This window comes from Denticeps clupeoides, chromosome 20, assembly GCF_900700375.1.
Source record: "Denticeps clupeoides chromosome 20, fDenClu1.1, whole genome shotgun sequence".
Classification (NCBI taxonomy): Eukaryota; Metazoa; Chordata; class Actinopteri; order Clupeiformes; family Denticipitidae; genus Denticeps; species Denticeps clupeoides.
The window spans coordinates 16,458,111-17,034,826 of record NC_041726.1 but is presented as its reverse complement, the minus strand read 5'-3'; the positions used below and the strand labels follow the sequence as shown (position 1 = coordinate 17,034,826).

Below are 576,716 nucleotides of genomic sequence, written 5' to 3'. Positions count from 1 at the left end.
CCAAAATAAACAATATGTCATCTCTGTTGTTTCTGTGCTTTTCACAGTTTTAGGGTGGTAGCCTTGAATGTAACATGTCCTTTTTTTGCCTTTTTCTGGGATTTCCAAACCCCCGTTGCTGGCAACAACTCGTCCCATATGTCAGGCTCCTGGGTCGCAAGCTTCGACAGTTACTCTCAGGGATCCAAAAAGGAATTCCCAGAACAAGAGTAAATGGTCTGTCATACTGACAGGCCCAAATAAAGTTAAGAGACGACAACACCGTCATTGAGTTCATTCATTTCTTATTTGCATTTATCAGACGTCCCTTATACAGAGAACTTTACAATCAGTAGCTACAGGGACAGTCCCCCGGGAGACACTCAGGATTAAGTGTCTTGCTCAGGGACACGATGGTAGTAAGTGGGGTTTGAACCTGTGAATTTGTGGCCTTCTTGTTCACAGGCAAGTGTCTTACCCACCTGGCTATCAATTCAGGATGGTGGTGCATACTGACGAGCAGCTGGTATTCTGGTGCAGTCAGCACACCCTGGAGCTGAACATGTTCAAGACTGCGGAGATGACAGTGGACTTTAGAAGACGTCCCTCAGCACTGCTCCCTCTCACCATATCAGACAGACCAGTGTCTTCTGTGATGATTATCAAGTTCCTGTTTACCACCAATTGCCAGGACCTGAAGTATAAGACCACTTCAGGTCCTCTATCCTCTATCCTCAAAAAGACCAAGTAGAGGATGTACTTCCTGAGGCAGCTTTTAGTCTATGGAAACAATTTCATTTTATCTTTCCATTATTCAGGGACAATCCTGCTGAGCTTTAGGGCTGCATTTCTGTGTTTGTCTCCATATACATTTTCCTGTCTCAACTGAAAATAGGGATTTTTGAAGTGTAGCCCCTCCTCACCCAGACTTCTGAAAGACCAGACTTGTGACATAGTGCACCATGTTTAAACCACATGCATGTATACAGTAGGAAAGTAACGATGACCATCAGTTCACGTCTCCATGTATCATCGCAAGGGCCATGCTGTCCATAGTGGAGTAAAGTGTAGATTCTGTTGCTGTCCAGAAAGAGGCCAAAGTCTTGTTGTTCTGTTTCATTGAATTCAAATGGATTTCTAATTTTAGAAAAGGCACTGAGTAATGTCACAAAGTAATGCCCCCCCTGTAATCACAGCACTCAGACAGACCTATTTCTGAGTGTGTTGTCTGCCAGGAAGGACACAGACAATGAGAGACAGATTGATTGATTGAGCTGGGCTGAGGTAAAGGCCTATTCCCCAGACCACATACACACACACACACACACACACACACACTAATCCAGGACTACTGTTACCACCCTGAGTGTGAGAGACCAATGGCGTATGTAAGAACTTTGCAGAGATATTTCCCCCACTAGCGCTGAGGGGCAGAAAGGAGAACTGTTTAAACAGGCTTGTGACAACCAAAACCAGATGCAAGCAAAATAAAAATCACCCAGGCTAAAAAAACTGGGGTATGTTATAGACACTATAGAACACATGCCATTTATTTTTATATGAGATCTCAAAACAACAAACATCTCAAAATTGGTATTGTGTTTCCGTGACTTGTGCTGCATATTGCACCACAGCAGGGGACAATAATGATGTCAATATCACACAATTTTATGTTGAAAAAATTGGCATAAAGGACACAGACCATCAAAACGGGTGAGCATAATTAAGGTCAAAACATCTTATCATAACCTAAGAATTGGGACCTAAGAATTGTGAAATTGTCTTGGAAAGCATAGCCGAAAAATGGTTTCTAAAGGATCCGCAAGAAAGAGAAAACCCCCCAGAATATCAGAAATTGACATCATTCCCCTGGTCATATACAACACATACCTACTGAGAGTGTAACCTGCTGCATCTACATTTATTGGCCAGTTTAAAAAGCCTTGTGCACACATTCCATATGTAATTACTAAGAAAAACACAATCTTATAAAGGCACACATCCCGTTGTATTAACCAGAGAACCTGGGTATGAAGCAGATCTCGAGGACTAACAAGAGCAGAGCAGACTTATCCAAGTGAATGATGTACTTAGTTTGCCTTTGCCAAATTGGGTGTCAGGCCGTGTGCCAGGGAGTGGTGATGTACCACAGTGAGAGATGCTGGCACATGATGTCTGACAATCCCTAATGTAGCTACAGTAATCCATACATGGCTTTGGCTACGTCCAATTCAATTAATTCTAAATCCAGGCCAATTATATTTCCTTGCACTCATGTCTCAGTCTTTAACTGGGAAATGGGAGCTTTTGAAGGTTTTCCAGATATTTACATTTAATTAGGGACTGGTAAAGTTGGGAACGTTACTGGCTGATAAAGTTTAAAAATCTGTACAGCACTGAAAGACATGCAAAGTAATAAAATATATGCAGGAATTCTGAATTTGGATGATTGTTTGGATGATTGATAGCAACTCGTGTTTGTTTATCTTTGAATTTTTGCGTAATAAATTAATGTCCCACGGTCTTTCCTTCTGCACCTGATTTTGAATTTGCAGGGAGTCTGTAATTTTGTCTTTAAACTAGGAGCCAAATGGTGCCATGTGTTTGATCAAACATGCCCTGCTGTCAGGTCCAGCAGGGGTTCGCTCTGACCACCCTGCTCTGATGGAAGACAAGCGATTACAGCAGGGAGACCAGTCTAATGAGACAAGGCACAGGCTTGGCCCCCAGCCTCCAACCACTCCACACCAGCGCACAAAAAAGACTGCAAGATGCACTGGCTCCTGGGATTCTAAATGGTATGAGTGTGCGTGTGTGTGTAGGTTTTGCAGATTACATTGGACTGTCAAATTCTGCTCTTGAATAAAAGGAACTTTTATATTACAGCCATTGATAAATGACAGAACTAGTCAGAAAGATGTCCAAAGAGAAACATTTTTAAGGACTTTGAGCAATGCTCTCAGATTTCTCCATAAAAGTGTTGCTTGTATAATTTCTCAAATATTTTCATATACTTTCAGACAGAAAACTGCAACGACTTCCAAATTTAAAAATGCTAGATTGAGACTAAACTAGAAACTGTAACTGTATATGTGTCAGGATTGCCTGCAGCTGGGCTCCACACCTGACTCCAATCCTGACGCCCCATAAATGCCGGATGTTTCCGACCCTTCTAGATCTCTGGCATTTTCGTGAACTTGACATTGTAACCGTGTGTTAGTATTTTCAGTTCTGGCAATCGCCACACGCCTACGGGTTTGTTTCAGATCTTTATTTACGTTAAACTGTTTTCGGCCACCGCGCCATTGTTTCTTTGAGTTTATTGTTTGTTTATTAATAAAACCCCTTCCCAACATGTCAAACCTCTGCGCTTCCTTCCCCTGTAAGTCCGTAGTCATGACAGAATGCCGGAGACCCACCCAAAAGTGCAGAGGTAAAAAGCAGAGGAGAAAATGCACCGCGAAGGACGCAGCCCGGCGCGGCGGACGCCAGGGGAGAGACGCACTGCCAGTTCTGGTTCTCCCCGAGAAGCCGTGGTACGTGGCGCCGCGTGATGACGTCACCCCCCAAGGCTCCCCGTGGACTGGGACGACATGGACGACGACGAGAGCACGGGAGACGAGAGTTGGGCTCCGCCCATCGTGGCAGTTTGCGATCGTCGCAAGGTCCGTGGGGACCCACGTCACTTCCAGGGGGGTGAGAAGCGACAACGGCGGCGTCCCTCCAGTGAGGACGTGGGCAGGCTCCAGACCGAATGGCCAGAGTACTGCCCATGGGAGTTGATCGCACCCTGGGTCCAGGATGTCCGCAGGGTGGACGACCCTCGGAGTCACCGGTGGGAGGACACGGATGATGAGAGCGACAATGACGGGGATTTTCATTGGGCAGTCGGGGCCGGGATGGCTCCACCCAGCGCGCGCGTCCGGGATTGTCGCGACATCCATGAAGATCCACGTGACTTCCGAGGGTACGAGGTCGACACGGACTACGACGAGGATGACGGCAATTGGGCAGTCGGTGCCGGGATGGCTCCGCCCATCGTGCCCGTCCATGATCGTTGCGAGGTCCGTGGAGACCCACGTCAGTCCCAGAGGTGCGTCAACAGCGAGGAGGAGGACAGCGATGTGGGGGTAAGCTGGTGGAACAGGGCGACAGGAGGTCGCCAGCCAGCAACTGCACTGCCGGGACTGCCTCGCAGGGAAGACGCCCTCCCAGCTCCAGTCGCCAACCTGCCTTCCCTCTGCCCGGACGTTCCCCAGCTGAACGGCAGCGCATCACCAGCGCCCCCGCATGCTGGAGAAGACGTCCACCACCCCCCACGCCACACGCCCACCACCATCTCCAGCGAAGTGCCCAGCCCCGTGTGGGACAGCCCAATGGTCCCAGGACCCTTCAGTGGGCCACCATCCTCACGTGTCTGACTGGATCAGCATGGGGCTGGAGCACAGCCCTCTGGCAGCAGGGAGAGACCGACAGGAGTTTTCGGGACTTCCAGCAGAGACTGAGGGCGGAGTTTGATCGGCCAGAGCCTGAGCCAGGGATCGAACTCTGCCCCTCCACCCCCTCCAGCGCCAGTCAGGATCCGGGGCAAGAAGACCAAGCACTGGCGGGCGATGAGAAGGTCGCGCCTCCCGAGATCCTGGCTGTGCCCCCTGAGGAGGTCCCGGAGTGCTCAGAGAGGGAACAAGACGACCCTCTCTTCTGTCTGTCTCTGTCTGTGTGTGTGTGCGTGGTATATGTGTCCGTATGTCGCCCCCACTTCCCCTCTTTGTGTCCACCAGATGGCGACCCAGCCGCGGAGCCGAACCCCAGGGAGGAGGTTCCTGACCCGAATGTGCTGGTCCAAGGCGAGGTGGACAAGCCCCAAGGTACCCCTAAATCCAGATTAAGTCCAAATTATTTGGGGTGCTCCCCCAAATAATTTGTTGGGGGGGTGCGGTTCGGGTTGGGGACTCCTCCTGAGGGGAGGGTAGGTGGGGAAGCGACAGAGCTGGATCCTCCGGTAGCCGGTACGGAGGGCGGGCCAGGCATGAGCCTGGGTCCGCCTCCAGAGGGGTGGAGCGCCATAGAGCCCCCGGGTAGGCATGAGGACCCAGCTGGGACAGGCAGGAAGAGGGCCTGCTTGTCCCAACGGACACAGAAGGGGCTAGCCGGATGGTCTGGCAATTACCCCCCCTTGGCACCAGGGCCGTGCAGCGAGAGTGGCTGCATAGTCCCAGAAGGCACCAGCCTGGGGTGCCTGGAACAGTCGCTGAAGGCTCCAGGACAGTCTCCCTGCACGGTGCAGGGGGTGACACATGACGTGTCAGAGGGGACGTGTGGAGACAGGGCCCACACGTACCCAGATGGATCGGCCCTGATTATTGTGTGCAGGTACGAGAGTCCGGGGCCGCCATGCGGGACCACGCCGGGGAGCCAGGCCGAGAGTCCGGGGCCGCCATGCGGGACCACGGCGGGGAGCCAGGCCGAGGGTCCGGGGCGCCATGCGGGACCAGGCCGGGGAGCCAGGCCGAGGGTCCGGGGCCGCCATGCGGGACCACGCCGGGGAGCTAGGCCGAGGGTCCAGGGCCGCCATGCGGGACCACGCCGGGGAGCCAGGCCGAGGGTCCGGGGCCACCATGCGGGACCACGCCGGGGAGCCAGGCCGAGGGTCCGGGGCCGCTATGCGGGACCACGCCGGGGAGCCAGGCCGAGGGTCCGGGGCCGCCACGCCTGACCACGCCGGGGAGCCAGGCCGAGGGACCGGGGCCGCCACGCCTGACCACGCCGGGGAGCCAGCCCGAGGGACCGGGGCCGCCACGCCTGACCACGCCGGGGAGTCAGCCCGAGGGACCGGGGCCGCCACGCCTGACCATGCCGGGGAGCCAGCCCGAGGGACCGGGTCCTCCAAGGGGAGGATACAGCAGGGCAGGAGCCCTGAGGTTGCCGCCGTCCGCCCCGCCGCCTGCACTGATGGTACTGCTGGGGCTCCGAGGATGTAGCCCTTGGAGGGGGGGCTCTGTCAGGATTGCCTGCAGCTGGGCTCCACACCTGACTCCAATCCTGATGCCCCATAAATGCCGGATGTTTCCGCCCCTTCTAGATCTCCGGCATTTTCGTGAACTTGACATTGTAACCGTGTGTTAGTATTTTCAGTTCTGGCAATCGCCACACGCCTACGGGTTTGTTTCAGTTCTTTATTTACGTTAAACTGTTTTCGGCCACCGCGCCATTGTTTCTTTGAGTTTATTGTTTGTTTATTAATAAAACCCCTTCCCAACATGTCAAACCTCTGCGCTTCCTTCCCCCGTAAGTCCGTAGTCGTGACAATATGTAATCTGTACTACAATAAACACCAATTCATTAAATTGGATGAAATATTGAGAATAAACATTTTTAGATTCATGAAATTCAAGTACAATTCAAGTCCAGCTTGAGGCATACCAAGCCTCCAAAGTTGGTCCTACCAATTCCTGCAGGTCTGCTATTATGCAACCATATAGTACAGTAGGGTTGGAATATACCATGATAGCATAATCTTATGAGAATTATTTGACCATTTTGACCAGCATTTTGGGCCAGTGGTGGCCTAGTGATTAAGGAAGTGGTTTCGTAATCAGACAGTTGTAGGTTCGAATCCAGAGCCGCCAAGGTGCCACTGAGGTGCCACTGAGCAAAGCACCATCCCCACACAATGCCCCGGGGCACCTGTCATGGCTGCCCACTGCTCACTAAGGGTGATGGGTTAAAAGCAGAGAACATATTTCGTTGTGTGCACCGTGTGCTGTGCTGCAATGTATCATAATGACAATGACTTTCACTTCATTTATCAGACACTCTTAACCAGAGCGACTTGAAATCAGTAGTTACAGGGACAGTTACAGGGACACTTGCTCAGGTGTACTGCAGAAAGTAGGGTGGCAGGAAAAGACCAGTTAACAAAGGAAGAGTGTCAAGACACTTAACTGCTACAGAGAAATGACATTGGGTAAATAAAAGTATAGTCACAGTCACAGGACCACAGTTTCAAGCACAGCTTAATAGTGGTCATAAGCAAGTCTCACTTTCGACTGTGAAGAGCCTTTGAGATGCAGGTTTGAGAGTCCCGATTTGCTGCAATAAATACTAAACTGTCAAAATAACAAAAAGAGGCTTTTCTGGACCATGAAACATCATCTATAGATTACTGAAGACTAGACTGATGCATCAATTTTTTTAATCACACAGGGTTTTTCGACAGCATTGAATATGCAAAAGAATGGTTCCTCAGTGTGTGACATCAACGACATCAAACATGGAGGTGGGAAAGTAATGGTGTGTATTGCAGGATCCAGGATCAGTGACTTGAGAAGAATGCTGAACAAAAACAGCTACCACAGCAATAATCAGCATCATGTAGCACTCTAAAATGTGCCTGTCTGGTCAGAAGTTCATCCAACAGCAAGATAATGAGCCAAAATATTACCATAGCTAATAGGGTGGTAGTAACCTAGAGGGTAACAAAATCGCCTATGAACCAGAAGACCCAGGTTCAAATCCCACTTACTACCATTGTGTCCCTGAACAAGACACTTAACCCTAAGTTGCTCCAGAGAGACTCTCCCTGTAACTATTGATTGTAAGTTGCTCTGGATAAGGGGCGTCTCATAAATGCCATAAATGTAAATGTAAATAGCTACGTCATCTGAGGTAGTGGCTTTAAAATTTTCAGCTATACTTATCAAGATCAATCAATTTAAATAATAAATATTTCACTTTACATGTAATGACAATGGTAACCTTCCAAATGAATTTGAGGAAAGAAAGTTCCTTAATTGTAATATAAAGTTAAATGCATAACAATTGCCTGAGGGCAATCATATCTCTTAATTACTTTTTTTAATAATTAAAAAATTTAAATTAAAAATTAAAAACAATCCAGACAAAATAAAGTTCAAATAACACCTTGGTAAACTGATTCTCAATGTCAGCGCAGATAGTGTATAATATGTATAATAGAAGTATTATATTCATCATGGCTGGTAAAAAAGTATGTATTAAGCATTTAATAAAATGGGGAAGTGGTGACCAAGTGGGTAAGGAAACAGATTCTTAATCAAAGGGTTGCAGGCTCAAACCCTGAACCGCCAGGGTGTTACTGAGGTCCCCTTAATCAAAGTGCTCCCCGGGCACCTTTTATGGCTGCCCACTGCTCACCAAGGGCATGGGTAAAATGCAGAGTGCACAATTCCATGTGAACTGAAACAAACGTAAATCAAAGCTTTTTAAAGCTTTTTTTTCTCATTACAATAGTTAAAAATATTTAAAATATTAATTAGCTCTTTTAAACTAAGCTGTCTAATTTATGCTTATGAGTAAATACTATAAATATCTTTAAATATCTTACTGGAAATATCTTTACTATAACACTACGGACACAGGTTTGTGTGGTTTATTCACATTACGACCATGCTAAAGCATTGGGTGTGCCAATGTTTTTATGTCAGTTGTGTGACTGTGTGTTGTGTTGAAGTGGATCACAATGACATTCACTTCACTTTCACTTTCAATAAAAAAGTTACAAGTAAAAACTGAAGCCACAAACAAAGTAACCTCTAAATCACAAGATAAACCCTTAAAATGCTGAGGAGTAGAAAGATAATTTGGTTAAACAGCATTAAAAGACAACTGATGTTCTGGCATGAGGATCTGTACCAGTCTGAGACCATTTGTGGTTAGTGACCTGGTAAGGTGCAGGTGCAGGCGATCAGAGGGTTGGAGAATGGGAGTGGGGCAGTGGGTTCGGAGGGATGAAAATACTGCTGTATTCATGTTCTTCATCTTGTGTTCTTAGAGCTCTTCATGAAATGCAGATGTGGATGAAGAGACTTTATCTGATCAGCTGGAGATGAGGGGAAGGAGCAGCAGTGAATGCTGGTGTGTCAGGTGTCGGGAAGACAAGGAGTGACGGATTGAGCACAACAGTGATAGGCAATAACTGGCAGCACATGAAAGCCAGATTGCAAACAGTCAATGAAGTTTTTGACAGGCACCATTGCATTTTATACTCTCCCATTTGTTATTTCCATCATCTGAAGAACAGGGGGATAAAAGTGGGAGAGGAAAAGAGACACAGGCTTTTTTCTATACAGGGAGTGCATAGCAAATAACAAAATACCAACAATGATTATCCAGCTCCGTCACATCAAACAGCATCATTTCATTTGTCTATGGTGGGAAAAAAAATCACTTGTTGACAGAAATAGATAGAATTTCAATCTTTTCTCATACAAAAGGCTCTCTAAGTAGACGTCTTATACAATTATTCAGTCTTTCACAGCCAGATTTAATAAGGTACAGATATGAAGAGACACATCAGAATGCATTTATTTTTATTATTTGCTTGTCACAAAATATGACATGCAATGAATGCCAGTTCCAAGTGGTTTCTGTAAAAGCTACCATCTGATTTTGTAACATTGGAGTTTTTTAATCTGAAACACACTTATGCTGAATGCATTACTGTGCTGTAATCTACAGCGACTGAGAGACAGCATGTTTTTACCACCATCAAAGGAAAAACATATCTGACTTACTGAAGTTGAAATAATTCATTACAACATTCATCAACATAAACACTCATACATACATCTCTGTGTGACTGATGGAACATAAGTGAATAGGGATTTTCCCAGCTGTACTGACCCCAAAAAGACAGAGCAGGACTTCTCCATTTGTCTTAATACACAGCCACAATTAGTGATGACAAGACTGTTCCTCTATACATTAAGTATTTAATGGTCTCAAAAGCAAGTCAAGAAAAAATACTAACATTTATGTGATTGTTTTTGCAGACTTCATACTGGCAGAAAGAATGAATGTTGATTAATTGATTAAAGGATGAATTGGTAAAGTCCCAATTAGCTTGTTTTATTATGAGACTATATATTCTTTAAAAAAATAACATTGACTTTCAGTTGTCCATGTTTTATTGTGGTTAAATGTATTGATTACTTTATTAATACAACATCATTGTTTTCCTTTTCTGTCAAATCCATTTTCAACCCTTAATATGTTGAAAAAATTAAATGCTATCTCAGAAAAGATCTGTAAGATGCAAAACTAACATTAAAAAGGATTTTTGGTATTTTCTAATCTGGAAAAAATATATTTTACCTGATTCCATCTTTACCCAGTGGCTCCATCAAGAAACCATTTGTAATTGGGCCAGAGGTGCTATTTTGTTATATTTGTTAAATATTAGAGTTTATTCTAAGGCCCACTTTTTTGTTCAGCACATGGATGTGCTACACAGAATCTTCAATACAATTGCTTCATTTCAATATGATTCCAAATTAACTGTGGAAAGCTGTACATAAATAGAGAAAGCTGCATTCAATAGAGACAAATTATGAACTTGTTAGCCAGTACATAAGTTAGAAAAAAAAGGTCACTGAACTAAACATTCCTTTAGTTCCTTTCACCTTTCTCGTGCTAAAAGTAACCGAATGACTGGCTCTGTACACAGTTGTAACTAGAAAATGCAATTGCCTAGAAAATATTGGTGGTTTTCAGAAGCATTGTCCCTCATCATCTCATTTGTCTTTGATTGATGCAAGGCACTTTCCAATGTTATATATTCCTGAAAGTCCAGACGTTTTTTCCTGCCAGATCCCTAACCTGCCACATCTTATTATTTTCCCCTTAATCAGACAGGGACTTCTACACATATTAGGAAGTAATTAACCTTTAAAGCAAAATGCAGGCCCCACCATTAACTATTTACAGCATGGTGCTACGCATCTGTCCTCATTGTCTCTCCCATTTCCTCATGTCACCCTTTCTTTTTATATGTAGTTAAAATTTTTCTGTCTGCTTTCTGGTAGACAAACAAAGACAAAACATTAGACATGGCGATGGTGAGAAATTTTGAGAACAAACAAAAAAGCTTTAATGGCTGGAAAATGTTTTTGGCATCTGATGCAAATGCATGATTGAACTTTACATGGAGAGGACACTTATTGACTCTATGAACAGTCAGAAAATCATGCACTGCTAACCTCCCAGAACATCACAGATATCAACTGAACAACAAGTCTGCAGGTTTTCCCATGACAACACGGCTTCACTGCTCATAAGGTCACCTTTCATGTTCCTTTGCCTTTGCGTCAGCAATCATTTGAGAATTTAGACTGTCAAAACCTTGGGCACTTTTTCTGGGATCTGATGCGTAAAGTGGAATAACATTTATGGCCATGTCTATGTCAATTTAACTAGTTTAATACAAGCATAAAATGGAAAGACATCACCCTATTTGGAATCCATCTGGAAACCTACTTTTTAAATGATGTTCTGGAAAATTAAATAATTTTACAGTGTGCTATGCACTCTGACTACAGCATCCATCTCTGCCATTCTCACAATGACATGCCTTTACCATTAGCCACCTTACAGGCAACTGAATGCAATCTCATCCATGGGGCTCTCCATTCGCATGCCCACACACACACACACACATGAGCACACACACACGCATGCACACACAAACACACACACAAACTTTATTAGAATTTAACACTAAGACATAGAGCCAAAAGCATCATTATAATTTTTATTATGTTTTTAACGGTGGCATGTATCATGTGCACACACACACACACACACTGACACATGCATTAGACTCATGTAAAGCCACACTCAAACTGAAGGTTGGCACTGGTCTTCAGTTATGCCCTTCAATGCATTAGTAATCACAACATACTCAGTTATGGAGCATCATCGAAGAACACACACTCTGTCTCATCTTTATGGGTTTCCTCAGAAGAACACACACCATCATGCAACGAACTGGCTTTCAGCACCTCATACCTGAAAATGGTATATCATATTTCTTTCATGTGTCCAAGACAGGTTCACATAAAATTCAGTATCAGGAGAAAGGTGAGAGAGACGATCTACCGATGGACTGGCAAACTGCCGGACAAGACACATCCCTCATCATCGTTCAACCTAAAGTTTGACCTTCAACACACAATTGATAAATTACATGGACACTTTAAAGTCCCAGAGAAGTCCATTCCATGCTGGATGTTACTCCTTTATTAGGATAATAATGCAATTAATAATAGCACGACTCAGGTCTTGACCCCTCATTGTGACATGGCCACTTAACAAGGTGGGGGTTGGGTGGCAGAAATTGCGGTTAGTGGGGGTGCAGGAGCCATAAAATGCCTGGGAGCGGTAATGTGTATCTCACCTGCCCCACGGCCTCATTTTCACACCCCCCTGTTGCTGAATGACAGAGTGCCCTTGCTGGGTAATTATATTAGATTTGGGGATGGGAGGCCGTAAAACTTAAACTAGTCTAATACCTGGAAATTGGCTTTCAGCTGAGCTGTGTGTCTTGCTGTCATGTCTGACGGTACACTCTGCCTGGCCCATCTCCACAAGGAGGGGTGTTGAGATAGGGTGGGGTCGTAAATATACTCATCATGCAAAATAAATAGAAGGTGAAAAGAAATAGTGTTAAATCATGCAGCTCTGGCCGGGTGCATTATTTACTGGTTTACACTGGTTGGTATGGCCATTTTGATAATGCAGGCTTTATCACAGGCATAAAACTCACACACACCAGAGCATGGTCACTGACACTGTAACACAAACGTGAGGCCTTGAGATACCTCTGGACAGAATTTTCTCCACAGTTTGTGGACAGAATCAATAACCTTTCAAGTTATCCTTCAGCTTTAATAAGACAATCACCTGCACACAGCCCTTCCCAAGTAGCTGCTATTCCTCCCCATCATCCAGAGTCAATGGCCCGTTCCCACTCCATGTCCCAAGCCATTGTTTGACTTGTGAATATCTGGATAAATGCATTTCTTTATTTAAAGCAAGTAATCACACGCCACATGGAGTTGATATTAACAAGATTCTGGGAGAAGGGGTCACATTATTAAACTTCCTGTAAACTTTCCCATTAAAACTGTAAAGCCAGCACATATTAAATGCTATTAAAATGTTATCTCTTGACTCTGTTATCCCCCTAGGCCATGAACCATCACTTCATTCAATATTTCCTTTGGACAACCTTTTTCTATAGCTACAAATAGAGAAGAACAGGGACCACATTATTGAACCCATCGCAATGTTCTATTTAAAAAAGCAGAATTTTGTCAGAAATTGACAAGGAATTGACAATGACAATAAGTAGATTATTGTCATTGTAGATTTATTTGTTTGTTTTCATCATTCTTTAGCAATATATTTTATATTGTATCTTGATTAGTTAATCAAAGTAGATTTGATAAAGACTCATGCCAGTTAAGGTTACTTATGAAGTCAAGTAGGAAAACTTCACACATTCGCACATTCTAATGGGAGTCACAGGAATGGTTGACTGAAGACAATCCCACAATCCTTTGAGAACTGTCTAGAATTCTCAACCCTGTCTACCAAAGATGAGTTTTTTTTAGACATTTTTAGGCATTCACAGATCTCAATATGGGTTTATGAATCATGAACTGAAACCATTACTAAGGATTAGTAAGTTATAGAAATACTGTCAGGGATTTGTTCTGTTTCAAGTCAAGTGGTTTGTCACTCTTGTGTAATTTTAGTCTGATTTCTCTTCCGATATTCTATCCAGCGGATGGGCAAATCAAATTAACTCAATCGATACAACAACCCAGAGAGAGGTGCATCTGATATGGTTATGGTGTCTGGATGAAATGCAAATGGGATCTGATGTCTGTGTGTGTGTTGGTGGCCACAACTCACGTACATCCCTCTTTTAAAAGTCTCCCCTCAGACAGACATTTATTAACGGGTAACAAGCTTGATGGCTTTCCCCTGACTTCCTCCACTGTGCTCCTTGCTGTAATTGCCCCAAAGAGCCTGAGGCAAGGGTGTAGAGAGAACAGAGAGTGGTTCCTCTCCTGCTGCTGATTCGATTGGGCCAGTCATCAGTTCACAGAAGGAAAGAGTTGACAACACTTGGTCGATATGGCTGTAAAAATACACAATGTAGCCTCACAGACACATGTACAAAGCACATCATTGACTGTGTTCACTTGCATCTCAGACAGTCTGATCAAATTAAAAGACATCAGATTGCATGCTCCATCTGTTTTTTTTTTTTTGTTGTTTATAATGTGGAAGTATTGGTTTAGACCTTCCGTGCTTAAGTTCATGTAGCAGTTCATGATTCATGCAGGGACTCTCAGCCCAGTACTGAGTGTGGTATGGGGCAAATGGAAATGTTTAGGGCCCATGTATGTGCTGCAGAACATTTGAACAGCTCAATATGGAATGGGATGCACCAAGCAGAACAGAGTTTGTGTGATCTCACCATAGATACAACTGAGTATTTTAATAAAAACTACAGGAAGTTCGGGTTGAGATCCACTGAAAAATCAAGCAAAAAAAAGCAAAGTCCCCATCTTACAATGGATACAATATGCATTAAACACGTCACCATTTTTTTTAGTAAATATTGTTTATGAAGGTACTTATGACCTGAATTTGTGCCTGCGGTGCTCTCAGCAGACTGTTTTCACAAGCCGCTTTTACTACTTTTGAAATAAACAATTTTGAACTGGGTTTTTCTCCTGTGCTGGTTGGTGCAGTGGTTTACCAGCTGCCAAGGTACTTCTTAAATGAATTTCCTGATTTCTTGGTTGAATTTATGCCAAGATACGACCAAGTGAAATTTTTATATTCTCGTGTGTTGTCAAGACAAGGCCCTGGTGAAGGACATTTTAGATTTAGTGGACTCATTTAATTTAATCCAGTATATAAATGGTCCCTCTCAGGAACATGGGCACACATTAGATCTTGTTTTATCTTGTGCTATATGAGTTTGAAATTTGTAAATCAATGATGCAGTGTTTTCAGACCATATGCCTGTTTTATTTGATTTTATTCCTGTTTTTCAGTCTGTTAAACCTTGTCCTCCTGCTCAACTCTGCTGTGTTTTTAAACCTTGCGTTGCTGCTCAGTTCTCTGCTACTTTTAACTGTGAGCGGACCTAAAAACCCTCTGTGTCTGTCAACACCCAGGAGCTGATACTTCATTTAATTCTGCTTGCCAAATTGCTCTGTATTTGTTAATCCACCAAAATTTGGCATCCAAAGGACAGATCAGAGCCATGGTTAAATCAACAACATTTGTTTATATAGCCCAAAATCACATACAGTATGTCTCAATGGGCTTTGACAAGCCCTACAGTTGACACCCCCCACACTTGACCCTTCTGCACACAAGGAAAAACTCCACAGAAAAAAACTCTAGGAGAGAGAAAAAAAAGAAAGGAAGAAACCTTGGGAAGGAATGATACAGAAAGGGACTGGTCCACTTGAAGATCCCTGAAGCTGTAGTTGTAACGGTGGTGGTGGCTGTGGTGACCCTCTTGTTCGTTTCATTCTATGTCCTCGTTTAGCAGTTGTCAGGAACCAGGATTTATCTGCTTGTCTCTTCACTGGAGTCTGCCAGTAGTCTGGGTGCTTGATTCTGTGTCTCGGAGAAAACAAACAGAAGCAGCGGCAGACGGTGGCACTGTATGACCGATACTGAAATATGTGGTGATAGTAGTATATTGGTGCTACAGTGGCCTGGTACCCTAACTAGGACAGCCTAACTAGGGTGAATTTAACTTTGTCTGTGTCTGTGTCTAACAGGGGGACTCTGTGATAAACTGGACTTTATAATTGACATCAAAGTGAAGTGAAATGAGTGTCTAGGACTTTAACAAAAAGCCAGAGAAAACAGATAGGTTTTGAGATTGGATTTAAACACTGAGACTGTGTCTGAGTCCTGGACACTGACAGGCAAGCCGTTCCACAACTGCGGAGCTCTATAGCAGAAGGATCTGCTCCCAGCTTCTGTACTTTTGGTACCAATACCCTGCACCCATTGATTGAAGGGGCGAGGCAGGTCGTAAAGAACTAAAAGTTCACTTATGTACTGCGGGGCAAGACTATTTAGAGCTTTATAGGTCAAAAGTATGATTTTGTAGTCAAACCTAAATTTGATGGGTAGCCAGTGCAGTGATTGTAAGACTGGGGTGATGTGGTCAAATTTCCTAGTTCTAGTTAGAACTCTAGCTGCAGCATTCTGTACTAGCTGGAGTTTACTCATGCACCTACTAGAGCATCCAGACAGTAATGCATTGAAGTAATCTAACCTTGATGTAATAAATGATTGGACCAACTTTTCTGTTCTACATTTGAAAAATCTCACTGTCCCTTTTCTATGTCGTTTGTGCACTTTCTAGTAAATGTGTGCAATTTACAATCAAATGTTATGCCACATTTTAAGTGTGAAGCTGTCATGCCAAGGGGAGGTAATGAAGGTGAAGTACCCAGGCACAGACATCCAAGACATTTAATAATTATAATCATAAAACAAAAAAACACTCATATACAAACCATACAACTGATCAGTTGTCACCCACTAGTCGGTGCATGAGAAATTTAAAGGGTGGTGATCAGGAGGGGCACAAATGTGGTGCATGAAGTGAGTGCTCAGTCCTTGAGTGCAGGTGTGTGTGTGTGTGTTTAATTTAACATAACAATAAATGCATTAGATTTCATAGTCTAAAAGAAGAAAAATTGTAAAAAAATAATTGCTGTCATATATTTTTTTTGCGGGTGGCAGGGAGAGATGCTGGAAGCTTAGGCAGGTCGCCGAAGGGGCCGGAGCCACTTGGGGTCCAACCAGATGCCTGGGGTCCAACCAGAGGGTCCGGATCCTCCAAGGCCAAAGAGGACCAGCCCTGCCAACAATGCCGAGCCATGTAGTTTTCTTTACCTTTTTTTTTGGCTCTTGTGACAGGTTTTGGTTTCTTTTGTGTCTGTAATAAATCCTTGTGAGTGCCCAAATGTCTGGTCTCTGCGCCTTTATTTGCTGTATTTATTAAGCATGATACTCTGGAATATGAGTTCTCAATATGCAAATTATTGAAGAACAATGGTTAGCAAGAACATTCTCAACTCTATCCTAAAGAAGAAATACCATATCAATTACACAGATTTTGTGTTTCTCTTCTCTATTCTTTTTGAAACTCCGGCAACGTACGCTAACATCAGGAGAGCATGTCTGCTCACACAACATCCAATCCAAGATTCAAACTCACAGGTGTGAGGCTACATCATGAGTTCTTTATCTGTATTTTATAAATCAATGGATTTCTGGACAACAGTTGAAAAAAGATCACATGCTCTTATTTAGAAGCTCTGAGATCTGCAATAACTCCTGTTGTCTTTTTTGCCAGTTAAAGAATCATTTCTAAAAGCAAATAAATACATAAAAAGCAACTTAGATCAGTGGATATTATTTTGTCTTATAGGGTTCAAAAGGTTCAAACAGAGACATCTACCAAGACTACACTGAAGAATACACAGCTTTGGTTTTAAAAGGGGGTTGCAGTGATGAATGCAATTAGGCCCAACTGACTTGATGTGTCTTTGACGACACATTTATATTAACTGCAGAACTAAAACATGGGAGTGACACACTTGCATTGTATTTGTTTCCGGGCGCAGAGGCAGCGTGATAAACTCGCAGCCAATGAGCAGACGGATGTATTTGAACTTTTTTCTAACCTGCAAGAACACACAGTCTCACACGAAGCACAAGAAGCAACCAATCACAGAGATTTACACACTTAATTATGTGACTGTCAAATAAGCTCTCACTTATTTCTATAAAAGATTGACATACAAACAGCAAGATTTTTTTTCTTTTTTCGACCAGTTAAACCACAATCAGTTCACAGCAGAGAACTAACACTACACACAACACACACAAACTACATACTATACACTGTTATTCTACCTTCATAATGAACAATACAGTGATCCATATCAGCCCTACCTTCATATTGCATCTTATTAAGTCATATTTAGTCATATCGGATTTTCTCAAAATCATGAAATAGACTCTGTTAAATACAGTGCTAAAATGGCCTCAAAAATTATGAATAGATATATTCTGCTTTACTCACTAATTTTATTCATCATATTCAAATTTACTTGGTAAATGAGCTGTAAAAAAGTCAGGACCTCAGCAAAACTGTCCTTTACTGCGTGTTATTGGTCTGTTGCATAGATGTTTTCTTGTTGAGTTGTGGCTGCACAATAGAGTTTCCTAATAGCTCTTCAGAAGTGGAGAAGCACAGCCGTGTGAAATTGCATTTTGTTTACTACAGCATGTGCCAGGGTGAAAAGTTACATTTTAAGTGTCTTAAATGATCTCCTTAATTTAAAAAAGGAGTAGAGAAATGGATTTCTTACAGGCACAGATTATGAACAGAACATCATTCCATATAGCCTTTACATTACAAGATGAGTCAAGTCAAATTTTTTTTCTGATGTGGTGGTAGTACTTTTGAGAGTATTTACAGTGCATCTGGAAAGTATTCAGAGCACACCACTTTTGTTATGACAAAGGTTACAGAAAAAATCTGCTGCTTTGAAGGTCCCATTGAGCGTGGTGGTCTCAATAATCCATAAATGGAAGAACTAGAAGGTCAACCATCTCTGCAGAAATCCACCATGTATGGTCTGTATGACAGAGTGGCCAGACAGAAGACACTCCTTAGATAAAGGCACATGGCAGCCAATCTGGAATTTGTCAACAGGCACCTGAAGGACTCTTAAACCATGAGAAACAAAATTCACTGGCCTTATCTGACTCTTTGTTGTGAATGCTATGCATTACGTTGGAATACCAAGGCATACCACATATCACCAGGCCAATACTATCCCTACAGTAAAGCATGGTGATGGCAGCATCATGCTGTGGGGATATTTTTCAACTGCAGGAACTGTGATTAAGGTAAATGTTATGTTTTTAGTTATAATCTGATAAGGAATGCTTTATTTTTATTGTTTTCCCTCTCTGGGACTGCCACCTTGTCCTGGTCAGGGGGTTTGTGTGCCTCAGTGAACCTAAACTCAGCCTTCAGGTTGGACACCCAAGTTGGACATGTCTTAGAGTAGAGGTCTGACAAAGTGCAATCCAATTGCATGACAAAAAACAGCTATCCAGTTACCCCAGTTACCCCCTCACCCATTTCCTGCCTCCATCTGCCCCCTTCACATTTCTGTCTGCCCCATCATATATGCTGTCTAGAACCAGCCCTGGAGGGAAGCCACACTATGACACAATATGTGCACAAATAAACCTAGGTGCTGATTGAAAATGCAGTATGTAACACTGAACATATATTTAATACAGGTCAAATGTTCATTGTTAGTAGTGGTAGTAGCCTAGTGGGTAATACACTCGCCTATGAACCAGAAGACCCAGGTTTAAATTCCATTTACTACCATTGTGTCCCTGAGCAAGACACTTAACCCTATGTTGCTCCAGGGGGACTGTCCCTGTAACTACTGATTGTAAGTCGCTCTGGATAAGGGCGTCTGATAAATGCCGTAAATGTAATTAGAGTAAACAATTCAGTCAAAACCAGACTAATGCAAAGCAGATAACATTTATGGCCTTGTCTACTTTACTATTTTGATTGTAGAAAAATCCTATTTTCTGAAAAAAGTTGAAAATGGTGAACAAAGCACGTGAGCTCTGTAGTTGTTTACTCTGCCTTCACCTTGACAATCCAACACCTGCACCCAGTAGGTTGACACAATGGCAATTGTGTCAACCTGTAACCTGTAGACAAAGGAAAAGAAACAACGGGATGAAGCTAAATTAGTGTTAGGTTGACATGCAGCATTCTTCCAGTTAACATAGACAAAACAGATAATTGCAGTGTGAATGCTTCAAGAATCTCTCCCACACAACATAGTGGTAAATGTGGAGCTTTACTTCATTCCATCCATCCTCCTATGCAATGAGACTGATATCTTTAGTCCAATACATATACAGTACCATGCAAAGTATCAGATGGGTGAGAAAAATACAGCAAACTTAAAATGCTTCGCAAAAATGATTATTTAAAAAATACAGTGAATGAACAGAAGACAAATTTGAATCGGATTTGCTTTCAAAACAGCATTAAGTGTTCAAGGTATGCTGACCAATAGCCTAATGCAAAATACTGATATTAACAGTATTGGGCACATTACTTTAAAAACATTATAAGTTATAGTTACTAATTCTTTAGTTACTAGTTCTTAGTTAGTAACTGAGGTCCCGTCAGTGTTCTGTGGTCTCCACCACAACCTTTGTGGACTCCGGAGCGACCGGAAACTTCATAGACCATACCTTTGCAAGACTGCATTAAATCCCCACTGAATCTGGGATCACCTCCGTGGACGGTCGGCCCATTTCCTCGAGACCCTTAACTCACCGCAGGTTGGCTCTGTGGCTCCATGTTGATTCCCATGTCGAGGACATCATTTTTTTGATCACCACTATCATCACCTCACCTCTCCTCCTCGGCTTCCCCTGGCTGGTGCTAAACGAACCACATCTGTCTTGGTCATTGGCCGTGGTGTTGGAGTGGGGAGTGTATTGTCATCGCCACTGTCTTCTGCCATGGCCCTCCCCACCCTCCATGTCAACATCAGATCCACCACGTCCCTGCCTGTTATCATGACCCAGCCGCCATCTTCAGCCCGTCCAAAGCTGCCCAGCTGCCACCTCATCGGCCAGGCATTATGGCCATTGACCTGCTACCAGGAACCACACCACCTAGAGGACATCTCTACTCCTTCTCTAAAGCAGAGAAATTGGCAATGGATCAGTTTGTGGCAGAGGCGCTGTGGAACAGCACAATCCGCCCATCCATCTCACCGACCGCAGCAGGGTTGTTCTTTGTCTCAAAGAAGGATGGTGGGCTGAGGCCCTGTGTAGACTATTGCGGCCTCAAGAAAATCACAGTTAAAAATCTAACACCCTTACTTCGCGAAGCTGGATCTGCGCTCTGAGTACAATTTGATCCGCATATGCGAGTGCGACGAGTGGAAAACTGCATTCATCACACCCACCGGCCACATGGAATCATTAGTCATCCCCTTTAGACTGTGTAATGCATCTGCCGTTTTTCAGCAGTTCATCAACAATGCTCTCCACAACATGCTGGGACGTAGGTGTATGCCTACCTGGATGATGTCCTCATTTACTCACCTACCCTGGAAACCCACATCTGACATGTGGTTACATTACCCCACTCACTGCTCTCACCAAACCCTCAACATGCCCTTTTCACATGACACCAGATGCCATCCACGCCTTCAAATCCCTGTGCCGTTGTTTCACCACCAGGAGTGTGAAACCCCCTTCTGGTCTGGCCATCCAGGTTGCCAAATGACCATCTCATTCATTTGACGAGTGTTCTGGTGGCCATTGTTACAGCAGGATGTATAGGCCTACAAGGACCCCTGTGATGTCTGTGCTCGGACCAAGACTCCCAACACTCCCACTGTTGGTCCTCTGTGTTCTCTTCCAATTCCTCATCATCCCTGGACCCACCTCACCTTAGACTTCATAACCGGTCTCCCCGAAGCCAACAGAATGACCACCATCCTGACCATAGTTTCTCCAAGGCGGCCCACTTGGTCGCCCTGCCTACCTTCCTCTGCCGCAACTGCTGACCTCGTGCTCCAGCACGTTGTCCGCCATTCCCCCAGGACATTGTCTTTGATCGGTGATTTGTCTCAATTTGTCTCAGACAAAATGTCAGCGTGGACGGCATTCTGCTGCCTCATCGGTTCCACCTGCAGTCTCTCCTCTGGCTACCACCCTCAGACCAATGGCCAGGTGGAGAGAAGCAACCAACAGCTGGGATGATACCTGTGGTCCTTTGTTTTGGACCATCAGTTTCCTGTGGTCTGAAGGATTATTAATATTTTCATTGGTGTCACCTGTTATACCAGGGGCTAGTTGTGTCATTACCCAATCCATACCACTTGCTTAATCGGTTCGGCACATGTGTGTGCATGTATACTATGAAAGCCACCATATTATGGCATAACCCTAACCGTTAAGCATGTGCGGAACTTATTGGTGGAATCAATTTCATCACTGACACGTGGCACCCCACATTTAAAAATGATCACAGCTGGCCTCAGTTTCAACTGTCAGTAGTTTATGACATGTTTGATGTCTATCAAAATCACCAATAAAATCACAAATTAATTCTGACAATTATTAAGAAATTCTGACATACAATGAAGAACTGTGGACTGTGACTATTTTTACTTTCCTTTAGGTTAGTAGGTGATTAGATTAGGGTTACCAAGTTTAATGTATTTTGTTCAGGGATTTTGCTCAAGATTCCACTGTCACGACCACAGGCTGACTGAGGACAGCCCCAAGGTGTTGCCCCAAGGTGTTACATCCACATTTGCAAAAACTCAATACTATAATGCACATTTACTCTCCAAATCTGACAAGTTAGCATGATATAATTAATTGGTTTGTATTGTAAAAAGACTGTATTCAACCACTCCAACTTGATGTTACCTGGTAGAAAGAGGCATGGCACAATAGAGGTTAAAAATGAACAGTTTCTAATTTATTAACACCGGTAAATAATTATTGTAGTTACATGTGAATATTGAATGTAAAAAGGTACCAATGTTACAGACAAAACAAAAATAAAAAGAACGAGTAAAGAGAGAGAGAGAGAGAGAGGGAGAGAAAAAGCCATGAGAAAAAATGGGAGAAGAGAAAAAGCCTTCCGGCTTCCGATGGAAAAACCCCTGAGCAAGAAAGCTCATTCCCCTTTTCCACATGTGAGCAGACCTTTATACCCCTGGCCTACAGGAAGTTGTCACTGGCCTACAGGAAGTTGTCATTGGCCTACAGGAAATTGTCACAGACCAATCAGAACCTGCTGTTTCTGATGTCACGCCCCCGGTGCCTCCCATCTGGGGAAGACAAAGAGAGTGGGCGTTCTCACAAAAGGCATGAAAAACAGAGGTGTTGAATCTTCATGCACAACAATTGGCACAGTAATGTCACATTTCTACTTGTAGACGGCCGCTATGCAAAACAAAAGCATGGCCTGCGATGGCCGCTATGCAAGACAAAAGCATGGTCCTGCGACGGCCAATGCGACGGTCCACCCCTTCCTCAGGATACACTATGATGACGCCCAGCAAGTAGGTTTTGGTTGTCATTACAATTAATCACATGTAATTTCACCGACCATCACGTGCTGGTTTTTGTGTACATTCATGAATTTAGTGTAATGTAATGTAACTCACCAATGCATGCTCTGGAATATGTGTGTGCGTTGGGCATAAATGTAGCAGAGTGTGTGCACCCATCTGTCTACATAAATGCGAATCCGTGACACAATGGTCAGAACAATACAATACACAACAGAATCTACAAACACTGCACATACATAAGTGTTTAAAACCCGACACTCGGTTTTTAGGTCATGATGAAGATGCGGCGCCACACTATGTTTTTTTTATTTTCAATAACTTGCCAAAACCTCATGCAAACATTTTCATGTTGTCATTATGAATTCTGAGGGAAAAATGAATTTAATACATTTTGGAATAAGCCTGTGGAAAAACGGGAATGCACAGCGAATACTTGAATGTACTGTATTTTGGTGTTCCCATTTAAAAAAGACAGCGGCCACATTAGTGCTCTTGTAACAAGTGCTTTGACTTACACTGCATAAAGGTAACCAGAAAGGGTGGTCCTAATTTATTCCAAAGGCAGGGTACAGCTCTGATTGTACACCATCTTATCCTGGAAGACTTTCCTTCATTGCTTTCAATTTACTGTTGATTTCACACAGTCCGCATATAAAGAGGTGTTTTAATGGGCTTTTGCAGACTTAAAGATAACAAATGACTTTGTCTGGCTTCACTTAAACACTATGTTTTCCTAGTTTTATGCATTCGAAAGTCTGCACTGTCTTAATAAGTTATATTTGTTTGTTTAAATGATAAAGGAAAGAGAAGTTAAAAGAAAAATGCACTTTGACTGGGATCACTGTGAAAACCAGGTAATACGACTCCCATAAATTGGCAAGATGGCCACTGCCAGTCGCTCAGTCATTGATTAACTTTTCTTGAAACCGACTCAGCTGAACACAAGTCTGCAAAAGTAAGACTGTTCTTATTTGTCTCCTCATCTGTTGACTCATCCTTTTGTCCTCTCCCCTTCCCGATCCTGTCCTTCACACGAACGTCAACATTCGTGAGGTGTTGCAGGTTATGCAGATTAATAATTTACCTGTCTCCTTTGCTTTCAGTTGCACCGGGGTTCTTGTTCCCACCAAGACACCCTGTCTTTCTGTTCCGTGTCAGAACCATGACACACTTGAGGAAATTTTAATTTGAGTCTTTTATGAAATTCCACCAGAAATTTAGTATCTTCCACTGAACTGAACATTTTAAGTTTGTCTTTAAGAAAGTGAAAATCCTTTTAAAAAACTGAGCTATTAATGGTGCAACATGGTGCTTTTTTGAAGTGTAAGATGTGCAGAAAAATACAACATACAGTGTTGCGTAGATTTATTGAGTATTGGGAATATGAAATAATTTATGTCTGAATCAGAATCAGAATCGTATTTATTGGCCAAGTAAGTGCAAGCACATACAAGGAATTTGATTCCGGTAGATGGTGTCTCTCAAATACAATGTAGGAAAACAACAACAACAACAACAAGGATGTGGTGTTATTGTACAAGTTGTGGATTTGTTTGTGATTTATAAATAACTATATCTATTTTTTATGAATAAATAGGCAAAAAAAACAAACAAACTAAATCTTATATACAAGTCAACATAAAGTGCAGTGTGCAATGATGGAGGTGATTTACAGTATCAGCTGTTTAGGAGGGAGATGGCGAGGGGGAAGGAATTGTTCTTGAGTCGGCTGGTCCTGGTCTGCAGGCTTCTATAACGTCTGCCAGAGGGCAGCAGGTGAAAGAGCCTGTGACCAGGGTGTGAGGGGTCTGAGATGATTTTCCCTGCCCTTTTCCTGGATCTGGAGAGGTACAGGTCCTGGATGGAGGGCAGGGGGGCACCGGTGATCCTTTCTGCTGACAGTACAGTCCTCTGCAGTCTGATCCTGTCCTGTTTAGTGGCTGCTCCATACCAGGCGGTGATGGAGGAGCACAGGACAGACTCAATGACTGCAGTGTAGAACTGGATCAGCAGCTCCTGTGGAAGACTGTACTTCCCCAGTTGCTTCAGGAAGTACATCCTCTGCTGGGTCTTTTTGGGGATGGAGGAGATGTTGGTCTCCCACTTCAGGTCCTGGGAAATGGTGGTGCCCAGGAACTTGAAGGTCTCCACAATAGACACCGGACTGTCTGATATGGTGAGGGGGAGCAATGTTGAGGGATGTCTTCTGAAGTCCACCGTCATCTCCACAGTCTTGAGCGTGTTCAGGTCCATGTTGTGTTGACTGCACCAAATTACCAGCCGCTCAACTTCCTGTCGGTATGCAGACTCATCACCATCCTGGATGAGCCCAATGACAGTGGTGTCGTCTGCAAACTTCAGTAGTTTTACAGTTGAGTTCCTGAAGGTGCAGTCGTTGGTGTACAGGGAGAAGAGCAGTGGGGAGAGGACACATCCTTGGGGGGCACCAGTTCTGAGGGACCGTGTTCCAGAAGTGATCTCCCCCAGCCTCACTTGCTGCTTCCTGTCTGTCAGGAAGCTGGTGATCCACTGGCAGGTACCAGGTGAAACGCTGAGCTGGTAGAGTTTGGAGGTGAGGAGTTCAGGCACATGTCTTGATGAAAATAATCAAGAAAGGTGTAATAGTGGTTCATTTGAAGAAGAAAAAAATGCTGCTTCAGAGGGAGATGTGGAATACACCAAAATAAAAACAAATTTACACCCAGATATGATGACATAAGAAATTCTCCCTTTCATTATCTGTCTAAAATATTCTGTCCAAAAATAATAATAATTCAACAAATAAAATAAGTTGCATCTATAAGATTATAAAAACCAATGTAAAAATAAGAATAAAGCATGTTTTTAAATAATTTTAACAAATGACACATTTAGAATTTAAAGGTACACTTATTAACAACTATGTTTAATAGGAATGGATTAATATTATAAATCACAACCATTTAGTCAGACCCATACAGGGCCGTCAGGCCATATACACACCAGTTCATGGTTCATATAGAAAACCAGAGACAGATCATGGAGACATACATCAGATGTCCAAGTTCAGTAGAGAGTTGAGGAAAACAGGCAAGAGTTCATACTAGAAGGCAGACACGGTCGGGGGGAAACTGAGGGCAGAATCAAAAAGGAAAAGAGGGGGTCAGAGCCAGGCCAAGTCTAATACCAGACATCCGTACACAACATATCTGTCGAAATTTAAGGCAGACACAATGAAAGATCAATACCATACTAGAACATGAACGAGCATCTTAGCTTTCTTGCTGTGTTTTTTATAACTGCCACTCATAGTTTTCACACATTTTTGTGTGCTTCCACTGTGACAGGTGCATATCGTGACCAATTCTCCAGTTGCTGGTTCTTTTAAATTTTTAAGAAGAAAACTATTTTCTCTTATGCACAGTACATTCCCAGAATGGAATTATAGTCATACAATCCAGGGCTTCTCACACACAGCTCCTCCATTTAATGTCAAAAACAGTCAAACTGGACATTTAAACAAGTTATAAGTGACATAATTTCATATATATATATATCATTTCATATAATGATATATATATTACATTTTAATTTATTGCAATTATCAGACCCCCTTATCCAGAGCGCCTTACAATCAGTAGTGACAGAGACTTGGGGTGTCAGATTGACTGCAGCTGGGCTCAACACCGGTGGCCAATCCTGACAGCACTTAAATGCCAGAGACTTCCGCCCCTTCGAAATCTCCGGCATTTTTGTGAACTTGCTCATGAACTTGACCTCCGTTCGTGAAGGTGTTTATGTTTTTGAGTTCTGGCAATCGCCACACGCCTGCGGGTTTGTTTCTGTTCTTTATATAAGTTAAACTGTTTTCGGCCACCGAGCCGCGTTTATGTTTATTTATTGTTTATTATTAAAAACCCCATTCCCAACATGTCAGACCTCTGCGCTTCCTTCCCCCGTAAGTCCGTAGTCGTGACATGGGGTTAAGTGGTTTGCTCACACAGATCCTTAAAATGTCTTAAATTAGATTTAATATCATTGTATTCCAAAAATCCTGAGTTATAGGTCTTAAAATACTGCAGACCCCAAAAATGTATTTGCTGTTAACCTCTAATCATTTCTAATATGTGTTTTGTATTATTGTGTGTGAAATGGAAATTAGCGCAACCGCTTATGGAGCTAGATGGCTAAACTCTGCACTCAATGGCAGACATGTATGTAAGTATTATTTTATAAATCAAATGAGACAAGCCTTTCATCTGTCACTAATACACCGATCACAGTGCACAGTGCACTTCCGGGTTCACAAATGTAGCACCACCCAAATGAATACCTATCCTTTCTGTATGAGATGCTGCTTGTAAATTGGTTTCGGCAATTGTTTTTTGCTGAAGTATTAATATGATTTGCAAATCTCAGCCACCATCGTCAGGTGATGGTGACCGAATATACAACATAGTTTTATATGGCACTAACTCCTGTTCTTCCGTGGCAGGTGGTGAGCCAAATAAATACAGAGTATTTATTATTGCAGGGAGCTAATTACTTTCACAGGGTTTTATCTGTAAGCCAAATAACAGTTAATATTCCATTTTCATTCGCCATTCAAAGCCAAACCCACTCCATACAACAGTGCAGCTTTCTTAAAGCACATTGCACAAGTTACAAGTCATATGCTTGAGGTCACAACGATAGGTGGGTGAACTTGTAGTTAAAAATTCAACAACAAGAGGCAAAATAACAAATTTATATCAGCACCTAATACAATTACTTTATATCCAGCAGTTCCTATATACTACTATATGTAGTACATATTTTAAAAAAATGCACCAGTTTTTGATTGATGGTGCCCTTAGTATTTGCTTGAAAAACGTTTAATTATTTTCCTAAAATCCATTTTTTTCCATTTTAATTCTTCTTAATTCAATGTTTCTGCTACAGATGTCTTTATTCACCTTAAAAGTGTGTGATTATGGAGTGGATGAAAAAAAATTCAATATGACAAATCACATTTAATCACTGTTAAACCAAGTGCTTGGGCATTTACTGTTTGCTTTTGTAAACCATTTACATGTAAATAATATGTGGATTTCACAATATTACACATTTTTCCAAATGTAAAATAAAAGTGCTTCACATTTGAAATTAACATAAAAATTTGTCAAATAAATAAACATTGGGGAGACCTGGAATACAGAAAAAGTAATGCCCACTTGCATAATGAACTGGAACAATTTCCGTGCTGCGCTTTTGCTGTTCTCTTATGCCGCACAAGCCATAGAAAATAATGGATTTCAAAGCAAAGCACAGTGCATGCTGCATTCTTTCTAAAACCAGTTTTAGTCTACCTTTGTAAAAAGAAATGGGGAGAGTGGAGTAAAAAACTCGTTCTCTCTACACACAAAAGCACTGTATTCAAACCATGTCAAAAGGTACCAATGTTACAGAGAAAAACAAAATGAGAGACAGGAAGAAAAGATAGAAAAAGACAGTATAGCTGGAAGCTTCAGAGACATCACTTGATCCAGGATAAAAATGGGATGAGAGAAAAGGCTCGAAAACCAAAAAGTTGATGGAAAAGCAGCTGAGAAAGAAAGTGAAGATCTACCACATGTGAACAATCCTTTATATACCTGGCCTACAGGAAGCTGTCACAGACCAATCAGAACCTGTGGTTTCTGACATCACGCCCCCGGTGCCTCCCGTCTGGGGAAGACAAAGAGGGCAGGCGGTCCCGACAACCGCCGAATGTTGCAATACCGTTCGACAAAGACATGCAAAAACGGAGGTGTTGAATCTCCATGCACAACAAAAGCACAGAAATCTCATGGCTCCGCGACGTCCCATCTTACACCTTAAATTGCACATATTTGTACATTTTATAATCTTGGGATGCTGCAATAAATTGGAGGTGTTGGATCCTTTGACTGCAAATTTTTTTGCAAGTTCTGTTAAAGGATCTTTTATCCATGGTCCTGGATTTCTATTTAAGCATCTTTTGGGTATCCAAAATATTCTGACACAGAAGACTTCAAGCACTGGATAAACATTTTTTTCTGCAAGCTCTGTTAAAGAATCTTTAATCCATGGTCCTGGATTTCTCTTTAAGCATCTTTTGGGTATCCAAAATATTCCGACACAGAAGACTTCAAGCACTGGATAAAGAGTAAAAGGAGTAAAAAGTCCCATTGTTTGTGGTCTCATTGGCCTTCTGTCATGATCCACTTGAGGTGTTTTGTCTGTATGGGTTGCACTATTGTATGTTGGATTTATTTTTTTTTTTGTCACATTGCAGAAGTCTTGATGGTGAATTAACTAGTGTTTCACTCACAGTTAATCGTTAAACCAATTAATCCCTGCAACCCTAATTCTTAAATCTGTGCAGTAATCAAATTTTTTATTTTTATAATAGTGTGAAATTAGACTAATAGACTAATTAGATCGCACTGAGATATTTTCTGTTTATTTTTAACAGCTGATGGGTGACAAGTATGATATAAGCCAAAACCAAGAATTCTAATATTTGAAATAACGGTAAAAATATGTCTGGAGGACGTGACACATCAACTGCAGGATTGTTTTGAGAGCACAGACTAGAGTGTGTTTGAACATACATTAACTTCTCCTACATTAACTTCTCGTTTGACAGTGTCACGTTAAACAAACTTATCCATGTGTACTCAAACCGGAAAACCCTGGATGACTAAAGATGTCCACAACGTGATGCCACTTTCAGATCTGGTGATGGAGCACAGTTCAGCACAGCCAGAGCCAATCTGAAAAGAGTAATAAAACAGTATGGTCCAGCTGTGGCAGGGAATCCAACATCTAACCCGCTGCAAGCAAAAGAACACCATGGTAGCTGAGGACAACGCCGCACACGCCGAAGAACTTCACCACTTCTCTGCATGCCTCGAGGTGGCTGTTTCAGATACTGCCCTCTGTCAGGAGATTTAGGGCGCTGAGGTCAAGAACAAATAGAATGAATGACAGTTTTTACAACCAGGCAAGAGCACTCATTAACTCAAAGGCATAAACTGCAAACATACACTCTGCATCTGCTCTGCTGCTAGTACATTATATTTACTACAATTCATACCAGTACACTACCCTGCTCATTTGACTTGTTTTACACACTCCTGTACATTTTGCGTTATGTGTATCTTCTTCGATGTAACTAACTTTTAAATTTTTTTTCTTTTATGGCATTTTTCACTGGGGGTGCTGGACAGGACCTACATTTTGTTGTACTGCTGTACTAAGTATGAAACAAGTTTCATTGTACTTGATACAATGACAATAAAGATATTCTATTCTTCTGATTCTGATGATGATAATGTCTTTAAACATAAACATTATCTGTTGCAGCAATGCTTCCAAGTTATTTCCATCTGAATCCAGATAGTGATCTACAAAGAGACACTGAATTGAAGAAAAATGATTTAAGACCTTAAAATATAGCTTAGGTCTACTTATTATTAGAAAGAAATAAAGTAGCTTTTAGACTGAATATGATTGCTGGGATAGGATGGGTCCTAACTGATACAACATTTGATGCAATTTTCTTATCAGCTAATGATCAGGACAGTAGGTTATGTTGGATTGGTGTGTCATCTTGTTTTCTGTCTGTAATCACACAGACACACACTGTACTGATCACCAGGTCAGGCTTACGTAGTGATCTCTGATCAGCTCCACGGTGCTTCGGTGACATTATTTCTTATGAGAAATCACAGAGCACTGCGGTTGCAGAGCTGAGAGACTTTAGCCTGTTATCTGCTGGCCTGCACACAATCCTGGGCTCAAACAGCATTTGTTATATTCCAGATCCTTGGTTTCACTTGGTTGTGTTTGTTTAATGCGGTGGAACCAGGGGAACTTGTGGAACCGGAAGAACGCTCTCTGAAGACCCCACTGCAGCCATCTGCCCTCAAAACAAACTCAAACTCCTGATGTGGAATAGCATGTAGACTATTTAAATCAAAATCGTTTTCTGTCAGAGTCTCTAAACTCCAAGGTCAACATTGACAACAAATAAAAATTTTAAAAGAAAAGAATTTTAAATGTTGTTGATGGCAAATATTGGCAAAAAGCAACAATGTCGCTTCTGAACTACAACGGCATGGTGACTGGGAGACACAGCTCTATTCAGATGACTCTGTGCAGACAATGATAATTTTAATATTTTATCAGAACAGATGGTTGTGAATGCATTGATTTGTTTGCAATGGGCTCTTCATTTAAGATAACAGGTAAATTATTCAACAATAATGTAGTCTCTTGTTCTCATTTTTTTGTTTTGATGTCTAGTGAAATAGTGTCTATGCGTGATGTTGTTGGAAATATGAAGATAGAGAGATAGTGCTGCAGTCATTTAGCCTCAGGTTAAAAGCCATTTGCACCAGTTCTGCTTATTAGCACAGACCCATAATCATCATCATTATTGTGTCTGCCGCAGGTCACATACGTCCGATTCATCTCCGATCACAGCACCCACAAAAGCATCTGGCTTGAAAGCACCAGAGATTCTGCTGCTGCCTGTGTGGCGTGCCAGTCGCAGTGACTGACTGATGAAATTGAGCACTTGGATTTACACTGCTACAATCCATTTTAAACAGGGAGGAAAAGGCAGTTGTGATGTGAGGATCCAACTGGGGCTTATAAAGGAGTGGGGGCAGGAAACCGACACTGAGGGGTCTGGAAGCTGCTCTTTGTCTGTTTTACTGTCATCAGCTCTGCAAAAAAATATTGATTAAATGTGTGTGTGCATCTGAAAAATGGAAGTGCATGATGGGATTTTAAACACACTCACGCACCGTCCAAACCCAGTTTTTCCTAAAGAAAAATGACTCCTCAGCTTCAGTATTAAAGAAACGCTGACAGAATATCATTATTTCTGACCTCAAAGTCAAGCCTTTAATTTTGATATGTATCGTATCACAACAACAACAACAACAGAAAGCATCCTGATATTTCTGTCTCAACATTAAGAGATTTTGCCTTGTAAGGCCCATCAATCTGAGTCGTGTTCAGTTGTTTCTTTTCAGCACGCTGGCAAATAAGTTGTTTGGCTGGCAACACATATAGTACTTTACAGCAACACAGATTTAAACATTAATGCCTTCTTAAAGTTTTATAAAGGGAATTGTAACCTTGCAGTGTAAGATTTGCGAGCCGTAATAATCCATATAATTAGCCAATTTAGACTGCCTGGCTCTCATAAAAATATGAGAATTCACCTGCCCCTTCCCCACAACTACTGTAAACACTTAAACTTGCTGTATTTCTGTAAAACCTGAAGACAGTGGGAACAGAAAGCTGTCGGGCAGCCTGATGAATTTCTTATTAATCCCCTGGTCCACCTGCTTGGGGCTGCAAATTAAAACGGGCGCTCTTGATAAAAGCCTGCGTCTTAAGTCGCTCCTTGCCACCTCTCATATATTGTGTTAAACGTGCACTCCTGGTGGAGGCAATGTTCACAAGGCAACGGGGAAAGAGGGGGAATGGCAGCATTGTCAGAAGAGGAGAGTTCTTGTGCATGTGTTCTGTTTCTCTACTGTGTGGAGAACGCCCAGCAGAGCTTGAGCACATTTCCTGTCTCATGTGGTGCCCTCTCTGTATTAACCTTTTGAGAGATATTTGCATTTTATTTAAAAGGGGATTAAAAACCAAGTAGGGTGGGAGCTATCTCTTGCAGACCAAGAGTCAGTGCATCTTATTTTGTACAGGAATGTGACTGAGAAAGGACCTACAGCATTCATAAATCTATGAATAAATTCACATGAACAAGAGTCAAAATAGCTATGCCTTAAATGTTAAGCACTGATCAGCAGGAAATAAATATGTTGATGGCTTTCTGGTTTTATGTCATTAACTGAATACAAGGGTGTTTAAAGATTGAAAGATTTTTAGTGAAACAGTACTTTGTTGTATGACATTTAAATCAAATGTGCAAAACTGGTTGTGCATAAATGTGATGATTTGATGAATGAATTGTCCAATACTGATTACTAACCAAGTTGTATTTAAGCCTCAAACTTCATAGTCATGTGTGTTCAATCATGAGAAATGGTATTTAAAGTGGCCAGTGACAACTTGTGCTTCTCTTATACTCTCATTTGACGTCATGGTGAAATGACATCGCCTTCAAAAGACCTGCAACTCTCAAAAGATCTGAAAACAAAGATTGTTCAGTATCACGGTTTATGGGAATACTACTAGAAAGTGAAGTGATTGTCATTGACAAGAAGAAGCCGTTTCTTGTTTCTTTAACTTTTGTTTAACTAAAAACAAACAAAAAAATGTCTTCTTTTATTTAAGTATTTTAGATACCTCTCTGACTCAGGGACTGCACCTAATTTTGTTGTACTTGTTACAATGACATTCTTCTGCTTCTGAACATGAATTTATAGAATAGGGCATAAAATAGCTGCAGTAAAAATACAAATAGGCACTAAAAATGGATTACAAAATGAACAAGTAATGTAAAAACCAAAGATCAAACTCAACATGAAGTTGAGAGCTCATAGCGCTTCCTTTTCTGCCCATGTCCTTGTTTGGGGAAGAGCTGCCAGGGCAGAGGATGGGGCTTGCATACTCCAAACCAGACATGCAGAGGCTGGTGTGCAGGGAATGTGCTGCGCTGTTGAATAAGGAGTCACTAAAGCTTTCCCCACCTCTGCTAGGAAAAAGTCTCCTCTTGAAACTCTCCCCTTGGTTCCAGGTTGGGTCGGTGGCTGTCCACACCATATATGTGTTGAAAGCAGACACATCAAGAATGTTGTGGAACAGTGCCAAAGGCTTGCAGGTGTCATTTGCTTGCAGGTGTATGTACCAGTAAGCTGCAATAAAAGGAACAATAAATAAGAGATTTGGAACAATATTGAGTCTGTCGTACACAAAATGCTATGATTCACTTAAATAAGAATAAAATAAAATGTATGATGGATAAAACTTTACTTCACCTTATCAAGGCAGTCAGTGCCTTGTTTGTTCTTGTTGTAGTCCTGGATCATAATTGGCCTGTCCTCTGTGGTTCTGACAGTGGCATCTTTGTGTTACGTACTCATCAGGATGTTCTATTGGGGAACATATGACACAAGAGTGTGTGTGTCAGTGAATTTTGTTGATGCCAGTGCAGGGGGAAGTTCAGGCTTGTTCTTCCTCACTGTCCCTACCATGGTAGGCTTTCTTTTCAGCAGCTCCTTACCAAGAGCAAATGATGTGAAGAAGAATATCACATGTGATATTATGCCCTTGGAGACTGGTTGTCATGTCCAGCACAACATGCATGCCTTGTTTTTTTTGTTTTTTTTTTTCCATTCCAGTACTGGGTTTCCCCATGTACACCTGCATATTCCAGGCATAGCTGCTCCTGGCATTGAATGCTAACCCGATCTTTATTCCATATTTCCCTGGTTTGTTTGGAATGTACACCTTGAAGGAACAGCAATGTCTGAAAGGAACCAGGCACTTATCAACTGTCACCTCAGGGCCTGGATTGTACATAAGTGGCAGGTGCTCTACTATCTCTGTTATCAATCAAATAATTCTTGAAAGGACATGAAACTGTTGTAAGGACATACCTGCCCTGGAATATAGGTCTGCCAGACTCTGCATCCCACAGACTTTTTGTAGCCTCATAGTTTGAGCTATATTCTCCTGCTAAAATCAGCAGACCTATGTAGGCTTGGAGACCTACCAGGTCGATTTTTCTCCAGGTGTCTCCAAACACACTCTTCCGTCCACATTTGTCATCTCCAGTATATTTCCCTCTGGTAAAAGATGCACTTGATGTCATCCACACAAGATATCACATACACTGTTGGCCCTGGCATCATCTTTATGATGTTTTCCACTCTCGTTCTACTTCCTTGGTCTTGGGAGATGTAGACCAGAGAACGTCTCCACTCTTGAACTAGAATGTCTCCTTAAGTGCCTCTTCTTAAGGTGCCTCTCCCTCTTCATCTGTTGGCTGGTCAGTCTCCTCAAAGTCTGGAGCCAAATCTGTGTTGTTTTCCATTTCCAAGACATTCTCCTCTATCTCTGGTTCAATTTCAGTGCCCTCTTCATCATGTCCAAAAACCTGGACCAGAACCTCTTTGACATTTAACCACTTGGTCTGTTGCCTAATCATTGTGTGCGTGTGTGAGTGAGTTGGGGTGGTGTGTTTGGGGATGTTTTCTGTCTGATGTATGTATATAGTCTGACTTTTACCTGGGAAAACCACAAGTTCCTTAAAACACTCAAAATGCAATGACGCAAAAGTGAAGTGATTGTCATTGTGAAACACTGCAGCACAGCACATGGTGCTATGAAATGTAAGTAAGTGAAGTGGTTGTCACATGTGATACAAAGCAGCAGAGCACATGGTGCACACTGTGAAATTTGTCCTCTGCATTTAACCCATCACCCTGAGTGAGCAGTGGGCAGCCATGACAGGCACCCGGGGAGCAGTGTGTGGGTACAGTGCTTTGCTCAGTGGCATAATGCGTACAAGACATTTGTGAACAAATGGTGTGAGTATTCAGGGCTCAAGATAGCAGCCTCTCCCAAATTCAATTTACAATGCTCACAATGTCACAACCATGCGGGCATGACGAGGCAGGTGAACGGAGAGGAGGACAGAGAGGTGACGAGGAAGGAAGGACGCAATCGCTGAAATCACGAAACCGGGGTTTAATAGGTGAAGCACAAGACAGGGGAGGCATCCGAGACACTGGTGAACATGGAACATAACTTCAAAGACCTGACGTCGAAAAGAAACGAACAGGGCATCTTAATACATTTTACACAGGTGAAAACGATTAGGGAACATTACACAGGACAACAGTGAAACTCCGGTCCGGATCCCTTTCGGATCCGGATGGCAAAAAACACAACACATGTACAAGTATAAATCTCTTGCACATTTTTTGCCACTTCTACTTGGACATGGATACCACCTGCCACGTAAATAAACGTGGACAAACCTGTGGCTGCCCTACGGGCACAGCAGACCCCAATTGTAGCACCAATGTTGTCTCCCATCCACAGGTGGGTGGGATTTGAACCCGCAACCTTTCATTTATAAGTCCGCTTCCTTACCCTCTAGGCCACCACTGCCCCATTTTATTAGGCTAAGAAAAGTAGTACCAGTTCTGCGCACAACCGTGCTCCTGAACGATGGCTGTTTGGGTAATCCTCCACTCCCGGCGGACTGTAAAATTCAAAGATCGCCACTCGCTCCTAAAGCTTTGACCCTTCAGAGGATGATGCGCTCGTGCTGCACAAAATGCTTCCAACTCGTGCAGTAGCAATTCTACAAAAAAAAAAAAAACCCGGTCGTTCCGGTATGCGTATGGCAGCAACTCTGCGAGAGAAAAAAATTGTCCTGTAAAGAAACAGTTCACAGAGAGACTATAACTCCACAGAACGATTATTCCTTCCTGTTTGCTAGGCTTCACGTAGGGTCAGGGCATTTGATCACCCACGGCCTCCCACTCTCCAACGCGGCTTTGGAATGGGCAACAAAATGTCCTTCATCGAGGCTGTGCGACTCCTATGTAAGATAGATCACTAAGACAGGACGGCGAATCTTTCAGCTTCATTTAGGTTCTATTCTAAGAGTATTTTTTCCAAAACTATGTGGTCTCTTTCACCACACACACAAAAAAAATCCTCTGCCTACAGTACTATTCTTCTTCCGGGAAGGTGAGCTAAAACTTGCTGTCACTAAGTGTCTGTGACAACGTCCCTACAGCGTACACCTAAAATAAATCATAATAAAAGTGACTGTACTAAAAGGCCAAATCCTGATTTTTTTTCCACTTTTTAATTTTTTTGCCCTCCACATATGAAACATTATAAAATGTGGACTGGAGTTAGAATAGCCTGGTCTTCTATGACATTTGAGAAGCAAATTAAAATGTACAAATGGCAGTAGAATAGAGACAGAGGTCACCAAGGTTACCACTGCTCACCAAGGTGATAAATTAAAAGCTTAGGACACATTTCGTTGTGTGCACCGTGTGCTGTGTCATTGTGATACACTGCAACAATCACTTCACTTCTACTTTAGTTTCCAGATAACCCAGATTTCCAGAAAATCATTGAAGAAAAACAGAACACAACAACAACAACAACAACATTTATTTCTTATATAGCCCAAAAATCACATACAGTATGTCTCAATGGGCTTTGACAGGCCCTACAGTTGACACCCCCCACACTTGACCCTTCTGCACATAAGGAAAAACTCCACAAAAAAAACTCTAGAAAAAAAAAAGAGAGGAAGAAACTTTGGGAAGGAGTGATACAGAGAGGGACCCCCTTCCATGGTAGAGTGAGCCTGCAACCTCAGTGCAGGGTTGGGGATGATATAATAATAAGTCCTACAGTTGTAGGGTTGGGGGAGTCCAGGATGTAGTCAGTGTCATGGTCTAGATTATGTGTCCACAATGATGTTACTGGTCCATTTGAAGATCCCTGAAGCTGTAGTTGTAACGGTGGTGGTGGCTATGGTGACCCTCTGGTTTGTTTCACACATCTGCTGTGGAACCAAAGAAATGGACTGCATGGCAATCCATCTGCAATGAGTTAAATTCAAATGAAAAACATTTACAAGGACGAACCTCAGGTAAAAATTGATAACTTAATGTAACATTGTTAGCAGACTTCTATTATTGAACAATACAATAGGGTTCTAATTATGTATTTTTATTACATACAGGTTTTGTGGAATAATATAAAAAATAAATGTTGCAGAAGCCAGAAGAGAATGGTTTAAGACCTGATGGAGGACCTGCAAATAAGAACACAGAGCAAATGGATGAATTCCTAACTGGAATACTGGAGAACCAACAACCTTTGGAGAACATACCAGATGATCACCATCTAGACAGTTCAGATGAGGGATCCTGCACACATGTTAGGCCATTGATTCTCTTCTTTCAGACTATTGTTTGTGTCATCTGACTACTATTTCTCATGTAATGTGCTCATTTGATTATAGAAACCATCCTAGTTTTGTAGGTGAAAGTCAGTTTACCTGCCACAGTCACAGTCAATATGCAAGTCCTACTTTGTGGTTTATTGTAATTGAAAATACATCTGGATTATCATCTTCCAGTATTGGAGGGTTTTGCCAGCCTTGCTGTTTCAGGTATTTATGAAGAACAGCTTTTGCAATAATGACAGCATCTTCTTGAATTGGACTGATACAAAAAATAAATGTTGGTCTTTCCCAACTCTTTAAACTAATGACCGATCACCTAGCAAAAAAAAAAAAAAAAGCTGACTATAGCACAATATGGATTTGGAGAAAGACAAAATAAAAAAAATTATGAGATTCCACAATAAACAATTTACGTAAATCAACATTTGATTAGTTTTTGACCTAATGATTTGTCATGTTAACAAAATTGTTTGTGAATTCTTTGTTGATTGTAGAAATCAATCCAGATAAGTAGAACATAATCCCATCTATTGAAGCTGGGGTGCTAAAATTCAACAGAGTTTAAAAAAAAAAGTTAGACAGATATGTCAATGCTACCTTGAGCATATTCATGATGAAAATAACATGTAGAACAATTACAGAAGAAAGAGTTTTCCTCCTCTCTACATGCTATTGACCCAGTGCTCTTCTTTCTGTCACATTGTAGCTAAGCTCTCGCTCTGTTTTTGAGGAAATTGAGCTTTGCACAGCCTTACAGAGCAAGGCACTAGTGGCTTGTACTGCTTAATGATATTCACACCACCGGCTTAATAAAAGATGTGCCAGTATCCCTGTTAAAAAAAAAAAAAAAAAAAAAAGTCACAGCTCTTGTTCCTCTTGTAACTTTTCAGCTCCTGACAAACCTCTGATCCCTGCCTCTTAAGCGATTGTTCTTAATTGGCAGGAGAAGAAGAGAATATCTTCAGACAACCTTGCAGCTTTTCCTGTGGCATTTAAAGAAACACAACAGCCTACAACCGTACCCTGGAAAGAAGAAGCATTTATCTACACAGCAAAAAAACATAGATTTTAGTCTTTCTATGCTTTTTACTATGAGTACAGTACTCACACATTAGGATCTTGCTATTTACCTGGACAACTCTTAGCTTTCTCCTTCTACAACAGCCCACTACCTTGGAGTAACAATAGACATCCAACTGTCCTTCTCTACTCACATCAGCAATCTTTCCCGCTTATGTAGATTCCATCTTTACAATATCAGACGAATCCGTCCTTATCTATCAACACAGGCCACCAAGCTACTGGTTCAGTCCTTAGTAATCTCACGACTGGACTACTGTAACTCCCTTCTAGCTGAACTACCATCCAACCTCTACAATTCATACAAAATGCAGCAGCACGACTGATCTTCAACCTTCCCAAATTCTCCCACACCACCCCACTGCTACGAGTGAATGATGAGAAAGTGTTGCATGTTAATGACCTACTTCCGCTTTACCTGGGTTACGTGCAGTCACATAACTAATAAGAACTAATTATACAGTGAGTTGTGCAGATGCACTATGACAATTGTTTTCTTTTTTCACTTTCTATATATAGCCACAATGTACATAGTTGAAGGTTTTTAATAGAGGGCTTTATATGAGCCAAATGTCCTTTCTCTTGTGGATTTAATGATTTTTCTCATGTGCTGCACACAGTCCTCTAAAAAGCCCATTCCTATTCATTCCCAACAGTTTTTTGGCTAAAGACTACAGTGGTGAAGGAGCTTAAAGTTGAAAGACTGGAATCAGACTTGGATTTGGAAGTTCTATACTGACTCACGATTCCCCTGTCTCCCTGAACCTCCTCAGGCTTGCAGTTTAGGGATTTTACTGACACTGTCACAACACTCACAAAGTGCCATTTCCATTTAGAGACCAGCCATGTGTGAAGTTAGCTGCCTTTTAAAGTTGGCTCTGGGGGAGAGCAGGCCAGGCTGTCTACCTACAATCGTCTGCACAGCCCAAATTACAAATCACATGAGTGACTCGCCCATTTTCTATTGCAAACAGCTTCAGTGTGTGAAAATTCATGAATGAGCTGGCCTAAAAATAAGCTGAATAATAGTTTTGAAGATAGAATTGAATAGAATATGAATGCTGCTCCCATTGATACATTAGTAAGGTAGACATCAAAAGGAGGATATAGTATAGAGAATTAATGAATAAATAAGAAATTATGCTGGATAGCACCTGTACATTTTCCCCTACCTGTAAATTACTTTCCACTTTTCCCAGATTCCCCCTTTTGCCTAAAATCTTAAGTCCTCTAGTTTTGAATTGTTACTAGTCCTGGTTCCTTTGTTCCTGATTTTGAATAAATCCTTTTTGTCCCCTCCTCTAGGCCTGGATTCCCCTTTTAGTTTGTGTGTCATGAAACTCGTTCAAGACAGACATACAGGGAGTGCAGAATTATTAGGCAAATGAGTATTTTGTCCACATCATCCTCTTCATGCATGTTGTCTTACTCCAAGCTGTATAGGCTCGAAAGCCTACTAACAATTAAGCATATTAGGTGATGTGCATCTCTGAAATGAGAAGGGGTGTGGTCTAATGACATCAACACCCTATATCAGGTGTGCATAATTATTAGGCAACTTCCTTTCCTTTGGCAAAATGGGTCAAAAGAAGGACTTGACAGGCTCAGAAAAGTAAAAAATAGTGAGATATCTTGCAGAGGGATGCAGCACTCTTAAAATTGCAAAGCTTCTGAAGCATGATCATCGAACAATCAAGCGTTTCATTCAAAATAGTCAACAGGGTCGCAAGAAGCGTGTGGAAAAACCAAGGTGCAAAATAACGGCCCATGAACTGAGAAAAGTCAAGCGTGCAACTGCCAAGATGCCACTTGCCACCAGTTTGGCCATATTTCACAGCTGCAACATCACTGGAGTGCCCAAAAGCACAAGGTGTGCAATACTCAGAGACATGGCCAAGGTAAGAAAGGCTGAAAGACGACCACCACTGAACAAGGCACACAAGCTGAAACGTCAAGACTGGGCCAAGAAATATCTCAAGACTGATTTTTCTAAGGTTTTATGGACTGATGAAATGAGAGTGAGTCTTGATGGGCCAGATGGATGGCCCCTGGCTGGATTGGTAAAGGGCAGAGAGCTCCAGTCCGACTCAGACGCCAGCAAGGTGGAGGTGGAGTACTGGTTTGGGCTGGTATCATCAAAGATGAGCTTGTGGGGCCTTTTCGGGTTGAGGATGGAGTCAAGCTCAACTCCCAGTCCTACTGCCAGTTTCTGGAAGACACCTTCTTCAAGCAGTGGTACAGGAAGAAGTCTGCATTCTTCAAGAAAAACATTATTTTCATGCAGGACAATGCTCCATCACACACGTCCAAGTACTCCACAGCGTGGCTGGCAAGGAAGGGTATAAAAGAAGAAAAGCTAATGACATGGCCTCCTTGTTCACCTGATCTGAACCCCATTGAGAACCTGTGGTCCATCATCAAATGTGAGATTTACAAGGAGGGAAAACAGTACACCTTTCTGAACAGTGTCTGGGAGGCTGTGGTTGCTGCTGCACGCAATGTTGATGGTGAACAGATCAAAACACTGACAGAATCCATGGATGGCAGGCTTTTGAGTGTCCTTGCAAAGAAAGGTGGCTATATAGGTCACTGATTTTGTTTTGTTTTTGAATATCAGAAATATATAGTATATTTGTGAATGTGGAGATGTTATATTGGTTTCACTGGTAATTGAATAATAATTGAAATGGGTATATATTTGTTTTTTGTTAAGTTGCCTAATAATTATGCACAGTAATAGTCACCTGCACACGCAGATATCCCCCTAAAATAGCTAAAAATAAGAACAAACTAAAAACTACTTCCAAAAACATTCAGCTTTGATATTAATGAGTTTTTTTGGGTTCATTGAGAACATGGTTGTTGTTCAATAATAAAATTATTCCTCAAAAATACAAATTGCCTAATAATTCTGCACTCCCTGTATGTTTGCACCTTTACTATTACATTGCCAGAATAATCCATTTAAAAGTACAGGGGAGAACAAGGCATAAAGTAAAACAACTTCTATAATAGTAAGTAGATTTCAATTTCATCACACCAGTCTCAAAATGCGTAGATGTCAACGTCGCTGCGAAAGGCAAAAATGTCACACTACTGTTACAGATGAGGTGGGGGCTATAAATGAGGACTGCACATCAGCAGATGTGCTGACACTGAGAAATTTGTACAGGTCCTGCGTGATGTAAACACTGAGGTATCGGAAGCTGTCCACTTTCTCCACTGGGCTCCTGTTGATGACAGTTGTCTGGTAGTGCTTAGTTTTCTCCACACATACCGCTTATAATTAATACCATAAAGATCCATCTTGGTCTCATCAGATCAGAGAATCTTATCGCTCACCTTCAGCCATCTTGGAGTCCTACAGGTGTTTTTTTTAGCAAACTCCATGCGAGGAGAGGCCTCTCTGCCATAAAGCCCCAACTGGTGGAGCGCTGGAGCAATGGTTGACTTTTCCACAACTATCTCCCGACTGCAATATAACAAACAGTGAAAATTGTAAGTGGTCTGAAGCCTTGCCATACCCTCTCTATATCAGAATAACCACTGTATCAAAACAGCACCTTCTCAATTTGTGACCATTTACATGACCATTTACATTGGTAGATTCTTACGAAGGCATCAAAACTATGAATAAACATATGTGGAGTTATGTACTTAACAAAAAAAGGTGAAAACTGAAAACGTGTTTAATATTCTAGTTATATTCTAGTTTCTTCAAAATAGCCACCCTTTGCTCTGATTACTGCTTTGCACACTCTTGCCATTCTCTCCATGAGCTTCAAGAGGTCGTCACCTGAAATTATTTTTCCAAAAGACTTGAAGGAGTTCCCAGAGGTGTTAGCCCCCTTTGCCTTCACTCTGCAGTCCAGCTCACCCCAAACCATCTCGATTGGGTTCAGGTCCAGTGACTGTGGAGGCCAGGTCTCCACTTTTTGTTAAGTACATAACTCCACATGTGTTCATTCATAGTTTTTATGCCTTCAGTGAGAATCTACCAATGTAAATGGTCATGAAAATAAAGAAAAAACATTGAATGAGAAGGCGTGTCCAAACTTTTGGCCTGTACTATATATACACACACCTACCAAAAGGATGTTGCAGTGCAGAACTGTCAATTTGGCATAGAATAATAAGGGATGTAATTTACTTTCACTACCACAATTAGGCTCTGTGAAGCTGCATGCATTAAAAACACATGCACACTGATGAAAAAACCTGCTACTTTTAAGTTCTCCTCTTTTGTTTTCTTTCTCCTCGTCATTTTGGGAGGGGGGAGTAATCAGAGTATGAAATTCCTTCATTTGCTCTAAAGGTTCCTGCTAAATGGTTTTGTCACACAGGAAAGGCTTTGGCTGGATTCGCATAACTAGCTGTCAAAGTAAAACATTATTATAATGGTTGAGCTGTTCCGGACTGGTTATCAGCCTTTTTACATAATAGGCAAGACCTTACAGCCATACTAAAAACTCAAAAGACAAACCCTGCCTTCAAATCCTTTCTATATCTCTGGCAGCTATTCATTCTTCACCCTCTTCAGCATGAGCAGCTTATTACAATATCAGATCAATCAAATCTCACAACTAAACATGGAAAGGTTTGAGAACTACTGCTGTGGACACAACCTTTCTATTTCATCTGGTTAAAATATTATTATATTACTTAGTTTTATTAGCAGAACAAATCTTTGATGACAATTATTATTCCACTTATGCCCACTTATTCTCAATGGAGAAATGAGTGAAAATAATTGAAAAAGAGTGAAAAATGTTCTTCCCAGCTGCAGTTTTGTATTGTCCCTCATGAAAAAACCCTGTTTTTCCAACTCTGTGGAATTTTCACATTAATCAACTCCCCCTTAAGACAAATGGCAGTGGACAGCCATGGTTACGGTCCTCTGTGCTGCTGATAATTGTCCTGTAATCCTGGGCCTTGTCTAAATTGTGCTGGCTCAATGGGACTCATCCGTCAGGTGCTGGCCAGGTCTCCTCCAAAGACTATTAATGATATGAATCAGGCCCAGCCTTGATAAAGTGGAAAAAAAATTGATTTGGATTCTCATGGGTGAGAGGGAGTTTTGAGAGACAGAGAAAAGAAAGCAATGTGCAGGAGAAGAGACATAAAGAGAGAACCAGAAACAGAGAAGAGAAATTCTGAAAAGGCAAAAAACATTTATTTCATCAGGGTAGATTAATTAAGCAAATTAGTCTTAGAGCTGTGAAAGGGTGTCTTGCTGGTACACTGTGATTAAGCAACCATCAACATATCTCAGTTCCTGTTCCCCTCTGTCCACATTCTTCTCCAGAATCATCTCCCTCTAAATGTGTCTCATTATGCAAAGGCCAGAAGCAGAATTAGAGTTTTAATAGATGCAATCAGGCTGCAAGCAGAACCCAGGTCCACTTCTGAATAGAAATCAGCATCAAGCACTATATACATTTATGTGTGTGTGTGTCTTTCATTTACATTTACATTTAAGGCATTTGGCAGACGCCCTTATTCAGAGCAACTTACAATGGGCTTCCATCTTACAACACAATCTTTTTATTTCACTCTGTTGTAGTTTCTATACATAAATCACACAATAAGAAGGTTACAAGTTCTAAATATTTATCTGAAGAGGAAGGTCTTCAGCTGCTTTTTGAAAGTGCTCAGTGACTGTGCTGTTCTGACCTCAAGGGGAAGTTCATTCCACCACCAAGGGGCCAAGACGGAGAAGAGTCTAGATGAGTGTTTTTTTTTTACCTTCAGAGATGGGAAACTTGGCCTGGATACAAATTACAAGTAACAATGCAAAGGGCAGAGCAAAGTGAGAGGATAAGTTCAGTGCATGTGGACCTATTACCCATATGAAGCAGAGAAGGGTTCTATAGCTATTTTGACTCCTGTTAGATTGTATTAAAAGCTACATTTGATGAATCTTTGTATTGTTTCGTTGACATAACTGAAAGGAACTTACTGTCACACTTGTTATGTTTCCGTTTTGACTGATCATGCGCTAAGACCTAACACCTCTGGATACGTGATCTGGAACAATGTAAGTTTCAGACAGGTCGTTCACCTGATCAAACTTACATGCCTGAGCACTCATCACTGTGCAAGAAGAAAACAAGGGGTTAGACTGGGCCTCATCCCCAGTGAACAACGAATGCTTCAAAGGTTCCACAACTACCTCAGAAAAAGGAAAAACCTGACCCCCGGCCAATTTCTGTCCTTTGCCATTTTCTCGCAACATCTTAATTGGTACGCGATCATGCTCTGATCCTCTCACGGACACAAGCCAGCCATACGCAAATAAATGGAATTCTAAATGGAACTGTGTTTATCTGGTTAGTGTTAGCAGATTTTCACCAAACCCATGCCTTTCTTATATGAAAGTTTTTGTATATTGTATTTTTTTGTTTTAGAATCAGCGATCAAATGACTGAATTTATATTCTAGACCAAACTTTGTACAGTCAACCTAAAAGAGACAAAGCACACACAAACCAACTGACCTGCCCCACACAACCACAGCACAGTGGTTGACAAGGGTGGTAGTGGCCTAGTGGGTAAGACACTTGCCTGTGAACCAGAAGACCCAGGTTCAAATCCCACTTACTAACATTGTGTGCCTGAGCAAGACACTTAACCTTAAGTTGCTCCAGGGAGACTGTCCCTGTAAATACTGATTGTAAGTCGCTCTGGATAAGGGCATCTGATAAATAATGTAAATGTAGCACAGTAAATGGCCCTCCAAACATAGGGACGTAACACAGAAAATTCACACAAAATTCAAAACATTCACCTTATTTCTGGCAAAACTACACTACAAACAAACGTCCAAACTTTTATTGTGTGATGAACATAGATATATCTATGCATGATTACTCTCTGTACCTTCCTGAATATCAGTACCAGATCAGTACCACTTGCCCAATAGTGCTGTGGGATTCATGACTCACCCAGATCTGGTTAGTGTTCCTAACCCTAGTCAGTGCATCCGGTGGTTGACTTCCTCTACAGCCAAAAACATGCAGCCGAATCCGAATCACTCAAATGAGCAGGTTTAATTTGAAAGTGAAACACTTCAGTTGACTCACAGATGTCCAGAAGTGGGACAAAGACATTGCTTTTCAAGTCACAAGTAAGTCTCAAGTCTTTGCCCTCAAGTCCCAAGTCAAGTGCCAAGTCAAGACAGGCAAGTGTCGAGTCAAGTCCAAAGTCAAGACTGATAAGTCTCAGGTCAAGTCCTAAGTCCTGCAGTTTGAGTTTCGAGTACTTTCAAGTCTTTTCAACCGCAGAATAATAATATATTTTCACCGATTGTGTATGCTTTTAAAATGTATTCTTTTATTAAAACAAGTGCAATTGAAACTGCAGAAATAAATAGTGCTGACATTGCACTATTACCTTCATTTTTAACATTTAACTCATATTTTTTAAGAATATTCTTCATTTTAAACCACTGCTTTACAGAATAAACACATCTGAAAAAACAAGTGCAGCTGTAATTATTTGAACAAAAAGTGCTAACATTGTATTTCCATGACATATTGCATTTCAATTAGTTCCACAGCAGTTTGTCCTATCCTGTAACAAATACATGAACATAACAGACTTAACCGCGGGAAGTGGAAAATAAGATGTACTTGTGTTTACCAACTGTTTATTCAGTTAAATAGCTGCATCCATGTTACCACGTCACGTTTGATGTGGTAATTTCACAGTTCGAAGACTTGTTCTCACCCCCTACAGTGCAATTCGACGAAAAAAATATCAAGGTGAAGGCACGTTTTTATCGCCTGATAAGAGTCTCACACAGCACGTTAACACCGATAACGGCCCACCACTAATATGTATGTATTGTATGTCTTTGTAGGTGGCTAAAATACACGTTGCTGCTGACCGCCGTCTACTGTGTGCGATACTGTACATTGACTAATGTTATGTATAAGTACCTCATCCTACCAGGTTTAAAAAAATCACTTTAATAAGTGTACGAATTAAGGGAGTGAACTCGCAGTGGACAGATTACCAGTTTGCTACGTTAACAGTGAGTTTTCAGCCTCACTGATTTAACTACACAGCAAAGAAAAGTTAGCAAATAAGCGTTACCATTCACTCAGAACTTACCGTTCTTTGTGCAACTTCAAATGTCGAACGAAGTTGGAAGTTGTTGCATCTCCGTCTGTAATCTTCGACCCGCATGTTTTGCATACTGCTATTCGTTTTTTGTTGACCACCTCGTAGTTTTTATATCCGAACGAAACTATCTTTATCATTTTGTCTAAATGGCGCGTTATTTGAGAGTTCCACTGCATTGGTTGTCCTGTAATTTGATTGGATGGATGCTGTTGGCTCAAAACAACGTGGATCTAATTCGATTGGATGTCTTGCCGACAGCAAATACGCGCACAGACGCACATATACAGACATTGAAAGATATGGTAATAACATAAGTTTTAATCTTTGGGTTTTCTGGGAAACAGCAAGTCTTGTCAAGTCAAAAGGCTCAAGTGAAGTCACGAGTCAATGATGTTAAAGTCCAAGTCGAGTTGCAAGTCTCTTTACATTTTGTCAAGTCGAGTCTAAAGTTATCAAATTAATGACTCGAGTCTGACTCGAGTCCAAGTCATGTAATTCGAGTCCACACCTCTGCAGATGTCTATTTAGCAATACTGACTGAAGTGACTCACACACTTGGATCAGTTTCCTAAGTGACTCAGAGGGAGCCGGATCCTAAAAATCGTCCGCTCTATTACAGCTCTAATGCCTGATCGCAAGTGGTACAGATTGGGCTCTGACACTGAACTTGTCCACACAAATTGAATCCAGCCTTCAGTCACATGATCTGCAGTCAACATTTCTTAAGGTGGCAACACAGAACCAAGGATTTAAGGTAGTCTTATTTAGAAGGCACTTAACCTGGCTACATTATATACTGTACATGAACCCAAATAAAATGCCAAATTGATGACGACAACCAGCATTTCCATATGACTATCTAAGGCTAAAAATGTAATTGCACTCACCATCACACTGTGTGTATTTTTATGTTAAAGTTTTACATGTTTATTAGTGTTTTAATATTGTTTTATATGTTATTTATTAGTTCATTCTATGTAGTTTGAGCCTGGAGCAGGGACTGGAGAAATAATCTTGACTGCAATTTGCCCTGTGAATGTGACCGTGTCACCATTCTCCACACACACCAGAACCGAACAAAAAACAATGCAGAGAGTAAAGCCCCCAACCTGTTACACAACCTGTGACATGACTACAAGGTGTTTGACTCAGCGATCCGTTTTCGTGACCATGAGGTGAGGGGCCATGAGTCCAGCAACGAGCTGCAGCATGCAGACCTGCTTGATTGCACTTGTTTGATTGGTGGTTTCTTGATTTCTGAAGTGGTTTTTATGCAGTTACACTGCATTTCGTGTTTGCTGTGTGGCAAAAAAAAATGTATTTGATCAGCTGGTCTCTCAATAACGAACTATAAAGCACCAACATCCGGTACGACGAACGCGGATGTATCTCTGGCTAAAGACGTTCTATGCTCGCTTCGAGGCTGCATTTTTGGCCACCACGCTGTTGTTTATTTGTATTTATTGTTTATTTATAATAAAACCCCATTCCCAGCATGTCCCGGCTCTGCGCTTCCTTCTCCCGTCAACTCGCCAGCGTGACAGAATGTCTAAGAACTCCCCACTGGCTCTACAGTGGAGAGCGGGACAGCTTACGTTACCGCGGTGTCTACATCACGCAGGACCCGTCATTGTCCTGTCACATCAACACCATGGTGAAAAAGGCCCGGCAGTGTCTCTACCACCTCAGACGCCTGAGAGACTTCAGACTGCCCTCCAATGTGCTCAGGAACCTATACTCATGCACCATAGAGAGCAACCTGACGGGAAACATCTCAACCTGGCTCGGGAACAGCACCATGCAGGACAGGCGAGCCCTACAGAGGGTGGTACGATCAGTCGAACGCATCATCTGTGTCAAGCTCCCTGACCTTCAATCCATCAACAGCAAACGGTGCAGTACTAGGGCCAGGAAGATAGTGAAGCCACCCCAACAATGGACTCTTCTCTCTGCTGCGATCAGTGAAGCGCTTTCGCTCCCTGAAGTCCAACACAGAGAGAATGAGGAGTAGCTTCTTCCCGCAAGCTATTTGAGCTCTCAACCACAACACTACATAGAACTCCAATACACTCCAGCACTTTCACTTTCAATCACTCTGGACTCTTTGCACAAGATCACTTTGCACAAAATCTTTGCAAAATCTCAGCTCTTTTTACTTTTTAAAAAAAAAATTATATTATACATTGTCGTTCACTCATTTGAACACCTTGTAATATTTGGTTATGTTTATAGGTGTAATATTTGGTTATGTTTGCAATATTTGCATATTGGTCTTCATTGTATACTTGCAAAATTTGCAATACTGTGGTCTGTAGCAGTCGCAAAAAGCTTTTCACTGCATGTCATACCGTGTATGATTATGTATGTGACAAATAAAATTTTAATTTGAATTACTGAGACTTGAGGGACACCAGTGGAGAGTCTACGTGGATCCTTTCCAAGTCACTTGGTTTGATCGCTCATCAGGGTAGGTAGCAAACCAGCCCTGAATTCCCAGCCTCTTCAGGATAGACAAGAGAGTCTTGTGGTTAACTGTGTCAAATGCCGCGGAGAGGAAAAGGAAAATAAATACAGATGACAGGTTAGGATCCAGGAGGTTGTTCTGTGACAGATGAAGCTGAATGTAGACACAGCGCTCACGGATTTTAGAAAGAAATGAGAGGAGAGAAACTGGTCGGTAATTATTAATATATGTAGGATCAGTGGTGGGTTTCTTTAGGATTGGAAGAACCCTGGCTGTTTTAAAGGCAGATGGTACATGGCCGGGTGTGACTGAGCTGTTTATGATATAAGACATGAAAGGGATGAGGTCAGGAGAGATGGTTTGAGCATTGCGGAAGGGATTGGATCTAATGGACAGGTGGTTGGATTGCCTGTAGAAATAATAGGATTTTATCTGATGTGATAGAGGGTAGAGTAGGATTTGTGGTGGAGAATGTTTTACAGATTTGTTCAGTCTTCCCTGTGAAGAAGTTGGCAAAATCATCAGCAGTTAGGGAAGATGGTTCAGGGGGTGGAGAGGGTTGAGAAGAGATAAGAATATGTTGTGGAGTTTTTCTTCCAAATTTGCCTTGTAAATAGCAGTTTTAGCAGTAGTAAGGTTAGTGAAAAATTTGCGTAGAAGATTCTGGTGATACATTAGGTCTGGGTCAAGCTGTGATATCTTGTATTTTCTCTCTGCTGTTCAAAGTACTCTGCGATTTCTGTGCAATGTATCGGAGAGCCTGGGTGCAGGGTTGTTCAATTTATTTCTTCCAATGCTTTGGTACTATTATAACTGATCTAGCTACAGGGAGTGCAGAATTATTAGGCAAGTTGCATTTTTGAGGAATAATTTTATTATTGAACCACAACCATGTTCTCAATGAACCCAAAAAAACTCATTAATATCAAAGTTGAATGTTTTTGGAAGTAGTTTTCAGTGGCACCTTGGCGGATCAATATAGCCACCTTTCTTTGCAAGGACACTCAAAAGCCTGCCATCCATGGATTCTGTCAGTGTTTTGATCTGTTCACCATCCACATTGCGTGCAGCAGCACCCACAGCCTCCCAGACATTGTTCAGAGAGGTGTACAGTTTTCCCTCCTTGTAAATCTCACATTTGATGATGGACCACAGGTTCTCAATGGGGTTCAGATCAGGTGAACAAGGAGGCCATGACATTAGTTTTTCTTCTTTTATACCCTTTCTTGCCAGCCACGCTGTGGAGTACTTGGACGCGTGTGATGGAGCTTTGTCCTGCATGAAAATCATGTTTTTCTTGAAGGATGCAGACTTCTTCCTGTACCACTGCTTGAAGAAGGTGTCTTCCAGAAACTGGCAGTAGGGCTGGGAGTTGAGCTTGACTCCATCCTCAACCCGAAAAGGCCCCACAAGCTCATCTTTGATGATACCAGCCCAAACCAGTAGTCCACCTCCACCTTGCTGGCGTCTGAGTCGGACTGGAGCTCTCTGCCCTTTACCAATCCAGCCATGGGCCCATCCATCTGGCCCATCAAGACTCACTCTCATTTCATCAGTCCATAAAACCTTAGAAAAATCAGTCTTGATATATTTCTTGGCCCAGTCTTGACGTTTCAGCTTGTGTGTCTTGTTCAGTGGTGGTCGTCTTTCAGCCTTTCTTACCTTGGCCATGTCTCTGAATATTACACACCTTGTGCTTTTGGGCACTCCAGTGATGTTGCAGCTCTGAAATATGGCCAAACTGGTGGCAAGTGGCATCTTGGCAGCTGCACGCTTGACTTTTCTCAGTTCATGGGCAGTTATTTTGCGCCTTGGTTTTTCCACACGCTTCTTGCGACCCTGTTGACTATTTTGAATGAAACGCTTGAATGTTCGATGATCACGCTTCAGAAGCTTTGCAATTTTAAGAGTGCTGCAACCCTCTGCAAGATATCTCACTATTTTTTACTTTTCTGAGCCTGTCAAGTCCTTCTTTTGACCCAGATGCACATCACCAAAAAAAATTAATTGGTAGTAGGCTTTCGAGCCTATACAGCTTGGAGTAAGACAACATGCATGAAGAGGATGATGTGGACAAAATACTCATTTGCCTAATAATTCTGCACTCCCTGTTAACAGATTGAGGATAATATAACAGCCAACCTGTCCGCCATGCACACAGGCACACTCTATTTAATCATTAGCACTCATCAGGCAATATCTATGTCTATGCACTCAGACCAAAGGGGACTGAATAATTACACACACACCTCTTTTCAGTTATTTATTTGTAAAAAATGTTTGGAATGATGTATGATTTTTCATTCCACTTTTAAGTGTACACCACTTTGTATTAGTCTTTCACATGGAATTCCAATAAAATTAGATTCATGTTTGTGTCTGTAATGTGACCAAATGTGAAAAAGTTCAAGGGGGCCGAATACTTTTGCAACCCACTGTAGGTTATGAAGAGAACTGGTGACAAAGGACAGCCCTGGTGGAGTCCAAGCCTCAACAGGAACAGGTCCGACTTACCAAACTCACGGTCCTCTGGTACAGGGACTGAACAGCCCTTAACAAAAGGCCATCTATCCCATACTGCTGGAGCGCCCCCCCATAGGGTGCCCCTGGGGACATGGTCATAAGCCTTCTCCAAATCCGCAAAACACATGTGGATTGGTTGGGCAAACTCCCATGCCCCCTCTATCATCCCAGCAAGGGTAAAGAGCTTTCCCACAGTTCCACGGCCAGGACGAAAACCACATTGCTCCTCCTCAATCTGAGATTCAACTATTGACCGGACCCTCCTCTCCAGTACCTTGGTGTAGACCTCTCCAGGGAGGCGGAGGAGTGTGATCCCCCTATAGTTGGAACACACCCTCTGGTCCCCATTCTTAAAAACGGGGACCACCTGCCCAGTCTGCCACTCCACTGGAACTGCCCCCAATGTCCATGCAATGTTTCAGAGACGTCAACCACCCTACAACATCAATAGCCATGAGATACCCAGGACGGATCTCATCCACCCCCGGGTCTCCACTGCTGGCTCCTGTGTAGCTGCTTGACTACTTCAGCAACTTCTGCCCCTGAGATTGGACAGACTATTCCCAGGTATCTCAGCCCTGGTTCCACTTCGTAATGCACATCGGTGGGATTGAGGAGCTCCTCAAAATATTCCTTCCACAGCCTGACTATAGCCCCAGTTGATGTCAGCCGCTCCCCATCCCCACTGAAAACAGTGTGAGCGAGTTGCTACATTCCTCTCCTGAGGTGTCGGATGGTTTGCCAGAAACTCTTTGGAGCTGATTGGTAGTCTTTCTCCATGGCCTCACTGAACTCCTCCCATGCCATCCGGTACCTGTCTGCTGCTTCTGGAGACCCACAGACCAGCCATGCCCTGAAGGTGTCCTTCTTTAGCCTGACGGCTCCCCTAACCTCTGGTGTCCACCAGCGGGTACGGGGGTTACCGCCTCGACTGGCATCAGCCACCTTGCGACCACAGCTAGCAACAGCCACCTCAACAATCGCAGAGCGGAACAAGGTCCATTCAGACTCAATGTCCCCCACTGCTCTCTGGACTTGGTCAAAGCTCTGCCGAAGGTGGGCACTGAAGACCATCTTTATAAGTTCTTCTCCCAGGCATTCCCAGCAGACCCTCACTAAAGGTTTGGGTCTGCCAGGTCTACGTGGCATCTTCCCCTGTCACCTGATCCAACTCACCACCAGGTGGTGATCAGTTGACACAATATGTGTTTGTGTTCAGGATAATTTTTTTTTTCAGGGAGAAATGCCGAAAGGTGATCCCTGAAGAACATAACTCAATTATTTAGGGGCAGTGGTGGCCTAGCGGTTAAGGAAGCAGCCCCGTAATCAGAAGGTTGCCGGTTCAAATCCCGATCCACCAAAGTGCCACTGAGGTGCCACTGAGCACATTTTTAAGCAGATATGTTCCCACACATTGCTCCCCGGGCGCCTGTCATGGCTGCTGTGTATCACATGTGACAATCACTTCACTTTACACATCATTTCACTTTACACTTTACAATGCAAGTTTTTTTATGACTGAAAACAATACAAACATCAGTAAGTGACCAGGCAATTATTGTCACAATGGAAATCCGGTGACACACTTGCCGACATACTGTGGCCGGGGGGACAAGCCGTTGCACCGGGAGAGAACACTGGACGAGCTGGGGAGGAAGACCGGAGGCGTTTGGTCTGTGAGGGAGAGACTGGCAGGGAGTGAGGACGCGGAGGAAGCAGTGGACGTGCTGCAGCACAGCGGGGAGTGAGTTTGGGATCTGTGGGAAGTACTGGGGCAGAGGAGAACCGGATGACGGCGGGTTTCAGGATGGTCCGCGAGCATGGACTGGACGGGATTACGTCTTGGGCAGCAGGACGGTAGGGGAGCATGGAATCACGTCTTAACCGAAGGACCAGGCAGGCTCAAGGTCAAGGACAGGCAGAGGTCGTGGCCAGGAAGTTCCAGTTGGAGTTCCAAGTTCGTGGTTTCAAGGGGGTCAGGCAATTCTCGAAGTCGGGGGCAGGTGAAGGTTGTATTTCATGGATCAAAATATCTAGAGCTAGCGTCTCTGGTGAGTAATCTCATTCAAAGAGCGGACGTGTCTCCTCGGGGTTACCTCACTTTTATACTCCCCGCCGCCCACCTCCATTTCCTGTTCCGGGTCGTTGTCTCCCAGGCTGGTCCGGCGCCCTCTGGTGGGCTGGAGACGCCATTGGCCATGACAGCTATTTATTGTCACATAATTAATTAATTGAACCGTATACGATCTTTTCAATGGCAGAAATTTTACATTTTGATACTGTAAAAGTCTTTAAATGTTTGATATTGCTGAAGAGCTGTGAGAGTGCCTGATGTGGAGAGCAAGATTCATTCATTGATTTCTCATCAATTGCGCACATATCTGCTTAAAAACTGATGGCAGGTAGTGAGAATACTATAAAATCTGACCTTCATGCATTGTCAAATGTACTTTTTTTGTATACATCAAAGCAAACCTAAATGAGCAGTATTTATGTGTCCATATCCCACAGGGGGTTAAGGGTTAAATAACTAATTTGAATTTTTTTATTGTCCATTGGTCAAATATACAGATCCACACAGACAGGCGTGTAATACATAGCAATTGCCACTTTGGTCTCTCAGGGTGTGGACTACAGGACAGCGGACAATAGGTGTGTGACACCGATGTTGGACTCTGTTTCCCAGAATTCCTCTGGGCCAAATGAGTCAATACTTTCATACTGCTGTGCAGAAGCTGCTGTGGTGGTGTTTACAATCACTCAGTCTAACCTCAAGCTCTATCTGCTATCCCACGAGCCTCTACTCTATTCAGTTCAACAAGTTATTAAATGTCAGGGTGAGAGTGATGTGGTCTGAGTGTGGCACAAGGACAACAGGAAAGGAAACATCTTTTTTCTGGTTTCAGCTTTTCTGCTCCTGACTCCTGCAATGCCAGATCATAAAAAATATCATAAATCACTTTATATGGTTTGTTGCATCTGTTTATGGTGGGTTTCATAAACAGATTTTGTTGGACAACTCAAATAAACACAAAGTGGATGAGTGTGGACAGGGTTGAGCATTAATGAGCATCAAGATGTGACATTTGAATGGAGATTATAAGGAACTCCTCATTGGCCAAATGATGGAAACAATTCAGCGTTTCTGGCTGTAAAATAACTCTAAAATGTTCAAATCTATGCCAATGTTCTGGTTTGCTAAGTTCTGTGTTATCTGAGGTAACTCAGAGGCTGAAGCCATGAAACCCTTGTGGGTTTATCTGTAAACCTGCAAATGATCAGCTCAGGGATCATCGCTCTTCAAGTAAGTCAACCCAGGGAGTTCTGTTGGTTGTATAGTTGTATATCTTCATTCAGGGACTTCTCAACTTGTTCACTTACAGAAACTAGAGATTACAGTGCTGCAGTTTTCTAAATACAGTATGTGCAGTGGCTCTGTATAGACAAAACATGAACAAATATAACTCTTACATTGCAAAGTATAAGTGCCAATGGTAAAAAATAACACACATTATAAGAAAGAAAAGTGTTGGGATAGATTTGAATACAGTATCTTTGCTGATGAAAGCAACACACATGCATGTGTGGGTGATATAAGAACATGCGATCTCCGATGATAAAAGTCTATACACATGTTCCAGCACACTGGTTTGAAGGCTCTAACAAAACTCTGCTGCCGTACTGTTGATAATGTTGTAAATGATACTGTCACAGGGGGAATTCGATGACGTACTTGCAGACATACTTTGGGCGTGGGGATAAGCCATCGTACCGGTAGAGGACCCTGGGTGAGCGGGGCAGGAGGACTGGGGGCACCTGGCCGGCGAGGAATGAGGAAGCAATGGACGCACTGCAACGCAGCGGGGAGTCAGTTCGGGATCTTTGGGAAGGACCGGGGCAGAGGAGAACCGGAAGACGGCGGGTTTCAGGATGGTCCGGGATCTTGGACTGGACGGGAGTAGGTCTTGGGCAGCAGGAAGGTAGGGAAGCATGGAATCCTGTCTTAACCGATGGGCCAGGTAGGTTCAAGGTCAGGGGCAGGTAGAGGTTGTAGCCAGGAAGTTCCGGTCGGGTTTCTTTCGTGGTTTCCAGGGGATCAGGCAATTCTGGGCAGGCGAAGGTCGTATTTCAGGAATTACAATTATCTTGGGTCGTGGGTGAGAGAGCTAGCGTCTCTGGCGAGTAAACTCATACAAAGAGCGGGAGTGTCTCCTTGGGGTTACCTCACTTTTATACTTGCCACCGCCCGCCTCTATTTCCTCTTCCGGGTCGTCGTCTCCCAGGCTGGTGAGGTGCCCTCTAGCGGGCTGGAGGCACGTTGGCCATGACAGGGTGATCAGGGTGTGGGACGGAGAGCCGTCGAGTCGCTGCGGAGACGGTGGCGGAGACTGGGGGGTTGCAGAGGGGATGGGTGAGCCTGGCGGAGGTGGGAGACATGGAGGACTGGGCCGATGTGGCGAGTCACTCGGAAGGGTCCACGTTTTCGTGGACATGGCTTGGGTTGAGGGGTGTGGCCGAGTCGTCCCATAGCGACATTCTGGGGACAAAAATGATTCGCTGCAGTGGCATGTCGAGGGTTGTGGCGGACGCAATGGCGTCCCCACTGTTTAATGGTGCCTGTGGCCCAGTCAATGTGGGGTTCGTGGGCGGTCAGCCAGGGGTAACCCAGCACGATGGGGTCATGGGGAGTCGTGGTCAGATAAAAGGTCATGGTTTCGACATGGTTGGGCTCGAGGCAGATTAATAAGGGGTTTGGTTTGGAACAGGACCCGATCCGAGCCCAACGGGCTTCCATCCAGCCCCCTGACTGCACGTGGTGGGTTACACCGGGTGACCGGGAGCTGGAGTCGGGTGGCCAGGTCGACATCGATTAGATTCATGGCTGCCCCAGAATCCACCAGAGCTTGTCCCTCATAACGGCCAGGTTTGGGTCTCCTCCAGCAGATGGTGATGGGAAACAAGCAGTGGGTGGTGGAGCAGGGGGGGGCTTTGGTGCTCACCAGGGGGCTCTGAACGGGTGAGCAGGGGAGTCAAGCTCGGCCAAGCTGCATGGGTTCATCGATGTCTAGGGGGGGCGGAGTCGTCGGAGCGTCCGGCCAGCGTGCTGTGGGAGTACTAGGGAAAGGGGCGTGGTTATGCCGTTCTCGGCCGCGCTCGGCGAGACGTCGATCGATGGACGTGGCCAGCGTGATTATGCTGTCAAGCGTGGTTCCCCAATCGCGATTCACCATCTCGTCTTTCACCGTCTCGCGGAGGCCTTGGTAAAACGCGACGGGGAGAGCGGCGTCCGTCCACTTACTGTCGCTCGCCAGGGTTCGGAATTCAATCGCCTAATCACTTACGCTTCGATTTCCCTGGCGCAGCGCCATGAGCCGCAGCAACGCAGCGCGCCGCCCGGTTTCGCCCTGAAACACAGTCTGGAGGCGGTCCAGGAAGGCGGGGACAGAGAGGCAGACCGGGTCACGTCGTTCTACCAGCGGCGTTACCCGTTCCAGCGCGCATCCCGTCAACCGGGTAATAATATACGCGACCGCCGTCTCGTCATCGGGAAGGTGTGCGGCTTGGAGCCGAAGGATCAGACGAAACTGGGTTATAAAACCGCGACATTTCTTGGGGTTACCGTCGTAAAGTGGTGGCGGTGCGAGGCCCGCCAGTGCAGACGTAAGTGGGAGTGGCGGGGGAGCCGCGGCCGCGGATACTGAATGACCGGGTCCACCAGGTTGAGACTGCAGCGCGTGGATCTGCGCCGACAGATCAGCGAGCGTGGAGCTAACCTGAATGAGCGTGCACTGCTGCTGCAGCTGCATGTCGCGTTGGTCCTGGATCGTGGCTTGCTGCAGCTGCAGGGACGTGATCAGCTGGTCCAGTGTCTCCTGCATGGACCCTATGTCCGCTACGTCAGGAAATGGCCCGCTCTTACTGTCACAGGAGGAATTCGATGACGTACTTGCAGACATACTTTGGGCGTAGGGATAAGCCGTAGTACCGGTAGAGGACACTGGGCGAGCGGGGCAGGAGGACCGGGGGCACCTGGCCGGCGAGGAATGAGGAAGCAATGGACGCACTGCAACGCAGCGGGGAGTCAGTTCAGGATCTGGAAGATGGCGGGTTTCAGGATGGTCCGGGATCTTGGACTGGACAGGAGTAGGTCTTGGGCGGCAGGAAGGTAGGGGAGCATGGAATCCCGTCTTAACCGATGGGCCAGGTAGGTTCAAGGTCAGGGGCAGGTAGAGGTTGTAGCCAGGAAGTTCCGGTCGGGGGTTCTTTCGTGGTTTCCAGGGTATCAGGCAATTCTCGAAGTCGTGGGCAGGCGAAGGTTGTATTTCAGGAATTACAATTATCTTGGGTCATGGGTGAGAGAGCTAGCGTCTCTGGCGAGTAAACTCATACAAAGAGTGGGCGTGTGTCCTTGGGGTTACCTCACTTTTATACTTGCCACGCCCGCCTCCATTTCCTCTTCGGGGTCGTCGTCTCCCAGGCTGGTGAGGTGCCCTCTAGCGGGTTGGAGGCGCGTTGGCCATGACAGATACGTAATGCTATATAAATGCATTACAAAGGCTTTTGGACCTATATTTTTCCATGGGGAGAGAGGATGTCCTACACAATTGTCAATAATCCAGTATAAATAAATAGGTTCTACAATAGGAAATGAATTTGCAAAAGAAAGTTCTTTCTATGTTATGAACTTTGCAATCAGAGTAAAAATGTGCTACTTTTTAATTTACTCCAGGATGAATTAATTGAGATGATGCATGGTGTGTAGAGCGCCTGCAGTTTAACTTCCTATTTTGGCCCTTAACTTTGTTAACTGCATTCTATCCATACAGCAGAATTATAACCAAAGCTGGCATCTTGCTCAATTATTTTTCCCCCAATTATGTATCTTGTATTTTAAAAATACAACCTCAATTTTAGATGAGCAGGATACCACGCTGGATGGTGGTGTGTCTCCACAACCCCTACCAGAAGCCTGCAGAGACTGAAGGCAGGAGGACTGTTGTAAGACTAGGGCGTGAGGGTCTCCCCTGCAAGGTTAATCCATGGATAATTGCCACACTATCACTCCCAAACAATTCCTACTCGAATTACACAAGGGCATTAGTGTAAAAATGCTGGCCCCTGCCAGTTAACTAATCCTCCTGCAGGGTGGCAGCAAGGAATCACATCTTTGTTTCCCATGTCCATTAAGTTTTTTTAGTGTTTGTGTAGGAACAGTGCTAAAAAGCCACTGGCTCATTAACACTCCTGTTTTCACACAACAGGACAAAGGATAGGACAAATGAGGATCAAGGAGCTCCCAGCAGAAATAGAGAGGAAAAAAAGAAAAATAGAATGTTGCAGGAAAGAAAGGTATTGAAGAAGGGATGGGACCATGTGTAAGAGCCTGAGTGGCACTGTATTGTGATAACGAATTGCAGGTCAGGGCACGTTGAGTAAAATTCTGCAGTTGCAGACCTTCAGGTCCTTCTCTCGATTCCTGCTTTCTATCTCACTCTGATTTGCATAATGTGTCAGCCTACCCCATTAAAGTGATAAACTGGTGGTCGTTCCACACCCCTTAATAAGCTCCATATCAGTTATTCTTTCCTTTTTCTGTGTTTGTCTGGTCTCGCCCATAGTCCCTTATCACTCGGTGGTGCTCTGGTTTCTGTTTCTCTCCCTCTGGCAGATACAACCTGCACCCTCTGTACCTATATGTGATCTATCTGCAACCTTTACTGTTGTGTCTCCCTGTCTAAAGTCTAATTAAAACAAACAACCTCAGGCTTTTGGGCCTCCATCCCAAATGGGCTGTGACTTGGCTCTGCTCCACTCTCCCAGAATCCCAGGGCCACCGTGAGGGACACGCACTGCGGAAGATGCCCTGTGCAGCATGCTGGCAGACTCAGGGCCATTGTATTCTTATAATGTCATTGCTGATGGTTCTGGTGACGTTTTCTGAAAGGTTACTGTCTCAGCTTTTGTTCTATTGTCATAATTTTGGTCTGTATTTTGTCAGTACTGTGATCAATATTGGGACAATAAAGTGTAATACAATTTGTGATAGATAAAGTATTCTAATTAAAAATGTATGTGTCAATTAAATTTGTATAAACTTATGCTATGTACATGTCTCTATATATTTACATATGAGTTTCACTTTAGTTCAGTTACTACTAGCAAATATCATAATTTGGAACCATATTTGATGACCAGGCCTGCCATGCCTGTCAATCAGCTTGGCTCCAGACTGAACTCTGATCAGCATTCCTTTTCTAGACTAATGTCAAATGGGGACGGATGCACAGTTTTGCAGTGACTGCATTTTGTCACTAGAGGGCTGCTGCATGAGGAGGAAGTGGATAACAGTCATTCGGATGATTGTGATAAAGCTTTCACTTACATAACCCTGGTGCATCCTCAAAGGAGGGAGATAATCTTATCTGAGATAAGCAGAGTGGCCCTTACTGCAAACTTCAGAGCTTGCCATGCACTGGCTGATGGAAGAAGTTGATTTTATGTGCATGTGACCCGGATGATACTGTACATGCAATAGTAGTATCAGAAATGTTAAGATTAAGCCTACTGGTTAAATTTGTGTTTGAGGCAGACAGTGTGATTTGTTTTGGATGAATATGTTTTTGCCTCTGTGCTTGTGGACATTGTTTCTTCCTGATGAACCCCATCATGTTAGTGGTCAGAATTGAGTCCACACCCCAAAAAACAATCACACAACAGTCTGTAAAAGTGACACAATTCAGTATAATATTACAATGACTCAATTACTACAATACATTTTTTTCTCCTTAGAATTCTACACCCCATACAGCATAACATGCAAACAAGTATTTACAGCCTTTGTTCAATACTTTGTAGATGCATCTTTGGCAGCAGTTCTAGCCTCAAATATTTTTGAAAATGACGTTGGATTCAAGTCTAGGCTTTTGCATGCCTAGAGTCCTGAAGCCACTTCTTTGATATCTTGGCTGTGTGTTTAATGTCGTTGTCTTGCGAGAAGATGAACCTTCGCCTCAGTGGCTCTGGAGCAGGTTTTCATCCAGGAATTCTCTGACATTGCTTCAGTCATATTTCCATCTGTCCTGACTAGTCTACCAGTTTCTGCAATGGAAAAACATGCCCACCACCATTTCCTTCCTTCAGGTAGCATTTGGCAAACTCCAAGCAAGCTGGATTTCTTTCTGCAGAGATGGTTCTTCTCTGTACACAGAGGAAGTCTGCTCGTTTTAGGTGGCTGGCCAGCTCTAGGAAGAGTCCTGGTAGTACTTATTCCACTGATGGATGATTTACTCATTGCACAAATGTTTCTGAGACATTGTCCAGATTTGTGCCTCAAGACAATCCTGTTTCGGGGGAATACAGACAACTCCTTTGACTTCATTGCTTGGTTTGTGCTATGACATGAACTGTCAACTGTGGGACCATATATAGACAGGTGAGGCCTTTCTAAATAATGTCCAATCCAATTAAGATGCAGAAACATTTCAAGGATGATCAGGTTGCAACTGAGCTCAATTTTGAGTTCTATGATAAAGGCTGTGACTACTTATGTACATGTGTATTAATGTGCAATTACAGTATTATACAACAAACACTGTGATATCACTGTATGTTTGAAACACAGCCCTTATTCCCTGTTGTTGAGCACTTTGTTTGTCTTGAAGCAGTGTACTGCAGGATGGCATGGGCCTGAGGCCAGGGTTTGCAGGGTGGAGGTGATTTATTGAGACCCACTATGAATGTGGCAGGTACGAGGTGTGACAGTCTGCTCTATTGGCAGGCAGTAAGATAAGGGGCATGGAAATGTTCTCACGGGACAATAAACTGTCCTGGTATTTCCACCAAGACCTAAACCCTCGAGGCACTAGGCGCCCACTATAGATGTGGTCAGAAAAAAAAAAAAAGAACTGGTTCTAGTGCTGAGAGCAAACCTTAAAGTGACTGCTTTTTCCAGAAGTAAAATCTTTTATTAGGAACACAACTAATAAAAACCCTGGGTGGGTTTGATAATCAATATCATGAAAGGTCCTACTTAACAATGCAAATTTGGTTCAAATCACAAGTCGTGTTATCTGGTGAGAACATGTAGAAGACGTGTAGAATACCCTGTCATAACATACAACACAAAGCGATGTCCATGAAAGAAATAAGCAAACCCAAAAACCCTGAGCTGTTAAATTGGGTGCAGGTTTTTTTTTTTTTGAGATTTGGAAATTCAATGACATTGCATCTGCTACAAAAACATTTTCAGGTCAGCTCAATGGTTGAAAAAACATTCTACACTGCTCTAAATAAAGAAGCAAACACAATTTAGCTCTAACACTGACAATCAATTTTTCATGCTGTTGTGCAAATTGAATAGACAACAGGTGGAACTTAGAGACAATTAGCAAGACATCTTCAATAAAGGAGTGGTTTTGCAGGTGGTGACCACATTCCTATGCTTTCTGGCTGATGTTTGAGTAGCATGGGATGGGGTCTACAACCCACACAAGTGGCTCAAGTAGTGCAGCTCACCCACGGTGGGTAAGAAGGTTTGTTGTGTCAGTCACCGTAGTGCCCAGAGAATGTAGGCCCTACCAGGAGACAGGCCAGTACACCAGGAAATGTGGATGAGGTGGAGCACTGCCAGAGCCCAGCAAAATGACCTCCAGCATGCATGTGTCTGCTCAAAATGGTCAAACATACTCAGTTAGGGTGGTATGAAGGTTCAGTGTGCACAGGTGGGGGTTGTGATTGCAGCCCAACACTGTGCAGCACGTTTGGCTTTTGCAAGAGAACACAAAGATTGGCAAATTAGTGTGCTTTTTACAGATGAAAGCGGGTTCACACTGACAACTTGTGACCGAGTCTGAAAACGCCATGGAGAATATTCTGCTGCCTGCAACCTCCACAGCATGATTGGTTTGGCAGTGGCTCAGTAATGGAGGCAGTGGCTTATTTCTTTGGGAGGCCACCCAGCCCACCATGTGCTCACCAGAGGTACCCTGACTGCCATAAGGTACCAAGATTAGATCCTTGTGAGCCCATTTGCTGGTGCTGTTGGCCCTGGGTTCCTTCTAATGCAAGACAATGCTAGACCTCATGTGGCTGAGTGTGTCAGCAGTTCCTGAAAGACAAAGGCATTGATGCTATGGACTGGCCCATCCATTCCCCAGACCTGAGTCCAACTGAGCACATCTGTGACATCATGTCTCGTTCAATCAACTGATCCCATGTTGCACCACTGGAAAGTGCTGACCTAGCAGACAAAAGAAACAGAAGTTTGACTGTTTGAATCCCGAACCGCCAAGGTGCCACTGAGTAAAGCACAGTCCCCACACACTGCTCCCCAGGAACCTTTCATTGAACCTCACATTTCACTGTGAGCTCTGTGTGCTTTGCTGTGTCACATGTGACAACTAAATCACTTTCACCACAGACTGTCAGGAGTTGGCATATGCTTTAGTCCAGGTCTGGGCAGAGATCCCTCAGAAGACCATCCTCCACCTCATCAGGAGCATGCCCAAGCATTGTGGGGAGGTCATATAGGCACATGGAGGCCACACACTCTACTGAACCAGTAGAGTTTTTCCACTTTCATTTTGAATGGGTTTGATAAATTTGATTTCCATCTAATTTTTGTGTGATTTTGTTGTGCACACATTCAACTATGTAAAATAATAAATAATATTTTATTCATTCAGATCTTCTTTTTGTGTTCCCTTTATTTTTCTGAGCAGTATACTTCAACGCCAGTAAAAGCATCACTGAACATCACAACTTGTTTTGTCAACTGCTCGACAACAAGAAAATTACAATTTGATCTAAATATTCTTTAAGGAGGAAGGTCTTGAGCTGTCTTCTGACGGTGCTCAGTGACTGAGCTGTTCTGTCCTCGAGGGGAAGTTCATTCCACCACTGAGGGGCCAAGACGGAGAAGAGTCTAGATTAATGTTTTCCTTTTACCTTCAAAGATGGAGAGACCAGGCGAGCAGTACTGGAGGCTCAGAGTATACGAGGTGCAGTGCGAGGTGTAATAAGGGCTGTGAGGTAGGATGGTGCTACTCTATGTTTGGCTTTGTAGGCCAGCATCAGTATTTTGAACCTGATGCATGCAGCTACTGGGAGCCAGTGGAGGGAGCGTAGCAGAGGGGTGGTGTGGGAGAATTTGGGAAGGTTGAAGATTAGTCATGCTGCTGCATTTTGTATTAGTTGTAGAGGTCGGATGGTACATAGTGGTAGACCAGCTAGAAGGGAGTTACAGTAGTCTAGTCCTGAGATTACTAAGGACTGAACCAGTAGGTGCCCTGGGTTGTCTGATATTGTAGAGAAGGAATCTACATGAGCGGGAAAGATTGCTGATGTGAGTTGAGAAGGAGAGTTGGTTGTCTATTGTTATGCCAAGGTTGCGGGCTGTTGCAGAAGGAGAGAGCTGCGAGTTGTCTAGGTAAATAGCAAGATCCTGATGTGGTGAAGAATCTGCTGGAATGAATATTAGTTCAGTTTTGGTGGGATTGAGTTGGAGGTGATGGGCTGCCATCCAAGACGAGATGTCGGTAAGACATGCAGAGATTTTGGAAGCAGCATGTACATCAGAGGGAGGAAAGGAGAAGAGGAGTTGTGTGTCGTCAGCATAGCAGCGGTAGGATAATCCATGTGAGGAAATGACCTCACCAAGTGATCTCGTGTAGAGGGAGAAAAGGAGAGGACCTAGCACCGAGCCTTGAGGGACACCAGTGGAGAGTCTACGTGAGGTAGAGGTGGATACATTCCAAGTCACTTGGTAAGATCGCTCATCAAGGTAGGAAGCAAACCACTGCCATGCTGAGCCCCGAATTCCAAACCTCTTCAGGATTGACAAGAGGTCGAGGAGGTAGTAGCGGTCTCTAAGGTAAGGAGAGGAATGAGTCAGAGGTTGGGAGATGTGAAAGAATGCAGGAAGATACAGATGAAGGTGAGACAGTGTGAAGGTTGTGTCCAATGAAGGATTTAAAAAAAAAAAAAAGTGAAGTGATTGTCACATGTGATACACAGCACACAGTGCACACAGTGAAATTTGTCCTCTGCATTTAACCCATCACCCTGAGTGAGCAGTGGGCAGCCATGACCGGCGCCCGGGGAGCAGTGTGTGGGGACGGAGCTTTGCTCAGTGGCACCTCAGTGGTACCTTGGCGGATCGGGATTCGAACCGGCAACCTTCTGATTACGGGGCCGCTTCCTTAACCGCTAGGCCACCACTGCCCCAGTAGGATGGGTAGGGGGACAGTTGAGTACACTGAGTAGGATGGATGGGGGACAGTTGTGGATCCTGTAGGTACAGTGTGTAAAGGTCAGGAAGTGGTGGTCAGAGATGTGAAGGGGAGTGGAAGAAAGGTCAGAAGTTGGAGAAGGGTGCTTTGCTCAGAAAATAGCAGTACTGTATCTGGGCAGAACGCAACACAACCACCAATGGAAAGGTATCCGGGAATTCTTTATTCTGCTACTTGTGATTAAATCTTCCAAAAAGGTTGTTGACCCAAACAATAATGCTCCATGCATAACTTCAAGCAAAGAGTGATCTTTAGTTTTGATGTTATAACAAATTCACAAATTGTTTGACACAAATGACACTAATCTGCTGAAACATCTCAAGGGGAATCAGGATGCAACTGAGCTGATTTCTGAGTTTCATGGCAAAAGCTGTGAATAGTTACGTACCGGTGCTTTCTAAGTATTTTATTTTTTAATAAATTTGCCAAAACCTCAGTTAAACCTTTTTCATTGTGTCACTGTGGGGTTGTGTGTGTAGATAACAATGAGGAAAAAAAATTGTAATAGGGTTGCAATATAACAAAATATGCTGTGAATTCTTTCTGCTTTTTGCACTTTATTTAATTTCTTATATTAGCAGTGTGCTCATTTGTCAGTAAAAACAGCCAATATACAACTGTTTGCTATAGAAAGAACAAAAAGCTCAGTTTGCTTATCAGGGATTATTTATTTGACACTTTGATTTTGGTTTATTTTCTCTTTTTATTGTAATGTTTGAGTTGGACCATACAATTCAGAATTTGATAGTTTTGTGGCCATCTGTGCTTAAAAATGTTTTATGGGGTGGTTTGAACATAGTTTGCACATTATACCGCCTAAATGTTAAATAAAAATGACTAGTGCTGTTGAAAGTAACTAAAGTCACTTTTACTCAAAGTAAATTTTAGATGGGTACTTTTAGTTTTACTTGAGTAGAATTTAAGCAATTAAACACTTTTACTTAATTACATTTTTCAGTACTCTTTCCACCTCTGACCATGAGGCCATGAGCAGGATCTACTATAGAGGAGCGCGAGGTGCTATTGTGTGTTACGATCTGACTGACAGCAGCAGCTTCCAGCGTGCCAAGTTTTGGGTTCATTCAGATTTTAACACAATCCACCTCTGCAGGTCAATAAGAATAAAGCTTAAAAATAAATATTGACTATTGACTAAATATTCAAAATAATATAGACTCTTTAATCACATTTAAAACATAAAACATTTTTTACTTCCTTAATATCTTTAAGAAAAGAGATTGGCATTATTCACACTAAAATATTAATTTCATTGTGATAAAGCAGTCTGCCTTATGAATGGGTGAGTTGTAAAATGTGTGTGTGTGTGTGTGTGTGTGTGTGTGTGTGTGTGTGGATATATTATTAATCTACTGTCAGTGGTGGAAAAAGTACACAAACTATTCACTTGAGTAAAAAGTAAAGTTACCCCAGTTAAATTAAATGTCCTCTATTTAAATTTCTACCTGTGTAAAAAATACAAAAGTATTTGCCTTTGTAAAAAAGACACAAGCAAGCACTGTATTAAAACATCTGATGTTCCCTGGCACGAAGAGGTATGGCACAATAAAGGTTACAAGAATGCACAGTTTCTAATTTAACTCCAGTAGATTACTCTTGCAGTTACATGTCAATATTGTATGTAAAAAATGTACCAATGTCACAGAAAGAACCAGGCTTCAGAGAGACAGCCTGGTTCAGTAGAGACAGGTAGAGAAAGAAAGGCCCAGAAACTGGGGGGAAGGGGAGGAAGAGCGAAGAGACACAGCCCACAAGAAAAAAAACATTTACATTTGATTCCCAAAAAAGCTGCCACAGACCAATGAGGATTTGTCCTTTGATGATCATGTCCTTGTCTTTCTGGTCATGACACTTCTTGCTTGGGGGAGGTCGCAGCTTGACAAAGATATAAGAGGTTTCACAAAAGACAAAAGCACAAATTTCCATGGACCTGGGATTTCCCATCTTACACCTTCAAATGTACTTATATATCAAAAAGTACTGTGATTTATTGTGGCTTGTAATGTGTCATTTTAACTTGCTGGTTAAATCAATTCAATTCATTTTTGACATAAATGTTTAGTAGAATTAATTTTTCTGCTTCTGATAAATATATAATTATAAATATATTTATCAGATGCCCTTATCCAGAACAACTTACAATCAGTAGTGACATGGACAGTAATAACTTAACACTCAGTGTTAAGTGTCATGCTCAGGAACTGTGTCTTAAGACATACTTTATATTTTCAGCACTTTGGAGTCTTTGGAATATGTGAAAATTGTGTAATTGATTGGTAGTATGGAGTGTGATTTACTGAGTGCTTGCTGATACTGAGAACTGATGCAGAGTTTTTAACTTTTTATATTATATATCTGCTTGAATAGTTTAATATAAGCAAATGCATTAGAATATATATGTTGTCTATTAATTTTAAAAGACTGTAAATACTATCACATGTAAAATACATTCCTCGCTAACGTTTTGCATAGCAAAATGAAAAATATGCCATGATATCTGCATGTTTGGTTTGGCGGAGCTGGGTACAAGCACAACTCCAGTCCAATTACATCATACTGTTCATGATAATGGATTTGATTTTCCAGTAAGAAATCAAAATCAACATGAATCAGTTTTGTCACTTTTTATCACTTTTATTGTTAGCACATCATGTTTATTGCTGAAAAACATACTGTTGCCAAATGTATAAAAATTATCGTATTTGTACGATAATTTTACTCTGTAAAATCAATAAATCCAAAAATCCCATAATGTACAATAGATTTTACTTGTTCAGTTATTTCATTAGCACATTGTACAGATCTCGGTTTTCATCTCCGCAGACATATTTAGCTTGTGTATGCGCCATCGTGTCACGAGCCTTTATAGCCAGTCAATGCACGATGTAACACATAAATGTCAAACTCATGACCTGCAAGCCAGATCCGGCCTGGTGTACAATTATATCTGGCCTGTGAGATCATTTAATACAGATATATTATTATCGGAAATTTCCATCACAATTAAATTGTACCTCTACCTGTTTCCTTAGATTAGATGGTGAATTCTTGTAAGACAAAATCATATGGGACTGAAGCAGGCACAAAAGGCATTTGAAAAAGAGAGTCCTTAATTTCTACAACTTCTCAAATAAGGCCATGAATGTTCTGGCAAACTGGATTATTGCAGGTCAATAGCCACATAAAAAATCCATGGTATCCTTCTGAGGCTCCACGGGAGATGTGGAACGTGAAGTTTTGATCTAACATGTCAAATGTTTGGTTTTAAAACGTAAAAACATTGAAATACCAGTGTCAGGATCTGGTTCAGAGAGGGATACTCTGGATCCTGGGTTCAGACTGGAGTTTCATGTTGGTCCTCTGTTTTGTTTCCTGATTGTTATCGCCTGTGTCTGCCTGTATAAAGCTGCCCTGTTTGTTTTTGTTCACCATCGGGTCATTTTTTGGTGATGTTTCTCCTGTCGTGTGCAACAAGTGTCATTGTTAAGTTGTGTGTACGAGTCCTCCTTCCTCACTATGTCCAGCAGTTATGACAACCGGAATAAAGTCTGTAAATACTTTAGCAAAGTACAGATACACACACACACACAAAAAAAACTTTATTACATTTACTTTGTTACTATCCACCACTGTATACTGTACCTAACCCCTTTAGGAATAATGGAGTTCATTACAATGTGGTGATATCTTCTTTTAATGTTTTCTGCACAATACCCCAATGTCTTGTGGAAGTAAAGGCTGAACTAAAGGATGTCCACCATGAGCAGTCTAGAAAGTTGTGGAGTTCTAGCAAAGCTAAACAGACGGCTAGTTTTATGTTTATCATTGTCATGGCCAACGCGCCTCCAGCCCGCTAGAGGGCACCTCACCAGCCTGGGAGATGGCAACCCGGAAGAGGAAATGGAAGCGGGCGGTGGCAAGTATAAAAGGGCGGTAACACCAAGGAGACACGCCCGCTCTTTGTATGAGTTAAATGAGTTGTATGAGTTTACTCGCCAGAGACGCTAGCTCTCTCACCCACGACCTACGATAATCGAGATTCCCGTAATACGACCTTCGCCTGTCCACGACTTCGAGAATTGCCTGATCCCCTGGAAACCACGAAAGGAACCCCGACCGGAACTTCCTGACTACAACCTCTTCCTGCCCCTGACCTTGAACCTACCTGACCCCTCGGTTAAGACGGGATTCCATGCTCCCCTACCTTTCTGCCGCCCAAGACCTACTCCCGTCCTCCCAAAGATACCGAACCATCCTGAAACCCGCCGTCTTCCGGTTCTCCTCTGCCCCGGTCCTTCCCAAAGATCCCGAACTGACTCCCCGCTGCGTTGCAGCGCGTCCATTACTTCCTCATTCCTCGCCGGCCAGGCGCCCCCGGTCCTCCTGCCCCGCTCGCCCAGCGTCCTCTACCGGTACGACGGCTTATCCCCACGCCGAAAGTATGTCTGCAAGTGCGTCATCGAATTCCCCCTGTGACAATCATGTATGAGTATTCTTAAACATACGAAGAACCTTTAAATGCTAAAAAAATAAAGCTCCTCTCACCGAACTGAGACCCGTTTCTTTGCACTTTTCTCTTTCAAATGAGCAGAGCTTGGCATAATTATCCTTGTCACTCTAATATTAACATCACTGTTTTCATGCTGATTGTTATTATAGAAAAAGTTCAGAGAACTTATCCAGAGAACCTCCTCTGCTAAACTCCCTTTCGAACACTTATCTGAACCTGCATACATTTGAAAAGTTTGTGTACTTTGAATATGTAAGAATGGACATCACAGGAGCCTGCTTTTGTCTTGCATAACAGATGTCTGCAGGGGGATGTGTGACATACCTGTGTCGATGGTTGTGGGTGAAGATTCGGCACCTCTGTTTTACATGCCTTTTGTCTGACGGCAACGTGTGAAGTATCAGCCGTCAGGACTGCCCACCCTCTTTGTCTTCCCCAAATGGGAGGCACCGGGGGCGTGACATCAGAAACAACAGGTTCTGATTGGTCAGTGACAACTTCCTGTAGGCCAGTGACAACTTCCTGTAGGCCAGGGGTATAAAGGTCTGCTCACATTTGGGAAAAGGGAGCTCTGAGCTTTCTTGCTCAGGGGGTTTTCCATCGGAAGCCGGAAGGCTCCTGAGCCTTTCTCTCCCCCTCTCTTTTTATTCTCCCTCTTTACCCTTTCTTTTCATTTTTATTTTCTCTGCAACCTTGGTACCTTTTTACATTCAATATTCACATGTAACTACAATAATTATTTACCGGTGTTAATAAATTAGAAACTGTTCATTTTTAACCTCTACTGTGCCATGCCTCTTTCTGCCAGGTAACATCAAATTGGAGTGGTTGAATACAGTGCTTTGTGAGGAGGGAGAAAGAGTTTTTTCTACACACTCTATTCTCCTCTCCCACACCACATGGTCTTTTTTACAAATAATATATCCCATTGTCCTGACCTTTTGCTTGTAAGTCACTTTAGATAAATGAAGTGCCAAAGGAACAAAATGGAATGTATTTCTGTTGTAATTAATACACTTTCTTATCTGACCATATAGTGAATTTAGATTTTGCAGTGAAACAGGGTGCATGACTCTCGTTCTATGGGTCTAAACCAATTTCAATTATCAATAAAGTGACAGTAAATAACGAGTCAATGCATTTTATTATTAGTCAGGCATCAATACCTGTACAAGCATTATAAACCACAAGCAGGTTAACTAGATCAAAGGGTCAGACATGAGAATGCTTCAAATTGGATGAAATGTGCTATTCATGTGTTAAATGTTATTAACATGACAACTTTGCCAGATGAACAATCTCATGTGTCCTTGCAGTCATTGAGATAATCATGATTGTGATTAATCACACATGACTTGACAGATAATGTGTCTAATTATTACAGAGAATTTTTTTTTGTTTGTTTACATGCCAATTTTTATTACTTACAAACCAAATCCAGACCTGACCAAACACAAATACTCAATAGGCCAGGATCACAGGATCGCGATTGAAAGCATTGGTTTTCGTGAAAAGTGGTTTTCCTTTCACTGCTCTTAACACAGAGACTACAGAGATTATGTGAAAGATAAATAGTGATAGCATGGCTTTTTATATCAGTCTTCAAAACGTGTTACATAAGTTTTATTATAAAAGACTGGACCCAGCTGTACCCCCTTCATCCAAAATCTGTTTTGCATGTTTTACCATCTGAAGAAGGTGAACAGGTGTAATCTTGAGTACATTTAGCAATACAAAGCGATCTTGTCAGTCTCAATCAATCATCCAAAATGTTCCTGCTGTGCATAATGATGACTTTGAACATACTTCCTGTTAACTCCATGCTGTTTCTTTTTCTGGTCTTTTGGACCTTGGGTCATAATGAATCATTATGCTCACACACAATTATATTATTTGCAAAAATATGTATTATATGACTGATTAGACATAGTCTGACCTTAAAATGTACACATTAATCAGAAAATTATGTGTCAATAGCAATTCTTTTTCAAGCTTTGACAAACTCTTACATTTGTATGAGAGGACACACTGTCTGAAAGTCAGCAATAGTGGCTGAGCCCAGTGGATTCTGGGTCATTAGGAATAGAAGGGAATGATGACCCTTTCTCATCCACTCCACCTCCTGCTCAATGAGCTTTTGATCCCCAGAGAGCAGAACTGCAGGGATGGGGGTGCTTTCTGTGGTCCGGGTGGTGTGCTCAGTCACACAGTTCTGTAGTTCACCAGTTATCCATTTATTCTGCTCCACCAGCACAGAGAACCATCCACAATAGCAAGAACATTTTTACTGGAAATGAGTATGACCTCAGGACACTTTTCTGCACTAAATACTTTTCTGCACTTCAGAGTTGCCTCCATTAATACATCAGTACAGAGTCAGCAGATATAAAGGTGATAAAATAAAGGCTTGCATGAAACATTACATTACATCCTCCTCACACTCCCAAAGCCCTGGCATGTGTTCAAAACTGTGTATAAACACAAACTGTGCTTAAAAAAAACCATTAAACAGCAAGTCACAGGCTCAAACTCCACATACTACCATTATGTCCCTGAGCAAGACAGGGAGACTACTGATTGTATTAAGTGTGAGATAATGGAATCTGACAAATCCCAATCATGTAATGGCATGATTGATGTATTGGGGTGCCCTTGCAGTTTTCAAAGTAAGAAGTGATTACAATTTTAAATTATTTTTTTGTAAATAGTTTTATGTTAACAACATCAGAACACATTTTGTATGGTGTGCGTGGGTGGCAAATTCGGTAATAGTACCTAAAAAGCACAATAATGAATAGGCAGTTTCAAAAACCGGTGTCAGTTAACCAACATCAAAACAGCTTAATGGAAGGGATGGGATAACAGCAGGGATAACTAAAACATGTACAAGTTACCAAAAACGGCACATGACAGGCTAACAGCTAACAGGCTAACAACAAAGGGTCTATCACACAACGAAACAAGAAACACGAATGAGATCCCCAACGGAGCTCTATGCAGATCTCCGTGGACCCTGGGGACCTCCCAAAAGCATAAGGGCCTAGCAGACCCTGGGGACCTCCTGAAGACCATCTGAAGTCTCTTTAAATAGGTGGAGGTGACCAATGGCAGATGGAGCTGGTAGGCCTCAACTCCTCCCACAAAGTAAACCTAAAAGGGACAGGACGCAAAAACACAGCCAAACACACAGCATGTGGGAGCATACGTCCAGGGACGTAACACCCCCACCACCAAATATCAACCCTTCGGTTGATCCAAGAGTGCACAAGATAAAGCATTGGCCCTTCAAATACAATATCTGCACTATTCAACAAATCTCACAATTTTTTCGAAGGTCCAAAAACAAGCAGTGGACAACAAATTTGTATACTCAAAATCAAAAATGGTGGTGGTTGTAAAATAGGGCAAAACTTAAGCAAACTATGATCCAATGAAATATTTCCCCCACTTCCACAGAAATACAAAAATGTCAGTGATTGGGAAAAATAATAGGGCAAACTGGGCACTCCACACTGCTCTTGGGGACTAATAACCTAAGAGACAGTAGGCCCACAAACAGACGCACCGCCATACAACAGTCGTCCTAGACTTAACCCGAATGGGAGCTTTACACAAAAGCACCCTCAGTGCTTACTCTGGTACTTAGTCACGTTCCATTCCAACCTGCTGCTCCAACTTTCTGAGCTCAAGCTCATGCTGACACTCCAGTTGGCAAAAGCTGAAGCTCCTGCACCATCTTGCAAACCTGTAGTTACGGTATTCGCATTCTGGACAAACTCTCGCTGAATCAAGCCACTCACGCTTCTCCAATGAGCACTCATGGATTTTTACATCCGCATCAGAGTCACTCGCCGGATCGGCAGAAATGCTTGACGAGAGCACATCAGCAGGCAGGGCTGGGAAAAACGTTCCTATTGACCAACACGCTCCACAACTGAAACAGTGTATCCTTCCGCCGAAGAACCTCACTACTGAGAGTGAGCGAACACCACACGGCAATTCAAACAGTGTCTCTTTTAAACACTGTGCCGAACGAATGCAGAAGGAGCACTAACGAATGTCCACAAATGATACAACCACAGCCACCACACACAAAATGCATCTTGTGCTAACTTTAGACCCACACCTGTGTACACAAACAGATCAACTGCCCCACACAAACTTGTACGCCAAAAACAAAAAGCTGAATACTAACAACCACCCAAGCCTACACAAACTCCTCTCCACCCGAACGTATACCTGAGGCCACAAACACAACAGCAAAATTGTAAATCCGGTCCTAAACAATCTACCTTAACCTATCTGCTCTTCGGAGGGTACCGATTGGAGGCAACTTTGAACGCCGAACGTCACCCCGGTCAGACTCAAGCTGAGGCTGTCCGTGTGACGGCGTACCCCCACCCGGAGTAGCTCCAAAAGAAAGAAAGGAAAAATAACAAAGCAAAATAACAAAAGTGGTGCTCTGCAGGGAGGGCATTGCCACAGCAAAGACCCCAAGAGACACCCTAACTTACCGGATATATGATTCTGCTCACAAACACCAAACCAAGGAAAAAAACATCCTGGACGAGCCCCCATTTGTCATGTCACTATTCCTAAGGGGTCTCAGTAACGCAACAAGGGTGTGGAGAGGAGGAGGTCCCTGTTACACATGCAACCAAACAAACGATACAAACAGTGCTTTTATTTACAGTGTGCTAACAGGTTCAATAAGACAGAGGACTCAGGACAGCTAACCAACATCAAAACAGCTTAATGGAAGGGATGGGATAACAGCAGGGATAACTAAAACACGTACAAGTTACCAAAAACGGCACATGACAGGCTAACAGTTAACAGGCTTACAACAAAGGGTCTATCACACAACGAAACAAGAAACACGAATGAGATCCCCAACGGAGCTCTATGCAGATCTCCGTGGACCCTGGGGACCTCCCAAAAGCATAAGGGCCTAGCAGACCCTGGGGACCTCCCGAAGACCATCTGAAGTCTCTTTAAATAGGTGGAGGTGACCAATGGCAGATGGAGCTGGTAGGCCTCAACTCCTCCCATGAAGTAAACCTAAAAGGGACAGGACGCAAAAACACAGCCAAACACACAGCACGTGGGAGCATACGTCCAGGGACGTAACAAACCACATAAAACAAAGTAGTATAGAAACATATATAGCAAGGTTTCATTCATCCCCACATTCACACCTAAGTTGATAAGATAATGATAAATGATAAGATGTTAGCTTTCATTTAACGAGCAGAATGGTGTTGCAGATAACTTTGCACAATGTACGCAGACCCCGAGATGCAATGAGTGGCTACCCCACTATTAGTAACGTGCCAGTGACTTGGTGTGTGTGTGTTCCTACTCTCAGGGAGGATGTGATGTCAGTTGGCAGCACTCTTGCGTTGCGTAGATGCGGGTCGCGGATGCCAACGCGGTTTGTGCTTCTTGCTCGGGCCTTTCGCCCTTGGTTGCTGGATTCTGTGCCTGGGTGAAGTGAAATGATTGTCACTTGTGATACACAGCAGCACACAGTGAAATTTGCCCTCTGCATTTAACCCATCACCCTGAGTGAGCAGTGTGCAGCCATGACAGGTGCCCGGGGAGCAGTGTGTGGGGACGGTGCTTTACTCAGTGGCACCTCAGTGGCACCTTGGCGGACCAGGATTTGAACCGGCAACCTTCTGATTACGGGGCCGCTTCCTCAACCGCTAGGCCATGATGGGCTATGAAATCGTACGGTGCATGAGTCGAGCCAATGTTGAGTTGCGGACATTGACTGTGACGTCCGAGCGGAGTCAGGTCAGGTTGGAAGATGGAATGACCAGCGAACGACAGGCAGGCGAAAGATCAGTGAAGGGTCAGCGCAATTATACTCACTATTGATCCCTGCCTTGGCATTGGCGTGGACCAATAGGTAAAGTTTTAGTGACAGGATTTGAATCATGGGGCAGACCCCCACCCCTGTTGTGCGGTATGGGTCTGTGACCTTTTTGTGAACATATTGAACTTTCTTTATGCACAAAGTTGTCTGCACCAGCCACACTGTTAAAAATCCATTTATTTTCATTCAGACATATTCATCAACGTTTTTATCAAAAATTCTAAAGAGAAAGATACCAATCATACCTACTTAGTGCTTACACTAATACATTTCAACAGAACATGGTGGTATATTAATTAAGTCTCAGGTATTAATGCTGATGTAGGTGGAATTATTTTGTGTCATTTTAGAGTCCTTTGGAATCTTGGTCCATAAGTGACACATTTTAAGCACATTTTAACAAAAGAGGGAGAAGAGAAGAGGAACCCCCCCAGCATGGCACTGCAGTGTCTGGTCTGTTGTTTCATCATAGTTATCATAGGGGCGTGTGGATGGTTAACTCCTGTGATCTTTGAATAATGGCAAGTGGTGGTCTTTCACTCCTCTTCCAGAAGAGGGGGAGATGTGACGCCGGAGAGTTGTTAATAAATTGGGGAGGTACGTTTGAACATCTGGATTTTGACCTCTGGTTTTAGGGTGCAGGAGATCTGTCATATCCAGTGTCATAAACCAATAGTGTGAAACAGGATGATCTGGCTTCAGATAATAGTGAATCTTAATGCTTAATCAAGCTACACATATAATGGTGGCATCAAACATGTGTATGTTCCCTAGTGCTATAATGGACATTGTAAAAGTTCAGATATCTGCAATTTGCCTGTTTAAATCAAATTCAAATTGTATTTGTCACATATATAGTCATACATGGTGTGATATGCAGTTAAATGCTTTTTTGCGACTGCTACAGCCACAGTATTGCAAATGTTGCAAGTATACAATGAAGACCAATATGCAAATATTGCACACATAACCAAATATTACACTTTTACATCTTTAACATAAAATATGTGTAACAGGTAGGATGAAGGTGTGCAAACGAGTGAAAGACAATGTATAAAAAAGAAAAAAGAGCAGTAAAGTGAAAAGTTTAAGACAACTCTGCTGTGGTTGCCATTTATTCTCAAAACTTCAGCAACCAAAAAGGTTTAAGGACAATTTTATTAGAGCAGTTGACACTTTAACAGAAAATTGCAAGAACTAAAATTTATCTCCTACAACAAAACAGCTTCTTGTCACTCAAAAACCAGCTATGAGAATAGAGTCACAATGCAAGGCATTTGCTCGATTGAGAGCATCAGTGCATGTGTGCAGGCTTGTATTAAAGAAGGGTAATTTGTAGAAATTGCAGAAATGCATTTATAAATGTGTCTTCACATAATTTGTGAATCGTTTTACACAACACTGCCAGGGGCAGTGGTGGCCTAGCGGTTAAGGAACCGGCCCCGTAATCAGAAGGTTGCCGGTTCGAATCCCGATCCGCCAAGGTGCCACTGAGGTGCCACTGAGCAAAGCACCGTCCCCACACACTGCTCCCCGGGCGCCGGTCATGGCTGCCCACTGTTCACTCAGGGTGATGGGTTAAATGCAGAGGACAAATTTCACTGTGTGCACTGTGTGCTGTGCTGCTGTGTATCACATGTGACAATCACTTCACTTTTGTTTTAGGCTGCTGTGATTGGAACAGGTTCACTGACCGCTGTGATAATCAAAGGCCAGGACAATGTAGTAATTTTTCCCAATGTTTATATCATGAAAGGATAAAAAGCTTTATTTTTCTTTAAATGAGATTACATTGTAGTACTCAATGTCAGGGGGGACTAGGTTTGAGTCATGGGGAGAAGTGCTCACCCAGCATGAATGGGTTGTGTGATTTGTTTTTGTTTGTGCATTAATTTCTGTCAGGATTTGCCACAGCTGATGTTGCCAGGTGTGGCCAATCAAGACATCTTTTTAACTTTGTTATTTCCACCACTCTGGAACTCCGACATTTTCGTGATCTCTGTGGTGAACTTGGCCTGGCAACTTTGTGTGTATTTTGAGTTTTGGCAACCGCCACACGCCTGCGGGCTAGTTTGTGTTTTCCCCGTTTTGTCGCACTATCTAAGGCCATCGCGCCTTGTTTATTTGTGTTTAATAATAAATCCTTGTCCTCAGTATGTCCCGCCTCTGCGCTTCTCTCACCCGTCAGCTCGCGGTCGTGACAGTTTCTTTAATTTCTGTTCTATCTACTTGAGCTTGGCTGGCAGGGAGGTGGTCTTGAGTGCTCACCCAATCATCAGATAGAGCAAAGGTTGCATGACGGATAGATCTACGCATACACATATACACACACACACACACAGATGGAAAGGATTCAGACTGTATTTAATGGCTATATTAAATCAATCATTTTAAAGGAAAAATATGATTATTCAAAATTTCATGGTGTCAACTAATCCCCAAAAAGTTGGGACAAGTAGCAATAAGAGGCTGGAAACAGTACATTTGAGCATAACGAAGAGCTGGAAGACCAATTAACACTAATTAGGTCAATTGGCAACATGATTGGGTATAAAAAGAGCTTCTCAGAGTGGCAGTGTCTCTCAGAAGCCAAGTTGGGTAGAGGATCACCAATTCCCACAATGCACAGAAAGATAGTGGAGCAATATCAGAAAGGTGTTACCCAGTGAAAAATTGCAAAGACTTTGCATTTATCATCATCAACTGTGCATAACATCATCCGAAGATTCAGAGAATCTGTAACAATCTCAAGGCCGTAAAACCATACTGGATGCCCATGATCTCCGGACCCTTAAACGACACTGCACCACAACCAGGAATGCTAATGTAAAGGAAATCACAGAATGGGCTTAGGAATACTTCCAAAAACTATTGTCAGTGAAAAAAAAAAAAGAGTTAAAAGCCTGCATCTTTGATTGTATGGAGTTGCATGAGTGGGTGTGGCATGGGCAGCTTGCATGTCTGGAAAGGCACCATCAATGCAGAAAAATATATTCAGGTTCTAGAACAACATATGCTCCCATCCATATGTCATCTCTTTCAGGGAAGACCCTGGATTTTTCAACAAGATAATGCCAGACCACATTCTGCATCAATCACAACATCATGGCTGCGTAGGGGAAGGATCTGGGTACTGAAATGGCCAGTCTGCAGTCCAGATCTTTCACCTATAGAGAACATTTGGCGCATCATAAAAAGGAAGGTGCGACAAAGAAGGCTCAAGACAATTGAACAGTTAGAGGCCTGTATTAGACAAGAATGGGAGAGCATTCCTATTTCTAAACTTGAAACTGGTTGAGAAGGGGAGATGCCACACAGTGGTGTGTCCCATCTTTTTTGGGATTTGTTGACACCATGAAATTCTGTTTTGTTTTTTGTTTTTCCCTTAAAATGATAAACTGCCTGAGTTTAAACTTTTGTTCCATGATTTATGTTCTATTCTGAATAAAATATTAGAAGTTGCCACCTCCACTTCATTGCATTCAGTTTTTAGCCAAGTTAGTGTCCCAACTTTTTTGGAATCCGGTTTGTAATTATTTTTATATTAGTTTTTGTTTATTAATAAATGTGCCAAAATTTTAACAATTTTGTGTTTTTCTGTCAATATGGGGTGCTGTGTGTACATTAATGAAGAAACAAATGAACTAAATAAACTAACTAATTAGCAATATAGCAAAGAATACTCTGAATACTTTGTTCCAACCCTATGTCTGTGTGTGTGTGTGTGTGTGTGTGTGTGTGTGTGTGTGTGTGTGTGTGTGTGTGTGTGTGTGTATATATATATATATATATATATATATATATATATATATAAATAGAATGTGTGTGGAACCTGAGGAGAAATGACATGTGGACTTGATCAGAAGGAGTTTGAGAACTTTCAACTATGATGTTGTCTTTATAGTGAGATGTTATTTTGTTATTTTTACTTAAAATCCCTACATCTATTTGTTTTATTGTTTTTCCAATGACTCTCCAGCACAGAATACATATTATGTCTTCCCAAACATAAAATGCTTTATTCTTGGGTTTTGAGTCTGTGAGGGCAAAAACCTTAGGACATACAGTAATCAAAAGAGGCTGCTGTGCAGAAATGCTACTGACTTATACTTCTCCCAAGGCAGTTAAATGCAGTGTCAGGCAGTAGACTAGTCTTTATTTTGGTCTCCACCAAAATCCACAGAAAGGATTTAATTCCACGGTTCATTATCAAGCAGAGTCACGTGTGTTGGGAGTTGATAAAATAGCTGTGATTTCTCTCCTCATTTGACATTGATGCATTTGTACACTGTCCATTAAAAACCCTTTAACTGTTTTTAGAGCAATGACTTACATCATTTATTTTTTTTTAATGAAGTACTTTTAGTCCATTAATCCAAAAGAATAATAAAAAAAATCTACTTTGCAATAAATCAAGGACATTTCAATGTGTATTTAGTTCACATAATGAATAATTTTGAGAATAAAAGCCAATTAATCTGTGACCACATTACAAAATTACCACTGGTAAAAAAATGGAATACTGCTCACAAGTGAAGTGAAGGTAAAGTGATTATCATTTCGATACACTGCAGCACAGCATACGGTGCACACACCGAAATGTGTCCTCTGCATTTGACCATTGTTGAGCAGTGGGAAGCCATGACAGGTGCCGGGGAGCAGTGTGTGGGGATATTTTTATCTGAATATTTTATATTCTATGCTAATATTTTTTATAAATATTGTTTATTCTGGGTTTTCGGTAGAGGTGTTTGGCCTGTGGTGCCATATATTTCCAAGGCTGTATGAAAACAACTTGGAAGTAGGCCATTTTCCTCAGAGCATCAGTGGAGTGTTTTCAGTCAAAATTGTGATATTTATTAGCTGATAAAACGACATCCTGTGTGTTCATTTTTGCAGCAGAGCAGTGTGCCTAGTATTATGCAGATCCATCTGTTTTTACACTCTGACTACAGCAAAGTAAAATGTATTTATTTACACATTGCACAGGTTGACTAAAGCTGAGTGGAATAAATACACAGTTGCCCAGAATCAAATGTTTGAATTTTACTCCTTCAGCATGTTGCTACACATGGCTAGATCAGCGAAGACCAAACTGTCACGAGCCCTTGAGAGAAGCAAAGCGTGCACACGGGCAGAAAATTAACAGCCACTTCCAGGACAAGGGTGACACGCAGTCACAAACTACAGGACTAAAACCTCTGCCTGTGATAGTGACCCCTCCCTACCAGATGCGCTGAATGACTTCTACATACAAATCGAGAAACAGAACAACATGACCGCAAGGAAATTCAACCCTTAACTCATAAAAGGCTGCTGGACCAGAAAACATCCCTGTAAGAGTGTGTAGACCAGCTGGCAGATGTTCTCACAGACACCATTGTTCCAACATGTTTCAATGACACCACCCTCGTCTTCAGTGTCGTGTCTCAATGACTAGTCCTGTTGCAATTACATCTATTGTGATGAAGTGATTTGAGAGGCTGGTCATGAAACATATAAAGACCCTGCTGCCCTCCACACTTGACCCACTGCAATTCGCCTATCCATGTGGCCATGTGGGGCAGTGGCTGTGGTGGCCTGGCGGTTAAGGAAGTGTCCCCTTAATCAGAAGGTTGCCGGTTTGAATCCAGATCCGCCAAGGTGCCACTGAGCAAAGCACCATCCCCACACACTGCTCCCCGGGCGCCTGTCATGGCTGCCCACTGCTCACTCAGGGTGATGGGTGAAATGCAGAGGACACATTTCACTGTGTGCTCCATGTGCTGTGTGCACCATGTGACAATCACTTCACTTTATCATCCCAATGCCATTGTCACCACCCTGCATCTGACCCTCATCTGACCTGGACAATAAGGACCCATATGCACAAATGCTGTTCATAGACTTCAGTTCATCATTCAACACAATCAGTCCTCCCCCTCATGGTGGCCCCAGACCCTCCAACCTGCACACTTGGTCCAGAAGCTGAGCCTGCTGGGCCCAAACACCTCTTTCTGCAACTGGCTTTTGGACGTCCTGACTGAGAGACCTCAGTCTGTCAGGAATAGCATCTCCAGCACAACCACACTGAACACTGGAGCTCCTCAGGGTTGTTCATCTTGAGGAGAACCTCTCCTGGACTATCAACACCAGCTCAACAGCCAAGAAAGCCCAGCAGTGTCTCTACTTCCAGTGGAGGCTGACCTTCCTCACCCACCTATATAAGGGGACTATTGAGAGCATTCTGATTAGCTGCATCACTGTCTGGTTTGGGAACTGCACCATATCGGACCACAAGACTCTACAGTGAGGACAGCTGAGATCAGAATCTCTCTTCCCTTCATAATGGACATTTAACACACACGCTGCATCAGGAAAGCCACCAGCATTGTGAAGTCATCCACAGCTTCTTGTTCGGTGTTGTGGTGATGGACTTGGAGACTGTAACGTCACCAGTGCATTTGCTGATTTAACTGTTCACTGATGTTGTGTACTCCAAGTTGATGGTGTTGTCGCCATTGGCTGCAGCCTCCCTAAACATTTGCCAGTCATTTGCACTGAAAGCAGTCTTGAAGAGCAGAACTGGCTCCTGCTGTCCAAAATCTGACATGCTTCAAAACCGGTTTTGAGCGTCTGACGAGCGGCCTGTGCTATTTAAGTTCTGAACCTCTGCTGCAAATGACCATTTTGTTTTCCTCTCCCACCGCAGTAGAGAAACATTATACTGTATTATGCAGTATATACTGCTTACTGTGTCATATCCTGTATGACAGTGTACAGAAATTACTACACTTTATTTGTGTTATTTATAAATCAAATTGTTCTTCTGCCACTTCTTGTTCCATCTAGGAGTGGGGGCGTCTCACCTGTTGTGCTAGATCTGGGTCTGAATCTCCTAGCATCAGAAACACTTTAGTTTGCCACCGTGCTTACATATGCTGAAGCCCTCCACTCCACCTCTTTTGCATAATCACCGTAACATGAGGAAAACAGCAAGACAGGCGCATTATGCAGTTAATTCGAGAAGTTTTGTGACTCAAAGTACTGGGTGGAGCAGGCCTAGATCTCATTTCCCTACACAGGCTTCCATGGATACAGTGATGTGTCACTGAGCAAAGTCTCGTCCCCACACACTGCTCCCAGGGAACTTTCATGGCTGCCTACTGCTCACAAATGTGATCGGTTAAATGCAGTGGACACATTTTGTTCTGTCACCATGTGCTTTGCTACAGTGTTTCAACAAAGACAATTACTTATTCTTTTCACTTTCACCATCATAAACAGACACACTATATTATTTGGTTGGCCACACATAGCTACCATTACAACTTGATGGAGGCCAATTACATGACCCTTCTGAAACGCAGTGACATGGGTAGTCCTCCAACATGACTGTGTTGACATAAATAATAACAAGGGTCAATGTGTAATGTGCTGACCTCAGTTGCAATCAAATTTAAATAACCATTCTGAATTCATCCATTGGGCAGCAACACAATCTATGTAATCATACACTGTAACAAATTTCTGTAGTTTTCACAGCATTATTACTGTATAATGAACAAATCCTTACTGTAGAACCTGTATACAGCATGTTGCTGTAGATTTGCAAAGCATCACGGTTAAAATTCCTAGGCGGCTGTTGTTTTACAGTAAAACCATATTGCTGTATATCATAATACAGTAATTTTGAGCGGGAATTTTCATATTTCTCATCTTTGAGTTATTCAGAACACAGAAATCATATTTCTAGGATATATTTCATGAAGCCAGAGGATGACCCAGCGTTTTTAATTTTACATCCTCAATATTAAGAAATGAAGTGCTGATGGCCAGCTTTGCATTATTTTCATGAAAGAAGATTCAACACTTTCCTCGTCCTTTGACTTCAGAAAGGTAAATCAACTCATTATTTTTTGCAACAGTGCGTGTATTAGCTTAACCTAGCACTAATTTAGCTTAATGTAAATTTTTTCAAGCATTGCTTGTCGGTCTGTTAGCTAGCTACAGCTAATTAGCTTGACATTAGTCTTCTCCTTTGCTAGCGACCGTTGGTATTGTCAATGGTAACCGACCTAGGCAACACAGGTGTCACGATCCGGTCCGAAATGGGGGTCTTTAAAGTTATGTTCCATGTTCACCAGTGTCTACGTCTCGGATGTCTCCCCTGTCCTGTGAGTCACCATTAAACCCCTGTTCCGTGCTGTCAGGTGAAAGCGTCCTTCATTCCTCGTCATTCCTCGTCACTCTTCGTCCTCCTCTCCGTTCACCCGCCGCGTCATGCCCGCATGGACGTGACAACAGGACACTGCAACAGGTAAGACGCTGCATATCTTCTGAGCTCCAAAATAATTATACATTATTATGTGCTATCTGGTCTCGTAAGTCTGGTTCAGGGGAAGCCTCACATGATAGATGTTTATTTGCAATTGTGTGCGCTTATGCCTGTAGTGTTGCTTCTTGGTCTGTTAGCTAGCTACAGCTAATTAGCTTGACATTCGTCTTCTCCTTTGCTAGCGACCTTTGGTATTGTCAACGGTAACCGACCTAGGCAACAAAGGAAAGTATTCACAAAATTACAAGTGTGAGAGGTTAATGTACCAAACTTCAATAATTGAATTCCCTCACATGGATCATCAAATATCACTATATTGGACCAAATCTTTGTAAGTTTTTCTCTCCTGGGGTAATATATGGCATCTTATGAGTTTACAGATTTATTGTCAGTATAAATCCTGACCAAAGCAAGTGTTCTTCCAAGGTCCAGCTGAGCAGAAGGACTGGCAGGATGGTGCAACTAAAAAATTAATCCCTCAGTCCACACGTGGCATCGTTTATCAAAGGCTTTATCGAGTATGACTGGCAGAACAACTGATATCAGGTGAGACTGTTCATTTATATTTATTTAAACTTTGCAGAAATAAAATACTCTACAGCAGGGATAGCCAACCTTCATCCTCCAGGGCCACTATCCTGCTAGTTTTACAACTATTCTACCCACTGATTGACTGAACACACCTGATCCAGGCATTCAGAAGCTGTAAGTGCAGTGATGGTTGGAAAATGAGCAGGAGGACAGTGGCCCTCAAGGACCAGGGTTGGCTACACTTATTCACTGTACAGGGCAGTGTCTTACAGATGGCCTCTTGTTTGTGTGTTAGGAACCATATATATCATTGGGACCAGTAAAGTCAGTCTTGAACAGTATATTGGTTGAATATTGAAATGTTTTCATACAAATGCATTTTTCTACAATTCTTCTTTCAACTGAACAATTTTTGTATTTGTAAAAAACAACCAAACAAAAAACAAAACCTGAAATATGTGATAGTTGTCTATATGGTGATGCTTTTGTGTGTTTTATTGTTAATTTCATGTAGTTTTTCATGTAGTTTTCACAGGATACAGTGACTGCACATACAAACCAATGTCTGAAAAGGGAAATGTAAACAGTACAAAACAGTATTTTTTTTAATTATCTGTATAAGCATTGAAGTGTTACAAAATAATTCTAGGCCTTGGTGTTTAAATTGGTTTACTTGAAGAGAAAGGGTTGTTTGGGAAAAAAGTGTTTTTTACAAAGTAAAACCTTTTGTAAACTGCTTTAAAAAAATAAATGAAATGTTTTGCGACAAAAAACGCATCTTCAGGGTGTTGTATGCTATAATTTTTATTTTATAACAAATTAAAAATTACTTATTATAACAAATAATGCAGTCATGCATATTGCAGTAGCCTAATATGTGCTGTAATGAAATATACAGCACTTTATTACTGTGATTGCAAATACAGTCTGTACTTACTACTGTAACAATGATTACAGTATTCAGATTATTGCTGTAATAACAATTACAGTATTTTGTAGGTACTGTGATTAAATTTACAGTAAGCATACTGTAGAATGTTCTACAACAACTTACTTGCTAAAAGCTGCCAGCTAGTTACTGTAGATGTCACATTATCCTTGTTACAGTGTAGTAACCAGCTGAAGGAGTAGCAATTAAATGTTTGTCTCATGTTAGAACAATTTTAAGCTTACTTTTTTGGTGAAAAGAAACATTTGACATGAAGCATTACATTTTGGAACATGCTACTTCTTGATTAGGCATTTTTCTGAAATAGCATTTCTTTTTTTCATGGTATGAAAGGTACATTTTCTAAAGATTTTTACAAATCTTCACAAACGATATGAATAAATTGTTGAGAGCACACTATACACCCTCAATTTGGCTAATCAGACAACAACTATGGTTTGTCCTAATTGCTGTCTTTCTTACTTGCATTCTGTGGGCTTCTGCAATGCCCAATCATCTGAAGGTACAGCAGAATGATGGACCTGTGAATTCTCTGTGAACTTCTCAGCAATTTGCCTTCCACTGCATTCAACACAACCGGATTGTGTTCAGGCCAATACAGTAAAGTGGCATATCCATGAGCAATAGTCAAAACTTACTCTGTCTATTTGAACAATAAAGAAGAAGAAAAAATATCTACAAAATGTTACCATAGAAAAGAGAGCAGTAGCTTTCTGCCATTGAATGCAAGACCCTTTTCCGCAGCTCAGCACAAAAACACTGATTTTCCCTTGGCTTTAGCGTATGAAGGACTCGCCCCAGAGAGCAACTCAAAGCAGAAGCTCAGCGCGACCTTGTCATGTGCAGGCACTACATTGATAAATGTTTTTCTTTACAGCACACCACTGTTGGAGTTCAGTGTGTGAATAGCTGGCTGGAGTGCTGTGAAGAACTCTCTAACCCTGTTCCAAAGAGACAATAATGGAGCACGTCCACTGAAATCTGAAGAGTGGGATAGAACAGAAATTGTATCATTATTCTGCCCTGGCCATTACAATATATATATTGTATATATTTTAATAAATATATTTAGTATTGTGTGAAGGTTTTGGGAAATTTATTAAGAATGCTTTCAAAAGAACTGTGATCAGTTGTTCAAGACATCTTGGAGAACCGACTACAGATAGTATGTGCCTGCATGCTTCTTTAGATCAGACTGTCTATTTATGTAATCTTAGACAGACTTGACAATGTTGAGATCAGGGGCGATCCTTTATTGTTGAGAATCTTCAGGACTTGTTCTTTACTGAAGGAAAGGTCCTTCACTGGCTGTATGGTTGGAGCCATTGTTGGAGCCATTGTTCAGCTGCAGAACAAATTTTGAGCCATTAATCATGATTGAAATGCCACCATAAACTTGCAAGGGACCTCCACTATTCTTCACTGTTTCCTGCAGATACTCTGCATATAGTTCTTCTGCTGCCAAATATTTAAAATATAACTGCAACTTTTCTGTGAAGACCACTTGTGGTTGAAAATTTCTTCAATGTTTTGGCAAATGAACATCACATTATGATTGTAAATTTAGCAAGCTTAAACAAATTAGTTATTACGAATATGGGGAACATCTTTTCCTGCATTTTTCATTTTCAGAAGTCAGTCAGTAGCATAGAGTAGCGGAAGGGGCAGATTCAGAACCAGGGAGGGAGCTGGAGACAGCAGAACAAAGAGATGATATTGCCAGCACTAGCACTGGGATCACAGATTTTTTGTTCAGATGTCAGTGCCTACACAAAACCATACCAACCACCTCATTGACGTTTCAAGAGAAATGGGATCAAGACATTCCATGGCTCCATGCAGCAAAGGTGTTTCAAACCAGACCTCTCAAGCCCACCAAACTTATGTGATGGTTACTGCACGTCAAACCAAGTGCCCAGTTATCTAATGCATGGCATAAACAGGAGGTGGAAAGACATTGCTTGAGCAAAATTGTTAGCTCTGTGGGGCATGTGGCAAGGTGAGGACAATATTTAAAAAAAAAAAAGAAAGTGGGAATCTGCATCGGCTCATAAAACTCAGCGCAGACGAGGATGATACAGTTTTATTGAAATGGTTAACAGATTGTGCCACTGCATATGTAAACCCTAAATTGCAGAATTAAATCCTGAACATTATGGGCAATACAATAATCCAAGGGACTGCGAGTGAGATTAGGTGTCCAGCGCTTGTTCAGTTTTCTACAGTGGTTGATTGCACCCATGATATTTCTGTTACGGAGCAAGGTATTGCCAAAATGTATTGTGTTGTTGAGGCTTAATCTGCCAATGTCTGTTTTACATGGGCATAGTTACGATGGTGCCTGAAAGGACATGCCAGGAAAAAACAGTGTGCATTATGGGGCACAATGTGCATTATGGGGCACATTCTATCATTTAATCACACAGACTGCTTTTCTCGAGCTGTGCTATGGCAATATGAGCGGGTTCTTGTAAATCTAGAAGATGGCAAAAAGTGTTTTTGAGCACTTCAGTAAAGTGCACTTGCTTCTGTTGTTGTTTGAGAATTTGAGTACAGTTCACTGCAGAAGAAGACCCAGACAGTCTCTGGTATGCAGGATACAGTAGATTGTGTACAATCCTACATTCAGGGAAAGAGAAATGACAAGAGCTACTTTGAATTGTACGAGAAAGCTAAATAACTGTATACTCAAATTAGTTGACCCTATTGAGACAGCAAATGCAAAGTGTTTTGCTGGCAAAAGCAGTGGGACATTAAAGGTATACGTTCTTCAACGTATTTGATTGTCTGGAGGTTCAGTTTGGTAAGCATTTCAACCAAGAGCTCCGAGTGAAAGTGAAGAGATTGTCATTGTGAAACACTGCACCACAGCACACGGTGCACACAGCAAAATGTGTCCACTGTTTTTAACCCCTCACCTTCAGTAAACAGCCATGAAAGGCTCCCGGGGAGCAGTGTGTGGGGACGGTGCCACATCTGTTAAATCTCTGGATTTTGGATTGCAGTATAACCCTTCTGACCTGTAAATTTCCATCTTTATGATTAAACTTCTTACTATTCTATTGTTTCTGTTTTTAAAGCTTCAAAAGATAAAGCTTCATTTGCAATATTTTCTTGAACCAAAAAATGTAATAAGTTAAGCAGTGTAAGATACTGCTTTAATCTGTTAAACATTTAAATCAAATGGGGAAGTTATCTATTGCCAGCTCTGATCCATATCTTGAACCATTTTTTATCCTCTCAGAAGACTGTACCCATGTCAAAGTTATTATCAGTTTAATCAGAGAAAGCTGTGTGTGTGTGTTTAAAACAAAATTAGAACTCATGATGTGAACGGTTTTGCTACCTCAATTTTTATGAGAAGCTTAGTTTTAGAGTGGGAACAAACTGTACAGCCAAAAGCAGCACTGCTAATTGAAGTTAGTATGAGAAACTAAACTATTAATGTAAGTTTTCAATAATTAATGTATTGCTATACCAAACACCATTCATGTGTACACTCACATCTATGGCCTGCTTAGAGTCTGTCTAGTGTGTATGCCTTTGGTTGCCTGGAGGAAACCCACACCAACACAAAAAAGAGCATGCAAACTCAGAAAACAGAAAGCCTGTTATAAGTCCGTTTCCTTAGATTCCACAATGCTAACTGCCACATCAAGTGGCCTGGTGGGTAACTCACTTGCCTATTAACCATAAGGCCATAATGTCACAGGTTCAAACCCCACTTACTATCATTGTGTCTTAACTCACAAGGATGTCTCCTAAATATTGTAAATGTAAATGCTGCGGGAAGTTTACTCAAATTTATTTTATATTTTTTTATATAACATATATATGACACTTATAATACAATTGTAAGTTTGGGATGTAATTGAACATATAACAGTGATACATATTTACTAGGGCTGTGAATTAATAAATTAATGTCACATTCATTTAAATTATTAATTTAAAGTAGAAAATGCAAATAAATTAGAATAAATCACAGATTTAGAAATGCACTTTCAAACATCACAAAGTTACATAATTATTTATATTTAGACCAATCAATTTTCTAATTATTATTGCAACATTAATACAGACCCTTTGCAGAGCAGTGTTGTCAACACACATACAATATTTGTCCTGTTTGTGAAAGTCATTGCAAACATGAGCCTGAAGGTCCAAATATAGATCACTACAATTTCTGCTTGAGGCACTTTCTCTCGCTCTCTTTCCCTCTATGCCCTTCCCTGAAACAGCAAGGATACTTCTCATCAGCTCCATCCCATTATGAACAACTGACACACAATGGCCATCACAGCCCATATGGTCAATGGCTGCTGTATACTCTAAGGACTGTGGTATGTGACTCAGGCTACCTGCAGTTTGTTGAAGATAAACGTCAGTTTGACGGTATCTCATAAAGGTCCTTGCTGAAGGATGTTGCTGTTACAGTCCTGAAACCTCAATCCCTGCCATATATTTTATTGCTTGTTATTAAATGTGTTGTGTTATGTCTCCTGGATCAGAGTTTAACTTGAAAAGAAAACCACACTTAAAATATATGTATTTGTGTCATTTCTGGTATAGGTTCTGAGACACCGATCACCTTGTTTTTGCTGAAGGTGATGAAGCAGAAGAGGGCAAGTAAGGGGATCCTGAGTACAGCAAGAGACTGGGTTAGTGAGACAAAGTGTATGAAAAGGACAATGTGCCTAAAGTACTGTGAAAAGATTGTCATTGTGAATCACTGCAACACAGCACACGATAATCACAACTAAATGTTTCTTCCGCTTTTGTGTGGGGATGGTGCTTTACTCAGAGGCACCTTGGCGGTTTGGGATTCAAACTGGCAACCTTCTGAAATAGTATATTTTTTAACCGCATTGTATGTTTGTGGGCTTTTGCAGCATGAACAAAGCACAACCCTTCACACAGTTTCAGTCTAAGCTTCATATGCCTTTTCAATCAGATCATGTGCTCACATGCACACCTGCAGAAAACTCCCTAGAGGTCGAAGGCCAACCAAGGTTTGGGAGGTACGGGAAGAAACGAGGTAGGACTAGCGAAGCCCAGCCAAGGTCATGCTCCTCTTTATCTCACCAAATAGTAGTCCAAATATAATGGTATATTTGGAATAGTAATGTATTCCAAATAGTATATCACTAAGGTCAATATCAATGACCTCTAAGATAAACACACACGCACATCCACACACAGTCATCACAAGCCTGTCCGGTCTAACAACCAAAAAGGCTCTTTTACTAAATGTTATTTGATCCACACTAAAATATCCATCCATCCATTTTTCATGCTCGCTTATCCAGGAAATAAATGTAATCATGCTGAAGTGTAGCAAACACAGAGTAGTTTTTTGCTCAGAATTTGAAGTTCAGAATAAGGTGAAGTCCAATATCTACTAGACTTTTCTGCTCAGTACCAGCAGCAGAGGATTTTTTTCCCTGTATTCTATTTTAATGTTGATGGAAAAATATACGCCCCAAACTATTGCTTTTTAAAAACCATTAAAGGCAATTATTATGGGAATACACATAAAAGGCTCAAACCCCACTTACTACCATTGTGTCCCTGAGCAAGACGCTTAACCCTGACCCTGACTGTCTCCAACTGTCCATGTAACTACTGACTAAGTCGATAAGGCTGTCTGATAAATGCCAAAAATATAAATTTAGTGCTCCAGAGGGACTGTCCTTGTAACTACTGATTGTAAGTCGCTCTGGGATCAGATAAATGCCATGAATGTAAATAATGGAGGATCCCTTCATTATCCACACCACCTAATTGGAAGACCTTGATTTGCATATCCACCAGTGGAGCAGGTCTGGATGAAAGTGGAGAATGCAACAGTGGTAATGTTCAGCCTAAGATGAAGTCCTTCTACTTACTAGTCTGTGGCCATGAATAGCATGAACCCCCCGTACCCAATCACCCCATTATTTATAACAAAGCTCATATTTACACCATCTCAACTGGCAGGTTTGATGATTTGTAAGTGTATTGCTGTAATATTATTAATAATATTAATAAAAAAAACATATATTAATATTAATAATATTACATGCACACTAATATTTCCACAGGTCAAATACTTGCAAAAGCATCATATAAGAGAAAGAGGAGAACAGGCTGTAGGCATGCTTGTAGTTTTTTACAAAGGTCATCCATTTTCAATTAGTTGTCCTTGGCAAGACACCCAATCAACTTGTCAATACATGGACAGTGTCAAATTGTGATGGAAAAAAACAGCTGCTTTAGAAGCTTCAAGAACACTAAACTGTTCAGATGCAAAATAATACCATATAGCACAATGTTTCTGTCCGTGCCTGTTCAGTGGTGAATGTATTCAGCTGTGCTTTTCCTAAGAGATGTCTATGCAGTGTGTAACTCTACCACTAAACTTGCTTCTTATTATAACAAGAATTCAGAGGACCCACCACCAGAGTCACCTATGTATCACACAAGGGAGGAGTTTAAGTAGAAGTTACAAAGCACATTTAATTTGTCTCGCACACAGTGTCAAAGAGGCTCAGGCTAGCCTGTTGGAATGGCTATAGCTGATGAAGTTCACCTTTCTTGCACTAATTTATAATTCAATTCCATCCCCATGTAACATTATAGCTTAGGTCAGTGCCCATATACTATATTTCAGAAGGGAAATTCACAGCACCATTCACTTAAAATAACAACACATGAAATCACACATGAAATAGAACTGTATCTAACCAACTGAACATTTATTTTCATCCTTTAACATTATACTGGGGGAAAAAACCTCACATCTCATTAACATTCAAACAATAAAATGAAAAAAACTAAATAAAATGTTCTCACAGTCTAGGTACTTCTTTATTATCATTGGCACTCTCGGTGTAGTTCAAACTGGTGGACAATATGCGTGTTTAGTTTACTCACAACTTCCTCCAGTACTGTACCCATGATTCGCTGCCCAAATAAACCCGTCGTCGGTGCAGATCTTAATGTACCCTTAACGCAGCAGAAGTCCTCGCTCCTCGCGTGGTGCAAGGCCTCAGCAGCACTGTGCGTTCTGCCGCCACACTGGTTTTCCCGGCCTCCGCCGCATGCAGCGTTTCAACATAAATCCACGCCCTTCTGTCCTGTGTAGTAGCTGCTACTTTGGCAAAAAAGCATGAAAAGATTTTAACCTCCGGAATTAGTAAAACGCATCCACTTGTTCTTTTAACTCAAAGCGCTTAACTGAACTCCAGCTTCGCTACTTAAATAGCGGGTAAACCAAATTACATTTACATTTACATTTAAGGCATTTGGCAGACGCTCTTATCCAGAGCGACTTACAACGTGCTTTCAAGTTACCATCCATGAAGTGATCAGTTCTAGTTCATTAGAACCCTCAACTATGAATACAATATTTTTATTCACTCTTGTTGTAGATTCTGTTCATAAGTTAGACAAAAAGAACGTTAAAAGTTAATCTAAATATTCTCTAAAGAGGAAGGTCTTGAGCTGCCGTTTGAAAATACTCAGTGACTGAGTCGTTCTGACCTCAAGTTGTTCATTCCGGCACCGAGGGGCCAAGACTGAGAAGAGTCTAGATGAATGGAGTGAATATGGAGTGATTTTACCTCTCATGTTTCCACAACACTTTGACCAGGTGATGTGGACAGATAGGGACTGCAGTATTGGCACAAACATATTTGACTTATCAGTTGGAAAACGGGTTCTTCGTGTCTTCATCCATTAATCCACTGACAGGGTTGTAAACAGACCTTGGGGCAGCAAGCAACAGGCACAGATTAGATCGTCTGTCATCCCAACAGTCCAGATATGTTTGTAATTCCAGCGCATAATCTGTAGCTAGAGATCTGTCGTGAACTAACAACCAGTGCTTGGGTGCCTGTTCTCCAGGTTATAGGTGCTTCAACACGACCTGGAATGTTGTGAGCGATCTTTATGTGTTGGTCACCCACTTCAGTGCTTCTCTGGTGAACCTGGAAATGACTGAGTCCTGAGAAATTGGAATCAACTTCTGCTCGCTGGTCCAGTTGATCCAAACCACGATGGTGTTGTAGAATAGCTGCTCTAAATACAGAAACCAGACATGAGCGGTAATGTATCTATGGGAAGGGGAACTGTTACGGATAAGTGGAGGACCCATGTGCAAATACAGATTACCCATTTAATAAGGACGTTCAAACATGGACAAGAAATATCAAAACACACCTCCAGCAGAGATTTTTCACTATAATTTGGCACTGGTCTGAGTTCTTTTGTGCTGGTTAAGCTAGTGAGGTCCAGGTGTCTGTGATCAGAAGGCTTCAACCTTCCCAAATTCTCCCACACCACCCCTCTGCTACGTTCCCTCCACTGGCTCCCAGTAGCTGCATGCATCAGGTTCAAAATACTGATGCTGGCCTACAAAGCCAAACATGGAGTAGCACCATCCTACCTCACAGCCCTTATCACACCTCGCACTGCACCTCGTTTACTCCGAGCCTCCAGTACGGCTCGCCTGGTCCCTCCATCTCTGAATGTAAAAGGAAAACATTCATCTAGACTCTTCTCCGTCTTGGCCCCTCTGTGGTGGAATGAACTTCCCCTCGAGGTCAGAACAGCTCAGTCACTGAGCACCTTCAAACGACAGCTCAAGACCTTCCTCTTTAAAGAATATTTAGATTAAATTGTAATTTTCTTGTTGTCGAACTATGTGTACAGAATCTACAACAGAGTGAATAAAATAGATGTATTCATAGTTGGGGTACTAGTGAACCGGAATTGGTCTCTTCATCGATGGTAACTTGAAAGCACGTTGTAAGTCGCTCTGGATAAGGGCGTCTGCCAAATGCCGTAAATGTAAATGTAAATGTAAATGGTGAATGAGAACAATCAGGCCGGAGGTGTGACACTCGTCCTCTACACACTGAATCAACGATGCCTTTGAAGTCCCTCAGAATATTCACAATAAGTACTCTGCTGTGAAAAGTTCAACCAATTGCTTCCCAGTTTCCTTTGTACCTCAGATGAACCTTGCCATAGTGCTATCATATTCAATAACTGATTTGGAACTTCTGACCTGACATAAATTATAGTCATATTTAAGCAGTGCAAATTGGAAAAACTGTCATAGATTTTTCCTAGTGGTAGGATATGTGTCTAATTACATGAAACAAAATCTTAAATGACATCAACAATATTTTCAAGCATTCTTTAAACAAGTACTATTGGAAGACAGGTTATTGCGGGTATGGTGCCCAAGCCAAGCTCTTTTAACAGGAGACAAAGCTAACAGTGCTGGGTCATACTGAGGTCATTAATATTGCTATCACCAGCAGCACAGCTGGAATTATCTCCGGCATCATCGCTGTAATCGCCACAGACTTTAACACACTCATCATCAGACCCCCCTCTTCAAATGTAACAAAATGAGCCCAGTTGGATCCTCTCAGCAGATTCCAATTATATCTGTGACCGAGCCTGACAGACTGAACTGACCTTAAACCCAATCAGCCAACATTAAAACACATCCCTGATGTTGCTGACTACCAATTGCACTTACTGACTGAAATTATAGTCATGCTTGCTTCTTTTCTAATAAGCTGGAGGTGGTGGGAACTCTTGTTATTGCAAAAGACTTTACCCACATTACATTAGTGGGTTGCACAACGCAGAAAAAAACAATGGATGTTCGAAGAGTGAGGATGATCCATGTCGACCAATTGAACCATGTCAATACACCAATGCTGAGATTTGGAGATCTATTTTGATTCAGATGCTAGGTGCAGCACAAAGCGCAAATGCGTTTCAGAACATGTTAACCTATTTTAAATTATGGAATGTGGCACGTGCTTTACATATTCCCATTTTCATATTCAGGATATGGGCGGGAAGAAAGAGATTCATGTAAATTAGTTCATAAAGGAGAAATAATTTTGAAAACCCTGTATATTCTCTCTGCACTGAATTCAAAATCCATCCATCCCAAATGTTAACCACAAAATGCTGTGAAAACCTGTGACAATTCTGCACCTTTGTTGGCAGGTTGTGGGTCATCTCTGCTATCTTCTGGGTCTGGACCTCAATAAAATAATCCCACGGAATTTTCCCTTTCTTATGACAAAAAATTAACAGTTGCATTGTTATTCACTGGACATTTCATCATCTCCAGGATTCTCCAGGATGCCCCAGTCATTGTAAATTCAAGGGTCAATTCAAATCCTTCAATTACTCTGCAATCCTGTGAAATCTACTCAGTTTATTGTTTTTCTTTCAGCAGTGACAATAGACAAAGTGGCAGTTTCTGGATATTCAGAGATACCCTTTGTGCCATAGACAGCATGCTGGATTTGAATTTATAACATTGTTAGAACATCAATCAACACAGTATCGTATGATATCGTAAAAGATATATGTGATGTGATAGATTACTCTCTGATTAGAAGATACTGAAAAGATAATTAAATGGGCTGATACTATGGTTGGCCGGTAAATTCCATATACATTGTAGGAATGCAATATATATTTACCACATGACTAAAAGCATCATTATAGATTTTTGGTCTAAAACTTGAAAGCAACCTAACATTAACTATACAGAAAACTTTATAAATCCCAGCAGCAGTTGAAAGCTTGTGAACATGTTAACGGGTAACTTTTGGTGACATAATTACCAATGTCATGCTGAGAAGGCATATTTGTACCATTTTTGTTGCTGGACCATAAAATTGCATTAAGCAGGGTCTGGGTGTCTGGTGGAAAATTGGGTGTTTTTGCATTTTTGCACAAATGCCATCAAAAATGTCTTTGAAGGTACGGAAAGTAGTTGGCTAAAGAAGTTGGTTTGTATAAACATATCTCAAAAAGTGTAGTTGAATAGTTGAAATTGTCTCACGACTTTCTCCCTAATGAGACATGATAGAGAGCAGTCTTTGCACAAAATGCCGTAATAAAGTTCAAAATAATGTAAATAAGAATGCGATGAAGGCTCTTTTATTTTGACAAAAATCAATAACTCTGTATTAATGCAAATATTGATTATTGCCGTTATGAAAGATTTCATGAATGTCATACAAACATTTCTTCTGTGCTTCAAATAAATTGTTCCCATATGCAAATAAAAAATAAATTATATATGAGCATTAAACAACCTGTGCAGGAAGTCCTGTTTTTCAAAATATGAAAAAATGAAAACTGAGGAAATCATGTGAATTGTGTGGGTCTCATTATGAAGTCTTGGTGGGCAGAGTTTGGGACGCACGGTGAAAACTGGGTGTCTAATGAACACATGGGGCCAAAACCTCTATTGAGCTCCACAGGATTAACGTCTCAGAGTCACAAGATAGAGGGAGAGACACACAAAGCCATGTGGAACTCTGAAATGCTATACTTGGTGCCTTGCTTCTTGGGTTCTGTTCTAAATTAAGAGCAGCAGTGATGATTCACACTCATTCTTCCCCCTTAAAGATATCTTTAACATGTCATCTCACCCTCCTCATACACCCAGTCTCTCTACCTTTCCTGTATTTCTTATTTTCAGGATATCATGGTCTGGGATCTGCTGCACTAGATTTTAATTCAAAGCTGGAAACCAAGAGAAGAAATTTCAACAGGACATGTAATTCATGGTTTTGAATAAACTTTGCTTTGGTGTTCAGAGTTCAGAGGTTCTGGAGATTACTGTAAAACACTATTTTACAGGGGGTAGGGGTGGAAAGTGAAGACCTCGAATTAGTTCTCCAATTAAGGAACCCCCAAATGTACAAGCAGTACGGATAGCACTATGTCGCATTGGTTAGTTAAGTGGCTGAGAGCTTTTTTAAAGCAGGCTTAGCACTGCTGAACAGCTGGAGGACGCTATGTTGGATCAAGGCAGTGATATGATACAGTTGCTCAATATCTGGTTTAGGCAACATTTACAGTTTGGTGGTGGCACCTGAATATATTCAATGGTCATGAGCGTATTTTTTCCCCTCTCCTAATGGCTTGGACATATTTCATCATTGCAATGCCAACATGTTTCAAGATGATAGTGCCTGGGCAATTTTTCAAGTCAGCTGAACCAATGAATATCATAATATTCAATCATAATATTAACATTGTTTTGGTATTATTTCAGTTAGCGTCAGAAATATAAAGACTAAGGTGTTATAAGCAACCATGAAATATAATTTCTTTGATACTTAAAAGAAGCACCCTGCTTCTCACTCTCCCCTGCATAGAGGACAGCTGAGTGAGACGTGTTCATCAGGACCTGTCAGGGTGACACTGCTGTGCCAGGTGGCACCAGGGCAGGGGGGTGGGTGGTCCAGGGTGGCACAGATGGCATCACAGGTGTGGCATTGCCGTCACATCGAGCACATGTATACCTCTCATCTAAAGATGCGCCACCTCACCTCTCATTGCTGTCTCCACAGATCTCACGCCAACATATCAGAGTTCCACCACTCTTTTTCCCACGCTGCCTTTCAGCGCAACTCAGCAAAATAACCGCAAATGTGTTGGATTCTGGTGACCTATAATTCATTAGAAAATAAGGAAGCACAATCATATTCAATTTCGTGCTGCCACAGTAGCTCTGATATCTCCACTATATCTTAGCAGGGAGATAGAACAGTGGCATGGGGCGTAACAAGCAGAATGCTGGAACATGTGTGTGCAAATGCAGGACATAGGAAACTGTTGAAGCTACATTTCATACACATACAATGACATACAATGTCAACGTATGGCCAGTTAATACCCAGATATTAAAAACATATGTTTACATTTACAGCATTTATCAGAAGCCCTTATCCAGGGCACCTTACCATCAGTAGTTACAGGGGAAGTCCCCTTGGAGAAAGAAAGGGTTAAGTGTCTTGCTCAAAGACACAATGGTAGTAAGTGGGGTACAAACCTGTGATTTTGTGGTCTTCTGGTTCATAGGTGACTGTGTTACCCAACAGGCCACTCCTTGTCTAGTGGAGGGGAGTATTATGCTTTTGAAACATTTGATTAATTAACATGCTGAATGATCATCATGCTTTGTTCCTCTTATAGTTTGGGTGCATCTCCTGTTTTGCACCTGTGTACCACCCACATTGGCAGTACTAGCTGGGGATGCGTGGAGTCACAGGAATTTAAAACTCTAAAGTGGGCCAGCTACTAGCTACAGCTGCCAAATGCATTTTGCTTGCTCTTAAACACTTCCAGGGATGTCTCTTCAGTCTTTTTTGCCACCTTTTATCAGAGTTATGGAAGATGTTCAGACCAGCAGATTAATGATTCATTTGTTAAACATCCAGTAAGGTTCTAGATTGATTATGTTAATGCTGACATAAGTACTTTATATCTTGATGAAATCAGCCGGTAAACCCCCAGCTCTGAAGAGTTATTTTTTTAAAACTGGCTTGGGTTTGTTCGCTGGTGTCAAAGATATCCTAAAGATTTACATAAATAAGCAGATAATGCTAGAAAGAAACACAGTTTTCAATTACATTTGTGACATATTGACATTTAACATCCAGGATTAGAGCAAAGAGCATGCATGAGAGTTGTCAATCATCAGACTTCTTTCGATTTAAAATTGTTCATAAAAAAAGATTATTTAGACTATAGCATGTCATAGTGAATGAATATTGAAGTGAAGTGATTGTCACACAGGCAGCCATGACAGGCGCTCGGGGAGCAGTATGTGGGGACGGTGCTTTTCTCAGTGGCACCTCAGCGGATCGGGATTCGAACAGGCAACCTTCTGATTACGAGGCTGCTTCCTTAACCGCTAGGTCACCTCTGCCCCAATATGTAGCACCAGGCCTTATATCATGTTATCAAAAAAGGACATAAAAAAGTCCAAATGAATTACAGCCATTTCCTTTTCTACCTTTAGATTACAGCGGTGACTGATAAAGACGATCTTATCTGTATGATTTTCTTGTCTTTTTCATGAATGTCAGTTTGGCCTCACATATCTGATGGTTGGAATTTTGAAAACTCAAGACCAGAAGTTAATAAACCTGCAACTGCCATTCACAAGATGACATTATGAACCTCTGAAAGATGATCATAGAGTGAGTAAAGCACTTTAAAGTGTTTTAAAGATGACAAGTCAAGGCGTCCCTTCACCCAGATGCTAATCTGGCCTCCAACGGAAAAAGCAGACAGGCTTGCAAGATGCCACCAGTCCATTTCAGGTCAGGCAAACCTTTCATTCAGCTCTTTTGAGAAGAAAACAAGGCTTCTTTGAGCCACAGAGAGAATTAGTCCATTATTGACAGGCATCAAGTCAACATACAGACTACTTTTTGTAGTAGTATTGTAGGAATAATATGAAAAAACGATTTCATCATTACAGATTAAACAGTTACCACTTATTGAAGCGTACACCGGGGAGGCACTTGGAGAATCCTTGGTTTCTCACTGTCTCATGATGCATTTTGCCTACCGCCACCCCCATCCCCCTTCACTCATTAGTTTTCCTGTCGCCCGGTGCAGTATTTATTCCATTGATCGGAGCAGCTGATGGCAGGGTGTTGTTTACTGAGAGATAATTGTTCCATCATTGAGTCTGTGATGAGAACTGGACGCTCCCCCTTCTATTTATTGAATAAAGCTGACCACCCTCCAATGCAGGCCTGGACTGCTAAGCCAAAGTGAGAAGAAGCGATTGCACCAGAAACCCCCACACTATTTAATGTTGGATTATGGGCTATAGTTCAATAGCTCACCCATAATGTAATTTCCTTTATTAACATTGACAGAATTATATTTTGGTTAAATAATATTTTTTAAGAAGACATGTAGCCTTTTGAGGGCTTGCTATACCTTCTTTTTTATCCTTCATTCATGCCCATTAGCAAAACAACAAATCCCTCATCTCCCCTTCAGAGCGACAGGGAGGTGACTTCATTTGTTTTTGCTGTACCAAGACATTGTGGCACATGAGAGAGGAAGCAAATAAATAAGGGATGAGGCTCATCAAAGTGGTGCCGCTCTCCTCCATCTGGCGTGACACAGCCGTCAGCTTCTTCTTCCTCATCTTCCCCCCCATGCAGTCAAGGCTCTGACCTGCTCGTTAAACTCTAATTGGAAATCTGTGTGTTTCTGCCTGTGATCTTCATCCAACTCAATGATAAAAGTGCAGCGGTGGAGGTGTCAGCACATTGCCGGGCATCTTATTTTTAACCACAGGTGGATTTTGAAGAAATAACACAACAGAAAAATCCATTGTCCTTACTTCAGACAGAGAGATTAACCCGATTCATAAAACTGGGATTTCTAGACATTTATGTTTGTTTTAAATCTGACAAAAACCTATGCCAGTATTTTTAGGTCTTCTTACCTTTTATTCCCAGTTAAAATGTAGACAGTTACAGTGGTAAAAGTCTGTTTCCCGCTTCTCCACATTTCGGACCTACACGCCATTGGTAACATGAATAAATGGTCCTCATATAGTCCTTTGGTGCAAATTAAGATGGGTCTGATATGAACCATGGAGTCACTGTGCTGTAGCTCTGCACAGCATTAAATCTAACACTGATTTGGGTGTAAAATTCTAAGACTTATGGACCTGACACTAGGCCAGACACTAACCTATGAATGGCACAAGGTATATTCCTAATTTCATTGTTGCATTAAAGGACATGACGTTAAGTGGTGGAGGTTCATATTAAACTGTGTTTATTCTGTAGATGAATCTATGAATCTATATTTACAAATGTTTACCCCAACCTGTGCTTCACAATGACACAAAAATAAAGGGTTACTTATTACAGTGAGGATAGTCATATCACTCATGTTTACTCAGCTATGTAAATAATTGCTCTAATACATTACATGTCCATCCATGGCCATTGCTCTGTGGAGCATTATTGAATATGTTTAGTAATTAGTCAGCATGTAGTTAACTATAAACTGAAATATAAATATATTGGATGTTGCATTATCTTAAGCAATTAGCCTTCTTCATGCATTTCTGAAAAAATAAGAATGTTTAAACAATTAAAACAATGAATGATATTATTTTGTGGTTTGTTTTCTGCTGTGAAATACCAGACACCAATTTGTGCATATTAGAACTCTGTTAATCAATAATCAATCATGCTACCATGATTTTGCTCTCAAAATCAGGAGTCAGACTCTTAATCCTGATTTAGACAGTGCTGGAAACAGACCCCCCTCACCTGAGAGGTTGCGGATTCCAATCCTGAAGGTGCCACTGAAATACCTACGGTCGCCACACACTGCTCCCCAGTTGTTTTGCCTACTGCTCTGAAGCACAGCTAGCTAGCAATGACATTGCCAATCTGATGTGTCTTCAGGATTACACTTGCCTTGGTCTGCCAGCAGTGGTAGTTCCTTGTCTGGTGAAACTAACTGCCTGTCGAGCCAAACGCTCAGACTTACAAAATCCTAGTTAACTGGTCCATCTATACCACATGAGCAATTGAATGAAAGATCATTTCATTTTTGCAATTTGTTTATAACAGAAAGTCATTTTATTCATGCACTGCTGACTTTCTGTCAATGGTATGAGCAATTGAATGTACAATTTCTGTCCTTGCAAAAATGATTGCGAGAATGAAATGACCTTGTGTCGCTGGCAACATGCATTCTGTACACAAAATGAATTTCTGTTGTTGACTAAATGCATTTGGTGCTCAAAATGACTTTTTGTCAATTGCAACTGATAGTCCAGTCAGAGCCCTTTCCTCCATGCCTTATGTTGTAAGCAGCTTTTTCCATATTGTTACTTTACAGATATTTATATTTTTATTGAATTTCTAGGCATATGTTTTGTAGTTTCATTGTTTTATATGTCAAAAAAGATGTGGGACAATTCTCAACTTCCATTCTATTGGTGGAAGTGGTTCCGTGGTCAACCCTCATAAACTGATGAAGGGACAGAAGAGTAATTTTCTGTAATTAATGAAGCACCCAGGACGTGTGTACTAAGACGTTTGCTTAAGAGTCGTTCCACCAAAAATACCAATGTTTTCTATGTTATGATTATTGTATTTTAAATCCAGTTTTGTTTTAACATGGTTACAGAAGTAGAGAAGCAAACGTGCCCCCCCTTACAGTCTACAAAGATAATGCATAATGAACAAGTTCATAATGCAGCTGAGAACATTCATTATGGATTATTGTCTCAGTGTCAATGATTTAGTAAAATGCTGCTAATGAATTCAATTAAACCTTAACAACCCGAATAAATATTGCTGCCGGGTGCCACAGGGAATTCTGTTCAAGTGATGATGGAGAACAGTACATTCGAGATTATTAAATAATTAACCAAAAAGACCTATTCCAAAATATTTTCCAGGTTATTATGTTTTTTAAACCTCTGACCAAACCCTCATCAACAACCCCAAAATGTATATACTCAGTCACTGTCAAACATTCTACTTACATGTGTTACGTGTTTGGGAAATTGGTTTAAGAACATAAAAGCAAAAGGTCCAGCCTTGTCAAAATTTTCAGATTGAAAATAACTTTATTTCTTCAAGAATATAAACTTTTCCTTCAGAATGGATCTCTATAAAGAATAAGTATAAGTAATAGAGTCCAGTATTAATGTCAGTGTCTTTCTACTGTCTACTTTCTACGAATAAGTACCCTTAAGATTTAAGGCCTCTCTGTTTTTTTAAGTTTTGCTTTACATTTTTTTCTTCCATTAAATGTCCCCTATTATGGGCATTCGTGGAAATGATATCATCAACACTTCCTGTTTGGCATTTTTCCAGAAAAAGTCTCATGTGACGAAACTAAAACTAAAAAAATTTTATACTAATTTTTACATCCAATCAGTGAGCAACTGCAATGCTTCACACATTTTCAAGCCATGACAGTCAGTGGAGATAATGTTTTAGGGGTGGGGTGGGAAATTCTCTGGGCCGTAAAAACAATATAAATGGGAGGTAACCTTTCCCTTTATTACGACATAAAGGGAAACATTCCAGATCTGCCATCTGAGCTGTCGCTCTCTGAAAGGCGAAGCAGAATGACCAAAGCACTCTTTACACTTATCGCCATTTCTAGCCACTGCAGGACCATAGACAGGCTAGGGGGACTCGTATTTATGTTAAATAATCTCACAAAGTGAACTTTTCATAATAGGGGACCTTTAAGTGTCTTTCTTTGCTAAATGTTGCAATGAGTAATTCATCTAATTTAATTTTGTCAGTGTATTATGGTTACTCCAGGTCTACACTGATTGACTGAGTGAATACAAGAGATATGAAGCAGAGGCAGGGTGGTGCTATCTCATTTTATTTTGTCCTTCATCACTGTGACAGAAGGAGGTCACTTCTAAGCAGGTGCAATTTCTGGCACACAAAAACAATAACAAAGTGCCTAAGCAAGGTGATAATGCAGAATGCTTTCACCTTTATTTCACTGTGTCTCTCTCACTCCAGCACCTTTCTTCTCTGTAGAGAGTGAGAAGCTGAGTTCTCCAAACTGCTGACAGCCTCAATAAAATAGTGCCTGTTGAACAAACATTTTCTCAAAGCTTCTGTACAAGAAAGGGAACCCCCCATAAAAAGTAGTCAACTGTACATGTTAAAAAGTAGAGTCAAACTTGGACAATACATTTTTTTTCTACACTGAAATTCATTTTGGCCATATCAAAATGATTTTAAAACACTAATACAGTTTAAAAAATACAAACGAAAAAAAAAAAAATCTAATGAAGCCAAAATATATATTTATAATAAAATTGTTCATATTTATCGATGATATATTTATGCTAAAGACCATAGGAAATTTGAAGACATCTCTTGAGGATTTTATTCACTGTTGTATGCAGTAAAGAATTTCCCCATCTGTAATGTGACGAATAAACTGCACAACACAAATGAAAACAAATACCTGCATACCCTTAAACTGTTACTTCTTGAAGCACCTTTTTAATTGCAGCCAAAAATATGCCAGAAATTCATGCAGCTCCTTTAGTGTTGTTGTAGGTCTCTAAGGAGCCTCCCTGAGCAGTAATCATCTTGCCTATTTATCAATTTGTGGCTCCTGGCATGCCTCTCTAATAAGCACCAGGACAGACCATAGACAAGTGGGGATGAGTCCATGCCAATCAATCGTCCTTTAGCTCTCAGCCAATTCCCTTTGGAACCACTGTCATGACCTCAGTCCTCCTCTATCTTACCTACTCCCATCCTCATCTGGAAACCCCCAAAGGATGAGTCGCTTCTCCTCACCTCGCACACTGCCAGCAAGGTGAACGTTCATGTGGGATTGGGACTCTGCTGAACATGAAGTCATACTTTGACTGGGGGAGAGCCGAACTGGTGAGCTAAGGAGCCATGAAGATAATTGTCCACATGCTTACAAGTTGACTGTGTCCTTGGAATGGTTGGGTCCTACTGTCACAGCAGCATGGTGGACAGACACATTTGCATGACTTGTCACAAACAGGGTTTTTATACATGGAACACAAACAGGAATACAGGAAATAGATGTTAAGCTTGATCCCATAAGGACATGGTACAAAAGGCAATTATTTATACATACAATTATGTTCAGTATAGTTCGGAATACATGATCAGGATAATTCAGAACACACAAAATACTCCAAACAAAAGAAAGTAGTGCAACAACAAGTATAGTATGTGGGGTCATTTCTTGATCACCCTCACACAAGCAAAGACTTCCTTCTCAACGGTAGCATAATTCTGTTAGGTGACGGATAATGTTTGTGATGCAAATTTCACAGTTCTTTCCACTCAGTCCAAATACACTTGAGACAATACAGAACTGAAGCCGTAGTCACTGAAGCCGTAGAACACTGGAACCAGAGCAGTGAAAAATGGGTACCAGAGGCCAGGAACCAAATGAATGGACATATTTCTTTGGCCACTTAAGGATCCTCATGGGACATCCTAGACAAATGTATTAAACCTTCCTCATAAACCATCATCCACTTACAAAAGTGACCAGATTGCCCCCTCAACTCCTTAGTCCTGAGTGTTTTTTTTTTTTTTTGCATGCCTTGCATTAGAAAGGATTCTATGTGAGAAAGAACTAGATAACCAGATAACACCAACCATTCCTACCCTCAATTAGCTCCAGAGACCAATCAGAGTGGTGTTCATGGGATGGATGGATTTTCCAAAAAAACTAAGATGTTTCCTAAGCATTCTTTTCACCAGCTTCTTTACAAGATCTGAACCAGCTTTCCTGATCATCTTATTCAGTTCATTGGCATCAGACTGAAGTACTTTGCTTAGTGGCACCGAAGGGGCAACCCTCCGATTACAAATCTGCTTCCTTAAACATTAGGCCACCACTGCCGTCTGACTTCACAGTCACTTCACTTTTACTTTCTGCTGCCTTCCTGCCCTAGCACACCTGCAAAAGACCACACTTGCCACCACAGAGTGATAGAACACATGCAGCAAGGTATGAGGTGATTGACTTTTCTGACAATGTTTGTGTTCCTGGACCAGTCCTCCACTACCTTAACATCTAATGGTGACTGGGGAGCGAGGAGTCACCTCCTCAAGAGTCCACCACCCCTTAAAAACCCTCTTCCTGCCCATCAATGATACATCCCACAATAGCAGAGTCATAATATCATTTCTAAAGATAGCACGACTCGAATCTGTACCTCAATCTGAGCAGCAGCTTTTCAGTTAAACAAACTGTGGCTGCCCTGACAGGTAATCCAAGCAGTGTGGACAGAGTCTACCTGCATGTCCATGTTATCCAGTGCTGATGGCCTTCTGGTGATAAAAGCATTGGAGAAGTAAAAAAAAAACTGATCCTCATGATGCTCCCCCTCCTGTCCATGTGAGAATATGCCTTGTGTAGCAGGTATATAATGGCATATTTACATTTACATTTACATCATTTATCAGACTCCCTTATCCAGAGCGACTTACAATCAGTAGTTACAGGGACAGTCCCCCTGGAGCAACTTACGGTTAAGTGTCTTGCTCAGGGACACAATGGTAGTAAGTGGTATTTGAACCTGGGTCTTCTGGTTCACAGACGAGTGTGCTACCCCACTACTACCACCTCATTATTAGTACAATCGTGGGGTTTGAGTGACAGAAGAATTTCATATTCATAGATTTTCAGTAGAATTTTTGGGATGATAATGAAAAATGAAATAAAAATGTAAAATACAATAGCTACACTTCAACAAATCACAGTCATTTTACACAACCCTAACCGCTTAGTCCTATTTAGGGATTCAGCTGTTGGAGCCTATCCCAGGACACTGGGTGCAAGGCCAGGACTCACCCAGGTCAGGTCCCCAGGCAACCGCAGGGCACGTGCACACACACACACACACACACACACACACCACTGGATGGCAAGAGGAAACTGATGAAAACAGAGGAAACCTTCCCCAACACAGGGAGAGCATGCAAACTCCACACACACACACACACACACACACACACACACACACACACACACACACAATGTCACTGCTCTACCACCATGCAGTGCAAGTCACATTCTTTGACCCTCCAGTACTGCTCATGTGGTGTTCCACCTTAAAACCTTTCCCTTTAGAGAATACTTGTAACTTTCTTATGATCTGACTTATGTAAGAAAAACTACAATAGGGTGAATAAAATGACTCTATAGGTAGTTGGGGTCCTAATGAACCAGAACTGATTTTCTTTACTGATGTAATATCAGCACATTGTAAGCCATTCTGGATAAGGGTATCTACCAAATGCCACAAATGGAAATGAAATGTTCATTTTTTGTCTAAATCTATTTAGGCTGTGAATGGTAATTCTTCTCTTTTTTACATTCTCATGATAGCAGTAGTGTAAATTTCAGTGATTAATAGATTTTGTCAAATATTTAATAGCTAACATTCTAACTTATTAATCAAGCACTGATTCTGAGTCAACCACACCTTTGGGTTAGCCTAAATAATATTTACACATCACACATTTTAATATTTACAAGTCCCATGCTTTTCAAGGCTTTGAGATTTAAGATGGATTTATGAATGTGGATTTATGAATTGTGGATTCACTTGTTCATTACATTCTTTATGATATATTTTAAGGTTTGACATTTATGCTGCTGTGAGACATTTATTGCATTTAATTTTGTCTCGCATGCATTTACTCCTATTCACCACAGAAAATGTGCTACGGACCTGGTACACTTTGGATGTATTTCTGATTTAGTCTAACAATCATCAACCCTGCATCCCTCCACATGTCCATGTAAAACTGTAGAGAATGGTTATAAAAACTCTCTCTATACACAAATGCACTGTATTAAAACCACTACAACCTGATGTAACCTGTCTGAAAGAGGAATGGCACAATAGAGGTTAAAAAGATGAACAGTTTCTAATTTATTGACACGGGTAAATTATTATTGCAGTTACATGTGAATATTATATATAAAAAGGTACAAGTGTTTCAGAGATAACCAAAATGAAAAGAAGGAGAAAAGGTAGATAAAGAGAGAGAAAAGCCATGAGAAAAATAGGTAGAGAGAAAAGAATCAGAGACTGATGGGAAAATTCCCCTCAATTCCCGATGGAAAAAGAAAATGGAAGTTCCAGACCACAAGAGAAATTCCTTTTATACATTTGACAGCCAGGAAGTTGTCACAGACCAATTAGAATTTGTTGTTTCTGTCATCACGCCCCCGGTGTCTCCTGTATGGAGCAGACAAAGATAGCAGGAGATCCCGAAGCAAATAACTGATGCTTCGCACCTTTTGATCGGTGGAAGGCTACTAAATGCTGTAATGCCGTTTGACAAAGACTTGGAGAACAAAGAGGTGTTGGCCTCTCCACATGACAAAAGCTACAGAAGTATCGTGGTCCCGCAGAATGTCTCATCTTACATCCACACAGCAAATGAATTTTTCTGACAACCAATTTTGCAACAATACATAAAGCAGGCTTTTGAAGTGCAATGGTTTGGGCTGCACATCCCATTAGAAACATCTTTTGTCTTAAGAACCTGCTGATATATCTGGAAATTGTTTCTTCTGGGGCTGTGGTTTTTTTCCTACATCATTGAAGATTATGTGTTGGAAATTGAGAACAAGCAAGCAGATCTTTCTATTTATTTATTGTAATGCAAAACACTTGATGAGACATTAACAATAATGCCCCATGCTTTAAATTTTGTTTAGCATTGGCAGAATATGCCAATTAATCATGTGTTGAGGTCACATGTTTTTTGCAGAATTACAGACAAATGTAAAATGGCTAACGTTCCTGGAATTGACAACCCTTGAGTAAACAGGTAAAGTGGTTTTGAAGGCCAGTGGACTATTTGACATTTAGAATCCAAGTGATTGCACCTTGATCCTCAACCACAAGGAAATAACCACTGCAGTCAGGAGGCTCTAAAGATGCTGCCTGACTTATGGAAACGCACTGCAGACTATTACTTTTAAAACAACTGTACACATGAGCGATTGTTTAATATATTAATATACAGTATCAGTCAAAAACCAAAGACAAAGGACAATGAAATGACACACCTGAGGTTATGTAATAAACAAAAAAAAAATATCTAACAAGGCAAAAAGTTGAAGATTTTTGTTTTGTTGTGATGGCAGCATTTCACATTCTTGGCTTCACTCCACCACCTTAAATGAAACAATGGGGTGGATTCCAACAGTCCTGAAGGTTTATGCTGAACACTTTCCTATCATTAATGAGCATCTCATAAAGCAGCAGTTGATGATGACAATAGTTAAAAAAGCAGCCATGAAGGTGTAAAGAGACGACTCTGAAAAAAATCAGACATACTTCACTTTCTCCAGCTACAAAAATACGAAATATATTTATTGCATTGAATTCTTCAAAATTGCTCCTTCTTAGTCTCCATAACCACCTCACAGCACACAGTAGGTGTGGTCCCAACCTTTAGTGTATATTTAATTAGATTAAAAAAGTTTACAGCTCCATGCCATTTTGAGCCCTATTCCATGTGCAGTCTGAGCAATAATGTGTGATCCAGATGTTGATATTGCTAAACAGCATCTGCATTTGGTAGCAGCTTGTCACACTATTTTGAAAAATGTATGCAAGGTGATTAATCAGAATTATAATTTTTCCACATTACCAATAAGAAACAGATTTTCAGATCATGAGCTGAATTAATAATTAATTAACAAAGCAACCAAAATCCTTAACTTAAGACTTTAAGTAAAAAAGAATAAAGAACCAAACTCAAAAATGTATATACAGTACAGGCCAAAAGTTGTGTCCAAACTTTTGGTCTGTACTGTATATGATCATTTTCACCATTCTTATTATTGTTATTTTTCTTCTTCTCATTCTTATTATTGTTATTATTATTATTATTATTTTGTCTTTTTGATGCTCCTGGACGTTTCTTAAGGGGATCTCAAAGCCGATCATGAACGAAAGACACACACACACACAGTACCTGGATTTCCTAACAGTCCCATTTGGAAACAGCTTCTGAGATGAAACAGCTTTAACACCACCATTCTAGAGGCCTCATGGCATATTGGTCCCTTGAAGCCAAGTCGTGAAGCACAGAGCTAAATTAAATGGACAGGTTTGGTGTATCACAAAGCGGAGAGTGACTGTACACAGTGGGCCAACATTCTTACCAGGAAAGAAAGTGATACAGTAGCTTAAAAAACAATCATGTTTGGTCTTCAGCTGGTTCAGCCAAACCTTTCTAAAAAAGCAGAATAGAGAATTTTCGGAGATAAAATTTGGCTCTTTACTGTTCAGTGGATTTTGCAAAACTCTGAGTACAAAGTGTACTGATGATGAGTTTGTTATCAGCTTGTAATGATGCACCTGTTCTGTGGATAATGCATCACTGGGGAAAAAAATAATAAGAGCAGCGGCTCAACAAAGACAAATTCAGACACGCACAGATGAGCCACAACAATCAAAAAAATCAGTTGCCTAACATATTGTTTTAACATGATTGTCACTGGCCGAGTTCGGGGACGCATTCGCAAGCATGCTTGGAGCGGGTGGAGTAGTCGTCGTACTGGGAGAGGAGGACCGGAGGCGCTTGGCCGGTGATAAGGCGGCCGGAGGTGAGCTGGGACGGGAGTGTGGCCGTGGAAGCGCCGCAGCGCGGTGGGGAGGGAACTCTGGCTCCGTGGGGGGTAACGGGGAAGATCGTATTAGCAAAAGGGGGCAGGCAAACTCAAGGTCAATGGCGGGCGAAGGTCGTGGTCACACTGGAGAATCCGATTAGAGATCGTCGTCACAAGAGGGGCAGGCAAAGTTCTAGGTCGGGGACAGGCAAAGGTCGTGGTCATGGATATCAATCAGTCGGGCGTGGGAAAATAAGGCTGGCGTCTATGGAAGTAAATTCAACTCAAAGAGCGGGCAGCGTCTCCTCGGGGTTACCTGACTTTTATACTCTACGCTGCCTGCTCTCGTTTCCGCTTCCGGGTCGCCGTCTCTCTGTCTGGCCTGGTGCTCTCTGGTGGGCTGGAGGGATATTGGCTGTGACAATGATTGATAGACAGGGTTTACATTTAGATTTACATTTACAGCATTTATCAGACGCCCTTATCCAGAGCGACGTACAATCAGTAGTTACAGGGACAGTCTCCCTGGAGCAATTTAGGGTTAAGTGTCTTGCTCAGGGACACAATGGTAGTAAGTGGGATTCGAACCCGGGTCTTCTGGTTCATAGGCAAGTGTGTTACCCACACGGCTACTACCACCCTACTTAAAACTCATTCTCATTTAAAATCACAAGTTATATGTAATTATTTTTACCACACAGAGCAGAAACAAAAAAGGCTGCTAGTATAGTCATAGTTAGATAAAGTTGATTACAAAACCCATTTTCTTGCTTTAAATACTTAAATAATTTTTTACATTTTGAAGATACTTTTGACCTTACAAAACTGTGTGAATATGGCGTCCGTAGTGTGTCTGTTTTTTTGGCTTTAAAATGACTGTTTGGTTTAGTTTTATTCTGTGCATGTCTCCCAAACCTGTCCTGCCTGCAAACTCTTTAATATCAAAAGATTCATTTGTCCAGCAATGTATCAACACTAGGATGTCAGTGGGAGACAGTGATGGCTGCAAATGATTTCTGAGGTCACACCAACACTGTCAGCCTGCCTGTGAAATATTTTATCCAGGCCTTCTATGCTGCTGCCTAAAACCATGTTGTCGGAGGCATTGAAGTTTGTCAAATTTGCAGAGTGGTTGTGGCCCATTTCTCGGAGGGTCATCACTGGCTGGTTGACCCCTAGGTAATTAGCTTTGAGCTGAGGGTCATTAGACAACAGCGCCTGTTGGATGATTGACATTGAAGTTCTAATGTGCCATTGAGAGGCCAACCCAACAATCCCAAGAGTCCTTGAGGCACAGTGCAGAACATAATCTCTCCCCCACTATTAAGTAATGAGACCTTCCAGCAAAGGCCACCTCAAGTGTTCACTTACAGACACCAAAAATATTTATTTTTTCTCCTTGACTGCAGAATGTTATGCTCTCATTAATCTTACATCATTTCAACAATTATATATTAACATGTTTTTACTTAAATTAATCTTCCAATTACGAGTCCACTTCCTTAACCACTAGTTCACCACTGCAGTGTAAGGAAGCGGACTCGAATTTGGAAAGGTAGCCGGTTTCAATCCCGGATCACCAAGGTGGTAGTAGCCTAGTGGGTAATACACTCGCCTATGAACCAGAAGACCCAGGTTCAAATCCCGCTTACTAACATTGTGTCCCTGAGCAAGACACTTAACCCAAAGTTGCTCCAGGGGTACTGTCCCCTGTTACTACTGATTGTAAGTTGCTCTGTATAAGGGCGTCTTATAAATGCCATAAATGTAAATGTAAATGTAAGGTGCCACTGAGCAAAGCAGTGCCTTTCATGGCTGCCCACTGCTCGCTAAGGTGATGGGTTAAATGCAGCAGACAATGCTGTGTGCATCATTTGCTGTGCTTCACAATCACTTCACTTTTCACTAAAATTATAATCCACATCCAAAGAGATGGACCCATGCCACATCCATTCAATGGGGAAGAACAATGCTTTAAAAAAATACAACTATACCATTCAACTGAACTATGGGGGACGTACAAGTTTAGTTCTGAATATTCAAAAAGACTAAAAATAAATCAGAAAATGCACCTTTGGAATTTTGATTCTATTCACAAACGATATGTACAGTATTAATACAGTATTAAATTCAAATTCAAATTTTATTTGTCACACACACAGTCATACACGGTATGATGTGCAGTGAAATGTTTTTTGCGACTGCTACAGACCACAGTATTGCAAATGTTGCAAGTAAATAATGAACCAATATGCAAATATTGCAAACATAACCAAATATTACACTTTTACGTCTTTAACATAAACTATGTGTAACTGGTAGGGTGAAGGTGTGCAAATGAGTTACAGTTTTTTTTTTACAATGTTTAAAGAAAAGAGAAAAAGAGCCATAAAAAAAATAAAAAAAAGAGCAGTAAGGTAAAAAGCGCAGAGTCATTTTGTGCAAAGTGGTTTTGTGCAAAGTGATTTTGTGCAAAAGAGTCCAGAGTGATTGGAGGTGAAAGTGCATGAGTTCTATGTACTGTTGTTGAGAGCTTGAACAGCCTGCGGGAAGAAGCTCCTCCTCATTCTCTCTGTGTTGGACTTCAGGGAGTGAAAGCGCTTCCTTGATCGCAACAGAGAGAAGAGTCCATTGTTGGGGTGGCTGAGGTCCTTCACTATCTTCCTGGCCCTGGTGCAGCACCGTTTGCTGTAGATAGATTGAATGTCAGGGAGCTTGGTACGGATGATTCGTTCGGCTGATCGAACCACCCTCTGTAGGGCTCGCCTGTCCTTCATAGTGCTGTTCCCGAACCAGGTTGAGATATTTCCCGTCAGGATGCTCTCTATGGTGCAGGAGTAGAAGTTCCTGAGCACCTTGGAGGGCAGTCTGAAGTCTCTCAGGCGTCTGAGGTGGTAAAGACGCTGCCGGGCCTTTTTCACCACGGTGTTGATGTGACAGGACCATGACAGGTCCTGCGTGATGTTAACACCGAGGTAACGGAAGCTGTCCACTCTCTCCACTGGGCTCCTGTTGATGACAGGGGTCTGGTAGGTCCTCTCCTGCTTTGTACTGAAGTCCACTATTAACTCCTTTGTCTTGCTGACGTTCAGGTGGAGATTGTTCCTCTGGCATCAGTTCACCAGATTTCCAACCTCCTCCAGGTAGGCCGTCTCGTCGTTGTCAGAGATCAGGCCCACCACGACAGTGTCGTCAGCAAACTTGATGATGGTGGTGGAGTTAGTAGTGGCTATACAGTCGTATGTGTACAGGGAGTACAGCAGGGGGCTCAAAACGCAGCCCTGGGGGGCTCCAGTGCTGAGGGTGATGGAGGTTGAGACATGTCCACCCATCCTTACTGCCTGTGGTCTCCCGGTTAGGAAGTTGGAGATCCACTGACAGAGAGATGAGCTCAGTCCCAGGTGCTCCAGCTTGGTGGTGAGTGTGGAGGGGATTATTGTGTTAAATGCTGAACTGTAGTCAATGAAAAGCATTTTAACATAATTTCCCTTCCGAGTGTCCAGGTGGTTGAGTGCAGTATGGAGGAGATGTGATATGGCATCATCTGTGGACCGGTTGGGACGATACGCAAACTGTAGTGGGTCGAGTGTATCTGGTAATGAAGAAATGATGAAGTCTCTGACCAGCCGTTCAAAGATCTTCATCACTACTGAGGTGAGGGCGGTAGTCGTTGAGGGAGGCAGGATGGGTTTTCTTGGGGACCGGAACAATGATGGACTCCTTGAAGCATGTGGGGATCACCGACTGAGATAGAGAGAGGTTGAATATCTCTGTAAACACAGGTGCTAGCTGGTCCGCGCAGGCTCTGAGGATTCTCCCCGAGATGCCGTCTGGTCCTGCTGCCTTCCTGGTGTTCACTCTCTTGAAGGCTCTCCTCACATCATGCTCGGTGAACTTGTTTATTATACAGTATTATTGCTGCTTTTTATCAAAATGACAATCGCTTCACTTTAATTAGTCTTTAGTTTAGTCTTGGAGTTTGAATTTTGAAAACATTGTCTGCCTTTGAACTGTTCATTATTTTCTAACCTGAAACGTTCTATTGAGAGATGCCCTCCCATAATTTGGAGAGTTCAGATTCTACAGTTTGTCTGTTGATTTTTCATATTCACTTAAATGTGCAGATGATTTTCCCATGCGATGTGTATCTTTCTTTGTGGTTCACTGTCTCTATGTTGTTATTATTATTATTATTATTATTATTATTATTATTATTATCTCCAGTGTGTATGTTGGGTATAAAATCACCTAGTTTTATAATTTAATAAGGTCACAGGGCATTTGAAATGAAAATTTCTGCATGGCTCAGAAATCATCCCATTTGTGAAGATAGATATTGAGTGTTTTCAGGATAAAATAATAACACAAGAGAAGGTGTATGCTCAGTGTGAGAGTAATAAATATGAATATGGGCTTGTGGCTTTGATGTCTTAATTACATTAACGGCTCGCACATGGTAACCCATGACAAAGATGGATGTGGAGAACGGTCTCTGATGATTAAATATGCTGCTATGCTGGCATTTGTACATCAGTAGAGTGCAGTCTCAGCTGCTGTTCTGTATGATGCCTTTTTAAGAGGTTTTATTGGATGAAAGTGCTTCTTATACATCAATGTATTATTAGTTAAAATCAAGGTGGCAATGAGAAGCAACACCTAACATGCATAAACACAAACCACATCTCCTATATACACGTGGCATAATGAGGTGAAAGGTTGTAATGATTCTAGGGGTGTACAGCTGTACCTGGAGCACATCTGAAATAGGCTATTAACAGGATGCTGGGCACAGAGCGATATTCTTCCAGTGGGGGTGGCACTAGTTATGCTACCAGACACACAGCAATAAAGTGCCATATGTGTATACACTGAAGAGTACGTTGACTGGCCAATGATTTGGGTACATCTTGTTAGTACTTGGCTGATCTCCCTTTTGGCACATCCTGCATTACATTGAAGACATTTATTAGATGCTCTTATTCAGATTGACTCAGGGTTAAGTGTCTGACCAAATACCACAAAAATATCTACTTTAGATCAAATGCAAAAATAAAAGACATAATATATATTGATTAGATATTAGTAACAAGAGGTTACTGGATAACATGGTCTTATGTTAAGGATTTGGGTATGTCTGTGAACATGTGTGTTTATGAATGAGCACTTAACTCTTTGCAGGGACTTGTTTGTGCAGCCCTATCACACACATGCACAGGCACAAAGAGGCCATCACAAACGCACACACACTCAGATACTGCTGTATATATGTGCTGCAATGCACTCACAAACTGACACTGACTCACACTTTCATACGTGCACATGTAGACTGGCCCACAACCCCCCAAGGGGGCAATCTACACTGCTAACGGTTCACGACAGATGCGCCATCACGCCAGCCACTGTGCTCAGATGCACCATGGGCACTTCAAGCACACACACTGAGGGATTATCATGTCTCCCGTGTTTTCCACTGGATACTAATTCACACTGACAGACAGCAGTTCACTCGCCTCTCACTCACTCTCTCACTCCTACCATGCACTTCCCTCAGCTGGAGCCGCCGGCAGCGCACTTTAAAAGGTCCTGCATATCATTACATGGTGTGTATCACAGACAAGGTGTACGTCTGATGACAGATCCCAGCTCCACCTTGCAGAGAGGTATCTAATCTGTCATTAAGTCTGTGTGTGTGTTATATACTTGTATTTATTGTAATACCTGGTTTGTGTACAGGGAGTGCAGAATTATTATGCAAGTTGTATTTTTGAGGAATAATTTTATTATCAAACAACAACCATGTTCTCAATGAACCCAAAAAACTCATTAATATCAAAGCTGAATGTTTTTGGAAGTAGTTTTTGGTTTGTTTTTATTTTTAGCTATTTTAGAGGGATATCTGTGTGTGCAGGTGACTATTACTGTGCATAATTATTAGGCAACTTAACAAAAAACAAATATATACCCATTTCAATTATTTATTTTTACCAGTGAAACCAATATAACATCTCCACATTCACAAATATACATTTCTGACATTCAAAAACAAAACAAAAACAAATCAGCGACCAATATAGCCACCTTTCTTTGCAAGGACACTCAAAAGCCTGCCATCCATGGATTCTGTCAGTGTTTTGATCTGTTCACCATCAACATTGAGTGCAGCAGCAACCACAGCCTCCCAGACACTGTTCAGAGAGGTGTACTGTTTTCCCTCCTTGTAAATCTCACATTTGATGATGGACCACAGGTTCTCAATGGGGTTTAGATCAGGTGAGGAGGCCATGTCATTAGTTTTTCCTTCTTTTATACCCTTTCTTGCCAGCCACGCTGTGGAGTACTTGGACGCGTGTGATGGAGCATTGTCCAGCATGAAAATCATGTTTTTCTTGAAGGATGCAGACTTCTTCCTGTACAACTGCTTGAAGAAGGTGTCTTCCAGAAACTGGCAGTAGGACTGGGAGTTGAGCTTGACTCCATCCTCAACCCAAAAAGGCCCCACAAGCTCATCTTTGATGATACCAGCCCTTGCTGGCGTCTGAGTCGGACTGGAGCTCTCTGCCCTTTACCAATCCAGCTGGCCCATCAAGACTCACTCTCATTTCATCAGTCCATAAAACCTCAGCTTGTGTGTCTTGTTCAGTGGTGGTCGTCTTTCAGCCTTTCTTACCTTGGCCATGTCTCTGAGTATTGCACACCTTGTGCTTTTGGGCACTCCAGTGATGTTGCAGCTCTGAAATATGGCCAAACTGGTGGCAAGTGGCATCTTGGCAGCTGCACGCTTGACTTTTCTCATTTCATGGGCAGTTATTTTGCGCCTTGGTTTTTCCACACGCTTCTTGCGACCCTGTTGACTATTTTGAATGAAACACTTGATTGTTCGATGAGCACGCTTCAGATGCTTGGCAATTTTAAGAGTGCTGCATCCCTCTGCAAGATATCTCACTATTTTTGACTTTTCTGAGCCTGTCAAGTCCTTCTTTTGACCCATTTTGCCAAAGGAAAGTAAGTTGCCTAATAATTATGCACACCTGATATAGGGTGTTGATGTCATTAGACCACACCCCTTCTCATTACAGAGATGCACATCACCTAATATGCTTAATTGGTAGTAGGTTTTCGAGCCTATACAGCTTGGAGGATGCATGAAAAGGATGATGTGGACAAAACACTCATTTGCCTAATAATTCTGCACTCCCTGTATTTCCAAAGATTTTCAGTGGATGAAGTTGAGTGGATGAAGTGTTGAAGCAAAACAACAGTAGAAAAACATGCTATCATACCCATGTGCATGATATTGAGTCATATTCTAGAAACCATTGTTAACAAGGGTTGGGTCACAGACAAAAGTGAAATTAAACTATATTTTCAAACTATACTTTGCTAAATCCTGTACAGGTATAATGAGACAATGCAGCTTCAGAATTTACAGCACACAATGACAGAACAAATAATAGGTATATAAATAAAATATGCAATTTAATATAAGATAATTTTGTTTGTCAGATAGTGATGTGTAAAGTGCAGTCCACCTGTGTTTGGGGGCAAAGAGTTCAACAGTCTCATGGATTGTCGGAAATAGCTGTTGTGTGGTGGATGTCACGATCCGGTCCGAAATGGGGTTACTCTGGTCCAGAGTTTCATTGTTGTCATGTGAAATGTTCCCTAATCGTTTTCACCTGTGTTAATTGTATAAAGCTGCCCTGTTCGTTTCTGTTCGCTGTCAGGTCTTTAACGTTATGTTCCATGTTCACCAGTGTCAACGTCTCAGATGTCTTCCCCTGTCCTGTGATTCACCATAAAACCCCTGTTTCGTGATGTCAGGTGATAGCGTCCTTCATTCCACGTCACTCTTCGCCCTCCTCTCCGTGCACCCGCCTCGTCATTCCCACATGGACGTGACAGTGGATCAAGCCTGGGTGATGTGACAGCCTCTGCTAGATGGGAGGATGTCATAATAAATACTAATAAGTTCATGATAAGTGTATGATAATAAACTATGATAACCGATAAGTTAAACAAATGATTTAAGGTTAAATAATTATTAATAAACCAGATTAATTTTAAATTCTCTACAACAGGTGAAAACAGGATGGGTTATAGGAAATGCCTCTGTAAAATGGCAAATTTGAGGTCCATGACGTCATGTCTCTGGACATCAGCAAATGTCCTGAGGTGTCAAGTCAGGAGACTCTTGGATGACCACTGCATGAGGGGTTCTGTTTGGACAAGGCAGAAACATCAAAGAACAAAGGACCTTTTAAGGAGCCACATCCATTACAAAGGTGATGCTCAGACCTCCTTCAGGGGGTTCTTACCACCCCCAGCTGCAGAGAGTTCTTCTCCCCTAACTTCTGGTCTCCCCCTGCACCTATAAGGTCCAGGCTCCCTCTATCAAGTTTGTCTACTTGCTCTTTCCTTCCCTCTATCTCTCTCCTTTTCTCTAATTTGTGTTTTCTGTAATCAATATTTTCATGTAACTGCAACGGTAATCTATCTTTGTTAATAAATGTAGACACTGTTCATTTCTGTAATGTCCTGTGCCATGCCTCTGTACTGTCCAGGTAACATTAGATGAGTTTAAATACATTGCTAATAATTAATGGAGTCAGATTAACAAGATCAATGCAATGTCTGCGGTCTACCCTTCACCACAGAGCTGGATTCTGTTTTTGGGCTGACAGGTGGGCTTGTTACACCATTAAACAATAGAGGAAAGGAGGACTTAACCTGTTACTATGTTAGTGGAAGGCCACTAGAATAAATATTTGTTTAATACAGAACATTCTGGTAATGAAAACTTTTAGAGCATTGCGTGTGTGTGTATAGTTTTCCCTTCACCACTAAAATCTCTGGTCTTTGCATCAAAACACTGACAACATCTTCATCAATTACCTCCCTATCTGTCTAAATTTTGTTGACTTTTGATGTACTTTCTGATGTTAGGGTTGACTGGACCTGGGGACTCACCTGTGCCCATTCAGGGCGCAGTTATAAGGCGCTGTGGTTCTGCCCATCAGCGGCTCTGACATTTTCGTGAACTCTTTTGTGGTCCCTAAAACGTATGAGTATAGTGTTTTGAGTTCTGGCAATTGCCACAAGCCTGTGGGACAGTTTTGGTTCTTCCTCTTATTTCCCCTTTTTTCAGCCATCATGCCTGGTTTCGTTTATTATTAATAAATCCTTGTTTTCATTATGTCCCATCTCTGCGCTTCCCGTCAGCTCGCCGACGTGACATCTGAAGTCAGAGCAAAACAATTGTTTCACATTTTCTAAAAAAATTGTGCTTTTATTGATTAAAACAATGCATTTAGTAAAAATTTTGGCTCCATTCAGACTCTTGAATATTAATGATAACTGATTGTTGAAGACCTGTTTAAATGTTACATATGGGACAATCTTGGGACAAAATCAATCCACAAAAATTATTCTCTATCTAATTTTACTGTTTATATTCTAATGTCAATCAACCTGACAACAGTGCTCTGATCATGGACAGCTGACATGGATTAGGCGTCCATGATTAGGGCCCAGTTACAAAGGACGAAAGGACAGTTAGAAAGACGCTTCTGCATTAATGTGGACACCTGGAGCCTTACCTTTGTGTTTCCTTTGTTCCTGTCATAGAAGACAGACGCCTGCGGGTTTGTTTACGTTCCTTTTTTTATTTCCTTTTCAGCCCTCGTGCCTGTTTGTTTCCCTTCGTATAATGAATCTCTTTTTGTGCCACAATGTCCTGCTTTTCTGCTGCTTTTCCCTTCTGAACCCGAGACGTGACATTTATAATTTACAGAGACCACTACATGGTGCTGAACAGCTGCACATTGTGTTTATTTCTGTATTACTTGTATTTATTCAGTGCAGTTACTGCATTAACAGAAAAAAGGTCTATGGAGATCAACGAATTTGACCCTTAACATGTAAACACATGCACACACACACACACACACACACACACACACAGAAGCCTGGATTCTTTCACAGCTCAGTTGACCAGATGAATAGGATGCACACTTGCACATGTATTTGCACAACCTCAGGCAGTGGAGTTTAATTGCAGGTCATTTGTGTTGGGGTGACAGTACATTCAGATCAGCAGGTACATTAAGGAGGCCTGCTGCTAATCAATCATCAGTAATACCTTCCCTTCAGGAAAATACAAAATAATCAACCAACAGCGGCAACTTTGGTCAACACTGATGAGAAAATGAGAGTGGGGGACATTAAGAAAAAAAGGAAGAAACAATTTCCCTTGGAAGAGAATATCAAATCACAATCCTGTTAAATATTTCACTCTCAAGATAAAATATGTATTGTGATCCACAGAGTGGGAAAATAGTGTGATTTAAGGATACAATAGCACAATTATTCCTGCTAATCTATTTGATTGTGTCTGTATTTGAAGATTTGCATTATTTTAATACAGTTTGGCCATGGCAATTTTTATGTGTGTCAGAGACCTAGATCTGGATTCTCAGATCTTCTGAACAGAGGTGAAGATCGAGAGAAAATCAGAGGTTTGGTTTGTGATTATTATAATGCATGTTTATCCTTTCAGAAGATTAAAAGGCTGAGAATGAAATAAAGAGTTCATGACTGTTCATTTAGTATTTGTGGCCTCCACTGGATGCTCAGGTTTCTGCATGTGTGGAAGCTGTAAGACTAACTGAAGTTACTAAGTGTTCCCGCAGACTTCTTAAGTGGCGCCCTGCTCAAAGTTTAATCCGCAGAGCCTCCGGAGATGGTAGAGAGATGACAGAACTTTCCATCACCCCAAACACAGCGACACTCACTCACACACTCGCTTCTGTGTGTGTATATGTGTGTGGTTGTCTGGTGATTGGCAGGTGATGTAGCATTTAAAGCACTGCTCTCTGCCTTTCTCTCTGTGTGTGTGTGTGTGTGTACATGCCTTTGGACATAAGTGAACAACCATAGAATCCAGTTGGATCAATTCTGGGTCATGCCAGACTGGATTTTTTTTTTTTTGTTCTAACAATGTTTTCCTTACTGTTATGCAACTCTCCCTGACTTCCAAAACAGCACACATATTTTTTTATGGTCAGTTTCTGGATTTTCATTGGGCGGTCGGTGCCGGGATGGCTCCGCCCAGCGCGCACGTCCGAGATCATCGCGTCATCCATGAAGATCCACGTGACTTCCGAGGGTACGAGGTTGACACGACTACGACGAGGATGACGCTGGTTGGGCGGTCGTGCCAGGATGGCTCCACCCATCGTACCAATCCATGATCGTCGCGGGGTCCGTGGAGACCCACGTCACTCCCAGAGGTGCGACAACAGCAAGGAGGAAGACAGCGATGCGGGGGTAAGCTGGTGGAAGAGGGTAATGGGTAGTCGCCAGCCAGCAACTGCACTGCCGGAACTGCCTCGCGGGGAAGATGCCTTCCCAGCTCAAGTCGCCGACTCGGATGGATCGGCCCTGATTATTGTGTGCAGGTCTGAGGGTCCGGGGCAGCCATGCGGGACCACGCCAGGGAGCCAGCCCGAGGGTCCGGGGCCTCCACGCCTGACCAAGCTGGGGAGCAAGCCTGAGGGTCCGGGGCCGCCACGCGGGACCAAACCGGGGAGCCAGATTGAGGGTCCGGGGCCGCCAACGGACAGACCTGGCCAAAATATGACTCATCAGACATAGAGAGCTTCTTTCATTCCACTGTGGTCCAGTTTTTTAACGTGCATTTTGAGGTGGACATGACAAATAGTTCACTTGCCATCTAATATATCCCACACATCTATTTTCAAGTGACAGTGGGGTCTGTGACATGTGACAATCACTTCACTTTACTTTTATGTTGGATTTTCATCCAGTTGCTAAGCACAGTGTATGTATTGCAAGAGCATCTATCCACTGGTCTGAGAAATTAGTTCATAAATCCAGACAGTGTGATGCTCCAAAGAGTGATAGACAGCCAACATTCTTCAAGCAGAATAAACAAGAAAAGTACTGCAGTTTGATGACCTTTGGAGCAATGAGAAGGTTATGGTAACATTGTTTCAGTCTTTCTTGAAAGTCTGCCGCTTTCAAGAAATCAGAGATGGGTGGTAGTAGCCTAGTGGGTAACACACTTGCCTATGAACCAGAAGACTCGGGTTCGAATCCCACTTACTACCATTGTGTCCCTGAGCAAGACACTTAACCCTAAATTGCTCCAGGGAGACTGTCCCTGTAACTACTGATTGTAAGTTGCTCTGGATAAGGGCGTCTGATAAATGCTGTAAATGTAAATGTAAGAGATGGATCTACATAAGTAAAACAAAACAAATTCTGAGTCATTCAATTTATCGAATTTATGACATGTTTGTAATTTTACAACCTACATTTTAAAGTGTTTTTTTGTAATGTAATTGTAATGTAATCTGGAAATTAAATTATATAATGGAAATGTGTAGTGACATCACTTAAAATAGCTACAATAAAAGGTTGAATTAGCATTCATCATTGGAGTTTTCAGCTAAATTGACTGTTCTCTGATCTCTCACTTGTGCCTGAGAATGAGAAGGAGAGGTGATGTGTGGTGGGGGCTGGAGATTAACTTAAATATAAAGAGCATTGTAAATAAACAGCAAATAACCAGTGTGTTATCAGTGTTTAGTCAGTGAGGTCTTCTTTATAATGGTCATGGAGGAAGTCTTGTTTCTCAAAAGGATTCTTGGGTTCATATTAAAATGGTGCTGATATAGATGCCTGGTTAGTGAATCAGACACTCGCCTATGAACCAGAAGACCTCAAGGTCACAAATTCAAACCCCTCTTTCTACCATTGTACCATTATAGTGTCAGTAACTGTACTGACATTTTTTCAGCCAAATGGTTTATCTCTGGATAACGACACTAGAGTCCTCCAGTCCAGTTCTAACACATATTTCTTTCCTGTGTACTTGTTTCTTATGATAGATGTAAAATACTGGCTCCTATTTGATCTTCAGGTGTCACGTTGTACCTTTAACAATGTGACAACGTAACATCAGAAGTGTCTTTACCTGTATTGCATTAAGGTTTCAAACGATTTGTACCTTGGGCTACTATACCTTAAAAATCACTTTTTGTTAATAATTAATGAATTCTCACCTGCCTCTCTTTCAGTCACTGACTGGTATAGCCAGTCAGTCCAGCATCCACACAGCTCCTTCTCTTCTGTGCTCTTCATCAGCACAAAGCGACCAGAAGAGTCGCTTTAACACCCTACAGCTGCACTATTGATGTGTCGCTGTGGGAAACAAACCCGTTTGGGAAGAGACCATGCAGTGCACCTTAACAGAATGCAGCAATACTTTGGCGAAGGTCCAGCTCACACGGTGAGACCTTAAGTGGCCGAACAGAGGCACCATGGGAGGAGAGTGGCTGCAGATAAGGGACTTTAAGCTGTAATCATTCCTACACACATGCACACACACACCCCAAGCTCTTTCAGAAACACGCTCTATCTTCAGCATCCAGATTTAGCTGCCTACTTGGCTTCATGAACACACACACACACACACACACACACACACACATACACACCTGTGCATGCATGCACACAGAAAAGGAAACACTAACACAGTTCAAGTTATGATTAATGGGCTGAAATTATGAATACAAATGGATTTGTTAAAATTAAGGAGAAACTATAAAGAAGAAAGGGAGCGAAGCAGTCCCTGGTTTCATAAGTCACAGCAAGTGTTTGGCACTTCCCTGGCATCCACAGGGTTTCCCCGAGGAAGCTCCCTGCTCTGCAGTGTAATTCTGCAATGTGCTGACTCTGCCTCCTACATTGCAAGATGAGCGTTCCAAAACTGAATCTGGCCATCATGGCAGCAGTACAAGCAGTCAGGCCATTGAGGGGTGTAGATTGACAAAATGACAGAGACTGGGAAACAGAGGCTGTATATATGTGTAAGGATACAAAAAAAGATAAGTATGACAGCAGACCAAAAAGCTGTCAGCTACTAGAAACATAGAACATCCATCTGGAGATCAGGAGAAATTCTATTCTGTCCTGGCCTTGAGCTCACATACTTTTTGCTCAAAAACATTTGTCCATGTGAAAGAAGAATAATTTGATATAAATAAGTGTATTTATTAGAACTTTGACATAAAATATTTCAGATTGAAAAGTTTTGTCTTTGCAGCATTTATACAGCATATACCACTTTTCTACGTTTGCACTATGATAACATTTCACTATTATTTCAGCCATTCAGTGACAGTTTGACCATTTAGGATAACTGCAATTTAAGGATTTTAATCATGTTTTGGTTATTTTTATTTTTTTCTTCAGTGTAGTTTCAAAAAGTACTACAACGTTCCATTTGTATATATGTTAACAGTATATGTTAACAAACACTGGTTTAATCCTGATTTTTCCAGGTTTCCAGGTATTTACATTGTTGATACAGGTTGCACTCTGATTTGTCTGACTGACTTATTGTACTATGGAATTAAAAAAATTGGAATGCCTTTTTTCAAAACCTTTTATGATTAACCACACACCTGATCACAATCACCCAAGGACTAATGATACAATTATCTGCTGACACACCCATTTCATTTACAAAACCTGAGCAGCGCTCTTTAAAGAGTCAGTTAACTTGCTAGCTGGGAGGGGGAACAAACTTTGCTGTGTCATGTCGCCTCTTCGAATTCAAATTCAATATTATACATGACTGTCAGACATTCATTCCCCATGCCATTCCCCATACACTAACACTGACATTATACCCACAATATGAACATGCAGAGAATATCATTCATATATTTTATTCTGTGTTTAAACATGGTTTCATATTCCATAATTTATGTCCCATATGATATTAAAACCTTCTAAGATGTGGATGAGTGGCTCCCCTTAAGTATCCTGAAAACATCCTGAATTTGTGACAAAAGCAATTTCATGGAATTAAAACATAATTTGTGCAATATTATGCACAGTAAAAAACACTTGTTCCAAAGTGGAGTTAAATATCCACTCAGATGAATTTAATTCCACTCAAAGATACTAAGCCAATGTGGGTGCATCCAAAAATCATATGATGAGCAAAAGCAAATGTGATTAACCCACCATTATAAAGAAATATTTTATTTGGATAGTGAACAGTAGATTTTTGGTTGGATTTGGAGGCTAAATAAGACTTAATAAGAACCAGCCAAATTACTTGCTGAGTGTGTGGAAACAAGGTGAGGTTGATTCTCTTTTCAAATGATTGAAATTTGTTGAACCACAACCTTCTGAACAAAACTGATTAATTAAATATTCCAATGGGGGTACTTTTCAATTGAATAGATTATAAAAGTCTAAATCCTTACCCATCTCATAACACTCAACCTTTATTGCTCCCAAATGTATATTTCAGGAAAAATTATTTCAAATAAATTTGGTCAAATTAGATGTCAAATTAAGACATAATTTTGAATTTACAGAAAGAGAGGTCACACAAGGCTAACAAAGCTTCTAGTTTAAACATAATCAATCAGAGAGCATTTTAACCAGTGCCAGATGAGTCATGTGACTGATGAGTGTTATACTACTAGCATTATGTGCAATGGAAATTTTGCAAATTTCCTTTTTTTCTTGGGCCACTTTTGGCCTAGCAGGTAAGGAAACGGACCCGTTATTGGAAGGTAATGCCTGTCATGGCTGCCCACTCCTAACTAAGGGTGATGGTTAAAAGCAGAGGACACACTTTGTTGTGTGCACTATGTGCTTTGCTGCAGTGATTCACAATGGCAATAACTTGACTTTCACTTCATTACATTTATATTTCAGAATATCTTAAAAGCAGCAAAGATTTGAAACATACTGAGGAAAACATTTCAAAATCTCTGTCTGGCCAAACATTAACTGACTTCACATATCTGTTTATTTGCTTTTGATTCCCCTCTTTATTATTTGATTTAGCAAAGTTCACAGAAAGAAAAAAGCTATCTCCGACAATAAAAATTCATTGTTTGCTAGAATAGCTTAGTAAACAGTTCTTACTGCTGCAACACAGTGGTGCTGACCAGGCCGCATGGTTAAATTTTAATGTTTCTGGCTGCAAGTGATGAGGGAGGTGTTGAATGCTATCAGAACAGGTAGCTAGGGAATTTGATGTCTGAGCATGGGCAGTCAAGTTCCAGAGGACATCTGAAACACACAAACAAAGGAGATCAGTTGACGAACTTTTGCCGAAAGCGCTTGCGTCAGCTGCTTCTTACCACGAATAAATATTTCATAGAGCTCACTGGTCTTCCTTACACACACCCCTGTCTCATTACCTTATTCTTAAACTCACTGACTCAATAACTTTCTGTCCTTGTGTTTCCTATTATGTCACGGTGTCGTGATCTTTGCTCTGTGAAATTTGAAAGCTACAGAATAAAAATAGAATAGAATGAAAACTTAAATGGTGGTATCAGTGACTTAAGAAAACCCTAAAAGACAGCTCACTAGATGGAACTGGGAGTTAACATGGCCATGATGAACATGCATGGTCAATCAAGTGCATCATACTGTAATAATTTATTGTAAAAAAAGAATATTTATTCTGGAGTAAAGAGAGGATTCCACAGTCTAATAAATCATAAGATTAAGGAATAAAAAAAATAGAATTACTTTCTCCTGAAATGGACAGCAGGTTTTTGTTATTTCTGGAAGTACACCTGTGCCAGTTTAATGTTGTGAGTAATTTGTTTTTCATTACAGTTACAAACCGCAGTCATTTCCACAATAGGGTGAAGTGCATGGATAGAAGCAACTCCAAAGTAGACCACACAGGAAAGCATAGCATTTTCTGCAGCTGCAGACTGTGGAATCTGTGGAATGTGCAAGGCAACGAGCCATAGGAGGGGATAAAATGTCTGCCCGTCCTGTGGCTCAGGGATTTTTAGTGTTCTCAGCAGTAGAAAGAAGGAAGGCCAGTCTTTTTAATGACTAGTCCGTTATATTCTGACTTTTGAATTCTCAGGGCCAGGCCTTCCGTCCATGGTGCTTAGAAAAATACTACTAATAAGAACATTATATGTAAATTCATGCAGACATATAATGTATATGATGTTCTTAACATTTTATATCACTCAAGAAATAATAATACAAATATATAATTATTTTAAAACTTGTTGACTTCTTGTTGACAGAATAAATTCTGGGCAAAATCTGACATATTTAAGATAATTGCTTTTGTAATGAACCAGCAGACACCTGCCCTAGTTTGCAGAGTGCTGAGACAAGAAAATGGAAAAAACAGACATCTCTTCCAATTGATGACTCAGCCTGTACCAGGAGAATTAGGTGTACTTTTTGGCATTCACATATTATTTGTTATTTCCTACTGTACTTGCTGAGTTGTGCTGTAAGTCAACTGTTCGGTTTGCTTTCTGTTTCTTTCAGATCAGTTTCTTGGGATCACAGCTGTCAGATTGTTCAGTCCATTTGTCTTTTAGAGGTGGGCAGAGGAGGAACTATATTGTCCAAACCCATTGTACAATTTGAACCCATTGTGATCAAATTGAACCCATTTGGCTTCAATTTGATAATTGATTATATTTCCTCACTTTAGGTATTTTTGTGGAAGAACTACAGCACATGAATATGAATGTGATAACTAGCAGCGCAATGTTATTGAGGATGTAAATAATTATATATTCTTGGACTTTTCTTTCAGGTTGTGATGGTTTTTGGAAAGAAACTGTCTCTTGTGGTTTTGTGGTATGGGTGGGAATGCTCCATTTCCATGCACCATAGTGTTTACCAGAAAGAGTATGCTCACCGGCAACCTCCATGATTATGGACTGAACCATCCTCCAACAGTGGGTTGTTTCTTATACAGGAAAAAACCCATACTTGTAGTCTGTGTTGTATTCTGTTACAGTATGATGCATGCAGAACATATGAAAAGAACATGATGTAACATTATTTCTTTTGGGTGGTGAGCTTCTCAATAACTTCAGCATCAAAATTAATTTGGTTTGTATTTGTTATCCGCATTTAAGTGTGCAAAGCAAAAATGGCTTAATTCACACACATTTTTTTAATTAAATCAGTGGAATCGAAAGGGTTTGTTTTTATCACTGTGAAACACTGCAGCACAGGACATGGTGACACACAGCACAATGAGCACCTTGAGCAGTGGTACCTCAGTGGCCCCTTGGCAGTTTTGCTAAGCCACCACTGCTTTATAAATCTCTGAAAATATAAGAAAAAAGCATGTGCATTATGTTGACATGTTGGCATGAACCAGAAGACCCGGGTTCAAATCCCGCTTACTACCATTGTGTCCCTGAGCAAGACACTTAACCCTAAATTGCTCCGGGGGGGGACTGTCCCTGTAACTACTGATTGTAAGTCGCTCTGGATAAGGGCGTCTGATAAATGCTGTAAATGTAAATGTAAAAGGGATAAAAATATTGACATGAGTATTGTTAATTATTGATTGTGTTCCACATTCACATTTTATGGTGCAAAGCAGATTCTGTTGTTATATCACAGTAAGTGCATTCTAAAACTATTCTCTTGTAAAATGCCAAAAAATGTACATAGGAATGTTATGTATGTAATCCATTGAATTTAAACTCTAGAAACAAAATGAATGGTTACTGTGCATTTGTTCCATTGGAGCATGCATTAATGGACACACCCATGAAACTTTTTCTGGGCATACAATACATTTTGCATCCTTACAGTGCAACAAAAATTCCATTCCATTCACCGGCAGAGAACAAAGGTCAGGGGCAAAAGACAGCCCTGACAGGAAGAATGTGATCGATAGGCAAACCTGGAAAGTGCCTCTGGCCTTCTGAGCAACAAAAATATAAATGTTCATTGTCATTACAATGTAACGTTAATTTCCAACCCTCATCTATCTATCTATCTATCTATCTATCTATCTATCTATCTATCTATCTATCTATCTATCTATCTATCTATCTATCTATCTATCTATCTGTCTATCTGTCTGTCTGTCTGTCTGTCTGTCTGTCTGTCTGTCTGTCTATCAATCAAAATAGTAAAAAAATTACATTGAACTTTGCTATATGTAACTGTGTCCAGAGGGAAGGGTTGAATGAGAGGGGGAAGCTGTAAAAGTTATCAAGAGACAGAATGAGAGAGAGGGTGAAAGTTATGTTTACCAGTAAACGAATGTCAGGATGTCTGTAACAGCATATATGATGGCTATACATTTCTCCCTCTTTCGCCAATCATCTGCTTCACAGTTTCCACACAAGGGATCCAATGTAATAATTACAGTAATTGTAATGCACAGTAATTAATTTATTTACACACAATGGGAAATAAATGAATAAGCATTTTTTCTTTGTTTTTCCATTCATTTGACTAACATGTCCACGCTGACATCTTGAAAAGAGAGTCTTGACTCTCTTCCCAGTCATTCATTCATTCAGATTAAAGCTGAAATACATAGAAAAAAATAGTTCTAGTTTTGAATAGTGTCTCTACCTGAAGGAAATATGTGAGCTTCACACCTAATGCATGGCCATTTAAATTGTGGCTGCAACACATGGTCGTTTGCATGTTAATAGCATTCAAACTGTCTGCATGAGCAATGCAGCAGCCACAAGTTATCTACAGTCTCAGTGTTATTGTTCCCATTAAAAATAGGTAAACAGAATATTTTGATCCTGTAGTTTTCCAACAGGTGTAGTGGTAGAAAAGTCCAAAGTGCAGTATGGAGAGTAGGTTTTTGTCCAGTGTCATGGTCTATATTGCATGTCCATTGAAATGCAGTAAAATGTATTATGTGGGGTTTGAACCTGTCTTCTGTTCTTATCCACTAGGATACAAACAATATACCAATATATCAATTTTATCAGGATGCTGAAGATGAAAAGAGGGTGGACATTTCAGCAAGACAACAATCCCAAGCACACAGCTAAAGAAACTCTCAATTGCATTCAGAGAAAGAGAATAAAGCTGTTAGACTGGCACATCTGATCATCTGACTTGAATTTTAAAGAAAACCAATGGAAAGATCTAAAAGTTCAAAGGGGAAGCCCACGAAACCTTCAGGATTTAAAGATTGTTTGTGTGGAGGAATGGGAGAGAATCACAGTAGAGCAATGACTTTTTCAGCATTTCAATCAAACCCTTCGATACAAAAAACCTGAGTCACCTGCAATGTGGTTAGATCTCATCCTTTGTTAAACATCTTTTGAGAAAAGTGATGGTTGTGACCAAGGCCTTCTCATTGAAACTTTTTTTTTTCCTGATAAGGCACACTTCTGTATCCTCATTCCTCTCTAGCCTTTCTAGCCAATTCAATTTGTTAGAGATACTAAAAAATAGGGAGTCTGCTTTGGTCACAATGAATTAATAGCCTCTATGGTGAAATCATGGGCAGAAAAAAACTCAACAGGTTTTAGCTTCTCAGAATTAAGGATGACTTAAGCACATGGCAAGTTTGATAACTAAACAATATACCTATGTCCTTGCTGAAATTTGTAGGACTGACTCTGAGAAACACTTGCCTCACTAATGGCACAAAATCTGTTTAGAAAAAGAGCAGTGAGCATGTGCTGTAGCCCAAATGTGTGTATGAAGTTAGGCCACTGTTCTAGACCTTGTTATAGAGTTGGACTTAGCAGCTGCTGACTCCACTTATGAATATTTAAGGGAACTCTTGCTAGTCTGTGGCCTGTTTTGCTTCTTTGCACATAGGACAATCACATGCTGCACCTGAAACATGGTGGCATCTTTGTGAGAGGGGACAGATGAAGAACAATTAGCATAAACAAACGAAGGAGAGTGCACTGAAAGTTTTTTTGGGGGGAAACAAAGCTGCTCATTCATATGGAGAAATGTCTATGGTATAAAAAAACAGATGTACTCAAAACCTTCAGTGCTTTCAGTGTCATAGCGCCAACAAATGCAGTTATTTGATGCTGAAGATGCAAACAAGTTATCAGGTGATCAATATGACTTAATATACAAGGCCTAATAATAAAGCATAAATATAAGGCATCTACTGAAAATATGTCTTTTATGAATAAAACTTATACAGTATCTAGTAAATATTTGTGCTTTTAAATACCTACTATGTATGTGTTAATCAATAACTCTTGTTAATGGTAATATATAATTCATTGATATATTTTACTGGACAGATTTCCAAAAATGTGTTTATGTAAATAAACCCATATTAAAGAGCATCTCATGAATCGGCTTTTGATGATGACAATAGTGAACAAAGCTGTAATGAAGGTAAAAAGAGGAGACTCTGAAAAAACCGATTCAACAAACACATTTCACTTTCTCCAGCTACAAAATACTAAACATGTTTAAATTTCTCCATCAATTAGCTAAAATAAAGTAAATCTTAGTCTCCACAACAGAGTAGATGCATCCGAAAAAAAATTTTTTGACTGGTAGTGTATATTCATATTTGTGTGTTTGTGCAATACAAGCAGCCATAAAAATGTATCATGTTCTTTAGAGGCCAGGTCACGATTGTTACACATAAAGTACAAAATTAAACCTTCAGGTACAAAACTGTTACTTTCAGTTGATTTACCCCAAAGGTTACAGGAAAGATCTTGAGACCAAGTTGTACCTGTACCTCATGGAAATGAATTCAGTTAACTCAACATACCATCAAAAATAGTGCTATTTAGACTTTTTAAATTAAATGACTGCTCTTCACACTGTGTTTTATGCATTTCAACTCTGCATCTTGAGAACTGCTGCTGTTACTATTCTAAATCAGGTGAAACCATTTCATTAAAAAATATATATATATATCTGTATATATTTATCATTTGTATTGTATTGTATGGTGTGCTATTGGGGGGGGGGGGGGGGGGGGGGGGGGGGGGGTACATGCAGATGCCCTGAAATTTCTATTGAGTCTGAGCTGAACTGAGGCGAGAATGGATTGAGATAACCTCTAGATGGTGGTATCTGCAACATATTCAATTTAAGAGGCCTCGTGGAGCCTAATGTGCAGACTCATCATCATCATCTTCATCACAATCATAAAACATACTGCTAAAACGAACGCTATTATTACAAATAATAAATATTATTATAATTATCATCATTATTATCATTGTACTGTAATGCAATAATGTAAGAATGGCCAGAATGTAAGAATAATCCTTCTAAAAACAGGAACAAAGTCAGTTTCATGAAAGTGAAGACATGTACACATGACGGATATATGAAGATGAGTTTCTGTTACAGTGGTAAGTGTTGGGGTCAGGTCTAGGCATAAAATACCTTTATCATTGGTATTTTTTCAACTGAAAGGTGCACTGTAAGCAGATTATGTTTTTTTTTATTCATCAAGTACATTGTGAAACTAATGACCTGTATTATAAAAAATGGAAATGACATTATACATTCCTGGCATCGGTTCTATTCTATGAGGCACCCATTTTGCAGAGAGCTGGGGAGAAGCAGATATACTGTACAACATGAAAAACTCAACCAGGAAGCGTGACTATCGTACAGGGCTGTCACTTGGTACAACTGTTTAACCTACAGTCAAGTGCACTTTATATATTTTCTTTAGGTGAAGATTAAGGTGGAGTGCATCAGTGTCTTCAACTGACTCCCGAGTAAAGGACCATCTAAGAACTACTTTACAGTGCAGGAAATTGACTAAACCATTTTATATTAGCGCATCAAAGACCACAAAGCTTGTTGAGAGAAATATTTTTTTTGTTTGTTTCAAATGCAGGTTATATCAAATTAATAGAAACTACTATTATTAGTAGTAGTATAATATTACCATAATTATTATTGTCAGAATAGGACCTCAGAAAGTGACGGATTTCCAATCACCAATGGGAGTGGGGGAGAGGGAGAGAGAGGGCAGGAGACAGAAGGCGTGAGAGTGGGCGAGCTAGGAGAGAGGGAGGGAGTGAGGGAAGGAAGGAGGGAGGGAGGCAGCAGCGCGCTCTGCAGTCAGGCTCTCCGCCTCGGACGGAGGAGGAACGGTGTCTGCTCGCGGAATAAACCGACTCGCCGCGCCGCACGCTGCCGACGGTCCGAGGGCTGATAAACTTTGAACAGGGGGGCGTGGCTTTCTTCTCCTTGGATTACCGGCAGTGCTGATACTCCCGTTACTCGGAGGTTACCGGTGTTGCGGAGTGCGCGAGGTGGCTTTGCGCGGCTCTCGCCTCGACTGTCGGACGGAGGATTTCAGCTCGCACCTCGCCGTAGCTAGAGAAACTTCTGCTTTTTTCTCTCCAGTTAAAAAAAATATATATATATATACACATATTTATATATAAATATATATATACATCCATTCGGCTGCGAACCCCGCGAACCCCGCGGTGCGCGTGCGATGGTTCAGTCCAGCCGCAGGCGCGTCTCCATGCACTGGGATTTCTCTCCTCCTGCCTTTAACATCATCTGATAACGCGCCATCCCACCCCCCTCCGAAAATAAAAAAAAAAACATCCCCGCCACGCCATGCACGCGGCTCGGACCTCCGTGGGGACCGGCGGGCCCCGGGGAGCCGCTCACGCGCTGCTGCAGCGCTGGAACCGGGCTCTGCTGTTCTACACGGGGCTGCTGGCCGCGGCGGCCAACGGTGAGTTTCTCTCCTCGTTACCCAGCCGATCACGATCCTGGGATTCCGGGATTAAACTTAATAAACGGCACTGGATGGGTGGATCGGTGAATGAATGAAAATATATTCCCCGTCCACGAACCGGAGTTAATAACCAAGCATGCGGCCAAACGCCCGATTCAGTCTTATTAAGGGACTCGGAGGAAACTTGGAGGAGTGTGCGTGTCTGTGGATGCCTTTGAACAGGTTTGATATCAGTGGATGAAACGCACCAGTGTCTGTGTGTGTGTGTGTGTGTGTGGAGGAGATCTGGAAACAGCGCAGGTACCACCATGTTCATCACTAAACGTAACCGATTACATAAACTGAAATGTGTTCGCGCAGCTGACATGGCGGACGATTTTTCACGACAGCAAGTGTTTCCCCTGGAACTTCTGTTCCTTGTTCTGTAGGTTGCCCCATGATCCCCCATGCTGGGACGTGCTGGGATCCGTCCTTGAAGGTCCATGTGCTTGAAGGTCCATGCGCTTTTGGTTTTCTTGCGCTCGGTTTTGTGGGATCTGAAGGAATGTCGGGATGGTGGGATGACTTGTTTCTGTTTATTCTGCGGTTTCGGCTTCTCTTCTTGAAGACGTTCACGGGCAGTTGCCCCGTTCTCCCGTTAAGCGGCACCAGAGCCTCACAGTAGTTCATCTGAACAGACACCACTGCGGGTTCCACCGGTTTTTTTTAGCCTCTGGATTTCTGTGCTCATCTCCCTCATAAGGGCTCTAGCGGAGCAGCTACGCAGGAGATTTCACTTCGTCAGCCAGGCTTCTATATTGCCGTGAGAGTACAGATTCATGATCAATATCTCGTCTGGGGGGGAAAAGTATCACCTATCCTTGGTGGGGTCAACTGCGTGGGGTCAGCTCCGTTCCCCAACCCTCCACACCGAACCGCGAGTAAAGTTACTGCAGCACAGTGAGTTAGTAGGATGTTGGAAGAAGCCCACGTGAATGTTTCTGTTTCCTCTTCATATCATCATTCTGCTGGCGAAGAATTTGCTGTTCTTCTCAGTCATGCCAGGTCCCCTTGTTATTATGCAATTTCAGTTGGTGCTGCCCCCCCCCACCTCAGCAGCCGATCACCGTAAGAAAAACTGAATGATCTGTCTCTGAGGCAGCAGGAAACTGGAGAAGAAGTAGGCCATGTTTGGCTCTCCTTAGACAGTCGGCCCCATTTTCAGTCTATTTTCTTTTTCTATATAATTTAATACAAGAATATTACGCCAATCGCGAGCGCCGACGTTGCCGGAGAAATGAATGAGGTGAGATAAACGTCACTAATAAAAAATTAATAATACATAAATACACGTGCACCTCCACCACATCGCAACATCATAGACCCGTATGAAAAAATAAGTTGAAATGAAATCAGTAGTTTATTAATTGCCAGTGAGCAAAACCTTGCACAATCCCCCACGCAGTACGTACATTGCCGAGCGCGCGCGCCTGAATTATTAGTGCGCGCGCACGGACCGTTCCAGTGATGTAACTCGGTGAAACGAGACATCGAAAGAGCGGAATAGGGGCCTGTTACCGAGGTCAGGTGCACATACATGAAAAGGCAGCGCCGTAGTTGTGTCTTGGACAGAGATAGAGTGGTAGTAGCCTAGTGGGTAACACACTCGCCTATGAACCAGAAGACCCGGGTTCGAATCCCACTTACTACCATTGTGTCCCTGAGCAAGAGACTGTCCCTGTAATACTGATTGTAAGTCGCTCTGGATAAGGGCGTCTGATAAATGCTGTAAATGTAAATGATGATGTAGATAGTGGGCAGGCAGTTTCAGCACCGTGGAAAGCGCCATCTCCATAAATCGAGCGCGATGTTAGATTGATAGAGAGCGTGTAGATCGCCGACCAGCAAGGCACACACATGCCAAGAGAAGTACGTGAAAAGGCAGCGCCGTAGTTGTCTTTAGGAGAGCGAGAGAGTGGGCAGGCAGTTTCAGCACCGTGGACAGCGCCATCTCCACAAAGCGAACGTGATGTGGAAGCGCAGCCCAGGCCGGAACTCGATGTGAAACGATGAGCCCTACTGCTTGGAGTGTTACTTTGATAAGATCATTCATCTTTTCGAGCAGACAGGTTTAAAGACGTTTTCCTAATTATTTACTTTTACAGCATTTTACATTTACAGCATTTATCAGACATTTATGGGACTTACAATCAGTAGTTACAGAGACAGTCCCCCTGGAGACACTCAGGGTTAAGTGTCTTGCTCAGGGACACAATGGTGGTAAGTGGTGTTTGAACCTGGGTCTTCAGGGTAAAAGACGAGAGTGTTTCCCACTAGGCTACTACCACCCCTTATTTCTCCTTCCTTGCTAAAACAACAGAAAAAAGGCATCACTGTGATGCACACAGTTCATGGTGACACGTGTGTGTGTCTGTGTGTGGTACCTTGCTGAAGGGGACCTCACTGGCACCTGGACTTTTTGTGAGTCTGATGCTCTACCGACTGAGATATCCAAGCTCTAAAGCTAACCAGTTTGATGGTGCCGCATTATTCACAAGGAAATATCTGAAACTCATCATACATAAGTAAATATATGGAGGTGTAAAAGATGCACATGGTTGTCACTTTGAGATGCACCGGAACCAAAGGAACAGATTTGTCTTCCCCAAGGCGCAAATTATAAGGATATATGCATGCAGGAACTATTTAAAGCCAAAAGACGCAAACATCAGTCCTTCCAATATTTCATAGACTTATTTGTGAATCGTTCCAGCCTAAAATGCTGTTTTTTTTGGTACTTTAAAGAAAATCTCAGTGAGTTCTTCCATTCAAAAATGGGTTTGGCCTCTGCTAATGGGAAATAATATCTCATTTCCTTCCAGCAGAAGTGGAAGTCACATGTTTGGCAGAACAGAGGGAGAGGGAGCCACTGTCTGCCATGAAAGTCACAAGAGCTTTTGCTGGACACATTGGCTAAAAATGGATCAGTTGCTTTAAATTCACATTAGTTCAATTTACATTATTTTATGTGATAGCAACATTGTGGCTGGATATATATGAATATACTAATAAGTTTAGTTAAAAAAATAAAGTCATGTATATCACACATACTGTGGATTTCCAAATTTGTATCTAATGACGTCATCATTCTTGGCAAACCTCTTGTTAAATACTGTCAAATTGTCACGTGACCCCTTCATTCTGAATGCTTTGCTTTAAACAATTCCTTAATGTATCATTTGGCACAAGGATGTATTGAAGTTGACCTTTGACCCCGTTTCTAAGACCTTTTTCTGGCAAATTACTAATCATGCCTGCTGACTGCAACCTATATGATGCAGCATGTTCTAAACACACGAGTCACTCCTGTATGTCTAGTACTGATGAGTATTATCCATTCCTTTCCATTAGTGCCACAAATGTACATCATCATATTTGTAGTATGAGAAATCCAACGTTACTCCTTTACACTTCGCTCCTCAGTTGAGACATTTTGTTTATGACGTTATTGAGGCATTAACTTGTGCACTGGGGAATGGGGATCTGCTTCAGTCCAGCTATTTTTTCTCCTGTATGAGATTGGGATATATAGTCTTGCCAAGCAGATGCACCTCGAGATTTGCTCTGCTGTATCATCCTCATTAATCTCTGGTCTTCTTTAAAGACACATTTAAAGTTGACTCCAGGGTAGCTGAGGGTATGTCAGCAATTTAGCATAGCGTTAATAACCCTCACACATACATTCCATCTTCCCAAGAGGAATGTACCTACATACACAACCAAGAGCTGCTATTTTACCTAACTTGCATGTTTGTGGGCAGTGACAGACATTTTAATGACATTAATTACTGATAATCATCAACAATAAGATGTTTCAACTGTTGATGCCTTCCTCTCATAGCAACAGTCAGAAGTCATATTTATACACAGTAGAAGGTCTAGACAACAATTGAGCCTCAACCATAATAAGGGGGAAAATCTGTGATTATTGAAAGACATGCATTAATGACAGCTGTTTGCAACATTGTACCATTAAGCAAGGTGCAACAAAAAATACACAGCTGTACACAGTGTAACCATGGTTACCACATACCATTCACCTTATCCCGCACTTGTTCATATGTTGTGAGCATGCGGAATTTTGTTGCATGGTAATTGCCACCAATTCATTTATCATTAAATCAGGGCTATTTTGCTGTGCTTTTTATGGAATAATTTCAAGTGATAAGAAATGTGACAAGAATCAATTACACGTTACTTATCAGAAAAGACAAAGAGATATTGCATGTTGTATATTTTATTGTATTGTAATGGTCTGTAAATGTAAAATTCCAAGAATGGTGTAACTGTACAGCCAGTTATCTGCTGTAATCCTCTTTGGGTTTTGGGAGTATGACCTTTACCACCCTACTGCCTTGTGGGTCTTTGTGTTGCATAAGAGGTGTGGGAAGAATGCCATTTGGTGTTGATAAAAACCATAGGGGAGTTTGCAGTCAATGCTGTTTTCTCAATACATTGATTCCTTTGAAGTTGTGTGTGTGTGTGTGTGTGTGTGTGTGTGTGTGTGTGTGTGTGTTTGTGAGCTGCAGAAGAAAGCTCTGGATGAAAGTGATGCACTCTGTGCCACTTTATTAGTCACCTCATCGGCTATCTGGCCCTGCATCACTTGTCCTTTTCTGACCAGGCTGCCGACTGGATTTTTAAATCATTTTTACAAATGCAAATAATTATGGTTTGTTCAAATACCATTTCTTTGCTCAGGCTGGAGTCTTTATTGTACAGAGAATGTAGTAAAAAGAGCACAGACAAAATGTAGCGCAATGCCATCAGTTGAGCTGTATAGAGAAGCAGGGGGAATATACAATATATCAATAATTGGCTACCTTCACAGTTCCCTTCATGCATTTCTTTCTTGTTGTCATGGGGACCATGCAGACACACACCACAGCTCCTCACACCATTTCATACGCCTTTTCTCTTTGGCCTCATTCACTGTCCTCCCACCCCGTCAACAGGTGGAGGATGTTTGCAGATCTGAATGATCTCAGCTAAGCGAGTGGGTGACTGAGTCGGATGGGAGTGAGAAGTGGCATTTTTATGTTATTTTTGGAATTTCTTTGATGGTTCCTAATTGGAACCAGAAAGAAGGTGGTGTGGGGACAGCTGACTGTTAAAAATGCTCTAAAACGATGGTTGGAATGGAGCATGAGAGTGAAGGAAAGAGAGCGAGTGTGAGCTGGTGGCACACTGCAGCCGGATACAGCCGGTTCCTCAGCCTCTCTCTGCACACAGGACATCTTTGTGCCTCCTCTAAAAGAGCCCTTCTCCTCACCAGCAAACTCAGAATCAGCTTCAGCTTGTTGGAAATGGTGGATGGGAGTGGATGTTGCAATATTTCTATGTGTATTCTACCCATCCAAGCATGGCTGACACATTGGGCGGGGCCAGCGGCAACTGACAACTGAGTTACATCTACATCCCCAAAGACAGATCGACGCAGGAAGGGATTTGGGCTGATAACTGCTTGATGAAGAGTGAGACATGAGATTGGTTTGGGGGTGCTTTTTCAAAATATGCGTGTGTGTATGTCTATACATGTATTTCTGTCAAAAATTGTGTGATTATATGTTCATTGTCTCTCATCCTAAATGTGTTGTTATTTTTTTATTTTTTTGTATACGCTGGCCTTCCCACCATTATTCTCCTGTGAAGGTGACTTTATTGTGTGTTTTTCCTCATTACGTTTGCATTGCTCAGTTTTATGAATACATTTCAGCCACAAAACAAATACAAACCCAGACAAATATTATGGACTCTCAAATAAAGCTTGGTTTACCAAACCTAAAACCAAAGCTAATGAGAAATATTTGGTTCTCAGTTTATACTAATGGACCAATTTTTTTGTTGTACAAAGCAACTTACAATCAGTAGTTACAGGGACAGTCCCCCTGGAGCAATTTTAGGGTTAAGAGTCCTACTCAGGGACACAATGGTAGTAAGTGGGATTTGAACCTGGGTCTTCTGGTTAATAGGCGAGTGTGTTACCCACTAGGCTACTACCACCCCATTAAACATTTAACCTAACCATAAGCAATAATGTGTTGTGTCTTAATTTCTTCAACCTTACATCATCAATTCATTTGAATTAAAAGATAGAAATTTAGTACTGAAAAGGAAGGTTTAATATAACACTGTTGGTCCCCACCAAGCAAATGAGTGTGTGGAAGACCATCATTCAGGTATCCATGGTTTGCATACAGTCATGGTGCAATTGGAGGCTTGGATGACGTCATTGCAGCCATTACTAAATGAAAAATATTGAGATGGGGAAGGCGTATGCCAACATTCTCTCTCTCTCTCTTTGTGGAGAGGGATGTTGTTGGGTGATGCAGGCCTCCATCAGACTTTCCGCTGCATTTGTCTGGTCGTTAATGGGCATCACAATGGCTTTGTATGGACATTAGGCTAAGTTATGGAATGGGGCAATGGAGCTGACCTCGGCGATTTCCTGTCTAATGGTTGTCTTGCTCAGGTTAATACAGATGTGATGTGGAGGGGATTTGTGGTGTTGCTGTTGGCACTTTATGTCTCTGTTCTAATCCTGTGTGGGTCTTGTACTGACAGGTGAGCTATCTTTTTATTTTGTGCTTTTAGATTTTTAAATGATACATTTCTACCCCTGTCACCTGGCAACACCGCCCGTATGTCTGAGTGCTATCTGAGAAAAAAAACGTTTCATTAAACAACACACATTAATGTCAGATAAGAACAGATGAGTTTCTAGTGCCCAGTCTGGAAAATGGCACAGGGGCACCAAACACAGATTTTCCCAGTTTACCCTTTGAACTATTCACAGTAGAACCGCTTGTGCTCTCATGTGCATTACCTTAATGCATATTTATTATGGCTATCTAAGTTAGCAGGTTAATACCATGTAAATGCATTTGTAGCACTGAAATTATACAGACCCTATAAATTATATTAAAAAGCCATAAAAATTTAGCATGCATGAATACAGATTCGCTAGAGTTGAAAAGGTCAAATTATGAAATTTGTTAATAATAGGGGTGGTGAAGTGCATAGGGTTAATGTGTCATTATTCTGTTAACTCCTCTGAACCTTGAGCACAATTCACACCAACAATTATAGGCAAGTGTTGAGGGGTTTGCATTCACTGTTATGAATGCTATATTGCAGTATTATATGAATGCTATATTAGCCAAATGCTACATCAGCAGCATACTGAAAATTAAGAGGTATCCATTTGAAAATGCATTTCTTACTGCATTACAAATGCACTCAATACACAAAGTACATATCTTTTGGCCAATGGTCAAGTTTGTTTTGATCAGGTTTACCGTAGAGTGACATGCTATATGCTTCTCTCTTTTCATACTGTCAGAATGGGCTTCTTCTAATGTGACAATAGGCCAGTGGTTGGCCTAGTGGTTAAGGAATTGGCCCCGTAATCAGAAGGTTGCTGGTTTGAATCCTAATCCAATGAGGTGCCATTGAGCAAAGCACCGTCCCCACACACTGCTCCCCGGGTGCCTGTCATGGCTGCCCACTGCTCAACATAGGTGATGGGATAAAAGTAGAGGACACATTTTGTTGTGTCACCATGTGCTGTTCATGTGTATCACAATGACAATCACTTCACTTTCACTTTTTTTAATCTGTTCCCCTTTATGTGAAAGTAGACTGTGCTTTACAAATGCACAGAGCTGTGGATGTTTGACACTTTTATTTGCTAATTTGATCACTTTTATTTGCTAATTAAAAGCACAATTTAACAAAATAACTTTAGTAACAAGGAGGTTCTGGTTTTGTAAATTCATTGAAGAATTAGGAATTGAAGTTTGTAGATTATGATCTAAGTGAGCAATCATGAAGGAAGTGATTTAATTTTTTTGTTGTATGTGGTAATCACAGAAACCCAGACCATGTCTGAAGCGGAACGTAATAAATAAAACAAAGCAAATGTGTCTGAGAAATCATGTAGGACATCACGTGTGAGTCTAAGCAATCACACTGGAATAGAAATCTATTTTCCCATCATAAATTCCAAAAAGAGATTGAACTCCCAGAGCTGCACACAGGAGCGCCCAGCCCATGTGTAACTCAGGTTCTGAAATGGATTATACTGATACGTTTACAGACAGAGGGATTTAGGGATGCATCAGCCATGCCTGTCAACATATTGGTGTGCTCTGCAAACAGCATGGAGTGGCATTATCTCAGGATGAATGCAGTAGAAGATTTAGGGACTGCGGAACGGGAAGCTGTGCTGGATCTCAGCCACGAGTCTTATTTCTCCTCAGCGCCAGCCCATGTCGCTCTTTTGTTCTTTTTTTTTTCTCATGGTCTGTCTCTCTACGACATGCGTGCTTAAGACCTGCTGCATCGATCCGTTCATCAAAGTGTCACGGTGAGATGCTGTAGCACCGCAGCAGTGGAGGCTAAACAAATGCAGCTTGTCTCCAGAGGTGGTTTTCAATGTGACCCAAGGTCCCACACCCTTCCACTTTTCCTGCCTCATGCAGCATTACAGATAAAAAATAACAATAATGATAGCAAGGCTCTGAAACTGCTTTCCTGTAATTTTTCTGCTTTAACCAGCAAGGTTTCCTCCTGACGAGCACAGATGTTTTTATGCATGGGGGTGGGGTGAGGAGGTTTAAGTGCAAGCAGTAGGAGTAAAAATAAAAAAAAAACACTGGTGTGTTTATGGATGTCTTTGGCGCAAGCTGTCCAAACGTGGCTGGTGACCAGATTTACGCCTTGCTCCATTATTATGGGTCAGTGGAATTTAGCAGCTAATTTCATAATGCATGGGAGGAGTTGGCGGGAGGGGGATCAGTGTGTGATGGGTGGGCTGGATGTGATGTGGGTGGATGGGTTCTGAAGGCTCTGGTACTGCTGGCAATGTCATAGATCTGCAGGCGTACCTGCAGGGGTGTGGTATTGTGAGTATTCTCAAACAATTCCCACTATGAGTAACTATGTGTGTTAGAGAAAGTGTTGGTAATGAAATGCTTAAGTAATGGAAAATACATAGAAAAACACGTCTGCTCTTATAGGCACCATAAACCACCAGTTCCTGGGTCTGGGTCCAGCTCACCTAAAATGACCTCTTTCTTTAGTCCAGAGGATTCAGGTTTAAGGGCAAAAAATGTCACAACACCAAACAGACTCTTAAATTATATAGAACAGACTGGCACCATACCAGTGCAACACCAGCCAGACAATCAAAGTGGAGTATTCCACAAGTGCTATTAGGTAGGGGTGTGTATTGGCAAGGTATATGTATCATGACACATGGGTCCCGGTATGATTATATCACAATATATTGTGATACTGTACACTGCAATTTTCTACAGTTCATTGAACATGTAAAAACAGGTAAAAAAAGGTGCTCTGATCGGTCTGTCATGTTTTGCAATTTCACTCTTTCTGAAATGCCAAGCAAAAATTCCAAGCTGTATAGCATCATCTACAGGTGTGGAGGTTGTATTCGCACACTGATTCTCATTTCTGCTGACCTCACTAAAGAAAAAAACACTCGACAGCACCACCCAGTGGACTACATTTGTATACTAAAATATTTAGAATTAATGTACCTAAATCAATACAATATTATTTTCTATGTTTTCAAACACCCTTACTATCAGTTCTTATATACGTAGGACTGTAAGATGCTAATGGTCTCCTGACTCAGGACATTAGGGGAATGTCATTGTCATTGGGAAGTGTTTTGTTGCTCTAACCAATTACGTTCTCGACAGCATGATTTGGTCTCTCTTTAACACCAGACTGATTGAGCGGGCAGACCTGCGAGCTAGATGAAGGTGACTGGCCTTCAGGCCTTCTTAATGACCCTCTTGCTTGTTGAATAAAAAAACGTTCTCTTTAAAGAGGTCTCAATGAAACATGGATGTGGAAAATACATAAAACTTAAAACCAACACATATTATTAAGACGTCTTCTTGTTCATTTCTAAGTCCTGGACTGTACTGCATCCACATGGGGTCTTCTAGATCTGCCAACCTCAATCATTAGATCTACATTGATTTCTCTGAAGCTCATAAAGGGTGTGTGTGCTTCGACAGCCTTTTCCCGTCCTGGAAAGTGCTTTATCTGTCGTGACCTCCATGAAGGTAGCTCGGTGTCAGTGTGGTAGGTGAGGCATTGATTGGCCGTGTCTGAAGTTGGTGCAGTGTAATGAAGGCGCTGTGGAGGGCGATTGATCCTGGGGCTGCACTGTAAATTACACCAGCATATGTGTGCAAAGTATATTCACACCCACATTCTCACAGCAAGGAACTGGGATGAGATTCCTGCTAGTCAATAAAAAAAAGCTGCCACAAAGCAATTATTCCAATATCTGTTAGATATGATCAGTGATGCAACTAAAGTGCAATTGGTATTAATTGTTTCTTCATTTCCAGAGGTTAAGACTCGGTCACCCTGAATTAGATGCTTCACCATGAATGATGGCTTCTTGCTTGAACCTAGATCCATTAACCCAAAGCATATCCTGTGCACACAGCATGTTCTTTTTTCACTTGCATAGAGAAATATCTCTGAATGCCATTCTATAATTCACAAATATAGTAGCTCCATGACCATTCTGCCACTGGGTGTTATATATTTGTGTGTGTGTGCATTTGCTAGGGTGACAGGAGCAGAGGTAGTGACAAAATTATTTAAATGAAAAATACCCGCAGCTTTTTTTTTCTCTACTGGTCTCTTCGCTTGATTACCGAATTTTATACTGGGGAAAAAGATTTCTACACCCCAGTTCTCAGATCTTCTCTCTGCATATGGAAAGTTATGTGTGTGTTTGTAAGGGAGAGAGATAATAGAAGTTTTGGACAAGGCAGACTCCTGTAGTTCACAAGAAAAAAGCTCAGTACAAACTATGGGCATTACAGGAAACAGATGTCCTCAAATTATGCATTTTTAATTATATTTTAATTACCCTTAAATGTGGGTCTACCACAACAGTAAACAAAAGAGGTTTCCTGCTGGGCTTCCATTGTTTCATTGTTATGTGGACAATCCTGAAAAGGTGCAATCCTCATTCAAGGTTCCATCCCCACACATTGCTCCCCAGTCTCCTTTCATGGTTGCCCAAAGGCTCACTAAGAGTGATGGGTTAAATGCAGCGAACACATTTTGTCATGCTGTGCTTGCTGTCCATCATAATGCAATAACTTCACTTTCGTAAAACATTAGACAGTGACCATTGAAGAGTTGGTGAGCTGCCTTGGTTTTTGCCCGGTATTAATTGCTCTAGTAGTTTGTTTCTTGCAATTTAGCCCAATTTTATTGGTGTTCAATCAACACCGTGATGATTCAACTTGAGATGATGCAGAATTTGTTGTTAAGTACAGTAAATGACTGCAAGTAACTATCCTATGCATACTGTGGATAAGATCAAATCACGTAATGCAAATGAAATGATGACAGTCATGGTGTCAAACCTTAATATAATAAATTTCAAATAGTTAAATATCTTCTATGAATGTAGTTCTTAATTATTGTCATGAACCATTGCACATTGTCTAATGCTGTCTGCAAATGTGCAGCCTTTCTCGGATTTATATCAGCAAGTCTGTAAAATATGTTGAAAATGTTGCATTAAGGCAGTCCCCATTCACTCATAATTCCTCCCATAAATGAACTTTATGAACATTAACCTTGTTGTGTAACTGGCTATGGGTCCCAAAGAGATGACGAGACAGTAGATAACAAGATGAGTGATGGATTAGCGGAGGCTAACAGCCCTGCGGCCTGGGTTCCCCACCAGGAACCTTCTGGCTCACTCAGCGTAGCCTTTACAATTAGATCATGCAAATAACGCCATGTGCTATCATAACACACAGGCTAATGGAGCCGCTCAAAGCCATTTCCCCCCGCCAATGAATGTCACCTCAGCCAGAGCCTGTACTGTATGCCATGAGTTGATAGAGGTTAATGAGAAAGCGGGAAATGGAAAGAAAGTCGCTAGTTGCCCACTGCTCTAGCCACCGGCCACCCACTGACTTTTAAAAGGGCGTGTAATCATCTGAGCTCACGGCAGCAGGTTCAATGCCTGGAATTTTAAAATGAATGTTAAAAGGCAGGTTGAATTCTGAAGAGGAGATAACACAGCCGTGCACAACGTCCTCCTCACAGTCCAAAGACAGGGAAGATGACATAAATCTTTTTAGAAAGAAGGGCTGTGAAGACACAGGTATTTATTGTGGAGTTATTAAGGTGAAAAATGGACAATTAATTAAAAGTCTGGGGTGCAGATCTGTCCAGGACAATTAATTTACAGCAGGCTTGGGCCTGATGGATGGGCCTCACATAGTTATTAAAATTTCAGATTGAGCACAATATTTTACCAGTGGCCGGTGACAAGTATGCAAAAGAGAAATGCAATTAGTGGTGAGGAGAGCAGCCAGTGCCACTGGCAATGGTGGAGTTATTAAAAACCAGCAACGTTAATAATAAATGACGGCATCGCAAACCACCCCCACGCCGCACATCTTTAGCGGACTCTCCCCCTTTACATCTGCGTTACTGTGGGGGACGATTACTGACCACTGATTGGACATCAGGGACAGAGCTGTCACTGTCGCTTTTTAGCACCTCCGCCCTAATTTAGTGTTTCTGGATATGCTGCAATCACTTCCAGGGGGTCTCTGCAGTTGGGGGGTGTGAGTAGTGCTTCAGTGATTGGGTTGAAATGTATATTGTCATTGTTGAGAGTGGCGTGCATAGGAAGGATTGGAAGAGTTGTGTCACTATAGCCTTGTCCCTGATTAAGAGGCTGCAGATGAAATAAAATGCAACGAAAAAAATTATACGCCTGAATAGAGAATAGTTTGCTGCTTTGTTTTTATTCAGAAATGTGAGCATGTCCATGTTTTTGTAACTTTTTTCTCTTCTTCCTCTGATCTTTTCTCTAATTTGATGACTTTTCTCCTGTCTCCCACAGCGCAAAACTGCAGTTACACACTACAGAGTCCCAACGGGACGATAGAGAGCCCAGGATTCCCCTATGGATACCCCAACTATGCCAACTGTACATGGGTGATCATGGCACTGGAGCACAACCGGATACAGCTGGTGTTCCAGGCGTTCGCACTGGAGGAGGACTTTGACATTCTATCCGTTTACGATGGACAGCCCAGTCCAGGCAACCTCCGGACACGGTGACTTATTTAATTATTGTTTCCAAGGATGCTGTTGCAATTGCAATTGTTATCTTCATGCAAAGCTTTTAAAAGATTTCATATGGGCAGTTTGACATTCTATCATCTCGTTAATGATTAATTTACTATATATAAAAAATTATAAATTGAGACCCTTCAATTGCTCAGAGACTTGTGAAAGCCCATGGTTTGTTCGTTAGATGTAAGTCTTGTTTTTGTGCTGCCATGATTTGCTTTAATGGATTTTTCTGACTTCATTAGTGTTCTCCACAGTAAATTAAAGTTACTTAGGCTGCCAAGGTCCCCCTGTTCTGGGAATTTAGAGAGAAAAATGGGTTCATATGGCTTCACAGTCTTTGAAAGTGTGACTTTACTGGTCAACAGGGCATTATTTGTTGATTAGCTAGCCAAGAGTCACTTGAGTGTAACATTATTTCTGTCATTTTTGATACAAATGTTGTTCATGTGCTCCATAAAAGGTCAACTTAAAGTACATACATCTCCCATGGCACAACCAGAGTGCTGGAACAAATATTCCAGGACTTTCTTGTATCACAATCATAGTGGTTAGGTGTCTGAATGGTTACTCTTTATTCCTTTCCTCTTAGGATGACAAAGCTATAAACTTAATTTTTAATCTTTAGGTCAAAATCTGCTTAAATAACCAGTCTCATACCTGTTTTCTGTACATTTTAGTCTAAATGAAAATGTTAATAGTTTATTTGCAGCATTTAACAAAATGCAGTGACTGACCAGAAGAGAAATATAAATCAAATAAATTAAAAACAGTATGAATTCTTCTAGGCATACTTGCGCTCACTTTTTGAAGGAACCGGTTGGTTGTTCCAAACATCTTGGGGAAGAGCCAGTATTCTTCTGTGCATGCAGGCTTCCTCAAATCCCTCTGTCTCTTCATGTAATCACAGACAGACTCGATGATGTTGAGATTAGGGTTGTTCTTCACTCTGAAGAATGTCTGCCTGATGTTGTTGTATGATGGATAAGTATCTTTATGTCTCTGCATTGAGGACACCATTAATCCTGACCATATGCCAAAATGAAGCCTCAGATTTGCAAGGGACCATCAAGTTGCCTGCAGACAGTTGTTACTGAACTGCTCACCAGGCCTTCAGTGAACAAACTGCATCCTGCTGCAGCCAAATATTTCAAATATTTTGAGTCATCAGTCCAGAGGGGCTGTGGTGGCCTAGCGGGTAAAGTTGCAGGTTCAAATCCGGAACTGTCAAGGTACCACTAAGGTTCCCCTTGATCAAGGTACCACATTGTTCCCCAGGTACCTTTCAAGGCTGCCTGCAGCATACTGATAGGTTCAATGCAGAGGGTGATAGTTTCAATGCAGAGGACACATTTTGTTGTATGCACATTGTGCTCTGCTTGCTGTGTATCACAATGACAATCGTTCAGAGCACCTCCTGCTATTTTTCTGCACACAGTTCCTATGTTTCCATGCATACTTGGTCTTTTTAAAGGCAGTGGTGGCCTAGCGGTTAAGGAAGCACCCCCGTAATCAGAAGGTTGCCGGTTCGAATCCCGATCAGCCAAGGTGCCACTGAGGTGCCACTGAGCAAAGCACCGTCCCCACACACTGCTCCCCGGGCGCCTGTCATGGCTGCCCACTGCTCACTCAGGGTGATCTGTTAAATGCAGCAGACAAATTTCACTGTGTGCACCGTGTGCTGTGCTGCTGTGTATCATATGTGACAATCACTACACTTTATTTATTTTTTTATTATTGTTTCCATGTGGAATGTGGAAAAAAATACTTACCCTTTGTGTTGGCCAAGACACATGCCTTTGGGTCTGTTGATGTTCCTCCTTTGTTTCCTTTGGTTTGGCCCACGTGCCTAGATTTGTTATTATAATAAAATGTCTGGATTCTCATTACGACCCCGAGACCTGACAATAACTACCTTACTTCTTGTTGCCTAATTGTATGACATGTGCCAAGAAACAGTCTGCCATGAAACTGTTTTGTATAACTGGTCTTGAAAATAATCATATAATATCCATGCCTGTATGAAAGGAATGATGCTGGCTTGAGATATGATTGTCCTTTTGTTTGCTTACTTTGCATAATTATCATTTAAAAAGCATTCTTTGTTAAATATTTTTCACACTGCCCGATACTTTTGCACATTTGTTTTTTTCTTTTTTGTCATTGTGAAACGCAACACACCACAATAAAGCACAACGAAAACGTGTCCTCTGCATTTACCTATCACCCTTGGTGAGTAGTGGGCAGCTGTGAAAAGCACCCAGGAAGCAAAGTGTGGGGACGGTGCTTTTGCCTTGGCGGTTTGGGACTCGAACTTTATATGTCAAATATGAATACACTGTAATAGCAATCAAAGCATTGGATGAATACTTTAGTTATAGCTAATAGTTTTCTACTCTAAATACTGCCATGACACTGTTTAGAATGTCTCTATTTTAGAATAAGCAAATGTTCCAGGGGGAGCCCAGTTGTTTCTCAAATAATGAGCCTACTTCATTGCCAGACTAATACTTTACTAAGCAGTGGCAAGCTACATAAGCAACATCAATAAAGACTAAATAATACAGGCAGTGCAGCTATATCACACATAGCACAAAATGCCATTGCGCCACACTAACTTTGCAGATGCTGGCTATTTAAAGTTTTGGAGTAATCACATGTATTGATTACCCTGTAACATTTTGCTTTGGTGGTTCACATGCCCATAGAAGTGGGATTGTTAATGTTTGTTTGGGCCCACAGGCATCAACTTAATCACCCAGCAGCCCGACACCATCACATAAGCAGCAACCGCCACAGCCAGCCACTCAGGCAGTGCCTCGATTCTTGAATGCCTTCATTACACCAATGTAATTAAAGACCTTCCACACCACCGATAATTGTGTAGTTAGGTAAGGTAAAAGAAGATGGCTTTGATTTAATTTTTGGTCATTGGAAAATGACCAAAACCTATGAGTACAAGAGACAGGACTATGGGTATTCAGGATTTGGAACATGTTACTGTTGGGAATATGTAGTAGTTGTGGAATATGATGATGCTGTCATGGATCGGCATATGGCAGGGAAAAAAGGACTCATTCGCACAACTCAAAAAAGAGGGGATTTGCTGCACAACAAGAAGCACAGTAGATACACAATCTGGAATTTAGGGAGATGCACACTCAACATGAAATTCTGGTCTGGAATGTGAAACTGGAGCACCCCAAAATTCAGGATTGTGACAGAAGTATTCTAATATTAAATGATTGTCACCACCGGGTGGAGAGGTGTTGAATGAAGAAGATTCAGTGATTTTGTTTAACTTCTATAATGGCGAAAGATCCAGTGCTAGACTACACTGACTACTGATGATTGTCATTTGTAATCAGACCCTACAGGCTCCCTGCACTGTATAACAATTGTATTTTAAGCATGATAATTTAGTACATATGTTAGCTTTCCTGTGGAATGGAATTGGTATAAGGCTTTTAAAATGTATGCTGTAATAAATAATATCTTCACGGAATCCGAGGCTATTTAAAATAGTTTCAAAAACTGACTTTTTAAGCCATTTAATATGACTTAGAGAAGACAGCCTGTATAACTTGGCAGTACATAGAGTTTAACTTAGTGAGTCATACTGAGCTTGACATACTGACTCTGGTCTTCCAAATGAAAGGTTATGACAGTGTTTGACTCTCCCGCAGGCCACCTTGGCTTCCTACCACAGTGGTGACACCAGTCCCCAGATCCAGACAGTTTAAGCGAAGAGTGAGGGGAGGACGCGAGTCCAGATCAGATGATGTTAGGCTCGTCTGACCAAGGCAGGGCTTGGGGGTTCGGACTGTCATACAACAGGAATTTGGATTATGCAGAGCAGGAACTAGACTCATGGAGATGCTGTTAGCTAGTGTGATGCATTCTGCCTACATGACCCACTGTATACTGGATGTCCACTTGTGGATATTCCATGCAAAAACCATATAAAAATCTAAATGTCTTCAGTTTCCCATCAGCTTGTCTATGACACATGTCCAAATCAAGCCTGTATGGACCGTTAACCTAACCCATGTATGATTATTTGATTTATATGATCAGGAATCTTTACTTCATAGTACCACAGATTAAGTGGAAAATGGAAGTGCATAATAAATATATTTTAATGAAAAGACAACACAGTACTGCAGATGTCTAATAAGTGAATGTTATTGTGTGTTTAAAGATACTGATACTGATAAATGGTCGACTCAACCATTTGTTTTATCTGTGCATGTAATGCACTCTGATCAGTGATGAAAGTCTCTAAAACCCCCTTTTCACTACGCTGGTGCCATTCTAGTGCCAATGGAGCAAATCAGCTATAATCTAGCTTTCCTTGTCCATTACTGTTTTTTTCTTTTCTATCTCCCTTTTCTTGTTTCCCTGAATCATTTCTCTTGCTCCCCTTCACTCATCCCACCTTCTTTGTGTGCAGCAAGGGTATCTGGGATATGTAGTTTAAGCCAATGTGTGTTCTTAACCCCTGAGTGAGAAGCATGGCTCAGCACAGATATTCAGCTTTTCCTTCTGCATCACTTCATGCCTCTGACTCACCATCCAATCCCATAAAATCTGTGCTCATCATTCTGATCCAGCATGGGTCGGCACTGCTGAGGTTTTTACTGGAACTTGTTTCTTTTTGGCCCCATCACTGTCAACGCTTATATACGAATCTGTGTGTGAAGATCACACAGAAAACAGAGTTTAAGTGATATATAGCTAGTTTACACAGCTATTTACTGCTAATGCTGTAATATTTTTGCTCACTTTAAATCATATTCATAGAGCATTTAAAATGGCATCATCATAGAAAATGTGTCCATTTCTCAGTTTACAGATGTCAACAGCCGCTCGTTTAAATCTGCCTGGAGTCAAGCGAACATTTAAAAAGAAAAAGCCTTTTAAAAATGCCAGAAAAAGAATGTGTGTGTGTGTGTGTGTGGTAGGGGAGCCTTGCTTATGATGCTTATTTCATGTGGTGTTCAGAACTGCTGCTGTGTGGATGTCTCTCTAGGTCGTCGGCCAGGAGCAAGAAAGGGTGCCTGTGGGTGAGAACTGAGGGAAGAGGTCTCCTTGGGAATCTGACTAATGCCCATTTTTCGGTAAAGTCGATTTAGAAAAGGGGCCATGTAAGATATTGAGCCTGGGTGGGTGTGGGGCTGGTTGACAGAGATAAAGGTAGTGTGTGTGTGTTTGGGGGGTGGGGCAAATTGACCTAATTTGTTACTGGTGAATGGAGTCATGGTGCAATACACAAAATGAGCATCTCACCCATGAATCACTCTTGGTACTTAAGATAATTACTGATCCCTCTCTGCATTTGTACATGGATAGTATTGTGTACATGTGTGCTCTTGGAGTGTATGTGTGTGTGTGTGTTTGTGTTGGGACAGAATTAAAAAGGTTGCTCAGTAGATTCCATCTTTCTTCCTCTCCTTTCCTCCTGTGATATATCCTTCTCCTGAAGCAGGTGCCTGATGGAGATCTCGGCACTTACCGGTTGTGAGGTGTATCGGCAGAGTCATAAAGCTGGGAGAGGAATGGAGGGATGATTATGTGATTGCATTTTTTTCTGTCTTCCTATCTTCAAAGCAGGAGTGATACTATGTGACCCTCATTGTAATAAAAGATCAACACCATAGATTACGATAAATGCTCATGACTAGAAAATTAGATAATCAGAGACGCTAATTACACTAATATCCATATAGAGTTCGTAACTGATAGAGAATCAGAAAGGATAGGCCTGCACTGTCATAATGGGGTAGATCTAGATTATGGTAATGGTTTCTTGATGTTTTTTATTAAAAGGGTCAGTGGTTGCCTAGCAAGTGACCCCGTAATCAGAAGGTTGCAGCTCGAATCCCAATCTGCCAAGGTGCCACTGAGCCAAGCACTGTCCCCACACTCTGCTCCCCAGGTGACGGTCATGGCTGCCCACTGCTCACTCAGGGTGATTGGTTAAAAGCAGAGGACACATTTCGCTGTGTGCGAGTGTGCTGCAGTGTATCACAATGACAATTACTTCACTTTCACAAAAGATCACCTCACTTTTAGAGGTTGTGATTAGGGCAAATTTGGATGGTGTTAAGTTGGATAATGATGCAGGAATTACATCAAGTTTTGGCTAGTCAGGATTATAAAGAATTGCGCAGAGGAATTTATGATGCCTTAAGATATTGTAATAGGCAACCACTGTCATATCAAGAGTGGTAAACACAAAACAAACGTGAAACCTGGCACTATGGCCAAACATGCACACAAAGGTAATTGTACAGGGAGCAGGATTAAGGAGTGTATGTATCAACAAATAATACTCATTTGTTACATTACTGTCGGAAAAGTTGTAATTAAATTACAGTTGCTTATTGAAATATTTATGTTTACAATTTTCGTTACATTTTAATATTGAGTAAAAAACCTTGCCAATATGTTCAGATATTGCAGTTGGACTGTCTGCGTGGTGTAGTCTGCCACCAAAAGCCACAGCTGGGAAGAGGATTGTTTTGTTTCCTCAAATTCGAAAGTCAAAGTGTCTTTGTCAAGGTGGTCAGACATGAAGATGAAGTAGGATGCATTCACGTGAGTCACGAGACAGGGGTTTTATTTTGTTGAACTTTGACCACGAATAAAAACAAAGCATTGAAGTGGCTCTGAAAGCAAGGTTTATTATCAGTTGATATGGAAGAATTAAATCTCTATAATCATTTTACCATGACACCATGAGGAAGGTGATATCCAGGGGATGCTACAGGCAGGCCTGAATGTTACAAACTTGCCATTTGTGTTTTGACAGTGAACGGGTGCAACTTTACTGGGACAGAGGTGACAAAGGGTAAGGAATTGGACCTGTAATCACAAGGTTGCTAGTTTGAAACCCAAACCGCCAAGTAATCTTCTTAACACTGCTTGTGATTTATAATTGTTAATCATGTATTCAGATAATGTTGCTTTCATCCTAAGTGACTTATAGATGAGATAATATGAAATTATTAGCTGGCACTTAACAGAGCAACTTACAGTCATTATATACTGGGCAGTAGCCCTGGAGCAAGGCTCTTTTTAATACAACTCTCCAGAATAATGTGCACTAACTGTGACCATGTTGTGAATCCATACTATATATATGCCTCTCTTTTGCTCTTTGTGTGTAGAATTATACATGCTTTGCATATGTATAACATTTATTTGTTATTACCTGATTATTCCTCTTAAAGTGGTTTGGAAGGGAGCACTGAGGTCAGTAAGCATGTCTTGCTTACCTAGTTATGTTGGAGAGGAGGGACTAAATATCCACCAAACCCCTTAATTTGGCGTGTAATTATTTTTAAACACAGAAATTTTAGGATGATTTAATATAAACAATGTATTATTCGGTTTCAGCAAAGGACAAATTACTCATTCACTCATCCACAACCACTATCCATGTAGCCAATCCTGGGAACTCACTCAGGGCAGGGCCACGTGCCCACTACAGATTAACAAATTAATTGTTTACAATTTTTAAACTGCACAAAATTGGTCTTGGCAACCCAAGTTCCAAACCCTGCATTCAAGCATTTATGCAAAGCAGAGTCCCACCTCGGTGACAAAAAATGGTTATTATTTTAATAATCACTTGTCCCCAGAGAGTCAGTAGGTGTGAACTCTTTTTAATTCATTAGGAAAAATTTAGGAGCTTGCCCAGCTGAAGATGAGAGAGCATCTTGTTCAGGAAAAGGCGGATGTGATGTTTCTAATTGATTTTGCTTTCCTCAGTAATTAGACACCTGCTGGAAATGAGTGGGGGACGGATTAGATAAGGGAATTACATTTTCATTGGGCCTGGAAGATCTGACTGTTTCTGAGATTCGTTGCTGTGTGCTGTTACATTAGCACATCTTTGAAGTTTGGAGTATGTGTGTGTGCGTGTGTGTGTTTTCCATATCCATTATTCACTCTTGGCTTTGTACTTCCTACCTCTCCCTGTCCTCCTGCTCTTTCTTCTGAGTCTCCCCGTGTCTCTCCCTTTCTTCCTCCTCTGGATCTTAGCGGCCTGCATTTGGCCCTTTGTTCTGCGTTCACCTCCCTCCTCCCCGTAGCGCCTGTCTGTGAGTGAGAAAGCAGCCTCTATTTCCAGTGTTTTCAGTCCAGTCCTCAAATTCAGACATGAGCATTTGTTCACACACGTACACAGGCACACACACACAACAAGACAGAAGGAAGTTTAAGGAGTGGTGCCAGTTGTCTAGTTGCGATTAAAGGTTAAATAGGTGAAAAGGCTAATCAGATATTACAGGTCATGGAGGACGCTTTGACAAGTACCATTTCATTTAACTGGACAAAAATGTCCTTGATGTGTTCTGATTAGTCAAAAATGTTAACATTAAACTGACACACAAGTCTTTTATCCAAGCAAACAAACCAGTCAGTAGTTTCATAATTTACACAATAGTTTACGCTGTATTTTTCCCAGCTCAGGGTGCAACAGACACCAGACACTGCATCAATCGTTCCAGACATTTCTGGGTAAAAGACATTCATCTTTTACCCAGACATTGTGTCTGGATAAGTTATTAGAAAGGTTTTTGAGCTGCTTAAACATTCCAGAGTTGTACATTTAAAAAATGCGAGCAACTTCTCCACATCTGCAGATCTGTAGCTGAACCTGTCAAACTTATCTATATTACACTTTGGTTTAAAATAAAAGCATATACAATATTTAACTTTGGTTAAATTCATTATATTGGTGTCATTTTATTCACTGACTGATTAATTTAGCATTTAAGATATTGAAATACATATTGTGTATCGCAATATAGTTTAAAAATATCTCAATAGTTAAGTGCTTTATTCATGTTCAGATGAAAGCCTGTATATTTTGTGTGCATTCTCTCTGCTCTATGCACAGTGACTTTACACAGTGCAGATTGTTCGAATAGAGGCATCATGAGCTTTACCAAAAGTACAAGAAGTGGGCTCAATCACCACCACAACCAAAGATGCACTAACAATGGTAAGGAGACTAAAGCAGACTGTGCCTTTCAGACCAGTGGAACATATATTGGGACCTTCTCTAACGTGATCATTAATGGCAAATGTGCCTGTGGCCTTGGGCTGACTTCAAAAGCCTTGGCTCAAACTGACTTCTGGAAAAAGGTCATCTGGAGTTACCAAGAGTGAAGAGAGTTTGTGGGTAATTACAGAAGTTCGCCCGGAGGCAGAAATTGGACTTACAAGAGAACCATAAAAAAGTAACAGAGACACCACAGCAGAGGAACTAAGGAATTGAGCAGTTGCGGGAATGGAAAGGAGGAATTGGCTTGATTCTGTGCTGACACGTTAGGTCGAATATGGTGTTCAGTGTCATGTCTATACGCCGGTAAACTTGTCATAACTCTGTTTGCTCCAAGCGCATGTTCATCCTGTTTCAAGCTGGCCATTGTTGTCTTTATGTCCACTCCTCCATCATGTCGATAAACCGATATGGAGATGAGGGGGAGAATATTACGAAGACCTTACAGTGTGCAGAGCCTAATGAGTCTTTTAACAGCCACCTCGTTTAGGGCCATGGACGAGCCGTGCCACTTAACTTGTTTAATTAAAAACTCTGGTCATGTTGCAGTAACGGGTCAGTCTTGCCTCTTTAATGAAAGGGTTAGGCTAACATCCCAAAAGGCTCCTTTAATTAAGTTATGGTGTGACTTACTGGACATACTGAATGGATGCTGAGTTTGGAAGGGACTTTACCTTGTAGACCATAACTTTTGGTGGTCAGGGTTCACTTGGAAAACTGAAATGAAACGTGGTTCTAAATCCAGTACAGGTCAGATGTTTAACAATGCAACGTCAGTCTGGACAGTCAAATTAAATTTGTGCAACAATTGTCACACTTATGTCTGGGCTGGACACTCAAACATGGACGACTGTGGTGATGTAGTTGGTCAGTGTGTTGTTCTTATACAGTGGTCCTTTAACGTTTGTGAACCTGTCATGTCCTGGTGTATTTGTGTTTTTGTCCTGTGTTTGAGTTGTGTTGCAGGATGCCCTCTTGATAATAACAAAAAGATCTCCTGATCCTGCTATCTCTAATTGAGCACAGCGAATATAAATGGGGCTTTGTTCCCTTTTTTGGAGCCGCACATTGAATTTACATATGTGGGATTTGGGAGATGCCCTTATCCAGAGCAGAGCCTCCACCCCGCCCTGCTCCCCAATTCACTCTGCTCTCCTCCCTTGCGTCACCTGTTTAAGTGAAAGAGAAGTGACATTGTGTCATTGTGATGAACATCACCCGGTGACACAACAAAATGTGTCCTCTGCATTTAACCCATCACCTTAGTGAGCAGTAGGAAGCCATGACAGGCAGTGTGTGGGGATGGTACTTTGCTCAGTGGCACCTCAGTGGTACCTTGGCAGATCGGGACTCAAACCAGCAACCTTCCGATTACAGGTCTGCTTCCTTAATCGCTGGTTCCAACCACTACCCCATGATTGCTGTCACTTCCAGTGTTCAGTTGCGAGAGGCCAACTTTGGTGTCAGGCCTGTCTGCTCAACTGTGATTTGTTTACCATTTATTTATTGTTATTCATTTTGTGCGTATTAGTTTTTTTTTCTTTTTTTGTCAAGAAATTACTTGGCTTTATCATTTTTTCTTCATATTAAACCAAACGCCCACTTACACTGACTCTATTTCCTTCTAGATGTGTAATACAGATCTGTGTACACACAGATGTGTAATATTGATGTAATATTTATTGTATAAAAAACCTTTTTCCAGGCAAATTTGTCCATTGTTTAAAATAACTACATTCAAATTCTTTGCTATTCAATGTATTACCCTCGCTATCAGGCGGCTGAATCAGAAGCACTCTCGTGAAGCAGGAGAAGCAGGAGTGGGAGGACAGGGAGAAGGTCTGGTAGAATGGAAGCGCTTGGAGGAGTGAAAGGGGAGCAGCAATAGTGGGAGAGCATGAGCGCCCAGAAACATGGCATAGTTTGTGGACTCACTCCGCAGCGGGAGGAGGACAACACATTGTGGGTGAGGATCTACCATGTTGTAGACGTAGATAAAAGGTTAGACAGAAATGATCAGGATCCAGAACAAGGTACATCGAAGGTGCAGGCAGGAGAATAGGCAGGAACGTAGCAGGGATCAGAGGACATTGGGGGCAATTAAGAACAGACAGGGAAAATCCAAACGAGTTGTCAAAAAGGTAGTCAGGAACAATGGATCAGGCTTGGAACAACGACGAGGTCACAGTTTCTACCTGTCTCTGTCATGTCTTTATACTCCATGTTGATCTTTGCCCTTTCTGCTTTTGGGTCAGCGACCCCGTGGGGGGTTGTGCCCCACCCCCCGTGGTATTCGTGGTGACAAGGCAGCCGTGACACTTGCCAATCTATAGATCCTTATTTGTTGAAATTGACTGATTTTATTGTGGTCTTTTTGTCTGGCAGTTAGCTATACATGTTGTATATGTGAGGTGAGGGCCCTTATTTCCTATGCTCTATATGAGTGGTGCATGAAGAAATGTACTGCTTTTCCTCATATGAGTTGCTACTACCTGCCACGACTTCAGAGAAATAATGAAATGAGGTACAATGGCTAGGCTCTCCTGAGCCTTTTTACTTCAATAAAACTCTGTGTCAAACACAAACAAACGCTTGTGGCTGTGACTTGATTAATACACAGACAGTACAAAAATTAGAACATGAAACAGGACAACGATGACAACAAAAGACTAAAATGAAAAAAAAAGCCGGCTTATGTACACAATAGTGCGGGTAAAAACAAACAGGAGGATTAGGGAAGATGAAGATGGGACTGGGCAAGATGAAGACACTGCTGTCTGGGGACCTGAAAAACTCAGGTGTGGTGTAGATTTAATGTTAAAGGTGTAACAAAAAATGCTGTGGGTGCAAAGGGAACAGCACACATAATAATAATAATTATAATAATAATAATGTTATCCTTTTAAATTCAGAACTTTTTAAATTCAGAACTTTTCATGTTCCATGTTGTGGTCATGACTATTAACTGAACTGCTCTTAAGCCAAAAAGAAGTGATTGTATTCACATCACATCATGTCCATTTCCAGATTTGCAGCAAACATTTGCAAAAGCAAAACTGCATATTGGTTCATATTATGTATTATAAGTCTCCCCATCAGGCATATGGATTTTCATTTCAATTTTCTGTTGTAATTTGGAAAGACAATTACCCATTGTAAGACCTTTCACAGGTCAGTAAGTTTTTTTTAGTTTAATTGTTACAGCTAAAATTGTCTCAGTAGCACAACGTTCTTGGCTCCTTCCATTATTTTAAGCAGTTTAATTTATGCAATTGACAAGCGTTTATGAGGAACTGGCCTCTACAACCATTCATTATGAGAGCTGAATGTAAATCATGGTGACCTGCTAAACAATCCATCAGTAGCCAATCACTTCTCCGACTGACCGTAAATTGCAACATCTATTTGTCAGGCCCTCAGATACACATATTCATTCGGGGCTCTGTTCATATTTTTTCAATGCACCCACCTTTAAAGTGCTCTTACTGACCAACCAAATCAACCAAAAATTGTTTTTATTTAGCAGATGCTTTTATCCAATTTACACTCATGCTTGAAGACAATGGAGGCATAGAAGTACTCAGTTGCTACTCAGAGTGCATGGAGTCATAATAAGACCAGATATAACTGGTTGAGTGAGGTGGAAGTTTGGGTGGAACTGCAGGTTTACCTTCCCTTCGCTGTTTGTCTGCCTAAGGTAAAAGTAAAAAAAAAAAGCAGGACTTTCTTATAGCCAAATGCATTGCAGGTTGTGTGCATTTCATAAAGCATCAGTTGGTCCAGGCACCTGTTGTATTTATTAATAGATTATATTTGCTGCCTTAATGACATTTAATAAATGGAGCATTAAGAAAAACGTCTACTACTAAGCCTATAAGTGAAAAAATGCAGGCCAACCTTTAGTAAGCCCTCAAACATCAACAGGTACACTGCTCTGCATCCAGAAAATGGCCTACTTGTGCATTCATGCATCTTGTATTTGTGGACTTAACGTGGAAAGATGGAGAAAGTGAGGCTGTGGTGCAGGCGAGAAAATAAATAGGAGGCTAGTTGCTTTCTGCCGGTCAACAAGTCCCCGCTGCCCTTTGCATCTAATCAAATGGGCTGCTGAACATTGTTTTGGGTTTTATTAGGATTCAGGCCTATTCTCTGTTGAAGGGGTGGAGCAAGGGATGTGAGGAGATTGGGAAAGGAGAGAAAGGTGAACTGAAACAAAACTAATGAAATTCCGACAGCTGTGGTTGAGGTTGAGTGTGTTTTGAAGGAGTCATTGCACACTTTGCTCACACACATGAATCATTGTATTGCAGTAATAGAGGACTTTTTTCAATAAGGTAGGGACAGTAGGTGAGAATGAAAGAAAGCGAGATTGTCAATCAGTATGGGATAGAGAGTAGGGCAAGGCAATTTTATGATCTCAATCGATCACAATGATAAAATTCCACTTTATTGCATTTTTTCACAATCATAATAAAAATGGCAAAAATTGTCTCCTTTTATGTGTGTATTTACACTATAGAAGTTATGCACATAGTACCATGTGACGTGTTTCACAGTGTATGTGTAAAGCTAGCAAAGATCAAAAAAGCTGAAAACTGAGAAATGGAGGGCAGCGAGAGTCATGGAGAGGACTTACAGTTATGTGAAGTCACTGTTGACAGGAAGGTTATACGACATCAGTTGTTAAATCACTTGGAAATATACCATCCAAATGACTTCACAGAAAGCATACAAATGCAAAGTTCTGGCCCCAGCGGTTTACACCAGAGAGAGATTTTAACAAAGGTTCTGCCAAATGGCACCTTTAAAGCCAGTTGTAATGTTTTTCTCTTTTTATTCAGGTAGCCATCTTTGCTGGCACCTCTGGGTAATTATAAAAAAAATGCTTGTCTGAGCGCACAGCACATTCAAGTTTATCCTTTGCTGCTGACACATTTGGTGACTTAGACGTGCATCAACACTTCCACTGCCCACACAAACACATGTTCATTTGTTCATTTGTTATTTGTCAGCTACATAATAAAATCTTTTGGGATTCAGCTTTATTTTGACATTAGTACCTGGACACATTGCTCCAGTATATTTCCTCAGGCACCTTTTCCACAAAAATGATTGTAGCTTTTGCCTCTGAACTCATTTGCCATGGTTATGAGCACACCTATCAGTCAATATTTTTGCATAAAATTTGCCAACCCCAGAATACACTGATTTCAGTGATTTTCAATATACTGATTATTTCAATGTTTTAAATCAGGTTTCAATGAGCTTGATGTATTTATTTCTTGTTTGTGGGATTGACTAACTTCTCTATGTTTTTTGTAGGTTTTCTTTTCTGCTCACCTTTCCATCTCACTTACACACACATAAAAACACTTCATTACCTAAAACTGGAGGCTCTTATTATGTTCATGTGGCAGACTCTATTGTGACAGATAGCTCTTAGAGTCCACTTATTATCCTGTCACAGCTGAATAAAAACACCAGGCTATAATCCATGCTAACCAAAACCCATTATAGTTCTTTATCTGCTAAACATATCAATCATAACTCAGTTGATATCTAATGTTAAAAGTGAATTTAATCACTGAATTGTTTAATATGAATATTATGAATGTTCCAAATATTTGCCATGAAACTGTATGTAGATTGAATTTACTGTAAAAGAGATAAAACTCTCTGCACAAAGCACTGTATTAAAAACACTCCAATCTGATGTTACCTGGCAGAAAGAGGCATGGCACAATAGAGGTTAAAAGAATGAACAATTTCTAAATTATTAGCACCAGTAGATTACTATTGCAGTTACATGTAAATATTGTATGTAAAAAAAAGTTATCAATGTTACAGAAACACCCAAAATAAAATAAAGGAGAAAGGTATAGATACAAATAGAGAACAGCCAGGAGCCAAGCTACAGAGAAGTCACCTGGTCCAGGAGAAACAGGAAGGCATAGGTCCGGAAACTGGGGGAAAAATCCCTCCAGCTCCTGATGGAGAGGAAAAAGAAGTGCCCATAGACCACAAGAGAAAATTATTTTATTCATTTGACTCCCAGGAAGTTGCCACAGACCAATCAGAATTTGTTGTTTCTGCCCTGTCCTTCTCGTCGTCATTTGTCAGCCCTTAGTGTCTCCTGCTTCGAGGGTGTCGCAGCCCGACCCAGACACAAGCAGGGGACCCCGAACAAATGGCTGGCCTTTTACGCCTCTTGCTCGGAAGGAGGCCATTTGACAAAGATATGGAGAACACAGAGGTGATGAACCTCTGCACAAGACAAAAGTGTAGAGTCATGGACTTGTGACTTCCAATCTTACAGTTCTTACAGCTCTGTATTGTGAAAGGTACACACCACTGGTCAGTGAGGAAGCACAGTTGTGTGTACAGGAGTGTGTTGTGTAAAATATGAGTGAGGTCAGGACATGTGGTTACGTGAGGCAGAATACAGGCAGTGGTCTGCACTATAGAAACCTTTTTATAATTTCTGATATTTAGCAGTTCTTGTTCAAGGGGTGAAAAACTGGGTTGATGCATACAATTGTCGCCAATATAACATTTGCAGACAAGTTGACTATACCCAGTCTGGCCTTATATATCTCATGAATGTGTTTAACATTTTCAGTCTTGCAGATAAGATATAAAGCTGCAGTGAAAAGAGCAGGTAGACAGTACTGTGCCACACTGAACACTGAAGGGGGGATCTTAGTCCAACGGGTGCTTTTTACTGTTCTTCCACACAGAAAAAAAAATAAAAAATTAGGGTGTCATGCCTTGGGGTATGAAGGAGGAGGCGCAAATGCTCGACATATGGACAGTTAATGTGAGTTTTAATAAATGAACAGACAACAGCATGAGGAACAGCATAAAGAAACAGAAAAGCAGTAAAACATCATTAATGACAAACAAGCATCGTCTGTGTGTCTATGTGACTTCAAAGTGAAGTGATTGTCATTGTGATAAACACACAGCACGCGGTGCACGTAACAAAATGTGTCCTCTGCTTTTAACGCATCACCCTTAGTGAGCAGTGGGCAGCCATGACAGGCTTTTAGGCCACGACTGCCCTTTGCTGTCACAAGTGGGTTTTTGAATATACAAAAAAAAATTTGTAAATGCAACACATCTAATATATGTAAACATGATTTAGTCAAGTACTTTCAGTTGTTTTTAGAGAACATACTATAACATACTATATACTATATTTTCTCACAGTGACTGAATTGAGAACCTGAAATCAATTAATCATTTTGGCACAGCACCAGAAATGGAAAAAGGTGCCATTGGATCAGATAGGGGAGGTTAATTTGCATGTGCCCATTTACTGGGGATATGTAGGCACTGTTTATGCTTGTCTGTGACTGTGATATTGGGAATACTAGAGTACTGGCGGCCACTGTTAAACACCAGATCTTTGTCTGGCCTCTGTTGGTGTCATCCAGGTTTCTTGTTCTCCCTCTGTCAAGGCACTGAAAGGCCTGAACCCTCAGGTGGCTTCACCTTTCTTTTCTTGCAGACAGGATGGACCAGGGAATTCCCAGGTTCTATTCCTGCATGTCCCTTCAGGAGGTTTGGGGAGTTTGCAGGGCTTGTATTAGTTCGCCCACCCTGCCCTCCCAGACAGCAAGGTGTCCCTTCAGGTCCCAGGGCTGCAGCCCCTGAACCATTCTGTGCCCTCCAAAATAAATTCACCGGTGGAGAGCACCCCCCGGCTGGTTAAGGGGGCAACTTAGGCAAGTGCAGCAGGTTGAGGGATTTGGCAGACGCTACAGGACTAACTGGTAAAGGTTAGCAAGTGAGTGATGTGAGTATCAGTCAGTTTTGTCATTTATTTAAGGAACGCTTAAATACATTTTCAAATAAAATGAATTTCTTTTTTTGAATGAGCATGAAATTAAGAACGAGTGGAGGTTGCCCTCAAACGTACTCACTTGGTCACTTAACCAAATATGTACCTTTTCCTACGTGTGTGTAATGAATGCTGATCTGAATGCTGCCAATTGAATAGTGAATAACATAGTGAATAGTGAACATAGTGAAATAGTGAATAGTGAAAATAAGATTATTTAACATTAATACGAGTTCCCCAGCCTGTCAGTGGTCCTGCAGTGGTTAGAAATGGTGATTGGTGTAAAGAGTGCTTTGGTCACATAGTGGCAGCTCAGATGGCTGGATCTGGAATTTCTCCCCTTATGTCCTCATAAAGGGGAAAGGCGTATGTACAACATGTACAACAATTGTGGTTGGTGAATGGTGTTGATCACGTCATTTCTGCAAATGCCACCTCTAAAGCTACAGACACAGAAACGGCGCGTCCTGGGGAAATCTCATTGTAGGACTGTGGCTTTAATTCTGCCCCACGGCTGAATTTTGGAAAGAGACTTCAGTATTTGGAGACCAACTAAGTCCATGTGTGTGTATGGTGAAGGTTATGCTGAATGTAAAACACAAGGTCCATTTAGAGCCATTTATCCAGAGCTGCTGTGTTTTCTCTGTACTCGGCACATGACAGCTAATCACTGTTGGCTGCTCTGCATTTCCCGATGAGCTGCAAGTTATATCACTGCCCCAACCCTAAATTATTCATAATCCCTTTCCACCCCCAATGGTATGTTCTGTTCTCTTCTCTGCTCTTCTCTTCTCACAGCAGTTGCATTCTAAAAACAGAAGGTTTTTGAAGAAATTGGCACCCATATGCACCCCCACATGAGACAGTCTTAAATCATTGTAGTTAATTACTTGTGTTTTCACTTTTTCATGTTGCTCAGAAGCAGACGTACCCATGTCCAATCTTACATATGGCCATGAAACATTCTGAATATTTTAATTTCTAATACAGTCATCCACTGAGGTTGCAGTCAATCTATGACAGCTCCAGCTGGCTGAGTGCCATGATTTTCCAACATGCTTCAGGCTCGTAAGGGAATGGCAGCGGTGCCGGAACACATTAACAGGAAAATTACCTTAATGGTCATCATTTGCTAATTGTTTTCGAGGAAAGGACAAAAAATGAAATGAAACAAAGGAAACAAGATGTGGTGTGATGGGATGAGAGGGGATGGGGGTCAGGAGGATCTGTGAGGGTTTTTTCTAAGTGTCCCTTTCCAACATGGGTTGAGATCTGAAGAGACCTATTATTTTCTCTCTCTCTCTGTCTCTCACACACAATCATTCACTCTGTTAACAAAACTTAACAAGGATTTGTTAACAAAACAAGTATTCGCATAACACAGAATTAGAAAATGCACAGTGAAAAAATCTGTTATTGCAATAAGGTAGTTAGACTTATTATTTTCATTGGGCATATTTATTTCACAAAGCAATGTGAAAATATGACAGCAAATAAACACACACACCCAAATGTCACAGCTGCTGAATAAGGTTCTGGTTGAAAGTGATTAGTTGTCACTCATGACACACTACAGCACAGCACCCAGTGCACACAGTGAAATGTGGTCTCTGCATTTAGCCCATCCCATGACAGATACCTGGGGAGCAGTGTGTGGGGACTGGGCTCAATGGCACCTTGGCAATTCGAACTGGCAAAGTTCCAATTACAGGTCTGTTTCCATACTTGCTAGACCAGTACAGCCCTGGCTGGTTAACCACTTACAACAGCATATGGGTTACAACCTGTAACCATTGGCACAGTATTTCTGGCAACAGAAGGTATCAGAAAATTACACATAAAACATAAAAAGCATAAAAACAACCTCTTTTTTTATTAATGTTCTTATTTGTATGATTATTCAATGTTATAACATTTTATGATTTTTAAATAAATAGAACTGAGTTTTGCAGGCTTTTTCCCATTACCTCTACTCTGGACCATAAAGTTGATGTAATGTGGATGAGATGCTACAATCACTTGCACAATAATGTGAAACAGTTTCTTGTGAGTATATTTTATCACACCCGTGACTTTTGACATCAGTGTAGCGCTATAACTTGAACCCCAATGCTTCATCACATCTGCTGCTTTTATCTTTTTTTTTTCTTCCTATCTCCCACTTTCATCCTCCTTCCAGTCCTGCTGCCTCAGCAGTGCTTAGCCGTACCTAGTGAATGAGATTAGAAAAGGGACAACATGATTTAGCTCCATACGGTCCACAGGGAAACGCTACCAGGTGGTTGGCGCAGCTCGGCGGCCATTTGTCTGTGGCCCAACGCGGCGTCCTTTAGTGTAGGCAGGGAGTTGGCCATGGTAATAAAGGGGAGGCTGGATAAAGGTGTAGTGTCTTTTATGCTACGTGAAACAAGCACCACCATCGATTTAACTGCCAAGTGTGCAGTGGGTATCTGGCATGCAGCTTCCAGCCGGGCTTTATGTTTCGTTTCTAGTCTGAAAAAAAACCTATACAAATGGTTACTTCATTGTCTTACAGCTGTGCTTTGCCTAGTAAATGTACCAATGACAAACACACACTTCTCTTTTGTATGATATGTGCTCAATTTTTATTGCAAATGCATACATATGTGTATCCTTTGTTTTGTATATGGGAGACATGACGCTTGTACAGTGTGTGTGTGTGTGTGTGTGTGTGTGTGTGTGTGTGTGTGTACTAGTGACAGTGGCATGAGCCTGCGGGTCATTATTCACATGCTGACACTTCATTTAATCCCATTTTATTATGGAGCAGCACTGGGCAACAGTAAATCAGCCGCTGCGCTACTGACACCAGTTTAAGGGTGACTTTAATCAGTAGAGTTTTTCTACTCGCCCAATAACAGCCCCCCACCCCCAATACATGCAAACACACACACACACACACACACACATGCACTTCATACAGCATGGATCCGGGGTGATCTGATCACAGCTGGAGAGTGAAATGAAATGAAGAGAACACAACCATGATGCATTGAGGACATACACACCACACAACTGTCTACACGAACCTCAATAAATCATCAGGAACGGGTTCCATTTAAAATTATCTTTGTGGTAAGTGTATACTGTAAAATGGGGTATACTGTAGTGACAGTTACGAGGTAATTGAGGGGTTATGATGCTGCGGTGTGGGTTTTTATTTGCTTGATCCATCAGGTCTTGACCTTAGTAATGTCTGCTAAGAACAAGTTACTACATTTTAAAATCAGTGACTCATGCCACTTTAAAGAATGTTAAAGTAAATCATGTGACTGCGGTGATCCAGTGCATACGGAGTTGAAAGTTGGTATGTTTGATTTCTCTCGCTCTTGAAGTGAGAGCACAGCACACGGTGCACTCAATGAAATGTGGCCTCTGCTTTTAACCATCACCCTTAGTGAGCCGTGGGCATCTATAACAGGCGCCCAGGGAGCAGTGTGTGGGGATGGTGCTTCCGATTATGGGGCTAGGCCAACACTGCTTATATACTTGTGAAGCTCTTATGAAATTATATTTCACATTTCAAACTAAAAGTTTGATGAAATTGCAGAGTCGATCAGCTGCTAAGTCACTGGAAAATCATTGGAAAAAGATACCAGTCTAACAATTTGAGGCATTGGTGGCCTAGCAGTTAAGGAAGCAGCCCCATAATCAGAAGTTCGATTCCTGGTCCACCGAGGTGCCACTGAGCAAAGCACCGTCCCCACACACTGCTCCCCGGGCGCCTGTCATGGCTGCCCACTGCTCACAAAGGGTGATGGGATAAAAGCAGAAGACACATTTCGTTGTGTCACCATGTGCTGTGCTGCAGTGAATGACATTCACTTCACTTTCACTTTCATGATGGCTTTGAGTGTATGTGTGTGTGTGTGTTTGCATTGGAACCCATGATCTGTATTTGTAATGGGGGGGATTTCTTGGACTATATCTCCCTCTATGTGAATTTTTATTTAAACAAGATCAGTTTAAGAAAAATGTTCCTGTGATTGCAATTTTTTTAAGAGCATGACGTTAGGTGACGTCCTACTCAAAGCGATGTTCTGAATTGGCAGCAAAATTCCATAAAGAAATTATGAGTGATTGTATATGTCATATGATGTGCATTTCATATCCATGTAATAAATCAGATCCCACACAGGAAGTAAAAAAAAAACAGCTGCATGAACATTTTTACATTTTGATTTGAAATGCCTAATATTTCCTTCATAAAATGATTGTAAAACGTGCATGTTGTTCATCCGTAGGTTAACAGGATTTCAAGTCCCCTCACCCATCGTGAGTACTGGCTCTCGCCTCACGCTCTGGCTCCTGTCTGACTATGCTGTGAGTGGGCAGGGCTTCAAGGCCGTTTACGAGGGTGAGTCACGCCACCTCTTCTGCTCTCTCCTCATCTGCGCTCATCTGTACACTTTCACTTTTTCTTCTGTCAGTTTCACTCTCTCTCTCTCTCTCTCTCTCTTTTGCTTGGCTGTTAAAGGTTACCATGCTATGGAGTGGTGCTGTGATTTGGTGCTGTGGTCTTTTTTGGGGTAATTGCATTCATAGTCATGGTAAGGCTAAAGGCAGCCGGTTCATTGAAAGTACAGCTGGGCGCTGTGTTTCTCAGTGTTTTTATGACTGTAACTAAATGGTCCGGTCCTCAGCCAAGTGGGACAGCCAAGAGTGAAGCTTCTCCAGTCCTGTGGTGTGGCATTGTGTCACCAATTTCAATATGAATTGCGTAGGTGCAAAAGACAGAGTCTTTTGAATGCCATCTGTCCCTTCAATGCCATTGACAGGTAGTTGCCTAGTGGGTAACACACTCGCCTATGAACCAGAAGACCACAAAGTCAGAGTTTCAAACCCCACTTACTAAGCATGACACTTAACCCTGAGTGCCTCTAGGGGGCTGTCCCTGTCACTACTGATTGTAATTCAGTCTGGATTAGGGTGTCTGATAAAATCCCAAAAATGTAATCCTAAATGACAAAACTCTTCTTGGTCACCAGAAGCACAGTGGGTCAAGTTGACTCATTATCATTATAATGATCATTTAAGTTGCATGATTTAACCTTCATTAATAATAATAATAAAGGTTAGTGAAGATATTTAAAAACAGCATGCTGCATTTCATTACTCTCCAAATCATGAGTATGTACAGCAAGCTATTTTAGTCTGTATGGATGTGTGTGTACATTTATATGTGCCAGCTCCAATGGAACCAAGTCTAATGGTCATAAATGATAGCAAATTACTGCCCATCAGCTCCGCATCAATCCAGGGTTTCATTTGCTCTCTCTCTTTCCAGGAACAACAGGTATAACAGGTATGTCTCTTTCTGGCTAAAACGGATCCATGTGGCTGTATGAGTATGAGAGCCCCCCGCTCTCAGCCCCATCAGGCTCTTCTCTGTGGAACCTCTGCCTCTCTCTATTTACACCTCATTACATAATGAGTGTCATTTCAGCTGTAATGCTGACGCCGATATAAACAGCTACAGAGGCGTAGCCTGCTGTGTGCAGAGACAAGTACAACAGTGTCACTCTTGGATTTGATGGACGAACCGTATTGGTATATATTTGGTGCATAAATATTGCCATTTTTGCATGACTATCTATTAAATGTACTGTCTGGTATGTGTGGTTCATATTGTGATTTAGTAAATGATTCATAAAATTATTTGTATTTATAGCTGGGGTTCTGATTGGGGTCCATAGTTGGGAACTGATAACTTCATTGATGGTAACATGAAGGTGTCTGTCAAAAGCAATACACTTAAATGTAAATGGTAGAACTGGAACCAGGACTGGGTTTACATACCAGTTAACACAGATGCCTGGGCTCTTAGGGAATTGTGCCATGGACAACAGCATGATTCTTGCCAGCCTCATCCCAGTCTTCCACAAGGTAAGAACTATAATGGACACTGTTTGTCATAGTCTTTGTGAATGCTGAACTGAGCTGAGCAGTTTGTCTATGATGAACCTGAACCCACACAATCATGAGACACATGGTCCTGTGTCTAAATATGGAATAGATGATCCACTGGGGCAGAATGTGCATACACTGATTTCATGTAGGTGGTACATATCACGACAACCAATACTGCTAACATACATACAACTAGAACTAAATCAGATTTATGGGCATTGTTTTAAGCTGAGATATTGCCATAAAAAAACAAATCAAATTAATATTTCCTTTTGGTTATTTTGTCTTTGAGGTCGGGGGCTGAATATTTGTCCCATAGGTTGATAGCCATGCGATTTTCATAAAGTGTCTCCTTTAATACTGAAATGACGATCCTTCATTGCTTTTTGCTATGAAGACAGTGCTTTTTTAAAATTGCTCTGAAAAGCATGTTTGATTTATAGTATAGTGCTATATAGGGACTAGGCTAAGCACTGTTGATGTTAAATGGATCTGCCCGGGTGGAAGTGCCCTGGTAGTGTGGGGTGAGCATTATGGCTCTGTGCTGCTCTCACGGAAAGTGCCGTAACCCCCACATTTGGGCCGAGGCCAAAAAGCTGTGACCGAATGGAGTGTTTTTCACAACAGATCGCTAATGAATGACATTGTTGTGAAAGTCATTGTGAATGGAGCACTTAACTGAAACCCAGCGGGTGATGAATGGAACTGCTGAGATTCATTATGTACAGAAGAGTACAGAACAAACTACACACATGTATACACATAAATTTGCTTTTATATATTTCTGTGGACCTAGCCATAATGATTAATTGTCCCAGCTCTAGCATTCATTACCCCATGTACGCTGATTCTTCCTGCCATTTGAGGGAGAATTCCTTTCTTATGTTTAGAAAAAAAAACACAAATCGTAATTATATTGGTTTATATCTAATTTCATTTTAATATGTCTAACTTATGTGAAAATTTGAGGTTAGTGACATGACCTCACGCTTCCAAGGTCATGAATTTAAATCCCAGCTCTAGCCTTGTATGCTCTGTGCTCATGGGAATATTAGAAATGGTTATAAGTTGTGAGTGAGTGAGTGCGTGTGTGTATATGTGTACAAATTGACCCATGGTAAGTACAGCCAAAACTAGATAAGTAAACACTAGGGATGTGTGGATTGATCCTGTATATAGATACTATCAATACCAAGTTGGTATCAGTATTGGATCGATACTAGCACAATATTATCAATATTTTTGCTTGTTTTTTTGTGTACCACGTTCCAACTGAAAGTAAACGTGCTAGAAGAAATATTGCTTCTCACACACTAGTCATAGAGATGTCTGCTTGATGGCCTGGGCGAGCACAATCCCCGCCTCCCAAGCAGCATAGTACCCAAGACCCACCAAACTCTCCTCTTCTCATGGCACTTTCAGGACACGCACTTTTCAGTTCGACTCAAATTGACTTTTTGTATAAAGTATCGGAATTGAATTAGTATGGCTAATATCAACCTGAATTTTACTTGGTATCGGATCCAAAATGAAATCAGTGGTATGACACATCCCTAGTAATATAAGTATATACTATATAAGTATTATATTTTTGCTTCTAAGAAACTGAAACATGAAACAAATGATTAGTACGGTAAACATGATTTCAGTTTTTTTTCTCTCACACTTTTTTTCTGTCTATGTATTTCATGCACTTTACACCATTGGTGGTAATTTTAATATAATTGATTGTCAATATGGGCATCTTATTCTGCATACAGATCTTAGCAGATCACATTCGTTAAAAAACTCACCCTTATTTTTAAAGGGAAAGACCGAACACCTAAAACCATAAACTCATAACAGGATGCATTTCAGATTCAGGCGACCCAGTATCAACCTTTACCTTAGTAGTGTGCACACACAGAGGAGCAAAATAAATCAAGCCCGTAAGAGAGAACATTTTCATTCTGGTCGTACACACCCACTTTGCTTTGTTGTTAATCCAATGTCTTTTTGCCAGTCGTTGTATTTTATTGGATTAAAATAGACTGGTTAAAAACACTGACATTCATGGTCTGTTAGAGAGTGACCTTTCTTCTTTTATGTGTTTTTCATCTTGGTGCAACACTACTAGTCTGTGCTTTTGACATCCAGCAGGACTGTAATGTCTGCTGAGGGATTTGACGGTGTTTTAGGTCAAAGGTCAAGTTGTGCTAGAAGTCATGAAAACTGAATGAGCAGAATGACAGTGTCATTTTCTCTCTTTTTCTCTTTTTCCATAAGCACACATACACACTCACACACATAATCAAATTAAACCCTTTTCCTGTCTCCGCCTTTGTCTTTGTCTCTGTCATCCGACTTTGTTTATTCCCATCAAGCAACCCTCTCCTGGTTTATTATTCAAATAATTTGTTCTGCATGACTTAAATGGAAGATAACTTCAAATAAAGGAGTTCATGCTTGGCCAATTCCCATATTCCCATTCGAAAATAGGATAGAATGGGTTAGAAAGCACACACTTGAAATAAATGTCTGCAAATGTGTAAACAATTACATAATGAATAGCCTTTCTAGAATGAACTCATTGTCTTATTGTATTTCCAAGCAGAAAGTAATGAATTGCTCTTAATATACATAAAACTCATTACGTACATGAGAAAGCTCACTGAACTCCATTAATCTTCTGCTTCAGACAGAATGAGGTAAAGTGTCCTTCCTCTGCTCAGGATGATCTTGGGGGTCCCGAGTCCCTAACTAGACACTGGGATGCTGCTGCAGTTTAGCTGACATTGTTAGCAGAAATTGAGGGAATTGTACATTTGTATTTTTTTTTTCTGTGTGGGGATATTGGAGGGAGGGTACCAGGCAGGTCATCACCATGGAAAAAAAATTCAAGTCCTGTTTTTGTAGATTGTAATTTATTATTTAGTTTTAAAAACATATAAATAAGAAATATTTTTTTTAAAAGAGAATGATGGGAAGCATGTGAAAGAGGGAAACTTGTAAAAGAGAGGAGTGCATGTGTGTGTGTGTGTGTGTGTGTGTGTGTGTGAGTGTGTGTTTGTGTGTGTGTAACCTGCCAACCTCTCGTCAGCTGCAGAGTGCCTGATGGGCAGATCTAATTTAATCAGAGCCGCATGTGCCCCCCTGAGCTCTTCATTTCCATCAGACTTTTTTACGAACTTGAATGCTCCAGAGGACGCTCTCACTACAGGACCGGCATTTGGGCCTGTGATCGACATGGTGGTGTGACCCATTACAGATTACACCACGATTATCAGAGACTGTCACTGGGAATTTTTCAACAGGCCAGATGTTCCTGAAGGAATCAGGCAAGGTTGCCATGGTAATACAGGCCAGGGCACTTCTTGAGGAAGCACTGAGCATTGAATCCACTTGAAATGTGTGCAATGTTGGTGCAACCCCCCTTTACTGTTTGTGTCATGGGAGTAGAATTAGAAAGTATCGGATCAATATAATGGTGGCTATTCTGGTAGAAGCTCTTCTGTGGTGCTGAGATGCTGTGTCCAGATAGATAATATTTCCACAGATGTTGCAGAAATATACAGTCATATGGTGGACAGGTCATTGGTCACTGGTCAGTTTGGGTTTTTTTGGAGGTAAAAAATCAGGGTAGTCCTATTTTAGAGGGTTTTTAAATTTCCAAGCAATTTATAAATTCAGTCAGTGTGTGGTGGGGTGGAAGGCTACTGGGCAAAGATCAGGCAGCTGACCCACAAGGTCCCTGAGCAACTCACTTAACCTTTAATTAGTGAAGACTCATTGCTCTGAGAGCTTTCGCCTAATGAATATTCGTCAGGCCTGATGTCAACACACAGTCCTTCATGGTGCGTCCAGTAGGCATCATCAGTTGGAGAAACACCAACAGAGTAAACAAGGTGTTGGATTTTATTTGCTGGGTAGTTATGGGAGGCAGTTTTTGCTGCATAGTAGATATTGTTGTATTTTTATAATGTGATATGAAACTCAACTCATCTTATTTTTATTCTACAATAAAATTTGCAAACCTAAGTGAGGAAGTAAATTAACGATTAAAATGAATTGAAAAAGTGACCAAACACTGTAAAATTTTCAGGCCAATGCAGATGCCAAAGCCTGTCATATTCTCTGGTCTCTTCTTTCATTTTTGTGCTTGATCTGGGGTGGGAGGTGGTAAGTCTGCTGTGTGACCACAGCACCCTTGGTAGACACACTGCATCCTGCTTCCCGTGACATTTCCAGGTCTTTCTGAAGCTTCAGGAAGGAAATAATGATAACAAGGATTATGATTTATTACATTAACACTTTGTTTTGATTAAAAAGATTTGAATCAATATATCAAAATAAGGTGTAATCAATAGCTACAAATTTCCTTGTGGCCTTCTTCCTTTTAACAGGAACTGGGATTAATCATTTATAGATGTCTCAGGGTTGGTTAGGGAATGAGGCACAGAAGAGGGAAGTCAAATGACAAAACGAGATGTATTAATAGCACAAAACGCCAAAAAGTCCAAAAGGTGTGTGAAAAGGGGAGAACACAAACAAAGACAGAACAGAAACAAACACAAAGCGGCATCTGTCTGTGTTGTCAGGCCATGAACCCAGCTGCACCCAGCCCGGAAAATTATTTATTCATAAACAGAATTTTAAGAAGATCAGGATGTCTATATTTTAGATATATGTGGCTGACTAAGGGGTGGGGCAGCATCTCTCCAAGGACATCTTCCCCCTGATGAGATGATGAGAACGTCAATGAAGTGTAGGTGAAGAGAGAGAGGACATGTAACCGAGGTAAGAAAAAAAAATGGCCAAATGAAGCAATAAAGATGACCATTTGGGAGGACCTTGGATTTGCTCCTGCCTCCAAACTGTCTAATTTTGCCCCCTTGGGGCAGAGGGGCAACATGTGTTTGGCTGTCTCCAGAAACACACACATGCACACACACACACACACACACACACATATGTATGTATGTCTGTATGTATGAAATGCTCACACAGATACAGGTGAAAAGGACGCACACACACATATGAAACGCTCACACAGATACTGGTGAAATGGACGCACACACATATGAAATGCTGACACAGATACAGGTGAAAAGGACGCACACACACATATGAAACTCTCACACAGATACAGGTGAAATGGACGCACACACATATGAAACGCTCACTCCCTCCCTGTGTAAGTGAGTTTTCAGTAGTATAAATGCATGCTTGTCAGTTTCATATGTGAATGTGTGTGTGTTTGACATGTGTTTGTGTAACAAAAGTCTGAAATATTTCCTATTCTGACATTTCCCTGTACATGTACTTACAACCCAATATGGATCCATTTACACAAATAGTTTTTATTAAACCCCTGTTTTGTGAGTCAAGCAAATTTCAATAAATGCAAACAGATACAGCATTACAATGTGTTTATTTGTATAATTTAAATAATGACATGCATATATTTTTAAATGGTAAGACCTTGATAGCTCAATTAAGTTGAATGGGTGTAGAGTTTACTGCAGCACAATAATTAAAAAAAGAAATAATGACATTTTACAATGTAATGAACATTCTGAATGTTCATTAGTATGTCCAGAAATCATTTGAAGCAAATGCTTGGATTTGTTTCAGTAAAGAGAATCACAAAGCACGTAAGGCAATACTGTGCCACCATAATTTATTCATAACCCTAAAGCAGGAAAATGCAACAAAATAAGTCAGTCATGCCCTCTACTGTCGAGCGCCCTGGAACGAAACGGCAGTTTGGAGGTAAAGCGGAGTGTTCGCTGCCTACTTCTGAACGTTGCAGTGTCATGTTCACACATGCAGATCAGCCTGTAAGCCCATGGGAAGAACACAGGGGTCAGACCCGCACCCATTGCCAGCACATGTTTTCTCACTGATAGCCCCCTGCGTCGAACACATTATTGTCTCGCTTTGGCACTGCAATGGCCTCACTCATTTGATTAAAAACGACCAGTAGCTGGAGGCATGAATATATCTTCTCTGCCTGTATGAATGAGGCAGAGGGCTCCGACGCATAAACAAATTAGTGAGGCACACAGGCTGCTGTGACAGACATACTGGTGGGAAGAATCAAAGTGAGCGCTCACACAGCTGAATTCATGCAGAAAACACATCCATGATCAGGAACAGGAGTGGAAAGCACAGCAAGTGGTGAATAGGTAGCTTTTCAGATTTTTGTGGCAGCAATCTCCAGAGGGTTTTAGTGGAATGTTCTTTGTTACAGTAATCATTTGACCACAAGTTTTTCATCACTGATCATTTATTGGCCATATGTTTAGTAGGAATTGAGGCTTTGGTTAATGTCATAAGGTGAGTGTATTTGTCATGTGAGCATTATGTGCCATGCAAGCATTAATAATGTGCACATAAGTCAATGATGACCAGTTTTGCCATTAATGTATCCAATTAGAGGATGATTGAAGGGATTACAAATAACAATTTCAAATTCAATATGTGTTGAATCACAGGAAAGATCAGACAGTTTGAGAACATATACAGATTTTAACATTTAAAATGAATATATGTATTTACGCCTCACCGCTTCCAAATCAGTGGAACACTGTGTTGTAACTGCTGTGCTGTAGGCTTTGCCTAGGTAATAGCTTACAACATCAAAGACATCACAGCTCACTCTTTTCCTATCCCCCAACTGATGCTGGATTCCATCATTGTTCTTCAAAGTGTGAAAGTCTGGGTAAATATGTTGAAGTCATTGTTCTTTTTTGCTGCATTTTCTGCCAGCAGATGAAAAAAACAAACATCCCATGGAAATTTCAGAATGTTTTTTGTTATCGCAGCACATTTGAACAAGCAAGTATTTCACACTCTTTGAAAGGGTGCCTAGAGCCAAAACAAGCTTTGGTGATGGTGTACTTGTTCTTGTCCTCTTGTCCATACATCACATCAAATCTTTGGTTCTACCCTCTCTGCTATTACTTTTCATTTAAATTATGTGAATGTCCTAAAGTACAAAACACTGTTTCAATAGACTGTGAAAAGTAAGTCTAAGTGCTAGATTTTTTTCCCTTTTTGAAGAAAGTCCAGGGAAATCTTGCAAAAAAATACAAAAAAATTCTAAATCTGATGGAAGAAATTTTCTTCCATAGCAAGAATGATGTTTTCTGCTCATCAAGACTTGAGCAATAATCTGAAGTACATTTAGCAGAAGTTGGCCTTTTATATTTTACGCATATATCTAATAATAAGAATAATTAACTTATAGACCTCTCTTGTAGATTGAAAAGAGGAGAATTGCTATATGCCAGAAGAAGGTTGTTTGACCCCATTGTTTGACCCAAGATTTGCTGCAAACAAGCCTTAAAGTGATGAAGTTGCATTTTGCAGAGGCAAAAATTAACTCGTTTTCCATTTGCCAAGAAATGACCTATAGCCTAGAGAGTATTTTCATTAAAATAATTTGAAAACATTATCATGATAAGTAACATTAGTGCCACATTTTAATGTCCATGTTCATGAGCCTGATTTTATTACCAAAAATAAACTCAATGAAGCAGGAAAACATTTATGCATAACTTTATTAAGATTACAATTTGATTCTTTGAACGGTATAATATCTAAATTAAATCAAATCTAAGTGGTTTAGAGTGTTGTTGTGTTTTTGCTGCTGTAGGGTTAATGAGAGTCCAAGTAATGTTCAACAATAAACCATTAACATAAAAAAAGGAAAACAGCTTGTTGAATTTTACATATTTGTTAATTGAATTTTACTCCATCTTCTGCCTCTAAATCGCCTTCCTCCCACCTCTCTGAGTAAGGAATGACAGTGATTTTCCAGAAATGAGTTTTGTGAAAGCTGAGGGCTAAACACCTTGTGTGTGAGTAAGCACTGTTGAGTGATGGATGCCAAATTAATGAATTTTTAATTGACACTAACCTATGAATGGCCTTTTAATAGGTATTTGTCGGTCTTTGTGTCACCAGAAAAGCAGCGTGGGATTGTGGATAAAACAGACAGAGGTACCATTAGCACAGCAGAGCAAATGAGGGCCCATGGTTCACTTTTTAGTGTTTCAGACAGTTAATTAATTAATGTGAAATAGAGAATAGTTATCCTGACATCATGGGGGAGTCTGCTGCTGGCCTAAATGTCCTACTCTGTTGCAACTTGCTGCTATAGAATTAACAGACCTATGCCCTGGCCACCTCCTGTTACTGAAGGCCTCATCCAAATGGACTTTGCTTACCAGGTCACTTTGCAGCAGCTCAAATGAAGTAACTTACAGAGAAATACAATGGAGTAACTGAGGTTTATCTTGTGATTCTGTGTTCATGTAGTTCATGAGCAAGTGTGTTATGTATTAACATACACACATTTTATTACTTTAAATATAATAATAAAGCATTAGCTTAAAATGTTTTATCAGTGCTTTAGTTTTTACATTTGTGAAAATATTTGTAAAAAGTGTGTAGGCCACTGAGCTGCTGCAAAGTGACCAAGCAAAAAACTCTCTCTCTATACACACAAAAGCACTGTATTCAAACCACTCCAACTTGATGTTACCTGTCAGAAAGAGGCATGGCACAATAGAGGTTAAAAGGATGAACAGTTTCTAATTTATTAACACTGGTAAATTATTATTGCAGTTACATGTGAATATTGTATGTAAAAAGGTACCAATGTTACATAGAAAACAAAAATGAGAAGAAAGAGTAAAGAGAGAGCGAGAGAGAGGGAGAAGCCATGAGAAAAAATGAGAGGATAGAGCGGACTCGAAAACCGGAAAAAACGATGGAAAGGCAGCTGGGAAAGAAAGTGAAGTCCCTTCCCCACATGTGAACAGATGTCACAGACCAATCAGAACCTGTTGTTTCTGACGTCACGCCCCTGGTGCCTCCCTTCTGGGGAAGACAAAGAGAGTGGGCGGTCCCGACGGCCGACACCTCACACGTTTGGCTTGGGGGAGGACCAGAAAATGTTGTAATGCCGTCCGACAAAAGACATGTAAAACGGAGGTGTTGAATCTTCATGCACAACAAAGGCACAGGAATGTCATGGCTCCGTGACATTTCTTCTTACAGACGGCCGCTATGCAAAACAAAAGCGTAGAAAGGCCATGGTCCTCTGACATCCCATCTTACATATTCATATACATTTATCGTTACTCATTTATTGCTCTGTTTTTTGTTTTTTTTTTTGGGTGGGGGAGTGGGGTTAGTTTATTATTTTAGGTTTTTTGTCATTTTTCTCCAAACAACCCATAAAACCCACCCCAGTCCATCTAAATGAGCTGCGCTCTGCTCTTGGTACATTTCTTTGGGACAAGAAGAGGCTGACAAGAACCTTAGAAAGTGTGATGACTTCATCACATCACATTCACCATATTAACAGGCCATGTCCACATCTCATTGTCCTTTTTTATGTTGAGTGGTGTTCAGGCTCTATGTGTTTCCTAATCGTGGCAGCCATAGGATTTGGCTGTGGGCTGGTGTTGATCAGGTTGGGTTGAAAGGGGGTGTAGCTGCTGGCTGTAAGGCAGTGGTCCATTCAATGGTTGGTCAGACGTCTCTGTCAGTTCTCACTTCTTCAGTCACCTGTGCGAAACCTCCCATGCTGCGGTCGTGGCAGCTCGCTCCACTCTGTGTCAGTGTCTGTGTGCAGTAGACCCATTCAGTCATTTTGAGGGCTGATGTAATGTTTTGAGGCTGAAGTTAACAGCTGCATGGCTGGCTGTCTGACAGTAGACTACTGAGACCCCCCTTCTGGGACATAACTTGAAATACCATGCCCCACTTTTTCTTTTTTTCTCTATATTGATTATAGATCCTCTCTCACCTTTTCCTGATTCTTGTGCAACTCAAACTGTCCAACACTGTGTTGGTGAATCTGGAAAGGACTGAGCTGAACTGAATGTGTGTTCTGCGTCTGTGCCCATTCATGTCATGTGTGTGTTTCTGTAACTATGTCTGCCTGTATTCTTCATATATGTGTGGTGCATGTACAAAGGTTTATGTGTGTACATAGGAAACTGATTGAGTTGTTTATGCATATGGGTGTGCATATGTCTCTTTTCTGAGTGTGTGTGTGTGTGTGTGTGTGTGTGTGTGTGTGTATGTGTATTAAAGGTATGAACTGTCCCATATGCATCCCATACATTTTTCTATATTACTTAACATCATGCTTTCAAACAGATGAGGGATAAGGGCTTGTTCCACGGACCTCACAAGGCGTTTTTCTGCCGTTTCTGGTGTCATGTGAGCGCAGTCCAAATGTCGACTGTTATTCTGCATATTGGAGAAATCAACGCATCCACACATGCATTCATTTTGAATATCTGGCAGTACCTGCACTACTTTTTAACTAGATTTTTTTTGTGTGTGGGTGCTTTTTTCTAAGTGTGCAGTCATGTAGAGCACAGGGTGAGTTGTGGCTGGCAGAACTGTCCCTCACCACTCTCATGCTCCTCTACCCTCCCCACTGGAACTGTCAATCTCCCGTCCAAAACACAGACGGTCCCTGCATCTCAACTACGTCAGATGACCGGGCAATAGAGAGGAACAACGGTAGTCTTCTGCTGCTCTATATCCCAGTGTCACTAGTCTACCGATGTATAAGATTCCATAGAGGGAGCAGGCAAGAAAAAAAATTATCTAAAAATATTATTACCACTTCTAGTCATTGTGGGGGTTTATATTTGGCTCAGATTCGAAGGTGGGCATTGTCTGACTTTTTTCATACCTCTGTTTCCTGTCTCTCTCATTGCAACTAATTAAGCTCCGTTATTAAAAAGGACATGATGTAATATCTCACAGCCTCTCTCCAGCCAAATGCCACTCATGCCTGTTGCCTCTCCTTTAACGGGAGCTTAATTAATTCTGGCCTCAAGTCATCACTCATCAGCACATTGGCAGATGCTGCAGGAGTATTACAGCCCGCCGTGCTGGGCATCTGCATTCTCCAGCTGTTCCCAATGTGTTTTTTAATCTGCCGAAGCTGGGTGTTGAGAAGCGAAATGCCTTTTTAGGTCAAAGCTGTGATTTTACTTCACAGTCTTCTGGAAAAATGTTTAAAAATGACCAAGGTGAAGATGGCCACTGGCATCCAGTTCAGTGGTCTGAATACAATATATATCTTGAGGGTCATACACTGAATACAGCCAGTGGCGGTAGTAGCCTAGTGGGAAACACAAAATCAAGAAAACCCCAAAATCACCAGTCCCTGAGCACAACAGTATGCATGTCTCCAGGGGGACTGTCCCTATAACTACTAATTGTAAGGCGCCCTGGATAAGAGCATCTGTCTGATAAATCCCATAAAAGAAAACGTCTGTGCCAGAGCATATTTGTTAAACATGCACCTGTGTGAATGCAAAATACACCTATTAAATATTTACTTATGATAGATTTTGAGATATGAACCCTTCAAATTACTCTACAGCTAATTTGAAATCCAGAATCATTATGGTTCATTGAGTCAAACATGAACTATTTTTGGCCTTTTTGGCAATCTTATATAAAAAGAAAAAAGCAGAAAAAAGTTAATCCTATCTCTCTTAATTATAGAGAAGTAAAATAAACTGATCAAAATAGGACTGCTGGATTAATGGGTTGCTGGTTTCCTTAATTATGCCAGCAAAACATACAGTGCATCTGAAAAGTATTCACAGTGCATCTACTTTCCACCTTTTGTTATGTTACAGCCTTCCACAGAATTATACACACAACACCCAATAGTGACATGAAAAAAATTACTTGAGGTTTTGTCACATGAACATAAGGATTCACAGCTAACACAACTAATTGAGACTAACTTGACACACCTAGCCTTGGCCAGTTTCTCCCATTCCTCTTTGTAGAACCTCTGAAAGTCCATAAGCTTGGATGTGTCAGTGCACAGCCATTTTAAGATCTCTTCAGAGATGTTCAATTGGATTCAATTGGATTGGCTGGGACAGATGAAGCAGGATTTTATCCAGGATGTCTCTGTACATCGCTACAGTCATCTTTCCCTCTATCCTGACTAGTCTCCCAGTTCCTGCAGCTGAAAAATATCCCCACAGCATGATGCTACCACCACCACACTTCACTGTAGGGATGGTATTGGCCTGGTGATGAGTTCTATCTTTGTCTCATCAGACCAGAGGATTTAGTTTCTCGTGGTCTTAACATCCTTCAGGTTTGCTTTGGTGGCTTCCATCTGGCCACTCTACCTTACAGTCCTGATTGGTGGATTGATGCAGAAACGGTTGTCCTTCTAGAAGGTTCTCCTCTGTGTACAGAGGAGCTCTGGACCTTCAGGTTCTTGGTCACCTTCCTCAATTTTAAGATTTAAAGGCTGTGAATACTAATGTTTTTTTTTACATAATTTGCTATAACCTCAAGTAAAAAAAGGTGGAAAAAGTTATTCTCTCTGAATTCCTTCCAGATGCACTGTATTTAGCCAATGCAAATTATGCAAATTCATTTTTTAATGGGTAGATTAATGGGCAGTGGTGGCCTAGCGGTTAAGGAAGCGGCCCCGTAATCAGAAGGTTGCCGGTTCAAATCCCGATCCGCCAAGGTGCCACTGAGGTGCCACTGAGCAAAGCACCGTTCCCACACACTGCTCCCCGGGCGCCGGTCATGGCTGCCCACTGCTCACTCAGGGTGATGGGTTAAATGCAGAGGACAAATTTCACTGTGTGCACTGTGTGCTGTGCTGCTGTGTATCACATGTGGCAATCACTTCACTTTACTTCACTTTACTTAGATGTCCATGGAGCTTTTTAGCACACATTTCTGTTGAGTTTTTGTTTTGTCAGTTCAGGTGGATTAATTTACTCAAAAGGCAGCAATGAGTAGGATTGGGGTGTGAATCCTAGCTGTGGTGATTACTGTACGCATGCCAGCAGAAAAAGATTCTGTAATTCACATTAATTGAATGAGTGTTGTGAGAAGTCATTTGTAGATTATCCCTCAACCGCTAACAACATAAAACAGAAAGCACACGCTGTGGTGGTCTGTAGGGGTCATGCATCAGCATCTGAGCATAAATATTATCCTAGGTGTTTTACAGCTGTTTTTACATGATCTGTTACATGATGTTATTATGTGTGTGTGTCCAAATAAAATTGTGCACATGTTGCCTCTATTTACACTCTTTCTGTGCGCATTTCATAAAGGTTGTCAGTAGAATGTGTGTGTGTGTGTATGTGTGCATGTTTTTTTTGCATGCAGAAGTTGGAGGTAGCATATGGATGTGTATGAGTGCATTTACAGGCTACAGGTGAATGACAGCAGTGTTGAGTGTTGGTGGGCTGGGATTGACAGCAGAGTGTTTCCTGTGTGTGTGTGCGTGTGTGTGTGTGTGTGTGTGTGTGTGTGTGTGTGTGTGAGAGAGAGAGAGTCATCTGCTGTTGACTGCTCAGCTGATGGGTTTTTGTCAGAACCCCGGTAACAATGCTCACATTCATTAGCTGCTGTAACAGACAGCTGTCACTGCACAAACACACAGTGTGTGTGTGTGTGTGTGTGTGTGTGTGAGAGAGAGAGAGAGAGAGAGAGAGAGAGAGAGGGTGTGTAGTAAGGTAAATCCCATCATTCAGCTTTAGTCATTTTCATGTTTGATGTGCTTGTCTGATAATGATCTCAGTTTATGGGCTTGCTGACAGCTGACTGACTCCAGGTGATGGTGATGAGATTTTTCACTCTTATTTTCATACTTTTTTTTCTGTTTTCTTTAGCGTTTCACCATGTTGCAATGGTACTGGGTAAAATATTGAATCATTCGTCCACCCTGCATGGTTCAATACGCCTTTATGGATTGTGGGATTTTGCAATTCATTTTGAAATTGGTCCATTTCAAGCTGTCACCCATTAGCAGTTTAACAGTAGCCTGTATTTTTCCTAGTAAAACTGTCCATCCAAAATGCATTTGATGTATGACCTCCCTATAATGCATAGGCATGCTCCTGGACAGTCTGTGGTGCCAACTGCATTGGGGGATAGAGCGTTGATGTCCCAGGTGTGCTCAATTGTAAAAAGGTCTGGGAATAGAGTGGGCCGGTCCATAACATCAATGCTTTCATCTGGCAAGAACTGCTGACACACTCCAGCCACATGAGGTCTAGCATTATCTTGCATTAGGAGGAACTCAGGGCCAACCGCACCAGCATATGGTCTCACAAGGATCTCTCCTCAGTACCCAATGTAAGTCAGGCTACGTCTGGTGAGCTTATGGAGTGCTGTACAGCCCCCCGACTCCCATCCCTCCATCCTCAATAACTTTTTTGAAGAAAAAATCCACCAGCTGTGCTCACCCAGGTTTCCCCTTGCTGTTCATAGGAACATTTCATTGTCTTGAGAGCAGCTTAGATCCTACAACTTGTCACCTTTTAACTGGATCCTATTTCTCACAACCTCCTCCCCTTCATCATTCCATTAATATGTTCATAACATCTGGTCCCAGCGCACCTCTATTCCCTAAGATATTTCCAGCTACAGACCAGTGTCTCACTACCATTTCTTTCTAAAACCTAAACTTGTACCATGTACAATCAGTTTTCCCACTACCTTGGACGGAACAACTTTCTGGACATTTTGTGTGACAATACCTAACAATAATAAACTAACAACATGGAGTGTTTTATCAAATATCAATTCCATTGAGGATTCTTTCAACCCGCATGCCCTTGCTTAATTTAATTGGTCTTAGCTTTTTATGTTCTGAAGAGATTTGTTTGTTAAAGGAAATGCCCCGAAGAGCTCTAATTGCTTGTGTCGATAAAGCTGTTGATAGAAAAATTGATTGCTACCATTAGTTGTGAATAAAATAAATTCTTTGAAAAACATATATGAGACATACGTGACTGCCGCATATGTGTTTCTCTCCAACACACAGAAACCCATCTGATGTCTCCTTGAGCAATCATTATCTGGATGTTTATCAGGCCTTTGTAGGGCTGTATCACACATCAGGATTAGCTGTTGGCTCTGCAGTTTATCCTTCCTCCTGTTTGACTCTGTTCACAATCACAGTTTTGTGTGGATTATTGTGAATGTTGTTTTAGGATAAGACCCTCATTGTCTTCCACACAATTTCCACTAACATCCCATTCACATGGGAACCCAGGGTGAACCTCCATACCTTTATACATGTTAATGTTTAAATACAGTGTGTACATTTTCCACTAGTGTCTATGTGCAAAATAGAGGAAGGCTGATTTAGTAGTTTGTTTGAAAGAATGAGGGGCACACAGCTCTTAAATAAATGTTTGCTCAAAAATAAAATGGAGCAGGTTCCAATGGGAACTGATGTCCATATCACGTAAACCATGACGGACCTTTACCGTGTGAAATTATGTTTTCTGATCTCAAATGTCTCTTACTGATGTGAATCTTGGTCAGATTTTGTCCAACCTGGCTTATGTGAACAGTGGCTGGAGACGTGTCACTGCGTGACAGTAGATGGAAACTATGTTTGATTTGGATTGGTTGATTATGTTTGTGTCAAATGGCAGCTGTCATGTCCGTATGTGCATGGTACATTAGCACTGTAATGCATTTCGTCAGCACTGAACACTGGACAGTAATTGGCAAACAGTGTGTTTGTAATTCCAGCATTAATACAGAGTGTTGTTGCCCCGGCCCAGAAAAGACGTAATATTTGAGTTGGGCCGAGCTAACAGAAGGGGCAGTTGAGCCGAATGTGGAAGGCTGTGGCTTTTGGTTGTCTGGTGCACAAACACACACACACACACACATTCTGCTGATGTAACAGGTGCTTTAAGGACAACGCTATTTGCTTTTACATTTTTCTTAATTTCCTACTTATTTTCCTTCTGCACTTGACACTTTATTTACAGGGAGGGAAACTGAAGGATGGAGGGGAAAAGACAGAAGGGAGACAATTAGCTTTTTATTTTTTGTTTCTTATATAATAACCTTCGAGTACATGGGTGTGGGGAACTGTGTGTTAGAAGCTTGCATACCCTGTCTTGGATTGCTGCACTGGCTTCTGGGGATAGCACATATAGGTGCTATCTGTCAAAGAGAGCAATGTGGATATTGCTCCAGGGTGTGTTGTCCGAGTGGAGGTAAAGGTGCTGTGCTCTCATCAACCTCTTTTTTTATCCCAGGCCTCTGTCTTGCTGTATAAATATAATGTGATACACCATGATTGTACACAGCAACTTGCATTTCAGATCTGTTTTTATATTTTCAGTGAACTGTTCAAGTTCAAGTTCAAGTAACCTTTATTGTCATCTCTTCTATATATTGTGCAGATATACAGAGAGATGAGAAGACGTGGCTCCAGTTTACAGTGCAACATAAAGTAGACAGCAAAAAAACAGAAAACAGATGCGTCACATGAAATACAATATATAAATAAATAGGATACAAAATATACAATTTAGCTAAAAATGTAGTGTTAAAAAGTGACCAGTGATATATACATGTTTAGACTGTGCAAATAAACAACAGTAGTGATAGTACAGTTATTGGTTTCAGTGCAACAAGAAGAGGTAGTCCGTATAGCAGCATGTGCATATTTGCAGCAATGAGGTATAAAATGCAGAGGTGCTGTAGAGTATCACAATATGCAAAAAAAAAAAACCTGAATTGGTTTGTTTTTTGCTAAATTATAAATGTAATGTGACTGCACACAGCAAATATTTTAGCTATGTTTTTATATTTTTAGTGACCTGGAGAATATGGCAATATAACCATACCGTTACTCATGTATGGTGTATTCTGATTAAAATATGACTAAAATGCTCAGACTTTTAGTTGACTAAAACTTGACTAGACTAAAATGAGTATGGCTGGGACTAAGACTAATAAAGACTGACATTACAGCTTGATGCAAAGACTAGAAAAACATTATCATAACGTGACGTTCCTTGCCAATGTCTACCCCTATTTTCCCTATTGTTCTTGCAACACATTTAAAAAAAGGAACAGTAAACCATTTACCACTTGGTAATTTTGCCATTCCTTTTCACAACACTTACAAATGTTAAGGGACTGAAGACACCTACTGATGAAATGTTTCAGGTGTAGTTATTGTCCGTCCCATTCTTCCTTTAAACAAGTCTTAAGGTAGGCAACAGTATGGGGTCTTCATTGTCGCATATTGCGCTTCAAAATGTCCAAAGATGTCTTCTTGAAGGCAGCATATTTTGCTCCAAAATGTACTTTTCAGCATTAATGGTGCCATCACAGAAGTGCAATTTACTTGTTGTTGATAACAGTCTGAATGAGCCCTTTTTTTCTTTGGTCCAGAGCTCACAGCATCCTATTCTCCCAAAAAATACCTGAAATACTGATTCATCTGACCACAGTACATGTTTCCAATGTGTGATGGTCCATTCCAGATTAGTCTATGGCTCTTTTGGATACCTGAGGGATCAGAGCTCCCAGTTGTTAAGCTTAGGCTTGTGCCCTTATCCTTTATGCACTGAAATTCTTCCAGATTCCATGAATCTTTTAGAGAAGCATCTGGCCCTTAGAGTGTCTGCTGAGAAAAACTGACTTTTGGACAAATGCAGGATCTTAGATACAAAGTGGCTTTAAAAAGGTCTTAAAAAGTCCTTAAACCCACAGATACCCTTTTGTCATGTTCTGGCCCAACAGGTGGAGCCATGTCCTCATCTGTGCTAATGATCTCCACATTAGTTTAGTTAGTTTATTGTGTATATAACCTGCCATTCCACTTCTAGTGTTTGTCCCACAACTGTACTCTGTTTTTTAGTGGTGTGTTCCAGTGTGTTTTATTAATGTTTTGTTGTGGTCCTTGTTTATGTTCATTTGTTTCACAGTAATTTCAAGTCACGCACTTGTGCCTCAAGCTGTCCTTTCAGCATGACATTATTGACAACAATGTTTCATTTAGATGAAATATGATCTTTAATTGTAGTGACCTGTGTTTTGAAACCAAAAATTCAGTTTACCCAAACCTTAGTTATTATGGATTTTATTACAAAGCTGGGCAGTAGTGGCTTAGCGGCTAAGGAAGCTGACTCATAACTGAATAGTCAAGGTGTCATCGCCTCCACACACTGCTCCTCGAGCACCTTTCATGGCTGCCTACTGCTCACAAAAAGGGTGATGGGTTAAATGAAGAGGAAACACTTTGTTGTATGCATCATGTGATCTGCTATGCTGTGTATCAAAATGACAAAATTGTGAAAAAAAAAAACGAGAGCCCTCTCTGGAGCCCTCACTAAGCATGAGAACAAAAATATAAATGACGAATGACAGAACCAGGACTGGACAAGACAAGGATACATTTATACTAATAATAATAGCAGATGAAAAACAATCAAAGTAATAAGGTGAATTCAAATCTCAGGTCCTGAAGATGCATGCACCAGGAAATGTCCAGGATTGTGACTGCCTAGACACAGATTTAAAATGTTTTTTACTTTTATACTAATCACCAGATGCAGGACTTAAACATGACAGAGACAGAATTGTACAACCTGATACTGTTGACCTGGGCGATAAGGTCATTAATGTCATATTCACTGGATTTTTTATATGACTTATGACCCAGTGTGGAGAGTAGATTTTTTTTTGCTATGAAATCACTTGTTGGAGTTAACATTCTGCTATCATGCCAGATGTTATGCGCTTAGGATTTGGTTATTTCTTTTTTTTGTGTCTTCTTGGTGATCTGCCTTAGGTCATCCTTGTGGAAGCAGGTTAGAGAGAGTGCTTGAGTAAAGTAGACCGTGGAGAGGAAAACACGCCTTGGTCATTTCTTCATTTATTTTCCTAAATTGTCATGATGCGCATTCTGAATGTTTTTTTTTTTTAGGTTTTATGAAGTCTTTTATGAATTTGGGGCTCTGCAATTACAGTTGAGTAACTATTGAGTAACTATTACAGTTACTCAACATCCTTATCAACCTTATGCTTTTCTTATGTTGTTTGTGTTCATTTCTTCTTCCCTTAATACCTGTGGCACACTGATTATGTACAGTAGACAGACTGGATATGCAAAACAAATGTACAATATTCTGGAACTATGCAGACAGACGTCCTTTTGAATGGACTGCTCACAGATGGGTTAAATGCTGAGGACACATTTCTCTGCTGCAGTGTATCACAATGAAAACAGTAATCACCATCACTTTACTGTTTTCAAGCTGAAATAGATTGGTCATCCAAGCTGTCCATTTTGTATTACGATGGGAGCAAATTGGCTTTAATAAGATTTAGGTTTACTGTTTTAATTTCCCAGTTGCTTATTTTGCTCCAAATAAGGGACATAAACAAGACTCCTCCCCTTCCTTTAATTTTTCATTTTCCACAGTTGAGAAAATCTTTCGATGGATGTTGATGTTTCAGGATGCTGTGTATTCCGCTGTGCGCTATTCTCAAAATGAATTAACATTTTATGGGAGAATTCATCGGCTGTCATCTCATGGGGTATTCAGTTTAGCTGGGCCTTGGAGAAACAGCTAATCAGGGCCGTTTTTGGTGGCGCTCATTGATAATCGATTGAGAAGCATTCCTCTGTGCTCCCTTCCTTTCAGACAGCACCACCACCAACACTGAATACAAACACACTGCTGTTACCACGGTTATTTAAAGGGAACTGCTGTGGGCTGTGAGAGTTATCTTAAAGATGTTTCACACACTAACTAACACACACACCAGAATAAATCATTAGTGTGTGGTCAGATATTTCCACAGAGGCCTGCGTTCCATTGCCTGTTTCTTTTTCTCATCTTTTTTTATTTCTCTTTGATCCTTATGTTCTCCCAAACTGCTGTGGCCCAAAGCTCAGACCCAGCAGGAGCCTGTGTGTGTGTGTGTGTGTATGTCACGTCAGCTTTGTTTGCAGTGCAGTTCTGCAGGTGCTTGTTATTGTTTAATTTTAATTTAGGGGTGTGTGTGTGTGTATGTGTGTGTGTGTTTATGTGTTGCATCTCCTGGGAGTCACAGCCTGCGGTCTGGAATCAAAGCTGTTGTGTGGAGACTTGCCAGAGAATTCTGGGAGAGTGTAATCCGTATCTCATATCCTTCTGTCTTCTTCCCATTGTGTGCATATGCAGAAACCTGAACTGAAATCAGGATAGGTTTTTTGGATTTGAATGTATTACAATTCAGTGGATGGAGCAATATAAAATCTGTTTCAATAAAATGCAGACTGAGATTCAAATTGAAAACCTTTTAAAATTAATATTATTGTGCACAGTTTGGAGCTCTACTGTTGCACCATTCACTGCAGTGAGTGGCTTCTTTAGAACTCTTCTGTTAACTGCTTCACTGTGACAATGGAAGGCCAAACTTGAGGCTTAATTAGGGCTGCATGATAAATCTAAATGCATCATGATGCAGTTTATATTATGAGTACATTGACTGAAGCGACAATATAATGTCTTTCATTCTGTTGAAGTTTACCAACTGACTAAACTGAGACTGGCTGCCACATATGACCATATATATACCACAAAATCCCTCACTCATTCACTCATGGCTTCTGGAGCCCATCCCAGTGCTTTAGGCGTAGAGCAAAGACTCACTCCGGCCAGGCCACCAGCCCTCCCCAGTCTTCACACACCATTCACTACCACGCTCAGGCCTATAGGCCTACAATCAGAAGGATGAAATCCAAGATCCCAGAGGAAACAAGCATGTAATCTCTGCACACACAAAGCTAGGGGCAGATTTAAACTGGTGACCTTGAAGGTGTCAAACCAAACTGCTTATCACTGTGCATATCATATGACCACTATAGAAAATAAGACCTACTATAAAGTCTGTATGGAAAATATATAGACCCCCTTAAATGTTTCACTCTTTGTTAAGTTACAGCCATTTGCTAAAATATTTTAACTAAATTTGCTAAAATTTATTTAGATTTTTTTTCCTCATTAATGTACAAACAGCACCCCCTATTGACAGAAAAACACACAATCGTTGACATTTTTGCAGAATAAATAACAAAGAAAAACTTAAATATCTAATTCAGACCCTTTGCTCAGTATTTGGTAGAAGCACCCTTTGGATCTAATACAGCCAAAAGTCATTTTCAGATAGATGCAGAAAAGTTTTTTTTTTTTTTTTTTGAGAAAAAAGGTTTTCACACCCTGATTTAGGGATTCTCTGCTACTGCTAAATGGTGGTGGACAGCCATTTTTAGATGCCCAATTGGGTTTATGTCAGGCCATTCAAAAACCGTCATTTTAGATTTGAGATTAGGGTCATTGTCTTGTTGGATGGTAAACCTTTGGCCCAGTCTGAGGTACTGAGCACTCTGGAGAAGGTTTTTGTCCAGGATAACCCTGTACTTGGTTACATTCATCTTTCCTTCAATTGCAAACAGCTCTCATGTCCATGCAGCTGCAAAACACCCCCACAGCATGATGCTGCCACCACTATGCTTCACTGTTGGGACTGTATTGAATGGTTGTATTTTGACTGTATGGTTTTGTCCTGCTTAGAATTAAGGCCAAAAAGTTCTATATTAGTCTCATCAGACCTGAGAACCTTATTCCTCTTTATGTAAAAGACCATTTTTAAAATGTTACCATCTACCAGTCCTTCATGTGTTTTTTTTTAGCAAACTCCATGCGGGCTTTCATGTGTCTTGCACTGAGGAAAGGCTTCCATTAGGCTACACTGCCATAAAGCCCTGACTGGCGGAGGGCTGCAGTGATGGCTGACTTTCTACAACTTTCTCCCATCTCCTGACTGCATCTCTGCTCAGCCACAGTGATATTTGGGTTCTGCTTTACCTCTCTTACCAGTTTGGCAGGACGGCCAGCTCTAGAAAAGGTTCAGAATGTCACAAATGTCTTCCATTTAAGGATTATGGATACAACTGTACTCATAGAAACCTTAAGTGCATCAGAAATAATCTTTTTGTGACCATGGCCAGGTCTGTGCCTTCTTAGAGTTCTGTCTCTGAGCTCTTCAGACAGTTCCTTGACCTCATGATTCTCATTTGCTCTGACATGCATTGTGAGCTCTAAGGTCTTATATAGACAGGGGTGTGGCTTTCCTAATAAAGTCTAATCAGTTTAATCAAACACTGGACTCAAATGAAGGTGTAGAACCATCTCAAATATGATCAGAAGAGATGGCCTGCACATGAGTTAAATATATGAGTGCCACAGTGTTACAGCAAAGGGTCTGAATACTAATATTTCAGTTTTTCGTTGTTAAAAAATCTGCAAAAATGTCAACAATTCTTTGTTTTCTGTCAATATGGGGTACTGTGTAGAAATTATTGAGGAAATAAATAAACTTAAATGATTTTAACAAAAACATTTTTTAAGGGGTCTTAATATTTTTCATACCCACTGTGAAAGTGAAGTGATTGTCATTGTGAAACACTGTAGCACATTTAGAGCATTTATCAGACGCCCTTATCCAGAGCAACTTACAATCAGTAGTTACAGGGACAGTACCCCCATGGAGCAAATTAGGGTTAAGTGTCTTGCTCAGGGACACAATGGTAGTAAGTGAGATTTGTACTTGGGTTTTCTGGTTCATAGGCGAGTATGTTACTCATTTGGTAATTGAGCCCATTGAGAGATGAAATCCCATTGAGACATACTGTATGTGATTTTGGGCTATATAAGAAACAAATGTTGTTGTTGTTGTTACTCGCCTATGTTAAATGTACATAAGACATTAGTCATTAGCATGATGCCTGTAGTAACCTGTTGTCTGCTGCATAACTGCTGTACCCAGTCAATATAAAGGCCTGTAAATGCTGGATTCAGGTCTGACATTTTAATGCTCGAAATGAGAAATTATCCAGGGGGGGTGGGGGTGTATTCAGGATGTTGACTCCGAGTATTCGGATTTGAATATATCAGCAGCGCAATGAAAACAAAAGGCTTAGTCACAAGTTTACAAGAAAAAAAATTGTGCAGATGGGCAGTTTAATTTCTTACAACATGCAGTAATACTACACATGGGGTAGTAAACGCAGGTGAGATATTGTTGCCCATTGAGCTGATGTCACCAAAATTCCATTTTAGCAGCTCATCACATCAGTTCGGCACAGCAACACCACTACTACTAGTATTTCATTGCAATTCTTCCACAGTTTACAAGATCTATCAGTAGCTGTTGGCTGAGTAAAGCCCTTTAATGAGATATTCCAAATGTCCTCCATAAGGAACTATCTAACCACTTATCCAGCAATTCCTAAGCACCGTAGATCAGCCACAGGTAGTCACATGACACTGTGACCTCAAACAAGGTAAGCCATGTGAAGCCAGGTCTGTTATAAACATTTCTTAGTGTCCTACCCTCAGACTGACCATGGGGGATTTATTTCTTCTTTCACTCCAATTCAGATCAAATTAAAAATAATGTTCTAGGCTTGACAAAATCCTGTTTAGATAGCTATTGGCCTCAGAATACCTATACTGCAGTACAGAATATTTACTATATGTTTCACAGGTATTAGTGATAAATGAGATTCTTTTAAATATAAACCAATAAAAGCAAAGAGATGCATCAGGATTTAGCGAACACATTTACATGGAGCTGTCTTCAGTGGTTCCTCAACCTGTTCCTGCAGGCCTTTCTGACACTCTCTGAGTGTTTTGAGTCCTGCAGTTGCTTAATTAGGATCAGTCTAATCATATACGTTCAAAGGATCATATATGTGGACAGCAGGATCAGGACTTAGTGGGGACTTAGTAGTATACACATCCTGTCTCTAATTAAAATGTTAGCTGATTTTAATACAGCAATACATCAATAAATGGGGTGCATTCACTGACATTTCTTCCTCATGGCAGAGGAAGCAGGGGAGCAGGGAGGGGAGGAGTATGTTTTTTGGAAAGATGAGGTGTGAACTGGGCCAGGAAGAGCAGGGAGGCAGGGGTGGCACACAGTGTGAGTGCACAGTCTTTACTGAGCTGGTGGTAGAGTAGTCAACAGACATGGGTTGTCAACAGCAAGGTTCGTAATCAGCAACAGGCAAAGGTAATCCAATGAAGAGTGAGCTGCAACAGAGGAACAAGTTCACAACTGAAGAAGCACCAAGCTTGCCGCCAGATGTTTACAGTGGAAGCCATGGGTGGCAGGGCAGTGGAACAGGGGCTGTGACAATAAGGTAGCTTTTTGTATTTGATGTAATGATATTCCAGTTACGCTGGGCAAGAATTGGTACATATTGGAGACTGCAGCATGGTCTTTAACGTAAGGAGGATGCTTGTATACGGGACAAAGGACCTGTTTAAGGAGCTTCTCTTGATCTATTTTTCATGAACTTCTAGTTTACTTTGGTGTGGTATTACATTTCTGGCCCACTTTAAATTAATGGCTGTGCTGTGTCTACTGAACGTTTTATTGCCATCATTACTCACAGTCTTGGAGCCCATCTTTGGAGCAGTTGAATTTCTTAGCCTTATAAGTAATCTTTTGCATTTTTTTGTTAAGGAAAATAACTTACAACATTTGAGTACATTTCCTATGAAGTATACAATGAGGGTTAATTTTATTTGTACAAATATATCTTTAAATATAAATGCCTCCATTCCTGCACATTCCTACTGCTCCCAGGTGGACCTGCCTGTTGCCTAGGCAACTCACGCAGCAGCAGCAGGCAGGCAGGCAAAGAGATATGAGAAGCTGCTTCTTCTCTTGTCTTTTGTATCTTCTGTGACATAATAAGGAAGGCTGGATGATTGTGCTTGGTCACAGTGACTTTTTACCTCTTTCTCAGAACCCACAACACCAGGGATGATATTTGAAGTGATTCCTCATATTATTTTGTCTCAGCCAATGCAAGGTTGGAAGCAACCATGGTGAAAATACAAAGCTGTAGCCTAATTTAACCATCATGTTTCTATTTAAAAGCATGTCTTGCCAGTTATTCCCTTGTTGTCCATCAGGCTTTTTTCAGGCTTTTTTTTCTTCAAATTATTCTTCAGATGTAGTCATTTATTGCTTCTAAATGTTTCCACAGTACTAGGGAAGAGCCTAGTTCTCCTTGGTGGTTCAGGTAACTTAGCCTGCTGCGCTCGAGGAACACTTTTTATTTATTTATTTATTGTTATTATTTTTCTGCCTCACTGAGGGGGTGCTGGCAACACAGCGCTGTCAGACAGCAGATGAAGAATTCTTTATGATGCACCAGACTAAACAGCCATTTATTTTCTCTCTTGCTGTTTTTGGGCCTCTTCGCTTCACCCATCTTCTCTGCTCAGCCTCCTGGGTTGCTCCGGCTCTCGGTTGCCTGGTAGCTGAATGGTAGAGCAGCCGAGCTCTGCAGTGCGGGGAAGACTCCTTTGTGTGTGCGTGTGTGTGTTTTGGTTCAGTGTCATTGCTCATCAGTCTAGCATGAAAAGCTGAGTGAGCGGGACCCCTGCGGTGCCGTCTCATGACTGTTTTGGGATGATGGGGAAAAAAACACACTATTCATGTGGTTGATGCTTCTGTGAGCTTCTGACTGACAAGTTCTCATAAACTTTGTTGTACCAGCAAGTATCAGGAAGAGGATCACTTCCACTCTAAGGTTTCCAAAGAACCAGAAGTGCATATTTTGCATTGAAATCATATTTAAATTACCTTAATGATCTTTCCAGGTTTTTATAATACATTGGACAGTTACAGACATGTATTAATGCAGGACAGTTAACATTAATAATAACTGGTTACTTGCTGAAACATACTATGCACTGCAGGAATTAACTAATGAGTCTGGTTTATCTGCTCATTTAAATCAAATATTTTCATGATTATTGCTAAATACATTAGGGATGGCACAGAAGGTAAATCAAAAATGCTTTCTGTCTTTGAACATGGCAGAATGTTTGTGCTTCACAAGTAATGTTCCTTACAGCATTTTTCAATAAATAGCAAAAACTCAATTTCAACCTCTTTTTACAGCCTGGTTACAACCCACCAGTGTGAAATGTGTATGCTTGTTATTTTAAATATTTTTTGTTATTGTTTGTGCTTTAATGAATTGAAATAGATTCAATTCATGGAATTTGACAAAACTGTTTGCATGGGCATCTATGTTTGTGGCACATGGCTTACACTCTCATTATCTCAGGGAATTTATGAAAAGAATTCAGATGGTGGGTCTGTTTAAAAATAAAAATAAAATCTTATCTGACTGTAAATGTGTGCAGGATTAGAGATGACTTAAAAATAGAACAACCAGAGCTGTGGAACTCGTTGTTAATTGGCTTGCAAAGCATGCTGTAAAATCAACAAAGAAACACAAATACACAGACACACACACACACCCTTTCACAGTCAATAACAGAGCAGTGATGCTACTGTTGAATCTCTGAATAATCAGGCCTACTTTTTCCTAAATCAACACAGATCTGTTTTCTATATTTGTGAGGATCTTATAAATATATCCACCTGTACAGCTGAAGCTCCTTTTTCATGTTCATAACAAATGTGCCAGAGCAGAATTAATAGCAGACAGGCTCATTTATTTCACACCCATTCCCTGCTAAATCACAAGTTCAGTCAGTTTTTATATAGTTCCGCCTTACTAACTCTAACAGTGTTCAGTTGCTACCATGCACTGTGGGAAATGAAGACTGTGCTAATTTACTCATATGTCTGGTAGTAAAATGAAATGATCCTTGGTTACACAGACCAGAGAATGGCATAGTTTACCAGTACCCCAAAGCCCAATTAACCAGCACTATCAATCAATAAAACCTGCTGGCGGCAGCCAGAATCCTGCATTCTCAACTGTGGACAAGGAAAATTTGCCTCTGGGATATAAGTTATTCCTAGGATACCTGGTCCATGTCTTTGTTCCATGGAGTAGCAGGATGAATAAAATTCAGTTACTGAATAATAAAGAATTATAAAAATGTCTGTGCTGATGAGACCTGACTGCAGCTGTCCACCACAAACACACAAGCACAAAAGGAGCAGTAGATTGAAATTCTGCTCGACAAAGCAGAAACTGCTTATTGGCCTAATGTTCTTTTGTGTAGGGATCAATTTTGCAATGTCATTTTGAACAGCAAGACAGGGGAAGGGTGGAAAGGAGACAGCTGAAGCAGTCTGCACTGAAACATCTTTGTCTGTCACCTTCACATTTGAGGGCTGGAGCAAAATCCTAATATGATATTTAAAAAGCTCAAACAGTGTGTTTAAAAATGAATGAGTAGTTTTATAATTATCTGTACTCAGGCTGAAAAACAGAACACTGTTTGTATGTATTCTAACAAGACCTTAATTATTCCATTTAATGCATGCAGCAGACAAAAGTGTCGCCACGATGTTGCCAGATACCAGATTGTTTTAGCAGAATTTTGCCCAGAAATAGAACAAAAATATTAGAGAAAGTGTATGTTTACTTGCTGTAACATGCACAATTTGGTCCCTTGTTCACAAAATCTTTGCTAATATATCAACATTAAAAACACTGAGTCTGTTTCAACAGCTTGGCCTGACTGTGCATGTTTGTCAGTGATGTTTATGGCTGTACATGTTTCTTGCTGGCTAAAATACATTAAAGTCTAGATGAACTTTTAGCATTTTTACCGTGATTCCATTCATACTGAAGATGGACATTCTATAAACACAATAAAATGTTCTATTTATACAGAACAATTTAAAAATAGACATGCAAAATTTTTTTATAAATATCAGAATGCTAATTTAAATACAGATACAGAGTGTTAATCAGTGCATGGCTTGTTAGTGTTATCATATGAGTCAAATGAACGTGTAACACAAATTTGGAATTTGTTAATTGAGAACACACACATACACAGACACACACACAGACCGTTTTGTTACATTATGGGACTGGGGTCTTTCATCAAACTGTTTAGGCAGCTAAACCTTCTCAGGTAACTACCATGTCAAAGAAATGTGCAAATTCTGCACAAAACAGAACTGAGAGGATTGTCCATGAACTATGTCATAACTGGTCATTGGTGGACAGAATCTGTGTCCAGAAATAGATGGGCAGATGAAAGAACAGCATTGCACTGGGATGGAGCTGGGCAGTCGGCTGTTAATGAGCCTTGTTCACCACAGAGGGAAGCATTACCTGAGTAGCATGTGTGTAAACTCTTTTCATGCCTTTTCTTTGAGTGTTTTATATGAGCAGAGTGGGTGCTAGAAGTGGGATTAGGCCGTCCACTTTTGAAAATGATCAGCCAACCTAAGGCTTTCCTGTCTCTGCCTTTCTTTCTCTCAGCGGTAGGCAGGGAGCTCTGACAGGTGAGGAGCATCTCTGTGCTGTTTCAGCAGTTGGGATGGCAGTTGGGGAGGCTGATGCTGGAAACACGTTAGAATGCTTTGCTTGCACCAGGTCAAAGTTATGGGCCTGAAGTGACAAATGCCATGGAGTCTCGGGAGAGAAGTGGATAAGTGAAAGTGATGGTTGCTGCCTTAAATAAACCACAGCTACAAGAACTGATGTCATTATCTGACATCAGATAATACATTTAACACCTTAATTGAATCTGTCATTATTCTTATTATTATATTAACAAATTCAATAATTTAATCTATAATTTGGGGCAGTGGTGGCCTAGCGAGTAAGGAAACGCACCCGTTATCAAAAGGTTTCCGGTTGGAATCCCAAGCCACCAAGGAACCACTTAGGTGGCACTGAGCAAAGCACCGTCCCCACACACTGCTCCCCAGGCACCTTTCATGGCGGTTCACTGCTCACCAAGGGTGATGGTTAAATGCAGAGGACAAATGTTACTTGTTTTATCATGTATAAGATTAGATCATAATTAGAATATTACATATTTTTTCTGAATTTTTAGAAACACCTTCTGGTGTTCCGGTGTAGCCAAAAATGACTCATAAATGATCCCATAAATACAGAAATTTAACCAATTATTTTTCTGAAATCTAATGCCAGAAAGACAGCAGCAATTGACAAAATTCAGTCTCTTCTCCAATATCCATTTGAGGAAAAAAACTTGGACCAGATCAACCAGATATCCTTTTACACAACACATACTGGAATTATTATTATTATTATTAAACTAAAATTAAACTGTTAAACTCAAAAATTATCAAGTAATATATGAATACTGTATGCATATTATTATTTTTATTATTAGGGTGGTAGTAGCCTAGTGGGTAACACACTCGCCTATGAACCAGAAGACCCCGGTTCGAATCCCACTTACTACCATTGTGTCCCTGAGCAAGACACTTAACCCTAAAAAAGACTGTCCCTGTAACTACTGATTGTAAGTCGCTCTGGATAAGGGCGTCTGATAAATAAAAATAATGTAAATGGATTATTAAATCCTTGGATATCTGTAAGGCTGCTGAAACCCAAGGGCGTTCTTGGTGGCAGCAGTCTGAGCTCTGTCAGTATGGATAGGCAGAGTTATTTATAGAGTGCACGGAAGCAGATTGTGACAAATGGTACAATTTGATCATTTCAGAACATGAGCTGCTGCATAGAGCATCAGATATTCCCCCATGTTACCTTTACAATGGAAATGAATTAAGATGTTTAAAATGAATTATTATTTTCTTCCACTGCGCCAGCAAATGTTTTTTTATTTAACCTGAATGGTAGGGAAATTGAAGATGTGGATCTGATTTTGATAATGTCCTCACCAAAAAAATACAATTTATTAATTTTTTTTTTCATTTATTTATTTTTCCTGGATTGCATTTAGGACTGGTTTGGACTGGTTTTCTGCCTTTTTGTGAGCATATCACTGCATTACCAAAACCACATCCACAGGACTGGTTTTGATATTTCTTGCAATTAATATTTGGTTGCTTGTCCTTCAGTCCTTCTTCACTTTGCCTTACATTAGTCTCCACCTTAATCCACCTTACAGTTATCTTAATGCTAGTACTCTCCAGGGACAATAAAATAAATCTGTTGTACCCACAGTGTTAGTTCCTTACAACCAAACATAGCAGCTAAATGAACAGTGCTGCAGCCCTTCCTGTATTTCATCATAAATGAGTGGCCTTTGGAACCTTACACTTTTTTTTGATCCATCTACAACTGCATTATTAAACTATTTAGTAACAAATCAAGGTGGTTGGTGGGGCTGATCGTTACTCAGGTTAAATTAAAAACCACACTCACCTTTAAACAGCTTGATCCGTTTATATCATCACATTGGTTTCTCTTTTGTGCGTGTGTCTGTGTTTCTCTGTTTTTCTGTGTGTTTCTATGTGTGTGTGTGATGTGAGTTGACAGACAGATGTGGACCACTTTGAGCACAGGACGATAATCTCTCTCCCAGGAGAGCGTGCCTGAGGCAGGACAACTGATGGGTCTGATATGTGCTGGTTGTTCAAGCTATACTAATGAATAGAGTGTACTAGCACTTCTGTATTATTTGTGTTTTGTTAAATATTTCTTTTCTATTCTGGTAAATATCTCTTTTGTTATTAGCTTACAGAATTAATGAAGAAAATACATGAGATAAAATCATTGAAGTCATTGATTCTTTTGGCAAGTGGTGGAGTGTAGCTATGATCAACAGATGTTAGGTGCCATATCTGTTCCTGACATTTATCCTCAGAGACCCACTGCCTGTCACCTCCACTGGGCCAAACACACTCATGAGTGCACGTGTCCCACCAAACAGTTTTCACAAAATTCTTTACCTAGTCCTCAAACTGGAATGCAATGAAAATGCAAACTAAAAATAAATCAATTATAACAGATCAAATATTTAACAAATGTAGTTTATGAATGAGTTTACTAATGCCTGCTTAAACATTTTTTTACTTTACTTTACTTTACTTTATTTAGCAGACGCTTTTATCCAAAGCGACTTACAATAGGAAGACACCAGAAATTCTCGTTCGATTTCTATAGAATATCGAGTTTACAAACTAAGAGCCCTGATAAGGCTTAGACTTGTCAGTGAAGAGCATGCTCGTAGATTGTTGGGTGCTAGACTAAGAAAAATTATAATGTATTTATACATTTTGTATTTTTTCTAATCTAAATGGTCATCTCCATCTTAATTTCAAAACTGTAAACATCCAGAGCCTATAGTCTTCCCAGTTTCATTAGTAATGAGTTTCCACCTGACCCTCAGTAACAACTGGTGACATCCATACCATGTTCTACCAACTGCTACCAGCTGAGCTACAGACGCAGTCTCCTCAGGGTCATCTGTGGCTATACTCAGTGTGTGTGTGTGTGTGTGTGTGTGTGTGTGGGTGGATAGATGGATGGGTGTCTGGGGGCAAGGTGAGAATGTTTTTGCAGTGGGTGGCAATGGAGTCCTGGGGAGCTGCTGATAAACTCAGTACTGAGTGTGTGCTTCTCGCTCAGTGTTTGTGTGTGTGTGTGTGTGTGTATATATACATGTCTGAGATGCCAGTATACCCACCCAGTCAATTTTTTTTTATCAAACTCATGGGGAAAGTGGGGGGTGCGGGGCTGATAACAGGGTATTTGTCTGTGGTCACTGTGTGCTCATGAAAATGAAAGTGTCAGACTCTGACTGTTTTGTGTAATGAGCCCATCTTCCTTCTCCCCCCACCTCCCGCAGCTCTGCCCAGCTACACCTGCGGAAACCCGGGCCAGCTGCTCAACGGCCTCCAACAGGGCTCCACCTTCAACATCGGGGACAAGATCCGCTACAGCTGCAGCCACGGCTATGCGCTGGAGGGCCACACCATCCTCTCCTGCCTGGCCACGTCCTCCGGCACCGCTGCCTGGGACTTCCCGCTACCCTACTGCCGAGGTGGGGACCGTGCTGCCTGAGCACCAATAGACACGAGTGCTTATCGGGAGGGAGGAACGGGTGGAGGGATGTGAGGTGTTGTTGAGGGTCTTTATCGGCTCTGACAGGCACCCCAGTGTTTGACAGCCAGTGGCTGTGCTGCGTCATTTGTTCTGGACGAGTAAGAGCAGGAACACCCGCCACGACGACACCTGCCATGGAGCTAATGCAGAAACGGACCTCTCTGACTCAGAGAAGAGAGCAGAGAGGGCAATTGGAGAAGAGAACAGGAAAATAGCTGCTTAATTAAGAAGGGGTCACATTCTAAAAAGTATACACTGTGAAAAATGTACAAAAAAGGCACCATTGACTAGTCAGATTTGTATCTATGCAGTAGAGACAAGGAGTCAGGGACATCTAATTATTTGGAAGACCCGCCTCGTGATGCAGATGCAGCAGCCAGTCTGTTAACCACACCCTCTCATGACATTTTAAAATATGTTTGGATGCCTGTGTCTACAGTTTTGTTCTGTAATGTAAAAAATGCAAGACCCATATATGAGTATATGCATCCAAACTTTTGACTGGTAGTGTAGATCAATACACTAGCAGTTGTGAAGTGGCTATTGTAGTTATTTTGACACTTGTGCACCATGTATGCACCAGCCACTCACACACTCATGCCATGAGACTGCAGTGTACTGATTACATGTATTTGCTACTTAAATAATAATAATAATATTAAAGTTATATACAGTGCATATTGAAAAAAGAGCTGCCTCTTCAATACGCAGCATAATAGAGTGGTAGAAAGATTTATCCCAAAGTTACTTCAGGGGGCCTGAAGGTTTTGCACCTTCACCATTCACACTACCATCAGTGCTTCCTATCCATTTGAAATATCAGCATTCATAATACAGCCACACCCTCACCACAGGGTACCTTATCATGAAAGAAGAATGTCTTATAGTAGCCGCTTTTAACATGTTTGCGTTTGCAAAAAGAGCACCCATTATTGATCTAAATTCACCAATATGCCAAACTGCACTGAAACCATAAACCCTTTGTGGTTGCGCTCAGTGGGCAGATGGATATCTTGCTTGAGTGCCTGTGAGCAGCTCGGGTAAATGCTGCTGAGTGACCTCTGTGTTCTTGACTAGGATCACTAAAGAGAAATGTGAATTAAGATAGTATTTTTCAGCCTCTCTGTAATTGAGCATGAATGATTTGTGTGTGTGTGATTATGTGTGTGAGGGGGAGGGTCATGTCTGGTAAGGCCAGTTTTCACTGTCCAGTCCAGGAATCAGGAAGCCCTCATACCCAGGCACACCGTGCCAGACAGTTCAGGAACCTCTTCAAAGATCAGAAAGCACTTCTCCACTTTTATTCCCATATAAAAATCATGAATATCGCCCTCTGTAAAAAAAAAAAAAAAAAAAAAACTGCAGATTGAACAATTGTCACATTCCAACCCTCTGACTGAAAGTTACCAGTCACAGAATTGCAGAAGTGTGCTGTTAATGTCACAGCAAATCCCAGCTCCTCTAACTTTCCAATGAATTGTTCAAGTTGGTCTTTAAAATGTAAAATGCAGACACTCCAATTTGTGCATGGCCTTTGTGACAACTGCATCATAGGGTGGTGTAATGCACCAGGGTAATTTGTGACCCTGTATTTATTGACCCTGTACATGGTCAGTACAACACAACATAAGTCCAAAAGGATATCCAGCGCTCTAACTATGCCTGTCCCTTTGCCTAAAATGTAATATTGTCTTTTCCTTTTTGTGACTCTCAATTTATACAATATTTTTCAATACAATATTCGACTTTTTCAATATGTGAATTACCAGCAAGCTTTGTCAGATTTTTTACACTTGCTGAGTCTAAACATACTGTGTTTCTTTTTCATTCCAAATGCCAGTCAGATTAGCTCTGTGAACCACGGAGCCCGGGGACGTGCGTGTTAGCTTAGCTTAGCGTGAATGGCGTGCATCAGAGCATTAAGCCTCTCCTGGTGCATGCAGCCAGGAGCCAGCGCCACGCCTGCACGTTTCATGCAACATCTCAGCGGCCAGGATCCCACTGCTTTACACATGACACACAGATGGTGGAGGAGGAGAGGAACAGGAGAGCATGTCTGACCAGCCTGCTCTCATTAGCAGAACACAACACTGGATTCTGAGGACAAGGATAATCATAAGAAGACTGATTATTTTGATGTTGATGATGATGATAAGCCCATTATTGCTGTCCATCCCATCCATGGCGTAACCTGTGGAAATATATTCCACAAGGACACTCAGGTTCCCCTTGATCACCTGTATTTCTCTTCGAAAAATGGTGTCAATCACGATGAGAGACCTGTTGATCAAATTCATGATATCCTCAGATCGGAGAGCAGGGCTGGGAAGACTCTCAAGGTATGAGACAATAGACGAGACGATGGAGCAAGCATGAAAACGGGAGGGAGGGAGAGATAAAAGATGCGTCCGCCTCTGCCGAGAGCAAGAGGGATTTTATGATTATTATTTATTTTATTTTTTTTAATCAGATTGTGTTGCAACTAGGCAGCACTATTTGCGTTGATGTAAATCTTATAGAAGCTTCTGCCTTACATTAGACCCACAAATCTAAATAATTAAATCTAAATAAAAAAAAAAAATCTAAATAATTTCTTCTTGGTAAGTATTCTGATAATCTTCCTTAACTCTTCCATTAATACTTCAACTACTACTAATGTATTATTTATAACTTTTTTGCCCAGATTCTTTCATATTTACTATGTATACTTTTTATTGTCATTTTTATTAATCTATTAAGGCTTGTTGCACTTGTTCAGCAGCTTGTCCTTTTATGTTCCAGAATTTTTTGTTTCCTTGCTTTTTGTGTCTTGTCTCCTGGTGACATGCTGGGGAGTGTGGGGCTGTTTTTAAATGTCATGGTGGAGAGCTGCCAGGGTCCCACTCTCCCCCCTGACTGATGGAGTGCAGTGCTGCTGCTGGACCAGAGGCAAGGCGATCAGAAAAATGCCTGAAAAGAGCAACACCCTCAATTTCGCTTCTTAATTTCCTGGGCCTTACTGCACTGCATAATCAAGCTGCACTCACCTTTTCATGCCAACGAGTTGCCATGAGAGGAAGGGAGAAAGAGATTTTACTGGTTGTAATGGATCACATCTTAGTCAATCAGGAAAAGATCGACAGAGTACACTTCACATTCGGTTGCAGAAGGGCTCATTTGTTTACCCGGCCATGTTCACCGTCAGCAGACAGGTGAAGGGAGAGAACCAGAATGAATGTGAAGAATGTGAGAACCAGGCAGAAGCGGAAGCAGAGGAGTCCGTCACGGAGATGTTCCAGGAGCTGACAGCCGCTGTCTGGATGGAATGAGAATGACCCCCATCTCTCATCTCTTTCCAGTCCTTGCCCCACCTCTGTCTCTCTCAGCTCAGAGTATTCACCCCCTAGAGCAGCAACAGCAGCACAGCTCTGAGATTGACGGATGGGGGAGGTGACTGACAGGGTGGTTCTGGTGTCTAGTAGTCAAGTGGTGCTAACAAATCCCCTGAGCTGCATTTAAGAGTAAAGCTGTTAACCTGTTAGTGGCCAAAACAAACAACACCACAGACACCAGATGGGGGTGTAATACCCTGCTTACACCTCATTCTGAGGACCAGCCCAGGGAGTCATGCAGTAACTGAGAAGAACCCAGCAGCATTGGAAAAATAATTAATTGTGGTGCACAGCAATTCATCATGATTTGCATAGTCTTTTTTACACCAGATGTGGTGCTGCATGTTATTCACCAATAGTTCACTTCTCTGCCCCTTAAAATCAGACAGCTTACTTCCCTGCCCATCCAGAAAACTCTCCTGGCGCATGCAAGTTTTTCCTTGTGGTGTCATGGTAAGATGATACGATTGAATTAAATCACTACAATCAACTTGTAATCACTGCTATAATCAACCCCTCCTATATCTTGGTTTGAGCAACCTGCCATTTTTCTTTAATCGCTGTAACCGTAAATCTTTAAAAAGTGTCCATATTCATGGTGTGTATTGGTCTGCTTTTATGCAATAATGGGCCAGACATAGGTATCGAGATTGCCAGAACACATTTGCACATTCAGACACATTCGCATGACTCAACAGACGTAGGGGTTTAATACAAAATAGAACAAAAACATGGAATAAAACATTACATGTGGAAACATAACATAAAAGACAAATACCACAGGATGACACGGCATGATCAGAAGACAGAATGCAACATGATATCCTGGTCGAGAGTACCGAAAAATAAGAATCGTAACATCATGTATTATGAGTCTATAGGTCTACTTTGTCTTTTTAAGGTCATTAGTGAAAGTGAAGTGATTGTCATTGTAAAACACTTCAGCAGAGCACATGGTGACACAGCAAATTTTGTCCTCTGCTTTTAACCCATCACATCACATAACAGGCACCTGGGAAGAAGTGTGTGGAGAGTAGTGTATCTTGGTCGGTGGCACCTCAGTGGTACCCTGGTGGTTCAGGATTTGAACCAGCAACTATCCAATTACAGGTCCAATCCTTACCCACTAGGACACTAACTGCCCCATGAAAATGGCCCATAACCTTGGTGTTACTACCACAGTTGAGTAGTTGAGTTGGTTGAGGCTTAAGGGTCCACATACTTATTGTTAATATTTTTTTGTTCTAATTCTTTTTAGGCACATCATATTTGTCATTACCCTTAACGTAGATGAAGATAAAATCACATTGGTATCACAAATTAATGCAGAAAACCATGAAATCACTTCTTCTTGCCACTGTTTGGGAAATTCTCAGCTCCACATTACAATGCGTGACTGTGTGATTTAATTTCCTTTCTTAGTCCTGAACTTTAAAATAATGATCTTCCAATGACTATATATATATTTTTCACTCTACCATAAACATATATGTTTATATGTTATAGTGAAAATCTGAAACCAAAAAAACAAAATATTACATTTTGACACAAAGTTGTCATGAACATGAATTGCTAGGTTTTTTGAACAAACAAAGAAACTAATAATAAGAAACTAAATAATTTTAACTTGTATACTTTACTCATTTCCAAAATGAACACCCCAATCTGAATTAATCTGCAATGTATATTAAGTGCACTTAAAGTGCATGAATTGTGTAAATAAACCAATAAATAAATTGCCTAGCTCTACATTTCCTTATGTGTCTAGCACTCCTGCTGTTTTTACTTGTTGGCTGTAGTTTGGTTGTTGTGTGTTTTCTGCTGGAAAACCAGGTCAGACACAAAGACACTCAGCATCCTGCTGTTAGAAAGTTTTCATCACTTCTGTTTCCTGTCTCACTGTCTTTCACTGTATTTTCACTGTCTCGTCAGGAAAAGCTTTTACCACTCCATGTCTCCAGAGAGAGAGACAGGAAGACATGGAGATACATTATTTCCTGGATTTTGAAGAAGAGTGAGATTCTGCTTTTATTACCTCACATGATACAAAAAAAGGAAATTTGAAATAATTATCGCAATTATCATTGATCCTTCAAAATGGCCCAAGAATGGTGGACCCAGACACCCATTCCATATCTCCCATCTAATAACTGAATTAATAATATGTCAATACTTAGAAATAGGAGCTATCTGTGGGACTGATTCCTAGAGTGTTAACTTCTTAGTATCCATAACACAGCGAGAGTTCATCTTGACACCACATTAGCACTTTTGAAGCTAATTACAAATTTTGTAATGAAGTGATCATGATTAATCATGGGGATGGTAGTAGCCTTGTGGCTAACACACTCGTTCATGAACTGGAAGACCACAAAGTCACAAATTCAAACCCCACTTACTACCATCATGTCCCTGAGCAAGACACTTAACCCTGAGTGTCTCCAGGGGAGACTGTCCCTGTAACTATTGATTGTTAGTCGTTCTGGATAAGGGTGTCTGATAAACGGCAGAAGTGTTAAAGGTAAAAAAAACATCTGGGAATGAGAATGAGTGACAGGTAGATGACCTGGTTGTTTTACATGATTATTATTATTATGCAAACCATGTATTCAGTACCTTTGCTCATTTTCTGTGAAAAAATCTATATTTTTAAGTGACTTCAGGCACACCACTACTGGATACACAAAAATATGAACATCACACAAGACTTAAATAAAACACCCTGCAGTATCTCACAATAATTACCTACTGTTTTTTTGGGCAACTTTTTAAATCTCCTCCTAAGGGCTGATTCATACAATTCCCAAAAATGCTGTAAACCGTGTGTCACTTTAGTTCGAAAATAATGTAAATGCACATTCCTAAGATTATTCCAGCCCTAGATCTCCCCACAGAGGAAGTAAAAACCATGCATTTGTGTTAATTGCGCTAATTTATTTTAAACATTTAATATTTATAAACTCCTTCCAGTCATGAAAAAGTTCATTTTGACTGAAGTATATGCTACAAAAACACTGTAAAGGACAGAGACAGACAACAAGACTGAGATCAGCAGAATAATGGAAAGAGACAGAGAGAAATGAAAGTGGGACTGTAGAAGCAGTGAGACAGACAGCAGAACTGAAAAGGCTGTAGAAGAAAGTGAGCCAGACAGAAAAGAACCGAGTGAGAGAAGATGATCAGAGAGAGAGAGAGAGAGAGAGAGGTTGGAAGAAGGAGTTTGCCAGAGGGCTTAATTATCATGCCAGCATTGGCGTTCTTTTTTTGTGTTCTCGTGTAATCATCTCCTTAAAACTCTCCTAAGCAGGGAGGCTTGCTCTCGACCGCACAAGTAATGGACAGGAATCCAAATAAATCTGAGTTAATCACTGTCTACGTAAAGCAAAAGGTAGCCTGCTAATCACGGTGTGTATGCATTTGTCTATTGAAACCTTTTGGTTTGAATACTATATAATTCATGCTACCAGTGTATTATATCATGCAGTTAGTGACATGCTGAATAGCCACTCTTCACTATTCCTACAAACCTAAATCCCATTCTTACCTCTTCTGCAGCAGACGATGGCTGTGGGGGCACTTTGAGGGGTCAGAGCGGAGTCATCACAAGTCCCAACTACCCACAGGAGTACAACAACAACGCTGACTGCACCTGGACTATTCTGGCCGAGCCAGGGGACACCATTGCACTGGTGTTCTCCGACTTTCAGCTGGAGGAAGACTATGATGTCTTGGAGGTCAGCGGCACAGAGGGATCTTCACAGTGGTGAGTGTCCACCTGGGGCGAGCAGCAAGTCAGTTTTCTGGTTGAAATGCAATGGTTTGTCCCTGTGCTGAACCAGCAGTCACTCACTTTACTACGCTGTAGACACGATGACAGACGTTAAGCGCAGTGGTACTGAAAATGAACTTTCAGCAAATTCAAATATGTCATAAACTTTATGGTATGGACTTTATACACAAGTAATGATGCTGAACAGTAAATGTAAGTTATTAGTGTAAAATACTACCAGCGGTGCCAGAAATGATAATGATGTGGGGTTGGTCCATTACACCTGTCTCAGTCCCTTAACACTTTTTGGTACTTTTTGGTTTTATATTGAGATGAACGAATGAACAAAATAATGAATGTATGAGAGAATTAATTATTTTTTTGGATGGTAAGACCAACTTGGCAACTGGGTTAATGCAGAAATAGTTTTAGGTGTTTGGGTTGGGAGATTCGGTTTGTTAAATAAGTGCAGAGAGAGCATTCTTTTTATTGTCATTACACATGAATAATGATGGATTCTGGAAAAAGTTATAGTAACTAAGCTGATATATGAGTCATATAGGGAGCATTAAATTAAAATTCCTCACAAACACAAAGCACCCTTACACCAGTGCAATCACCTCACATGCATGGTATTATGTCTTTATTTATTTTATTTCTATTGAACAGTGTCTGAACAGAACAAGGTACATTGAAACTCAGTAGGTAATACTCATAGAGGTAACCTTCCAGATATATAAGGGTATGTTGCAAATGTCCATCAAATAGGAACACATTCATATTCCTATTCTTAGTCATATTCTAATTACATGTTCTTAATAGTTAAAAGAGATGGCAAGTTAAGAGGCTTGGAAGAAAGTGACCCTCCTTCACAGGTGATTTTGCAGGAGCCGAGGTGCAGATGGCTACAGAGATGCCCATTTAGCCTTGTTTTGTAGCAGCTGGCTCTTTTTAGCCAAACCAGGAGTGACACTTTTGGTTAAATGAAATAAAAGTTTTTACTGAATAGAAAAAATTGACTCGTGAGCTAGGGTAAAAATGATTTTAATTATTTAGAGCTAAACTTTTGTCACATAAATCGTTGCTGCTGAATGATGTTGCTTATATCAGCTGGATCAGAGGTGAACTTTTTTATCCTAGAATGTGGGATATCAGCACTGTTCCTGAGACCACAGTCCATCATCAGCAATATCAATACAGCATGACCTCGACAGTGTTTTTTCTTAAATTTGGAAGGTCAGCCACCTTTCACGACCACATTGCTTTTATAATAACAGACTGTGAAAGTCAACAGATGTGATTTTATCACTGCCTTATCTCTTATCTAGCTCTAATCCAAATTCAAACCACCCAGACACTTCACTTTCCACAGTCAGTAAATCATCTATAAACAACCAACTACCCTGTTTCTGATCCTCAGTTTCATGTCAAGTGCAGTACATGCAGTGAAATTACATAAATGCTGTAAATGTAAATGTGAAATGAAATGGATTTGTGCAGAATTTGCAGTGTAGTAGGGAGACTGATGACTTGGACCCTGCAATGCAGCAGTGTGTTGATCCAGGCAGATCCAGGTAGGGCTTGACAGGGCCAGCGGTGTTATCTGCTCAGGCACTGAGAAGCAGACAGGTGGCCACATCCCAGGGCAGCTCTCACCATCAATACACCAGGCTTACTGAACAGTGGGAGAAGAAATGACCTTCAGATGCCAGATTCAGTAGGTAAAGCCATGCAAGATGCTCTAATTCTTCAGAACAGTCCAGAAGGATGAAAAGCAAGAGGAAGCATGAGCTAGCTTTTATGTCTGTCTTGAACTAAATTAGGAGTAATAATCCTTAGTATATTTGGAAACGTGGGCTTTTGTCAGGAAATATTTGATGGTACTTCAAATTCATTGTAACAATAGTTTTCTTCTTATTGTGTGATGCTGCAGACAGAATATTCCTTTAACAGGATAAATTTGCTCTCAAAAAACTTATTTAAACGTCAAAAAAGATAATTAACATTTTGACTCTACAATCAGTGAGTTTGAGAGCTTTTGTGTGTGTGTGTGTGTGTGTATGTATGCTAAAGTGACTCTCAGAAGACTTCATGGAATTTCATGATGGACTGCAGAAGCTGTAGAGACCCTTGAGATAAGACTCCTTTAGTCTTTGGTTAACTCTGCCAATCTTGCGCAAACCTTCCCCTTGACGGACGGCGTCTCTCTCGATCTTTTAACCCAGCTCATCCCACAGAGAAACCAGAGGAGGGAACAGGTCTTTAAATCCACACTCCCGCTCTCTGAAAAGTAGCTTAATCGATCGCCTGCAAGTCTCCACACAACATGAAGATGGAGGCATTTGGAGACTTTTTACTGCTTCTTCCCTATACGTCCTGAACTACCCTAACCATGGGACTGATCCATTTCACATGACCAGAGACAGGAGAGTGGAAACATCAGAATTATGTTCCAGCATTCTTGTAGTTCTGGAATCCATCCCCGAAATCGTGCTTGTGCTGGTGTTTCTAGGCAACTGCAATCTGCTACAATCATTATCTACATAATTGTTCTATTATTAATGCAAGATGAAATGCAATTGCTAAATGAATGGTGGCATATTAAAAGTGTACTCTCACGTTTTATTAAAATCTCACCATGAATGCTGGTCTTTTGTGAAATTGAAGTGATTGTCATTGTGAAACACTGCAGCACAGCATACAATGAAATGTGTCCTCTGCTTTTAACCCATCACCCTTGGTGAGCAGTGGACAGCCATGACAGGCACCCGGGGAGCAGTGTGTGGGGACGGTACTTTGCTCAGTGGCACCTCTGTGGCACCTTGGCAGCTCGGGATTCAAAACCAGCAACCTTTTCATTACAGGGCTGCTTCCTTAACTGATAAGCCACCACAGCCCATTTTTTTACAGCCAAATGTCTGTCAACTCGGTTTTAACCTACCATCTTCTAGGCTGGTTTTGGAGTTTATCTATTTTTGGCATAAAGGGTAATAATGGTGTTGTCATTGACCAGTGGTTATAAGGTACATTTCCAAATTCTACTGCAGCTACAGTTAAGGTGCCTATGGCAATCCATCTCCATGGTGCAGTGAAAGTTATATGTCCTACTTGGTTAGAAGATTCTTTTGAATCATGATGGCTGTGTGTGTGTGTTGTTTAACTAGATATGGCATATATCTGTGTATATCTGGATATGTGTTGCATGCTTCTTTCTATGCATACTTTTTTGTGGTCTATGCCACAGGTTCTGCACTTACTCTTAGTGACGACTAATCATTCATAACCATGACATGCATCTCAGGTTCTAAAACCCTCAGCTGGCAGAGAAAGGGACGGGGGTATAGGGGGATGGAGGGGGTAATTGGCCACTTGCTCCCTCACTGTTCTTTCATCCTGCGGTCAGACCCTGGCAGAGTGATGGAGAATTTGTCATCTGTGCCCAGCCTACATTCTCTGCATGTTGTTAAAAAAAGTCTCACTCTTTCTCCCAGGTGAGTGGTGCATTACTCACAGGGTTTAAACTGGGAGAACTGCTCTCAATAAATGTCTATAAATCATTCGCCCCGCCCACTTTCCTTTTTTAACATTCTGGTCAGGAACTTCTGAGCTCGCTGTGGCTTTGTCAGCAGCACTGCTCAGAAATGGTGTGTATGGATGCTGATGGTGTGTGTGTGTGTGTGTGTGTGTGTGTGTGTGTGTGTGTGTGTGTTTGTGGCTGCAGTACTGCACCTAGACTCCCACACTACCTACCAGTCATGTTTCTACGAAAACACTCAGTTATGCCTTTTTTTGTTTCTTACCTTTTTTTCATTGTAGGACAAAAGTGAAGGTTGTAAAATATGAAATAACACATGGAAGGTTACGTAGTAAACAGAAAAATGTAAACAAAGGAAATGCAAAATGTGCTTACAATACCTGAAAATAATGAACAAATAAATAAACACTGTTCTCAGTTGTCTTTTAAAAATAATCTAAAAGACTTAAATATATATATTTTGGGAAAAAGAAATGTTTTAAAAGAAGGTGTGATAAAATGCCACTTACAATAATTAGCTATTTGCAAGAAAATTATACAAAGAGTACAAATAGTCTATGCTTAAGATGCTTAATGCATTCATAAAACACACGTTTAGAAATTATTACTGTAATGTCATTAATGTTATTGCAATTTTAATCTTACAAACTTTAGTGCATTAGTGAGTAAATAATTTTTTGAAGAGCTTATGAAAGACTAATTAGTTTATTTTGAAATGTTTTAAACATCTTAAGCAACATTGGAGTCACATTAAAGACTAGTTTTATGCCATGTTTACTTTTATGAAGAAAAACACTATACAAACAAGTGTTAAATATTTGCATAAATGAGCTTCTATAACAATTCTTGTCAGTTTAGGATGACTAAAGAGATGCACAATATCACACACACACACTGACACACACGCTTGAGAGTATTGATAGTTTATTCTGTGCCCTGCAGGCTGGCGTAGGCTGCATTCTGTTCTGCTGTCTGCTCTTTTAGTCAACTGATAGGAGTTTTGGGGTGACAGGAGTGATGTGACAATGGTCTGCTTGTTTACATGTGTGCTGTAACACTTGCCACACTTTTTGTCACACATTTTCATTCTGTCTGTATGTGCATGTTTGTTCATGTTGATTCAAAAATGTGCTTTTGTCTGCATCTATATGTAAATGTTCATGTCCAGTTTTTTTGTGTGTGTGTGTGTGTGTGTGTGTGTGTGTGTGTGTGTGTGTGTGTGTGTGTGTGTGTGTGTGTGTGTGTGTGTGTGTGTGTGTGAAAGTGTGTAATGGCTTGATGGAAGTCAAGTGCAGCCAGTTCCCAGCTTTGATTGAAAGTGCTTGTAATGCAAGTAATTTCTTATAGCACTAACAATGACAACAAGCTGACAATGACAGCCACCCCCCCCCTGATGTCCCCCCTCTCAGTTACACAGTGTGTGTGTGTATGTGTACCCATCTGAATACAAAACATCTCTCCTCTCTTCTAGCCCATGTTAGTTAAATAGCGAACACAATCATGAAATAGCAAACACAATTGCACACACTTACTAGAAGAAACAGGAACCTAGCTATTTTCCCAAAGGAGTCATGAGAACAACAATGAGGGAAAAGTACAGGCTGGATGGGGTAACTTCAGGAATATAGTTTCATTTAGAATATATTTTGTATATTTACAAAAGAAAATCATTACATCAGGGACCTTGATTCTTCTTGCAAAGACACAATCTAGCAGATTACCTCAGTATACTATATTAAATATTTATAATTAGTTTTTCACAACAGAACTTAGCTGAGGCCAGAATTGTTTTATGTCAAGTTGTAATCGCAACCCCTGTTACAGTACAGCTACCTAAAATATTCCAACTGGACGCAGGCAATGTGAGGGGAAGAAGCATTTAACAGAAGACTGACTAACCAAGTACTTCAGCTCTTCCTCCTCTCAGAAGTGGAATACTGCTGACCCAGTCACAAATTCCACATGAATGGGTTTAGATGTTTTTAAGTGCGCTGTATTTCACCACATATAGCAGTCACTTCTTGGAATTACATAGATCAGCCATAACATTATGATGAATTTTGAGGAAGCTTCTTCCCTTTTTTGTATTGAGCTGATGAGGCATTCACTAAACTATATACGCTGTTGTACCTGGCCTCTGGTAGAGGGTCCTTTATGTAGCGGAAGTGTTATTGTATATACACAGATTGTATATTGTGGGTTCAAATCCTGAACCACCAAGCCACTTTTAATGGCTTTAATGCAGAGGACAATTTCCTTGTGTGTCATCATTTGCTGTGCTTGCTGTGTATCACAATGACAAAACCAGTCTCTTTGTTGGATAATCCAATGACCATAATGTTGCAGCAGAATGGTATATCTGAAAATTAGCAGCATCGGCTCATGAGCTTTACTCAAACAGCTATTGCCGATGGAAGGGCTTCAGGCCTATTCGATTCTGGATGAGTTCCTCTTTGTCACCGGCCAGGCAGCGCAAGTGCTGGCAGCGGGATTTCTGGCCCAGAGCAGGGGGCTGTAAAACCCCTTCCTGGGCAGTTGAGTGTTTGTGTAAGCATGTTTACCGAACAGCCGGGGATGAGATTAAAAATAATGGATTTGATGGGTGTCGCATGGTCGACAGTTCCATTCCGAGCTCAGCGAACACAGTGCTGAACAATAGAGCGAAGCGGCAAAATAATCACGGCAGATACCGGACACTAGGATTGTGCTGACCATGCATAGTGGATGACTTTGAGCCAATGGCCTGTACGTTTAGGTCAGGGACAGGCCAGATCTGTCTTCTGATTGGTCCGTTCTGTTCAGCTATGTAATTGTCCTCTGTCATCTGGCCACAGCAGATTGCTGAGCTCGGTCAAGGCCTCTCTTTGTTGGAGTTTCATGGCCCGGCCACTTTGCTCTGATTTGTGTTGTGGCGACTTAATTAAATGTAGTTTTAGATAATGCGGGTGACCTTGTTGACTGGCTTAATTGCGGCACTCTTTGTAATTTATACTCATTGGCACATACATCACACACAATCTGGGCCCACTTGTTCTCAGCCCGGAGCTGCTCTGAGCACCAGAGTTGGAAAAGTTGTTTACGAGCTGCTCTTTGTTTGAAGAAAGGGTTTACATACATTCATGTAATTCAAAAAGCTTACATTTATGTAATTCAAAAAGCACACATTTATTGATATTAAGAATTTGATACATATAATGAATTGGCTTTGCCTGACTTTGTGCAGAACTCTGAATCTGTGTTCTGGTCCAGAGTGTCTTGTTGACTGTGTGTGTCCTGGTTTCCAGAATGTGACCACCTGTGTTGCTCTGTATAAAGCTACCCTGGTTGTGTTTTATCCTTGACCGGGTCATTGTGTCTGTTACCCTCTCCAGGAATAAGTCAACGATCTGTGTAAGTTGTGTGATTGTGCCTTTTTTTTCCTGCAGGCACCGTTTCCTAAAATGAATATGCACCTAATTTTGTCTTTTGTGTTGCTAGTCCTAATCATCAGATGTATCAACTAATCTTTTGACACCTTACAGTCTTACAACAAATGTCCAACATTTCATGTTCCTCATCCTCATCCTCATCCTCATCCCCATCTGCTTTATGAAGTATGGAGAAGTAATTTCCTGTTATCCAAAACAAGGGTCACTGAATATATGTTGCCTTTTAATTTTTTTTTTCTGAAGCAATCATGTTCAATAATTTCTATGTACACCGTAATGTACAGATATTGGATATGTTTCCACAAATTCACCCGATTTGCTCTGTTATCCAGATCCCCTAATCTGTGACATCAGTAAGAAGCTGAGTAGAAGCCATAAAGATTTAATAAATTGTGATATCAAACTCAGGTCCTTTACAAAGAACAATAAATGAATAACTTGGTCTGAGAAAAAAAAACAATAATCAAATAAAAGGAAATCCTTTTTTTCTTGTTTTCTGGATTGGGGAGCCAGAGGTTAGAGTTTCTATGGCAACTGGAAAGGCTCAATCAAATGAAATGTCTGATCAGCTGTGACTTTTCCAGAAGCTGCCCACTGCACAGGATTTTCTTTCTTTTAAAGCCTCCGGTTTGAAACACACTTGTGTGAAGGAGAGGTGAGATGCAAAATATGTCATAAAAGTAGTCACTGTATGTTTAAAAACAAATTACATTTTTTTCTCGGTATTGTACGCATGAGATATGTGAGCCGAAAAACCCTGGGATATCTTACAGAAGAGGGGGAAATGAATAGTGGGTGAGCACTTTACATGATACATGAGGGGTTGTTTGGTTGGGGTGAGGAGGGCCAGGATCTGTGATTTTGGAGGTGACATATAAGGATATTTTGGAAAAAAAAACTGTTCATAGTGAACTATTGTCTAAGATGTGAAAGCACATTGGCCTTGGCATAAGGTTTTAAAAATAGCAACACTTGTGTCATTAAAACCTGTGTTTCTATGGTACCGGCTCTGGTTTGAGGTGGTGTGGGTGGTTAGGGTAATAATCTGATCTCTTGACTGATTACAGCGGTGCAATCCATTATCGGCTCCTCACTCATTTAGATGTTCTGTTCATGTTTTTTTCTTCAATCACACACACTCTTGGACATTAATGTAATTCATTTCCCCTCAAGAATAATATTCATTTGCATAAACATTTTGGCCACAGGGAGCAATAAAGAGGTCTGTGTGTGTGTGTTCGCTGCTTGTACACTGCACAGGTTTAAGTGCAATTTACTCTTTCTCAAGCATCCGAAAGCGGTAAAAGCAAAATGGCTTTTTAGTGTGTTGGTGTGCCAGCTTGGTAATTATAGTGTTCAGTGTGTCAGATGTGTGTGTGTGTGAATACTGCTCAAATGACCACTATTCCTGTGTGTGTGTGCATTTACACATATATACCACTAAACATCAGTCCCACACACATGCACACACTAATCAGCAGGATCTATTTACTGAGATGTTCCCAGCTCAGTGTTTTGGGTTCAGTGGAGCAAGGAGATGCAGCCTCTGGTTCTCTGGCCGCGTCATCCATACATCTCGATTTGAATTTAAAAGACTCATCAGACCAGCCAAATTCCAAATGGCTCCAACATATTGACTGCAGCGTCAATATCTCAGCCTCCTCATTATCTCAAGTTAATGCCCCCCATCCGCCATAGGATGGATGTTTGCTTAAGCACACCCTGTAGTGAGAATACATTACTTAATGTAGCCATTACATACATACACATGTGTGCAATCAGCCTGCCCAGCAGCATCTTTCCTGGATGTATTTATTGAATCCCAGCTCAAGTCAATACAACATGTCAGTATAAAAATAATGTGATTATTTAATGCTAATTTTGTGTTCTGGTCATTGATCCCACACTACCCTAATTTGGATACCTGATGTATTGCTGAAAATCTATTCAGATATAATAAACTGTTCTGAATGGGTTAGCCTTACCTTTTAGTATGGACCTGTTTGCAATTATACTGTACATTATTCTGTATAACTGTATACAGTGTGTGTGTGTGTGTGTGTGTGTGTGTGTGTGTGTGTGTGTGTGTATATATATATATATATATATATATATATATGTGTGTGTGTGTGTGTGTGTGTGTGTATGTGTGTGTAATTTATGGTAATTGCGAAATACAGCCAACTGAAATAAATGTTTCACTTTTTTCAATTAATTATTACTATTCAAAACAAAAAGAATCATAAGATAGGATAAGATATCCCAAAGGGAAATGCTTTTGTCCTGAAAGTAAATAAATATCTATGACAGGAATAGTAAAGTGACTACGGATCAACCGATTTGAAAAAGTGACAGAGTTGTGCCATAAATAGAGAGAGGTAGAAACCAGTCTGGCCAATAAGAGTGACTGTCTTCGCTCTTCGCTCTTGTTCTGGGTATTGCCAGTTACATCATATGCTACACATCACTATTTGTCAGTTTAATATCATCCTAAGAGAACCGGCCTATACATGATGCTTAGCCGTACTCCTCTATATGTGTCTGCTCATGTAGAAGATCAAACAGGCAGCGTTCAAGCATGATTAGTATGGCAGAAAAGGACTTCTTGGACCAGCAGAGAATTGTGTTGCAGCGTGCAGTCTCCAGGGCCCTTTTTTTCTACCGCATTTTTTTTCCTCATCGTTTTATTATTATTATTTTTTTTACAGTTTTACACATGGCCACCCCACATATACTCCACGAGACGCCCTGCTGAACTTGTGCGAACGTGAGCAGATCGCCAATCACAGACCATTAAACACTCCCTATGAGCTGCATCGATAAAAGGCTCCCAAGTCAAAAGGTGACTCTGGGCTTTATGCAGAATATTATGTGGGGTGGGTGGAGGTGGATGGACCGGGCTGGTGGAAGGGTGTAGAGATGCTATTTTTTCCACGCCAGGAAGTTGTCAAAATTCTATTGACTATTTGGTTGTGCAATCCATCTTAATCCAACCTACTGTCAGGCAGGGGTCAGAGTTAAACAAAAGAAAGGAAAACTGGGACACTATAGAATCGTGTCCATTTCACATTAAATCTTATATCCTGTATGTTTGACATATTTGTGATGTAGCAGTAATTGTTCTGCTTGTTTAACTATTGAAAAAATGTATTCCAACTAAACTGCTGCTCTCATACATGACATGGAAATATTCAGGGAGAATTGTTGATTCTTAATTTTAAAGGGTATGTAAGAAAAATACCTATAATAAAAAGTCATGGAAAGCTGCTTTTTGTGTGAAGTTTGACTGGATCCCAAAGAACTGCTACCTATGAAAAAAATCTTTATGGAGTCATTATATTTGTGCCACTGGCTGCTGGCAGCTACAGAATTATGAGTGCAATTGAGTTTCATTAAAAATAAATTCAATCTACGTGAGGTCATAGGTTCTCTGTACATTTATAACCTCACTAAACATCTATATGAATGACTATAGGGAGTCACACTCTAAATGATCTGTCATAAAAATCTACACAAAAAGTGTCAGGAAATAATGCAAATATGCATTAGACTATATGCAGATGCTTTTGACCATGTTCATGTATATCGGTTTCTGATCTCCAATTGACTGTCAGAATCAGACAAAAGTAAAATGACATTTCTCTTTGGTTCTCATGGTTCTGTGGTCAGTCAGCCACCATCTGCAGACTCTGTGCTTAGAGAATGCAAAGGTTCTGTTTCTTCTTTCCTCTTCTCTTTGTTTCGCACATGATGCTTTCTCACTCAACTTGCAAAAGAAATTGTCATGAATATGACCATGCACAGCTGGAAGTTACTTTCCTAAGCAGTGTCCATAATCTCTCATTACATGTCTGTATTCTTCAGTCTTTTAATTGCCCTCCCTAAAACCATTTCTCTTTATATTCACAACAGAACAATTGTTTCCAGTTTCCTTTGAAGTCATGAAGAATCAAACTCAAAAGAAAAACAATAAAAAATGTATAACATAACATGCAGAAATTTCACAATGAAAAGAGTTCCAGTCCCACTCGGGGAGCACACAGTGCTCTGTATTGTGGGGGAAATTGGGGGCTCATGTAGGTCATAGTTAATTCTTTGAAATAAACCCATGTTCTTTCATGATGTAGAAGAATAAATCACACCAGGACACACACACACAAAAAAAAAACAATATAGCTAACACTATTATGAAAATTTAGCTGTACACCCTACCCACCCTGATAATTATTATAATAATGTTCCATCTGCTTCTTCTCTTTCAGATGATAACCCTCTCAATTAGCATAGAGTAATTATTTTTGCACAAATCAAGCTCTGTTGTTCGAGGTTGCTTTGCAGAGCACTCAGGGAGGATTTTGTTGCTGTCAGGATTCTGGACAATGGATACCTGATCACACAGATAACAATTTTTTAAAATTATTATTCATAATAATAATTCCAATTCTTTTAACACCACTCATATCTCACCAGCCCGATCATGTAGTTTTACTTTTACCAAGAAGGAGGTAAACTCTATAAATAGAAAAGTTGGATGAAAGAGGTGAGTCATGGGTGGAACACTGTGGCAGCTTGTAAGGATTGTGTTCAGATGGGACTGAGGCCAACCCCGGAGACAGGGATCGTTGCCAGATTCCTCACTTCTATTTTTCACTCTTTTTTCATTGGTGTCTCTTTCAGCCCCTGTCTAGTGTGTCTTTTATGTTCCAACAGTTCTCTGGTCTTTTCAGTTTGAAATCATTTGAAATAATTCCTAAACCTTCAGTATTAACAGAAGCATCTGTCGCATCTTTTTAAATCACTGCTAAATAACAGTTGGCAGTTAACTAACAAAACAACCTGTACATGTAACATGTACCATGTACATTTCAATTGAAAAACTATCAAATTGTTTTCAATAAACCTATTGCAAAAATTTGTACTCCCACCTAAAACAAAATAATTAAATTACAGACAATTTATTGCAGTTTATTAACCAATCACATAAAAGAATATTTCCTTTGAATGTATACATCAGACCCACATGATCAGAATACAGCCAACTGAAATAAATGTTTCACTTGTTCTCAATTAATTAATACTGTTCAAAGCAAAATATATAATTCATTATTATTTAAGATTATTTAAAAAATAATAAGATAAGATAAGATATCCCAAAGGATCAACTGATTTGAAAAAGTGACAGTGTTGTGCCATAAATAGAGAGCAGTTGCAGCATGTTATGAAGGATGAAAGCACACATTCAGTTGCATACAGGACCGTATAATTGCACATTCCCATAAAATACCAGACATTAAAACTGATCCATAGACGATCATCTTTAGAATGAGGAAGAGTGCAGTGTGCTGTAATGTCAACTTGATTTATTAATGCTTATATCAATCAGTGGTATTCTGTTATTGAAAAGCTCTTTTAGTATGCTGTTAGAGTAATCTAACTGTATGTGTGGAAATTTGATACTCATGTCATGTAAATGTCTTATTTTTATAAGGCACATCAATAATTTTATGATGCGTGGTAGCAGAAAAATTAGACAAGCATTTTACAACCATTGTTACGTACTGGTTGACCAGGTGGGAGCACTCAAATGATCACAGCAGCCTTGGCCCTATCATAATTTCCAGTCACCAACACTTTAAACAGGCTAGCAATCACCCAAACGGTGTGTGCCCCTGGTAACCTCCTTGATCAGGTCATTCTCAGTTGGCGGGCACCTGTAATTCAATTACTTCCAGTCAATGTTAAAAAATATATCATATTCAACATTCTCGATAATCAAATAAAATGTACTTGACTAAATCATGTTTACAGAAGAAACATACATTACTCACAATTAGTTAGGGATATTGTTATTTACATGAGTATTTTTCCTATTTGCTCTGAATTTAATTAAATGAGTAAAAGTTACCTTTGATATTACTAATAATTTAGTAAAAAAATTAGACAATAACAGGGATAGCCCCAAATAATAAACATTGACAATGTCAGTAGCGGGTGTTTCCATCATTTGGAACATTCCATCAAGTTTGGGGTGTGCTGGCGGAATTGGGGGATGATGATGGGTTCTACATTATTTCTGAGGTAAGAACGTGCAGTAACTGAGCCATGTACAATAACCAAATCTGTTTTGCGCTGACTGGTGTTGCCTGCCCAGACTGTTGCACCTCCTCCACCAAGCAAACCCTGGGGACGATGTTGACCTCAGCATATTGCTCACCTTGCCTTCTCCAGCAACCCTGACACGATTCTCATCAGTGGACGGGATGGTAGACCACTGCTGCCTTGTCCAGGTCACATGGTCTTGTGCCCACTGCAAACGTTCACGGCGGTGTCTTGGGTGTCAGTGGAGTCACCCGTAACGGTTGTCTGGCATTCAACCCAAAGTGGTGGAGTCGGTTGCTAATGGTTTGTCTGGAAACCCTAGTATCCCTCGCATCTCGTAAATGGGCCTGCAGCGGTGTGGCAGTTGCATAACGATGTCTGAGTGCATAGGTCCTTAGGTACTGGTCATCATTGTGGTCTGTCACTCATGGCGCTCCACTCCTGGGTCTGTCATGAACTCTGAAAGTACTTCTGTGTCTTGATACAAATCTGCTGATGACACTTTGAGACACACCAAGTTCACGAGCAACATCTGACTGCCTGCAGCCGATTTGAAGGCTGTTTGAATGATGAACTTGGAATGACTTACTGACAATACCTTGGTATTGGTATTGGCCCCAATATAAGGCACCCCCGTGTGTCTATCACCCAATTGCCTCCCTATCCCAAAAAGGTCTGAAGTGAAACAAACATCATATGTATGACATCCACTAAGTATCTCACAATATCCCAAACTTGTGAGTAGTGTATATTAGTCAAAGTGATTACTTGTCACATGTGACACACTGCAGTACAGCACCCAGTGCACACAGTGAAATGTGGTCTCTTCATTTAACCCATCCCCTGAGGGAGCAGTGGGCAGCCATGACAATCACCCAGGTAGCAGTGGCATCTCAGTGGCACCTTGACGATTTGTGATTCAAACTAGCAACCTTTTATGTCACCACTGGCCCATATTATTAATAATAACACATAATATTATTTATGTTACATTTACTAATGTCATTCTTGTAAATTCAAAGACTTCTCATTTCCATTTTTTCAGTGTATAAACCAATGCCTAACTTAACTGTACAGACCTCAAAACCTGACACTATGCTGGAATTCCATCTGACAGAGAGGTGACCTCTTGACGAGCTGAAATGTCACGAATTCCAGAGAATATGGAGAAAAACGTCTACCATCCGTCACCTCTGTCTGCATATTTTTTTTGGGAGGGGGCATGTGATAATATGCCTACCTGATTTTATGATGGATCAGCATCTGCCTGTATCGCTCAGAATTGTGGACACCATTAATCCTGACCAAATTTTCAACTCCAACTACAAAAATCCAGCCCCAATCTTCACTGTTGCTTCACCGTTGACAGCAGATACATTTTAGAGAACTATTGTACCCCTATGAAAGGTCTTAAGTGAACAATCTGCCTTCTGCTACAGTAAAACATTACACGTTTCATTCCAATGCATCTACTGCCATCTGGGATCTGGACAAGACATTGCTGATACATTATAACTACATTGTTTTGGAACCTCATCTTGGCAGCAGAGTTTGAAACTTCCTACACAATGGTTTCTGTTTGAGTAAATGACTGAGTTTCAACTTCTATGTTAAATTTTTAATCGTTAGCACCTCTTCGGTATAATCGATTGATGAAACAGCTGAATATAATCTTACATAATTCTGTCAATAGTTAATAATAAACAATTATTATTTTGACTTTTGAAAGCATTCTTAGTTGGCAGTATTTTTTCTTAGTGAAGACATTTAATGCTCACTAGTTTATAGAACATTCACTATTCTTTGGGCCTGTTCCCTTTTCAAGCAACGAAAAAAAAAAGTGATTGAAAACAACAGGAAGAGATGAAGAGATCATGGTTCTAAATAAATAATCTTAGTCACTGTCATGATTCTCAGGTGGCCATTTTCACTTTCCTGTGCCAATGGTGACAGAGCATTCGCCTGAGCAGTCGGCCTACTGACGTAGCCCCTCCTTCCCGCCCCCGAGTGCCTGCAGGCCTGATGGTGGGAGGGAGGGTAACATCAAGGGCTTCGCATTCGCAGCCGCCACAGTTATTTAACTTGTGCTAATTGAGTCCAAAGGGATGGGCGCTGTGATTGATTTCCTGAGAGTGTATGTGTGCGCGAGAGGGAGAGCGCCAGAGGGAGCATGGGTAATGAAAGGCGCTCATATTAAAGTGCCTGCTCTGCGTAGCTTCACAGACTCAGCACAGATTCATAAAGGTTGCAAGATCGTACCCTATCGCGGCTAGCAGCATAACACTGCCTATGTTTAGTGTGTTTGAGGTCACCTGCTGTCTTCCAGGATCTGGATTTGGTTTGTCAGTTGCTTTCATTCTCAGGTATACCTGGCATGATGGTGTGTAAATATTGATTACTTCCATTTCACATACAGTTTGCTTGAGGAAATTGCCTGAAGAACAGTACATTGACTGTAATATGCTATCCTTTTCATCTTTCTGCTGAATACAATCTTAAATAGGAACCTGGCTTTGAACTGATCCCTTTTGTAGTGTTGCCTGATTCTAGTCCAAAATCAGCCAGAAATATGTCAAAAATTTACACAAAACAGCTTAAATGTACTGATAAGTATTTTCTTGTGATGTGTAATACATTTTAGGGGCAGTGATGGCCTAGCAGTTTAGGAAGCAGCCCCATAATTAGAAGGTTGCCGGTTCGAATCCTGAACAGCCAAGGTGCCACTGAGGTGCAAATGAGCAAAGACCTGTCCCCACAAACTGCTCACCAAAGGTGATGGGTTAAAAGCAGAGGACAATCTGGACAATCACAATGACAATCACTTTCAAGTCTATTTAAAGATTGAATTGTAATGTCTCATTAAATGTTTATAAAATATAATGAAACATGGTCTTCTGCTGCTGCAAAAATGTAGAATCAAATATTACATGCATGTATAATGTCATGTCCTTCATTTCTTGTTTTGTATTGACTCTGTTCAAAACTTCGGTTAAACTTTATAAATCTTTATAAAAATGTGTTTATTTCTGGCCATCCCAATCTCCACACATATAAAAATGCAAAAGAATAAAAGATAAATCACCACCCCTTTTGACTTGAACCTGTGGTCAGTTGCGCCACAGTGTCCTACAAAGCTGTCTTATTGAAGCAATGCATCAAAACCCAGAGACATTCCTACAGGACATCCTCAACTTTTGGTTTCAATCATGCAGCCAACTGAGAAATGTTGCCTTGTGCAAGCCCTGGAGATTGCAGCAGACACACACACACACACACAACCGAGATGTTTACGCTGTTCCTCTGGTCTCACTTCACTCTGTGTGATTATAGTTTATAGTGCATCAAGAATATGAGGGAATTTTCAGGCTGAAGGATGGCACTTGGGGTTAATCAGGGCAGCGCTCATGGGCTTTAACAGCCCGTAGCATTAGCATCTGCTGGATGGGTGGGCTCTGTTCATTAACTCACTCCGGGCAGTGGGATGTCCGGGGGGAGATCTTTTCTTCGTCTCTGACGCCATTAGTCACAGCTAGAGAGCTTCTTGCTATGGTTACAGTTAACGAGTGAGAAAGAGAGGAAGACAAGTAGACTGAATGCAGCAGGTAACTGTAGGTCACCCAGGTCTTAATGGCATGAATGGTGCATTTATGTGTATATGTGTGTGTGTGTGTGTGTGTGTGTGTGTGTGTGTGTGTGTGTGTGTGCATGTGCATAGAGGGATTACAGTCAGGGTCTGTCAACAGATTTTAATGGAAGAAATGCCTCATGGGAAATCTGTGCATTGTATGCTAACAGTGCGTGAAACACCCAGTGCTGTCACTAAACTCATCTCATAAACTCATCTCATCCCACACGTCTGCAACAGAGAGACCATTTTGTTATTCTGCCTGTTCACTTTCCTCAATGCTTTTACCATCATTTTATTGCATTTTTTTGGTTTAAATAAATGTTTTATATATTTTTTCAATGATAATGTTCAAATATGATTTCATTTTACAGTTTAAAAGACCTTTCTTATAAGATATAATATTTACATTATAATTAAAGCATATTAGCAGATTGCAGAAAATCTTTTTAATATAATACATAAATTATTCTGACAACCACGGCAGGAGATAAAATCCCATTTTCGGATAGGACGTTCTGAGAGGCTGGATCCATTCTGAGGGATGTCGGTTATTATGGTTCTACCACTGCCATGTTCAGACGGCTCATGATCTGCGTATGAAATACAAGATAATATATTGCCATGAATTATGTGATTGATAATAGACTGCAAATGATGTGAAGGTCCACTAGTGGCATTCCTGCATTAAACATCACTGCAGGCTTATCTCATTAGGAGGAGCTTTCCTCCATTTAATGCTACTAATTTCCCCCTCAGTTTAAGAGAGTATCTAAGATTTGGGGTGGTGGAAGTGGCCATGCTAACCCTTTAACACACTTTACTAAGATACATTTAATAATATGTCACTTTGCATCCAGGTTAAACCCTTAAAGTTTTTAACAATTGATCATTGTTTATTCCATTTAGCTTTTGGAGAAATTAAATGTAATTTTATAATATTAGAATGTAGAGGTGATGTCAGTACCTGCATGCAGAGGTGATGTCAGTACACTCTTACACACTGACTGTTATACTATTTTGTCTTGTTACTGGCATGTAGCCTAATGAGCATATATTTAAATCCAAGCTTTTTAAGACATTTGATAATTTAATCAATGATCAAGAAGAGCTTATTATGTCTAAAAATAAAAAAATCTTTTTATATACTCAGATGACAAGTCAGTTCTCAAGGAGACATTCATTAAGTCTTTTGGGTTAAATTTAATTTCTTTTGAAAAGTCTTAATTTAGCTATTGATACCTTTTCAAATGATGACTGGACTATTTTTACAGACTTCAATTTATTAGCTTTTTGCTGTTCATCCTGTTTTCATTTTCACTGCACTAAGATGTTGATAAGTGACAGATTTTGGTAACAAGCAGCTAACATCAATTTATGATGACATTCTGTCACTGTTAGTGCTTACTGAATACGCATTTGCACAAAACATTCAGCATTACCCAGAGTTTGTAACACATGTAGTTAGAAAAGCAATGTGCCAGAGTGCCGATGCCTCGGCAGATTTGCAGCAGGCTAGGCGCACCATCGTAGTTTGAACCTCACCTACATAGTAGTGCATGGTGAAACTGGGAACCTTGCACTTTCCCATTGTCATATGATTTAGTACCAATGATTAATTCTTCCACACTAACCCAGAGAGTTAGTTAGAGAGCATTGTGTCTGAACAAGGTTGGAGGCATCTGTGTGTGTGTGTGTGTGTGTGTGTGTGTGAGAGAGAGAGTTTGAGACTAAGAAGCTAAACACACTTGCTTGGAGGGGACTGAGGGGCTTATATTCAGCTCCTCTGCATAGTTTCAATGGTTTGGGAGAAGGTGTTTCATCTGAGAGAGGCCGTGTCTCATTTTCCAGGCTCCATGCATAATGCATTTCAGATGCTGTGCAGCATTAGCGATCATATTTTTTTCGTATCAGGAACCTTAGGCTACTCATCGCAGACAGATAATGTGGCCATGTAGCTGTGTGCTGCTGTTGTGCCTTTAAGTCATGGATGATAATCTCCCTGTTGGAAGGCATTTGGCTGATTGTCGCTCTTTCTGCTGTTGAGTGACTGTCGGAATGCGAGGGAACATGGGAGGCTGCCTGATTTATGATGTGGGGTTGTCATTGGTTATTCCTGTCCTATTGGTTATTGGGTATTTTGTCACTCACTCTCTCTCTCACTCACACACACACACACACACACACACACACTCACACTGTTGTCAGGGTTCCTGCAGACCTCCCTGTGATTGATTGCTTTAATATGCACCTCGCTTTATTCAGCTTGGCTCTGATTTGCTCTGCATCCAGTGCGCAGACACAAAATCTATTTTATGATTATCTCACATTATTTTTCTCATTCCTTTTTGTCCTTTTTCTCTAACAAACATTTCCGAAACTGAAAAAAAAAAAAATCTATATATTTTCAGATCAATGTACAGTCTATTTACTTCAATGGAAAAACCTAGACCTACAAATTACATCCGACTAGGTTTTGCAAGGGGAAATCTGACTGCTGTCTACATAGTTTTTTTGTTTTTGGCATTTTGAAAATATTTCAAGAAGTGTATTATAATGCTTATTACTTAGTTAATAATATGTATGCAAATAGCTGCTGATAAATTTCCAGTCTGGAGAATTCTGCCTCCAGGCCTGCCCCAACCCACACCTGCCCCACCCAAATTAAAGCCCCACCATTTTCAACAGCTGCATTAGATTGTGGATGTGAGTTTTGAAAGACAGTTTACAAAAAAAAATTACACCACCTGAACCAGCACAGTATTTTACCAAATCTGCAGGTAACTTCTTGGGTACCTGTGGGCACCCAAACCCTGGAAAGACTCTGTGATGTGGAGGGCAATAACTGAAGCAGGACTGATGATTTGACCGACAGTAGAAGTTTGACTGGACTGAAACCATTTAAACCATTTAATCGAACAAAGGATCTGGATTTCACCTTATGGACTAAAATTCTTGCTGAATGCTGATTAGTCGATCACCTATAATATAATCATGTATAATATATTAACCCTACATGTCTCCAATTTTAATGTCAAACAGTTGCACAGTGCACAGATGCCATTCCATTAAGGAAGCTTGAAATAGGGACATTTATTTCCTCCAGCCACAGAAAATGTGATAATGATGATTAAGGCAGAACAATTAATCCATTTCACATAGTAATCTTTTTCCAAATCACCAATGATTATTGATCTCATTATTATTTGTTAACTCTTTTTTTAAATGCAGTGACTTCATGATTTGGCTCTAGAAGTTTAAAGTTATTAAACATGTGGAGATATTTGGAAGCAGCAATGAAAGTGTTTATTGCCTATTCCTGCGCATCTTATTCATTACTAATGAAATGGGCTCTCAAGAAAATGGGACCTGAAACAGGAGACAATAAGAAAAGTATTCAGCCCATGAATGTAGATGGGGTAGTCAAAGGGTGTATAACAAGCCAAACTTGTTAAAACATTGTGAAAGAGATAAAATCTCTCTACACAAAGCACTGTATTAAAACACTCCAATCTGATGTTACCTGGCAGAAAGAGGCATGGCACAATAGAGGTTTAAAGAAAAAAAAAGGTTTTAAAATGTATTGCAGTTCTAACTAATACTATTGCAGTTACATGTAAATATTGTATGTAAAAAGGCACCGATATTACAGAAAAACCCAAAATAAAAGAAAGGAGAAAGGGATAGAGGAAGTGAGAGAAAAGCCAGGAACCAAGCTACAGAGAGGCATCCTGGCCCAGAAGAAAACAGGTAGAGGGAAAGGCTCAGAAACCGGAGCGAAACCCCCCTCAGTTCCTGATGGAAAGGAAAGGCAAGTGGCCAGAGTCCACAAGAGAGAATTTGCCACAGACCAATCAGAATTTTTTTGTTTCCACCCTGTTGCTCTCGTCGTCATTTGCCGGCCCTTGGCGTCTCCTGCTTGGGGGGTGTCGGAGCCCAATAAAGACACAAGCAGGGGACCCCGTACAAATGGCTGGCCTTTCACGCCTCTTGCTAAGGGGAATGGCTGTTTGACAAAGATATGGAGAACACAGAGGGGATGAACCTCTACGCAAGACAAATGTCATGGACTTGTGACTTCCCATCTTACAATCTACATATCTGTTGGGCATTGGGCATGTCAGGTTTTCTATACACATAAACATTTAATACTGAATCCTGACCTGAGAATGAGCTACAGAGGGACATATCTGTCATGTTCCTCATACACTGCTGCGTGTCCCAAAAGATTAATTCAACAGGCTCAGCCAAATTCTGGTTGGATGCTGCAACCCCCAAAACTGTCTACTTTATGATTCAAAAAAGTGTGGTAATGTTGCAGAAAAATCATTTTCATGGAAATTGCTAAAAGTAGTAAGAAAGACAATAACACATCAGCTGCACCCTACAGGGCGACATTCAGGCGACATGCATCAGGATGCCATCACAGAAATGAATACACTCATGGATTCAATAATAAAAATAGAAGAAATAAATAAAAAAATACCTTGACTGGTCTGGGGTGGCCCTTTGTTCCTGGTGCTCTGTGTGTCAGGACCCTAACATTTTTTCTATTTCCATTAGCAGCCAGGCACAAGGACACCAGCTACCATAAAACAGTGGCTTAATGATCCATACAGAAATCACTTATTCCATTATCGGGGACGGAAATATAATGCCCTTGGGGAGAAAATGTCTAAATATTGCAGTTTGTGCCAGCAGTGCCAGCACCCTTGTAGGTGGCAAAGGATGTAAGATGCCCATTGGTCTTCAGATACCCCTGATGGTTTCATGATGGTTTCATTCAGCATGTGCAATATGACAGGGACAGGTAGTTCCCATTACATGTCAAATAGTTTTGTGGTCTGCTTGAAAAGGGTGGCCTACAAAGCCAGGCTTTACTTGCTACTCACTTTACGCACTTTTTTAACCATTCAGGTTTCTTTCAGAATATATTTGGTGCTTTGTTTTGACTGTTTGTATTTAGGTTTGTTAGTGTAGACACATCAGCTGCATTAGGCACATTTACATATGTTTTAAAAATGGAACCTTATGCCATTTGTGCATTTCTGATGCAGCATCTGGAAAAGAGCAGGCGGTGTGATTTCAGCACCAAAGCTGTGACTGACATGGACGATGACTGTTTCTTTATCCCGACCGACAGCTTGGCTTTGTGCTGTGTCGGTATTGACAACAGCCCAGCTGTGAGCTGCTCTGGTAGGTGAAATACCAGCTGTCAGAGTGTATTTCTTCAAGTATTCTGGTGCATTCACATGCAAGTGTGTGCTACCAGTTCATGAATGTGTGTTGGTGAGTGTGATGGCATGTTCATTGTGATTCTCCATAATGTCTTCCTCTTTCATAAAGAAACTTTAATTCAAAAATAAAAAATTGAAGAGAAGTTTTAACAAGTTTTGTGCAAGTATGATCCTAATGTCCTAAACAGTATTCTAGCTCTAGCTAAAAAAAAAGTGCCTTTCCTGAAGAAAATAAGTGAAAAGAAGACATTGGCTCGATTGAATATGTGTGTGTGTTTAATGATGAGTTATGTCTGGTTGATGAATAAAAATTCCCAAAATTAAGTTAAGTTGATAAGTTGATTTGAGTATACTAAAAAATGTTAAATGGTTTTAAGTTAATTTAAAAAATCTAAATCTAAAATTAATTTTGAAATGGCAATTCAAGACTTTTTTTTCTCCCCCAAGTTTTTTGCTAAGAGTGCCAATAAAAGTGGAGGGTTTTGTACTTCTATTTCCAATATGAATACTGTATACCGTGTATTGAAATAATGTTTCACACAGACCCCCCATAGTGCAATCATTATATATATATATATATATATATACACACACACACACACACACACACACACACACACACACACACACACACATATATATCCAATATGAATATATATATATATATATATATATATATATATATATATATATATATATATATATATATATATATATATATATATATATATATATATATATATATATATATATATATATTATGATTGCACTATGGGGGGTCTGTGTGAAACATTATTTCAATAGTGTGTGTGTGTGTGTGTGTGTGTGTGTGTATATATATATACACACACACACACACACACACACACACACACACACTAAAATAAACTATGCTAACTAAAACTAAAGCTTAAATACTGCACAGGTAATATCTATAAGAGAAAAGACATTTGCAAAATGTGCAGGAATGTGCAAAAAGAGCAAAGATATGCAAAATGAGTTGAGATGTGCCAAATGTAGGTGCAGAGTGCTGGACGTGCATTGTTGTTGAGTTTAGCATTGTTCTGGTAATGGCAGTGCATTGAGAGCACTGAGAGCTCTGACTGCTTGTGGGAAGAAGCTCTTGCAGTGTCTGGCAGTTACAGTTCTGATGCTGCGGAACCGTCTGACCGATGGTAGGAGGGAGAACAGGGCATGTGAGAGGTGGTGAGAGTCCTTCATTATGTTCCGAGGTCAATGGATGAGATGTTTCTCGTAAAGCTGGTAGAAGGGTGGAAGTGGAACCTCGATGATGCGTTCTGCTTTCTTCACTATCAGCTATAATGCAGTTCCCATGCCAGACAATGATCTGAAGAGAACACTCTCAATGGTCCCCCGGTAGAATGATCTGAGGCTGGGAGGAGGGAGGTTGGCCTTCTTCAGCTTCCTTGGTGGTGGAGGTGGTGTTGAGGTTCCAGGAGAGGGGACTGTCTGGTAGGAAATCCAGGATGCAGCTGCAGAGTGGAGAGCTTATTCCCAGCAGGTTCAACTTCATTACCAGCTTCTAAGGGATGACCGTATTGATTGCTGAGCTGAAGTTGACAGCATTCTAGCATAAGTGTCTTTTATGTTTTGGTGGGAGAGGGTGGCAGATGGGATTGCATCGTATGTAGAGAGGTTTGGCCGGTAGGCGAACTGAAGTGGGTCCAGGTTCTGTGGAAGCTGGGTCTTCATGTACCTCAGTACCAGCCTCTCAAATCACTTTATAATGATGGGTGTGTGAGTGTAATCATTGAGGCAGGACGCAGTTGACTTCATTGGCACTGGTATGGTCTTGTTTATTTTGAGGCAGGTAGGTACCACGGCTGAACTCAGCGATGTGTTGAAGATATCTGTGAAGATGACTGCATGCTGGTCAGCACACTCCTGTAGCACCCGACCAGCAATGTTGTCTGGTCCTGCTGCTTTCCGCAGGTTGCCTCTGCGGAGGGTCATCCTTACGTCTCCCGTGGAAAGACAGAGGAGCAGGTTGTTGGAAGAGGGAGTCGTTTTCCTTGGTGGCTCCCTGATCTGTGCCTGCAAAGAAGTCGTTTAGCTTGTCTGGCAGGGAGGGGTCGCTGCTGCAGGCCTGATGTGTTGATTTGTAGCCCGTGATAGTCTGGATCCCCTGCCACATGCGTCGTGTGTCCTGGCATGGTTTTCTAAACTCTTGACAAGAAGATAATGTGGTTTTATTTATCTCTGGACACTGTGTGTATTTTGAAGTTGAAAACGGAACATTGCCTGCTTTGATGCTTTGAATCTATTGGTCACACAATAATTTTGTCAAGTTTGACCGCGGTGCACACGCAAGCCCGAATACATACGTGGAACCGATCCGCAAGTGGTAAGTGTTCAGCACTGACAGCCACTCTTGCACCATACTGGGTTTTAGAGCAAAGCGCAACGCATGCAGCATTTGATCAGAAAAACTACCACCCCTGAGTCATATCACGTTCTCCAATAAGATGTGTCTCATGTTAATGTCACACCCACTTAAACGCAAACAGCAATGATCATTCTCATCTCGTGGTATGTACAGTTATGCTAAAATTTTTAATTAACACAGTATAGTGACTAATCACAAATTAAACCGCGATATTTGTTAAATAAATTGTGATTCGATATTTTCCTCAGTCACCCAGCCTTGGGCTCTTGTCATCTTCTACCTGTCCCATGTGTGATTCTATGTGTTAGTGAGCATCAGACAAGGCCTCATTTTTGTAAACAGTAGGTTAATGCTGCTCTAGTCTGCCGCTTTACTTTCTGCTTCAGTCTGACAGCTTTGACACAAACTTACTCTTGACATTTGCACAGGGGCCTTGTTATGTATCGTAAAACAGGGAGAAAGAAAGCAAGAGGAGGGAGGGAGAGAAAGGACGACCCTTGGGAAAAAGGGGAGCTCTTCAGACGTTTGCTGCGATTTTGGGAAGTCCTATATGCCAAGTGAAAAACATATTTTATGCTGATAGTCCACATGATGTTTTGACACCATTCTGTTTAAAGGGCTTGACTCCCTCATGATTGATGTCATGATTGTCATTATTGAAAGTGTATGGACAGTGTTTAGTAATCTCTGATGGAGGTACGTGGTAAAAAGCCCAAAACCTGACAAAAGAGTGGAACTTTACGACAAGAGATGGTCTTCAGGAACCCCCTCAGGTAGTTTTAAACCCTGTGCAGAGACCAAATGTGAGTACAGAGAAATTTGATTTTCCAGTGCTCATAAATGGCGGAACAGTAAGTACAGCAAAGTGTACTTTCACTTCCGGAACGTCTTCACAACCTATTTGCTCAATGTTTTCCTCGATGGTCCTATCACTATCACTATTGACTGACAATAAACTCCAAACTACCCCATTGCCTGACTGTTATTCAAGCCTACGTGATCAGGGCGATTACTTTTCTTTCTTTTTCTTTTTTTTTTTTTGGTCTTTTTGTGTGTCATGAACCATGAACATAATTGAATATGCTTATGATGCTTTATGGAAAGTTAATCAACTACCACATTTTGTGAACCCTTTGTTCTATGTGTTTTGGTAGTAAGCATATGATCTGGTGATTCGGACTTTGTTTTTTATCTTCCATGAATTCTTTGTTAGGCGCCTGAATTTGTTGCCCTCAGGGTGGCCACTCTGTTCTTTTTTTTTGGGTCAGTGTGCGCTACAGGACCTGTTCGATAGGATCACACTTCTTTGCCAATGAGCATCAATGATCCTTGGGTGCTAGTTGCAGATAGTCACACTTCTATAAAACACTATTTGTGGATAATAACCACTAAATATTAGCTGTTGTCTAGCATAACAATTTGGCTGGTCCTTGTCACAATTGCTTAGATCATGATTCAAGCACATTAACTCACTGTTCACTGGTTGCTTAAAATATCCACCCAAAGCCAAGTGCCTTTATTTAGTTCTTTGTGTGTGTGTTTCTGCATGTGTGATAGAGAGAGAGGTTAAGAAAGTGAAGTGATAGTCACAGAACACACAATGAAATGAGTCCTCTGCTTTTAATCCTTCGCCCTGCAGTGAGTAGCAATGTAAGTCGCCTGGGGTGCAGAGTGTGGGGACGGTGCTTTGCTCAGTGGGACCTTGGCTGTTCGAGACTCGAATGAGCAAGCTTCTAATTACAGATCGGTTTCCTTACCCACTAGGCCAGCCTCTGTGTCTGTTTCTCGCTGTCCTTCTCTGAGAGAAAGGGATAATCTGCACTGTTAATGGAAGCAACCTGCTGCTTCCTGTCATCTGTACATAAACATAAGTAAAGAAACAAAGTTAACATCTGTTTTTCTTTTTTTTCTTGTAATGGCCTGAGGGATGGTGGAATAATGATTCTCTCTCTCCTCTTGCCCTTATTTTGGGCCAGACAGGCCAACTCTGACAGCAGACAAAGCAAGGCCCACTTTCTCATAATGAGACACTTTCTATGTGTTTTTGAAATGGCAAAGAGAGAGCGGGATCAAAAAACAAGCATTAGATGCAGAGGAAGAAGTCTGCAGCATTGTCAGTGGCCTTTTTCCAAAACATGTTTTGCCATAGGAGCCATGCGAATGTGTGTGTGCGCATGTAATTTTTTGTTCTGGGGAGAGACTTTATTGTTACATTCTAGTTGCAGTGTTTAAAGCACTCTGCTCAACTTGGTAAATGGGTGGCATATTAAAGAACAGTTTACATACAGTATAATGTAACTTTACAGATGCTGATGATAACGGCACAGGGGAAGTAGGAGGCATCGACACACGACATTGTGAATATTTGAGGGTTTTAATTTAAACAAAACACAGCAGATGGTAAACAGGACCTCACTGGCCAAAGGTATGGGCGGGCACAGCTTATTGTATTAAAATACATTTCCTAATTACAAACAATTATTACCCCATGGGGTAATTAGGAAACTAAATAGTGAGACTAATATTGAGCCAGGGGCATCATGGCATTTCATGGAAATCCTTAGGATGATTTGCCCTACAGTACTGAACAAGCTCCATGCCTAGTGTATAGTGCTGTGCTTAGCTCCATTTTGAAAATAGTGCCCAGATGTTTTCTGAGTCTCTTTGGACACACTATTTTTTTCCCATCTGTTTGAAATATACTAGTTTGGTTTAGCAGTCAGCAATAGTGCCATGTTTTATCTGTTCTCTGAATAAATATAAATGTGATGCTGGGCCTCATGATCTTTTTATTGACATTTTCGCTTGTGAAAATCATGGAAACAATCTCATTCTTTTCCTATGTGTTCATGGGCAGAAAATGTCTTCATTAATCAACCTCTGTCCATATTGCATTTTTACAAATATTCTCTCTTACTCTATATACTGTGAGAACAAATTCACTCTGAATAGAACAGATCAGATCTATATCAGGGCAAGATGCAGAGATGAATGTGACTTGTCTTTATGTGGCACAGGGGAATGGAGTGAGAACATAAATGCTTTTTCTGTAAGGAGACTCTGTTGGCTTCCCACATTCATTCATTATTTTTCATCAGCTTATGTCCTATTCTCTTCTGTTCTTATCTCCGATTTTTTTATTACTTACAAATCTATTGCCATTGAAATGATTGCTAAAAATGTTTTAGGCTTTTGTTACATTGCATTACCTGCATTGTCACAAGTAGTGTTTCTTGAAGGCTTTTTGAACAATGGAACCTAATGCTTTATATGGTGCATCTTAAATGCAGCACTTGCTGGAAGCAGCTACTTTCACCACAGTGCTAGGTGTTACAAACTACACCTTTGGTGTCAGGAGATTTTCTTGTCTTTATGTATTTTGACAGTTATGCTGGCACCTTTGTGAAAAAGTACGGTATAACAGAAGCAGCATTTCCTGTTGCTCATTACACCAAAAAATCATTGTAATAAATCATTTAATGGATTTAGGCAGCTAGCTGTTGATCTTTAGGAAAATGCTACCATGAACCATTGCTCATTCTTTATTTCTTTCGTTGAACCTACTGGTGAAAATTATTTTAGACTGATGTAAACATAGCCAGAATGATTATTATTAGTTCACGTACTGTCCAAACCTATCTTATCCTATTCTATATTATCGATATGTTAAAACTTGTCCTTCATATTTGTTCTAGCTCACAAGCACCTTGCTGATTATTTTGCTGAGTGGATGGGTGGATCTACATAATGGGCCTGGCTGGTCTTAATCTGCAGCCATTATTCTCTCCAGTAATGTTCGTCTTAATCCTTACATTCAATAAAGGGTCTGTGGGCTGTGTGCCCTCAGCTCTGCCGTGTTACAATTTGGTTTAATTGGGTGTGACAGACCCATTGAGCTGAGGGACTAATCTGTCTCACTAGTTCTGGCATCAAGAATGAAGGAGTGGAGTGATGTCCAGTGGAATGACGTAGGGTCTGCAGAAAGATGTGTTTGAGTATGAGAGAATGAGAGGGCGTGGTTAATGTTCAGCTAGGATCTAAATAGCATACATAATGACCCCAGCTAAGGGGATGAAGCTTCTCGGTCCCAATAGTTTGTGAGGATTGCAAATCTGTCTGCCTGACAATTTTGTTCTCTCACTCATTTAGTGTCCTACTCTATGTAGGCCTATGTAGACCTTGAAAGGGGTTTACCAAGGGCAATAAAAAATCAACAATAAACTAAAAAACATTATTGCGGATTTTGAGAAAAAACTCATTTTAATCGCAAAAGTCACTCCCAAAACTCTTACCAAAACCTTTAATAACTTAACATCTCTAGCCTGCCCACTTCAAAGGTGCACAATTCAGGTGTCATTGTGTTGCTGTTCTTCACACAAACTAGGAGTGCACGGTCCTATTCCAAGCATGGGCTCAACTTCCACCTGCTGGAAAGAACAAAAATTCATGTTCAATATTAAAAAGTGTCTTTCCAATTGGAAGAAAATACACATACAATTGGATTAGATCTACCCATGGATATGTGAAACATTAATGTGCAGATAGTGAACAGTTTATGGCTTAAATGTTCAATAATAACAAGAATAAAGGGTGATTTCGTTTATTTTGAACTCTTCCTACATTCTCTAAATCTTTAAGAGTTCATCTGCACTACACTACACGGAGTTAAATCTCAGAAGGGTTAAAAATCCAATGAAACATAGCAAGCTGGGCAGGTAGAGAGAAAAAAAGCAGCATTTACATTTAATTTGTATAACAGATGGATAAAACACATGCAGATAAGTAATTTTTTTTGGTTTTCAATCACAGTATTTGCATCACACTCATTTGATGGATGATGCTTATAACTCACTTTGTCACTGAATGTGAATGCGTATTGACCTTGAAAATAATTTCCTACTGGAATAAAAACATTACATATTTCAGGATTATGAATGGCTGGGGTGCAACTACAAAATGTTCTGACAGGAGACAGATTAGTTTGAGAGCGAGACAACGCACCAACATGCTCATGTAAATATTTTTGGAGAAATGACAAATGCATTGTTTGGACTGGGAGTACCGGTGCTGTGATGAACAGCTTCTGGAGGCTCTTGTGCACCTGTTTACTCCTCGGCAACACACATAATAACCAAGCATGCGCATGCAAAACTGTTAGCACTTAACAAATGATAGAGTTGATGTCAGAACACACTTGTTGTTTTATGCAAGTAGTTTAATGTCTAGAAATAGTTTTAGATCTGAATAAGTTGTCCATTAGCTTCATAAGTGTGGGTTAATCCTGAAACAACCCTTCTGAAATCAGTCCCTAAAAATGCCACACACACAGAATTTATGAATATACTGAATTAAAATCATTGTTTTCCATTGAGCAGGTAAGAATTTAGCATTGTTGATTTTAGCTTGTTAATGTCATCTTATCTGATTTAGACCTTATAAAGTAGCCACTTTAAACTCACTACATTTGAGAATTTTTATGAAATCCAAAAATCTTCCACAGTACCCATATGCAACACAAGAATGTAAATAAATAATTACAAATTAATATTACTATTTAGCACTATTTAGTGTCACATGATATCTAGCACATGCATATAAACATGCTGAAAAAATAAATAAAATTGAATGTAGGTTTCTTGATTTTGTCGTGACCTCATATGAATCTGTGCTCTTGTGGAAAGAATAGAAAAGTCATTTGGTGAGGGCCAGCACCCCTGTCAAAGTGAACATGCTGTTATTTTCTCCACAGTCTTTTTTGGAGTTCAGTTTGGTTGTACCAACCTCCCTTTCACCTTCCTGAAAACAGACTCTGGGGAGGGAGGGGTGCGGTGTTTGGGGAAGCACAGGATTTGACAGGCTTGCCAGGTTCAATATTGTTAGCATGACATCTCCTGTCAGCTCCCTTAATGCACAGTGCCACCGTATCCTTCCAGCCGAAAATCTAATATAGTAGATTAGCTCTCATTCAGTCCACAGGACACAAAGTGCATTTTAATTGCCAGAACACTGTAGATACGGTGGCTCCCAAAGGGAATCTTCAGAAGATTCATGAATCTTCATGAATCAAACTATGTTCTGTTTATCAGATTTCTTTCAGAATCGCTTGTCCTTGTCCTCATTATCTTCTTGAAATATGTTTGTGCTCCTTTGCAGAGTCTCATTTTGTACTATTTTCTTAAATTCTTTCTTTTCTTTAACTGTGATAACAGGTTGATGCCCATTTTCTATATCGACAGATTAAAACTAGTGAAAAGGGTTATTTGAATGCTGCTGTATGGTGCTCACTGCCAGAAAATTAAAATTAAAAGTTATGATCTGGCACCTTAGGCCAAGAGCAGTTTAAAGTAAATGAAATAATTCAGTGGTCGATGCTTTAAAATCTGTGGTTAACATGAACATGTAATTAAGACTCTTATGTGGCCTGTAATGTCCAGCATCCAAAACATCACTCAGTTTATGAAATATACTAGTTTAGTTTGTGGCTTAGTTTATGGAGGACAATCCCTAGTTACACTGCTTGACCACTGTTCTGGTGAGCATGCTTTTCATTTTCATGATAGCCATACAGGAAAACTCAAATAAAATAAAAAAATATGCTCAGCTTGATAAAAAAACTTATTGACTGTAGGCATAAGAAGAATACATGAAAGAGGGGATTCATTCAGTTTGTCATATCTGTGATATTTACCCCCAAGAGATAACTGGAGTAGAGAGTAGGTCTTCATCCTTTCCTCATTTCTAAAGATGGAATGATTATCATGTCGTTAAACCTTTTACTGTTTGCTCTGTTACTCAGTATGAAAATCCAATAATGTTAGCACCCAGGTCAGCTGTACAGTCGGAAATGCATCAGATAGGAAGTTTGTTATAACTTAAAAATGTAGCATGGGTACTATCAGAAAACAGTTTTCCAAAAACTGTATCCTGAAACTACTTGATTTTACTTGATGTTGATGTACACTCATCTATTAAATTTTATATTTATAAATTAATATATTTTAAATACAATAAAAGGGGCTAAATAAAATCTCTAGGTGTTGTTTACAAACTGGCAACTCAGTTACGTATGGCACAGAAGCAGACAGGATAATCTAGGGGTGTTTTCTTATATGATTATACTTTATTTATTTATTTGTTTATTTTAAGCAGACAACACCTGTGAGAATAAGCATACGTTTGATGTTAGGGCTACAGGGTGTTATGTGCTTATTGCCACCAACTGCACTGTTACTGTTATCTTTGTAATTTTGGTTAGAAATGTTTATTAATAATTTATTTATGTTTATTGCCGGATACGGATATGAACCTGTCCATAATATGTGTGTAGTGTATGTGGTGGCCCAATATCATGTGATCCCAGGCTATAGAACACAGCTAGATCAGATGAAAGATCGACTTCTCAGCCTCATGTATAATTCATGCTGTGCCCTTTGGCTGCGAGATACTGGCTTGTTATATCTCCTGAAAGATTTCCCCTTTTCTTCTTTTCTGTGCAGGCTGATTGAAAGAAATTGCCTGATTTTAACATGCATCATTTGGTTTGTTTGGAAAAAAAACATTTCAAAACATAAACACACATGCACACAAATTGACCATTTAAACCATATATATATATATATGGTTATGGTTTATATATATATATATATATATATATATATATATACACACACACACACACACACACACACACACACACACACACACACACACACACACACACACACCATTTATATTTATGGACTTTATCAATCACCCTTATCCAGAGCGCCTTACAATCACTAAGGGTCTTGCTCAGGGACACAATGGTAGTAAGTTGGGTTTTAACCTGGGACTTTGTGCTCAGTACTGTCTTACCCAGACAGTACTTATGTAATCTATAATGATCAAACACATGAATAATTTTTTTTCAACTAACTTTTTTGAGCTGCCAGCAATAAGACTCAATGGCGATTAATAGAAAACAGTCAGTATGTTGTTGTGGCCGAAATTTTCTCATGCAGATCAACACATCACCGTCACATAGAATTGATCAGGTTGTTGATTGTGGCCTGTGGAATGTTGGTCCACACGTCTTCAATAGCTGTGTGAAGTTGCTGAATATTGGCAGGAACCCACTGTTGTATACACCGATCCTGAGCATCCCAAACATGCTCAAGGGGTGAGCTGTCCGGTCAGTATGCTGGCCATGTAACAACTGGAATGTTGGACCATGTATTATCATTCTGTCACATGAGGTAATGGTTGTAGATGAATGGCACAACAATGTGTCTCAGGATCATGGTATGACAGTATTAAACATGAAACATGAAACATTTCATGAAAGCACATTGTAAGACGCTCTGGATAAGGGCATCTGCCAAATACCTTAAATGTAAATGTATACATTCAAAATGCCGTCAATAATATGCACCTCTGTTCATTGTCCATAACATAGGCCTCCCATACCATAACCCCAATTCACCTGCCTCGTCATGCCAGCAGGGTTGTGACACACACTGGTGATGGTTAAATGCAGAGGACACATTTCATTGTGTGCGCTGTGTGCTGTGCTTGCTGTGCACTTCACTTTCATAATAGCAAAATTCATACTTTCCCTAGCAAACACCTTTATATCCACGAGGCAGGTGCACGGAGAGGAGGGCGAAGAGGTGGACGAGAAGACGAGGAAGGAAGGACGCAATCGCTTGCTGTGCACTTCACTTTCATAATAGTAAAATTCATACTTTCCCTAGCAAACACCTTTATATCCAATGTATCACATTTCCACTATTGGGGTTATGGTATGGGAGGCCTATGTTATGGACAATGAGAAGAGGTGCATATTATTGACATCACGAAACCGGGGTTTAATGGTGATGCACAAGACAGGGGAGGCATCCGAGACTCTGGTGAACATGGAACATAACTTCAAAGACCTGACAGCAAACAGAAACAAACAGGGCAGCTTTATACAATTTACATTATACAGGACAACAGTGAAACTCCGGTCCGGATCTGGATCGTGACAACTGCGTTTCCGAATGTTGATTGATTCTGTACTTTTCCAAAGTCTGGTCTTTTTTTGCACGCATTTATGCCATTTTTTTGATCATTTTTACGAACATTATTGTACACTGGGAAAACGGTGTTTACTGTTTGTCTGAAGTGTGTTGGTATGCATGTGTAATTATGCTTGTACTTGTACAGGTGCATGAGTTTTTGTGTCAAGTTTGAAGGTCACACACTCCAATACCCAATGCACGCTCACAGGTCAGAGAGCCTGATTTGTTTTGTCACATCGGAGAGAAAAAAGTCCTTCTTCAAAGCACAGCTCATGCCCCCTCTGCCTCTGTACTCTGTGCTCTTAAAGGATTCACAGTCATTAAAGTGCTAAAACTTTGGGGCTGTGAAGTCAGTGTGACCCCTGCTCTTGAAGAGGTGGCCTGGCTGCATATTAAGTAGGGGGGTTGATTGATCTGCCTAAGAGGCTGCAATTAAAGCAACGCTACGCGCTAAAGCATCCCTACCACAGATGCTCCACAGTGGGCTTCGCCGTAACTGCCGCAGTATGAAATACTGGAATTAAATCTGACCCCTTGAGCGCTGGTTGTTTTACAGGGGCTGACGCCACCATTCTGTCACCCCCACCCACGCAGCCAGACAAAGGAAGATGGAGCAAGACGTGAAAAGTGCTCTTAGCCCATTAATCTTTGCCAGAGATAAGGTCAGGCAATCATTTACATTTTTTTCAAATACTTTTTGAATACATATTTTGAATACATTTAAACGCATTACATGCGTATCAATACAATTCTGTACATACAAGTCTGCACATCAGTCAACAGGGATCTTCAAAAATATGTAGAATGCACAGGGAGGTGTGAATGCATGAACACAGGATAATAACTCATTAACAGTAGACCAAAAATGAAGCAGGAGGTGACAACAAACAAAGCAGAATGGTAGAAGCAATCTATAAGATAAGATTGAGATTGAGTTTCATTTGTTATAAAAAGCCTATTAAAAACACTTAAAATATACTTAATATGTTTAGTAAACTGTAACTGTAAGTCAAGGCCTTATATAATAATAAGTAAGATAAATCACACCCATAATTCACACAATGTGAAATATAATTATGAATCTAATGGTATCGTACAGAATTTAATGCTTCTGAAGGAAGATGCCCATAATTGCACTGAAGCAAAAAAAAGATCCACCTTGCCTATCATCTTTTGTAGGCAAAAAGGAGCATTGCAACCCTTGCAAATCTGTGAAGAAAGGAATGAATCTACCGTCACACAACATGAACCCTGTTCTATGAGTTATAAATGTTATAATCCATATTGTGTTACAGCAAACAAACTTTACAACCCGTTCATAATGTGTCTTTGTCAGCATAAATCCCGCAAATCTGTTGACCTGTTTTTATTTTTATTGTGATGCAGTGTACATTTTTCACTCTGCTTCTGGTGACATGGTCTTAACTGCCATCATCCTTGTCCTGTCTTGCCCATTCATGAAGATTTTTTTGATTAATCATGACTGGACCTGGATCAGGACCTTATTCAGGGAATACAGCTCCCTGTAGGTCTCCTGTGCGAAAAACCTAAAGTCGGAACACAGAGAGAAAGGAAGTATTGAACCTGAAAACCCTCAGTAAAACCTTACAAAAGCTCTTCATCAATCTCCCTCACAACCCTGACTTCTGCACCACCAGACAATCTTTTCTTCAGAAATGGGAAAGAAGGAACGTCAGAGAGAGAGAGCAGTGTAGGTCAACAGTATCCTGACCAGTATGACCCCCTCTGGCTAATAAGACTGGTGTAATGAACGTCCCTGTGCAGAGCGGCTAATTATGAAATGTTAACAGGAAATGATTTGGCCCTAAATTGACTTTTAATTCAAAGGGACATTTCACTTGCCCCTTTTGTCAGAATGGCAATATATTTGAAAGTGGCGGAGAGAAAATTAGACTCTGTCTTTGTCTTTCATGTTCTAATGAATTTCTTTTCCTGACTTTCAAGGCATGGCCATCTTTAAACAATCTAGATATGCACATGAGGTATGATATGAGCATTTTGCAATACCTGTATGAGAATCATTCCCATGCAGAAAGATTTTTTTAATATTGCATTGTAAAACATGTATATTTTTTAATTAATCATCTACTGGCTTAGCATGAACCTTTAAAGTCAGATCCATAAATATGCATGCTGGCTATAATGATGGTTTTAAATGAGTAGCAGTACAGAATGCAAGCGTATGAGATAAACCTGTGCAAGTGCATCATTTGTTTTGGTGACTTAAGTGCTCTGCATAATGGAACATATATTCATATGCATAACATAACACACACACACACACACACACACAATTGAATTGAACAAATAATATATATGTTTATTACATATACCCCCTCACAAGTCCTTTTGTCATTGTGACCATGCTTCTCTCTCTGGTAGGGTGCATGTAGTAATTGCCTTTTTCTCCCCATTCCTATAAAATCAGAACTTGATTGTTTCCCAAGTCACTTTCGGAATGCTTAATGGCCACTTGACACTCGGAATATGGGCTGCGGAAGTCATTTATCTGGACTTCTAACTTTGTCAGATCTGAAATATAGCAAAAGAGCGGCCAAGCAAACATTACCTGACGTAGAATCTGTCTAGACCTTTAGGATTTGTAAAAAATTATATGTCCATGCAGTTGCTGGCAAATTTTACATTAATGGAGGTGATGCTCCAAGGTTTTATATAATAATTCTTGCTCAAGATAAGAGTATCATTTAAATTTATTGTAAAGTATAATGAAAATTTGTATTCCCAGCAAAGTAATAGATGAATCAAGCTTACATAGATGCTGAAACCCCTTAGCAGGAAGTCACTTGCAGATTATTCTTTTGGTACAGAAGAAACTGTGGGTGTGAGACCTCAGTAATTCTTGATGTGAGTAAGATGTTGCAGTGTCTTTCTTTTTTGTTCACAATATGCATAAAAACAAGTCTGAATTTGGAGTGATATTATTCCAGTCTTTTGGTTATAAAATGGTCTCACTTTAACTTGTGACAACCATTATGGATGGGTGACACAAATGTAATGCCCATTACATCCATTGTTATGCTGATGCTAAATGTGTTGGAAGTTACATTCAAGTATTGGAATTTTGACACTTTTGACACTGGGGTCAAGCTGGCTCATAATGTTTCAGCACTCCTTTTAACTGGCCCTCCAACCACTTACCACTGCCGTTGGCTGTTAATGTTTTGCAGAGAGCCTCTAGAATTAAGTGGTTGGCCGTAGTCCTGGTTTAAATAAAGGACTTGTTTTCCTCCAGTTTCATTGCATGTGGTGTAATGATGAAGTTACTGTCTATATCTGGAACTATGTGCAGTGTTGTTTTGGAAATCAGTGAGTGCATTTACTTTAGGTCCTAATTATGAGGACCTGAAGAGGACATAAACATCATCTCTCTGCACATGCATAAGAAAAAAATGAATACAAACACGTGGTATCACTGGTATGAGAGCCATTCTGTTTGCTCTAGTGACGTATCCCTTCTTGAATGGATGAGTGGATGGGTAGCTGCAGAAATCATGCTGAAGATTTAAGTTCCAGGTGACTGATTAGTTGTGATAGGATGAAAAACCATGATTAAAGGGAGTAGTTCCTGTCAATGTTGGTTAGGATCTCTTTTTCGTTTAGATGTTTTCTTCATCTTTCTTCTATTTCTGGTCTATGTGGGCTACAGCTTGCCCACCACAGTGGCAAGCAAAGAAGATACTGAATAATAAAAGATGCAATCTTCACCAAACCCTTTGTCTATCCAGATCGTGCCCATCATAAATCAGTAATAACATCATGTATCTGACAAGTTATCAGAGCTGGAAGTCACTTCCATTATTCCAATAGCCCTCAGTAAAATAAATAAATAAGGCACACGTGGGGTAGAAAACTAATTTCAGTAAAGGTGGGCCGGTGGGTGATTGATTGTCTGGAAAGCATTAATCTTGTTGCCATCATCTCAATGCCCATCAGTTATTCTGTGAATGCTTTTACTCAAACATTACAGTGCTCAAGTCACCTATTGAGGAAAAAGAGGGCGAAAGGGTCCGTGTGTGTATGATGGAGATGTTGAACTGTCAGGCCATCGTTTGAAGTTGGTGATGTCTTCTGAATGTCTAGCTATCAAAAAATACCATCACATAACATCCATCACATCAGGTTTGTATCTTGTGCACCAAAATACTACCGGCATTCTGTACCAGCTATTCCTTCCGAAGCTAGCAGGTCCCTGCCTCTAGAGGCCGCAATTTAACCATAACTTTTTTGGACTGTTCCTCTAAATTGTTTGTTGGATCTAACATAGTTTTTATTTGTGCTTTATGTATACCCTGTAAAAGTAAGCTCTGGCTGAAGCTTAATTAAGTCAGAATACGTTTCTGCAAAAAACTCGATAGAAATATATGGAAGCGTTGTATCATTAGAGAATACATAGTTCTTCTGAAGGAGAACCTCTACTCCTAGGAGTGCACAAGACCTATTTTAGCCAATCAACCAAATTCACTTGACGTGTGCAGAACTGGGACTCTGTCTCTCTCTGTAGCATTAGTGTCACTTTGCACTGACAGGCACAGTTAAGGTGTCGTCGCTGTGGGAATACTTTATTTTCCATGATTACCCCCAGGCCTCTCCTTCACCTGCTCAGCAACAGGTCCTCAGATCTGCCAATCAAGCATCAGTTGATTGACAGAAGGGAGCCATGCTTAGGATGACCCTGAGCACTCTGCTGCTCATCTGAGGAAGGAGTACATCAGGCGTGAAGAAGATGAAGGTTAGCTGTTCTGAGCAGGTGTTCCCAATGTCAGGCAAACATTTAAAGCAGAATCTTGACAGTCACTCAAAGAGGAATTATAAACCCACATTTTGAAACATTCGCACCATTTTGACCAAAACTAAATGGGTTCAGGGGCTTTTAAGCCACCTACAAAATAAATAAATAATGCAAATACAAAAGTAGTATTTTGTCCATCCTTGCTCTTTGAATTTAAATCAATGTCTTGAATAAGTATTTTGATAAATTGAGCACAATGCGTGCCAATTCATAAGCTGAGGTTTTAAAGAGATCTCACATCTAGTTTATAATTTAACTGGTTTGTTACCTTGATCATTGAAGGAGACCATCTGGATACGCTGGCTGAAGTGAATGGCCATCTAGAATTGACTCCATTCTCTTTGTCATGTTTAATATAAGAAATAAACCCCAGTGCCACTGGTGGAATATTAATTCCAGTCAAACAAAAAAGAATACAGACTCTGACTCAAAGTTGAAAGACAGATGACAAATAATGAAACAGGCTAAACCAATTTGTTGGTACAAAAGTTTTTCGTGAAGGCAGTGTGATTTCAATCCAACTGAGCATCTGCAGGTGTTCCGGCACAACCCTCAAAATTAATGGAGTGAAATGAGTACCTTTTTGGTACATACAATATCTGGAGAGATGTTGAATGGCTTCTTATAATAATTTAGTCATTTAATGGCAATTAAATTTCATGTCTTTCAATTTCTGCCCTACATTCCCAACCAAATCCAGCAGATCTCAGAAATGTTTAATAGAAGTTTGACTCCATTGAAAATAAAAAGCTTCACATCATATTTAAAAGCCAGTGGGTAAGTGCACTGATTGCTTGGTCTTGTCACTCTGTGTGAGTCCTTGGTTAAGAGGACCACCGTGCTGTATCTAATGACCATTGAATCGATGGGCGGAATAAACAATGTTGAGTTGAAGAAGGTGATGGTGAATATCTGGAGCACAGTGGCAAGCGGTAATTCAACCAGGCTGAATTTTTTTTGCAATAATTGTCTCTGAATTGGGTTCCAGGGGTTCTGGGCCCTGCTGACAGAATATTGTGGCTTACATCCTCTCAGCACTTTCAGATCTTCAGATCACATGTTGGTGGGCGCATGCCTTACTTTCATGCAGGGACAAGATTAATGAAGGATTTTATTTCTGAAGCTGAAAATGCAAAATTATTGGTCTTTTTAAAATATTTTTTTATATTACTAAAAAGACACATTTTACCATAATGGGTAGTGTGTGCACACGTGAGTCATATGAAAAAAAATCCAGCTCAGGTGGTAACATGGTTTAAAAGAAGTGAGCTGACAGGCAAGGTGTGTGTGGGTCGCTGATTTAGAAAGCGCCTGTCTCTGTGACAGACAGCTCTTTGTGTTCGTTACGGCTTTGAACGATTAGTGCCCTGCTGTGAACGCGACGCACAATAAACTCGGCTACATTGTCTTTGCAATAATCACCACTAATTCTCTTCATCCTGACAACCTGCTCCTTGCAGACATTTTTTGATGGACAGACAGCAGTGTTTTTTTCACAGGCTGCTGGTTTGTTGCCAGATGAAAATATGAACCCAAACTTTGAGTTGATCTGCTTTAATTAAGAATGTATTTCTTGATTGTCTTTTCTATTAGTTCTGTCATTACTCAGCATGTGTGTAAGCTCTTCTTATTCCTCTTTGTGATGAATGATGGGTATGGGAAATTCCAGAATGCACCAGAGAACGGGGAGTACTTTGGAACAAGGCCCAAATGGAACAAGAATACAGTTCACAGATAGAAACATGAGAAACTGATAAGCTTTGGTTTTCATAGCTCTAGAAGTGTCTGCTAAGCATCATGCATGATTAGTATAGTGTGTGTGTGTGCCTCAGTTGGCACATATTGCATGCCCATTTTAAATATTCCTTTACAATTTCTCACATTTTTTTCAAGCAGTGTGACTATGAGATTCACTTCTGTCAATCTTTCATGCTGAGTGAATACACTCTGTCCATGCCACCTTGAGGCATTAAAGAAGACAATTTCCTAGCTGGCTTCTTCTATGGAGCAATAAACACCATTCTTCTGTTCTGTATAGTTAAGTAGGAAAAGATTCTGACTTCAACAACCAATGCAGAATGCTGCAGCATGACTGGTTTACAACGTTTGCAAATTCTCCCACTGCTACTCTCCCCCCACTGGCTCCCAGTAACTGCTCTCACATCAGATTCAAAATACTGATGCTGGCCTACAAAGCCAAACATGGGGTTTCACCGTCCTACCTCACAACTCTTATTATACCTCACCCTGTACCTCACACTCTCCGACCCTCCAGTACTGCTCACCTGGACACTATATAGACTCTTCTTTTTCTTCCCCTAGGTGGTGGAATGTGGTGGTCAGAACAGCACAGTCACAGTTTTTTCAAATGGCTGCTTTAATCCTTCCTCTTTAGAGAATACTTAGAATAACTTGTAAAAACCTTTATTGTAGTCTGACTTATAACAGAGTGAATACAATGATTGCATTCATAGTTGGGGACCTAGTGAACCAGAACTGATGATTGCACTGATGGTAACCTGAAAGCACAACATGGACAAGGGCGCCTGCCACATGTTGTAGATGTAAAGTCTGTTCTTTCTCTCGTCTCAGGTTTACAGGAGCAAACCTGCCATCGCCAGTCATCAGCAGTAAGAACTGGCTACGCCTGCACTTTACCACTGACAGCAACCACAAGCTGAGGGGATTCAGTGCCCACTACCAAGGTGAGACAGGGAAAGATTAATCTAACCCTTGTAAGTATCCTTGTAATGTATCATTGTGTTTGAAGAAGGCCTAACAAAAACTAAAAGCTAATTAAAAGCTTTTAACCAACTCATTAAATCTGCACTCAAAAGAATCATTTTATCAACATTTGATCAAATGTTGTATTCATTTAGATTGATTAGTCAATCAATAACTCAATCATTCATGCATATGTTGGGAGGAAGACACAGTGAGCAAGCAGGATAAGCTTTAAGAGGAACTCAAGAAAGGGAGCCATCCTGTTCTGGTCAGCACTAAGAAAAAAAATGACATTAAATGTCTAGCAGCGTATAGACTGCAGTGGTTCTGAAGATGACCTAGCTGAGTTCAGCCCATCAGAATTAAGGGCCAATAAAAGTGTTAAAATATTATATTCTTTCAATGGTGTTTTCCCAGCATGCATTAAGCAGACAGGCAAGAATTATGCAACAATGTGAGGTCACAGCATCCTCACATACTAATTTTAACCTGATCTGTGTCTCTCGTTTTGCTAAACAATTCTATTTAGTTTATTTAATTATTTAAATCATCTGTAGCCCAATGAAACCTGAGATTCATCAAATATGAATAATATAGCTTTTCTGTCCTTTTCAAGCATCTTTGTGATCCTGGTTTCCATGCAGTTCAGTAAGGCAAATTATTAGACAGAACAGGGATTCTATACTTTAAAGACATCTAGTCAGTCAACATATTCACAGGGGTGACAGTGAATATTTAGTAACACATTTCATTTAATGAGTTGGCTGATGGCAGTCTGGAAATGAAATATAACTGAAGGAAGACCTGTAATACTGAAGACAGACCAATCATTTTTCTCAGAGTTAGGGATTCACATCATCTTCCTGTTCTTTGTCTCTTGCAATTTACCTGCAGGCTTGAAGACCATGGAGCCCTATATATATGACTTTGAAATGTTGTTATAGACCAGTGATGGATAAAATATTTCACTAGGTACTCTAGCTTGCATTAGCATGGTGAAGAAAAAAAAAGTTAGAGTGCATTTCAATAATGAAAAGGAAGTACATGGTTAAAAAAAATTGCCTGGTCCTTTTAATGGCTAAAACCAAATGCAAGCCAAATCTCCACAGAGTTTTAGACATAAGTGATTCTAATAGCTGCTGCTAAGTGTAATTTAAATTATTCTCATACATAGGCAGACACACACACGCAGACACACAGCTTTCTTAGCTCACTGTGGTCGTCCCCTGCTACCCATCTCATCACACTCAAAAAGTCAAAGGTCAGTTCACCAAGGAGATGAGTCGGGAAAAGAGATTAGCTGCTTGCCGGCAGAAACAAATCCCAAATCTGCGGGAATCTCACCTTCGACTAAAGCGATCAGGGTGGATTACAGGTCCGCTGCTCCAGAGATAAATAAATAATAGTTTTAGGGAATCAGGAAGAAAGGCGGAGAAGGGGGGATTGAGTGGTGCACTAAGCTCTTAATTAGATTCCCTCATCCTATTGCTCCTGAACTGGGATTCTGTAACATCCGGCAATTCCCAAGATTGAAAAACAACCGAGCTCCTTAAAGGAGCAAGGCAAGGATAGGGTTCTGCACGGTAAGCATAGGGCTCCGTACTAAATTCAAGCGATACACACAGTCCACTTTTGCTGTCTTGCATATTAACATCAGCCTTTATGAGCTTTCATGTTATGTATCATGCGTTCAAATCTCAGAACTGTGAAATGACCCATAAAATGTTCTGTTCAGAGAGGAAGCAAAGCTTGTTGTTATCTGAAATACAAATACATCCGACAGGAATTGTTTTAATTGTTGCTCATCTTTTTTTCAAAATAACAACAGATATAAAAGGACTTATTACTGTATAGATGGAGTAATTAGTTTTGTGTGAGGGTGCTCAATACAGGAAATAATGAGAATGGTGATTGTGTTAAAAAGATCTGGGCCGGGTTTGTGTTTTTGAATAAAAGCAATCCAAAGCGTTTCCCTACTCAATTAAAAAAAGACCTTTTTTTTATTCTGAAGGAAACAGTGACTTGTGTATGAAGGAAAGTAGATTGCAGCAACGATGATAATGTCCTGAAGGAGTCAGAAAGAGCAGACGTTCTGCTGAGCTGCAGCTGAGTATCTGTAGGGAGCTTGATTTCATGACTCAATGTCTTCTTTGTCAGACAAATTTTTGAAGATCTTGCAAGACCTCGACACTGTTTGACGATATGCTTTGTAGAGTCCCGCTGACAAGAACTCAAATGTTTCATCAAAATAGTGTCTGAGAATTCATAGCCCCTGCTGGAGCTGTTGAGGCATTACTAGACACAGACTTTTGTGAATTTCAGGAATGTATGAATCAGAAAGATTCATAACATATGAATCTTTGATATACATAACTGGGGTAAAATTCACAAAAAGCATAGATTAGTGCCTAACAATATTGAATGCATGCAGCAGGATTGTAAATTATTAATGTATGTTCATGATGAATGAGTCAACTTGTGTTGCCTTATCACCTCCTTTATCTCCTCAGTTAAAAAGATGACAGAGTTGAAGTCTAGAGGAGTCAAAATGCTGCCAAGCAAAGACAACCATAGCAAGATCTCTGTGTGTAAGTTATTCTTGCATGTGTCACATATTATTATCAGTATTAATATTGTTGTACTTGTTATTGTTAGCTTTATTGTTACTATTACATTAAATCAACTTTAAATGTTTTTAGAAACAACACTTTTTTTATTAAAAACAAAAGAGTATCTAACACCAAATCTAACACAGATTCCTGCGGACCCTGCCTTCTTGTCAATCCCCCTATTCACTATGGGGAAATGTCATCTTCTGAGCACACTCACTCAGTGAGATCCCAGCTTATACCTATCATCATGGCTGTCGCCATGCCCTTTCGTCCCGCATCAGTATGCATGAGTGTGGGCTGTGCTGGCCACTCCAGCCAATTGCAGCATTCCGTTGTCAGTTTGACAGACAGGAAAGGTGTGTTGCCAGGTAACCTGACCCTGCCGTGTCATTTCCTCTTCCTGTGTTGCCTAAATTGTGTCGATGGATGGCAGCTCTCTTGCCTGCCAGAAAAAGAGGGAATGACTGCTCAGCTGACATGACCCTTGAATTTATTTTGGTGATCTAATACAAAAAGCTAGGTAAAAAGAGCAAAAAAGCTTAGTATTGTTATATACTATAATATATTGCACAATGGCATTTTTAAATATTTGTTTTAAATTTAAAAGTTTGACGATAGAATTGATTTGAATGAAAGTCATGATATCAAAAAAAAAAATTGGAAGGAATCTGGCAAAAAATGAACTGTGGTATTATTATGGTTATTCCATTCATGTTAGTTATGCTATTATCTGTAATTAAAAAAATAAACAATAAACTAAGATAAAAGAATGGTTATAAATAAATCATGTAGACATTTCTCCTGCACATATCTCTACTGCCTGTAACAGTGTCCCAGATGGGAGTGGCACAGGGACACAACATGTGTCCAGATCCTGGGATTCCAGAGAGAGGGAAGAGGAAAGGTTCCGACTTCAGGTGAGTCCAGTTTCCTGTGTTGGTGTGATGAATGGAGTGTGGATCTATTTCATTTCTCTCCAGCTCTTACTGGAAGTTTTTGATCAGTACGAACAGCGCCTGCCACTCTCAAAGGTCATTCAGAGGATTGGAGAAAGGGAGGGGGGGTGGGAGGAGTAGAGGACGTGGGATACACCCCGCGTCTTCATCTTGACAGTGTCGCTGTGTTCTGGCTGTGTCATTGGCTCAGTTTAGCAGTGCAGCTGATTGGTGGTGTATTAGGAAAGGGATAGGTGTCCTGTCATCCTGACGCTGTCCTCGTCCTCCCACTCCCAGCGCTGGTAGATGCACCCCATTGCCACCTAACACAGACAAATGGAGACAATCCATTTCACACTCGCCCCCTCTCCAGCTCCTCGCAGCGCGGAAGTGAAAGACAATCGAAACTTTTTTACTGGAATGTTCCGGAGGGTGCCTTCATCAGACGAGCAGTAATGGGCGCGCTGCAGACCGCGGCTGTCATCACCCAGAGGCCAAACGGGGCCAATGCCACCACAGCGACTCCTGCAAATGCTTCATTTTACTGCCAAAGCTGTTCTGCATCATCTGTAGGGACGGTGGAGAGAGAGATAGAGAGAGAGAGCGAGACGGTGTGAGAGATTAGTGACTGACAGAGACTAAAAATGCAAACAAATCAGACATACCATGCAATTATCACACCGTGTGTGTGTTTGTGTGTGTGTGTGTGTCTTCCCCAGGCGTGGTGCCACAGTGCACTTCTCCTGTGATGAAGGTTACGAACTCCAGGGCTCCAAAAGTATCACCTGCCTGCGTGTCACTGACAGCTATGTGGGTTGGAGCGATGACCGGCCCATCTGCAGAGGTAAGACCCCCCAGCCCTGTGCACACAGGCCCTGCCCCCCACCACCTGCCTCTGTTGCTCAGACCATATTCATCTCAGGCCCCTGGGGTCCAATCAGAAGTGTGTGTATGTGTGTGTGTGTGAGATGATTCCCTTATTTTTCGAACAACGAATAGTTGAATCATAGGTTCGCCTATGAACCAGAAGACCCAGGTTCAAATCCCACTTACTACCATTGTGTCCCTGAGCAAGATACTTAACCCTAAGGTGCTCCAAGGGGGAGACTGTCCCTGTAAATACTGATTGTAAGTAAATACTGATTGTATTGCATTTATCAGGGCGTCTGATAAATGCAGTAAAAATGTATACTGAATCAACCATGGGATTAAGTGTGGATTTTCTCTTTACACTGTAAAAGGATATATACTTATCATCTCTACACCAGAATGTATCTTTTGACTCTGCTCAAAAACAAATAATATAAAAAAAAAATTAAAAAAAATTGATAATTGTTTTATAGGATAATACGTTTAGAATAAGTTTATTCATCTTCTTCCTTTGGCTAGTCACGTTTGGGGTTGCCACAGTGGATTGAGGTGGTCCACACAGTCGGCCTGGCACTGGCACCAAGTAATGTAATCCCCAGTGGTTAGGTTCACCCGATTAACTCCTCCGAATTAATTCTCCGAATTTGCAAATGCCCATATTCGGACCTGCATTGGCATCTGTGTTTTATTAATTTTTCAATACTAAGATACCCTGATGCTTACATTGCTGGCTGCGTGCTTCAAGAATTAGCCTCTAGTTAGTCCTGAAGAGTGACTCTTGGACAGGGCGGATGAATGGGATGCACCAGTGATGGATGGCTCAATGTACCTCTCGGGATTTGATTGCCTAGTGATCTGTGTGTGCCACACCGGCTCCTGATGAGGCTCAGTGGGATCGGCAGGGTGAGGTGTTTGGGGATGTCGTCAGATTGAATGTGACTCGAATACAGAATGATTGTTGTTCTCGTTTCATTGATTGAGCATTTCTAAATGCCAGGCCATTAGTCTTGAATGTCTCATTAATTGCTGAAAGCTGCTGGAAGAAACTCCAAAACTTGGGAGTAATTAAGACAACAACGTTGTGTAAATTCATAAATCAATGTGTCATAAAATATATAAACAGCATATAAACATGATCACGCCTCAGCTAACATAAACTCTGTCCTTGGGATGTAGCGGTTTAAGGTTGCTTAAGCGATTCAAGGCATTCTTTTGTAACACCAATGATTTATTAGGAAATAAACCCACAGTTACCTGATAGCATGGAAATCAGAGCAAATATATTCTAAATAACCTTGTAAGGATATAGATATGCTTGAGGTTATGATTACTGTAGCGTCCATTGTTTCAGTTTATTAAGTGGTTTTGGTAGGGAACATATTAATGTTATGCAAGCACTACACAGGAGGAAGCAGTGGGCAGCCATGAAAGGAGCAGTATGTGGGGACGGTGCTTTGGTCAGTGGCACATTGGTGGTTCGGCATTCAAACCGGCAACCTTCTTATTATTTGTCAGCTTTCTTACTCGCCAGGTCATCCACTGCTTGCACAAGCAGTGTTGCCAGATACCAAAATGCTTCAGCCTTTTGTTCAGGTTTGGACTGGTATGCAGTACTTCGTACTGCAAGTGGCCGGGAGATCGATTCACTAGCGGGAATAGGCATGTAACCTGGGGAACTGTACAATCCTGTCCCATGTTACAGGCTACTCTTAGATCTCTGTGTAATATATGACTATATTAGGGCTGCAACTAATGATTATTTTAATAATCAATTAATCTGTCGATTATTTTTTTTTTATTAATCGTAGAATCTGATTAAAAAAAAAAGAAAAGCATTCATTTCCAACCCTTTATTCAAAAACAGAACCAAAATCTTTAGAAATTGCACAAACATGTTGCTCCTTGAGCTGTTATAATAATAATAAAATAAAATAAAAATGGACTAACACAAAAAACATACACATGTATGCTTTACATCTGCCAAATATAGACTTTTTTTTGAAAAAAAATAAAGTGCCACCTGAGCTGCCAGAACGAAAAAATAATTTATAAAAAAGTAAAGAACAATACAAATCAGAAAATTTAACAGGATTTGTTTGAATGTCAGAACTTGTTCTCTACACTACACTGCAGATGAACACACTCGCAGACGCACACACTGACACACACACACTGCAAAAAATGCTTTTCTAACTTAGTTGTTTTGTCCTGATTTCAGGACATACGGTCAACTCTAAAAATCTCTAAAAAATCTTAAATCAAGATACATTTATTAGACACATGAAATAGCATAAGAAATGATGTCTTGTTTTCTGATAAAACATCTCAGAATTAAGTGATTGTTTGTTTAAAACAAGCAAAATTATCTGCCAATGGGGTAAGAAAACTAATCTTAAAGAGATATAATCTCAAACAGAAGTTTTAAGCATCACTTAATTTTTTTCATGCCATTTTTCTTGTCTAGTAATCTTGATTTAAGATTTTTTAGATATTTGGACTGGAAACGAGACATAATTGCTAGGAAAGCTTTTTTTGCAGTGTAGCTATACAACACATTGAAAAATGAATGGTCCAAAAAAGGCTAGTGAATAAAAACATGTCTTTAGTCTTTTAATGCAAAGTAACTATAGCACCCCTGCTTTACTACTGTTATTAACGAGCTAACGCTAACTTGTCATGCTTGTCAAGCTGGATGACAGGTAAACATTTACATTTACAGCATTTATCAGACGCCCTTATCCAGAGAGACTTACAATCAGTAGTTACAGGGACAGTCCCCCTGGAGCAACTTAGGGTTAAGCGTCTTGCTCAGGGACACAATAGGCGAGTCGTCCACGCGGAGACGCAGAGAACAGTCCGAACGCTGTTTCATCCCCCCTCCACACCTGTAGGTGGCGCTGTAAGTCCCCCGCGGCGAGTTAAACACCAGCACCAGGGACATTACGTTCCTCACTTCAAAACGGAACAAAAGTAGGATTCTGTAGCGACTTACCCTGCTGCTGAACTCCCTTCTTCCTCCTCAAACACTCCAACATGTTTCAGGTGCTGGATCATTGCCGTGGGGCTCCCGTGCCGTGCCATGTCGCTTTTGCATATTTTCGCGCAGATTTCTCTGCCTCCGCCATGTATCTGTCCTCTACCTCCGCTCGTTTTTTTCCGCGCTGTCTATGAGGCGCCAAACTCTGCTAGCATCTGTGCGCGAGAGAGACCGAGTGTGTTCACTCCGCTCCGCGCTCAGTTTTTTTTTTTGTTTTTACGTTTTTTTTAAAATAATCAAACGTCTCCGCGTCGCGCGACATAACGAATCGATTAGGAAATTCGTTGCCAACTCTTTTAGTAATCGATTCAATCTATTCAGTGTTGCAGCCCTAGACTATATATTGTCATGTTCCTAAAATATTCATAAAAAATATTGGCAAAATTGACTTTTTGGTCTAAATGATCTTTTCATGATGCTGGCCACCTGTGGTAAAATTGCCTACAGTTGATCAGATCAGTTAATTAATGAAATCACATTCCTTTGTGACTTAAGCAATATATGTTTACATGTTTAATTTGTTTTTGTGTTTCCTTTTTGACATGGTTGTTAGATTATGTTGGTTCAGGGAGGATACCATGGTGGACTGTTGGCTTCTATTGTTCCTGTTTGTTTTATTAAAAGTAATAAAATACTTTCTGTATTCAAGCCCCCAAGCTTAAGTTCTTTTTTATTTTTTATTGAATGCTACCTATGACATTATCTAAGTTTTAAATGATAATAATTTCAGCAGGAGAAAAGTCACAGCCTTTTTAAGAAGACAAGGCCATCCATGTGTTTGAAGACCACAGTCAGACTCCTACCTGGGAATGAGATCAACAACGGAAATTATAAGCTTTTGAAGTGACACATTGACTTAACCAGAGCTGAACAATAATTAGCTTTTGAGCGTGGCTGTGATATCAGAAAGCCTGTGGACATGCCATTTTAATTGTCTCATGGTAAATTGTGCAAGGATCTCTTAAACACGGACGTGTTTCATTAGCTTGTTGAGTGCTCTGCCGCCCACCATGACTTCCAACGTCAAGTGCCTAGAGTGTGCAGTGAAATAAAAAAGAAGACACATTTTTTGGACAATAGAGCTGCCATGTCAGCCCCTTTTAACAGGTCTGCAAGGTGCCTTCATCTATCATGTTGACATGTTTTACATACATTATGATGTTATAATGGCTTCTTTATAAATAACATTAATACCATGACAGTTTTCTGAAGACTATGCAAAAGTGTAGAAAGCAACCTTGGATGAGAAGCTTCACCTTCTACAATCCCCTTCTCATTTTCTCTCAGTCCCCACAACTTTCACATTAACTCACATTAATGTCGCAGCATTATGAAACTGATCAATGCATTTTTATATCTCTCATTAGCACCAATGTGTGGTGGACAGCTTCATGGGCCAAGTGGCATCATCACTTCCCCCAACTTTCCAGTCCAGTATGACAACAACTCCAACTGCACCTGGATCATCACGGCCGCTGACCCTTCAAAGGTGCGAAATCCATGAGTGTTTTATTTCATCCTGAGCTTTAAAAGCATGCGCGGTGAATGACGAACAGACAGGATGTTCTTGCGCCTGTGATTATGATGGTTTCAGGGTCGGATACAAGGACTAGAAGAGCGAATGTGAGAGCAGAGATCCACCAGGCACTGAATGATGACTTTGCAACATGGTTCAAGGCCACACTCTCTGATATTTGCCAGGTTTTTAGCTGTGGGCTCAAACAAATGGTTTTACAAATCTCTGTTTATCATGCTCCCTCAATGGAGCCAAAAGAGCATCTGGATCTGTATGTGTGTTTGTAAAATTATCAAAATGCCTCCACTTTGAAAATAAGGCAGCTGCTTCAGCTGCTTTCTGGGTTTCTTTTCATCATATTCATCAGATTAAAATTATTGAATTCATCAGATTGAAATTATTATTATTAAAATCATAATCCATAATGAATTATAATCAATTTTTACAGCTTTGTTTCACATATATAATTTGAAAGTAAGACTTAAGATACTTCTGGTATCTGAACTAGCTGTTCCTAAGCAGCAGCCAGTGACATGACAATGCACAATGTTAAAATGATAAAACTTCCTGGCCGGATCATTTGAAATGTATTTACAATACAGTGTCATAACAATATATTTAATAAATACGTAAGTTGCAGTCTATCGTAGAGCTAAAGTAAAATAGAATAAAAATATTTTTATTGAATCTTTCGACATTGCGAAAATATACATTTGTCTAAAATAAATTGTTATATAATGTACAGACATTGCAAGGTTGGAAGGTTTATGTAAGGCCATAACCCTTTTCCATATAAATGAAGTAAGTGAGAAAAGTGTGCATGTTTATATGTGTGTGTGATAGAGAGCAAGAGAGGGGAGACATGAAAGAAAAGGAAGACTGAGTTTGTGTCAACAGCCTCCAGAGGTGCTGATCCAGACTGTTCATTGCGGCTCAGTGTCTAGACACAAATTTGGCATTTTGGTTGCAGAAATTGTGCAGTTTACGCTGCAGGATATGCCTGTTGACTTTTTACACACCCTTTCCTTTGTGGAGCACTGTTCTGTTTGTGTTCCAAGTACACGTGAGTGCTGTTGAACTCTCGTCTGGCTCTGTGCTGGTAACACTGCTGTACGAACGCCATGAGATTCCCAGAATGATCACACTTTATCCATTCACCTCATTGTTTTAGTGAGCATTACAGTTACCTGAATAATAATTTCAAAAACGAATAAGAGACCGTATGTTTTTTTTCACTATTAATGCACAGTCGTAAGCTGGTGTCTTTCCACTTTTGCAAGGGCTTCCACCGGGCCAGTGAATTGACAAAACAAGGTACAGGTTATATGCGAAACATTGTTACATTTCATTTTAATGCACGGGGTCCAAACCTGTATAATCAGCAGCAAGGAACATTTTTTTGTTTTGTTTTTGAATGATGAAGTAAAGCTAGCATTATTTTAACAGCCTGTAACTTTAACTGTAAGAGGAAATCTTCTTACATTTAACACTGAGAGGTAACAAACCAACTTAAAACAAATGGTTGCTAACTTGTTCAGCACTTTTAATTGTCCTCTGGAAACACATATTTTTGTTATTGAAGCACATTTATGACCTCTCAGGGCCTCCATAAAAAACAGAGGAAAGCAGCCTGTAGTCAGTACGAAGCAGATTAATTGGCATCCAGTTCTTTATATTCCCTCAGGCCTGCTTTATTTGGCAGCAGGTTTAGGACTGCTCTTCATTACCTCATGGACAATGACCCTTTGTTCAAACAAGTGACATTCAGTGCTGTCAGAATTGCCTTACTCAGGATAAAAACAGCATCTTCCGGTTGTCTGGTAGCAGTGCCTGGAGGTCTCCACTTGATCATTAGAATTCATTTAGAATTTCGTTTCCCTTTGCATTCACTAGTCACAGGTTCAGTCCCCTTGGCAAAGCTCAGGGTTAAATGTCTTGCTCATGGTCTCAATGAGAGAAAAAACAAGGCATCTGGATGGGATTTCTCAGTTTTGGTAAAGACAAGATAGCTTGCTGTGCTGCCTTGTTCTGATGTAATACACAGCCTGTCCATCTACATATAGAGTGTCACTTCCCTATTGATTTTAGACTGGTGCAAAAAACAAGAAGCACAATAAGTCAGCATCCCATGTGCCTTTAAAGCCCTCAAAATCTGCCAATAAAGTTTTTTTCTTATTTTTTCTCTATTGAATCCTGCAATTTTGTTCTTTAATTTTCTTGATCTTTTAAATTCTGACTTATATCTCTAGTGACATTCACAGTGGCCTGATTTTTGCATTCCATTTGCAACCCCTTAAGGTACAAATTATTTGCTGGAAAATATAACAGAAAACTAAGATCATTCTTCAAATGTTTTGTCATTAAGTAATTCTGTATTAAAGTGCTATTAGGCACCCATTGACTTCTATAAAAATACCAAGAGCACACCAGCGAAAGAGTTCCATGACCTGACCTTTAAAAGTGTGCGTAAGCCTGCATGCATGTGACCAGAATGCGTCCCTTTAATGTAGATATGCACCCTGAATTGCTGCTGCTTTGCATTATGCATGAGCAGCAGAAACAAATGATAATGCAGTGGGTGGGTCTACTGATGTACCGACCCAGACAGACACATCAGAAAAAATAAGTAGATTTTCTGCAGTGGTTGTTCACACTGTAACTATTGAAGTATGTTCAAATACTGTAGATAATATAAATTTCAGTCCAGTATGTTCTCCATTTTTGTAGTATTTTTTAATGCCTTATGTTACATAATGTAACATTCAGAAACCAATTCAGTTCTGCACATCATATTGATGCAGACGGGCACTTTCAGAAGCTTTTACACTAATGCATTGAGACAGAGATTGTCAAATCTCAGCAATGTCTAGCTATTGTATGCTAACTTCAAGAATGAAGAGAGACACTGACTGAGACTCAAATCCACTGATTCCTATTAAAGAAAAACACCCAAACAATTTCACCCAGGGATTTACCCATAAGGTTTTGGAGGGAATGGAAAGATACTTGCCAATTGCTTATGCTGTCATTTATGTTATGTCCATCTGGTGCAGCAGGTGGAAGACGTGAGAAACGAAACTCCATTTATCCAATGATCTGACCCCACAATTCTGTCTCGCTACCCCTTGCAATTTTCATTACCACTGGTGTTTACTATAGGACATTACCCACTGTGTTTACCATAGGGTGGAATGCAATTTGCATTTAAATGAGCTTTTTCATTAGGCCAGGTCGCTGAGCTCTCCAAAAATATCAAGAATTTCTAGGAAAATATGGTATCCAAATTGGAAAGGGAAGCTTGTCAGGGCTATATATTTATTCATTTTCTAATAATACAGTTTTGCTTGTTTGCTCAGTAATCATGATTTTATGAATTATAGAATTTTATTCCTATTTTGTTCTGGTACTGAGACATTCTTTTGTCAACTATAAGGAGCGACAGTGAATTAGTGGTACATGGCTCTCTTGGGTTTCTTTTGCAGGAAATCAAATGCATAAATCCCTCCTTTTTCATCTTTTCTGACCTGCCGTGATTGATATTTTCATCTCAGGGCCAGTACTGACTCTTTGGCCATATACCCGTGCTGATTGTAAATCGTCTGAAATTGGATTTTTGCCTCATTAAAGGTTTCTGCCCAGGCTGGGCCTTCAAGCTGGGGCATCACCCCTTCTGACCTCTTCTGAAGTCTATTTTAGATGAATCCAGAAGCATTAAAATATATAAACTAATAGCCAAGTAATGGACTTGCCCACCTTGTGGGTCGGCTATTCCGGAGGCTTTCTATTTTAATATTATTACATTAGGTTGGTTACTGTAGAGATCCACCAGCAAGTGAATAAGTATATGAATGCGTAAATGCATTGGGAGAAATGGAGTGGAGTTGAACTCTTTGGTTTCATCTGGACAGGTCATCAAGCTAATGTTCGAGGAGTTTGACCTGGAACGGGGCTATGATACGTTAACAGTGGGGGATGGAGCCAACATTGGTGATCAGAGGACCGTTTTCCATGTGTGAGTACAATCTTCCTCTTACCCTTTCAGAGTCTTTGACTCTATCTATAGCGTTTGTGCAGTGTTTTTAATATTTATTTCATGCAATTTATCCTTTTCATCTATCTTTCGCTCACCATCTTTCTCTCGCTCCACTCGGCTGGGTCCACTCCCTCATTGTGTTGCTCTTTGTTTCATCAGTCCCTCTGTGTGGTGTGCTACACTAGAAATATTCACAGTTACATTGTCAATCACATTGGCTTTCAATGTTAAAACAAGATCACTGTGCTCCATGCATACTGATGCCCTCGTGAGAGCACATGCTCTATAATGTTCTGAGGTGCGTTGTTATTAATTGAGTTGAAATTTACAGTGCTAATAAAGTTTTATTGATGCAGTTTTATGCTCCCTTGCCAGTGTAGTTTTGTTCGAGGAGAGGTTATTCGCACTTAAATCACAGATGACCTAATCTGCTCAGTTATGGAGCTTCACCACCATATTGGACCAAGCTGAATGTCTCTTGGGATGGTTCATGAAGAGAGAGCGAGAGAAACTCAAAAACCCACCAGAAGGCACAGACACACATAAAATTGGCGAAAATATTTAGTTGATTATGTGTAAATCTTTTGGAAATATGATTAAAATGTCAGTCGTGCCAGTCTCTCATTGAATTCTAAAAGATGAGAACTCAGTCTTGAGGTGCTTAGAGATTCTGTTGAGTGTGGAGTCCTCTCATCTTTGAATTACTTAACAGGGGGAGCATGCTGCTCCTCATTTCTTTAAAAGGCTTTCTCCAGCATTGGTAGACAAGAGGCTCTGCAGATAACATTATTTTGCCTACTTCTCTGAGTGTACTCTCCGTTTTTCAGGCTGTCTGGTACAACCACTCCAGATCTAGTGGTTAGCACCAGCAACCAGATGTGGCTCAACTTCAAGACCGATGACACCAGTGGCTCTCTGGGATTCAAAGTGTCTTATGAAGGTAAGGCTCTGATTCAAGTTTAAGATTCGTCAGGGTTATTCAGCCTCACTATTGACTGCCACTCTCTTTCATTGAGATGTTTTTGAGTCATATGTGTGTTCAAATAAGCATTTATAGATAAATAATTATAAAATTTTAATAATTATTAAAAATTGTGGCTTTTGCTTACATCAAGAGAGTAAATTCTGTACATATTCTGATAGAATATACTTCCTTAATTCACAATTAAAACTGAAAATATTTCCTTTTATTTTTAAATGCTAATATTGGTATTTAAAACCACAGTGATAATCTTTACCAAAATGGCAACCTAGTTAGTTAATGTTAACACTTTATTTGTGTGTCAGTAACATGGCCTAGTGGATAACAAACAGAAGAGCCCAAAGTCCCATACCATTCTGTCTCTGAGCAAGACACTTAACCACAGTCTCCAGTGGGACTGTCCCTGTATTTACTGATTGTAAGTTGCTCTGGATAAGGGCGTCTGAGAAATGCTGTGAATGTAAATGTCATTTCAGGTAAACTGTTACCACAATTTCATTTATGCAGCAATTCTGAGCGAACCAAAAATGCTGCTTTGATATGTCAATGAATTGAAGCATGGTGGGAAGCATGGCAATTTCCCAGGTGATTTTAGACTCATTCGAATATAGCTGAGCAGTTCTGAACACTTCAGGAACACTTTTACCACAGTTTCATCTACGGAGTCAGCACCAAATCTGAGCGAACCAAAAATGCTGCTTTTCAATGTTTCATATGTGTCAATGAATTGAAGCATGGTGGGAAGCATTGCAATTCCCCAGGTGATTTAAGACTCATTCGAATATAGCTGAGCAGTTCTGAACACTTATCATTTATTTCACACTTTATTGTGACTTTCTGCTAGATGAAATAGCTGGAAAAAGAACATTTTAGCATGAGTGAGTGGTGGATTTAAAAAAAAAAAAACGTTATTGTGCTCATCTTAACCAGGCACGCTAAATGGTTCTATTTTGTTGCTTATAATCACATGCTGCTTTGTTCTTTTTTCGCTGTTCTTTTTGGCATACATCTGTATTTTCCCTCTTGAGTCCCACATGAATGAACCTGATTGAGAAAATGATACGTTGGACATCTTTGTGTGCTTTGTCGTCACAATGATTGTTTGTAATTGCTGTGGTTGGACAGCGGGGAGGGACGCAGTAGGTGAGACCGTCCTTTCCTTTTCATCAGAGAGAAGGCTACATGAGGAGGCCAGAGGAATATAAAGACTATGCTCTATATTTCTGTGCTCGCTCCTACCATCTGTGTCTCTTGGTAATGCAGTGGCTTCACTGCGGGGAGTGTTTAGGCACCAGACTAGCACTAGGTCCTACCAGAAATGTCTGACATCCGTCAGCTCAATATAGTAAAGGACAGAAATCCGTCTGTGACTCTTCTTCATGGTCAAAAATAATAATGTATTGAGGTTTACCACAGTTGTAGTTGAACAGATAAAACCCATACATTTAATAAAATAAGCATGGCCTATTTCCATAAAAGTTTATTCCAAAAAAGTAATCCCAACATCCCAAATAACCTATTCAAAATAAGTTCATTACCCCAAACACAGAACTGTCCTCAATAACTGTCAGCGTTATACTTTTTTTAAATTTTTGGATGTCTGTAGGTGGGTAGAGAGAGAATGTATTGCAGTGTGTTGATGCGGTGATTACATGTCAGGAGAAGAACGGCAGGAGGAGAAGAAGAAGAATGGTACAATGGTAGTAAGCGGGATTTGAACCCGGGTCTTCTGGTTCATAGGCGAGTGTGTTACCCACTAGGCTACTACCACATTATTTGGGGCAATGGTGCCTTAGCAGGTATAGAAGGGGACCCATGATCAGAAGGTTGCTGGTTCAAATCCCGAACTGCCAAGGAGCCACTGAGCCACTGCAGAGGACACATTTTGCTGTGCATCATAATGACAACCACTTTCATTTCACGGTTCGTCATCCGCCATCAGAAGTCTGCGGCGCCAATGCTGATCCACTTCCAGGAATGATCTATGAATCCAGATATTCAAAACTTTCTACTCTGTGCTGCAACAAACCTTAATCCATGCCACAACCACATGCAAGGACAACCTGCACCTCTGCTCTCCTGTTGATTTCTGGTTCTTAACTCATTCAAAAGAACTGGCTTATCAAATGAGAATGCATAATTTGTATTGGAATACTGGCCAGGACCATCCTAATGGCTTATTAAAATGGGTGGCAGGTGGGCTAGACAGTGGGACCATACCTGCACGGCAAAGCATCGTCCCCTCAGGGCTCGAGGTTGTCTCCTATGAAGAATGGCAAATCAGCCTCCCCAGTGGGAGATTTATGCCAGACCCCCCACCCAATGATGGAGTTGACAGAATGTGAGGTAGTGGTGGATCCTCAGGTAGTGATTGAATTAATGACTAAACTCGTCAATTAGGATAGAGTTGAATGAGGTCTTGCAGACACCCCAGCTTGTGAATGCAGTGGAAAGCTTGGAGATTCCACAAGCTGAGCAGGTCCAGGAAGATGTGGAAATGGTTCCATCTGGCCCAGCAAATTCCTGTGAAATGGTTGGTGCTGAGATGGGGGCATGGCCCATTACCAGAGCCTGGAGGTGCATGGAGTTGCCTCTACGATGTGGAATTGTGTAATGCCAATTCTGGAACCGTTGTGCCAGCTGTGTGGGGCTGAAGTGAGAACAGCCAGCCAGTTTGGTAAGCATTTTGCTATCCGGCATGCCATGAGTATTAGGAACAAGTGCTGGAAATGTGAGCGGACCAATACCAGCAGCCACTCAATTGCATGCCACATCCCTAAGTGTAAGGATGTGGTTGCAAGGGCAGATATGAGTGGCTCAGAGTTTGACTGTGAACTCTGTGAAGGATGTTCGGAACAAAAGTGGGGTTGATGCAGCACAAAAGGCGCGCAAACAAACAAGTGCACAATGAGGAACGGTTGGCTAGGTACAAGGGACTACAAGGTGAGGTGAAGAGAAATAGGCTATGGTCCTCTGAACAAATTTGAGTCTCTGATAAGACTGGAGGCTGTGTTTGAAAGTAGTAAAACACAGAACCAGTGCATTACATTTACATTTACAGCATTTACCAGACGCCCTTATCCAGAGCGTCTTACAATCAGTAGTCCATGAGATCCACAGACAATGTCCATGAGATCCACAGACCTTTATCGGCAAGTCCCACATCAGTAAGAAATGGATTGCTCAGGGTAATAGATTCTGTGTATTCTGAGGCAGTGGTGGGCTAGCGGTTAAGGAAGCGGCCCCGTAATCAGAAGTTTCCCGGTTCGAATCCAGAGCTGCCAGGTAGCACCGTCCCCACACACTGCTCGTCCGGTGCCTGTAGAAAGGATCAAGCTGTCACAGTGGCTGAGGGTTTTAAACTTGTTTGCTCTACCGAGGCTAATCTATCAGGCAGATCTGGGAAATGCGACTCCGGGTTCTTTGGAGAAGTTGGATGACATCAGGAGGAAGGCACTGAAAGAGTGATTACACTTGCCGCTGTTGACCTGCGATGGCTTACTGTACAGCCGAAACAGGGACGGAGGACTGGGACTGCTGAGCCTTGAAAAGGCAGTCCCAAGAATCCAAGTTGATTGTATCCTCATCTCTCGGACTCCTGTGATATTTGGACACGTCGCATATCCCTGATCCCTGATCTAGTCTGCATGAAGGACCAGGCCACTTTGTCATTGATGTTACCATCTAGTACAAGATGGGGTGTGAGGCACATAGTAGGGTGGCCGAAGAAAAAGTAACCCGTTATTTGCCTGATCGGATTAATGGTTGGAGCCTCGAGGGTTCTCGGTTGGAGTCCAAGTAAAGTGGCCCAGGGGCAACAAAGAGTTCCTGGCTGAACTCGGATCGACAATAGGCCAAAAGGCGAAGGTGGCTAGACTGATTACGGAGGACTCCTTTACTCACTTGATGCACTGCAAGACTTCTTGGTGAAAACTAGCTAGTCACAAGTTCAATCTCCTGCTCTGAGATGTGCTTGAGATGGTATTCTAAACATGCAGTGGTTTTGTGGCATTTTGAAATGTAATGTATGATTGTATACATTGTAGTATGTTAGAGTGGGGGCTCCTCCTGCACTGATGTGTGCTTGAGATGGTATTCTAAATATGCAGTGGTTTTGTGCCATATTGAAATGTAATGTACGATTGTATACATTGTAGTATGTTAGAGTGGGGGCTCCTCTGTTTTGATATGTTATGATGTAAATTGTAATAGGTAATACGAGGGTATTCCTACTGCACTGAGGTGTGCAGGAGACCTCTGGTCTAGTATGCTATGATGTGTGTGATAATATGTTATAATAGCAGGCATGATGTAGGGGTACAGTATGTTAGTGATGTTACTCATGTCTTTCTACAGTGCCGGAGTTTAAAGGATTTCCTCCTAACCTCCAATTGGCGGTCAACTGGTTAAAAAGGGGAGATGACTGCAATGACTGTGACAGGCATATTCAACCCGGAAAAGCCGGCACGGCTCAGAGAATAGAGAACAGATTCACATGCGACCATCTATGTATTTGGGAAATTATCTTGGCTGTAACTGAACTATTCAATCATCAGCTTAGAGTAATATGAATGTGCTCCGTCACATAGTTGTGGGATGACTTATTTTCTACCATAATTTGCAATAAATTCTTTAAAAATCAGAGGATGTGATTTTCTGGATTTTTTTCTCATTTTGTCTCTCATAGTTGAGGTATACCTATGATGGCCTCTCTCATCTTTTTAAGTGGTAGAACTTGCACAATTGGTGGCTGACAAAGTATTTTGCCCCACTGTGTGTGTGTGTGTGTGTGTGTGTGTGTGTGTGTGTGTATATATATATATATATATATATATATATATATATACATGTCATACAGACTTTAGATGTTAAATGTTGTTCTGATGGAAGGAAACTATGATCTTACGTTTCCTTTTTTAGTCTGCCTGAATGATTGAGGTTGTATGCTATTTTTAGGTTAACTTCTGGAACACTCTAAAGGACCTGCAATCTGTAAAGCACCAGTGTATAAATACAACAGAAAAGCAGAAAAACAGATCATGAAGACAGTAAAGTAAAGAAGGCCTTGAAAAGAAGAAGGGCTGGACAATTGCTGGCTTTTTAGATGTGGCTTGTTGTAACAGATTTTGCAGCAAACGCTGCGGTTGGTACTTCTGTCACTATCCCTTTTTGTCTCTCTCTTACTCCACTCTGCTCTCATCATCATTTTGTCTGCAGCAGTTGGAGAGTGTTGTTTTGGAGCTCTGATGGTTTCTCGCTGCCTTGTGTCCATCTAAGTCGGATAGCTTGGGGGAGATAATGTGAGGAGAGCAATTTCCTTCTTTTTTTCCCAAAGTGTGTCCCTCGTCTCTCCACGTGACCTGATTCAAAAACAGGAATATTCCTTTCATCCCCATTCTCTTTCTTTTCAGAATTGCATGCCGATCGGCCAACAGCGGGAAATCATTCTCACATCTGAAGAGCACCTCCCAGCCCTGAGATATAGACTTATGTTTCATCTGCAAAAAATAACAGAGGGTTTGAACAGAGCACACACAAACCCTGCTGTAATTAAAACAATGAGAGCTTTTTAATGAAGAGAAGCTGTCTCTTTCAACTTCTACTTCCCACTCCCATAGGATTTTACATTTTTGTTTTTCCTTTCTTCTACTTGGATGGAAAACCTGATTTGCTCTTCTCCTATGGTCACTATACAGTTTCACACACTTGACAGTTACATAGACATGGTCTATTGAATCGATGGACCATGCACGGTTAAAACGAGAGGTAAACACCTCAAATAGCACTCATGTTCTCAGCCTGTATTGCAGATGTATTTTAGAGATGCAAGTTTCCTCCATTAATTGGCCAACAAACAGCCCATTTCTGCTCTTGTCTTATTTATGAGGCCATCCAGAAGGTTTCTGTGTATGAAGGGAGTAGTGAGAGTAATGATTACACTGTATAGCAATGGCTTATAAACACGCAGTTGTTTGACGTATTTTCATCGATATTGGTTAAAAGTCCAAACATCACACGCGGTTTAATCCTATATTCCCCGCAATTGATTCTTGAAGTGAAACTTTGTCCCATGGGACCCAACTACACCAGCATTCAAAAGTAAACAAAACATCAACTAGAAAGCATAGGAACTGAGAAGTGGTCTGTGGTCACCACCTGTAGAACCACTTCTTGCCTATAATGTCCACCTAATGTCTAGCATGAGAAATTGTTTGTCAATCAGTGTTGCTTCCTAAGTGGACAGTTTGATTTCACAGAAGTGTGATTGACTTGGAGTTTCATTGTGTTTTTATGTGCTACCTATATCTGTGAAGATTCCAGGTGAATTTCTCTGAACGTTGAATCATGGCAACTGGACTTTCTTTCTTTAAAGGGATGGATTTTATTTTTAAATCGACTTCACCAATCCCATGCCATCCACCATCCCTCACCAGCAAGCTGACAAGCATCCAATCAGGTGACTGTCAGGGGGTGAAATTTCAATGGTTTAATAACAAATGCCACTCCATGTGTGTTGGCCCACTGCGGAAACGAGAGAGTCTGTCACCAGGCAAATACCTGACAGAAAGAGGGAGAGCCAGCAAGTGACTTAAGTGTGACGCATTAGGAGTGACAGACACAGACACATACCTCCATACCCTACACAAGACCCAGTATGATGGGCTACATTAGTCAAATCCACCCCTGTTCTGCCTATGCCATTCAGCTCTTTCCTTGCTGTTCTTGGATAACAGATTGCCAGACACACACCATCAGTTTGGTTATGACCAAGGCTTGTAAAACACCCCACATTAATTCTTTACTTTCCGCTTTAGGCACAGCTGGGGTGTACAGTGCTCTCGTCAGACACTCTCGTCAGTCATTGGCCTTCCTGCAGTGGGAATCGACAGCGAATTCAGAGTGAAATTCAGAACCATAACTGCTGCCAGACAGGAGTGACACATGTTGTGGGCTTTGAGTGAGATGTGTAATGTTATCTTAATTTGATTACTGTTTCACACTGTGAAGTCTGGATGAGAAATGCATGTTTATGAGGAATAATTAATAAATTAGAATGTAATCATGACTGAAGAAGAAAATGTCTCCCAACATTAGATTGCAACATTCCTGGCCCAAAGTAAAAGTCTGATTAGACATACTGTTTATGTTTTTTGTAGTAGAAGTTAACTGCTACTATAATCAAGCCTAAGTAAGATGATCCTTTAAGATAAGATGAAGCCTTATTTTTCTCACAATTGGGAAAGTGATGCCTTACACGAAAACTTACATTTCCATTAGGCATATTACATCAATATGGCAACTGCAAATTAGTCTTTTGTTATTATTAAAAATGAAGTTGAATGGTCAGTTCTGAGAACATAGTGCCAGCCACAAATACTGTAATGACATAAGGCATTCTGTAGGTCTCAAAAGGAGTCATGTGATCAAAAATAATGTGATAAAAAAAATACTTTGTGACCACCGAGTCAACATTAAAGATCCACAAGATCATGTGAACGATCTACTGGATAAGTGAGGTGTCTATAGCCTCCAGCTCTGTAGATCTCTACAGAGTGTTTACTAGAGTACACTGCAAGAGAGAATTATGGCCTAACTGCCCATGGTTCCTTCTGTCTTACTCGTCTGTGACTCTGACTGTTCCATAGAGGGTTTTTCTGCACAAGTGTGACCCCAGGCACCATGGAGAGGCCTGCTGGTCTATTGAGAGCTGTGCATTACTCACCACTGAGAGCCCTATGCCACCAATATGAGGGCTGACCAGCACCCACCATTGAGAGGTGCTGAGAGGTACATTCTCAGGTTAAACTCTTGTCTGGGTTCAGAACTGGGTTCAGTATGATACTGAATTTAGAGGGTCTATTGGAACATTTCAGGTGCTCATGAAAAAATTGGTGCATATAATGTGAGAAAAAGTGAAAATTCTACATTATTTTTTAGGCAGAAGTCTGGTGGGTTTCTCAACACTTTGATTATCAAATAGAGCATTTAGCTGTAAGTGGTACATTTGGCCATGGCTCAACAGTAGTGAACTAGTATGAGCATGGAAAATGAGCGGCGTGAGGACATAATCAGGTCAAGAGCTCAAACTCAACCTATGACTCATCCTTCGACTTTGTTGTCCAAGTGATCACATCCATTCCTCTTTATGTAACATACACAAACACGGACCTTTCTGGGTGATGTTGTGTGTGTGTTGTGTCAATCAGGTCAGTCACAGCACTATTGACCAAGGCTTCCTGCTCAGACAAACTCCTGTCTGTTATCTCCATCTCCTAATCCTCCTCCTGTCTCTCTCTCACACATCTTCGCTCAGCTTGTGTTCAGTGAGAGGACCAGTGTACCCTTCAAACCACCCTTGGTCTACAACAAGGACACAAGCTGATTCTTTCAGAGCTTTAGCATCTTCAGTGTGTCCTTGTCAACTATGATAATTTGTGCTCTCCTTCTCTCCATTTTTTTAAATTCACTACTAGAGCCAGTTCTGAAGTGTCGTTGCAAAAAATCCTACAGTTCCTGGGGCTGAATTTGAATACATTTTATTTACCTCTTTTGTAATGATTAAGAAGTAGAGTTTTAAAATAGTGAAGACCATGCTCCAGTCGTCCCAGCCTTGTCTTGTTTTCGGCTCATTGAGTTTACCTATGTTTGAGTTAATTTTATGTATATTGTTTTGCAAAAACACCAGCTCTTCATACTTGCTGCAAATTCACATTTTCAGATATTCATATTGGAGCTGTGAAAGCTGAACAATTTTTATGAATTTTATGAATTGCTGTATAGTGCACTCTTATGATCACATGAACAACACAGTCACCAGAAGAGAACTAGAGAACCAGAGGAAGCCCACACCAAGAGAGGGAAAGCACACCAACTCTGCACATGTGAAGCCGAAATCTGGATTCAGACTCACTGAATCCATCACCATCATGGCACTTGGTGGCCTTGTTCCCTGAACTTTGTTGATCTGGAGTTTATGGTATCAGGTTGTAATGGTTTAGGTTACTGTGTAGGGGAGTAAATTCTGATGAAGCATGCAGAGAAAGGAGACCCACTGGGAAGAAAGAGAATCTCACGTCACTGCTGGGGTTTCCATCATGCTCTCTGCATGAGGACCTGGGCAGATGACTAACTCCGCCCACAGCATAGTGACATACTACCAGAATATACAACTGTTGCAAGGTGAATGCTGACATTGTCATCATGTGACGATGTAGAAAATGTATGGGACAATCGAATTGTGAGGCCATTGAAGGTACACACGTCTATATCCTTATGTCACGGGTGGGCTGGACATGGCGATGAAGGAGGACGCATTCGCACGATCACAGGACAGGGGTTTAATATAAAATACACAAGACAAGGGAACATGAACACGCACAATGTCCCGACGGCAAACAGACACGAACAGGATAGTTTTATACAATTATATAAATAGACAGCAGGTGAACACGATCAGGGAACATTACACAGGACGAACATGAAACTCCGGTCCGGACTCCGGATCCGGAGTCAACCCCTGCCGGTCCGGATCATGACACCTTAATTAAACTCATTTAAACATGAGATGATGTCATGAACCTTTTTACTGTGTAATCTGCCATTTTGGAGAATGGAACAAAATACAAATAATTATCTAGATAATGACTAAGAATCAAATTCTGGTGAAACCAAATCAGTGTAAAGTGGTGTGATATATAATTTTTTAATTTTTAATTTACCCATAATTTTTCTCCAACAGAAGGGGCACCCAATAGGACAATATAGGGCACCATTTGAGACCCATAATTATGTTGGAGCATCCTAGTACTTTACAGTACTTTATAACAGGACCCATTGTCTGCAATAGTATATACTGTGAGTGCATGGAGCATATGAAGACTATGAGGACGCTCTTTTTGAAGAACCTTTTTTAATGTACTACATATGTTTGTTCTACAACATTAAGTGAGTTAGTAAACATTAAAGACTCATAAATGAGTAGGTGTGTAAAGTCTTTCACACTTTCTCTACTAGAAAAGCATTTATTAAGGTAGAGTTAGCCCAAGGTATAAGCAAACTAAGCGGTCAAGGACAAGCTGTTTAAACCATGTCTGTCAAAAGGATTTATCCCTCTGGAGTAGAAAAAGAAAGAAAGGGTGACTGGAGGAAGGGTAAATTAATATTTACAGTAGGGTTGTAATGGTACATGTATTAGTACCAAACTGTTCCTGGTTTGGTGCTCTCAATCATATGAAGAAGACTGACTAACCTAATCTGGAATATAGAAACCTTAAACTCTTTATCTACAGGATATAAAGCAAGAGTAGAGATGATGGTACTGTAACATCATGGTATGATGTTACAGTACGGGTGGTGGTAGAAACCTAGTGGGTAACTCGCCTATGAACCAAAAGACCCATGTTCAAATCCCACTTACTACCATTGTGTCCCTGAGCAAGACAGTTAACCCTACGTTGCTCCAAGGGGACTGTACCTGTAACTCCTGATTGTGAGTCGCTCTGGATAAGGGTGTCTGATAAATGCTGTAAATGTAAAAGTAAATGGTATGACATAATGTATATTTTGTATGTGAAATTATGATAAAAAATGTAAACGCTGTATGGTGCTGCTCATCAGAATGTTCCAGAGAACAGTGTGCTTTCAGGGATTGAACCTGGTCTTCTGGTTCAGAGGCTGGTGACCCTACAGTCATGACCAAAAGTTTTGAGAATGACACTGGTTTTCACAAAGTTTGCTTTTTTCGGTTGTTTCTGTGGTGTATTGTATTGTATTGTAGCATTAGCAAACTGAATCACCTTAAGGAGATTTTTTTGGGTACACTGAAGCCTTTTTCACAACACTTGAAACTCTCTCCTTGATTTTTTTTGATGATTAGTTAAATGGTGGCTTTAGGCACAATCTTAGTAGTAGCAATATCCTTACCTGTGAAGCAATTTTTATGCAACACAATGATGACTGCACATGTTTTGTGTCATTCTTAAAACTTTTTGCCATGACTGTAGATCAAGATGGTGGGGCTCCTCAACTCAAATTCAACTCAAAAGGCTTGGACAATGAATGCGACATTAATGATGATTGTTTAATTGCATGTGTCTATGTGTTTCAGAAATTGACCAAGGTGGCTGTGGAGATCCAGGTATTCCATCTTATGGAAAGCGGGAAGGAACAGGTTTTAGGCATGGAGATCATCTCTATTTTGAGTGTTTGCCAGCGTTTGACTTAATGGGGAAGAAGAACATCACCTGCCAGAAGAACAACCAGTGGTCAGCCAAAAAACCCAGTTGTGTGTGTGAGTAGCAAATCTTCCCTCAGATTTACTATGAGTTCAGTGAGTGTGTTTGGCTCGATTTTACTGCAGAAGGAGTTGGTAAAACATTCCTATGCAACTCACATCCATTATAGATCATAAAATGCATGTATTATAATAGGCAGTGCATTATAAATTACTGTCTCCAGCGCTCAATTATGTATGCACTTACAGTGAATTATAGATGCAAGCTCAATGTGAAGCATTCCCAAAAAGTTCCACGACACCAAGAATCACAACATTTTCACTTCCTTCTCTGAGGTGGAATTGGGTTCTTCACCAACAAAAGCATAAAAAAGTGAAATGGGAGTATCGGGAACATGTCGGGGTTTTTTTGGATCAAAGTCAGATCTTTGTAGGAGTGCATGCTGGAAAATGGATAAGCAGCAAGCAACTGACACCATTAGGGTCTTCAAAGCTTGGAACAAACTGAGGTTTCACACAAAACAGAAAAAAACACTTCCTGATGAGGCCAATGCAGGTTAGCATCATAATGAGTCTAACTTTGTTTTTCCTTTTCATACAAGCTACGCCTTTTGATTAGAATATAAGAGAGCAATGACCTAATTGAACAAATCATGGTCTTTGATGGAAGCATTAATATAAAATTTGAGAGATCATTTTTGGTTCCAGTTTGCATTACACTACCAATATTGACTAAATAGCAACTCTGAATTTCCTTTCCTTATACAATGCAAAGTTTGTCACATGCAGACTAGATCAGGGCACTGTTTTTGCATTTGAATTGTTTTTTCAATCATGAATAAAGTTTTTTTGTATTTCCGAGCAGTATGCATCATGGCAGGAGGTACCTTTGTGTCAAGAAATTCATAATACAAGACATTCACAATAGGCTGTCTGTGTTTGTACCAATGTACGTATATGTATGGAGTATTTGACAAATCTTTTTTTGGTTGTTTGGCATGTGGTTAAAATGGCTTGTCTTATTTAATCACCGGTGCATTTTGGGAATAATGCGTTTTAAAACAATCAGACTGACATCTTGCCATTCTGCTTAAAAGCCAGGGCTGTTTGCACCTTGAGAGATCCCAGTGGTAAAATAGCCAAGTAGTAAAACAGAATTCTCTAATGAATGAAAAATAATGCTTATTTTGTGCAATATGTCAGACTTCATATTCTCTAGCACATTATATTATAACAGAAAGCACAATTAAATTGCAAACCAAAAATTACCAGATTGTTTGAACAAACAATTAAGAGGGTTTTGAATTGTTCCCACAATTTGTAAGACATGATAACAACTCTCATGATTCATCAATCTCATTAGCTAGGTGCTGAGTCCATTCTCAACCTCGAGTGTTGTTGCTAAAGCATTAGCCACCCAGTTATCCTAATGTAGGTACAAAAAGAACATTTGCCTCAGGGTTTGATTTGCTAAAGTGCAAGAGTCTATTGTCTATTTGTGGCTAGCATGTTGTTATTTTTTGTTGTCACCAGGCAAACCTGAATGCTCTCCTCTTTAATGCATTTTTGAATGCTAATTCATGTTCTAAACAGACAGGGATGTTATAGATCTGTGTGCTAAATAACCATGTAAAAGATCATGGCAGCATGCTATTGTTGGCCCGCTGTAGGCGGAAGGCTTGAGAGAGGCCGAGGTTATTTAACACATTTTCAGAGCCATGAATGAGACAGATCATTGATTCCTCAGAGCACTACACTCACCCACAGAGGTTGCATGTTCCTTTAACAGTGCCATTGATTAGTGCCAGTGCTCAGAATCAGTCTCTCCTGTTACAAGACGTGTAACTCTGCTCAGTGTCACGTCCGGGTTCAAACCCAGCTGTGAATCTCATATATCCAAACACTGTGATGCACATCTTTTCATATGCCACACTGGTTAGCGACATTTGCCAGAGAAGACTGTGTGACATCCTACATGGCAGATGTCTGCTGTTACTTTAATTCTAATGGGCAATTTTCAAAAAACACTTTTGAAGGTACTGAATTGACAGACACTCTAGAGGAATCACTTGAATTAATTTGACTCTTTTCAGAAAATGCCATCTATTGAAGTGATGGTTGATCCACTGAGTCTGGGTAAGCAGACTAACTCTGGAATTATGTAGTTCCTGAAGGAGGCAAAGAAAGTGCTCTTTTGCTTGCTCTATATCTCACACATAGTTAAATGAACAGTGCTGTGGTCATCTCCACACATTTCCACACCTGTGTTTAAAATGTCTTGATGCATACACAAGTCTATCTCAAGGCTCAAGGCTTGTTGATGCCATTGTCAGCATCATTAATATAAACTCTTTGTTGATCTAAATGCAAATGCATTATCCCTCGGTATCCTTATCGGCGAGTACTGAAATGCAAGTACTCATACACGCACTCATTTTCCAAAAAAGTGGAATCGGTGAATCACTAATTTGTCATTTAAAATAAATGTTTTTCATTCCAGACTAGTCCCTTTTTTGGTTAAATTATATGACTAAAGCTGTAAATTTAAATCATGTTTTAATTAAGTACTCGGTATCCTTATCGGCGAGTACTGAAATGCAAGTACTTTCAAAGACCACAAATTAGGGATGCATCAATTCCACTTTTTTGGAAAACGAGTGCGAGTATGAGTACTTGCATTTCAGTACTCGCCGATAAGGATACCGAGTACTTAATTAAAACATGATTTAAATTTACAGATAACAGCTTTAATCATATAATTTAACAAAAAAGGGACTAGTTTGGAATTAAAAACATTTATTTTAAATGAAAACATGTTGTATGCAACATATTACAGAATAAATAATTATATATAATAAAAAAAAGGGGGTTATTTTCACAGCACGTGGATTGTCTCTGGACATTTTCTCTCGTCTTGCAAGAGTTTGCTGCAGCGTGGGTTGTGCTGGTTTAGAAGCGTGGATAAACTCTTTGTATTTTAGGTGATTAAATTACTTGTGTTAAATGCGCTTTTGAGCCTCTGGACAATTTCGCTGAGCACAATTTGCAGTCTGCCTTTGTTTTGTCGTTCTCATTTACTTTGAAATAGTTCCACACAGCTGACATGTCTCGTCTTCTCCCCGCTCTCAGCTGGGGCTGGGCACTTTGAACCTGTGATTAACCCCTTACAAGCCGCTCAAACCCTGGCACCCGGTTTACATTTGCTCTAGTTCCATTGTAACACCAATGTTTCACTGAGCTTTTTTTCAGCTTTTTTGCATTGAAGCAGCTAAGAATGATTTCCAGAGACATCAAACTAAATAAGATACACATTTTCCTTAGTATAGTAAGGGATGGGCATATAGATTAATTAATTTAAATGTCCCTTCTATCTGTGCAAACCACCACTGAACACACCCAGTTCAACAGCACACTCCTCGTTTGTACCTTATATTGTCCTGTGCTTGAAATAATTTGGATTGTTTATTTGTTAACCTGTAAAATCTTAACCTTTGAACAGACAGAAGTAAAAAGTGATTTAATCTAGCAATTTATTACAATGGAAAGTACATGGCCTTTGGCTCATGGTTAATAAAAAATAGTGTTAATATGATGTGGGCTACTTTTCAGGCCATGATAGTAAATTGTAAAAATATGTTTTAGAATATAGGAGTGAAACAAGAGTATTTAAGATTTGACCCCTCAACTCCTGGGCAGTAAAACACCATGAAGTTCCATTTAAATTATGATGATATGATTTAACTGTGGCATTAACCTTAAAATAGATTCTGTGCAAACAATAACAGAGAAGAGAGAATAGAAAGAAGAATAAATAGCAAGGACTCTGCTTGACGTTTGCCACTGAAGGCTCTCTTTGTACATGAGCAAATGAAGGTTATCAGACATGGTGATTGTATGTGGATGGAAGGCTGACACAAAGGACATCAATAGAGCCTTTTTCAGTCCAGGCTCAGGAGCGGAGGTGAGAATGGCCTTTTGTTGAGTGGTGTTAAGGATTAGTGATAGCAGAGCCCATTGTCTCAGGAAGCTAATTAACCTTAGTCATTTAGGTTTCTCTTCTCTACCGTCTGGGGTCCTAATATGAAATGCCAAAAACACCCATTTTTCCTGGAGGAGCACACATGGCAGAGTGAATAAATGAATCCCAGATGAGTCACTGTGTGCACTATTTCCTGTGTTCATTGAGTTATTTTTTTCTCTTTCCTCTAACCAACCAGTCTCCTGTTTCTTCAATTTCACCACCCCATCGGGAGTCCTCCTGTCTCCCCACTACCCACAAGACTACGGGAACAACATGCACTGCGTCTGGCTGATTATTGCCAAGCCTGAAAGCCGCATCAACCTGGCCTTCAATGACCTCAGCATGGAGAAGCAGTTTGACTTCTTGTCCATAAAAGACGGGGGCAAAGCTGAGTCGCCCATCTTGGGCACATTCTCTGGCGATGTCCTGCCTACACCCATCACCACCAGTGGTCATGTGGCACGTCTGGAGTTCTTGACTGACCACACCTACACCGATCGAGGTTTCAACATCACCTTTACAAGTAAGACTGTCCCAATCATAGACAATGTTTAATGTACCTGAACATTTTATTAATACTAATGTATTGGTGAAATAATTGACTGCAGGTTGATTCATACACTCAATACTTTAAAATATGCAATTTGCTTGTCAGCTTGTAGTTTTGGTATTCAGGTCCTACGTTTTTAGTTTAGCTCATCCAAGAATTCTTATCCAAGAATTCATTCTTTAAATGGATTTTGACTCAGAGAATGGGAAATGAATTGATTTGCATGATTCCCTGCTCTATTTCAGTAATTACTGTCCTTGTTGGTGCACTGGCCAGAGCACCATCATCGCACGTGAAGGCAGAAAATGAATAAAGCAGGATCTGGGTTATACATATTTTACACAGAGTGCCTAGAAAATCTTCTCCTTCCTCTGCGTAAAATACAGAGTGTCACGGAACAGCCCCACCTTGCTGATGAATAGGGGTTAGGTCCACAACTTAATCTGCATATTTGAAAGTTATTAAGTGCGAGGTAAAAACTAAAAGTTTTCCTTTCCTGAAAGCTCATGAGTGTGAGTGCTGCACTAAATTAGAACTCCTCCCCCCACAATGTTCTTCATTTTGATGTTAATAATGTTTTTTGGCAGCACACGTCTGCCTGTGCACATTTCTGCCAACTTAACATTGAATTGGAGCCCTTATATCTTTTTACTTCCTATGATATGATGAATCATAACTCAAGGAAAAAAATGTTCGTTAGTTAATGTTTGTGCATGGTTTTCAAACAATTCAAATTGTCAAAGATTTTCCACCCTTCTTCCTGTAGTTTTTCTTTGTGGTTACTTTGGAATGATTATTTTGTCGCGGGAACAGACGGCCGTGGTACGGCGCTCTGTCCTTCTGTTTGTCGGCATCTGCAGTGAGATGTTTATCGGCGGTGGGTGTCTTCCAGCTCGCGGAGGCGTAGCTGTGATTTCATCAGTGCCTCGCGCATCTGCCGTTGAGTGGAGAGGTCCGCTCGGGTCATGTAACTCACCGTCTGCTCCTGCTCTGTGCCCACAATGCACCTGGCCAAGCATGTGACACCGTCTTCCGGCAGGTGCCAGAATGACTTGCCTCAAGTCACGAGCTGAAAGAAAAAAAAGTTAAAAAGCTGTCAACTAATGAATTAATTAGTGGCTTGGAAAATAGACATATAATTGAAGTAATGAGTCTCCAGAACAGTTAATTGAAGGTGTCATAGATGGTCTGTTGCCACGTGACACCTCCACATGCTCCACGTGTTTCCTGCGTGTTTTTAAGGAGCGGGTGGACAGATCCAATCATTCATGTTAATTAAGTGCACAGAGAAGAGAGCTGAGCAGATTGCTGGCAGTTTAGCAGTGATGGTGATGAAGTGGGTACACTGTCGACTTGGGGGCAGGGGATTTCGGTGGAGTGTTCATCACTTGAGTGCTTCTATCCTCACATACTGAAAGAGAGGTGTAGGGATGAGAGACAGGCCAATGTAGCATAATCTCTGAAACCCCATTGTCGCTTTCCAGGAAAACCATGAGTTCATTAATTGCAAAAAACAAGAACAAGTGCATTGTTTTTCTCTGCCTTATTTACTTTGAGCATGGCTCTGCTTTTATCAGGGTGTGGCTCTTGCTGGCAGACTAATGAGATTGTGACCTTTTCCATGGCCTTGCAACAAAAAAAACGTAGTTTTCTGGCACTGGCCACAATTAATTTATTTTCCACAGAGCAGTGTTGGGATATGTACATTGAAATAAGTGACATTTATTAGTCAAAAGTGTTTTTTACATAATACTAACAACTGCTTATTGTAAATCTAATTAATCCTCATAATTGTATATTTTCCTTGAATATCAAAAAACTTTGTCAGAAGGGGATGATTTAAAGCTATGTTGCATTTCAAATCCTATGAGCACTTACTTTTTATGATTGAGAGGGGATTTATGTTGCCTTGAGAGATGCTGAACATGATCATTGGCTTTTTTCTCCCTCTGAAGCATTTAGGCACAATGAGTGCCCTGACCCCGGTGTGCCAGTCAATGGGAAGCGTTTCGGTGAAAGTCTGCAGCTGGGAAGCTCCATTTCTTTCCTGTGTGAGGAGGGCTTTGTGAAGACCCATGGCTCGCAGACCATCTCCTGTATCCTGAAAGATGGGAATGTAGTGTGGGACAATGCTGTACCTCGATGTGAAGGTATTTCAGGAATACACCAATTTTTCTAGCCCTTTTTCTGATTATAAAATTGCTGATCATGGCAAAAGTTGCACTGTTGGACAATACCCAGCAAGACTGATGTATGCTCGAAACCACCTGTGAATGCAAGAGTAACTTGCAAGGTTACTGCTATTTCGAGAATGACACCTTAATTACAAAATGCAAATTGCATGAACCCATTTCTTCAATCGCAAAAACCTCAAGTTTGAGGCAAAGTCACCAGAGATTTGATAGCAATTCACTTTAATATGGCCCTAGGGCACTCCAAAACTACTTACAGTTGCTCAGCTCACTGGACAGCCTGCATTTACCATTGTCCATTTTTGCAATTTACACATTGTTACGTGGAGCCACATGAATGTCAGTGAATATGTTCATCATATACTTTGTTTGCAGAAGCAGCAGAACAGATAGTCAGATTGAATAAGTGAGCTATTGCTCACTGTTTATTCTAGTTTATTTATGTGTCAAGCTTATTTATGGATTTTGGAAAGTAAGAACACCTACTTTCTTTGCACTACACACATTCTATCTCAAGTTAAGAACATTGTCGTAGCAACTGATCATCTGTGTCAGCCTAAATTAGGGCTTTACTCTAGCTAGCATGGTTACCAAACTGTTTTGATATATCTTAAACCATAAAGCTGCTGAGTGATGAGTTTTCCCTATAAGGACTTTTTAATTAGTCTACTTTCATTTGAGTAATTAGCTTGGTTTGCGAAAAGTATTTTGACGGATTACTTTAAGGAGTTTACCCTGTCAAGTTGGTAAATGAGCCAGCAACACTGAAGGTCAGAAACAGTCAGTGTCCCTGTTAACATGGTTTAATTCAGCCACCTTTACTCATCACTGCAGAATTCTAGGCTGGTGCCATAAATAAATAGCTACAACAGATTAAAAGTTTTGCCCCAGCATCAAATGTTTAATGAAATGCTTCTAGAATTGCTCCAGAATTTCCACATTAGTAAACAATATAACAACAGAAGCATAGTTTATCCATTAATTTATGCAAAATGAGGTATGGGGGAAGAAAGATAGGACAATATGCCTTCCCAGAAGTGAACATGAAGATGAAATATAATCAGAATTTCCCCCCAAAAAATCTCCACCATATACAAAGCTACAGATGTACGTTCTTCATGATTGATTGCTTTGAATCATGCCTTAGAACACATTTCTTCTCTTACAATCACATCTGTGGTCATAATATCTGGAGACTAAACATTCACAAGTTCTCCATCAAGTAATGTGTTTGTCACGGCCAATACACCTCCAGTCCACCAGGGAGTGCCAGACCAGCCGGGGAGAAAAGGAAGTAAGAGCGGGCAGCGCCAAGTATAAAAGCTAGATGACACTGAGGAGACACTGCCCGCTCTTTGACTAATTTATTTCCAGAGACGCCAGCCTTATTTCCCCAAGCCTGACTGATTGAAATCCATGACCACGACCTTTGCCTGTCCCCGACCTAGAACTTTGCCTGCCCCTCTTGTTACGACGATCTCTAAATGGATTCCCCATTGTGACCACGACCTTCGCCCGCCATTGACCTTGAGTTTGCCTGCCCCCTTTTGCAAATATGATATCCCCTGTTACCCCAGCTTCCTGCCATCCTAGACGCCCTCCCATCCAGCCTCCTTCCTAAACCTTTTAGCTGAACAGAATGCTAATACTGCTGCCTTACAGGGGGTTAAGGAGCTGTGTGGTTGAACAGTTTCCAAGCTTGTACAGTAACTTTCTTGCCGTAGTTTGTCATTATACATTTGTGGTATAATGTGTTGTAGCATCTGCATGACCACTCTGGGATTGCAGAATTCCAAACATCCTGACTATGTCATGAAAAGGAATCAAGAAGGGCTTGGGGTTCCTAAACCCATACTGAATCTCAAAGAGAGTCCAATTTTTTTGTAAAAGTGGTAGCAGCCTTGTGGGTAACACACTTGCCAATGAACTGGAAGACCCAAGTTCAAATCCCACTAACTACCATTGTGCCCTTGAGCAAGATACTTAACCCTAAGATCCTCCAGGGGGACTATCCCAGTAACTACTGATTGTAAGTTGCTCTGAATAAGGGCGTCTGATAAATGCCATAAAGGTACATTTGTTGGCATCCATCTAAACCTGAACACAAACCATATGTGGACTTTTTAACTGTAATGCTTGAAAGCTTCTTTACGTTTACTTCTGTCAGATTTACAATGCTCTTTTGTGCTTAATCCATAGTGTCTGCATTATTTGACCAGGCACTGTCCTACTAATAATGAATCTATGGCAATGCTATAGCAAAAATTCAATCTGGGACTAATTAAAACTGACAACGAAGTTCAACATGTGCCAATGTCTTGATTGGAACAATTTATGAATTCATGCTGTTTTTGGCTCCCTGTAGCTCCATGTGGAGGAGATTTGAAGGCCCCCAGTGGAATTATTTTGTCTCCTGGATGGCCCGAACTGTACAAAGAAGCCCTCAACTGTGAGTGGGTCATCGAGGCTCCTCCTGGATACCCCATCAAGATTATCTTTGACAAGTCAGTGCCTTCCCCAACCTGCTTTACCTTTTTAACTATACTTTAACATAGTGAGATAAAAGGACTACATCAGTAACTCAGCTTAATGTGTTCATTATACATTGATGTATTGTTCTGTAATGTTTCACCCACATTATCACTGTCAGTTCCATTCCACTTGCTGCCAATAATGAAATGTTCATATTCTGCATTACAAGCACAAAACGTTTTCCACTTTTTTTGATTGATCAGATTAAAAGTGAAAGTGAAATCAAGTGATTGTCATTGTGAAACACTGCGGCACAGCACACTGTGCACACAACGAAATGTGTCTGCTTTGCTTTTAACACATGACCCGTAGTGAGCAAGAGGGCAGCCAAAGACACCCGGGGAGCAGTGTGTAGGGATGGTACTTTGCTCAGTGGCACCTCAATGGCACCTTGGTAGTTTGGTATTCAAACCTACAAACTTCTGACTATGGATCAACTTCCTTACCCGTTAGGCAACCACTGCCCCATTGAAAATGAATTTTGGGCTGGGTGGCTATTTATTACTTCCATACGCAGGGCAGCATGAAAAGATTTTCCTATAGCATGAGTCAAACATCCTGTTCTGCTCTATTTTGCCAGCTTCTTTTAATGTCACTTTATATTTCTAATGGCTTCATTAGAACTCATACAAGTGAGGATAAAAAAAACAAACACATTCTCATACATTCAGCAGTCCCATTCTCACGAATCAGACACCATGGACATTTGTATAACATTGCTTAACACTATAACACAATCTGAGACCTCTGATTGAGCACTGAATTTATGGAAAGAGGATATAAAAAGTGACTTGGGACCTGTACCAATCAATTGAAAACAAACATGAAAATGCTTTAAAAATATGCAATTTCTATGTGTTAAATCACCTTTTGTTTAATAATCTTACTAAACCCAAATTTTACTCTGTTGCTTGCTATAGGAGGGCACTGACAATGCACCAAACAGATTTCATTGTTGAAAAGTATCAGACAGAAGAAGGAGTTAAACAAATATCCATAGATATGTCACTACAGTGGAAAAGTGAAGAACAGTGATATTGTCCTTCCAAAACTGATGAAAGACAATATAAAAACTGTTTAGGGAGGCTGCCAAAAGACCAACAGTCTCTTGAAGGAGCTGCAAGAATACCTTTTAAGTACTGGTTGTGAAATGTGACAACAATCTCCTGTAACCTGGGTTGTGATTGGATTATGGTGAAGGGATGCAAGATGCAAGAAAACTCTCCAGACCCGGCCAGCTCCAGTGTGAAAATAATTCCAATAAATTATAGATTATGGTTGATCTTTTTCACTACATTTCAAAAACATCACTTTTCATCATAACAACACCACCATAATTATGGTGAAGCTAGGATGAGGCAGTGTCAGGTAGAATGCAATTGTGAACATTTTTAGTTTGAACATTTCCAAATTAGATTGAACATTTCCAAATTATGTTGATTTGGAACACTTTTTGCAAGGGAGAGTGAGTAAAGATCTGCCATGCTTATATACTCCTACCCAAAAAGACTGAATGTTTAAATGAAAATATGCTTCAACAATTATCCATTTTAAAATGTACATACTTATTTCAAACCTTCACATTTAAAAAATATATTGTTTTATCTTTGTTTTATTATTATACATGTTTTAGGTCACATTTAAGGTGGGAAATGTTCTGAAATTATTTATTGCGGACTAATTATTTTAGTTTTTGTTTTTTTTTTGTACACCTTTTCAATCCACTGCATTTACTTTCACTTAATCAATTTTCTTGTGTACCTCAGGTTCCGTACAGAGGTGAACTATGATGTACTGGAAGTGAGGGATGGACAATACCCCTCCTCTCCACTGATTGGTAGTTACCAGGGAACCCAGGTGCCTCAGTTCCTCATCAGCACTTCCAACTTTCTATATCTGTCATTCTCCACTGACAAAAGCCACTCGGACATTGGCTTTCGCATTAGATACGAAAGTATGTCTTATTTTCTAATATATTATACATTATGTGTATTCTTGCCCAGTCTTGAATCTGGGTCTCCAGGGTAGTGAACATGACTCTTTGGTGTGTATATACCCGGAGAAACAGTTTAAGGCTGGGTGTCTATGTGTGTCTTCTTATATTGCATCATAAGTGCACAGTTTTGGTAAAAGCTGCATACCACAATTTTGATGCTGCAGCTCAGCTGGTTTTAATCGATCTAACTAATTATCACTTAAAAGACACAATAAGCAAAACTGCTACAGTTGGGTGAGACATGAATTATAGGAATACATTAGCTGAAGTGTTGTGAGCTAAATTAACTTTATATATCTACAGTGTTGTGCAAAAGTGTTAGGCAGGTGTGAAAAACGATGCATGCACTCAAGATAGATCTGTATTGATTTGAATACAGTGTGTGATTGATTTATGGCAAGAGACAGGACACAATGCAAAGAGCATTCTCTGGAAACTGCACAACTGTCCAAAATCCAGTTCAAAGTCTGTAAAAAGCTGTGTTCAAAAACTAGGGTTTTAATGGGGAAAAGTCAGTTTTCTGATTCAAACATTTGTGTTTAGAGCAAATAATGTCTAGGTCACATCAGAGTTGTAGTGCAAATTCTCAGCTGTGCTCATTAGCACGGTATCTGTTATAGCCTAGAAAGGGGCATGCGAGGTGATATCAAACAATGTGCCATACTGCTGTCTTTGCCAAGTGTAAAGCTTGCTGCCCATGCTTTTGTGACCTCCAGTGGAAAGTGCATTATATTTTACAGATTGTAAGCCGCTTCCTATGCAAGGTGACTAATAAGCAGAGACAGGGAGGTATCAGCTCATTCTAGTGAGTCAGAGGGAAGCAATTGCTGCAGGGTTGGTTCTGTGGGTCTTATCTAAACGGAGGTCACAACAATATGGTCTACAGTTTCTAGGAGACCAGGCTCTCCTTTCATAAAGTCAGTGCCTTCACAAAGGGTAATTGTACATATACGTTGTAAAGTATCAGCCAATTTGAATTCAGATTGAATTTTTCTGGAACAATTGTTCTTACCCAAATAGTCAAAGTTTTCTGTTTGTCTATTGATGTATGAAACAGAAGGGAAACAGAAATCAGGTTTACTGAAACAAAGGCATATCTAATGGCACATGTAATGGATGGCGGAGTCTCAACAGTCCTTTAATACATGTGACACAAACAAGGAAGTGCAGGGTCGATTGGGGCAGACAAGTGAACATAGGTGTGACTCATACATTGCCAATAGACTACAGTGAAAAAATTGAACACTGGCTAAACATTTAAAAAAATTACATAATCTGTCACAGCTAATATTTTAGCATTGCAGTAATGTGATTTAACCAAGCAAACCTGTTGTAACCTGGTTATTTACATTACGTGAATAATAAAAGGTCTGACAGATTACTTTTTTTTTTAATTAAGCCAGTTTTCATTTTTTTTAGTGTAATGACATAAAGAAGAAATTTTATACAAAATTATAATAATTTTATAATTAAATTATAATAATTACAATCATTTTAATTGATGCTGAAGTGGTCTAATGATTGAAATTCTTAAACATACTTTTTCTGGATTGTCCTGGATTACTAATAAGACAATCAATGACAGTGTCTAGTCTCTGTAACAGTATATCAGTGTGTGTCTTGTACTACACAAAACTTGAATAATATAGTGATTATCAATATTGAACCATGTCAGATAATTATGTTTGTAATACAGTGAAGATTCTTCTTATGAAACTGTCTCTTCACAGCGCTGCAGCTACAGTCAGACCACTGTGTTGACCCTGGAATCCCTGTCAATGGACAGCGCCATGGCAATGACTTTTATGTAGGGGCACTGGTGACATTCAGCTGTGATGCAGGCTACACACTGAGTGATCCTGAGCCCCTGGAATGTGAGCCCAACTTTCAGTGGAGTCGACCCCTCCCCAGCTGTGATGGTATGGAATCTACTAGAGGAGGGAAGGATGTGATCAGTTGATTCTGTCTGTATAATCTATCATGGATATGTGGCATTAGGCATTTCATTCCCCCCGAATTCCATGGTCTTATTCTGCTATAAACACAACAATGTTTAGTTTTCATGCTCAAGGGTAATGATTAGAATAATTTGCATCCATAAGTTGGAATACTTCTGAAAGACACTAGAAAGTCTCATTTACTGAAGGTTTTTATAAAATGGCTGAATAAATGAATTTCTTTCCTTTTTTTCTTTCTTTTTTGTCAGCTCTCTGTGGGGGTTATATCCAAGGGAACACAGGGACCATCTTGTCACCTGGCTTTCCTGACTTCTACCCTCACAACCTGAACTGCACCTGGATGATTGAGACCTCACATGGAAAAGGTGAGCAGAGTTATGGAACTCTGGACCTGAGACCAATTGTCTTTTGTCTCCTACAGAGTGTTGACTGACTTTAAAATGAATTCTCTCAGGAGTGCAGTTCACCTTCCACACTTTCCATCTTGAAAGCCCCCATGACTACCTGCTGGTGACAGAAAACGGGAGCTTCTCACAGCCCCTGTGGAGACTTACAGGCTCCACCCTCCCACCTCCCCTTAGTGCTGGCCTTTTTGGGAACTACACTGCCCAGATCCGCTTCCTGTCTGACTTTTCTGTCTCCTACGAGGGTTTCAACATCACCTTCTCAGGTTGGTGGAGTCTAACCGTACTTAATATTGCTTGTTTATTTCAGACGCAATCACATATATTTTATAACACAATTTCAACACATATAGCCTTCAAGCTGTTATGTCACAAATGTCTCCGTCTGTCAGAGTATGACTTGGAGCCTTGTGAGGACCCTGGCGTACCCCCCTTTGGTACACGGAAGGGGCTGCAGTTTGGGGTGGGCGATGCACTTATCTTCTCCTGTTTCCCGGGTTACCGTCTGGAGGGCCTGGCCAGGGTGGTGTGTTTGGGGGGCAGACGGAGGGTGTGGAGTTCCCCTCTGCCAAGGTGTGTTGGTAGGTGGTCACATGCTTTTCTATACACATATTTACACCAACACACACAGACCCCACACACATACACAAATGCAGAGCCAAACCACATAGGTACTAAAGTAACAACCAGATCCATGCATAATAAATTTATTAATTTCATCTTCCTACATGCAGTGTGTGTTGTGAGCTGTACTTTATACACACACATTTAATGAATAAACCCTATTAAACTTCAATCAATATCAAGTAGTTGTCAAAAAGTGTCTAGTGGAACGTTAATAAAAGCTCTGCTGATCTCAAAATGTGCAAATTCCCTAGAGCAACACCTTTAATCGTAAACCCTAATAAAATGTTGGAATATCTTGGAGGCCACATTTTCTGCAATTAACAAGTGACACAGGCTCTGGGGCTGCAAGCTCAGAAAGTCATTTATTAATGTTTTGATATATATTTTTTTTACTTTAATTTGAATCAAGTAATTACTTTTTAACCATTTTTATTAGATTTTTTCAGGCTAGCTTATATGTACAGACTTATTCAGTCAGCCTGTTTTGAAATGAATATGAAATTTGACTTGCTTGGCGGCATTGCTTGCAGTTGTCCTCTTGATTATGAGTGTGTGAGGTGAGTCTTTTTTTTCTTGCTTAAAATTGGGAGTTTAAACATGAACAAAGTGCCACTGCAAAGTAGAACTAAAAATCTGCTATTCATGTATTTCTGTTAAATTTGAATGTTGGATGACAAACTTTTTTAAGTTAGTTCTTATTCCATTTGAACAATGTTGTCAGATTTGAGTAACACTTACAGAAAATAAAGTTAATAAATGTATCAGTGGTGCTCGTCCAAGGGACAGGTGTCACGTGACATTTGGATCTTTTTCTTCTCGTCAGCTGAGTGTGGCTCCTCTGTGACGGGGAAACAAGGAGTGCTGCTGTCACCTAACTACCCAGGTTACTATGGCAACAACCACGAGTGCATCTACTCCATCCAGACGCAACCAGGGAAAGGGATCCAGTTGAGGGCACGAGATTTTCGGCTAGAGGAGGATGATATGCTTAAGGTGTGTCTCTGTGTCTCTGTGTGTGTATGAACTGACTCCTAGTAATTTGGTGCAAATGCTTAAAATCATAGAAAATAGTTTGTGTTTTTGTTATTGGAAATGATAAATGAAAAATTGCTTTGAGTTTGTATTTTGTGGTGTGTGTATTTCTGGCTTGTGTTGCAGGTGTATGATGGCAGCAATAACCGTGCCCGCCTCCTTGGCACCTTTACTAGCACGGAGCTGCTGGACACAACTCTGAACAGCACCTCCAGCAGCATGTGGCTAGAGTTCATCAGCAATGAGGAGAACAGCAGTAAGGGCTTTGAACTGCATTTTACAAGTAAGCATTTTTATCAACTTTCAACATACTGCAACTACTTTGATTAAACACATGCATTGTAATAAAATTGTGAAAGGTTAAAAAAAAAAAAAAAAGAAACTCACATATTTGTTAATTCAGTGAATATTATGTTGTCATATTTTTCTCTACAAAAATATTTTTTAAACGAAATAAATAATTGAAACAAACACAAGTCAACTTTTTACAATGTAGCTCATCTCCTCACAGGAGAAAAGCAGAACAGCGACAGCAAATACACTTTCCTATGGAAATATAAAAGGCAGTGATGTTCATATGATGTGGACCACCTGTTTGGTACCTGTGTGCCACCCATCGGAGCTTTCATCCAGTTAAACTCTGATCTGTAGTGGGCTCATATAAAACCTTGATTTATAAAAGTCTTGATTTATTTGCTGCACAAGGCACTAATGATACCAGTCTAAATATGATACAAACATAATAGCATTTAATAAAAAATCAAACCAATAAATTACTAATTACATATGATTTATTTCTATGTGAAATTATACTGTATCTAACCATTAAAAAACAGAAAAATGTCTTGGAAAAAACAATAATGACTATTCTTTATTATGAATATACAGTCATTTTTAGTTATGCTGCTTTCTCTTTCTGTCAGGCTTTGATCTGGTAAAATGTGAGGACCCCGGTGTGCCACAGTTTGGCTATAAGCTGGAGGACAGAGGCCACTTTGCAGGGAGCACCGTATCATACAGCTGTGATCCAGGGTACACTCTCCGGGGTAGTGCCATCCTCACATGCCTGCGAGGGGAGAGGAGGGCCTGGGACAACCCGCTGCCACTGTGTGTCGGTATGGGACACACACTGTATATGAAAGTGAAAGTGAAGCGATTGTCATTGTTAAAGACTGCAGCACAGCACATGGTGACACACAACAAATGTTTCCTCTGCATTTTACCCATCAGCTTTGTGAGCAGTCGGCAGCCATGACAGGCACCCAGGGAGCAGTGTGTGGGGAGGGTACCTTGATCAAGGGGACCTCAGTGGCACCTTGGTGGTTCAGGATATAAACCTGTAACCTTATGATGAAGGTCCACTTATTTAGCCTGAGTTACGGCATGGGTTATCACAGGTGTAATTTTGTGTACAGGGAAACTGGTGACCATAAGCGGAGGTGCAAACCTTCTCCAGGACTGAGCTTCTGAATGGTAGTGGTTACTTTTAGCAACCAGGAGGAACGTTACAAGCCTCTAGGCCACCACTGCCCCCTCAGACATCATTACATTACATGAAATAAGATTAGATGGTGTCTCTCACATGGTAGGTGCAATATTCATGTGTGAAGGGCTTCCACAGACAGCCTGCTTGATTTATAGATGGTGATCTTCCCAGCTGTCAGTCTGGTTTATTCTTGGTGCATGTCAGCACTTGACAGCTTGAATTAAGAAAGGAACAGAAGAAGAGATGGAGAGAATATATGCCACTTTATCTATTAATATGTCCCAAAACCCTCTAATCATTTTCAATACATTTGATCTCTACCTGTACAGATGCCTGTGTACATTTCCTCATGTAAAAAATAATATACTCTTGGTTGATTATAAGGATATATTTTTATAGCTTTTTTTGGATACTCATCTGACAGTAAGAAATGAACCGGGTTGTAGACTGGGTGACTGTGGTCTTTGTGAATACATGTCCAGAATTGTCTACTGCTGTATCGCTTCAATCTCTGCAGTTCCGTACCAGGACGTGATTTAGCCTGTCGGCAAGCTGTCCATGGTGCTCCTGGTGTAGAAACTCCTTAGGAAAGTGCTTTTTGTCAGCTGCTCAGCTGCTGGTGGGCTTTCATTTCCATTGTGACCAGAAGTGTACTTGGATGGAGGAACTCCATCTCAGAACTGGGCAACTCCATCTCTAATCAACACAGTTTAAAAAGCATCCTGTACAAAGGTGGCGATGCAGATTTGCAGTAAATTTGTTTATTCACCATAGTTTGTCAGAATGTGAATGTTAACAATAAAGGGCAGCTGTCAATGATACTGATTCCTGAGGGCTTTAATTTAATGGGGTTAATAAGTCTGCTCCTAAATCTTGTTAGCTTGTCATGAGATTAACGTGCTAGTATGGCTAAATTAATGTGTGTGTGTGTGTGTGTGTGTGTTCTCTCATTTCAAATGCACTCAGTGCCAGTGAGTCATAAAGCCTTCCTGAAATACAGCAGTGGCTCTCCCCCTCCTCACACCTCTGCCAGAAACACACTCATCCCACTCAGCTGACAGCCTCTTAGTCACTCCAGCAGTGAGACAGTAGCTGGTTGTATGAATGATGGAGAGGAAGAATATGGAAGAAAAGGGAAAAGTGAGAAAGAAAGGAGTGAGAGGGTGACACCATCATGAGACACTGTTCAGCATTACCATGAGAGCATAATAAAGCAGATTCAGCAATTCTTTACATAATGCAGGACATTTGATACATCGATACGATCATCTCACTCACTCACTGGCTTTGCTGGGATGTCACTGCAGGGACAACACAACTTTCACACACCATACACTCACACGGTCACACATATGGGCAATTTACAGTCACCAGGAGGAGCTCAGATTCCGACAGTTTTTGATTTTCTGTTAGAAATTCACATTTTTGGAGCAAATGTAGTGCATGTAGTGCGATGCATTTCTGTATCGATTTGTTGCCCTGCTACCACTTTGTGTTGGGGAAGGGTGAGAAAGAGAGTTTGGAGATGAGTGCAGAAGATGCACATCAGCGAAGTTGGGGATGATGGGTGTGTTTGGCAGTGATTTACAACATCTCCACCTATCTGCAACACAGCGATTATCTGATAGGAAAGATTAATATGATTCTAACTTTATTGGACTTTCTCTCCTTTATTTCTGTCTTTGGAAAGCTTTTGAAAGTAGCAACTTGATATTGCCTTTCAGGCCGTCCCACTCGGACGGAATTGCTTTAAATGAGAGTGTGCCTTCTTTTTTCCTCTTTCCCTTCCCTCCCTTCCTCCCTTCATTTGTTTTTGTGCTGTGGCAGCATAAAGTGTGTGGGGCCGCCCTCATTTCTGCTCTTCTGAATATATAATACAGCAGCAGGGGTGTGGTGGGTTTAGAAAGTTGGGTCAGGTGTAGGGCAGGCTGGCAACGTAGGAATGTGAAAGTGTTTGTCATGTCACTTTAACAGAATCGAAATTATCAGAAAAAAGTTGTATCTTGGCCAAGTGAGGGAGACATGTGACATACAGGGGTATGCCCCATGATCCTCTATGGTCCGCTTAAACTTAACTTAGTCCACTGGTATTATTCATTTGTAGATTTTGTGTTTCAGAAATACAGGCCCACCCCAGGATAAATTAAATAATGCAATTTCAAGAAAACATTTACTGTACAGTCTGCTAAATCTGGGGATGATGCTTCCCCCCTCTCTTGGCCAACAGGGCTTTGAGTGCTGTGGTGTGGGCAGGCTAGTTGAAGGTCTAAATTTCCACTGGTTTCTGTAGACCCTACCTGTGGCATGTCACATGATGTGGCATGTCACATGCCATGTCACATGATGTGATGGCATGTCACATGATGTGATGGTTGATGCTGGCAGAGTGTGAAAAAAAAAAATTAACATGCTAGTATGGCTGAATTAATGTGTGTGTGTGTGTGTGTGTTCTCTCATTTAAAAAAATATATATACACACACACACGCACACACCTGTTCATAGATTATTATTTTTAATCTATAATTAAATCATTTTTATCTGTACTAGCAGAACTAAAGCAGTGTCATTCAGCAGCAAGTGCTCACATAATTTGGAATTACATTTAAATGAGAAAGTTGAGCAGCCAATCAGAGTGATAGATCAGACCTATTAAGAGGTTCATATACTTTCGTGTACTGTTTTAGCCTGCAGGAAGACTTAGGATAGTTGGGTTGAAGCGGGGCATTTTTTTTCCCACTTTAAATACCGAATCTGTAATCAATATCTTATTTATACAAACAACACAAAAAGAAAATGAAGGCAATTAAGTAATTCTGCAGCAATAGGCTGTCCATGTCACCATGTCTCTAAGAATCTGTAAGAATCTGTCACTTTATATTTGCTGTGTCAGACCGTCATTCATCAGCTACTGTTTTTTGACTGTGATCACAGTGTTATTGGTACAGCAGCAGTGTGGCTCTTAGTCTGCACTGTTTTTTTTGTATTTCTTTATTACTGGCTAATAACACTCTGTCTCCCTCTCTCTCTCTCTGTCAGCTGAATGTGGGGGCAGTGTAAAAGAAGAGCCCTCTGGCAGGATCCTGTCACCAAGCTACCCTGCGCCCTATGAGCACAACCTTCACTGTATATGGACCATAGAGGCCACGCCTGGGAGCACCATCGGGTCAGACATTCATTTGGGATTTTACCATGAAATCTCTTACTCTTATGCATCCGGCACTGCTGTACTATTTAAACACATCTGCCCTGCTTCCTCAATTAATCTGCCATATAATGCAGATTGCACTGTATATTGCATTGCTTGTTGACGATAGTTATCTAACTACCGAATCACCAAAGTGGAAAGTAATGGACCATTTGACATTGATGTCAAAGGTTGAATGACATGGTTGCACAAATTTAGGCAGTGATGACACTTTGACATAAGTGTTTAACCTCAACCCGCTTTGGTCACTTTTGGTCATGAAGAACATGTGAAATCTTGTGTGCTTTGAGCATGTTTCTGCAAAAAGCTGAACAGAGTGCTCTAAAGCGACTTTCATTTTATTCCAATCAATTTCTCTTTGAATTTGAGCCAGTAATCTGTTCTTTTCACGTTTTCAAGGTGGTTGCCTCGCCCTCTCCTTTTCTCTGTCAGTGCGCTGTGGTATGAGGGTGCTGTCTTTGGCAGCCCTACACACTGACCTCTCCCTGCCCGGCTAATAGCCATCTTTCTGTGCCTAATGAACAAACACAAGTTGCTCATTACTCGCGGCTCGTTTTGCCAGTGTAATTTCTCCTGAAACCTTCAGTACCCTGGCTGGGCTAATTGCTGCTTTGCTGTAATTGTGCCGCTCACCAAACTCTTATTTCCTCCTGTCCTTGGCTGGACTCTGGCTGCGATCCTGGTCCTTTCCCAAAACATCAGAGAGGGGCTTGCATTTACCATCTGGCCCAGGATCATTCGGAGATGTGCAAAGACGTTTGACTTTTTGAACACCAGTAACCCGAAAGAGAACATACATGTTCAACACTAAAGGCCGATCCATCTGCAGCAGATGGGACATATTCCCCACTGTCTTTCTGGCTCCAGATTCTCGATCATATTAGTTGAATGTACACTAACAACTCTTGAGTCACAGATCTTTTTCTGTTTGAAATGGCGAGTCTGAGGTGTGGTATTTGAAATGATTAGAAGTTAAAAGAGGCTCCTGAGCCCAGTGTTTGCCAGCAGAGTGTTTCGTTCAGCTTAATGCACTTCAGCATGCCAAACCATCTAAGACAGAATAAACACAATAATATACTAAAGAAAAAAGTCCATATCCTTGATAAAGACATTATCCTCAGACAATGTGTACGTTTTATAATAACAGAGCAAAAATAAAACCTGCTATCAGGATCTGGTCCGAAAGGGGCTAATCCGGATCTGGGTTCCGGATCGGAGTTTTGTGTTCGTCCTGTGTAACCATGTTTCCCCTGCCATGTGCTCCATGTACTAAATCCCATCTTGTGAAAGTGCGTATGTATCCTCCTTTCTCACCTTGCCAAGCCACTGTGATACCTGCATATTGTATGAGCTAGACAAGGTGTGGTCTTGTGAAGTACTCAAGTTAGTCGTGTGTCATTAACATCTAGTTACATAATACTTTTTTTACATACAAGTTATACATACAAGCTAATTAACAAATTAAGTGATTTAGTCAATGGTATTTGTAGAGATTTGTAGTGGATTTTCTTTTATGCATGTGTAAGTACGAACTGTTAGAAGTCTTGACTGCTGATAAAAAAATTTCGGGGTCAGCTTGACATGCAAAGGCAGCTCTTTGCAGAGTTAGGGAGTTTCATCTGCAAAGGCACATTCTCTCCTGGGCTTCAACCCAGATTTTTTGAAAACCAGAAGCTACCGGTCAGCAAAGCTAAGTGTCCGTGATGAAACATGAGATTGTAAAAGGTCACATAGATAAGTTTAGTGCAAAAAGCAAGCATAAAATGCATAAAGAGTCAGTGCTGGGAAGCCATTATGGAGCAAATGTTTTGTCACTTGTGAGTTCTTGTTAAAGGACATGGTGCAGCATGATTACGTTAGGGATGGAGATGGCATGGAGCCCAACATGTATGGCACATGTAAGAATGGCCGAAGCCCTGGAGTAAGAAATTAATAAAATATTTATTTAAAGAGTCAGGTCTTTGAAGAACTTAAATGCCACTCAGAAAAATCTCAAGGAAAAATTGCACATCAGTAAAAAGTTTTCTAAGGCTGTTTTGATGTCAATAAATGGACTTGCTCTTTTTTTCGGAAAAACATGAATGAATGAGAAGGGTAAATAAAGAGATGGAGCTCAGTGATATGACAAGACAAAAAAACACTCCATCGCATTATTTTGTGCCACAACAGGCAGTGAAACATGATCTTAGGCAGAAACAGTAAAGCATGGTATGATTCCAGTATATGGAGTAGTAAATAAATGCCATTTTAAATAATGACTGAGCATTTACTAGGCAGAATGTGTGCCAGCAGCCACAGGCTTTGGGGGTTTCATTCCACCTATGCGGTGCAGGGATTCTGGATCTCATCACCCAGGCAAACAGGCGATGCCAAGTAGCTACACACAGGATCCAGAGCGCACCAGGCAACAACATAGCAACGATATGATGTACATTCAGCCAAAGCACCATGGGGTTAAGTCCCAGGAGATGGTGCCAAACAGGATTTTATTCTCACCAGAAAACTGCTGCGTTCACTGCAGCGTCTGCATTTACTTTGTTGTCTATGAGGCCACCTGTATTCCCCATAGACTTGCAGTGTCAAGTAGGAAAATAAAGAGCGCAAATCTGTACACGACTGGCATTGGACCAAAAGAACTGTGCTAACAGCAACAGAGGCCAGTCCACATGCGCTGGTGCCATCATAGAGCTATAATGGCCATCAGGAGTGCTGTTGCCACTTTAGGGCCTTTTGTTTCCTGACAAAGCACTGCAGGATATCAATAACTGGACCTTATCAAGCCTTGGCTCTCTGTCCGGACTCTCGTTAGCCACTGTGGAAATGGAAAACAAATCGAAGGAGGCGAATCAAATCATAGACGATGAAATTGGAAGAGCTAATGTTTTTTTAAATGATTTTTCAAGGACTGTAAATGCCACAGTGTGGGAGTATTCATATCCCAAATAAAGCATAAACATCAGACTCGCTGCATATTTATGATACCGCCTTTAACAAAAGACAGATTGTATGAAAACACGCAGCGAACAGTGCGGTCTGCTCTACACCCATGCAAGGGTTGATGCCACAAAAAGACCATGCTGCAGGGAACTACGGAAGCCACCTTTCTTATGAATCACATTCTGTAGCCTAGCACTACAAGTGTATAATCTCTTTTATTTTTCACACGACACCTACACATTAGTCATGATGCGGCACAACGTGCCAGATGCACACCGAGCACATGACTGATGAGGTTCATTTTATGGGAGGCTCGCTGAAAGGCATATTTTGTAGTAGCTGTAGTGCTGAAGTGTGTCGACGAAGACAAAGGTTGGGTTTCAAGATTATTAGTGAAATGGCGTCTCTGAGGTTGCACCTCTTACTTCATCAGCATATTGCTCTGCTTCGCCGGCCAGCCGCTGTGTTGCCGGCATTCTGCACCAGTAATTGATAGTGACATTTTCGTGGTGTTTCTAGACTGAACTGCAACTAATTTGAGAGATTCTCGCACGCTAGCAAACTGACTGATATCCTGTAGATGTGTGGCTCCCAACCTCTCCCAACCTACCGTAAACAGTGATACTTATATGTTTATATGAATATTAATAAAATATATATTAGGATATAAATATAAAAGACACACACACAGTTTTATATTCAAAAACCAAACACCATAACTGAAAGTCTCACAAGCAAAAATGACAGTGACCCAGAAGCGGAAGTGAGAGTATAGCCCAGTATAAAAGTCAGGTGGCCAGGGGGGGACGCTGCCTGCTCTTTGTTGAATTGAATTCCCAGAGACGCTAGTCTTCTTTACAAACGCCTGACTGATTCTGCCTTTTGACCACGCCCTTTGCCTGCTCTCGACGTTGAGTTTGCCTGCCCCTTTTGCCAAGAGACCCTCCCATCCAACCCACGCTCCCGGACCGTCCTCAAGCCAGCCGTCTTCCTGTTCTCCTGTTCTCCCGGTCCACCTCATCCTCATCCCCTCGCCTACTTCCCCGCTGCTCCCCACAGAGCCAGAGCTCCCTCCCCACCGCGCTCCGCCGCGCCCACTGCTCCACTCCCGTTTCCACTCACCTCCTGCCTCCATCTCACAGAGGTCATCCTCCCCAGCTCTTCCAGTGTCCACTCGCCGTAGACGACTTGTCCCCCGCCCCAAGCATGTCTGCAAGTGCGTACCCTAACTCACATGTTGACAAACCTCTTATTTTACATTTTAACATTTTAACGATTTTTTGTTTTAGCTGCTTCCATAGAGGTGCTGATTCTGAGGCAATTTATTGAAGACCTATTGTCCTTGTAATTAGAATAAATGGTATTTAATTTTCCATTTCTCACAAATAGTGTTACAGGAATAAAAGAATAATTTTTAGAACAGTTTGATGGTGGCCCTGAGCAAGACACTTAACCTTAAGTTGCTCCAGGGAGACTGTCCCTGTAAAATATGTAAAATGACTGTAAGTCGCTCTGGATAAGGGCGTCTGATAAATGCTGTAAATGTAAATGTAAATGCCTAGAGGGTAACACACTTGCCTATGAACCAGAAAACCCAGGTTCAAATCCCACTTACTACCACTGTGTCCCTGAGCAAGACACTTAACCCTGAGTGTCTCCAGGCGGGACGGTCCCTGTAACTACTGATTGTAAGTCACTCTCGATAAGGGCGTCTGATAAATGCTGTAAATTTAAATGCAGTACAGCATCATTAGTACAAATTACTAGGTTTTGTGATTATACTGTAACTCATCATTCATGTCCATTACAATAACAATGCATATAAATACATACGTATTTATACGTATGGATAGTAGTATTTCTGATTTAATAAAGGCAGTCACTACATATAATTATGTCCAGAACACAGTGAGCTAATGCATGTCACTGTGATTGTATTATTGCCATCATTAATCTCACTTCCTTTTTATTTTACTCTTCTCTTTTTAAAGCGTTCAGCTCAACATTAAACTGTAAGGACACTTTTATGTAACGAGCCGCGAGAGGCACGTGGAAGTAATGATGCTGTAAAAAGCATCAGTTATGAAAGATGAGGATGGTTTTGACACATTTGAACTTGCACACACTCACAGTAAGATTCAAGCGTGGTCTCAGGGCTAGTCATTAAAGAGTCGTTCTCTTTTTTAACTTTCACCTCCTGAAAATCAGCGGAACGTCTCTGAAGACTGTCTTCTCTTTAGACACAGAAAACTTATGTTTCTCCTCTCTCTCCCTCTGACACGTTACCGTGGCAACTTAAATGTGGTGTTTTATGTGACGGACAGGCATCAGCTCCATCTGCTACTTTTCCTTCTCCCTGTCTCGGCATTCTCGCCAGATCTCATGCTGAGATGAAATGATGAAATGAAGTCTCACAACATCCTGGCTGAGGCACCTTGCTCCGTCTGAGGAGGGAGCCAATCAGGCTCGTGCATCTGCAGTCCCGCTGCTTGACAAGAGAACACAAGGAACACTAGCATTTTTGGAAATTACACACACACACACACACACACACACATACACACTTGTATTAGGTCTCTTTAAGGACCATAGTGAAAACTGTGCATGACAGAAAAGACCACTGGAGTGTGTTTGTGGTGTCCTGGACAGATATTGAAAAATGGAAGCGGCTGAGTGTGTGTTCAGCTGCTCAAATCTGACCATGTGTTCCTCGTATATTTTTCATGACAGGTGGGTTGTCTGAGGAAGCTTCATGCTGTAAACAAGGGTTATGCTTTAGCAGAAGAATTGGGGCTTTTATTGGATTTGTAACATAGGCTTCAGTTCTGGGATGGTTAATCTCATTTATGGCTTCAGGATCAAAGAAATTTGGCAATCTCCTTTTCCGGCTAGAAGACAGAGAAAGGGATACTGTGTGTGTGTGTGTGGTAAGGGGTGGTTCATGTCCAGGAATTTATCCTGCCTGCACCCATAACTACCCATAGCTGATATAGTATCTTTTCCCCAATAGTGCCTTGAAAAAATAGCATTCTGCATAAATGTAATGGAACTAAAGAATGACATGAGATTGTGAGAAAACACCTAAGCTTTTTGAGGGTCTTGTGGACGCCTCAGCCCTTATTTTGTTCACCTGCCTTTATATATATTTTAGCTATTTTTTTGGTTTTGGTTTTTCTCTTTAATGTTGTCCTTTGTATGAACTCAAGTACCAGTGCACATGAAGTCATGAACCTGCAGATCTTGCCCTCCCATTATGCCTGTACTCCACAACAAGGTGTGGTTTAAAAGATCAAACAATGAAAACCTGTGAAAAATTGCATTTAATATGTGTCTATTCCATACCTAGAAAGTTTCTTCCTCCTTTATTAATGTTCCTAATAATGTGCTTGGCAGCTCCTAAGCACTCTGGAATGCAATAAAAACTTTCTGGCAGGGTTGGGGGCAACCACTGGTTTAAATTGAACTGCCCAACACACAATATTACACTTTCTGAGAGTGTAGGAGGTTTGTTTTAATGCTCACTCTCAATAATTTACTAGGCATAACCACTGAAGTGCAATTTTAATATAAATTGAATCTCAATTTTAAGCAAGCACATACTATAGCCATACCAGGGTTAGTGAAAATAACATATCACACTTCTAAATGTATCTGAATGCAGTAGGCTTGTCACAATACTGTCACAATTCCAAACTCAGTAATGATTCTAAGGATGGTACATGATCCTCGAGAAAAAATGAAACAAACTTAATAAATAAATTTTTTGAATATTTTAATAAAGTCAGAACACCTTATATATGACTGAAAATGAATAAATAAATACATTGATAAATAGATAAAGAAACGAAAAAAATATAGAAATGTATAATTATAAAATGTGGTGAGAGAGAGGCGAAGACACAGCCATTCTTATAATGAACTTACAGTAACTTACTTACAGTTACTTACAGTTACTTACAGTTTTGCTTGATAGTGGCAACCAAAATATTCATGTTATGTTTGAACAACTTTACTCCCCTCTCGAAAGTCTACGTATAATTCAGAGAGATGATTTTTCAAATGCTAAATTTGTCCTACTGCTTGCTTCGATAGTGATAACGTTGAAGCACTTGCTTTGCTGAAAACAGTGCTCTTGGTTTTTATGTTTTCTAGCAAGTTTACTGCTACAGATTTATTAAGTGCGTCTTCATTGGGTCCTAAAGGTACGTAGCTGGGGGAGGGGCTGCCAGCTGCAATGCCTGTTGAAAATTGCTGTAGTCGGCCGGCGATTTACATGGACCAGCAGATGCAAAAGTAGAGTATCGATACTTGCTAATTGCAAGAGCTAATTGATATCGAACTTGATTCTAAATTTTAGCTTAATTACTTGATACTATTTTTTTAACAACATTAGAATGAAGCATTCATTTTAGTTTTTCAGTGTGTTTGTTTGAAGGGCACACTCTCTGCCCTTCACACTCATCCCATTACATCAGCCCTTTGGACGCAGTCCACAGAAATACTTCAACGGCCCAATAAATGGCTTTATTCCAGAGTAAACTCGTCATGCCCTACCCAACTCTACCCGAGGGCTTGGTTTTTGGGAGGGTGAAGGTAATTACCCTGGTCTTTTGGGAAATTAACCCAATTCACAGAAGCCCCATAGTGATTTGACCACTGGGTGACCCCTTTTCTGAAGAGGTCAATTTGGACGAGTCTGATGGTATCCCATAAGCGTTCTTTTAGCAGTGTTAAATGTCTGTAATCACTTTGGCTGAAAGTAGTTCAAACAGTGGTCAAACAGTTTTTTGTTTCCTTTACAGTTTTTTCTTTACCTTCCAACTGGGGGTTGTCTCTAGCAGCTGTCTCTATAATTCAGAAGCCCAAGCCAAAAAAACAAACTTCTTTTCTCATTTATTTATCTTTGATAGCATTTTCTTTATTTTTCATTTACCATCTGTCAGAAAACGCGTACCCATTGCCTGGTGTGGTACCTGACGATGTCAACCGCATGAGCGCTGCATGCACAACCCAGCTGGATGACAGCTGTCACGTCTGCTGCTGTCCTTTCATTTATCTGTCCCCAGCAGAGAGTGAGAGGAGAGAGAGAGAGAGAGCATTGTGGGTGGTGAAGGAGGGAACCAGGCATGAAGAAAGATGAAAGATGGCCTTGTAGAATACAGGGACATGCCTAAGTTCCATTAAACTTCTAATAAGGCCACAGTCCACACATTTCAAAGCCTTCCCATGCGATTTTGACGCTTACATTTCTAAGGGATGCCTTATGAGCTATTTTGCCCTAATTTGGCTAAATTCATGTTTCTTTTCATGGACATGAACAATGCCATTGCACTTTGCTTTGCACATTGAAAGGCGTCCAACATATGAACACACAGACCTTTTCACATATTTGTGTCATTTGAATGTTTTACCTCTATTTATGAAGCATCTTTATTGGAGAAAGGCATTTATTTAAGGGAATTGGCTTATGATTTGCCTATCAAGCCTTCTATAATGGCCCAGATGTTAAATGTTGATAACTGAAAATAAATAAATAAATAAATAAATAAATAAACATTAAAAGGTATTAGAGGCTATGGTAAAAGACATAATAATGTCCCTCTTTGTGCTATTCTTGTGCTATTCCTCTTTACAGATTGCACTTCCTTGTCTTCCACACGGAGGAGGTGCACGATGTGCTCCGTGTGTGGGATGGACCCCAGGAAGGAGGGGTGCTGCTGAGGGAGCTGAGTGGCTCCGCCCTGCCCCCCGACCTCCACAGCACCTTTAACTCCGTCAGCCTGCAGTTCACCACGGACTTCTTTACCAGCAAGCAGGGCTTTGCACTGCAGTTTTCTGGTAAGGTTGGGAATTTATAGGACTAAAAGACAGACTTTTTTAGACTACTCAAACACAATTTACACATTTTGTTATAGTCTGTATCAATTTAATGGCTAAATGCAGTAATAATGTCAAGCCAGTGAGCGGTAGGTTGTCTCGAGAGTTTTTCATTATCTCTCTTAAATAAATTGAAAATAATCATATACAAATCAATATGCAAAAATGAAGACTAGAAACTGAAACTAAAAGCGGACCTGGACGCTGCCAATTTGCAGAGAAGCCCAGTACGTCTGCCAACATGCAGCTCCTCAAATAATATGTTAAATCCTCCAAAATTGTCAGAAACAAATGGTCACGAATGTAAGAAAATTGATCCGAGCTCCTTGAACTTTGACTGGTCAAATCAAAGGGGCAAATTAACCATTAATTCATACATTAACCAATTTGAGGAATTTACTGGCACAGACCTATAAATCAGACTACTGAATAATAAATAGTGCATTACATCATGCTTTCATGCTTTCCCAAACACTGTCTGTTTATGTCATTTGTGTTTATATCATTTATCACAGTGTGTAGGTCTAACCTAAATGTCTTCTGTGGTTTTTTTTTTTCCTTTATTGATTGATTTTTTTTTTCATTTAGAATAGCTATGTGTTTGTGTGACACGACTCAGCAGATAGCTAAATGTTGCTGGAGTAAATAAATAAACACCTAAATAATCAATACAAGGTATAAGAAGAACAAAAAAAAAACACTTTATTGCTTGCAGGCATTTTAGTGCAGAATCACAAGGCTATAGACAGAGGTTGATCCATGTGAACTCAGAACTGTGATCGCAGCAGCCCCACTTTACCATCCTCTCCTGGGCACATGCAATCCCTTTTTATCTCCTCTCCCTCTGTCTTCTTACATCTGTCCTCCTCCTCCTGCTCCGCCTCCTCCTTCTAATGTCATCTCTTCACTCCAGGGCAAGGTTAGCATTTGACTCACAGTGCTCGTTGGTGCTTTTTATTCTCTCTGAGTGCGCCTGCTCCAGTCACATGTATTTTAAGCTGGGAACGGTGGCTTGTTTAGACAGTTTAAAGAGTCTACGTTGAAACACACTTCATCTCTGAGAGTCTGGCTGTGGCCTAATGCAGTGTACTTGTGTTTAGCCTGTTTCATTATTTATCATGATTTAACGTTGTGTGTGTGTGTGTGTGTGTTTGTTTTGTTTGTTTTGCGTGTAGTGTCCACAGCAACTTCCTGCAATGACCCGGGCATCCCCACTAACGGAACTCGGAGTGGAGATAGTCGTCATCCTGGAGACAATGTGATGTTTCAGTGCGACCCTGGCTATGTCCTGCAGGGGGCGACCAAAATAACCTGCACTGAGATCAACAACCGCTTCTTCTGGCAGCCTGACCCACCTACCTGCACAGGTAAAAAGTTAAAAAGGTTTCAAACAACCATACCGGCAATTACAGAAACTTTTTCCAATACTTACATTCATTTCATTAATACGCCTGAACATATGTTCAGAGTCTTTTATGATTTACACCATATGCTCTATTCACAATTAGTCATCTGCGGGATCACATTCACATGACTAATGCAAGTTAAGAACAGAATGCACTGAATATGGAAAAAAATCACGAAAATAAAACAGTTTAACTATATTTACTTGTCTAGCATTTCAGCATTGAACCAGAGTGTATTTATTTAGTTTTTGTATTTACTCACATATTTTCTCAAGCTGAACTGAAAATCGCAACATCACTTTAACTAATTTTAGATCGATTATTGATTCACGCCAACCATTGCCTGTTCCTTGACTTCTCTACTCGAATCCTTCCTGAACGGGCCGAATGTTGCGACTCTTTCTTCTGCCCCAGATGATCCAAAAGCCTCAGTCACTGACAGCCAATGTGCATGACCCTCACTCCCTGACCACTCTCAAACCAGCCATAATTCCTATACGCCTCTGCCACTGTAAACCCACGTCCTTCTCCCCTGCCCTCTTTCCCGCCTTCCCACCCCACCTGAGGAGCTTAACTGTACATCCCCATGCGCCCCAGTGCTCTCCCCCTCCCATTCCCCATCACCTGCATTCGCACTCCATTGCTTCAAGCTCCTCCATGCCACGTCTCCTGGTCCTGCTACTCATTCCAAGCCCCCATGTTCATCCCAGACTCAACTATGTCCATGAGTGCACCCCGGGACTAAAGCCAAAACCATGAGACATGAAAAAAGTGCTGCTCAATTCAAAAGTGTATAATGCGTCCAGGTAAAAAAAAAAAAAAGAAAAACCAGTATAAAAAATGGGAAAAAAAATCAGGAAATTCAGTTTGAACTAGCTGGATGCCGTCGTATTTGCAATATGTATGCACACACACACATACATTAGCAAGATTAGAATTGCTGAACAATGTTAATGGTCATAGTTGTCATGTTTGTGTTTGCTCTCAGGATCAGGTCACCAACCCAGCTGTTCATTAGGCTCCGTAAGCACAAAGTTTGCACTTCCTAAAACAGCTGTAATTAACAAGGGCAATTAAGATACTGTAATGAGATGCCTTGTATAATTACAGTCTCATTTAGTTAATTTAAGGGTTTGGCGAATGCCTAAGCAGGAATCAACAAGGGCCCTCCGTGGGCGTCGGTTGAGCGCTCGAAATCCTTGGGAACATTAGCAGCGGCTGCACAGCTGGACAGCCGAAAGGGGCTTTTGGCAGAGGCACGGTCAACTCATATAGACCATTCATTTTGATTCCAATGGGGTCTCCTCTTTTTTTCTCAAGCGCCATGTGGGGGGAATCTGACTGGTCCGAGTGGACTGATCCTGTCACCAGAGTACCCGGAACCGTATCCCCACGGCCGGGAGTGTGACTGGCTGGTCTCTGTAACTCCGGACTACATCATTTCTCTCAACTTCAACCAGTGAGTGAACTGTTTTCTCCCATAAAGGATGAAGACTTCATTTTCGCCCGGAGCAGGCTGCTGGGGTTCACTTTAGCCTTTACTGTTTCTGGTGTTTGAATTTAAGTGAATAATTCCATTTTTGATGTTGCCGATAAGTGAAACATCTCCAAACCCCTCAGGTTTAGTCTGGAGCCCAGTTATGACTTCCTGCACATCTATGATGGCCCAGACTCCCTGAGCCCCCTCCTAGGAAGTTTCTATGGCTCAGACGTCCCGGAGCGCATTGAGAGCAGCAACAACACGCTATTCCTGGCCTTTCGCAGTGATGCCTCTCTCAGCAGTAATGGATTTGTCCTTCAGTACACAGGTAATATATTCTGTCGGTTTGGAGACAGGCTCAAACAATTTTTAGTTTATTGTTTTGAATACAACATCCAATAAACACAATCTCTACATGCTTTATTTTATAATACTGTAGAAATTTTGCATGCTCACTGGGTTGACAAAATACAAGAAATGCTATTAAAAATATTAGATTGCTGGTTGAACCAGATCTACTGACTTTTTGTAATGTAGCTATAAGCACACGCAGGATAACTTTTGAAAAATCACGATTCAGACGTGTACTGTGAACACCGTCTCTTTTGGTAATTTGGGTTGGCGACGCTGATGCAACATGACGATTTCTTATCACACTTGCGAAAGCTGTAATGTTACGTGTACTGTCCAAAGTTGAAGCTAAAAAACTGCTGCTACCATCACCTCAGTTCCAGTCGATAGATTAGAGTGACAGCCTGGGCTGCGAGTTTGTGGACTGCAGCAGCAGCAAGGCCCAGTAATGTTGTGCATGCGACAAGTCTGATATTAGCATTTATTTGACATGGTGATTATGAGTGGGAAAAATATGCATGAAAACGGAGCATTGGGACCTTGCGATGAAAGGCAAATTGATTGTTCTCGCCTGACCTGCTTGTTAGTTCTCAGCATTGTATTTCTTTTTTCTTTCAACCCTATTTTATTTATTTATTTATTTATTTATTTATTTATTATTTTCTTTGTTCATGTTCCCAATGTTAAGTGTAGAAAATGCGGCTTGTGAAAACTACTTTGACTATAGAGCAGCACACCTTGGTAATATTTTTTTTACCATGACTTTTTTTTTTCTCCCTCTCTCTCCTTTTGCCTGTGTAATTATCGACCTGCAGTGCCACTGGCAGCGGACTATAAAAGAATTAGGAAAATGAAAAGCAGCGCGTGTGCTAAAGCGGCGTTTGATAAATGCTTTGCTGTCGTGCTAAATGTGCTGCGTAAATTAGAACAAATGCCCCATATTTTTTCAGCCCACGGCGGCCTGGACCGATCACGTTGTGCTGTAGCGTGTTTGTTCATTTGTAATCAGCGCTTTTGGGATGTCAGGTCATTATATCACAATAATGATGCTTTTTTTAATAATGGAAAGTTTGTAATTGTAATTGTAATTTTTAAATCTGGAAGCATTACATGTCAATAAAGCTAGAGCTTTGATTTGATATTGGTTCACCCACAAGTTAATTTCCCCAGGATCATTAAAGTCTTCTGATTCAGATTTTTTTCCCATATGCACATGTATACACAAAACACTTGATAATTTAATAACTGAATAACTTCTTCACATCTAGAGAGAGAGAGAGAGAGTGTCGTTTGGCCGTTTGAGTGGAAATTAGGCTGGTAACAGTCTAGTGGGTAGTACACCCACCTATAAACCAGAAGACCACTAACACCCAGGTTCAAATCATACTTACTACCATTGTGTCCCTGAGGAAGACACTTAACTCTGAGATCCTCCAAGGGGGGGACTGTCCCTGTCACTACTGACTGTAAGTCGCCCTGACTAAGGACGTCTGATAAATGCTGTAAACGTAAATGATACAGCAAAGATTATGTTAAGTTATGGTTTTGTAAAAATGACAGAAACTTGGGAGTGCAGTAGGTGTTGCCCCGTGTCTGCTGGCTGTTGACATGCCCTGTCTTTAGCTTCCTCTCCATGCCACTTAGTGTAATGGCTAATGACTCCTGCTCAATCTGGCCCAGCAGATGGACACAGTATGAGATGCTGAGAAAAGCTCAGTCGAAGGTCTCATATTTCCATATACAGGACTTTTATGGGTGGGATTCTCATCCAGTGAGATTATCAGCATGACTTTTGCCAACACATGTAAACCAAATAGACCAATTTGAATATTTCACATTTGAACAAACACTGTTTCTGATTGGCCTCTGAGGTGCCATGTTGGCCAAAACCTGTCAGGCTTCATTGGAGGTTAATTAAACACAAAACATGCATGGGCCCAATCAGCACCTCTGTCAGAAACACACACATAAACACACACACATAAACACACACATACACACACCTGAAGCTCCTCCCGCAGCACTGGTTCTGGCAGCCTGATCAGGTGGGTTGGGATGGGGACGTTTTAGGCGTCTGCTCTGTTCGGCCATGAAGGGCACTCACTCAGCCAGTTAACCACCACCCCTCCTCCACCTGCAGCAGAGCCCACTACTCACTACTCCACCTGCAGTGCAGAGGAATAAACTTCTTTTTTTATGCATCTTACATGGTATACTTTCTTAAGGGAAGAAATTGTGCTGGGATGGTGATTGATTTCTAATTTAAAACCAAATGGTCTTTCTCAGTTTCTTGCTGGCTGGTTGGATCCTTGAGGGGCCGTGGAGTGCAGTCAGCAGACCTTGGTCCAGCCTGGTGTCACTTTCAATCATTCCCGTGTCTGCTTCAAGCAGCTCAGGATGCAGCTGTGATGTCAGACAGAGAGAGAGAGTGGGAAAGGGAGGGAGGGTATGTGGGAGTCTTCGATGGTGTGTGTTCTATATGCCGCATTTTTAATTTTGCAACTTGCTTAGGTCATCTGAGGTCATTTCTGACAATGTGAAACCTATATGTCTCTCACATGTTCCCTTTACAACATGCAGAGAACCCACGGGAGTCGTGCTTTGAACCCGGCTCCGTCCGCAATGGAACACGGGTGGGGACAGACCTACGCCTGGGATCATCAGTTATCTACTACTGTGACAGCGGCTATCGCCTAGAAGGAGACTCCACCCTCACATGCATCATGGGTGGAGACAGTAAGCCCAGCTGGAACAAGCCAAAGCCCCTGTGCATAGGTAGTATTTTTTATACATAATATGCAGAAATTATGTACATGATCCTATAAATTGGATATAACTGGACATTTCATTGCACATACTGTAGGTTTGCATAGATTAAATTAGAAAATGGACATATCAAGATTTGTGTCTCAATGTCAAAGATGTAGATGCAATTTCAGTATATAGCTCTTAAATGCTGTCATCAAATCCCTAGGATCCTTGCAGTTCTACCAGGACCAAGTATTTCATTCATGTTCTCCATGTTTAAAAGCAGGGCTGTGCAAATGTGCTCACAAACAATTCCCCAATTAATAATGAGGCAAATAAATTAGCATCTAGTGTGCAAAAGACATGAGACAAAGATGACCCAAAGTAATGGAAAAGCCAAAGTATGGCCTGATGTGGACAAAGCAGCAGCATAGCGAGGCTATAACTGTTCAAATGGCAATGTGAGTCAGAGTGGACTGCCAGTTTATGTTCTTGTGTTCTTCGGTGCAAATCATAAAACCAATTTATTTATGTGCGTGTGTGAAAATTGTCCCATGTAGAGCATGCTGTTGTTGAAAGCCACTTTTTTGTAGCTTTTTTTCATACACAGGGCTGTGGGCAGACAAGAGAGAGCACTGTCTCCAGGCTACACCTCAGGGGTTCTCCTCAGGACCCCATCCCATCACAAGATGCATTAGATGCTCTCTTCCTGTCTGTATGCTGTACATCCATTGTTTTACTTTTGCTTGCTCAGTTTCTCTCTCTCTCTCTCTCTCTCTCTCTCTTTCTCTTTCCCCATCAGCTCCATGTGGTGGTCAGTATTCTGGGATAGAGGGAGTTGTGCTGTCGCCTGGTTACCCTGGTAACTACAGCAGTGGGAGGAGCTGCTTGTACTCTGTGGCCGTGCCAAAGGACTATGGTGAGAGAACCCCTTTCTCTAAACACACACACATGCATACACACAGGCTGTAAACACACAGACACACATAATATGCAGAGTATTTTTATTAGGCATCCAGGTTAAACACACTAATACAAATGAACACGCACACAAACATACACACACACACACACATGTGAGCACCCACGTGAACACACAGCTAAAATATATCCACAGCCAAGCCATTTCTCCTGCTGGCTCCACCACTCTGTAATAATGAGGAAGTGTGCAGTGTCCTGCAGGTCCATCCCTCACCTCGCCCTTCCCTGCAGGCTGCTGCTGATTGTGAGACTCTGTGGTCTGATCCGTAAAATGTGGAGGTCGTTTGCACCATTTGGGGGTCTTGCTGAGGGCTGAATTACAGCCCCCTACCCCGCCCTCAAACACATAGCCCCTTTCTTCCCTCAAACCTGGTATAATTACAGCCCCCGCTCTTTACTCGGACTCCTGGGGAGAGATGGAGTCGTGTATTCCCTCTTTAATGGGGCTCATGTTGCATAGACTGGAGAATAGTTGTCAGTGTCACCTTGTCATTAACATTACTGTTAGCAATAATAATACTGATCGTTTTTCTCTGCAGTGGTGTTCAGTCAGTTTGCCTTCTTCCACACGGCGTTGAATGATGTGGTGGAGGTGTATGATGGGCCTACCCAGCATGCCCGGGTCCTCAGCTCACTCTCTGGATCACACACCGGTAAGGCAGTCACACACATACACACTCAACCACTCAAACACAGTGTATTCACATACACAACCAAGCAAACATTTGTTGATATGCTTCTACATTGTAGACGTTTTATCTTGATTGTGTAAGGCTGTGAACATGATTTCTGGTGCTGTTGTAAATTAATATTTGCTGTAAGCTGGGCATTAATCGAGTGTACACGCCAGCATCTTTGCTCAAAGGTGCTGAGGAAATGCAAAAGCCCCTTTATACATCTCCGGATAAATAGGCAGGTATCTGAATGGGACTTTACTGCTGTCAGACTAATTATATTTAAGTGAAGTGATTGTCACATGTGATACACAGCAGTACAGCACACAGTGCACACAGTGGAATTTGTCCTCTGCATTTAACCCATCACCCTGAGTGAGCAGTGGGCAGCCATGACAGGCGCCCGGGGAGCAGTGTGTGGGGACGGTGCTTTGCTCAGTGGCACCTCAGTGGCACCTTAGTGGATCGGGATTCGAACCGGCAACCTTCTGATTACGGGGCCGCTTCCTTAACCGCTAGGCCACCACTGCCCCATTGTGTCTGGAAGACCGTACCAAGTATGAAAATTCAAAGAATTTAAAACTTATTGTTCATTGTTTTCTATATTGTGCCTATATCAGGGTTTTCCTGTAAACTGTGATATGAATTGAGACTGACAAAGGAGGGTCCATGGTCATTAGCTCTTTGGTTTGCAGTCTCCATTTCAGCCCAGTTACTGTGAGCAACGTTGACAGTGGAGCAGAGGTTCACTGTTAAGTCTGACACCTTACACTGTCTGAAGATAATAATTACCCAGCATGCCAGTAGGCTCTCGCACCAGTGTCCCAATGTCATTGGTGACATGTCAGGCAGGTGATGTGTGTTTAGAGGGTCACGTTGTCTTCCCATGGCTATGACCAATCTTGCCTGCCGAGATCACGCTGCCGCTGTGACCTTTGGGTAGAGGGCTGGTGTAACATATGCTGAGCAGTAATAAAACACACAAATACAAACACACCACCAGACAGGAGTTATTAAATGCATTATGAAAAGCCGCTATGACTAGTAATGAACAGTAAGAATTTTATCATGAAGTTGTGGGGGTCTTAACTGCTACTGTAATTCCACATTTCACATACTGAAAAAAGGAAAAGGCAGATATCTGAAAGCTGTTATATATAAGTATATATGGTGCTGTGATATAAAGCAGAAAAATACAGTAATGAAAAAAAAGTTTTCTCTGCCTCTCTCTTTCTCTCAAACAGGTGAATCTCTTCCTTTAGCCACTTCCAATCAAATTCTCATTCGCTTCACCTCTAAAGGCCAGTCCACATCACGAGGCTTTCACTTGGTCTACCAAGGTGAGATCATGTCTAGACATGAAAGTCTTCTGCATTTTGAGTAGCTGCTATTCTTCATCCTAATTTCCTTTAAGGCTTAAACAATTTTAAACAAATCAGTCAACTTCTTCAAATGGACAAAATTTCTCTGCTCATGGATTAGGAACACATCCTGATGGCATCTATTACTCACACTTCCTGTCTTTCTGGTGACCTGCCAAAAGAATAAACCGGACATAATATGTCCAAAATTCTGCTGCTGCTCCTGAACCCCATCAATTATAATGTCTCGCTATACAATACAGCATTCAATACAATTTAATTCTGCCAATCTCTACATTACCCTTCTTTATATCTAGCATTCTGACCCATATTAGACTAAAAACTGTTTACATTGTCCTTTCCTTTATTTTAAACTGTCTCCAGTTTAAAATTAATACTCCATGGGTGTTTTTTTTAACCTATGTGTGCCGGTTTTTTTTCTTGTGTATTTTGTGCCTTGTCTTATGATGAGTATATTGTTATTTTTTAAGATTTTTTTTACTGATTGTTTTTACTAATTGTGTAACACAGTTGTTGTATTGTAAAGTGTCCTTTATAAACATGTATTATGTATTATTACTAGGCATTGATTAATCGAAGTGACTCTATCCCTTGTATGGGTTTTTGGGTTTGTATCAAGAAGGTGCTTGTACAGACCAACAGCTCTAAAAGGGTGGGCTCACTGTGATTAAACTCTTTATAAAAATTTTACTGACTAAACTCTGCTCTGTTCATTGCAGCAATGTAATTGGAACATTTAGAACGTGGTCTTGAAGACGTCATTTGACATTTAGAAGATCTGTAATGAGACAGGTGGCATGTTGTTGCTTTCGTTCATTACTTGCTTATGACTGACATTGTTTTCTCCAGCTGTCCCGAGAACCAGTGCAACCCAGTGCAGTTCAGTCCCTGAGCCTCGGCATGGGAGACGCACTGGGAACAACTTTGCCGTGGGCGCTGTGGTTCGTTTCGAGTGCACAACCGGCTACATCCTGGAGGGGTCCAATGCCATCGAGTGTTTGACGGTGCCCAATGCCCTGGCCCAGTGGAACAGCACTATCCCCAGCTGCATTGGTGAGACCTGCATATTCAAAAACCAACACAAAGCTTTTATATATATTTATATATAGGAAAAAACATAGATATAAATACAATATTCAACTGTAATTCTATATTTTTTTATCTGGATAATATTTTTTAATAATAAGAATATTTTAAAAAATTTACAAAATGCAAAGTGAGCAAACAATAGAAAAAAAAATCAAATCATTAGATGTTGTTTACCTTCAAACCAGCATTATTCTTATGTGTACACTTGCAAAAAAACAGGGATTTTGCAGGATTGTATTCAGGTGTATGATCATTGATGTGATCAAACACAGGGTAATGCAAAAATTCTATTTGAAAATTTAATCACTTGGAGTTAGGGTTAAAAAACTTGTCCAGCTTGGTGCTTTTTTTCTAAACCCTCTCACTTCTCTCCATATGAACGTTGTGTGTTTAAAACGCTGTATTTATTTACCGGGTCAAAAGCACTGTAATCCCTGTGAAGCTGTCCTCTGTTACGCGTGAAGTCAGCCATGAGGAGCTCACATGGTGTTGGCGTCCTGCAACTTAACCCCACGTATAGCTCCATTGCGGTGCACTGTCGTGTGAGGTTACTGTCCTGGGGCTTGCTGTCAGGTGAGGTTACAGCACTGCAGGCTTGATGTCACATCGAAGCTGCGGCCATGTGAAATGACTGTCTCGCGGTGATGCTGCCCCTCGCAGTTACTCTCATTCAGGGTCGATGTCATGCAGCATTACTCTAAGGTGTCAACATTAAGTATGTCTACAGACAGTGACTGGCTTTATGCATGCAGTGTGTCTTATAGATGTAGATGTCTGATCTTGCACTGTGATTCATTTGATTTGAAAGCTGTGATTTGTATAGCACTGCAAAGCAAGTTCATTTTCATAGCACATTTAAATTCAAAGGTTTCCAAGATTGAAACATTAATTGCATTAATTATACTAAAAATGCTGTAAATGTTAATGTAATAAACTAAAAGACAATCTAGAAAAGTGAAACGTTTGTATTTATATTGAATAGAAATATGTAGGACATTTATGAAACATTTTAGTAGTAAAGAAAAGAACGTCCAGTCTGTATTAAAAAAAACACACACACACAGACACACATTGTGTCACCAGATGCTCACCTGTGCACTACAATGAATCCACCTGCTATTTTGCCAATGTGGAAAACACCAAACTCTATTTGTTCTTTTTTTCTCATGCATCTGCCTCATCTCTCTCTCTCTCTCTCTCTCTCTCTCTCTCTCTCTCTCTCTCTCTCTCTATTTCTCTCTCTGTCCTCCTGTCTCTGCAGTACCATGTGGTGGCAATCTCACCCAGCGCACTGGCACAATTCTGTCACCCGGGTACCCAGAACCCTACCTTAACAGCCTGAGCTGTGTGTGGAAAATTACCGTTCCAGAGGGATCCGGTATCCAGGTACCACCACCGTCCTTACAGCATGATAGAAGAACTTTCTTTGGTACTGTCCACACTGTCAGGGGAGCAGCATTCGGAGACTGGATGCACATACGTTTATTTTTCCTGGTATTTGAACTAGACACAAGTCAAACACCCCACCAGCTGGTAAAGTGGTCTCTCTTTTTCTTGCTGTCTCTAGTGCCAAAAAACCATGGGGATATGGGAATTTATCCCCCCCCAGCATTATGTGCCCTCTGTGTTCACGCACCTTTTTCACCATTCTGGTGTCAGGACCATTGGAATTCAGATTCAGATGCAGTGCAGGAAAAGCAGCTGCTCTCCAAGGAGCTCTGTGGTTAGATAGAGTTGTTTTTGGAGGCCTGCATAGTCCTGTCAATTTAGATATTATTAGTCTTAGTCACGTCCATACTCATTCTAGTCAGGTTTCAGGCGACTAAATGTCTGAGCATTTGAGTCTAATTTTAGTCAATAAAAAAATGTACTTTAAATCTTATTAATGCAATTCTATTTAACCCCGTCAGTATAGTACAAGTACCAAGTAGAAAAGCCAAAAAAAAAAATATTTTCGTCAAACCCATTTCATAATTACCAAATTATTACCAAACGTTACCAAATTTAACGTGACGAATCTTGGCCACACCCTGTGTGAAGTTTTGATGTTAGCATACTAATATGCAATCTTGTTCTAAACGTCACCAAATTTCACGTGACCACCTGCTCCATCGGCTACCTTAATAACACCGCCTGATTTTACAGCGGAGACCAGCTCAGGAGACCATGCCCGGGACAGGCCCATCAAAATTTCCTCTGGAATTTTGGGTTCTAGTTGTTATATTATTGTTATCTTATAGACTCAAGAGCTCTTTACATTGATTCCAGACTCAGAACTTTTTCAGACTTTTCTTCCATTTTTTTCGACCACACATTCTTTTTCTTTTCCACATCATTGTGAAAAAAGAGTGTCCAAAGATCGCTTCATCATTTTCTCCCAGCCATCTGATAACCCACCAGAAGTATCCTGAAAACTAACTAATACCATATTTGCATATTGCGGCGGTGACTTCATCTGTAAGACTAGATAATAACGTGATTAAATGACAGGAAATAACGTTTTGTCTTGTTTTTGTTAACAAAAATGAAGAGACATGTTTGTATCATTTTTATCTTGTAAACCATATTTAGTCTAATTTTATTTGCCAACGATATTGCATGATTTTGTTATGGTTTTAGTCACTTGACCAGCATTCACATCTCATCTCGTCCTGTCAAAAAGGTGAAGATATTTTGTCATAATAACGTTGACACATGGATCATTTTTAATAAATACGAACATATGCACGCATAAAACGTCCCGAGATTCTATAGGTTTTACTACGGCAGTAAGGTTGTGTGGGAGACAGAAGCTCTTTTTAATTGAAATCAGATCTGCTGAATGAAAACAAAATGAAATAGAACCAGGGACTGTTTAGGAATATTTTCTGTGCCAAAAATATAAGCTGCTTGGCTACATGTGCTCGAAAAATTAGCTCCCAAAAAAGAGAAAAATTGAAGAGGTAACACAAGACACAGACACACCCACCCGTAATCCCACAATCCCATAATGTTTCATTAAAACAGCACCAGCCTTAATTGATTTGTTGCTAAAAGAATAAAATGATTTAATTTCATTCCAGTGTTTGGAGTGTGTCTGTAGAAAAGTTTGCTCCAAATGTCTTATTTACCGTGCCGTGAGATGGCACAGTAATTGGATTAATGGATTATTTTTTCTGTGCACAGATTGCAGTTTTGCTTCAGCTGAACACATAAAGTGTGAGCATGACAACCCAGGGGGACGATTAAGGGCCGAATGTACCCGCCCTGCATCATTTCGTATGGGCCCAAATGAGAGATCAATCCGCGATTTTTATTACCTCACATCCAGTTCACAACAGTTTGTGAGAAACGTTGAGACCGAGCTTCCCTCAATGACGCCCGGGAGAGAGCGGCTTTGGGAATAGGGACACGGTGATGAAGGAGGAAGGGGAGGGGGGATGTTGGACTGGCAGTAGAGCAACTGAGGAGGTAAACTCGAGCCGGAAGGGGATATTGAAAGACAGATTGCTGCAGGGAAGAGAGGAGGGCGAGGCTGATAGATGGCCGAAGGGACAACGATGGATGAGAGATAACGGGAAAAACACCCCCCCACCACCACCACTAAAGCAAATTGTGCAGATCTGCACATGAGGTGCCACAGCGGAGTGTCCGTTTGTCCTTTGTCCTCTCTTTAGTGTTCTCTTTGAAAGTAAAGACGATTACACCATTGTTTCTGTGATTCATGTCCCTCTTGCGTCCTGCTCTGTGCTCCACTCCTTATCCTGCTGTTCTCCATCGGAACACAAAGAGATGAATAAATATGGGGGATTAGGGAAATGGCTGTTTTAACATCTGTGGCGAGGATTCTCTTAACAGCATCAAATCCCTCTCCACGAGGAACACTGCAGCCAGAGGGCCGAAAAAAAAGGAGCTCATTCTGTTCAAGCGCTTTATTGGTTTCAAAACAGAAAATCATCCGTCTGAGTGAAAATATAAAAAAAAAATGTTTATTTTTTGCGATGCAAGACGGCCGCAAAACAAATCTGGAATACGGCGGAGTGGCAAGCAGCCGTGACAATCTTCACACCATTGTGGCCATGCAATTTAGTGGTTTGTTTGCAAGTGGACCTGCCAAAATATTTACTGGCCGACACGTTGGCGACACATCTAGCACGGGAAGCGATAGTTAGCAGCTGTTACTTTTAAGACGGATTTTGGAGGCTGAATGAGAGGGATTTGTGTAAAATGGGAAATGGCTCTGTGTGCAGATCCAGGTGATCAGTTTCGTGACGGAGCAGAACTGGGACTCCCTGGAGGTGTTTGACGGTGGTGACAACACGGACCCCATGCTAGGTAGTTTCTCTGGTGAGTACTGAGTACTTTTTTTTCAGTGGCGTTAGCCTTCATTAACGTTTAAAACATAGACGGGTCAGAGGTGTGGGCAAACTCTTAACGTATACAAGATAACATTAAATATGATCAAACCAAAGGCAATAACACATGATATGGGCTCAACAAGATATGTTGGGGTTGTTTTTCATGCACTGACACTTACTTTGCATGCTTCAGTGGGTTTTTTCCATTTCGCTAGAAAGGCTAGCGCTGGTTATTGTTTTGTTAATAAGACCCGTACATCAGCTTTCACAGCCACTGAATTGCACTATAGTGTATGCAAGTGAAAGTGATTATTTTTGTCATTGTGATAACACAGCACACAGTGAAACACAACAAAATGTGTCCTCTTCATTTAACTTAGTGAGCAGTGTGTGGGGACAGTTCTTTCATCAGGGGGACCCTCATGGCACCTTTCCGCAACCATTTGGTTAAGAGTCCCACTTCCTTACCTGTTAGGCCACCATTGCCCCACTAATGCATCTTGTTACATACACAATGTTTTCTTGTAATAAATCTTTTAAAGCGCAATTTATTTATTTATTTCATGCTGGAACCCATTTGTGGACACTGGGCACAGGGCAAGGACTTGCCAGGGTGGGAGTACCAACCCACCACATGGCACACACACACATACACACCATTCATCCACACCTATGGACAATCTAGAATCACCAATTCACTTAGCGTGCATGCTTTTACAGCTTTTAGCAGATGCTCTTGTCCAGAGCAACATACATCAGTGCTTTAGTGCATGCCTTACATCAGGAGGAAACCAGAAAACCCAGAGGAAGCCTAGTCCAACACGGAGAAAGCATACAAACTCCGCACAGACAAGGTCTCCACCAAGATTGGATAAGTGCATTTTCTCCCACACTGATGGTATGTTCCAGTAGGACTTAATAGGTAATGTCAAAAAGGATATGGACCATTTATCACCATTGAAGTTTAGTAATGTACCAGCTGCAGCTGGACTTGTGTAGGCTTCACTGCTATTAACTAAGATAAGGTAAGATGGGATAGATGATAATTTATTAGTCCCACAAGTGGGAAATTTACATTGTCACGGCAGGAAGTTGACAAGATAAGAGCAGCAAAAAACAATAGCACAGACATTATATGAACTGTATAATATAAAAGTTCAATGTACAAATACGCAAATAAATATAACATAAAAAATAAAACAGTGAATGTGATATGTAAAAAATTTATTATGTCGGTATATACATAAAAGATGTTGTTGTGTTAGGTGAAAATAACAGCAGATATGAGGGGTGGGTATGTCTTTATTACAACAGAAACATAAAACACCATCTGTGATTGACTTGTGTGTATTATATTTATTATAGTTTTATTATTATTTATTTTATTTGTATTGCTTTCATCTTTTGTTCTGAAAACACAGGTGATGTTTTAGTGCAAATGTTTCAACGAGCCCGACAGAGAAAGACAAGGATGAGCAGCTCAGATAAATAAGTGAAAACTATAGCAAGACAAACTGGCCAATCACAGCTGCCTGTGGCCTGTTAGGTGGTCATGTGTGGAAACTGACTCTCTGCAAAGGGGCTTTTAATATTACTCTGTCACTTCATCATCCCCTGTTGCTGTCTTACTCCAAATCTTCTTGAACCCTGTGCTTCACCTTCTGCAGGTACCACGGTCCCTGCCGTGCTCAACAGCACCTCCAATGAGCTCCATCTCCACTTCTTCTCTGACATCAGTGTGTCGGCGGCTGGATTTCGTCTCGAGTACAAGAGTGAGAACCGCAGTCTTCATAGCCTAACCATTTAGCATTCCACAGAATTGGGACACTATTAAACACTTCTTTCATGCTTTATGTTATAATAATTTGTATTTTTGTCTGCATTTTGCAATAAATCAGTTGGATATTGGCCCATTGCGAGGTTTGAGAGCAAAGACTTTTAAAATCTCTTCCATTCTGAAGAATGAATGATATATATGTATTCACTTTTTTTCTCATTCCTGACTCCTCCCACTGTGTCTTCGTGAAGTCTCTTTATGATTCCTTCATTTCTTGCTCTATTTATCACCTAGGTTTTTTTTCTTTCTTCTTTTTACCCTTTAGCGGTCTCCTTAACAAGCTGTCCTGAGCCAGTTGTTCCCATGAATGGTTTCAAGGTTGGAGACAGGCTGCAGATGAATAATGTGGTGTCCTTCCAGTGTGAGCCTGGATACACTCTACAGGTACAGTCCAGCCCCTCCCTCCCCCCCTTTTTAAACTCGTGGGACATGATGCAGTGGTTATTTGGAAGCCACTGACTTTGCAGGCATCGACCAAATCGCAGGATGTATTACTGTTGATCAGCCTACTGTCACTGCAGATCTTCTTGCCATTTTGTGTGACTCTCATATTTAAAATTGCCACTATATCCACTGATGGACAGTAGCACATTACTGTTGAGTACAGCTTTCAGCAATGGTGCTTTCTGAACAAAATGTAATGAATTTACATATCCCGGAGTTCATTTAAATTTTTTGCAGAGTCCTGCCTGAGAACCGATAGTTTTTATGCCTTTCTGAATAATGAGCAGGATCTTATTCCTAGTTTGAAGCGTTGTAATGAACATAAGTTAAATACAATGAAGACTGATGTATCCTATGATTCCAGTGCTCAGTAAACAGCCCTGCCCCATTATTATTACAGTCTGTTGTCAAAATCAGTAGCACTGAAGGTACAGGAGAAGCCTGTTAGATTTTTCTAACATTTTTTCGAAATATACAGAATATTTTTAATCAAAGATCTTAGAAACTGTGTGGAATAAAGTTATTGAGATCTGAGGGCCTTAATGAATTAGTTTTCAATTCATAACTTAGCCATAATTTTATTACTTAGTGTGTAAAGGGACTTGGTGGTTCTCTTTTTTCTGTCACACCAATGGTTGGACACTGGATAATATCCTAATTGTTCTATAAACACAAGCACAAGAAAGATAAATAGCAATTCAGTAACAAATGGGTCACAGAATAAAGAAAAAGCATAAAAACAAGAAATTAAATGGTAATTAAATGATGATTCATTTCCCTCACCCAAAAAAAAAAAAAAAAAAAAAATTGACTTGGAATTGGACAACCTGAAACAGAATTATGGCACCGGAATTGTCTGCATGTAACGTCACAACATCGCCATTCTTTACTTCTGTCTCCTGAGAACATGGTTTTAATGAGCTCATTGATCAATTGATGAAGCAAATTGCTGATTTGTATTTAAATGCATAGAGTGGTTAACCCTCTGGGACACTGTGAGCTGCTGCCTCCGCACAGATGTTTAATTGAGATCTCAAATTCGGGGTTTAGTGCTGTCATATGCACAGCAGCCATCCTACCTCCTCCCCATGTTTGGGGCATTAGCGGGTACTCCTGTCCTTGCCGTTGGCATTATTCACCTCCCTTCCCCCTGTGAGTGATGTTTGCTTGGGTTCAAACACTATCCCATGAGCGTAGCTCGCTCAGACAGTGCTGAAATGAACCTGAGGACAACATGTATGAGCAGAATTTGATATCCCATGTGGAACTGCTTCGTAAATGTTAGACATGAATTCTGTATTCTTGCTCTGAGTGTGTCCCTTGCTCGGAGGCGCAGGGACACTCCTGGAGTTCCTGTGATAAATCATATGTGAATTGTGAGAACAGAGAAGGGTTGAAATAGTTTTTCTCTGGAGCAATGGGGCAAAATTTAACAGTGCAAGACAAGCATAAAGTGCAGTGGGTGCTTGACAGCAATTTAGGACAACACCACATGAAAAAAAATCCAACAAATGTACACTTTTTACTATGGTAGTTTCCTCTAAAAGTGGAATGCACTGACCCTACAAGGCATCGATTGCAAGTCAACTTCCTTACCCACTAGGCCATCACTGCCCCAACACTGGCCAAGCAGTTAGTTCTTGCTGGGCATTAAAGACATTAGTTTATGAGATCATGAATATTTATGAATATAATAAGATGCATTATAACAGCTAGATGTGTTAAACAACATAATGCATAATATGTTTCCTATCAAACTACCCTATTTATCACAGCTTATTGTCACTACACAAAAGTGCAGGTGTCACAGAGCGAATTCGGTGACGCACTTGCAGACATGCTTGGAGTAAGGGGACAAGTTATCGTACAGGGAGAGGACACTGGACGAGCTGGTTTGTGAGGGGGAGACTGGTGGTGGAGTGAGGACGGGAAGGAAGCAGTGGATGCACCACAGTGCGGAAGGGAGGGAGCTCTGGCTCCATGGGAAGCACCGGGGCAGAGGAGAACAGGAAGACGACCGATTTAAGGACGGTTCGGGAGTGTGGGCTGGAGGAGGACGTCTTGGGTGACAGGAAGGTGGGGTAGCATGAAGTAGCATCTTAGCAAAGGGGGCAGGCAAGCTCAATGTCAAGGACGGTCAAAAGTGGTGGTCAGGAGGTTCAATCAGTTAGACGATCATCGTAGCAAGAGGGGCAGGCAAATCTCGAAGTCGGGGACAGGTAGAAGTCGTGGTCAAGAGGTTTCGTTAGTCAGGCGTAGGAAAGCAGGCTAGCCTCTCTGGGGAATAAAGTCAACAAAGAGCGGGCAGCGTCTCCGCGGGGTCACATGACTTTTGCTCTCGACGCTGCCCACTTTCATTTCCTCTTCTGGGTCACTGTCTCTCCATCTGGTCTGGTGCTCTCTGGTTGGCTGGAAGTGTGTTGGACGTGACAGCGGGGTTAAAAACGGAGAAGAAAATAGGAGGACCCAGGCACGTACAGTTTCAAACACAAAGGGTTCTGCTTGTGAAAAGGGGAAAATAAAGTGGGGACAGGAAAGGTACCCTCATACGGGGACTCGTCACCATTCACTCTACCTGTAACCTCAAAACAAAAATTTAAAACACAACCTATGAGTGCATTTACATTTACATTTACAGTATTTATCAGACGCCCTTATCCAGAGCGACTTACAATCAGTATTTACAGGGACAGTCCCCCCTGCAGCAATTTAGGGTTAATTGTCTTGATCAGGGACACAATGGTAGTAAGTGGGGTTTGAACCTGGGTCTTCTGGTTCATAGGCGAGTGTGTTACCCACTAGGCTACTACCACCCTGCATGAGTGCTTTCACTCAGGCCAATGACTCCCCAAAACAAGACAAGAGCGCCAGTTGCAGCTCTCCTCGCTCACTCTGGTTCTGCTTCAATCCCTGAACCCGGAACACTGATGCAGGAACTCCTTAATAGTGCCTTGCACAGGTTCAGGGAATCATGGGGGCGGGGCATGCTCTCCAGGGATTGTGTCAGGTGTGAAAGGTTCCGTCAAGCTCCAGAGTGACACCTGTAAAGCCAGTGATGAAGGTTGATATTATCAAATATGATAAGAGAAACTTGATAAATAAATCATAGGAATTAAAGCCAATACATATTTTTATGGGGGGGAATGATACAAATACAAATATAGTAAAAAAGGGTTGCTGTGTTCCACACAGGGCAACTCTCACATCTCCTGTATGCCTGGAACCGTCCGTCGCTGGAACTACCCACCACCTCTCTGCATAGGTAAACTCTTTTTTATCCTTTGTTTATTATGCAATGCAACCTTTACTGTTGGTTCAGCATTCACCACTGTATTTGTGTGTATGTGTGTTTGTGTGAACATCACTGAGAGGCTTCAAGGACTGCAGATAGAGAACTGTGGTGTGTGTGTGACCTTTAGCTCCTGTGTGAAGTGAAGTGATTGTCATTTTGATACACAGCAGCATAGCACACAGTGCACACGGTGAAATTTGTCCTCTGCATTTAACCCATCACCCTAAGTGAGTAGTGGGCAGCAATGACAGGCACTCAGTGTGTGGGGACGGTGCTTTGCTCAGTGGCACCTCAGTGATCAGGAATCGAACCAGCAACCTTCTGATTACGGGCCACTTCCGTGTGGGTCTTGACACACACGACTAATGGCCATGACCCTCCACAGCCTAATTAGATTGTTCTTATGCTGCCATTGGATTAACTGGTGGATATTCATGCTTGTGCAGAAGTCGTCGGTTTACCTGCTGTTTTTAACCCTTCCTGCTGTCCCAGTATGTTCTCATGGCTCACCAACTCCTAATGTTAATCAAAGGGACATCTTAATTAATCAGTGGTTTACCTGTCATGCCTCCCATGTCTCCCTACAATTTTTCTGAAGTCATTTTTCATCCCTAAAATACTTCTTTCCTGCTAACATTGAACATTTTTGTTCCCTCCTTTGAAGGTGATCCCAATGTCTTCTCATTATATCTAAAAATTGACACATGTTCTGTTGCCATGGTTGCATGTATCCAGGGCAATCCATGCTTAGATTGACCACTCAAAACAACTTTGGTACAGAGGTTTATTTCTAATGGGCACATTCATTTCTCCAGCCCGGTGTGGAGGTATCCGGGAGGAAATGGAAGGCACAGTTCTTAGTCCTGGTTTCCCAGGAAACTATCCTAGCAACGGAGACTGTACCTGGAGGATCTACTTACCTGTTGGCTTTGGTGAGTGCACTTTTAAATTAAATAGTTGCTATGTTGATTTCAGTAGTTAAAAAGGGATTGTTTGTAAACTGTGTTAATATTAAATTATTTAATGAAGGTTCATACATGAAACCATGAAACTAATTTTGCATGAGATAAATGTTGAAATTCTGTAATTTGTAAACTTTAATTGTGAGCTTTTGTTTAGGGGCGCACATACAGTTCCTCAACTTCTCCACCGAAGCCAACCATGACTTCTTGGAAATCCGCAATGGACCTTTTGACACAAGCAGCATCATTGGCAGGTTCAGTGGGGAGGAAGTGCCACCACCACTTTTTTCCACCTCCCATGAGACCACGCTATATTTCCATAGCGACCACTCCCAGAACAGGCCTGGTTTTAGGCTGGACTACCAGTGTAAGAAGCATGTTATAATCAATGTACCTCTTTTTGTCCCAGTACTTAGCCAGTGACAGTGAATAGCCAGTGAATAGCAGTTCTCTACAAGGTGTACTTACATTACTGTAAACTTATGAGTGCCTATAAGTGTGCTACATGCTTATTTTACATGATTGTGTTAATAATGTCCATAGTAGAGAAATTTCATTTGAGATTAAATCATCAAAGAGTTTATTTATCGCTCAGTTTTACATTTCGCTCACTGCATAACATGCAGTGACATATACTTCTGAGTGCTCAAATATATTGTAATAAAAAAGAATAAATTATGCTACGTTAGACTACACAATAGAGATTTAATGGAAACACAATGGCATTTTAAAAAAGAGACATAATACAGATGTTGTGATATTAATTTGGGAAAATGTTATTCTTTATGGTCACAAAGTTTATTTTACCCTAGAAAATTACACCATACAGACCCTTGGTAATTAGAAGCATAATTCAGGTCCTGAAGATACAGTATATTGTTTTTAGGCAGAATTAGCCTAATTTAAATGTATAATCATACCTACAGTGCCGTCTGCATGGCTGGTGTTTTAGTAAGAGCTGTTTAAAAAAACACAGATAAGGAATGCAATAGTCGGTCTTTTTCAAAATTTCTTCTGATGGAAAATGTTTATGCTGGGTGAGGCCTGCTTCAGAAATGAACTTTTTTGTAATCTATAAAGCACAGTATTGAAATTTCTCAAATGCATTTTATAATAGGAAATGATGCAGAGGAGAAATGAAATTCATTTTTTGAGATTTCCATAATTATGTGCATTAACATATAAATCCAATGCCATCCTAAAAGCTGCATGCACTTGCAGTGTGTGCATGGTTTTTCCCTCACAAAAAGATGCTCTGACTCTCAGAAACCAATTGCCTTAGTCATATTTATATCCATGTTTTTCACGCCTCAAGGTCTATTGTCTGTTGCCTTCTTCCATTATAAATTACTTAGGCTTTCTGATTGTAACATTAAAATTCAACCAATTGAGATTTTTTTTCTTCTATAAGTTTTCTCAAGAGCAAATCTAATTTTCATATAAATAGACATCCTGTAATGTTTATTTATAATTGTATGCATCAATTTAGTTCTTTATGTGTCTCAATCATTTTTACTTCCAGGTAGAATGCTTTTATTTATTTAGTTTAGTTCTGTTATTAAATCTTGTTAGCAGATTTACATTTGCAATGTATCATGTCCCATTCCAGCACTGGATTTATATTATCAAATGCATGATAAAAACATGATATAATGTTTCAAATTAGGAATTCAGCAAAAGCAACTATGTCTCCCATAATCTGAAAGGAATGAAGGTCCAACCAATTAAAAAAAAAATTTCAGCGACAGATAAATAAAACCATTAAATTTCCTCTCCTAATCTCTTCCAAGTAGTACCAGCTCTGCCTTTTCCTGCCATGCTGAGAGCTCATATTCATCCTGCTTTGCAAACACACAACAACATGACAACAGGCAACATTTGATTGGGCCGACTGTTTTTGATGAGTTCTGATGGTCTGACGTGTTTTTTTGTGTGTATGTGTCCACAGTCTATGAGCTCCAGGAGTGCCGTGTCCCTGAGCAGTTCCCGTTTGGTGTGGTGGTAGGCGCTGGGTATAATGTGGGCCAGTCCATCACATTTGAGTGCTTTACAGGATACCAACTCATTGGCCAACCTGTTCTGACCTGTCAGCATGGCACCACCAGAGACTGGGACCACCCCTTCCCTCACTGTGAGGGTAGGTCACACCTTTTCTTTATTTTTACAGATATGTGATTGCCAAGCAAACCCATAATACCTTTACCAAGCCATTTACTAAGTATCAAGTGAATGAGGTTTATCAGAAACAAATTCACTTTTCACAGTTCCAAAAAAATATCTATAAGAAAAGAATGCTTCAATATTAAATCAATTCGTTTGGAATCCTGGACTATTTTAATGCAGAATTTGACTCCCCAAATGAACACAAAACTAACAGTTGTTAGAAATATGTCACAAGCACAGGACATGGAAGGCAGTGAGTGGATAGTCTCTCTCTGCTTTTCTTAGTAAATTTCCCAATGTCTAGCCATGAACTGGCCTGGAAATTATGACTTACTGGCACAATCTGGAACAATGAAGCTATGCTTCAGCAAGTAAACATGAGTCATGAAGATGACTTCTTGGCACCTCCCAACACATTCTGCTATGGACCGCCTTATTTAGAATACAGTGAAATTAAGCCTTGATACTCTGATCGAACAGTTTATGCATCAGACGTAAAACCCTCCCCTGAGAACCAATATCCTCAAGGTAGAGCAAATAACAAATGTAAATATAGACACTCATTAGCATAAACCATTAGCCAGCCTGCATCTGCTCAACCTTAGATGACTGGCTTTCACAGGGGTTATTCCTCAGAGGGGTAGAAGGAGGTTGAGGACATTAAAAAGTTGGGCGTTTCTTCAGATGACCCACATTTTGGACTCGTGGGGAAAGTTAAATCCTCTAAAGATGTTCTTCCACAGCTGGGTTTCTCCTCCTTATTCCCATTGGCCCTCAGATAGTGATTGTGTATAGATTCCATGGATGTGTATTGCATCAGAATGTGAAGGCTCAGCTACATCAGACCCAGTTGAGGGCTGTTTCATGGAGGGTAGAATTAATGGAGAGCCTCAGCTTGTGTGTGATATCTTCCACACCAAGATAACAATGCAAAGTTGTAATACATGCAGTCAGTTTCAATACTTCAAGTTATGAGTGGAGGTTGTGGCACCACTTGGTGATGGTGATGCCGTCAGTGGATTCACTGAAATGTCAGTTCTCTCTAAACGCCATCAACATGTGGACTTTGCGACGAGAGAGAAAATGCGCTGGATGTTACTTACACAAACATCACTGATGCGTATCAGGCGGATGTGAGGGAACCTCTTCACAGAGTTTACTCACGAAATGCTACTGGACCAGACAACATCCCTGGAAGAGTGTGCAGATCAGCTGGCAGATGTTCTCACCAACATCTTTAACATTTCACTGAACGCTGCAATTGTTCCATCATGTCTCAACGCATTTTTAAAGGTAATGTTGTAAAAAAAAGCAGCGTAAAAAAGCCAGTCAGTCCTCCACAGCCTTGTTTTTTTATGCCACTTATTGGTTAAACACCATTCACACCTGTGCAAGTCCTATTCTAAACATGCCCTCAACACCACTTTTTAATGTCATCAAGTGTCACCCAGGACAACATAAAAAGTGACATTTTGGAGGCGCCACCTAAAAATTGTATTGGGCTCCAAATTTGTTAGGGCCATGTGTGGCCATTTAGACATGTTGTAGGCATTGTCTACATAAATTCAAGGAATCCCAAGGATCGTTTATTTGAAAACTACGTGCCGCTGTCTCCAGATATTATGTGGACTTTGATTGATTCAGCCATTTTTGGTCTCAAATGAAGCCATCTCCATCTATCTCTAACTCCATCTATTGTCTAGATGCAATGGCAAAAGCACGTATGTGAACCCTTTTTGAATTTCATGTTTTTTTCTGCATTACTTTGTCATAAAATCTTCATCTAGGATATTGACCAGTACAATGTGACTAAGACACAGTTTTATGTTTTATGTACGGTGGACTCATGAACACAAATGTTAGCCAGTTCCAATAATCCCTTCAAATCTTTTTGTCATCACTCTGGTATTGTTTCTTTACCTCATTAATGAGTCTTTGTTGTGCTCTTGGGGTCATTTTGACTGGGCACCCACTTGTTGGTTGAGTAGCCACAGTCCATTTGTAGACTGTTAAATTCTAAAGTCTTTAAAATGACTTTGTATCCCTTCCAGGTTTATGCAATCTAAAATTCCTGAAAACAATTTTTTGGTGAGACAGATTCTTCTTGTGTGGAGCAAACTCTACTCAAACTCCACTCAAATACACTCAAAGTTTAAGTGGATTTTATCATGCAAAGTAGTTCTGGTTCACACCTCTAAACTCATTTTCTTAACAGGCCTCCAAGTATGTAAACACCTGACTTGACATACATTTTTCACCAGCAAAATTCGATTTTATGGTTGTTATTTTTGCGTTATAATTTTTTGCACATTATATTTTTGTACACCCTTGACTTAGATGAAAATCAGATCACATGTTATGACAAATTTATGCAGAAAACCCTGAAATTTGAAAGGGTTCACTTACTTTGCTCTTGCCACTGTATGTGTGCAGAATGTCAGAAAAGGGCTTACCTGGATCAAATCAGTGTCACTCCTGTATTGAGAATGGTGTTTATCAGGTCAGCAGTAGCACACTGGACTGTGGACGGACTACATTTTGTAAAAATAGGTCTTATATAATTAGTAATATGATTGTTTTAATGAAAAAAAATATCACCACTATTGCACCACACTGGGCCTGCAACACAAAGCCCAGACCTCGAACCCATTTAGCCCTAGCAAAATGAGACAAAAAAGAGGGAGAGGAAGGCGAGAGTGGAGAAGAGTTGGAGGGCAAGATTTCATTTCTAAGGTCTGCCGGGAGTCAGTGGAACAGTTTGAGATGCATTCTATATAAATGCAAAGTGGCTGCTGGGAGAATGGGAGGTTGGTGACATGCAGATGTGAGGGGGACGCAGCAGAGGGCTTTCACAGGCCCCAGTCATGGGCTGGAGAGTTTGGTCGGAACATGGGCATCTCTTTGTGTTCTTTCCTCCCCCCTCTCCTCCTTGTTTCATCCCTTCTGAGGGAAGGTTGTGCCCTTATCTCCATGGAACATTCCGGAGCGGGTCCTAACCAGCTAACAGGCTTTCTTTGTTAATCTTTGACCACTATATAAACCCAGGAGAGAAGCTGGATAAAGCGAGAGAGGGAGAAAAGGAGAGATATTCATTTTTCCTGTACTTATTCCCAAGAAATGTGGCTTTGTGCATTTGGTCATGCCTCCATTACATTCTGATATCATTTCCATGATGCCCTGCAGTGCCCTGCGGCGGGAATATCACAACAGATAATGGCACCATATTCTCCCCTGGATACCCAGAGGACTACCCCAGCTCCTCTGACTGCACTTGGCTCATCACTGTGGCACCAGGCTTTGGGATTCGACTGAACTTCACTGAACTAAAGGTCCATGGTCCCCATGACTTCATTACTGCCTGGTGAGATGATAAAACTAAACTCTAGAGTAACTAACTTCAGTCCAAGTCTGGAAATCATATTTTCTGCCTCTGTCCTTCATTAATTTCTACTGCCTTTTACTTACATTCACCCCAGAACAAAATGTTCTCATTTTTGTCATTGTGATAGACAGCAGAGCACAGCAAACAGTGCACACAACGAAATGTGCCATCTGTATTTAACCATGACCCTTGGTGAGCAGTGAGCAGCCATGAAAGGCACCCGGGGAGCAGTGTGTGGTGATGGAACCTTTCCCAAGGGGACCTCAGTGGCACCTTGGCGGTCTAAATCTAAAACAAATCAATATTTGATGTGACCGCATTTTTCCTTATGCACACATTTTTAACTTGAACTTGTTAAAAATAAAAAAATATTATTCAGATTTTGAAAGCATTCTTAGATTACAGCATTGTTTCACACCAATGGCATGATTTAACTGATGTTTTTTGACAGATGAAACACAAGGATCAGGATTAATTCTGATTATTCGATTTTCTATAAGGAAAAAATCTAAATCGATTACATTATATTCATAAATTTTATGTTCCTTGAATTGAAAACGTTTGCTGTCATTTTTTTCTTGAAACATTTGCACTGCCATAGTTCCTCTCTTTTTCTCTGTAATTTGTGATGCTGGGTAGAAATGCCTATGGTTCATGTGCCACCCTCTCTACAGTGGATTAATCACACCATAGAGCATGTGCAGACAAATTGTAGGGTTTGAGTGCAGTATGAGTAGGTACAGTGTCTGCTCTCACATGCTCTTATGCATTGGTGTAGTAGTGGTGCTTGTTTAAAGTAATGGTGTAAAAGTATGGGTGCTTGGCTCTGACACCATGAGTGTGCGACTCAGAATGGAATGTAATCTCCAGTGCACATTCTGACAGGTCTAGACAGATGTTTTTTGAGCTGAATGGATACTGCAGAAGCTCATGCCCTGGACTCTGCCAAATTGGCTCCCCCTGTGCCTGAGAACAGCAGACACTAGGGTAAACTCATTGTACCACTGGGCAGATGTTGCTGCCTGGAAGAGAGCCACAGTTGTTATTTTGTGAAAGTTTGCAGTTCCAATCACCAACATGCTCTCTTGTGGAAAAATGTGTTTGCAAATGTTAAGAAAACCGTAAACATTTGGGTGTATATCATATCATAATTTCACCCAAAGAGATATTAATTCACATTACATCATCATAATAAGTAATAAATGAATACACACACTTAAATGTTTGTGACATAAAAATAAAAATTTCCAAAACTTTTATTTTTACATTGTATTGTTAGTAGCAATGCATCAATATATCACCATCTGTATCAGAGAATATTAGCCATGTTGACAGTCATCACCTTAATACTGTAACATGGCAGGAGTCACAGAGAGATTTTTATTATTATGAAGAAATGTTAAATAAAGGGTGCTTGGTTTGTAACATGAAAACAGTATCAAATTTGGTATGTATGGAGAAAGATTCGGAAATCTGTCACTGGTGAGGGTAATATGGAACATCAAAATGTTGTGCAACAAAACAGAGTTGCAGCCATTGGCAACATTTGGCCACTAGTTGCTGCCACTCATTCAAATTTGTACACTAGGCACAAAAACCTTTGGTGCTGAAGCCATACATTATCAATAAATGGCCATCTAATATTAGAAAATGTGCCATGCATAATAAGCAATAAATAAATAAACAGCAATGCCCATCAGCCAATTTAATTTTGTTCGTTTTGTTTTGTAGATTCCTGATGTTGTTATTCCTGATTTTGATTACATATTTTGCTAACTATGAATACAATTGTTAAAATTCTTCACCCTAACCCACATTCACTCACTACTTAGCCTTTTTTTTGCAGTTGTCTATCTCAACATCCAAGGTTGGCCAGTTCTTTTGCTCCTATACTGCCCTTATAGTTCATGTGGTTGTTGCATTTTGGATTAATCGCTGATAATATGTACAACTAATGCTTATTACTACATATACACCTTCAAATTATAGCTGTTTAAATTTCAAGCAAGTATAGTGTCTGCAATTTACTCTCTGCACTTTTAGAAATGTATGCAGTTAAGTGATGTATGTCTGACCTGTCTCTCCTCAGGGATGGTCCCCAGGAGACAGCACGCAAACTGGGGGTATTTACAGAGGGAGAGGCCAATGAACCACCAAGTAGCACATCCAATCAGGTGCTTATTCGTTTCCGTAGCAACACAGAAAAGGGTGGAAAGTTTATTATAAACTACCAAGGTAAGCATGTTTTTTCCTCTTTAGCCTTAAAAAAATACAAAATACTTGATACTAATGCTAATAATAATATAACAAATAAATAATATTTCTTTTAATTTTTCAGCCTACAGACTTCAGCACTGCCTGCCTCCACCCATTATTCCCAATGCTGAGATTCTCATGGCAAGCAAAGAGTTTAAAATTGGTGAGAATCAACACACACACACACACACACACATGCTGATGCACAAACATATTCATGTGCAGCTGCTCTTACACATGCATAGTCTTTCCATGTGTGAACTGATGTGTTGTGTTTTTGTGTGCTTGTGTGTGTGCATGTCTATAAAATCAGAACATTTTCAGACCTGAGCAACTCTCATTAATAACATTCCCAGAATAGAACTGCCAGCTCCACACAGACACACACACACACACACCACTGGCACATTTTCCTCCATCAGCTCACTGTAAGCAAATAGGCTCATCCATGCCAGGACTAGGTTTCCCATGGGGCCATGCTGATATGCTGATTCACAGCCAACACTCAGCTCCCCAGAGGCTCATGGGAAATATACAGTGATTCAAGTTTAGAAAAGTAGCAGAATCATGATCTTCCTGAGTGTGGCCAATAATGCTATTCTTATTCAGAGTTTGCCTTGCATTATAAAAATCTGAGAAAACAATACTGGGAAAGAAAGCACTCTTATACAGTACCCTTAAACAGTATGTGTTTTATACCATATTTGCACACCATATTAACCCTTGTTTTTCTACAGAAATATTAAACAGAGTTTCTAGAAGGACAGATCGACATGATAAAATGTGGAGTGACCAGAAAGAAAGTGTCACCAATGTAATGCAAAACATCAAATTTTAATTTATAATGAAATAGGTTAAATTTTTTACAACAATAAAAATACCAAAACTTAAATAATAGTGAGTTTTCTCTTCATATTTACACCATAAAACAAGTGTAAAGTCAATATGATGTGCAAGGTGCAGACAAAACTTTTGCTACTACTTTGACCCACTGTAGTAAAATTACAACATAGACAAAACAAGCTCAAAATCTTACAATATCAGTATATGGTGTCTTAAAATATTTATCCTGTCCAAAACAACAAGGTGCTGTACTCCAAGGCAGGTTCCTAAGTTATATGATTTCATGACCAGATAACCAGGCCTATTTATCCCTTCTGCCATTCAATAGCATTGCAGAATAGAACCATAGGACCTTTTGTAGACATAAATATGATGTAGTATTATAACAGCGGGTCTCTGGGGGTTGAGTTCATTCAGAGATTTGCTCCTGCATTTGGAGAAAAGGACTCAGTGGTGACCATTAAACCTCCAGCTGCCATGCCCGAAGTTAAATCCAGCACCTGTGTTTAAACAGGAAAAAAGTGCCAACAAAAGTCCAATTTGCAGTGTCTCTAATGAACTGAATGAGAAGTAGAGTAGTTCAGATTGATACTAAACACCATATTTACCTCTCTGTTGCATACGCACGCCACACACACAAGTGGAAGTGGAAGCACCTGCTCAATTAATTACACTGCAATGCTGTGAAGACACGTCATCCTTTTCTTTTTTTTGTCAGCTCTGTGGACGTCCTTGATAGGATGACCATGATTGGGATTTACAATGAATACAGGACTCTGTATTAAATGAATAAAGGTTTTGCCATTGTTGTATCTGGAGGATTTCTTTTTCTTTAAGACATGGTTGGTGTTTATAGTCTAAGGCCCTGTCCACACCGGAGTGTTATCTAAAGTGCAGAAAACAGCCTGAATGCTTCACACCCATAAGTGGGACCTAAGTCCAGCAGCAGACCAGATAGTTTCTCTATCTCCCTTCCTTTCTCTCTCTCTGTCTCAGCTGATATAGAATGGTACAGGTGCCAATGATACAGGTGTTTTTTTTTGGTTGATTGAATTTATTTTATTTGTCTTTTGTAACATGGCTGGATTGTAATAAAGTGGTTTCTCTCTCTATCTCTCTCTCTGTCTCAGGTGATATAGTACGGTACAGGTGCCTCCCTGGCTACCAGATGAGCGGCAACAGTATCCTCACTTGTCGTCTCGGCACCCACCTGGAGTTTGAAGGACCGCCTCCCTCCTGTGATGGTGAGATGGTGCTACATATGTGTGTGTGTTTGTGTGTGTGTGTGTGTGTGTGTTCTACGACATTTACCCTTTTCATCAGCGCTCCTGCATATGTGTCCCCTGTGGGTGTAGTTGTCTTCCCTGTGATGATCACACACTCAGAATTCTCAGGTCCCCATGGAAGAACTTGTTCATTCTCAGCACTACCCGTGCTTCTCCACACAGTTCAAGCGATGATGTTTCCTCCCTGTGGGACATGAGTACATTTCTCCTTTATTTAACCTTTTTTTTTAAAACATTTTTACTTATTATGAATCTAATACATTTTTTTCAGTTCATTTGAACATTTTAAGTTTATTTGAACATTCTAGTACAAATTTAAGGTACATATCTGTATAGTTCATGATGAGCTGATGAGGAATGAAGATCTTCATTTGCGGATACACTGGTCAGACCCAACATTAGCACCACTGACAGGGGAAGTGAGTAATTTTGTCTGTGCTTGCAGTGTCAGCTGGTTATTAACTAAATATATTGTCAGGACCTACCAAAAGTAGTCCAAGGAAGGCGGAGCAGTGAATTGGCGCTAGTGGCCATTGATGCATGTGTTGACTGCAGACTGGACCATGTTGTCTGGCCAAGTGGAAGGTGTTCTGGAGCTCATTTTGCTGAAAGATGCTGGTTCATATGGAAAGGGGTTACACAGCAATGCATCACCATTCGTTGTGCCCTATTTTAGTTGTATAATGCTCCTTAGCACCAAGCAAAAATAGTTCACAAATGGTTTGAAGAATATGACAATGTTGATCTACTGGAAAAACAAGTCTGAGCTATTGAGACATCATCTCACAACTAAAAGTAGCCTAGTGGGTATCGCACTTAGCTTAGTGGGCCTATGAACCAGAAGACCCAGGTTCAATTTCCACTTACTACCATTGTCTCCCTGAGCAAGACACTTAACCCTAAGTTGCTCCAGGGGGACTGTCCCTGTAACTACTGATTGTATCTCGCTCTGGATAAGGGCGTCTGATAAATGCTGTCAATGTAAATGTTGTGGCAGAAAGCTTTTCATTTGACCTATGGCATTGCTGGGACGGTATAGTGAGGAGTCAGTGTGAAGCATCTATCCAGGGTGGGGTGGGTTTATGTTAATTGACCACACTAAGCAGGTCTTGGTAAATTGTAATATGCAAAAGAACATGAAGGTCTCCACAGTTGACACAGTACTTTGTCCACCAAAGCACAAACCATTCAACCTCATGTCCTTATGCAAACTCGACACCATCTGTGGTATCTGTAGATGTCAGCAGTTCAAGAGTTGGCTTTGTGGATGCACAAAGAGCATTGATGTTGACAGTCTGTGTATAAGATGTGACCTGAACAGGATGGCATGTGTTCACCAAGTTTAAAGAAAGGTTTGTCTATTATAATGAGTTTCTCTTCATGAAGCCTTCAATTTATTGTTATCAGAGACCACAACAGTGACCTAAAATCTATATTCCTAATTCTATTATTCATTGTTCACACATTAATGCTTTATTGCATTCCTTATTATCCGTACAAGAAGGAATGAGGCCAAGCCTAGTGGTAGTATTGATAGCTTTTTGCTGGAATGGGTTCCAGTTCTTTTCTACCCCCCAACCTGTATACAGATCAAAAATTAAAAAAAAATAAAATAATGAAATCTCATGTACATAAGTATTCAAAGCCTTTGCAATTAAGTAAAAATTTGAGCTCTGGTTAACAGTTAACAGTTTATGTCATAGCACAAACCAAGCATGAAGTCAAACAATTGTCTGTAGACCTTAGAGATAGGATTATCTTGAGGCATAAATCTGGGGAAGGTTACAGTCACGGTACTGTCACGGTACCAGCACGGGACCAGAACGTGAGCACTGGTTGGAAGAAACGAGTAATCTTGGTGCGATTGGACAATTCGGATTAATGTGCGAACGTGTGCCGGCGTGAGCCGCGACACCCCACTGATGTTGACGTTCATGTTAGGGCAGGATTTGGGAAGGGACAGGATGATATGGCAAGGGTGATAGGAGAGGAGTCAAAACAAGAGAGATCTTACTTGGGACGAGGTGATTAAGAGCTGAGTCGAACTGACAAAAGCCAGTCAATGACTGAGCAGCTGGTAGTGGCCATCTTGCCAATTTATGAGAGTCACGTTACCTCATCTTTGTGTTGCTCTCGGTCACGAGAGCAACTTCTTTGGTCAAAGACCAGTGGGGTTAAATTATGCTTAATAGCTCCATCATCTATATCAAACTAGTCCAACACAAAAAGGCACTCCTGTTGTGCACTATGAATATAGTTTAATAAAAACTCAAAAGTGGTGCCTGTAATAATTGCAGCCTTACTAGCAGTGCATTATGGGACAGAACACAGTGGTTTGGAATACAACAGTCAGCAGACAATTAAAACAGACCAAAAAAAGAAGGGAGCCAGAACTTAAATGATGAAAAGCAAACACAGACACACACACAACCCTGCAATTCGCCAGTGAGGAGAAGCTGAACAGCAGAAAGAAAGAAGAGCAAGAAGAACATCTCTCTCTCTCTCTCTCAGCAGCGCTGTTCCCCATTCATCTTCGTCCTTTAATTGCACATCGGTGGTTAATCGCTGGCGTCGGAGGGCTTGGGCAGTGGACTCACCCGCTCACCCATTGGCTGTGGGCTGCTGCCTCTGCCCGTCACTCATGTTAACTGGGGCAGCACGAAAAGAAAAGGAGGTGCGAGACAGAAAGAAAGAGAAAAAAAAAAAAAAAAAAAGAAAGGACAGGGAGTCTGTTTGAGATGTGTGGAGTGGACTCAAATACAGGGAGATTGTGAGAGAGAGAAGAGGAGAAGGAGGAGGAGGAAGAGCCAATCTCATTGAAATTCAGGGGGTATCCAAACTGCAGCTGCACCCAGCATCTAATCACTGCCTCTATACCACACAGTACCTCTCTCTCTCCTCTTTCTCTATAAATTCATTTCTCATATTTTACTCGTTTTATTTATTTATTTATTTATTTTCACCCTGTATTCTTCAGGTCCGGCTTTGCGATGAATGCCGGCAGAGCCAGCAGCACAGCCAGATGAAGCCAGGCAGCAACCGCCTCCTGCTGCGTTAGAGCAGGGAAGGCATTGCAGGCTGCTCAGTGTTAGCGTTAGCCGGACATTTAGATGAGGCTGCGTGGATTTTCCGGTTGTGGGAGAGGAATAGCTACGGAAAGGCATTTTACCCCATGCACCTCACATTTTCCTCAAGAGGCTCTCCGCCTTCTCAACCTTGCCCCTCCCCCACAGCTTCTACTCTGCATGCATATAAACACCTACACACACATACGCACACGTGCAAAGGGTGATGAAAAGCTTTATCTGCCCCCAGTTGGCAAAAAAAAAAAAAAAAAAATACTCCTCCAGGTTCCTCCCACATGTGGCCTTATCCACGCTCAACACATTCGCACAGTTGGCTGTCACTCACAGTGAACTACGTCTCAATATCTGCTGATACAAATTGAGCATCGACGTTCTTACTAATATCATAATATCACCCTGCATCCAATAATGGAGCAAGGTGTGGTTCCTGGTAACTGAAACTCATTGTGCATGCAATTTAAAAATCCAATTGGTCCTGTGATGGTATGGTGACTGCACGATTTTAAACGGTTCTTTTGGTCCAGGTGAAGAATGTGAAGAATGGACAGTGTTGAAATTAAAAAGGTGAAGGATAGTTTCTTAAAGCTACTTCGAAATATAGAATCCAAAAATAAGTCTAATCCATGTAATTGATTCAAAATGTTGCTTTTTTATTATCATTGGCTTTTCATGCTTATATTTGGTACTTATTTTCTTTTTTTGAGGATGAGGAGGGTGTTTATACTCCATCGGCCCATCATGCCCTTGATTTGTCTGAAAAATAAGTTGCATAATGACTTATCTTTAGTCACAGTCACGAGTGGACGCCACTCATGGGAAGCTTGTGTCTTAACCTGCTGAAAAAAAGGATTTTCTCTCATAGTGTTCACTAAACATTTTTACAGGACTATAATCACCCCTATAATCTATAATCGCCTCTTCAGAGATACAGTTGGGCATCAATAACCATAAATCTACTGCTGTCAGAATAACTAGCAATGCAACACTGATCTGGCTTGCGTTGATTTTTTTTTTTTATTATCGTTAAGACATTTTTATTCTTGGCTGTTTCGTCAATAGTACCTCAGCAATACCAACATTTTTATTGAATACTAGCAATGGGGCAATATGTATAGCACTTCTCATGTTTCTCCTGAGGATGCATGTGAAGTGCAGAGAAGCGAAAGCAGATAATGTGGAACTGCGAACGCACAGATGGCTTTTGACGGGAGACCCTCAGTGCGACATTCTTCCTCGGGACGCCTGCATCGACAGACGACCGTGTTTACCTGAGTGTGTGAGTCTATGTGGTGATGATGAGGCCAAGTGTATGTGCTGATATGCAGCTGTAATAATGCTTGCCAGTCTTGGAGTCTGCCTGCAAAGCCATAACAGGTCCCCAGAGCCCCACAGATTCTATATTTTACTGGCAGAAACAAGATGTAACAGCAAGGGCCAGGTTTTTAAACTGTGTGTAGAGGAGCGAATATGCCAAGGCTATCACAATGATTTCCACCTAACCACCTGGGCAGTGCATGGGTGAAGGTAGGACCTGTTACAATTTACAGTCAATTCAGAGGGTGGGTGCACAAATGCACTTTGCAGCAATTTTCTTTAAACAAACTCCTTAGCAATTATCTACAAAATAATGTTTTTATTTATAATAAGGTCAGCCTGCTTCATCAATTTCCAGAGTTATTTCCATTATTAATCCATCTAGCTACTGAGTGTTAGGTGATTAAAAATAATTCAATTATTTCATCCACTTTATGCAATGTACAAGCACAGAACATGATGTTATTATCATTGTATTTGATAGTTATTAAGGTTTCCCTAAGTTTGAATTTCAATTAAGTTTCCTAGTTAGCAGGACTTCCTTTCTTAAGGACCATGTAGATGTTCCAGCCATTTCCATTTCATGCCAGATAACTACAACATCTTGAAGTGATGATCTGATGATTGCTAATGTGCAATGAACTGCCCTTGGCCAAATTAAGATATTGATAAGATATAAAGATTATAGTTTTGAATGTGGTCAATAATGGCAAAAGAGTGCTACTTAAGTGCCACAATTGCTGCGTTCAGGAGAAATGAAAGAACCCAAGAAAAGTCTAAAGAGTCAAAGCTGAAGAAAAAGTGACAGGAAAGCCACTGCAGACCAAATAACCACTCTCTGTAAAAAGAGCTGTGCTGAAAGGCTTGTCCTACTCTACCCTGAAACCGTGAAACTGCTTGAGAGCATATGATGCCGGTGTTTGAAATAAAGTATGTTTGGTTTGGTGACCGGCATGAGAACACACCTGCAGAGTCCACTGACGCCTCTGTGTATTTTTATTAGCATTGTGAACCAATGGAAAAGGAAGACAAGAGTGGGACGTATGGTGCTTTAACACAATGAAGAAGTTTAGTGTGTGAGATTTGTCAGTCATTGCTTTGTTTATGAGCTATTTTTATGACATTACCAGGTGATCTGACATTACCTGTGTAAATGCAAAGCTTGATGCAGGTCTTACTGAACGTGGTGAAGCAAATAACAAAACTGAATTTAAATGTAATAAATATAATATATTTTCCCTATTTTCTACTCAAACACACTTGCTCCTCAGAGACAAGCTGCAAATGGCCATAGTTGCATCCATCAAATATGTAAAAATTGACTAATTGATTTTCTGAATAAAAACAAATCATATCAATGATCAAAAAAAATATCAGCCTTTTTCCAATCCATTTTTTTTTTTTATTTCTCTTGCTGTTTTTTGCCTACTGTGGGCAATGACGCAAGAAATTGTTTACCATGATGTTTGCACTGTCTTGGTTGCCCACGGTGGCCTCAAGGCTATATTGACAAGAATCTGTCACTGAAAAGGATATGTTTTCATAGCTTCTCTGCTGGGAACCTGATGCTAGAGACAAATACGAATTGACCCTACATATAAAGGAGAAAACATGGCATAAGAATCAGATTTAGGCAAATTTAGCTAATTCAATCTTCATTATGACCAATGCAATATAAGCAACCATGGGGACATTTGAATAAGTTGTGTGTCTGGCATGTTCTGGTGATAATCACTACCTCATCTGATGTTTATGGATTCTGAATTGAGAAATTATGCACATCATTGATCCATTTATCTGAGACGCTTGCATTTTCAAATAATGACTTCTAATGAGCTGATAAAGGAGCTATTTGGCGAATGTAAAACCGCGTAAATGTGTAGTGTGTAACTGTATGAACACCACTCCCTCACTCCTGGATTCCAGCTGCAGCTTCAGTATAAAAATGAGAATAGGTGTGTCTTTATGTAGCTACAACATGGAAGCCTTTGTGGAAGAGGAACCACACCTGAGTGAAACACAAAAATGATTCATAGTTACAGGTGATTATACACTAATGAAAAAATATTCATGATTAATATATTCATGTTCTGATTTTACATCGGTGCATCATTTTGTACTTTCTGTTTCTTCTCTTTCTTTTGTTCTGTTTGCTGTATTACAGTTAGAATTATAAAGATATCATGCACTCATGTCACTTGTGGGTGTGTTTGATGCAGATGCATTTCTTGCAGCAATGAAGGGAAAGCCGGAGTGTAGCTGAAGGTAAAATTGTGGGGACAAGTCAACCAAGGATGCTGGAGAATGTCTTTTTTTTCTTTCCATGCTCACTTGTTCTTGCATATGAGCAACACTCTGGATACCGTGGATGTGTGGGTTGGTGAAGTGGGTGGATTTTCTTTATCACACAGGCTAATAGTAATTGGTATTGTGAGGTCAAGAGACCTGTGTGTTTATGTGCCTGCAACACACTGAGGGTTCCTATATCCTATAGAGTGCACTTTATGTCAAAATGTAGCATAAAGAAAACATTAGAAATACTTGTAACAAATGTGTCTGGCTTTGTGATATCACATGCTAAAATTCATGAATGAGTTTCATATGCAATATGAATGTCCAAACACTAAAGGGAGGTTTAGTCATTTGTGGCTAATTTTACGTTTACATTTATGACATTTATCAGAAGCCATGTGCAGAATTATTAGGCAAATGAATATTTTGTCCACATCGTCCTCTTCATGCATGTTGTCTTACTCCAAGCTGTATAGGCTCGAAAGCCTACTACCAATTAAGCATATTAGGTGATGTGCATCTCTGTAATGAGAAGGGGTGTGGTCTAATGACATCAACACCCTATATCAGGTGTGCATAATTATTAGGCAACTTCCTTTCCTTTGGCAAAATGGGTCAAAAGAAGGACTTGACAGGCTCAGAAAAGTAAAAAATAGTTAGATATCTTGCAGAGGGATGCAGCACTCTTAAAATTTCAAAGCTTCTGAAGCGTGATCATTGAACAATCAAGCGTTTCATTCAAAATAGTCAACAGGGTCGCAAGAAGCGTGTGGAAAAACCAAGGCGCAAAATAACTGCCCATGAACTGAGAAAAGTCAAGCGTGCAGCTGCCAAGATGCCACTTGCCACCAGTTTGGCCATATTTCAGAGCTGCAACATCACTGGAGTGCCCAAAAGCACAAAAACATTCAGCTTTGATATTAATGAGTTTTTTGGGTTCATTGAGAACATGGTTGTTGTTCAATAATAAAATTATTCCTCAAAAATACAACTTGTCTAATAATTCTGCACTCCCTGTAGAGCGACTTGCAATCAGGATTTACAAGGACAGTGCCCCCGCAGACTGACTTCACTATATTGAAGTTTTATTGTACTAAAATACCATTGATTTGATTTTTGTGTCTCACCCTCAACCCCTCAGTGACATGCCCCATGAATGAGGTGCTGACCGCCTCCACAGGAGTGATCCTGAGCCAGTCGCCTGGAAGTAGCTTCCCCCACTTTGAATCCTGCTCCTGGGTGGTGAAGGTGGAGGTCGGATACAACGTCTCATTCACTATCGAGCACTTCCAGACCAGCAGGCAATTCGATGAGCTGGAGATCTTCAATGGTGAGTTTTTTAGTTCTCCTTTTGTCCTCGTTTTAACTTCTTCAATCGTTTATTTCATAAGCATAAGTACATGTTCTTCCCCATGTATGTAAATAAAGTCAGGATTTCAGAACACTGGGATGTCCACTCATATGAACAGGGGCTCTACATGGTGCAGAATGCCAGGTTGGAGATCCAAAGGCAGGAACATTGTCTAGCAGTGTCGGGGTCAGCAGACGCTGTTTTCTGGTGACAGAACACAAAGCGTCAGTGTCACCGATTGAGAATGGCCCATGTCCCTGTTCCACAAAATTACCTGCAAAAAGCAAGTTGATGTGTCCTTTCCGGACCTGCAGGAAAAGGGCGGTTGAAGGCAGGTCAAGGGGAGAGCAGGAAAATGTGGAGAGGAAATTGCTTGAGCTGCCCTGGGTCACCCAAGGCCGTTGTGCTGGGGGGGAAGGTCAATGAGTTCTCGTTTGAGATTAGAGATAGAGTTATAGACACACAAGGTTAAATGGAGAGACATTGGCATGTACCTGAAGTCCGGTTTAATAACGGGAACAGAGAAAGAACAGAACTTCAGATTATGGACAATTAAATGTTTTAAACTTTAATCATACGGTAATAATGATGACTATAAAATGATTACCTTTGAACTGAACTGAAATATTGATAATGATTGGGCAGTTTTTGGATGCAAAATTTAATTGACACGGTTAATGAATTCACCCCACTCTGAATAAGGGAAGTTTTGGAAAGCCGAAGATTTAATAAAACAGAATTGACTTGAAATGAATGCTGTGGTTTCTTCTACTCATTTTGAGTGATGGAGCTAATTTTATAATGATATCAAATCTCTTCACCAGGTCCTTCCAGACAGAGTCCTCTCCTCATCACCCTCAGTGGCAATTACTCCTCTCCTCTCAGCATCACCAGCTCCTCCAACAAGGTCTACCTGCACTGGTCCTTCGACCACACATCTAGCCACAAAGGCTTCAGGATTCGTTACGCAGGTGAGCAATTTAAGGCAGAGACGGTAATGAAAGTCAAGGCTCAACTCATCAGAAACCGTTCTCCCCTGAAGTCCCTCTGTTTTGTCTCTCGATTTTACAAAACATGAATTTGAGACAACAATTTGTGTTATTTTTCTCTCTGAGTAGAAGAGTCATTTGCTGTTGCGACAGCAGCATAATTCTCCATGATTTACTGCACTGTAAATATTTAAAAAGCCCCCGCCCCCTGTTCTTCGGCGTGATGAGTAATCTTTCTGTGCGCCTCCATCCCGATGGAATCCCTTCCTTGATGCTCCAGAGTTTTGTCTTCTCCCATAGTCCCTTTTTCTTCCCTGTGATGGATTTTTTACAGCGTGGTGCATGACAGGTGGGGCTCGGTGGCAGCGGCGTACAGGTTTTTCTCTTCACCGCCGAGCTGGCCCAGCTCAACTGTGGCAGCATCTTGGTAGGAGGGAGACAGATGGTGGGACAGATTCTAAGCTTTGTACTGTTTTCTTTATCCATCCATCTTTTATCGCAGCGGTCTGCTGCCTCCCCATCACCTGCTCCTCAGCCCTCACGGTCCCTCTTCCATCCCTATTGTTTCCTTACACCTCTCACCTTTAATAAGAAGAATAAGAAGTGGCAATCGACTCACCCAACATGTTGAGAGCTGTACCAACAGCATAAAGACTGACAAAATGGTGACTTTCACTGATCATGCATTAATGATTTTGGTACAGAAAAAAATACACAACAGCTACGCTCCTGCAGAGCAGTGGTCCCCTTACACCAGCGGGTGCTACGGGTAATGCAGAGAAATTTTAACTGCCCTGAGCATTCATGTATCAGGCTAGAAGTGACACCAAGAGCAGTGCTATGTGTGGGGCTAAGTGTGCTCGCTAGTGGAAGGATTTATATATAAGTAAAGAAAAACAATGTTTTAGTATGCGTGTGTGACATATTGCTTTGTGCAGGTTTAAATCACGCAGAATGAGTTGCATTTGTAAGAGCGTCATTAAGATTGCATTCTGGGTGACAGAAATAATTACACACCTACAAAAAGCATTAGTTTTTTTTCTTCAAGATTTAGAAAAGTGCCAAACCAATGTGTGTGAATCCTGAGGATGTGTTGTCCCATTTTTTGCTTTAGTTCTTTCAAAGCAGACATCCCCAAAATCCAACTGCCCTAATGCACCCAGACATGAGAGATTATTTGATAAATGTCAGCCAGACATAATGCTCAAGTCAGATATGAATGTCTGATGGCATATGGAGGCCATACATTTACACTGTATATAGTCCTGCTTCAACTGGTCCCAGACGTGCTCTATGGGATCCAGGTCAGGGGACATTGATGGCCATACCATATGAGGCACTCCAACTTCCTGAAGTCGAGCTGTGACAATTCTGCCACGATGTGGTGGAGCATTATCATCCATGAACAGAAAGTTTGGGGTGTGCTGGCAGAATTGGGGGATGATGATGGGTTTTACAATGTCTCTGAGGTAAGAACGTGCAGTAACTGAGCCATGTACAATAACCAAATCTGTTTTGCGCTGACTGGTGTTGCCTGCCCAGACTGTTGCACCTCCTCCACCAAGCCATGTTGACCTCAGCGTATCGCTCACCTCGCCTTCTCCAGCAACCCTGACACGATTCTCATCAGTGTACAGGACTGTAGACCACTGCTGCCTTGTCCAGGTCACATGGTCTTGTGCCCACTGCTAATGTTCACGACGGTGTCTTGATGTCAGTGGAGTCACCTGCAACTATCGTCTGGCATTCAACCCAAAGCGGTGGAGTTGATTGCGAATGGTTTGTCTGGAAACCCTAGTACCCCTCGCATCTTGTAAACGGGCCTGCAGCGGTGTGGCAGTTGCATAACGATGTCTGAGTACATAGGTCCTTACGTACTGGTTTTCATTGTGGTCTGTCACTCATGCCGCTCCACTCCTGAGTCTGTCATGAACTCTGAAAGTAGTTCTGCGTCTTGATGCAAGTCTGCTGATGACACTTTGAGACACACCAAGTTCACAAGCAACATCTGACTGCCTGCCACCGACCGGCGTGCCATGTCCAGGTGACCCTGCTTGTCCGTTAAATGACGTCTTGTGTTCATGGCTGTTTGAATGAAGGACTTGGAATGACTTACTGACAATACCAGCTTAATATACCCACAGACTGTTGAAATTGATGCCACGTTGAGAAAGGTTGTCTCTTGGAATTTGACTCAATTTAAGGCACCCCTGTACACAATGAGGCCATTACATGGAAAACAAAAAATGAGGTGTGTGTATCACCCCAATACAATTGCCACCCTATCCCAAAAATGTCTTAAGTGAAACAAACACCGTATGAATGACTTCCACGAAGTTACTCACAATATCCCTAACTTAAGTAGTGTGTATATATAATATTTTTTAAAATTTATATATTTTTCAGAATTTCAGGAACTTCCACCTGATTGGCCACATTAGTTGCATTCAGTTGACCTGCATAGTAATATGTGATGATGCTTAATGAGCACAGGATGACAAGAATGACATACGAGCTCAGACCGTCTTTTTGTTACTTGTAAGAAGAGATTCTCTTTCCTGTATAGCCATCATGGCATGTTTTACAGGTAACTCTCACCATAATTTGTACTTTTAATAGTGAACCAATCAATACTTTGAAATGCGATATTGGCCCAGCTACAGGAAACGGAGCCCAGACAGTTTTGCAGTTCAGTGCTGGATAGTTTTATCTGGAGTAATGCTGTTGATGGGTGTTGTAAATCTGCTGATTGTTCCCATACTCTGTGCTCCCCTAATGGCCAAAGGGCTCCCAGGGAATGTTCATATTTTCTGCCTCGATGGCGCGATTAGATTAAGGACCCCAGTGGCTCATAAGTGTTTAAATTACCGTAGTCTGCATTGTATGGTTGCATAAGTTTTCTCCACTAATATTTTGTTGTATTCTTTTTTTCTTTTTTTTTTCAAATCTGCTTAAGAATTCAACTATGAGAGAAGACTGGTGGTAAAACATTAGCATTTACATGGAGATGTTTTCCATAATGGATTGTCCTCGATCTTTTCTCTGCTCTCTGTAGATCAGTCCATCCAACACCCTCTCCTTTCCATCTGGTTCTACCAGATCTGGGCCACATGCCCATTCACCAGCCCTGCCTGCTGCTACCTGGCACACTGGCGGGCTGGAGAGTCTGACACAGCATCCCAACTGAATCTGTATATGTATATGAATATGTTTTTGTTTTTTTGTCATAGGCAAATGCATTCCTAGAAACCAAATGCTTTTTTTTCCTCCTCTAATCAATTTCCCATCTGCAGCGGCAGTTGTGTTGAGCAAAGCACTCTCATGATGCCCACATGAAAACCCAAGGAGATCGGCATTTGCACAAGTCATTTGCTTGTATTTGATTTGTTATGAGTATTATTTGTGGTGCTCTGAGTGTGTCTATTTTTTTACTTATTGTCATTTTTCTCCAGCGGCGTACTGCAGTCCTCCGGGTCCGCCGGTAAACGGCACGGTCCACAGCCTGACGGGCACCAAACTGGGAAGCACCTTGCGCTTCAACTGTGATCAGGGTTTTCGCCTGATTGGCCAGAGCAGTGCCACCTGCACCCGCAGCCCACAGGGCATCTACCAATGGAACGCTCCGGTGCCCCTTTGTCAAGGTAGACCCCGCCCCCCAAGCAACTGTGGTCATCCTGCAATCTGTCGTTCTTTATTCAGATGTTCACCAGCATTCTGACCGGATATAATGTAGAGCCTGGCTTAGATAAATCTGCAAAATCGACGTCCTTTTTCTATCCCAAACTTTGACTTTGGAATTGGTGGCTAATTTCAATTCATATATATTCAATTGAGAGTTTGAGAAAGATGTTGAGAAAGAACAATCATATATGAAGAACTGGTTGCTGGTCAACTTTTTGTATCCATGGATGGAACACATAACACATTCCACATGGAAAATTTATAAAACAGTTGGATTCCAGACAGGATCTCATATTCTATTGTTCAATGTTAGTTTTAAAAGCAATAAAGGGACCTGTGCAATGCATTTAAATGGAAAGTGCAGTGTTGCTGTTTATGCCCACAGAGTGAGCATGGCCCTAAATGTGCTTTGTCTCTATTGAGGCACTGGCTGTCAGACCCCCCAGCTGCTCTGGGCGTCAAACCTAAGTAATGAGGAACCCGTTACCCACCCAGTCCTACGAGGAAACGTTGTGCAAGTCCTGCTGCAGCCTGTGGCATTACGGAGACGTGGAATGGTGTTTATGTTTTAGCGTGCCCTTGGGTTAAAAAGCAGGCATTTAAGGACTGTGTGAAGGAGCACCAGGCCCTCCTTTCGGGGAGATCAGTGTTTTCCTGAGGCACGGAGCTGCTAGGCTGCCACCTTGCCATGTTGAGGTAGTTATGGGATCCAGACTTCAGTGACCAAAAGCCACAAAGCATGTTGGGAGCAGCATGTGCGGTTTTACCTTTGCTCAGATGCTTTGTGTAAATGTGTACTCCAGCTGAGCAGAACATTCCTCAGGTCCATTAGGACACCATTTGAAATTAATTTTGCTCCTCCGAACTACTTTGATGTATGTGGTTGACTGCCATCATTTTGTTAGAAAAAAAAAAAAAAAACAGAGTTGCAGTTGCAGAAACGCAGCAATAATTGATTATTACATTATTGCGTTCATAATGGTGACTACATGAATAAATAACTAGCATTGTTGTGAAATATTTTTGCATATATTTTTTAGAATAGGCATCAGAACGTTTTAGATGCACCCATTTGTTTGTTTTACAGCGATATAAAGATATATATTTGTTATTTACATTTCATTTTAATTTGGACTGAAAAATTAATAAAAAATAGTAAAATCTCTTTTTCCCCAGTGGTATCATGTGGGATGCCTGTGGCCCCTGTAAATGGCAGCATTGCTGGTCAGGACTTCACTCTGGGCTCCAAGGCAGAGTTTCGGTGTAATCCCGGCTTCCGATTGGCCGGCCCCTTCCCCACGACCATAACTTGTCAAGAGTCTGGAAAATGGAGCACACTAGAGGCTCAGCCTCGCTGCACGTGTAAGTGTTTCTGCGAGCCTGCATGATCTTGCTTGATTTGATCTATTTTTCACTCTGGAATTCTCTAATTGCCGCTTGCAGCCATGACCTGCCCAGACATCGGCCACACCGCCGTGGATCATGGAAGGTGGAGACTCATCTATGGGATGCAAAACCAGTACGAGGCCATGATGATGCTTACCTGCGACCCTGGGTACTACTACAGGGGTCAAAGGGTCATCAGTTGCCAGGCCAATGGCACATGGGACTATCCAGAACCCCGGCCAGCCTGCGAGAGTGAGTTACATTCCGTCTGTCACTCCAAGTGGTGGAGCCACTGAACAAATTTCATAAATTCAAGAGTTTGTAAATCTGTGGTGGCCTAGCGGGTAAGGAAGCGAACCCTTAATCAGAAGGTTGTCGATTCAACAGCCAAGGTGCCACAGAGCAAAGTACCATCCCCACACACTCCTCCCCAGGCGCCTTTCATGGCTGCCCACTGCTCACCAAGGGTGATGGGAAAAAAGCAGAGGACACATTTTCTTGTGTGCACTATGTGCTGTGCTGTGTTTCACCATGACCATCACATCACTTTCAATCAATTCTCTATATAGCTGTTTTTTTACTGTCCTTCTAGTCATCTCTTGTGGCGAGCTAGGCACACCACCTAGCGGCAATAAGATCGGGACTCTGACGGTGTACGGAGCGACGGCCATCTTTTCCTGCAACATGGGCTATACGCTGGTGGGCTCCCGAGTGCGGGAGTGTATGTCCCATGGACTCTGGAGTGGCTCTGAGGTCCAGTGCCTGGGTGAGGATCCTGAATTTGACGTTTATACACATGCATGAGATAAACACACTTAAACATGGGACACACACCCATCCAACAGATAGACCTTATTCCTCACAATATTGCATATTCCTAAACCCAAAACACCCCTCAAAACACCCCTCATCAGTTCTGAGCTTTCTGAGATTAATGTTTTTCTCAAATCAAATGTGCAGGACGATGATGACATGAATGATCCAGTCTTAGGTTGTAATAATTCATACAATCTGTGTGTGTTCCTCCCCACAGCCGGTCACTGTGGGTCTCCTGAGCCCATAGTCAATGGGCAGATCATCGGCGAGAACTACAACTACCGTGGCAGTGTGGTGTACCAGTGCAATCCTGGATTCAGGCTCATCGGCGTGTCAGTCAGGATCTGTGAGCAGGACCACCGCTGGTCAGGGAAGACCCCCGTCTGTGTCCGTAAGTGTCTCTACCACAGGCCTTGTGTGTAACATGCTCAGGTTGAGGAGGAAATCACTGACACAGCCATCGTTAGTGTGCTCACTCTCCATGGCAACGACTAACCATGATGGCAGGTTGGAAGGAAACTCCCCAGACACCCTTTGCATGTATTTATTCCACGAATCTGCTTTATAAATTGTGATGGTCATCCCAAACCCCACACACACATCAAGACAGAGCAAGCTGAATGCTGGTCTATGTCATGTTCTGGTCGAGCGTAAATCCTTAGCCCGGCAGTGTTTTCTAGCAGGCTGGTTGAAGGCAGGGATGAAGTGTATCTCGCAGTTACTGAAGATGTGATTAGCTAAAGTGTGTTATTGGTTGACATTGATTGGTGCTCAGTTGTGAGTCAGCGTGTTCTTGTTTTCAGCCATCACCTGCGGCCACCCCGGTAACCCAGGCAACGGCGTGACCCACAGCACACAGTTCAACTTGAACGACATGGTCCGTTTCACGTGCAACACCGGCTTCGTCCTACAGGGTGCAGTCAAGTCTCACTGCCAGCCCAATGGACAGTGGAGCAACACTCTGCCCAAATGCAAAAGTATGTTCACATTGTGTGTGTGTGTGTGTTCATTTTCACGAAACCAGTGTAATGCAGAAAACACCATCTTGTTGCACACATTTGATGCGAAATGTCAGGATGAATAGGACCTGTGTCTATGTGTGATGGCACTTAGAGAGTCACACTACTATTTCACCAGAAAATACTTAACTTTCACTGTCTAAAACTAAGAGATAAAGTAATGTAATTAAGTAATAATGAAAGAATCTGATAAAGCACTGCACAAACAGAGAAATATGAAGAGAAGAGTGGTGGGAAATGGAAGAAATTCCCTGGCCAGCGCAGCATGGTGCCGCTGTGTTTACTTATGACCCTGTCACCATGCTGCCGAGGTCAAGCCGAGCGCTGTCTGGGCACGGTTAAACCAAGACAGAGAATGTTAGCCAGCGCAGTTACTTCAGTGCAGGACTTGTTTAGTCTGAGGAAGGGTTCAAAACCTTGGCCTGCCATTAGTGCTTTCTGGAGGAGAAGCACAAAAAAGGGGGGCAAGCCGCCTCAGGGCTCAGTTACAGAGAGACACTTTTACTTTAATCAGGGTAGGAGGTATCAGTAAAAAAGGCTTTCGTCTCCAAAAAAAAAAAAAAAGCACTGTGCTAAAATAAAACGGGAATAAAAGGCAGGGGAAGGGAAGGATGACAGGGTCCGGGTCTGGTCCACATTTGCTCAAGGGCCAGAGATGAATCGCCTGCTCCTTTTGTTCCGCTTTTCACTGCTCCTTTATAGCCCTCTACTCACCTAGACCCCAGGTGGCCTCGTCCAACCTAAGTGACAATGTCAAGTGCTTGTGTGCTGTTATTACTCTGTAGCTGCGTGTGGCCACAGTTCAGCTGTGGTGTATGAAGCTGCACAGAATTTCATATTTAAATGCATTTGCACACAATTTGCACACAAATAATAACCAATGTGCAACATAAGCAAGCATTCCTTAAGCAAGCTGTTAGCAGACCCATTTGCACCTGGATGCAGGTGACTCAAATGGTGTATTCTGAAGCACTTAGTGTCTCATGAACACATGCTCTCTGCAGTGCCCTTTAAATCACCACATGCATGTCTTGCCATAACGAATTCTTCTTGGACAGTTCTTCAGCCAGCAGGATCTTCTGCAACACTTCTCCTCCACCAACCGCACTGTCTCCAGAAACAAGCGTACACGGCTAAATGGAAAACACAAGTAAACAAATATGGACAGGGGTCTAGTGGCATCCAGCAGGCAGCCTGTTTAAAGCTGGCCCATCTGTCTGGCGCCTTCAGAATTCTGTCATTGTGTCAGTGTAGTATAAATAGCCGGCGTCTCTTGGAAAGAGAGCGTGGGGCGCAAGGCTTAACGATAACATCTGTCATGAATTTTAATGGCGGCAGCACCTCCGGGCCTGGTGTCACTCCCCTGATCCCCCGCCGCACCCAATCTTCCCAAATGGCCTGATGGAGCGATGCCATCTGAGGCACTGCCATGAGGGACAACTTTGGCAGAGGGATTCTGATGGCTTCAGATATTCCTATCTTTCCCATTGGCTCTCTTCACGTTCCTTCCATCTTTATCCCCTCTCCTCTCACATTGATTGTTAATCTTTCATCTAATTTTATCTAACTCAGATCAGCAGTGCTGGTTCATGGTGGAACTACCTGGAACAATAGATGATCACACTTATACTTACACCTACAGACAAACTGAGGTATGAAGACAGAGGACATATGAACTCGCCTTGGAAACAAAGCAACTCCAAAGATCAGTTCAGAGCAGCAGGCTGAAAAACAGGACAGAAGCAGACAGAACTGATTGGAGACACAATTGAGGCCCAACATGAAGATGGCATAGCTGCGAGGACAGAGAAGTGGTGGCCTCTAATGGCTGGAGCTAGCTAGTACCAAAGTGGAACATTGTTGTGCAATATTGCATAATTTCATTTTAATGTCTCTAGATTCATGGTAGAGTAAATAATTATTAGTTTTTATTTATGTGGTAATAGGTCAATTTTATTAAAAGAACAATTGGTCACAGTGCACAAAGTGGAAGAATGCACATGAAAAATGTATTTATAAACTCAGAAACAAAAGGTATTGTGTCCCCTAAGCGTAAGATGTTCAGAATATGCACCAGAGTTTATTTGTTCTAACACAAAGTTACACAAAGAGTGTACTTGCCTTGCTTTTTGGGTTTCACTTTTGCTATTTGGGTTCCACATTGTTTCCTTGTGCAATCTTGACAGAAAAGTCCCTTGTTTTAACCTGCATACACTCTCCTGTTGTGTGTACCAGTTGTGAACTGCACAGACCCTGGCCACGTGGAAAACAGCGTGAGGCAGGTCCTAGCGACTGGCCCCCACCGCTACAGCTACCAGACCACTGTGTCCTACAGCTGCAACCCCAGTTATTACCTGCTGGGCACCAGCACCATCTCCTGTCAGGGTGACGGCACCTGGGACCGCTCGCTACCCAAGTGCCTGTGTAAGTAGATGTTCCTCAGAGCCCTTCTGGCATGGAATAGTAAAAAGCATCAGAGTTGAAGTCATGTCCGTTCGTTTGTATTGTCATTGAAATAAACTGTTGGATTCTACTGTTGCTATGAATGAATGCATGAAAAAAAACAAATCAGTCAGTCGGTGTGTGAACATGAAAAAAGGAGGCTGGCGCAGAAGGATCATTTGTGTTTCTGTGAAGTCTACCATGTAAATTCAGTGATCTAACCACATGTCTGTTAACCCTCAACAAGGATTTCAATGAGTGAATTTAGGTAGAAATTTAGGGTTTTTTTACACATCTCTCTCTCTCTATCCCTCTCGTTCTCTCAGTGATGCTTTGTGACCGTCCCAGTGTACCCCCTTATGCCCAGATCTCTGGCGACCGAAGGACCGTGGGCTCCGTCATCCGCTACAGCTGCATCGGGCAGCGCTCCGTGGTGGGCAACACCACCCGAATGTGCCAGCTGGATGGCCACTGGAGCGGCTCGCTACCACACTGCTCCGGTACCTGCTCACGTCTCCAAAGCCGCTTCTGGCCTGACCTTGAGTCATTATGCCAGCTGGGGCTCTCAGGAATGCCACATGTGACAGCAATACGAAGAGCACAGTGTGTTACATGACACATCATTGTTGCATCAGTGGGTCAGGAACCTCAAAGCATTTAGTTCAGCCCTGACAAGCACATGGTGAGCTTATCCTTACTAGAGTCTCCACTAGCTGAACCTCTGCTCAAAAATTGGCTACTGGGGCAGTGGTGGCCTAGCGGTTAATGAAGCGTAAGTTCTCGCCGATGTAAAAGGTTGCCGGTTCGAATCCCGAACCGCCAAGGTGCCACTGAGGTGCCACTGAGCAAAGCACCGTCCCCACACACTGCTCCCCGGGCACCTGTCAGTGAGCCCACTGCTCACTCAGGGTGATGGGTTAAATGCAGAGGACAAATTTCACAGTGTGCACCATGTGTATCACAAGTGACTTTAATTTACTGTAGTAAGCAATGTGAATGCATTATCATTTACCCTGAAGATTAAGAATTGCTCTGTTCTCTAGTCTCTTTTGAGGTCTCTGTTTTTGGTGAATTGCAGTGTGTAGGAGCTCGATGACCCAGTCGACATTGTTAAAGGTCTCAAGGGTGACATGCATGTGTCCTCCGTAAACTCACTTAATCTCCTCATTTTGGCCACTGCTATACCGACTCCCACACAACCAGCCAGGTTATGAGGTGACGCTTTTTCTGCAGTTATAAAGCCGTTGCCTCCCAGGCAGCTGTGACACACTTACATTCTCCCTCATCCCTACCGTAAAAAGCAGCCTGACAGTTTAATGTCACAATTCATGACATTCATATTTTCTCAAGATTGCTCGCTTTTCTCTGGCCTCTATTTTTTCATCAGCCATCTTTTAAAAAGCTTTTAAAAAAGAACAATTTTATACTGATTTTTGCCCACTCGCACCGGTAAACACTGACCCCACTAACGTGAAATGGACACTTGTATAAAAAGAACATGATTGCCTCTGTTCTATTTTGTTAGTCTTGTTTCTTTTTGCTTTTCAAGATTTGTGGTCCAGCTCCAGAGGGATGGACAAGGATAATTAGAAAGTACATAATCAAAAGTACATCTAGCCACAGATGATGTACTGAGCCACAGATGATGCCCTGAGCAGGAATAAGTTAGAGGAAAGACATTTCCCCTCCCAGATGAGCTCTTACGTTGTGTCAGTTATCACTGAACGTGAGGCTCAGCCGTTTCTGCCCGTCATCTCATGCCCACCGATAACTGACAACACTTACAGGCTCGACACATTCCCAGAAAGACTGACTGAATTCAAATTCATACGCTGTCTGAATAATCTACTACTTTCATGAATGTCATTTCAATGTCAGGTCAATGGGCAGAAAAACCTTCAGAGCTCAGTGCACCTTATGTAAGGTTCACATTTGCACTATGTATTTTTGTATGCTTTAAACCCCCATAGATTTTACTTGTTCATAGGATCTGGCTATTGGCTTATTTTCTGTTAGTTGAACAGAAAACAGATGTCTTCTTTGACATATTCCCCTACATACCAGTCTACCCACTCTTTTTTGAGTCTCAAACACCTTAACTTCACCTCTCACAAACATACACAGATCCTTCTCTTCTGTTCAGCTCACATGCCCTAGTTGGTAAAGAAACGGACCCATAATCAGAAGGTTGCTGGTTCGAATCCTGAACCATCAAGGTGACACTGATGTGCCACTGAGCAAAGCACCTTCCCCACACACTGCTCTCCGGGTGCCTTTCATGGCTGCCCACTGCTCACTAAGGCTAATGGGTTAAAAGCAGAGGACACATTTCGTTGTGTGCGCCGTTGTGTGTTGCAGTGTTTCACAATGACAATGTTCAAACAACTGATTGAAAACATGTATAGGGGTTCAGCTTCTTTCTGACCTTATTTAATACAAACTAGTCAACTCCAGTGATCTTGCTTGCATGCTTATATTTAGAGGCATGAGCATATATAACATGTGTGTGTTCATCTGTACATTGTGTCTTATCAGGTGAAACTATGGGGGTGTGTGGTGACCCCGGTGTGCCGGTGCATGGAATCCGTTTGGGCGAGGAGTTTATGGTCGGCAGTGTGGTGCGGTTCAGCTGTGAGCCAGGCTACATACTGAAGGGCTCCTCAGATCGTACCTGCCTCTCCAATGGTTCCTGGGTTGGCACACAGCCTGAGTGCCATGGTAAGACCGGCATCTTATTCATTATTGGTAAACTAAATTCTTACACCCATGTACCGCAAACCTTTTAATTTGTTTGTCAAATGCAAAACCAGACTGATCTCAGATCAGACATGACCAATTTACATAAAAATAAAGAAATGAAGGAAAAAACTTAAATAAGTTTCACCATTCAGAAGTTCACAAAAAGGTCTGTAGAAATGAATAAATGTTTTGGAAAAGTAGTTTCCAATATTTGTTGAGCTGATTTTGTCATTGAAGCAATACTGAAGGACAGTAGTACTGAATATTAGAATGGCTTTGATGAAGTTGCCAGCATAAGGCGACAGTCTGTTCCAATCTGTTTCGGTTTTAGTCTGGTCATGCATTTCTATTCATACTACTGATGCTTGACATGATGTACGAAATAAAGGAAGATATGTCTAATGAAGCTGCTGTGTGGACTAGTCACAGCAGACTTTTAATGTACACATATCTAGGAAAGTGTCCAAAGAGGGCAAAAAGACAAGTCTTTGCAGGAATATGTACTCCTCTTAAATGACCTACCATTGTGTTTCTGCTGATTTGGCTACCTCCCCTGTATTTACCTGAAAAGTGCACCCTTAACTCCTGGCCATTCATTTTCTTAAGCCAGCCATCACCCAGCATGGGGGAGGTGTCCATTGGGCAGGCAGATCTTGCCCGGCGGCCATGCTTACCATGGCCTGGGGAAGCTGGAGGAGGTCTGGCTTCAGGCTCATTTAGGAGGCGGGCAGAGACAGCTCTGTGCAATCCCATGAGCCTCTTGGTGACTGCTGCCGTGGAGACCTGGGGTTTTAATAAGAAGCTTGAAAAAAGTATAATCCAGTTCGGGCTCAGTGCTGTCCTTTGTGTCTTTGACTGATTCTGTCCTTTTGGCATGCTTAAATCTAAGCTGAGTGCGTATGTGTGTGAGTGTTTGTACATTTGCAGAACATATGTGTACAAAATGCAGATTTAGAGCTTTACATGAGCAAACTAGTATTCTGTGTACGTCTGTGCGGGACATTCTGGAGCAAATATGAGAAAGTCTGGAGAGAGGTGGAGCTAGAAAATCATCTTATGCATAATTCAAAGACTGCTCTCTAACCAGTTAGAATCTGTCTACTCTGAAGAACAGGAGTGTACGCACATACGTACAAACACACATGTACACACACATTTTTATGTATTTTGAGAACCTAGGGCGATTGTTATTACATTTTTTTTAACAATCCTCGTTCACTCACACACAGAAGAAATCAAGAAACCCTGCTGACTGCGTTCACACTGTTTCTGTCTCTTTCTCTTCATGCCACCCAACTCTCTCCCTCTCAGTGGTGTCGTGTGGAAACCCCGGCACTCCACGTAACGCTCAGATCCAGTTCCATGATGGGTTGGTGTTCTCCCGCTCCATCTCATACGCATGCCGAGAGGGCTACTACTCCACCGGACTGCTGACCCGTCACTGCACCGTCAACGGCACCTGGACCGGCACCATGCCTGAATGCTCCAGTAGGCTCATTTATTATGTAGACACTTTTATATTAATTCGTTGGTTTTCTGCATAATGTTGTCTTGAATAATAGGTGCCAGACACCACAAGGGGCAATATAAAATGTATAAACCTTGTGTACTACATTGTCTTTGCATGTTGACAATCAGCTAACTCCATCTCACTTCCTTAAATGAGTTATATGAGATATATGAGTCGATCCACCAAGGTACCACTGAGGTGCCATGAGCAAAGCATCGTCCCCACACACCGTGCACCTTTCATGGCTGCCTACTGCTCACTAAGGGTGATGGGTTAAATGCAGAGGACACATTTTGTTGTGTGCACAGTGTGGTGTGCTGTGTATCACAATGACAATCACTTCACTTTTTTCACTTTTTCAAAAGGCATAAAAAATAAGAACCCTGTATATTTTATTATATGATAGTATTTGATACATACACACCCAGCTTACTGTACTTATATAAACTTCCCAATTTCAAGTATGCCGAAGCTAGGTGCTTTGAACGCATTACATATTTCAGAAGTGTGTCCCAGAGTCTGCTAATTAATCACTGAAGGTGCACTGATTACCGCACAACACTGCCTTATTAACCTGATTTGTGGCATACAGTGGATTTAAGAAACGTACACACCCCTGTGAGGTGAGAATATTATAATCAGAATAGCACATCTTGACCTGGCAAAGTTTGCCCACTCCTGCTTGCAAAAGTGCTCCAAATCTGTCAGATTGAGAGGGCATCTCTTGTGCAGCCCTACACAGGTCATGGCACAGACTTACACAAATTTGTAAATTTCCCACTTGTGGGACTAATAAAGGATCATCCTCTTTTCTTTAGAATTTGGGTCTGGGCTCTGGTTGGGCCTTTCCAAAACGTACATTTTCTTAATTCTGTTGTTAATTTGAGTAATTGATGTCTTGCAAGCTGATTTCCTTTTCATCTTCAGACTTCTAGCAGATGCATGAAGGTTTTGGGTCAAAAGTTGTTGGTATTTAGAAGTGTTCAATTACTATGTTTTATTGTGCAAGTTATTGCACATTTTTTTCCACTTTTGGGAGACTTTTACAAACTCCACCTTGAAACCCTACTACATAGTCCAAAAAACATTTTTTGTCAGATGTAGTACACAACCAGTACTTGCCAGAAATTCCTGGAGCTCCTTCAGTGTTGCTGTAGGTCTCTTGGCAGCCTCCCTGACCTTTTTGTCTTGTTTTTTCACAAGATATCTTTAGTTCTTGGCAACATCACTGTTGTCCTATTATTGCCTACTGTTTGATGACATATCATGGAACATTGACAAGGTTCTGGATTTTTGGTTCTGAGTCCTCCTCAGATTGATACCTTTCACAAGCTCTCTGCGAACCATGGCTTTTGCAGGCAACAGAGTCAGGAAAATCCTAAATAGACAGCTATTTTTTAGGGTTTTTTTCATAGGTTACTAAAAGACTCTTTAATTGATGGCAAGCGTGTATCCAAGGAGACCGAAAAGGTTCAAGAAGGTATTAATTTCAGGGTCTGCATACTTATACAACCAGGTTATTGTGCATTTTTTTATGTGATTTGTTTGACTTGTACACGTTATGAATGTTAAAGGTGGGCAATGCCTTGAAATGTCTCTCATTTTCACATCACAAAGCCTGACATTTCATCTGCAGTGTGTACTTTTTATATCCACTGCACATGCCACATTTTGTTACGCATTTTTGTCGTATTTTATAAGTATAATGAATTAATCTGATTTTCAAGTATAGTTATGACACCATGCATTAGAGTAAGTCAACAGTAAAGTCAGATGTAAACTGTAGACTCATCCAGTGGGCTTTCATCAGACAGCATGTTTTCAGAGCATTCAGCTCAACTAGGTTGTACTGTACATGCACTATCACCTTGCTGGATCATAATAGTTTAGTATGAAAATGGAGGAAATGTTTGCTTCTAAATTCTACATGGATATCTGTTTTATTTTATGAAATATTTTATGAAGTATGGTGAAATCTGTGAGACAAAACAAATATAAGCAACACATGTACAACACATGTAGGGCTGCATCTAACGATTATTTTTGGATTAATTGTAGAATCGGATAAAAAAAAAAAAAAGAAAAGCATTCATTTCCAACCCTTTATTCAAAAACAGAACCAAAATCTTTAGAAAGTGCACAAACATGTTGCTCCTTGAGCTGTTATAATAATAATAAAATGGACTAACACAAAAAACATACACATGTATGCTTTACATCTGCCAAATATAGACTTAAAAAAAAAATAAAGTGCCACCTGAGCTGCCAAAACGATAAATAATTTATAAAAAAAATAAAGAACGATACAAATCAGAAAATTTAACAGGATTTGTTTGAATGTCAGAACTTGTTCTCTACACTACACTGCAGATGCACACACTCACAGACGCACACACTCACAAACTCTCACACTGACACACACACACACACTGCAAAAAATGCTTTTCTAACTTAGTAGTTTTGTCCTGATTTCAGTCCAAATCAGGACAAAAAATCTTAAATCAAGATACATTTATTAGACAAATAGCATAAGAAATGATGTCTTGTTTTCTGATAAATACATCTCAGAATTAAGTGATTGTTTGTTTAAAACAAGCAAAATTATCTGCCAATGGGGTAAGAAAAATAATCTTAATGAGATATAATCTCAAACAGACGTTTTAAGCATCACTTAATTTTCTCATGCCATTTTTCTTGTCTATTAATCTTGATTTAAGATTTTTTAGATATTTGGACTGGAAACGAGATAAAATTACTAGGTAAGAAAAGCTTTTTTTGCAGTGTAGCTATACATGACAACACATTGAAAAATGAATGGTCCAAAAAAGGCTAGTCTTTAGTTAGCGTTAGTAAAAACATGTCTTTAGTCTTTTAATGCAAAGTAACTATAGCACCCCTGCTTTACTACTGTTATTAACGTGCTAACTTGTCATGCTTGTCAAGCTGGATGATGGGTAAACATTTACATTTACAGCATTTATCAGACGCCCTTATCCAGAGCGACTTACAGTCAGTAGTTACAGGGACAGTCCCCCTGGAGCAACTTAGGGCTAAGTGTCTTGCTCAGGGACACAATAGGCGAGTCGTCCACGCGGAGACGCAGAGAACAGTCCGAACGCTGTTTCATCCCCCCTCCACACCTGTAGGTGGCGCTGTAAGTCCCCCGCGGCGAGTTAAACACCAGCACCAGGGACATTACGTTCCTCACTTCAAAACGGAACAAAAGTAGGATTCTGTAGCGATTTCCCCTGCTGCTGAACTCCCTTCTTCCTCCTCAAACACTCCAACATGTTTGCGTTTCAGATGCAGGATCATTGCCGTGGGGCTCCCGTGCCGTGCCATGTCGCTTTTGCATATTTTCGCGCAGATTTCTCTGCCTCCGCCATGTATCTGTCCTCTACCTCCGCTCGTTTTTTTCCGCGCTGTCTATGAGGCGCCAAACTCTGCTAGCATCTGTGCGCGAGAGACCGAGTGTGTTCACTCCGCTCCGCGCTCAAATTTTTGTTTAATAATCAAACGTCTCTGCGTCGCGCGACATAACAAATCGATTAGGAAATTCGTTGCAAACTCTTTTAGTAATCGATTTTATCGATTCAATCGATTCGTTGTTGCAGCCCTAAACACATGTATACATTTGTTATTAGATTGTCATTTTTTATAACACCTCTCTTTCTGTCTCTCTCTCCAGTAATTAACTGTGGGGACCCAGGGGTGCCTGCAAATGGGATGAGGTTGGGGAATGACTTCACGTATGGTAACAGTGTCAGCTTCCAGTGCTCCCCTGGTTTTACTATGGACACAGACCGTGCCTCCACCCTCATCTGCACTAAAGACCGCACATGGAATGCAACCAAACCAGTCTGCAGAGGTATCCTTGAATAACTGTCTCACAGAGCAGATGTGCTGCTTTTTAACATTTTTACAACATCACCAAGGGTTGATATGAATAAATAAAACACACTTATTAAAATTACTCATCATATCATATTTTATAGTATACGATGATAGTAAATTCATCAAATTCCCAGTGGCTTTGACTTTTCCTGCAGAAAAAAAGAGGAGATGTTCTGTCTACAAAGAGATCAAAGAACTCTGTATAGAATAAATTGAGGTTTATCCCCAAACCTAGCATCAGCATTAAAAGTGACTGAACCACACTGACAGGAACTCTCCCCAGGAGACAGAGAAGTGGGTCTACTACCATCTGTTGACCTACTGCTTTACTGATATGCATATTGCCTTCTAGAACATTTGTATTTTTTGGCATTTTCACAAAAAATGCAGCTTGGAATAAATTCACATTCTATTGATTTAGTCACAGGACAGTCCTCAATGGGATTTTTGTCTTTGAGTAGCATTGTTCACTGGTTTATTTATCGCGTAACCACCCTGTGACTTTTCATAATCAGCTGCAAGATGGCCTTTATAGACTCTTGTGAAAACTGACCTGTAGACCTTTTGTAATCTTGTTTATCTCTGTTGTAATGTGTATTTTTTGAATACATTTGTTTCTTTTCTTGCCAGCCATTGTCTGTGGACTTCCCCCAGTCATCCCTAATGGTCAGGTGGTGGGCACCGACTTTCAGTGGGGCTTCAGCATCAGCTACAGCTGTAACCAGGGCTACCAGCTGTCCCTCCCAACAGTGCTGACTTGTCAGGGCTCTGGCAACTGGAGTGGGGAGCGTCCACAGTGCTTCCGTAAGTCCACAGCTTTCCATCTTTCCTTTAGCAAATAACTTGTACCAAATCAGGCTGACATGAAGTGAAAAGGCAAGTGAAGTGAAGTTTATTGACTCCCCAGGTAGGTGGGATGCACTATGCAGCAAGTGGATAGTCAGTCCTTAAAGTTTATGCAAGTTTAGTATAAGGATCTGGGCATCTTTGACAAGAACCATATTGTTAAGTGTACATTCAAGGATGAAGCACTGAAGCATGTAAATAGGGAAGACTAGTCTGTCTGCTTCAATTCCATAAAACTGCTGTTCCTCAAACTGCTGAAAGCCTTGCTGGTCATGACATTAGGGTAGGGTACCTAACTTTCTTAACCCCAAATCTGACACACTTTCTTGCAGGTGTGCATGCAGAGCACCTGACCAATCCCACTGCACCGTAAGGTGTCAGAAGGTGTTTATCACAGTTAGTTGTGTGCCTGTGCTGACCTGTCTCCATCATGGAAAAATGGTAGAGGGAGACCTGGTCTGATGAATATTGTTTTTCTTTCAATCATGTGGACCACTGTGTATGTGTCTACCTGGTGAGAAAAAAGGTGCAGAATGGATTGTCAATGGCACTCAGCCATAAAAGGCATCCAGGGAGCAGTGTGTGAAGCAATGTGTGGAGTAGTGTGCTACTTTGCTCAGTAGCACCTCAGTGGCACCTTGGCGGTTCGGGATTCAAAGCATCAACCTTCCGATTACAGGTCCTTTTTCTCACCCACTAGGTCACCGCTGCCCCAAAAAATTTAAGTAAAGTGAATGTCATTGTGATACACTGCAGCACAGCACACGGTGCATACAACGAAATGTGTCCTCTGCATTAAACCCATCATCTTAGTGAGCAAGGGGCAGCAATAAAAGTTGCACAGGGTGCTTTGCTCAGTGGCACTTCAGTGGCACTTCGGCAGCTTGGAGTTTGAAACAGGAACCTTCCTACTACAGGTTTGCTTCCTTACCCACTCGGCCACCACTGCCCGAGATGAGAGTTAAGACCTCGTTCACACGGATGTCTGAACCAGGCACTTTTCTGGCATTTGTGGCATCGACCAATTTCTACCGAAATCCCAACAAACTTTAATCGGTTTAACTTTAATCAAGGGAACGCCAGTGAAACGACAATCAAACACAGCTACAAATGGCATATTTCATTCAGAGGATGTTTATTTCAAACATCTGTGTGGATGAGACCAAACCCTACCCTGAGCAGCAGATCAGGTCGACACAGTCACTACCTCTTTTTAATAACCAAGGAATCATTATGATATAATAGTTTTTTTTGCAGTTCATCAATTCAGAATTGTCTAAGTTGATTGTGAGATTATATTCAACACCCCTACTTGATAGCATACCACATGTTACATCAATGACTTACACAATCTAATGCATTTATGCACAATGTATTTCTGTGATGGTAACTGTGAAGATTTGAGTGTTGCTCAGACAATGTTTGTTCTCCTCACTGTAGAAGGCCTGACCTGTGTATGTGTCTTTGTGTATATGCAGCTGTATTTTGTGGGGATCCAGGGATACCCGCACATGGCCGACGTGAAGATCGGGGCTTCACCTACCTCTCCTCAGTCTCCTACTCCTGCACTTCTCCACTGGTGCTGGTGGGATCCCCCCACCGCTACTGTCAGTACGACGGGACCTGGAGTGGAACACAGCCCTCCTGTATAGGTAAAAATTCAGATAGGAGTCATATTTCTAACGATCTATATTTGTTCATTTTGAAGCTCCATATAGTATAAACTGCTATGTTTTTACAAATTTTTTACAACTCCATATCACAGTATCCTGCCCACACACTACAGGGTGTTATTGAATTTATATTAAATTGTTTCAAATTGGTCAAAAGGCCAATGCTGCCATCCATGAATGGCAAAAAAATCAATAATCAATTAAGCGAATGAGGCAACACCGACAGTGAGACAGTAAGGAGATTTTTACCTACCTAAAGCAACAACAAAATCGGTTCTTTTTTAAATTCCCTGTTTGCTAAACAGTTTATTATAGAAATGAACACACAATAAAACCCAATGGTTACAATTGTTACGACTGGTTTGTGGCAAAGTTCTTGAGACATTTGAGTACTGTGTTCCAGATCCGAGTCAGACAACCTGTGTGGACCCGGGAACACCGCTGTTTGGAAACCAGAACAACACGCTGGGTTACCAGGTAAAGGCCAATAGTCCCTAAACACTGGATTTTGTAAGTTTTCTGTGTGTCTGTGTGTTTGGTCACAGATGTAAAATTACTCATCTGTTTATGCAGTCATGTCACAGAGCATTTCTTCTTTTTGCATGTTCTTCAGGTAGATCATGTTTGATTTTCCACTCCTCAGTTGTCTTGACATTTTGCTATCAATAATGAATGCAGAGTGCTTTGAAGTTGAGGTGTTGCATGATGAGGCAAGAGGGTGTGTGTGTGTGTGTGTGTGTGTGTGTGTGTGTGTGTGTGTGTGTATTTCTGCATGGCTTGTTAAACTTTTCTAATGCACGTTTTGCCTATCCCCTCAGTATGGAGTAGCATACACACTCCACAAAGTGTGTCTGTGTGTGCATTGATGTTATGTGTCTGAGATTTGAACTGTCATAATTAATGCATCTTTAATCTCTTGTGTGTTTGCTGTATATTTACAGTGATGGTATGATACGGAATGTTATTTTGTTAGTGGGTGATTGTTTGCTGATAAGCAGTGTGTTTTTGTGTATACAGATCGGCAGTACGGTGCTCTATACCTGCAGGAAGGGCTACCTGCTCCTGGGTTCAATCTCTCGTACCTGCTTACCCAACCTCACCTGGAGCGGCATACAGCCTGAGTGCATCGGTATACACTTCTCTCGCTCCCTTTTTTGGTGGGTGTGTATGCTTGTGGGTCTGTGTAGGACATCATTTTCAGGCAGTGGTGGTCTAGCAGGTAAGGAAGTGGACCCGTAATCGTAAGGTTTGAGTCTCGAACCAATCCGGTGCCACTAAAGTACCACGAAGCAAAGCGCCGTCCCCACACACTGCTCCCCAAGGTGATGGGTTAAAAGCAGAGGACACATTTTGCTGTAAACCGTGTGCTGTGCTTGCTGTGTATCACAATGATAATCACGTCACTAAAAAAAAATCTGTATTTATCTTTAAGCCATTTAACTGATCGCTACCAAAATGCAAATGCTAATAAGTTAATTGTTAAAAATAAATATAAATAGAAATTGATTAAAGTGGTTAAATTAAATGTCTCTCCTCAGCCCATCACTGTAGTCAGCCAGAACTGCCGCCACAAGCAGACGTGAGTGCTATAGAGCTGCCTTCTCTGGGCTACACCCTCATTTACACCTGCCAGCCTGGATTCTACCTGGCAGCCGGCTCGGAGCATCGCACCTGCAGGCCCGACAGCAGCTGGACCGGGAAACCCCCACTGTGCTCAGGTATCTTAAAAGCCATCAACACACAGATAGATAAATAAATATGCAAATCTGGCCATTTCTCTCATAATAAATGAAAAGAAATTCCTTTTTTTATTAGCATGCGAAATCAAGTCCCCCCAAAGCATGAATTAAACAAGATAAAACAGGAGGGTCCTGACAGCAGTGGTTCCCAAACCTCTCCTAGTTGGTGGGAATAGGTTGTGTTGGTCAGCAGCACAGGTGTGTTAAAGATGTGTCAAAATCATCTTCTCTAAAAGGGGAAATTCAGAATATTTATATAAGGATTTTGTCATCTGTACTGATTGGCTATGAACTGGATACACATTCTATCCGTAATCACATATTAAACTCTTTTTAAAAGATTTGAGACCAAGCAGCTCTGAAAACATCAGATCTCTGTCATATTAAGGTAAAATATTGGATTTGAATCACTTCAGCCTGGTGATATAAATGAAGTCTTTGTTCATTTAATTGGATTATGATCCCGACTGAGAGCCAACATAGGTAGCTCTGGTAAACAGATTAGCTATTGTAGAATGATTTAGGAGATCAAGATGTTTCTAATGATCAGAACGTGTGCTATAGTTTTTTTATCATCATCTTGACCAGCCCCTGTTCAGTTCTCCATATATGCCAGCATGCAGGGCACAGCGTTCCTCCTCTGACTTTTTGCATTTCACCTCCATAATCTGCTCTCCTTCACCGGCTAATCACAGCCAATCATTAATTCTGATGAATTGCCAGCACGCACCTGTTTCATCTCAGCGACTGAGTGGGATTGGTGCAGCCAATTCATCACGCCATCGCCGGAGCTGCGCGTCAGAGTGGGGGCGATTAGTTCGCTGTGTAACGCATTGATTAGGTCAGTGGGAGGATGTTGTTAGCACTCAGGCTGCTCTCAGCGGGATGGCACTACACCAACATATATTTACTGCATTTACAGTGGGCTGCGACAGAGAAAGCCCCACCGCAGTGGCTGGGATCTGTGCTTTAAGATTTTGAAATATGGTCTGTATGGGTTTTATGTTGTGCTATAAAAGTGGAGGAAAGAGGGGGAGAGAGAAGAAATATTGGGAAGGATATTAATAGCACCTGTGGGAAGGTTGACAGAGTGGCATCTCACTGAGCTTATAAAAATCCTGTGTGTGTGTGTGTGTGTGTGTGTGTGTGTGTGTGTGTGTGTGTGTGTGTGTGTGTGTGTGAGAGAGAGAGAGAGAGAGAGAGAGAGAGAGAGAATAAGTAAGAGGAAGAGAGAGAGAAATTCAGCAAACCTGTAAGCAGACTTTCATGCTTTTTGGAAAATAAGCTTATGATCAACAAACACAATATCCTGCAATTCTCTACCAACATTGTGTCCCTTATTATTAATTTAACTATGCCTCAAGAATATTCAGAACTCTCTACTTCAGACAATTTGTCAGTGTGGAATTCTAGGATGCTTCCCCGTTCCAAATATCTAGAGGGAGTCTATTGAACAAGGTTGAGCATAACTCAATAGATAATGTAATTCAGAATTGAAATTGGTTTATTTGTACAGTGTATTCATAAAACACAATGGATGGTTTCTTTATATATAAGTTCTTTATATATATTATTTGAAAGAATGAATGTGATGCCTGTTGCTTACAGGGCTAGTCAGCTGGCACCCATTTCACATGTTACAATGAAAGTCTGTAAAACTCAAGTTGCTAATCTGCTGTGTTCATTCTCACGTTTTTCAGTCCTTCTTCTTAGCTGTTGAGTATAGGTTTTTGGTGGCCTGTCTTAATTTTAGTTTTAGCCTAGTCTTTGCATCAGTCTGTATTAGTCTTAGTCACATCCATATTCCTTTTAATCTTGTCAAGTTTCAGCCAAATAAAAGTCTGAGAAAATTATCGATGAATATTTTAGTGGAGTAATGCAATCCTTTTTTTACTAATGCAATTCTATTTAACCCAGTCAGTATAGTACAAGCACCAAGTAGAACAGACAAAACCAGCATTTTCTTTTAGTCAAATCCATATCATAATTAAAACAAGGTCATCTTACTATTGTATTTTTGCTACTTTGTAGACTTAAGAATACGCTTCAACCATTCCAGACACGGAAGACACTCTGATTTGATCCATGTTTTTCAACCACACATTCTTTTTCTTTTTTACTTCATTGTGTGAACAATGTGTTATTTTCTTCAGCCTTCTGCTCTAATTAATTACAATAATCTTATTTAATGCCATGATTGCTGTCCAACCTAATGGGAGACAGATTACAGAAACAGGAAACAGTAACTGTGTATAATAATGCAATTAAAGAAGAGGAAATGATGCCTCATCTTGTTTTCAAAGTTTTTGAAACGAAATTGAAGAAATTTAGTCTAGTTTTTAGCCTGTCTGTTGACAAGTGTTAAAAGGCCTTTTGGCATTTTAAGTAAATCACATAATAGGACATTTTGATTTACATTTACATTACATTTACAGCATTTATCAGACACCCTTATCCAGAGTGACTTACAATCAGTAGTTGCAGGGACAGTTCCCCCCTGGAGCAACATAGGGTTAAGTGTCTTGCTCAGGGACACAATGGTATTAAGCAGGATTTGAACCTGGGTCTTCTGGTTCATAGGCGAATGTGTTACCCACTAGGCTACTACCACTTTGATCAATTATGATGTAAAAAGAAAAGATGTTCCTCTACTGAAAAACATTTGACTCATCGTGAAAATATAAGTTCCTGTGTGTGGTCAGATGAGGTTGTATTAAAAATACTTAATACAAATACTTCCTCCTGTAAGTCACTTTGGATAAAAGCATCTGCAAAATAAAGTAAAGTAAAGTAAAAATGAGGAAGCTGACTGACACATGGCTTGTCTCTGTCCTTCCAGCCGACAACCGGCCGAGTACGAAGACGGTGGGTACCGTACAGGAGCCACCCAATGCCAAACTTCCAGGTGAGCTGAAATCGAACATCCTGCTTGAGTATTCACTAGAATGAAATGTCCAAACTCCTTTTGAACTCGTTGAATATATTTGTTTCACTTTATGGGATGGGCACCAAGCTATTCTTATAGACTGCTATATGGAACTGTTTTTTGTCTTTTTCAGTTCCAGGAGGAGTGTTTGCAAAGAATTCCCTGTGGAGGGGTTCCTATGAGTACCTGGGGAAGAAGCAGCCGGCCATGCTGAGTATAACAGCGTTTGAACCTTTCAGCAACCGGGTCAATGGCACTCTCATTGACCACAGTGGAGTGGAGCTCAAACTGTCTGGTGAGAGGCTCTCTCTTCACATTCTCCAGGCCAAGCTATGTTTACTGGGAGACGTTTGAACACAGGCCTGTCCACAGTTTCCAGATATGAGGATGATGGTTTGGTGGCGCTGATTGTCTGGCTCATTAATTCTTTATTGTCTCCAGTGCAGAGTTGTTATTGAGACATTATCTCCTGCTTTATTCCAACTTGCTTTACAAACTCACACACATTCACTTCCAATCCGGCCACACATACAGCTTTAACCCAATATTAGTTATCTGGCTTTAATGTTGTGGCTTCATATGTGCATCATGTGACCATAGCACAATCCCTGCACCAACCAGACAGTTAAGGCTGCCGTGCTATGAGAAATTATCTAACTGTGTCATGTCACTGCTAACAATATGTTAGATTTCCCCAGATTAACTCTGCTGTAGGAACTAGAGGAACTGTATAGTATATGTTTGCTATAAGACCTCACCAGTTGCTGCCCTGACATCTGGCCGAATTGATTGCAGTGAAGTTGCAAGTGCCATTGGATCTTTGTTTACTCTGTAACTTTGTATCCACAGGTACATATAAAAGAGAGGAAGCTCAGCTGTCCCTTCAGGTGCATCAGATCCGTGGGCCAGTGGAGATCTTTGTGAACAAGTTCAAAATCGACAACTGGGCACTAGAAGGACGAGTATGTGCAGCTGTTCTTTTCCCATCAGTTTAGGGTAGATTTAGGGACACATTAATAACTTCAAGATGTTTATCTGATCTCAATCCAATAAAGCGTCTGATGGATATATGGATATCAAATTAATTGCAGCACCACCTAACTTGTAGAATTTGCCACCATTGAATGGGTGCCAAATACCACAGCGTACATCCAAATGTCTAATGGAGTTGATAGCATATATTTCCTTTTGGTTGGAACAATTACATAAATACATGCTAATTTTACACCATTTGGTGGAGTCCATGACAAAGATGTGGTAGAAGTTCAGACCAAGATTGAGTTTAGGCCCCAGGCTAAGTGGTGGTCTTCAAACAGCCCCAGTCAGCTATTGCCACCTTGTTCCCGGCTAGAAAGCTCTTGTAGCCAAGCCTAGCCTGGTCGTGGCATTCAAATAACGCACACAAGGGGCTGAATCTGCTGTAGGGGGATGAATAATGCAGCGCATTGCACAGCCAGCTCAGCTCAGCGTTGTTCTCACACTACACACCACTGAGGAGACTTTTACAAACAGCCTGAGCCCTGATCCTCTTTCCTGCATTTATTCTCATCATGGGATACCACCCAGCCAGATGTCAGCAGGGCGAGCAACAAATTACTTCACATAACAAGAGTATTTAAATCCAGATTGTCTGCTATACACAGTAACTATCACTGGACTGTAGTTTGGCCTGCAGGTTTCATATGGTCAGGATTCGCACTAATGACCCATGGTATTGTGTTTAATGCTAAATTATTAATTATTAAAAAAAGAGTAGCCACCACTGCAACTTAATGACTGCACAGCCACCTCAGTGTTTTTCACAGTGAGCAGCTTTGGATGTCTGCAGGAAGCAGCAGTCTTCAGAGAGCTACTCCACCTGCCTGTCTGCTGGTCTTCCACCCACACAAAAGGCCATGCACTGAGGCAGAATTTTCTTTTTTAATTAAAATGTCAGTTAAATGATTGGCTGGTAATCAGTGGCAAGCCATCACAGGCTGGCTGTCTTGTGTAATTAAAAGAGCAGGTCCAGGGGTCAGTGTGTGTGTGTGTGTGTGTGTGTGTGTGTGTGTGTGTGTGTGTGTGTGTGTGTGTGTGTGAATGAGAATGAAAGTGCCGCAGCATCACACATGTCACCTATGACACTAACTACAGACAGAAGCAGCTCTTGACGTTGTGTTCATACCTCATATAAAAGATTCGAAATAGGAAATAATTTTTTTAAATAATATTTTTCAGGTGTCTTATTTACCTTCATCCAACTCTGTCGTATACCAAGGGTTTGTCCGTGGAAAGGGCTTTGGCCAGTTTGGACTACAGAGGTTAGGTAGGTGGAATTCATCCCACAGTCTTGTGTAAAATTGTCAGATGAGGTGTTTTATTTCATTAATTGGAACTATGAATTATTGAGGTTTAATTTGAACTATTTACTGTATTTTATTGATGTAATTCTCTTTAATTTTTACAATAATTATGTGTGTTATATGAATCCAACTAACTCAATATCACATTTTATCCATCTCACACTACAGGGGGTTTAATGCATAAATCACAATCACACAAGATCTAAACAATCCATGACCCGACGAGGACAGGCATACATTTATAATCACACTACATCGACAAAATACGAATGGACCGATCCATTCAACAAGATCCCACAGGACAGTCTGACAATGACATTTTTTGAGAAATTGAAAAATGTAGGCAGTTTTTAAAAGTTTTTTAATTTGAGTATAATTGTTTTCAGTGTGGCATTTGAATATAAAAATGTTGGAAGTCAGTGGCGGTGTGTGTATGTGGCTGGCTGGCAGCACTGAGTTCGCTAATTGAATCTCCCCTTGTTTGTAGACATTACTGGCCACATTTTCTATTGTCTGCTGAACAGGTGTGCTGTCACTCTCACATTGTTCGGGGGAACAACGCATCGTCCTGAATCAGAATAGCACTCTGGTTTTAAAGTGACTTCATTTTCCCTTGGCGTTGTAATCAATAATTAAAAAGCATTGTTTGCATAATGAAGTTTGACATCCCTTCAAAGCAAACGTGTGGCTGTGTTCATTATACCATGAACAACAAAGTCATTTTCATCGTCCTTCCTGCTTTGTTACTTGGTCATAATAGATGCTAAATTAAATTTGATCTGAAAATTATTTTGAGTGAATGCAATGAAGTAGCTCTAACCTGTCCAAAAATTCCTATAATGAGCTGCATCAGAAGGATTATGCACTCAGAGCCGTGTTGCTGAATCAGAAATCACTTCAGTCTCTATTGGATATGATGTTCTTGTTCTCAATTCAATGATTTAATTGTTTGTTTGTGTATTTGTGTGTCTGTGTTTGTTACAGATAATCTGGACCCCAGCACAGAGAACTCTGGCTTCCCCTCCAACAGCAGCTCAGTAGCAGCTGCCATCTTAGTGCCTTTCATTGCAATGATCATTGCTGGCTTTGCTCTGTACCTCTATAAACACAGGTATACGCAGACTGAAAAACAGTACATATTTAACTACATCGACAAAGACACTACCATTCAAAAGTTTGTATTGCACCTACTCATTTATGGGTAACTGAAGACACAGGGATGGGTAATAAACCAAAAAAAAAAAAATAGGAAGCAAGGTAAAAAGTTGAAGGTTTGCCTCTCTCCAAAGCAGGGAGCTTTTGCTGTGGTGGAGCTCTTGTCTTCTCTCCACAATCCTTAAGGTTTATGCTGAACACTTTTTTACCACTCACTCATGAATGGTAAGAAAGCGGCTTTAAATAATGACAATAGTGAACAAAGCAGGTAGACAGACCACGAAGGTAGACAGAGGCGACTGTAGAAAAAAAAACGATTCCTCAAACATACTTCACTTTCTCCTGATACAAACAAATACTAAATATGTTATGTATACAAAGACTCCATAACCACCACAGAGTAGGGGCACCCAGACTTTTGACTGGTAGTGTATTTAATTTTTTACCCTAATAATTGTAATGATGCCAAGAGTAGAGTACTTTCAAACATATTAGTGGTGCTTATGAGCTACCTATGGTACATTCTTAGGAGAAGACCCAAAGTACCCTTCAATGGCTATGCGGGCCACGAGAACACCAATGGGAGAGCCACATTTGAGAACCCCATGTATGACCGCAACATCCAGCCGACGGACATCATGGCAAATGAGACAGAGTTCACTGTCAGTACAGTGTGCACTGCCGTATAGCAAACACTCCCTCTACAGGTCAGTGCTGAATTTCATTTTATTTGAACATTTAGAGAAAGTATGTACCATTGTGTACTAGTCATGCTAAATGTGTGTCATCAGCAGAAAGCTACAGCAGTGAGCAGCACATCCTTCAAGTCCTTGTAAGTTGCGAGGTGGGACTTCAGTGGATTAGTCACATCCCACAGATGCTTGGTCGGATTGAGATAGATTGAGAGATCTTTACTGAAGGTGTCTGGTGGTGTGTACCCACTTGTGGAATCCATGCCTTGATAGTAAAGGCTGTGAACCTTGATAATAAAGTCAGACAAGATCAAATATTTAGGAGTATATTTAGCTTTTCTGTAATAATAAAACACAAAATATAAAATGTTAAATATTTGATGTTTCAAGTGCATGTGTTGTTCTATATGCTTATTTAATTTCTGTCTTTCCCTTTTTCTACTCCCCATGTTCATCCTTTTATTCCCTGCTCAGCCCCATTCTCAGCCCCCACTCTGCACCACAGCCACAGGATGAGAGGGTTTCCATGCCAACAGATTTGCCTCCCCAGTTAAGGGGCGGGTGCTGCATTTTGGTGGAAGACAACTGGAGAAAGTGAACAGAACCTGTTTTTTTTTTCTTTTGGTCTGTTTTTTATTTTTCTTTATGACTTTGATTATTTTGAAAAAAATGTAGAAAAAAAAAACAAACTCCTCAACAAAATAGAGAGGGGAAAATTACGCTCACATCCAACAGCAGCAACACATATACCTAGAGACTACAGCAACAAAATGTGTGTATGAGCGTAGAAGCAAAGAAGAAAAAAAACATTTGCTGTGTGTGTATGTGTGTGCATTACGGGTGGAAGATTTCTGAGCTTCCAGAAGAGCTGGTGCTGTGACTGATGTGTGGTCATCTCCGCCTGCAGCATGATGGAGAGCGAACAGCACCTGGATTTTTTTTATTCATTTTTACTCTCTGTGGAATACTTTTTTTCTCTTAGATTACAGGTGGTAGGCTTTCTGGGACACATCCCACCCTCATCCCCCTTACTTTCTGACAAGTTACCATTGATTTTTTTTTTTCTAAAATTCTCTCCTGAAGCCACAGAGTCTAAATTGAAGTGGAATGAGATTTCTGAAGATCATTAGATGGCTGGATTCTACTATAAGGTCTGTCTGACCTGGAGCAGGAGCAGTCAAGATCTCTTTGGCCAATGCTAAAAAAAAAGAGCCCTAACATGATCTTGTGAGTGTTCATTAAGGATTTTGACCCTTTTTTTAGGATTTTGAGGGTGAGTAGTATATTTGGTGCCATCCATCTTTGTTTGGTTCTACAGCAGAAAAGAACAAATGAGGAAGCAAATGCTGGGAGGTGGACTGCAAAAATGAAAAAAAGTTGTGGGGATGCCCATTTTATTATTTCTATGGTCACTTTTTTTTTCTTCTGGAGTAAAAAAAACAACTCCCTAACCTCACCCACTCCCCTGACCATTTCTTCTGACCATTTGCAACAGGCAACCCCCCCGTACTACTGACTGGTCCACCATCTACTGATGGGGCAGTGATGAGTCAGCTAAGGCCAACGTCCCAATATCTCTGAGCCACACTGTGGAAATGGAGCTATTAGCAGCTTCTTTATTCTTGGATACCGAGACAGACCTAAACATGCAGATGGATATCTTCACCCTGCAAAGGAAACGGAAACAGTCCTACTTTGATCAGTCAATCTCTTTGAGATGCAGCATGCCACCATTCCGTTCTCATTGTTTGGGTAGGTTCCATCATGCGGTCCCTTCATAATTACAATGACATTGCAGCATTTACCATTTCTATGACTTATTAATGGCAACCGGTACGAAGGCATTACATGGAGCCCCGAGTGGGCCGAGTGTCACACACCATAGACAGGTTGGGAAAGACAGGGCTGCTGCATTTCCATCTGGTTCAGTAATTGTTTGAACCATTTTTTTATGTTCAAATCCACAGCTTATCGCCACTGCGAGAATGTAAAATTGCCCTGTACTTGTTTAAATTGGGCCGTGATGGGAAAAGCAAAGATTGTATTTCCCTTGTGATTTTTGGCGGTAAAGCGATTGGCAGGCCATTATCTTAAAAACCTATTTGTATTCACTTTGCATTAGAGTGCATTGTGTGTGTGTGTGTGTGTGTGTGTGTGTGTGTGTGTGTGTGTGTGTGTGTGTGTGTGTGTGTGTATTTTACATAAGTGCTCAATGACAGCAAATATCATGATTGGAGCATTTTCACCCAGTGAACTGGTCTCAGAACCCCATTCCTGACTTCTTCTACTACAATAAGTAGACAACATATCATTCTCAGTGCCAAAATTCTTATGAGTCACTTTATTTTACATATTTCATTTAAATCAGTGCCTTGATTATAACCTTATTTTGCTTTATTTTATTCCACTTAGTCACCAAATGGCAATCCTCTAAAAGATAGTGGCCATGGCACAGCCCACTTTCCCCCTGATTTAGATGTGAAATGAGCAAACATGATGATTCTACCCAAAATCATCTGTACCAACTTGTATACAGTATAATATATGTTTTCTAGACATAACAAGTGTGTGATTAAAAGAACAACACATACAGTACTGAACAAACGATTCCCCTACTTAAACTGAGGGGAGGATGGAATCATGTTTACTTTATCTCTCTCAGAATCCAGAGAAACAGGCCTTATGTTATCCAGACTCACGGCAACTGTAACAGGAGTTGAGGAGGTTTCTGGAATTCTTTTTTTTCTAACTATGCTCCAGCTGTGGCTCAAATCAAGCATTAATGTGTCTTGAGTTCAGATGCTGAAAGGTGCTGTAGGAACTGTTCATATTCACATGCTGTGCGGTCCTACATACAGTACTGAATGTTGCACCATCATGCCATCCACCAATTCAATTACAACGTCATGAGATGGGAATGTCCACAGAAGTCTCAAGCTTTATGGCATTATATTACAAGGTACATATAACAAAAATTGGAATACATTTACTTTTTCAGATATTTAAAAAGTATATGAGCTTCAGAGTGCTAACGCTCCACATATCAGTGTGTCAGACCACATTTTCTGTTTGTTTTACCATTGCCAAATTCGTGAGCTAGGGCTCATTCTTGAATAATCTTTGGGAAAAAAAGAACCAAGATTGATAAAGATCCAAGATTGATAAAGTATATGAACCCTCCAAAGCCTCACATGACAACAATAGGAAGGAAGAAGAGTTATGTGTGCTTCTGACCAAAAGGGAATAACTGAGATTCAATATTTCATTGATATATAATGTTATCAGTATAATATTGATAATATTATATATAAATATATATATAATGATTTTGAAACTTCACAGGGACTTAAAAAGACAAAACCTGTGTAATTACATGACGGAGAAAAATATATATATAAACAAATGAAAAGGACCTGTTTGAAAAGAAGAACAAAAAACTTTTTGTACAGAGATATATTTTTATGAAATACATTTGTAATATAAAAAAAGAGAAAAGGCATTGACAGATCTGTAAATGTTTTTCATTATTGTAGTACAAATGCTAATGGGAATATAAAAAAAATTATCTATATATAAATATATACATATATACAAAGAGAAAAATAGAAAAAAAAACTTTTTTTGTAAATGTATAAAAAATTGTATATACAAGTTTACATACTGTACATATGTAACCCAACATGGCTTGTCTGCAATATATAAAATGTATTTTATCCGTCTGTATATGATGCTTTGCATTGTGTTCAAGTTTATTCTACTTTCTTGAACTTGAAACCTATTTTGAAGTTTTTTGAATAAAAAAAATTAAACATTCACTTGTGTGTTTCATATGTACATAAAATAAGTCCAAAATTGTAAGTATGAATGGAAGGATGGACTCCCAAGCAGCAGAATATTAATGAATATTATTACATAATCAGTTCTGACCATCTTTTTACAGTACAGTCACATTACCTCACCACCCGATCATGAATTACAGAAGAAATTACAGAATTTTTACCAGTGCTTATTAGAATCTGAATCATACAAGTAATCTTTTGTGTCTTGGGTAATATGTCATGACACGGAAACCCTCACATGCAGAAAACTGCTTAGGGTAGTGACCAATTGTACATATGTGTTCATACCACCTTTAAAATGTCAGATTTAAATGACCATTTTCATTGGTAGACTGGAGGCATCAAAACTATGAGCACATGGAGTTATGTACTTAACAAAAAAAGGTGAAATAACTGAAAATATATTTTATATTCTAGTTTCTTCAAAATATACACCCTTTGCTCTGATTACTGCTTTGCACACTCTTGGCATTCTCTCGAGGTCGTCACCTGGTCGTCACCTGAAATGGTTTTCCAACAGTCTTGAAGGAGTTCCCAGAGGTGTTTAGCACTAGTTGTCCCCTTTGCCTACACTCTGCAGTCCAGCTCACCCCAAACCATCCCAATTGGGTTCATGACCATGACTGTGTAGTCCAGGTCATCTGCCACAGCATTCCATCACTCTCCTTCTTGGTCAAATAGACGTTACACAGCCTGGAGGTGTGTTTGGGGTCATTGCCCTGTTAAAAAAAAAAAAGATTGTTTAACTAAACGGAAACCAGATGGCTGCATGTGGCTGCAGGATTCTGTGGTAGCCATGCTGGTACGGTGTGCCTTCAATTTTGAATAAATCCCCAACAGTGTCACCAGCAAAACCCTCACACCATCACACCTTCTCCATGCTTCACAGTGAGTATCAGGCATGTGGAATCCATCCGTTTACCTTTTCCACATCTCACAAAGACAAACCGATTGGAACCAGAGATCTCAAATTTGGACTCATCAGACCAAAGCACAGATTTCCACTGGTCTAATGTCCATTTCTTGTTATTCTTGGCCCAAACAAATCTCTTCTGCTTGCTGCCTCTTCTAAGCAGTGGTTTCCTGGCAGCTATTTGACCATAGCTGATTCGCGCAATCTCCTCTTAACAGTTGTTCTAGAGATGGGTCTGCTGCTAGAACTCAGTGTGGTATTTAACTGGTCTCTGATCTGAGCTGCTGATAACTTACGATTTCTGAGGCAGAGGTTACTCTTGGTCTTCCTTTCCTGGGTCGGTCCTCATGTGTGCCAGATTCGATGTAGTGCTTGATTATTTTTGCCACTCCACTTGGTGACACAATTAAAGTTTTTGCAATTTTCCAGACTGACTGACTTTTATTTCTTAAAGTAATAATGGCCACTCGTTTTTCTTTAGTTAGCTGCTTGGTACTTGTGACCTAACCTGTACAATTCAGGTCACCCTTCATATTTTCTATTTGGATTTAGGTCTGGGCTCTGGCTAAGCCATTCCAAAATTTTACTTTTCTTCAGGTCAAATTATTCTTTTGTTGATTTGGGTGTAAGCTTGGGGTCATTAGTATGTGCACATCTGAGCTAGTTCTAGACATATTTTAAGGGTGTGCACACTTATGTAACCAGCATATTTTATTTTTCTCAACAGATTTTTCCAATTCATTTTGTCTACGTCACAGAACAGAAGCATAGGTTATTAAAAAATGATCTATCAGGGTGTGTACATGTTATATACAATGTACATAAAGGTTGATCCATGTTGTCCAACCATTATTTCCTTGCATAGTTGCATTTGTAGAAGTGACACAAAAACTGTTGTTTAAATCTGTGTCATATACTCGAGCACAGCACCGTCATGAAGAGTCCTCAGAGTCAAAAGCATGCCCCCCAGGTAAAACATGTTTGCTGTTTTTATGTTTCTAGCTTCATTATAAAAAGACACTGAATTGTAGCAATGGGGTGGGTAATCACAATTGTCTTTTCCTAGCGAGCTTCATTATTTTTGGTGTCATGACTTTTTCGCTTACACACTCCTGCGCTGGAATTTGCAGATGACAACATTCATAACAGAATTAACCAATGTGTTAAAGGTTTCAGCAACCTACCCTTGCTACACATAATTAGAGCTAACAAGCACCTCATGTATCCTAGAATCCTCTTCTCAGTCTGCACAGAATAATGAGTATGGCCTGGTACAGCAAAATGGTGTAAAAAAAAGTCAATTAGCTTTTTGTGATATTGTTGTTGAAGAGTTGTTGTTATTACATAGCAAAACCAAAGAAACAGAAGCATAATTCTGAATGTCCAGTGAAGAATAGAACAGTATTTTGCAACTTGAATGTTGTTATTTTGCAACTTGAATGTGTTGATAAAAAATCCTATTGTCCTATGTTGGATGTTTAAAGGTGGAACCTTAAAATAACACTATCAAAAATTCACCGTCTTGCAACAAAAAAGCACAATGCTTCTAAATGATAATTGATGTTTGATTGCAATTGTTCTGCTCAAAATATGGTGGAAATATAATCTTGAATGTAACATCTTCATGCTCACTGTTGTTGGAAAAAAGGCGTTATATTTAAATAAATCTCTGAAGATCTGAAGATCATTTTAAGTAGAATTTGTCACATGTAAAGATGTTGCATAATTAATCATTCTTTTCTAAATTGGATGAACATTTTCACGAAAAAAAATTATACCAGTGGTTGTATTTTCAACCTAATTTGAATCAGTTTTCTTACTTAAAGTCAAAGAATTTAGCTTTTTAATGAGTCAGTGGTTAGGCATATCAGAAAGTGAGTCTTGACTGGACAATTGAAAAACTATTTGTTCAACTGGTCAGCCAGCAGTGTTGGGCTCATTCAGGGCAATAATTGGCTGTTATCAGACAGCCTCTTAGAGAAAAAAACAGAGCGAGACAGAGAAACCCCAAAACACACAGCGATGCTTAATCCCCAATGCTCTTCCATGCTAAACCAAGCTCAGCCAAGTATTTCTTGCCATACATCACAATTACAGTTAATCCATATGGCTGTCAAGCGTTCTCCAGAAGGACTATGGCGTTTTTTTCCTGTTTTCGGGAGTCCTGGAGGAATCCTAGTGAATTAGTCAACTGGGAGGATCTAGTTAGTAGGACACTTTAGGGCTGTGATCCAGTGTTTGTGATGGACTGTGTCACACAAGATGTGCAGACAAGAAAAGGGTGAATGTGTGACACAAAGGGAAATTTAATTGTGTGCACAGGTACATGTAATTTACACATTCTTATTCTTAACACACTCTGCAAACCTCCCAGAATGTGATAAAAATCAGGGAGGAATTTTGTGGGCCTTGTATTTTTTTGTTGGTTTGGTTTGTCTCATGTCATTCATCAGCCTACTGTTATGTGTGTGTGTGTGTGTGTGTGTGTGTGTGTGTGTGTGTGTGTTTGGGGGTGGGGGGGTGGGGTGGGGTGGTTGGGAGTCCTTTAGGAGAACAGTATCAGGAACTTAGAAGGTGCCACACCAGTCGGCTTTGCCATTTGTATTTGTTGATTAGGACCCTTTCAGACAAAGAGTGAAAACTCTTTAGTAAAAACATTGGGTTTCAGGTTGTGAGTTCATGGTCCTGACAAGGTTAAATGCCTGCACTTGATTGATCAAATCAACTGCCATAAAAAGGCCATTAGTCACCCTTGCTTCATACCCGGGGTCTATGGTGATTAATCAAATGATGTCATGTGTCCTTGTCTGGAGGCAGCTACCATGGCAACACTTCAGCCCTAAGGTCACTAAAGAAAGCAGCATGAGTCAGGTCTGGGTTGAGAGCTCTCCACCCATGACCAGTGGAGAAACCGCTAGTGACCATGTGGTTATTTTAATTTATCACACCCGAAAGTTATCGACAAAATAGGCACCATTGATTTAACAAGAGGAAGATGAATGGACAGTGTACAACAAAACCCAATCATTAACTATGGATTACGTTCCATTATTGTCTTCACTTGAGTCAATAACAATTAAGATGATGGACGTCATTGTTAATGGGGCAGAAAGTTTGACATGAAAAGTCAATTGCTTGACTTTCATCCAAAAAGAATAACTTCTGAAAAATGACTTCATTGCTTAATATGTAATGATGCAGCACATTTAGGAGGTTCCAAAGACATCACAGAAGATGTCACAGAAAAATAGGACTCACACAAGTTATTTGAAAAAACAAATTCAACATCTCCACTTAGATACAACTCCTAAAACATCAAATACTAAATATGTTTCTTAGATTGGATTCTCCAAAAGTACTCCATTTAGTAGGTACGTCCAGAATTTTAACCGTTATTAGATCATTTTCTAATGGGAATACATTATGAATGAAATGTAATGAAGTGTTGGAAGTAACTAACACAAACTATGGAACTAACATAGTAGAAGTATAAAAAGTATCATTTTAAATGGCCAGCAAATAAATGACTTGCAGCTATATGGAAAATAACCAGCATTCATTGGAATGTGTACGTGAAGTCCAGCTCAAATGTCCAGTCCACCAAATATTCCAGGCCGTGGTCCCGCCTACGTACGTCCAAGAGATGATGGACCTTGTAGGCCAGAGAGCCGTTGTTGCGCTGCGGGGTGGTGTTGCAGAGGGGATGGGTGAGCCTTGCGGAGGTGGGAGACATGGAAGACCGGGCTGACGTGCAGAGGGGAATGGCCACCTTATACATTTACATTTACAGCATTTATCAGACGCCCTTATCCAGAGCGACTTACAATCAGTAGTTACAGGGACAGTCCCCCTGGAGCAACTCAGGGTTAAGTATCTTGCTCAGGGACACAATGGTAGTAAGTGGGATTCAAACCCGGGTCTTCTGGTTCATAGGCGAGTGTGTTACCCACTAGGCTACTACCACCCTGTCAACCTTATACGCCACAGGGTTGATGCGACGAGTCACTCGGAAGGGTCCAATGAAGTGGGGTCCTAGTCTTTGGGGACTGGACAGCATAGGTAGGCCTTGGGTGGAGACCCAAACTCTGTCTCCAGGATATTACACGATGGCCGGCCAACGGCGTCGGTCTGCCTGTCGTTTCATGCTCAGCGGTGCATTGAGGACATGGTGAACTTGGACCAGACGTGTGGAGTTGGCGGAGTCGGTTGTTGACTGCCAGCACCGGTCCCCCAACCATGGCCATGGGGAACCATGTGGGTCTGAGGCCGGTGACCATCTAGAAGGGGGAACACTCCATGGCCGAGGAACTGTGCTGGTTCTGTGCAAGCTCCGCCCAGAGGAGGTGTTGGGACCAGGAGGTGGGTCGAGCAGTAGGAGCGAAGGTAGGTCTTGACCTCCTGGTTGACCCTCTCGGTCTGGCCATTGGACTGGGGGTTGTACCTTGATGACAGACTGACCGACACCCCCTAGTTGTACTCAGAAGTGACGTTAGAACCTGGCGATGAACTGGGGGCCGTGGTCGGAGAGGAGGTCTACTGGGGGACCAAAATGCTGCACCACTTTGTGGAGGACGACGTTGCTGGTTTGGGCATCTGTAGAGTGTTACAAGTGGCGACGTATGCCTGTACATCCGAGGCCAGGCCTGGCCAGCAGAACGTCTGCCGAATGTTGGCCAGGGTGCGCTGACATCCAGGGAGTCTGGCCAGTGGATTGTCATGCCCACATATAGGATTCACGATCGGTTAGGGGGTGACACGTAAGTGAGTTTGGGAGGCGTGGTTCGAGGTGGGGGGTGGTGTGCGTGATCTGCAATTAACATTTACAGCAATTATTTACAGCAATTATCAGACACCCTTATCCAGAGCGACTTACAATCAGTAGTTACAGGGACAGTCCCCCCCCTGGAGCAATTTAGGGTTAAGTGTCTTGCTCAGGGACACAATGGTAGTAAGTGGGATTCGAACCAGGGTCTTCTGGTTCATAGGCGAGTGTCTAACCCACTAGGCCACTACCACCTCTTGCATGAGGGTCCAGTGCACGAGGGCCAGAAGGAAGGGCTGTGAGAGGATGAGGAGGACAGATTGTCCTCAGCCTCTGGGATGTATCGGCAGAACAGGGCGTCAGCCTTCACATTTTTGGTGCCGGGGATGATAGGGTGAATTCGAACTGCATGAAGAACAAGGTCCACTGTGCTTGGGTTAAGGAGTTGGCCGTTTTGGAAGTACGCCATATTCTTGTGGTCCGTCAGTACTAAAAATGGGTGGACTGCCCCCTCCAGCCAATGGCGCTACTCCTCCAGAGCTAATTTGATGGCCAGGAGTTCCCTGTTCCCAACGTCATAGTTCTGCTCCGCCAGGTTTAGTCTTCGGGAGAAGAAGGCACAGGGATGCAATTTGTGGTCTAGGGGGTTGCGTTGCGATAGTATCGCCCCCACGCCTAGACTAGATGCATCTACTCCAACGACGAATGGGTGGAATAAGATGGGGGCTGTGGTGAATAGCTGTTTGAGTTTGTTGAATGCCTGTTGACCTTGGGGGTTCCAGTGGAGTCTGGTTGGTTGGTCTTTAAGGAGGGAAGTCATTGGTTGTGCCACCCTGCTTAAGTTATGGATGAAGTGACGCTAAAGGATTTCCGAGGAAATGCTGTAGCTGATGAATGGTCCAGCTTGGTAAAGACAGTGGCCCCTGCCAGGAGTTCAAAAGTGGTGTTCAGAAGTGGGAGGGGGTACCGTTTTTTTTCTTGGTTACCACATTCAGCTTCTGGTAATCAATGCACGGCCGCAGTCCCCCATCCTTCTTACCCACAAAAAAGAACAGGGTGGCAGCTGGAGAGGTGGAAGGACGGATTATGCCACTAGCCAAGGATGCCGTGATGTACTCATCCATTGCCTTTTGCTCCGGAAGCGAGTACAGCCGGCCTCGTGGTTGTAAGGTGCCGAGGAGCATGATGTGTGAGGGCGATAATCAGTGTCGCCTTGTTGCTTAGCAGTGGTTTGCAGTTGTCTGCGCGATTCAGCATGCTTCATGTGTTTCTTGTTTTTGCTTGGGTCTTCTGGGTGGCTGCTGTGTCCCACGCCCTGTGGCAGACGTTTGGCTATGAAGTCATGTGGTGTGTGAGAAGTCAAACTGAAGTTGAGGCAAGGACTTCTGAGCTGCGAAGTCCAAAGTCTCTGAGCTGCGAAATCTCTTTAACACACAGACATGCGCAAAACATTCTCAGCATTTAATATCAGACTGAATGATACTTGACATAGCCTATCTAGTGTTTAGTACACAGCATAAAATCCCCTTTATACTGATACACATCAATAAAAACTCGATAATAAGATATATAAGATAATAATAAGATAGTTCAGTTCTGATAATTTTGCAATGTCTTTCAAAAAGTTTCTGTATGAATACCATCTAAAGAGTTGCATTGCCTGCCATCTGTGCTTTTTCTGATCAGTGGAGATTTACTATCGTTGGGCCCCCTAAAGTCCTTTAAAGTTGTTTGGGAAAGGTCACCCCTGGTCATTGCACTGAAGTGAGGTCCTTAATTGCTCTAGAACTCCATTGCAGACAGGGAGCTGTGCAGGCTTATGATCAAATTCAACAAGCATGCATATCCCCTACATAGCATGCATCTAGTGGCCACCAGCCTTTCTAAGCATGAAAATCTTGTTGTAGTTCATTTTTTGTTTGTTTGTTTGTTTGTTCATGCGCCAAAAAGTAAATGTCTTTTACATTTCATAAATCTACATCTGTGTCTTTTCACCTTCATAACTATATGAATGAGCACTGTTCTGAAGACTGGGTGTTGAGGGTTCACATCCCAAACCATCAAGGTTCCACTGCAGTGTTTCACAATGACAATCACTTCACTTTTAGTGATAAGTTTGTACTCTTTATTTATTGCTACTGCACTTTGTCTTCTATGTCTTCTATGTATCATGTTCTATTTCCTGTCTACGTGGGAGGGGTTTTCAAGTAAGAATTTCATTGTGCTCTGTACACTGTACTTTGTACACATGACAATAAACTTCAACCTTCAACCTACTCTGCTTGCACTGAGGCACGTGCTAAACTTGGGCACGTCTCATGAGATCACTTTGTGTTCGTTGTTAGATCTGTTTTACATTTGAGTAAGGAGATTTTCTTAATTTCTGTGTTTCTGTGAACTCTCCTTGAACTGTGCACAGGTAAGTATAGTCTATGGTGCATTTAAGGCAGATGCACTGTCATAGTTCACAAATCATAATTCACATAATTTAAGGCAAGGCCTTTTTCTTGCTGATTTCCCAGTTGTAAGTCATTCCTTATATTTCTCTGTTTCAAATACTGTAAGCTTTGTTCTTGATTGTGTTTTTCTGTTTTGTTTTTTTCATAATTAGCCTAGTCATTTGGAGTTGCTGATAAAAAACAAATGTCAAATATATATATTTTTAATCTGTCACTTTATGCCCATGTCCTCCCCTATAAAGCCTGAAATTCTTTCTGTATAATTTAACCTTTCTGTTTTCTCCACAGCTGTATTCTCTGTTAATTGGATGCCATGCGTTGTCTGAAGAAAAAACACCTGCTCTTATAATTAAAGCTTCCTCACCCAAATACCCAAATACAATACACTCAAGCAGAGATGTGGCAGCACCATTGCCTTATGGAACGGGTTTTCCTTCTGTTTTAGCCTTGGGATCTAATTACCATCTTTTCCAGCAGAAACAAATGGTAAGCCCTAACAGGGAGTGGGGATTGGAGAGGTTTCAGTTTTGTCAAAGAGAAGCGTAGGGTTTGCATTCCTTTTTCGGACGCAAAATGGTATCATGACATCAGTGATTGGGCTTGAATGACTAATAAAACCATAATGACAACCGATTTCAAACATACATTCAGTGAGATTGGGATAAAACTTATGGGATACAAGAGATTTTTATTTCTTGTTGCAGCCTTTATTCATAAAATGAGTTCATATTTAAACATGAAAATTGAACTCTAGGTCTCTGTGAAGGATATTGTGAATTTAATACCTAATATAATGGGATTTGAATGTGTTGCTTCACCAATAGCACAGGCCAAGGTCTTACTCTTTCTTGAATCCTTGCTTGCTTGAGTGGACTGCCAAGAGCTACGACTTGCTTCACTTCCCAGTCAAATTGAAAAATATTCCCCATAAGCCTTGACAACAACAACTCTATACCCATTAACAGTAAAAACCAGCCATGGACGCCAACCCAATTAACAATTCAGAACAAATTCTGAACATTCTCCATATTTGTTTGGAACAAATCTCTTCAAACAGAAAGAGAAAGGCAAACTGGTCAAGTTAATTCAATTAATCAGACTTCAAATGAAGTATTGTTACAATCCATAGATTATTTGTAGTGCATAAGTGCATATTTGGAGGTAGGGTAATAGTTGAAACTACATTTCTTCATGTTGCATGGTTCATCCCAGATTTTACTGCACAGTGTGTTACTATGACTTATAACTGGAAAGGCATAGTGCCTTTGTGATGCCCTAGTGCACGAGTGATCAGGACCCATTAAAAAAGCATAATGTGGAAATGTTCTTTTCCTGACTCTTAGGCACACGCTTCTTGGTTGTTTTGTGTATTTCTGTTCTTTTTTGGGCCATCATGTCTCCCCCGACAAACAGGACAGCGTAACAACCATGTCTCCTTCTTCTAGATTAAAGTCTAACATTGACACTATGATGGTTACAGAGACTCCAGGTATTATAATAGTTTCTCTTGTTTCTGCCAGTGTGGGAGCTTATGTCCTTGCATGTTTTTTGTATTGTTTTCATTTATGTAATTCCAGGACACTGTGTGAGTGTAAGATTAATTCCTGGCTCCACCTCCTAGCAATTATTTGCTTTCAATTGTTTGATGGCACTAAACTGGAGAGAGGCATAATTCCATCCATGTGACCGGGAGGTAACATGACTCCTATATATTGGCAAGATGTCCACTGCCAGCCGCTCAGTCATTGATTGGCATTCGTCAATTTGACTCGGCTCTTTCTCCACCTCAAACAGTAAGGATTATCCTACACGTCTTCTAACCTATGAACTATTTTCTCTCATACTGTTCACTCCCCCATTCAACATCCGTGTAGTGTTGCGGCTCACGGCAGCTCTCATTTGCATATTAAAACAGAGGAAACTTACATGCCTCCTTGCGTCCAATCGCACCGGGGTTTCTCGTTTCTTTGAACACATGCTCACGTTCTGGTCCCGTGCTGGTACCATGACAGAATAACTGAGCCTTCTGTTAACCCCGCAAAATTTGCAGTGTTAAAGTATAGTGAAGTGATTGTCACTTGATACACAGCAGCACAGTACACAGTGCACACAGTGAAATTTGTCTTCTGCATTTAACCCATCACCCTGAGTGAGCAGTGGGCAGCCATGACAGGCGCCTGGGGAGCAGTGTGTGATTACCTCCTGATTACGGGGCCGCTTCCTAAACCGCTAGGCCACCACTGCCCCTAAAGGCCACCACTGCCTCTTGTTATGTGCTCAAGTGGCCTGGCAGGCCACCCTCATTGAATGTTTTTTGCAGGAGGTCAGCCTGAAACCCTTCATCACTTCATCTCTCCATCCACCGGTTCTGTATCCGCCGCCGCCTCAGATCGTTGATGGGAGACCCGCTTATACGGTGTCCAGTATCTGATGCACTGGGCCGGCTACAGACCCAAAGAGCTATCATCCTGGACCTCTCATTGGTGGCTGAGTACCGGAAGCATACTGACTCCACCAACTACTGCTTCTGACACCATTCCTACATGGCAACAAAGAGTAAACAGTTTGCTGGGTCAAAGATAAAGAGTTATGTATTGTGCATCAAACACATTACTATTGTGCATCAAACACATCACTATAAATTAAACATTAGTTTAATTTAGAATAACTGTATTTGGAGTGTTATTAAAGTTGTACCTGCTTTGGCTGCCAGCATGTCAGGCATCAGTGTCTGTAACTGCCTCTTTTATTACAGAGTTACTGTAGAGGGGCAGTTTTTTTCCTTTTGGCATAGATGACAGGCTGCTGAAGGGCTTGAAGCAAATGGTCAGAGAGGATGTGAGAACAGCTGAGTAAAATGTGACTTTCAGTGTCTGTGGCATTGTACTGCTTCAGGCACTACCTGCATTTGAGTAGATCTACTCATGATATGGTATAAGCTGAGATGGTGCTCTCCTAAATTCAATAATCTAGCTCCTCTTCAGTCTTCTGAGGCAGTTCTGGCTTACATTCCTTAACATAAAAAAGACTTTTAGTAATGGTACATTAATTTGAACATTTATAAGAAATATAGGATTATTTAAGTTTATGATTATTTTAGCTAACAAACTAAATTCAAATTCGTTTTTGTTAAGATGATGAAAAGGTAAAATTAAACAGGCTCAGATATAACATTCACACATAACATGCACTATGAGCTGTAAAATGCCTTTCATGGTCAGGGCAAAGTGAATGACAATCAGCGTTTAGACATCATCGGTTCCCACCCAGGTTTCTAAAAAAAAATAATATGGAATTCATTTATCTGATGAACTGGAAAGTGTTTGGGTGTAGTTCATATTGTCAGTGTTCAGTGACAAATTGCACAATGATGGAGTCAGTTAAAACGCTGCATTGCTGCATCAACTGTTTTGTGGAATTGCAGGAAAGAAAGATAATGTTCTTCTCTAGTTATCTAACATGTATACTGACATGTATAACATGTATACTGACCCAATACACATAAACAGACCTGAATATACAGTGGGGGAAATAATTATATGATCTCCTGCTGATTTTGTAAGGTTCCCACTTACAAAGAAATAACTAGTCCCTAATTTCAATGGTAGGTTTATTAGAACAGCGAGAGACGTGCACTGATAAGACATACCAGATTGAAATGTACCAGAGGGTCACCAAAGGCACCAACACCATAATAGCCGAAACTTGAGGGATCTTCAAATGGAACAGTATCAACATCATGGACATACACCTACTCTGTCCAGTACCTCCAAACATGAACACATTTTTTAAATGGACAATTTTAGGATTTTTTTTTTTACCAGCTTTGCCATTACACCTGTTGGACCCATATTTCTTACAAATCATTACAAATCCTGCACTGACACCTATTGCACACTCACCTTTTCCTGGAAGGGGCTCCCTCTCTTGTACACAAGAGCTACAAACCATCGGCAGCAACTGGGTGAGAAGGTGACAACAGCTGCAGTTATTCACAAATGGAATAACCATAAAATAACTCCAAATAACCCTTGGTCTGGAGCTTCATGCAATTTCTCACCTTGTGGAGTTTCAATGATAATGAGAACAGTGTGGAACCAGCACTAAATTACTCAGGAGGAACCATGGACCAAAACTTTGGCCTTATTATGCTGGAAAAGGCATTGTTCTTTTCCAAACTGTGAATTGTTGGGAGAAGTTGCTGTTTCTCCAAAGGTTTCTTCCTTTCTTTTTTCTATCTGCTACATTTTTTTTTCTTTTTGTAGAGTTTTCCCACTTGTGTGCAGAAGGGTCAAATGTAAGGGGGTTTTGATAGAGCCTATCAAAAAAAAATATGTTGTTGTTATAAAGGGTTTTATCAGCTGAAATCAAATGAAGCAAAGGAGAAGCTCATTGGGTTGGTTCTGGGTGTTTTGGGGGGGTCTTATGTCAATCTTCAATGTAACTGGAAGGGACTAGTGGAGAAAGTGTGCACTCGGTTGTCTAAGTGGTAATGGCTACTGCCTCATCTGTCCTACAGATAATATGATGGTGGCCAAAAACCTGATTGCCTTTTCCATGTGGCATAGATGTGTTGTGTTGCAAACTTCATCAGATCTAGATGTTGGATAATTTTTTGGTCCGGGCAGCACTGGATCAGGTCGGCTGCTTTGTATCTTTCACGGCACAACTGAGGGCAGGTTCTTGTAGACATGAATCAGGGTTTTTCATCTTCTGGGAGTGCAGAAATTGCTTAATAGGATGAGCATACACTGGACGAACACTACAACTGTTTTCTTGAAGAGTGCAGGTTGTCTGTGACTTGAAAGTCACTATTTTCTCATGAACCTACGGGTGAAAGTGAAAGTTAAAGTGAAGTGATTGTCATTATGAAACATTATGAAACATGATACTCGGTCCCGGAGTAACTCCTGCCGGACCGGATCATTTCAGTACCATCCCTCCTAGGCACAACTCCCAGCATGCCACCCAAAACAGTCCGGGGAGGGGGGAAGAAAGTCCATACACTGAATCTTTCGGAACATGAATAAAAATGGAACAAGGCAAATAGAGAGGAGATTAATATGAACAGCTAAGACGAATGAAAAATGATTACTGATCCAAAATTCAAGATGGACGAGTGACTAGACCTACACCGACGACTTCAGGCCCGTGTGGGACCGGCACCTGGTCCGCCATCCACAGACACCCGCCGCTCAGTCTCTGGCACGTCCCGCTGAATGGTTGCTTCTCAACTTGAACCCCATCAGCCTGGGACTACTTATCATAAGGTGCAATCAGTTTGAATTTCACCAAACCTGGAACACATTTTCAGGAAGTCAGACACTTTGGCTGATATCGTTGCTTGTTTCATGACAATTACAGAATGTGATTTAAGCTTAGATGAGATACTAGGTGAGCCCCATTGTGTTTTTTTTGTGTTGCTGTGCCAAGAAACAGGTGCATCTTCACTCCAAAGCAGAAAGTGGTTCACAGCAAACAAACCTCAATGTCACTTGGGCTGTATCACCACCTGCATGCGTGATCTATGAAATTCTTTTACTTTTCCTCATTACACCCAGGTGCCGGGGTTTATTTAAAGTGCAGGAAACTGCACCAGGCCCCTTGACACACACTATTGTCAACGTCTGATTCAGTGCGCTCTGCGGGGCCGCACACCTGCTCATAGAACCTGCCCAGGGAACGAGTGCAGAGCACTGAGAAGACAAGGCCCCTGTCTGATTACAGACACTTGAGCTGCTTCTCTAATGGGGCACCAGCCAGAGTCAGTCACAGATCACCAACGTTACAGACATGGTTGTGGGAAAAACTCAGGGTTCTTGCACTCTGGCATTTATGCTTGCTAATGTTAGACATTCTGCCAAACATGGCAAAAACAAGAAAAAGCTTTAACAGGGAAAAAAAACTGTCATGATGCCTTCCATGCGTGGCGGTGACTGAGGTCACCCAGCGCATAAATTGCAGGTGGTGAGATGTGAGTTGATGGCATTCATCACTGTAATTAGAGTGCAGTGCTCAGACCACCTTTAATAGGGCCAGCAGGGCAATTGAGCTCTTCATTTTCAGACAGGCAGCTTGGGGGACAGTTCTGCAGCTAAAAAAGTCAGCATGAGCTGGACCAGAGGGGGCTGGGGGTTTGCCTGTCAAGAGCCTGAGCGAAGCGTGAGATTATGCATGTTGGGTCCAGGGGGGCAACATTTATCATGGCAAGAGAGAGTGCCAGTTATTACTGAGGGAACATCATAAGTAGCAAGACAAAGGGCAACTTGTGGTGTACAGTAGGGGATCGGGGAAATGGAGAGTGTTGCTGAATTGCTCACAACTACATATACAGCAAGTCCTTGCCTTGGTATTACCTATCACATGACTGTTGCCAACTTATAGATGAGTGACATTTTTCATTGGCATCACTTTATTTCTGTCTGGCACTTTCTCGCCCACACTGTTCTGTAAAATGTCCCCAAATCTGTTGGACAGCTGTTTAATCTCAGGAAATGCAATCATCCATCTGCTGGAAGTGAAGGTGGACTTTTTTTTTTTTTTTGGATGATAATGACCAGTATTTATTGTGCTATTGTGCATATCTGAGGGCTACCTGAAAGACAATACTGACCGTACTGATTATGAAATTGTGATTAAGCATCACCTGCTGAGACCAAGTGGCCAGCCGCAGCCCGCTTGGCTGGCATTGCATGTTAGGCAGGCAGGGGGCGGGATAAATTTGAGGATGACCATTTGTTCAGTTTTGGTTCTCCCATTGCTGTGACAACCTTGCTCACCTCTGCTCTCTCTCTAAGCTTTTGTGCAGATTCATTTACAGGAGTTCATTTATACACAATTTAAACACATGCTGAGGTACATTTTATGCATAGATTCTGAGTATTAATGCAGAGAAAGAGATAGATGGTGGCACAATAATCCTGTCTTACGAACCCTTTCTGCATTCATTGGTCTGCTTAGTATGCGTGACATGCAGCCTGTCTGAAATTTAACTCCTCAACTTTTTAAATAGAGAACTTATTCAGTAAGCAGCTGCCAATCACATTCCCCAACCACAATCCATAGTTCAAAATTACTCATTGATCTGGCTCATCACAGAGATTTAATTTCATTATTTGAAATGCCTTATTTGAAATGTAAATTGTGGTGTGCAAGCAATCAATAGGCACAGCAGCACTGTCACCCTGTGAAGGGGTTATTCAGTTGTAAAATCCAGAGACATTGGGCTTGTATAACAGGATTATTTTTTCTTTCACCATCTTAGTAACAGTCTAGAGCTGCATGTGCAATAATGTAAATAATATAACATTCACTTGATGTAATAATGTCAGATTAAATAAAAGAACATATTCTTACTCAAATCAAACTTACTTTAAGTATCAGTTAACAAACATATTTGCTTGCAGATATTTTTGAGATTAAAATTGGTTAGGAAGAAGGTTTATTATACTAGGCGTTCAATGTTTATGGGTTAATTAATGTTCTGGTGGGAGTTTGGTCACTGAACTGTTGTGTACCATTTTAATGTGTTACTTTACTGATGTGGAAGTTGAGTGACCCACTGCAAGTTAAATATCAGCATTTAATTTTTCAACAAAAGTTGATTTAGATATAGAGGGAGAAGATCCAGTTGCTCCAACCTTTGCACCTATATCTTAGACCTTATGACAGAGAGGTCTCAGTCACAACATATGGTCTGAAAACCTCCCAACACCATCACAATGAGCACGGGTGCTCCATAGGGCTACTGTGCTACACTATGCTGATCCACAAATGCACAGCCAAAGACAAAATCAACCTCAACCACATCATCTATATGCATAAAGGTATATTTGTCTGTTCAAACATCATCTACTACCACTGTGTCCTTGACAACCCCTTGAGAACCCCTCTTACGCATCCTTTTAATTTGCAGTATCAGTATATATTACAGTACATGAGTCATATTTCTGCAAATATTTTATCTTACCCTGGAAGAACACTGAAGCTATGTCATAGCTTGGACACAAGATGGCGGCGGTGAGTTCGGCCGCCGTCGCAACTGCTCCGACCGAGTTTAGTTTGTTTTTGTGTTTTAAACTTTTTTTCAATATCACTATACCAGCAAATCTACCACAATGGAACACATTAAATACAATAGAGACACTCTTGTTTCTATTAGTATACAATGCACTTACAATACGAAGACTTTGACTGCTTTTCCAGATCCCAGCCGGCCGAGTGAAATCCTGAGGAAGAACAAAGGACGCAACGCGAAGCGGCTGGCCCGGGGGAAACGAGCCAGCGTCAGGAACAGGCTGAGGGCCCGTGCACACAGCACACCTCGACCTAGCATCCTGCTTGCCAACGTCCAGTCACTGCTGAACAAGCTCGATGACCTCAGGGCCAGGGTAAAGATCCAGAGAGACATCCGGGACTGCAACCTCCTCTGCTTCACCGAGACATGGCTGAACCCGGTGGTGCCGGACCACGCCATCCAGCCGGCCGAGTTCTTCTCGGTCCACCGCATGGACAGGACACGCGACTCGGGGAAGACACGGGGAGGCGGCGTGTGTTTGATGGTAAATAACAACTGGTGCAACACCGTTGTCCCTCTCACACACTCGTGCTCACCGAATCTGGAACTATTGTCCATCAAATGTCGTCCCTTTTACCTTCCTCGGGAGATCACATCGGTCATCATCAGCGCCGCTTTCATCCCACCAAAAGCGGACACGGACATTGTCTTATGCGAACGGCAGGAGGCGCTCACACAGCACCAGACACAGCACCGGGACTCTGCACTTATTGTGGCAGGAGATTTTAATAATGCCAGCCTCAAACGCGCAGCGCCAAATTTTCATCAGCACATCACCTGGACGACACTGTTCAGAAAACAATTATCATAACGTTTCCCAATCAGAAGTCCTGGGTGGATAAAACCATCCGCAATGCTCTGAAATCTCGCACCATGACCTACAATGCGGGGCTCGCTTCCGGGGACATGGAACCATACAAGACTGCGTCGTACAGCGTCAGGAAAGCAGTGAAGGAGGCGAAGCAGCGCTACGGAAAGAAACTGGAGTCACAACTCGAACAGAGTGACTCTAGGAGCCTGTGGTGGGGACTGAGGACAATAACGGACTATAAAGCTCCAACATCTGGTACGACGAACACGAACGCGTCTCTGGCAGACAAGCTAAATATGTTCTATGCTGGCTTCGAGGCTGCAGGTAAAGATGCTAGCGATGCTATGGCTAGCGGCTCCAATAGCTGCAGACAGGAGGACACTGCCAGCACCGAGAACGCGTTCATCATCACCGAGCATGACGTGAGGAGAGCCTTCAAGAAAGTGAATACCAGGAAGGCAGTAGGACCAGACAGCCTACCTGGTAGAGGTGGGAATCACCAGAGACCCCACGATACGATATTATCATGATATTTAACTCACGATACAATATTATTGCGATTTTAAACATTCTGCGATATGCTAAGTATTGCGATACGATATATTGTGATAATCACGTTTTTTTCCAACTGCAAATTATGTCCATAAAGGTAAACTTTGTCAAAATACATTTAATCTTACAAAATAGTCTTTAGTCATTCACTTTCATCATTTTTATTGCTGACAAACTGTTACTGACATAGAATTACAGGTACTTTGAACAGTATAAACAGTATAAATTGCAAAAAGTTATGCAGCAACTTCAGCAGCTTAATAATTTTAAGTTGATTTTTCAGTGGAGCTGGTTTAGCTTTGCCGTCCTCAGCTAACAATATCTCAGGATGGTGGCGGGTGAGATGAGCCCTCATGTTCGTAGTATTTCCAGAATACTTTACTTTCATATGACACTCCTTGCAAATCGTGTGTGTCATATCCATCTTTTTTGTCCCATCCTTGTCAAAAAATCCAAAATACATCCAGACGTTTGACTTAAACACGGACGGCGCTTTCCTAATCTCTTTCTCTGCCTCCATTTTTGTTTTACCGAATTCATCTCACACGCTGACTCTCACCTTTGCTGACCTCACTAAAGAAAACGCCCAACAGCACCACCCGGTGGAGTAAAAAATGTATTGTTTTAATCATTGTACTACAGTTTGATTTGTTTATTTAAATTTGTGTACAAAATATTGATATTTGGTGTCCCTGTATCGATACAATATCACCATGCAAAATATCGCGATACTATGCTGTATCGATTTTTTCCCCCACCCCTACTACCTGGTATAGTATAGTATAGAGAATTTCAAAATAATGAAATCCCTGTGTAATACCGAGGTTATCATTGTAAATTACTGCGACACCACCTCTTCTTCCAGTTAAGCGAGGTTGCTGTATCGAAGAGGACTAGATTTGTTTAATGCTACAAATAATTTTTATTTTAACCAAGATTTGGTCAGGCACAGTACATCAAACCCCTGATCTGTAAAGATTTCAACAATGATCATTTTAGGTGTGAGAGATCTACCATTTAATAATCCTATTCTTATATCGGAGGTGCTGGTGGTACGTTCAGAAGGAATAATGGTAACGGGTAACAAATTGCTGAGACAGACACCCCGTCCAGCCCAGACGCTTGTTTTAGCTAGTCTGTCTGCCACCTGGTCTTGGCTCTAGTGGGTCTTTTTTTGGTTATAAGACTATGAGCCAGATTTTTAGAAAGCTGAGTGGCACCCGTCCAGTTGGGGTATCTTGCCCAAAAATACCAGGCTTCCCCTGAAATGTTGGGCAGTTATTAATAAACCCCACTTTATTTTTTGGACACCACTCCGACAACCAGCGATTTATATCAAGGAGGCTAATACAGGTCTCCTTGCTATGCCAAAACTGCGGTAATGGGCCAGAGCAGATTACTTTATCCAACATCGTTTTAGCCAATTGAAGCATCTCTATAAAATTATCTTTAGTTATTTCCGACTGGCGTGGCCGGACATTGTTAGCACTGATGTGAAACACTATACTAGAGTATGTACGATTATTTTTTGACAGCACATTTTAAATTTGTGTGGATGTTGGGCGCTCTGGCTTCAGGAAAGCACAAGATTTTATTCGCTGGTGCTGCTATCCTCACGCTTCTGACTGTGGAGTTGCCAATGACTAGAGCCGATGGTTTGTGGGACTCAGTGGATTCCTCGTTGAGGGGGGAGAAGCAGTTCTGAACGTGAATTGGTAAGTGGCGGCTTGGTGGTGTGGGAGCTTGGCCAGTCGCACTGGTACCTTGCTTGTGTAATTTGCTTGTGTGACAGACTACATAAAAGAAGAACATAAAAAAGGTCTCCATTTTTAATCACTGGTTGGTACTGCTGGAAATATTGAACAACAACAAAACGACTACACAACCCAGTCTCTTCCACTGCCAAAAACACCTTCCGCAGCCAGCATAAGCCAAGTCATGCTGCTGATAAAAACATGCTACTGACTTTAGACATTGGTTGTGTTGGTCAAAACTTTTGCAGTTGTCAGGTAAGCAGCAATGTTGTTTTTATTAAGAAGCAGATTCCGTCATAGTGTCCTACCATAGAAACATAATTAATGTTTCATATACATATACTTCATAGACGTTAGCCAGTTCCAATAATGCCATCAAATCGTTGTCATTTTGGGGTGTTTAGTCCTTGTTGTTGTCATTTTGACTTCTTGCTAGAGTAGCCAAGTGTGTCCATTTTTAGCTTTAGGTAAATCAACCATTCTTGGTTGCAAGAAAGCTTTTTGGCTCACATATGTGTATTTTTCTTGTGTGATGCAAACTCTAAAAGTCAAAGTAGCTCTGCTCCACATCTCCAAATTATTTTTAACAAGCTTCCATGATTCCAATTATTTGGTTATTGTTAAGTGTAAAATAAGGGGGAAAGCTTCTAATGGGGAAATAACTTTGTTGAGCAGAAACATAAAATTACATGTCACGTTTTTGACATAATTATTTACATTGTGTTCAATGGTTTATTTGAACCAGATGTCTGGTTATAACTCAGACAGATTAGTCCAAGCTTCACCAACTACATCCATAAATTTTGGCTCAGTAACCTGGATTTTTTCAGTTTGGTCTACTCTGCTTGGGTGCTGAACAGAACATTTTTGTCCATTTACACAATAACCCTTGCAGTCTTGTGTGACTCCTGGATGAATTTACATTTATGGGATTTATCAGATTCCCTTATCCAAAGCGACTTACAATCATTAGTTACAGGGACGGTCCCCCTGGAGCATCTTAGGGTTAAGTGTCCTGCTCAGGAACACAATGGTAGTAAATGGGATTTGAACCTGGGTCTTCTGGTTCATAGGCGAGTGTGTTACCCACTAGGCTACTACCACCCTTAACAAGAAACAGGCCAATGTTTATATCTACCAGGGTATGTATCTCCTGGATATGAGTGTGTGTCTAAAGCCTTGGCATTGCAATGTCTTGTCATTCTGGGTGGCTGGGTTGGCAGCAGGATTCTAGGACATACACCAGAGCAGCTCTTCACAGCACCTGCTAATCTGGGGATTTGCAGGTGGAAAATGCCACATGGGCATGCTCTGGGTGAGATGAGAGTGTGTGAGTGCATGCGGGGCAGAAGCTCTATCATCCTATGGTCAAATTTTGGTAGGTATCCAGGTCTTTTTACAGTTCCTGTGTTCTGTATTAGGGTAGGGTTTTAATCATTGTGCTAATATTGATACCTTCTGTGTACGGACAAATGCAGAGGGGCTCTTAGCTTCAATCTCTAAATCTCTTCTTTACTCATTACATGGAGGTATTCCTTACTGGCACCTAATAATTGGTTGTGATATATACATACACTTTTATTTCACAAGTTTGTAGGGGCCTAGTGAAATATAATATACATATAATATACCAGCTAATTAAAAAAAGTGTGAACCAAATTTGAGTGGCTAAACAATGTAATAGTAATAAATAGGACAGTTTAGTTTTTATTCATATAAACTGTAGATGATTATTCAACTGCCAAACTCACAGAATCCAGACAAATACGAAAATACAGATACAGTGCTGGTCCCAAGCCTGGGTAAATGTGAATAGGATATCTGCCATAAATCTTTTGCCAAATCTTTGTGTAGACAACCAGACTGGTTCACAACCCCCTAATGGGATCGGTCAAAGGGAGGTGACAAGAATGTTTGACAACAACTTTGAATGTATAATTGTAAAATTGAATGCATTAGAGAAGGCTTTCATTAGAAGCATTTTGCTAATTAAAATAACATTAATCAATTTCATGAATTTTCAATTTAGTTGAAGCTGCTGGAGCCCATCTCGGGACACTGTGAGTGAATGGTTGCGCGCACACACACACACACCACCCCCATAACTCCCATCAATTTAGTCACCAGTCCAATTAACATGTGTGCCTTTGGAGAAAGGGGCAGTGGTGGCCCAGTAGTTAAGGAAACGGCCCCGTAATCAGAAATCCACAGAAAAACCACACCAAATCCACCACACCAAAGTTGGAGCTGGGATTTGAACACATGTGTCACGACTACGGACTTACGAGGGAAGGAAGCGCAGAGGTTTGACATGCTGGGAACGGGGTTTTATTAATACAAACAATAAAGAAATACAAATAAACAGCGGCGCGGTGGCCGAAAACGATTTAACTTAAATAACGAACTGAAACTAACCCGTAGGCGTGTGGCGATTGCCAGAACTCAAAACACATAAAACTAAACAAGGTCAAGTTCGTGCAGAGTCCACGAAAATGCCAGCGACCCCGAACGGGCGGAACTTCCGGCATTTATGGGGCGTCAGGATTGAGTTCCGGTGTGGAGCCCAGCTGCAGGCAATCCTGACAGAGCCCCCCCTCCAAGGGCTACGTCCTCGGAGCCCCAACAGTACCATCAGTGGAGGCGGCGGGGCGGACGGCGGCAACCACAGGGCTCCTGCCCTGCTGTATCCTCCCCTTGGAGGACCCGGTCCCTCGGGCTGGCTCCCCGGCGTGGTCAGGCGTGGCGGCCCCGGTCCCTCGGGCTCGCTCCCCGGCGTGGTCAGGCGTTGCGGCCCCGGTCCCTCGGGCTGGCTCCCCGGCGTGGTCAGGCGTGGCGGCCCCGGTCCCTCGGCCTGGCTCCCCGGCGTGGTCAGGCGTGGCGGCCCCGGTCCCTCGGCCTGGCTCCCCGGCGTGGTCAGGCGTGGCGGCCCCGGTCCCTCGGCCTGGTCCACGGCGTGTCCCGCTTGGCGGCCCCGACCCTCGGCCTGGCTCCCCGGCGTGGTCCCGCTTGGCGGCCCCGGACCCTCGGCCTGGCTCCCCGGCGTGGTCCCGCTTGGCGGCCCCGGACCGCTGCCTGCTCCCGGGGGGTCCCGCATGGCGGCCCCGGACCCTCGGCCTGGCTCCCCGGCGTGGTCCCGCATGGCGGCCCCGGAACCCTCGGCCTGGCTCCCCGGCGTGGTCCCGCATGGCGGCCCCGGACTCCCGTACCTGCACACAATAATCAGGGCCGATCCATCTGGGTACGTGTGGGCCCTGTCTCCACATGTCCCCTCTGACACGTCTTGTGTCACCCCCTGCACCGTGCAGGGAGATTGTCCCAGAGCCTCCGGCGACTGTTCCAGGCACCCCAGGCTGGTGCCTTCTGGGACTATGCAGCCCCTCTCGCTGCACGGCCCTGGTGCCAAGGGGGGGGCATTGCCAGACCATCCGGCTAGCCCCTTCTGCGTCCGTTGGGACAAGCAGGCCCTCTTCCTGCCTGTCCCAGCTGGGTCCTCATGCCTACCCGGGGGCTCTATGGCGCTCCACCCCTCTGGAGGCAGACGCAGGCACATGCCTGGCCCGCCCTCCTCACTGGCTACCGGAGGACCCAGCTCCATCGCTTCCCCACCTCCCCTCCCCTCAGGAGGAGTCCCCAACCCGAACTGCACCCCCCCAAAAAATTCTTTGGGGGAGCACCCCCCCCGGCTGGACTTAGGGGTACCTTGGGGCTTGTCCACCTCGCCTTGGACCAGCACATTCGGGTCAGGAACCTCCTCCCTGGGGTTCGGCTCCGCGGCTGGGTCGCCATCTGGTGGACACAAAGAGGGAAAGTGGGGGCGACATACGGACACATATGCCACACAGACACACACAGACAGAGACAGACAGAAGAGAGGGTCGTCTGGCTCCCTCTCTGGGCTCTCCGGGACCTCCTCAGGGGGCACAGCCAGGATCTCGGGAGGAGCGACCTTCTCGTCGCCCACCAGTGCTGGGTCTTCTTGCCCCGGATCCTGACTGGCACTGGATGTGGTGGAGGGGCAGAGTTCGATCCCTGGCTCAGGCCGATCAAACTCCGCCCTCAGTCTCTGTTGGAAGTCCCGAAAACTCCTGTCTGTCTCTCCCTGCTGCCAGAGGGTTGTGCTCCAGCCCCATGCTGATCCAGTCAGACACTTGAGGATGGTAGTGATCTCGTCTGTGTCTGCTGCCCCACTGAAGGGTCCCGGGACAATTGGGCTGTCCCACACGGGGCTGGGCACGTCGCTGGAGATGGTGGTATGTGTGTGGTGTGGAGGGGGGTGGACGTCTTCTCCAGCAGGTGTGGACGCTGGTGCTGCGCTGCCATTTTGCTGGGGAACGTCCGGGCAGAGGGAAGGCGGGTCGGCGACTGGAGCAGGAATGGAGGATTCCCTGCGAGGCAGTCCCGGCAGCGCAGTTGCTGGCTGGCGACCTCCCGTCGCCCTCTTCCACCAGCTTTCCTCACACTGCTGGGAGGGACGTGGGTCTCCACGGACCTCGTGACGCTCCTGGATGGGCGCGATGGGCGGAGCCATCCCGGCACCGACTGCCCAAACGGCGTCATCCTGGTCGTCGTCCGTGTCAACCTCGTACCCCCGGAAGTCACATGGGTCATCACGGACGCCGCGATGATCTCGGACGCGCACGCTGGGCGGAGCCATCCCGGCACCGACCGCCCACCGAAAATCCACGTCATCATCGCTTTCGTCATCCGTGTCCTCCCACCGGTGACTCCAAGGGTCGTCCACCCTGCGGACATCCTGGACCCATGGCGCGATAAGCTCCCATGGGCAGTACTCTGGCCATTCGGGCTGGAGGCTGCCCACCTCCTCGCTGGAGGAACGCCGCCGTTGTTGTTGCCGCTTCTCACCCCCCTGGAAGTGACGTGGGTCCCCACGGACCTTGCGACGATCGCAGACTGGCGCGATGGGCGGAGCCCAACTCTCGTCTCCCGTGCTCTCGTCGTCGTCCGTGTCGTCCCAGTCCACGGGGAGCCTTGCCAGCAGAGCGCAGAGTTCTTGGCTCGACATGGCGAAGATCGTGGGGGTCGCATCTTCTGCGCTCGCTGCCCACGTCACTTCCTCGCTGCTGCCGACGCCAACGTCCTCGCTCCGCCCACTCACCCGCCGACGTTGTCGCTTCCGGGTTTCGCGGAGTTTCCCGGGGGTGACGTCATCACGCGGCGCCGCGTACCACGGCTTCTCGGGGAGAAAACGCTCCACCAGAACGGGCGCCGCGTCTCTCCCCTGGCGTCCGCGTTCGCCGCGCCGGGCTGCGTCCTTCGCGGCGTTTCTTCTCCTCTGCTTTCTACCTCTGCGCTTTTGGGTGGGTCGCTGGCATTCTGTCACGACTACGGACTTACGAGGGAAGGAAGCGCAGAGGTTTGACATGCTGGGAACGGGGTTTTATTAATACAAACAATAAAGAAATACAAATAAACAGCGGCGCGGTGGCCGAAAACGATTTAACTTAAATAACGAACTGAAACTAACCCGTAGGCGTGTGGCGATTGCCAGAACTCAAAACACTCATAACAAAACCAGGTCAAGTTCGTGCAGAGTCCACGAAAATGCCAGCGACCCCGAACGGGCGGAACTTCCGGCATTTATGGGGCGTCAGGATTGAGTTCCGGTGTGGAGCCCAGCTGCAGGCAATCCTGACAACATGACTGTGAGGTATTACTTTGGAAACTTTACCTTTTTGATGTCTTCTTGTAGCTTTCCTATGCTTTGTGAGCATGTTTTGGTTTCAGTAGCAAGAAGCTGACTAAATGGCAACTGAAGTGAAAAATCCAAATTTCCCCAAATATCACCATCTGTGTGTATTGCAGGTAAATCTAATGGTGCAACAGTTAACTGTTGCACCATTGCAACAGTTAACTGTGTCAGATAACTTGCCTCAGAAATGCATCCACATTACCAGGCTGTGATATATTCTACTGGAGGACCAGTAAAAGTACAGTATGTGGCTGATTATATTGGCTAGAGAAAAAAATCATCCAGGAGTCTGCACAAGTAGATGATAACTTCATGGCCTGAATGGCATGACTGTGAATACCAGTGTATTCAAACTGAATTACCCATGTCTAGCTTTTTGTGCTGAGTTAACTTCTGGCTTTATAACTCTTTCAAGAGCCGAAAGAAACATAGAGACTATAGAAGTGCTTATCTGAAAGATGTGTAAGTCAATTGCTGAAAACAGATAAATGGCGAACACAGTATATATAAAAAGTGCTCCCACCTTTTCGCTACTAGTGCTGGAACAGACGCACAGTCTCTGAGTGGAGTAGAGAGAGTTGATTTAATAGAAGTAGTTCACACATTCACTCTTGAGAGCCCGCTCTGCCCTCCTAGAGCAGTGTGCTTCATTTTATAAAGAAAACAACAAACCAATACCTGCCTGACCATTATCAGTTATGGTGGAGGCAGAGTCCCCGGCTGGTGTCTTCCTCCTGTAAGTCGCTTTGGATAAAACTGTCTGCAAAATAAAGTAAAGTAAAGGAAAGTAAAGACCATCTTGCAATTCTCTGTTTCTGATCCAGGGTCACTTCATAAAAGCAAACTAGGATTTACAAGCTTGTGTTAAACCCAAAAGACCCACATTTCTTCAAGTCCCCCTTTTTGTCATATCTAGAATAAATATAACAGTAAACAGGCTCATGGGGCTTCGATTTAACACATCACAAATGCTGCTGGAGCGGTTTTAGAGTTTATAGCACTCAAATATTGTGGCCTGACACCTAAGAAATACATAACAGTTTGTTGCTTCATTCCAGTAATCATTGGGGAAAGGGAAAGGATCTGCCTTTTGACCTCTTTTTAGTTTGCAGCATGTTTGTTACTGTACATCTGTTAGGGATGATGTAGTCAGTCCCCGGATCAGTCCTTGGGCACATGAGATGATATCAAGTAAAATGAAAGTTATTGTATTTGTCATTGTGACAGCAAACACAGCACACAGTGACTGACAACAAAATGTGTCCTCTGCATCACCCTTAGTGAGCACTGGGCAGCCATGAAACATGTCCGGGGAGCAATGTATGGGGACGGTAGCTTCATCAAGGGGACTCAGTGGCGGTTCGGGATCAGTTATGACTATGCTTCCTTAGACGCTAGGACACCACTTTTACTGTTATGTGTAGTGATCACAATATTCATGCTGTCTAATCAACATCTCTGTGGGTGGGATGGATCATCTCAACAAAGGAGAATATGTGAGAGTAATGGGTCTTTTCTGTATTTAGAAACTGTTTCACTTCTTTGAGTTCAGCTCATGACAAATGGGAGCAAAACCAAAAGCGTTGCATTTATATTTTTATTTAGTGTAGTTATAGGGTGCATTTTGAGTGCAGTAATGTTTTCCTAAAAATCAGATTTCAATTAAAAATTAAAATAACTAAACAAGGCAAATATACAAAACATTTAATTGTTCATTCAAATAATTTAATTGCCCCTGAAGTGAAATGATAAACGGTAATTATAAATTATTATCAAGCTGTGGTAAATTGAATCACTGAAACACATGTGCATAACTTAGGAAACCCGGTGACATGTCACCAAAACCAAACAACTCTGTCATTTCTGTCATCCAGGAATGGATGTATCTGCAAGGGCCTATCCTGACATGTTGAAAAGTCTCCTGCTATGGTTAATTAAAACTATTTCATATATATATATATATATATATATATATATATATATATATACACACACACACACACACACACACACACACACACACACACACACACATATATATATATATATATATATATTCTATGCAAATGTAACATGTTCATTTGTATTCAGTAAACTCATATGACCTATACCATTAATCACAATATGATTTCATACAGCAGAGCAATTATTCACTATAGTAAATAGTGGACTCTGAGCAAACTGATTATCAGCCTATTCTGTCTGTCTTAGGCAATTTCTTACTGAATCTAACCGCCTCATGCAGAAAAACAGCCTCTAATGTGCAAAATAAGACAAAATGGCATTTGCATTACATTAGCAGGGTGTTAAATATGCATGTACAACAATTTGCTGTCATCACTGCTGGAAGAGCTTCCCAGTGCTCACAGAGACCAGCCATGCATGTTTATGCAAGCCCAATACTCAATTCAAATTTGTTGGATGAAATGTTTGAGTGTTTATTAAATGTACAATGAGCATCGCAAGGCCTATTTTAACAAAAGTATGTAATAATTAGAGGTGGTCATAGATTAATTTTCTTAATCTAGATTAATATCACTGTAATCTTGGAATTAATCTAGATTAATCGAGAGTAAGCAATAATTAATTCTAGATTAATCTACATTAATCTAGATCTAATCTAGATTAATCTAGATTAATCTAGATTAAAATGGATCATTTGAATTCTGCCGAAGGCATTCAGAATATGTGTGCTACCCAAATAATGACTAAAAGTAAGTCTTTGAGAACGGGTTTCTCAAGCCAGGTGGCGCATTAGACCAGGGGCTCATCTCCTGTTTCCAAAATGTATCACGAACTGCTTGAGAAAGCTGTTCTACTATGATAATTGGTGATGAAAATAAATTATGTTCAATAAGATGTACTTGTGTTTACCAACTGTTTATTCAGTTAAATAGCTGCATCCATGTTACCACGTCATGTTTGATGTGGTAATTTCACAGTTCAAAGACTCGTGCTCACCCCCTACAGTGCAAATCGGCTAGGTATACATCCGCGCTAAAATATCAAGGTGAAAGTCAAGGTGAACCTGGGTCTTCTGGTTCATAAGCGAGTGTGTTACCCACTAGGCTACCCACCCACACATCTCATTGTGTGCACAGTGATGTGCTGTGTTTCACAATGACAATCACTTCACTTAACTTTATTAACACTTAATGCAAACTAGTCTTAAGACGCACTTTCTTCAGTCATTTGTGGTGACGCCTGGATCAATGGCACCCTTAGCATTTGATTATGAAATCTGTTTTATTTCAGAATTTCTGAGTAGGGTGGTAGTAGAGTAGGTAACACACTCGCCTGAGAACCAGAGGACCCAGGTTCAAACCCCACTTACTTCTGAGCAAGACACTTAACCCTAAGTTACTCCAGGGTGACTGTCCCTGTAACTACTGTTTGTAAGTCACTCTGGATAAGGGCATTTGATAAATGCTGTAAATGTAATGTAAATATGAATTTGAATTATTCTATATTTATTCACCTGAAAACTGTGTAATTATGGAGTGGATGTAAAGATGAACAAATGCAATATGACAAATCACATTTAATCACTGTTCAGCGAAGTACTTGGGCATTTACTGCAATAATGTCTGCATTTTATGCAAAGAACTATTTCACAATATTACACGTTGTTCCATTTATAAAATAAAAGTGCTTCACATTTGAAATCAACATAAAAACGCACAAATAAATGTTGGGCAGACCTGAAATACAAAAATAGTTGTGGCCACTTGCATCATGAACTGGAACCATTAAAATAATATCATGTTTTAGAATCAGCATGACCAAGAGTTTGCACAGAACCGATCGGGCAAGTGCTATAGCTGACCATACGTTTACATTGCACTGGTGTGTGCAAATGTCTCGCCTCAGCAGGAAGTGTAGTGGGCTGCAGCGGCCAGAAACACAAATTACACGCAATTCCGTTTTATGTGTTGGATTCCGCGATTCTGTCCGTGTTTTCCACTTCACGAAAATCATAGGGCCCTAGATAGACCTATACATTCATTGATAAAAGAGCACAAGGGTTGGATGGTTGTTTGAATATTTCTTACTTCCAGTCTTAAGAATTTGTTCAGGAACGGGGAAAGGGAATCTACCACAAGGTTAGATCTACCACAAGGTTAGATTTAAAGTGAAGCGTTTATGACCTTTCAGTTTGCAAATTCTCTTCTGCAATGCTCAGCCATAATATTATGGCCATTACACTGGCATTGGTTGTGGATTAGCCAGCATTAGGCAGCAAGTGAATGTCTTGAAGCATTGAATAAATGTAAGGACATGACAAGGATCAAACTGGGGGTTTGCTGGATGTGTTTTGTCTATCTATGCTGATCATCTACAAAAAGGTGAGATCCATCAGAACAGAGTCCAAATCTGGGAGCACAGCACAGCATTCATTTGGCTTGCCCTTGTCACAACCATGCTGGCATGACGAGGCAGGTGAACAGAGAGGAGGACGGAGAGGTGACGAGGAAGGAAGGACGCAATCGCTGACATCATGAAACCGGGGTTTAATGAGTGATGCACAAGACTGGGGAGACATCCGAGACACTGGTGAACATGGAACATAACTTCAAAGACCTGACAGCGAACAGAAACGAACAGGGCAGCTTAATACATTTGACACAGGTGAAAACGATCAGGGAACATTTCACATGACAACAGTGAAACTCCAGTGAAACAGGAGTAACCCCTTTCGGACCGGATCATGACAGCCCTCTTCACTGGGCTACATTCAGTGACCATGATGAAACCTTAGTGATATTAATTAATTTGATCCCTTCCCCATTGATGGAATTTGTGGACTCTGCTGTGCACAATGACCAAAATCCATGAATAAACTGAGGTAGGGAAACCAAAACCCCCACAAAAAATGGCAGAATTGACATTTACAAAGAGCTTCCTGGATGATTTGGGTGCTCCAGGTGCTATGGAGACTGCCTTTTTTTGTCTTGTAGGCAAACTGGTGTCTGTCTATTTCTATTCGCTTTATAATCTTCAGGGTGAGGGCAACTGGGCAATAGCCCTTAAAAGAGGTAACAGCAGACTTTTTGGGAACAGGGACAGTGTTCGTGTCAGTAAGGCAGCTTTCTGTAGGGATACAGCAGAATGCAGATGTCTGTAAAAACTCCTTTCACCGCCTGTTTTACTGTCACCCTGTCATGAGTTTCAAAGTGGGCAAAAGTACGGTTCAGGGTTTCTGGGAGGTCTTTGTTCAGATAACCTATTACAAGCAGAAAACTTCACAGTTCAGAGTTTTGATATCCCTCCACGTGTCTGTACCTACCCAATGTTGTCTCAATTTTTAGGTCTCTCTGGGCAGCTCTGTAGGCCAGCATGTCACCTGACTCAAAGGCAGCTACCTCATGCTACAGTCATACCAGACTTTTGCGTTTGGAAACACCTTAATGGTTTTGGTGCACAGTATTGCCCTGGGTACGAAAGTTAATATAGTTCAAGATGGTAGAAGTCATCTGCCCAGGAAAGAACCTCCCACACCAAAACAGTCCTGCAGAGACACAGCAGCCTCCTCACTCCATACCTGCGCTGTCCTCAGAGCTGGTCTGCTTCTGCAGGGCACTGGCTTATGAGATGGAGGGGCTGTATGTGAGACATGTGATCTGATGATGTGAAGGTGTGGAGATAGTTTAGCTTTATATGCCCCCAATGGTTTAGTGTACACCTCCTGCAGAACATTTGTGTGTGTCATCTGTAAGTTATGATATTTGTGGAGCTTTTGTAGTAGTCTTAAGTTCTGTATGGTTAAAGGTCCACGCTATTATCACATCACCCTCCGGGTGCTCATTTAGTGGTTGATATTAGACTCATACAATTCTTCCAGAGCTAGCTTAGTGTTATTACTGTTTAAATTCTGTTTATATGCTGTTTACAACCAAATGGCCACCACTTCACTGCCAGATGTTGACAGGTAATATGTCTGTAGTCATTATTAACATAACTGCAACTCCTTTGGCCTTACTGGAGTCTGCCGTCCTGTCACCTTGGTAAAGTAGCAGATTTATTTATTTGTTTGTTTGTTTGTTTGTTTTATTTAGTTAGTTAAGCAATTTCTTTCAGAATTAATAAAGTGTTCTGATTCTGTTATATAATGAAAACTTTTGTTATCTTGCTTGAAAAAGTATTTATACCCCTTAAACTTTTTTTTGTTCCGTTGCCAAAGGTCAGTATATTTATTGGTATTAGGGGATAGACAAACACACAGTATTGGAAGGAAAATGATGTTCAATTATTTTACAAACAAACTTTTGTTTCACAAGAAGTCAACCTTTGACTTGTTTGCTTCCTAGACTCATCCGCCTGTTTTCAAATATCATTGATAGCACAAGCTTGACTATTATTATATTATACTTTTTTCCCTATACATGTTACCTTTAGGCGACATCATCCGCAAACACGGTATTTCATTGCTACGCTGACGACACACATCTGTATCTGTCAGCAATGCCAGATCAGTGGCAGCAGCTGAACAAAATAGAGAATTGTCTGAAGGACATTAGACAGTGGATGCTCACCAACTTTCTCCTGTTAAACCCTCACAAGACAGAAGCGCTTGTACTTGGGCCTCAAACAGCCAGGCATAAGCTGGCTGACTACACCATAACCCTGGATAGCCTTTCTATCTCACCAAGTATTAAAGTAAAGGATGTCATTATTGATGCAGGTCTCTCATTCAATTTGCATTTGCTCTTTCACCTTAGAAATATTGCGAAAATAATAAATATCATTTCAATGCATGATGCAGAAAAGTTGGTCCATGCATTTATTACATCAAGGTTAGATTACTGCAATGCATTACTGTCTGGTTGCTCTAGTAGGTGCATGAGTAAACTCCAGCTAGTACAGAATGCTGCAGCCAGAGTTCTAACTAGAACTAGGAAATTTGACCATATCACCCCAGTCTTACAATCACTGCACTGGTTACCCATCAAATTTAGGATTGACTACAAAATCCTACTTTTGACCTATAAAGCTCTAAATGGTCTCGCCCCGCAATACATGAGTGAACTTTTGGTTCTTTACAAACCGCCACGCCCCCTTCGATCAATGGGTGCGGGGTCACTACTGGTACCAAAAGTGCAGAAGGTCACAGCTGGGAGCAGATCATTCTCCTATAGAGCTCCGCAGTTGTGGAACGACTTGCCTGTCAGTGTCCGGGACTCAGACACAGTCTCAGAGTTTAAATCCAATCTCAAAACCTGTATTCTCTGGCTTTTTGTTAAAATCCTCGTTTCACTTCACTTTGACGCAATGCCAATTCTAAAGTCCAGTTTATCACAGAGTCCCCCTGTTAGACACAGACAAAGTTAAATTCACCCTAGTTAGGCTGTCCTAGTTAGGGTACCGGGTCACTGTAGCACCAATATACCACTATAACCACATATTTTAGTATCGGTCGTACAGTGCAACCGTCTGCCGCTGCTTCTGTTTGATTTTCTCTGAGACACGGAATCAAGCACCCAGACTACTGGCAGACCCCATTGAAGAGACCAGCAAATAAATCATGGTTCATGACAACTGCTAAATGAGGACTTAGCATGAAACGAACCAGAGGGTCACCACAGCCACCACCACCGTTACAACTACAGCTTCAGGGATCTTCAAATGGACCAGTAACATCATTATGGACACGTAATCTAGACCATGGCACTGACTACATCCTGGACTTCTCCAACCCTACAACTGTAGGACTTATTATTATATCATATCCAACCCTGCACTGACACCATTTGCAGGCTCACTCTACCCTGGAAGGGGGTCCCTCTCTGTATCACTCCTTCCCAATGTTTCTTCCTTTCATTTTTTTCTCTCTCCTAGAGTTTTTTTGTGTGGAGTTTTTCCTTGTATGCAGAAGGGTCAAGTGTGGGGGGTGTCAACTGTAGGGCCTGTCAAAGCCCATTGAGACATACTGCATGTGATTTTGGGCTATATAAGAAATAAATGTTGTTGTTGCTGTTATTATAGGCCAGTTCAGGAGACCAACCACTCAGCACACAGAAATAACAACAGAAGCTTGTCATTGCCATGTTTATTCGGTCAGTGTTTGGCCAGACATGGATTTTTGGCCACCCAATCTACATTTAAATAGAAGTAAAACTTGGTAACATTTACATGCAATTTTTTTGCATGTAAAACATTTTTTATTTTAAATTTTACTTTGGTCCTATTGCACACTCTTGTTATTTTAACAATGACAGACTTATGCATTGGCCAAGCTCATGTACTGTAATTAAGGAAAATGAACCCACAGGATACACGCGCCATTGCCCACCATATTGACTTTGACTGCCACCACAAGCAATTAAACTTAAGCTTCCCACTGCTTATTAGGCACCCTCTCCCCACAGCTCTGCTTCCACTGCAGAACACAAGCCAGGCAAAGGACACAACAGAACTAGCCAGACAGAGAATGAAAATGACTAATAATACACTAAACAAATAAAGGGAGTACAGATAACACACAAAAGGTAAAAATGTGTAATAAGCCACTAACGTGTGTGCATGTTTTGTCCTGGTGTATCATAACCAGGTTGCAAGAAAAGTGCAAAAACAAGAAACAGGAGCAAGAGGAAGGAAGTAGATAGTATGCATTTAAAAAAGAACCTGCATTTAAACTCAAGCAGGCTGTTTAACAGCTGTTCAGGTGGCAGAATGTGTCCAAATTTGACCTCCTGATGTCAAAGGCAAAAAGGCATTCTTGCTTAACAATCCTGACACATTCAAAGTAACTCGCTGCACACCATTGTCATTTTAAACTTCCAAAGGATAACGGGAAAAAAAGTGTATAAAATTTCACCTTTGAAAACAGGCTGTCCGTAAAGACACAGGATGATCCTTGAACCAAGGCCCTTACTGATGATGACGGCAGCCAAATAACCATAAGACAACATCTGAAAACAGAGCATAAAGAAAAACAAAATGGCTTCACAGGCCATATCACCTCCCATGTCAGAAAAAATAACAATACAGCCCAAAATCACAAGCAGTATGTCTAAATGGACTTTACAGCCACTATAGATGATACCCTCAAATTTAGACCATTGCTGGTCAATAAACAACACCCTAGAAAACTCACATGGAGAAAAAAATGGGTAATCTCATCATCTGTCCAAGTAATTCAGAGAGGGACACCCTTCTAGGGACGCCCTTCCATACCTTCTATGTCCATGCTGATGATGACCAGTGTCTCCAGTCCATCTTTGGATTGGTGGGACCCGGGTCATGGTGGTGCCAGCAGTCCATGTCCACACTTGTACCTCTCTGGGGGTCTCATCGTTGGATAGTGGCCCGTACCTAAGCAAAATACCTAAGCAGATGTTTTCTTCATAGCACAATGGAGAAGTCTCCAACATGATATGGAACAAAGGTTCTGTAGCTTGTGCAGGATATTCAAACAGTGGCTGGCAATAGAGAGATGTAGAGGGCCCTCACATGTACAGTGATGACTGGGTCTTGACAACGACCACAATGTACTTCTTCCAGGAGAATAATGTAGCTCTTTGGCATGTTTCCATACTCTCTTACATCTCTCTCAGTTTAAGTTCTTGTAAATTTCTAAAGCTTTTGTAAAACTGAAATGACTTATCATATGGTAAATCTGGTGACCTCCCCCTCTCAAACAATCACATTTACAGCATTTATCACCAGGTGATGCCAAAAGGGAAAGGTGTTGAGGGAGGTGGATGACTATGCATCTCTGTATACGGGGTGGTAGTAGCCTAGTGGGTAGCACACTCGCCTGTGAACTGGAAGACCCGGGTTCGAATCCCGCTAACTACCATTGTGTCCCTGAGCAAGACACTTAACCCTGAGTTGCTCCAGGGGGGACTGTCCCTGTAACTTCTGATTGTAAGTCGCTCTGGATAAGGGCGGCTGATAAATGCTGTAGATGTAAATGTAAATGTACGAGGTTCCGTTTGGACAAGGCCCTTTTTGAGTGACCAGCAGAGAGTTAAAGCTTGCAGCAGCTTCCTCTTCTTTCCTCCATGTTGATTCTCTGTGCCTGCTGTGTCTATGGAGCTTCCTCCTTCCCTTTCTCTCGCTCACTTCAAATTTTTGACACAGATAGATGATTCATTCTTGTCACTTTCATTGTTCTCTGCCTCTGTATGTGTAGTTCTAATACATTTCTAATAGTTAACGGAGTCATGGTCAATCTTTGATGTCTACTCTTTACGACAGAGTTGGATTCCATTGATGAGGAAAAAATGGGTTTCAATCAGAAGATCTATTCGTTTCATTGTCCTTGTATTAAAATTGAAGGTTTGGCTGCAGACAATTCAGAAGAAAAAAAAAATGTTAGAAGAATCGTCCTCTTAATGAGTAGAGTTTTATATGACAGGTAGGAGGACAAGACCGGCCTGGGCATCTTCTGTTCTTAATTTTGCAGGCTAGTGAAATCTCAGCCTGTCAGGGGTCATTTAATTTAAATGATCACATCCTGCGAGTGCAAAATAATTTCCTCCATCGGCAAATGAATTTATGTGCTTGATAGCTTATGATTTCTGGTTAATGTGGTGTTTATGCTGTTAACAAATGTTTTCTCCTTCTGTCAGAGAACACTTTTAATCATGGTAATTATTATGTCCAGCCTTTTTTTGTACATGATGTCAAGTCAGTCATAAAACCCAGTGAAATCATTTATAAGTGACATTAAGCAGCACTATATAAATGTCTAAATGAGAATTGTAATATCAGTCACCCACCGCACCCTTATTTACTGATTGTATTATCTACTCACAGTTGAGTTTCTCCTTAAACATTTGGTTGCTAACCACAGCAGATCATTTGCGTTTTCCTCTTTCACACCAACCTCTTGCTTGTCTTGTTTCACTCTCACAGCCACAGTGCATCTTTTTTATTTAAAATCGTGTTATGTTACAGCCTTATTCCAAAATTGATTGAATGCATATTTCTACACACAACACCCCATAATGACAACATCAAAAAGGTTTACTTGAGGTATTGGTATATTTCATATTCTTTGTCATGAGTCTCAAAATTGAGCTCAGGTACATCCTGTTTCCCCGATCATCCTTGAGATGTTTATTGCATCTTTAATCATTGAGTATGATTTATTTAGTATTGTTTTCCATTTACAATAAAAAATAGCAAACTGTGAACAAGCTCACAAAGACTGGCTAAGCCACCAAAAAAGCGAGATTAGTTTAGATGGATAATGATATGCAGAAACTTTTTAAATCGGGTGTCTTAAGGATCCAGGACGTCCATTTCAGGTGATCTGGGGTGGACATTATCCAGTTAACTCTCATGTGTGAATACACCAGGTTCAACATGAGGGCAAGTTTATCTGAAAAACAAAAGGGCATTTACACAAAGAATACAATAACTGGACAGATGATGAGATTTTGGTGAGAGTGTGTCTGACATAGACACTCTCCTATTGTTCGTGACATGATTAAAGAGGGAAAAATCTGGGCCTGGTTTTCAAGGCTTTTATGGCTATGTCCTCATCTTTACCATCACTGTTACTATAAATATCTGTAAGCACTTTTTACAGTGAAGTGATTGTCGATGCAATACACTGCAGCACAGCACATGTTGCAAATGAAATGTGTCCTCTGCTTTGACCCATCACCCTTATTGAGCAGTGGGCAGCCATGAGAGGTGCCCGGAGAGCAGTGTGTGGGGATGGCTCTGTTCAGTGGCACCTCAGTGGCACCTTGGCAGATCGGGTTTCAAACCAGCAACCTTCTGATTACGGCTTCCTCATGTTGGAAGAGCGCTTCATCTTTTACAGAGTCTTTAGAAAAAAGCCACTTCACATACTGCTAAAATAATTTTTAGCAGTATGTTAACAACATAATCGAGAGTTGATTTGGAGAAAACAGTTATTCTATAACAACTCAGCTGTTGTTTTAAACATCATATCACTTACTCCATCATGGACTGGAGGTTTCAGTCTGCCACTGGACGAATGTACCAATCACTCACACACCTCACAGAATAGGGTCACCGATACAAATAGTGTGCATACCATGGGGCAGCAGGAGAACAACCCAGGGGAAACCCACACCAATACGAGGAGAGCAATGCAAACCCTATCAGAACATAAAAACATACAAGAAAAGAGCCTGGATACAAATATGAGGTGCTCTACATCATATGTTGCCCAGGATTATACAAATAATGACAAATAACGTTTACTTTTGTAACAGAAATAAATGGATTATATTATTTATACACACAATTAAAATTCTACCTATTGAGTCTTTACATAAAGGGTCTTAAAACATCACAAAATATTTAATTTAGTAATTCTTTTCCTTTTAAATTTATTTTATTTATTTTGTTTTCTTAGCGTGTAAATTCACATGGTAAAACCCTTGGGACATCTGCTATGTAGTTGCAATGTGGAGTACATGGATTTTAAACTGTAAATTAACAAAGTGACTGTGTGGCTTGATGCTCACTGAACAGCATTTGGCAGAAATCAGGCTTTTTACACCCAGCCTCCTCCACAAACACTATTCCCACTAATTCTTAACTGGCTGAAGGGTGAGCCTGGATTACACACACAAACACACAAAGAAAGTGAGTGAAATTGTGCTGTGGTGTTTTTTGAGATGGCCATATCATTGTTGGTCCACAGACTCATGTTTAACATAGACTTCAGACAAGGCCTCCTCAGAGAGAATCAGGAGAATTGCACAGCAAAAATCCAAAAAGCATTGAACCTTTTTCTCCTTGCAAGGTTTAGCCAGTGGGCTGCAAGAGCTGTAAATCTGGACGTTGACTATCAGGGATAGTCCAATTACCGGGTACTGTTACACATTTAAATAGAGATAAACATTGTCCTCTCTGTGATTGTGAGTTTTATGCACATGTTAGTGTGCTGAATTTGTGACACTAAAATGGGACTGGAGATTTGTATGTGTCTGTGATCTGATCCTCTCTGGGGAGAGGATATAGGTTACTAGGATGGGCTCCAGCTACCCCATGAGCCTGAAATGGTTAAGATTCACCTCTGCATGTACACAGAAACATTTCTAAACATATAGGCAAAACAGTGTCCACTTTTGAGTTTTGAAATATAAAAGTGACAAGTGCTTCTAAAACTTATTTCTCATCAGTAATTGAAGGTGTTGTGTCAACATATTCGAATTAAAGATTCAAGATTTATTGTCAGTACAACAGTATACGTAATGCAGTGTACTGAAATTCTGTTTTAAACTTTTGTCCTGTACTGTACATATATAATATGTCGATGTATGCTTTGGGTCTTTGTCTTATTGTAAGACTGAGCAATAAACTAAGCCAAGACTATGAGCAGATTTTTGGATATTCTCCCTCAAAATGTCAACATAATTTTTTTAAGTGAAAATAAAGTGATTGTCATTGTGAATCACAGCAAGCACAGCACACAATGAAATGTGTCCTCTGCATTTAACATATCACCCTTAGTCAGCAGTGGGCAGCCATGAAAGGTGCCTGGGGAGCAATGTGTGGGGATGGTGCTTTGCTTAGTGGCACCTCAGTGGCCACTTGGTGACTCGGGATTCAAACCAGAAACCTATTTACAATTCCACTTCCTTACCACTTCCTAGACCACAACTGGCCCTTTTCATCTTGGCAGATGTCTGGGACTCTTTGCTAATATTGGGGCAGTGGTGGCCTAGCGGTTAAGGAAGCGGCCCCTTAATCAGAAAGTTGCCGGTTCGAATCCCAATCCGCCAAGGTGCCACTGAGCAAAGCACCGTCCCCACACACTGCTCCCACTGCACACTAACGGTGATGGGTTAAAAGCAGAGGACACATTTCATTGTGTGCACCATGTGGTGTCCTGTGTACTACAATGACAATCACTTTCACTTAATACTCTGATATAATTCCTGAGGGTTAATAATTTTGTCCTCAACTGTACTTTCACTCAGGGAGCACTCAACTTGTTTGCTTATGGATATAAGAGAGTTTGTCTGAATTACTCAAGAACAATGTTATGGTTGGTGCAGATGGTTTAACATTTCAGTTTGGTGCTCAATCAGCTCAAATGTCAGCTTGTTTTTTTTTTTTTAATAAGAAAAAAATATCTTGAACATGACTTTTTTTTTTTTTTTACAAAAATTAGCATTTTATGACACAATTTATATGAAGTTCGTTTACACTTGAATCCTTAGAATTAAGACAAAATATAAACAAACATACAGTGAAACACGCTAAAGACATACCTGAAAAGATACTACACACAGCAATGGGCATGTAATGGGCTGCTACAACAAGGTCCTCAGCATCTGTGGGTGATAATGGTTATAGTGACACTGATGGTAAAAGGCTACACAAACACAGTGCAGGAAATTGGTAGCAAGTGTCCAATATTGGACTGTGTGGGAGAAACCAGAATATTGCAATTCCCCAATGGTAAAGACCAATACAAAATAAAAAGAACATTTTGCTAGCCAGAATCAGTACTACATCTTTTCAGATCTTCTAAAATCTGAGGAAATGCTGAAAGAGGTGTTCCTCAACATGGGAGGCTTTTGCTATGTGAGACTATGAAGAGTGTGAAATTGGGATTGGTAATGGTAGTTTACCCATTCATATAGAATCTTGGCATTGGCACAGTTAGATAAGGTTGATAATCCGGTTCACTGCCAGGAGCTTGGTTTTGGATGAGAAATTAGCCGAGTCCAGAGGCTTGGAGAGACATACATCTTTCCAGCCAGCTCCAAGGCTATCGCTCACAGTGGGATGCTTGTTCAAGTTTATTGAAGAGATGCATGGCTTTGGCTTCCTGTACCCCTCATCATGACACTGCAAGAGGGTATCTGCCTGGGCATGCTTTGAGCTTGACCTATTGATTTAGATCAACCAGAGTATTGTGAAGAAAATTGCTACTTGCCCTGTCTGTGGTTTACAACATAAAAGGCTTTGATTCTCCCTCCAATGCCTCCATTCCTTTAGTGCAAACCTAACCACCAGGAGCACTTGAACTATATAGGCCTGTACTTCTCTGGCCAACGATAGCCACCAGAATGCCTGACAAATAAAAGGAGGTTGGACAGCTGATCATCGGGTTTCAGGGACACACAGGGACACTGGTGGTACGTTGGATGAGTCTGGGTCAGAAACCTGGGCGGCCAAGACCTGGGTTTTCACAGACCATCGGAGAGGGCCCACAATGCGGCTGGCAGGGAGGTGCTGGTTCACAAAGACTGGAATCAGTGTCTGTTGTCAGGATAGGATTTCTGCTTTTGTGTTTTGATCCTGTAAAAATGGGGAGAAAAGAGCAAAAAAACTCTCTCTCTACACACAAAAGCACTGTATTCAAACCACTTCAACTTGATGTTACCTGGCAGAAAGAGGCGTGGCACAATAGAGGTTAAACGGATGAGCAGTTTCTAATTTATTAACATAAGTAAATTATTATTGCAGTTACATGTGAATATTATGAGTAAAAAAGGTACCAATGTTACAGAGAAAACCAAGATGAAAAGAAAAAGAGAGAGAGAGAGAGAGAGAGACCACAAGTGAACCATCCTTTATACATTTTGCCCACAGGAAGTTGTCACCAACAAATCAGAATGTGTTGTTTCTGTCTTGTCCTGCCCACGTGGTCTCCCGTCTGGGGCAGACAAAGGCAGGGCGGGGTATCACAAGAACCTGTGGCAGTCATTTCACACCTCTTGCCATTTGACAAAGATATGGAAAACGGGGGTGTTGAATCTCCATGCACAACATAAGCACAGAAATGTCATGGCTCTGCAACGTCCCATCTTACAGACGGCCGCTATGCAAGACAAAAGCGTAGAAACACCATGGTCCTGCAACGTTCCATCTTACAATCCTTTGTGGGGTCGATATGAAAGGGTGAAGTTAAATTGTTCAAAAAAGATGGCCCACCTCACATGATGAGGATTCAATTGCTTGGACTGACAGATGGTGATGAGGTTTTGGTGATTGGACCAGACCAGAAAGGTGCATCCAGTGCCGCCACTCCTCGAGCGCCCACTTGACTGACGGCAGTTCACAGTCCCCCACCCCATAACGCTTCTGCGTTGAAGTGAACTTGCATGAAAAGAAGCAGCACAGATGCAGTTCTGCAATTCTGATCTGGACCACGTTGAGACAGAACAGTGCCAGCTTCCACATCTGACTCGTCTACTTCCACAATGAACGGAAATGCTGGATCCGGATGTTGTAGGACAGGTGTAGTGGTGAAGTGATGACACAGGGACTGGAAGGCATGGATAGCAGCAGGAGTCATTAGTAAGGTACGTGCAGAGGGCTTAATGAGAGCAGTGAGTGGTCCTATGACTGCACTGTAGCCACGGATAAAGTGACGATAGAAATTCACAAACCTAAGAAGCTGTTGCAACTGAAGTGGGTAGGGACCACGAGGCAACTGCTTCCAGCTTCTTGGGCTCCATGGCAACACCCTGGGGCAATATGGTGAAACCCATGAATGTGGTAGAGCACTGGTGAAAAGTGTATTTTTCCAACTTACTGTGGGCAAGCAAGCTCTTCAGGACTGCTCTCACATGTTGGATGTGTGCTTCAAAGTTTGGTGAATAGATGAGGACGTCATCTATGTAGTCTCCATGACATGATGGGACCCACCGTCCCATCATGTCATGAAGGGTGTTGTTGATGAACTGCTGGAAAATGGTGGGTGCGTTGCTCAAATGACGAGGGATTCAAAGTGGAAGGTTGGAGTGATAAATGTGATAAATGCTGTTTTCCACTCGTCGGCCTCTCGGATGCAGTGAAGTGTGTAGTAACGGACAGGGCTTCGAGGGCTCTTGATAATGATTTTGTTTAAGCTGCGGTAGTTGATGCAGGGCCTTACCCCATCATCCTTCTTGGAAACAAAGAAGAACCCTCCCATTGCTGGTAAGGTGGAGGGACAAATGGTGCCATTGTGAAGTGCCTCTGCCATGAACTGTTCCTTTGCCATATGTTCTGCCTTGGATAGTGAGTAGAGATGTCCTTGACGGCGGCCAGATCGTGATAGCAGGATGGGACGGTGTCAAGGGCAGGACGTGGAAGCGGTGGCCTTTAGTTCAGCCATGAAAACCAGGTAGGACAGCGACATTGAGTTCAGTGCAGAAAGATGTGCTGCTCCCCATTCTGCAGCAGGACCGGTCAGCAGTGAGAGCAGGAGGGTGATCTGGGACCGGGAGGAGGGGTAGCGGCTAGGTTTTAACTCACTGATGAGAGATAGTGTGGTTAAGAGGGCTTTGCCATTCCCCTCGGTGCTGCTACAGTGCTCTGGCAGAGCCAGACTGGGCTCCAGAAGCGGTGCAAAGAACCTTGTGCCGTAGCCGTGCTCTGTGACCCCGGCACCCGACAGCCACCCCATCTAAACACTGTTGCAGATGGTTAACCTCCTGCGACAAACACTCAATGATGGTGGCCTGGTGGGACACCTGGTTGCAGGTCTAGGGGTCTAAGAAACATGAAAAAGGGATGGAGAGGAGGAGGTCCACTATCACACACACAACCGAACAAAGCATACAAATAGTGCTTTTATTTACAGTGAGCTAACAGGTACAATAAAACAGCGAACTCAGCACAGCTAACCAACATCAATACAGCCTATCAATACAGGAAGGGATGGTCCAGCAGGGAAAACTCAAACAAGGGCACATAAAGCTGACAACAAAGGGGTCTATCACAAAATGCAACAAGACATGAGATCCCCAATAGAGCTCCTTGCAGATCTCCATGGACCCTGGGGACCTCCCAAAAGAGTAAGGGCCTAGGAAACCCTGGGGACCTCCGAACACCATCTGAAGTCTCTTTGTATAGGTGACCAATAGGCAGATGGTAGGTGGAGCTGATAAGCTTCATCTCCTCCCACGAAATGTCAACCTAAAAGAGACAGGACACAACAACACAGCCAGCCACACAGAACACATGGGAGCATACGCCCAGAGACGTAATACACGCAAAGCAGCGAACTCCTCGGGGGTTAATGTTTGGCTCAGTCATTCTGGTGGAAAGGGGAATCAGCATGTGTGTGTAGAAATGATAACCCAAATGTAGAGAGGTACAAGGAGGCAGAATTTCCACCGCTTAAATCTACGAATGTGAGACTGGCACAAGCCACAAGATCCATAGATGTTGACATTCATGTGAAATGAAAAGAAAAGGGAAGGGCAGGACAAGAAGGCATTTCAATGACAAGACAGGTAATGAATAGGAGCAGTCTTACTTGATGAAGCAGGATGATAAATGGCCGAGTCTTTGCGTAGTAACAGCAAATAATGACTGAGCAAGGAACGACTGTCACGACTACGGGCTTACGGGGGAAGGAAGCGCAGAGGTCTGACATGCTGGGAAGGGGTTTTTATTAACAAATAAACAATAAACACAAATAAAGATGCGGTGGCCGAAAACGATTTAACTTAAATGAAGAACGTAAACAAACCCGTAGGCGTGTGGCGATTGCCAGAACTCAAAATACCTTTGACCCAAAACCAGGTCAAGTTCGTGCAAGTGGAGTTCACGAAAATGCCGGAGACCCAGAAGGGGCGGAAACTTCCGGCATTTATGGGGCGTCAGGATTGGAGTCAGGTGTGGAGCCCAGCTGCAGGCAATCCTGACAACGACGGCCATCTTGTCTATTTACAGTCCCTGACAAAAGTATTGGCACTTGTGTACAAATTGACTTCAAGTGCTGCTGAAATAAATAAACAAACAAACAAACAAACAAACAAACAAATATATATATATATATATATATATATATATATATTTTTTTTTTCTATTTTTTTTTCACAAGAAAGGGCTCAATTTATTCCCAACAGCTTTGTAATAATGTTTCAGTGCAAACAAAACTGTCAAAAAGTATTCTAATATTCAAAGCTTGGTAAAGACCATTGAGTCAATTTTTGAAAAAACATAAGTGTTGTCGCCCTGTCATATGACCTTCACCTGTGACTAATAATGGATCAATTAGGTCTCTGGTGTGTATAAAAATGAGTAGCCTAGTGGAGATGAGAAGCCTAGTGGTAACACACTCGCCTATGAACCAGAAGACCAGAAGAGGATAAAAAAAAAAAAAGATTTGAAGAGCCTGGAGACATGACAAGACCAGGTCAGGCAGAACCTGCAAGACAACTGCTCGAGAGGACCGTTTGTTGGCTCAAAAATCCAGGGACAGTCCATTTTCCACTGCAGCAAAGCTCCACGAGACCTGGTCACCTGAAGTCCCAGTGTCAACCAGAAGAGTTTTTTCGGATTCTGTCTCGAAATGACCTCCATGGTCGAATATCCAAAGACCATTGGAAAACCGAGTGGCATTTGCCAAGACCCACAGCCTGCTAAAATGATGGACGCTAAAAAAGTGGCAGAAGGGGGATTTTTCAGATTAATCTTCTCTTGAATTACACCACAGTCACTGCAAATATTGCAGGAGACCTACTGGAGCCCGCATGGATCCGAGAGTCACTCAGAAAACAGTGAAGTTTGGCTGGCAGAAAAATCATGGTCTGGGGTTACATCCAGTATGGGGGTGTGCGAGAGATCTGCAGGGTGGAAGACAACATCAATAGTCTGAAATACCAAGAAATCTTAGCTACCTTTTATATTCCCAACCATAAAAGAGGCCAAATTCTGCAGCAGGATGGGACTCCACCACATACTTCCATCTCTACATCAATTTCCTCAAGGCGAAGAAGATCAAGATGCTTCAGGATTGGGCAGCCCAGTCACCAGACATGAACATCAGTGAGCATGTGTGGGGTAGGCTGAAAGCATGGAAAATGAAACCAAAGAATATTGATGAACTCTGGGAGGAATGCAAGACTGCTTTCTTCGCTATTCCTGATGACTTAATAAATTGTTTGAATCCTTGCCAAACCGCATGGATGCAGTCCTTCAAGCTCATGGAAGTCATACTAAAAGTCATATTAAATTTGGATCTCGCAACACCACTACTTAATTTGCTGACATATTTTCATATTTGCAGTAATTTTTTTCAATTTCTGTATAGGCGACAACTTTGACCATTCTGTCTTGATTAAATGATAAATCTTTTTTTCAGTAAAACGAATTCATTTCAATGCATTAAACATAATTTGGTAGGGTTTTAGCTTTTCATGTTAGCTATTTCTAAAACCAATGTATTCATTAAAAGTCAGGTTAATAGCAAGTGTTTCTACAAAATAGATAAGCGACAAGACTTTTGTCTGGGACTGTATAGGAGTCACGTTACCTTGTTTCCGCATTGCTCCCAATCATGCGGATGGAATCACGTGAAACATGCGCACTAGCAATCGTCACAGTAAGCTTGATAAAATGTCAGCATTGATTTAGAAGTCTGCTTCAGCATTTTCTCTATGGATGGAAGTTCTTTCAGAAGCACAGGTCATTGTTTCTTACTTTAACTTAATTAGACAAAATATTGCCTATGTAATCATTTGTTTGTGTAAGAAATACCTCTTTCCAGAAATCAATGGCTTTAAATTGTTGAAGTCTGTTTTGAGAAAAGAAGCACAATTTGTCATCCATCTGGACAAATGGTTCAATTTTCTTGTCACTCTCTGTCCAGAGAACCTACATATTCTGATGCATTTCAGTGGCACGTAATTATGAATAATTGACATATGGGTTTCTATAAAAGCTGCTAATTGATTGCACTCTTTTTTTCTGCATACTTGTCTAAAATTAGCTGTCCATTTCTCAATCTCTCTGCAGATGAGATGTTTATGATTATGTCAGATTAAAGCCTGTAGGTCTTCTACTTGTCTCTCTGTCTAAATAAGCCACCACTGACATCCCCAACATCCCCCTGCCTTTATGATTCACACTAATGGTGCTGTGAGACCTTCAATAATTGACCATCCCTTCGAATAGGAGAGGGACTTTGGGCAATTCCCTCATCATACAACCATCCCTATCTCCTGCCACTTTCCACAGTTTCCAGTCTGCACCCAAGTCTCAAAAGGACACCCCTTCCCCTCACACAACATTCCCCTCTACCCCACTTCAGCCCCTCCCTCCTCCCATTACAGCCTCATTGCTAAATCCCCATTCATCATAATAAACTGAATTGAGTGTCCATTTATCAAGCCCCCTGGGCAGTTGCCACCATACGATGTGTTCGGCCAAGGGGAGCCGACCCACAATGCCCTAATGGGACAGACTCATAATGAAACAAATTAGCACAAAGCAGAATAAAGCTCTCATACACACACACACACACACACATACACAATTTATATGATTAAAAAGTTGTTCTATTAATTGATATACATTTTATTTCATATAAAGCCTGATCAAGTTTGTTATTTAATATGCACAATGAGTGAGCGAGTAAGTGATGAAAATGCTTTCAACTACTGTGGAATAAATGTGCAGGCCTGTAAATGAGGTTAATATTGCACCACACATCACTCACTTTCCAAACATCAAACCGATATGTTGTTGGAGAAAAAGGGGATCTATTATCTCCATCTTGAGACATGCATTGTTTTGCAGACATGATTTATTTTTTTCCTGGCAAACCTCGCATTTTGATAAACTGATGAATCAGGTTTGATTGGCTCACAATTTAATCCCCCCTGCGGTTGAGATAAAGTGGCATGCCAGGCTTCTGAGATTTGGATATAAATCAGATGGCATCCATGCCATCTCAGGCCGTTTTTAGGCCTGATGCCTGTACCAACCAAACTTCCCTCTCCCTCTCATGCCGTCGTGTGCAGCAGTGCACAGATGGGAGCGGGCCACCACCGCAGCAGTGCTGCTGTAATCACACTGTGAGCAGTAGTTGAAGTCAAAGTAAACATCTGGATTCATTTGGATGCAGCTCCTACAGTGATTGATTTATGTGTTGAATAATCATCTGTTAGTAAACAATTATTAAAAATAACAAACAAGAACTCGATTTTTTTTTCTTTCCATATTTGTTCATCCCACCATTGCCACACAGCTTAAATATATAATTTTTAATTTATGTGTCATTCTGTTTTGCACCACTTCCACATCACTTTTTACTTGAAATGGCCTCTATTACGCATGAACATTTGAAAGAATAATCCCTTGGTGTGTTCCTTCTCTAATTCTGGGTGCTGGGTCCATTCTCTTGTTTAATAATTAATAACGACTGTGAGACTGGTGGGTGGCCTGGATGCCGATTCCGTTTTAATGTATTATTGAGAGTGCATTTCGGATGGCCAGTGGAACGAGCAGGATCTCCATCAGGCTAATGGAGCAACCTTGTTTCATGAACTTTTTCTCTCTTTCTGCAGATCTTTTACTCTGAAACCCTAAATCATTTGTACAGAAACTGGGTTTCTAATATCAGGAAACTAACGAAGACCAGTACACATTACAACAGATTCAAAAAAATATGCCAGGAATAATTAATCTCTGAATGAAAGTTAATTTGCTGTGACCAATTACGCTATTCAGCAGTTTCTCAAAGAATTTCACTATTCATAAACAGAGATTAAAGAGGAGGCTGGGTTACTGATTAACTGTATCTCTTTTTTGACTCAAAGACTCCATCTTCTTTGATCTAGGCCAAGGTATTTAATTAAAACAATTAAGATCTTATCTGACAGCTGTGGCAGTATAAGGCCAAATTATTTTAACTTAATAACATGATCAGGCATCTTGCACATTCCAGTACTCCTTTCCAGTCTCTCCTCATATTTATGTATATCCAACCTGATATAATTATTACATCAGACTCCTGGCCTAGAGCCCTGCCTGTGATTTTATGGCTGTGTTCACATTTGTGAGTTCCTCTTGGTACAGATAGCACCAGTAACAAGTAACACAGCAGACACTGATGAGTTTGTGCTGCCACCCAGCAGAATGGGAACCTTCTGGTTTCTTCACCGTGCACTTAGCCATCTTTCTTTCCTTCTCAGTAATTCCAGGTCCTGCAGAGATTCTGCTGCACAGTGCTCCCATATCTTTGAACTGCAAGCCAGACAGTTCCTGCCAGAGAGGGCAATTGTAGCCTACATAATCATGCATATCACCCACTTACTCAGGACTCGACCATCACAACAACATCCAAACTGTCGTGCTGCAGCTAGCTTGACTGTCTGGTTCTGCACCACCCCAGGGTCACCTGTATTCTCTCTTCTAGACTAATGTCATGGAGAACTAAATTTTGGAGGGGTTTAGAAATAAACTACAATGCCCCAATTGTGTCATTGGACTTTTTCATGCAGAATTCCACAAACATAATTTAAAACATTAACGTCAGTGTGTATAAAAAATAGAATAGGTTATCTTTGATTAAATTCTGTACATAAAAACACAATTCTGTCTTTGTCATGCTTGTTGAGTGCAGTAGAAAATTAGCCGTCCTCAAAGTCACAGATTCGAACCCCACATAAAACCTGAGCAAAACACTTAACCCTAAGTGTCTCCAGGGAGACTGTCCCTGTCACTACTTAACTCGCTCTGGATAAGGGTGTCTGCTAAATGCTATAAATGTAAATTTCATCAAAATGACAATAATTTAATCTTTCATGTATTTATTTCAGTGTGTATCTACATGCATTTAAAATAATATATTACAATTAATTTTGTAATTTAAAGCTTAAAAAATATAAGGAAAAAACCCTACAAATGTTGATTACTCTTCACAAACATTTGGGCTTTTATTTTTGCTAAGGGTTTGGTTATCCATTCACTAAGCATGGGCTTTCATAAAATAATGATTAACAGTGTAAATTTCTCTTTAACCTATCCTGTATTCTCAAACAGCAGCCATTATGTACAAAGTGTCTTGGTATATGCTAGTGTGCCTTGGGAACCTGGGTACTGGAATTTAAAAAAAAGTTGCATTAAATGTAACATCCATTTAAAAAATGTCAGCAATTGTCTAAAAGAAAATGGTCAGAATCATTTTAGGGGTGCATGTTTTTGGTTAGGACTACAAGGGGCTGCATTGGTAAGGACAAACACATCTCAAGAGATATTAAGAAATTGTTATTAAATGGTGCTGTGAACACTGCAATGGTGTATTCTTCCAATATTGAAAACAGAGCAGTCACCTCCTGCTCTGCTGTGATACTGTACATCTTTGATATTATGAGGCTATCTCCCCATTCACACCATGCCTAATTTTAGCACATTTATCTCTTTATGAAACACACAGCCAGCCTTGACTGCTTATATATGCATCTAGGATGTTTGGGTTTGGCTTAAAGCTGCCATGAGGAGAGGGGCAAATGGAGTTATTGACTGGCTCCCTTGGCAGCTTTTGCAATGTCATTCCAGCTATTTTTCACAAACAGCTTCTAGTGGCTATTAAAAAGGCTGGGGGGCTGTGGGCACAAGGCCGGCCAATGACAGAAGCCAGCACAGCATCAAACCGTGCTCCTTCCAGAATCCCTCTACTATTCTCCGTCCTCCGTGTCTTAATGTAAACTATGAGTTAGTGTTTGTACTATGCCACCTCTGGGAATTTCACTCAAAAGATCTTCCTGGTCTTAACCCAGAGCACAAAGATTTGATCATCAGAGAGACTGAGATAAACCAATATTAACAGAAAAAAAAATCACAACAAAATCACACCATTATAGAGTTAAATAAAAAACAAAGGGCCTCTCAGAGAGTAAACCAAATGAATCTAGCCATGTCCACACCTTCCAGCTGTTGGAATCTTTCTAACAGCTGCCAGCACTGCAGAAAACTGCAGCATTGTCAAGGAACTAGTCCACTAGTACACTACAGTCTCCAGAGAACTCTTATTTCCAATACAACAACAGTCCCAACAACACCCAGCCACTGTTTACGCTACAGTCACCAGGTCCTTAAGCTGTAGCAGTAAGTCTTCTGTGGTTGAATGAATGATACAGTTATTCTACTATTCACCGTTTCAGTTAGAATGCCAGTCATCAGTCATAACTGTGGTGGATAACACTATACTTCATATTGAAAATGCAGTAAATGCAGTCCTAGGTGTACTTTTCCAGAATAAAACTTCTTGGAAAAAAAACTGGAGCTTGTTTAACAGATTTACTGTTAAACCAATGCATCCAAAAATGCATTTTGACATCCAAGTGGGGTCATAGTTAGACGTCTAAATAGCGGACATAGTTTCCACATCATGTAACAATCCACTTTATTTGGGTAATAAACAAACCAGAGACTATGAATGCCTCATAATTAATTTTTAGGTATAGAACATGTAACGGGTGATAACTCCCCCTTCCAGAACCCGAGAGGTTAAGGTGAGCAGGGATGACGACAAAATATATACATATATACAGTCTCTGAGAGGAGAAAACAAACATTTACATTTACAGCATTTATCAGACGCCCTTATCCAGAGCGACTTACAAACAGTAGTTACAGGGACATCCCCCCCCCCTGGAGACACTCAGGGTTAAGTGTCTTGCTCAGGGACATGATGGTAGTAAGTGGGGTTTGAACCTGGGTCTTCTGGTTCATAGGTGAGTGTGTTACCCACCACCCACCCACATGCAGGTGACAAAACAAAACATGTTTGTGAACACTTTACCAAACTCAAACAGACAGGGTAGCACTAATTCACTATACACTCCAACAATTATGTGTTACCTGGGCTCTTGTAGCAGTGGCCCAAACCATTTATCTGGCTGACATATACAATTCACTTAAAAGTCATTTCTAAACCTCCCATAACTTGACATTTAACAATATGTTTCATTTAAAAAGGATAAAATAATTATATTGCTCACCAAACCCCTTTAAAATTCATTTAAACCAATGCAAAGAGAACTCCCCTCTGAGTCAGAGCGTACTTGGTTTATGCTAGCTCATGTTAGAATTAAGTAATAAACTGTTAACTTGACTAATTGCAGACTAACAATCTGTTTTACTTTTACTTTAGGAAGCCTCGGCAAGAGCTATCAATAAATAAAATCTTTTATTTTACCCTCTTAAGGCTCTTCAGAGTGTTTATTATTAGCAACAGACGTCAGCTCTGTTCCAGAACACATGCACCACTGCACCTGAGTGCATTGTAGGGGTGGTGGGCACTATGGGATCATGCTCACCTGTCAGTACTTCTATCCCCACAGCTGTTCTTCCACAGTCAAAAATTAAATTGACTGGAACAAGTATGCAGAGTGAGGCATTTACCTAAAAAAGGATAGATATATAACTAATGTCAGTTGTGAAAAAAGTACTACATTTGCAGTTTAGCAACAAACTGAACTGAGACATGTGGATATGGTGGATTGTTGAATCTGAAGCAAGAGCACAAAAAATAACATCAATGGAGGAAAGACAGATGAATAAGACCAAGGAAAAGAAGGATGGATGTGGATACTATTGTGATACCTAGCCAAAACATACACTGTGTATATAAAAGCTAGTAAAAAAGTTTACAGAGACATAAAGAGATGGGTCTAAATTCCATGGTGTAATGTGAGTCTGGGTTGTTAAATTATCTGGACTACAACAGATAAAGCAGACGACACCAGGAAGCTTTCTGAGCCCACCACCTCCTGCTCTCTGGAGGAGATGCATCTGACTGTGGCCTTTTAATCTCCACTGTCACACTGAGATTACTCCAGTTCTATTGGAATGTTTTTCTTACACTGCTGGCACTCAAGAGACTCCCAGGAAAGAAAAGGGGGGTAGAGGAATTTAATTTGTCACCTACATAAACGGCAGCTGACACAGTGCTGGAGGGTCCACTCACCTCTTCTGGCCCTGGACAAGTGTTTTCCCAGGCCTGGAGGGCAGATTTTACACAGTCAAAGGTACTATTGAATGTCTAGCGATCTGTAGGTTAGACGGCATTGATACCACTATCATAATCACCTCCCTTATAGTCATCATAAACATTATTCATTCATAATGAATATCTGTAGTTAATATATTTTATTAGTACATATATTATATTATTTATTATAAACCCACAAGACTGAAATGTCTGTACATGCATAAAATAGTTCTTTCTAAGAATAGTGATGATGTGTAACACTGGTGTCTTTGAGTATTTTTTACCGGCAGAGCTCTGCAAATCCACAATGGCTTAAAGTAATGTTCTTCTACAGCACATGTGAGCCCTCTAGTGTTGCAGGTAGATGGGAAAAGGTATGGACATCGAACTGACTCAGGAAATCAAAATGGTCTCTCTACATTCTAAGCATAGATTTATGATTTGATTCACATTATCTTTTAATATACAGTTGTGGCCAAATGTTTTGAGAATGACACAAATACTTGTGTTCAATATTTTTTCAGTTGTTTCTGTGGTGTACTGAAGTATAATTACATCAATACACCATATACCAATACACCATAGTGTAAAGTTTCAAAGGTTTTTATTGAAAATTACATCACATTTATGCAAAGAGTCAATATTTGCCGTGTTTGATCTTTTTTTTAACAAGACCTCTGCAATGTGCCCTGGCATGCTGTCAATCAACTTCTGGGCCAAATCCTGACTGATGACAACCTATTCCTTCACAATCAGTGCTTGGAGTTTGTCAGAATTTGTCAAAATTTCAATGTTTTGTTCCCTGAGCCACTAAGTTATCATTTTGGACTTATGGCAGTGTTCCCATACGCTGGCACTGTTGTTCAGTCAAAATGAAGTGTTCCCTCTGCATTTAACCCATCACTCTTAGTGAGCAGTGGGCAGCCATGAAAGGCACACGGGGAACAGTGTGTGGTGACGGTGCTTTGCTCAATGGCACCTCAGTGGAACCTTGGTGGTTAAGGACTCGAACCGGCAACTTTCTGATAATGGGTCCGCTTCCTTACCGGCTAGGCAACCACTGCCCCAAACTGTTCACCAAACTGTTGGATGGTTGGGAGAAGTTGCTGTCAGAGGATGCTTTGGTACTATTCTTTATTCATAGCTGTGTTTTTAGGCAAACTTGTGAGTGAGCCCACTCCCTTGGATGAGAAGCAGCCCAACCGATGAATGGTCTCAAAATGCTTTACTGATGGCAGCGTTCATGTTTTCTTATCTGGACAATAATTTTTTTTCAGAATCGGAAAAGGGCCATCATCACAGAAAATGACTTTACCCCAGTCCTCAGCAGTCCAATCCCTGTACTTTTTGCAGAAGAAAAGTGGCTTCTTTGCTGCCCTTCTTGACACCAGGCCATCCTCACAGGGTTCACTGGTAGCACCCTGATCCAGCAGCTGAATCATCAATTAAAAGACCGTCCTGGTGCTTCCTGGACATTCTTGGGCACTTTCTTGGACTTTCTTCAACACTTGATCCTCTCTCCTTGAAGTTTTTGACGATCCAATAAATGGCTGGTTTAAGTGTGATCTTAGAGGCAGCAATATCCTTGCCTGTGAAGCCCCTTTTATGCAACACAATGATGACTGCATGTGTTTTTTGCAGGTAACTATAATTAACAGAAGAAAGAGCAATGATTTCAAGCATCACCCTCCTTTTAAAGCATCAGGTCTGCTATTCTAACTCAATCAGCATGACAGAATGATCTCCAGCATTGTGCTCCTCATCACTCTCACTTGTGTTAATGAGGGGATCTCTCATCTCTTTTGTGGCAGGGCTGAAATGCAGTGGAAACAGGGTTTTTTGGGATTAAGTTAATTTTCATGTCAAAGAAGGACTTTGCAATTCATATGATCACTCTTCATAACATTCTGGAGTAATGCAAATTTCCCTAATAAACAGAAGCTGCAAACTTTGTGAAAAACAGTATTTGTGTCATTCCCAAAACTTATGGCTTTGGCCAATGGGCACCTCTCTCTCAGCTGTTACAGCTGTAACCTGGTTAAGTTGACTGACACTGTCATAGTTTTTTTTCTGAAATTTGTGCATCTGTTGCTCACACAATAACTTCAAGTCATGGTTCATGGTTCAAGACAGATTAAAACAAGGGAAAAGAGGGAAATGGCCCTGTAAATACTGGCCAGAACATGCTGAAAAAGACAGCTATAAGAAGCTACAAGATACCTTCAAGACATCACCAACTACAGAGGACACCCAACCACTCCACCACTGAGGAATACCAAGACCTTTAGGCCGTATTCTGCAGGCAGAGAGCTAGTTTTACTTTAAACAATAAAAGCATATGTTCCAAACGGTGTCTCCTTCTCCTGCCTCAAACCCCACGCTGACCAGCTGGCTCCAGTTTTCACTGAGATCTTCAATCAATGCATGGAGCTGTGTGAAGTTCCTGTCGCCATCAACCAAGTCCCTGGGAAACCCTCCATCACAGTACTGAATGATTGCATCTGTCTTGTGTCGGCCCATATGAGAAACGTTAGTTGTCACCTGCTGGATCCCCTGCAGTTTTGCCAACAAATGCTGGTGATGACATTGCACCAGCCCCCTTCACCAAATCCAACATCCCTTTGGAGGATTCCTGAGTACCACCATTTATAGGCGCCTGTGTTTGAAATGGTGGTTGTGGGTAAGTGTTGGGGTAAAAGGTCTGGGTTATTCTGCTAATTGGGTAAAGTGTTTTCAATCATTTGAAATAGCAAATTGAATTGTTTGCTTTATTCTTCTACACTGTGGTGTTTTATATTGTATTGTGTTGTAACACAATATGCTGCTATCATGCAAAGTGCACTTGCACACAAATTCCCAGTGGCATTTTACCACTAAGCTGCATTAAAGACTCAACGACTTGTTTAATGCTGTTTTTTTTATGGCATTACCTTTAAAAATGTATTGTGATCCTGGCTATTATAGGCCACTTTTGGCTTGCCATAGTAGAAAGGGATAAGGGTGGGTGGGGGCGCTGCGGTGGCCTGATTATTATTACTACTACTTAATAGGCTTGCAGTGGTGTACCAAGTACCATCCCCACGTACTGTTCCCCCCCACTGTTTGCAGCTCCCACTGGATGGATGGCAACCATAACATTTTCATATACTGCCTATGCCATGGGCCGGCCCTGTGACAGCTGAAGCTGGGAGTTCTCTGCTTTTGGTGGACCTGCAGGTAAAATAAGGTGGACAGCCTCCACTTCTGGGATCATTAAGTGACTTCATGAAGCCTGCCCTTTGCTGACAGGAAGGAAGCAGCACATAATTTGCAGGGCTGAGTGTGCTGCAATTTACCTTGCCCTGGCTGTAGCCCATGCAGAAGGCCTGCACCTGCAGAAGACCCAGCTTCATCCAACCACAGTCCTATCTCAGAGAGCTGTAGCCTGTGTCAGTTGTGAAGGTCATGCAAATTTTATGCAGCTTTGACTGAAACATTCAGGGCTGAACTAAGCATATTAGAGCAAGCATTGGAAATGTATCTGAGGCTTGTAGGAGGCAGAGGGAAATTTATGGTAATTTGCAGATCTCAAGTTGCATTCTGCTTTATTCTGTCCTACACAGTCATACAATACAACACAGTTGTAGGAGAAAGAGCAAGCAACACAAAGTGCTTCTGCGTTTGTGAACATATACTGAATATGGAAGAGAAAGGCCTTTTCCATAGTAATGAAGGCATGATCAATTCATATAACATAACATAATGTACATGTGAGTTTTTTCCTGGTGTGGTATAAACAAATAATTTGATCTGACAGCTCATTGCTGAAATTCAAAACACTTAAGTGGAGCAGCTTCAATAAAAAATTGATCCAATTATAAAAGAATCACCTCATCACCAATTCACACTGTGCACTTTGTGGGCCAGTAAGTCTTTACAATGTGATTAGTGTCATTGTCTTGCTGTTTGACAACACATATGCTTTGAATTTTATGTCCTTCACTTTTCATGCTCAGCAGGAAATGTCCTTCAGTGAACAAATGAACTGTTTCCTGGACTGAAATAATGTAGAAGATTATTCTTGGCTGCTGGCATTTGGGGTCGCCACAGTGGATGAGCCGGTCTGGTTGTCCATGCAATCAACACTGCAAAAGATTTACACAGGATGCCCTTCCTCACACAAAACTCAAACGAGAGCTGGCGTGAGCCGCAACACCCCACGAATGTTGACATTCACATTCTAGGTTCAATTGGGGAAGGGACAGGGCGAGAAGGAAGAGTTGAGGAGTGAGGAGGAAAACAGGATAAATCTTACTTGGTCAATGTGAAAGAGAGCCAAGTCAAGTTGACAAAATGCCAATCAATGACTGAGCAGCTGCCAGTGGCCATCTTGCCAATTTATGGAAGTCATGTTACTTCATCCCCGTGTTGCTCCCAGTCACGTAGATGGAGTCACGTGACACTCCTATTCCACCAAAAGTGGTTTCACACACACACACACACACACACACACACACACACACACACACACACACACACATCATGATCCAATTGGTTCATAGTCCTAAAAGTTCGGTCCTGTGACTGAAGACTGGTTATGTGTGTGGATTATGCGTACATATCCTTTCCATTCTAGTGTGGGTTTCCATATGGTGTTTTAATTACATGCTTTACAATGGATTTGGTGATACTACAGCCTTCCTATAGTAATATAGTTCTTAAAAGGAGCATTTTCAGAAAGTGAAAAAGAGGGTGTAGACAGTTTCCAACAGTGCAATTGATGTTAATATAAAGTTTCTACTCATGTACATGAATAAGAACATTTGTTAAAAAGAGTTGACCTATTCACAATTGACCTGATCAGACTGAGATCATGGTGTTCATTTTTGTTCCAGTGGCTTTGGCTAATGGAATAATCAGCAAAATCGAATGGGAAACATGTCTCGTCTTGCTCAGCCCATAAGTGGCAACAAATTCTCATCTCTGCAATCGGCCAGAGTGTAGTTGAAAGGGAAATGTATGTTCTCTGTGCTTAAAACCAAATATGTTATTAAGCTTTCAGAATTCAATAAACAAATTACTTCTGTAATTACGTTAAGAAACCTTCAGACAATTGCTTTCTTTCTTGTGTTTATTTTCTGCAATTTTCCATCAAATTACAGGAATTTAGAAAAATTACAATGACCTAATAATCTAGACAATTTTATGTCATGGCTCAAGAGCATAATGACTACATGCATGCACACATGGTGTCCTTTGCAATTAACCCATCACCCTTAGTCAGCAGTGTGTGGGGACAGTGCTTTGCTCAGTGGCACCTCAGTGTCACCTTGGTGGCTTGGGATTCAAACCAGCAACCTTCTGATTATGGGTCCACATTCTAATGGGTACCGTGAGGCCACCACTGAATTCTGAAGTCTTAGGTCTGATCAAGCACTTAAAACAAGTCAGAGAAACAAGCTTACAAGGAAAAAAGACCCATGAACTATACCACACTGCAAAACAATGTTCAACCATGGTTGACAACAACAACAAGTTTGTGGTAAGCAACACATTCACTCATAATTACACAGTTGGACAATCACAGGTTTTAAGTCTGAACATGACATGACTTATAATTCTATTGTAATAATAAAGTTTCATTGCACACACCTGATGAACACTTTTCGGGTCACTACAGGGGGCGTTCCATTAGTTCCATTAGACCCTTCTCCAAGCTGCCCACCCCCTGTGGTTACCCCGGGATCTTTCTGACCCAGCTCATCTGGTTACCATGGCACGTGAGCAAGGGCTTGGCACTGTTGTATGCATAAAGAGCAGGAGCATTGTGCACCTCTGCATGAATCTGGCTCCAGGAATTGGGCGTTGGTGAATCCTATTAAAAACAGTTGGAGAAGGCAGATCAGAATTAAGCCAATAACTATAGAGATTCATATGCAAATACAAAATTGATGTATTCAAACAAGAAAGTAAAAAAAAATACATATACAAAATTGAAGTGATTGTCACATGTGATACACAGTAGCACAGCACACTGTGCACACAGTGAAATTTGCCCTCTGCATTTAACCCATCACCCTGAGTGAGCAGTGGGCAGCCATGACAGGCGCCCGGGGAGCAGTGTGTGGGGACGGTGCTTTGCTCAGTGGCACCTCAGTGGCACCTTGGCAGATCGGGATTCGAACCGGCAACCTTCTGATTATGGGGCCGCTTCCTTAACCACTGCCCCAGTCCCTGACAAAAGTCTTGTCGCTTATCTATTTTGTAGAAACACCTGCTATTAATTAATCAATTGGTGTTAGAAATAGCTCATATGAAAAGCTAAAACCCTACCAAATGATGTTTAATGGATTGAAATGAATTAGTTTCACTGAAAAAAGATTTAACAAAGACAGAAAGGTCACATTTTGGCAAGACAAAAGTTTTGTCGTCTATACAGAAATTGAACAAATTTACGGCAAATACAAAAATATTTCAGCAAATTAAGTAGTGGTGCTGTGAGATCCAAATGTAATATCTTGTATGACTTCGAGGAGCTTGAAGGACCCATGCGGTTTGGCAAGGATTCATACAATTTATTGATGACGTCATCAGGAATAGCAAAGCAGTGTTGCATGCCTCCCGGAGTCCATCAATATACTTTGGTCTTGTCTTCCATGCTTCCTCTTTCATCCTACCCCACACATGCTCAATGTTCATGTCTGGTGACGGGGCTGGCCAATCCTGGAGCATCTTGATCTTCTTCGCCTTGAGGAACGTGATGTAGAGATGGAAGTATATGGTGGAGCCCCATGCTGTGGCAGAATATAAAAGGTAGCTAAGATTTCTTGGTATTTCAGACTATTGATGTTGTCTACCAACATCTCTCGCACACCCCCATACTGGATGTAACCCCAGACCATGATTTTTCCGCCACCAAACTTCAGTTTTCAGGGTGAATCTCTGATCCATAGGTCTCCTGCAATATTTGCACCGACTGTAAGGTAATTCAATAGAAGATTCATCTGAAAAATCCACCTTCTGCCACTTTTCCAGCATCCAGCGGGCTGTGGGTCTTGGAAAATGCCACACAGTTTTCCAATTGAATTTTGTTTAGTGCTGGCTTCTGGGCACTGATTCGACCATGGAGGCCATTTCAAGACAGAATTTGGTCCCCTCGAGCAGCGGTCTTGCGGGGTCTGCCTGGGCTTGTCAAAAATGTCTCTAGTCTCTTTAAATCTTTTTTTTTATTCTCTGTACTTAACATTGAAGGTGTCTGCTACATCAGCAATATATCTGGTCTTCAGCCTCTTGATAAGCAACACTTTTGATGAATCTTAGGCATGTTTGTAGAGCTCTAGTTGCAGTTGATGTGAAGGTCTAGTGTACTGGGGTCATTTTTATACACACCTGAGACCTAATTGATCCATTTTTAGTCACAGGTGAAGCTCATATGACAAGGCAACAACACTTATGGCTTTGAGAAAAATTTACTCAATAGGTTTTTTTGACAGTTTAGATTTTGCTCTGAAGCATTATTACAAAAGCTGTTGGGAATAATTTTAACCATTTCTTTTAAAAAATCTTGATTAGAAATATATTTCAGCGGCACTTGAGGTCAATTTGTACACAAGCGCCAATACTTTTGTCAGGGATTGTATGTATCTGTCTGTGTGTGTGTGTGTGTGTGTGTGTGTGTGTTTTGGGATGATTATTACATAATCTTAAGTGCTTTATTTGGGGAAAAAAAGGAATTTCAATTACTTACTTTATTCACTTAAAAACTTTAAACCGGCAAGAAAATGTATCCACCAGGATATCTATCCAATCTTATCATAATAAAATAATGCCAATTATATTGACAAACACAAAGGTTTTCTAGTTGATTAAACTCCTAAATAGCACTTGTAGTTCTACATTTAACTACTGATAGGTGAAAGGAATGTGGTCAGTGTGCCTGTGACTTGGTCATTGTGTTGGAGTCATTTAACATTGTCTTCTTTGCATTTCCATGTTCTTATTGTAAAATGAGTTGGCTTGCGGGGTTTGATTGCTGATTCTCTTTAATGGCACTTAAAGGACACTTTAATGGCACCTTTATCACTTTGACATTAACTGTAATTTGGGTTTACAGTGCAGTTCTTTTGTAGACTCATGAGCAGCTTTAACACTTTTTACAGTTTGTGTCACAGTGCTGTGGTAGTTGATAAAATCCAGACAATTTTAAGTCTTCTTCACTCAACTTCTTGTCTTCCTTCTCATACCTGGAACTCCACTCCAATTTCATCATACTGGGAATGATAATACATTTTATTTTCAAGCACGTTTTATTTTCAAGCACGCATTTTTATCAGATTTATCGCTGAAAAACATTGTTCCCAGATGTATGTTAATGATTTGTATTTGTACAATAATTTAACCCTCTGTAAAATCCTTAATTCCAAAAATCCCGTAATGTACGATCATTTTACCCCTTCTTACAGATCTCTGGTTTCATCTGGCTTGTTTATGCGTTGTCATCTCACGGTCCTTCATAGCCAATTAATGCACATTGTTACTCGAAGGTCCAGCCCACAAGATCATTTAATATTAATCTATTACTATGGCCCGGTGATTTGAAACACTGATTTTGAAGTCCCATAATGTCACGTTCCCCTCTAGCTCAGGTGATGAATGGAGGACGCAGGCTGAAAAATGACAATGGCGTATTTATTTTCAACTCAGGAAAAAATGAAACAACTGAAATGTCCTTTCTTGTAGTGCCACGCCTCTCCTCAAGAGGTCTTGTTGCAGGATCCTCAGCGAGGCCCTCAGCGTGAGAGCCGAAGATCGCCCTTGTCCTTCACAGGCCTCGAACCGGTGTCTCCGGGAGCTGCGGCGTGGCGGAGCTGTAGTGAGACTAGAGGGGAGAGTTGAGTTCCTGTCCTACCGTGGGGTTCACAGTCACTGCCGTGCGGCCAGCATTGTGTTTTGTGAGGGAGACCGAACGCAGGACTAGAGGGACCGGCTGGTTATAAAGAGGAGTGGACAGACCCATTACCGCTAAACTAACCAATCACCGATCAGAAGTCATTACCCCACTAAGCACCCGTGATTATCACCACTTACCTGTGATGAAGAACAGGTGGAAATAATCAGGGTGCTAGTGAGCCCCGGAAAAACACACACTAATACATGGGAGAGTTCGACCGCTGGGGGCGTGGCAGAGGTGGCACGAATTTTACACATAACATTAGTCGTACCGGGAGCGGACACTGGACACTGGGTAGGAGGACTGGAAGCGTTTGGTCAGTGAGGGAGAGACTGGCGGGGAACGAGGACAGGAAGGAAGCATTGGTCAGGAGGAAGGTAGGGGAGCATGGATTCACATCTTAGCTGAAGGATCAGGCAGGTTCAAGGTCAGGGGCAGGTAGAGATCATTGCCAGGAAGTTCCAGACAGGGTTCTTTCATGGTTTCAAGGGGGTCAGGCAATTCTCGAAGTTGTGGGAAGGCGAAGGTCGTATTTCATGGATTAAAGTATCTTGGGCGTGGGTGAGAGAGCTAGCGTCTCTGGTGAGTAATCTCATTCAAAGAGCGGGCGTGTCTCCTTGGGGTTACCTCACTTTTATACTCGCCGCCGCCCGCTTCCATTTCCTCTTCCGGGTCGTTGTCTCCCAGGCTGGTCCCGCGCCCTCTGGTGGGCTGGAGGCGCATTGGCCATGACAAAATACTTTATTACAGTACAGAAAAAAAAAATTAAATACAGTAACAAATTACATTTACTTTGTTAGTCTACCACTGCTACCAAGTATTTTAATTGCTTATGTCAATTTTTGAGTTTACCTCAACAAAAATGTAAATTATGGCTCCCTCACTAATCCCATGTGCAGTGTGTGAAATGTACAGTTTGTTGAACTCTGTCAGTAGTGAGGATTTTACCTGTGGAAAGTGTAGGAGACTAGCTGAAATTACAGAGAAAATAGCCGAGCTAGAAGAGCGCATCTAAAGTTTTAATAGACTACCCCGGCGCCGGTACCAGTAGCGCCCTCCAGACAGCAAGGCAGTTGGGTGACGGTTCAGCGTAAATCATGCAAGCGAGCTACCAGCACCTCCGATATAAGAATATGATTATTATGTAACGCCCCTAGCCCAGCCAGGGATATGCTCCCTGGGTTTCCTCTGAACCTCAGTATTCAACTAGTAAAACTATTGTTTAATTTTGGTTATTCTAATTTTCTCCCACCCCTTACCATTAAGGAAAACCATTTAATTCACAAATTAATACACTACAAGTATTCTAACACAAACAAACAATTTACTAAATATATTTACATATTACATTAATGATTAGTACATGAACAGTTAGATAACATAATATTAATCTCAACAAGCAGAGCTCACTTGGTCCTGGCCTCCACGTTGGCGACCTGACGTTCGCGTCTTCCTCCGATGACCCGTGTGCCTCGTCGCTCACCGCTCAGTTTTTGCGATCGTAATCTAATTGTAATATACACTATTGTAATGGGTCACTGTCCGTTTCCCACTAGCGCAATATGTTCCGAAGGTTAATAATACATGTGCTATGTATCTATTCACTGCACCTCGCGTCCGTCCTCCATCCTTCTTTTCTCCCTTCTTTTCCGGTCTTCTGTAGTTCTTTTCCACCAATCATCCACCGCTCACACACAGTAGGCAGGTAGTACACATATTACCAAAAGGAAATACTTTACATACTTTACAAAAATACATTATATGCAAATACAGAACATTATTCCTCCATACAATAAATAAACACCTTATCCAGGAATTTATCAGTTTCTGTAAAATAAATAAAATAAATATCAGCAGAATAAAATATCAGCAGGGCTACAATTAAATATTAGATGTCTCACACCTAAAACGCTCATTGTTAATGAAATTATTACATATCAGGGGTTTGATGTACTGTGCCTTACTGAAACTTGGTTAAACCAAAATAAATTTGTAGCATTAAATGAGTCTAGTCCTCTTGGATACAGCTATGTAGACCAACCTCGCTTAACAGGAAGAAGAGGTGGTGTCGCAGAAATTTATAATAATAACCTCGGTATTACACATAAATCCGGACATGGATTTAACTCTTTTTAGATTCTCTATACCAACATAACCCATGTAGTCTCGAAAAACAAAAATCGTAAGTTCATTCCATTGATTATTATTTATAGACCCTGGACCTTACTCTGAGTTTCTCAGTGAATTTACAGACTTTGTTTCCAACCTGGTTGTATCTGTGGATAAAGCCCTAATTGTCGGTGACTTTAACATCCACTGTGATAAATTAGAAGACTCGCTAAGAACAGCATTCCTGTCTTTTCTAGACTCAGTTGGAGTTAAACAAATAACAGGACCTACTCACGAAGGTGGTCACACGCTCAATCTTGTACTGACCTTCGGTTTAAATATAGAAGAAATAGTCACTCTTCTGCAATCTGAAATAATCTCAGATCATTTCCTTATCGCTTTTAAAATATGTCTTCGACACAATAAACTCAACTCCCATCGTTATAGAGACAGACAATTACTTCAAGTACAGCGCAGAGGTTTATTAATACCCTATCAGATTTATCAGCGCTGAGCAACTCACCGGCAGACCCCATTGAACTCAACCAAGCGACCAAATGTCTAGAATTAACACTGTGAGGTACCTTAGATGATGTCGTTCCCCTCAAAAGGAAAATAGTAAGCGATAAAGATGAAATTCCTTGGTATAATGATTACACACGCTCACTTAAATAGACTGCCCAGAAATTAAAACGTAAATGGCGTTGAAGTAAATTGAACATATTCTGAATATCATGGAAGGAGATCCTCCTTACTTATAAGAAGGCTCTTAGAGCGGCTCGATCGACGTATCTTTCCTCATTAATAGACAAGAACAAAAATTATTTTAGATTCCTGTTTAACAGTATAGCCAAGCTAACCAGGAATAAGACAGAAATGGATGCTACCACTCAATATCATCATAGTAGCAATGATTTTATGTATTTCTTTAATACTATAATTGTTACGAATAGAGATAAGATTAAAAGCACAACAAATAGCTCCGTCAATGTTTCTACAGAAAATAATCTTCAAATAGCTGACCTTATTAAAGAGCATGAACTAATTAAACTAATCTCGTCGTCAAATCAATGTGCTTGCGCATTGGATCCGCTTCCTACAAGTTTCCTTAAACAAGTAGCACCCGATAATATAAATCCTATCCTCAAAATTATTAACTAATCTAGGGCTGCAACTATCAAATATTTTTGTAATTGATTATTTTGCCGATTTTTTCATTAATACCAAGTTCGTTCAAGGTAGCAGTCATTATACCCCTGTTTAAAAAGCCTGACCTTGGTCGCAGTAAGCTTTCAAATTATAGATCGATATCTAACCTTCCATTTATTTCAACATTTTAGAAAAAGTCGTAGCCCAGCAGCTGAGCGCATACATAGAAAGCAACAATATCCATGAACTATATCAATTGGGATTTAGACCTCATCATAGCACTGAGACAGTGCGTGTTAAAGTGGTTAATGACCTGCTGTTCACCTCTGATAAGGGATGCATCTATCTGCTCTACAGTGAAGAGACCACCAGATAAATCCTGGTTCCTGGCAACTGCTAAATGAGGACTTAGCATGAAATGAACCAGAGGGTCACCACAGCCACCACCACTGTAACAACTACAGATTCAAGGATTTTCAATTTGACTACTTCCTTGAGTTTTTTTTGTGTGTAGTTTTTCCTTGTGTGCAGATGGGTCAAGTGTGGGGGGTGTCAACTGTAGGGCCTGTCAAAGTCCATTGAGACATACTGTATGTTATTTTGGGCTATATAAGAAATAACTGTTGTTGTTGATGAAGTCAGTAAGCAACGTGGAAGTAAAAGTATCAATGTTATGTATTAATGTTGAAATATGGGTTAGCTCAGTATAATTCTCATTGACCAGTTTCATGTAAAACAATGTTTAATCAAGCACAGTTTTAGCGTGAGCCCTGAGCTATTGAAGATCTCCAGAGATGTTTAAGTCTAACTAGTACTTAACCTGAAAATATTTTCAAGATGAATTACAAATATAAAAAATTGACTAGATAAACCAATCATTCTTTTGCAACTGAGAATTCTTCACAGGACACACAACTTACTAGTGCCATCTCCTTTGTGTCATGAACAAGGTGTCGGATGAGCAATGGATGGCAAGGGAGGTTTGGAAAAAGGAAACATATCACTGTAATACAGGTGAAAAACAGGAAAAAACAAGTCACCATGCCTCCCACTGAGTCCCACTCAGTTGCTCTGGTGTCAACCTCCACATGTCCTACACCTTGGACGTATTAATGAGATTATCCCTGTTCACTGGTTACCGCACAGCCCCAAGAATCTCCTGCGGCATACACACAAGACACAATACACACACAGCACACTATAGTCATTGGGGGCAGGGAAAACCTCAAGAAACATGTTGGAGAACAGCTTTCTAGTATCACTGGTGCAGCCTGGAGTTCTGATCACTCGTGCTCAACCAGCATCAGCTGGGAGTGATCAGGACTCTGTGTGTGTGAGCCCAGAGGCCCCTCGGCATCACAGTCGGTACCAATTTAGTACGGTTCCTGTAACTTCTAAATCTGTGAGTGTAGTGAGAAGAATTTCCTGATTAACAGTGTCGAAGGCAGCAGATAGATCAAGTAGGATAAGGACAGATGATCTGCGGGCAGCTCTTGCAGCACGAAGGTCAACCATCATTTCCAGGAGGGAGGTTTCAGTCGAATGTCCTTTCCTGAAACCAGACTGAAAAGGGTCGAGAAGATCATGCTCGTGGAGAAATGAAGAAAGTTGAGCCAGGACTACCCTTTAAAGAAAAGGAAGGTTGGAGACTGGGCGGTAGCTATTCAATACAGACGGGTTTAATGTGGGTTTTTTGAACAGGGGAGCAATGACAGCCTGTTTGAGAGCAATGGGAAATGTTCCTGTTGTGAGTGAAGAATTTAAGATGTGTGTCAGGGCAGATGTTGGGTTGTATGGACTGAAGGAGGTGTGAGGGGATTGGATCCAGGGAGCAGGTCTGGGGTTAGTGAATGAGAATTGTTTGCTAATGTCCGCCACCTTCTCAGCGAAGAAGGTAGCAAAGTCTTCAGATGAGAGAGAGATAGAGGGGTGAGGTGGTGGAGGATTCAGGAGGCGGTTAAAATTAGAGAAGAGTTTGCGAGAGTCTTTGCAGTTGCTGACTTTGTCCTGGAAGTATATAGTCTTTGCTGTAGTGACAGCAGCAGAGAAGGATACCAGAAGAGATTGATACTTACTAAGTTGAATCGGGCACTTGGATTTCTTCCACTGCCTTTCAGCTGCTCTAAGATGGGTCCTGTGGCAGCGAACCTCATCAGAGATCCACGGCAAGGGTGGAGTCGCATGTGTCGGCTTTGAGGTTAGAGGGCAGAGTCTCTCAAGGCAAGAGGTTAGTGTGGAGCAGAGGATATCTGTGGCACAGTTAGGGTCCTGAATAGAAAGGATGTCTAGGGGGAAAGCTCAGAGGAAACAACAGAAGACAGTTGAGTAGGGGAGAGGGTGCGGAGATTACAGCGAAATTGTGAAAGTTTACAATCTTTCATATATGAAAGATGGTAAAGTATGATTATATGCTTGTTAAAGAAATATAGTGGAATAAAATGAGTAATGAACAACAGTAAATTAATAATTGGTTAAATTGATATAAATTAATAATTGCATTATGTAATGCTATCCACAGTCTCCCTGGAGCAACTTAGGGTTAAGTGTCTTGCTCAGGGACACAATGGTAATAAGTGGGATTTGAACCTGAGTCTTCTGGTTCATAGGCGAGTGTGTTACCCACTAGGCCACTACCACCCAGTGGTGGCCTCACTGGCGCAGTGGTGGCCTAGTGGTAAGGAAGCTAACCCATAACCCTGGGAACATATCATGGCTGTCCACTGCTCACCAAGGGTGATGGTTAAATGCAGAGGACACATTTTGTTGTGTGCACCATGTGCTGTGCTGCAGTATATCACAATGACAATCATTTCAGTTAAAATTAGAGCCCTTTGCATTTGTTTGTCCAGTTTAAATTCAAATAAAGTATTTTGGTGAACGTTACCTAGACCTGGGTCCTCCTCACTTTCTGTGTCTTCATCTTTCTTTCATTTGCAGAACAGGGGCAAGTAGAGCAGAAACCAGGGTCTTGGCAGAAACCAGGGTCAATGCACATATAATTTCCTTCTGTTACATACACACATATACCATGATCAAGATCAGTGATCAATAATGATGATCAGTGAACCATTTTTTACCTATTTTTGGTAGGTTGGTACTGTAGAAAACTATAGTCGTCTGGAAAACCTGTAGTGCATGAACTAAGGAGAAAATCTTGTCCAACCTCCTGACCACACCATTTGATTTGCCATGTCATGTTACTGCAGGATTCTTTTTATGGTCATATTTTTTATTATTCCATTTGATATATACCACAATGATGGAAAACTACAATGGTGGAAAGCACAATTAAATACACCAGTACGCTCAGCATTACTTTCCAACACTGAACGCACCACGCAGTAATCCTCAGCATTCCCTACAAACACATTGAGCTAAATCTCTGTTTATTCATGGGATTTCTTCATAATGTTTCAATATTTCATTTAATAAACGCATGTGTCTATCAAGGATAATTGAAACCTCTCTCCCTCGCTTTATGGTTCATGGTGTTATGTGCTACTTTTGCTTTTGTGTTGTTCGACAAGCCTTGTTTATTCTTGCTTGTGAAAAGTGGTAAAGGCTTGATGTGCTGTGTGCCTGAGCCTCACGCGTCCCCTCGTATGACATTACACCTGTTAATAATTCATTCATCGAAAAGTTATACGGAGACCAATTTGAAAATCTGTATTATTTTTTATGCCTACTGTAGAAGACCAGTAAAGTTTGTTGAGAGGAGGAGAGCGCTCGGGTGGCTCGCAGGTAGTGGTGAATGGTGTGAGTAGTTAGACAAAGCCAAGACAAGATTGCAGGCAATGAATGACTGTTTACTGGATTTACACAGATGAGTGGTTGTATGAAGGTATAATTGAGCGAGTGGATTATCTAAAGGGGTTTATCTGTTTCACATTATTTTTTAGTTACAAAACTGTAACTGCAAACTCTAAAGGCTACCAAACATACTGTGAAGTTCCAACAGTGTACAAGATACTTACATTCGTTACAGCCCAACAGTTTCAGCAGTGGTCAGCACCTCAGTGATTTCTCCAGACATAAGGCAGTGTTCTGTAAACGTTAATGAGTTGTTTTCATTAAACAGAATATAGAGAAAAATAAATCTTGCACCACCCTGCGCTACTGCATTCTGGACTTCCACAGAGGCACTCTCTACATTATACAGTACATTCTCATTCAATTTGCTTGTTTTATTTTCATGACTATTTATATTGGTAGATTCTCACTGAAGGCATCAAAACTATGAATGAATACATGTAGAGTTTTGTACTAAAAATGGTGAAATAACTGAAAATGTTTTATATTCTAGTTTCTTTGCTCTGATTACTGCTTTGCACACTCTTGGCATTTTCTCGATGAGCTTCAAGAGGTTGTCACCTGAAATGGTTTTCCAACAATCTTGAAGGAGTTCCCAGAGGTGTTCACTAGTTGGCCCCTTTGCCTTCACTCTGCTGTCCAACTCCTTCCAAACCATCTCGATTGGGTTCAGGTCTGTGAACGTAACACCATATTTCAGGTCTGACTGTGGAGGCCAGGTCTCCACTTTTTGTTAAGTACATAACTCCACATTATGTAGTGGCAGACTGGGCAAAAATGGCCTGTAGAGTGTTAAGACAAAAACCACTGCTCAGCAAAAAGAACATTAAGGCTTGTCTCAGTTTTGCCAGAAAACATCTTGATGACTCACTTTTGTGAAAATACTTTGTGGACTGATGATACAAAAGTTGAAATTTTTGGATGGTGTGTGTCCCATTACATCTGGCGTAAACATAACACCATATTTAAAAAAATGAATATCATACTAACAGTAAAATGTGGTGGTAGTGTGATGGTCTAGGGCTGTTTTGCTGCTTCAGGACCTGGCAGACTTGCTGTGATAAATGAAACCATTAACTGAAGTGAAGTGAAGTGATTGTCATTGTGAAACACAGCACACATTGCAAACAGCGAAACGTGTCCTTTGCTTTTAAGCCATCACCCTTGGTGAGCAGTGGACAGCCATGGAAGGCGCTCGGGGAGCAGTGTGTGTGTATTTTTCTTTGCTCAGTGACACCTCAGTGGCACCTTGACAGTTAGGCATTCATACTGGCAACCTTCTGATTACCGGTCCGTTTCCTGCTAGGCCATCACTGCCCCATGAATTTTGCTGTCTACAAAAGATTCCTGAAGAAAAATAAACGGCCATCTGTTGGTGACCTCAAGCTGAAACTAATTTTTGTTCTGCAGCAGGACAATGATCCGAAACACACCAGCAAGTCCACATCTGGTTGACAGAAGAAACACAGAATGAAGACTTTGGAGTGGCCTAGTCAAAATCCTGACCTGAATCATATTTGAGATCCTGTGGCATGACCATAAAAAGGTGGTTCATGCTAATAAGGGTGGCCCAATCATTCATTCAATTTAGGGGGGAATCACTTTGTCATGCAGGGCCATGTAGGTTTGGATTTTTTTCTCTTCCTTAATAATCTTGTGTTGTCTTTGACTAATATTTCCATCTGACCTCTACAACTAATACAGAATGCAACAGCAGGACTGATCTTCAACCTTCCCAAATTCTCCCACACCACCCCAGTTCCCTTCACTGGCTCCCAGTAGCTGAACCTATCATATTCAAAATTCTGATGCTGGCCTTCAAATTCATATTATTTCATCATCTGAATCATTTAAATGTCACTGACATGGAAAAAGTAAGAAATAAGAGAAAGGACAAACACTTTTTCACGCCACTATATTTGTTCAATACAAGAACATACATAGATTTTACTGTGAAGTTTGGGCACAAGGTCTTTTAGATAGACATATAGATATACAGTACATACTTTATTTATCCTGGAAGCAATGAATTTACAGGGATATGTAATGCATTATGCATAGGTTGTGATTTAAAACTTCTGTACATAAATTCAAAAATAAATATTTCACATATGCTGAATGGGTTGTATGTATGGGTTGATCTGGCATAAAATGCAAAAGGTTGTCAGCGTTTACTGGAAGCACGTAATGTCATTCCTTCCAGTAATCCATTTTTTTTTAGGAAAATAATGCATCAGAGTAAGCATGACTCCAGGGGATGGATATTAATATTAAAAAAAGGATCTGAGCCAGAACATAATTAATGACATTTACCAAATGTAGGTTGCAGACCTTTTTTCACAGAAGGGTCAGTGAACCTGAAAATGCACTGGTGAAGAAAGCAGCTTTTTCTTCATCAGCCCAGCTGTTTCTGAGCAGTCAAACAAATGCGAATCTGTGTTACTGACAGTTTTTTTGTGAAATTATGAAAAAGAACAGTTTCTGGGTTGAATGTAATGAAAAAAAAAGTATATGCTGCTGCTGCCCATTTTTCATTACCATTTTTGATAATCAGATTATCTGGATCAAATGTAAACATGAACATATTTTAACATGGACATATTTTAATATCATCTGAAAGTGGGAAGGATTTCAATAAAATGTTGTGCTGGATGTGAGGGGTCTTTTTTTTCCTAGATCTTGACGTTTACAAGCCATGGAGATCATGTAGGGAAAGTGGACACCAATGATTCTTTCTGCAGTTCATACAGTCTGTTGCACTCTGAATCTGTCCGGCTCTCCTCCATCACTGTCTGCTTTGTAACAGACACAAGACACCAGACACAAACTATGGATACATCAGCAGCTTCTGTCGATGACCAAACATCTTCAGGTGATTTAAAAAGTACATATTTTCTGGGACTTTAAGTGACAGAACAGTTGACAACGGGTTTTATGTAAACCACATGATTATATACAGTGGTGTGAAAATATGCACACCCCTGTAAAATGAGGTAAAACTGTTATAAGGCCAGGAAATATAATAACACATTTTTGCAAACTCGGTATGAGCAAAATGGTCTTTCAGGCAAGTATGTTGAAGGACATGCGGCTTTCTTTTTGAATTTAGCCTTATGGCTCTAGATCAATGGCTCGCTGCCTGCACCCATGATCTTGGCCAGTGGCAGTGAGAATTTATTATGATAATTTTCATCAGTGAGGAGCAGCGAGGTAAAGCATGCAAATGTGCTGTAAAAGCTCAGCAAGAGCAGTTATGAGCTCGGAATGCATTATAAATAAGGAAGCGTGGGGTAAGGGAAGTATACATTGCAGAGGCCAAGACGCTATTGCCATTGCAAGGAAAGATAGAGTGTAGAGCACTGCTGGCAAAAAAAGAAGAACACATTTGCAGTTCATTCATTTTGTCTTGAAAAATAGAGATAATTTACCCAAATGATCTTTTTTATTATTTAAACGTCAGCCGCTAGGTCATGCTGGTCAGACAGCTTGCCCCTGGCATACAAGCTGTTCTTCCCTGTTTGAGAAATGTTATACCAAGTATTTCTCTATTGGACATTAATTTGCAGGTGAACAAAATTATATTTTAAATAGTTGCAACGAAATAAAATAACTGTGGAAAGGGAAGCTGGGTGTTTGATGCATTGGAGACTCTCTCCTTGGCCTTTGCTTTGTAAACTGATGATGTGGTCTTGATCGACTGCTTTGCATGATGCACAGTCAGTTGAGACGACCATCACTGCATGTCTACTGTGTCATAAATCACGGGTGAAATATTGAACAATATGTATTCTCATTCCCAATAAATCACAGTTATCCTTCATCTAAAAGTCAATTATGCAACATGGCAGAAACCGCTTGGCAGTCACCTTGAAGGGTAGCTACAGAAACAATGGGCACATACATTCTGACCATCTTTAATATCTGTAAAATTGCTTTTCTGGAAATAAAACTTAAACATATTGTGATTAGTGATTTGTTACTCGATATACAAGAATATATAGTAAAATAAATATAATAAAGTGGTGTTAAAAGCTGAATTCAGCATGAAAGTTATTACACATATTAATGGATGGGTTTTGCAAACAATGCATAATATGCATATTATACAGAATTATTGACTTTAGTCAGGTTCATATGGTGAAAGTTAGATCATGCGTAAACTACAGCCAAATTAAGCGAATCATTTGCTTCTTCATGCTTTGCATGCTCATGCTGTTTTATGTCAGATATGAATGCATTTCATGCAATGCAGAAATCTGGCCTGAATATTTGGAAATATGATTTCTCATGCAGGTGTTGAAGGATTTAAAGTGGGCCTTTTAATAAAATACAGGAAACATTCTTATTAAATCATTTCAGTTTAGCTTTGATTTTACTTTTTCTAGTTAGCTAGGTAGAATTTTATATATATAATGGGCATCAGAGTAGATTATGTGGGAAATGTCCTATTTGCACAAAAAATTGGAGAGTGGGCAAGGCTTTGTGGGTCACGTATGGTAAGTTAAAAATGCACCTGCTGGGGCATGAAGCAGGAATTAAATATCCCATATTGGACACAGCCTTGCTTCTTGGCACACATTCTGCTGGAGAAGCAGTTTTTTGCAGGGATCCATGATTTGTTCAGGTAATCACATGGAGTGCCCCCACCACCACAAACACGCCTTCTCTCACATAACGGCCAGCTCTAGTGACAAAAGTGCATCTTCTGCAAACTCATATTAATTGAGGCTGAAGTCGAGTGGGGAAGCTAACGATCTGTTTGCTGCTGGTTGCATCTTGGGTGCTTTCTCTTTCACAGACATTTCTAGAAAATTAGGCCCGCTGCAGGAAATCCCCATCTCTCTTTCGACAGTTTTATTATCCTGATAAAATCTCGCCACATGTGCTAAGCTGGTGCCTGTGGCTGTTCATCAGTGGTTGGCGCTGTACAGCTCCAAACCCACTTCTTCCAAACTCTGTCACCCTATCAGCTCCTCTAAACATAATACGCTCAACTGAGATTTGTCCTGAAACTGAGCTGTGACCTCCTTTAGAAGTGCCAAGGCTGTAAAACTAACCTGCAACACCTCTCTCCTACACTAGGATCAATCATTAAATAAAAGTAAATGTGTTCAATACATCACAGAGGACAATTATTATTCATATATACACACAACAGAGTAGTGAAGGATTATGAGGAAAACAGAAGAATGGGTAGAGGTGCTTGGCGAAAAAAAAGAGGGAGGGTACAAATAGCAGAGCAGAGTTTGAAGAAGTAGGCAGACCAAAAGAAAGGAAGTGAGGATAAATGAAGGAGCGAGAGAGAAACGCATGGTAGACGAGAAGAGATCGGGCATGTGCTTCAGTGGGGTGAGAAATTGCTGTCAGATGGTTGGTGCGCTGCAGATGGTGCAGGTTTGGCTCTATCAGAGCCCTACACCATCACTCTTCCGTGCCCCAACACCCCTCCACTTACCCTGCCCTTCATCCCCACCCTGACTGACATATCACCCTGACATCCAAGACCAGCCGTTGCTGATGGCTCTAACCAATGGTGTTGCCTGAGCTCTGGGCGCAGATTCAATGTAGCTTAAGATCACTGCTGCTATGATCATGAGGTCTAAAAAGAAACAAAAACCAGCAACACAACTCTCTCCTTTGCAATATTGTGCAGCAAATGGTATTACTAAGGCTGAACAAAATTTTGAGAATGAATCGAAATGCGATTTGAATAAATGGGATGTTACAAATTGCAACGAGCCTTCACCCCCAGACTCTGCTCTATCGATTAATATCAGGGTTGCTGCAGGAAGATGTATGTGCAAACTAGTTGGAGTCAGTCATTGAGAGAGAGAGACTGTAGTGTTGGTGACTCCCTTCCCTGGGGTGTTGGGGAGGCAGGCAGATGAGAGACAGCTGCAGTGATGCTGGGGTGGGGAGGACTGGGGACGAATGGCGAATGCACCTGAATTGGCTGAGTGGAAGGATGGGTTGGGGTTGGTTGGGCAAGCGTGCCCTCTGTGCAAAATTAAGATTCTGGAGAAAAAAACTCTCAACAACCAGTGCTTAACCCCACATGGGTGGAGGTTACCTAGCACCGATGTCCCTGTGTGATAGACAATCATGCTCACCAATAATATATGTCCCATGTTAAAACCATGCCCACTTAAATTAGAGTAGGTTAGATTTTTTTCTTACAATTGTTAGCTTTGAGGACAAGACACCTACTTATAAACCAGTAGAATATAAAATCACAGTTTCAAACCCCACTTATTACCTTTGTGTGCCTGAGCAAGACAATTAACCCTGAGTGTCTCCAAGGGGGACTGTCCCTAACTAATGATTATAAGCTGCTCTGGTTAAGGGTGCTTGATAAATGCCGTCAATGTAAATTGAAAGATACCATGGATGAAATTACTCATGACAGTGATGAGAAATCAGAACATTTTTACCTTTCAATCAAATAGGTACATTGTATCCACCACCACTGTTTTCTTTATTTATGTTTAGAGTGCATCTGCTGTTAAAAGCCATTTACTGCATGGGAGCTCTGGTGGTGACTGTGACTGTGTCCCTCCTCTCCGGAAACAGATGTGAGCAGGACTGTAAAGTCACCAGTGGCTCTGTTCGTGGCTGTCATTAGTCCCACATCTGCTAGAGAATCAATGTAAATATCCATTTTATTGGCACCACAGGGGAGTGGGTATTTACAGTTTTAATGGCCCATCTGAGAGAGTCATAATCCGACATTGTTTCAGGAGCCATATGTGCAGAGGTCTTTTAAATGGACACTGCTGCCTGTGAGACATGGCACTCTGTACAATAATGTCTAAAAAAGTATTTAGTGTTTGGTCAAAGGCTTTAAATGATTCAGTCTTGTTATGGTATGGAAGGGGTGGGCATCCTTTAAGGCAAATAACAGTCCTTGTGTCATACTGATCAGCAGGGTTGAGATCTGGTGACTGAAGTACATCAGATAAGATCATTTTATTCTAATGTTGGCAATAACAGCTATGTGCAAAAATACAATTCTGTGAAACTCAAATTTAGTTTAAATGGCAGCCATGTAAATAAATACTGAATTACATGTAAGTATTATTATAATTACACAACCATTTCAAAAGTTTAAGCGAAGTAAGTTTTGTCAATAAAAGTTGTTGCTGAAAATGTGCCAGTCTACATTTATGCAGATGTTCTCTTCTTTAGGTGTAGGTGTTAGTGTGTGAGGTGTGAGTCCTTAATAATGTGAAGATGTGTTCCTGTCTTTTACATATTTTAAGTGTTACAAAGCAGCAGACTATTATAAATAGTAACTACACTATGTGGGCTCTGGAGATACATAATAAATGTAGGTCCATGTAGATTCTGCATGTGGTTACTGAATATTAAAGAGGTGGTACATCACTGATTTATCTCAGTGAACATCTCAGTTCAGGTATCCTGAAGCTCAATGTTAACTGTGATGACAAATAAGATCTAGTTATCATTAACCAATACACATCTACAGTGCAAACACTGTTGTGTAGCCACACACACTGATGGCTTTATGTATAATAAAGTAATTTAAAGGAGGTATGACAAGGGATATGCAATGCCACAGTAATGACTAATTCACACAGTTAGCGGAAAGCAAAAACACTCCCTGTGAGGCTTAGTGACAAATGCTTTGAATGAGCCTATAATAATGTAGGATACACACACGCCAATGAGGCCATATCTCTCCATAATCACAGGAGGCTACCTGCAGCCTCTGAGACACTTTAAAAAGATTATGTGGCCTAATAAATAGCTGGTTAAAGAGTGCATTAGCATAGAGCTTTGCCCAGGGCTTAAACAGATGGTTTAAGATCTCTGGGACTATTGTTTTGGTCTCAAAATGGAATTGGGGTTAACAAATCCATGGCGTTAGTTCATGAGATGAGAAGTACTGGCTGATATATCAACATTTTTATTCTCTCCTAGGGAGCATCCTGCCTCCAACAAACAACAGTTTTGAGCGTTCCCTGTTTTCATGTTTCCCCATATTTTCATGACCGCTGAGCCACTGAGCACTAAAAAGTGAAAGAGATAACTGTGTGTGGTGATGAAGAACCAGGGATTTGTTGATGAGCAGGTGGGAGTATGGAGTTGTCACGTGAGGGTTTGGTGAGAGGATTTTGGCTCAATCCAAGTTGCCACTACAACTAATTCAAGCCACGGACAAAAAGAAGGGAACAGAAGAAAGAAAAGTGTGGAGAGTCATAAGAATGATGTCAGATGAAGGAAAAGAAAAGACAGAATTAATAAGAGTACCGTCAGATATTGCGCTGCCCCCTCCCCCCATATGCTGCTGGAGATATTGCTTAGCTCCTGAACTTGACGGACGGCACATCAGGGAGCAGCATTGATCCCTTGCATGTCACAGCCAACGAGATGGAGGATGGTATCAGGCATGCAATCTTGCAGCCTGCTCATGGACCATCCATCTCACTGCATTACACTCACAAGCAAGCGCATTAAGCCCAGGGATAAAGAGTGTCTGTGACTCTTCCAGCAAAGCCTGGTTAGCAAAACATTGCAACTCAGATGAGATACAAGGTTCAAAATGTCTGCCTATAACAGTGGAGTCGTTTCTGGTAATGACATTGGCAAATATTTCTTCTCACTCCAGATAACATTATAAATGTTGGTGAAGGTCAAGGGCCCTGCAAGTGCAGTGGGAATTATAAATTAAATTAAATTAAATAAAATGTCTTATTTTTTTTTACCTAGACTCAGGGGTGGTAATATAATAGTTTCATTAGGGTGTTTTCTAAGCCAATTGCAAGACTCGCAAGTGTCTCAAGAGACACTCTCATTCAAACATATGAGTGTACGAGTTTAACTGCACTTGTATACATTCCTATACATTTTCTTAACATGCACTTTTATGCTACAATTAATAGAAGGAAATTCTATAAGATATAAGATAATAAGACAGTAAAGTACATCATCAGATTAACTGACTCCTTTGCTGGTCGATACATCCTTCAGATCTCTTCCAGCAGTTACTGAATGTCAAGAGGGAGCCTGGGTTTGATTATTTGCTTAGAAAATGTTCTCTCCTTCTACTTACAACTAAAGAAAGTGAAAATGAAGTGTTTATCATTGTGGTACACAGCAAGTACTGCACACAGAGATATGTGTCCTCTGCTTTTAGCCCATCGCCTTGGTGAGCAGTGGGCAACCATGAATGGCACCTGGGGGAGTGTGGGAACGGTACTTTGCTCATTGGTGCCTCAGTGGCACCTTGGGATTTGAACCGGCAACCTTAAGATTACGGGTCTGCTTCCTTACCCGCTAGGCCACCAACTTGATCCCCTACAGTGGTCATTGTGCTTCACTAAAAGCTTTACCACTCTTAAAAGGACATGGCAAATAAAAAACACTTTCAACCCCTTCAGAGTGCACTGACATATACTGAATGTCACCACCAATTAATTTTAATGTAACTATAGATTTATTAAAATCCCGAATGCAGGAATTAAATTACTAAGGTTTAATTGCTTTTATAGATATAGATCTTAGTGGTCCCCTAATACTATATCTGAAGACACTTTCTGAATTTCAGCCGTAGTGCAGAATTACAGCCACTTTTAGCCAGTCACACAATGAGATTTCCCCAGGATGATGTGTGTAGCGACCTATAGAAGTGTGTGGGTATTCACGGAAATGACGTCATCAACACTTTCTGTTAGGCACAAAGAAGAGGTTGTGTCTGCATTTTTCCAGAAAAAGAAATTGATTAACCAACTTGTTATTCAGAGTCTCACATGATGGAACGTGCTCGTCTGGTGAAGGAAGGATCTGGGGAACAGCAGCAAATTAGCTGTTGCTTTGAAGGTCCCAATCAGCACATTGGAAGAATTTTAAAATCACCAGAACTCTTCCTAGAGCTGGCCGACCATCTAAACTAGAAGGGACTTAGGCAGGGAGGTGACCAAGAACCCAATGGTCACTCTGATAGAGCTACAGACCCTTCTAGAAGGGCAAACATCTCTTGGTTGAATGGGAAGATAGAAGCCACTCCTTAGTAAAAGGCACCTGAAGTTTGTCAAAAGGCACCTGAAGGACTTTCAGACCAGCCAGAACCCAGACTTGAATCCAATTACACATCTCTTGAGATATCTTAAAATGGCTGTGCACCGAATCTTCCCATCCAGCCTGATGGATCTTGAGAGGTGCTACAAAGAGGAATGCGCCAAACTGGCCAAGGATAGGTGTGCCAAGTTTGTGGCATCAGATAAAAAAAACTTGAGGCTGTGATTGCTGCCAAATGTGCATCGACAAAGTATTAAGCAAAAGTTCTGAATGATTATGTACATTTCTCAGTTTTTTAAATTTTAATAGATTTGCCAAAGCCTCAAGTAAAAGTGTTGTGTGTAAAGTTCTGAGAAACTGCCTTTAATCAATTTTGGAATAAGGTTGTAACATATCAAAGTATGGAAAAAGTGATGCACTGTTAATACTTTCTGCACTACTGTTTCCTCAGTAGTAATCCCAAAATCATTTTTTTATGACACCCACAATGAACTCACCACATCTCAGCAACTACAAGTCTACTGCTATAATTTCTGTAAGAATCTTCACAGACATATAATTTCGGTATGTTATTTTCAAGCAGGAATCTATAAAAAAATCCCAGAGACTTTACAATCTTTATGTTTTGCATGACTTTTTCATGCTTTATTTTTAGGGGGCAAACCTCACTCATGACAACCATGAGAATTGTGTGACAACTTTTCGTTTTTTTATGAATTAATCATTTCCAGCTTCACTGTTCACTGAAGTTAATTGCAGACAGAAAAGCTACAATGCGGACATCACCAAATCAGTCGTCAAAAAGGGCAATATGGTACAAGACGTGAAACAGCCTTTTTCTTTTTAGCAATATGTCATGGTGACAGAGTGGGCCTGATTGTGAGCAGCCCACGAGATTGGTTGAAGGAGGACAGGAAGTCTGGTGGTGATAGGTTGACCTGTCACACCGCATTACCCACATTTTTTGGCATTGCTCTGTGCAGATGCTGAGATCGATAACGCCAAGGTCTTTTTCATTAGTGATTAGCAGCCCCTGCAAATCGGATACTGCTTGCCAACAGTGAAGATTATGCTTACAAATGTGATAAGAACCAGAGAGGAAGAATGGACAGCATGACCGTCCCACCTTTCAGCAATTGATTCCGGCCAGGCTTCCTTTGAGGGATTGATCTGGCCCCTATCTGTCTCTGTCTCATGAGACTGATTTCTGGAGGAGATAGGATGACGCATTTTGGAATAATTTGTATATATTTAAAAATATATGTTATTTGTACTTTAATTATTAAGTTGGATTTTTAAATCCTCTGCAGAAAACTGCATTGTATATTCAGAGTTTGTTTTGCCATTCAAGATCAATTTAAAAGTAATGAACCCAAAAGCTTGCAGCAAATCCTCAGTCATGCAGGAGTTATGGTCCTAAGCAGATATCTTTCCCTGTTGCTCTCAATTGGTATTCAGTCCAACTAGGTCAGATTAATGGTCCCAGCAGTTATTGCTGCTCAGTTGAAAGTGCTTATTGTAACTGAATGTGAAACCTTTCAATACATTTCTGCACAGTTGCTTTATATGGAGAACAATTTCATGTGGAAACCATAGTCATTGTTAAGGCTCCTCAGACATTCCTTATTTTCCGTACAATTTGCACTTTAATTTCCTCAAATAATAGCACACCAGCGGCAGATGTTCAAATGTTAATCACTTGTCTAAAAGGTGAGTTATTACACAGAAAATAGCTGAGTTCTCCCTTGAATTTGTGAAAAGTTGCACCATGCTACAGAAGAAGGAATTGTGGTCAAATGTGTGTCAGGCCACCATTTCTCAACTCAGTTAACCCATTTTAAATCAGCAGAGCCGTAAATCAGAACACCAATAAAAGTATCAACACCTGCTGCTTTCAGAGCCGGCAAGAATGACGAACACTTGTGACAGGTTGCCAGGGTTCAAATTCTTTATTATCTACCTTACTAGTGTCAGCAGAGTGAATAGGTTGTGCTTATGTCTTTGTGCTTATGTACTCTGTTTTTTCTTATATTTTTCTTTTTTTGCTCCCAAGTAACGTAACTAATTGTATTTGATTACTTCTTAATTCCGTTTTAAATTTATGAATGAAAATTCTTTTGTTTATCATTTTTTGTTTGTTTCTTGAGGTGTTGCGGTAAGATGATATGGTTGAATTAAATCTTGATAATCTTGATTTTAGAGCCACTTAAATGCTTTGTTTCTGTCATGGCTTCCAATTCACCACCAGGCCCACAGGGAGCACACGCCCCGCAGAAAAGGCAGAAAGAGCAAAGGTTGACAAGGTGCATAGAGACATGACATACACAGAAAGAAACTATGAACTCCTTGTTGGTTAATGCATTGTGAGTCAGACTGTTCCATGCCTGATCCCTTTTTTTCCTGTCGACATTTCTGACTACTCTTTGGTCTGTTCTTGGTTGCCCTCAATGTCCTCTGACCCCCACTATGTTCCTTATCATTCTCCTGTTTCTTTCCGACCTTTCTCAAGACTGCAGCATTCATCTACAACATAGATCCTCACCCACCTTTAACTGTGTGTTGTCCTCCTCCCACCATGAAGCCCATGAATTGTGCCATGTGTCTGGGTGCTCATGCTCCCACTACTGCAGCCTCTTCTCACTCCTCCAAGCGCCTCCGCTCTACCTCCTTCCACACCCGCTTCTCCTGCATCACTGGCTAGAGCCTCTGGCGACACCCAAGAGCCGCTAGGCACAGGAAATAGCAACAGTGTGACTGGGCAGAGCCTCTCATGCCAGCCAAGCTCATCACCTGCCCCACCCACATCCATGACCCCACACAGAGACCTGCTAAGAGAGTCCAAATGATACCATATCCTAGTGACGGTGTTCGACAAGGACAGAGCTACCCCCTCATCACTCATATGTCCTTGCCATTGACCTCCTCCCTGGCATTGCTCACCCCAGAGGATACCTCTACTCTACTGCAACATCTGGCCATGGAGGAACATTCACCCTGGCCAGTGACATCATCCGGCCGTCCTCATCCCCTGCAGCATTGCCGTTCATCTTTGTCCATCCATGCATCAACTAAACGCCATCAAAAAAGAACAGGTACCCACTCCCTCTGCTCAACACAGCATTCAACCTCCTTGCTGGTGCCTACATATTAACGAAGTTAGTTCTGAAGTGAAAGTGAAGTAAACTGATTGTCACACACTGCAGCACAGCACATGGTGCACACAACGAAATGTGTTGATCATCATCATCATCCCAACTGCCAAAATATTGGCCTCTGTCCAATGGGACCTTCCCCAGGAAGTCATCCGCAGTCACACCCAAAAACCACCTCTTCCCAACACCCTTCAAGACCACACATATGTATCTGCGACCCTCTAGCACTGTGTCCTGCAGTGGGGCCACCACAACTCACAGGTGAGACACCTCGGAGGACACAGAACTTGTCCAACACACCTTCTGTTGGCCGGACTCCCCAACAATGTCACAACACACGTCGCAGCCTACCCCACGTTAGCTGCCCAAAATGACCCTAGTGCCTCCTCCTGCCGCTGCCCCGACCACACTGGCCACACCCGGTTTCGATATCTACCTTGATATCGTAACTCGGTTGTTCCCATCCCAAGACTAGACCACAGTACTTTTGCTGGTGGATTACTACACCAAGGCCGCTTGCTTCAGTGCCCTGTCTGGGCTCCCCACCGCTCCCCAAATAGCCAACACAGTCATCCAGAAAGTCATTCGAGTTCATGGACCCCCCCGCTGAATTTCTATCTGATCGGGGGCCCAGTTTATAGCCAGGTTCTCGTGTATCTTCTGGGAGCTACTGGAAGTGTTCGTGAGTCTTACTTTCAGTTACCATCCCGAATCCAACCGGCCAGACCAAACAAATAAAACAAGAGATGGATATGTACATCCGCTGCTATTGGTCTAAGCGTTTCCTCCTCTCTGAACTTGCCAGAAACTAACATGTGTCCTCTCCTCCTTCAAGGCATCTACGGGTCACGAACCCTTCTGGTTCACCAGTGACACAGCTGGCGGACCAGTCCCAGCAGTGAACCTGCATCTCCAACAGCTCTGGAATACCTGGGACCTGGTCCATTGGGTCCTACAGCTGAAATTATGAAGAGACAGACAGACCGAAGGCACCAATCAGCAATGCTCTACCACCCTGGTGACCGAGTCTGAATCTCTACCAGGTGTCTCCTCATGCCATCAGAAGTTGGGAAGCCAGTACGTAGGTCAACCCTGTGTATTACCAGATGTCTAAAAATAAAGGGAACACAAAATGAAGACATCCTAGATATGAATGAATGAAATATTATTATTAAATACTTTGGCTATTTGACTATCTGGACTATTTGAAGTCTCTGTAACCAGCAATTTCTAACAAAAGTGAATAGCGAGAGTGTAGTGTATAAGTCTTATATTCCTTTCTTACAATGAGCATCAAAATTAGCTCATCATCAAAATTAGCAATGCCAGCCCTCCCTGCAGCATGACACCGTACTACAACCATTATCTAAGGCCTCAACCTGGGGTAGGGTCCCTCTGGAGATAAAGTTGGCACCCCAGCAAGATTTTGAGGCAAGAGAGCACAGCAGAATAAAAGAACAGCTAGAGGAACGGTAGAAGAACCAGGCAGAAAACCAGAACCAAGGCTACATCTTCCTCACTTCTTCACCCTTCAACCACAACGACAATACAACCTGTATTATTAACATCATAGCCTGCTCCTTACATTTGAATTTGATAATCTTATTAAGGTAAAAAACAGTAAGGTAAAATCCAGCACCTTAATGTTTATCAAGATAGCTTTATGAATGAGTGTAAAATAAACATGCATCCCTTTCCTCTTTCATGTTGTTTGAATAGATCTAGGGTCCCTACACTGATAATGATCAGACTTGCTCTAATTTGATTTAACTTCCAATAAGCATGGACGACCTCTGGAGACTCCCTTTTTGTCCATGCCTCATTATATTCCTTGGCAGACAAATTGTCAAAGATGTGGAATTATTAATATTTTACTAAATAAATTCACAAATAGATTAATGACATAAATTTGGCCTCAATTAGCCCTACAAGTGAATTACAATTACATTTTATTTGTAATTAAATTACTTAACACTGTTACATGTAACTAGTTACTTGCCAACCTTGTTTGTGTCACATGTTCTAGTAAACCAGTATCAGAAAATATTGAGAGTGTTCACTGCTGCTACATCACTGTCTGGTATGGGAACTTCACTGTCGCTGAGCAGAAGGCCCTGCAGCGGATAGTGAAGACAGTGCACATATTCAGGGTTCCACTTCCACCCTTCTCCCAGCTCTACGAGAAACACCTTATCCGTCGAGCTCGGAACATAATGAAGGACTCTCACCAACCCTCACATGCCATGTTCTTTGCACCTGATTTTTTCACATCTCTAATTTTGCACATCTCTGTTCTTTTTGCACATTCCTACACATTCTGCACATGTTTGTCTTTTCTTGTGTGTCCTGTTTGAAATATCCAGTTACAAGCATCTTACATGATAACAAGACATTTTGTCCAGTTATGTCCTGTTCGATCTGTTCATTGTACCAAAAAGTTTTACTTTCTCTTATAGAGATAACCTATCAGGTTTTTAAGCTTTAGTTTTAGTTAGTATAGTTTAGTTTATTGTGGATATGCGTAAATATTTTTCTTTTACTTTTGCACTATGGGGGAGGGGGGGGAGGAGGATTGCAATGACAAAGCTAAGGTAAGGGATGAGTCATTTCTAAATATTCAGTACAATTTTTCATGTGAACTTATGTTTCTTTGATTCATTGAATATTTGTTATATATTTTATATTATTTATTAATAAGTTTACACTTGCAGCATTACTGCAACAATGTTTTCTTTTTAACCAGTGTTCAGCTTCACTGATGAAGGGTTTCTTAAAAATGTGAAAATTTTTCAATGGCTTCTTTCATCTTTAAAACCATCACAGCCCTAAGTTGATTCTATTTGTACTTTTTTATACTGTAAAAATCTGAAATTTATATTCTACAATTGCATACCTGCACTGTAGATTGAAGGGGGTGTCAGTAAGGACTATTTTGCTGAGAAATATGAAACAGAGCAGCCAAACCAGATGATGCAACAAATATGAGTTCAAGCTTGAGCACATATTCAATCAGCCCTTCATGCACTGATTCCCAAACAGCCTCTTGCGTCGAGTCATTTTAAGTCTGTCTTACAGTATGCATGAGCAATGTGACTCGTTACAGGGTGAGCTATGTGACATTTTGGTAAGATATATTTATTTATTTATTTATTTTACACCCACGAAAAGCACGATTGATGGATGCAGAGGATGTGGTGGGTATCTACAGTGTATGCTGGTTCTTTAAACAAAGCAAGTTTCTGAGGACAGAATTACCAAGAAAACGTGAGACACAGTCAGTGTCAAGGACAAATGTGTAGCTACTAAGGCTTTATCATGTACACAAGAAATTTCCTACAGAAAAATATTTAAAGCACCGTGTGTGTTTTGTTACCAGATAGTAATACTTTCTCAGTTTTAAGCTCAGTTAGGTCAGTGTTAACAATAAAACGACTGACAGGTCAAGCATTATTTATTATCAGTAGCTTGCAGAAGTTGTTTGAGGTAGGACAATCAGTTAACTGATAACAGGATCAAGATTTACTGAGCCACGACTACCCTGTCTACTCCAATCTCACAGAGAATCAGATGAAATACGTAATCCGGGTCATGACATATTCATCCTGGTGGCCTGGTCTGTCGACTGGTGTTTTTGGATCATGTTGACTGCTGTGAGAATCCTTGGGTCCTTGCATTCATGCAGCTGTTTCACACAAACCAGCATACCATGCTAATATTATAACATTGTAATGCACTATGACACACTGCAAAACAAAAAAGAAAAGGGAAGGTATCACTAACATGACAAACAGTTCCTATTGTTGACTTTGGCTGCAAATTCTCCAGGACTTAATATAATTGTGCCTTTTGGGGTTGTGCTCCAAAAATAAGTCAGATACATGGATGCAGCACTTTACAAGAGGACTGGATCCATACCACAAGACAACTGAATATATGTGTTTACATGTTGGTACTGAATGAGATTACATTTTACTGTTCGAATAGTGGATGGCACTAGTGTTAACTAGTAAGTACCAATCGTCTATGAACCAGAATACCACAGTCACAGGTTCAAACCCCAATTACTACCATTGTGTTCTTGAGCAAGACACTTCAGCCTGAGTAAACAAACGTCAAACACTGAATTTAAATAAGCAAACAGAGATTATACTTTGACTGAGGTAATTACAATTTAATATTTAATCTGAACTGATGTAGTTAATACCTCTTGGCCTCATGTTTGTTTAATGTAGGCCAATAATATTATCAACTAAGGTGATCAATAAAATTAGTATTAAGTTTTGTTCTACACTGAACAAAAGTATAAATGCAACACGTGAGATGAACTCAAACATCTCAAACATACACAAAAGACCCATTATTCTCAAATATTGTTCACAAATCTGTCAAAATCTGTGTTAGTGAGCACTTCTCTTTTGCCAAGGTGATCCATCCCACATCAGAGATGTGGAATATCAAGGTGCTGATTAGGCTCTGTTGCTATAGTTCAGGTTTTTCCCATTACTTTTAACATGGACGAGAAAACTCGGATCCATATTTTCTTTTTCATGACAGTGGGTAGTGTGATGTCCTTGACACTACTTTCTTTGCAGCAACATTAGATCCTGCATACCACCTACCTAAACTTTACAGGCCACGTAAAGCTCTTTATGGCAAGCATATTCCATGATGTCAGTCGGGTCTTTGAGAATGACAATTCATTTTGATTTGACTGTTCCTGTTCCTGAGCTTGGGATATAAAAATGCAGACCTGGCTTTGATTTATCATCCATATTTAAAAGTATCACAAAACCCAAATGGAAAATGGTTTGACTTCTATACTAGCCTGAAATTATAATTTTAATTTTGTCTTGTCTCATTTGCATTTGTTCTTTTTTCTTTTCGTGCAAGCACAGGCATTTTCTGAAAGATGTCCATGCAATAAATTATGTCATATGTGGGCCCGTGAAGCATCCATCCTATGAATCTTTCTTTACTCAATCATCAAATGCAGCCCAAGAAACATGAAGCACTCCAATTTAGACAAAGCAAGAACCTCAGTTAGTACCACAGGCTAGTGAAGACGTCCCTGATAATTAAACATGTATTAATCTGTCACGACCCTCAAGAGTTTACCGAGTAATTCCTTTCTTTTCTATGCTCTTTTCTTTTTCCCTTAAGGTCAGTATGAGGGCCAAGCAGGGTAAGGAAACAGCCGAGGGTGTTTGTCTTTGTCACATCTGCTTTTACCAGAGCCACAGAAAAAACTTAACATGGTCCCTAACCTCCTTGACCTTGAGATCCCTCCTGTGTGCACTCATTTCATGTCTTCAGCACCTCTGTCCAGCTCAGTGAAGTCACTGCTTCTCAGCATCTCATGGGAGGGTAATAGGAAGTCTGATGTGCAAGAAGAGTGCTTGTATGAATGTTTGTAGAAAGCCGATAGACTAGCTGTTGGTAGATAGATAGAAATATAGGTGCTTTATTCATCCCAATTCACAGTTTCCAGCAGTTAAAAACCTAAAAAAACTAAGTGTGCAAAAACATGGCACATGTTGCCATTTGGGTGTGAGTTTAAGTTATTGAAGTAGTAAAATACTACTTCCTTTGATTATGTGTGACAAATTATATGCAGTTCTCAATTGGGTTAGTCTGAGCTGGAATTCGTGTAATTTCATGTCCCTCTTGGTAGATATTTTTCACACTGCCACTAGAGTATTGATGTTGAAAGCAGCCCTTGTCAGCCTGAAAATCTGGATGAATTGTATAACAATGTCTGAAATAGCAGCTATTTCTACAAAAAATATATAATCATCTGCTCATGAATTTACTGCAATTTACTGTTCATGCAATGCGCTGGGTTTTCAATTCGGGCCATTACAAGTTAACACTGGATCATTATTCAACCACCACTCTATATTTACAATGAAATAATGCACTATGGCCATAATCATGGTGAAATAAAATGGCCACAGGTTGCATATATTGTTTGGAATGGCCATTAACACTGACTTTGACTGTGCTTTAGACCACCACAGTCTTCCTGCATTTGTTTAGATAAAAATAAAAATACCTCTGTCATCATTTTAATTTACCTGCACTTTAGTCATGACAGATTTCAGCATTACATTGAGTTGGGGAGGATGTGTGCAAGCATTCAGACAGGCCTGATTTTAAACTAGTTTTTCTGCAAGGTAGTTTCCCAGGTTACGCAGCAATAGAAGAAAAGGGACTGATTAGTCTAAACTACACTTCATACCATTAATTATGTGCTATTTAAAACCAAAAGCCTATTCAAAATTGGCCCTCCATTTTAATTAGCATGGATCATTTTAATTTCCAATCCTGAAAGAACTGTTTCCCTCTTACCTTTATACATAAAGTTACCATATTTTCTAAACACTATTAATTCACATTGAGGCATATTTAGCTTGGCTAGTTGTCAAAACAAGATTTTAATTTCTCTATGACGGAACAAACACATTTAGATGGTTTCTAAAAAGCTGGCATATACTCATATTTGTTTGTATGCTGTAAGTAATCAGTATCTTTTAAAATTATGCATGGCAAGGTGATTTAATCATGGTAAAATCTCAATGTTTAACCAGGCCAGATATTAATGTGGCACCATTTTTAACATTTTTTTTGTCATGACCAAAAATCATAATCAAAATGAATTCTGCAAGCTAATGATATACCTGATATATATATAATGATAAAAAAGTCCCTCTGTTGTCTATCTTGACCCACAGCCTAAGCACAGTGAGCGTTTGAGAGTAGACCACTGGACACCAGGGCATGACTGAAGTGAAAACATCATTAGTGGTGAGGAGACTCCCCTCATTGTCCCATGTCCTTGGTTCTCAAGTTCCTTCTAGTAGTATGCCAGCACACTCTCCTTGTTTATGTGCTTAGAATTTGGAGTTAGAATTGTGAATCCCAGCTCGTTTCTTACTCACCCTGTGTTTGACTCCTTGTGATTTGGTGAATGACGTTATTTAAATTTATTCTGGGACTGACTTTCATGATTTTCAACCTCTGACAATGCAAACAAAACAACATGTCAATCATTCAAATGACAGCCAAAAAATATTTGTTATTACAAATTTGAGCAAGCTTATAAAAGATTCACGGGCCATATCAACTATTTGCGCCTCTCTACTCTGATTGCAACCTGCATTAAATCCATTTACATCAACTGTTTAAAGGCATCTTAGATTAGCTTGCAAAAAGGCAATCCAAAAAGATGTGAAAAACAAATATGACTGGTAACACTAGAGTTACCAGTCCCGGGTTGCTGAGTGCAGACCATGCCCACTCCTGATCCTTTAATAGTCTGAGTGTACCAGTGTTCTGGGTCTGGTCTCAGTGTTACAATGACCCATAGTCTGAGTTGGTGTGACTCTGGTGTCAGTCTATGTTTAATGGTCATTGTCCGAATCCCGTGTTTGCTCGACCCCACTCTGCCGTGTGAATTCTTGCCGTGTGAATGTATGTGCCTGTCTGTGTTTCCCTGTAGTCTCCCCCGTGGTTGTGTGTTTGCTTTTCCCGTGCCCTGTTCTTGATTTACTGACCTTGCATGTTGTATGTCTGCTTTTCAGTTGGATGTTGGATGTCCGGTGCGTATTTGTTTCATGACATTTCTCTGTGCTGACCATACTCAGGTATTTTAGGGTTTTATTGGCAAAAGAGACATAAAATATCAATTTATAAATATCAATGTAAGTTTATGACATTTTTCTACATTTTTACACAAGCACATGTAAGATTGGAAATTCCAGGTCTGTAACTTTTCATGTGCTGTGTTCATGTCCCCACTTTATCAGCAAGCTGGGGCCTCCCTCAAACAAACAAGAAGTATCACCAGGTTACCATAAAGCCAGCAAATGGCCTGATGTGCCATGACTGGAAGGTCTTATTAAGGAGTGGATGACCACTGTATTCCATATCAGGAGTTCTCTCTGTACAAAACATCAAAGTGTAGTCTGATTCTTTTTTGAAGCCACATATCCAGTAAAAAGGAAATGTTCAGACCTCCATTGGGGCTCTCCCCCCCTCCGCTGCTGGGCTCTTCTTCTCTTCTCCCCTCCGGCTTCTCTAAGGTGTAAGTGAAAGTGAGTGATGGTCATTGTGAAACATATTATCATTGTGATGGGCAGTGGGCAGCCATGATAGGCACCTTGACAGATCGGGATTAGAACCGGCAACCTGGGCCGCTTCCTCAACCGCTAGGCCACCACTGCCCCACTAAGCCACCACTGCCCCAAGCTCCCTCTCTGGTGTTTGGCTCACTACTCTCTCGATCTCTCTCGCTATTCTTCTTTTCTTTAATTTTGTTTTTCTGTAATATCTAGATAACATCAGATGAGTTTAAATACATAATAATTAATGGAGTCAGATAAACAAGGTCAACACAATTTATTCTTGCACACAACTTTAGGGAAATCCGACTCATGGAGATAGCCCTCCAGTTGCTGCTATAACAGATTCAGTTGTTCAGTGAAGGCTGTCCATAGGGTTTATGCGTGTGTTTATAGCAGTCAAGACACGTTCTCATAATTTCCCATAGAGTCAAGTGCCAGCGTGCTTTACACATGCAATGTGCAGTGACAAGCCTCAGGTTTGATGATATAAGACTTGGATGTAGTTGCTCGGCCATGGGAACCCATTCTGTGAGGCTCTCTGTGTCACCTTCACATTCTGTTCTGCACAACAGAATGCAAATAAAGGTTAAGACTGGTAGCATTAGAGTAAAACATCACTAACAGATAGACTTCATACAGTACAGACTACAAAAAATATGATCATGTTTTTCAGTCTGTGTCTGCCCAGAACTTTCTTTCTATTGATCAGCGAGGCCAAGAAGAAACATGAGAGAGTAAATAAATAAATATGTAAAATGTTTTCATTCCACGGTTGAGATCACAACTGCCATAATGACACACAATGGCCTTTTTCAAGGCTCTGATCCATTGATGATGACTGCAGCAACCGACAAAACCTTTGATATGAGTCAAGCTCGGCCGTGGAGTCTGGGACAGACATCATTAATGGTGCAGCAATACAAGCATAGAGGCAAAATGCGGCCGTCACCCAGCTGTGAAATTCATGGTGCCGTGTGGCACTCCAGCAACATGGAGAACATCAGTAGTTAGTTGTTCCACTCTGCCACTGCAAAAAACAGCCAGACTTCCCACAAACTCAGCAGACTTACCTGCAAAGCTGCTTAGGAAGACGTGTAATCTTCCTAATTCTGAGTGGACAAGGATGTGCATAAACAGAATTACAAGCAGTGACAGACAGGCTGTCTCAGTGCTGTTACATGGTTTTGCAAATTGTTTCTACTTAGAAAGTAAGAAGTAACTTTGGGACTCACTGTAATCCTACTGATTTGAATGTCCTCCTGTCATGATGCCATGTCCTGTAATTAGCATCAGCTCTGATAGCTTTTGCGTTTTTTGCATTTGACAATTTTTTACTAGGTAAAAAATAAAAATCATCTTGCTTAGTGTCTTAGTTGTGTTAATGTGCCTTTGTCTGTAACTTATACAGGTTTTGTAGATTTGCACTGTTAAACTTGTGAATACATGAAGAATTGGGAAATTTACTGCAATCAATGAAGTATATGTTTGATGGGCAGTCATGTGCACACTGTACCACTGAATAAGCAGGAAAAAAATTGTATCTGATTTTTTTAAACAGTTTTCTCAAAGGAATGTACTGCAAAAAAGTGCCTTTTGTAGAATTTCCACCAAATAACCTCTGAGCTCCATTCAAACATATTTGTTTTCCCATCTGCAGATTTGACAGATGCTTGAAAATCATTTTTTTAATGCAATTAGAATTCAAAAACATTGTGGATATTTTTACATACTGTGTTGCAATATAATATTATATATACAGTGCATGTGTGTGTGCTAAAGAAACAGAGCAAAAGAAAGAGACAGCACCATGCCGGTGTTGTTTTTTGGTAATTGACTGACTGTGGTCCCAGGCGCCGTTACTGGCAGCATCTCCCAGTGACAGGTGAGGGGCTGCTGCTTCTACCCAGTGGCTAATAAATGCCAAGACATCACGGCTCCAAAACATGCTGCATACAGACACACTCCTGGGCTTGGTGTGGCCCAGACTGATTACTGTAGACGCAGACACACTCCACACTGAACTGCTGCAGGTCTGGCAGTATGATTAGTGGATATGGTTTTGCTGGATTATTAGTGGATATAACAATAGTATCTGTTTGTTCATTTAATCCAGAATCTTGATTTTTTTTCTGTCAGGAAACTTGTCCCCATCTTTTGTTGGCAGAGCCAAACGTTCTGTGTCCCCACCCAGGGGAGACAGCATAAAATGAAAAACACTGGGATCCTGGCCCAGTTAAAATCATGGTCATATATTTAATGTGAAACGTGTCCAGAATTCGGAAAGCTCACTGTTCCTGGAGCTCACAGCTGACGTCCCTTTACTGGAGAGAGTATGTAAAAGGATGCATTTATAGCATAGCGAAGGCTGTCATTGGCTACTGGGTTTTGATCCTGCAGTTTTAAGGCATATTTCGTCCACAGAGGACAGGTGTCAATGACTGGTATGAAAAATGTTCACTCCTATGATTGAATCCCTTACTGAGAAAATCGTAGACCACAAAAATATGGATTTCTGGTTAATTTGTCCGTAAAATTACATTTTACTTGTTGTGGAATTTTGCTTTGACCATGAAAAATGGTGTGTAAAAACATAACACTTTTCTAATATTTTCCATGCCCTCAAAATTCAGCATGAACCAGGCCTCCCTACTGATGAGGTGGCGATCAATATTGTATCAGCCAAGTGAAGACCAATATCCCTGCAATGATTTGATGTCTTTTGCAATTTCTCCAACTGAACAAGTAAACAATGATGACAAATATGGAAGAGAAGGAGATGGGTAAAAAAATTAATAAAAAAAGAGAGAAAGATGGACTGTTTCTCCTTCTACTATTTAAAATAACTGCTGTGACAGTGAAAAATGCACTACGGTTCTGGATCATAAGTGATTTTTCTTCTGTTTTTTTCCAGGCCACGCAGGTTTATAATGTTCTTGCAACAGTGTTCTGTGTTTGATTTCCCAAAGGATATTTTTTTAAAGATTAATCTGAAAATATTCTAATAATAACAGAAATAATAAAACAAAACAAAATCTTTTCCCTATGGATTACTTTATAGACTACACTGTATCTGCACCAAGAATACATTTTTTAAAAAGAGATTCTCATATTTGGTCCCTTCCCACTAAACATTAAACATCTAATGGTTGAGCAGATCATGTCTCAATTGCGTCAGTCAGTCCAAGACCAATTCTTTTACACAACGTGCAAACTGTATTCATTTTGATGTCTACGTACCCCACTTTGACATCAATATGTATTCAAAATTGGACTTGGTAACTTTTTTGGACGTCATTGAGATGTCTATCCCACTGTAAAAGGACACGTTGAAGCGTCATCTTTTCAGGTCATCTTTGCATGCCCGCTGTTAGTCCTCTGTGATACCAGATGACGCATCTTTGTATTTCTGTCCACAGCACCTCCAAATAATGGCTAATTCTAGTCGAAATTAGGTAATTCCCACTCCGCAGACACTTTGAAGTGCTGTCTTTTTCAGGTCATTTTAGCACATCCACTGTTGGTCCTCTGAAGGTGCAGACTGTGACATAGGCAATGCTTGGCAACCTGTTTTTGCTTACAACTATGGGGACTTGGTGTATGACTGCAGATTGCCTTCATATTTCTAATCACTTGTCCTTTTCTACTCGTGCAGATGGAGTCACGAAATTTGACGGGACAGCCAAAAGAGGCTTTATAAGGGAGTGAGCTTCAGATAATTTGAAGTGTGTACCACAAAGATATGGAGGTGTAGGACAACCAGCCGTCTCTCAGGACTGAATCTGTCAACTGTTGTTTAGTATTGTATGTACAGTGTATGGAAGTAATAAAAATGGAAAGAAACGCGTGGCATTTGCTTTGGGGTAGTGGTGGCCTAGCGGTTAAGGAAGCGGCCCCGAAATCAGAAGGTTGCCGGTTCGAATCCTGATCCGCCAAGGAGCCACTGAGGTGCCACTGAGCAAAGCACTGTCCCCACACACTGCTCCTCGGGCTCCTGTCATGGCTGCTCACTCAGGGTGATGGGTTAAATGCTGAGGACAAATTTCACTGTGTGTGCTGTGTATCACAAGTGACAATCACTTCACATTTTTCACTTACTTTTGTTTTTTGGTAAAGCATGATGTAACATGTATAACTGTATTTCTAAAGGGGCAGTGGCAGCCTAGTGGTTAAGGAAGTGCCCCCATGATCAGAAGGTTGCCAGTTCGAATTTTTTTTGTAAAAAAAAGTGAGTGAGCACACTCCCTTGGATGAGCCCCCACATTTTCCAGATGCCACAAATAATCAGAAACAGGCTTCATGAGAGAAAATGACTTTACCCTAGTCCTTGACACCAAGCTATCCTCCAAAATTCTTTGCCTCACTGATGCACTCACACCTGCCTGCTTCCCACAATGATCCCGCAGCTAAATTTAGGAGCTGGTCCTGGCGCTTGCTGGACTCTTGGTGCAATCTTAGTATCAGCAATGATTACAGAATGATCTCCAGCATTGTGTTTTCCAACATGCTCACTTGTGTTAATGAGAGGATCTCTAAAATGATCACAGCAGGTCCTTTTGTTGCAGGGCTGAAACGCAGTGGAAATCACAGTCTGGTATCACAGTCTGCACCTTCAGAGGACCAACAGCAGACGTATGTCACGTCCATGCGGGCATGACGCGGCGGGTGCACGGAGAGGAGGACGAGGAGTGACGAGGAATGAAGGACGCTTTCACCTGACATCACGGAACAGGGGTTTAATTAGTGAATCACAGGACAGGGGAGACATCCGAGACGTAGACACTGGTGAACATGGAACATAACGTCAAAGACCTGACAGCGAACAGAAACGAACAGGGCAGCTTTATACAATTAACACAGGTGAAAACGATTAGGGAACATTACACATGACAATGAAACTCCGGTGCGGATCCTGTTCCGGACCGGAGTAACCCCATTTCGGACCGGATCCTGACAACATACAAAGATGTCGCTTTACGTCGCAGTAGGTGGCTTATATCAAGTACAGCAGCAGAGGTTTAGCTGTTTTTACTGTCTGAGTTATAACAGGGACAATGAAATGCTGTCACAATCCCAGACATTTGCTGATGTTCTTGTATATATATGTTCATGATCTTAAATATGTATGTACAGTACAGGTGTAAAAAAGACCATGTGGTGTGAGAGAACAGAGTGTAGAAAAACTCTTTCTCCCTCCACACAAAGCACTGTATTCAACCACATGTGAAATTTGAATGTAAAAAGGTACCAATGTTACAGAGAAAACAGAAATAAGAAGAAAGAGTAAAGAGGGAGAGAGAGAGAGAGGGAGAGGGAGAGAAAAAGCCATGAGAAAAAAATGGGAGAAGAGAAAAAGACTTAGAAGCCTTCCGGCTTCCGATGGAAAAACCCCTGAGCAAGAAAGCTCAGTCTCCTTTTCCACATGTGAGCAGACTTTTATACCCCTGGCCTACAGGAAGTTGTCACTGGCCTACAGGAAATTGTCACTGGCCTACAGGAAGTTGTCACTGACCAATCAGAACCTGTTGTTTCTGATGTCACGCCCCCCAGTGCCTCCCATCTGGGGAAGACAAAGAGAGTGGGCGGTCCTGACGGCTGACACTTCACACGTTGCCGTCAGACAAAAGGCATGTAAAAAAAAAGGTGTTGAATCTTCACGCACAACAATTGACACAGGAATGTCACATACCTTCTTGTAGACGGTCGCTATGCAAAACAAAGGCATGGTCCTGCGACGGCCGCTAGGCAAAACAAAAGCATGCTCCTGTGATGTCCAATCTTACACAGGCCAAAAGTTTGGACACACCTTCTCATTCAATGTGTTTTCTTTATTTGCATGGCCATTTACATTGGTAGATTCCCACTGAAGGCATCAAAACTATGAATGAACACATGTGGAGTTATGTACTTAACAAAAAAGGTGAAATAATTGAAAACATGTTTTATATTCTAGTTTCTTCAAAATAGCCGCCCTTTGCTCTGATTACTGCTTTGCACACTTTTGGCATTCTCTTGATGAGCTTCAAGAGGTCGTCACCTGAAATGGTTTTCCAAAAGTCTTGAAGGAGATCCCCAGAGGTGTTTAGCACTTGTTGGCCCCTTTGCCTTCACTCTGCGGTCCAGCTCACCCCAAACCATCTCAATTGGGTTCAGGTCCGGTGATTGTGGAGGCCAGGTCTCTGCTTTTTGTTGAGTACATAACTCCACGTGTGTTCATTCATAGTTTTGATGCCTTCAGTGAGAATCTACCAATGTAAATGGTCATGAAAATAAAGAAAACACATTGAATGAGAAGGTGTGTACAAACTTTTGGCCTGTATAGTATATATATTCTTATTTCTTTAGTATTACAGAAACATCACACATTTTTATTGTTTTAAATACTTGATTACAATACCCTATCAGCTACTACTGATTAACATTGTTTTTAACATTTTTTTGTTTTTCCTTTTTTATTCGAACATAAAAATTTTTTGTGGAATTACCTTTTCTCTGAGTTTTGTACTGCAATGCTTCTGGCTGGACAGGTGTTTGCCACAGATAATATCAGTGGGGTTCTCCTTACCTTAAGTCACTGAGGCATAAAGCCTTCTGTCTAAACCCTTGCCATTGTTACATAATTGAATCCAAAGTGGCAAACCATACTGATTATTTTACAGGAAGGCAGAGAAATCTGCAGAACACATGAAAAATCCAAGGTTCAGAAATGGGATTGTCCAAAGATAAATAAAATGATTATTGTCTAAACCAGGACTAGCACCAGCACATGCTTAGCACCTAGTTCACACTGTGGTAAAAGGAAAAAGTTATGTCATGATTCCATCAAAAATGTCTTTCTTTTCTGTTGTTATAGTATATAGTATATAGTATATAGTATATGTGCTTGCTACGGCTGCACATACTAAAATTGGATCGATACAGAGAAGATTAGCATGGCCCTTGCGTGATGGGTTAAATGCAGAGGACAAATTTCACTGTGTGCACCGTGTGCTGTGCTGCTGTGTATCACATGTGACAATCACTTCACTTTAAATTTAATTATAGAAAGGTGTAACTGTTACACCTCTGTCTTAGCTGGTTGACAAAACAGGATGTTCCAATTGGACAATGATCCCAAACACACTTCAAAATTGAATTTGGACCGGAGAATAACAATAATCTGTTGGCAACTTGCCAAAATAGTGTTTCTGACCACAGGTGTATGTAGGTGGAGCCGATTAAAATATTTTAATCAGACTTCTTATTTTGTATACATATACAAAGCATAAATGACTTGTTATTTGATCTACAAACTCAGCTTTTTCTATACTGGGACAGTGTAAGATTAAAAAGACTGGGACAGATATCTTGGAGACACTAGTAAACATGCTTAGCATAGTGCTGTGCTTAGTGCCACTTTCAGATATTGTGTATCATTTTTGATGTGTGTCTGTATGTGTGTGTATGTGTGTGCTGAGAGTGCAAATTAATTGCAAATTAATTGTCTTTTTTTACCATATTCTGATGTTAATTAGAGGAATGTAAAAATGGACTAATTTAGTAAATTTATATGTATCTTCATCTTAAATGCAGCACTTCAAAGAATATTTCAGAACAAAGAAATGTTCTCTTTACACCTCAACAACATTTCTGGACACTTTTTACAACTCCTTTATTTGAACAACTGTTCTTTTTTAAGATGAACTAATCCAAGTGAGCCTTAATTTTCCTACTAACAGAATCTTTGGGTTCATAGTAAATCCATGGTAAATCTTCTTCTTTGGGATAGACTGAACAGATTTCATGACACTCATGTACCATTCTTATTTAATTGGAAAAGCCTGTGACCTTATACATGCTTGTAGACACAGATGTGCAGCACTCGCAAAACAAATACGGATGAAGCGGCGTATCGCACAGATGGCAGTGAGCTTGTTAGACATTGGAGGAGGATATATATAAGATTTATGGGAACACAGCACTGAGAGTTAAAAAAATGAATAAAAATAGTGCCACAACGATTGTGCATTGAAGTCATAATTTCTGCCAAATGTATTTCTGTTTTGTTAATGCACAGCAGGGACTTAAAGAAAAGACTGGGTCCTTTTGTGGCAAGACACCACAGATATATAAAAGTAGTTATGATAAATATGAGAAGATATATGGTTCTGATAACCCCAGAGCATAAAATTCCTCTTGTACTCAATGAAAATCACATGGATAAAGGTACTCTCTCATGGTAGAAATGTGAGTACCTGCCAGCAGTCAGCCCTCTCTCCATCCCATTAAACCACTTTCCATGGGAACAGCATGTCCCCCACGTGCAGGGACCTGTCCTACCTACCATTTGCATAATGAATGTCACTTTCGTTGCAATGCACATTTTAAAGTCTGATGATCAGGTTTGTAAAGGGCTAAAGAAATCGAGTTCCACAAAATGCCCCATCCACAAACATCATTGAATGGTTGACGGGTGATTTAATTTATTATCTTTCCGAGGGTGCTAATTAGTACTTATCATATGTTAATAAAGTTACACTTTTGTTTTGTGCTTTTTTGAGTTTTCAGAAACACATTTTGTCCTTCACAGTTTGCAACTGGGTTCTCCGATTTTCTCTGCCTGTCACAGCATTTGAAATCCACTTAAATCAATCATTTAGTGTGGTACAAATGGGTAAAATGTCAAACTAAAGGGTGTTAGTAGCCTAGTGGGTAACACACTCGCCTATGAACCAGAAGACCCAGGTTCAAATCCCTCTTACTACCATTGTGTCCCTGAGCAAGACACTTAACCCTAAGTTGCTCCGGGGGGGAATGTCTTTGTAACTACTGATTGTAAGTCGCTCTGGATAAGGACGTCTGGTAAATGCTCTAAATGTGAACAAATGATTTTATTGTTAGTGTCTTCCTAAGGTGTTTACCAAGCTTGATGTCAAACACTATACGGACAAGGGCTCTCATTTATCAAACCTCCATATGACAGAAAAATGATTACAATGGTCATTTCTTGATTTACTGAATTTCGACCTGAGTCTGCGATACAATAAAGTCCACACAATGAATGAAAAGTGTGCTCTGCATTTAACCCATCACCTTGGTGAGCAGTGGCCAGCTATGAAATGTGCCTGGGCAGTGGTGTGTGGGGACGGCTCAGTGGCATCTTAGTGGCACCTTGGCGGTTTAGGAATCAAACAGACAAAATTCCGATTGAGGATCCGTTTCCTTACCCGCTGGGCCAATCACTGCCCCAACTATATCAGGCCATTTGCTGGCCTTTTAGTACCGTGTGATACTTCTTGTTTGTTTGGGGAAGGCGACAGCTTGGAGATAAAGTGAAGGTCTTCACAACACATGAAATGTCATGGACCTGGAACTTCCCATTTTACACCAGACATTTGTATCCTCCATGTCGGAAATTATGCTTGGTTTTGGCATACATTCAGATACATTTGCATATGCATGGATGGCCACAGGTAAACATTTCATGAATCACAGGAGGAGCTTGTATGGCGATTTTCAACCCCAAATCTAAATAAATAAATAATGCCCATGAAGTTTGATACCATATTAAGTTGGTTTTATACATGCTTTTTCTGTGTAGTTTTTATTGCCTCAGTAGTTTATTCACAGAATATTCCAGAGTTTCAGACATTCTCCATCGAGAACTTTGAAAGTGAGAATTTCTTCATGTCGCAATTCAGTTGCCTGCAGTTTGAGATTTGAATTTAGAGGGTTTATCAGTTCCCCAGGGGTACAATCTATTCATTTATTTATTAAGGTATTTGCTTTGATAAGAAACATTTGTATTGAATTGCTTTTCACTCATAGCTCCATCCGACACGTAGTTTCCCGTTGAGTAGTTTATAGAGGGCATTACATCACCTAGCACTGGCAGTACGATTATTAGCGTCATGCTGGCTGTGCGCCACGGCAGCCCACAAATCGCAATCTGCCACATGTGAGACCGAGGGGGTGCATTGTCTCAAAGCTGAAATTGGCTGTGCTTGCTTCAACAATAATCACCAACCCCAGAAGCTGGGATGTATCTCCTGCTGACAAATCTTGCACAAAAATGAAAGAGTTAATGTATGATGTACATCAGAAAGATGTACTTTAAAACCACCAAGTACTTACAAGTGGGTAACTACTGTGCATTTACTGTGAGAATCTTGCTGTTTATGTTGGCACTATGATGCTTTCATTTGAGATTAAATGTCTGCATCTTTAAACATAACTGCCCAATTGCTTGGCTTTAATGAACATCGGAATTAACTGCAGTGTCCTCTAGGGAAGTCAGCAAAAACAGCTCTGGAGTTGACAGTAGCCCCTAATGACACTCACAACATGGGAGAGCTGGCACCTCACACCAATTCTTGCCTCTTTTTGGGAAATGTGCCCTAACCCTTATGGGATCTGCATGAACATGTTCACAAATTCCCATGTGAGGAGTAATGAAAGAGCAGCACATCCATGTAGAATGCTCAATAGCTGTAAAATAGCTATTGCCAAAGGTCTTAAATAAGGTTTCATAAGTCACTGGTCTGAGACCTTCTGGGTATTCTTGGCCTAGTCCAAGCTCTTTAAGGCTGGCATCTGTGTGAAGGATATAAGTCTTGATTTAATCTGAAAAGTCAAGCACAGAAGCACTTGTATTCTCAGTGACTCATCTTTCACCAAATGTTTCTAGTAGGTCTTTGTTTCTTATTTTGTTTGCTTCTTTTTTTATTGAAGTAACATGGTACTGTAGTATAAATCTATGCTACAATCTGGAGATACATAGATCACTGGGTTAAGGCAAGTTGAAATAACCAGTATTCTGGTTATTTCAACCATTGTATTCTCAGTGACTCGTCTTTCACCAAATGTTTCTAGTAGGTCTTTGTTTCTTATTTTGTTTGCTTCTTTTTTTATTGAAGTAACATAGTACTGTAGTATAAATCTATGCTACAATCTGGAGATACATAGATCACTGGGTTAAGGCAAGTTGAAATAACAAGTACCTTGTCAGGACTAGTGGCAATGCAATCTGCAAATAAAGTGTGTATCGCATCTTTCACTTTGGGTAGCAGAACTGACATTCATCTAAAGAAAGCTTCAGTCCTACCTCTTCCAAACAATCAAGCACTTTGAGAAGCCAATGGCCTACCTACAGACTACAATGACATCTTGATAGACCAGCATCTGGAGAAGGTTAATGTTACCAACCGCTTTTTTTCAATTAGACTTTGCTGGGGCTTTCAAATTTGCCAAACTCAAGAGAGCGTTTGAATTTTCTTTGTCTGCCTTTGCCGCATACCCTCTTGCAGTCCTAGACTGAAAACCATTTACTTCCTAATAATCAGTACACACTCTGATGACTGATTAAAGATTAAAGTGTTTTTTCTACAAGACCCTACAATTGAAATAAACATATATACCAGACTCTGCAGTTCCAAATGGATCCTTGTTGTCTCATCTGTTTTTTTTTTTTTTTCAGTTGTGCGAGCGTCAGCATCCATGCGTGGTGCAGCGCTAGCTGACTTGCATTCGCAGAGTAAACAATGGAGACTCACCTGCCTCTTTGTGCCACACCACAATTCGGTTACATGTCACCGCCAATATTCGCTGTTCTTGTCACGTTCTACCAACATGACAGTGATCCAGCACTGTCTTACTATTGTTAATTTGATCAGTTCAGTAAAAGAAAATGCATTTAAGAGTGTCAGTGAACATTTGAGAGCCATTGTCTTCAGTTTAAAGCAAGGGATCATTGCATAGCTATACTCGTATCTAGCCGAGGCATCTGTCCCTGGTATAAGAGCCTTAATATGAACATGTTTCTGGTACAACAGCCTTCATTCCAAAAATGACATACCTCTACACATTTAAATATCCTTTTCTTGCAACTTTAAACCCAGGCTGCATGATTGCACAGCAATCAAGGCCTCACACCTTTAGGAGGGCCTCACACCTTTAGGGTTGTAATTTGAATCCTGATTCAGACCTTGTGTGTGTAGAGTTGCATGGTCTTCTCATGTTGGTGCAGGTTTTTTTTTCAGGATCCCTGGAGTCCCTGCCTAAAGGCATGTCCAGCAGCTGAATTGGTGACGGAATTGTTCATAGGTGTGAGTGAATGTGTTTGTGTGTTTCCAACCTGCGCCCCAATGTCCTAGGATGGGCTCTGGCAGCTGTCACCCTGAAGGGGACTGAGTGGGTGAGTGAGTGAACCTCCAACCCCAAATGGTCACTTTAACAGTTGTATTACAAAGAATTTCAAATGAAATTATACAAGACATAATAACTAAATGAATTAAGAGTTTTATGATTGATTTTTAACATAAATGAAGTAGTTTCTATTTTATTCTTTCACCACCTTTCTCCATTAATAGTCCATGAAATACCATATTTTGTTCTTTCACCAGGCGTGGAGTATAGTGCCATAATTAACAGGATGCAGCAAGTTGCTGCAGAGACTGGCTTTGCTGCAAAATGGAGTTCCCCCCTGCCAAGGGTTCATTAGAGTACCTGGATACATCAGCTCGGCCTGCCAACTTTACAGGCTGTGATTTAATCACAGTTTGATATGGTTAAGGTAGCTATAAAAGTGAATTGGAACAAAATATCAGCATGCCAACCAACAGAAGACTGAAAGGGATATAAACGGTGGGAGGGGAAATTATGCCCTTCCAGGGCAGTAGTTGCCAAGCAAACTTCTTAACCATTTTTATTTTGTTCTGACTTCAACTCTTCCTGTCAGTAGCATTTAATTGAGTCATTGCAACGTTTGTATGGAGATTAAAAAAATTCCAGAATAAATATTACACCATTCACAAATATATTTCTTGATTCAGCAATAAATGTAATAAGATTCACAAATATAATATATGACTTAAAAATAAATGTATCACCATTCACAAATGCATTTCTCTATTTTACATTTATTCACAAAATGATAAACTTGCATTTACAAGCCACTGTATATATTTGTGAATATATACATTTATTTGTGGATTTATTATTTTTGACATTTCTGTGCCTTTGTTGTGCATGGAGATTCAACACCTCCCTTTTTGCATGTCGGCCCTCCCCCGAGCCAAACGTGTGAGGTATCGGCCATCGGGACCGCCTACTCTTTTTGTAGTGTGATGTCAGAAACAAGAGGTTCTGATTGAAAATCTTTATACACCTGGCCTTTATACAAGCTGTCGCAGACCAATCAGGACCTGTTGTAGGTGAACGTGTAGCAGGAATCACTTGTAATTCCTTCCAAGAGACAATGCGCAAAAGTAACGCAATGTTGTCAACACTAAATCAAACTCTTGAACATCAGTTGATGTGACTGGCTGTAAACTTTGTAAATTAATCTTTAAAAAAAAAAATTGTGAGTCGAGCGGCATCAGGGAAGTTTAAAAAATCCACAAATAAATGTAAGGGTATTCTCAAATATATATGGTGGTTTGTAAATGCAGGTTTATTGGTTTGTGAATAAATGTAACTGCACTGACATTTGTGCATCACGTTAAGGTTTTTTTTTTTTTGAGTCGAGAAATGCATTTGTGAAGTGTTTTACATTCAGTCATAAATTATTTTTGAGAATCTGGTTACATTTGTTGCGGGATCAAGAAAAATATTTGTGTATGATTTGGGAGATGAAGGTAATTAATTGAGACAGAGAATTTGTTCTGTTTAGGTTCAAAAAGTCCAGCAATACCTGAATATACCCACACAGAAGAATCACCTTCATTAATTCTCTTCAATGGGCCAACGAGTTTAAATTAAATGCTTTGTCCAAGAACACCTTGTCAATTTTGCCCATGCATCATTATAAATTATTAATTAGAAAATTCCTCAAAATTTCAGCCACAGCCAAAGAAAAAAAAAAAAAAACACAATTTCACATGCTAATTGTTTGGTTGTGACACCTCTAGCTTTTATTACACAATGCATGACATGATGGTTCTACACTTTATATTCTCTGGCTTTAATAATGTATTGAATGTATAAGCCAATTTTAGTAATTGCAACAATCTTCTTAGTTTTATGCAGAGAGCAATAATTTAACCCTTCTGAAACACATCTTTACCACAGATTGAAACCTTTGTTCTGACACTGTATAAGAAATAAGAAGGTATTCTTTCTGATTCCTGCCATCTGAAGCAACGGTGTGATGCATACAGCATACAGGGAGTTGAGTTGTGAACCTTGATTGCCCTCACGATTCAATTCGATTGAATGACCAATGCCTCAATTATCAATTATCAGTCCGTGGTGATCTGATGACTGTCCATGGCATCAGGTAAGCACAGAATGATTGCTGTTACTCCATTCCCACTATGTGTGTGTTTCAAAGAGGCAAACAAAACACTTGCCTGCTTCGATTCTATTGGTAGAATCAAATGTGTTGAAGTGCAACAAATTATCCATGTTGACTGCAGTGTGTGCACAAGGCCGCTGGCCGAAACATGGAGCGGAGGTGTACTCAGATCAGGCAGCCACAGTCACTACTGGAACTACTTTTTAACTACTTTTTCATGTTTATGCCACCACTAGAAAATCACCAAGCAAATTTGATTATGTTCTGCATTGCATTGATGCAGAATCAATCGGTGAAATGATTCATTTTAACATCCACAGTTCACAACAACGTCTATAACGTAATTTAACCATTAACACTGAACAATCTGAACAAACCAATGCCAGGAGCACCTATGTGCCACAACGTCACACATGGGATCTTAATGTCACACTTACAAATGGAATGAATAGTTATTAATATATACTTAATGTGTCATCTTTGTAATCTATAAAAACTCAAGGAATTATTTTCATGAAGCTTTGTGGCCAAATTGTATGCATGTTGCATGCATAAATCACACTACATGACATTTGGCTAAATACTGACATTGCCATAGACTGAAGAGAGACATTTTTGGTATAAAAGCTTTCTTACACTTGACAGATGGCATCCTGCTGATGGAAATTGTAAGGACAGATCAATGAAATAAATGAATGATTTACGTCCATGTATATAATAATGTACAATCCATGTGAAAATAGAGATTCAAGAGAACTGAAATCAATACGTAAACACTATTTTTGGATAGACATATAGAATTCACTTTAAAATTCATCTGAAAGGGAGATTATAATGAAGTATTATATGAGGACCACATCAAACTCTGCAACTGTTAAATAAGGACTGGCAGGCATTTTATAAACTGATATTATTTGGTCAGGGCAGTTGGACCAGAAACAATCAAATAGCAGCAAAAATGATTTCACTATTATGCCTTTTTGTTGTTATGGAAAAAAAAAATAACTATTGATATTTTCATCTTACGATGGAGGAAAAATGTTTGATCCCATGGTAAATTTGCTAATTAACAAAGAAATGATCAGTCTACAATTTCAGTGAGAGACAGGACAATAACAAAAAAGTCCAAAATAATGCCTTTCAAAATAGTTGAATGAAAGTCACAGATTCTTCTTTTTTGCAAGAATTACAACCTCTTGACATGTCCAGGTCTATCACGTTGAATATTACATGACTGTCACGACCGTGAGCTGACGGGGGAGGGAAGCGCAGAGGCAGGACAGGCTGGGAAAGGGGTTTTATTCACAAACAATAAAAGAACACAAATAAACAATGCACAATGGCCAAAAAGGGATGTAAAGTGGGATCAGCATAAACTTGCCCGCAGGCGTGTGGCAATTGACAGAACTCAAAATACATACACCTTTGCCAGGTCAAGTTCACGAAAATCCCGCCGTTCCCGAAGGGGCGGAAATCCATGTCTTTTAACTGCTGTCCGGATTGGGCACAGGTGATGAGTTCAGGTGCCGTCAATCCTGACAATGACACATTGTTGTTAGTGTAGATGTAGCTTAAAGAAATAGCTAGAAACATTTTAAAACAAAGAAAATGTAATCAAAGTCTAGTTATTGATAGCACAAAAACATTTTAAATTGCTAACAGCTTGTAAGCATGTTGAAGGGAAAAAGTAGAAAAATGGTCTGTCTTCATACATTTATTTGCACATGTGCTCATTTAAAGATTCATTAAAAAGGTTTTAGTATTTGTAGTTTATTTTGATTGGTCTTCATCATCACCATCTAACCAGAGCAGAAGTCATTGCGATTGTGTCATCAGATTCACACTGTTTTTTACAATGAATAGTTAACATTAAAGCAGCCTAAACCATATAGTTCATGTAACTGTAGAACTGGGGGAAAAATGTCATGTATGTATGTGAGGTGCACCATTTCTCCTTCTTTTCTGTGATATTCCAGTTTTCCAGTTTTCAGCAACAGTTTGGAAACAGAATGGCATGGATTCAATAATGAGCACAATTTATAATAAGAGAGTTACTTCTGTTTAGGGTATTTGTTTGAGTTGACAAGCAAATCAAGAAAAACTGAAATATGTTCTTCTATTGAGTGTTTTAAAAGGTCTTGGAATATGCTGGGATACATGTCCTCATGTTATCTAGCCATTCAGGGCAATCTGAATAAAAGTTTTAAATAGTTTTAATCAATAATGTTTCCTGCATACAAGCTTTCATACAGTTACAGTTTTTTTTTAAATAGTGCAAATGAACAAATCTGACAGGATCCGGTCCGGAAAGAAAATAAACTGAGAGTTTAATGTTTGTCCTGTGTTCCCTTGATTCTCAATTGTTGTCACTTGTGTATGCATGTTTAAAGCTGTCGTGTTTGTGTCTCTTCTCCGTTGGGTCATTGTTGGTGATGTTTAAACTGTTGTGTTCTTTATGTAATAAACAAATCCTGTGAGTTGTGAATATGCATTCTCCTTTCTCACCATGTCCAGCCACAGTATGATTTACAGAAATTTAAATATTCCAAGTACATTAAAATGTAATCATATAACACCTCAAGAGTCAGAATAGACTTTAGTCATACCTAAAAACCATCCTCATGAAAAATTAGCTATTATGCATCTTGCACACGATGAAATGTGTCCTCTGCAATTGATCCATCATCTTAGTGAGCAGTGGGCAGCCATGACAGGCGCCTGGGGAGCAGTGTGTGGAGATGGTACCTTGATCAAGGGGACCTCAGTGGCACCTTGGTGGTTTGGGATTCGAGCCTACAACCTTCCAATTATGAGTCCGCTTTCCTACCCGCTAAGCAGATGTTTTTTACAGTATTAAAAGTTGCATTTCTAATGTTTAACAAATCACACCACATCCACACTCTCTGATATTTTTGGGCCCTGTGAACAAAATCTCCAGTGTTCTATCTGACACATCTAGTTTATTTTGATACTTTTACTTCTCTCACAAGATTTAATATATATATTTGTTGTTTTGTGGTTTTTACTCAGCTTTGGCCATTATGTAATTACACAACTCCAGGGGCTTTGCAGTCCACTCAAGTCAGACAAGCACCGCATCCTTTCACTTATTTATGTGCTCATGTATCTCATTCTTTTATTGTGGGTGCAGTTAGTGTATGTATTATGTTTTATTTATACATATCCAGAAGGTTCAAACTGAGGTTGTTTCTATCTGAAAGGCAAATTGCTGTTTTATTTCACCCAGTTTGCTGAATGGTAAAAATGAACATGTTAGCATTTACACATTTTAATATTTCATGAACAACCTTTTGAAGAGAATTCATTGAATATTAGATCAGAGATTCTGCTACAGGTACTGGTGCAAAACATGGAAACTTCCCTTAGTTCTTGCTTCATCACCTACAATTGGTCAGCGACCTCCATGGCAGCAAACATTGGCTGGAGAATTTTGTTCTGTCTTCTACACTTATAGGTGCCATTTTTGTTCCTATGTTGAAGACAACTCTATCACTTAGAGTAAGTTTAATTTTGTATTCACCACACTAAAAGAACGGAACCCACTGTGCGGAATGTTCAGCCAGCAATGGTAATAAACAGCTTGGAAACAAAAGCACAGATCGCTGTGGAGCTCCTGGCCACTCATCTCAAGGGTCAGCATGACTCTTGTTTCCATGGAGACCCTCTGACATTCATCCAGTTCTGGTTGTTGCATTGACAGATGGCAGATTCTGTTCTGTGACAAAAGAGGTCTGCACATGCAGGACGGAAGCTATTGATAGCTGTTTAGTGGGGAATAATCCGTTTCAAAAACTTTGGATTCACTTTTCGGAAGCTATGAATTATTGAGTCTCCCTCTGCTATTTTTATATATTTATTGTATTTTTTTTTCAAACATAGTCACATTCTTTCAGACATGATGCCTATGGAAACAGACAGACCGCCAGACAGAGACAGAGAGAGAGAATTATATTTAAAAGGTGCTGCTTTACTTGTGTTTAATTAATTTCTATCAGAGTAGTACTTCAGTAGTCATATTTAAAACACAAGTAGACTAATTTCTATTAAGAGATGGTAGCAGTAATGACTGGTTGACCTGGTTTCAACTGTTCAAGGATTGGGTAGAAAGTGGATGTCAGCAGACTAATACTAAGGGAAATTATGCTTGTATGGGCTGTCAAAGCCTTTTGTGGTTTGTGATTAACATGTAAAACTTTGTCAGATTTTCCTTTGTTTTGATTGACTTTGATTAAATTATTGCTGTTAAATTAAAAGGAAAATTAAGACACTTTGCCCTGCCCCTGACCAGGGTTATGTGATTGTCCTCCATGCTTTAGTGAAAGGATTTAAAATTGCCTTGTCTCCATCTACAAGATTTTGTGTCTTCATGTGCCTTTTTGGTTCCCCAGACTTCTGTCTCTTCCAAATATGTCTGTATTCTTTCCTTATAAATAATGTAGATGGAGCTACCTTCAGTACTGAAGGCCCTCTGGACTGTTCGGCACAGGGGTTCATGGGCCAGCATCTGAGGACCAGAGCTTTCCCAGTCTCTCCTCCATTCTTCTTTCTGACTTTGCCTTGAGTCATCATGAGGAAATAGGAGCTAGAGGATAATTAATTATGAATGATTTTTCTCTTACAGCTCGGAGGAACCCATGGATTAGCATTCAGTGAATATATATATATATATATATATATATATATATATATATATATATATATATATATATATATATATATATATATATATATATATATATATATATATATATAATATATATATATATATAAATTCCACAACAATATATATTTTAATTCCACAACAATGAATCAAGGACAAGCTTCAGTCTGTTTTCACACACACACACACACATATATATTAAAATACAATTAAAACGTGAGGTCCATATGTGGTCCATATATTCCTTGCAAACCCTACGCCTCCATCCCTTGCTGCTTTCTAGATGTCACATTAAAAACAACCTTAAGAAATTCTCCAGCAAACTACAACTTATTTTTCCAATTGCTTTGGGGACATGAAGGATCTCATCAAGCCCAAATCCCCTTGTTTGAGGTGTACTTCTGTTACGTGGGACTCATATTTATCATAGATCCCCCACTGATCTTCTCTCTGTTTAACCTCCTCTTTGTGCAACATCTGCTGCTGCTGCTGCTGCTGTTCAATTAGATTGCTAAAGGACTGACAATTCCCCACTGCTTGTATTCATACCTGCTCATATCTATTTTCCGTACAACATTTGATTTCTGCCAGTAGCTAGCCACATACCTTGGGATGTAAAAGATCTTTTTTCCTTCCATGCAATTTTTTGTTTCTAATAATGGGTTTGGCAGCTTTATGATGGAAAGTTCTTCCATCATATTAGCTGTCTGTGGATTACTGTTGTTTCACTGAATCAATCAATTAATCAATCGATCCTTTCCAGGTCATCTCCTCAATCTGGTCATCTCCTCAATGTATTTACTGAAAATACATATTTGTAATAATGGTTCATTTTGTTTAAACATGTACCAGGTAAAACTTGAGTTTACAAATCAGGCCTACCTGAGTAAACATATTTCAGTCATACATTCATGCCTAAAATATTCATATACATCACTCATTTACACTTTTATGCAATCAGTGTCTGCCAGTGTAATAATATTTAATTTTCAACAAAATTGACATTTTCATTATGGTCAAGAGCTTCATTTTTCTAAGTTCCATCATCCATCTCCACCAGTCCTTAGCATGAATATGCAATATCCACATCACCCCTACCTCCCTCCCCAACACAAGCTGTTTTATTAATAAATTGGAGTTAATTTGCTCCAATTTCGAACCTCAGGTTGGCATTTTAAAATTCAAATGGTTTCTCTCTTTCACACTCACTTTCTCTCCCCTTTTCTTTCCGTGGCCCATTGATTTAATCTAATTTAGGGACAAGAGATGTGATACATCTAAATTTGTCACCCAGCCATCACGACTGATACCATGTCATGGGCCAGTGGCTGCAAAGACACTCAGTTCCATTTAGCCTTCTAAAAATAAACCCTTCAATTAACTGTGGCAAAATATGGGTCTGTGCAGATATAACAGACCTTTCAAATTCAAGTCGGTGCACCAGTGCTCGCCTGGTCACTGAGTGAAAATCTCTTCTTTCAATCACATAATAATGATGCAATTAATGTAATAAAGAAGGATTTATGAAATTTTCATTATCAAACCACACCAGTGGCAAAGAAAGGAAATTAAAAAGCTAAAAAAAAAGTAAATCATGCTAAGTATGCTATATACTCCACCCTGCTAAGGCAAGTCAAGGTCGCTGTAATGTGAGGGATGGAGAACCCAGGTGCAAAGGGTTCAAATAAAAACAGAAAATGGGGACATGGCCCCAAAAAAGCTAAACGCATAGAGACTGGAGCAAGACTGACACAGACAAACAGGTTTCAGATGGTGCTGTCATTGCCAACCACCTGATCTCAGGACAGTTCTTATATTGTAGGTGTTGATCAGGGCAGAAAGGTGATAAATGAATCGTTGGACCAAAGGAACTGGGCAGGCGGGTTTTGTCCCTGGCACTAAACGCAGTGTAAGGTACAAGCTCATTTCGCAACGTGCTTAACTATTTTAAAACACGGAATGTGCGATGTGCAACCTCTACATCGGAGCTCATCAAAAGCTCAGTAATGACAGAGGATTTGAGGAATACTAGATTCATCTCAGTCAAAGGTGAAATGTTTTCACACATTTTACAAAGTGGCAAAATTATTAAGCATTTAGCATCAGCAAGTTTTTTTTTTTTTTTTCAAGATTTCATATCGCCCACAATGTATGTGCAACCCCTTATGAACTTTACTTGTTCCAAATGAAGTGAATTTGTATCTCTCCTTTTGCATGCGTGTGGTACACCTTAATATATATTTGTATTTGTAGGTAATTTTTGGTCATTAGATGAGACCACACAATTAAAATATCTAATGCATCCGAGAAATGTGTTTTCCTGGGTGAGGGATCTCCCAACCTATCCTAACACTCTCTGTGTGCAAATACCAAAACCCAACCCAGTGTGTTGATCCACGCTTACTACTGTGAGCATGAAAGTCCTCTCTAATATCTGAACTAAAGGAGGAAATCAAGAGGGTCAGCAAGATGAGTGAAATTTCACCAGACAGCAACGCAGTCCAGGGCAAATAGGCTGGTGCCACAGCTAAATTGATAGCCATGATGTCAGCTGCTTCTACACCAGCGGAAAGTCAGATGCCGTGAGGCAATCAGCATGTGCTTCTGAGCTGTCAGACCACGCCACTAACAAGCTAATACCACCAAACAATCAGTAATTAGGCATCCCAGAGTAAGCAATTAATTATCGCTTTACAATGCAGGCTTCCCTCATTAATGGATGGCGGTAGAATGACAGCTCACTTGATGTTCTGTTTAATAATCATAAAGTTTAATGCCTCTCAGACATGAGGAGTCAATTACATGTGACTGGAGATGGCTGGTTCAGGTCCCAGCAGGAGGAAGAGGGATGATTGAGGGCAATACATTCCTCCAAGCATCAAACGCACGCAGGCCAAGTAAATAAAGGCTTGATAATGAAGCGGTGAGGACAAAAGACACCTTTCACTACAGCTATTGAACTCTCTTTGTCACTTCGTCTCGTTTAATGTCAGTGTCTTAATTTCTACTTACTGCCTTCCTTCATTAGCACTCACACAGGGTTTTGTGACATTTCAACAGCTGACGCAGGAGTCCACATTCTTTTTGCCATTATTTGTTCTTCAAAGCGATTAAAGCAGGGTTCATGAATTAGGAGATTTCTGGAATCTTGAATGGATTTCAAACAGCCTGCGTTTGTGTTCTTCTATCACTGGCTAACCCTTTTTGGCTGGGTGGGGCATAAAGGATTTTCTCCTGACACCAGCGTGCAGTGACTCATCCCCGATGCACTGCGAGCCGCACAGCAGCGCAGCACCGAGCCACCGTGATCACTGTCTCAATGAGACAAGCAGCGTGCCACCTTCCATTTCTTCTGAGAAGCAGAATTAGCATTTTTATTTCTACAGAAATGGACAGTCTGTTCCAGATTCTTCACTTCGGTCTGAAGGATCCAGGTTGAGGTGAATGTCGCCTTCAGATTGGCCTTTTTTTTGTCATTCTGTTATATTTATTCAGTAGCCTGCATCTGAACTGAAATATTAGGGATATTGGAAACTTTGGAAAAATAGGAAATTCAACACAGATGCAAATGTTGAAATTAACAAATAGAAAAAAATGTGAAATTTTAATTCATTCACTGCTGACAATAAATGCATGTTTCCGTTTATAAATTTGATCTTGGGTGGTCATAGAAATGACTGGTGCAGAAATATATAAAAAAAAGTACAACCCATGGTCTTTGCAGCAGGTGAACATGTCAGTGAGAAGACCACCACTGGCAGTTGTCTGCTTGGTTCGTTTGGGCTCAGATTGGTTGATAAATCCATCCGTTGAGGGCAGATCAGGAGGGTTTCAAGCCAGAAAACTGAGAAGTAAACAGAATACACCTTGCCCTTCTGTGCTATAATTCGCTCCCTCGGCGTGACCGCAATCACAGAAAGCGGGCCTCTAACCTGACATAATCTGACCATGGCGGAGAGGCTCAGAATCAACAGACAAAACCAAGTATGGCAGAACTGTATTAAACCTGTAGCTTCTCAACCAGCTTTCCTGTCCCACAGCCACTAGATTGTGTGTTTGTATCTGTGCACATTGCAACAGATCAGCACAACCAGGAGAAGCATAAATATTAAATATTTCTCCCCTTCCATCCAAAACCATCCATTTTAAAGAATGTCCACGTGAAAAACAACAGAAATACAATGTTTTAGCTGCTGATTTTACACAATTAAATGTAGATCGTTCATTTGTGTGGCGTTTTAATCTTGTCAAGGGGATTAGACGCTGTTCCCGTGGACCTACAGTGACCCCCAATGTTTGTAGCGGAAAACTGCAGGCAGCCTGGCACCAAAGTGCTGGTGGAATCCTTGACCTACTTAGTTCTGTTCAGCGTGCTCCTCTATAATCTCCCGAGTCAAAGGAACCATGAGCAGAACTAATGCAAACAGATCTTTCCTGAACTGGCTACCATAGAAGAATTGGCGCAGGAGGGTGGTACGGTTCCGAGCGTGAGTGCGGGCCAAACTTCAGACGTTTTTCTTTTTTTTTTCCTTCGGCTTCCACTGATTTAGAGTTCAAGTAATCCAGAAACAATGCAGCACAAAGGAATCGTTTTTTCCAACGAGTGGTTGTGGACCATTTTATTTGAATGGGGGTGTTTTGGAAGCTGGCTTGGAGAAAACGGTACCCTCCGGCTTTTTTCTTCTCTCTCTTTGGCATTTCATCTTGAGCTGCCGCTGACATTTGATTAATACCTTTGCCGCATCTCAGCACAATAGGACCATATGGGTTGTGCCTGGAACAATAGTGCACCTATTCAAAATAAGTACAATGCAGCAGACTAAAACCATCAAATGCCACCTTGTCCAGAGAGTTATTAGCCCATGGTTAAGAAATTAATCACAGGAATGACATTCTGCTGTTTCATGTTAAGAAAAGCATTGCACCTGAGGTTTTCTGGAGTGATGGTCAGTGGTGCTGGAAATAGTGACTTACGTCACCGTTTGCTATAACAGTTTATAACAGGCCATGCTGTTATCACATCTGTTACTGAAGAACAGAACAGAACATATTTTCATGATCCCAAAAAATGAAACAGAAAGTATGAAAATCTCATGCAGTGGTACACGGCTGGGAAATGGATGTGCTTTTACATTAAACACAAAAGGACTGATGAAATGAACTTTCAAACAAACACTACACTAGACTATATACAGTAATGTGTAAGTGTAAGTATCAATACAAAACAGTCCCTTCCTGAACAAACTATTTTTTTCTGCACCATAATAGTATATGAAATATTATTATATTATATTATTTTAGTTAGTTATATTTCATTTGATTTGACCTCATAGTTAAATTTTATAATAACTACAGTATTGTGCACTGCATTGCTTAGTTTCCACACAGCTGTGTATTGGACATACACAGTGGTGGGCAGTGGTTGGCCTAGCACAGTGTTTCGTGTATTTTTTTTTCTCTTTGCCGTAAGGAGTAGGGTTTTTTTGCACCGAACAAGTGCACACAGGAAATACGAAGTGCAGTTTATAAGCCGGTGTAGGTGAAGAGGCACACACCGCTCCCAGGATGCCTTTCATGCCCGCTTTTCCACTGCTCACCAAGGTGATGGTTAAATCGCTGTGCCACCGTGTGCTGTGGTGTTTCACAATGATAATCACTTCACTTTCACTTTCACACGTCAAGTTGTGCTTGTGTCTAAAAACTCACAATAAACCAATAAAAACGTAAAAAATAAATAAAAATAATCCTCTTTCAGCATCTAAGAATTTTGTAAAGCATCGTATGGTTGACTGAAAAGATTTCACTTTAACCGGCCGCATGCATGCTCTGTGGTTTTGCTTTGTGTAAGAGACCTGAGGACATAATTCTTAAACATGAGAGCCCTTTTTTATACATTTTTTTTATGGCAAACAAACTAAGCAAGAGCACAAGGACAGAATTGTTTTTTTTAAAAGGCCGCAGCAGAAGAGAAAGGGAGCTTCTCTACGGGGATGGAGAAACCACTAGAACATGGAGAACTACTGCTTTTACAAGCAGGCCTTCCATGTTATTCCTGCTTTTTGTCACCTCTGGGGTTTCCTTCTCACTCTCCACCTGATGAGATTACTTCTCCCTGCTCAAGTCAGCTATGAGTAGGGAGTTTCTGGAGCATCTGCCACATCTCCTGTAACCCATCCTGCAGGGGCGAACAAGCCCTTTCATTTTCACTCTTTTCTTCTTGGTTCATCTTTGTTATTATTATTTCCATTGCTGCTAAGATCAAAGGAATACTGATTCATGTTCAGCATATTCCTCGATTTACAATAATATCTTCAATCGCTTGAGGATGTTTTTATTAAGGTTCTGAGTTGGTGCATGATTTTTAAATGCGGTGTACTTGTAACAGCTTGCAAAAGGGAGGCACTGAGGAAAAAAACAGCAATTACACAAAACTAGTATCTTTCACCAATGGACCAGCCAATAAGAACGGTGGTCACAAAGTCTCATTGCAGCCAGTTTAATCAAACTTTTGAACTGCTACATACTAACAAACATTAATAATCAACAATAGATTGGGATGGTGTGTTGAGCCATTTCAAATTCACAAATAAGCACAGTCATTTAGTTCAGAGCCAAACAAATTGGAGTACCTTTTAAAGTTTATTGAAATGCTCAAAAACAGGGTAAATGACACAAGGCATATTTAAATCATAATTAGTAGGTAGGAAAACTTAAGAGTAACATAATATATTGGTTTCACATTGGTTTCATGCTTTTTTTTTATATGTATCATTAGATCAAAGCCCTATTCCCTCTCATTTGCTGCCCCCCGAGAAGCCGTCCACAGCTAGTTGCCCTCATTTTAGCCTCTACATTTTTACTAGTACGATCCACTTTAGCCCTGAGACTTAACCTTTCCCAGACTCACTTGCACTTCCTTCTCCACTTTTCTCTTTAAACTCATTTGACCTACAGTTTCTCTCTAGAGACACAACTCAATCTTGTTCAGCTCTGTTTTAACTTGTACAACCTCTAAAAAATGAAAAAATGTGTGGTCTGCTTGGGCACTTCATATTCTTTAAGTCTACGATTCCAAATGAAATTAAAGGAAAACACTGAATGACTGAGCCATATTTATTTTTCTGCTTTGCTTAAGAATCAGAATAGGTGCCCATTAATGAGGAACCGAAATGAAGTAGTCTCAAACACAATCTCAGAAATCAAACCTGATGAGCCCATGTAGAGATCAAAAGCCTCCAAAGACCTCCCCAAGTGTGACTTGTGATGGCTAAGAACCATCCTACAACTCATGCAAAGATTTTTTTTAGTTCTTCATGTGGGATGAGTGTATTATATCCGTCTCATTGACCTTGAAGAACAATACCACCCAATTCTTTATGTCAGTGGATTCAATTTGCAATTTTGGCTCTGGCTGATGATAAACCTTCGCTCAAACTTTGGGAGGGTCATGGTGGCTACAAACGTGGCATTGTGGTTGATGGAGGACTTGCCTGCCCCTTGACAACTTATTTTCCAGGGAATATCAGTCACTCATGTTGATTCCATTAGCACTTCCTGACAGAGTGTCTCGGCGACCGGGAATATATCAGTCTGGTGTCAGGTCGAGTGGTGCGCGGGCGAACCCTTAGACCATCTCTTGCTGCTTTAAAAAGGCCCTGGAGGTGCAGACCAACTGAAAAAAAGAAAAAAATACAAACCTGAGTGATGACAATGTCAGGACAATGTGTGATGGAATATTAAATGTCTGCTTCTTGTCTGGGTCTAACGAGGAAGGCTTTTTGGGATGAAGAAAGCAATGCCCCCATTAGATAGCACAGATAATGAATCAGCAAGTTTGCATGTTGGACTTGTCAGCGAATATTGCAAAACTTGTTGTTCCGCAACATCCATCATATTGTATCTTGTATAATTTGACAAGACCCAGTGTCAAGTACAGCTGTATCATTAAGGTAATGAATGGGTTTCTCCAGTGACTGACAGCAGAGGCTTTTCATGCTTAAGCCGAATCGTGTGTATCTGCAGAGTCTTCTGTTTCATTGACCGGGGAATTATGTGTCTGTCTGACATGATTGCATTCCCTCGCTTCTTCTCTGAAGAAGGGTCAAAACTTTCACGTTCCCTTTGTACCAATGACTGTGTTCAACATGGCCGACTGTGCTCTGTGATTATTTAAGCTCCTCTCTGGCTCAATATAAATCTTCTCCATGCAATTCCACTCCACTAGAAGCAGATATTTTAAAAGGCACGTCTTCTCTGGCACTGTTCCTTCCTCTCCTGCTCGAAATTGCATTTTGTGGCGGCAAAGTGAACAAGGTCGGACCTCTATGTTTTATCGTTTAAACTAAGGCTCATATTTCTCAGTAGTCTTCTACAATTTTCTATGTGTGCCTGCTGGTGTTGGTAGTCAAATTCACCACATTTCCCTAATCACTTGTCTTTCAAATGTCTTCCCATTTCTCACACAGTTCTGCCTTAAAATGAGCTCAGGTCCTCCATAGCAGAGAGTCTATTTGGGATACAGATTAGCACATCAATATTCTTATCGTGCTTGACATTTTTATTACTTTCTAGTATTCCATAGATTTGGTTCCATTTAAATCTGGACCCTTGGCATGGCTGGAACGCCCTTGTGTAATTGGATGTTAAAAACATAAAAGAATTCCTTATTCAAATGAAGGGGAATTTTGTAATGACCTTTCTTGTCACATAAACTATGACATAGATGGTAATTAATTTGGTGCCTCTCAGTGTCCCATTTTGGAGATACGATTTTAAAGCTTTAAAAGGGTTTGAGGGAGTAGAAGCGAAAGTGTCTCTTCTGGCAAAGAAACTTGTAGCAGATTAGATTCAACTTTACAGAATATCAACATACTGAAAGAGAAGGAAAAAAAAGGAATGTTTATTTACATGAAACCATAAAGGGATGTGGCCCCAAAAGGCAAAAATTAAAAATAAATATATGGAAACATATACGTATGCGTAATCCATACGCTGTCCAGACCAAGAAGAGACAAAGGCAACTGAAAAACTGTATAAAGTGTGAGCAACAAACAAAGAACAGGTGAGACTAGAGAACAGGAACAAACAGGAAAACATTTCAGAAAAGACAGCATGTACAGTGGAAAATAGAGACACTGTAATAGAGTTACAGTGCAAAGAGAATCATTGACGTCCATGTTGTAGCAGTGATGTTTTGCACTTTTGTCTTGCTTAGAAGTTCATCACCTCTGTGTTATTCACATCTTTGTCAAACGGCCTCCATACCAGGAAAAGCACATACAAGGAATTTGATCAGAATCGTATTTATTTATAATAAATAAATAAATGCACATACCAGGAAAAGCACATACAAGGAATTTGATTGATGGTGTCTCTCAAGTACAGCGTACAAGTACAACCAAAAACTACAACAATGTGTAAGGATGTGTGTAATTGTTATTTATACACATTAATACAATATTACTCTATATACTGAATATATGTATGTATGAATGTACATAGGTCTGTAAGTGTGTATAGATTAACAATGTGCAGTACAATATAATAGACAAAAAATCTAAATCTTGTGTACATTAGAGTGTACATAAAGTGCAGTGCAATGTTAAGGTGATTCGCAGTGTGACAGTTTCAGCTGTTTAGGAGGGAGATGGTGAGGGGGAAGAAACTGTTCCTGTGTCGGGTGGTCCTGGTCTGCAGGCTTCTATACTGTCTGCCAGAGGGCAGCAGGTCAAAAAGTCTGTGACCAGGATGTGAGGGATCTGAGATCATTTTCCATGCCCTTTTCCTGGATCTTGAGAGGTACAGGGCAAGGAAAATCATCTCTCACATCCCTCACATCCTTTTCTCACATCCAATTCTGATTGGTCGGTGGCAACATTCTGGGAGTCAAATGCTGCTCTTTAGTCAAATTTCTCTTGTAGTCTCTGGGCACTTCATTTCCATCGGGAACTGGGGGGTTTTCTTTCCTGTTTTTCTCCTGACCTCTCTTTAGCTTGGCTCCTGGCAGTTCTCTATTATTCTCTGTCCCTTTCTCCTTTCTTTTATTTTGGGTTTTACTATAACATTGGTACCTATTTTACATACAATATTTACATGTAACTGCAATAGTAATCTACTGGTATTCATAAATTAGAAACTGTTCATTTTTTTACCTCTATTTTGTCTCTTTCTGACAGGTAACATCAGTTTGGAGTGGTTTTAATCCAGTACTTGGGGTAGAGAGTTTTTACAACTTGATCAAATACACTGTGATCAAGTGTTCCCTAAATTAATTTTACACACTTTGCTTAAAACATAAAATACTGTATGCTTGTGAATGGCTTTTAGTGAGAACCAGAAATCTTAGTTAATTCCTGTTGTTTTCAATATTTCCATATTTCTTTGTAATGAAAACCAAAACCCAATCTAGAAAACATGTTTTTTGTTCAATATGCCAGCTGCTTTTGACATTGTATTGGATGCACTAGAGTGTGGCATTGGGGTGCTGGAGTGAAGGGGGAATGCACTGGCATCTGGTGCCATAAACTGGAAGTGTGTTGAGGTAGAGGCCACCTGGAGTTTATTATTTTGATAAATGTTTCTTTCAATTCCAGTCTTCTGTGTGTAATTAGTATGCCTTGCTATCTCTCTGGCTTGTTCTGACGATCCTAAATTGTCCCTGAATTGGAGTGCATGTCATTCAAATGATTAAATGTCCCCTATTAGGGGTAGTGAAGTCCTAGTGAGGGGCAGTGAAAGGCCTAGCAGTTAAGGAAGTGGCCCTGTAATCAGAAGGTTGCCGAATCAAATCCCAAGCTGCCAAGGTGCCACTGAGGTACCACTGAGCAAGGGTGATGGGTTAAAAGCAGAGGACACATTTCGTTGTGTGCACTGTGTGCTGTGCTGCAGTGTTTCACAATCTCTTCACTTTCACTATTATGAAAATGTCACTTTGTGAGATTATTTAACATTAATACGAGTTCCCCTAACCTGTCTGTGGTCCTGCAGTGACTTGAAATGGTGATAGGTATAAAGAGTGCTTTGGTCATTCTGCGTTAGTCGGATCTGGAATTTGTTCTGTAAGAGGGATGTACCAGGTACATGGCATTCTATGCTTTTGATTCCCCATCTATAAAGAAAATATATATAATATAAAAGAATTTTCTCTTGTGGATGTTGTCATAAGGAGAAAGGTTACCTCCCGTTTCACATGCTCATTCTCAATTTCACCCTTACCAATGTCATGGCTTAAAAACGTGAGAAGCATTGCAGTTGCTTGGTATTTGGATGTAAAAATGAGCACAAATGTATTTTTTTAGTTCCTTCATGGGAGAACCATAAATAAAATGTTAATAAAATGTTTTTATGACGTAATAAGTGTTTATGATGTAATTTCCACCAATGCCTGCTCACTTCTATAGGCCGCTCTCCTCCTCACCCCACCTCTCTCCTCCTCATTAGCATTTAAAGCTACAGACACCAAAATGGCGTGTCCTGGAAAATTCTCATTGTGGGACTGGCTCAAAGTGGCTGTAATTCTGCACCAAGGCTGAATTTTGGAAATTCATATACAGTATTACGGGACACTAAGACCTATGTAATCATCAAAGAATCATAAAAGGGGACGTTTCAATACTCTCCCTATTCACTGTGGTGTGAGTTTTTAGGATTTGTGTGCCAGTCTACATCCTGTCATCACACACACATACATCAAAAATGATGTACAATCTGTCATAGTGGCACAGAGCACAGCACTATGCTAAGCTTGTATGCTGGTGTAAGATCAAAGACGTCCTTGGGATTTACATACATTAATTGATAAAACATGAAAGAAACATGATCTTTAATGATGTTTGCACATTTGACATACAGGCAGGTGAAGGTTTAAATCATCCAGAATTAGGAAAGACTGAGCGTTAGAGCTGTCAATCCACCAGATAAAAAATCTCAGATTGTGTTTTCTGTGACAAAAATAATGACATAAAAACAGCAAGGGGAGTTTTATTTAGGATACAGGCAACTGCCAAGCGATTCTTTCTTGTTTTATCTGTTTGTGTAAATCCTGAACATGTCTGACTTTACCCTAGAGCAATGGTTTTCAACCCCTTGCCTGTGTCCAAGATAAGCTTGGACTCATTTTCGCATACACACATTTTTTTGCAAATAATTGTCTGTCATTAAACAGCAATTGTACGTTGTGGTGTTGTAACTATAGAGTCTATATTAGAAAGTAAGGCCAACAGGATTCAGCCTGAGCCCGGCCCAAGCCAACCGTTATGCTGTGTTGTGCATTTAAATAAATGACAGGCGCACAGTCAGTTTTTTAACTGCACCATTTCCATACAGTCATGACCATGTGAGCTCTTGTACTTTTCATCTTTTTAAAGCCCAGCCTTAGTTGCGTGCGCTACGCAAAAAAATAAATCATCAAAATGATGATTCATGATTTATGTGCGCACCCTGTACGGTACAATGCTCAAATCAAAAAAGAGGTTGGGACCCACTTCCCTAGAGTACGAGCCTCATGCTTAGCGTCTGGTTGAAAATAGTGCTCCATGCGTTTGTTTGATTTGTACATCTGCTCCCCAGGGACAAACAGGCCTTCAGTCCCCCTCTGTTTGATGACATTACACCTTTCACATCATCAGGCTCACAGGGCACGAGCACTTGAAAGATCTGGAAGGTGTGAGTGTGTGTGCGGGTTGTGTTTTCCCTGGCAGCACATTCTCAGACTGTGGTTTTGGCAGGTGGCGACGTGAGGCTGTGTGAAAGACGCATGAAATATTCATCCGTAAGCTCCGCGGCAGTCCACCGGACTCACTGCAGCATAAGCCGAGCTCTGGAGGTGAGGGGCCAAGGGATGAGGGAGAAGACCCAGAGCTGGCTGGCCGGGGGGGCTACAGCTGTGCAGCCTCAAGTGAAAAGTCCGTCTTCAGCTGGGCTGCCCCCGCATTTAAGATTACGTTCGAGACACAGAGCTATTTTCGCTTTGTTGCATGGCGCAGCGCAGATGTTGTGCCGCCTACAAGATTTCTCTCTGTCACTGATTCCCAGCCAGTCTTTGATTCCTCCTGCTACTTTTTGTGCAGTTCCAAAAAGCAACATGGCAAAGAAACGTGTTGGGAAACCCAAGAAGAATTTGAAACATTTATATTTCTTCCTTTTCACTGAATTTGTCGTTTCCTTGGGCCTGTGTGTCAAATGCGGGCCACGCCTCAGGAGATGACATGTGTTTTGTTAGTTTATGAGGAATTGTCTGGTGCAGTGCTTTGAAATGTGCTCCCATGCCATCTCCAAGATTTTTATTCACGTTTTCGTGTTTCCTTTGTATTTTTTGTTTTGAGTTACTTTTGTGATGTGTGAAGATAACTGCAACTGCTTCTATTACAGATGTTGGAGCAGATCTTTGAAACATGGCTGTTATTTTGTATAATTAGAAGCAGCCACTGACTGAACATTTTTTTAATGATGGTTGTAATTAGATCTTGATATAGAGCATACTCCATACTCTACAAAAAACAAAGCCAATTTTAGCTTTTCATTTTTGCATTGTTGCAGACAAAGATTGTGTTTAGTCAATTGTTTCATTATATAAAATATGATGACTTACAAGTCAGCCATTAATTGTAATGTCACATGAGTGGTGCAAACTAGACTGGAGGTAGGCCCAGATATTCCAGCAGCCCACTCAGCCGGCTTCCCAAGCCCCAACAAAAAGTGTTTGGGTCGACGTGGGATTGCTTCTCCACTGGTCAGGTCCTGGTCAAACTGCGACCCACTCCAGTGGCTTCCCTCACTGTGAGACAACAAAAAGTGTTTGGGTAGATGGGGGCTTGCTTGCTTGCATTCTGTTCTGCCAGCTGCTGCTTTTTAGTGAAAGTGAAAGGTGACCCCATTAAGACACCACGTTCAGGACCACTGATGTGATGGATGTGGGGCTCAGATGCGGCTGGATCAACAGGGGTGCTGGTGGTGAAGCTTGTTCTGCATCCAAACACCACCAGTCATCAGCGTTGTCATCCCAGTCCATTTGCTCCACTTCTTCCGAGTCACTGGCAGGAGCTGCCAGCACTTCCGCAGTCCAGTCTTCCAGGGGAAGGGTTGTGGGTGCAGGCGGGGGTCAAAACTGACTTCCGCCAGAGCTTGTGAACCGGTGATAACGGGGGGCATGTCTCGCATGTCGGCTGTGCTTCTTAACTTGGGCTGCTATATAAATATAGTCTGAACATTGCATTAATGAATCATGTTAAACTAAGCAAACGTTCTTAGATTTGAAAAGAATGACATTTATTCTTTAAACAGGTGATGTAGACAGTAGGCATATTTTCTGTGAAAGTTTAAACCGCTTTTCTGAGGTCAAAAAGATGCTGTAGATGGGTTGATGACCTGGGTCATCTGGGGCTCATTATGGGTCCTTGCACAGGTGGTGTTCTCTGGCCTGAGTGTCTAAACCAAGTCAGCCCTGACCCCTTTGCCATATCTCCTCACTTTGTAGAAGGCTGGGGAATGTTCTGAGAATTTGGCTGCCCACATTCCATCACTCGCCTCCTGTGGCTCTGAGAGTAACGTGAAGGTTCTGTCTATCCCCTCTCTTTCACTCTCTTTCTCTGAGAGAGTGACAGACATGGAGCATGGCCACAGGGGCCAAGGAAGCAGATGTGCCTTCCACCTGCTCTGCATAAACAGTTCACTCCACTTCCTCTTCTCTCTGCCTGCTGGACCCCTCATCCACTTCTCAGCAGGTCACACATGTACGCACATGTAGGCCTTACAGGGTACAGGTTAAACAGCCAGAGGCATGCATGTATATTGGCGCATAATATAAACGTATTTATACTTCCCATGTCATCTGTTACACTACCAAGAGAGGCAGTGTTTTATGATTTTGTACTTCATCAAAGAGCCAAGTGACTTGTCATCTGGGATTTGAAACAATTTAACATCAAGCAGCCTGACAGGGATTGAATTGAGCCTGAGGACCCAAAGCAAATTAAGCCGCTCCTGCAGTAACATCTAACTGCTCTGATCAAATTACTGGCATGCATCACATCAACAATTAAAAGTGAACCATGGGCAAGATGTGGGAGAGGTTTTTAGGTTCAGTTTCTTGTTAGAAGAACAATAAGAATCCTGGTTTGGGCAAGACCTTTGTAACCAGTGTGGATGGACAAACTGATACAAAGTGACAGTTACATTTAGTAGTTGTTGTGAACATGTGTTTTGTTGTAAACTTTGGTCTCATTCTGCTTCACTTTGTGGTTGTTTGATTCCTCTTTACTATTGTATGTTAGCTGTGAAGTTAACTAGGCTTCTTAACTGTTAGGTGTAAGGCTAATCAGTGTTGGGGAGTAATGTGCTAGATGTATCCTGCCACTGAAACCCACCACTAAAGGGTTGAAACAAGTAACATTTTTCCTTTACCAGCTTCATTCCTTCCTATTTCTATTTAGCATTAATAAAAAAAAAGCAAAGAGAAAGACGATAATATTTCTGTAGCTGCTCTTGTTGGTCAGCGTCTGCTGTTATCACATAAAGAGATGTCAGAAAAGGAAATAAACACACTCCATTATTGGAAATATAATGTAACTGGCCCAAAGAAAAAACTAAATCTCACATTAAAAGATAGCTACTATAAGGGCCAAGGTGTAAGATCACAACAGAATTATAGGAAGCATGTGAGTGATGGTGAAGACTAGTCAAATGCCCAACCCTATGACCAATAAATGATCCTGATCCATGCCCAGCACAAAAAGTAGGGGTGGTAAATATCATCAATGCCTCAATATCTTGTTGCTGCATGCCTGAAGAACAGTTTTTTTATGCTGCGGCCAGCAAAGCGGCACTCTGCAACCTTCTGTCCACACTGCTGTCAAGTTAAATTTGAACTTTAACCTTTTGCATGATCAAAAGAAAAAAAGCATTGAAGCAAGTTCTAAAGCAAAATGTAGGGGATGTTGATTATAAGTGATTTAATTCAACAGAATCATCTTACCTTGACACTGCTGGAGAAAAATGTGAGAGGCTACTGACCAGGGGTCTCATTTATAAAACTTTGCATAGAACTCATACTTAAAATGCACATGTGATCAAAAGCTGATGCAAAGAAAATGTCAAATTTTGGAAACCTTGCATACGCACACTTGCAAGCAATATACTATACGCTCTATAAATCACACTTTATGTGGGATTGTTTGCATGTGGATCTGTTGCACGTAGATATTCCACCCTCTACATGTCCCCCATTAACTGTACATGGTAAATGCAAAATGTAAATAAATATTTAAGGTCCGATGCAAACCTAAAAAAATGGCATCGTCTTAAGAAGATATTCATGGCCACAATTTATCAATTTGTATTTTAACAACTGCAGCATATAGATTAAAAGTGTAGATTAATTTAAGATTCAATTCAAATTATAAATTTTACTTATATATTCATTACTATAAACATGTGATTGAAAAAGTAAAATTAATTTCATGGTGTATTTCTCACTAGCACAAGGAAAAATTATATATTTACTAATTGGCACTCGTGTTTTTGCTCACCCTCTTCACCCGGAGTCATATTTTTTCCTTAAAAATTTGATGAGATAGTGTTTGCGTAAATATGTGCACGTTCTGCCATAGAGTCTGTTTCTATAGATTGCAACATATGCGTAGGAAGAGGCATCTTTTATGTCACGTTTTGTGAGTATGCAATGGTTATTAATGAGACCCCAGGTGTGTGTTTTGACATTGAAAATTGTTTATTATTGGCAGTATATATGAACCAGAAATAGCATGTGATAACTATAAACCTACTTTTCAGTTTGAAAATATGAGGTATGGAGGTATTGTTACAAAACACATTATGAGGTGGTAGCCTGTGAACCAGAAAACCCCAAACCAACCGTAAACCATTATCCAGTGCTCTACAACATGTCACAGGGCTGTGGTGTTGTAAAGTAAAGAAACTGCAAGCAAGCACTGTATTAAAACACTCTCAATCTGATGTTACCTGGCATAAAAGAGGCATGGCACAGTAAAGGTTACAAGAAATGAACAGTTTCTAAGTTATTAACACCAGTAGATTACTATTTCAGGTAAATATTGTATGTAAAAAAAGGTACCAATAATACAGAAAAACCCAAAATAAAAGAAAAGAGAAAGGGATAGAGGAAGTTGAGAGAAAAGCCAAGAACCAAACTGCAGAGTGGCAGCTTGGCGCATGAGAAACAGGGAAAGAAAGCATTTGACTCTCAAAAAGTTCTCACAGACCAATCAGGATCTCTCCTTCGATGTCTCTGCCTTGTCCTTCTCACCGTGACACCTCAAGCCATATATGGGCCCTCGAAAACTCCCGTTTGGGGGGTGTCGCATCCTGACAAAGACTCAGGCGGGGGACCTTCACACAAAAGCACAAAATGCCATGGACCTGGGATTTTCCATGTTACAGTGTGATGCGATGAAAGAGCGAATTTCGAAGGAGCCATGAAAGTCGTGAGATATTGCAAAGTGGTGGGTGAGTCTCCCCATTTACACTGCAACAAACATTGAATTAGGGTTGAGGGAAGCAGGAGAAAGGATCATGGTTCCACATTCATGCTGCCATGCGACCAAAGTCACATGACAGAACATTATATATTTGATTCACTAGTGTTGTTGAATTTATAAAAATGTTGAGTGAAACATCACTGTTTGATACATTACTACCCTCCTGATGTTGTAGCCCCGCTTCACAGCAGTTATTTTCCCACACAAACCGTCTTCAAATCCTGAAGTTTCCGTGAGCCCCTTCTATGAACTTTAAGCTCATTTTTATTTTATAGATTTTCTATAGGATTCAGGGCAGGTGATTGGCTGGGCCATTCTACCAGCTTTATTTTCTCTGTCTGAAACCATTCTCTTGCTGAAACGTCCACCTTCATTTCTTCTTGATTATCTCTGTAGATGGCAGCAGATTGTCAAGAATGCCATTGTCAAATCATCCCTCCTTCAACTATATGAAGTTTACCAGTGCTGTATGCTGAAAACAGCCCCACACCATTATATATGCACATGCAGTGTATGGTGTGTCTTATCACATCCATGAGTTCATTTTGGTCCAGTATTTATACTCCCAGTATTTCACAGGCTTGTCTAAATGTTGTTCAGTAAACTTTACAGGCACTTTTGTCTTCAGACAATGGAGTCTTGTGTTGTCATTTTGGATTCAGGCCATGATGGATGTTGATTACTGTTTTCATCCAAACAACTATACCTGTTAATTGCAGGTCTGATCATTCTTTTCACTCCTCAATCTGAAATTGTGTAGGGAGTGTAGGATGTTGCAGGACCATGGCCTTTCTTGTCGGATGGCATTGCAGCAATTGGCAGCCCTCTCCCAAGCCAAAGGTGCGAGGCGCCGGCCGTCGGGACCGCCTGCTCTCTTTGTCTGCCCCAGACGGGAGACTCTGAGAGCGTGACGAAAGAAATTCTGATTGGTCTGTGACAACATCCTGTGGTTCAAATATATAAATTCTGTTCATTTGTGGGAATGGGGACTTTTCTTTCTCAGCTGTTTTCCGTCAAAACAGAATTAGCTATTGTGTGACAACTGCATCCTGCTCTTTTTGTTTGTAGAGCCAGAGGAGATGCCAATGTCTCTCTGGATTGGCTGGAGCAGTGATTGGAGCAGTTCAGAGTTTAGTAATGTGAGTGTGTGAATGTGGGTGTGTGTCAGGAATGAAATCCAAGGTAAAATATTGTACACCTACATTTACACATTCATGACATCCCAGCAAATGGCTGTCTTAAGTACACACACATGCTGTTTGAGAAGGTAGTGAGCTTCCGCCTCTGATATTGGATCAGAAAATGTTCAGCGAAAGAAAGAAGGTAATGGGAAATATCAATACATGTGATCTAATTTTGTCAGGGTTTAGATGTGTGCTTGGGAGTTGTGTTTTCAGAGTTCCTCTGTGACAGACAGAACCCTCCCAACAGTAAACTCATTTCACTTTTCAGAGAGGATGTTGTGAACCTTAATATTACTAGCTAGTTCTGTGTAATAATAACAGAGTAATTTATCAATTGCCCTGAAAAAGTCATACATTCTAATATTCAGTTTGGTTGGACTGGAATGCATTTGCTGTGCTGATGTTTCAATAAACATCTGTAATGTCACAATATTTATTTCAGTTTACTATAAAACATTTTGTTTGCATTGAGGAAGTACTGAACCACAGCATAAATTGTTCTCTATAAATTCTTCTTCTTTGCAAGGATTGGCTTTCTGTGATGGCCAGTCCATATATTACTATATTCAGTCCTGTCCCAAGCCCAGATCATAACACTGCCTCTGCAGGCTTGTACAGTGGGGAATATGCATCATGGGTGTAGTACTTCATATATACCACTCACCAGATCACATGGGTTCAATGGCTGCGTTAGAGTACCATGCAACTATGACAAAGCACTAAGACACAAGGTCAGAATCAGAATAAATTAATATAATAATTAATAGTATACATATCTGCAGTGTTATTTTTGATAGACTGTGACTCCCATCTCAAGGATAAATGCCTTTATCTGCAATTTGTTGAACTGGCTACTTTTAATTGTCCATAGATGTTAGTGTGTGAGTGGACGGTTTGGCTGTGTCCTGGGTTGAGGTCCAACAGCCGCAACATGTTTATAAAGAATCGTTTATGGATAGAAAAAGAGTAAGTGGACTACCTGTAAAAATTCATCCCAATGAGTGCTCAATTCACAGTGAAATCAATAGCAGTTAACAGGGTACCAGGGATCAGGATTTCTCCTCCAACATGAAAGTCAAAGAGTCAAAGAGAGCATCTGTTTAATGTCATGGAAGTGTAATATCCCAAGGTGCAATTCCACCGTGCTCAGATCCCTTCCAGACTACAAAAGTGTCCATTTTTTTTCTTATTCACCTTGTTCACCTTATTCTCTCATCCTCTTTCCTGAATATGTGGAGGTTGCTGCCATGCCTGGCCTCCGGGGTAGATGGGGATTGGTGGAAAGGTGGAGGTCAGTGCAGAAATTGGGGCAGCAGAAACTCCTTTTTTCATGTGGAGGCAGAAAAGGATCCCAAACACCCAGCTGAAGTAACAAGGGGCCGATGCTTCTGCTGGCTGTTTTGAATGCCAAATGCAGAGGGCTCTGAATAATGCATGTGCCCCCCCCGCTCCATGCAGGTTCTCACTGCCCCTTTGACCCCCGTTCATCCTGAGGTTGAAAGCAGATGGAGACGATAGGTCTCCCTCACTGTCTCTCATACAGTACAGGCCTCATAATGGACGGCCGGTTGACAGGCTGGTTTCCTTTGCATTTACTGAAACGGATAAGTGTAGCCCATCAAAGCAGGAGTGTTCACACAGAACTAATGATGTTTAAGGGGGAGATTTCCTGACATCTGGCTCTTTGCAGGTGGGTGCATGTGTTCTATGTATATGTGCATAAGTATGTCCTTTGGCACTTTTGGTATAGTTTGTTTGTGTGTGGTGTACGTGAGTGTGAATGAAGACACGTATACCTGAGTGAGTCCACCCCAGCCTCATCCATTCGCCTCCCTCCCCGCCGCTCCCCACGGAGCCAGAGCTCCCTCCCGGCCATGCCGCGTCCACTGCTCCACTCCCATTCACACTCACCTTCTGCCTCCCTCTCACCGGCCAAGTGCCTCCGGTCATCCTTCTCCAGCTCTTCCAATGTCCACTCTCCATACGACGACTTGTCCCCCGCTTCGAGCATGTCTGCAAGTGTGTCCCCGAATTTGCATGTTGACAGTGTTGTTATTATTATGCAATATTTATTTTTCTTCCGATTGCACAGATGACATCCATGCATTTGCTTCATTAATTAGATCTTAGAATACATGTGGTGGGTTTTAGGATCTTTGGATCTTTGGATGCGCTTTCTTAAAGAAAACAGAATGTGTGGTGGAAAAACACAAGGAGAAATGCATCCACTGGAATGGATGTAGAGTACTCTTAACTATAAGGTAAACTATAATAGTAAGATGGCCTATAATACAGTTTTCATTGATTAACACTAGACAAAAAAGATGTCATAGATAATTCTGACTAAAATAAGACTAAAATGCTTAGAGTTTTAGTAGAAACTTGACTAGACTAAAATAAGTATGGACGTGAGGAGGAATGGATACGATTCTCCTGCTCCTCCACCCCCTGTGGCATCCAGAGAAAGCTAAACGTCACAGTGACTAAGACTATTAAAAACTAAAATGACTTCTTCACGCAAAGACTAAACAAAAAATGTAAATTATGACAGGCTGTTAAAAACAACTATAGATCGAGTACAGAATGATGTGTGTGGATCTAAACTCAGATTATATACATTATTACTGAAGATGATCCAGACCTGTTCTACAGACTTGGCACTGGTATTTGGGTCTTGCAACAATTAAGCCAAGTAAAGGACATGTTTACATCCAGGGCCTGAATAAATAAGAAAGACTGAAAAATGGGTCAGTACATGTTGGTGGGCGAGCGTGCCAAAAGTGTGTTCATTATTTCAAACATCATTAGTCATTTCGGTGTTTACCCAGAGACGGCAAGGAAGTTCAGAGTTCTAGTATTGCTAATGAATGGAGAAGACAGAGCGCAGCTCTGCTCTAGGTCTCTCCCTCGCATCGCATCGCGTTTTGGGGTCCCTTGTCAGTTTTGCATTTGGGCAGAAAAGAAAAAAACACACCAAGTCCTGTTGTCCTAACATCACCAGGTGTTTAATAAATTAGACTCGAGCCACCAGCCAGAGCAGGTCACCAGAGTCCCGAAACAGACTTTACTAAAACAGGAAGTGTTAATGAAGCAGTTACTGGCTGAGCTGAAAAAGACATTCTGTTGTCTCTGGAACGTCACTAACTAAATCACAATGACTGAAAAAAAAAAATCTCATTTTTAACCTATTACATCATTTTGTGCGTGTGCTGTCCGAGCAATGCATAATAACTGACACGTGTTCACCTTGGAGGCTCGGGGTTCGAACCGGCAACCTTATGTATCTGCTTTCTCACCTGCTAGGCCAAACACTGTATTTGTTGTGAACAAGGAACAAACATTCGTGTTTTTCCACCGTTCTTTTTTGTTTGGTAAAATGCTTTTGTCGAAAGAGACAAAACTGTATATTGGCCAGTATGGGTCTGTTGCCTGGTGTTGAGAAGTGGGTGCTCCTACAGGCTAGGATCAGCCCCTTCTGGCAGATCTCTCACAACACCTTGTATTAAGTGACATCTTGTCATGTCACTCAAAAAAAGTCCAAAAAACATTTTAAAAAGTTTAAAAAATCCACAAAAAGTAAGCAAGCTTGAACCCAATTGAAGTTGGGTCTGAGCGGAAGGCCTTGGGTAGTGCATTCTCCTCTTATTTACCCCTTGAAGTATCGGGGCCAATCCACAAATCAATGAATCACCACCATTCTTGCATATACGATGCGTGCTTAATATTGCTCGCACATGGGGAAAAAAAGGTTTTTAGAGGCCAAATAAATATTTTAAGCCATTAACTCGTGGTCTACAACTTCCTCCTCAATTAATTATTGAAGTGGAAGACCTGGGTCATGACGAAGCCCATTTTTAATACATTCTGTTTTGAATTTTTGAGCTTCTGATTCAAAAATGCAGGGAAATGACGGCATGATGGGATGGGAATTGGTCAAATGTATCATTGCTGCCATCTAGTGTGAACCCTCTGTGTGAGAAATCCACAGTTGGTATGACAACGGAGACCTGGGAGATGGTTCTTGTTTCGTCTCCATTCTCGTTCTGGTCATACAGACAGACAGAATCCACCCACACAAATGGGGGAAAAACTGAAAGATGTTTGCGCTGCGCTGTAGAGCTTGTCTGTGACCAGCACACAATGAGGTCTTCTGTGTAATAATGGTGATGCTGTGGGAATTGTGGATAACAACATGATAGACACATTATCCTTCCCAGAAGCGGAAAACGAGGGTGTCCTCAGGGAAGCTGGCCGCTGATGACGTGATTGTGACAGGCTGCTAGGAAGACCTGGAGCTTTGAAGTGCTAATAGATTAGATCATTACCACAATGAGTCTCTTCGCTCCATAGTCTTGACAGGCGGGCAGGATCACTGATGTTGCAGCACTGCATTTCTTGCTTTGAATTGCTCCACTAGTTGGTATTGAAGAGAATCAAGTGCCTTTTCTCCTGCATTGAAGAATACGAGTTTATGTGGAATAAGAAAAATTGAGAATAAGGTGACCGTTTGTCTTATCAGTATCATTATAGAAAGAATATTCTGACGTTTACAATGTATTTCCAGCACAATAAAATTAATAATAATTAATAATAACAGTTTTCAAAACTTTACCACAGTGGAACAGAGTAGAAAGAGTAGACCTTGTTATCACTATTCCCACATTGATCAGATTTGATAATTTGGGATAAATGCTTGTTTATGGTAGGTACTGCAAGAACAAAATATATATGATTAAAAAAATGCAGCAAATTTCAGTGGTTTTATGTGTGAGTTGTCGCATTTCAGAAACAGTGTTTGCATTACTTTGTCTGCATGGCATCCAGAATGAGCAAGAGGGTAGCATGAGAGCCGCCAATGATCATTTCAAGTTCTTACTATTTTAAACTTTGTCTATAAAGCCACTTGGTTCTCAGAAGGAATGGCACACTAAGAATACAGTCCACTTTGCACAAATAAAGGATGATGGCTAGAAGGGGTTCTTGAACAATGTTCCTCAGGAACATTTTTGGCGCAGTGGTGGCCTAGCGGGTAAAGAAGCGGACACGTAATATGAAGGTTGTAGGTTCGAATCATGAACCGCCAAGGACCATGCTGCTGTTATGGCTGCCCCCTGCTCACCAAGGGTAATGGGCTAAATGCAGAAGATACATTTTGTTGTGTCACCGTGTGCTGTGCTGCAGTGTTTCACAATGACTTTCACAAAAATCACTTCACTTTCACAAAAAAAGAAACATGGTAGAATTTTGATTTTTTTTCTATTTTTTTCCCTTCTACTTTCTGGAGAGGTGAACTCAGTAATGATTGGCGATAATTGCATGATCAGGACGTGAAGCCATGTGGGAGAAAGAGGCTGTGCTCCTCATCATTCCTGTGCTATATACATGCATGCAACCTCTGTTCCTACCTAAAGTCTAAATGAGCAAGCAGAAAAAAACAGCAGTCACGACAAGGTCCTGGGGACTGACTGATGACTTTGCTGTTACCTGAGTGCCCCCTGCTGTCCAGAAAGTAAACTTTGTTTAGCCTAGAGCTTTTATATCCATCATAGAAAGACTATTTCCTTATTATTATTTTTGAGAAATACAGAGGAAATAATCAGAGACCCTTCGCCTTTTAGTTTTTTTTGGTGTCTCAGGCAAAAACAGAACATCCTCTGGCATGTCGTGAACTATATATGTCCCTGACCCCATGTCCCTTTCAGTCATATCATGGCAGGTCATACAGAGATAAATATGTGATATATGGGCACTGTGACGCTCACGTCTTCTGGATCTGCCCATAAATTGAACACAAATAAGTTAGTCCAATGTGATCAGATTAAAATACTTTTTTTTAATATTAAATATGAAAGACGAACATCCATTTACCTGCTTATTTAGAAAACATTAACTATAGACAGGGCAGGTACCTAAACAGAAACATTTTCTAAAGATTTGTTGAAAACTATAGACAATGAATTATGCATTATATAGAGGTGTCAGAACAGAAGCTGTGCCTTTCCTCTGGGGTCAGTGTGGGAAGACAGATGCTCTGGTCTGTAACATGAATAACATTACTTGTTGAACACCAAATTTCTTAACATGATAAAATAATGATAAAAGATGATAAAATAAATCACTTTCTTGTGGGTGCGCGCAGAACTGTGCACATCTCACTCTGTCACAATACACAATTTACAGCATCTATCAGACGCCCTTATCCAGAGCGACTTGCAATCAGTAGTTACAGGGACAGTCCCCCTGGAGCAACTTAGGGTTAAGTGTCTTGCTCATGGACAGAATGGTAGAAAGTGGGATTTGAATCTGGGTCTTCTGGTTCATAGGCGAGTGTGTTTCCCACTAGGCTACTACCACAATTTGAGGTTGCTGCTCAGTCCATGTTTCTGTTTGGCCCCTGGTTGCTTATTTAAATATAAATATTGCCAAATCATCTAAATTTAAAAACCGTGATTAAAATTTGATTAACTGTGCAGCTGTTGTGCAGATACATCTGTTATACAGGTTGCATGTGTCTTTCATTTAAGAAATAATTACTCAGGACTAATTCAGAAAAGATATAAGAAGAACTTTATAGACAATCTTATGTATGTTGATAGTATTTGGATGTGGCCAGGTACCAGGAAGCAATTCCAAAGATTAACATTAATATGACATTTCCATAAAGATAAAACTATTCTTTAAGATCCTATTGAGCTTATTGTATATGAATTTTATTATAATGAGGCAGATGGAAGCAGCTGGAGGACTGTTGTGGGAGCAATGGCACATGTTTTACATGTCTCATGGGTCAGATAGAATTTTGATTACAGCGCTGGGGAGTTCAGGACTAGCTATGCATATATATCTTTGTGTGTATCTGAGTGTCTTTCCCACTGCCCTACCTCAGTCACCGCAGCATGAGAAGTCCCAAATAACAGCTTTGTGTTGTGGGTGGATGTAATGTGGGGAAACTGATTAATCTTTATTGGATTATTAGGTTATAGAACCTAAGTGCAATTATCAATGCCATAATCATCAAAAAATCGCAAATCAGTATGGAATCAGTCAACATAAGTAATTATTGGTCATCTGAAATAAGTGAAATAATGTTGAAAGAACAACAAATACTAATATTTATATGTTGGAAATGTATGTACGTGACAAACCTTTATTTATTTTAAATAAATGTAGGAAGGACATTTTCATCCGATGTATGAGAGCAGAAAAAAATTACACAATGTTCTGGAACTTCACACTTGGCTGTGCAGAAGATGAGGTAAGCATGCTGCCAGGCCTAAATCAGAATACTATAAGCTGGCAGCCCTGCGCATATTGTGCTCATGCTGAAATTGGGACAGTGTACTTTTAATCTTTAATATACAAATTCATCACTGAACACTATAATCTGAAAGCCCATCTGCCCATCAGTTTTCAACCAACAAATAACAGTGTTGTTCTGCATCAGCTGTTATAAAGATTAGTCCTCAAGTGATGATACCTTCAGAAGTCCGAAGGACGCACCATCATTGTCGTCATAGAAACCCTCACATTGGGTCCTTTCCAGTAGTACCACTTGATGCCATTATAGGGGACTTTGGAATGGCCAGAGTAGTAAATCCCATTGAGATTAGAAGCTCCACAGGCTTCAAACCACCACCCTGCAACAAAGAAAATGTACCAGAGCTAAAATAATAATAATAATAGCATAAATTTCATGTATCTACGTATATTTTCTCTTTTGTATCTTTTATTTAATAATATGTATTTATTTCACATCGTATTTTCCTCGGACAGTGTGCAATTCTCGTACAATCCTAATTTTTGGCGTCTTTTCTCCACAGCTACTTTTAATTTAACTTGTTTCATAAAATAGTGACAACACTTAAAGAAGGCCGCAAACAAAAGATTATTTAGCATTTAATGCTGCATCCTCACAATGTTGCAAGAAAGAAAGTGAAAAGGAGAGGGTTTCTGTGCACAATTTATAATACTAAGAACAGCCATGACATAACCAATAAAATGCCACATAGCCAAGCGATTACATCACCTAGCAGATAATGAAGCAGACTGGTAAAGCCAGCTTCCCTCCCTGCATCGCGCAGGGAGGCGGTCCCGGAGTCTCCGGCGACCGTTCCAGGCACCCCAGGCTGGTGCCTTCTGGGACCATGCAGTCCCTCTCGCTGCACGTCCCCACTGGCAGAGCAGCCAGCTTCCCTCCCTGCACCGCACAGGGAGGCGGTCCCGGAACCTCCGGTGACCGTTCCAGGCACCGCAGTCTGGTGCCTTCTGGGACCATGCAGCCCCTCTCGCTGCACGTCCCAGCTGGCAGAGCAGCCAGTTTCCCTCCCTGCACCGTGCAGGGAGGTGGTCCAAGGTGGGGGCTTTGCCAGACCATCCGGCTAGCCCCTTCTGCATCTTTTGGGACAAGCAGGCCCTCTTCCTGCCTGTCCCAGTTGGGTCCTCATACCTACCAGGGGGCTCTATGGCGCTCCACTCCTCTGGAAGCAGACGCAGGCCCATGCCTGGACCACCCTCCGTACCAGCTACTGGAGGACCCAGCTCCGTCGCTTCCCCGGAGGAGCTCCCAACCCGAACTGCACCCCCCCCAAAAAAAATTTCTTTGGGGGAGCACCCCACCTCATCCTGGACCAGTGTAGTCAGGTTAGGAACACCCTCCCTGGGGTTCGGCTCCGCTGCTGGGTTGCCACCTGGTGGACATAAAGAGGGGAAGTGGGGGCAACATACGGACACAAATGCCACGCACACACACAGACAGAGACAGACAGAAGAGAGGGTCCCTCTCTGGGCTCTGGCATGTACTTGCTGCTCCACTGAAGGGCCCCGGGACCATTGGGATATCTCGCACAGGGCTTGGCGTGTTGGTGGAGATGGTGGTGGGCGTGTGTCATGGAGGGGGGTGGACGTTCTCTACAGCAGGCGGGGGCGCTAGTGCTGCGCTGCCGTTCAGCTGGGGAACATCCAGGCAGATGAATGGTGGGTCAGCGACCGGAGCTGGAGAGGCGGATTCCCCACGAGACAGTCCCGACCTTGTGACGATCCGGGACAGGCACGATGGCCGGAGTCACTCTCATCATCGTCCGTGTCTCCCGCGTCTTAATCATACCCCTGGAAAACACGTGGGTCATCACAGACGTCGCGACAATCTCGGACGTGCGCGATGGGCGGAGCCAGCCCGGCCCCGACCGCCCAACAAAAATCCACGTCATCGTAACTTTCGTCATCCGTGTCCTTTCACTGGTGTCTCCGAGGGTCATCCACCCTGCGGATATCCCGGACCCAGGGCACGATCAGCTCCCACGGCCAGTAGTCGGGCCATGAAAACATTCATGATGTAAAACTGTACACCATTACACAGTTGATGTTAAATAATGATTTGACAAGTGGACGCTCTGACGCCTTGCTTCAGAGACAAAATCATATTTCAGATTCTAATTTTATGTTATATTTAAAGCAAACATACATGAATCACCATGCATTCTGTGTTTAAAATAGATATAATGCTATTGAAAGATGACTCATTGGTGCATCTACAGAACTTCAAACTGACCATGTTCTCACAATTGTTGGAGCTGTTTATATCCTTGAGCAATGAGTCAATCATCTTAGAACAGTCATCTTGCATCCTGCTAGACTGTGCTCCATGTCACAGTAGATTAACCTGTCACATAACAAATCATACCTGCGTCATGTGATTGGAAGCAGGAAGACAATGACAGAATGTTGTCTGTGGCACTTGGTGCCTCTGGTAGGGTCTCCCATGACAAATTGGTCTTAGGTAAAGGGTGAGACAAAGAATGGTTCCGAAGATCTTTCATTGAAGGAAAAACAATGAGTCCGAGTACCCGGCCCGGAGGGCTACCGGAGTTCCCACCCTGGAGCCAGGCCTGGGGTTGGGCTCCGTGAGCGAGCGCCTAGTAGCCGGGATTTCACCATGGGACCTGGCCGAGCCCAGCCCGAACCGGATACATGGGCTCATCCAACTGTGGACTCAACACCTGCAGAAGGAACATGAAGGGTCCATTGCAATGTAGATCAGGTAGCAGACTGAGGCGGGAGCTTTGTTGGTCCGATCCCCGGACAAGGAAACTGGCTATTGGAGCTTGTAGAAGTGGTTGAGTGGTCCCGGCTAGATATGGTTGGACTCTCCTCGACACATAGCATTGGCTCTGGAACCCAAGTCCTTGAGATAAGTTGGACACTCTCGTTTGCTGGAGTTGCTCCAGGTGAGAGGCGGAGGGTTGGGGTTGGCTTTTTATTAGCCCCAAGACTCTCAGCCAGTTTGTTGGGGTTTATCCCGGGGGACGAGAGGGTAGCTTCCCTGCGCCTCCGGGTCGGGGAACAGGTCCTGTTGTTTGCGCTTCTGCACCAAATAGCAGCTCAGAGTTCCCTTTTTGGAGTCCCTGGGATAGTGCTAGATAGGGGACTATCTAGCACTCCGACTGGGGAATCCATTGTCCTACTGGGGGTCTTCAACGCTCACATGGGCAATGACAGCATGACATGGAGGGGTGTGATTGAGAGGAACGGCCCGCCAAATCTGAACTCGAGTGGTGCTTTGTTGTCTGTGAAGATTCTCAGTCATCCAATTGAATTTGTCTGAAAATTGAGTTATGGCAACTGGACTTTCTTTCTTTAAGGTAGAGATGTTTCATTTTGCATCCACAGAACTTTGTCAATCTGAGGGAAGCTAGCTTTTTGTTATTGGACTTCTGTACAAGCCGCAGTTTGGCCATAAAAAACACCATGTTCGAACATAAGGATGCCCATCGGTAAATTTGGTACGAGGGCACCCTAGGTCTCAAGACGATGATTGACGATGATTTGTAAACACCGAGTGTTTTGGACACTCGGGTGACAGGAGCTGTCAACTGATCACCACCTGGGGGTGAGTTGGATCAGATGGCAGGGGAAGATGCGACGTAGACCTAGCAGACCCAAATGTATAGTGAGGGTCTGCTGGGAACACCTGGCAGAAGAACTTGTCAAGATGGTTTTCAATTCATATCTCCAGCAGAGCTTTCACCGCTTTTGACCGCAAGGCTGCCGGTGCCAGCTGTGCCAATACACCCCATACCCGCTGGTGGACACCAGGGGTTAGGGGATCCGTCAGGCTGAAGAAGGTGGCCTACAGGGCATGACTGGTCTGTGGGTCTCCAGAAGCAGCAGACAGGTACCGGATGGCCAAGCGGGGTGTAGCAATTACAGTCAACGAGGCAAAATCTCGGGTGTGGAAGGAGTTCGGTGAGGTGATGGAGAAGGACTACCAATCGGCTTCAAAAAGGTTCTGGCAAACCACCTGACACCTCAGGAGAGGAAGGCAGCAACTCGCTCACACTGTTTACTGTGTGAGATGGGGAGCTGCTGATGGGGAGCTGCCCCCCTATGGGGGCTCTCCAGGAGAATGGGATGGATGGCCTTTTATTAAGGGCCATTCAGTCCCTGTACCAGAGGAGCATGAGCTTGCCGGCAGTAAGTCGGACCTGTTCCCGGTGAGGGTTGGACTCCGCCAGGTTCTGTCTCTGCTTTTAAAGATGGTTCTGAGACCATGGTTCTTGTCCGAAAAAGAGTGGCCTGCCAACTCCTGCCTCAAGTTTAGAGGTTTAAGTATCTCGGGGTCTTGTTCACAAGTGAGGGAAGAAGGGAGCAGGAGATCGACAGGCAGATTGGGGCAGTGTCTGCAGTGATGTGGACGCTGAACCAATCTGTCGTGGTGAAGAGGGAGCTGATGCAGAAAGCAAGGCTCTTGATGTACCGGTCGATCTACGTCACAATCCTCACCTATGGTCATGAGTTTTGATCATGAGATCAGGGATACAAGTGGCCGAAATGAGTTTCCTCTGTAGGGTGGCCGGGTGCAGCCTTAGAGATAAGGTCAGGAGGTCTGACATTAGAGAGGAAGACCATTGCTCCTCCACATCGAAAGGAGCCAGTTGAGGGGGTTCGGGCATCTGGTAAGGATGCCTCCTGGACGCCTCCCTGGGGAGGTGTTTCGGGCATGTCCTGCTGGCAGGAGGCCCCCGGCTCGACCCAGGACAAGATGGACAAATTATATCTCTAATCTGGTCTGGGAACGCCTTGGGGTCTTGCCAGAGGAGCTGGTTGAGGTGGCTGGGAAGAGAGCTTGGAATGCTCCCCCCATGACCCGGATAAGCAGAGGAAGAGGACGACAACAATTTTGTCTATACTGGCAATGTGTCTAGTCTATTGCTGCTATTACATTTGAAAAACAGCTATTGGAATTGAAATGGCTCTGACAGGTTATGGCACTTTGGAGAAGCAATATATTGCTTTTTTTCCCCTACAACCTTTTCACTACTTTGCCATGAATGGCAGAGGTTATGCAGAGATTTTAAAACGTGCCTGCACTCACCTCCTGATGCCATCTGAGCACATTTGCAGCTGCAGAAGTCATTGTCATGGTCCTTGGTGCTAAACATGGTGCCAGAGCGGGTCAAGCTGCTAGTCTTGCCTGCTGTCCCACTGAACCTATGGGCATGCAGGCTGACACAACATGGAGGAGGGTGGAGAAAGGGGTAGAAGATTCATACTTTCAAGAGTAGTTAACTGTATGCACAAACAAAAGTATGCAGATAATGTATATAGGAAGAGATATATTTACTACCTGAGAAATAACCTACCCAAAACACTTTGCATTGCGTTTCAATTATATCAGAATATGAATTATTTTTAAAAAATTAGCTTTTTATCTTTTTACCTTCTAAACTTGCCTTGGACATGAAAACATTTTCCCAGATAACAACAACAACATTTATTTCTTATATATGTCATAATCACATATAGTATGTCTCATTGGGCTTTGACAGGCCCTAAAGTTGACACCCTTCACACTTGACCCTTCTGCAAAAAAATGAACATTTTGCATTTTGTTTTTGAATGAATGTATTGCCTTTTAAAAGTTTTGTCCAAGTGTTCTCAACTCTATTTATATTGTGTTTTTCTACAAATCTTAAATGTTATAAAAAATGTTTGCAATATTCTTGACAGAGAGAAAATGCTGCTCATGCACTATTAAGCTTTCCATTGTTTTTTATTTATGAAATCAGTTGTCAATTTGACCCATCAAAGTAAGTGGGTGGGACTAAGACTGATCTAAAGTCCTAGTCAAACATTTTGAGAATGACAAACATACTGTTTTTCACAATATTTTGCTGCTTCAGTGTTTTTAGATCTTGAAGTATAATTACAAGCATTTTATAATCAATATTTAGTATAGTCAATATTTTTTCAAGAATTCTGCAATTTGCCCTGGCATGCTCTCAATCAACTTCTGGGCCAATTCCTGACATATGGCAACCCATTCCTTCATAATCAATGCTTGGAGTTTGTCATAATTTGTGGGTTTTTGTTTGTCAACCCACCTTTTGAGAAATAATATTTCCAGATGCCCCAAACAATTGAAAAAGGGATTTCATCAGAAAAAATGACTTTACCTCAGTCCTCAGCAGTCCAAGCCCTGTACTTTTTGCAGATTATAAATTTGTCCTTGACGTTTTGCTTGGAGAAAATTGGTTTCGTTGCTGCCTTTCTTGAAACCAGACCATCCTCCAAAAGTCCTCACCTCACTGTGCATGCAGATGCATTTACACCTGTCTGCTGCCATTCCTGGCCAAGCTCTGCAAGCTTCCTGACCCAAAACTGAATCATATTTAGGAGATGGTCCACCCTGAAGCCTTCTTCACAACACTTAAACCTTTCTCCTTGAAGGTTTGATTATCTGATAAATGGTTGATTTTGGTCCAATCGTAGTAGCAGCAATTTCCTTGCCTGTAAAACCTTTTTTTATGCAACACGATGGTAACCATGGTAAACAGAGGAAGAACAATGATTTCAAGCATCACTATCCTTTTAAAGCATCCAGTCTGCTATGCTGACTCATCCAGCATTAAAAAATTATCCCCAGAGCAGGCTGAACCTGCTGCAGAGTCTTAGATCTTCTGTGGTGGCCTCAGCCATCTTTTATGGTGTGGTCTGCTGGAGAGGTAGAATCTTTGCTGGGGACAGAAAGAGACTGAACAGGCTGATCTGGAGGGCCAGCTCTGTTCTAGGATGCCCTCTGGAGCCAGTGGAGGTGGTGAGTGACAGGAGAATGGTGGCCAAGCTACCATCCCTGTTGGACAACATCTCCCACCCTGACAGCACTGAGCAGCTCCTTCAGTGGTAGGCTGCGGCACCCATGATGTGGGACGGAGGGATTCAGAAGGTTACAGTTATTGATCATAACATTCTGTAGAATATGCAATTGCAATAATAAAAGCGGAAGCAGAAAACTTTATGAAAACCAGTATTTATGTCATTCTCAAATCTTTTGGCTCTATATTTCTCTATATTTTGTACTACATCTCTTCTATTTATCTATTTTGTTATTTGTAGCTCTCCAAACAAGGAACAGTTACATAAGACTTTAATCAAGAGTAAAACACAACTAAGGAATAATAAACTGGACGTTGTCTGAACTGCAGCACAGTGACGAAAACATCATGACGCAGTGAGCAAGCAAGGGAGCAAGATATCCTACTCACAGAATTAGAATACACATCAGCATTGTAAAAGTTGATCAACTTCATGTTGATGACTGCAGTAATAATATGGTGTTGTTATTGCTAATTCAGTCCGGATTTAATACTCAGGTAGAGCTGACCGTGACCCTTTTGGTGTCTCTTTTTTAAAGACAAAATTCAGAAGATTGAGTAATCCATAGACGCTTAAATTGTTTGCGTTCCCTTTTTAGGTTCAAAAGAACCACAATTAGAATTAATATATTACAGTATGTTGTCTTTTACTAATATTTAAATTTGTTTGATGATTTAAATGTGACTGACAGGGAAAAAGGTAAGAATACAGAGAGGGGTTAAACACTTTTTCACGCCACTGTAGATTAACTGGGTGTAAGGTCAAAGTGTAACTCAAACATAGCAACCAGCTCTAAATGAGTTATTGGGGTACAACAATGCCACCTATTTTGTACATGAGCGCAACACACCTGTTGAGTCTGCATCTACGTCTGTAGATTTGCTGAATGAAGTAAAGCAAACCAGGTAATTGAGTTGTTTCCAGGCAGAGAATTCATTAGCATCCTTGCTGCACCTCTAGATCTTCTTCTGTACCTCGAATCTCATTAGCTGCTCTCTCCCTCTGCGCTTGCTAACCTTTTGTGTCTGGAAATACTCCTGGCAGCACCCAAGCTGAACCCTCACATTCCCGTGCCGTGAGTAAGACCACACAGGCCAGCCGGTGAGCAGGAGGTATCGTTCATCCCTGGGTTTATTTGGCCCCGTGCCCCCTGTGCTCCTGGAATCTAAGTAAGTAAAACTCACATGTGCCGAAAGAATTGAAATGGAAAACAGACAGACGGTAGTCTGGCCTCCGCCTCAAAACCCAAGGATGCATATGAAGAAATGCACATCAACACACTTGCAATGTTCCTTTCATCAGCAGGCATTTTATCCAGCTGTCACTTCCAATCCGTAAATCAGAGCCACATTCCCAAGAGCCGGTGCACCACACTTGCATCCATTTACTTTGAGTCTGAATTCATTTATTCAGCCTCCACTTATTTCTTTCTTTCTTCTGGTGCTTGTTTCAGGTTCACTTGTGGAATAATCATGCCTGCCAGGGATAGGTGCTCCACCGGCTGCCATTAGAGCGAGGCCAAAATTTGTTTGACGTGGCACTTTTTGTTTGTCATGGCCAGGTGCTGCCTGAGTTTTCTCCAGGAGGTAGGGGAGCCCGGAGGGGACCTGTGAGCTAGAGACAGCTGCTCTGAGATAACCGCATTGTCGGCTGAAAAAAAGTGTCCAAGTGAAAAGCTCATCATTTTGACAGATGTTGAGGAAGAACTTGTGGGTTTGTGTGTGTGTGTGTGTGTGTGTGTGTGTGTGTGTGTGTGTTTGTATGTCTTATGACAAAAAACAAGAAGTATGAAAGAGCATATATGAAAACTTTTTTTTTTTTTTTTTGTAAAAACAAAGTTCTGACATTCTGGAATATGATGTTCACATTTCCATGAACATTGCCATTCAGAAATGTCACTGAATCTGAAAAGCACATGAATTGTACAGATCTTTTATCACGCATAGACTAGTTATTCTTCTTTTATTCCCCCCCGCCCCCCACCAATCCTTCAGCAGCCCGTCCTGTCAAAGAACATTGGTTGGCTGGCTCAATGCTGATATGAGGCAGACACCAGAGGAAAATGAATAAGTACATAAATATATACAACCTAGTCAATCACATTTGATGCAGGCTCTTTCACAAGTACTGCTTATTGGGTAAAAGAGGGAAGCAATGCATGCTGGTACCTGTAGTTTTTTTCCTCTCCCTCAATGTGGAAGTGCTCATAGTGAGAATGAGCCTTGTTGCCTTCCGAGTCCTGCAGAAGTACCAGCAGGCTGAAGTCTTTTGCCTTGGTGAGTGTGTGAATGAAGTCATTTCCCATCCAGTGCTCACCAGCTGGGTCCCCAAAACCCTGAAATACAACACTGGCAGGTTAGTTATGTTGGACACCAGGGACAATATTCAGAGAAAATAACTGAATGGGATAAATAAAACTTGTGATGATGATGATCTGTTTAAAGGTTTTAGTAAAAACCCTGAAATTTGGTAGACATGTATTTCTCACTGAATTCTAGAAAAGTTCAGATGTTCCTGAAAATGTAATAAAATGAAAACTATAAAACTGCAAACTATTTTTTTAATATATGTTATTCACAATCGGTCATATAGTAAATACCTTCATCCTCTGAATGAGCTCATTTCAATTTTGAAAAAACTAATGGCTAAACTTTACTAGTCTTTCAGAAGTAAAGATGGCCAGGGCTCTCCTATCTGTGGAAGAGTAGGTGAAAAGATGGAATACTTCAAAAACAATGTTCCTTAACATGTCCTCCGGGCTCAAAGGGAGGGAGAACTTCCAGCATGTTATCTGCCCGAGAACATTGGGTGCATCATTAAATGAAAAATCTGTCAAAGCCGACCAAAAACTTTCCAGCAGCTCGCAACCTACATCAGGCAAGAATGGGACAAAAACTCATAACCTCGCTATCCGGATGTCTTCAAACTGTTTTGAGACCTGCAGCCATCATCACATTCGAAATTAGCTCATTTTGTATAATTGTAAAGTATCCCAGTTCAAACACGTGTTATGTTAACTGTGGCCAGTTGTGAATAAAATATTGGTTCAGGTCGTTTGAATGTGACTTTTGAGTGTTTTTATCCCAATTTAAAGAACATTTTCCAAAACACACACTTTTACTCACACCTACGTATAAGTTGTTACTTCACCTAATGCGTATTCCTTTGAACAACGTGAGGAAACTATAGGACAGCATGGCAACTCCACACACACAAGGTCCAAGCTAATACTCAGACTCACAAAACTGGAGTCCTCACACCATATACACACACACACACACACACACACACACACACACACACAAAGCAGCAACTCACACCCATCAAGTTTCTTTCTGTCAGGCCTACATTGGGGACCAATTTTCCCACGCCATGGCTAGGTGTCTTTCAAACACTTGGGAAAAGATTCCTTTTGGAGGGGAAAAGGGGTTGTGTAATAATAATCATTTCAGTTTATGAACATGCCTGTGAGAGGCACACTACTCCCAACACAGCTGGGGTAATTTATCTACTTATCACAGTAGGTACAAGACAAATTACCACACCCCGGTGCCCAAAGGCAGACATGTAGATTCGGTTTGGCTGAAGTTACCTCACAGCCAAGTGCTTAAACTCTAATATAATATAAAAAATCTTGTGTAAATTTTACAAAATGCTCTTAGAACATTTTCAATTTAATTTGCTTTGCTTTAATAACTGAAAACAGTGTGACTTCTTAAATCTTTATTTGCCAAAAGTCTAGACACAACACTTGTGATTTGCTGATTTGTCTTATGAGATGGTTTTTCTTTTGATGTTTTCTGCTGATGGGGAGGAAAGATTGGTGTGCAGATAAAACCAACAGCAGCCAATCAAAAAGAGCTCCTCCCCAAAGCAGAGGTGATCTGTGGGCAGGGGACTGTCTGTATCCCACGCTTGACTGTGTCAGGAACATCAGTGGGGTCACGTCATGGTGAGGCCTTAGACTCCAATCCCTATTTTCAGCCCCAACCGTCAAAATATTGTGGAAAATTTCATTGTCTACTTGCTGAAATATTTTAATGCCACACATGTTTTCTGCCAGATGCAATCAGGGAACATTATTCTGTTTTGTATCACCTCACACATAGTGGCAACAAGCTCCTTGCTCATCAACACCTAATTTAAGTAAATACCGCATTTTTTTGCGCCAAGTCAATTACTTCATTAAATGCACCACACTTTTTAAAGGTTAGTAGTAGTGCAAATTTCAGCACTGCCCATTCCCATATAACTCAGTGACTTAACTATAAAAATGACATAGAAAATTTGAACATAATTCTAGAGACGGTGTACACACACAAATGGCCACTTAATTAAGCCACTTATTTCCCACTCACTTGCTTGTACTCTGTCCAACTACGATGGAAGTCAAGAGATCCATTTTGTCGATGCTGAAGCACAGTCCACCCTCCACCATGACTGGTCATATCACAGAAAACCTGCCGGGGAAAAACAGACCGTGAGTTATTACATTACCAACATGACTAAAATGCACTATGCACAATTTGCATTTACATGCATTTACAAACAATTGTGAGATTTTTATGCACAGACCAATGACTGTGACTGTTACTGTGATGACAATGACAACAAAAAAATGGAAGACCACATAATGACGCAGAGCAGGCTGAACAACTACTAATAAGTGGTAATCCATGCCTTTAACTTGGTGGACAGTTTGGGACAGTTTCTATTCTAACTTGACTGTGCCCCATTACTCAAAGCAATGGCCACAAAAACATGGTATGGAAGAACTTGATTGATGGGGTTGAGGTCAGGGCTGGAATAGGGCTGTGAGACAGGCCTTCTAGTCCAAGATGACTGCCTGACATCACAGAAACTCTACAAAATGAATGGCTACAAATTCCCATAGAACCAGTCCAAACATCTTATAAACATTAAAGATCACATAGCTACAAAAGGGGGACCAACTCCATACATATTCTCTGTATTCCAATGCAATGTTTTGTCACCACTGATATGAGACTGAAAAAAAATGTCTGCAAATGGGATATATATAAAGTCTTCTAAAATCATACAATGTGATTTTTTTCCTCCCAAATGTTTTCTCCACTTCCCTTTACCTTCCCTTGCCTTCATACTTCACTTTATATGTGCCTTGGTTATATGTGCTTTATATGTGCTTTGATAGATTGAGAGTATGTATCTCATTACACTGTGCAGGTCATCAGTAAAGTAGCTCTTAAGCTGCTGCAGTTTTCATGTTGTCACTCAAAATAGAGAAATGAGAGAGATACATACTTTCTTCGGCCAGCAATAGTCTGAGATCTGTTCTTTGTCATTTGTGCTGAGAAGTTAGAAGCCCTTGCTGAAGACAATATTATATTTAGCAAGTGCATTAGGACAGTGAAAAATTACATGATGTACTCTTAACTAATCTCTTTGTACATTCTAATACTAAATCTCCGATGATCTCAGGGAGAAACATCTGAAGGTCATGTTTCTCAGACAGCTGGAACTTCGAGCAGGCTTCACACATCAGTTGCATTTTCCTGCTGCAGTGCCTGGGTTCCCTCTCCTGTCCTGGAGCGATAAACCAAAAACGGATGTGACACCAGACAAAGAGCTGAAATGTAACACCACTCCTGCTTCTCAAAAATGTGAGACAACCCCAGAAAGGGCGAACGTGCTAGTGCGAGTGTCATCACAGAAACAAAGTATTATATAATATAATATTATATTATATGTTTGTAAATTACTTTTGAAGCAAATTCCATGATGATTGAAGCAAATTCGAGGAATGAAGACTTGACAAAACAGCACAAAGCACCAAGATTAATATCAGGAAAGGATCAGCTACTGAGGCTTTACAGTTGTGGCCAAAAAGTTTGAAAATGACACAAATACTGGTTTTCACAGAGTTTCTAGCTTCTGTTTTTATTATGGCAATTATTATGGCAAGGATATTGCTGATACTAATATAAACCAACCATTTATTGGATCAATTTAACTGTTAAGAAGAAGACAGTCAGTGATCAAGACAGTGGAGCAATCACCAGAGCTTGCTCAGGAATGGCAGGAGGCAGGTGTGAGGGCATCTGCATATATGGTGAGGAGAAGTTTGGAGGATGGCCTGGTGTCAAGAAGGGCAGCAAAAAAGCTGCCCTTCTGCAAGCAAATCAACAAGGACAGACTCTGCAAAAGTACAGGGATTGGAATGCTGAGAACTGGGGTAAAGTCATTTTCTCTGATGAAGTCCCTTTCCGGTTGTTTGGGGTGTCTGGAAATACGATTGTATGAAGAAATGGTGAGCACTAGCATCAGTCCTGTCTCGTGCCAACAGTAAAACATCCTGAGACCATTCATGTGTGGGGCTGCTCCAAGGGAGTGGGCTCACTTACAATTTTGACTAAGAACACAGCCATGAAAGTAGAACTTTACCAAAACGTCCTTCAACAGCAACATCTCCCAACCATCCAAGAACAGTTTGGTGAATAACAACGCCTATTCCAGCATGATGGAGCATCGTACCATAAGGCCAAAGTGATAATTAAGTAGCTTGAGGAACAAAACATTGAAATTTTGGGTTCATGGCCAGGAAGTTCCATAGGCCTTAATCCAATTGAGAACTTGTGGTCCATCCTCATAAAACAGGTGGACAAAAAAAAGCACTCCAAGCACTGATTATGAAGGAATGGGTTGCCATCAGTCAAGATTTGGCCCAGGAATTAACTGCATGCCAGGACAAATTGCAGCAGTCTTGAAAAAAAGGGCCAACACTGCAAACATTGACTCTTTTGTAATTGATGTAATTGTCAATAAAGCCATTGAAACTTATAAAATGGTTGTAATTACACTTCAGTACACCACAAAAACAATAGACAAAATGGTCTTCAAAAAAACACTGAAGCAGCAAATTTTGTGAAAAACAGTTTGTGTCGTTCTCAAAACTTTTTTCCAGGACTGTATATGAAAACAAATTCAAAACATGTTGGGCACCCAGTACACATTATACAGCAACACCTAGCAAGGGTGTTGATGGATTGTACTAAAAAACTTTTTTAATATTACAAAATTATATATTACAAAATATATCTTTGGCATGTTACTAAGCACATCCATTTTGAACATGTCATGCATTTTCCAACATCTGCTTATAGTTGGATCTATTAAGCCTTTAGGTAAGTGGCCACTTTCTTTGTTAAAAGCCAGTTAGCTAGAGACAGTTGTTTGAAGACAGGACACACATTTACATCCATAAACTCAGTGCAAGTCTGAGGAAATCAGCCAAGATAAAGAAGATAAAATAAGATAAGATCAGATCCTTTATAATGAGAAAGTACATTTCATGGGTGGACACAACTTACTAGCAACCAGAAATGTACAATCCTAGTCTAAATTCTGCATTGAGAAAGGCCTAACATCTTAGCCCTTAACTGTTTAATATTCATTTACAAATACTGTTAAGAAACCAAAAACTATTTTAATTCTTATTTATATCAAAATGTATTTATATAAAATGTATTTATATCAATCCACCTGACAGAGAATCAAAGTGACGTATTAGAAGAAAATATGACTGAATCTTCACTATAGCGGACAACCTTGGAATAAGCACCAAGTACTAAATCTATTAAATTAGACATAAAAGCAAAAATCAAACAAGACATTAGGGTGATTTTTATTTTTTTTTGTATCTCGGGGGCTCAAGGGATTCTAGATAACAGAAAGGAACGCCCACTGTGAGCGCACCGGCATTGCACACTGCAATGCTATATAGTCAGTGAATTATAGAAAAGTACAAATCCTTTGGTCACTACTGCCAAACACCTGACTCCCACATGATGCATGGAGGATGAGTGCTAAAAGGATAGAGGATCAAATTAAATTTTACTTTGTGATTAGTATTTTTAAAATTATTTTTGCAATTGGTACAACTGATTAATTCCATAATAAAGAGAACAGATTTCTTTACTGAATGCACACAAGCGGACATAGCAGGACTTGGAGATGATGCAACGGGACTTAGAGCAGCAGGATGTGGTCGCTTGGTTGATGCAGGCAGGCAGCAAGGGAGGGGAAGTGAGCAAGAGTGAGCACGATCGCTGTAGAAGTTCAGCAGTTCTGCAGGCTGCTTGGCAGTGGTGGAATGAGCACACAGGGAGATAACAGAGTTTGTGGTTACTGTGGAGTGCTTTTAGCTGAAGGAGAATAGTCAGGCGGCGTGAGTTGGTAAGAGCAAAGGGGAAGAAGGATCTGAGGGTGAGGCAGAAGAATAGTTGTGGGTGGGCAATCGGGTTCCAAAATGTGAGACAGGCAAGGGCAAATCCAAGAGAACCGCCAGGCAAGGCAGTAAATGTGTAGCGAGGTAAATCAGGATAACTAATGCGAGCAGCATCGAGGGTAAACCAACATGCGTGGGCGTCAAGCAAGATGGCCACTAGATGTTTATACATGACGCCAACCCTGGCCTTATCTGCTTCCGGGTGGCTGTCCTCGCAGGCATCCTGGGCCCAGTGGACAAGGGCCCAGGTGTTACACAGCTGGCAGAGCCGAATTTTGACTGCTGGGATTGGTGCCTCTGCGGCGTTAGTGGGGAAACCAGACTAGTTGGTGACCTGTGGAGACCTTGATTAGAGACATCCTGGAGTAGGTGAGTGGACCAGGTGGCAGAGTAAGCAGAGCAGTAGCATCTTCTGACTTCCTGATTTATGGATTCTGTCTGACCTTTGGATTCTGAATGATAGCCAAATTTCAGACTGATCAACACCATCAGCTGTTTGCAGAACTGGCACATGAGCCAGGCTTCAAACTGTGGTCTATGGTATAACAGATCAGTGAGGGGAGCATAGTCCTCAAAGATGTGGTGAGGCACTGTGTCTGCCTAAGTCCAGACCGACATGGGACCAGGGTCATTGAGGGCAGGACAAGGGCAGGAGCAAGCCTTGGGATCTCCGTGTGTACATTTTTGTGGGCTGCTCAGATGGGGCAGGTGGCCACGTATTCTTGAGAGGGAGGTTAGTTACCAGGGAGATGCTATGTAAGATGAGTTCCTTGGTCTGGTGGTGTCCTGGGTGGCCAGTCAGGGAGTCATTATGGCCCCATTGTAGGATGCATTGGCGGAGGTCCATGGAGACGTATATACTGTCATGTGGGGTGTTGTGGGAGGTGGTGGTTCCAACACCGGTAATGTATTTTTGGTCACATTGAAGGTGCTTTTCTTTAGCTTGATGTTAGCTTAGTCGCGACCATGACCCCGTCTGCTTCCGGGTGAGAGTCCTCATGTTCCCCGTGCCTCCTCTTTGCAGCACCTCTCAAGCTTTATCAGGTTTGATGAGAAGAGTCTGACCTCTGGCTAGGCCACTCAAGGACATTCACAAAGTTTTTCAGAAGCCACTCTTTTGATATCTTGAGCTTGTGCTTAGGGTCATTGTCCTGCTGAAAGATGAACCCTTGCCCCACAGTTCAAGAGCGCTCTAGAGCAGGTTTTCATACAGGATGTCTCTGTACATTGCTGCAGTAATCTTTAAATCAGGATGCAGTCATCCTGATTTGTCTCACAGTTCCTGCAGCTGAAAATCATCCCCACAGCATGAAGTTTAAACTTCTTCCAATGGAGGCCACTGTACTCATTGGAACCTTCAAAGCAGCAGAATTTTACCTGTAACCTTCCCCAGATTTGTGCCTTGAGACAATCCTGTCTCGGAGGTCTACAGACGATTAATTGACTTCATGCTTGGTTTGTGCCCTGACACGAATTGTCAGTTGTGGGACCTTATATAGACAGGTGTGTGCCTTTCCAAATCACATCCAATCAACTGTTTTTTCCACAGCTGGACTCCAATTAAGCTGCAGAAACATCTCAAGGATGATCATGAAACAAGATGCACCTGAGATCAAATTTGAGATTCATTTCAAAGGATGTGAATACTTATGTACACATGTTTTTTTTTATTTGCCCAAAAGTTTTTTCATGATAAAATTTTAATCAGAGGAAATGTGCATAATTACTGTCAAACTGAAATATATTTTGCAGTTCTGTGCAAGACTCTGGCAGAGTATACCTTAATGCTGTTGGGCATGTTGGGCAGACGAAGATTGTACACGCCGCTGTGTGTGATGCCAGCTCTGTTGATTTCAGCGCAGTCTCGATAGTGTGTCATGTCATCTTTAGGGGGTCTGGAGATCTCTATGCATAGCAACAGAGAGATTAAAATTAATATACTGATTACATACAGATTAACTGCTCACCTACCTCGCTGTAACTGTGGACTCATATTAAAAATAAAAGGTCAAAACCGACTTGGTGGTGTCACGGAAATAGTAACCATTATTATAATAATACAGAGCTCCTAACTTAGTTGAAGTTGAAGTCGAGCTTTATTGTCATTTCAGCATCCTACATGTACATAATAAAACGAAACAACGTTTCTCCGGAAACCAAGTTACAAAGTGCATGTGTGCGACACAGACAAATTGGGTTAGTTAAAGTGCAAGGGGGACAGAGGCAGTGCATTTAACAAAAAACATGTAAACAACAATGAGACAGAGAAATTAATAATAAATGTCCAAAGTAAAATAATTAAAAGAGTGTTCCCTCCATTGTCTTCTGAAGTCATCAATCATCTCTTTCATTTCGTCCATGTTCAGAAATACATTGTTGACCTTACACCAGTCCGTCAGTAATTGCACCTTCTCTCTGACTCATCGTTCTTGCTGATGAGACCCACCACGGTCGTGTCATCTGCAAACCTGATGATTTTGTTGGAGCCGTGCATCATTATTTAAATAATTGTACTGTGTATTTTACATTGCAAGACCAAAAGTGTCACAGATAAACTGCACAGAGTGGCAAAAAGCAAAATATACAGACGAATCGAATAGTTAAGAAATAAACAAGCAGCTAGAACATTTTAACCAAGTTTAATTATACTTTTTTATTTAAAAACTACAAATACACCAGGTAGTACATAAAAAAAATCCTAGCTAAAGTGAATAACATTTGATTTTCATTTTTCTGGGGTTTCTAACAAATGGATACATTGCACTGCAAGAACCAAATTGTAATCCCAAACAATGGAGTCAGGTCATCTCCTCAACAGCAGGTCTAGTGGAATGATCCCAGTATACAGTGGTCAGGATTTATAATCATATAGACAACATGAGAGTGACCTGTGTAATATTAGAAAGGTGGATTTAATGTAGTGGCTGATCAGTCTGTATACAGCCAGTGTTCAGAATGCACGTGTTTACCAGTGTGTGTTTGATAGTCACAGGGACTGACCATTGCAATGAGTTACAGTGGCCATCAGCTGCTGGACACTGTCTGTCAAGTCTGCTTGTTGCCTCTGTAGCTGGGTGCTGTTGTGGGAGGACAGGACCAGTCCCTCCTCCAGGGTGCTCACCAGCCTGCCCTGCCACTCCAGCAAATCCTGCAGGCTCCGCTTCTCCTGCTGCAGGGCGTTGAGCTCCTTCTGGTGACGAACCTCCATCTCTGCAAAGCGCTGCTCCAGCAGTCTAGGCCAAAAGGAGGTCACAGAAAACAGGCTCAGTAGCTCAATGGTAATAATGTCTGCATTATTTTATAATTTAGAATTTGATTTAAATAACCAATAAATAAAAACTTAATTTTGGTTCTTCTCCTTGAAACGTATTTTGTTGCTGAAACCGTATTTAGAGATTAACTCTTGATGAAATTGATTTGTCCTCACTAATAATGACTCAACACGTTATAAAAGGAGTGAATATGAATTATAGATGCTTTAAAGTTTAAATGTAATGACACTGCAGCTAACCTGAGATAACCTTAAATGTCCCTATGATCTCTGCCTCTTTCAAATCATTCTACATGAGCATTGTGCAATTTGATCACTGGTACTGAACAACAGCGTCACAGAACCCCGTGCTGGCCCCTGCATGACGTCTGAACTCCACAGCTCCACCTGTGCAGTTACGGCGGCCGCAGATGGTGCCAGGGCCTGGGTCTCTCCATCAAACACTGGGGCAAAACAGTGACAGGCAAAATGGGATCCAGCTGATCCCCCATACTGCACACGTAGACAATAAATCCTGAGAGTGCCAGCAGTAATGACTTTGATTAATGATTCTTCCAAAGGCAGTTGTTGAACCAGTAGTGGCGATGAGTGTCAAACATTTTCCTAAACTTCTTCCCAATGTTTGCAACTAACGTTTGCTAGTTATTTACTAGCTTTTGATACATTTTCTAATATAAATACATTAATAGGCAGAATCAAATATGTAAAAAATTGAGAGGTCACAAAATTTGCTTTCAAAATACACAAGTTATATGTTGCATAATTGCCAAGTACCAGGAGATTAATTATATAAGAAACAAACCTGGCCTAGGCCATAAGCACAAGATTTTGAGAACTCTGGAGAGGAAATAGTCAGAGATGTCAGCAAGGAACCCTTGCTCCATTGTCCCAGAAGAACCTCCTTACTCCTGACTGAGGTTTGCCTGTGAACATTTGAAAGGTATACGTTTTGTAAGTCTATGATTTGGTTTGATCAGAGTTAACTGGAACTATTTGGGCACATTGATGCTTATGTCTGGTGGAGAAAGGGAGAGACCTTCAACCCTAGATACACAGTTCTTACAGTTAAACATGGTGCTGTGAGCATCATGCTGTGGGTCTGTTTTGCAGCCTCAGGCACAGGGATCCTCACTCAGGGACATGCCATCGTGAAAAAAGACATTTATGTTGACATTTTGAGGGAAAATATGCAAATATTTGCTCGTAATCTAGGTTTAGGTCATCGGAACAAAAACAATGACCACAGCATACATTGAAAGGATACCAAAACTATTTTTGTTATCTCAGTTTCCTTTTTCGACTCAGTATATCACGCTTTTATTAGCCCATGACTAAGATTCCTGCACTTCCTCTGACACCGCATTTGACCCCAAAAATGACCCAAACCTAAACTCCACAAGTACAGCCAGCCACTAATACATTACATGACCAAGGCACTGATAGGGGTTCATAATTTTGGCCTCAACTGTAGTTGATGGTAATTTATTTATATCTCCCACCAAAGTCTACAAACCGTGGCCATCTTGTCCCAAACCAAGCCTATCACCAGCTGGCCAGAGGGTTAACAAATCCATATTATCATTCCATCTCATCCATACAGGTGCCACACATGCCTCAATTTCTACATTTACATTTACATTTACAGCGTTTGGCGACTTACAACGTGCTTTCAATTTCAAAAATTGAGACATGTTCCACCTCTATTAATTTTGTACTGTTTGATGAATCAAGGATATCAAGCCTTAAAGATAATAACCCCAAACAAATTTGCCATATTTAAAACATTAAAACACATATCCAGAATATTGCTTTTACTGTTCATCCATCCTAGGCCTGTGAAGGTAATCGTTTGTTTAAAGTGCTTTGGGTCTCTGTTACTGTTACTCTCTGTTGTCTGTAACCCAGGTACTGAAGGCCATGTCCTGTCCCTGTGTTCTACCTCTCCACTGTGCGAGAGTGTGCATGTTTGTGTGACATGCTGCCTGTGTGGTAATGAAAACCATTTTTTGTCCTTTTAACCTTCAGCAGTGTTTAGAAGAGGATTGCTGCTGACGCACCTGTTTTTTTCTTTGAGTTGGGCCGACTCACTGGCCTGCCGAAGGACATGCTTTTCCAAGCGACTTGTTGTATGCAAGTATTCCTGCAGCTGCTCCTCCAGACGTCTGGTCTGACTCAGGACCTGATGCACGGGTAACAAAGAGGCAGCGCAAAGATATTTGCTGTTCAGAATCAAAAATCAAGATAATATGACCTCAGCAACTAAATAAAATGGGGAACCATTCACTCCTCAGAACTCCAGTTATTTTGGATTTAATATATAGTTATAAATGGTCTGGTCTCATTCATGCCAATGATGCTCCAAGGTGTTTGCTGGATAAAATTTTGAAAAGGTCTCAGTCTAACTGACTGTTCTGTCACCAATTCTGCTACTTTCCAATCATTAAATGTGATTCATCACAACTACAAGCTTTGAGTCCAGTAATCAAAGATCAGTGACAAAAAACAAAGAACAAGGTGTGTCAGGATCCAGTCCAGAAGGGGCTGCTCAGGCTTGTTTTCACCTGTGTCTGACTGTATAAAGTTGCCCTGTTCGTGTCTCTTTGCTGTCGGGTCATTGTTACGTGATGTTCCCCTGTTCACCATTAAACCCCTGTTTCGTGGAGTTGTGCATATGCGCCCTTCTTCCTCGCCATGTCCAGCCAGCATGACAGGGTGACAGTGCAGTAAAATATTTTTTCAGGTTGGATGCTGAATGGGTGACAGAATGGAGGAAACACATATGTGTTTCAGTTGGACGATTTTGATGGTGGTTTTGTCAGCTGTCCAGCTTTCCATCAAAAACCAGCAGGAGAGCCTCGCTCAGTTGTGTGCTCAGCTATGGTGGTGCAGTGGTGGCCTAGCAGTTAAGGAAACGGCCCTGTAATCAGAAGGTTGCCAATTCGAATACCGGTCCGCCAAGGTGCCACTGAGGTGCCACTGAGCACCATCCCCACACAGTGCTCCCCGGGCGCCTGTCATGGCTGCCCACTGCTGACTAAGGGTGATTTTCAATGTGTGCACTATATGCTGTGCTGTGTATCACAATGAATCACATTTTTCTTTCATCTTCTATGTCTACTGTATTGGCACGATTAGAGCCAAATTGCTATTTGTGGAGCAATTAGGAAAACAAGACCTTTTGACCTTTAACTTTTACTGTCTCATCTCATCAGCTCACCTGCATCTCCACATCTGTCAGTTTTTGAGACTGCACCATCGAGTGACTCAGCAAGCTGCTGCTGATCTCCAGCATGGTGGCTGTCTGGCTGTGGATGGCCTTCTGGTGCATCTCTTCCAATTCTGAGCGGACGTTCTCTTGGATGTAATTCTCCAGCTTTTTAGCAGGAATACAGAGAATACAGAAACCCTCAGTTCAGCCCTCCTTTCAGTTTTCAATTAAAGATCCATTGATCTCTCCATTAACTAGCCAGAAATGTCAGAATATGAAGTTAGTGGCTTGCAAAAAAGGTTTTAGACAATCACCACAAATAATGACAGATAATGACAGGTGACCTTGCTATGAGTTACTTATTAATGTATTTTATTTACTGAAGTAGGAGAAACACTGGAGCATGGCAAGGCAAGATAATTCAACATTAGACCACAGAACATTTCTTGACAGGGCATTGCTCTTGGTGGACATATGGTAACATGACAGCATTTCCTCTCCAAATATCACAATGGCAATCTGTCTCCTTTAATAACATAGTTAGTAATTATGTCATTTAACAGTTAAGGCATGACAGTGGCACAAATGTATGAAGAATTTTAACTCAATACCACTTTTTAAAAAAATGAACAGACTTACTGGATCCTAATTGATACACTGATTTCTGTACGTGGTTACAATGAAAAAATACCCTTTTTTATTTCCAGATTGCTTAGAGAAACATGTGAGAAATACACTATCTGTACCTATCTGGTTTAGTCCAGATGGATGGTGTCTTTCTCCTTCAGGAGAGTTTGCATAACGTGAATTGTTCTGGACAAAATTTGATATGTAATTATATATTTTTTAAAGATAGAAAACAAATCAATATTCCATTTCCTAAACACACTCCCCCTTTTTTGCATAATTAAAGACTATATGTAATTAATGTCTAACATTAACATTAATGCTTAACAGAATTTTGTGATGAGGTCACCCGAGCTCATCCCTCTCTAAATTCATGCCTGCTCCCGCAGTCCCAGCAGATAGGCTGTAGGGCTATTATGGAAACAGGAAGGAATTGTGTAATGCCATGTCTTAATTAGAGTGTCAATAGAGCCTTTGTCCTGCTCACAGTTAATGGAAGGAAATTTTGCAGCCAGTGGTTGTTTTTTTGAGTGGGGCAATGATGGGGTGAAACCGAAGCTGACAGATCTGCTAAGCAGAACAATGACTGATCTCTGAATTAGACTCAATTATCTCCATGCTGCCTTTTTGCAGAGATTTTTTAGTAATATAGCTACAGTATGATTCCATCTTGACTCCCACCACCTGACAGAGGAGCGCGTGAAAAAGTGAGGGGATAGAGTGGACTCTCAGAGGAAAAAAAGACTGAAACCTTAAAGTAAGACTTTAAAGTGAAGGATTCTTGAATCAAGCTCACTCAACTTTCAAGTGGCATTTTGATGGCTAGATCTGGAAAGCTGTGATCTTGACATGTTGAAAAGCCTTCCCCCCTGGAAAACACATCCGCCAGAAATGTGGAAGGGAAAGTAAACTGCAAAAAGAAGCTCATGTGTGTGACTAGCCCAGGTGGTCTAATGAACAAAATAGTTCCCACTCACTCATTCACTCAAGAAATTAGGGACTCCCCCAGGGTGGGGCATCAGCCCATCACAGGGTGCATACATATACTTCGCTTGCACAGTCAGACCAATGGACATGTCAAAGTTCCCAGTTCACCTAGTGCACATGCCTTTGGACGGCAGGAGGAAACCCACTAAAAATCTGCTCCAAAACTCAAATACTGTTCAAAACATGACAGATCATTTTAGTAGGTGGTGTTCACTGGTAAAATATTGAAATGTTTTTGGGGTTGTTTTATATTGGCGACATTAATACCATTCAGATCTTTTTTTCTAATTTCAACATTGCTTGTGTTAACATTTTAAAACCACCAGCACTGAATGTTGCTTCAAGGTTCTTCCAATATAGACAATAGCTGACATTTCTGCACTGAAGCTGGCAGACATATGAAAGAACCCAGTCTGACTGGAACGTCCCAGAAAAGGAATGCAGAAATAAGCAGAGAAAGGGCAGGAGTGAGACAGCAATGCGACTGAGTCTGATGCTTGCAACATGAAGAAGAGAGGGGGCCAAGAGATGACAGAGGGGGAAGAAAGTATTCCTTTTCTGGACCAGGAGTTTTGATGGAAATCAGAATTGACCTTCTTAGTGAAAACAGACGAACAGAATGCATTGAAACTGAGAAATGTGTTTTTATGCCATATTACAGGAATGAGGGTGGTGAGCCGGCAGAGTCAGGCCGATAACATCGTAGGTGACCTTCGCTGTGGAAATAAAAACAGTGCCACCCTCAGCTCAATCTCGTTGACACACATGGTCATTAGTTGTTTCCACAAGCCCAAAGCTTTACACAAAATGATATCCCCCCACAACAGATAATCTGGGGTCAAAACATCTTTCACTGAATAAAGTTTGGTCCAGACTAGTCTATAAATGTGTGTTTTTTTCTTCTGCCGTTGCTTAATGTGACTCGGCTTCCCAGTGGCTTGACAGAAACAAATATGATCCAAGCACAGAGTTCACAGCTGGTGAAGTTCAACATGCTCTTTCATGACAGTGTGATGAGAGGTAATGGGGTGTTCTATCCTGTCAAAGACGTTATTGATAAAAAAATTCCCAATAATCAACGTTAGCCTGGGTCACACATATCACTGGGAACCAATGGGATCTTCGATGATATCCAATATTCTCACAGAATTTACTGAACATGTACAAGAAGAGCTTTTACTGAGACACGCCGTAAAACTGGTTGCAACACCTCAAACTTTATTTCAATTGAAATCTTTGAAGGTGTCAAAATTTGCAAGTCTATGCTTACACAAAAAGTCTTTCATCATATAAATCCACGCCTCCCATAGAGTTACATTGAACAGAGGACATGCATTAATCTATGACAGCAGCGTCATTAAGAGGGCCCAGAACACAATTAAAGACAATACACACTCAACACAGGTTGTTCCCTCTTAACCTCTGAGGAAGATGCTACTGGAGTGTAACATATCGCACAACAAGACTGATAAACAGACTAATCTGATCTCACAACCATCCTTATATTTGTAAGTTACTGTATATCTTTAGGCAGTGTGCATTTTATCCAGTGATTCATATATTTATATAAGAATCTTGTTTCTGTATAAGCAAGGTAAGAATTTCATTATATGGTTCTAACGTTTCTAACGGCAATTTTAAATCTCTGTCTCCTGGGTTTACATAAATAAATAGATGAAGATAGCTAGCAAGCAGTAACTTCTCATTTGTACCTCGGAAGTAATGAAGCAACCACTAACAAGGACATTTTTATGGGTGTTTAATTATTTCTGACACTCAGAAGATGAAAAGGATTGAGCCTGGAGGCATTATTCAATATGTGGGTGCAGCATCAATCTCCTCCATTTCCCAACACTTTTCTGCACTCCAAATAACCTTTCTGCAATTGGAATCTACACTGTAGAAATATTGGGACAAGAGAAATAAAGCAAAACAAACATGTAGATAATCAGATTTATCCATTTCTGATAGATGAGCTAATGAATGTGACTTCAGTGGATACGCCCCATTTTTTAAATAGCGGCATGCAAATACAGCCCAACACTGATAATGGGCACATACCTTCTGCAGCCACTGGGTGTTGTTCTCAGTCAAGTTCTCCAGTGCCTCCAGTTTACCTTCCTGCCAGGTAAAAGGGACGTTGCTGGGCTCAGCATGTGAAGGCGTGTCCCTCTGGAGTGAGTTGCTCACCTTGAAGGGTCCCTCTGTCCCAGTTCCGCAGTGCTCCACCTCCGGCAGGAGAAAGGTGTAGCTGCACCTGCCATGCTGAACCTGGTACTGCTGCCTCTCTGTCGCCATGGTGAAGACCACAGACAACAGCAAGTAATGCACGGTTGGGAGATGGCCCATCTCTAGTAGAAACCCACAGAGAGACCCACTCTCTCTCTATATTCAGACAGGGAGCTGGGGGCCCGAGTCGTCTTACAAGAAGAGCTGATTGTGTCCTATTCTTCACATGGTTTCATGTGCCGACGGTCTACTCCAGGAAGTGTGCTGCACAGTGCTCTTGTTTCTTATTTCCTCCCTCTTAGGCCTGCCTTTATTCTCTAGAGTCACGTGACTCCATGAGGTGGGAAGTGGGTCTGGAGGTGATCTTGGTTGAGTAGAAGTGGACTCCCTCGACTTCCAGTCTTTCAACACATAATCACTCAACCCCCCCACCCACCCCACCCCCCCCCCACCCCCCCCCCCCCACCCCACCACCACCACCTCTTTCAAATCCAATTCTTTCTCTCTCTCCTGCTCCTGCTTTTTCTTTCTTTCCCTGACTCACACGCTTCCTTGCAAAACATGCCATCAGCAGGAACATTCTCTTCTCATTACACTTTCTTTTCTCTGTCATGTTCAGTGCAAACCACAGCATGGTTGCAAGTTTAATGTTGTTTTTTAGTGGAATTTTCTTACTTTGGTAACATTTGTATTGACATTGATTTATTTGTTTTTACTTATTTCTCCCATTTTGAATACTGAAAAAAAATATCAGATCACTCTGTGTGTCAGTTTTGATTCAGTGTATTTTGTGTTCACCCTAAGATCCACCATTTTTGAAAAATGCAATACACTCCTAAACAAACCAGGGACAAATTGCAACCTGGCTATGCTCTATTTGCACAAAACTCACAAAAAATAATTTTCTCTCAGGCATTCACTCTGTCATGACCAAAAGCAAAAAATGGCTGCTTGTGCAGCTCAACAATCCTGCCACATCGAAAGACCGAATGCCTCTCACAGCGCACAATTGATGTTGAGATTGAATGATAGTCATTTCATATTTCATAAAAAACCCTGAGAGATATATGGAACATAAAAAGCAAAGTAGTAGACTCCCAGAAATTACACCTGTGCTGAGCTGGAGACACTGGGTCAATCCTCAACCCAAATGAAGGCCTAACTAATGCTGACTGCAGCCCAATAACCCCAGGACTCTAAAGATTAAAACAAAAAGAATAAAAAAGGGGTGAGCAGGGGTGTCAAACGATGACTGACTATAAACAGATGTTTCAGACAGCATCCCTCTAGACTGAGGGCCCTCGTCTGCATGGTAATGGCTAATCAGGGCTGGCCCATGGCATTAGCAATATATAGGCAAATGCTACTATACTTAAAACTAGTTGCCATTAATGTGTCTGAACATGAAAATAACAAAGCAACACAGATTTACCTGTTTAATAAAGCCTATTACGTAGTAGTAGTAATAATAATGATGCATAAGTGACCTACAGGGTTCTTAATGGTATTGTAGAAAACTTGTGAGCCCTCCATCTAATTAGCCTTCAATAGGCTCAAGTTCATGTTTTGGGGGATTTTTTTAAATTTGCAATTGTTTTATTTAAATAAACGAAAATAAGATATTCAATTTCTTGTGTCTATCTACACTAACAGTGGAAGTTATTGCAATGCAAGGGAATGCCACCTAAAATCTTGCCTAGGGCTCAAATTTTATAGGGCTGGCCCTGCTGAGAATGTTTGTGGATGGATGGATGGCAAAAATGAATGTAGATGGATTCCAGATTGTGGATGCCATTTGTGAAGCCATCACCACTGCATGGAGCAACGTTCCTACTCGCCTTGTAACCGACTAGCATTCGCATCAAGTAAAGTGAAAGTGAGCTGATTGTCATTGTGCAACACAGCACACGTTGACAGAACAAAATGTGTGTCTCTGCATTTACCCTGGTGAACAGAGGGCAGCCATGAAAGGCAACAGTGTGTGGGGATGTTACTTTGCTCAGTAGCACTTCAGTGGCACTTCAGTGGCACCTTGGCGGTTTACGATTATGGGTCCACTTCCTCAGCAGCTTGGCCACCACTGCACCAAGCATACCTAGATGATTTTTTTGAAATGATCAACAAGAACAATGGAGATACTCACTTTAACAGACAAATCAAATGTTTGAGTTTAACTTTCAATAATTAATCAATTGCTTGCTCTTTATTTTTGTCTCTTGCACCCTTTTCCGCTTTATTGCATTTTGAACCTCTACTTACAACCAGCACGAAACATAAATACTTGTAATTTCACCCCAGTCTTAAGATTTTGTTCAGGAGTGTATTTGGCTTTTATTTGTTCTGTTTCTTTTCTGTTTTTTTTTTTTTTTATTTGTTCTGGGGTTTTTTTTCTATTAAACGTGTGGCTCAGGGGTACTGGTGTACTGAATGGCCAAGGCAGTTTTAATTGTCTTTTTAATAGTAATCTCAACTGGGGTAGTTTTTGTGTTATTGTTTTTCCATTTTTTGAGGGAAATTGTGTGTGTGTGTTTGTGTGTGTGTGTGTCTAGGGAGTTACAGTACACCGCTGAAGTCCATAGCTGACAAGGCATAAACCTGTGTGTTTGGGTGTGCATGTGTGAGTGCGTGTGGTTTATTGTTCACAGATCTCGCAGTGGGATACGATGCTTATAAATCCCCACCAATCCGACATTCCTGTCTTCTTTCTTCACCTGTGTAAAATACAGAGTTGTACCCAATGGTTACTAGAGTGATGTAATTTATGAGCAGCACATTGATTCATGATCTAATGTGATCTAATGTGAGTCTTTCCTGTAAATCTATTCCCTTCTTCAGATGGTAACCATTTAGAATGGAAAAGAACAGCCAAACAAGTGTGCGGCTGACTATGCTTCTGAATAAAATCTTCTGTCTTTGAATTGTGAGTTAAAAAACAAAGGCTGCAGTTTTAGTTAGAAATAAAAAAAAACAAGACATGGGATGACATGACAACAAAATGTTGGCCGCCAATCTTTCACTCTCTCTTCTGGACCTACGTATTCCCATGTCTACTCTGTACCTGAATTAAAACCAGATCCACGCACCACACTTGTCAGTTGTCAGATTGATCTGTGAGTAAATGAAACACAGGTCCTCGGCACATGTTTAATTTATACCCGCACTACATTGACAACATTTTTGTGATGCCTGACCAACACACCAACAGGAGTTGTAAATGGAGACTCCAACACTTTAATTCCATAATTAAGAGGTGTGGGTAAATTCTTTAATATTGTATTAATATTGCATTGCCTGCACAAAGATTATTGAACTCATTTTAATTTAACTTTGCTACGTTTAACTTTGCTGCTGAATTTTAAAATCCTTTTAAAATCCCTGGCTTTAACACAATCAAGAGCTAAAGGAAGTTAGAATTGTTTTCATTTTGTTTCTTGTCTCACAGAAACCCGGCTATTACTGTCGTTGCTCCACCTCTATCTGATCCCCCCTTTTCCCAAGGCTGTTGGCCAACATTTCACATAGCATCCTTACCCTTTTGGGCTGTAAGGAAACAGTGTGGATGGACTGGCTAATGAGTTAAGGCTTTATATGTGTGTGTGTGGCCCACAGCTTCACAAGTGGAGTCACCACAGCAACATCCCCCAATTATCTTGCTAGGGTGCTGGTAGGATGTTGTCCAACCATCAGAGGGCCAGGAAATGTTTTAGTAAGAGATACTCTTCTATTCTGAAACAGCATTGGACCTGTTTCGTGCAATCATGTGTACATGTCCAACCAGCACATTCGCACTTCTGTATTTATTAGTGAATGTTCTTTTTAAGAATAAGGGATTTGTTCATTTTTGTTTACTCCAACACTGGATTAATTGTTATTTTCACCTTGTATGTTAATACAGATGGCACGGAAAGTATTGTAAATACTGAAAATATTGCAGCCATTTGCTAAAACCATTCAAGTCCATGTATATATTGCAGTATAAGGTATACTGACAGAAAAACACATGGTTACATTTTTGCAGATTTATTAATTTTGGACATCTGTGTCCAAATGTCACTGTATTTTTTTCTGGTGCTGATCTGCAGACCTTATGTTTTGTAATCAGGGATGGTGAAATTCAGCCAAAAGCCCTTTTTATTTGAATGAAGGCAGTGCTTCTCCGGTGTCCTCAGCTCTGTTGCCCTGTGGAGCCAAGAACCCAAGACTACACTCTAATTTCAATTCAACGCATGCAGCAGCAGGGGAAGCATTTCCCAACTCTGATTTCACCGCCACTTTTAAACATGCACTCTGAACTGGAGGAGTACAACACTCTCTTCTGAAATGCAATATTAATGTGTTTTTAACAACAAGAGCATCACGTGCCAGAGTACAGTCCATTTTCTGATTAATTCCGCTCCTGTTTACTTGATGGGACAGCCCATGTCACAACAGATGAACTGATTCTGATACTTCCAAGAAATTACCCTGTTATTTGACACTTCTTCAGCGTATCATAAATTGACATTTGCAGATGATCCATATCGTTTAACTTGACATTCATTCATTTCTTTTCAAGTCTTTGCCTTCGAGTTTCCTTGACCACAGCCATTGCAGTGGATTCCAACCTTATCAAATCTTAAAGATTCACTGTCATGTCTATCTGGAAAGAGCTATGACTAGCGGAGAATATCCAGCTCTGATGGTACAACAATAATCAGTAATTAGAAAAAAAAATTGCTTCCATTTTCCGTTAAACCCAGGTATGTGATGCTCTCTCCAGTTCTGTCAAAGCTCAGTGACCCACCCATGAAGGATGTCTAGACCACCTCTGTTATTTTAGTGCCATCAAGAAGAGGGCCTTCTGGGTAATATCCATCATTATCATAATGTCTTTTTTCAGTGCAATCTATCACTCTTCTCCGTAATTACAACACACTGCCATGGTGAAAAAAATCCTGAAAAATGTCTCAACCCCTGTTTTAACCCCTGCCTCTGTTTATGCCCTTTTTTTTGTATGTTCATTTCATTTTCCCAATGGGACTGACAAATTCTGGAATGCTCTATTTAACTTCTTCCTGGCTGATTTCATCCCAGAGAATTTTCCAATTTGACGCATAAGTACCCAGATCCATAATAGATGTCAATGCAATATGTAGATCTGTGAGTATTATAAGACACAGTGTTGGTAAGTAGTATTGTACTACATGATGGGAAACAAAACTAAAAAATACATAATGATATATGCTTCAGTACCTTTACATCAACCAGCAGCTGTAAATATATGGTTTATAGAATGCATAAAGCAGAACATCTCCCCAGATCTCCCCAGCTTTCTTACTCTTTTGCCTCCATGTCAAAGCCTCATATGTATCCTCATTAGTTCCAGAAAGCTGCATCTAATAAAATTTCCATTTTCAGTGGTTTGCAACCAATTAAAGTAGTAAGAGCACAATAAATGTAATTCTTTATTGCTTGCATGCTGGTAAACCTTGGCCCAGACAAACATTTACGTCATGCTGCATAACTGCCGTTCTGTAGAATCCAACTCAGTTGCTGTCAGAACTGTTGAATCAACTGAGTTGTTCTTGCTATAGTCACTAAACCCCCTGTACATGATTAGATTAGCCAAGCAAAGGGCTGCTGGCTGCTGGAGCCGTTAAATGGAACCCTGTGCTGTGGCCTGGAGCGTATGCCTGACATGCTGCATGCATGAAAACAACCACTGCTGTGGTAAGGTACCTTAGAGCATTTTATAGCAGAGAAGGTTATTGGAGCCAAATGTGTGTGTACCTGACAATGACAAAAAACTTGAGAGAAAAGGTGGATATGATGGTCTTTACTAAGAAAAATAGTTAGGTATAGGTATAGTATATGTAATATCAATGCTGCATACTTATTATCACAATAAACAACATGTGCATCTTTTTGTGCATCTGTCTGGAAGACCATTGTCTAAAGCTGGTCTAAACTTCTATTCAGTAGGGAATCATACTGCTTTGGACATGGCTCATCTGGGCAAATGTTGGCCCAAATGTTCTTCAACTGAAACAAATATGTGCAATTTGTAGGATAAATGTTTCATATCTTTCCCACTATCAATATGAACTGTTTATGGTTGTTCAAGGGTATCAGTGATACCCTTGACCTAAATGAAGATTAGATTAAAAATCATAAATTTATATGAGATTCAAATATTCTAATATCCTGAACATGTGACCTTTAACCCCTGTATCCCATTCTTATTGCTTGAATACCTGCCCATGGGGCAAGGAACTTTTCCGTTGTTAAGTGAAGGTCAGAAAGAAATCTGGAGGTTCTGGGTCTTAAACCCAGGTGCTGGTGTGTGTGAATGAGACTTTTAAGACTAAACTTTTCCCGTCACTTCGTACAGTCCTGAGTGACAGACCAGGTTATAATGTGAAAGTCCAAATCAAAATCACTGTCATTTACTTATTGGAATACATATGATATCAAATTTATAAAAATTAATATCTATAGGTTGATAGAATGAACATATTAGTGGCTGAAGATGTCCCCTGTCCCCTGTCTTAGTGGAACATTCTACAAATGTAGAATGATGCGTAACATCTTTTCTCTTATAGCAGGGGTTCCCAACATTTTTCTCCCTGAAGTCCCCCCTGCCTGTATCCAAGACAAGAAAGCACCCCACCCAACGCCAAATCCTTTCCGCATACATGGATTAAAAGAATAAAGTGATTCATATGAAACTTTTATTTGCAAAGAATAAGCAGCAGTTGTAGGTTATTCTCTTTGTTTTACGCTACAGGTAGCCTACAGGATTATACCGAGATCTAATTATCCCATTGGTGTGTTATTGGGCTTTTATAAATGTAATGTTTACAGATATCATTTGGTTACCTCAGTGCAGATGAAATTGTGTCGACCCCTTCTGATCTCTTGCGCTCTCCTAATTTTGGAATAACTGGTATAGAAGATTTCATATGTACTTGTCGTATTTGTTTAAATAACTGCAATGCAACACATCCAACCATTTATTCCTGAGACCCACCTGCTATTCACATTACATAATCACACACATATTTTGACATTCATTTATATTTTCCTCAGCAGACGTTTTAGCTCTACACTTGACTGATAAAAGGTCAAGAGGATTTGAAGTGCTCCTGCAGATTTGATTATCTTTCATTGCACTTATCAGTTTTCATTCAGCACCCAATCACATGAGCTTAAAAGGGGAGTGAGTTGTATTCCCAGCAAGTCCCTGCTTAAACCCACTGTATTCATTACATATTTGTCACACATGATATTTTTGTGCTTTTACTGTCTTTAGCAGTATCTCACAAAGGATTTTGGATCTTAAATATATGCAAAATGAAGCAAAAATTTGTTCATATGTGCTGCAGAAAATTGGTATTCAGCGCATCCTTTGAAACTGCACGAAGTCCAATGTCTCTGGTAGTCATCATTGCCATGTGTGACCAATGAACAAACTGAATATTTCAGCAGAAAATTTCCACAGCATAAATGTGAATTATGGCTTTAATGTACCACCAGGAGCACACAGAGTCATTTTTCAGTAAGGCGCATGGCGGGCACTGACTGTTTTTCTGGGAGTCGGAGAGAAAAATCATTCGGATGATGTATGATGTGCACATTTAACATTGCAGAGGGGAGATGGAAACCCATTTAGGGAATCAGGTTTAAAGTGCACAGTACATCTGCACTTTAATACACTCTAGCCACACAATTAGCCACCATATATCTTCATATATATTATAAACTTTTCTATTTTGTACATATGCCAGGAATACATGTGTTCTGTAGACATTTGGTGCTTTGTGGTATCACGAGGACTTCATCCAATCCTGTTTGTTTGTCATGACACTCAGACCAACATGGAGCCATGAAGCCTTAAAAGCAGCATGTTGTGTTCTGCACTCTGTGCACAGCATTCCAGAAATACTACAAGACGTGTCATTTTGGAGATGCCTTGACCCAGCCATCTTGTGTCCTCGACAGTGACTGTTTTAACTCATGCTTCTTGAGCCATTCCAGTCAGGTTTCATATGAATGAAATATTAGGGCTGGAAGATGATGGGACTAAATGAAGGGAAGATTTTATTAGTTTTAGTCATTTTAGATTAAAAAACAAATGGGTAGATTTAATAATTTTTTATTAATGGTGTTGGTGATTATTAAGGAGAAACCATTAAACATTTGTTTTATTAATATTCTGGACACCATCTTATGTAAGAGACTACACTTCAACCATGTGTTGGAGATCGAGTAATTTATAGTCTGTAATCATGATTGTATGATCAGTAAATAGACAAAGATAATTTTTTTTTCTTCAAAAATAATAAATACACTGAAAACCATAAAATAAATGTAATATGAAAGCAAGAGTAAATAATGATGAAAAGAATATGACCACTGTGGTGATTAAGAAACCCCTAACAACCTCTCAGTCTCATCATAAAATCATTGTCCATCTCATCATAAAATTCCATGGTACCTGTGACTGTTTTTATCAACATTCAGGCAAATACATCTACCAGACCTGACCCTTTTATTAAAATTTTAGAATTTTAGTGAGACAACTGCTGTCATACTGTTGTCATAAGTAGTAGTGCATTATTGACATGATGCTTTATATGACAGCTAAAGGCTTAATAAAAGCCGAAAATGTGAATTTATGTACTCTAAACTTCTGGGGAATGGTTTGGGAAATAAATCCAAAAACTTTAGTTTTTTATCAATTTCAGGTAATGTTTCATAGTTAAAGATTGTAAAATCAAGCTGTACAGTTTACATCCATTGAAGAATGCAGAGATGCTTATTTGAAATGAGAAAGCATGTTTTAATGAGCATCGCAGGCCATGTCCAGACAAGGTGAAGTGATAAATGAAGGAATAGAAAGCACGAGAGAATGCAATGACCAGGTGCATGGCGTGGACACAATGGGGTCCTGCTGAAACTAATGCTGAGTCCAACATTTCAACTGGTTCACGGTGCAGTGAACTATATAAAAATGGAAGCCAGGTCTGCCTTGTTCAGTTTCAGAAACCATGCAACAATCAAAACACAAAGACATCATAGTTGTTTTTCTATTATTCCTCACTTTCTATTATTCCCTAATTGTATATATTCACTACCCTCTTTTAAAGAGCTGAGGTCACGTGCTGCCAAATTGAAATATGGGCCCATCACTTCACATTGTGTACTTACATTTCTTACAGTACTTTTTTATTTAAGGCATTTGGCATACGCCCTTATCCAGAGCGAACATGCTTCCATGTTCCATGTTGTCAATGAAGTGATCAATTCTGGTTCACTAGGACCCCCAACTATGAATACAATTTTTATTCACTCTGTTGTAGTTTCTGTACATAAGTCAGACAATAACCTAGCCTAATCCCATTTACTACCATTGTGTCCTGAGCAAGACACTTAACCCTAAGTGTCTCCAAGTGAACTGTCCCTGTAACTACTGATTGTAAGTCTCTCTGGATAAGGGCATCTGATAAATGCCATAATGTAAATGTAAATATGAAGGTTATAAGTTAATCTAAATATTATCTAAAGACAAAGGTCTGGAGCTGCCGTTTGAAAGTGCTCAGTGATGGTGCGGTTCTGACCTCAAGGGGAAGTTCATTCCACCACCGAGGGGCCAAGACAGAGACGAGTCTAGATTACTTTCTTCCTTTTACCTTCAGAGATGGAGGGACCAGGCGAGCAGTACTGGAGGCTCGGAGAATATGAGGTGTAGTGCGAGGTGTAATTAGGGCTGTGAGGTAGGATGGTGCTACTCCATGTTTGGCTTTGTAGGCCAGCATCAGTATTTTGAATCTGATGCATGCAGCAGGGTCAGTGGTGGCCTAGCGGTTAAGGAAGCGGCCCCGTAATCAGAAGGTTGCCGGTTCGAATCCCGATCTGCCAAGGTGCAACTGAGGAGCCACTGAGCAAAGCACCGTCCCCACACACTGCTCCCTGGGCGCCTGTCATGGCTGCCCACTGCTCACTCAGGGTGATGGGTTAAATGCAGAGGACAAATTTCACTGTGTGCACCGTGTGCTGTAACAATCACTTCACTTTAGCTACTGGGAGCCAGTGGGGGGAACGTAGTAGAGGGGTGGTGTGGGAGAATTTGGGAATGTTGACGATCAGTCGTGCTGCTGCATTTTGTATCAGTTGTAGAGGTTGGATGGTACATAGAGGTAGATCTGCTAGAAGTTACAATAGTTACAGTAATCCAGTCGTGAGATTACTAAGGACTGAACCAGTATCTTGGTGGCCTGTGTTGATAGATAAGAACAGATTTGTCTGATATTGTAGCGAAGGAATCTACATGAGTGGGAAAGATTGATGATGTGAGTCGAGAAGAAGAGTTGGTTGTCTATTGTTACTCCAAGGTTGTGGGCTGTTGTAGAAGGAGAGAGCTGTAAGTTGTCCAGGTAAAAAGCAAGATCCTGAAGAATCTGCTAGAATGAATATTAGTTCAGTTTTGGTGGGACTGAGTTTGAGGTGATGGGCTGCCATCCAAGATGAGATGTCGGTTAGACATGCAGAGATTTTGGAAGCAGCATGTAGATCTGAGGGAGGAAAAGAGAAAATGAGTTATGTGTTGACGGCATAGCAGTGGTAGGATAATCCATGTGAGGAAATGACCTCACCAAGTGATCTTCTGTAGAGGGAGAAAATGAGAGGACATAGTACAGAGCCTTGAGGGACACCAGTGGAGAGTCTAGGTGAGGCAGAGGTGGATCCTTTCCAAGTCACTTGGTAAGATCGCATATCAAGGTAGGCAGCAAACCCCATGCTGAGCCCTGAATTCCAGCCTCTTCAGGATAGACAAGAGAGTCTTGTGATTAACTGTGTTAAATGCTGCTGAGAGGTCAAGGAGAATAAGTACAGATGACAGTTCTGGCCAGAAGGGCCGTCTCAGTAGAATGAGCTGTTCTGAAGACAAACTGGCTTCAGGATCCAGAAGGTTGTTCTGTGATGGATGAAGTGATAGCTGATTGTAGACACAGCACTCAAGGATTTTGAAGAAATGAGAGGAGAGAAACTGGTCAGTAATTTTGATATCTGTATGATCAGCGGTGGGTTTCTTTAGGATTGGAAGAACCCTGGCTGCTTAAAAGGCAAATGGTACATGGCCATTTAGAATTTTTTGTCATAAGTTGCCACTCCACTCCTCAAACGGCACAGAGGGAAATACTGACCCTGGAGCGCATGTCGCTTTCGGTCTTTAACCATGAGATCACAAAACATGATCAGTCAGTCAAATTTCAACATCAAATGGATACAGGTGTGGCAGACAACTGAGTATAAGGCTTAACCCCCCCCCCCCACAAAACACACACTTAAAACATTTAGAATTGTACATTAACATATTTTATTGTATAAACTGATGTTGTAAAGAGGTTTCTGATAACTGTTAATCAATTCTGACATAGTAAATGTCCTCTAAAGGTTTTGATGACTTTGGTCTGTTAGGTCGTATCTATCCTGTCCCTTCTATGGTGCCCCATCTATCCATCTATCCCATCTATCCTGTCCCATCTATGGTGCCCTACAAGGGAACTTTAAGATGTGAATGATATGCAATCTTGCACTAACGTGCATATTGTGTCCATCCTAATGCTCTTGACTATTCCTAAGACCAGGCTAAAAGCTCATGGAGAAAGAGTCTTTGGAGTTGCAAGTTTTTTAAATACAGTTTTTTTTTTATTAGTATTGAGGAAGGAGTCATGCAATCAATTAGTTTTGTTACTTGTATTTTCTTATGTTGTATTGTTTCAGAAAGTATTCTTGAGTGACAAACCAGGTTTTCGCTCTTTTATATCTCTTGTGCTGAAAACAAACGGGGTTTTAATAAACAGAAAAAGGCACGATGGCCATGAGTCACACTTCCACAATGCATGACAAAGGATTGCTGCACACAGTCTTAAATTTAATGGGTCCTCATAACCCACACCAAACAAGCAGTAGCTGGGGGAGATAGAAACCCATGCATGTGTGTGATGCATAACAGTTTTGGAAGAGCTGAAAGGCATCAGGCATTCACCGTTTGCACCTCCTTTGGGAGCTGCTCTTCAGAGTTGCCACAGGTGTTCCCAGCATGGAAGGAAAAATATAAAAGACATTGTATGCCAGGCTTTAGTTAAATCCAAAGAGCTACTTGTGGATTTTAATTGCAAAGTTGAGGAACAGGATGTGTGTGAGAGGTAGACTGGGATTTGTAAAATATTCCCTCCCATAGCTGCACAAGACAGGTGTTGTTTTACAGCCTTTCAACATCTCCCGCTCAACACACACAACTGCTCTTCATTAGTCTCAGTTGCCTCAGTTTCCATCCCAGAACACAGGATTTAAAAAATCTATTATTAACATTCTGAAAAGAAAAACACCCCCCTGGTTGCCATATGAAGGCCCGCAAGGTTTGAAATTGTCTGTGAAGGCCCATCAAGTTTGAGATTGGATATGGGATGTCTCCCTGTTTCAACCTCTCTCCATGTGTCTCTTTGTGTGACTAAATTGTTTTTTTATTTTTAGCATGAGATCCATCAGAACGCTCAGAACTTCTCCAGAAGGTTTTAATTGGGCAATTTGGAATTTTCAATCCATGAACCTCACACAATGTAATCAAGCCAAATAAAAAGATGAATGTGACTATCACAGTGGTCCTCCCGAATTCCTCCAGGATCACTGAGTGCTGGCCACACCCTCAAATCTGACTGGTCTGAGATGGAGAATTGATTCTGGTTCATGTTAACTGTTTGTTTGTGCTGTGTTCCAGGCGTCTAGCTGTGGTATTGTGTGTGTGTTGTTGCGCGTCAGAGTGTGTGTGACCTTCTCTCTCCCCATATTCAACTCCCCTCAATTCTAAATAGCTCATGCTAGATGTTTGTTGCTCTCGTTATTCTGTCACTTCAGTCTGTCTGGCTCTTAGTTGCTGGACAGGTAGGCTGCTGCTCTCACCTTTGACCATGAATGATATATGAACTGGGATAGCTTAACAGGAAGCTGTGCCTTAAGAGGGACCTCCAGAATAGTGTGACTTTTGTGGCAAAAGCACTATTGAGTGCGGCAGCATGGTTTGGGGAAAGCATGTTTTTTATTTAAAGTTTTAAAGTTTGTCAAAAAATTTTATGCTAAAATCAAATAAGTGAAGTGAAGTGAAACAATTGTCATTGTGAAACACTGCAGCACAGCACATGGTGACACCCAAAATGTGTACTCTGCCCGGGGAGCAGTGTGTGGGGACGGAGCTTTGCTCAGTGGCACCTTGGCAGATCGGTACTGTAAGAATGGACATCACGGGAGCCTGCTTTTGCCTTGCATAACAGATGTCTGCAGGGGGAAGTGTGACATTCTGTGTCTATTCTCTTCTCTCCAACACCACATGGTCTTTTTTACAGTACTCAAACCCACAACCTTCCATTTATGGGTCCTCTTCCTTACCCACTACCCACTACTGCCCCTGTTATAATAACAATACGACTAAAACTGCATTGTTAAATTGTGTCAGTTGTATTGAAGTAAATCACAGTGACTCCACAGATGACAAACCCAGACGTGTGGTAAAGAGGAACCGAACAGATTTTCAATTTCAGCCCCATATGTGAAGCTGCATCAGATGTTCCCACCGTCAGGAAAAAGATGCAGGAAAACAGGTTCAAACCATGACACTACAGGCAGCCACCATGTCTCACTGATCAGGATCTTATTCTACAATGCAATTTGTTTTGATTTCATCTGTCCACAAATTGTCATTGTTGTCATTGTCGATGTTCTGTAGAGAAGTTGCTTTCTCCTTGCAGCAATGCCATGCACACTGCTGCTGTTGATGGGTTTTTTTTTTCTGATGGTGAACTTATGAACATTAACCATGAACATGTGAGAGTGGCCCTTATGTACTAAAATATTACCCTGGGAACCTGGTATGACAGCGGTCTTGAGTTTCTTCCAATTGTAATCAGTCTGTGTGGATTGGGTAATTCTGGAAAAGGTCTAATTTTTATGGATTATACACCTCCAAACACTTTGGTGTATTGCTTAAAAAGTCATATCTTTTGAAAAGTTCACATACTTTGCATATCGAGTTATTATTTTTCTGTATTGGGATTAATTGTTTTTTATCTACTTTTTGGACAATAAATACATTTATGCATTTCTACATATGCATGACTTAAAAAATAATGTTCAAAGGCGTTCACAATCTTTCAAGCAACACTGTATTTCACACACCCACAGGTGTGAAACACACCCAGGTGTGAAATATAGTGCTTTAATACCGCTTATTCATAGTAATAGAGACCCATACTACATCTAACAGACTGCTTCTGAAACTAGATTGGCTTATTGTCACATTGAATGTGTTAATGCTAATGAATATTACTATTATAGAGCACTGCTATATCCTAGATCCCTCTCTCTGTATATAATAAATATCTAAATCTTTACATTTTTAAAACATGGCTTTCAGGCGTTTTCAGATTTTCAAGCTCTTGCATGTGAAGGGAAATGAATTAATTTGGAGTTGTCCAGCTGCATGGGGAGGAGGGGACTCCTGCTCCATGTCAGCCAGGTGTCCAAACACAGCCTGACATGGCCTTCTCCTGAACACCCACCAAACAAACATCAAACAGGGATTTTTCTTCTTTAAATCCAGACACAGGCATTTCACCAAAATTACTCATGGTCAAATCAAACACATATAGTTCCTTTCTGGTACACGTCTGCCGCCGAAAAGTCAACAAAAATTGATCATTCATTGTTGATCATACTATTGAAAAGTCAAGCTGAAATATTTCTGTTCCTTTGCCTGTTTTCCTATTACCATTCATTACCCATTTCTTTACATCGGTTCTTCTCACCTCTTAGTCTGTGTTCATATGTGTTCTGCCTCTTTATATCTTGTTCTTGGCCAGTTTTTTATTTAAGCTTTAAAAGTCCAATGGTTTTATAGGTCCTTGACAAATTACATTGAATTTTCATTGATGTGCAGGTAAATCAGACAACTGCTTTGAGCCTCAGGCTGAAACCACTGTTTTCAATCACATATTTCAATTTGGAAAAAATGAAGGGTTTGGAGTTTATAACTGCTCCTTTATTTGATCATTATTTTGGTAACAGGTGACAGTATGAATGATTATATCATTGTAATTACTGAGTGAAGACACAAGGAACAATTGCAAGACATGTTGAATGTTTAATATAAAGTGCACTGAACAGAAGGAAGAAGGGCCACATTTCATTATTCCCAGAGAGAACTGATCATACACACAGACATGCACCACAGTTAAAAACAATGTTACATGTAGGGACATGCAACACAGATGGGCATCCAGGAACAGAGAATACGGACGGGCTTCTTTAGGCAGGTTATTGGGAATATGAAAGTAATTAGGGTTGAAAGGGACATTCAAGGATATGGCACCACCCGGTGGGCTAAAGGCGATATCACGTTAAAAATATCTTCTTGAAGTTCATTGTATAAATTAATGTAATCATTATGGATGCAAATAAGGACTTTCTTTCTCAAAAAATCTTCTGCCAAATATTTAAATATTTTGGCAAATTGACCACAAATTAAATACCACGAAGCATATTTATTTAACAAAGAAATGCTAATATTTTTTTTTAAACCATAAGACGTAAAATGTATATATAGAGAGAGATAAAAAACAGGGTATCCCAGGAAGCCCTGAAGCCAAGTATCTTGTCTTCTATTTATTCACAGAGAGGGTTATTTAAACTTCTGGAGATACAGAATGTCCACAAATATAATAACCATTATTCCAACCATCTAGATGCTGTTAAGATTTGTTGTTGCATTCAAAACATCATATGTAGTTTTTAGTTATTTTATGTTGGAACTGAAAGGTATTGGTACAGTAATGAGGCTTGGAGCCGAAGAGCATCTGTTAAAACTCTTTACCGATGCGTGCCGCATAGCTACGGCTGTGCCTGCACATTAAACAGGAGACAGGAGTGTGGGAATAAGCCCCAGAGTGCTGAGTGGAACCAACCACAGTGAGGTAATGCAATTTTGCCCCGACTTAAAGTGAATATAGAAACAGTAGGTCCTTGCCAAGCCTTCCAAGAGGAAAGAATACAGCCTCTGGTGCATGTTTCGACTTTCTTGTTTGGGGAGAGAAAATACTATTCGCTGCAGAATTGAACTTTCACACATTCTAGAAGTCAAATCAAATCAACATTTAGTAACAGGTTTATTGTTTATTAACAGCCCAATTAAAAGACAATGCAGTGTCATACCAACGTTCTGTACGGTGCGATATAATAGATTGCAAATGCAATACAAATTGTCAGAATTTCCTTATAGAATTTCTCTCAAACTGTTAAAAGCAATGGAAAATTGATGCTTTTAGATCTGAAAGTTTGTTTTAGTGGTCTTTTTGGTGGATGCATAGTAATGAGCATTCCTGCACCCTCGTGGCCTCAACCGGTGCAGAGGAATGCAGCACTTAACAATTCTCCAAACTGCACATTTCTCAACACATCAATGATCTGTTTCTCAGTTACTAAACAACAAAAACAAAACTTATTACGAAAACAATTTTTTTGCAAAGCTGCAGTACATTTAGATGTATCATCTCAATATTGGTGCTGATTTAGGTTTAACACAGTTAATGTGTTTGGAGGTTGATCAGTTTGTGTGCAAAGGAACATATTTATTCTCTCTTTTTAACAGGTTTCAGTGTAAAAGCTGAGTTAGGTTAATGTCAACAAAAATGTAGAAGATTCATGTATCAAATTAAGCAAGTATTTAATGTATGTTTTAGCTGGCTGAAGAAGGCAGTTCCCCCAGTTTTTGTCCATTAGTTCATAATGATTTTTAAATGCCTTTGTTTGTAACCACTGTTAATACCGGTGTATTTTCTTGGGTCCGTGGGGAGGGTTGGATGAGGAAGGGCATCCTTTTTGCCATGCAGCCTAATCTGCTGTGGCGACCCCTAACAGAAGCAGTCTGCGAATGAAATACTGAAGTACTACCTACATTTTTATAGTGACTTCTGGACATTACACTGTTGTGTCTTGTATGTGTATCCAGCTCCCCTTTGTACATTGTTAGTATTTGAGTGCTTTAGATAAAATTGTCTTAGCCGACTCTCGAAAAGCATATATTTTATCCATAGATTATTAATTTAAGATGAGAGAGTTTCTGGCCAGTGATTAGAATCAGTCAAGATGTTTCAAGGGATTTAACAGGATATGGTTCAAGGCTAGACTAGGAGATGTCTTTTCTGCATAAAGCATTGAACGGTCATTTACATTTACAGCATTTATCAGCCGCCATTATCCAGACGACTTACAATCAGTAGTTACAGGGACAGTGTCGGTTGTTGGGTTACCTCACATAGTAAGTACATTTTAAAATGCACACAGTAGATTATTATTATTATTATTATTATTATTATTATTATTATAATATGTGTAATGTACATAGTTATAAAGATTTTTAATACAGATATATTCTTCCACTGTGTGGCAAATCTGTGGGGCAGTGGTGGCCTAGCGGTTAAGGAAGCGACCCCGTAATCAGAAGGTTGCCGGTTCGAATCCCGAGCCGCCAAGGTGCCACTGAGGTGCCACTGAGCAAAGCACCGTCCCCACACACTGCTCCCCGGGCGCTGGTCATGGCTGCCCACTGCTCACTCAGGGTGATGGGTTAAATGCAGAGGACAAATTTCACTGTGTGCACTGTGTGCTGTGCTGCTGTGTATCACATGTGACAATCACTTCACTTTAAAATCGCAGAATTGTACAACATTAAACTCATCAAGACATCTTAAAAATCCAAAAATGGTGTCAAATGGTGCATATATAAAGCTCTGAAACGTTATGCATATATACCTCTGCAAAAATACAAAATACGAATTAAATACTTTAATAAATTGTGGGACTACATGAATTCTGGTACTAAATGCCAAAAAAAACACAAGTACCATCAGGCAATGCGAATCGTGACTTCCGCTTTAAAACAGGAAGTAGACTTATACCAGAAAGCGATATCAGTCTACCGCATACAGTTCTTGGTCTGTTTGAAAGAAACGTATTAATTAAACATTGCACTCTTTCGCTGATACGTAACCCGAACCAGCATGGCCCGACAGTCGACCAGAAGCACGGACAGCAAGAAGATGGTGAGCCGCTTTCTTCCTTTATACCGTCTGCGTTGTGTCCTTTAGCCGCTAACATAACAACTGCTCTTTATATTCATTTCTTCAGGCTAACACGTTAAAACCTGCATGAAATTGCTGCGGGGGTTGCATATATAGACTGCAACGAGTGAAAACCGCAACATTAGATATCGGTCGCAATAGAGGCAACAGGAAAGGCGTTTTGTAAAGCCTTATAATATTGACTAATGGTGAAATGTTTTCAGAAGAATTATGGTTTTTAGAGACAAGTGCCATATATTCCATAATGCTGCCATTAGGCTGTGTTTCTAATGAAAGTCTCCTTCTGTGTTTGTGATGCTCTTAGAATGTCATTCTGTAGCTTGACTGGGATCATGTTCTATCATTTGGACCTCCAGTGTAGCCAACAGGTTGGTTGGGCTGGGTGGTTGAGCAGATTAAGGACTGATACCTCAGGAGCTTCGTCACAATTTGCAAAAACCACAGTGCGCTGAAGCTCACAATATGACTGTTAATTTTGGCTGTTAATGTGGACCCTGAAAGAAGAGCTTAATATAGCTTCATGTCACTATCTTTATTGTAATTTCAGCTAATTCAGTGTTAGATTAGATGTTACATACTGAAACGAAATTCCTCCAGAACCTGGTGCTACATGTAACATATTGAACAAAGTTGCAAAAAATGCAACTGGGCTACATAAAGTTCAAACGGGACAGAGGCAGTGAAAGAGTAACATTTAACAAAAACCATGTAGAGAACAATGAGACAGACAGCGCTAAACTAGTGGAATGAATAATACATGTTAAGTAAAATAGTGCAGATACTGCTGTGCAAAATGGAATGGTGCATAGATAGATAATATTACAGACATATAATATTACTCAATACAACAGAGGTAGTGTGTGTCTCCGTCCAGAGTGGAAAGTCCCTGAGTGTTCAGGTGTCTGATGGCCTGTGGAAAGAAGCTATTGCACAGTCTGGTAGAGAGTGCCCGAATGCTTTGGTACCTTTTTCCGAATGGTAGGAGGGTGAAGGGGAGTAGGATCCTTCACAATGCTGGTGGCTTTCCTGGTGCAGCATGTGTTGTAAATGTCCACTATGGAGGGAAGAGACTCTTTTCTCAGCTGTCCTCACTATCTGCTGTAGGATCTTGCGGTCTGGTCAGAATGCTCTCAATGCTCCCTCTATAGAAGTTGGTGAGGATGGGTGATGGGAGATGGGCTTTCCTCAGCCTCCGGAGGAAGTAAAGACTCTGCTGGGCTTTCTTGAGATTCCAGGAAGAGGTTCTCTTCTAGATGAAAACAGAGGAACTTTGTGTTATTGACGCCACACAAGATCCGTCGATATTCAGTGGAGAGTTTTTTCTCTGTTGTCTTCTGAAGTCAACAATTATCTCCTTCATTTTGTCCACGTTCAGAAATAAATAGTTGACCTTACACCAGTCCATCAGTCATTGCACCTTCTCTCTGTACGCTGACTCATCCTTCCTGCTGATGAGACCAAGTCTCTTTCCAAAATTCAGTGTTGGTGCAGCCACGTTTTGCCAGTCCCACAGTGAGATTTCCCCAGGACGCGCCATTTCTGTGTCTGTTGCTTTAAATGCTAATGAGGAGGAGAGTTTGGCTCAGGCTGGAAGTGGTGTCTGCATTTTTTCAGAAAACCCACTGGTTCTACAGCGTCCCACGTGACTGAACAAAATAAATAAATTTGTGGTAATTTCCAATCACAAACAGGAGGTAACCTTTCCTTTTATGACTACATAAGGGGACAAATTCCAGATCAGACCGTCTGAGCTGCCTCTCTCTGAACAACCAAAGCACTCTTTGCACATTTAGAGCATTTTAGAGCATTTTTACACCTATCGCCATTTCTAGCGACTGCCGGACCATAGACAGGCTAGAGGAACTTCTATTAATGTTAAACAATCTCGAAAGTCACATTTTCATGATAGGGTACCATTATGGAGATGTGCTTTTTTCCTCAAGTAGAGAATTTATAATTCTATTGTCATGTGTTTAAGTATACTTCAAGACACTTCTTGCTTACATTTTTAAATTGAGCCAGTCCCTGCTGTTTCTCTTTTTACTATCTGATGTACAGATGAAATGTTTCATCACAATTAAAATGAATCAAATCTCTCTGTCTGTGTTTAGAATTCTGAGCTTTTCACTCTGACCTACGGAGCTCTGGTCACACAACTCTGCAAGGACTATGAGAATGATGAGGAAGTCAACAAGCAACTGGACAAGATGTAAGCAGGTGTACTTGTACCTAAATATCTCTCTCTCGCTCTCTCTTTTTCTTTTTCACTCTCACACATACACCTGTCTGCATTGGGTATCACAACTGGCCATTTGTTCATGAAAGTGCAGAAATATCTGACCTCCGTCTCATTCCTGCAGTCACTTTCAACTAAAAAAAGGTGAGTGTGTGCCTCTGGGGATCTGTGGAGCTTGTGACCCTGCTGAGCATACAATCACCTTTTCTCTTAGCACAGGCCTGAAATAGGCTGCAGCTATTTTTTCATCTTTGTTAATTTGCACTTCAAGGTTACCTTTCCCTATCAGCACAAATCCATTAAAACCTCTCTAATAAAGAAACCCACAGCCTGTGGACGAAATGTTCATTTGGTTTGGCATTAGGCTAATCGACCTTCACAGTCATGATAAATTCTCCATGATTGGGTTATGGCCAGGCATGTGCGGAAAATGGATTTATCTTGACACTTAAATCAGAGAAGTAGGATTAATTGTAACTAAGAAATTACATTTTTGTTTAGTTGTTTTATCAATTAATATGTGGGGGTGGCATTTACCAATTTCACTCATTTTTGTATGAGGAGACAAGTTAATTTAGTTAATCATTCTTACATTAACTCCGCTTTTTGAGAAATGTTGTTATTTTCACCTGAGATTATGTTCATTTCGGTCACTTCATGATCAGAAATGTGATTCTCTTTCTTTCAGGGGATATAATATCGGCGTGCGTCTCATTGAGGACTTTCTGGCTCGCTCCAGTGTTGGGAGGTGTCAGGATTTCCGAGAAACAGCCGATGTCATTGCTAAGGTAAGAAGAACTCTCTGTGGTCATGGAGAAAGACACAGACCTGCTGAAAGTGATTTGAGTGTAGAGCTGCTTTCATCACAGTTTTTAGCAGTTCCTTCTTTTTTTTATTTAAACTGAGGGATTCGTAGGAGAAGAAACATTCCAGCTATGCTCTCTCAAAACCAACTGGCCTGCTGGAAAAGCAGAACTGAAGCCTTGGGCCACTTCCGTTTCTTTTGCACTTGTTGTTTTTGGTCCTCAGTGCTCCCTAGTAGCTGCTGTTCTAAGTTCTTGCCAGAGCAGGATATATCTCAACCCAGCGAAGCATTAGTTCACACTCCTGGAATCTCTCTCTCCCCGTCCCGGGCCACGTTGTCAGATGGTAATCTCTCACAGGTCTGTTTTCTCTGGACTCTGCACTTGTGATCAGAATGCTGAGGTCTCCCAGGATTGCTCCCCTGAGGAGGGTTCAGAAAGCGAACTTTGAGGACGAACGATTTGTGGAACGTTAAAAAGAAAGAAATCATTGTCTTCAAAATAAAATCCTTTCATATGGCCTAAAAAGTCAAGTATTTTGAGGCTTCTTTACTTTGGCAGGTGGCGTTTAAGATGTACCTGGGCATCACCCCCAGTGTGACCAACTGGAGTCCGGCTGGAGACGAGTTCTCCCTCATTCTAGAGAGCAATCCCCTGGTGGACTTCGTGGAGCTGCCCGATAACCACAGCAACCTGGTATACTCCAACCTGCTGTGTGGGGTGTTGAGAGGAGCTCTGGAGATGGTAAGTCTTAGTGTTTATAGGTATTTAGCACCTACAAACATGCAAGAATTCTGGCCCGACAACCTCCATCAACCGCCAAGACCAGAGAGCTAAGGACACCAGGGACAAGATTGTCTTGTCCCAGTCTTTTGCAGGTGTACAATCTACAACAGGCAATCAGCTTAGTGAGAAGAGATCAACTGTTGGAGCAATAATTAGAAAATTGAATCACTGACAATCTCCCTCGACCTGGGGCTCTCTGCAAGATCTCACTTTGTAGGGTATAAATGATCTTGAGAATTGTGAGGAACAACCCATAACTATATGGGGGAAACTGGTCAGTGACTTAAAGAGAGTTGCGACCACAGTAACAAAGGTTAATATTTGTAACAAACTACATGCAGTAAAATTCTTCAGCACACAAAACATCCCCCTGCTTAAGACAGCACGTCCAGGCCTGTCTAAAGTTTGACAGAGATTGTCTGGATTATCCAGAGAAGGATTGGGAGAATGTCTTGTGGTCAGATGAGAGCAAAAGATGTTGCATTTCAAGGGGTAGAATGCGGAGTTGCACCCCAAGAACATCATACCCACTGTGTGGCATGGGACTGGAAACATTATCCTTTGGGGCTGCTTTTCTGCAAATGGGACAGGACGACTGATTCATATTAAGGAAAGGGAGCCATGTATCATGAGATTTCTGGGCAAAAACCTCCTTCAATCAGTGAGAGCATTGAAGATGAAACGTGTCTGGATCCTCCAGCATGACAATGATCCCAAACATACCACCTGGGCAACAAAGGTGTGGCTACATAAAAGGCTCTGGAGTGGCCTAGCCTCAATCCAATAGAAAATCTGTGCCCAGTGACATCCCCAAACATCAAAACTCTAGAGATGTTCTGCATGGAAAAATGGGCCAAAATACCAGCTACAGTGTGTGCAAATCTGGTGAAGACCTACAGGAGAACGTTTGATCTCTGTCATCGCCCCCCAAAGTTCCATTACAAGTGAAAGTGAAGTGATTGTCATTGTGAAACACTGCAGTGCAGCACATGTTGACACACAACTAAATATATCCTCTGCATTTAACCCATCTTCCTTAGTGAGCAGTGACCATGAAAGGCGCCCAGGGAGCAGTGTGCGGGGACAGTACTTTGTTCAGTGGCAAATTGGCGGTTCGTAGACAAATAAATTCTTAAATCATACAATGCAATTTCCTGGATTAAACATTTTTTTTTTTTTTACTTTTACGTTCGGTCTCTCCCAGTTGAAGTGTACCTTTGATGAAAATTACAATAGGACAACTTGCATAATTGGTGGCCCCCACAGTACATGCACAATGTACATGAGTCTTATTAACTTATTTCAATCACACAAGTTTGTGGGATTTCATTTGCAAAGCTAATTGATGTAATTAGAGTGACCTTCACTTTGACCATTGCCCTTTATCCTTTATATCCCCGTCTAGGTCCAGATGGCAGTGGAGGTCCGGTTTGCTCAGGACACCCTTAGGGGAGACAATGTGACAGAGATCCGCATGAAGTTCATTAAGAGGATTGAGGAGAACCTGCCTGCAGGAGATGAGTAAAGGTCTCACTGTCATGAACATCCCAGAAACTGGGATTTGAAGGGCCGAAACTCGAAAGAAACTTAATCTTCAGCATGAGAAGAGGGCCAAGGCCACAGACATCATTGTCTCCTGTCTTCAGTTCATCGCAAGTCATGGATACCTCCTGCACACCCTCTGCCAGATACCACCAGACTCTACACAGCTTCATTTATTTCTGAAAACACATTCAACCTCCTCTCTTCTATTTTATTGACCAATGACCTACATTACGTTGTGTATTAATGTTTCTCAGATGTATGGTTACATATACATTACAGTATGTACAGATTTTACTCAGTCTCTTAGAAATTTATGTTGAATTGGACTGTATATTTTTCTCTATGATTTATATTTAAAATGTAGAATTTCTGGTTCTGAGGAGTATCTGAATATTCACAAATAATTTTTGCACAGATTGTGGGGACGTAATTTCTTTTCCCCAGGAATTAATGCCCCAGTTTAAAATAAAATATTATCCAGATTTTTTTCCTGTGTTGGAGTATTTTACCATGCATATATATATATACTATAATATTATTTCCCTTCTTAATTGTTTCGTTAGCCCGTGTTAGCCGTTGGCTGATTGCAGCACATGTACTGAAGTGCTCTGCTGGAACCCCTGACTGGTCACGTACACCCGCGAACATTGTGGCTCACTGTTATTACAGTCTCCTGAATGGCTAACAACATGAACAAGAGCCTAATTCATCTCAGGCGTTTACTCAGGCCTGATGGAAGCAATCACCATTGGCTCATTCCACGGGCGTCGTGTGTGCCGAGGTGTGGCAAGGCAGGTCCACAGCGGGTTCCAGTCACCTGCTCATGGCATGACGTCAGACTGTATCAGAAGTGGCCGGTTAACAATTTGATAACACACAGGCCTGTTAACATTTAGCTGTGCCAGTAAAGCTTTTTCAGGTTGTCCATTCATAACCACTATTCTAGAAGAAAGCAACTCAAATTTTGTGTAAAGCTCCACTTGGACTCAGAGCAGATGGACTTTTCCCATCAAAGGGCAAGGTCACTGTGACCTCACCAACACAAATCTCTCTCAATTTGCCACAGTGTTGATGGTCAGTTGTTCGTATATGGGACTGTGGGGTAGTTATGGGTGCAAGTCATGTACTGTTATAGAAAAGTGTGTCACTCTATCATAAATCATTTGAATTTCTATCAGAAAAGAAAGAAATGAATCAGTTGTGATCATGTCAGTTGAGTTATGCATGACATTTCAACAAATACATTTGATTAAATTCGTTCAAATTCAGTGATACACATGATTCTGGGAGAAAACAGACACCTTTTTTTATTTAAAATAACCAGCAGAGGTAGCTGTGAGCCTGTGTGCTTCATTGTCTGTTTACTCTCTCCTGTCTGCCCTTAGTGTCTGCAAATGTTGCTCTCGCTTTCCTGAACACAACCTGACCTTTCATTCACAACAAGGACTTTTCATTCAGGAAGCCAAATCTCAGCCCGATTATGCAGATAATAAATAAATAGTTTATAGTGTGTATGTTGGAAGGCATGCAGGGAGGAAATGGTTGTGAGCGGACATTCAGTGTAAATCACCAGGTAGAATTAGGCCCGCATGGGGGGCAGGGTGATGCTCAGCTGGGAATGTCTGGGGTGCAAAATTTCTGTATCACTCTTCCATATGCTCGCAGGAATTCCTGTTGTTCCCTTGTGCTGCAGTTCTCGCTGCCTCTCTGTCTGTGTGACTGGGCTACCAAGCCATGGCATGTGAAACATTAGTAATAAAAGGACGTGGATGAATTTCTGGGGATGAAGAATTCACTGTGAACTGCAGATATTTAAGGACGTCTTCTGTGAAGGTCGATGATTGATTGACGTACAGGATTTGAATCAATATGGCCGGAAATGGGGCCTTGAACCACTTTCATAAAGATTCTTTCAACTTTGGTGCCATCTAACAAACCAGTAACGCTGCTGTAAAGCATGGCTAATCGTTAATGACCCACAATTAATTCTAAAAGGTTCTGTCCATTAAATTGTGCATTCATTAGCAAGTCTGCAGGGTCCACTATGGTATGCATGTATGCAGTCTATTGTAACCTCATCAGCTCAAACAAGCCTAATATATTGACTGGATTCATACTTGAAGCTGCTGGTGAAATGGGCTAGTGCCAAAGAAATTGATCCATGATCAAGGACTACTTAATGCCAATTAAATCTTAACCACATCTATTGCACACATATTTGAAGGAGGGGAACAGACTGAAGTTCCTTCTGGAATTTTTCTACTCTGTTTTTTGGGCTATACATGAAATAAATGTCAATGTTCTTTGAGCAGCTTGGTCATCAGATGGGAATTTCCGACCACAGGGAAGTGTGGTTTACAAAAGTTCACAGGAGGTCAGTCATGCACAAAAGTAAAGTCCCTTTATGCACAATTGTGTTGTCAGAAGTGAAAGGATTGTGATACAGCACACGGTGCACACAATGAAATGTGTCCTCTGCTTTTAACCCATCACCCTTAGCGAGCAGTGGGCAGCCATGAGCGGGGAAGCAGTGTGTGAGGACGGTGCTTAGCTCAGTAGCACCTCAGAGGTTCGGGATTCGAACCGGCAACCTACTGATTACGGGACCGCTAAGCCACCACTGCACTGCCCTTGGTGCTGTCGTACCAGGTTTTCTGAAGCACCGGTTGTACCGAGCAGCCGGTCAATCCGTTTTTTGTTGCGCTATCCCATAGGTACGTATCGCGTTTAAAACAGGACATAATAGCGGAGTGTTTTTACGCCCCACTTTCCTGGTGGAACTGCACTGCAGTACTGCAGGGTACATTGTAAGCTCAAGACTGACTCAGGAACACGTTGATATGTTAGTGTTTCTTTCCGAAAAACTAGAAATGGCAAATAATAATTTAAGGAACTCGGCAGACAAGTGAAGATTTGGGTGAAAATTTAAGCGCAAGTGAATTTGTACAAATTGTGTTTGTAAACGTGTTCTTTTCAAGGCTTGTAACTTATTTGGTAATTAAACTACTAAAATGTTTAGAATGCCTTGGTTTTGTTACATTTATAATAATATTAAGTATTTTTCAGTCGTGGAATATTTTGTTTAATTTATACAAATGTTTACATTTATAAATAAGAAGTGTTATTCTGACATGTTTGTTTAATCATTGTTTGTTATTAATAAAAATAGCTTGTTGTTCAATTCATGGGGCAGTGGTGGCCTCGCGGATAAGGAAGCAAGGTTCGAATGATGATCCACCAAGGTTCCACTGAGGTGCCACTGAGCAAAGCTCCGTCCCCACACACTGCTCCCCGGGCGCCTGTAATGGCTGCCCACTGCTCCCCCAGGGTGATGGTTAAATGCAGAGGACTCATTTCATTGTGACAATCACTTCACTTTCATGTTTTTGTGTTTTGCTTTGGTACCGAAATTGGTAGCGAGAACCGTGGATTTTTTTACTGGTATTGAATACTGAAATTTTGGTACCATGACAACACTAATGTACAATTAAGTTTACCCATTTCAAATGACTGTTGTGATCAACTGGACAGCCAGGTCAAAAGTTTGACATTTCTTGGTGCTACTGCTTTCAGGAAATAAATATTGAGTAGCTGGATACAGAATATGGACAGAACATGTTTAACTCCCCATGTGCTCAATTCCCCATCCCCAGCACTCAATCTGTCCAACGTCTGCCACCAGCACACCTCATTTTTACTGCTCACTTTCACTTAAGAGACTTTTTATTAGGACAGCTTTAGCAAACAAGTAGCAAATGTTGCAGACCTGATACAATACACTCCGATCTCGGTTAAGCCCCTTAAACGCTTCCATCTGGCATTTATAGAAAACAAATGGGGAATGGCACGCTGCATCAATAAAATCCTCTGGATGACCTTTTCCTGGTCCGGGGTTACTGAATCCCCCTCATCAATCGATCCTCTCTCATTCCTTTAGTCTCATTTTCTGTTGTTTTCAGTGAAAAATTTCTCATTCATTCTCTACCTGATGTTTGGTCAGTCTAGAGAAGGATCGTCTAGACATGGGAGGAGAGAAAACAGCTTTTGTGGGATCATGAATCATTCTGTAGGCTAAGAGTAAAAGTATTTGGAGGAATACTTTCCCCTGCCACAGAGAGATGGCAAGCAGACGGAGGGGGTTTGGGAACAACAAGGACAGCAGTGGTAGAGAACAGAGAGCTGAAGAAGAGGGGGGGAAATCCCCCGACTGTGCAGAAGAGAAGAAGAGAAACAAAAATATTCAGGGCTGATGTCACAGACAGAAAACTCACGGAAAAGAAGTGTGAATTCCACAAAGGCCACTGCTGACTGATTCTTTACTCTTTAATTTCAATCTTTCATTCATTGGACTCACCTCTAAAACATTCTCTGGTTTCCCCATCTGGGCAAAAAGATTGTAATTGTCTAGGTATGGGAGTAAACTATGAATGAAAGGAGGCACTTGGACTTCTCCTGCCCACATCTTCCTATTCATACCTTACAACTTAGATCAGGTGTTTTGATTCACTTCATATTATCTTCTGAAGACAGAGAGGAGGCGAGAGTATGGGGTCGTTTTTCACATCCAGACATGCTTAATAGTGCACAGATCTGACAGAGGTCGACCTTTTCCACGCCATTCTTTTGTTTGACTTTTCAGGATGTGTGATGCTGGGGCGAGCACCCCTCTGCTTTCATTTCCTCTTCAGCTATTGTTCTTCCCTTCACTTTATAGATATTTTTTTTTCTTCAATTCATACACTCCAGTTCCCGCTCATCCTTGTCTCCCTACATGCCTGCCTAACCTTTTCACTCATGAGTGTTTTTATGTGAGCCAGGGACCATCCAACTTGCAAATGAAATCTGAGAGGGGGGGAAAAGTGTCACATTTAATTTTGCACAGTTTGGCCCCTGAGGTGCACCATACCTCGACTAGAAGTCCATTATTTCAGGGTCTTGTCTCCAAATACACACTTATATCAGTCTACCCGGACATAAAAAACATTTTTATTTCTTTGAAAGGTCAGCAGGGTCATCTGCAGTGGTAAAGCTGCAGCTACAGTACAAGTCTAGAGCCCAAGCATCAATGAGCCTTTGAATGTGTCCATTTTGGTTCAAAATAAGCACACCGAACAAAACTGTCATGTTGTGGCTCATCATGAACATGGTGAAAATGTAGGCATATTGACATGAAGCATCATGCTCATTAATTTTCCGTTAATATACACAATCACGGTAACAGTCAATATGTTTACATGACATGAGAAATTTAAATTATTGTGGACATTTGACATACATGGAAACAAATTATCTGGCCATGTTTGAACTACTATGATTTCAGTGCATCAAACATGCATCAAAAGTGTCCGTCAGAAGCTAAATGTACCGAGCTGTAAAGCTGTCACTCAACATGATACCAAATTACCCGCAGGTAAAACATTTGTCTATTGTTTTGGTTGGTGACATAATAAGTTAAGATGATTTTTCATGTGTTAATAAAGAACGCATTTTATCTCCATAAAGGCCAGCAAATGACCTGAGCAAAATCTCCTATTTTACACTAACAAGCTGAAATTGGTGGAGTCATACCTACATAAGTAAATGAACAGTTTTTTCTCCCTATTCATGTAAACTGGGACAGTAATGACGAGTCAAGCTGTACCTGTTGTGCGGCTACATTATGCATTCAAGATATATGGAGTCATGGCCCACAAGTCATTCTCTGTATCCTTTTTGTAATGTTAATCTTCATTTAAGCACAAGTGAATCCTAAATGCTGGAAATTAAGATTTCAGAGCATAATAAGAGCATAATAATCTTTAAAAAAACGCTATCGCACAAAGTCTCACTATGAATAGGTTCTTGCAGGATTGTTATAATGGCTCTTTATGCCCCCCAATAATATTTCCCTGAAAGAAGGAATTGTGCTCCACTGCTGTGTGCCTTTCTTCTTCCCCTTTTCCTCTGAGACTGTGTTATTATTCAAATGGCCTGAGCTGGAGAGCTAAACAAGGTGTGACACATGGCTCCATCACCTAATCTCAGGCGCCCGGTGATGTCATTACCAACCCTGGGCGTGACAGGTGCTCAGCCCTTGTGTCAAAGGTGCCTCTTGTGCTCTAATGACCCAGACCACAATGTTCAGGCCCCTCCCTGTGTCATAAACTGGATCCAGACCCCTCAGAACATTCCATGTGTAAGTGTGTCCACAGACAGTGCCCCCTTTCAGAGCAATTACGCAACAGTACCAGGAAACACCCAAAAGGTGCTGCTAGACCATGTTTGAGTTTAACATACTTCACTGAACGCATGATGTAATGATTCAACTTTCCAGAAAGAGTACAAGCACGCTTGCAGTGACACACACCTCACAGTTTCATAAGTGGTCTTATTGTTTGTGCCCAAGGCAATCCGAACGTTGAGCAGGGGATGTGCAGAGTGGAGAAAGAATATGTGAGAGATGGAGTAGATCTGCTGTTACCGCTCCAGATGAGTGAGTCTCCATCCTGTATGAGAAATTGCCTCTTTACAAAAACCCAATACATTCAAATATATTTCTTTGGAAAGAATATCATGCTGGGATACACAAACAATATCTCCAAGAACAGGGCACATCTACAATTCTATTTGTTTTCTCCTTCCATATTAGGATTATATTTTTCAGTATGTGAGGGCAAGGTTTGCCTTAGTGGGCAGCCATGACAGGCAACCAGGGAGCAGTGTGTGGGGACGTTACTTTGCTCAGTGGCACCGTGGCGGTTTGGGACGTCTGCTTTATTACCAGCTAGGCCACCCCTGCCAGTTAAAGGCTTTCTTGGTTGGAGCGTCAGTCTTTGATTCTGGAAGATTTTATTTTGTTCACCTTTATTTATGCCCGCAGTCCACCTACTTTCGTGACCCCATGGTTGTCACGTGACTGGTGCCCATGACAGATTCCACACACAAACCTTGGGATTACATTACATGTGTAACAGTATTGCATTTTACTGAATAACTAGTTGTAAAAGCCCAAGATGAAATTACTGATTTGAACATATACAAGAGAATCACACCCCAAAATTTCAACATTTATATATATATTGATGCATCCCATACATTTTCTACAATGTCACATGATGTTTTCAAATACAAGGTCTGTGTGGACGCTTTGATTTTTTACAATGAGCAGAAAAACTTTCAGCATTCACTACGCCCTTTGCCTTGTAACAGTCATATATACTTCTAATACACCTATGCTGTGGGTGGAGTTAACCATTTGCCTGATGCATCGAGCAGACTGGTTCAAGCTCTTGTGGTCCCTTTATTATTTCATTTTGTATTATATAAAAGCAGAAACGTTTGGTATCCGCAATGTCCCCATCTCATGTATGAGCTACTGACAGTTGCCCGGGTTTGGCGGAACTCAAGTGATGTAAGCATAATAATTAGAGAGTGTGATGGAAACCCCAGCAGTTACGTGAGATTCTCGATCTTCCCATGTGCCTCCATTCTCTGCATGCTTCACCAGAGTTTACTCCATCCCAACCTGAAGCCACAAATGGTTCAGACGTCCCTAGCATCAGCTGAGCATGGAAAAAATTCTAAAGCTACTTTCAGACCGAACACGAGAATTTTTATACTGCCGACAGAAAAACACCATGATCTTATCGATTATGTTCTGCACTGCATCGATGCAGACTTGTCCATGCCTACATTATGATGCATACATTAATTATACAATTAATTTTAACACCACTGCCTGATGCAGTTCATTTCTTGCTCCATTTGGACAATGATTTGAGGGCATATTAGAGGTCATGCATATATATTAAGTGCATATAACTGTTAAATAATTTACATTGACATGAAAAAAGCAATACATTAGACAAGAAAATGTGAAAACAATTAGTTTATAGTTTACTTAAGTCTTAATTTAAAATTTCAAAGCCTGAACTTATTTTGCTGAGTAAATATTTTTATGGGAGCAGCACACTGGCCAAACTCCAGCTTATATGAAGTTAGCATTAGGAACTAATGCTTGACACTTAAATAGAAGACAGGGGTGTCTTTGATGTAGGTAATGTTATTATTGCCAGGGGATAAAGACGCAGAGTTTATAGCCTGCTTTTATTCACGTAAAAGACACAGGAGTTATAATGGATCTCTGACTGCTGAGACCTCACATATTTACTCAATTTTGATAATAACAAAAGACTTTCGCTTTGGTCTCAGGGTGTTTCAGGAATGGGCAATAAGCCAAGCATGAAAACTCTACAGTCCTAAAATATGGAGAAATGGTGTGATTAACACTTTATTTCAAGTGCAAAACAGGTTTTTATTGTAATTTCACATGTAATCAGTGTTCAAATACTTACAGTAGTTACAGGGACAGTCTCCCTGGAGCAACTTAAGGTTAAGTGTCTTGCTCAGGGACGCAATGGTATTAAGTGGGATTTGAACCTGGCTCTTCTGGTTCACAGGCGAGTGTCTTAACCACTAGGCTACTACCACCAATCACAGTCTCTTTTCATTGTCTGAATTCATCACTGGCACTAGATCAGAGTGATAAAGGGGGATTTGACATTGAAAGAGATCACTCTAAATTTCATCCACACCTTTCTGTTCATTTCATTCCATTATGAATTTACCAGCGAAGAAACGGTGATGCACTGTATGCAGAGATTTTTTTTTGCAAGGGAGGGCTAGAGGTCTAGGACTTCGGATTACATCCACCAACTCTCAAACAGCACTGTCCCATCCCCACCACCATTTTTATTTCACTCACAGATGGTCTTGCACATTTATAAGAAAAAAGAGTAAATCCCCACAGCAGCTCATTACAGTTCACATTTTTACCTCTTTGCCACACTGGAGAAATATCTTGGTTGCTCTTATACATGATAGGGGACACCTTCATTCCTAATCTAACCTTCTGTGTGAAAACAACAGCAGTAGACAGTGAATAATGTATCTGTGGGTAGCGTACAGGTAATGTTTAAGTGCTTTTCACTGCTGATTGTTTATGGCTTCCAATTAATCATAGTAAATCTTTCACAGTAATCACGTGCAAATCGAAAGTTTATTCAGACAATATTAAGGCTGTGCACTTGTATGTTTTATACATACATTGTATGTACATTGTATGTCTTCCCCTCTGTGCAGTTGTAGCATAAGCAAATTCATTCAATAAAGTTTTCTGATTCTGATATCATTTCATGCCTACTGCATATGTTCAATTTGAAATAAGTATAAGTGCCTCAAGTGTAGCAAGCATTCACTAGCAAGCATAAACTCAGCTTGCTAGCGAATGAAAATGAAGAGCTTTTGGGTGGAGATCAGGGTTGCAGTCTGCTCTGGGGATGGCTTTGTTCCATTTTCCCACCCAGGGGAATTCACATCCAGCAGCATTCTTAGCGGATAGTTATTGCGGGACATCAGCAGTCATCACAAGGTCAATGGGATGAAATAATTTACTACCCTCATCCCCATTTTGCATGAGTGAGCAAACAAATGTATCAAAGACCTGCACTATGGTGGAGGTCAATGGTCATCCATCTTGGAACTGTTTGAGGTTCAAAACATGAGAAGAGTTTGTCTGTTCTTTCTCTGTCTAGTTTAGCTAGAAAAGAACCACTCATATGAAATTATTGCATGGCCTTTTGCCCTTTGGGTGGTGGATCTGTGAAAAATAGATTGTATATCTGTTTAACTCTCAAAAATTGCTGATTATTCATGTGAATTATGCACTTGCCATATATTGCTTTACCACTGCAAGTAAATACATTTTTCTTTATATGATTGCCTGAAACCAGTGGATTGGCTTTCTGGCCCCAACCATGAAAACTCAATGAAAACCCACTTTAATTACACAGAATGACTTTGCTCTGACCAACATGGTGCATGGCTAAGTTTAATAAAGCATTCCCTCTTCCAGACATTGTGTCTGAGACATTCACTTTTATTGTTCAAAATGTATGAACGCTTCATAGAATGTATAAACTTTTGGACAAGTTATTACAAGTGAATTGTTTTGCGTATTTTTGGAAAAGCATAACATGTCATAAAGCTCTGTAAAGGTGTCAGGAAGAATATTTGACTCTTTGTTCCCACATAGTAATAAACCTTAAAAAAATAAAAACATTAATTCCTTCAAATCTGCTTGTTCACATATTGTGATTCACATTTTATTAGTAATCAATGCAGAAGTCCAGGCAAGTCCAAATGGTCCATGTTTATTTTTGGACTTGCAGCTGTGCAGTTTGACTCTCCCAGAGCACAGAGTGTGATTTATGTCTTCCAGGAAGCATTCACAAAGAGTGTATATTCTCAATCACCTCTGCAATGCAATTCTTTTAACTTTCTACTTATTTATTTCTATATAAGCTGTGTATGTGTAAATGGAACATTTTGAATAGATCACTGTGTGGGAAAGAAAGCAAACAGAACCAGAAAACCCCTCTTGGGACATTCATCCAGTGAGGACTCACACTGTCTTATCTGAAATCAGACAGTGAACAGGGTCACCATGAACTATTTAATTAATGTCTTTTCTGTGGACTATGTTGTCCATTGCACCAATTTTGAATTTGGGTGAACTTGTTTACATTTACATTTAAGGCATTTGTAATGGCCAATTGTAATGGGTGGCCAATGCTGACCCGTCCACCACAAAAAGCTCCAACAATGGAAAGAACTGGAGCGTCAAGCAATGGAAGTCCTCGTCTGATCAAGTTTTCATGAAGCCTGGGTGCATGCGTTTTGAGTTTTGAGGAATGTTGACCTGGCCTCCCTGGAGTCTGGACAAAAATGGTGCATGGAGACCTGGTTGGTTCACACAGTAGTGGTGTTTTAGATTAAACTTCAGCCTTTGTATAGTTCACACACAGATTCTGATATCTTGCTTGTTTCAGTCAGAGTAAAGGCTTTTTATTTGTATCATGCTCAGAAGTAATTTCCTGATAGGGAATTTCGGGGAGCTGACCAGGATTTTGGGAAAGATGAAAAAGAGCAGATTTGGTTTTGCTGTCTGTTTACAGTTGGGAGAAGAAAATCATTGCCAGATCTGAGTAACGTATTGAGACATCTGCTACTGATGCAGGGTTCATAGATGTAACTAAATAATAAGTGCATTTTATAATATGGGCAAGGTACTAAAGTTTAGTTGTTGTAATGAACATATGTTTATCATTCATTCCTATATAAATCAGGCATAACATTCATTCTTTGATAGAGTGACATGAAAACCACCAAGCCACAACAGCAGCCCGATCGAAATGTGCCTTTTTTCTGTCTGCATGTTGGTGTATCTGTGGTTTATAGATGCTTGCCAAACGCTGAACTTTAATCTTTGCAATTAAGAGGTGCAAGACTGAGATTTCTGAGTTTCAATTGGGGAGGGAAAAAAGTTTCGGGCCAGGAAAGAAAGTTCTGTGGTCGCACTCCATATTCCCATTTGTCAAGGAAATCAGGGTTGGACTGGGCCAGCAGTAATGATGGTCAGACAGTCTGTCTCTCTCCTCTTTCTCTCTCTTTCTAACACAGACACACACATTTTTACAGCTCTGTTTCTTCCTCACTCTCTCTCTCACACACACACACACACACAGGTTCCCTCACTTCCCTGGAAACGGATCCCGTCCCCCCACCCCTTTCTTTTCACTATAAATTTATGTGTGGAACCATGATGTTCACTTATCCGGGCCTTGAGGGGAGGGTATTTTTCTGCACAGTGACACACAGAGACCCCACCTATCCCATCTGCAGCTAGTCCACCTCAAGTTTCTTTCTTTCCTCCTGCTTCAACTTCTGTCCCCTCCTCTTTCTTTTTCCACATCGAGTCCTTCGTCTCTTGAGTTCGTCTGCCGTGTCTGACTCTGGCCTTGGGAAAAACCGCAAGCTTTCTGCGTGCCTCTCACCAACAAAAGGACTTCTGAAACCCTACTCTCTCCCCTCATGCTAACCTTTTTCCACTCACTCTTTTTTTTTTATTACACACACACACGCACATACACTTCTTCTATATCTACTGCTTTCTGACTCCCTCTCCACAGGACTTTTCGGAAACAAGCAAACTCATTCAAAGCAGTATTCTCCTGGACATATTTCTAATGCAATTGAACTGCAAATCTCTTTGGTTATGCTGTTTGCTGGGAAAGCCACAAATTCTTGCTTGTTTTGGCCCCTAGACAATTTAATAGTGTATATTATACGGGTCTGCATTGGTATGGGATTTAACATGGCACCCCACAAGCTTGTTCTGTGAAGCCATCAGTCAGTCAGAATCTTTTTATTGTGTGTGAAAAACAGGAAAAGGGTGGGAGGAACCAATGTGAGCGAACATGATTTCTCCATTAAAAGTTCTCCCCTAACTGAAACATAAGGAGTTTGCCTAAACATTCAAATGATGAAATTTCAAGACACAAAAAGAAGGCTTCGGGCCTAAATGTGGTTCTGCCTGTATAAATGAATGCCAATGTGGATGAATTAAAGTGTTAAAAAAGGATCCAACTCATAGTTATGCAACACCTCTTCTGCCCAAATATTCCATCTGTTTACAGATGGTCTCTGGAACCAGGAACTCTGAGCAGCTGCTGACAGCCATGAACAACAGGCATTACAAGGCTGATCACTGGAACATATTTGATGTGGGAGTAAAATGAGAACTAGACAGATGATCGGAATGCCTCTTAATCTTTTATGTCTGGGTTCATGCCATCAGTAACGTTTTTTGGAACCCTCAAAAATAAATCTTTCAAAACTCAAATCAGACAAATAATTCTGACTCAAACATTTGCCATTTTGTTTTGAATCATAAATATATATATTTTTTGTTTAACAAAGCCATTTTTTCAGCTTTTTCCTGAAGTTGCCTTGAGGCTAAAGCCCCTCTAGAAGTCTCCTTGGCACAGAGCCGATACTGCACATGTGTATTGTGCACAGTTTTTCTTTTTGTTAGAAAGAAACATAATTACATTGATATTTACTCAATGTATCCTTGTTTTGTTGTCAGCTTTACAACTTCTAGGCTTCTCTGTTTTGCATTTCCTAACCAGAAAGCAGGTTTAGTAAGACATATGAACTCTTGAAATTCTGTAAAAAATCTAAATAATAATAATCATCATCATCATCATCATCATAATCACAATCATAATCATAATATACATTTTATTTCAGGGCACCTTTCTAAAACATTATAGAATATAAATAAATAAACAAACAAATAAATAAATTAAAAATAGCAAAACACTAAGTATGGCTTAACAACAAATATGCAGTAAAGCAAGTAAGTCAGCTTAAACAGATGAGTTTTGAGCATAGATTTACCTGAAAGAAAAGAATGTACATTTGTAATGTCAGTTGGAAGTGACTTCCAGAGCCGAGAAGAGGAGCAACTGAAAGCTGTGTTACCCATGATAATAAGATGGGTCGAGTGTGCAAAAGATGACCTGAGAGAGCTTGAAGGCGTGGCGATATGAGGGAGGTCACATAAATAATGAGTAGCAAGGTTATGGATGCACTTAAATGTGAGATTTACATTTTTTAAATTTTACAGAAAGGATGATAAATGTTAAGCAGATGAAAATATGCAGACTGTGTGATTAATATCAGAATGGGATGAGAGCATTCTGTTAAATGGATAGACAAAGGGTCTGTGCTGGCCTAGCGGTTAAGGAAGTGGCCCCGTAATCGAATCCCGAACCGCCAAGGTGCCACTGAGGTGCCACTGAGCAAAGCACCCTCCCCACACACTGCTCCCTGGGCGCCTGTCATGGCTGCCCACTGCTCACCAAGTGATGGGTTAATGGCAGAGGGCACATTTTGCTGTGTGCACCGTGTGCTGTGCTGCTGTGTATCACAATGACAATCACTTTCACTTTGAACTGGGGAATAATCATTATATGGGAAAACTATGAAATTTGGTGGCGGCTGTGCCAATGAGTAAAACCTCAGTTTTATTTTTAAAGTGAAGTGATTTTCAATGTGAAACACTGCCGCACGCCACATGGTGACACAACAAAATGTGTCCTCTGCATTTATCCATCACCCTACTCTAGTGGGCAGCCATGGCAGGTGCCCGGGTAGCAGTGTGTGGGGGCGGTGCTTTGCTCAGTTGCACCTCAGCGGCACCTTGGCAAATCGGCATTCAAACCGACAACCTTCTGATTATGGGTCCGTTTTTTTACTTTCTAGGCCACCACTGCCCCATGACTGTTAAATTTAAGAAAATTAGAGGAGAACCAGGATCTAATCTCCATAAGACAGTCCAAAAGGGATGTAGGTGGAAGGGAAAAATTGGGTTTTGATGAAATTTTGGAAACAAACACTGCTTGTCATGTGTGATTTCATCTGTTTAATTTAATGTATCTTGTTTATTATTATTTATACAATAAACCAACCTGGAAATATATCTGTGACTGGATCCTAGCCATCTTACTATTTGTCTTTGTACTTGTGAAATCCGTGTCCAATCCAATCTAAAAATAACTTTATGATTTGTCCCCATATTATTCTGTAAAAATGGACACAAGGAACAACAATGGCAATTCCAGCAATGAAGGGAAGACCTCAGAGAATTGACCTTGTTTAACTGACTAGATTAATTATTAGCAATGTATTTAAACCCTGAGCCCCCAATAGAGGAGGAAAAGAAGCAAGAGTAACCGTGAAGATGTTCTCTTTTATACCCTTGGATATTTCTGCCTTGTCCAAGCAGAACTCCTCAAACAGTAAGAAAGTCAACAAGACTTTCTGTCATGATACGGTCCGGCACTCCGGGTCCGTAGTTCGGTATGGAGATTCAGTATTAAACCCCTGTTTCGAGTGTCCTTTTTCCTTGCCATGTCCAATTGGGCCTTTTGTGCCTTCTTCTCACAGACAAGAAGTTACAGTTTGGGTGTCTTCATTAAAGTCATGTACCTGGAATTACAATTCTAATTGCTGACATACAAGATTGTTTTAGACCCTATTTTTTCCTGTTGAAATGACGGTTCATTATCCTTCAAGTTTTAAATAATGTGTTAACAGTTCTTAGCCATATTTTAGTACTTTCATAAATCTTGATTTCATCAAGTTGTTTTTTTCCTTGAGACAGGCCAATAATTTGGCCCTTCTGAGACATCTTTTCCACAGCCATGGGTTGTATCTTTCAACATGTTTGTTTAAGAATAAAGGAAGGCATTCATTCCATTTGAGAAGATTATTTTTCAACTTTTCACATGCAATTTAATCATTGCAGTAAATATCCAGTCTCTTTCCCATTTGATCTATTGAATCCATGTGGTGACTGTCATACGTCATAAACTAGGATTCATTTACAAGTGCAAAACGGATATGAGGTGAGTTGAGGTTACTAATTTAGTAGTAAACCAAAGAAAAATACAGTGAAATTAACTTACAATCAGTAGTTACGGTAGGTACAGTAGACTTCCTGGAGACAGTTAGGTGTCTTGCTCAGGAACACAAGGGTATTCATAGGAGTTTGAACCTGTACCAAAATTATATGTACCATTTTATTGGAATTAGTATTCTGAATATATACAAGTCTGCCATACAACCCAGACAGAATTCTGACTCCATAACTCAACTCATGTGTATAAAGAACTCATTTTCACATTAGTGTCACGTGTCGCCCCTCACGTGCCCCGGAGACACGAAAATTTAAACCTATGTGCACCTGTATTTGGTGCTCTGTCATTGTTTGGCCTTCACCCGACTTAAACACAGCTCACTTACTCTCCGCTTTGTCTTGACTGTTTTTTTGCAAACGCTTTTGGTTTGCTTTTGTTCACTGAGCAAACTCGCCCACTCCATCGCTTTTGGGTTTTTCATCTCCACCAACTATTATTATTTTGGCGCCTTTGCTGTTAGGGCACGCGTGACAGAATGACACACCCCGCAATAAAACCAGCAGATTTTGCTGCCTTGTGTGATCAGGTATCCTGGCAGGCCACAGTCATTGAGCATCTGTCGCAGGAGGTTGCACTCCTGCTGCAGCCTTTACAGGAAGTAGCTGTCAGGTGCCGGGTGCACGGATCGCCTGGCACTCCCGGAGCACTGGATTGGCATTCACCACTCTTGCTCTTGTTTTTGTGCCAGGTTGCCTTCCTGATCTCCAGGTCAGCAATGTCAAATGAAACCTTGTGCAGCATAAATAAATTAGTTTTGTCCATCTGGGTTTTTGGTATTTTTTACAGAAGCGAAAACTGCTGTGTGCTGTCAGATGAGACATAAAGTGTAAAAGCATATAAATGTAAAAAATATAAAATTTTTAAAGGATATTCACCTCATAATTCACCAGCATAATGCATGATGTGACATTTTTTATTCTAATGTGTTAAAGCATATAACATTACACTTAATCCAGATTCTTCTGTACTATTATTTCTAAGGTGACGTGCTTGTGCGCCAACACTTTCTCTATGGTTAGGCATTGCCATGTCATACAAAGAAGACAGTGCAGGACCAAGCCATAACATATAATGTCATTCTGTTGATGTTTATTTCTTTATTAAATGTATTTTTTCCATTTGTTCATCTTGTCATTTATGTGAGACTTTTATTAACATAGAATTCTGATCTAAAATAAAAGAAATGTATGTAAAAAGCTTTGGTCAATACAGGGGTAAAGGACACATAGCCATTCAGGATTCATGGGAGTCACTGGATGCGACCTGTTTTGTCTGCATGGAAGGTGCATATTGTCATGATTCATGCTGGACACCCACCCACGTTACTGTGGACAGGAAAGAGAGATGATCGCTAAGACCAGGTAAGTTCAGCTTCCATGTTATGGCCAACTAACAATGACCATGTGACCTTGGATCCACAGATCTTGTCCACTCCTGCTCTTGCACTGGTAAAAAAGTAGCTATTATTTCCTGCCTCTGTTGCTCTCTCCACACTGTCATGTCACATTTGTGGAATTTTGTACGTTTGTCTTGTCTCATCTGTGTCTCCTCCTACAGTTGTGGCCAAAAGTTTTAAGAATGACACAAATACTGGTTTTCACAGCTTTTTACTGGTTTGCTGCTTCTGATTTTACTGGTTTGCTGCTTCTGGTTTTATTTTGGCAATTTGCATATACTCCAGAATGTTATGAAGAGTTATCAGATGAATTGCAAAGTCTTATTTGCCATGAAAATTAACTCAATGCCAAAAAACATTTCCACTGCATTTAAGCCCTGCTACAAAACGACCTG

At 41.1% G+C, this 576,716-nt stretch overlaps 3 protein-coding genes, 1 long non-coding RNA gene and 1 pseudogene across 7 annotated transcripts; 3 read left to right on the top strand and 2 right to left on the bottom strand.

Annotated features, from left to right (window-relative positions):
- The first annotated feature begins 133,528 nt into the window (after nucleotides 1–133,528).
- csmd2 (CUB and Sushi multiple domains 2) lies at nucleotides 133,529–376,277 on the top strand. The gene is made up of 71 exons (XM_028963348.1): nucleotides 133,529–134,149; nucleotides 147,120–147,336; nucleotides 168,534–168,646; nucleotides 201,621–201,815; nucleotides 208,804–209,011; nucleotides 249,813–249,925; nucleotides 252,455–252,532; nucleotides 253,386–253,473; nucleotides 254,211–254,335; nucleotides 258,766–258,887; nucleotides 262,823–262,926; nucleotides 263,775–263,887; nucleotides 275,037–275,219; nucleotides 279,380–279,706; nucleotides 281,689–281,883; nucleotides 284,291–284,429; nucleotides 286,224–286,411; nucleotides 288,184–288,372; nucleotides 288,660–288,776; nucleotides 288,866–289,081; nucleotides 289,208–289,396; nucleotides 290,266–290,435; nucleotides 290,601–290,757; nucleotides 291,398–291,589; nucleotides 294,998–295,124; nucleotides 303,739–303,941; nucleotides 305,156–305,347; nucleotides 306,707–306,845; nucleotides 307,007–307,194; nucleotides 309,798–309,992; nucleotides 310,768–310,884; nucleotides 311,486–311,599; nucleotides 312,865–312,960; nucleotides 313,852–314,055; nucleotides 315,353–315,477; nucleotides 318,321–318,417; nucleotides 320,096–320,200; nucleotides 320,531–320,649; nucleotides 323,902–323,971; nucleotides 324,817–324,933; nucleotides 325,121–325,330; nucleotides 326,912–327,100; nucleotides 330,310–330,487; nucleotides 332,598–332,743; nucleotides 332,847–332,927; nucleotides 334,738–334,851; nucleotides 342,727–342,915; nucleotides 343,761–343,907; nucleotides 347,378–347,566; nucleotides 348,783–348,968; nucleotides 349,050–349,244; nucleotides 349,585–349,758; nucleotides 350,026–350,199; nucleotides 350,612–350,785; nucleotides 353,063–353,251; nucleotides 353,596–353,769; nucleotides 355,805–355,987; nucleotides 357,320–357,496; nucleotides 361,207–361,386; nucleotides 362,043–362,216; nucleotides 363,737–363,910; nucleotides 364,335–364,408; nucleotides 364,949–365,060; nucleotides 365,470–365,649; nucleotides 368,510–368,575; nucleotides 368,730–368,891; nucleotides 369,446–369,558; nucleotides 370,814–370,901; nucleotides 371,923–372,049; nucleotides 372,623–372,800; nucleotides 373,260–376,277. Exons 1-70 carry the CDS (start codon nucleotides 134,029–134,031, stop codon nucleotides 372,780–372,782), a joined length of 10,746 nt encoding a protein of 3,581 aa, XP_028819181.1. The 5' UTR covers nucleotides 133,529–134,028; the 3' UTR covers nucleotides 372,783–372,800; nucleotides 373,260–376,277.
- A 66,419-nt stretch (nucleotides 376,278–442,696) lies between these two features.
- On the bottom strand, nucleotides 442,697–444,561 carry LOC114770679 (uncharacterized). Its single transcript, XR_003743373.1, has 3 exons — nucleotides 444,486–444,561; nucleotides 443,396–443,478; nucleotides 442,697–442,796 (listed from the first exon to the last, which is right to left on the bottom strand). It is a non-coding gene; the product is annotated as an uncharacterized LOC114770679 (long non-coding RNA).
- A 27,951-nt stretch (nucleotides 444,562–472,512) lies between these two features.
- LOC114770923 (uncharacterized) lies at nucleotides 472,513–472,612 on the top strand (annotated as a pseudogene).
- Nucleotides 472,613–509,270: 36,658 nt separating this feature from the next.
- On the bottom strand, nucleotides 509,271–536,251 carry angpt2b (angiopoietin 2b). Of its 4 annotated transcripts, none has more exons than XM_028964018.1 (10): nucleotides 535,850–536,251; nucleotides 532,184–532,339; nucleotides 531,024–531,145; nucleotides 528,696–528,928; nucleotides 527,476–527,600; nucleotides 521,788–521,889; nucleotides 519,598–519,764; nucleotides 515,649–515,779; nucleotides 510,756–510,915; nucleotides 509,271–509,314 (listed from the first exon to the last, which is right to left on the bottom strand). In XM_028964018.1, exons 1-9 carry the CDS (start codon nucleotides 536,135–536,137, stop codon nucleotides 510,758–510,760), a joined length of 1,482 nt encoding a protein of 493 aa, XP_028819851.1. In that variant the 5' UTR covers nucleotides 536,138–536,251; the 3' UTR covers nucleotides 509,271–509,314; nucleotides 510,756–510,757. The 4 variants fall into 4 exon arrangements, with proteins under 4 accessions (XP_028819851.1, XP_028819852.1, XP_028819850.1 ...); XM_028964019.1 differs by lacking the exon at nucleotides 509,271–509,314 and having other exon boundaries at nucleotides 510,746–510,915; nucleotides 535,850–535,909; nucleotides 535,979–536,251; XM_028964017.1 differs by lacking the exon at nucleotides 509,271–509,314 and having other exon boundaries at nucleotides 510,746–510,915.
- Nucleotides 536,252–553,995: 17,744 nt separating this feature from the next.
- On the top strand, nucleotides 553,996–560,047 carry trappc3 (trafficking protein particle complex subunit 3). Its single transcript, XM_028964073.1, has 5 exons — nucleotides 553,996–554,151; nucleotides 556,302–556,399; nucleotides 557,115–557,214; nucleotides 557,791–557,973; nucleotides 559,421–560,047. The coding sequence occupies exons 1-5, from the start codon at nucleotides 554,110–554,112 to the stop codon at nucleotides 559,538–559,540; spliced, it is 543 nt and encodes a 180-aa protein (XP_028819906.1). The 5' UTR covers nucleotides 553,996–554,109; the 3' UTR covers nucleotides 559,541–560,047.
- Nucleotides 560,048–576,716: the final 16,669 nt, after the last annotated feature.

Coding starts and splice junctions, on each gene's coding strand:
- angpt2b (XM_028964018.1), bottom strand. CDS start 536,137: ATGGGCCATCTCCCAACCGTGCATTACTTGCTGTTGTCTGTGGTCTTC. Junction 528,929..531,023: donor CAACTCAAAGAAAAAAACAG/GTGCGTCAGCAG, acceptor CTTTTGGCCTAG/ACTGCTGGAGCAGCGCTTTG. Junction 510,916..515,648: donor TGCTCAGATGGCATCAGGAG/GTGAGTGCAGGC, acceptor TCTTTGTTGCAG/GGTGGTGGTTTGAAGCCTGT.
- csmd2 (XM_028963348.1), top strand. CDS start 134,029: ATGCACGCGGCTCGGACCTCCGTGGGGACCGGCGGGCCCCGGGGAGCC. Junction 334,852..342,726: donor ACCGCCTCCCTCCTGTGATG/GTGAGATGGTGC, acceptor TCAACCCCTCAG/TGACATGCCCCATGAATGAG. Junction 350,786..353,062: donor CACTCTGCCCAAATGCAAAA/GTATGTTCACAT, acceptor TGTGTGTACCAG/TTGTGAACTGCACAGACCCT.
- trappc3 (XM_028964073.1), top strand. CDS start 554,110: ATGGCCCGACAGTCGACCAGAAGCACGGACAGCAAGAAGATG. Junction 554,152..556,301: donor GCACGGACAGCAAGAAGATG/GTGAGCCGCTTT, acceptor GTCTGTGTTTAG/AATTCTGAGCTTTTCACTCT. Junction 557,974..559,420: donor TGAGAGGAGCTCTGGAGATG/GTAAGTCTTAGT, acceptor ATCCCCGTCTAG/GTCCAGATGGCAGTGGAGGT.